This window comes from Euleptes europaea, chromosome 3 (genome assembly GCF_029931775.1).
Source record: "Euleptes europaea isolate rEulEur1 chromosome 3, rEulEur1.hap1, whole genome shotgun sequence".
Classification (NCBI taxonomy): domain Eukaryota; kingdom Metazoa; phylum Chordata; class Lepidosauria; order Squamata; family Sphaerodactylidae; genus Euleptes; species Euleptes europaea.
Window position 1 is genome coordinate 50,800,464 of NC_079314.1, and position 576,716 is coordinate 51,377,179.

General features: G+C 41.7%; 1 protein-coding gene across 3 annotated transcripts; it reads left to right on the forward strand.

Moving 5' to 3' along the window:
• Window positions 1-44,916: 44,916 nt before the first annotated feature.
• Window positions 44,917-410,690, forward strand: TAFA5 (TAFA chemokine like family member 5). Of its 3 annotated transcripts, none has more exons than XM_056847211.1 (4): window positions 44,917-45,032; window positions 243,734-243,883; window positions 337,339-337,466; window positions 410,428-410,690. In XM_056847211.1, the coding sequence occupies exons 1-4, from the start codon at window positions 44,921-44,923 to the stop codon at window positions 410,434-410,436; spliced, it is 399 nt and encodes a 132-aa protein (XP_056703189.1). In that variant the 5' UTR covers window positions 44,917-44,920; the 3' UTR covers window positions 410,437-410,690. The 3 variants fall into 3 exon arrangements, with proteins under 3 accessions (XP_056703189.1, XP_056703190.1, XP_056703191.1); XM_056847212.1 differs by lacking the exon at window positions 410,428-410,690 and adding an exon at window positions 409,403-409,475; XM_056847213.1 differs by lacking the exon at window positions 44,917-45,032 and adding an exon at window positions 154,784-155,247.
• Window positions 410,691-576,716: the final 166,026 nt, after the last annotated feature.

Here is a 576,716-nt window from a genome sequence, read left to right on the forward strand (position 1 = left end):
GCTTATGGAGCAGGAAATCAAAAATTCAAAATTCACAAGGTAATGCAGTTTAATTCACAAAACATGATTCTGGACTGATAGCAAAAAAACAACAACCCTACAACCCCCCCCCCCCCAAACCTGTCCCATATACAACTTGTCTGGTAATTACAGCTTCTGCATAGCTTGGTCTTGTGATATTAAATACAAAACAAAAAGTACACAGCCTTTTTACTCACTTCTCCATTATGCTGGAAGAATAGCATAAGAATAAAGGATATCAGGATGTTTTGCTGCTAATGGTAAACAGGAGTCTTATAGCACTGTAAAGATAAACCTTTTAAAACAGGTCTAACATAAGCTTTCATAGTCTAGAGGTCACTTTGGCTGATGCATGTGAAATGCTAATGGGTAATTCAGATTTTCAAAAAGGGAGATTTATCGGCTCATCCATCCATTCAGCTCAATGCTACAAGAGACTGACATCCAAAGATGTGGCTATTTTTAAAAATGGCTTTCACCACATTCTCACCCTATCACTTGCCTTTCTATTTTGATTAGATTTGTATTTCCCCAAACGTTTTAGCCATAAGTGGCACTCAGAGTCAAATTGAAATGTAGTACAAATTTCTGCATGGCTAATGAATCCTACCCTAATGATGCAACATCATCAATACCAGCTGGTAGCTGACATTCCAGCCAAGAGTTTTCCCAATTTCTGCCACGAGCTCACCAATTTATCTGTGGGACTCAGTTTAGACTTTTCTTCCAGTCCACATTGCAGTTGTTTTTAATGTCAATATTTCATGGTTTGCAGTTTCCTTTGTGTGGTCATAATATTCATTAACATAGATGTAGGTCAACCTGGATAGCCTTGGCCTGGATTGCCCCAGGCTAGCCTGATCTCTTCAGATCTCAGAAGCTAAGCAGGGTCAACCCTGGTCAGTATTTGGATGGGAGACCTCCAAGGAATACCAGGGTCATGACATGGAGGCGGGCAACAGCAAACCATCTCTGAACCACCCTTGTCTTGAAAACCCTTTGGGGTTGTCAAGTAATGTCAGTAATGCATGGAGGTAGCCTGACACTACCAAATTTACAGCATGTACACTACTCACCATATTGCCCCCCCTTTTGCTGGAAGATCAGGCAGAGATTGATAGAGTTTCCAAATCAAAATAGAGACCAAATTTTATTTGGCTCATTTCTACACTCTGTTTCCAAACCCCATCCCAAACCTCAAAGCTCCATGCCAAGTCAGCAGGCATGGACACTGGAATCTTCTCCAAAGGAACTTCACATCCTATAGATGCCTTAGCGGACCTTATGAGGGAATAAAGATGGAGTATACATTTTGCAAAATAAGTAAATGTTGTCTGCTTTTGAGCCACAATGGCACAAAATGTTTTCTGGTTTGCCACCAACTTAAGAAGTCACTGTACACCCATCTTCATTAACATTACTAGTCATTATTGTAGCCAGTAAGGAATGAGATATGGCAGGAAAGCATGCATAAATGTTCTTTCCGACAAGAATTACAAACTGATAAAAACACCACAGTGTTGACTATACTGAATATACAGTTGAATATACAGACCTATGGATCATGGATTGTAGTTCCTATATAAAAATGCAGTGTAGCACATCTTTAGGAAGGCTTTTGGGAAAAGTGCCCTGCCAATAATCTCCATTGTTCACAGTGAATGACAATACAGTGGAACGCCAAGGGCAACAGAATTATGTATCAGCCAGCAAGAAACACATTACAAGAGTCCCAACTTCAGATTTATATGTACCTTAAACCCACATCATTCTCTGAAGTCCCACTATAATTTGTAAAGGCTTGGGGTATAAAGTACTGGTGCAGAAGAGACGTGAGAGGACATACCTTACTATTCATATTATGTTCAAGTTTTCCATATTGCTTTTCCATAAGCAATAATCCCAGAACTGCTGGTGGGAGTGATTTTCAGGATAAGCCAACTCAGCAAACTAGATACAGACTGCTGAGTAGTCCCAGAATACAGGATTTCAATCACAAATACTTTACTAAGGTACCACTATAAAGAAATTGAGCTCTGTTTTAGTAGTACAATATGCAGTAAAAGCTATACAGTATTCAATCTGTAGAAGATTCTTGTTTAAAGCTCCCCTTGAAGGCTGAATGTTTTTTTTAAAAAATAATAATAAAACCTTTCTGGATCAAACGTTCTCAGTTTCAGTAACTTCACATGGCAGACTTCCCATTCCTTTTCATTACCTGTATCTTTAATATGGGGTGGGGGACTACTTCAGGACCTTAAATGCTGATCTTTGATTTAATAATACTGTTAACAATAGATTATCCAATCTGAAGGAAGCACAGTTGTGGGAATGTTGTGTTATAAAATTCTATACATCCATTTTCTTAATCCAACAAAAAATCATTTATTTCCTATTTACTGCACACTTCCCCCATATCTATCCTCAAGGCTGCACTTCTTTTATTGTATTTTTCCTATTCTCACACTATAGATTAAATTTCAGAAAATGCATTACTTTCCTCAAAAAACATGCACGTCATTATTGTGATTCCCATCTAAAATGTGGATGTGTGCATGTGTTTGGGGTGGAGATGTCTAATATCTTACGTGACAGCTAGTGAAAACCCAAACAGCTTCTCCTCCCCATGAAATACACTTCTATCAATCTTTTAGGAATGTGTTATCTTTAATTAAAGGCAATTATCCATACATTTCCCAATGTATAAACCTAGCATTTTAGCTAGCCAAACTTTCTTAAAATTATGAATAATAGCAAGTGTCCTGCCATGTTGTGTTTTGTTAGCGATAGATAGACAGACAGACAGACAGACAGACAGAAAGACAGATAGATAGATTTTAAAAATATTTTTAAAATGCAACCTTTAAACAGAAAAGAAATAAAAAAATATAACAAAATATAACAACAATAGTGGCAAATCTGCAGATGAGCATCTATAAAAGGTTTCCAAATATCTAAAATATGTTCATGAGCAATTGTCATCTATATGCCATACATTCAAATGTTGTTAAGATTGTAAAGACCTCAATCCACCGGATTATGGGAGATGGGCACATCTCTCCAAGGTTGTAATATATGTTTTTTAGCAACAGTAAGGGTCCATTTTCATTGACCATCAGTTAGCCTCCTGGAGACAGGCAAACAGTTTGAAAGGACATAAGCAACCTCAAAAACCAATTAATATTTTAACACAAAATTGATATGGGAAATTACTTCCTCTCAAAAAGACTGAATAACTGAACAGGTCCAAAGCATATGTTTAAGAGATTCATCTTGTAAGTTACAACACCAGCAATTAGACACTTTACTTAATCCTTTACAAAAATGGTGCTGTGGTGCTAAATGGTGCTAAATATTTATTTGTTTATATGTTTGTTTTGCTGAATAAATTACAGTTTGAGGTCCACAGAGAGAACAGGTATAAAGTTTAGGGCCATATCCCATTGCTTGGGCAAGACAGATTGATCAAACTCCTTATTCCATTCATGGATAGAAGTAAAATATAACTAAATTGTGAACAGAAGCTGATCTCCACTGCAACTAGAAAATCTATAATATTGATGGCAAATATTTCTATTGCTGTCCAAGTCTGATTTGGAGCATAGTACAAGTGTTATTCTCATCTTCTAAAAATCAGCCTAAAGGGATGGAGAAAGCAGTAGGGAATTCCATCAGAAGAATGGAACTTTCTTGTCTTTTCTTCCACTAAAAGACTTTCAGTTACTTAAAGACGATTTGCAATGGCTTCAATATTATCAAATTAAATCAGTATTTACACAAGATATGAAGAATGGATTCTCTAAAGAGAAATCGCCTTTTCACAGGATGTTATTAGATAATAACACTCAACTGATTTCTAAAATGTATAATCTTCTTTTAACAATTTATTGTGAGCAGGAAATAATTAAACCAACAATGATTAACTGGGCTCAAACTGTGGGACAAGATATTGCTTTAAATAAATGGGAAAGATTATGGGTGAAAGACCTGAAAGGAATAAATGTGCAGTCAATTCGAGAAAATATATATAAAATGATGTATAGATGGCATTTAACACCTAAGAAGATTGCAAGGATTTATAAAGTGACATCCCCTAAATGTTGGAAATGTAATAAAGAAGTTGGTTCTTTTTATCATATGTGGTGGACATGTGACAAAGCTAAGGATTTTTGGGATATGATTTACAATGAATTAAGACTAATAGTACAAAAAAATATACCCAAAACACCAGAAATGATGCCATTAAGCATGATACCTGATGACTTGTTAATACAAAGGACTTTTTTGATCTATGCGACAACAGCTGCAAGATTGCTCTATACAGCAAAATGGAAAGGGGCAAACACTGCTGGGAAAGAAGACTGGATTATGAAAATGTTTGAACTGGTGGAAATGGCAAAACTTACAGCTATTTTAAACCAAAAGGACAATGTTCAATTTATGGGGGAATGGGAGGCTTGGATGAAATATTGTGAATATGAACTAGGACTGGGAAAAATGGAAGAGTACCTTTTAATCTGATCTAGATGACATTGCTAATATAAAGAAGTGTAATTAATTATATTAACAGAATATTGTGATTGAAATTTAACTGAGATATAAGACTAATTAAGATCAGACTATATCACAATGGGATAGAATACTTTATTAAGAGGCGGACGGAGGTGATGGGGAAGTCAACAAATTTTCCTTTGTTTTTTTTATTTTATTAAGTACTTAAATAACTATAACAACATTACTTATGACTTAATTTTCTATATTACTTTTATTGTTGTTTGTTAACATGGAAAATTTATATTATAAAAACCAATAAAATTTTCAAAAAAAAAAAAAAGAAGAAGAAGAAGAAGATTGGAACTTTCCGAACTCCCCCTCTTGCTGCATTCCAAATTGTTCCCCAAAATGCTAGTGTTGGAAGACAGGGGACCCCCAGGATCAGTTTGGGAGTTGGAAATCTATGGCCAGAAAGAGGAACTTCTGGGGAAATTCGATCACTGCAGCACTACTTGCAGAGATGACGCACGGAGCTCTTACATAATCTCTTCATTTTTTTGCCTCCCATAAGGTGCACACAGCCTTGCCCAACATTGTTTCTTGTCCCCATTCCTCAACAGTTGCGGGGACAAATGTCTCTAAAGTTCTGCAGGGAAGCTGAATGAACATCTCTCTGCCTGCAATTTGGCAGGAGGGAGTCCCTTGGTGAAAGCAATAATCCATTTTCGTATCAGTTGGGTAAGAGACCAAAATGCTCCAGGGGGACGACGTTTCTCACTGAAACCAATGTAGACAATCCTGCACACATGCCACAGGGAGCAGGTCTACTCAGAACAATGGCACATTTTATTTAATGGGGCTTACACCCAGAAAAGTGCTGTTAGGCTTGCAGTCATATATGGGACAACATGAGGGGAACCTGAATCCAAATATCATTGGTGCATGTCTCTAAATGCTGATCAGTGCTAATGCAGCATGTGGCATCAGCATCCAACTCAGCTGGTGGCAATGCAACTTGATTGAAAAAAATGAGGCTTCCACAGTGTCATGTGAACAAATGAAGACCGTTTTCACCAGTTTCACCCAAGTCTCACACTTTAAAAATATATTTCAATGGAACAGCTTTATTAATTTGCTTGCTACTGCAAAATATATGCCTCACAGTCAACGTTCTATTTATAATTTAAGGATTTTGCATCTCCAGGTCATTTGTTTGCTTTTTAAGACAGCTTCTGGTGCCTGTAGTTTCTTTGTCAGCATTGACTCCATCTGTGGCATGTCAACACCCTGCAGCTTCTTAGGCAATTGACTCTATAACAGCAGTAGGGCTGTTTGTTAGCACCCTTGGTGTCGTATGCCAAGTCAAAGACAGAGATTGTGTTTTCAAGGCATGACACTAGTAGCATAAAGTGAACATCCTGTTGGATCAGCAAAGACTGCTGGAAAAGTGAAATTCCTGCAGAGATCAGTCTGTGTGATTCTGCGAGGCATCAAGGCAACTTTTAGTCATGTTAGGATGCTTTCTCAGATCTGAAGAGCCATGGATAGAATAAGACTCAGAGGCCATTTGCTAAGCATTTCCATGGACTACAACAATATATCGGTGACTCTAAACTTCAGAACTACCATGTCCAGGTCACGTTGTTTGATTCTACTATGAACTGAGTTCTGGTTTCATTCAGGTCAGGAAGTAAAGTTAACTTCTATACACAAGTGATGAGCATTATTCAGCAGATCTAGTAACACAAAGTAGTTTTTCACATTAATACTTGGACAGTGTTTAATTTTAACCTCTTAATTTCCTTGAAATTCTCATTAATTGTTGTGAGTGATGAGACTGGAACATTTGACCAGGTAAGTGTTTAGGTCAATTGTCCTGGGATCATTTCATGCAATTTTTGTGGGGTTGTTTTCCCCAATCCACATCTAAAACCCGGGTGTCATCAGTGTAGTGATAGCAGCCCAGCCCGAAACTCTGGACCAGATGGGTAAGGGGATGCATATAGTTGTTAAACAACATTGGGGAGAGGATTGCCCCTGAAGGACCCCACATACCAAGGGGTACCATGCTGACACCCCCCATGTGCCCCCTTTCTGTCCCTGACATTGGAGAAAGAAGATCAGCCATTGAAGGGCTGTCCCACGAATATCAACATGAGTGAGGTGGAAGGTCAACAGGTCATGTTCAACCATGACAAATGCTGCTGTCAGATCAAGCAGCACCGGTAGTGCTGACCCACCCCGATCCATTTGTTTTTGGAGATCATCTGTGAGGGCGACCAGTACTGTCTCCATCCTGTGGCCAGGTCAGAAACTGGACTGGAACGGGTCCAGGGCCAATGTGTCCTCCAGGAAAGCCTGGAGCTGATCCTCCACTGCTTTCTCAACTACCTTACCCAGCAATTACCAATTTGAAACTGGGAGGTAGTTGGAGGGATCAGTAAGATCCCATGATGTGTTCTTCAAGAGCAGTCTTACACTGCCTCTTTCAAACTCGCTGGGAAGCCTGTTTCGGATGGCACTGAAGATACCCATTTCCAACATGGTCAATGCTTAAACTAACAGTTAATGCAAAATGTTTTGGAATATGGAGGGTAGTATGTATGTTCTGTGATTTTTGCATCACATTATTCAAGCACAGCAATATTTAACAGGCACAAGGCTCAGTATCTCAAGATTCTCACTTTAAAAAATGCAGGATTCTAGCTCACAAGGCTAACTTTGAAATAGTGAAGTATCAGAATGTGGGAAGGGAACACAATCCAGAATTTTCCCAGTGATTCAGGAGTTGTTCCAATGCTTTGTGAAGTTTTGTCTGTCTTTGATGCAAAATTAGTACACAAAACAAAATAAGATATAAGCAATTGGACTGGATTGTATATAAATAATTTTCACTGGAAGGGGGAGGGAAAGAAGCTTGGAGGTGGACAGCCCCCCGCCCCGGGTGTTGGTCTGACTCTTTTAAGTAGCAGCCCTGTGGTGGGATTCTGTTTCTAAAAAAGAAAAGAAAAAAGCATCTTGGAAAATAACTATAGAATCACATTTAATATGTGGTTCAGGGAACCTCCTGGGATGGCAAATAAGAAACTAGGAAGACAGTAAGGGAAAAGAATTAAACCAAATGATTTAATATAACCTTTCTAGTTGCAACCCACATGCTCTTGAAATCTTGTGTATGTTGCCATTCTTAACACATACAGAGCCTTGAAACTTATGCCAGGTCCTGCACTAAAGAATGCTAATGGTTATAAATGACTTTAAAACATAATGAACCTAGTAATGGGCTATATGATAGTCATTTTCTATACTGGTAATTGAAATGTAAGCTAATGTAATTGCTACAAAAAATAATTCAGCATCTCTAGTGTGAACAACAAATAGCAAAGCATATGAGGCCCATCCAGCCCTAAATACATTTTACTGCTAATGAGCAAGGATGAAAAAGAGAAGGGGAAAAAAACTTTAATCTCTAATTCATTCATAATATTGCATTGGTAGAGCATGGAAAATCCATCACTAGAACAAAACAGCCCCCCCTCAAAAAACTACTAGATGCTTATTAGTGATGATCACCCTCCCACCCATTTGGATTCAGAATGGGTTGGGGTAATACAAGTTATTTCCCAAAACTCATAACAATTTGTAATTTCTGCACAAATTCCAAAATTTGGGCCCTACTGAATTTCCAATGAAATCATTGGAAGCTCAGTGAAGCTTGAATGAGGATAGACTGAGGAGCTAGGCAGACCCATAAACCTCTTCTACTGCATATAAAGTACAGTTGAGACAGAATCCCTCAGCAGATGTTATATTCACACAAACTGGGAGCCCACCAGTATCAAGAGAGCCATACACACAGCCTCCATCTCATATGAATTGGATAGTGAGTGGATTTTCCAGGCGGGTACAGTTTCTATTTTTGTGAACCGGAATCCAGTTGTGGGCTCCTAGTTTTCATGTATGGAAAGGAACCGAATGTCTGTAGAGAGCATGACAATTCACAGGATTACATCAATATATGAATTCTCAACATCTGTGGATACTTAAATCCACAGTTTGGGGCCATGTACAGAGAAAGGAGAGATTTCGAAAGATTTGGGAGAATCCCCATACTTGCAGAAAAATCCAAACCCTTAACTAACAGAGATTTTTTTAAAAAACAAAAAACACCATTAACCTCAACACCACATCTGAGACCACCTCCACAAGCTCAGGCAGGCAGACCAGCAGGGTGGATAGTACACCAATAGAATCCCAATCCTATTTCGCTCTCTCACTATGAAATACATACTTGCAAAACCCAGCAGAGTCCTGGACGGGGCATTGAGCCAGGGGGATAGAATCCCAATAGACTACAGTGACACCACCTCCCTGCCCACCAGGCCTATGCTGATGCATCTCTGAGTACCCTGGGGGCGGGGCATAGTTGGGAAATGTTAACTCCTCCCCTTCCCCCAACCAGATCTAAGTGATACATTCTAGGTCAGCTCTCTCACCCAGAATTAAATCGTGGATTGCTTCCACTTTACCTCTAACTGATCTGACATTTTAAAATAAATATTAATCTCTCTTCTCCTTCCCATATGATGAATTATTTTCTGTTTTCTTAAGAACATAAGAAAAGCCTTGCTGAATCAGACCAAGGCCCATCAAGTCCAGCAGTCTGTTCACACAGTGGCTAAACAGGTGCCTCTAGGAAGCCTACAAACAAGACGACCGCAGCAGCATCCTGCCTGTGTTTCACAGCACCTAATATAATAGGCATGCTCCTCTGATAATGGAGAGAATAGATATGCATCATGACTAGTATTTCTTGGGGCTTGTGCAGCTCATGCATGAAGAAATGCTTGATTATCAGCTTGGGCAGGGGCTTTTCTTTCCCTTGAAGCAATGATTTTGAGCAGGAAAGATCCAGCAAGCACTGAGAAATCAGGAAGAAATTATATATATATATGGGCATGTTCATGGAGGATAGGTCTATTCAGGCTCCTAGTAAAAATGGGTACTAGTCATGATGCGTCCCTATTCTTTCCAGGATCAAATGAACATGCCTATTACATTAGGTGCTGTGAAACACAGGCAGGGCAATGCTGCTGCAGTTGTCTTGCTTGTGGGCTTCCTAGAGGCACCTGGTTGGTCACTGTGTGAACAGACTCCTGGACTTGATGGACCTTGCTCTGATCCAGCATGGCTTTTCTTATGTTCTTAAGCCATGAAGTTACTGCAGAATCGGTGTGATATGCGTGTTCTGCCAAGCTCCCAATAGTAACCAAAGTGCGGTGTTCTGTATCAATTGGAGGTTTTGAGATGAGCTGAAGGGCAGACCAATGTAGAGTGCATTACAACATTTAACATTTAAACTTTTAAGTGCTGTACGCCTTAGGATAATGTTAGATTTGGAGTAATTGTTTGGTTTGAATCATCTGTTGGTGGGTTCATTTTTATCTTTTCTTCTTCTATGTCCTGTGATATATATTTTAATAGCAGAACTGCATCAATGAATGAATCAAACTGAGACTATTTTAATCACACTGGAGGAACTGAGGCAAAATTCTACTGGAGCCTTCTGAATTTCAGATGAAATTCTCAGCAGGCAAGCAGGTAAGAGAAATTTATTCTGAAAATTGTCAAAGAGTTTCATGCACCACTGGACTGTTTTTAAGGGGAGTGCTCACACTGAAGCATCCTGGCACCAAACAGTTATCAATTTGATCTTTGGGCCAGTTTCTCAAAAGGAGTTATATTTATTTATTTATTTATTTATTTATTTAAAAACTCCTATACTGCCATCCCTCACTACAATAGTCAGACGCTTCTGGAAAATGCTTCGAAAGAAGCTGGGTTTAATTTGACAGCCGGTATTAAAGCCAACACAATAGGCTGCGGACATTTGCATTGAATAACTTTGGTTGATTACCTACAAGTTGAATATGCAACATGCTTATGGAACCAAACCCAAATCTATGCTGTTCTTGGAGTGCTCAGTGTTTCTTCCTTGTTTAGAATAAATGTTATAAAACATTCTGTGCACCATTCACATACTTCTCAGCCTACTGCCACAGCATATGCTACCAATAACACCAACACTCATTACAATGTAAAACATAGCTGCTTGGCTTTCCTTTCCCCCCTCTCTCCCTTAAATCTTTAGTTAACTCTTTTCATGAAAGTCTTCCAGTGCTCTACAAAACTGTGAATATACTGAAGGAAACAAAAGAAGGGTGTAATTAAAACCTTTGCCCCAAAAATATATAATCATAATCCATCTGCCTACCTGTCTACCTGTCTGTCTACCTGTCTACCTGTCTACCTGTCTGTATACCTATCTATCTATCTATCTATCTATCTATCTATCTATCTATCTATCTATCTATCTATCTATCTATCTATCTAATTCTAATCATCATCTATCTAATAGCGTGCCTCTTTTCTGTGGATAGCTAAATCCTCAGATCGGGGCCATGCTTGCCCCAAACAGATGTTTTTGCAAACTTGGGGGGATTCCCTGGGTCTGCAGAAAAATCTGACATTAAAAAAACATTTGGGGGTTAAATCCCCCCCATTTTTTAAAAAAAAAAGCATTCTCTGTGCAAGGGCAGAGAATTCACTTATCTCAAACTGGCAGTGGCAGTGCAGCCTGGGAGCTGCACTGCGCCCAGTGGTGGCCCAGGTGTCTTCCGGCATGGCTGTTGGAAGGGGGAAAGCATGCGGTTGATGCAGCTCCCAGCAATGAGGCAGCTGCTGCTGTGCACCAGCCAGCCTCCCCCATTGAACCTGCAGGCAGGTGGGAGAGTCATTGATAGGGCAAAGTGGCTGGCTGGATGGGGAGGGGAGTCACTGCTGCCACTCCTGCAGTCAGTGGACAGGGGAGTTAAAAGTGAGAGAGGGAGAGTGTGAGAGAGAGCAGTGAACTAATGATGGGAGGGTGGATGGAGAAAGAGAAAGACAGTGTGTGAGAGAGAGTGTGAAAGTAGGAACTGCGGAGAAAGAGAGAGCTAAAAAGATCTGTCCCCCTGCATAAAAGGACTGTTTTGGAAGGTGGACTATGGCATTATACCCTACTGAGCTTGTTTCCCTCCCCAAACCTCGCCTCCCAAGGCTCCACGCCAAAATCTCTAAGAATTTTCCAACCTGGAACAGGCCACCCTAAAAGGGAACTGAAACTCTGTAGTTGGGAGATCTGTTGTGATTCCAGGAGATCTCCAGACCCCATCTGGAGGTTGGGAACCCTAGAAGAATAGAGGGAATCAGGAAAAGGGGAGAGGCTATGGGGGCTTTCAGGAAAGGGAAAGAGGAAATATTGGGGGAGGGGAAAATGAGATGCCTCCTGCAAGTCCTTGTGGGTTCCTACTTGTATACAGTCATACTGGCCAAATCTGAGGATAATTAAATCTGGTGAATGGAGCTGTGAATGGGCAAGACAGATCTTTCTACAAAGAACCAGGTTTGCAGAAAAAATGTAAAATCTTAAAATAAAATTGGGGATTAAAAAAAAAATCCCAAAATGATAAAAGGAGCACCTGTAGCTTTAACAAATGATTTCCCTCAGTGCCCATTTCTAGGCAACCACAGTATTCCAAGGCTTGATTTATGTGAGTAAATGGCAGGGGGAGGGGGCAGGGCCCTTTCCAGTAGGGCTGTAAAAAAAAAAAATTCGGTACAGTTCGGATTCGGCCGAATTTGGCCCTTGTGGGTTCGGTACATGCCGAAGTCCGAACTCCCCCACTTCGGATCCGTTCAATTCGGCCGGAATTCAAAGTTCGGAAAAAAATTCGGCCGAATATTGCCAGTTAAAGTCCAAACAAAGAGTCTCGGGCGGCGGCTGCGGGGGGAGGAGCATATTTTGAGCGGGACGTCCAAAACTTTCAGCATGGCTTATTTTGACCCTAAATGAAAGGAACGCCAATTTTGGTAACGATGGGTTCCCAGGGAGGCGAGATATGGAACCGGGAAACCCCCCCCCCCATTGCCCATCGCAAAGCATAGAATTGACGGTCCGTGACTCACTCGGCTGCATTTTCAAGTTTGAACAAATGATGCAATGTAACACATTGGACTCAGAGAGCCCACACACGCAATTCACATACTGCATCCCGGGCCCGGGGTGAGGCGCGAAAGATAAGCATCGCACGACTAAAAGTGGTTGAAGGGAAATACATTGGCCCCCCTTCCTTTTTTCTGTGTGTGTGTTTTCTCCCGTCTATATCTTCCACTTTGTTTTTTGGCCGCCGCCCGGCGGCTTTTGGCAAGCCCTGGTTGCAAAGATTGGAGGGGGTCGGGGGCGAAAGTAACGCTGGATTCACGACCATTACACACGACTTCCCCTGCCTTTGAGAATGAGGTCCGTGGTTGCCTAAGCCGTTTGATGGAGAAGATGGATCACACACAGGCTGCAAGCGCTGCGCTCCAGCTCGCTGTCCACGTTATGGACAGCCTAACTGAGTGAAGAAGCTGCCCGCCCCAAGTGGTGGTGGGGGCTTCTGAAACATCACTGTAAGGTGATTTCCCCCCCCCCGCAAAAGACGGACGTCCGACTCAAAGCCCAACCTTCTTTTTAAATCAGAAAACCAGGTAGCATTCGCTTAGGTGAAAGCAACCTTGTTTGACAGCTGTCAAATCGCCGGCCGCGGTCAAAGACCGAGCGCTCCCGGCCGTGAAATTGACATGTGCCAAACCCTCTGGTCCAGACCGGTGTTCGTGACAGTTCTGTCTGTGGCGACTGGCGAGGCAGAAGTACCCCACACCTCCCCAAGGAGTTGCAGTAGCAGAATAATGTTAGACCGTGAACAATTGTCCTTGTGGCGGGGTGAAACGGAAGCTGAGCCAGGCCAGCTGTCAGTCACTAACCCCAGCGCCCCAATCTCTGAGACACTGTTTTGGTTAAGGAAGAAGGGGAGAACGGAAAGCTTTGCTCCCCCACCTCCCTCTCCCCCTCTGTGGAAGTGTTTTCTCAGTGTGCTTTAGACTTTCAAATCTCCCTCCCGGCAACTCCCGTCATTCCCCATCCCCACCCCAACACGCCGCGCGTAGCTCCGCCCCAGCACTGGTCCTCGTGCAAGAACATGGCGGCGAGAGCAAGACGCGCCCTGCAGTGGAGGGGCGTTGAGTTGGAGGAGATGCTGAGGATCATTGTCCGGCGTGGGCTGGCCTTTACGGTGACCATCAGCGACCTCCCCCAACGCCCCTTCTTTACGAGGGTGGCGCGACTTCTCTCGCGCGGGGGATACGCGCGGAGGAGCGCGGCCGCCTGTTACAGAAAGTTCAACCTCCTCTACAACTCCATCCTGAGATACGAGATGGAGGGGGGGGGAAAGACCACCCCACTTCGACTGGCTGGTGGAGGTTCGCGATGCGTCCCACGCGGAGATGGACGTTCGTGTGGGTGAGTAACTCGCTGTACCTAGATCTGTTGTTTTGAAGTGATGGGCTTGTTTGGTTGGCCTAATGACACATTAGGGAACATCAACGCACATTTACACAGTTAAATAGGAACATCTGGTCCTGCCTCAGGCTTTAATTCCAAATTCAGGTGACCTTGTAGTTCCAGGTTGAGTCACCCTCCCTTCTCAGTTTTGGATTTGCATTTGAAAGCCCTTTGACATATCCCGGGGTGTAAGCTTTCAAGAGTCCAAGCTCCCACCCTCAGACCAAGGGGATCTCAAGACATGACACTCTGCAAATCTGGTTGGTCTTCGAGCTCAAGGTGCTTATGGAATGCAATTGAATGACCTCGCCCCCCTTCATTCTCCCTTTCAGGGCACTTTTTTTTGGGGAATTCCCAACTCTAACTTCCCCTTCTCTGCATTCTGGTGAACCTCAGTCACCTTTGCAAAACCACGGTTAGGGTTGCCATGTGCAGATGAGGGTTTCCCTGGAGAATTAGGGGTGGAGCGTGAGGAGGGTGGGGTTTGGGGTGGATGGGCATTCATACGGTTAAGGTGCCATTGAGAAGACCTTTACCAGTTGCTGTTTTAAAAGTGTGCTGGAGATCCAATGTGATATCTCCAGCTACCCCCTTGAAGATGGATAACCCAAGCACTCTTCAAACCAGACCCTGCGCCCTCACACCTCCTGCACACTTGCCATCCCTGTGTCACCTTCTCATCCCAACCTCAACTCTGCACAGGATATTCTATTATGTTCCTACCTCCTTTCATTCCTAAACATCAGATTCACAGGCACTCAAGCAGCGCCTTGAAGGGAGGACAATTTCATATTCTTCCCATAGTGGTAGCTGGCCAATGATGCAAGGAATTAACTGGTTTTATTTTTGCCCCCGCATCATGGACAGAGAGGGTCCAAGCTTCTCCTCCAAGCTTCATCCAAGCCTTGTGGAATAATTTTCTGAAAGTCACCACTTACTGGTTTTTGTGCTGCATGCATGTCGAATCATTGCTTATTGTGTCAGATGAGCTCTGGTCTTCCTGATAGCCTGGAAAGATTAGGTTTCTCCCTTCTGAAATTATTGCACTCTCCAAGTGAGTGCATGGTATGAACAGAAGAAGGTGAATGATACAAAGCAGTGCTTTGTATCATGGGCCAGGTTTGAGGACACCACAGGGAAGCATACAAAAGAGTTATTAATTTTTATTCAGGCGGCATCTCATTCCTGGCCAATTTTAGTGCACAAGGCGGGGTGCAATGTTTCCCTCAACTTGGGATCTCTCGCATTTAATGCCCCTTCTCATATCATGAGCATTTGCCCGTCCTCGCAGAGTGTTGATCTCCTGAACCGGGATGCAGAAATCATACCCTTAATGGAAAGTTTGGTATTTGGAGGGGTGGGTGGGGTCTCAATTGGGACGGCCACTTCATTTCCCTTCCCTGGCAACTGCTCCCCCAGTGTTTGGAAGTGTTGATAGTCTCTGCCCAAAATGTTCCCAGCTTTGAGCGACGATTTAATGAAACGGCATGCTTCCAGAGCGCATCATTATGATTGAGTCAAGATCAAAGGATTAAGCAGGGTAAGACTAACCAACCTGCTGAACTTTCCAATGAGAATACCACATCACCAAACAGTTTGAGCCAAAGTCTGGAATTGGATAAATTAACAGAGGTTGCAAGCCACCATCACAACTCGTCAAGGCGGGCAGCAGCACAACGCTAACTCACACATCCAGAGAGGAAGTCCAAGAGTGGCACAGAGTGCAATTTCTGGGTGGCCTCGCGTTATTGTAACCATGCTCCTTCTCTCTCTCCGTCTCCCCACAGAGGCGGAAAACCGAATGGCCATGGCAGAGGACCAGGGCATTCATCAGCGCCTCCACGCGCGGTGAGTATGGAGGTTTCGCTGGGTAGAACCGTCATAGGAAGTGTTGCCATCCCCCAGTTTGCCATCATTTCACATACCTTAAATGCCCACTTTCTGTGCCCCTTTCCATCTCCCTCAGACCCTCCCGCGGCCTTAAATACACAGTGTGTGTCCCGGACTGTGTCCTGCCCCGCAGTTAGCGGAGACACAGCGAGCCTATGAGAGTATGCCCGCACAGCATGCTCCCCCCATGAATGGCCGCTTCTACATGTCGCAATGTCATAATCTGGTCTTGACGTCAATTGAAAGTATTGATGCATTTACAATGCCAAGAGTACAGTAGCACCTTGGAGCCTTACAAAAAAAAGTGACGGGAGGGTATGAGCTCTCGTCAGCCACTGCTCACTTCTTCTGATAAGACGGTGAGCCGTGGCTCACCCAAGCTCATGCCCTCCCATCACTTATTTGTGTAAGGCTTAAAGGTGCCACTGGACTATTGCCCTTTTTGACTGCCACCAGAACAGTAACGTGGCTGCCCCCTGTGAATAATCTCACTGAACAAGTTTTTCCTCTTACAGAGACCCTGGCCATGGGACAGATTGCGAACTATGGAAGGTGGTGAGAGAACTGCGTGCCTCCGGTGAGTCCTTTCAGTGATTTGACCTATCTTTCTGGATTACAAGGGACCACAAATGAAGCCCAAATTGGGCTTGAGGAAGGAGCAGCAGCAGAAGTAGCTGGAAATGCAACTAACTAGGGGCCAACAGTGGCAGGAACCTGGTAGGGGATATGTGTAGTTGTGAAATCCTGCATTCACAAGGATCAGGCATACACTTAGAAGAGGCCAGGCTACCACTATCTGTGTTCTCTTCTCCAAATCTCCAATCCCCCCCTCACCCGCATGTGACCTGCAACAGAAGCATAGCTCAACAGTTGATCCTGTACGCTTTCAGAGGTTTCTATTTCTAAGAGAATTTTAAGCTACATGGCGAGCTTTGACCTGAGGAGCGCTGGGATTTTGGTGGCGGCTCAGGTCAGCCAACGCGTTGCCCACAGAGGGATTGAGACTGGCATTGCTTCCCCCCCTTTCAACATAGTAAAGTTGTGACCTGACATGTCAACACTACTGTCTCCCCCCCCCCTCTGCAGTGGAAAACCTGGAGCAACGCGTGTTGCACCTGGAGGAGGAGCGGCGCTAACCAGAACCACGGGGAACCTGAGGAGAACACAAAGTTGAAAATTGCTTTTATCTTTCTACATGTTTGGGTTACACTGATGTTTACATGAGGTTTTTTAAATTCTTGAGTTTTAATAAAGAAAAATTTAATCTTTTGCATTAAACAAATTTACTGATTAAGACAGATTAGGTTACAGACATTTCCCCAATGTTTCCTTTTTTAAAAAAAACCATAGAGAAGCCTCAAAGTTTAGCCTCTTTGCTCGGGCAGATGTACAAAGCATTTTATTTGTAACAGTAATCCAATGTGGGGTTCTCATGATTGAGAGCTAAAATTGACTAGTCCACCATGAGATGTGGATCAGACCAGGGGGCCCAACAAACACCCACGTTTAAACCATTAAGGGAAGGCCTCAGAGCAATGGGGGGAGGGGTTTTATTGCGCCTCAGTCCAGGGCAGCCCTCTCCGGCGCAGATGGAGGAGATTTTCAGTGTGCGTGCCCACGGTGTCATCACTGGCCTTCGTGTCCGCGAGGACATGCGGTGACAACATGCTTGTGCTAACCTCATGCTTCCTCAGTGTCCAGGTCAGGGAAGCCAAACAAGGGCAGGTTGACCTTTAGGAATGCCAACTGCTCAGCGTGCCAGGGGGCCAGACTTGCGCGTTGCGGGCGAAGAACTTCACCCAAATGTGAAAATAGGCGCTCACTCTGGACGCTCGTTGGAGGGCAGGATAGGAGCCTCTGGGCCACGAGAGCGAGGTCCGGCCAGACTGACTGTTTCGCGGCCCAGTAGCTCAGCGGACACGTCATCTGTGACTCGTAGGGCTCTGAAAGGTACTCCCTCACCATTGCTTCTCCCGTGTCCTGTCTCCTGCGCCTAGACAACGCCTCGGAGGGGCCAACTGCCCACCCGATGACGTCCATCTCCATCGCCATCGAGGTGGTGGCCTGAAGGGGGACGGCACGAGATGATGAAAGCGGGGGATGGGCGACAAGGGAGTCTTTCCCCCTCTCCACCTCCTCAGTGTCAATCCCCCGTTGGGCCCGCAATCGCTCCACACGCTCGGACAGCTTGTCTCTCCAGCGCAGAAGCTCGCTGGAATGCTCGGCAATGCTGCCCTTGATGCGCGGGTCGCACATGCTCGCCAACATGTAGACCGGCTCCTGAGCAACAGGCAGCAGACGGTTGGACACACCATCCATAAGCCTCTTCACTAGGCCAGGCAAGGCTGTCTGATCATCTCCACATTCCTGGTACTGCTGCAGAAAGACGCTCATCCTAGCATGGAGCCTGTGGGCCATGGGGGTGAACAGAGCCAGCGTCGCCGTGTCAGACGAGAGCATCTCTGTGCAATGCTTGAAGGGCTCAAGCACTTCCACAGTCTGAGCAATAGTCTGCCACTCACGTTGGTTGAGCTGCCGATCAGACCCCACGGAATCTGATTCGAGAAACAGTGCTCTGAGGGCCCTCTTCTGCTCCACCAAACGCTCGAGCATGGCGTAAGTGGAGTTCCACCGCGTGTCGACATCACCCTTCACACGGTGCTCGGGCACGCCTTCTCGGACTTGCATCTCACGCAGTGCGTAGTTGTCCTTCGGACTGCGCGAGAAGTGACTCGCAAGCTGCCGGCATTTCACCATGAGCTTCCGGAAGTTGCGAGTCGTGTCATCCTGCTTGGATTCCGGTTGGGATCCGAGGCCCAGGGCATCTTTCACCACGAGGTGGAGAAGGTGGGCCGCACAGTAGATCCGTGCCTCAACGCCCAATTGCCCTGCCCCCGCCCTGATGTTGGCGCCGCCATCCGTCACCATGAATCCCATGGTGAGTTCCCTGCCTAACCAATTCTGTATGTGTGGCTTCTGGACGGCGACTATGTTGGCCGCCGTGTGTGCCTCCGCGAACTCCTCCGCGTGTAGCATGGCCTTGCAATAGCCGGCCCGGCGACAGTCTCCCTGCCTAACGCTGCCCACCCCACCCCCACCCACGAGGTCCTGTGGTTGCCACCAATGCGCGGTGAGGGAGATGAAAGATTCCGCATTCAGACTTGTCCAAATGTCGGATGTGAAGTGCACAGTGCCGCCGGCAGCGCGCGACAGCTGCGCCCTCACATGCGCCTTTGCGCCCTTGTACAACGATGGCACAATGGACGTAGCCATTGTATTGCGAGAAGGTAACTTGTACCAGGGCGCAAAGAATTGGATCAGTCTCCGGAAGCCAACCTACTCTACAACACGATAGGGCATATCGTCCACGGCAATCATTTCGCCGAGAAGACGAGTGGCCTTTTTCGTGGCTGCTCTTACCCCACCTCTCGGCATCCTACAGACGCCATCCCCCACACCAAACATCTCTGAAAGAGTGGTTTGGCGGCTTTTTTCTACTGGCGTCGCAGCACAGGGCGCGACGGGGAGAGCACCAGACGATGGCGGTGCACTGGCCACAGGCACCCTTGCCAGCGAAGTACCAGTCTGTCTCTCCTCCTGGAGCAGAACCGCGTTGTGGTGCTTCCGGAGATGGTTCCGGAGTGCGGTGGTCGAGAGATGCTTGAGATCTTTCCCTCGACTCACCCGCGCCCTGCAGAGCTGGCACTCGGCAATGCGGGGATCATCCTCTGCCACCTCGAAATGCTTCCAGGCCGAGGATGTGAAGTGGCTCCCATGCGGCTTGTCCGCTGAGGTTGCCGCAGGAGCAACCTGCCTGGAGGTGCTCGGGGCAGACTCGTGGTGTCTAGGGACCTTGTGGGGACGGGACGGCGGGGGAAGGGTTTGAGATGGCTCCAGCACCAACAAAAACTCTTCCTCTTGCGACTCCTCCACCCTCTCCTCACATTCCCTAGTTCCCAAACTGCTGCTGGGAGTTGGAGAAGCAGGCAAAGTCGGCGGGCTGTCCATTGACCGTGCAAACTCCTCCACCACTCTTCTTGAAGTGGGGGTGAGATACCGCAATGCATCGGTATCAAAGCATTCAATCCCCAATTCCTCCCCAGACAGAACCCCCACCTCCTCCTCCAGCTGCTGCGTGACAGGCTCCTCCACGTCAGCAATAGGAGGAACAGGAGGAGGAACGGTCTGGACAGCAGCAGCAGTCCCTCTTCCAGTGCCAGCATCACCTGTCTTCACCTGTGCAGGAGTGGCAGCTGCGGAGGCACCCTCTGAAAAGTCGATCCGCCGCTGCACCCTGGAGTGTGCCACCGAAGCTGATCTCCGCACAGGACGGGGTTGAGCCAAAGCCCTCCCCCTCCCCTCCACCCCTCTGGTCTTCTGCAGTGCTTTCCCCCCAGGGCCCCTGTTTCCTGGACGCCTGGCACTCATCTTTCCACTTGGCAAAACCCAGAGGCAGGTGTGCTGGGTCAACTCAGGTGGCACCCAAGCACGGTGGAGGGGGTGGGATAGGGTCGCGCAAGCCTAGGCAGAGACAGGGTACTCACGCCTCCGCACGGAGAGCCCTCCTCGCCCTTCTCAAGCCAACCCGGGGGGGGGGAAACCAGCCAAGCGACCAGCCGGGCAACCCAAACACCCCAAGACAACCCAGAGGCAGGTGTGCTGGGTCAACTCAGGCGGCATCCAAGCATGGTGGAGGGGGTGGGATAGGGTCGCGCAAGCCTCGGCAGAGAGAGGGTACTCGCGCCTCCGCACGGAGACCCCTCCTCGCCCTTCTCAAGCCAACCCGGGGGGGGGGAGAAAACCAGCAAAGCGACCACCCGGGCAACCCAAACAGCCCAAGACAACCCAGAGGCAGGTGTGCGGGGTCAACTCAGGCGGCACCCAAGCACGGTGGAGGGGGTGGGATAGGGTCGCTCAAGCCTAGGCAGAGAGAGGGTACTCGCGCCTCCGCACGGAGACCCCTCCTCGCCCTTCTCAAGCCAACCTGGGGGGGGGAAACCAGCCAAGCGACCACCCGGGCAACCCAAACACCCCACGACAACCCAGAGGCAGGTGTGCTGGGTCAACTCAGGCGGCACCCAAGTATGGTGGAGGGGGTGGGATAAGGTCGCGCAAGCCTAGGCAGAGAGAGGGTACTCGCGCCTCTGCACGGAGACCCCTCCTCGCCCTTCTCAAGCCAACCCGGGGGGGGGAGAAAACCAGCAAAGCGACCACCCGGGCAACCCAAACAGCCCAAGACAACCCAGAGGCAGGTGTGCGGGGTCAACTCAGGCGGCACCCAAGCACGGTGGAGGGGGTGGGATAGGGTCGCTCAAGCCTAGGCAGAGAGAGAGGGTACTCGCGCCTCCGCACGGAGACCCCTCCTCGCCCTTCTCAAGCCAACCTGGGGGGGGGGAAACCAGCCAAGCGACCACCCGGGCAACCCAAACACCCCACGACAACCCAGAGGCAGGTGTGCTGGGTCAACTCAGGCGGCACCCAAGCATGGTGGAGGGGGTGGGATAAGGTCGCGCAAGCCTAGGCAGAGAGAGGGTACTCGCGCCTCTGCACGGAGACCCCTCCTCGCCCTTCTCAAGCCAACCCGGGGGGGGGGAAACCAGCCAAGCGACCAGCCGGGCAACCCAAACACCCCAAGACAACCCAGAGGCAGGTGTGCGGGGTCAACTCAGGCGGCACCCAAGCACGGTGGAGGGGGTGGGATAGGGTCGCGCAAGCCTCGGCAGAGAGAGGGTACTCGCGCCTCCGCACGGAGACCCCTCCTCGCCCTTCTCAAGCCAACCCGGGGGGGGGGAAACCAGCAAAGCGACCACCCAGGCAACCCAAACACCCCAAGACAACCCAGAGGCAGGTGTGCGGGGTCAACTCAGGCGGCACCCAAGCACGGTGGAGGGGGTGGGATAGGGTTGCGCAAGCCTAGGCAGAGAGAGGGTACTCGCGCCTCCGCACGGAGACCCCTCCTCGCCCTTCTCAAGCCAACCTGGGGGGGGGAAACCAGCAAAACGACCACCCGGGCAACCCAAACACCCCAAGACAACCCAGAGGCAGGTGTGCGGGGTCAACTCAGGCGGCACCCAAGCACGGTGGAGGGGGTGGGATGGGGTCGCGCAAGCCTCGACGGTGAGAGGGTCCTCGCACCTCCGCATGGAGACCCCTCGCGCAAGACCGTGGAACCCCAAACAAACCAACCACCCACACAACAAAAACACCGCCAAACACCCTCAAACCAGTTCCAATGGGTGAACTCAGGTGGATCTCTCACAACTGCAACAATTCTGCTGGCTGGATCTCGCCACCAAAATGGCAAAACTGGGGAAGGGAGGGATGGACGGCAGGCGTTTTAAACTTTCTCTTGGCCAGTTCAAAACTTCAAATCAAGGCTCTGATTGGCCAGGGGAAGATTCTGCTGGGCTACCATTGGCCGTGGGAGAAAGCGGCCGGATCAGCTCCTGCGCATGCGTCTCCGCCGAACCACCAAATTTGCCGAATTCACGCGCCGAACACACCGAACATGAAGAGTTCGGGCTCCCGGATTACTCTCGTTTTGGAGTTCGGATCCGTCCGAACTGAAAAGCGCCGAATCAAGGAGAATTCGGTTGATTTTCAGTTCGGACCGAACCGAATTGACAGCCCTACTTTCCAGGGCTGTTGTGGCCTTTGAGAGAAGACTTATCAGAGCCAGGCCTGATAACAATCATTGGGTTACTTGGTACTACTTGACATGCGTGACTTACCTAGGCCTGGCTTCTTCCTATTGTTCAACAACAGCCACCCTATGAAAGCCAGTATAGCAGTTGGAGCTTCAAAGTAGGGTCTGGGAGACCCAGGTTCATATCCACATATTGCTGTGGAAGCTCACTGGTTGATTTTGGGCCAGTCACATACTTTCAGCATAACCTACCTCACAGGGTTGTTGTGTGCATAAAAAGGAGGAGAGGCGACTAATGTAAACTGCTTTGGCCCCCACTGTGGAGAAACATAGGGCATAAATGAAGTAAATAAATAATAAATATAGCTGAAGGTAGGAGGCAGATAAAAGAAAGGTTAGTGAATGGCTGAGAAGGAGAGAATGAGGCAGGAAAAGGAGAGAGGATATGGGGGTTGAGGGGAGGAGGGAAAGAGGAGCAACTATGGGGAGGGGAATACAAGGGAAAGTAAGATACCCCCCACAAGTCCTTGAGGATTCCCTACCATGCAAGTGGGCCTGGCCCAGTGGACAGCACCACACAACTGAGCCATAGTTTTCTTAGGTAGAGACTGCGGGGTGGGGGAGAAAAAAACCTGGAGACAGAGGCAAATAAATGTAGGATGACAATTGGGTTGAGGCCAGATTATACAGTCGGCTCCTGCTACCTCCGCCTGCAGTAATGAAATAAGGACACACTAGCTAAGAACTTGGCCACCCCCCGCGCATTCTGGCCCTGCCTCCTTTAACCCCTCCATTGTTGCCACTTCCACCCCCAGCCCTCTTGTAGTACAGAGGGAATACATTTCTCCATGGCCCGGGTGGGAAAGCGTAAACACAGTTTCTTGGGCTGTCCTAGCAGCTCCATAGCTAATGATTCTTCTGCAAGGGGGAAAAAGGTTCCGTTTCTTGGCAAAACAAACTCACATCTGCCTTGAATAGAGGCTATTCCTGTCCACGGGAGGGGTGGCTCACCAGTCTTAGATCCTTCTGAGCTAGAGATCTGCCAGGACCCACAAAGGGCCAGACCAAATGATTTTGCGGGCCTTAAACAGCCCCTGGACCTGATGTTCCCCACCCCTGCCCTACATGTAGACATGAGGTTCTGGTACAGAATCCGGGAAGCAGCTAAAAATCCATTCACATAGTTTCTTCACAAAAAAGCCAACCTCTATCCACTTCAGCCAAAACTGGACTATTTGATGTATGTAAGTATGGCCATAGGTTGGAATTCAGTCTGTATTTGACTTTTGACAAAACTGGCATGTCAACAAAAGATTGGAATTCAGTTCATGATGGATTGTGGGTAGTAACATTTTAAATACCAGTGCTGGGGGGGGGGGCAACTACAGGGGCAGGCTTGTGGGCCTTTTGGGGACATATGGTTGTCCACTGCATGAAACAGAATGCTGTACTAGACAGCCCATTAGTTTAATCCATCATGGCTACCCTTAAGTTCTTTAAAAAAAAATTAAATGCTTAATATATACACTTTCTTTCTCCCAAAGGGGACCCAAAGTGGCTTACCACATAGTTCTCTCCTCCACTTTATCCTCACATCATCAACCCTGCAAAAGAGGTTAGGATAACAGTGCAATCCACAAGGGGGGGGAGAAGTGCTGGGGAGGTGGTGTGACTCCAGCGCCAGTGTAAATGCCACTTTTGCTGTTGAAAGGGGCACTTACCCCAGTCCCGGGGAGCAGAGTGGCAGTGCTACATGCGGGCACCAGCCATGCAGACCGGTGCACCTCCAGTGCAGGCGACTGCACCAAAGGGGGCATGCCCGGCGGTAGGGCTTGTGTTAGTCAGCTCCCTGAGCCTTTTCGGCATGAGAACATCCACCTTTGCTGGTGCAAACTTACACCGGAGAAAAGCAGGCACAGCCCATTGAGCTACATACAATGGTTGGGGAAATGTCCCTGTAAAGTTGCTGGCTGTGGTGCAGCAAGCCGCTTATGAGGTGGCTCATTTCCCTGCCATGGCGCAGCTACGCCTCCCCCCTGGATTGTGCTGTGAGAGTATGTGACTGGCCCAAAGCCATCCAATGACCTTCCATGGCAGAGTGGGAATTCAAACCTGGGTTGGCCAGATCCTGGTCATACACTCTTACCACTGCACCATGCTGGTGCTCACCATGTGTGTTTGTTTCTAGGAATATTTTGTAGCTAATTAGATAAGGAGCTCTTTTTTGCCTTGTTGCAGCTTCTTACTTGAGAGCTTTTATATAGGTGTATATCATCTTATACCAAACAGCATCTCCAGGCTTATTGCAAATTGAGATTGTTCACTTGCTACAACTAAGACTGTGGCAAGATATGGTTTATTTTGCAAAGCTAACAAGTTATTTTGTCAGCTCCCTGATACGTCACAAAATTATGGTTTTACAAGGCCTAGAGGAACTTGAAGTTCATGTTGTTAGCACCTCACTTTATGGGACATTTAACAAGGGGTACAATTAAAGGTTAAATAAGTTCTGAAGGCATGCGAGGGTATGAGAATACAGTTAATTGAAGAGTTATTATTACAAACTGAACTGCTGTTTTTAGAGCAGGTGAAGTGTAAATGAATCCAAATTGCAGGTCAAAGTAGGGTAGACAACCCATTAAAAAGTATTCTAATGAGAGTTGCCTGACAAGCGTGTAAGACGTTCCTATATAACTGTTTGGAAAATGATTTTTCACCAGCATTCTTTCTTCCCATATTTAAATAACACCCAGATTAACCAGTTCTGTCAGGGGATAAAAATCCAGAAATATCTTCATACACAAATATAGAGATGTTACAGTGCATCCAAAGCTTAGGATGTCACTGTCAGTCTTTTGAAACGTGACCAGTTGGATTTGCTGCAATATTTTTGGCAAGACTGATATTAAGCTGGGGTTTTAAAAGTCTAAAACAATGTATACCCTACTGAGTCAATTGGAGTGAATGGTCTTAGAAGTGTGTAATTGTGTTTAAGATGGCATTGAAAAAACATTAAAAGATATTATGATGAAGCTAAGAATTGTTAGAAAACACATAGTTTTCCAGAAAGTGCCTGAATCTTGTTGATTGATCAATCCCTTTCTGTACCTACTTTGTATCTACCTTTCTTCTATACAGGAATTTGTTGTTGAAAAATCATGTGATGTTTGCCCAATAAAATATTATAATAATAGGCAGGAGGAAAAGATAGTAGGCCTCTGATTTAACCTCCAATTAACTCACCCCATCCAACCTGACTTTCTTGCCCCCAAGAAACCAAAGAGCAAGAGAAAAGTGGCCTCCAGATAGTGATATTCTATGACTTTCTGCTAGAAAAGTCTCTGTGGTATAGATCATAAAGACTATGGGTCTCATTACATGATATGTTATATGGAGGTTAATGTGTGTCCTGTGACTCACCTTATAAATAGTGTGAGTGGGAGCAAATCAGCTCCCAAGCACAGCATGGCAGCAGGAGGGGCTTCAGAATTCCATTCTTGCCACCTTGCATGTTTTCATTAGAAGAAAATGGCCATGGGGGGCAGACTATTTGTCCCGCTGCTGGTTTTATGTGTCTCCCCAGTGCTAATAAGCAGGTAGGATAGAAGGGAAGGAATGCTCAAGTCCCTCCTTCCGCCATGCTATGTTCAGGAGCCAATTTGGGCCCTCCATGCTATTCTTAAGATCAGTTCTGAGTCACACAATAATGTGAGTTGGGTTGGGGAAAACATATCTAATCAGAACCTAAGGGAGGCATCCTAGAGCATCACCGAGAAGTGACATTGCAGCCTCCCCAAACTCTGTCCTCCCAAAGCATCGCTGACCAGATCTCCTGGCATTTTCTGAGGCAGTGTTGGGAACCCTAGAATTGGTCTTGTCCCATGTCACAGAGACACATACCGCACACACACACACACACATACACCGAGAAGTCCCTGCTAGTGGAAATCAGACTTGCTGCTAGTTTCAGATTTTGACCCACAAAACAGAAGGAAATGAAAACTTCACCATGGTGATTGACATGGTGCTTGAGCTGGCCAAATGGTGTATGGAAGGTGAGACAAGTCACTCTGAGACTTGTTTCATGTGTGCTCACAGACCTCAAAAACAGCATGCTCACCTTCTGAACATGTTAATTGTGAAGTTCTCAGCATATCTACTAGTTGTTCAATTTGGATAAAGGTCTTCCCTAAATATTCTGGTGTATTCTTATACCATTAACAAAGAAAAGTTGAAGGATGTTTTGTTAAGCCTCTACCTTGGAAACATATTGTGCTTTTGAGATATGCAGAGTTTTTTCTCTTCATGACTGAGTACCCATATCCAAACTCCATACATCTTAGAATCAGAGGACAACAATTTCAGGCCAGAGCCTGTGAAATGACCCTTTGAATGTATTTAAAATATTTATACCTCACCTTTCTCTCTACAAAGCAGGCTATTTTATATGTTTATAAACTTTGATATCATACCTAACACACCATACTTGAACTACATTTTACCTTTTAGCTGCTTGTCTCTTTAAAATACTAAGGATGATCTAATCCTTTTTAATCCACTTGTGTTAAAACAGAGAAAGTAGCTAAATATACATGTGTGCTGTTCCAATATGATGTACAGCAGGTGTATTTTACACCTTGATGTCATACTCAGGTATGCTAATTTAATATGGGTAGTGTACCGTGATTGCTTCTAAGTACTGCAAGTACTCCATAGTGAATAATATGACAAGTGTAATCTAAGAGTTTCCCTTTGGTATAGCATTTTCTGAAATTTCTTGGGAGCAGAGAGAGAGCTTGAATTCCAAGATGATTCATCCTCAGTCAACTCACTGATTTCTCTCTCTCCTCCAAAATCAAATTCTATCTATCTATCTATCTGTCTATCTATCTATCTATCTATCTATCTATCTATCTATCTATCTATCTATCTATCTATCTATCTATCTCTGTCCTAAGTTCTCATTTAAGAACAGAGTAAATGAGATCTAGGGGGCAGAATTTTGGACTGAGGAGGCTTGGGTTCAAATCCCCATTCACTGAGTGTGACCTGAGGCCAGTCACTCCTTTGCAGCCTAACCTACTAGATTGTATGCCACCTTGAGCTCTTTGGGGAAGAGTCACATAAAAAGGATCTGGAAAAGGTCCAACTGTCTAAACTAGCTAATTCCCTAACCACTAAGCCCTCACTGATGTAAAAACAACCAAGGAACATGAATATTCTTTTGTCAATGGCCTTTATTCCTGTAAATCACATCTTTAGACCAACCCTTGGAAATATACCAATTCGTGGTAATCAGACAGCAAACCTACAATGTTATTTTTAAAGCCACTGCTTAAGTGTCTGCAGACTACATTTGTGACCCCTTTGACTTTCAAGTTTATCAAGAAAAGTTAAAAGGCATCTTCTATGATCTTTGCCTTCTAGAAAAAATAATAATAAGCCATGCCCTATCTGTGATTGTCAGGTCTGAATTTTAATCTTTTGAGAGGATGATTTCAAGCATGTCATTTTACAGCCCCCTTCACCTCCACAGAAATGGTCTGGCAAAGAGATTATGAATGATTACTAAGAGATTCAGTCATCACTGAGGAACTTGCCCTCTGCTGAACTGTGCGGCAATCATCATGTTGCATACCACATTATGTCTAGCTCTGCTTTGACCGAACAATCAGAATAACTCTAGGCCCATTGTGTCAAAATCCTGAATCAGTGTTTCAGAGTCCAACGATCTTAGACTTTTTTATCCATTAATTTTAAGACAGTAGCTTGATGCTACCACCAACAGAATCAGAAAAGAATAACTTGAATGTGTGGAAAAAATTAGTCTGGGTCAGAGCCTATTAACTGAAGCTGGCCTTGGACCTGACATAATAAAAAAAATAGTGGAAATGGGAAGACTCATGAGGGTTTCTATTATAGTTCCATATTAGAATATACTATAACATTTCCCCTCTGCAGAGATATGCAAGCTCCAGCAGCAAAGGGAGGTTGTAAAATGCAGTTGGAATATTGCCCACAATAACGCAAACAATTATTTTCAGCCTTTTTGGAAACCTTTGGCATAACTATCTTCCTATTATAACTTTGTGCTGGAAGCTCTCTCTCTCCTCCATAGCTTCCTTCTTTCCCACCTGAGCAGGATAATTTCCCACACATTTTGGAGTTGGCATAATCCTCTCAGGCAGATCTGCAACTCCCCCCCTACACACACACACTTGCATGCATTGTATGATTTCCCATAATAGATTTCAGATCTGTTAGGATTCTCCATACATTTATTTACATCTTCAAGGACTTGGGGTTGCCAGCCTCCAGGTGGGGCCTGCAAATTGTCATGAGCCATCCTGGATCAGAGGGGGAGGATGAATAATCATCAGAGGGTCACCTGTCTCTGAGACTTAGCGGAATTCCCAGGGGAGACTTTTCCATAAGCATAGGGCTGCCACCAAAAAGACCCTCTCTCCTGTATCTATTGGGTTAATTTATTTGGATGAAAGATCTATTCCCCTGGAGAAAATAGATGCTATGGCATTATAACCTGCTGAAGTTCCTCCTCTCCTCAAACCCTGCCTTCCACAGATTCCACTCCCAAAATCTCCTGCAATTTCCAAACCTGGAGCTGGAAACCCTAGCAATTCGTAACCCAGTCAACGTTCCCTGGTACTAGCATGGGGATTGTTACTCTGAATTTGTTTGTTATGTGTGTCAGAAGAGAATTGTGTCTTTTAGTTGGGGTTATTTGGACCTTATAGCCACTGTAATTTTGGGGGTGGCTGAAGTGAGTGGTTTTCTGCTGTTGGTTGTTTTTGCAATAAATAAACTAGTTGTGCTTCAGGCCTCACTCATCCTTACCACAACGTCATCCTTACCACTACCAGACATAGCATGGTCTTAGGCTTTAGTCACTGTTATTATCCAACTCTAAGACAAAGAATAAACTAGGAGGTTCCAGAATGGAGATAATTTCACTACATTGTTTTGTCGAGGCCATTTTTGTGAATGTGGTCTCTGGGAAGTTGGGTTGTATTCACATAGACATCTGTGTTTAAAATTGCCATTGTCCAAAGAAACATCCTCAAAAGGGAAAGAAACACAATTTCTGAGACTATTGTATTCTGGTAACAATATGAGAAGACAAGACTTTCTGGAAAAGACAATCATGTTAGGAAAAGTTGAAGGCAGCAGGAAAAGAGGAAGACGCAACATGAGATGGACTGACTCAATAAAGGAAGTTTGCAAGACCTGAGCAAAGCTGTTAAATGATAAGATGTTTTGGAGGTTTGGAGAGTCTCCATAAATCAGAAGTGACTTAACAGCACATGACACACACACAATGAATTATTTTAAGTATTTTTATATATATCACAATTTCTTAATGAAATTTAAAACAAGGAGACAAGTGTGACTGAGTGGGCAAAAGGAGGAATTCATAATAATTCTGTGTTGCAACCCTTTGATGTACACTCTCAGAAATATATATTAATATTATTTTATTTAACAAAATCTGTTCCTGGATATAAGTTACAACTGCTCTTGAAAATGAGCAGTACATTTGTTAGAAAGTGATTCATCAGAGACATCAATCCATGAGTAATCTCATTTGGAAGCATAGTCACAAATCTATGAGAGGTAAAACCTAATTTACAGGCGAACCAAACGCTTGGAACATGAACTCTCTAGATTAGAAACTGTTGTTCTATACATCCAGTTGTTCAGCATATTAGCAAACCATTCTGCCAAATTTCTAGGCATTGGAGATCTCTCAATCAGTACTGCCTACTCAGAAGATCACCATTTAAACTGGGCAACAGATTTGGAACAGCAAAAGGAAGCACTTCTTCAGACAACTTGCAATAAATTTAGCAATTTATTTCCACAATATGGAGTGATGACAAATCAGAAACCTCGGAGAAGGTAAGTTTATTAAAAGCTATTACCCATGCTAGCTAAGTAGAACTGCCATGTTCAGAGCCAGGGTATCTCTGACTACTAGAAATTTGGGAACAAATAACAGGGGGAAGCTGTTTCCTTGAACTGCTTGAGAGTTCTTCAGAGGCAATGCTAACTATAAAGGTGTATTATACCTTCAAATAATCTGTTTCAGTAGCTCTGCATTGTTAACTACAGAGGTGCCTGACCTTGTTAAGGCTGTAGGTACTTTTGGAATTTTGAGAGAAGGAAGTGGGTGTTATCACAAAATGGCTGCCCCATAGGGTTTTCAAGGCAAGAGAGGTTCAGAAGTGATGTGCCATCCTAGAGCTACCCGTCACCATTTCTGGATTTTTACTGGAAGTGACATTGTCATGCCCACAATGATGCTCCCCAATGTTCCCCACCTTCACCCTCCTGCCAGTTACTAGGCAACCTAAAGGTGATGCTTCCTGGGGGGGTTGTGTCTTCTGAAGCACCTCCTGCTTTATTGAAGTGAGGAAAACTATAACTACCTCATTGCTTTGAGGAAGACATGTTTGGGGAAAGAAGCGAGTGAGTGCTAGGAAACATACTGGAGGGCTTTGGGGGCCACTGGTATACTCTGACCCTGTAAAGACTAAGGCAGATATTCTGCTGTCAGCCACCCTTTGAAACAGAGATGTCAGGGATTACCATAGCATGTTCTGCCTCCCATGCAGCCATTTTGTGGTGGTACCTGCAACCTCTGCACATGAAGCATGTATTCCACCCACTAAGCTGCAGCTCCTAACTGACTGAAGGCCCATTACTGTTTTCCAACAGACTGTCTTTTATGTTTTTAATACATGCCAATAATCACACTAATGCTAGGTTCTTTACTATAATTCTTATATGTGTAAATGTAAATGTTTACTGATACGGCACCAGCCAGACAACAATAAATAACTCTTATCCTAACATCTTATATGTGATATTTTGAAGTGAAAGCAATGGGTTCTTGTCATATGTTTGATAATTTCTAGTATGTTTACTAGCACTAAAACAATAGCAGATTATGTAGTGTGCCTGGGTCTGTAAATGTGTGTGTGTGCGTTAAGTGCCGTCAAGTCGCTTCCGACTCATGGCGACCCTATGAATGAAAGTCCTCCAAAATGTCCTATCTTTGACAGCCTTGCTCAGATCTTGCAAATTGAAGGCTGTGGCTTCCTTTATTGAGTCAATCCATCTCTTGTTGGGTCTTCCTCTTTTCCTGCTGCCCTCAACTTTTCCTATCATGACCGTCTTTTCCAGTGACTCTTGTCGTCTCATGACGTGACCAAAATACGACAGCCTCAGTTTAGTCATTTTAGCTTCTAGGGTCAGTTCAGGCTTGATTTGATCTATAACCCACTGATTTGTTTTTTTGGCAGTCCACGGAATCCGCAACACTTTCCTCCAACACCACATTTCAAAGGAATCTATTTTCTTCCTATCAACTTTCTTCATTGTCCAGCTTTCACACCCATACATAGTAATAGGGAATATGATGGCATGAATTAATCTAGTCTTGGTGGCCAGAGTCACATCCTTACACTTCAAAATCTTTTCTAGCTCCTTCATGGCTGCCCTTCCCAGTCTCAATCTCCTTCTAATTTCTGTAAATACAGGTCTGTAAATTAAAGTGAAGGAATCAGCAAGTCTGATCCAAAACAGATAGGACAGAATAATGAGCTATCCAGTCATTAGGAAACATGCTACCAAAGAAGACTGGGGTTGCTATGAAGAGGAAGGCAATGGCAAACCACCTCTGTTCATCTCTTGCCTTGAAAACCCCAAGAGAGGTCACCATGAGCTGGTTGCTATTTCATGAATCTTTGTTGTTGTTACCCCACTTTTCACCCCAGTGAGGACGAAAGTGGCTTAATACATTGATTTCCTCTCCTCCATTTTATCTCCACAGTGAAGTAGATTAGGCCGAGAGAGTGACTAACTCAAGGTTACCCAGTGAGTTTCCATGGCTGAATGGGGATTTGAATCTGGGTCCCCCAGGTCCTAATCCAACACACTAACTATGCCACCATACTAGCCCTGACACATTTACTGCCAACAGTAAACATTTTATATGCAATATGGGATATCAAACTGTCAAAATCAGTCGGGCTTTCAAGTTTATTAGTATTCATTTCCCTGGCACTTTTGAATTCAAAAACTAAATAATTGATGTTATACAAGACCATAATATAAATTAATAGCCATAAAACTTAATTTGAGAAAGGATAATGGATGCTGTACTTTTTCAGACTCGGGGGGCTTTTTATGACTTTTCCCTACCTTCAGAACATGTAGGAAAGCAACCAGGAAATAGCTGCAGATGTATCTCTTTGTTCAGTGACAAGATTTGATGCGAGTCCATGACATAACTGGCAGTGATCCAGGATTCTTCCTTGACTTGACACTTACATCTGAATGCTCTTCTTTTATAGATGTGGTTATTGCCTTTTGGCTACACAGGTAAAGGGGAGGACAGTCCAGCACCAGTTCCAAGCAACAGGAAGAAGAGCTATAGGAAAGACTTACTTTTCTGCTAGTGAAGGAAACATCATCCCAGCCTCAGTCATTGACTGGAAGGTTGACAGACGCTCAGAGCCTGCTCTCTCTTTCCTTCCAAAACAGAATACTGCCCTATGCAGCTGGAGAAACATGGGTCATGGCTGTCTGTCACAACCTTGTCTAGTCACCTTCAAGATGGAATAAGTCTCTTGGCTGCAAGCTACTCACAGAATCATCACCACAGGACAATAACTCTCTGGAAGTATAAATAGAATTCATGTCACATTTTATTGTATTGTTTAAAATATTTTCTTTGGGTTTTTTATACAGATATTTATATCAAGCTTGACTCTCCAATAAGGATCCAAAGTTGCTTAAAACATTGCTCTTCCCTTCTCCATTTTATGCTTACAACAACCCCCCCCCCCATGAGATAAGTTAGGTTCTGAGAGTGACTGGCTCAATGTGTTTCTATAGAAGAGTGCTGATCTGAACCCAGGTTTCCCAGGTCCTAGTCCAACTCTAATAATCAGTTAATTCTCATGTATAATTTTCTAGGATGGAGCCACTGGGTTGGAAAGCAAGAAAATAAGCTATATATTTATTTAAAACTTTTCTATGCCACCTTTTCTATGCCACAATTTAAAATAGAGTACAAATAAAATATTTCAACAATTCAATAAAAACATATAAATACATATAACACAACCAGGGAGAAGGGCCAATAAGTTATTGGGGGTACACCAAACCAAACCAAAAAGTCTTTACCTACTGGCAGAAGGCAACAATAGAGGTAGAAAGATTAACCTCCCTGGGGAGGGAGTTCCAAGGTTTTGGTGCCTTGACTGAGAAAGCCCCTTCTCAGGTTGCCACATGTCCAGTCTTAGCTGATGGGGGCACCCTATGTAGGGCCTCTGAAGATGATCTGAGTGGATGTGTAGGGTCATATGGGAGAAGGAGGTCCTTCAGGTATGCTGGTCCCAAGACATATAGGGCTTTTGATTGTGTAGTGCAGTTGTTAGAGTATCAGACTAGGATCTGGGAGACCCAGGGTTAAATGCAATGGAACCTTGCTGGATGACCTTGGGCCACTAATACACTCTTAACCTAGTCAACCTCACAAGGTTATTGGGATGATAAAATGTAGGAGAGGAGAACTATGTAAGCCATTTTTGGGGGCCCTTGGGGAGAAAGGTGGGGTTTAAATGAGGTATGTAAACATAGACAAGTAGAGAGTCCAGAAGGTGACAGCTGACATTTTAAACTGAAATGAAGACTTTACCATTCATAAATTAAAAGACCATGCAGGGGGAAAAACTGCCTGGAGAGAATGTATGCCCTTAGGCGCATGATTTCCTAATACTACTATATCCATTAAATTGGACTCGGAGTGAATAAAACACACATCCCATTGTAGATGTGGTGTTTGAACTGCATTTCTGTAAATGGAACACATTCTCAGATGTGCATCCAAGTGTGGAAACCAACAATCATAATACAATGTATAAATGCCACCCTAACAAGAAACACATTAGGATTTGTAGCCTTAAACAAAATATAATAAGCTTTGTGCATTTCTTTGGTTATAAAGTAAAGTTTATGCACACTTACCTGAAAGTAAGCTCTATTGAACATATTGGAACATACTTAGAAGAGATTTTTTTTAAAAAAAATTATAAGATTTTAATTAAAAGAAAACATCAGCAAAAAATAGAAACAATCCAATTCCATTAAATAAAAAAGAATTAAAATATATAATATAATATAAATGACGATAACAATAATATTAGAAAATAAATTGTGATAAAATAGTATACATTGAATGGTGATAACTATTTTAATAAATCTAAACATACATTTCTAAAAAGAATAATTTCAGATATTAGAAAACAAGTCCATATTTAGTTGTCATCTACCTGCTATTCATTTAAATGTTGCTCCAGTACCTAATAAAGACATGAGACCACAGCATTGGTTTAACTAGTTTATTTAAAACAGCTGATCTATGTCATCAATTAACAATGATAACATTTAATTGAGGGTAGGCTGCCTTTTGTTTTGGCAAATCCACCATAGCTCCAAACTTGGCCAGCAGTTGCCACTGGCCTTATTTGTCATTGCCGGCACATACTGTATGAAGAGGCCCCCAAGCCCCATCCCCCTTCCCTGATGCGCCGTGAAGTCACTAAAAGCTTCTCCCTTTAGGCTTCCCGTTGGATGGCAGCGTTTGTCTTGCAGCCATTCTGGCCTCAAGTTTAATTCAAGTTGGACTGGGGCAAATCAATCCCTGGCTTACCAGCCAGGAATGTCTCTTTTCCTCTTAAAACACCTTTTGGTACAATATAGCAAAGAAACTGACATTAATACATGACATATATTCCAATCCAGCTACTTCCTCCTCTGCTCCCCATTTTATAGGAATAGTATGAATAATATGCTTTCCATTTATCTAGAAATTCTGTGGTTGGTCTATTATTCACATAATTTGTTAATTTCACAATTACTGTATACTCTGCTAGCATATTTTCCCAGTCTTCCCGCCTTGGACAACCTTTTTCTTTCCATTTTGTTGCAAATGTTATCATATGTCTAAATAATTCTTCCAAGATTTTTGGACAAGATGCCCAGTGCAAACCTAAGGTGTGTGTGAAAGCTCTTAGGAGGTGGTGTGACCATGGCACTGGCATAAATGCCAGTTGCACCAGCTAAAAGGGCATTTGCGCCAGTGCTGGGCCAGTTACACTGGCACCAGAGAGCAGTTTAGCAGCAACATACACGGGTGCCAGTGCAGCTGGGCGGCACCACTCCTCCACTGCAGGGGCTCATGCTGGCACGAAAGGGGGCATTCCTGTGGGCAGGGCTGACTTTAGTCATCTCCCTGATCCCTTTCACCCCGTGAATGCCCACTTTTACTGGGGTGAACTTATGCCAGCAAAAGTGGTGATGCAGCCCGTGAAACTGCATACAGCAGTTTCACAGGGGTTGGAGGAGCGTCCATTGTCAACTTGCTGGCCATAGCACTCTACCTGTTAATTAACGACCTGTTATAGAGAACACAGGAAGGAAAACTCAAAAGTGAGACCTAATGATGATGTTGTAAAGGGGGCATTTCTCTCTTATACAAAAAGATGAAAGCCACTACCTAATATAAAAGAAACTTTACCTGTTGTATAACAACCTGTTAAAGAAAACATGAAAGGTCAAACTCCATATTGAGGCCTGATGGTGCTACTGTTTTAGCCTCTTTCTGTAGTAAAATACATTTAGAGTTGATGTGATTATGTCTAGTTTTTTTAAGGCACCATAACACACAAAAAAGGATATCTGTTTCTGAATGTCCTTTCTTGATGTAATGGGTAACCAGTGGAGAATCTATAACGTGAGCATATTCTGGATTTGTGTTCTATCACTTGGGTGTGCACCGAGTGTAATCAACATTCCATAGTGAAATGGGTCTATAAGATTGTGGTAGCGTTGGATCATTGCCTTCTTTGTGTATCAATGTTATATAAGCTTCTTGCCATGACCGAGTCAATTTTTTCTCTTTGCTTATTTCATTCATAACATTTTGCAGAGGTACCATCACATTTTCTTCAAAACACTTATAAACATTGCTGTCAAGCCATCTGTGTCTGGAGCTTTGTCCTTTTTCATTTTCTTTATAGCTTGTGATATTTCTTGAATAATAATAGTTTGATTGAAAATGTCCGTGTTCAGATGTAAATTTCTCAATATGTATTCTTTTTATGTACTCTTTGATTGATTAGTCTTTTTTGTATAATTAAAAAAGAGAGGTAAACTATTCCTGTATTTTTTTTTCTACATGTGTTATTTGGTCTCCTTTCTTCACTCCTGTTATTATTCTTTCTGTTTCTTTCCTTAGGCAATGTACTAAATATCATTCTGGTTTATTTGCAAGTTCAAAATGTGTTGGGTTTTTTTTTTTTAGAAATCTTAATTTCTTCTGTATCAACTTGGTTTCAAATATGTCTAATCGGTTTTTTAGTTGCTTAATCTCAGATAATGTTATTTTATTAAGGCTATTTTTATGCTATTCCTCCAGCATTTGAATTCTGTTCAATATTTTCTTAGTTTCCTCTAGTTTTTCCTTCTTTTTTTGAAGCAATAGCTATTAAGATCCCTCTCTTATAAGCCTTACTACTTTCCCAGATTGTTGCAATAGGTATATCAACTGTGTTGTTAATCTAAAAAGTTCTACTGGTTTTTTTTTACATTTTAAAAATTATTTCTTCTTGTAATATGAGGGTGCCACTTAATCTCCATCCTCCTCTTCTGCCTCTATTCTGTTGGCAAGTTGCCACTAGCGGGTTGTAGTTTGCAAAAGTCTTTGGTTGTATCTATACTCTCTGAGAGCACAATCCTGAAAGAAGGGGGGGGGACAAATCAGCATAGCAGCTGAGATGACCTTGTGCCAGTGTAAGTGCCCATATATCCTGATATAAGGGGCACTTACACTAGCATGGGGGGCTTTCACGCTGGCACCAGTAAGCCATGCTGCTGTACAGTGCTCCACCACTGGTGCAACCATGCCAGGGGCAAAATCCAGGAGGTGGGGACTCAATATGGCCTACAACATTCTCCTCTCCTCAATTTTGCCCTCAAAACCCTGTGAGTTAGGTTAGGCTGAGTGTGTGCAACTGCCCTAAATTCATCCAGCAGGCTTCCATGGCAGAGTAGGGATCTGAATTCAGGTCTCCCAGATCCCAGTCTGACATTCTAACCACTACACTACCTATGTATTGGATTGTGCTCCAATAATTTTCTGGTTGCTTACCTATATATGGTTTTTCGGGGGGTGGGGAGGAAATAATAATACATGCCTTCCTGATGTCTGTAAGTGGAGTATAAGCAGGCTGCATAAGCTCCTAACTCAGCTTCAAAACAGCAGTGATCCCTGATCATTTAATTTTTAGCAACAAAACATTTGAATATCAAGCATGCCTTGCTGACACCAAATGTTTTCTTAGTCAAGCATCCCCTATGATTTACCAATGTTTTTTTGCAATTTAAAACTAGCGTAATTCTTGAAGTTTGCCATCTGAGTGTTTGTTGGCATCTATCATGGCAGCTGTGTATGTAATCTCTCTTGCCACATATTCACACCATACTGGCTTGCTTGGATTCTATATGCCCTAGAAACATCACAGAGGAGTTATGCATCATTTAAAGCAGATGCATTTCGAGTATGTGTGTGACTTTTGCACCTGAACAGTCAGGGACATCCATCAATTGGCATTTATTTATGTTGGTGAAAAGTCATAACATATTGTGACTCATGAAAGCTCATACCCTGCAATAAGTTTTGTTAGTCTTTAAGGTGCTACTGGACTCTTGCTCTTTTCTACCGCTACAGGTTAACACAGCTACCCATTGTGTATTATTTACTATTGTTTTAAATGTCTCATCATGTTATTCTTCTATTAGAATCAGCCCTAAACATGGATGGAGAAGTGATACCTTTGCTCCAGTTCTTAAGCAGGCTGCTGAAACTTTTAAGATATGGCAATAAGGGAACAAATTTGTCATATCTACTAGTAAATTTGCTGGCTCCTGTGCCAGTTATCAACAAAATCAGACAAGGTAAAAGTCTCTGCCAGTGGGGACTCCCCAGTCATGTGAAAAATATGGCTTTGTAAATTAACCAAGACAGAAAAGGGCACAGCACAGAAATGGCCTTATATGGACTGAATGCACTTTATTTAGAAGTCCTGAGTTCCCTTGTTCTGTGCTGGCTTTGAAAAGAACATGCATGTAGTGTGTAAAAAACATGGAACATCCATGCACAAGGCAGTCACTGTGCTGAAGGCCTTAAGTGAGGACCGTTATGGCTTTTCTGATATAGGAATCAATTGTGATGTCCCCCATTTCCCCAATCCTTTCAGTTCTCATAGCTTTGCATGGCTGCTTGAATAGCTTTAGCAGTCTTGCTGATTCTTGTTTACTTTATTTTAGCCCCATGGAACTATGTTTTGTAATTTTAAAAAATCTATTTCCGTTTACTAGCTGCTTTCAGCGCTTTTTGTGCTGGAAAGGCAGACTAGGCATTTTATAAACAAAATAAACAAACATCAATTATGCAAAATTCCTAGTAATTCAAATTCTATGTATGATCCTTCTGTGAATATTAGCATAAAACCAATTCAAACAGTCCTCCTGCTAACCAAATCTTGGATTATTCAAAGTGCTTGCATATCCAGCAAGCAATCTAGTTAATTGATGATCTATATGTGTAAGGGCTATTCATTTAGGGCCATTTTCTTAGTATTAAAATATGGCAGCTAAAATAAGACTCCTTGGATTCAATACAACAAATCCTTCATAACTTAAGAAGCCATATGATCATTTTATTTGACTGACATTTTGAGCCCATTCATGAAGGGGGGTGGAGCTATTTAGGAGCCGGTGTGACCCCACACTGGCGTAGGTGCCACTTTATCACAGAATATAGTGGAACCTATGCAAGTATGGGGCAAAGTACTTCTATGCAAGTACTTCTGGGAGCTGCAGAGCTCCGCCGCCCCCCTCCACCAGCGCAACCACTCCAGGAACTAAATCCTGGAAGGGAATGCCTGTGCTGGAGCGGGGAAAGGTGTTCCTAGGGGAGGAGCTGAGCAAGTCAGCCTCCTAACCCCTCTCATCCCAGGAACGCCCCCTTGTACAGCGACGTTGCTATGACACCTTTTTTGGTGTCGTAGCCTCATTGTTCTCAATGGGGCGTCTTTTCCTTCTTTCTATTTTTTTTTTGTCTGTAAATACCTTTCTTACCTCTGCGGTGGTTGGGAAGCCTCTGAGTTGTCATGGGTGTGCCACTCTTGGCTGCCGTGGAAATACCCCTCACCTCTCAGGAATGGGCTGCCCATGGTATGTTATAGGCACATGCAGAACACAGTGGTTGGAAAAGGAAAGGGTTGCATCAATAAGCAAGGGAATCACAAAGGTGCAAAAAATTTCAATATGGCTTGGTTTACTCCAGTGCATTTTAAGCTGAAAATGCTCTTCTTCAAGGAATTCGGTTTCCTCATTATAGTATCTTCAGAGAGCATTCCTGACCAGCAAGAAATTAGTAGAAAGCAGTGCCATTTATTGGTATCCAGAACAGCTAAGGAAGAGCCTGATGATAAAGACGACTTCACAGAAAGGAAAGCAGAACTTTTAAAGAGCTAGCTTGGCATGGAGGCTTCAGTAAGGGAAATTGGCTTTTTGAGTTCAATTAGGGAAGAGAAGTAGAATGCATGTTGTCATGTGCCTTGCTTACAGTAATATTAGACAGATCATCAAGGTGTTCCTGCGTATTTTGGTTCTTGTTATCTCATGGGTTCAATGTCTGTTCTAGAGTAAATACCTACTATGCTTCCAGAATAAACAATATTTTACATTCTTCAAGGATAAAATGGAGGCAGTGGAACAGAACGAATAAGTAAAGAGGATTAATATATAAAACGAAATATGTAAGTCACATGGCCAGGGTCTTGCTTGCTTGTATGGCTTATTCTTGAGCCATCTGAGGAGTGGTGAAACAGCAATCCAAGTAGTTGCCTGAAATAAGTCTTGCTATGCCAAGTTCTTTGAAGATCTTAGAGTTCCTTCCAAACTTTTCATGGTGCTTCACAACTTACAAGTGCAATCTAGCCCACAGTTACTCCAGTCTAGTCCCACTGAAATAGGATTGCACTGATGCCATCTTACTGGTGTGTGGGTCACTGCCTAAATAAGTGGGCATCTTTAAACTAATTTTTACACTCTCTATCCCTGAGCTTTAACATTTGTTTGATGCACAACATTAACAAGTGATGTTTATAGTTTTGCCATGAAAAACTAAACCACTGAATTTGTGCTGTTGTTGAAGACATTAGAGCAGCCAGCACTTGGTTTGAGGTGGTAGCACTGCACCCACATGGGTTACAGTTGCCACCAACTCCTCCGTAAACAACAATAATGCAATACTTGGTTAAATTCTTTGGTGAAAAGAAGGGTGTAAACTGAAAAAAATATTTCAAAATCTTTCTTTTAGCCACTTATCCCACAATGCTACCCATGTCCTACAGAAGTGTCCGAGATGGGCACCAGTTGCTATGTTATGAAGTTGCAGGACATCCTTCACATCATGGAGGTAATACAGGACAAAGAAGTTGAATTTAACACAAGCTACCCATTCCAGAACATCCTTTCCATGCTCAGAAACAAGCACTTTCCATTAGGATTCTTCAAGATAACTAAAACCAATGTTAATTGATAGTTTGGAGCATGATAATAGATTCATTGAGTTGGAAAGGGCCATCTAGGCTATCTAGTCCAACCCCCTACTTAATGCAAGATCAACCTAAAGTATCCCTGACAAGTGTTCGTCCAGTTGCTGCTTGAAGACTGCCAGTTAGGGTGAGCTTACGACCGCCCCAGGTAGCTGATTCCTCTGCTTAACTACTCTTACTGTAAAACCAAAACCAAAACAGTTTCCCCAATGTCCACCAGGTACCTTTCCACCCATAATTTATACCCATTATTGTGAGTCCTAACCTCTACTGCAGGGATGGGGAACCTCAGGCCTGGGGGCCATATGCGGCCCCCGAGGACATTTTTGTGGCCTTTGGGAGCTCTGGGGCCCTGCCGCGGAGGCACGGTGCAGGGCAGCCCTCCCTGGGGCCTTGTTTGCTCAGGCACACCGCTGGCTGCCCTCCCGCCTGGGAGGGGGGAGCGGGGGCGCCCTCCAGGCCTTCTCTGCGTGGTGTGCCCTGGGGTTGCCAACCTCCAGGTGGTGGCTGGAGACCTGGCAACCCTAGCCTCTCCCCCCCACCGGAAGATCTACACCTGGTATGGCCCCCGAATGATGTTATAAATGCGCAAATGGCCCTTGGCAGGAAAAAGGTTCCCCACCCCTGCTCTACTGCCTATAGGAAGAGCTCCCTGCCCTTGTCTATGTGACAGCCTTTCAAATAATTAAAGAGAGAAATCATGTCCCCCCCCCCTCAACCTCCACTTCTCCAGACCGAACATTCTCAAGTCCCTCAGCCTTTCCTCATGAGGCCTGTTCTTCATTCCACTGATCATCCTCATCACTCTCCTCTGCACCAGCTTCATTCCACATCCTTTTTGAAGCAAAGCCTCCAGAACTGCACACTCCAGGTGCAGCCTGACTAAAGCAATGTACAGCATGACTTTGACATCTTGTGATTTGGATGGTTCAACTTGAAGGTGAACACAGGCCCCTTATTAGTGACATAACTATATTGTGAATCAAAACTGTCTATCAGTTTCACCCACTGAAGAATACCAGTTTAATTTCTCCTGTAGATCTCAAATGACATTTGCTGAATTTGACCTTATGCTTGATAGGCTATCATACTATGTTGTTCCTATGCTGTAACTTCCCCAAAAACCCCAGTATCCTCCTTCTTCTACTTCTCTAACATGTAAACAACACATTGAGAAGTTATTGAGGACCTAATGGACTTTTCCAAGGCCAATCACCTCTCGTTTGCTGCCATAGGCAGCACTCATACACAGCCCTTCCAAATAAATATGGGCAGCCTCCGGTAGCAAGGCTGGAATCTTATGTATGTTTACTTGGGAATAACCTCATAGGATCAACAGCTACACAACTGTAAATTTTCTAGTTACCTGGTATAGAGTCTGACTCGAATCCAGTGAGTCTTGCCTTTCAAATAAATATGCCTAGGATTGGTCTTTTCCACACTTGCTATGTGCTTACTAAGAGGGTCTCTCAAAATTAAGGGGACACTTTTGAGCAAACATGGGCTGTACTAGTCACGGCTCAGCATTTTAAAAATGTTTCATTGGCTAAAGGATGAACCCTATTGACGTTTAACCCTTGCAGCCAAACCTCGTTCCTGCTGCCTCAGATGTAAGGCCACTGAATTCAGTGAGGCATGTGTGTAAAGTGCCTTCAAGTCAGTCGACTATTCATGGAAAGAGACTAACAGAGGTGGTTTGCCAGTGCCTTCCTCTGCAGAGCAACCCTGGAATTCCTTGGTGGTCTCCCATCCAAATACTAACCAGGGCTGACCCTGCTTAGCTTCTGAGATCTGACGAGATCAGGCTAGCCTGGGCCATCCAGGTCAGGGCACAGTGAGGCATGCTCCAAGCAAATTTGCATTGGATGGCAGCTCTATCCATAACTCTGGCTGTATAAATATGGGTGCATGCCCACGGATCTCATAAACCTGCAAGGGGCATTGGTCCTCGTAGGTTATCCGGGCTGTGTAACCGTGGTCTTGGTATTTTCTTTCCTGACGTTCCGCCAGCAGCTGTGGCAGGCATCTTCAGAGGAGTAACACTGAAGGACAGTGTCTCTCAGTGTCAAGTGTGTAGGAAGAGTGTTACTCCTCTGAAGGTGCCTGCCACAGCTGCGGGCGAAACGTCAGGAAAGAAAATACCAAGACCACGGTCACACAGCCCGGATAACCTACGAGAACCAATGAACTCTGACCGTGAAAGCTTTCGACAATATACTGCAAGGGGCACTTTGGGTGGGACAGGTTGGGGAGAACCAAGCATCCCAGCGCCAGTTCCCGGTTGCAAAGCAATCGAGCGAGGACCTGAACCCAAACGAACCTCCTTGTAGCCGACGGCTCTCATCACGCCCAGTCCGCCCCTCGGGGCCATTTCATCCCTCTTCGTTTGGCTCACCCGAGAGGGCGGAGGCGGAGATTCTTTGGCGCGCTTGTTTGGGAGCCAGGGCCGATCGAGGTCCCCTTTCCCTTCCCAGCCGTGTCCGTGAAGCCGGCCGAGAGGCCAGCTTCCCCCCCCCCCGCCACTGGCCGGGGTGGGGTTTTTCCCTCTCCTTCGCCGCGCGCACACGCAGCCCCTCCGACCGCCGCAGCGCTGGGGGGAGGGGGGAGTCGAGGCAAAGCCACGCGACGCGCTGGGAGACACGCCGCGCGCCGCCCTCCAAAGCGGCCGTCTGAATTCCGAGGGAGCGCGCGCGCGCACGCCCCTCCGCCGCTCTCGCCTCGCCCTCCGGGGGAAGCGGCCGGGAGACCCGCTCCGCCCCCCCTTCCCCCCGCCCAGCCCTCGGCAGTCCCGGCAGAGGGTGCAGGCGCGGCGGCCGAGGAGGCGGCGGCCGGCGGCCCCGAGCGGCGGCGCTCAGCCCACGCGAGCGGCGACAGACAGCTCAGCCGGCCGCCGCAGCCCAGCGGCGAGAGCGTCGGGGCTGCCTGCCTGCCTGCCTGCCTGCCTGCCACTGCGCCTTGGCCATGGGCTGCCGGAGCACGGGGCGTCCGAGCGGGGCAGCCTCTCGCCTCCAGGGAAAGGGGCGCGCCCTGCCCTGACTCCGAGGCGCGGCAAGGCAAGGGGAGAAGTCCGCGCGGCGGTGGGCGGGGCCGCACCTGTGGGCGGGGCCGCCTTTCCCGCCTCCGCGAGCCGCTGCCCCGGGGCAAGCTCTCTAGGTGTGGGGGGCGCGCGCCGGGGGAGGGCTTCTTCGGGACCTCCTTTTTCCCGCCCCCGGGCAGGTGCGCGCGGCGCTCCCGCTCATTGGCTTCCTTGCGGGCGTGGAGCGAGCGGCGGCGGCCCCGCGCTGTCCCCCTTTGCCTAGGAAGACTTGGCTGGAGGGGAGCTCCTTGCCCGGTGGTCTTCGGAGGAGCCGTGGGCCCGGCTGGCCCGGAGGGAGAGGGGAGAGGTGACCTCGGACCCCCGGGGAAGTGGCGTGTCCGTGCGTTTTTTGGAACATTATTTTCCCGCGCGAGGCTCGCGTTTCCATTTCCAGGAGAAACTTCGGGGCCCCTTCCCGGAGCTGGGATGAAGCGGCTGCCCGGGGAGGAGACCCGCCTCCCGACGCCCCTTGCCTCGGCTGGGCCGGAGACGCTGCCCGCGCCTGCCCGGGGCTGTTGATGCTCGGCCTCGGCGTGGCTCTTGGAAGATGGTGCTCGTGGGGATTACACGTGGCGCCAGGCGGTCGCTCCGGGGGAGAGCGGGCTGGTGAGAGCCACCTGACCGCGCTGCTCGCTCCGGGGACGTCGTTGGCTTCAATGGCTCCGTCTCCCAGGAGGAGCAGCGGGAAAGATGCCAACGCTCTGCCGAGCGCCGCCTCAACTTTCTGGGTAGTTGTGATCTTGGTTGGCCTCCTCGTCGCCTACTGCAGTAAGTAGCATCGCGGCCAGATTGGGTGTGTGTGTGTGTGTGTGTGTGTGTGTGAGCTTGGAGGCCGTTCCGATTCCTTTGGGGCCCGTTGTCAGCTGCAGGGGAATGCGTTCGACTTGCAGGCCGAGCTGTCAGACGATCCTGTTGCCTGCAATTAGGCTGACAGACGGCCCTTTTCACGGTTCTAAGACTGCTTGAAAGGAACGGAAGGGCCCTGTGCAACACCATGAAATGCGGCTTGGATGTTTTATTCCCCTATGGAACAAAATAGGCAAGCCAGTTCTTATGGAGCAGAATTTAGTGTTGCAGATATCTATTCTCTCACACCCTATTTATGCCTCTAATTTGAAGCGTGTTTTCCTTGCGGGTGTCCCTTGCCTTCTTATCCAACCTCCATTGCTAATGCCTCTAGGTTTCATGGATAGATGCTGGCGTTAATTTCTTTAGTGACAACAAAACTTGCTCTGGTGACAGATGTCTTAATGTCATTGGCATAACTTTCAATTATTTAGCTAGATTTGTAGTCTGCCCCATGCCAACTGCATTATTTGAAAGCAGGAATAAAGTTTTATCCTTAGTGTATTCTTAGCGTTATTTTGAACACTGTCAATTTCCAAACTAAAAAACTTCTTGATTTTAATGTATTGTCTAAACCACTCATTTCAGACTCCTGTTTGGTTCAGCTAAAAATAGCATGCTGGATGTGTGACAGTGGAGGGGGTGCAATGTTGATGGAAGTGGCTATACTTCATTTGTAAAGACAGCACAATAAAATGTTCCTTGTTTGAAGCATTCCATCTTGTAATGCTGATCAGTGACAGTTCTTGAGCGGACATGTGTTAGGATATGTTCTTTATGTTTTGAGGGGGGGGCGCTGTCATTTGATCAGCAACAAAGAAAATACAGTTTGGAGGCTTTACAAAATAAAACTTCAATTTAATTCTCATGTAGGTTTGACTTTGGGGGACAATCCTTACCTTATCCATTATCTCTGTGGTGTTCACTTAACATGTCGCTGAGACTTTTAAAAAAAAAATATTAAGAAACTAGTCGAGCTATTTCACAATGAGAAACAGACATACTAGTTTTGTAGAGCATGTTTATAGTATGCCGTATTCTATTCTGCTCTCTTTCTCAAACTATATAGGGTTTACTATTCCTCAGCCAATCCTGGGAGAAGTTGCAGTGAATTGTGAAACTTAATTCATCTTTTTATGTGTTTTGTGATGTGCACTAACTTTTGTAGACTTACATACTTTCAAAATAAAACCCAGTAAAAAATACTGAAATAGTTTGCATTTAAACCACAGTATGTTAAATAAGTGTTTATTTTAGTAGCCCATTTTAAGTGTTGCAAGTGACTTGCAACATGTACTCTATGTGCAACTTAATTTTCTTATTATCAATAAATACATATTAGACTATAAAGAATTCTGAGTTATATTGTCCCCAATAGATAAGCATTCATTGGAGAATGGTAAGCTGTGTCTTTATTTTCAGAAATGTATCAGTAACTTGAAAAAATGTATTTCTTAGAGCATCATCGTGTTCTTTGAGCTTGTAGCAAACTAGTGAATATTGTTTGGTATTTTTCAATTTATGGAAGGACAATGTTTTTATTTTGTCTACTCGGACATTCCACTGTTAGTTACAGAGAACCTTAACTGAATTATTGTTAAACATGCTGTAGCTATTGTATGCTACACAACTCTGAGCAACCACCAGAAAGCCTAAGATACGGAGTGTTATGATATTCCACCATTACTCTTTCAGTGACTTACTATGCAATCCTAAACAGAATTATACCCTTCTGAGCCTGTTGACTTCAATGGATTTAGAAAAGTATAACTCTGTTTAGGATTGCACTGCTAATGATTGTCATGTGCAAATTTGAAATAAAGCATCATTTATGTAGCACCTGACTGCTACAGTATTTGAAAAACTGTTGCTTAACCCCTCATCCCTGGAAGAACAGTAAAAGTATTGGGTTGAGGGGAGAGCTGGTATGTACAGCTTCTGATATGCTTCTTTACAATTCATTTTTAATAAGATAAATCTTAAAACATTTTCTGTTCCCTCTTAAGAACAGACATGGAATCAATTTGTTGAGAATGTCTTTTTTATTGAGACTTTTTAGCAGTTAACAAATAATGAATATTTCTCAATTGTTTGATTAGAATGATCAAGAAATTAATAGGGTTATGAACATCTGCAACACAGAGATACTGTGCAATTTTTTGAGGGGGAAGCATGCATTCAAAGAACACAAGTTGTTACAGCTCCTGCAAAATTTAGACTTTATTCACTTCTCCATTGTATGTGGAAGAGCTCAACTTAATTGAAATATTGTTCCTTCTCCTTAGTCCTTTCTTAATATTTTACCTCTATATGCTTGTTATGGATAATATGGTGTCCTTGTGAAAAGATGAAGCTGACAAAAGTTGTAACTGGCATAATGTCATGGGAATCTTTAAAAATTCAGATCAACACTACCTAATTATAACTGCATTTTTGAGTTTCTTTAAGTAATGGTTGCTAGATATGTCCCCTAAAGATGGTAATCCAATAGCTTTCTTTCCCTAAATATTTGGTTTATACTTAGGGATAGTGGCTCCACCCAATGGTTGAAGGAGAGACCTGTACTAGAGCAATTAGGTTAGTTGCTATAGTGATAAAGCTTTAACAGGCATTTCCTCTGGAGAACTATATGTTTATATATATCTATACATATATAGATATCTATACATGCATAGATATATATCCAGAGTAATGGCTTTCATAGAGGCAGTGGAAGGACTAGGAGGAAGTGACTCTGGTTGAAATGTTTTTAAAATGTATCTATAAAGTTATAAAGTAGTAAAATACATTTCAATAATGCCCTTAAAACCTTAGCCATGTTTGTGTGTATGTGCATGTGTGTTGAGCAGTCTACGTAGAGCTTACATTTACACAGCAGAATGTAAAGTCATCGGCACCTGATCTGTTAAAGAATCTAGATTTGCAAACTCACTAAACTGAAGTAGACTGGAAAGAAATGCTTTTGTAAGCTTAGTACATCTGGGATGTTAGTAGTGTGATAAAAACATGCCTGCAAGCAAAACATATTCAATTGTCAGTATGTCCAGGTTGCCTAGATAAATTCATATTTAACTAAATAATTGAACACACAGGCTATTCCACTAACAGTTGCATTTGGGAAGTCCTTTTAGATCCTTCATGGTAGAGGATTGTTGCATGTGAAAAGGTCATTGTAAAGCAGAGTAGTTGAACCAGTGCTCTGGGGCTCTGTGTGTAATACTTTGGTTCAGTAGTGTAACACAAAACTATCTTAGGAACAATGATGTATTGGTGATAGAATTATTAGGCTAAGCCTTGAATTCCAAGCTACACCTGGACTACAGAAAATTGAAAAATAGTTAAATTGTATTTCTCCCCCTATTGAAAACTTTGGGCCACTGTTGGCAACTGTTTCTGATGCTAGCAGAAACTTCCAGGTGCTACACGTGGGACAAATGTGCATGTGTAGAATCCAAACTTCTCACATGTTAGTTTGAATGGAGTTGCTTTGCACAATTCTTCATTAGTTTCTGGTGTTCATTGGACAGTTCTGTTTCTTTAGCTATTATCTTGCATAGCAGATAATATTGCATAACAATATTAAGACAGTAGAAATTTAAAATATGTATCTTAAAAACAAGCATAGCTTTTCACTTAGCAGTGTCATATTATTTGGGCATCATTACCTTGTTTCCGGTTTTGGCATACCAAGATATACCTATGAGGAATAACTGCAGGATCTGTTTAAAAAATCAGATACAAATATACAAAGGTTGGGACTGGTGGGGGGGGGGGTCAATATCTAAATCTCCCTTAGAGGACTAGTGTGAATGTATGAAAAAGGAGTTTAGTCCCCATGCAAAGGCTACAAAGATCAATGGGTAAAAGTTGTCAGTTTCTCTAGAAAAATTCCTTTACAGGAGAGATGGAAAAATTACAAACCTCTGAAGTAAAGCTCCATATCGTGCTGGAGGTTGCCAGGAGGGGACTTCTTTGCAAATTAGTTTGGTCTTTTTTGGAATATGAGGTGACACTTAAATGGGAATGTATAACATTATGGATTTTTTGGTCCTTTGGAGGCTAGGAAGGGGCTGCGCTGGTGTTTGGGCCCCCTGTGCCAGCGTTGGCATTACTTACGCCATCCTGGATGGGCCCAATGTTGGCGGGGAGGCCTGGATGCCGTCCTCCCAGGGATGCCAGCTGGGCCTTCTGCCAGCGTCCCACCAGCGCAAAGGCCCATGCCGGTGTGCCGGGGAGTGTTCCCGGGGCATGCTGGGGGGGCAGAGGTGCCAGTAGGCAGCTTCCTGTCCCCTTTCAGCCTGGCATGCTGGCAAGGAGAACAGCATTGCTTCATCTCCATTTTTGCAGGTGCAGCCTCGCTGTTGTCTATGGGGCAAAATGCCCATTTAGAAAAGCCGGCAAAAGGCTTTTTAAAGCCTTTCAGCTGTCGGGAAACAGGTTTGGAGGCGCAGCAGCAGTGCCGTGGTCACACCGTCCTTAGCTGCTGAAAGGTGAGGAATGGGCTGATAACATAGCAACTTATTTCATGCTTCAGAGTCAATATTGGTAGGAACCCTAAAGGAGAACCCAAGTGTGTCTGTCAAGGGGGATGTTCTGTCTTACTATATGAGAAAGTTTTTTTTTTTTGTGTTATTGTAATTGGGAGGCCTGGGGCAAGATATTGGGGCACAACTACTTGTCACTGACTTTTAAGTGTCTGATAGAAGATGAACATTCACCTGGTGCTGAAAACTGCACTGATATTGCTAGCTTGCTTCATGTGTTCTGCTGAAAGTCTGTCAGAAATATATAAACTCATGGTTGTCTTGAGCCAAATGTAAACAGGTTTCTAGGGTAGAAAAATATTGTCTTTGTACAATCTTTTGTTGTTCGGTTTTGTTTTAATGTTTTGGTAAGGCTCCTATTCTGTAACTTTACATCTCTGGGCAATACCATATTATATATATTTCTTTTTTAAAGAGCCTATATATTTTGTATTTTCTTCAGCCTTCAGTCCAGCTTTCCTTATTTATTCTGTTTCTCAATGACATTTATTACAGATATTTGAAAATGTTATGATGATCACTTTATCATATTAGAAAAGCAAAACATAAAAAATGCCATATCTTTTATTTGAGATCCCAGCTGCTCCTTTTTAAAAAGAGGGCATACTTTTGAATTTAAAAAGGTACTTCAGAATTAATGACCTCAACAAAATACCACCTGCCAGCTTCTGAATCCAAACCAACAGTGGAAAATGTTCCGATAAAAGGCAATGTAGCTGATTATGTGGTAATGTATAGTATGAAGCCCAGAGCTTAATTTATACGGGAGCTGTTCAGTACTTAAATCCAGAATTAATCTTGAATGGAATCTGCAAGGTAGTTATCAGAAAGAAAGAGTAATTGAGCATGTGTTCTGATCTCTTCTTCACCACTGAATTACTAGAACCATTCCTTATTCAGAGTATGAAAAAATGCCTTAAAAGTCTGATTGATTGATTTTTTTTTTTAAAAAACTTGAATCCAATTTTTAAATATAACAATTAAAGATAATCTTATTCGATATCTACTCTGATAGTCCTTTCAACAGGAAACACACTTCCCAATTGAGATGAAATTTCAAAAATCACACCTTTCACCCAAAAGATCCTTCCTCCTAAATTTTAAGCTGGCAGGAGAAAGCTGCTTTCTGATTCTAGAGGTAATTAAAATTGTCACTTGCAAAGGAAAGCATGAACTGGTTTGTGAGCTAACTTTTCCTCTTTCCTGAGGATCTGCGAGCTGAGGGGGTTGAGTTTTATAAAATTAAAATGGCATGGATAGGAGAAGCTAAACTCTGACCAACCTGTGCTTTATCTCAGTGCAGTCCATTTTTTTTCAGTTGTTTTCATAGCCAAGCTGACTTTGTGGATTGGAGACTCTCCTGGAGAAAATGTGTTGAAAATATTAGAGTGCCTGTAGTTAAAAAGATAAACCCTGCTTTAAAATTAATGACTGAATTTATACATATGAGGATCATGTCCCCAGCTACAGTGTTTTCAAATACATTTAAGACATCCAATACACAGATATTTGTACCTTTAAACAGCACTTCTCTTAGATAGAGGAGACTGGGTTGCCAGCTCCAGGTTGGGAAATACCTGGAGATTTTAGTGGTAGAGCCTGGGAAGGTTGATGTTTGGGAAGGGGAGGGACTTCAATGGTGCATAATGTAGAGTCCATTTCAAAGTGGCCATTTTCTCCAGGTGAACTGATCTCTGTCGCCTGAAGATCAGTTGTAATAGCGGGAGATCTCTAGCCACCCTCTGGAGGTTGGCAACCCTGACTTTCACTATAATTTATCTCTTTTGTCCCAGCCCCCTGCTCCAGGAAGTTGCTCACTACTATCACAAAGAAAGAAGCCTTAAGCATTTGCTTCTGTACCATCTATTCTGCAGGGCGGGTGAGCAGCCTATCATGGGGGATGGGAAGTCTTTGCTCCCTCACTGGATTCTGTGACCCTGTCTGGTTGCCAGTGCCTGCCTCTTTCCCCTGCTGCAGGTAGGCTACATTTGCCCTCCTCATAATAGGAAGCCTGAGTCTTAGGTTCTGCTTTTACACACTGGATACAGACAAAGTTGAGAAAGTCCTAAAAAACAAAGTAGCTCACATAAACATGAATCATGCTTACCGTATATACTCGCATATAAGCTGAGTTTTTCAGCCCAAAAAAAGGGCTGAAAAAGCCGACCTCGGCTTATACGCGGGTCAATACGGTAGGGGAGGGGAGGGAGGAGGAGGGAGGGGGGAACTTACCGCCGCCGCCATTGCTGCCGGGCCCGCGCAATTCCCCCCGGCCAGGAGTGCCCTGGGGGGGCCTCCTGCGGCCGCTGCAGGGCCGCGCCGCCATCGCCGCCGGGCGCGCCCGGCTCCTCCCGGCCGGCACCAGCCTGGGAGGGCTTCCTGCGGCCGCTGCAGGGCCGTGCCGCCGCCCCCGCTGGGCGTGCGCGGTTCCCCAGGCCTGCGAGGGCCTCCTGCGGCGGCTGCAGGGCCGTGCCGCAGCCCCCGCCGGGCGCATGCGGTTCCCCCCGGCCTGGGAGGGCCTCCTGCGGCCGCTGCAAGGCTGCGCCGCCGCCGCCACCCCCGCCGGGCGCGCGCGGTTCCCCCCGGCCTGGGAGGGCCTCCTGCGGCCGCTGCAAGGCTGCGCTGCCGCCCCCGCCGGGTGCACGCGGTTCCCCCCACCCTGGGAGGGCCTTCTGCGGCCGCTACAAGGCCGCGCCGCCGCCCCCGCCGGGCGCGCGCAGTTCCCCCCAGCCTGGTAGGGTCTCCTGCGGGCGCAGCAGGGCCGCGCCGCCATTGCTGCCGGCCGCGCCCGGCTCCTCCCGGCCGGCACTGGCCTGGGAGGGCCTCCTGTGGCCGCTGCAGGGACTCGCCACCACTGGGCACGCGCAGCTCCCCCCAGCCAGGAGTGCCCTGTGGGGGCCTCCTGGGCGGTGGGGGGGGCCTTCCGCAGCCGCTGCCTTCGCCAGGCCTGGAGCAGCCTAGGAGCGGCCTGCGGGGCCTCGTGGGGGGGGGGCGCCGCCACCTGCCTGCGCACCAGGTAAGCCTGATGGGGGGGAGGGGTTATAAGCCGACCCTCGGCTTATACGCGGGTGCCTAATTTTTCCCCATTTTTGGGGAGAAATTAGGCACCTCTGCTTATACGCAGGTTGGCTTATACACGGGTATATACGGTATATAGAATCAGAAACCCCACCCCAAGTCATTGAAATGGTATAGTGAGTTGGACTCAACCAACTTTATTGCTGGTGAAAAAAGAAAAGAGGGTTCCTCTTTGACCACCCAAAAAAACTACTCTTGAGTCTCTTGAGACCTTCCCATTCCAAAGCCATGTGGGATGGCGCTGTAGTGTGGAGAGAAACTGGGTGAGGTTTAATGAAAAATCTGGCTGAATCCAACCTAATGATTTGGGTATTTCTGTGCATGTTGTTTTCTCTCTCTGCCAGTCAGGATGATCTTTTTTGTTAGACACATCTGCTGCATTGGTCTTAATCTCCTCACTGTTCCTTTTCTTGCCATCAATGATATTGGGCAATGAAGTACCTGAATAACTATCAAGATCACAAAGGTTTTGATCATTCCTTAATGTATGAAATCATTTGGTTCATTCATAGCATTTGTAAAACTTAAGAAGTTGTTGTTTGTGTCAAATCATGATACTTATTACTGCTCTCCTACCCCTATTCTTCACACAGGGATTAGAGAGAAGAGCCTCCAGGTCAGCGAATAGGATAGTGCAGTAAGCTTGAATCCCTTGGATTTACAGTTATGTATAGTTACAGATTTGCAACATTTTGTGCTACTTCTTAAATTGTTGTCTGCCTTTCCCTTTTTATTTCCTTTACACTTTAATCTAGTTTAATGTCTTCAATTATATTGTTTTCAAATTATATTATAACTTCATAATTATAATTTCATATAATAAAGTTCATGTTCTGGAGTGTTATTAGCAATTGTTGCTTTTAATGGTTCCTTTGATGGCTAAAGTGTTCTTCATGTGTTTCAAATATCATTGTTCAATAAAAGTATTTACTGAACTGTTATGGATAATTTCATTAAACCAGCTATGTTTGCAAGACTGTCTTACCAGACCAGTGATTATAAGACTAGTCATGAATGCGATCCTAAACAGAGTTACCATTCACCTAAGCCCGTTGAAGGCAGGGTTTTAAAAAAAAAGGTGTAACTTTGTTTTAGATTGCGCTATGAGTTATTTTATGAGCCCTGTGGAGCAGAGTGTTAAGCTGCAGTACTGCAGTCAGAAGCTCTGCTCACGACCTGAGTTCGATCCCGATGGAAGTTGGTATCAGGTAGCTGGCTCAAGGTTGACTCAGCTTTCCATCCTTCCGAGGTCGGTGAAATGAGTACCCAGCTTGCTGGGGGTAAAGGGAAGATGACTGGGGAAGGCACTGGCAAACCACCTCGCAAACAAAGTCAGCCTTGGAAACGTCGGGATGTGAGGTCACCCCATGGGTCAGAAATGACCCGGTGCTTGCAAAGGGGACCTTTACCTTATGAGTTATTTTAGAACCTCTGTTTAGCTAGCAGAAGCAAAATTTGGAAATTATAAAGTTACCCAGTTTTTCTACATCAATATATCTGATTTTCAACATGGCAAATCTGGCAATACTGGTCTGTACAAAATCCAAAAAACAAGAAAAATGTGTGTAGTGGTTTTTATTTAGACCAATCAAATTGGCACAAAACATTAGAATCATCCAAACTGGTGAACTCTCAGTAACTAATCTCAAATGTTCCATTCTTGAGCAAGTTGATTGAACAGGTGGTGAAGCTTTTTTAGATGAAGCAGATTGCTGGGATCCTTTCCAATCTGATGATGATGTTTAACAAAATTTATATCCCACATTTCTGCCCTTACAAGGGCTGCCAAGGTGGCTAACAATTTAAAACATACAAGATAAATTTACATTATAAAACCTTTAAAGTTAACCCCCCTCCCAAACATGCATAATTAAAACAATTTTTAAAAGAGTTAAAAATGGTTAAAATACTTACAAAACATAAAAACATTGGTGAAGATTGAGCTTCTTTGCCAAATGAAACAAACAAACAAAAATCTTCACCTGCTGGCAGAAGAGGAATCTCTCTGGGGAAAATGTTCCTGAACTTTGGTACCATGACTGAAAAGGCCATCTCCTGGGTTGCTGCCTGCCCAATCTCAGAAGGCGGGGCACCCAAAACAGGGCCTTCTAAAATGACCATAATGGTCAAGTGGGTTCATGCAGGATTAGGCAGCCCTTCAATTATGTTTCTTCCCACCATATATGGCTTTAAAGGTCAGTACCAGTTTTGCCTTTTACCAGTTAGCCAGCAGCAGCCTTTCCTGGGCAGAAAAGATCCAGCCACTGTGGTGCATGCCCTGGTTACATCTAGATACATTACTTCAGTGCAGTCTACATGGGACTGCCCTTCAGAAGTGTTGGGAAACTTCATTTGTTGCAGAACTCTGCAGCCAGGATTTATCCCATCTACACTCCAGTCCTATCCCACCTGCACTGGCTCCCAGTTTGTTTTCAGGCATAATTCAAGGTGCTGGTTCTGACCTTTAAAGCCCTATATGGTTGGGACCAACATACCTGAAGGACCACCTAGTCACTTATGAACCCACCTGACCATTTTGGCTATCTGTGGAGGACCTGTTTCAGGTATGCCCACCTTCTGAGATTAGTTGGGTGACAACCTGGGTGAGGTCCTTCTCAGTCATAGCACCAAAGCTCTGGAACTCTTCCAAGGGAGATTTGTCTAGCCCCTTCTGTTGACATCTGCTGACAGTGGGTGTTTTGTTTGGCATTCCCTCAGTGATCCCTCCTTTCTGACCAATGTTTCAATTTTTGTTTTTATGTTTTGGTATGTATTTTAGCTTTGTTTTTAATTGGTCTAATGATGTTTGGGGTTTCTTTTGCGGGAGGATGGTTATAAATGATTTAAAAGGTGAGTTTTATTATGTATGTTTTTGTTAGCTGCCTTGGTGGCCCTTATGAGGGGAGAAATGGGGGTATATATTTGGAAATTTTGTCACTTTCTGCAAACTTCAGCTTGGGGGAGCAACAAAAATATAATCAAAATGGTTTGAGTGGGTGTACATAAATTTAGTGCAACCTGAGCACCACCAATGTATGAGAAAGTAACCCTAGGAACTGGAGGAGAGGGACTAAATCTTGTGTATGCTCTCACTTAAAAAGAAAAGAATGTTTCCTGAACTCTACACAATCTGTTTAGTAATTTTCCTGAGGGTTTGTTGACTCCTGTTTCATTCAATTTATATGTTTCTTATAGCTGGATACTTTTAAAAGGAGGGGTAAGTAACATTTTATACAATATGGCTCTGTTATGAGCTGTTAATGCTAGTTATTTAACAAATTACTGGGGTAACTCTGCATAGGTTTGCACTGTGAGTCTTTTAAACGTGACAGACAACTGTTCCAACCACACTTAACTAAGTTTGTTAAATTCCCTGTCTTGCAGGTAAATATGTGTGTTAGATCAGAACTTCAAATCTATTTACTAAAGCCCTCTCACATAGCATATAAAGGTACTTGTATTTGCTCAAGAGACTTGATGGAGAGGCTAATCCTTATAAAACATTCTTACAGTGATGCTACTTTAAAGATTTAGCTTAAGACTTCAGGTCAAAGTCTAGATCTTTTTTCACTGCTAGTTTGTTTGTGGACGATATGGTGAAGTTATTATTTTTTAAAAATGAGACTGCCTATTGGACTATTATACTTGCAAAATTAGTTCCCCTTTTGCTCTGTCATATATATCAAATAACTTGACCATAGATTTTCATTGTGTTTCTAGACTACATAAAAGTCAGAATATGGTATTTATCTGTTTGTTTGTTTGTTTTTTGGATTTTTAGGCTGCCCTTATGACCATTTCAACACATTTATTTTATTTTATGTTATTAAATTTATATCTCTCCCCCTGCCCCAGCAAAAAGCTGGGCTCAGGGATAAACCAATCCACAATTTAAAAGAACAACTATACACATAGTAAAATCCAGGCGCCTTCTGTCCATAGCAGCAGCAAATACAATAGCAATAACCCTAACAGTAACAATAATAACAATAGTGAAAACCATGTAGAGGGAATAGGGAACAAATAAATTCCAATAAAAGAGAAGTAAATAAAGATCAGTAATAAAGGAAGGAGGGACGGAAGGCACAATGGTATAGGCCTGTGTTGGCGAAGCTATGGCACGCGTGCCGCAGCCGGCACACCAAGCCCTCTCTGTGGGCATGCGTGGACCTGTCGCGTCTGCCTAGGGCTGTGCCATGTTGCCGTGGTGAGGGCGCTGAGGGCAGTGCTCCTTCTCCCCAAGCCTGCGCTGGCACCCTCCCTCTCCTTGCACCCAGGGCAAGCCCCTCCCTCTCTCTCAGCTGAGCTGCGCAGCTCAGCTGTTTGTCAGGGACCCACCCGTGTTCAGTTTGGACCGGGGAGGCTGTGGCCCAGCACCTTGCCATGCCCCCCCTCTCAGCTGAGTTGCGGGGCAGTTCAGCTGTTTGTTGGGGGCCCCGCCCATCTTCAGTTTGTCTGGGGCCCCGCCCATCTAAAAAAGCATTTAGAAAATTCTACAACATTTGCAGACAATCCTACAAGCCATCAGGAAATCTACAAGGAATTTTCTAGCATTGTAGCAGCTGCAAAGGTGAATTTTAGTAACAGATTTTTACAGTACTGTAAGATGGAGACAACCCTGTGTTTTCTTACTTCTCCAGATAAAGCCAAATTTGAAGAACTTGATCTTTCCTGCCTACACTGGTTAGATTTAGAAAATCTGGAAATGGAGCTAATAGAATTTATTTTTCCAGATGGAGCTTTCTTGAAATTCTATGACCTGCATGAAACACTTAAGAAGATAGAAGGGATGCCAAAGGACAGCACAGTTAATTCTGAAAATGAAATCCTTAAAGTGTGGAATTCTTTGCCAAATAATTTTAAATCAATGAAAGCACTTGGGATTGCTTTCCTTACTTTGTTTGGATCATCTTATGCTTGGAGCAGCTGTTTTTAGCTTTGAATTATATCAAATCTGACACCAGAAACAGGCTAACAGATGACCTGAGTGCTGCATGTGTTGCTCTAAAACGTACAAAGTATGAGCCAAGGGTAGACAAGTTATCAGCATGCACACAACAGCAAAAAATCACATTAATTGTTCAAAAAAATTGACGATGTCCTCAAAGATGTCACAAAAATGGTGAATTGCATCATGGCTCGTGCTCTGAATTGTCGACAGTTTCAAGCACTTCTTGAGGAGGTTCAGGCACAGTATAATTGTTTACTTATGTACAATAATGTCCGGTGGCTGAGCAGAGGACGAGTCCTGGAGAGATGCTTGCCAAATGCAAACTTTTAGCTTTGAATGAAAAGTTGTTTGCATCATTGAAAGCTCTGTTATTGTGTTTTTCTTTTAACACAAAATATGTGAATGTATGAGTTGTTTTTTCTAAACTAAAACCTCAGTATTCAGGTTAAATTGCCGTATTGGCACTTGGCGATAAATAAGTGGGTTTTGGGTTGCAGTTTGGGCACTCGGTCTCTAAAAGGTTCGCCATCACTGGTATAGGCCGATCTCATCAGATCTTGGAAGCTAAGCATGGTCAGCCCTGGTTAGTATTTGGATGGAATAAGAGGGTTTCTATGCTGAGGAAGGCAATGGAAAACCACCTCTGTTAGTATCTTGCCTTGAAAACCCCATAAGGGGTTGCCATAAGTCAGTGGCAACTTTATGGCACTTCACACACACACACACACACATACACACACACACACAATAAAGGAAGGGGAAGAAGGGACAGGAAAGGAGGAGAGGCAGGGATAGGGAGGAGGAGCGGGGGCCAGCTAGATGGAAACCATTGCTGTCCTCAACCATACGCCTGGTGGAACTGCTCAGTTTTACAGACCCTGCAGAACTGCTTCAAATCCTGCAGGGCCTAAATCCCACTGGGCATAGCATTCCACTAGGCTGGGGCCAGAGCTGAAAAGGCCCTGACTGTGGTTGAGGACAGCTGGATGCTTTTCAGGCCAGGGATCACCAGTAGGTTTTCTTCAGCTGTTCTAAGTGCTCTTTGGGAGGTGTACTGAGAGAGGCGGTCCCACAGGTATGACAGTCCCAGACCATTTAGGGCTTTGAAGGTCAATACCAAAACCTTAAATCTGATCCGGTACTCAATCTGGAGCCAGTGCCGCTTGCGGGACACTGGTTGAATATGTGCCCTCCAAGGGGTCCCCGTAAGGACCTGTGCTGCTGCATTCTGGACCAGTTAAAGTTTCTGGAGCAGCCTTAAGGAAAGCTCTGCATAGAGTGAGTTACAGTAGTCTAATCTGAAGGTGACTGTTGCATAGATCACAGTCGCTAGGTCAGGGCGAGAGAGGTAGGGAACCAGGAGCCTGATCTGGTGAAGATGATAAAATGCTAAACTGTCTATATTGATGACCTGTGCCTCCATTGAAAGGGTGGCATCCAGAATCACTCCCAAGCTCTTGATGGATGCAGCTGATGTCGATTGCACACCATCTAGAGCTGGGAGCGAACAGCCCACACCTCCATCTCCCTGGCCCAGCAACAGGACCTCCATCTTTGATGGCTTCAGCTTCAGCCGGCTCTGCTTCAACCACCTCACCACGGCCTCCAGACACCCGGCCAAAGTATCTGGGACAGCATCCGAACGGCCCCCCATCAACATATATAGCTGGGTTTCATCAGCATATAGATGGCAACCCAGTCCGAAACTCCGGACTTGCTGGGTGAGAGGCACATATAGATGTTAAATAATATTGGGGAGAGTATCTCCCCCTAAGGGAATCTACATGCCAATGGGCATCATGGTGACATCTTCGCCCCCTGCACCACCCTCTGCCCCAATCTTGGAAAATGAAATCAGCCATGTCAACCTGTCCCACGTATACCCAACATCAGCAAGGCTGCGGAAGAGCAGCCTTACTACTGCCTCCTTCAAACTCCCCAGGAAGTTCCCTGAACTCAGGGACAGATTGATAATGACCTCCAGGGGGGCATTAAGATCTGATTACCATGAATAATTGCACTGGGTATGAGTTAGCAGGTGCAATGGAGGCTGCATAAAATTCCTTTTTAGCGGCCTTCATTGTCATCTCATAGGGTCTCATAAATGTCCTATAAAATGTTTTTATAGCCTCATCACAAGTACACCACCAAACCCACTCTAGCTATCTAAGCTCCCATTTCATCTTCCGTAGCTCCATGGGGGCGAAGAGGACATCGGGACTGGGAGTGATCTTTGGAAAGACGGCTATGCCAGACATCCATCAGCACATCCAATGAGTCGCTGGGGGCATCGGATCCCAGAGAGCATTCTGGAAACCATTAGTCTCTGCGGGCAAGCATAAATCAGCTCCCTGTCTATGCAGGGAGAAGCCGGGATACCCAGGCAGGCCTTTGGGGCAAAGTGGTCTGACCACAGCACTCTTATCAATAGAGACTAGACTCATATCCACCCCATGCCAAAAAGCAAATACAGTATATGGCCTGCTTGATGTGTGGGACCTGAAACAATCTGTGAGTATCCCACTGTTGCCATGGAAGACACCAGGTCCGGTGCCCGCGAGGAAGCAGCCACATCAGAATGGACGTTGAATTCCTCCAGAACTATCAGCCTGGGGAACTCCAAGGTCCATCCCACCACTGCCTCCAGCAGGCTTGACAGGGTATCTGCAGGTGTGCTAGGCAGTCAGTACTCCACCCAGATTAGCCAAACTCTCATCAGCATCCCACACCAGACCAATACAATCGATACCTGAGATCTTTGGGGTTGGGAGAGCCCTGAAGGAAACGTTTTCCAAATAAGTATCACCAACCCCCCTCCCCGACTCTGTCATGTTGAGTGGATGATATATATAGTGAGAATGGAAGAACTTTTCAGAAGGGATTGAACCAAAAATACAAATGGCTGCATGTATGGTGGCAATATTGTGATGGCTCACTTGCCTGTTACAAAGGCTATGAATATCATACTTTAATATTATGAATATCATATGTATGTTCAGCTCAGACCCAACAGGAAACAAAGGTTTATTTTAACTGTGGTTAGTTTGCAAACCTATGATTTGACTTTGAGATAGCTCAAATCATGGTTTGCCTCAACAAGTGCAGGCTTTTTTTTAGCCAGGGGCAAAGACAGCAACAGAGAAAAAAGCCCAGATGTTCACATTTGTCTATCACATGGAACCATAGTTAAAACTGGCTACCAAACCAACTTCAAATCATGGCTTTAGATCCTAGTTTGATGGACCTGTTGTTGTCTGTTTTTAGTGGAGTTGGCTGCATCCAGGCACTAACCACAGGTGGTTTTAAGCTATGCTTTTGCTTTTTGTCTGAATTGAGCTGTATCACCTGGTTCTGTTTTCCAATATTGTCGTAGATATTCTTTTCAGGTGTGTAGAAAGATTGTTTTTAGTATTTCGTACTATCTTCTAGAGTATGCTTTCTATTGCCACTGATTCCATAATTCATTGTTCTGACTCCTCTGTGTTTTGTAGAATTTCAAAATGACTAATAGTGCAATCTTAAGGAGTGTTGTACCTCTGCACTCCCGTTTATTTTTTGTTAATGTATCACTTGATCTTTTCTTCAGTTGCTAACAGTGCAACTAAACAGCTTCTAAATTATTGAAGTCAAAGGGATTAGAAGGGTGTAACTCTGTTTTGGGTTGCATGATTAAACTTATATTACTTAGTGGGCTGTGGATTTCAGGATTCATGGCCAGTGGTTACAACACTGAAAGGTAACTTCTAAGTAGGAATGGTTTATTTCATATCACTTTACCTTTTTAAATGCAATTAAGTGCTGTCAAGTATCTTATTCAGATGCTACCCATCAAGGGCAGAAACCTAAAATGTTTCATGGCTGCTGTGTAGGAACGATCTAGTTCATCTTGCTTTATCTTTTTAAATGTGGTTAAATGATGTCAAGTATCTCATTCACATGCTACCCATCAAGGGCAGAAAACTAAAGTTATGTATATTTATGTGTAAACCACCCTTCAGACTAATAGATGAAGTAAATATTGTGATGATTTTTTAAAAATTGTATTCTAAAGATTAAGATTTTTGGCGTTTGACAACACTCTTTTGAAACTTTGCTATGTTGATTATAAACCCTATAAATAACTTATTCTCATGACACATAACAGAGGAGAAAATTATATAGACAGCTGTAGTATTTTTTTTATATATATTTAGGGATGAGATGAGAAACTAAGCCATCATTCCAGATGGCATTTGGGGTTGTGTGTGCATGAATGACACCATACATGAGTTAATCATTCCCGCTCCCACTTATAATAAGCCAAACATCTAGGGCTGATAATTTAGCTCATTATGTGATCAAGCTCATTCTTGCTTCCATGGAAACTGATGTTCCAGATTCTAAGAATTCCACCTTTTTAATTTTTAAGAAACCTTTCTTCCTTTTCTTTAATCTACACTTATTACATATCTGAGTATCTACTGCTATGGTATCAAGAATATCTAATAATTATTAATAGTTCATTCTCTGACATTGAAGAGCAACAGCATGAACAGTTTTTTTAAAAAATTGTGTGTGGTTAAGTAGCGTCTGTCAAGCAAAAGACAACAACATCTGAAATAAAATTAAAAGTATGCTTGTGTTTGGAATTTGAATTTCATTTAAGCATTCTATCTTTTTTTGCTATTAATATAGTTTAGGTTTTGGTGTCTCACAGCCAATTCCTGAAAGGGGGGGGGGCGAAACCTCTTAGGAGGTGGCCTGACCCTGCCGCCAGTGTAAGTGCGTATAATCTCGTGATTACACGCACTTACGCTGGCGGGGAGGGTGGCTCTACCGGCACCCAAGTGCCACGGAGCCACGCCTCGCCCCTCCTTCGGCATGGCCTCTCTGTGGCGCAGGCCACGGCATACAGTGGCCAGGCCGGCGCAGGGGGCATTCCAGGGGCGGGGCGGGAGGAGGAGCCGCTGGTTAGGCAGCTCCCTATCCCTGTTCGGCCCGGTACGCCGGCGCCGGGAACGTCGGTGCTGCGCCTGCTTTTTAGCAGGCGCAGCCTCGCTGTTCTCTATGGAGCAAAAAGCCCCACTTGAAGGGAAAAAAAGTTGTGAAATGGCTTTTTTTCCTTCAATGGCGTAGGTGAAATGGCTTAGGATCCACCGTTCCCCTACTCCGTTGTTTCAGGAATGGGCTGTTAGACTCATATATAATGTTATGTGCCATTACTATTTACTGTTGAGCTGTTCAGTCCTGAAAACAAATATGATAGTATTGCTATCATACAAAATTCTTTTCTGAAATCATGTTGTCTGGAAAGATTTTTGACAATAAATGTTAGATTCCTTTCAATCTAAATGTCAGCTACACAAAGAGAAGGTAGTCATATGTGGGGAGTGATGTGCCTTGGCACAATAGTCTGCCGAAAGCTGGTGTAACACCTTGATCTTTTAATATAAATTTTGAACTTGTGGATCTACCTTTGCGTAGAAAGAATACCTTTTGTTGGATTCTGGAAAAAAGTTCATCTCCAAGATGAAGCATGATATTGGATTCTGGAAAAAGCATGATATTGGATTCTGGAAAAAAGTTCATCTCCAAGATGAAGCATGGCTTGAACACAGTTGAATAGACTCCCTTTAATTCTATTACAAATAATGAGAGATGTAATGGTGAAGAGAGAATACATTCAATTTCTTCTGATATATGATGACTAATGGTGAAGCCACACATTACATATGTTCAAAGCTGCTGCTATTTCAAAGATAAGAAAGGAGGAACTGCTTTAGAATTCTTGGCAATCTCAGTCAAAATATGGAGGCAAGGTATTGATTGCCCATATTTTTTTTGCTTTTGATTACTAGTGTCGAATTGTATCAGACCCACCAAAAGCTCCTTATACTAACTGCTAATTGTTTCATTCATTTGAACTTTGTTTTCCAATTGTATTGAATCATTTGCACACCTCCGCATTTTTACGTCTATAAAAGTTTATATTCTGTCATAAATGTTAAAGGAAAAACTCTGAACTATAATTTTGAATTCCCTTTGTATGTGTACTTTATTTCTTCTAAAGGGGAGGACAAAAAACTTGTTTGGTTTGTGGGCTCTCAGCTGTGCCTTAGTTATGATATATTTATCTCTGTTATAAGCAGGAAGATTTGCTGTTAATTTCTAGTATAACTGCATTATTATTGTAGCAATGTTGAACAAACTCATAAGCTAATTGCATAACTATTATACTACCAATAATGTCAGTAACCTGACCCTTCAAATAGTGTTCCAGAGTGGAACTACACATTACATATAATTGTATAGTTTTCTTTTTATTGGACATTTTGGGTTTTTACAAAAAGGGCTACGATTTGAAGAGATAGCAAAGCATAGTACGGGATGAGGAGATAAGAAAGGCTATAATCTTCTCCCAATGTTATTTTCTTTGTGAAGATCACCACTTCCCAGCTTCTTCTGTCCCACTAGCAAAAAAAACTTTGTGCACATGAGTTTTACCCTGCAAGATAAAAGCAACTCAGTTTTTAGTAGGGGGACAGTGTAATGGGAAAGGGTTTACAAGCTCCTGTCGTCCTGCATTGTACTTTGTTTTAGACTTATAACCCTCCCCTCCCCTGGGTCACAGGGCTTGGGGCAGCTCACAAGATTACGTAAACATTGCTGCCCTTTATAAAACTGGATATGGTACTCCAAAAGAATAATTGAACTACGCACCATAAATGGTTCCATTCTTGTGTTATGGATAGGGTTGCAACTTTCAGGTGGCACCTGGAGATCTCCCACTATTACTGTTGATCTCCAGACAATTAATATCAGTTCCTCTGGAGAAAATGGCTGCTTTGGAGGGTGGACTGTACGGCATTGATCCCTGCTGAGGTCCCTCCCCTCCCAATACCCCACCCTCAAGCTTCACCCCCAGAATCTCCAGGTGTTTCCCAACCCAGAGCAGGCAATGCTAGTTATGGAAGACAGTTCCTTTAGAATTGTTTTATGTTTGTGTTAAATTTCATCATTCCTAATCTGAGGCCTGTTTCAGTTTAATGTATGGGAACACATGGCAAAGGGTAAGAGGAGGATACAGTACCTCGCCTCTACTTTTACAGCTGGGAAATGGGTTTATTTCCACTTAGAGTTTTTTAAAGGATTTTTAAAGAAATCCTTTTAAAGATTTTTTAAAAGAATTGTTTATCATGAATATGGGAATGATGAATGCTTCTCTTCTTTGTAATAAAACTTTAGTAGGAGAATATTATTACAGTAGAAGACTATTTCACAACATCAGTTCTAGTCTCCTGTTTCAAATATATTTCAAATATGTAGAGAATTTGCCTTGAGCTCTTGAATTTACTGAGAACCAGATCCTAGATCATGTGATAACTCAGTGGCTTGAGAACCACATGTGGTTCTTTGTCATGCCACCTGTCATGTCACAGTACCACTTCTGGGTACTGTTCCATGTGGAACCTACCCCTCTTTCCAGAAAAGTAAGTTCATTACCCTGTATGGCTTGTGGTTTGACAGGTGGTTCCCACCTTAAACAACTAGCTGCATGTCTCACTCCAGGCATGGAAGTAATCCTTCTCCACAGCCTCTGTAGTCTCATACCAGCACACAGTTGATGTCAGGAGTTTGCCAAAGCTCATGGAGGAGAGCGAGCTGATGGTGGAGAAAGGGGAATAAACACCATAACACTATGGCCATCTTATTCTTTTCCCAGGTTTTTCCCCCCTTTCTCTTCTTTGTGGCCAGATTGCTCTCCTCCAAGCTCTTTGGCAAATGCATGGTCTTGGCTGAGCTACTGTGTATGTTAGGGGTATAGTAGTCATGCAAATGTGGCTCTGCAAGCGGCAAAGTGAATACCATTAGTGTTTCCTGCTCCGGCTTGGGAAATTACTATCGATTTGGGGGGAGAGCAGGGGGGTGGAATTTGGGGAGAGGAGGGAGCTTAGTCTGGATGTTGTTCTTTACAGTCTAACCTCTGAAGCTGGCATTTCCTCCTGAGGAACTGATTCAGTTCCTGGCTTAGAATGCAGTGCAGCTTTGCTAGCCATTGTGTCACAATCTGAACGTGAAGAGTGTCTTGCTCTTCTGGCATCTTCAGGACCTTTCACTAGAATATCTGGTCTGATTAGTCACTAGTGGAAACAGAATCAGATGAGTTAGAGAGGACAGAATGGCGAAGGAGGGCCATGAGTGGTGACATAGGGGCCAAGGGAGGCAAGGTTTGCTGAAGAGAGAAACATTAAGCTCCATAGGCAGGATAGGGAGGGATGGGCTGAGGGAGTTGTTGCATTGTGTACTAAAGAGAGCATGGAATCAAATAATTCAGAAACCATTAGGGGAATGAACTTCCCAACAGAAGCAATATGGGTGGAAATATTAGGCCTTAAATGTTACTTAATAGTGGGGTGTGCTGTTGCCTACCTGATCAAACTCTTGAGGATGATCTTGAGATGGAGAAGAAAATAAGGGAGGTGACCAAAGCAAGTACCTTCACATTGATAGGGTAAGCATGTGCTCAAGTCATGCTGTAGAAATGAGATTCCTAGACATCATAAGAATATAAGAAAAGCCATGCTGGATCAGACCAAGGCCCAAGTCCAGCAGTCTGTTCACACAGTGGCCAACCACATTCCTCTAGGAAGCTTGCAAACAAGACGACTGCAGCACCATCCTGCCTGTGTTCCACAGCAACTAATATTACAGGCATGCTCCTCTGATATTAGAGAGAATAGGTATGCATCATGACTAGTATTCATTTTGACTAGTAGCCATAGATAGCCCTATCCTCCATGAACATGTCCATTCCCCTCTTTGAGCCTTCCAAGTTGGCAGTCATCATCACATCCTGGGGCAGGGAGTTCAACAATTTAACTATGTGTTGTGCAAAGAAATACTTCCTTTTATCTGATTTGAATCTCTCACCCTCCAGCTTCAGCAGATGACCCCACGTTCTGGTATTATGACAGAGGGATCTCTCTGTCCAGTCTCTCCATACCATGCATAATTTTATAGACATCTGTCATGTCTCCCCTTAACTGCCTTCTTTCCAAGCTAAACAGCCCTAAGCTAAACAGCCCTATCATGTCTCCCCTTAACCGCCTTCTAAGCTAAACAGCCCTAAGCATTTTAACCACTCCTCGTAGGGCAGTTGCTCTAGCCCAGGGGTGGGGAACGTCAGGCCTGGGGGCCGTTTAAGGCCCGCGAAATCATTTGGTCTGGCCCTCCTTGGGTCCTGGCAGATCTGCCCCCTCCCGCAGACAGGAATAACCTCTATTCAAGGTGGATGTGAGTTTGTTTTGCCAAGAAAAGGAACCTTTCCCCCCCTTGCAGAAAGGTCGTTATCTATGGAGCTGCTAGGACCACCCAAGGAACTATGTTAACCCTTTCCCACCCGGGCCATGGAGAAACGTATTCCCTCTGTACTACAAGAGGGCTGGGGGCAGAAGTGGCAACAATGTAGAGTTAAAGGGGGCAGGGCCAGAATGCGCAGGGGGGTGAGTTCTTAGCCACGCCCGACTGGTGCAACAGACCATCCTGTGCCACCAGGTGGACAAGTGCACCACCGGTTGGATGCCTGCCTGCTTGCCCGCAAAGGGGGGTCATCTGGGACAGCTGCATGCTAGGGGCTTGGTCGGCTAATTTTGTATGGCCCACGAATGATGTTATAAATATCCAAATGGCCCTTGGCGGAAAAAAGGTTCCCCACCCCTGCTCTAGCCCCCTGATCATTTAGTGGACCACTGATCTGATCCAGCAGGGCTCTTCTGATGTTCTTTTCAGGGGAAGGCCTCTGCTTCTGTGCCTTGTTGTTGGACCTCCAGAGGAACTGGTTGGCCACTAGGAGAGACAGGATGTTGGACTAGATGCACCACTGGTCTGATCCAACAGGGCTCTTTTTACGTTATTATTATGAATCTTGCATCCAGTTCTACATGTTGACGTTGGTACAGATAAATTTTGGAGACCCAATTTGAATTCATCATGCTCAGAAGCAGATTCATGGGGAATTGTTCCTGAACAAGCTGGCTTTAGAAAAGGTCAGTTCACCATCAACCAGTGTCTGATACTGCAGCGTCTTGTGTCAGATTGTATAAAAGGCCCCACCAAACATCTTTATGCAGCCTTTGTTGATGCTGCCTTTGACTCAGTTGACAGAGATAGGCTTTTGCTTAAACTGGGAAGACCCAATATCGATAAAAGGCTTTCGCTTTTGATAAGGGAACTTCATCGTAATCAATCTTCCAAAATTAGAGTCGGAATTTCAGGCTCCGTGACAGGTAGCGTTGCTGTAGTTAGAGGGGTGAATCAGGGCTGTGTTTTGGGGTCCCTTCTTTTCAAGTTCGATATTAATGATATCACCAAGAGGCTCTTCAGTGCTGGCCTCTTTCCCCCTCACCTTGGCTCAAGCAAAATACCATCCCTTCTATATGCAGATGACATAGTCTTGTAGTCAATAACTCATATCGGGCTGAGAAGGATGCTGTCCAGACTTAGTGACTACTGCAAAGTTTAGTTTAGTTTATTGCTCGTTAACAGAGTCATAAGCAAATACATATAAAGACTACTGCAAAGAAGAACTGGTAACCATCAATTATTCTAAAACCAAGGTAATGGTATTTGGAAAACAGAAGTGCATTTCTAGATGGTCCATAGATGATTTCCCTGTCAAACAATGCCGAACCTTTAAATATTTGGGAATCACATTCAGTGATACACTTTCTTGGCAGGCTCATCTGGAAATCATAAAAGCAACAGCCCTTTGGACAATGGGTGCCATATTAAAATTCTTCCACACTAAAGGGGGCTTCTTGATCAACCCAGCAATAAAGCTTTTTCAGAGCAAGGCCATTGCCCAAATCCTATAAGATGTTGAGGTTTGGATATGGAATTATGCTTCACTAGCTAAGTTTTTCTGTTTTATCTGGCATATTAGCACAAATATATATTTTTTATTATTATTACTAGCTAAGTTGGAGAAAATCCAAAACCATGAAAAAGATTCTAGATCTTCCTCCGAACACTCCAGCTACCTTGTTAAGAGTGGAACTGGGTCTTCCTTCCTTGAGGGCATGTGCATATAAAGCCATGTTTAACCATTGGCATAAACTGAAGAGAGCTCCACCAAGCCGTCTCTCAAGCATATATTTCACCATTAGCCTAACAGATCGCATATGGTCAAGCAACTATAATAAAATTGTCCAACACTGTAGTTTGTCAGATGTTATTTGTGGTGCTGCCCAGGCTGACTATAACTGCAGGCACCAAATATATTGGCATGATTCAGTTTTTGATAGGCAACTCATATTAGAATCCAAATTTTCAATTTAGTATGAACAAAGCATTTTAGGGCAAACTACTAGTCTAAGATCACAGTCTAATCTAAATTACTAGTCTAAGATCTATGTTCAGCCTTCACATCCATCCATTTTCAAACTATGCAAACTGATATGCTTGAAGGCGCTATACACAAAAACCAGTTGCTTAGTGTCTATGTGGAGACTCAGTTCCAGAAGATCTGTGTCATTATATGCTGGATTGCCCATTATATCTTGCTCCAAGGGGGGAAAAAATAGAGACAATTTTGGCCAATGTAAGACAACACACCGTTATGGAGAAAGTTTAATTACTACTTGCAGATATGGAGCCAGCTGTCTTTCTTAAAGTTGCCTTCTTTGCTTTAGTAGCAAAGAATAATAGAATCATAGAGTTGGAAGGGACCACCAGGGTCATCAAGTCCAACCCCCTGCACAATGCAGAAAATTCTAAATGACCCCCCCCACACCCCCAGTGACCCATACTTCATGCCCAGAAGATGGCCAAGGTGCCCTCCCTCTCATGATCTGCCTAAGGTTATAGAATCAGCATTGCCGACAGATGGCCATCTAGCCTCTTCTTAAAAACCTCCAGGGAAGGAGAGCTTACCACCTCCCGAGGAAGCCTGTTCCACTGAGGAATTGCTCTGTTAGAAAATTCTTCCTAATGTCTAGATGGAAACTCTTTTGATTTAATTTCAACCTGGTTCTGGTCTGACCTTCTGGAGCAAATATGCTCCAGGTTGGTCCAACCCATTAATTCTGAAAAGAATTGAGTTAACCAAGCAGCTGATGATAAGTGGGCTTTCCTAATTATAACTGTGAATTCTGTCTTGCAGTCTCTTATTGCCCAGGACTAAAATCATATTTGGCCTGAGATCTCACTTTTTAGGCTTCCCTTATCTTACAGAGTCAGTTTTGGGCTTGAGTAGTTTTGTTGTTTATTTCATGTTAGATAAGACAAGATAACTCTGAAGGTTAACCATTTAATAATGTTTTATGTGCTGTATTTTAATAGGATCCAGAGGGTTAGAGAAATATACCCTTAAAGTCTTTAATTTGTTACTAAAATGTAACTTTTATTCATGATTGTCATCTGGCTTTGTGGTGTTTGTTGTTTTTTATTATGTCTTGTAACGACCAATGGCCATATGCAATAAAAATTGAACTGGAACTGGGCAGTTGACTTGAATGCATGACACTAAAGCCAGGATAATTTTTCCACACAGCATCTTTTCGAGTTGTCTTATTGTTCCCGCTTTAGTATACTTTCTGTTTTATATGATTATATTTTTCACCAGCAGTCCCAAACCTTGTTGAGCTTGTGGGCATGCTTGGAATTTAGAGAAAGAATAATGAGCATGGCTACTAAATTGCTGCTATGGGAAATGGGACAAGTTGCAACATGGCTGTCATTGAGAGCAATTACAAATGGTTGTGAGGTACCAAGCCAGGTATCTTATAAAGATAGGCTGAAGTTGTTTTTGGATGGTACTTTCAAAGATAATGCCTTCTGGGGACTTCTGAAGCATCTCTTGTTCCAGTGAGATGAAGGAAATGACTGCATCATTGCTTTTGGGGAAGAAGGAAATGGGCACCATGGCACCCATGGGTATTGTATTGGGAATTACTGTTTTACATCAACTTGAAGGTGAAAGTTGAGAATCTTTTTTAAAAAAGGAAATGTTGTTTAAATCATGATTACCAGGATCTCGGTCGTATCATGGGTTCTTTTCTTATACTCTGCTTGACTCTCTCTAGTTTGCTACAGAAAGCTTTTTTGTGTGTGCTTGGCAAGCCAGCATGTACCTTAAGTCTTTACACTTCAGAAAGAGAAGCTTTCTGTGTAATAATGGTTCACTCAATAGATTTTGATAGGCCACACAGTGGGCAAGATCTGTGCTATCTATTTTAATTGGGCATTGACCTCTTTGCCTCGGTATCTTTTCTTAGACCTGACTCATCCTGACCTATTTCCTATCTTTTACCCAGTTTGAGTCCCTGGTCCCAATCCTTTATACTGCCTAACCTATGTACCTTTTGTGGTTTTGCTTGATACATTTTCCAGAATGAAGTGCATATCCACAATCATGTTTATCCATCAGTTAAATTTAGGCAATCTGTAATCCACTTGCTTGGTTTTGATACCCTTCCTCTCTGTATAAGGCAATAGTCTCTTGGCTGAGCAGATACTGCTTCCATCTTGTTTTTCATGTTAAACCCAGCAATAAAGCTTCTTAATAGAAGTAGGGCAGAGAACTGTACTTACTTAGTGTAATGTCCCAACAAAGGCTGGGAGATTTTGTAGGTGGTGTCTGGGGTGGAGTTTGGAGAGGATGTGATGTCAATTTTGGATGACATATCTCTGGTAAAGATCATCAATACTAGGGGAAATTCCTAGAGCGTCTTTATTGAAGACATTTTTTCTCCCACTCCTCAATTTCTTAACAGCAGGAGATTGGGGCTGAGGCAAGGAATTTTCCAAGAAATTGGAAGAAGAAATTGGGAAGCCTTAGTGGCTTTTCTACTGGGAGAACAACAGCCTGATCACCAGGATGTTTTCCACGGGGTAAGCCCCAGTGAGTAGATCTGTGCAGGATCCTTAATGGACCTACTCAGGTTTGTTCTCAAGTTATCTCGGTTGCACACTTTATATTCATTATTGTTTAGCAGTGGCTAATGATTACTTCTTCGGAGACCTTAATTTCTTATCACTTGCTTTCTGTTTCATTTCCTAGGTTGATGCAGGTTTCCCCTGCCTTTTGGCTAAGGACAGTCATAGATAGAAACTGACAACTAGATTGTTTCATCTTTGGAACTCTTACCCTGCTGTATTTCCCCTCTAATTCTTTATTTCTTCCCCACCCCCCTAGTAGCTGCTGTTTACTAGCACCCTATTAGCAAACATAGTTATTCCTTGAGTTTAAATAATATTTTGCTTAAATTGTACAAAAAGGCTGCCTAAACTACATGAAACTAAATGCACCTTTCCTTTTTCCAGACTCTTTACATAGTAGTACAAGTGCCTTGAAAACAGCTTTTACTCATTTAGATCTGGCTTTAGTGGAAAAAATATTACTATGAAACTATTGTACACAACTTCATCTCCTGCCACCTAAACATACCAATCCCTTATAAAATACACATGGACAGATTAATGATCTGAAATTTTAAAGCCTAACAGGTAGAATCCAGTGGTTCCCTTCCACAGTGAGGAGAATTGCTCTAGCATAAGGAGATTCTCTGTGGACAGGAGTCATTTTTTCAACCCAGTGGTTTTTAGGAGAATGCATTTTGGCTGAGGTCATCAGTGGTGCTTGAAAACTGGCAATGGGAAGAATCCCAAACCTGACTTGCATTTCATGTACCATGTAATGAGACCCTAAGCCAATACAGCAAAATCTAATGATGTTGGTTGCAAGAACATTTTCATAAAGGAAACATACAGCCTGCTATGGTGCTATAACAAAACAGATGGAGAATTTTTGGGTTTTTTTCCAGAGGTCATAAATGTATTTATTTGTTTCTTTTATTTATTCCCACAACTCTTGATCCAGCTTCCAATTAAAACATTTAAAGTGTAAATAATAAAATCTTTAAAAGATTCACACACAAAAAACATTAGATCAAATAATTAAATTTCCCTCTTAAAAATAATTTAAAGTCTCATTAAAACCAAATTAAAAACCAACTTAGGAACAAAAATCAGTAACCTAGTCAAAACAACTGGAGAGGGCCATACAACTAAGGTAATTGGGGACAAGAAGAAAGGAAACAAAATGTACAGAAGTTACAAAAAGCTTAGGAAAAAAGAAATATGTCTGGGGAAGAGCCACTGTTCAGCAGTAGTATATCTGCTTTACTTGCTCAAAGTCCCAGATTTAGTCCCTTGGCACCTCCAGTTAAAAAATGTCAGCTAATAGGTGATGTGAAAGACTTCTGACATGCCCTGGAGACCTGCTGTGAGTCAGACAATACTGATATACCAGTGATCTGACTTGGAATAAGGCAGCTTTATGTGTTCATCTGGGTGTCTAGAACTCACAAAACAAACTGATGTGGGGAACAAATTCCATAGTTGAGGTGCCTCAGGAGAAAAAGTTTGATTGTTAGTGCTTTTCCCACCTAACTTGTAGCAATGGGGCACACACAGCAGATACTAACATATGAGCAGGTTCAAATGCCCTCTTCCGAGCTGTGTGTGTTAAGTGCCATCAAGTTACTTCTGACTCATGGCAACCATATGAATCAATATCCTCCAAAACATCCTATCTTTAACAGCCTTGCTCAGGTCTTGCAAATTGAGGTCCGTGGCTTCCTGTGTACATATGTATGTATAGATATATGATGTGTATAGATATGTGTGTGTGTGTGTGTGTGTGTATAAATATATATGTGTGTGTGTGTATAAATATATATGTGTGTGTGTGTATAAATATAATTATTTTCTTCTCATATACCCTGTATTTCCCCACACTGGGGATCCAAAGTAGCTTACACTGTTTTCCTTTCCTCCATTTTATCCTCACAACCCTATCAGGTAGGTTAGGCCAAGAGAATTACTGGTCACCCAAGCAATCTTCCATGACAGAGTGGGGATTTAAGCCTGAGTCTCCTGAATCCTCTAACCACTGCATCATGCTGGTAAATTAAAATGTTAGTTTTCACGCAGGCAAAGGAATGGACCATGTCATGTTGTATGCTAAGTAATTTAAGAATAAATGACTAGGAGACTATCTTCATTTTAACGTGTTACTTTCCTATGCAGCACTGGGAAAGGGGGAAACAGTAAGAGGGCCTTTTGATGCTGTTTCAGCATCCGCAGGAGTGATAACACACCTTTCCTTTCTCTTAACATTTCAATGCATGCCAGAGTTTCAAGGAGTCTAGCATCCACAAATAAAAACTGATTAAAAGGTCAATTAAAAATTGTGGACATTTGTCCTTATGCCATTTTGTTGCACTGTGAATACCTAGTTTCTTTGTGCTAAAATTTATTTATCTGATTTAATCCATTGTACAACAAAGTTAATATAAAGTTGATTGCAACCTCCTTGCATGTATGAGTCCTTTTTAGCTTACAATGGTTAAATGATGTATTGAATTAAACTTGGGTAGAGAAACTTCATTATATGGGTGACAGTTTGGAGGCAACATCTGCTGAGCAATAGCTGTAACACAACATAGACAAAAGATTATTACATTGACCCCACAGTTGATGCATTTGCAAAGAAAAAAAAAGCTTTAGTCAAATATTACAATGGAACATTCATCCGATGGCTTACCAGCATCATTGCTATTAACTTTATAGCATTGTACCTAAGGAATAATTAAACCAGATGGTGTGTTAAACTCAATTGAAAGCATATAGACTTTTTTACTTTTAAGTTGATCAAAATTAGGTAAAACAACATATGTTCTTACGCATTCAGATTTGTTTAACTACATATTAACTGCTTCCTTTAATATTCTTCCTGGTGATCAGAAACAATGGTTCATGCAATGGTTCATTTCCCCCCCCCCCCTTAATCTTCCCATTCTGGTAACATGTGCTACTGAACTGCTCTCCACTGGATGCTGTTTCAAGAATCAGTATGCTGATGCTCACTGGAGTTATTTGATAGGGAGAAATGTTTGGAACAATCCAGTTTAGGAAATATTCTGATTTTAGATGCTATTGGAGACATTTGCATTCAAAAATCATTTTTAATTGGCTCACAGGACATACAGTGTGCATAAGTGAGCAAATTATGTTTTATGCAACAGATGTTTAAAAGTGCGTAACAAATGTCCTGTTTCCTGTTACTGATAATGACTTGTCACCATTTCTTTAAGTAGTGCCATAACACAATATCATGCCATACTGTGTTTCTAATTATAGTTTAAGTGAATTCTCCCAGATTGAAAAAGAGAGGATGTAACTAAGTTGTAGGCCATATGCTTTGCATAACTATTCCTAGGTAGAATTTGCTGATTTGAGAAGCCTCCTTATTAAGTGATATGGAAGTCAGAAGTTCAAGAATGGAGAAACATGCTCTCAAATGGCAAGGGGGAACCAAATGTTGCTTTGGTCCCCACTGTGGAGAAAGACTGTAGTTTTCTAAGGTAGAGGCTGTGGGGGGTGGGGAGGTAGAACACTTAAGACAGAAGGGCAGATAAAGGTATGTTGGATGGAAAGGAAATATGGTTGTCAACTCCAGGTTGGGAAGTTCCTGTAGATTTAAGGAGTGAAGCCTGGGGAGGGTGGGATTTGGGGAGGGGAAGGACCTCAAAGGGATTTAATGCCATAGACTCCACCCTCCAAAGCAGCCATTTACTCCAGGGGAACTAGGACTGCCAACTTCCCGGTGAGGACTGGAGATCATCTGGAATTAAAAGCTGGTCTCTAGATGACAGAGATCAGTTCCCCTGGAAAAAATGGCTGCTTTGGAAGGTGGAGTCTATGGCATTATGTCCTGCTGAAGTTACTTCCCTCCTGAAACCTTGCACTTCCTAAGGCTCCACTCCCAAATCTCCAGGAATTTCCCAATGTGGAGCTGGCACCCTTAAGGGGGAACTAGTATCTGTAATTGGGAGATCCATTGTGATTCCAGGTGAGCTGCTGCCACTGCTGCTGTGTTGGGGGAAGAAGCAAGTGAGTGGCTGCTGCTGTGGGAGGAGGAGAGGAAGCAGGTGGGAGGCCGGGAGGGGGTGAGAGGCAGAAAGAGAGGGTGATGGGGGACTGCAGAAAGAGAGAGAAAGAGTGATGGGGGCAGAAAGAGAGACCAAGTGACAGGCATAGAGGAGAGAGTAAGGAAAGGAGTGACAGGAGGGAGAAAGAGTGAGAGACTGAGAGAAGTAGTGGGAGAGGGGAGGACGCAAAGATGGGGAGAATGGGATAGCTGCTCTGGCAAGTTTCTTGGCTGTCCCCACTTGTATGAATTTAAAGAAGCATGAGAATTACTTCAGGTTTGTGTGGATAGTTGCTGCTGTCTGAAAATAAACAACATCTATCAGTTAATTTTGAAGCAATAAAAGGAGGCATTTTGCAAAGTCCCAGTATATTAGTCATTTCAAAGATATCTTAATTTTGACTTGCAGATATTTATGAAATTCTTTAGCCTGCATAAACATTCACCAGGGTTTGTTTCTTTTTTCATTTGCTTTAAATAAGCTAAATTGGGAACCTCTGCTTTTCTAAGAGAATTAATTCCTCTCTGCTACTTCAACAAAGCATTTTTTTTTTCCAGGAGACAAATACTGTGTTCTTTTAGTTAATTTCTGTTATTCTTTGTTGTAATCAGATAATTGTTTTCTGTGAAAGGAAAGGCTGGGCTTGGTCAATTGACTGGTCAGTTCTCTCCCCACCCCATCATTAACTTTCACGAACAACAAGAAAGGTAGGCAATCATCAACAGGTTTGCTACTTGTGCTAATTATAAAAATAAATTATTTTGAAGTTGTTGTGGGGGAAAATGAAGTTTGAAAATGGTATTGGGACTGATCTTTGCCACTACTGATTGTCTGTGTTACTGCAGTAGGAGGTCTTGCTGTTAAGGATGCCAATCTTCAGGCCTGGGAATCCCCTGGGATTACAGTTCCTTTCCAAGCTGCAGAGATCAGTTCCCTTGGAGAAAATGCATGCTTTGTATGGTGGAGTCTATGGTCTTGTTCCCCCAGGCTCCATACCCAAATCTCCAGGAGTTTCCCAACCCTATCCCCCCTTTCCCCAGCAGTGGCCAGGAGGGACCTGGCCATCCTGTGGTGGTATCCTGATAGCCCTAGGCTACCCTGGTATACCAAGCGAGGTGTTCAGGACTGGAGCAACTGTGCAGGGATGGGACACTGCTGTATAGCCAGAGACAAAAGGGGTCTTCTGGCCTACATCTACAGAAAACCAACTGGGCAAGTTCAGGCTTGTTTACCTGTTTCCCCTTAGAAGAATATTTGCTGTCACTTGGAGACAAAAGGCAGACTTCATTAGCATTTCTTTAGCTCTCTCCTGCAACAGATAGAGTATACCTTTCTAAATCTCCTCACGAACAGATCTCCATTCAAAGAATCAGGGTGGACACAAATAATCTCATCAAGTTTCTGGCCAAGCTCTCTGACTCACCCTGGCAGATCATTTCACAGACCTTGCCTTCAGCTCAAACCAATGCTCAGGGGTACTTAGGCAAAAGTACCTAGGTATTGTTTCTGATCTATCTCATCTCCTGTTCCTTTCTCGATCCTACTCCTAATCCAATCAAGAGCAATCAAGCCTTTTGTCCACTGGCAATGAAAAGCCATTACCAGGCATTGCTAGGTGCAGTTAGACCATACCTCCAACTCCTTTCCTGGGTATAAATATATCCCCATTTGCCATAGCAAATTGCTAGTGTTTTTCCTGGATCCAAAACGTGAGCCACTGTACTTGCGTGTACAGTTTTCCTTTCCTTGTGAGTAGTGCTGGTCGTTACTCATCTCCACGTAGCTGCCTCTTTCTGGACCTCACTCCCCGGAACAGTAAATATACTTCATCTTCGTGGCTTCTGTGCAGGCACGCATGGGGCTTCGCTTGGGCAGGAGAACTCTCTTCGCCGCCGTGGAGAAAGCACTAGCTTTGTTTCAGAGCATCTTTTCTGTTACCTCAGAGAAAATTTCTCTTCAGGGTTTTATTTCTTTTTTGCCAATATAATCTTATTTAACAACTGTGCCAAATGTAGGAATAGTGTAGCACAAAATAATGACTGTTGTTACGTTTGAGAGACTTCTTTTACTTCAGAATAGTTTTTCTCTTCAGGATTTGATTTCCTTTTTGCCAATATGGTTTGATGTACCAAATGTGCCAAATATTAAAGGATTATAGCACAAAATAACGATGACTGTTGTTTTGTTTAAGAGTCATTAAAAACCATAACCCCCCCCCCAAAAAAGGGAAAAAAGTTTCCAGTTGTCGTCCCCTAGTACAATTGGGATTATTGCATACTCCTTTGTTTCCTGCTCCCTCCCAGACTAGTGGTACAGATCCTGTCTGACAGGGCAACTGTTATCCTGATACCACCTGAAGACATAGTCTTCCTATATCCAGAACTGTGCTGTATTCACTCCAGTACTAAGGTTCTCACAAGCACTTGTTCAAAGGTGTTTACCTAAATATTTCCCTTCATGAGATCATATTCTTCTTCTAGAAGTCAGGATGATCCAGTACCATTTTGTACCTTTTTTCAGCCGCTGCTATGAGGGAATACAGCTCGGCAACGTAAATATCTATAGCATGAAAGAGGGTTCCCTGTCCTGCTGCCCTGGGTTCTTCCAGTTGCGGCAAAGGACCAAACAACACATTTCCTTCCCGACAGTCCAGGTGGTGGAAGAAGTCTACTCTTACAGATTTCCTGAGCAGATAGGGTTCATCAACCCACAAGTAGTCCCTCACTCTGTGTTCTCTGCTTTCCCTTTTTAGGGAATACTGTTTTTCCCTGGTAGGTAGAGACCTATTATCTCAAGTGCTGATGCAAAATGTCCCTACTTTCTCCAGGACACTGGCTGCCATGAGGCCTTCAGGGAGATTTTCCAGTTCCACAAGCCATGTTTCTTTTGATGCTGCAATTTTGTTCCCTGGCTCCATAGACCCAGGACACCAGTGATGCTCTTAGGTCCCTATTGGCCACAATGTTTTCTGTTTCCCAATCTGTAGATTACTTCTGATGAGGTTTTGGGGTACTTTCTCAAGACAGCCCCTACTGTGCCACAATGTCCCTTCACTACATTGGGTGGCGTGGTCATCTCAACCATCGATCGGGACCTACCTAGAGTTACAATGTTGTGAATAGCATTATGCATACTGTACATATGATCATCTTATGCTGCCAAGTGGGCTTAGTTTTTTGGATGATTTAAGTCAGACGGTTTGCAACCTCTTTCTTCACCTTTATGTGGGGTGTCATTACTCATGCTTTTTAAATGATACTGCCCTGGCTGTTATTCCCGTCAAGCACATCTGACGGTCATCTCAGCCCTCTGTTCCTGATTAATTCTTATTCAATATTTGTAGCATCAGTTTGCTAATGGTTTTGAGGGGTTTGGCTAGTCTATTTTTTTCCATACACTAATACCCCTATTATTCTTTGCAGTTTATATAGTATAGTGTCAGTTATATATAAAACTTTTGGTATAATGGCAATGTCTAACCTATGTTTTTCTTTTATCCACTAAGGTGGCGTTCTGGTTGCTATCATTTTAACCAAAATGAGGGGGGTCTTATTGGTTTGTTTTCACTTTCCATCTGGTTAAGGTAGTATTACCTAGTCTGGAGTTTGACCTAGGGTACGGTCCCATTGCCTAACCTGTTTTCTTCCAAATCCCCAGTCGCTAACTGGGCAGTCTCTTCATGCACTCAGTGCCAGAGGACCATGTCTTTCAGGTTCATTACAGCACATAAACAACCTATTGGTTTGGTGCATGGAAGGCTGAAGCAGCAGCTTCTTTGGAAATCTCTTCTGGGTGGGTGGACGCTGCAAGACTTTGTGTTTATAGCAATGCTGAATTAAACTGTCCACTCCAGGTAGAGGCCCCTTGCAACAGGGCTCACGCCTTTTTCACTGCTTTCCTTGCCTCGACTGATCCCGAAGACTTCTGTAAAGTGGCAACCTGGTCCTTCTGTCCACATTCCTCCGGCATTGCCCTGCAGATGTGGATTCCAGGGGGGAAGCAGCTGTTTGGGAGAGTTGTCTTTTAATTTGGTGACAAGCCCACACCCGCCTCCATGGTAGGTGAGCTTGGTATTCTCCCATGCGGGACTGCACAGAAGCCACGAAGATGAAAAACAGTGTTGCACTTACCTGTAACTGTTGTTCATCGAGTGGTCTTCTGTGCAGGCACTCATCCCTCCCTCCTTTCCCTGCTGTGGGCTACTGTTTAGTGGCTATTGTGTTCTTCCACGGCGGCGAAGGGAGAACTGAGGGAGGAGCGCTCCCCCCCCCCTCCGTCACATGAATATTGGGCGGGAAGCCGACTCGCTCTTCGCCTGGGATGGAGGGGAGGGGGAGCGCTCCAGGTGCTCTGAAGCTCTTAAAAGCTTTCTAGTCAGTTCTCCGCGGCTGGCCTGCGCAAGCGCAGTCCCCATGCGTGCCTGCACAGAAGACCACTCGATGAACAACAGTTACAGGTAAGTGCAACACTGCTTTTTCCCCTGGGAGCCTCTAATCCTTGTGTCCATCCCCTTCTACTTTTGCTTTCTGAGTTCTATGTGTATTGGGATTTGTGTGGTTTCTGTAAATTTGTAAACATATTTGACTATTTTTAATAAAACCCTTAAAATTCATACAAAGCTTCTTTATTGGGAGCCATTTTAAATGGTGTGCTCATCCCTGTAAAATTTGGTTCAAAGATTCCCCACGCCAACCTCTTGCAATGCTCTACTAGTCTCCAGCTAATTTCCCCCAATAAAAGGAGACCCCTCTATTTGGCTTAACAACCCTACTTGCTGAATTGTAAGGCATTATGCTGAAATTTTATTTGGGTCTGGCTGGTTATTTTTCTTAATTTCATTTGGATTTTTAAATGTAATGGCTTTCTTGGAGGACCAAGAACAATAAGAAAAAGTCTGCCAGGGGGTACTGGAGCCAATCCCAAACTCTGGGAAGTTTCAAGCCAATCATACTTATACTATGAAGTCTTATGTTTTTGGGTTCCCTCTCTGAGGAGAGCAGTTATTTGAGTCTATTAAATGTCATCAAAAATGAGCAAGATAATAGGTAAGGAGTTTCCTCCTAGAACAGTGGTTCCCAACCTTTTTTTGACCAGGGACCACTAGGACTTTTTTGTTCGGTGCAGGGACCCCAAGGTTCAAAATAAAAATTCTGAGAATTTGAAAATAAACTTTAATCATAACTGTTAGTTAAACATTAAACTTAGAATAATATTTGAATATATATTTTATAATAGAGAACTTTTAATTGAAAATATTAATTTATTATGAGTTTATAACTTTGTTTCACGGACCTTAATTTAGTTCTCGCGGTACCCTGGGGGTCCATGGACCCCTGGTTGGGAACCAGTGTCCTAGAAGAAGCTGGTGATCAGTTCTGACTGCCATACGTAAGAGACATTTTATCCAGGTGAAAAGCAGACATTTTCTCCATGTGAACTGATCAATATTAGCCAAGGAAATAAGTCTCCTGAAGTCTCAAATGAGCAAATAAGTTAACTTAATTTGACTTCAAGAACAATTGCAGGGCAACCCCACCCCTACCCCCCAAAATGGGAATTGAGTATATATGGTCTGGGATTGTGGCCATGAAACAGGTCAAGTTTTTCCATCTTATCATTACTTCTGTACTTAGTTGGATATTCTTGTCATTCTTGTCATTCTCAGACATGGGCATCAATATACATTATAGCTATTAATATGGGTTACACACTGGTTCCCATCTACTACTGGCTAACTATAAAGGAGGCTTTAATATGTTCATTGGCTACTTTCTGTGTTTAGCTTTTCTGTCATCCACATAGCTGAGAAGCAGTATGTGGGGAAAGCTGTTATCAGTGTTTATATAAACATGTGTAGTAAGATATGTGTTCCAGGTTTTTCCTTAATGGTGATGACATTTAATTTTGCAGAGCTTGCTGTGTAAAATATCATCCTCTGACTCCAAAGGATCACTAGAAAGGAACTTAACAAAAAGGATTATATGCCATTCTTCTTCTTATTCTTCTTTGTCTCCAAAGGGACTGTAAAAGGTGAAAGGTTTTCTGGAAACTTGCAAGACAGAGATAAATTTGCAATGCAGAGATAAATTTCAAAGTTCCAGGGTGAATTAAAATTGTGTCTTGCTCGCTTTGCTTACTGATCTCTCAAGATGTCAGTGGGTTTAGTGGAAAATGATACGTGATCTGATACTGAGAGTGCAAATTTAAAATAATACAAATTGCCACCTGAGTTGTGATAGCATAAAGTGCAGTTTACTATAATGTTCTAAATAAAATGACTATACACTACACTCTTAAAATTTGAAAGTCATTATTAAATCAAAAGAGACAGAGTAATTTTTCATTCAGCTTGAGCGGTCATCTATGTTCTGAACTGAGTCTAAGTATGGTTATGCACACAAGGATAAAGGTAAATGATTTTGACTTAGATCAAATTTAAATTTCATTATATATTTGATAGCGAAGGGAGGCTTCAACATTCCTCTCTTCCTTCATGTGCACTTCTAATAATTCTAATGTCTAATACCCCTAATGTATGTATTAGACTATGACTTAAAATAAGCTTGGTTGCTTTTATTCAGAAATAAACAGATTTGGTATGTCTATGAAATAGTCTTATGTGTACTGGAAAGCTTTTTAACTGCTCCGGAAAGCTCTGAGGTTTCTCATTGCTTATGAAATGATAATGCAAGTGGATTTAGTATTTGTATATCTGCAGGCTCAAGCTTATTCAGTTGCTCCACAGAAGCTTAAACTAATATCTAATCTTCTTATGGAATTGTTTCCCCTATAACAACAGGCTTGAACAACCAGATGGCTGTTTGCAGAAGGGTGAATGGAAGATAGGAGTCACAGAACTTAAGCAGTACCTGATTACATTCCTCCTTGTACTTACCATTTTTATGTGTTGAGTTAGCATGGCATGAATGAATGATTTAAATAGACATTTTCACAACTGTCCATCTTGTTGCTTTACAACATGGCTTTTAGGTATGTTGGGAGAGCTGTTAAAGTACAAAAAGCAGTGAAACATTAGTGCCTCAGCATTTTATCTGAATACGGCTGTATGATGATTACAGAATAAAGATGGGACAGTAGTTTACATTATGCATCACCACCAACAAAAACCCTAACCATACTTGATTATTTAACTTGATTAAGATTTAATTATGCTAGCTAATTTAAATAAGGAACTTCAAAGTAGCAACCATAAGTGGATTTAAAACCAATTCTTTATAAACACAAAGCACATGAATATTTTGATTCAAACTTATTTATTTATAACATTTATATCCCGCATTATCTCCTCAAATTCAAGGTGATTCTATATGTTTTGATCAGTACAAGAATAATAAAAGTACTGTGCATAAAATGTGGAAATGTGCATTGAACTATGAAAGTGTACCAGGGGAGCTGTGAAGCAGAAGTGGCTCCTACAAGAGTCATGACTTGTTTACTACCAGATTTCTGACAACATGCGCTAAGTGGATGAAAAGCAGTATGAGAATACTGGTGGAGTCACTTTGCTTGGTATAAATATACTGTGAATACCTCTGTCTTCTTCAACCATCCATTTTGTGTAGGTATCAAAATATTCCATACAAGATCTAGGTGTTAAAATCATGCCCTGAATTATTGTTTAACGTAATAAAAGGCGTGATCTTGACTACTCAGCAGTTTTAACTGTACGGAAGGGCAGATGACCCTCAAGATGAGGTATGCCAATTTTTACTTCTGAAAGAATTTTGATAAAGCATAACAATGAGTTTAAATTAGGAATATTACTTCCACATGGAGCTTTTGGCCCAATTTTGTGACCAAACAAGAATGGAGGTTTTTTTGATAACTCATATGATGTTCCCCAATCATGCTCCAATTGTCCATTCTCTGTCATCAGTACACTCTACTCCAAAGCTGCTTTGCTACAGTCTTTCTGCAAAGGTTGGAGTCAAAATGGAGTTTCCCACCACACAGATAGGAAAAGGCCAATTTCCCCTCCCTCCATTGGTCCCATTTCCCCTTAATATCCCCTCATGCCTGCTTACACACTAAGGTTGCCAACTCCAGGTTGGGAAATTCCTGGAGATTTGGCGGTGGAGCCTAGGGATGGTGGGGTTTGGGAAGGGAGGGACCTCAGTTGGGTATAATGACATAGAGTCCATTTCCAAAGTAGCCATTTTCTCCAGAGGAACTGAGCTCTGTCATCTGGAGATCAGCTGTAATTCTGGGAGGTCTCCAGGCTCCTCTTGGAGATTGGCAACCCTGTCTCCAATCTCCTCCACCATCTGACTCTTTCTAGGCATTCTTATTTTATTGGTAGTTGCTGTATCACTATAGCATGAACAGCGCATTCCTGAGAGGAATGCCTGCGCTGGGCTTAGGAGGCAACCCAACGGCATTGCGCCTGTGCCTGGAGCAAAAAAACCGTGCAACTGTCAGGGTGTTCCTGAGCCGAAACGGCTCAGGAGGCCAACTAATGTCAGCCCCGCCCCCCAGCCAGCGCCGGAACACCCCGGGAATGCCTCCTGGGGTGCCGGAACGCCTCCCTGGCCATCGCTGCGGCCTGTGCTGGTGGCTGGATCCCGGTGGGAGGCTCCGGTGGTGGGCGGGCCCAGCGCTGCCACAGCTGCGGCCAGCGCCCAGGCCTGCACGCCGGCGCTGAGGCTACTAATGCCGGTGTGCGCCTTCTGGGCGCCGGCATTGTGGGCCCTTGCGCCGGCGGAGGCCTTTGTTGGACTCCAAAGGCCTTTTGGTCGGCGTGGCTCAGGAATGGGCTGTAAGTGATATAGATACTACCAGTTTTTTAAAAAGCCATCAGAAAGCTATTCAGCAGCATGGGGGAAGAGGTGGCAGGCATGAGGGGGTACTGAGGACAAATGGTGTTAATCCTCATGCATATGGAATGAGAAATGCCAGTTGTTCAAGCTTCATTCAGAAAAAAGGAGAAGGCAATAGAAATAATATTACAAATTTATGTTGGTTACTAGAGCATACAAGAGGATTTCATAAGAAAAGCACCTTATGTTTAATAGATTACAGCAAAGCTTTTGACTGTGTGGATCATGAAAAGCAATGGTTGGTTTTAAAAGAAATGATTTTGCCATAGCCTCTGATTGTTTGGATGTGCAATCTGTACAGAGAAGAGGCTACTGTTAGAACAGAATATGGAGAAAAGAATGGTTTCCAGTTGGCAAATATGTCAGACAAGGATGTATTTTATCTTCCTATCTCTTCAGTCTACATGCAGAACGTATCACAAGGAAAACTGGATTAGATGTAGATGGTGGAGTGAAAACTAATGGAAGGAACATTAACTGTTTGAGATATGTAGGTGACACTACATTACTGGCTGAAAATAGCAGAGACTTGAAACAACTACTGCTGGTTAAAGCAGAAAGTGCCAAAGCAGCATTACAGCTGAACATCAAGAAGACAAAAGTAATCACATATGAATCACAAAGTTGTGACAGAAATCATATAGTTAATAAGAAACTAAAACTGATCAAACTGCTTGCCCCCCTCACCAATTAAAACAACAGTGTGCCACAAAACATGAAGCAATCTAGTGTCTCTTGGTGATAATGAGATTTTCCCTTACGGATTCTAGTTGTGATGCTGATTAGCCAACAGTTGCTTCTGAGCAAGATCAAGTAGTGGCCTGGTAGCTTATTTTCCTGTATAAAAATGGAAGTAGCATTCATACTTCTTTAAAACATGCATTGTTGTTGCAAGAAACTGGACAACTGAAAGGATACTCAGAGAGTAGTCAATCTTAAGCTTTGATCATCCTGATGTTGTTCCAGAACGAAGTGAAAATAATGGTCAGAATAAGGAAGCAGAAGTCAGTTTCTTTCTGAATTCCTAGAATAAAGCCTTAAAATTTTGAAACTTTGGAAGTCTTCACATCACTTGGTTCGAGAAAAAAATTGGAGCATTTGTCTTTTACTTTTTAAATGTTTTTTTAGTCTAGATCTAACACAAGGAATCAAATTGCAAATTCCACCAATTCCCTCTTCCTGCAGCAGACCTCATGTCATTCCTCAGAGTCTCCTGTCCCTCATCTGAGCCAGCTGCCCAAGCCCCAGATGAGGTAGGTGCAAATGGTTGTTGCTGCCATTTGCCTGCTTGAGCCACTGGCAGGGTGGGTGAAAGTGGTGGCAGTGGGCGCTAGATAGTTATCCTCTTCTTCCATTGGGGGTGGGGCCATGGGCAGTAACTGCCCACGTAGACGGCCCGGGCAGATGCTCCTGTTGCCCATTGGCTAAGATAGCCCATGTTTCCCTAAGTGAAAAGCCTTGCTCACTTAGCAGAAGGGAGTCATAGTATTCAACACATTATTTTCATATTAAAAAGATTGCAATTATTTTTTTCTAAGTAACTTTAAGTCTATTATTTCATTAAAATACTATTGTTACAGTGCCTGTGAAAATCAGTGCATTGCTGTGTTTTTTGCTGTTTTTTCAAGCTGCAGACCTGGGAAAGAAGCTGACTCGTGCTAGCGCAGTTTCTTTTCACGTTCCCTACTTGAAGTATTTCAGTGAAGGAAGACAGAGCTCTGCATGTAGCTGTAGGAATAAAAAACTAGGAAAAAGTTAATCAGAAATGTTTTTGTGAACCATCATTTGGAGGTAAAGATCATTCTACCACGTTTAGGAGTAATTTTTGATGCTAAGAAATATGGGACAAAAGGATAATTTTTTTTAATGAGAATGTCTGCTCTGTAGTCCGTGGTGTGTGCTGAGTAATCGCTAAAGATGACTGTGGGGAATAGGGTACAATATCTGCCAGCAGAGGCACTTAAAAACAGTCCACCATCTGCCTTTGACTGTAATGGATTCTGTCTCTTCATACTAGTCTGCTCTACTGCACTGCAGAAGTGTTTGGCAGCCAAGGAAGGTAAAAAACAACAACAGTGAAATACCTTTATCTGGACAGCATTTCAAGTTCTAATGTCTGGAGTCAAGATCTTTTTCTGTGTATGTATTAAAACAAACAACAAATCTACCATATGACCCTGAATGTAATGACCCTGAATGACCCTGAATGTAAGATTATCTTCCCCGAAAGGTTGTATGCTAAAGTTGTTTTAGATTACTGTACATACCTATAACTTATATGCAAACTTGAGATAGATCCATCTATTTATTGATGGAACATGTGGAAAAACAAATCGTCTTTTCAGGTAAAATGGGGTTGGATCCAAGCAACTATTTTGCTCAGTCCCATCTGATTTTTTTTAATTAAAACATTTTCATCCCACCTTTCCTTTTGATTCAAGGTGACGTACAATAATAATTAAAACATCCACAGCTAAAACCAAAGATAAAACAACAAGCCCCAAATCCCTCTTCATTCTCTCTCCCCAAAAGATGCAAGATATTCAAACCCCTGAAAAGCCTTGGCAAACAGGCAGGTAGCACCTCCTGAAGGAGGCGGCCCATCTCGCCTCTTCCATTCCACAGAGCCAGAGGCACAATGGAAAAAGGCTGGGCTTTAGTCGATGCTAGACAGACCCCATAAGTGGTAGAATAACCAACAGATGGCTGTCTGAAGACCACAGTTGGCACACAGGGGCATATGGAAGGAGATGGTCCTTCAAATATGTGGGTCCTAGTTCGTGAAGGGCTTTAAAGGTCATAACTAGGAACTTGAACTCGGAAACAGATGGGCAGCCAATGAAACTGTTTGAAAATGGGCAACACATGTTCTCGGCAGCTAGCCCCTGACTGCCACATTCTGGACCAGTTGTGGTTTCTGTGTTGTCTTCAAAGGCAAGCCCACACAGAGTGCTTTGCGGTAATCCAACCATGAGGTTACAGAAGTTTGGATCATCATGGCCAGATCAGCTAAGTTTAGGTAACGAGAAAGTTGGTGAATCAGATGCAGCTGATAGAAGGCGCCCCAGCCACCGTGTCAACCTGCTTTTCAAACAGCAAGGCACCTCCATGCTCTTAACCTGCTCTTTAAAAGCCAGTGTCACTCCATCTAGAACAAGTAGATTCAGTCTCTCTAGAGTATCAGCCTTCCCAACTAACACTACCTCTTTCTTATCTGGATTCAGCTTCAGTTTGTTCTGCCTTAGCATCCTGACTACAGCTTCAAAGCACCAGTTCAGAACCAAGACAGATGCATTTGGAGGCTTGGATAATGAAATATAGAGCTGGGTGTCATCTGCATATTGGTGACACCCAACCCCAAAGCTCCAGACAACCTTACTTAGTGGCCTCATATAGGCTTCTATTCTCTCACCCACGTACTACAGAAAGACAGAAAAGAGTGAAACCACTGAAGGACTACACCCTTAATATCAACTCCATATTCAAGCTGGTAAATAATAATGGAGTGGTCATCTGTATCAAAGGCCACTGAGAGGTCCAACGCTGGTAACAGGGAAGATTGTCCCCTGTTCAACTTCAAACAAACATCCTCCTCCAGCTGTCTCGGTACCAACCCCAGGCCTGAAGCTAGATTGAAATGGGACAAGGGCAGATGTGTCATTGAGGAAACTATGGAGCTGCTCTGCCACCACATGCTCTATTGCTTTCCCTAGATAAGGAAATTGAAGACTGGCCTGTAATTAGCCACCTAATCCCTAGCCAATTTTCGACCTTATTACAACCCCCACCCCCATATGGCTTTTGTCCATGCAGGTACTATGATCCCCAGCATGGCCCTTGTGGTGGTCAAAAGAGACACTTTTCAACAGTTGAAAACCTGGTTGGATCCAAATTGTGGTATGTTATCTTTTGGAGGGGCTTTTCACTTCATTAAATAGGCCAGGGATAATTGACCTCGCTGAATTAAAACTCAAGATAACCATATTTAGGTTTAACTAGTTTATTTAAATGACTGAATGATGAACTGTTTGGCCTGTGCTCTTCAGCCAGGCCAAGTCAGATCTCCTTGGGAATGGTGCCCTCAGGTCTAGGCAGCATCAACAGGCACTGGAACACAGCTTGCGCCTAGTGGACTAGCTGATCCAACAAGGCAGCCTTCCCAAGCGTTAGCCAGAATAGGCTTGGAGGTAATGAGGCTCAGCTGCACTGCTGGCAGTTGTTGAAGCTTCTGTGGCTCCACTGTGCTTTGGCCCAGATCCCGCAAAGACTTCCACTACATGGTTCTGGGATGGGGTTCTGCACTGCTAGTCAGGCACCTCACCTCCTTTTAGATTGTCTTGGCCCAGGCCATTTTCTGCTGCCTTTTCTGCAGAGAAGGGAATGGGTCCTGGGGTACTGTGGGCCCAGGTTTGAGATCTGTTCCATGGAAGCCTGGTCGCTATTTCAGGGGCCACTGTTGAGGATTCACTTGCAGGCTCTGACAAAGTGGTCTTGGGCGCTGTTGTCAGCCCACACCTCTGTCAGTCTCTCTGTTATGTTGGTCTTGCTGGTTCTCCCTGGCCAGTGGACCTGGCTCCTCAAGCTCTTCCTTTGAGGACTCCAAGTTGCTGAGCTTGTTGGAGGGGGTCATGGCACTGTTGTTGGAATGACCATCCCCATGGTGACTCAGAGCACTCACAAGTTCACCCTACTATCATAAGCATATTTTATATCAAAACGGAATTTTTTTTTAAGATAGTGGTGCCAGACAAGTCTCTACTACCTGTAATAGCAGGGTGTTTGTTTTTTGCTGTAGTTAACACCTCTGTCAGTTTGGTGATGATGACAGTAATACCAATTGTCTATAAATGGCATCTATGCTATGTTGAAAACCAACTATACTGCCTCTGAAGAATTAGAATGCCTTTATGTTCAGCTGTGGTCATCCTACCATACTTATAATTGTTTTCTAAATGTTTGACTTCTCACAGAGTTTTGTTCTTTAGTACAGAATCCATGAATGTCGCATCAGTTCCGAATGGCACACCCATGTATCACTCATTGTTCATAACTCTTAAAGCAGAAACAGGGGGAGTCAAATATTATTTCTATGCATTTTCAATAGTCTAATGGAGAAAAATACATGAATGCTTCACAACTGGTATGTTGCACAGGCGTTTTGTACTTGAATGGGTATAAAATACTGCATAAGAAGCTGCCCTTAATGCATACTGGTTATAATAGATTTATTAATATGGGTTTGCATAATGCCATGGAGTTCACAAAGTATTTACTGGTAATTATTTCTCAGCTAAGCTTTTGTTAATGCATCCATTAGTAATTCCTGTTGTTGGTTTATCTAGTAATATGCACAGCAACTTAAATAAGCTTATTACAGGACATTGAAGTGAAGCAGCAATGGAATAGAAATGGATTATTTAATGTAGGTGTGATCTAGGGTTGTAACTTTCCTGAAGGAATGGGGGGGTGAAGGGCTCTGAATGAAAACCTACCAAATGCATAAGCGCTGTATAGTGTCTCTTCACATCCCTGCCTCCAAGGCCCTCTCAGTGATTCTGAGGCCCAGGCTACTCCCAGCTTTTGAGGCTCCTATTAATATCAATAAAAAGGATGTATACAGTGTGCATAAATATAAGTTAAAAACCTCACCAAATGCCAAAAAATTAACAAGTGTCTAGATTTGAGGCTCCTTTTGAGCTTGAGGTTTCCTGCTCCATCTCCTGGATTGGCTACCTACTGCTTCCTACCAATCTATTCTACTCTTCATTTGTTGTAAGTCTGTAACTTTTTAGTGAAGGGCTGAATCCTTGGTTATGAAGGCTTGAGTCTTTCTAAATGCCTTTAAAATTCTACATGTTATGTTCTGCCCAAATGGCATGTGGTCCCTGATAACTGGAGAATTCTTATTATAGGAATCCTTGGGTTCAGGTCATGTTCATATTGGCATATAAATTAACCTGTAGGAAGAGCCCAGATAGTAGCCTATAAAGAAATGTTCAAAGTCAAGATAGTAAATTTGTACAGGAACACTTGTTATCTAAAAGTTTTAGATCCATGCCTGGTTTTCTAGCCTTTACATCTCTCACTGTGGAGGTTTATTTTATCTTTTTATCGTAATTGAAATGATTGCCTCATGACCCAGCTTCCTGTGTTAACATTTGTACTTCCACTATTTTTTTTCTTGCTGTGGTATTCTGAAATCCTTAATGTCCAAATGTTTTTGTAAAGAGCCTGCTTACAAACCTTGCAATGCAGAATTCAGCAATGCTTGTCTGTGTATGTATTCCCCGTGTGAAATGGAAGTTGACAGGGTTGCAGAGGTGATGGTATCCTCCTGGTTTGTTTTTTGTTTTTTTACAACAGAGTCGAAAGGTATCATGAACAGCCCTGGATGCCTTTTGAATATTCTTTCTTGTAGCCAGTCACTCCAGATTAATTTCTGCACTTCAGGTTTCCACTAACATTTGATATCAGGCTCCGGTTTAAGAATGAAACTAAATTTGCTGCACAGCAGTTCCATAACAGAGCTAGGGACACTCGTACTCCGAACATATTTATTTTCACAGTCTGCTACAGTTTACTATAGGAAAATCAACTAGGGAAGAAATGCAAAATAATATGTGCAGTGTTCCCAATAAGTGTTGCATGACATTTAATTTTTTTTAAAAAAGATTTCTTATTCTTTGCATTCAATTGTCCTGTGTTGATAAAGATTAATGCAATTGATATTTTGTAGGGGAATCAGTGGACAAAGATGTCTGCTGGTGCAGTCAAGAAGGATTTTAGTGCTGAGAAACATACATATTTAGATTAGCCAGCTATGTGTGTGTGTGTGTTAAGTGCCGTCAAGTCGCTTCCGACTCATGGCGACCCTATGAATGAAAGTCCTCCAAAATGTCCTATCTTTGACAGCCTTGCTCAGATCTTGCAAATTGAAGGCTGTGGCTTCCTTTATTGAGTCAATCCATCTCTTGTTGGGTTAGATTAGCCAGCTACCCTAGAAATTATACAAAGAACAATTTGCTGGATTCAAATAAGAAAAAAAATTATCTGACATCTTGAGAGAACTCATATCTGTAGGAGTGAATAAACTTTGATAGACTGTTCATAACACTACAACATAGATGGAGCTCCTCAGTAGAAAATTCAGGCTCCCGTAGAGTTAGTCTCTCAAAAATACACACTGCATTAATTTGACCTCCAGTCTGTTTCTTTTGAAAGAAATCTTTACATTCAAATTTAGTATTTCAGCTACAGTTAGCAGACAATTTTATACAACTGTACTACCTAGATTCCTTTATTTCTTTTTTTGAAATTCACTGTCTTGGTGGTAAAAAGTGCTGTCAAGCTGCAGCCGATTTATGTCGGTCCTGTAGGGTTTTCAAGGGAAGAGATGTTCAGAGGTGGTTTACCATTGTCTGGCCCTGGATTTTCTTGGTGGTTTCTGATCCAAATACTAACCAGGGTCGACCCTGCTCAGCTTCTGAAATCTGATGAGATCGGGCTACCCTGGGCCATCCAGGTCAGGGTCTCACTTTCTTAGATATAATCATTTATTCCTCTTACACTGTTTTTTTCTCATTCAAAAGAAGGCTATTGCTTTTATTTCTCTTTGTCGGGAAATCAGTGCACCCTTTTGAAACTTAAGCCTTGCAGGTGTCTTATGTTATATACCATGCTCTAGGAGGAAGATAGGAAGGTTTAGGAAGACTCTGTCTGCCTTTAGACAGTCTACAGAGTGAAATTCTGAAATTTTACAGAACTTTCCCTTCCTTCTCCTTGCTTAGAATTTCCCGTTGATCAAAATGGAATTGATTAGAAACAGATTCAAAAATCCGAAAAAGAGGAAAAAGAAACAGGTTGTTGGATTTCGGGGTTTTATGCATTTTCACTGTAAAGTTGAGGTCATTGCACATGCAATTAACTTGTCAACAAATAAGATGGTCATTCAGTGATTCTACTATTAAATCTGAAGGTCATTAAACAAGTTTGTTCGTTTTTTAAACTGGGAGAGCTTGTAAAGTACCTTGTCATTGATTTTTATGGCTTGTGTGTGTGATGTACTTTGTTATTGACTATTATGGCTTGCATATGTGGATCTATATTATATATTGAATATTTCTGTAAAATGGTATATTCTCCAGTATTCATATTATAATTGTTATCCATTGTTTTGGTTTAGGGTCTTTTTGTTGGTCTTTTTACACAGGTTTCCTCATAGTAGACCTGCTCTTTTTTTTCTTTTTCAGATTACTATATTCTGTATCTGGGGTACTCATCGAATATTCTACAAAAGTCATGTCACTTCTGAATATTTGAAAAAAAAATCAATGATTTATGAATGCACATTTCTCTTTCTGATGCAAATTATCCATCCAAACTTCAGTGAAGTTGTCATTACTTTCTTATCCTATGTTCTCATCTTCCCTCTTCCCTTCCCTCCCTTTTTTATTTCACTCATTTGATTAGGAATAAAGTTTTCTTTAGGAAACAGATAAATGTTAAGATCAGCAATTCTATTATGATTTTATGTGAACATTTATCCCGTAAGCTCAGAGCAGGTTACAAAGCAGTTGAAACAAAACATAAAAAGACATGCTAAACCTCTAAAACATCAGAATTACACAGTGCCCAGAGGGAGAAAATACTTACTAAATCTTCCTTCCTTTTTCTCTCTTCCAAGCTTGTAAAGCTTGCCACTGTTCTTAACAAAGACTCATTAAGACTGAGTTTGACACAGGGATTTTTGTCCCATCATTTCTTCAAAGTATTCAAGATGGCATGCATTGCCCAGTCCCTATTTTTAGCAACCCTGTTAGGCTGTGTGTGTGTGTGACCAAATGCAGTGCGTTGTATGGGAGGCTGGGGACTTGACCCTAGGCCTCCTTCACACGTTATAGAGTACACAGGATGGATCTAAGTTCCCACCCTGACAGTCTATCAGTTGTGGGCTCTCAGTTTAGGTGTATGCAGTGCCTGGTTAGGATTGGAACGATGGTCCATGTGGAGAAGGGGCCCTGGGCTCCTTCCATGCCATTTTCCCAACCCAAAACAGTCTTGGGGGATGCTATTTGGGGAAACTGGCTTGTTCTTTGAGATACATGTGGGTATACATGTGGGTTTCCTCAACAACACTCCCTTGGGACTATTTCAGTCTTGGAGAATGGCACAGAGGGGAAGGCTGAAGCCCCTTTTCCAAGCACCATAGTCTTGATTCTAACTGGGCACCACATGTGCAGGGATTAAGAATAATGCACAACTCATGTTATCACTTAACATACAGTGGGGGGACCCCCACCAAATCTATGTACTTGGTGATGTGAAGACCTGGTACTGTTAATAATCTTTGTTGACCTTTGCAGTCTTTGGGAAGAAGCTGATTTGGCAGCTCTTTAACTTTCATGCATCAAACTCAACTCTACTAACCAATTACAGTTTGCAATATGTGGACAAGTGCTGAATTTTTTAACAGTTTGCTCTGTTCATAAAGCTCTACTTCATACTTCGTTTACTGTCTTATTGTAATTTTAGATCATAATACAATACAGTCTTGTCGGTCTAAAATCAGTTCATTGGTACTTTTAGTTATCTCTTTAAATAATATTCCACTATTCCCAACATGTATGTAGAGGTTAACTTTACATTTAACTGGTTATGTGAACATGAAGCTTCAAGCCCTGAAAAAGTTAAACAGATACAATTTTATGTTGTTAAAATGTAATCTTTGCAAATGTAGCCCGTCACCTTGACCTTATACTGCTGATGTTTAGTTTAATTTTTTTGTTATAGTGACATTCTGCATGTGTGTATTAAGTGCCACATCAAGTTGTTTCTGACTTATGGCGACCCTATGAATTAATAACCTCCAATATGTCTTGTCATTAACAGCATTGCTCAGGTCTTGCAAACTGAGGGCCATGGAAAAGATTTCTCTGGGGAACATTTTACTTAACAGCAACCATGCTAATCCCTTCAAAAGGAAGGAAGGAAGAAAGGAAGAAGTTAAATCACTTAAGGTGTGAAGGTCTTACTTTGCAATCAAAAGGCCCTTGTAGTATCCATCATGTACATGAAGGTCTCGGGGAACATGCTTTTTGGGGTTCTAGTTTGCAGCATATGCATTTTCATTAGTAATGGACATACATTGCTTTTACTGATTTAAGACAACAAGAACAGAATGCCAGTAAGGCTGAAGACAGATGACAATGGGGTGGTTTGAGGTTTTTTCCCCTTCCCATATAGAGTTGAAAGTGGTACAACAGACTCATTACTATAATGGTGTATATACGAATTTTCTCACTGTCCCTTTCCTTTTAACACATTTTTGTATTTCTTCCAAAATATGATTTGCCAATAACCATAATGGGGCAGAATAAATTGGTGTGTGTACCAAGGGAAACTATGGCTCTGTTGCCCTACTCTCAACTCTTAAAGGGAGGAACACCAAATACTGCTATGCTATCATAAGCCTTCCGCTCACATAGAGCCTAAAGTTGAAATATAAATAAAGCTGCCTACTTCTTTGTAGCTAATATTTGCTCCAACATAAAACAGTAGAAGGGATGGAGCTGTAGCGATGCTGTAAATACTCATAGTACTCAAGAAGTCTATGGGAAACCACTCAATTGAAGCAGAAGTGGAGCAGTGCTCACTTGTAGTAGCTTCCAGTGGTTCTGTTATGTTCCCCCTTTTGACAGTGGCAACAGAAGCAAACACCTCTGCAGGAACAAGGAACAAAGGCTGTATTATGTTTTGTTGGGTTCATAGCAGAGTTAATGGTTCAACCTACTTTTTGAGCTGTTTAAGAAGTAAATACAGTGAATAGGTGGTTAGATAACAAATATCGCATGTCAAGAGGTATTTAACCCTGAACAGGAGGAGTGCAATATGAATAAATTGGGGGAAGAAACATTTGGTAGAGTAGAATGATTCCAGACACATTAGGCTTTTCCAGGCACCAACAACTGTTCTGAATTTAGGCTCTTGAAATATCTGAATATTTTGAAATTGGTTAGATGGGCATGAATTGGTGAGAATTATATTGGGAGAGGCATAAAAAGGTAAGGCAGCTGAACAAAAGAAGTTAACAGTGCTGACAAACTGTTTAGAGTTCTCTGGAAAAAAAACAAATCTTTTTTTCATCTTGAACAATTCCTAAGTGCTAGTACATTCTGATGTGTAGGTGATGGAATGCTTTGTTTCTTCCCAATTAGTCAAAGCCTCAAAAACATGCAATCGCTGCTTGTTAAAATACTGCACATAGCACAATGTTGTATTGCTGAGATCTTTAGCTTGCCAAATGTTAATAATGGTTATTTACTCTGCATGCAAAGTAGGAGTTCAATGTAAGTTGTGCTGACATTCCAAGGAAATTAGTTTCTTTTTTAAAGAAGGGGGGAGCCTCTTTCTCTTAACAACAACAACAACAAAGATAGAGGTCCAAAATGAGTCCCCCAGTCTAGTGCCTGTGGGTGCCATGATGCCTGCTGGCACTTCCCCAGCCATCTACCATGTGTTTCAGGAAAGTTGGTGGAGCCAATGCGAAGGCAAGGCTCATGATTGGATGGATTCATACAAAGAAAGGGGCCCTTTCCTTTGGTGGTCTTCTAGTCAAGTCTTTAGTTATCCCCATTTTCTCTCTGTGTGTGTTATTCTCCTTTCCTCTTCTCGTGTGTGTGTGTGCGCACACATGCTTTTCTCCACCTCCTGTGATAGCCGTTTCATGGTGGTACACTCTACTCTCTTTCAAAATAGTAAAGATACCTGCAGACTCAAAACGGACAGGGCACCCTGTTGTAGCTAATATTGAAATATCCGTGTGTAGTCCAAGGAGACTGAGACTGGGAAGGGCAGCCATGAAGGAGCTAGAAAAGATTCTGAAGTGTAAGGATGTATCACTGGCCACCAGGATTAATTTAATTCATGCCATCGTATTCCCTATTACTATGCATGGGTGTGAAAGCTGGACATTGAAGAAAGCTGATAGGAATAAAGTAGATTCCTTTGAAATGTGGTGTTGGAGGAGAGTGTTACAGATACCATGGACTGCCAAAAAAACAAATCAGTGGGTTCTAGATCAAATCAAGCCTGAACTGACCCTAGAAGCTAAAATGACTAAACTGAGGCAATCATATTTTGGTCACATGATGAGAAGACGAGTCACTGGAAAAGACAGTCATGCTAGGAAAAGTTGAGGGCAGCAGGAAAAGAGGAAGACCCAACAAGTGATGGATCAACCCAATAAAGGAAGCCACAGCCTCAGTTTGCAAGATCTGAGCAACGCTGTCAAAGATAGGACATTTTGGAGGACATGGATTCATAGGGTCTCCATGAGTCGGAAACAACTTGACGGCACTTAACACACGCACACACACACACACAGTCCAAGGTAGATTTTTCAAGTCCTCATGCAGTCATTGTAGGTTTTGTTTAACTATTGAAGGTGATGAGTTGTCAAAAATTCATGCTGGAATTTATTTTGGCAGATATTTTACTAGGAAGCAGCCTGGCTTTCAGAATCTGACATTTTGACATAGTATGAAAACATGTTGTTGTTGTTTTATCTGTTAACTTTCCTTCTCAGTAGTTTACTGATCTCAATTCATATTTAGAATTTTTCTTCCTGTTTGCCATGTTAAATAGGTGGTGTGCTTGCTATTAGCGAATCCTTTCCCCACCTTATCTGCATTGTAGAAACACCTTTCAGTCACAATGACTAACCTGCATAAATTGTATTGGACAGCAAATGTCCTGAAGTAATATATGTGCTGACTTCAGTGTATGTGTTTTGATGTAATCAGCATGCTTAAATTATAATCAACTATTACTGACATTCTGCTGTGTCAACAATTAACAAATCAGTAAAGATTTAATACTTCTGATTAAGGTACAGTATTTCATATTAAGCAATTTTCCCCTAATATTATGTAAGGCTTTGCGTTTGACCTTGAGAGTGTTCCACTCGTTCAGGTTTTCAGGATCTGCATTCAACACTGAATTAGGTAGACCAGCTGTATAGTAGTTTCGACAGGTATTTAGTAAAATCTGCATAAAATTGGGTCCTTTCTTAAGGGGTCCAGTACACTATTGGGTTCTATTGTGTGGTGTGTAAAGTGCCTTCAAGTCGCAGCCGACTTATGGCAACCCCTTTTGGGGTTTTCATGGCAAGAGACTAACAGAGGTGGTTTGCCAGTGCCTTCCTCTGCACAGCAACCCTGGTATTCCTTGGTTGTCTTCCATCCAAATACTAACCAGGGCTGACCTTGCTTAGCTTCTGAGATCTGACGAGATCAGGCTAGCCTGGGCCATCCAGGTCAGGGCCTTGGGTTCTATTACCAAGCCCCAAAAATCAGGCTGGCATTTTTCCTGCCTGTAGCACATATGCTCTCCGAAGTGTGATCTCAGGTTGTACATTGTTAAGGGATTTAGGTGGGGTCTCCTGGGAATTTAGTGGAGAATTAGTGGGGAATTTATCTATGGGGACACTTTGAGCACTGCAAGAGGTTTTTAAAGCTGAATCATAGCCCAATGTATATGAAGGATGAGCAAATCGGTGGAAAAAGCTCTCAATAAAGGAATGCTTGTGTCCAAAGAAAGTGTTTAATTAAAGGCATTTAAAGGGGTACAAGCGCACACAAAAACACAGTGTAAAAGCATATGCACAAGGCCTATAGGTAAAAAGGACAGAGGGGATTTATAGCTATCTGTCCAATGAGGAGGACAATGCCTGGGGGAGAAGCTGCACGGGGCAATCAACGACCAGCATCTCTTGCTAGGAAGAACCTGCACAGTAGTAGTGCGGGGCACAACATTTGGATCCAAAACAAAGTATGAGGAACCATAGCAAATGGTGGCTATATTTATACCTGGAGCAGGGTGACTACACTGGCGAAGGTGGTCATTGAGAGTGCACATAGGGCTGATTGCTTCTTGATTAAATTAATTGTTTGGGTGAGAAAAGACAGGAGACCAGGGAAGGTGTGAGAGGATACCTTAGTGGTTATGATTAAGTGTAGTTAAGTATCTGCCATAGGTTTTTAGATGGAGAAAGATATTGTGAGACCTGTTCCCAGGAAAAAAAGAGGGTGAGTCATGGGTGTGTTGATGAAATTACCTGGCCCTCCAGCCTTGAGGAGGGAGGTTCTGTGAATCAGAAGGAAGTTTGATTGTTTCCAAACTCCTGTGAGATTAGCATACCTACTGCAAGGAGAGTGTGAACACAAATCCAAACCAGGTGTTATCTTTCCTATTGTTGTGAGGTTTGCTCCTGGCATTGACCTGGGGGGAGTCACAAAGGACTGCCTAATCTTGCCTTGTCAGCCTGTTGAGAGCTATCCCAATATGGGTGCCAGCTGACTTCCATTTTGTCTCTGGTAGCACAGCAGTGCCTGCTCTTGTGCTTTACTCCATCCCTGCACCCTTATCCCAAAGTGGCCCAATAATATTGTTAGGTGCATTTAAAGGTGACTGAGGTAAAATAGCAAAAAGGAGAACAAGGAAATGTGTTTAAAATGGTTAAACTGTAAGGTTCTGCAAAGAATAGCTGTTATAAAAGAAATAGGATAAGCTCAAAGGGTTTCAGTATTAAATTCTTCTTTTAAGCTAATGTGGATATTCAGGATAGGGCAGTATGCACTTAAAAATAAATAAAAATGGGTCAGCTGATAAACTAGTCAAGCACAACATGCAGAGGAAAAAATCTTCCACAGATAGGGTTGCCAGCTCCAGGTTGGGAAACACCTGGAGATTTTGGGGGTGGAGCCTGAGGAGGGTAGGGTTTGGAGAGGGGAGGGAATTCAATGCCATAGAGTCTAATTGCCAAAGCAGCCATTTTCTCCAGGGAGACTGATCTCTGTTGCCTGGAGATCAGTTGTAATAGCAGGAGATCTCCAGCCACCACCTAGAGGTTGGCAACCCTATCCACAGTGATCTATGTAAAACTTGAATCTCTTATTAAATGTGAAAATCTTATTATTTATGTCCCTTCTTATTGGATATCTGAAACATTAGGCCTTTTTTCTGTTGGTACTCACTAGTACTGAGTGCTGGTACCTTTTGGGGGTCTCTCCCAATCCTGCCCCGCTCAGACAAAGAGAGAATAGACTCTCAGAAACAGCCTAATGGGGATCTGCAGAGGGAGGGGGAATTGGTGGAAATCGGCACAACCTTATATTTGAGTTCAGGCACTTCAAAACAAAACAAAACAAAACACTGTAGAATGAACAAATATTCTGCGGGTACAGATATTCAGTATGTTTTTACTGTATCAGACCCCCTAGAACACATTTATTTTAAAACAAAAAGTTAAACCAGTCTAGCTTTTGAAAAAGAAGTAACTTCTTCCTTGGGACTCAGTATTTGTGCTCTAAATCCTAACTTACTTATGGCTAGGTCATGACAGGCTGTTTAGTGATGGTTACAATGCAGATATTGGTAAGAAGATGGTTATGGCAACATAATTGAGGCTGAGGCAATGTAGGGTCAGGACTCAGGAGGTTTCTTAAAGCCTGGATGCTGCAAAGGATATTTATATGCATTGCGTGTCTTACTCCAGGAATATGGAATATCACCTCTGAAGGGACCACAAGGGGTTCAGGATAATGCGATTGCAACAGTATGTTTTTGGTTCTTGAAAAGACATTCTTCTGTTCAACGGAAACCTTAAACATACGGTTCAATTGCTGTTCCCCATCTGCACCCCTATATGTGCATAGCTGTCTAACTATGCATTTTCATAAAGCTGTGCTTTTCTTCTTTTTTGTATAATTCTTTTTAACCATTGCTTGCATTTAAATGCAGACATCAAATGTGTCAGAAACTTCTTTGAGATATACTTTAAAATGGGTAGCCGCATACTCTGATTCTGTTATTTATTATAGTGGGAAGGATACATAAATTGAACCTGCAGGTGAATAACTGCATTTCCTATTGATGATGTGAATGTATTGCATTTCTAAAGCCCTTTCTGGAGCCAAGCTACATGACATGCTGGGAGTCCATGATGTGACCCCCCCACACACATGTAATTTAGCTGCAAAAAGAAGCCACTGGGAGAAAGATAGGGATTGAAGACATGGTGTGGGGGAAATATCTTCACTTTCAATTTCCCTATTCAGATATGTTCTCCTAAGATGCTTTAAGCCCTAGAAAGGTAAAAAGTACATGTATTGTGTCTGTATTATTCACACTGTTGTGGCATCCGGGGGAGGAGACTTTGATCAGGGAATGGCGGGGGGGGGGAGTTAAATATCTACTTTCCTCAACATGTTTTCTCTGATCTGTTTATCCCCAGGTGCTTTTGCAGTTAAACTACATCCAAGGGTCAAACAATCACAGAATTCCGACATGAAGTTTGACACTGAAGCTGTGTATCTTGTGGTTTTTCAGAGGCATTAACATGGTATATTAGAGCTGCTCTTGCCAATAGTTGTCCATTTCATTTTAAAATTATAATTCTGTGTTTTTTCCATTTTGCATATTTTGTGTGGGGCTGCTTCAGATGCATGTGAAATCTAATTGACCAGGTACGGCAGTATGCAGAAGTGATTCTTTCTAGTCTCTGAAAAATCATCATTTGTAAATAATGGAATTTTGTACAAAAGTGCTTTATAATCAATATATTATTAATATTTGTAGTAGCCTATTTTAACAGATGAAAAACAAGTTGGGTGGAAAATGTCACTTTCAAAGTCTCTCTCAGTACAGTACTAAGAGCTGCCTGCACCACAGCGGCTGGGCACTGTCATAAGCATGGAGCCACTAGTCTGCTCTCTATATAAAGTTTTGGCAGAGACTGGGAGTCAGGAAAAAGAATGAGGTCTGAGGTCTCCCTGTTGAATCATCTCCTGCAGGAAAGCAAAACAAAGACAATGTGTGCAGTGATGGCAACTAGGCACAACTGCTGTGCTCGGCTCAGCCACATCTGTGATGCCTCAGCAAGGTCCACAATTCCAGCTCCGAGGGGCGGGGGTTGCCTCTAACCATCCACACTACACTGGTTCCATCCACACTACACTCACCCATCCTGTGTTGAAGTGCTCAGCTACTGCTAATGATCCATCCACGGCAGGCTCTGATCTTGCAAGGGAATGAGTGCAAAAGTGGCCTGGCAAGCTGCTCCACTGAACAAAGTGGGGCAGCTGCCAGAACCCTCCCACCCCAAACCACCAATGAGCCCTGTCCTCTCCTGGGGGGATGGGAGAGTTCCAGGCAAAAGAATGAGCTTACAGGCCAGTGTGGGGCTGAAAACGCACGCACACACGCACACCTGGCAGTTCACCCAGGAAACCTTCTTAGGATCTTTTTTCCCATTTCATGATGGGGGTCAAGATGCTGTTACACCATGGCTCATGCTGCCCCTGCACAAACACAATGCTGGGCTTGAGTTTGGAAGGCAGCATTTTTGGGGTGGCACACAGCCTCATGTGAGGAATGGGGAAGCAGGTATGGGCTCCTGGTCCTTGCTTACCTGTCACCATATGGTCACCCCATTGGGTCAAGCCCCTGGAGATGGGGTAGCTGTTAGGGTTGTGCAATGAGACATGTTAGCCACACAGTATGAACTGCTCTCCACCTTGGGTGTTAGTGCTAAGTACTTGCCTAGTAGTGTTAAGTGCCCTCTTTTTGCTTTTCCTACCACCAAAGTGCCACACTGCTCATTCTAATGGCAGGGACTTCTGAGATCCGTGCTGTATGCCCTGGGGCATCCTGGCTGGAGGTTTTGTAGGCCTGAGGGTCAGTGACTGGGTGCTGGGGAGGGGGTGATTGGTTGTGCCCATAGTTGGCATTGGCATCCTGTGCTCTTCTGGGCCTTTTGTACATGGCCATGTCAGTGGGGAGGGGGCATATGACTTTTTGGCTTGCATGGGTGCCAATGGGCTATGCCTTTTTTTTTTTTTTTTTTGCTGGTGTAACTTGCTGCCACTGACGGGGGCATTTCTGGGCTGAAACGGCTTAGGGACCCAACAGCCCCTGGCATGCCCACTTTCATGCTGTTGCACTGGTTCATTGACAGGTGACCACTGACTTACGTTGGCGTACTGGCTAGTTAGCATCCTGAGCCCTTTTGCCCCCTCCCAGGATTGCACTGTCAGAGACCCATGTTCAGTTCTGTCCTCTGAACCATGCTAACCCCTTTTAAGTTGTTTGCCACATCCTGTATTCCATTTTCTTTCAGTATCTCAAGGTAGCACATATTGGATTCTCACTTTACCCTCCCAGTGGCTTATGAGAGTGTGTTAGGCTAATGGTGACTTGACCAAGAAAATCGAGTGAGTTTTGTGGCAGAGCAAAATTTTTGTCCACAGCCATCCCTTGGTGTTCATGTTAACTAATATGACCTAAGTGACATTCTGTATACCACATTGGTTTTCTGTGGAGCAGAGCTTTACCATTCGTTCACAGCTTTGGTAATGGATCGACAAAGTTCATAACTAGCCAGGCTTGATTCATCATCTTATTTAAATTTGCCTGAAGATGCAGTATAGAAAGCCAGTTTTTTAAATTGCATATATACTATAAAAATTGATTGATGCATTTTGTTCATTTTAGCTAATACAAACTATCTTCTGAAAGATACCTTGACTGTGTTGTGTGTAAGGCATAGGAGTGATTTGTAAGAAGCATATCTTAACTGGTGAAGCAGAATCGCTGCAACGTGGGTAAAGTTGCAACAGTGCCATATGTTCTTGTATCAACTCCTGAGTTGGCTCCAAGAAATAATTTCTGTAGCATAGTATAAAGTTTAGGTTGCTAGGCTACACCAAGTCTTCTTATATTCCTTCTGGTCGTCATTCATTTTTCTGTATTGCCTAATTGGAAAGTGAAGGGGGCAAACCGGTCAAGCCAGAATACAAATGCAGTAGGCAAGCATTTGGATTTTCTTTTACCCTGCAGGCTCTTATCAATTAATCTGTATAATTTGAAGATTTCCCTTGATAGATGCCATGTAATTGGCAACTGATTTTCACCAGGAGGATGGCATTGGTGCTTGCTTGTCAAGCTGCATTCTCCACTACAGTCGGCCCTGACAAAAATATGTTCTTGGCAGCACTTCCATGGCAATAGGATGGCAGTGTTTCCTGCCCTCAGATTGTAAGCTGTGCTACAACTGACACATTGTTAGCTTAGATGACAGTCATAGAGCACCATCGTTCTACTTTTCAAATTACATTTTCCAGGAGGAAGAAGCTTGGCGGGGATTGGATCATAGTGGCTGGCAGTTGACTGAGTTTTAAAGCACCACAGATGGGCTCCTCATTTCCGTTTAGCCCTTGTGCTTGTCCTATCATTGGCAGCTGACATGAAGGAGCCATGGGGACACATCTGCATACAGATGTGATTATTTTAAAAAGGTAATTTACATTTCCTCACCTCCTTCTTTCCTGAGTGAATTATGCAGGATATCTGTAAAACAGAGAAAGTGAAAGTCAAACGGTCTTTCTCAATTTTTTAAAAATATGATAATGATAAATTTACAATAGCTGACGTGCATGGTGTTTGTCACAGATCTAACACAGTATTCTTACTGGGTGAATAAAGCAGAATCCTTTTGATTGCAATTCGTTTTTCATTAATCATCAACCCCACTTCAATGGTAATTATATTACCTTCTTTTAACTAGCTTTACTGTGTGGCAAGGTTTGGTACGATGTACCAATGTTGTTTTCATCAGTGTTGACCTCAGTTCCAATACTCAGCATTTTTTCTGTTTTCACCAGGCAAGAAGTAATTCCTATAATGAATGCTGTAGAGGTCTCTGACTATACACTTTCCCTAGTTGGCTGGACTCTCTCCACAGCTGAAGAAGAAATAGGCTGCACATGTAGGCAGGCCCTAAACATCTTGGATTCCATGATGGGAGGCAGCTGCATAACATGATACAACTGTTCGTCATATATATTGGTTGAGGCTGGAAGCAGGATGCATATACCAGTGGCACTGGTTCTTTTGACCTTTTGAAACTTCTTTTCATGGACACAGGTCTCCACACAGAGCCACTAGAGTCTGGAATAAGCAGAGTAAGAAATAAGTAAACATTAGAATATTTAGAAATACTAAGGTAGTTTAAGTTAGCATTGGTTCTTACTTTTTGGTGGGGGTGGTTACTTGAGTTACTGGAATTAGATTCAGTTCAAATTAGTTAATTTCCAACAGCACATCCTTAAAGTATTTTATTATACTGATTCCTGAACTTTGCTAACTTGTCCTCCTGCCCCACCTACAGTGATCTCATCTACCACTGTTCTGGATTGGTCTAGAGATGGAATCTTCTGGTCTAGGTCACCCGCTTAATCCTGATGCAAGTAAGAACTAGAGGATGTTGTCCTTCTGGCATATTATAACTTGTTGCTATGGTTTAGGGAAGGACCAATGATATGCTTGGTTACAAATAGCTGGAACTCCTCTACATATGTGGTGTGCAAAGGGGGGGAGGAGAGTTGATGGGAGAAAAATTAAGTGGTTACAACTAGAAAGGAGACACAAATGTGTTTACTACCTATGTAATCTGCATCCCAGCCAAAGGAGTGTATCTGCCACAACTTTTAGCAACCTTCATTTGCTCTTGATCATAGTTATTGTCATGTTTGGAAAGAATAACATATCATGACACCATGATTTACTCATGTAAGGAAATGTAGACCTGGGTTGCTTCACCTAAACCTAGCTGGATGAAGCAAGGTTATCCAATCTCCAACTTACGCTAGTTATATATTTAATCTATTATTAGTCTCAGATTGGGGGAAATGTTGAATGTGTCCATTCTTGAAATCTGATTCTTTGTCTCCATCCCCCACCCCTGTTTTAGTAGGCAGTTCTATGTGGCAATGGTTTACAATGCTTTTTAACATCTATATGTGCCCCCTCGCTCAGCTAGTCAGGGGTTTTAGGCTGGGATCCTATCAATATGCAGATGACACCCAGTTGTATCTGTTGGTGGATGGCTGGCTGGACTCCATCCTGGAACAGCTGGCCAGGTGTTTGGAGGCTGTGGCTGGTTGGTTGAAACCGAGCCATCTGAAATTAGACCCGTCAAAGATTTTGTTGGGACGGTGCGGATGGGGGAATTCAGCTCCCCACCCTTGACAGGATACTGCTGGTGCAAGTCTCCTCCATCAGGAGTTGGGGGTGACATTAGATGCCTTCCTTTCATTGGCGGCCCAAGTCACAAATACTGCTCGGTTGGCATTTTTCCACCTCTGCCAAGTCCGGCAACTGATTCCTTAGCTGTTCCGTTCTGACCTTGCGACAGTGATCCATGTAATTGTCACCTCTATACTAGACTACTGCAATTTGATTTATACAGGGTTACCCTCAAGGCTGCTCTGAAATCTTCAACTGGTACAGAACACAGTGGCGCATGTCCTTACGGGGACTCCATTAAGGCACACATACAACCTGTGCTCCGCCAGCTGCACTGGCCCAAGATTGAGCACTGGATCAGGTTCAAGGTTTTGGTACTGACCTTCAAAGCCCTCAATGATCTGAGACCATCATATCTGCGGGACCGCCTCTCCTGATACACCTTCCAGAGAGCATTATGCTTGACTGATAAGAACTTGTTGGTAGTCCTTGGCCCTAGAACCATCCGGCTGTCCTCGACCAGGGCCAGGGCTTTCTCAGCCCTGGCCCCTGCCTAGTGGAACACTCTGTCGAGTGAGGCTCTGGCCCTGCAGGACCTTGCTCAGTTCTACAGGGCATGTAAGACAGAGATGTTCCGCAAGGCATATGATTGAGGACATCGATGACTTGTAGATCAGCTGGCCTCCTTGCTCCTTTCCTGCACCTCCCTTCCTCCCCTTCCCATTATTCCCTTTACTATCCTTCTTGACCCTTTCCTTGCTGTGGCTTCCCCATCCCTGACACTGTTGCTCTCCTGGCCTTGGCCAGTGAGCCCCTCCAAGGGATTTGGCCTCACAGAGTTCCACCGTTACCAGCCTTTATGGTATATATTTTATAAGGATTGTTGAATTAGGGTGTCTTCTATGTTTTAAATGAGTCTAGTTTTATAATTTTAATATGGTATGTTTTAATTTATGTATTTATAGTTGCATATTTGTTAGAAGTCGCCCTGAGGCCAGCATTGGTCGGGGAGGGCGGGGTGTAAATTCAATCAATCAACCAACCAACCAACCAATCAATCAATACAAGATTTGTGTAACTAACATTTACGGTAAGCTCATAGTGGTATTTGTGCAATATTGTTGTTTGTCTTTTATTTCTGAAGATATTTGTGGGATTTTATAGAAATGCCTTTCTCAGAGTTTTCCCCCTCAACACCATTCTACTCAGGAATTTAAAGTGATTTATTATTGATTATCTGAATTAAGAAGATGGCAAATAAAATAAATAAAATGCAGAATTTAGTATTCAAATAAAACATACCAGTAAAAATTACTATTTTCTTTCTGTTGAATTTCTAAAAAAAAAAAAAAAAACACTCCAGCTAGGTCAGTACATTATGAATATGCCAAAGTATTATGTCTGCTAGATTCAGCAGGATATTAAGGTTAAAAATTATTTCAAAAGCTGCTATGGCTGCAGATCACAATAGAAAACTTCCTTGGTGTTCAGACCAATAAATAAATTAGAAGAAGGGCTTTAAAGCACTGCATGATAAAACAAACTGGAAGTAGGGCAGAGAAAGAACAACCTTTGTAACAAGCCTTGCCTGGGGCCAAGGAAGAATCAGAAGTGCACTGTATATTTCAGTGCATGGGGCAATTGTGTTGCAAAGAGCTGGTGACTGAGGTTTCCCAGAGCCTCTGGGTACCAGCGTTTCAGCTATATGTAATGATGGTGAATGCTTGGGATGCACTAAATAAATCTTGTTTCTGCAGCTCACATTTTGAAGTCAGCTTAAGAGAGAAAGATGGGAGGTTTCAACCTGATGAGAATTGGAAGACAGCAGGATGCCTGTACCTGTGCCCTTTTACTACGAAGGAACATGGAATATTTTAAATTGTTATTGTGAGGTACCTAAAGAGGTATAATTAAACACTAGGTATGGGCAGGATGAATATGGTACATAAATAGCACTGTTTAAATTCCCGACACATGATTTCCTATGTACAAAAAACGTCTCATTGCTGAGAGAAAGCCCTTTGCCTCTCTTTACTAATAAATTTGAACTTCTGTATTCTAATCATTCTTCATTGGCTTGGTGCAGATCTAACTGGGGTGGTCAACAGGCCTGGAGAAACATCCTGTCTATTTAACAGAGGCTTTTAGTATAGAAATTGACAGTTGAAGCTCTTCATGGCATGGAGATAAATAACATCTTGTTATGCCATGCAAAGCTTTACATTTCTATACATTGAGCTTTACTGTTATAGGGATACAACATTTTTGCCTCTAGGTGTAACACTGAATGATTAGTTATGAAATAGGAAGTACTGTGAAGGGTTTAACATTTCTACTCCCAACCCTACCTCTCAACTGGACACACACACCCCTTCAGTTTTGCAGCTTACTGCAATTAGCATTGCATTTGCACTGTGACTTAAAAACTGTAGTTCACATCAAATCATAGATCTGCATCCTTAGTTTATAAATTGTGGGCTTGGGTTCACTGTGGTTAAGAAATCACTGGTTGAAACTTAACACTCACTATTGCTGAGCTCTGAAATGTGAAAGAGGATGACTGTTTATATGAGAAGTGTACAAACCTGTGTACTGTGGAACTATGGAGCAGTTCCATTCTTATAACCATTGTTAGGAAATAGTGCAGCATTAAATCTGCACCAAGCCATTTGTGGGGCTCTTTGCACCTTTTGCCAGTCCAACTACTCTACACCATCCTGGCTGATGTCGAGTAGACTCCACCATAGGCCTCAGAATGGGAAGAAGAGGGGGTTCCAGCACATTCTTCCTCTTCCTTCCTAGGACAGGTTCACCCTAGGGCTCTCTCTCTCTGCCCTGCCCTGTGTGCACAGTCCTTCCTTCATATCTGGCTGGGGTTGAGCTTCCCCTTTCCATGAAAGATCCTCTGCCAGTGTCACCCTCCACTACTGCTGTCCAGTAGCTAAACTTCAATGATTCCTCTGCCCCCATCACCATTAGAACTGCCTGTTCTCTTCAGCAGATGTGGCCATTGATCCCTGAAGTGGGTGGATGTATCTTCATCTTGTGTCTCAGCTGTGACCATTCCATCTTGAGTGATTCTGCTAGGAGATTAGTCTCTTGACAGAGTTTAGACCCCTTATGGCATTGCTCCCAGCTTTGCTGATGCACACAAACCCTTTCACCACGTTAATGTGTGTGTCCAAAGGGGGGGTTGGGAAATAAATGGAGATTTTTGGTGTGGAGCCTGAGATTGATGGGGTTTGGGGAGGGGTGGGACTTCAATGCCATCGAGTCCAATTGCCAAAGTGGCCATTTTCTCCAGGGGAAATTATCTCAATCGGCTGGAGATCAGTTGTAATAGCTGGAGATCTCCAGCTAGTACCTGGAAGTTGGTAACCCTATTCCAGCTGCCACTGACTCCTGATGTGCCAACTCGTAAGCTATTTTAATGGTAGAAGTAATCCATCTAGAGAGGGTCTGTGGGGAGGCTTGACAGCTCCTACGGTGGCCTCCAAAACAGACAAAGAGGTTTCATCCTTACGGAAGGCCTGCAATCTCTTTATGTAAAAAAGGAGGGCTCGTCTAACGTCTAAGGAGTGTAAGGCCCTATCAGCATCGGAGGATGGGTGCGGGAAAAACACTGGGAGGACTATGTCCTGGGCAAGGTGAAATGACGAGACAACCTTAGGTAAAAAGGAAATCTTGGGTTTTAACACCACTCTCTCTGAGTGGAACTTAGTATATGGCGGTGAATGGGAAAGCGCTGACAGGTCGCTAACTCGTCTAGCCGATGTGATTGCTACCAACAAGGCAGCTTTGAAAGACAGCAAGGCCACCTCACAAGTGGCTAGTGGCTCAAATGGAGGTCTCATAAGTTGAGATAAGACCAAAGATAGGCTCCACTGAGGGACGGGAGGGGTGACAGGAGGGTAGAGATTGGTGAGACCTCTCAAAAAAAAATTGGATAATGGGTGAGAAAAAACTGAGAATGAGTCGAGATCTGAGTGAAAAGCTGAAATAGCGGCTAAATAAACTTTAATGGAGGAGTTAGATAATCCTACATCTTTGAGTGAAAGCAAATAGTCAAAAACAACAGACTGTGGGCAAGTAACTGGAGATATATCTTTACCCCTTGCCCAATCCGAAAAACGCTTCCACTTAGCGTCATAGGATTGACGAGTGGAAGACTTCAGTGAATGAAGCAACACCTTTGCCACCCTATCGGACCACTGCCCTGTGACCTTATCCTCCACGCAGCTAGTTGGAGGTCGGGAGGGGAGGGGGTTCTTGGGGAGGAGGACATACTCCTGTTGCGCTAGTGACATGAGCACTGCAAACCATGACCTCCTGGGCCAAAATGGAGTGACAATGATGGCATCTGTCCTGTCTTGGTTCAACTTGGCTATGACCTTGTGAAGTAGAGGGAAGGGCGGAAAAAGGTAAAAGAGGGTCCCGTTCCATACTGCCTGAAAGGCGTCTCTCAAGGAGCCTGGGCTGGCTCCTGCCCTTGAATAGAAGCGTGGACACACGGAGTTGAGATGTGTGGTGAATAGGTCTATCTGTGGGTACCCCCACCTCTGGAATACTGGGCGGAGGCGGTTGGTGTCTAATATGAGCTCGTGTGCTTGATTTGAATAGCGACTTAGAGCGTCTGCGAGCGTGTTGCTTGTTCCGGCAATGTGTTTTGCCACGAGAGTGATGTGATGTGCTATAGCCCATTCCCAGATCTCGTTGGTCTCCTTGGAGAGCAAAACGGACCCTGTGCCGCCTTGCTTGTTCAGATAGTATTGGGCGGTGGAGCTGTCCGTAGCAATCTGAATGTGATGTCCTTCCAGGTGTCCTGCAAATGAAGATAGGGCAAGGCGGATGGCACATAGTTTAAGAAGATTTATATGTAATTCAGATTCCAATGGGGACCACGTGCCCTGCGCTCTAAGATCACCACAGTGGGGGCCCCATCCCGAAAGGGAAGCGTCAGTGAACACATGCCTATCTGGGGAGGGAGAATGAAAGGGAACTCCTGAAAGGGTATTGGTGTCAAGCACCCACCATTGCAGGGGGGCAAGGACATATCTAGGGATGGAGAGACGCTTGTATTGAGGGTCCGCATTAAGTCTGAATGCCCGGAGAAACCAATTTTGGAGCGGGCGCATACAAAGGCGTGCAAACTGCACCACAGCCATGGTGGAGGCCATGAGGCCTAACAACTTCTGTATTCTTTGGGCTGTCTGGAATCTGTTTCTCGTGAACCTGGACACCAACGTCTTAATGGCACAGGCTCTCTGCTTAGGGAGAAATGCTCGGGCTTGGCTGGCATCTAATCGTGCTCCGATAAACTCCTGCACTTGCGCAGGAACAAGTTTGGATTTGGTAAAGTTAACCAAAAGGCCAAGATCATTGAGGACCGAAAGGATCAGGTCAACTTACTCAACCAGCTCTGTTCGTGATGTGCCCACTACCAACCAATCATCGAGGTAGGGGAAGATTACACAACCTTTTAGGGCCAGGTGTGCTACCACGACTGCTAGGCATTTAGTAAAGGTCCTAAGGGCCGTAGGCAGCCCGAAGGGCAAGACATTATATTGATAACATTTCCCATTGCATTCAAATCTTAGGTATTGTCGACATTCCATGTGTATTGCAATGTGGAAATAAGCATCGTGGAGATCCAGCACAACAAACCACATATGTTTGCTCAACAGGGGAAATACTTCTGGGAGTGAAAGCATTCAAAATTTCCTGGTTTTAACAAAAACGTTGAGTTCCCGTAGATTTAATATAGGCCGCTTCCCCCCCTTTTTATCAATAAGAAAGAAGCGGGAGTAAAACCCGCAAGCCTGCTCAGGAGGTGGCACCTCTGAAATCGCCTGTTTAGAGAGGAGATTTTCTACCTCTCGGACAAGCAGGTCGGGGGCCGGAGTGGTTGAGTGGACCGCAGGCTGATATGGAGGTAATGTATCAAACTCTATGAAATATCCAGTGTTTATTATTTTCAGAACCCAAACATCATTTGTGATAGCAAACCAAGCATGATAGAAAGCTGACAACCGGTCAGAGAAACAGGCAGAAACCTGTAGTCATGCCTGTTTAGGCTTGTTAAAACAACCAGGAGACATCCTGGGGCCTTTGCGGCCTCTAGGTTTGTTCTGAAACTTCCTTTCCTGCTGAGTACAGGGAAAGGAAGGGCGGAATTGGGTTTGCTGAAAAGCTCCCTGAAATCTATAAGGGCGGGAAGACTGCGTGGTCTGCCGACCAAAATAGCGATGTTTGAAATCGGGTGCCTGAGGTGCAATTCCTAGTGATTTCGCGTTTGTCTTATTTTTCTTAAGGCGGTCTAGGAACGTGTTGGTTTGGTCGCTGAACAAGGACGTTCCCTCGAAAGGGAGGTCCTCTATACGTGACCTAGTGTCATAGGGAAGGGCAGACTGGCGGAGCCAGGCATGTCTGCAAATGACTATGGCGGAGGCTATAGCCTTACTAGATGAATCCACCACATGGCGTGCCGCCGTTAGTTGTTGCCTCGCTAGAGACATGCCCTCATTCTGAATGGCCATTGCCGAAGGGCGTTGATCGTCTGGGAGAACAGCAATCTGTGGGGAAACGTGTTCCCAGAGAGAATATTGATACCTGGCCATAACAGCTAGGAAATTGGAAATTCTGAGGCCTACTGCGCTGGAGGTGTATATTTTTCTAGTGATAGCATTGAGCTTGCGCCCTTCCCTGTCTTGGAGAGAAGAGTGTGCTCCCGATCTATATTTATCAGGTAGTGCTTCCACAACTACAGAATTGGGAGGGGGTCTTGGTATAAGAACTCTCCACCCTCCCTGCGGATCTTATACAGGTTCTCCATTCTTTTGGAGGAGGGAACGGAAGCCGGTTTGGTCCAATTGGTGTGAACTACCTCTAAAATACTCTTTATCATGGGAAGGGCTACTGGCCCTGCATCTGGGCAGTGCAGGATATCCATAATCTCATCAATGGGGCCTGAGTCCTCAGGCTTAAATTCAATATTAAGGGCCTTGGCCATACGGATAACCTGTTCTGCATATATACGAACATCCCCCATAGGGGAAATAGGCTTAGCATCCCCAACAGTGTCCTCCTGCGAGGGTTGTGAAGTACAAGATTCTTCATCGGAAACTGGAGACAAGGCTTCATCGAATTCGGAATGAGCGATGTCTCTTGACATAGAAGGAGATCTGGATAAGGGCAGGTCGCGGTGAGGCGTTTTCCTTGGTTTGTCGTGAACTTCTGAAGTGTCGTCAGGATGGTCGAGTCGGCGCCGATGAGAATCTCTCGACGGCGAGCGCGTACAGGAGTGACGATTCTGATGGCGATCAGCCAACACCTCTGAGTATAGTGAGGGCATAATGGAGTGTCGGTCCCAAAAATACCGGCGTCGAGGGCTGTGTCGTCGCCGATGCGATGAGCGGTATTGGGAAGAGGACCGGCTTCTGGGAGGAGTAATGGTGTTGACGGGTAACTGGAGTGCGGGAGCGATATGAACGGCTGTGACCAGTTGATGACTGACTGTGTCTGATGCGACGTTTAGATGAGGACTGGGTTGGATGGGTGGGTCGGTGCCAATGGTCAGAGCGGCTCCGACGGGACTCTGATCGGCGTCGATGGGATGGCGAACGGCTCCGACGGGCGAAACGGCTCCGACGGGACTCTGATCGGCATCAACTGGACGGCGAACGGCTCCGACATGCAGAATGGCTCTTACGGGAAGCTGATAGGCATCGACGGGAACCCGAGCGGCTCCGACGGGCAGAATGGCTCCAACGGGAAGCTGATCGATGTCGACGTGAACCCGAATGGCTCCGATGTGTGGATCGGCTCCGATGAGAAGCTGAACGGTGCCGACGGGAGCGAGACAATACAGAGCTCCGTGATCGTTGTTGAGAAGGCTATCGACATTGAGCCCTTTGACCCGGTTCGAGGTGAGACGAACCTTGTAGCGACACTGCCGGACTCTTGTCGGGCAGGGGCTGCTGTGAGTCATGGCGGACTTCTGTAGAGGGTCCTGGATGAACCTCGTCATCGTGAACCGCTGCTGACTCTGACGTGTACCCCATCTTGATTTTGAGAGGCGTTGGGGGTTTCGTGGGCAACGAAGGCATGTACAGTTGAAGGAGGTGCTGTTTGAAGAGGACATTCTCCTCCTGGGCCCTGCTTGGGTTTGGAACCGAGGGGGTAGCCAGGGAATGAGGCGGTGAGTCCTCAATGGTTATGGGCTGGCGCCCTTCAACATCAGAAGCCAAGGAAGCCAAGGGATGAGGCGACTTGTGAGGTCGGCGTTGAGGAGATACCGAAGCTGATCGGCGTCGAAGCGACCTTGGGGAACGCGAAGGTGATCGGTGTCGAGGTGACCTCGAACGAGACTGGCACCGAGACAAGCCGCGCCCGCTGCCATCTTGCAATTCTGGCCAATAAAGGTTGCCGGTCTGATTATTTGTGAGGCTGGTGGCTTGGACGGCTTACCCACTTGGACTTTCCATCCCTGGTTTTTGAGGATTTTCCCTTCGAGGGACCCGGTTGAACGTCAGATTTCTTGGCAGAAGTGGCGGGTTCAGCAGACTGACCTCTTGGACAAAGAGACTCTTTATAAAGGTGGGAGAGGAGACGGGTCGAACGGCCTCTCAAGGTTTTGGTTGTAAGTTTGGCGCAACTCTTGCAAGTTGCGGAAATGTGGCCTTCTCCCAAGCAGAGAAGGCACTCACTGTGAGGATCGGTTTTCGCCATTTTTGTACCGCAAGTGGTACATTTCTTGAAAAGGGGAGCCTTTTTAGACTCCATTGCTAGAGCCAGAAGCTAGCATGTTCTCTCTCCGTGGTGGCAGGTTGGAGAACTGGAGGGAAGAGTGCTCCCGCCCCCTGGGTCATGTGATAAATGGGCGGGAAGATGCATGCCCCAAGGGGAGGGAGCACTCTCTCTTTCAATTTTGCTAGAAGCTAACAAATCTTATCAGTGGCTGGCCTGCGCCTGCGCAGTCCCAATGTGGGACTGCATAGAAGCCACGCAGATGAACTACCTAGTTCCATGTCAGATATTATTTCATATTTTCCCACTTATATCACTGTACTATGCAATGAGTATCAAAGTGACAGTCTCTTAAATGGCATAAACATTAGTTTCTTCTATTCTATTACTGTACTAGTAAGAAATATAGTAATGAGTTTTTGTTTTGTTTTTTTACAAAAACCTTTGCACAAACATACACTATTAAGCATGACAAAGAGGAAGGCTACATTCCTGAAGGGGGGGCAAAGTTCTTTAAGAGCTGGCATGACCCCATCCCAGCCCATGTGCCCATTTATCCTGGGATAATGGGCACTTAAGCAGTCCTGGGGATAAAAACGCCAGCGCTGGGGAGCCTCAGAGCTGTGCTGGCCCTTGCTGCCAATGCAGCCATGCCAGCAGGAAATTCCTTGAAGGGAAAGCACACGCTGGCGTGGGGGGGGGGCATTCACGGGGCATTCCTGAAGGCGGAGCTGCCTTTAGACAGCTTTTTAACTCCTTTCACCCCGGGAACGCCCCCTCTCGCAGTGGCATTGCTGCACCACCTTTTTTGGTGGTGTAGCCCCCTTGAAGGCAACGGGGCATTTCCCTCCTTTTTTCTTTTAAAAACAATTATAATTCCTCTTCGGCGGCCAGGAAGCCTCTAAGGAGGCATCACAGTAGCGCCACTCCTGGCTGCTGCAGATCTACCCTCCCTCCCTTCTGCCCGCCACACAAAACCAATATTTTTAACCAAGGATGCCTTGAATAGTATTGGATATTAGTAAGAGCCAAACAACTGGAAAGTGAAACTGATATTTTAAGTGGTTGAATTCTAGGGCTTTCTAGTATGGCAGTTTGGAAGGGCCAATATACTACATTGACTACTACATCTGATACCATTTTTCTTCTTAAGAATTGTGCCCTTCATCTCAGTATTTCATTGCAAAAGTATCCTAACATAGAGAAACTTCCCTTCTACTGTTTACTGTCATTTTCCCTGACAGTGAAACTTCCGGGATACTTTCAGACAGTGTCTTTTACACAGGTTGTTGAAAGAGGATGCTGTTGAAGGCTTCTTATCCAATCAGGCTAGGTGAAGAAACAAATATGATTTAGTGATCATGTGGGGAAAAGGAAAATCCTAACAGAAATCTGCTAGGACCGACTCTGCAGTTCACTTGCTGATTGGAACCCTGTAGGGTCAGTCTTACATTTGCTATTAACATGCCTTCCATTTTGTGATTTCAAGTGGATTTTCTATTTTTTTGTAATTTCCTTTATTCCCTACTCCTCTTAGAAGAAAGAAAAAAAATTGCAACAGGTTTGATACGAAAGGGCCTTAAGTTGCATTTTACCATAGTTATGCACTGTGCAGGATGGGGGCAGGTGGGTAGGTTAGTGGCATTGAAAGCTGATATTCATATATACTTCTACAGTTTATAAAACCTAAAACCTAAAAAAAAATTCTTATACATAAACTTTGAAGGGGTCACTTTTTTAGGGCAGATTTCTTAGTGTTCCTCTTCTTCTTTTTACAAAAATGTATGCAATAAGATGCATATCAATTCAGTGTTGGAAATCTAGTTTAATATGATGATAGCCCCTCCCCCCGATTATACAAGGATGCTTCTATCAATCTACAATAATCTTGACTAGTATAATGTGCCAGAAACACAAAATGAGAAATAGAAATATGTGCAGAGTCAATAATTCTGTAATCTATTTGATGTGGTACATATACAATCTCTTGATTAAAATAAATTACTGTATTTATATACTGATATTTAATTTTCTATTATTTTCTGTTTTCTTTTGGCAAAACTAAACATAATTAAAATGTTAAATAGGACCACAAGATATTGATAACTGGATAGGCTGGGTCCCTCCTTTAATATAACAAGGTAGTTCTGTCCCTGACTCTGGATTCTATCTCTGAGCTTACTGTTTGTGCCTCCATATTTCATGGAAGTAGTCACAGTAGTCATAAAAAGTGAAGGTCTGCAGGCAGCTTCTAAGAAAGTCTCAGCAAACATGTTCAAAGTCCTTCATATAAATTAATTTCAGGGATTATTCTCACCATATGATGTTGTAATGTTGTCCTAATGCTACATCTGGCCATGGGAAAGTTCCTCTAATAAAATGTGCCAGTTTAGTATGGGAGGTCTAGGTACAGCTATGCTCTTAGATTATACCTCCCACATTAGTTCTGCTAGGTTTATTATAGATTACTGTTAATCTGTATGGGGATTGGACATATCGTGCATTTGATGTCACTTGCAAGGCATCCAGAAGGAACACTAAGCTATATTTTTATTAAATTTGGAGGTCTGCAGTTTATATTCTTCCCATTAAACCTAACATACAAAATGGTTACTCTGTACTACTTGCATTTAGGCCATAGTTTCCCTTGAAGACTTCAGTAATAAAATTGCTCAAAATCAAATTTGATACTATAACTTGTTGGGAGGCTGGGAGGTGTATATCTCAACTAGTTGATGTATTCTGTGGCAACATATGCCATTGTCTCTGGAGAACAAAGAAAAAACCTCAAGAAATACCTTTGATCTGCGTCTGAACCTATAATGTGATACGCATGATTTATAGTACAAAAGGTATTTCTCAACCTAGACACTTCTGTTTAGTGTAACGATAATGTACGAAAAGGAAATTCAATTTGGAAAGGACTTTTAAAGGTCAACTGTAATGAACCACATGGTCTGAAAATCCAACTGGGGACTGCCTGTGATGAAAGTGGAGTAGTAATTCTCAATGTACAAAGCAATTTCTGTTAGAAAGTAGAGTTTAATGTGACAGTGTGAGGTTCCCCACTTGTCCTAGTATGTCGTTTTGGGGCCATAAGTGCATATTATCTCATGGAAATGGTACTCCAGTAGTTGGTACTGATGGCAACAGTGATACAGATCAAATGGGCCACTCAATATTTTTGTAAGTCTTTGTTTTTCTAGAATCTTAAAGCTCCTGCTTTTTCATTGTAATGCTCCAGGATAAGACAGAAACACAAACCTGTAGGTTAACTGTCTCTGCTTTTGTCACTGACTACTCAACTTCAACTTCTTCATTATTATTTTTTTATGTGGGAGTATGTTATGATACAGTCTTAAAATCTCTGAAACAGAATAGTGCGGAAACAAAAGGAAAGCTGTTGCCAAAGGTTCTTTTGAAACCACAGATAACAGCAAAATGAGACTCTTCCTCACATGTAAAACTTTTTGTGACTGTTTTTCTAAATAAAATTTAGTTGCAGGGCAGCATTATGGTGCTGTCCATGAGATGCCCATGGATAGGTGATAATGGACAATCTTAGAATCTGACAAACACAGGAGAAAACAAAAGTGATCTTTTAGGAATATTCTAAGAGTCTTTAGTCTTTAAAAGTGATATTGTACCTTGCAAACTAATGATAGCTAATGCTGATGTTGAAGAATGATTATAATATCCCTAGTAAAGCAGCAGATGAACATCCACATTCTGCTCCAGCAAATGTGTTTCAAAATTCATCAAGTATGTGTTAAATTAACCACAGTGTTACAAAAGATTTACTGTCAATTGCCAGCTTGTTGTCTGATCTCTCCTCACAGCTATTTCCTGTGTTTTGTATACAATGCTATTATTCTCAGATAAAAGCAGGGTGGGTGCTGCCTCCAAAGGAAGATAAACATGGCTTGGGTTTTTCACATAAATGTTGCTTTCTTCATGTTGGACTGTGCTTTTCAGGCACCACCTAGATTTCCTTACATAGGCATGAACAAATCTGTGAATGTGCTAGTGCTGCCTCCTAGCACTGGTATTCAGAGGTTTGCTATCTCTGTATATACATACCGTGGTTATTAGTGGTTGATGGACCTATCCTTCATGAATCTACCAACCCCCCTTTTAAAACTGTCTATGCTTGTAGCAATCACTATGTCCACTGACAGTGAATTCCACAATTTAATTGTGTGTGTGTTACGCACCATCAAGTCACTTCCAGTTTATCGTGAACCTATGAATTAATAACCCCCAAAACATGCTCAGGTCTTACAAACAGAAGGCTGTTGCTTCCCTTATTGAGTCAATCCATCTTATTTTGGGTATCCCTCTTTTTCTGCTGTCTTCAACTTTTCCTAGCATTATTGTATTTTCGAGTGAATCTTGACATAAGAATAATAGCCTCAGTTCAGTCATTTTAGCTTCTATGGATAATTCAAGCTTGATTTGATCTTGATATGATCTTGATATGATCAATTCAATTATTTATTTATTTTTTCGAAGGCTTTCAAGGTCAGAGTCCATTGGTTCTTGTAGGTTATCCGGGCTGTGTGACCGTGGTCTTGGTATTTTCTTTCCTGACATTTTGCCAGCAGCTGTGGCAGGCATCTTCAGAGGAGTAACACTGTCCTTCAGTGTTACTCCTCTGAAGATGCCTGCCACAGCTGCTGGCGAAACGTCAGGAAAGAAAATACCAAGACCATGGTCACACAGCCCGGATAACCTACAAGAACCAATTTATTTATTTATTTATTAAAAAGCCTTCCTTTTGTTTTGTCCTGTGCATATTGCTCATCAAGTTCATTGGGCGCCAATTAGTTCTAGTAATTTTGACCCTGTGCCAAATGGTGTGTGTGTGAAGGCTTGAAAGGGAAACTCCCAACCCCCAGAATAAACAAGACCAAGACACAGTGTTGGGATTTAAAATGGCCACTACTTTTATTGGTTACAGCTGATAGGGCATTGGCATAGCATAGGGGCTGGATCCATGTCATCGGCCAACTGGCCGGATAACCGATGTATGACCTCCTACTCTCTGCCTGCCTGCAGGAGAGCAGCCTGGGGGGACCTCTGACTACCAGCCCGCCTGCTGGGAGTAGCCTGGGATGGCAGTATGTGGGACCCACTAGGATGGGAGCCTGCTGTGTGGTTCTGTGCTGGCCAACCAGGGCGGGGTTGCTGCTGTGGCAGCACGGTGCTAGGAAGAGGTCTGCAGCAGGCGTGGCCGCAGGCCAGGGTCTCTGAAGCCAAGGCTTCTACAGCTGGCAGCTGTACTAACTTGGAATGGGTGGGGTAAGCGCAGTCCAGTCAACAGTCCAAAGGTCAGTCAGGGAGCAAGGCAGTCAATCAAGGCAAATGACAGAGGCAAGATCAAACCAGTCCAACGTCAGGCAAGGCATCCAGAAGCTTTCAAGGTCGAGGAACAGTCCCGGTCAGTATACAATGGCCAGAGTGGAGCGTAGCAGGTTTGCAATGTGTTGCTTCCACTGCCTCCTACTGACTCAGCCCTCCTTAAGTACTTGTAGCTGTCTGGGGGAGACAGGTCCTGTAATCACTTCAGTCGCTATCTCCGATGTTGGCCAGGCTCCTTCTTTGTTGTTGCAGCCTTGCCGAACGCTGTCGTTGTTGTAGCAGGATCTGGCCCATTTTCCTCTGATGAGACACAGGAGACATCTGTTCCACAGTGTCTCCCGGCTCCATTGACACCTTTCTGGATGTTCCAGGGTCAGGCGGTGTCTGGTCTTCCTTAGGCTGCTGTTTAGCTGGTGCCTTTAAAGTCTGGCTTGGCAATGAATCACCATTGGCTGCTTCCTCTGTCAGTGCAGGTGGGGGAGGCTGAATCTGACACAGGCTCTGGTCTTCGTCCGCCTCTGAATCTGTTGCGGGGCAGTCCCTGACAGGTTCCCCTGCCACTTGGAGGGAGGCTGCCCTGACAGCTCCCGATCTGGGAATGTCCCTTGTAAGGCCTCCCCCAAAACTCCTTATTGGGATGGCCAAATTGGGGGGAAGTGGGCACGCAGGCCAGCTTCCCCCCCCAAACTGGATCACCAGCTTCCCCCCCCAAACCTCTGCCCCCTGGCCTCCCCAAATAAGCCTGATTTGCCCACGTATAGGAAAGCTGAGGCAGGGGAACAGCTGAGTGGGAAAGTTCCCTTCAGGAAGTTCCACGCAGCCACACAAGCTTCCCCTGGCTGCCACCTGGAGTTGCTCACCACGCTGCTGCTCGGGCCAGCATGGGTGGCCTCGTTGCCCCCGGAACCCTCTTTCAGCCCACCTTCTTGCACGGGCCACCAAACAGGGCTTGGGGTAGGTCCTGAGTCCGCGCTTATGGGAGAGCTGAAAAGACTATCCACTTTCTCTGCTTCATTCATCATTTTATAAACCTCTGTCATCTCTCCTCTTACTCCCCCCCCCAAACTGAAGAGTCCCATACTCATCAACCTTTCCTTGTAGGAAAGGTGATCCAGCCCTTAAACATGTCAGTTTCCCTCCTGTACTTTTTTCAGGTCTGCAATATCTATGTTGAGATACAGTGACAGAACTGTACACTGTATTTCAAAGGAGGCCACTCCATATAGGAACATTACAGTATTGGCTGTTGTATTCTCATTCCCTTTCCTAATAATCACCAGCATGGATTCGTTTGTTTTTTTCACTGCTCCCACACATTTTGTTGGCATTTTCATCAAGCTATTCACTACAAACACAAGATTTCTTTCAGTATCTCTCGTCCATTTCAGATCCCATCTGCATATATTTAGAGTTAGGATTTTTAGTTAACAACATTGAACTTCAAGGCCCTCCTGTAGCTTTTCACAATCTGCATTGATTTTCACCGTCCTGAATAATTTGGTACCACATTCAAATTTGGCCCAAATCATTTACAAGCAAATTAAATATCACCAGCTCCAATACTGATCCTTGTAAGACACCACTGGTTACTTCCCCCCATTGTGAGATTTGTCCATTTATTCCAGCTCTCTGCTTCATGCCATTTAACCAGTTTTTGACCACAAGAGGACTTATCGTCTTATGTAGTGTCTGCTAAGCTTACCAAGGGGTCTTTGATGGGGTACCTTGTCAAAAGTCTTTTTGGAAGTCCATGTATATAATGTCTACTGGATTACTCTTATTAACCTGCTTGTTAACCGGATCAAATAACTCCAAAAGGTTGGTGGAATAGGACTTCCCTTTGCAGAAAGCCTGCTGATTTTACTTCAGCAGGGTTTGTTTCTCAATGTGCTTAATAAATCTATACTTAATAAGTTTCTACTTATTAGAACAGATGTTAGACTAGCTGGCTTGTAATTCTCTCTCTCTCTCTCTCTCTCTCTCTCTCTCTCTCTCTCTCTCTCTCTCTCTCTCTCTCTCTCTCTCTCTCTCTCTCACACACACACACACACACACACACACACACACACACACACACACACACACACACACACACTGTTATTTCATTTCTTTGTAATTCAAAGGTCCAACCATCTCCATGGCCAGATTCTTACTTCTGGTGTATTTGAAGAAATACTTATTTATGTTTAATGTTTTGAGCACTCTGCTCTTCAAATTTTTGTTTTGCTTGTCTTATTGTCAACTTACACTTGCTTTGCCAGAACCTGTGCTTCTTTCTGTTCATCTCATTCAGAAGATGAGATTTTTTAAATGAAGCATTTTTGCCTTTTACAGCTTTCTTGACTTGGGTCATTAAACACCCAGGCATGCTTTCAAATTTGGTGGTACCCGAGTTATGCATTCTATCTGGTCCTCAGTTTGTGTAGTTTTAAATAGTTTACAGATGTTCTGGAGGTATTTGACTCTTTTAATTCTTTTAATGTCCTTCTGATTAGTCCCTTCATTTTTTGTAAATTTCCCTCTTTTGAAATAAAAAAGTTATTGTCGAAGGCTTTCACGGTCAGAGTTCATTGGTTCTTGTAGGTTATCCGGGCTGTGTAACCGTGGTCTTGGAATTTTCTTTCCTGACGTTTCGCCAGCAACTGTGGCAGGCATCTTCAGAGTAGTAACACTGAAGGACAGTGTCTCTCAGTGTCAAGTGTGTAGGAAGATATAGTCAGAAAGGGGTTGAGTTTGAGCTGAGTCATTGTCCTGCAAAAGTAATGTGCTAGTCATTGTCCTGTAAGTATCAAGATAATGTGCTAATGACGGTGTGGTATGTTAATTGGTTCCATATTAACATACCACACCGTCATTAGCACATTATCTTGATACTTACAGGACAATGACTAGCACATTACTTTTGCAGGACAATGACTCAGCTCAAACCCAACCCCTTTCTGACTATATCTTCCTACACACTTGACACTGAGAGACACTGTCCTTCAGTGTTACTCCTCTGAAGATGCCTGCCACAGTTGCTGGCGAAACGTCAGGAAAGAAAATTCCAAGACCACGGTTACACAGCCCGGATAACCTACAAGAACCAAAAAAGTTATTGTTTTGGACTTTGAGGCAGCTTTCCATTACCACAAATGCTAAATTTAATAGCATAGTGGTCATAGTGGACACTGTTTGCAGTCATTGCAACAACATCTATAACTTGCATCAGGTATTGAGTTCCACTCAGAATGAGGTCTCGAGTTACTACACCTGTATCTGGCTTCATCACCACCTGCTCCAATACACAGTCATTTGTGATATCTAGAAACCTTGTTTCTATGATACCACTCGAGCACACATTTGCCCAATCAGCGTAACCCCGGTGAAGCCACCCTGTATAGAATGTTTTCCACTTTAATCAACTCCCTTATTATTTGGATCCCTGTTGGGGAGAAAAACAGGATATAAATGTCTATTAAATAAATACCAGTTTCTCAGGGAGCAACAGTAAGACCACCCTGCATATTAGAAGGGATCTCAACACTGCCTGTGCAAACGCTGAGAAATTTGGCAGGTGTTGTCTTGGGAGGGTGGAGGATGTGATGTCATTTTTGGGTGATGCTATAGGCTGCCTATGGGAAATGCCTAGAATCACTATGTGGAGGCCATTTTCCCCCCTGCTCCTTAATTCCTTATGGGTGGGAAATTGGGGATGGGTTATTCCACACCCTGAGTGGGTAAATGGGACACCTACATGTGGGGGTTCTCGGAGCAATCTGACTGGTGCTGTAGGAAACTGAATATTAAGAACATAAGAAAGGCCCTGCTGGATCAGACCAAGGCCCATCAAGTCCAGCAGTCTGTTCACACAGTGGCCAACCAGGTGCCTTTAGGAAGCCACAAACAAGACGACTTCAGCAGCACCATCCTGCCTGTGTTCCACCGCACCCAAAATAATAGGCATGCTCCTCTGATACTAGAGAGAACAGGTATGCAGCATGACCAGTATTCATTCTAACTAATAGCCATGAATACCCCTCTCCTCCATGAATATGTCCACTCCCCTCTTAAAGCCCTCCAAGCTGGCAGCCATCACCACATCCTGGGGCAGGAAGTTGCACAATTTAACTATGCGTTGTGTGAAAAAATATTTCCTTTTATCTGTTTTGAATCTCTCGCTCTCCAGCTTTAGCAGATGACCCCGTGTTCTAGTATTTTGGGAGAGGGAGAAAAACGTCTTCCTGTCCACTCGCTCCAAACCATGCGTAATTTTATAGACCTCCATCATGTCTCCCCTTAGCCGCCTTCTTTCCAAGCTAAACAGCCCTAAGCGTCCTAACCGCTCTAGTCCCTTAATCATTTTGGTTGCTCTTTTCTGCACCTTCTCAAGCTCTGTAATATCCTTTTTTAGGTGTGGAGACCAGAACTGTACACAGTATTCCAAGTGTGGTCTCACCATAGATTTGTACAAGGGCAGTATGATATCAGCAGTTTTATTCTCTATTCCTCGTCTAATTATGGCCAGCATGGAATTTGCCTTTTTTACAGCAGCCGCACACTGGGTTGACATCTTCATTGAGCTATCCACCACCACCCCAAGATCCCTTTCTTAGTCTGTCACTGCCAGCACAGATCCCATCAGTGTATATGTGGTTGGGATTTTTTGCCCCAATATGCATCACTTTACACTTAGTCACATTGAATCTCATTTGCCATTTTAATGCCCATTCTTCCAGTACGCAGAGATCCTTCTGGAGCTCTTCACAGTCCGATTTTGTTTTAACCACCCTAAATAATTTGGTGTCATCTGCAAACTTGGCTACTTCACTGTTTAACCCCAACTCCATGTCATTGATGAACAGGTTGAAAAACACCGGTCCCAACACAACACAGTATTGGAATAGATTAATCCTTGGTTTCATCCAGCAGGCCTCTTCTTGTGGAAGGCCTCTAATTTTTTATGCTGAGTAGTTCTCGTGAATATTGACATAAACAATGTCAAACAGCAGTTTTCCATTAAATGAGTTTAGCCAAATAACTTCTTCTAATTAGCTAGTCCCTTTTGAGAACTTAATTCATTTTCTCATGTAGTGTGAACATTGTTTTTAAATGCAATTGAAGAAGCAGGAAATTGTTTCAACTTTAATAGTGTATGTGATACTGGTTACTGTCCCTTTTTCAAAATTATGCTCCTAAATACAATAGTGAATTCAAGACCTAACAAACAGGTTGCCTGCAGTGAGCAGAATATGGCAAGCCTACTAAGAAAAGTATTTGCATAGATAATGGAAGTGCTATCTGAAAGGTGATGAGAACTGTGCTTGCTATGAAATGTGTCTTCCACACCTTTTTTTAAAAAATGGCCTCTTCCCAGAGAATAAATCCAGCCTTAAGAAATTGTGATAAAGTGTGAAATAATTACAGCATGCCAAGGAAGCAAAATCATATAGGCACATAGAAACCACTCTGACATTTCTTAATGACTGTCTTCTTTTATGTATGGAAGACAGCTAACGATGCTATTAGCATAATGCCTAATAAAATTAAAAACCAAAGCAATACGTTTGAGGCTTTTACTTTATTTTGTAACTGATAAACCTTTAGAAGTGGATAAGGAAAAAGAAAGATTGAACACTTGTCCTGGCACTGAACTGTGTTTGTTGCTGTGCCAGTGCTGATGGTGAGAAAGGTAGGGTATAAATTGGAAATCTACCAAGATGTAACTTTAGAAAACAGATTTGTGTACAATAACAGCACAAGTAATTCCAAACAACTATTTCTTACTCACCAGGACTTTATCTTTTTTTCATGCTCATTGCAACCAGTAATCAATGACTGGACAAGGACTTACCCATTTACTTTTACTAAATGCTAAAGTTGCTGAGAAATGGGTCGGCAAACTAGCCTGGGCTGTGGTATTGGGGTTTCCAAGACTGAACGTTCTGGATGGTTTCAATGAACATGCTGAGGGCATTCTGTTGCATTCCTTTATTTTTATTCTAATTGTGTAGCCTTCCATCCTTCCGAGGTCGGCAAATGAGTACCCAGCTTGCTGGGGGTAAAGGGAAGATGACTGGGGAAGGCACTGGCAAACCACCCCATAAACAGTCTGCCTTGTAACGTCGGGATGTGACGTCACCCCATGGGTCAGGAATGACCCAGTGCTTGCACAGGGGACCTTTACCTTTTTAAGAATTTATAATCTGAACCCCTCCCTTACCTAAATGTTGCTCAGGAATTAAATAAAACAACTGAGAAAGATAAAGAGATCTAGTGTGGTATAGTGGTCAAGAGTGGTGGACTCTAATCTGAAGAACCAGGTTTGATTCCTCACTCTTCCACATGAAGCTTGCTGGGTGACCTTGGGTTGATCACAGTTTTTTCAGAACTCTCTCAGCCCCATCCACCTCACAAGGTGCCTGTTGTGGGGTGAGTAAAGGATTGTGATTGTAAGCCATTTTGAGACTTATGCTCTTACGTTCTTATGACTCCTTAAGGTAGAGAAAAGCGAGGATTAAAAACCTCCTCCTCCTTCTCCTTCTCCTTCTTACCACAGTACTCATTTTGTTGTAGCAAAATATCATTGTTCTTTATGAATGCATATTTTCCCTTGCATGGGCCATATTTCTTTACAGTTCTTTCTTCCATCCTATGCTAGAATTATTGAGCGTATGGAATCTTTTCTTAATTGGGTCAGTAATTTTAAAATACTCTTGGCATTCTTGCCAAAAGTACTTAAGATACTTGTGAAGTGTTCTCTTGCTGATTAAATGATATTAGTTGGCTTATTGATGTTTCTCAGGTTTAGTTTATTTCAGGAACCGACACCTTAAAAAATTAACGAAGTAATCATCATTGTTCTCCTTGGTTTATTTGGCATTTTAAAAGTAACATTAAAATGAATGGCTTTTCAAATTCAGAAAAAACACACATTTGAATTGACTGTAAAATACATTTACATATTTTTAAGGCCAGTGTGGAGAACTACCTTGCATTTGAAATGGGATTTGATTTATGGGAGTTGTTCAGAATATTGCAGTTAGGGGATACCTCATGATAATCAATTCCTTCGGTATTTTTCCAAGAATTAAAACAATAATAGCACCAATTAGAAATGCACTGCATTGTACAGGTGCAGAAACATAAACAGCCCATTACTGAAGGGAGAGGGGTGGAGCCATATAGGAACCGGCGTGATCCCTGCGCCAGCGTCCATGTCACTTGCGCCGTGCAAAATGGCACAGACACTGGCTCAGGGCGACTTATGCTGGCCTTGGGGCACTGCACAGCAGTGCGAGCCTCCTGCTCCTGTGCTATGTCCCCCGGTGATGTATGTGCAGCACGAGTGCTCATGCTGGTGTTCTGGGAGGCATTACTGGGGTGTTCCTGAGGGAGGAGCTGCCTTTAGGTAGCTTCCTAACCCGTTGCAGCCCCAAAACATGCCGTTTTGAAGGCAGTGAGATATGCCTGCAAAAAGCTCTATGGGGAGTTCCATGGGGTCTTTTTACAAAACATATTTTAAAATTCTTTTCTCAGCTTGCTGTGCTGGCAGCCAGCCGCTCTGGAGGCAGTGCAGCTGCACCACTTTTAGGCACCGTCTAACCCCCCCCCCCCAGGAATGGGCTAAAAAGTAAGGTTTTCCTGTGAGACATAATGACTTCATTTTGATATGTGATTTTTATAATAGAATAGCATCTGATCTTTCATATGGGATCTAAACATTTAAATCAGCAACCCTGAAGCCATTTGCTTGTGTAGCATACTTTTCATTTTGTTATCAAGATTCTTATTTAACCAGTGATTCAGAATTGTAGATACTCAGAACTTAAGTCTCTCCAGTTTCATATGTTTGATAAATAGAGCATTGGGTTATATACCAACCATTTTCTGTAATTAACTGGCACTGGAAGTCAGAATCACTGTTGTGACCACGAGATGTGAGAGCAGCTAGATCTAGAGGATTGTTGGTGGCCTCTCTTTTGGGGTTCAGGAACATTTAAGCCATTTTCTTTCTATCCTTGTGTAATTCTTATATAGCAGTGCGTGCAAGCAAGTCTATCTTATGATTTCAATAGTTGTTGGTGTGTAACTAATGATCTATGGATGGATTTTTATAACAGCTGAGTACAGTTCTCCTGACACAAGGGTGAGAGGAAGTGCAAATTCATTAATGGGGAATATGTAAGATGGAATGTGTTAACAAATATCAGTTAATCATAAGTGTTGTCCCATGAATTGTATTTGGGGAGGTATTACTGGATGTTACACAGCAGCACCTGAGAAACCAACAAGACTTTGGGGTATGAGTTTTCGAGAGTCAAAGCTTCCCTCCTCAGGTATAAACTTGAATGTAGACTTGAACCTAGCTATTTTACTGGAGACCAACACAGCTACCCTCTGAAACTATTTGGATGTTACATAGTGCTGTATGTCTGATATGGGACCCTGGACAGCACTTGCTTTCTTCGCTTTTTCCTCCTCCCCCAACACTTTATGGTACCATTCTATGCTTGTCTGCTCAGAAATAAACTCAGCTATGTTCAACAGGGCTTACTCCTAGATAAATGTACAGTGTATAATTTGGTAATGAGCTTAGTACTTCTCCTCGTGTTGCCACAGTCCCCCCCTTTGTGCATGCTTGCTCCTAAGTTCATTTCTCCAATTGGTTTCCATGCCCCTTGCTGCCTGTTCTCATTTTAATAGGAAGTAGGGCTGTTGAAAAATTCGGATTTGGCAAAATTCGGCCCATCTGGATTTGGGATATGCCGAAGTCCGAACTCCCCCGCTTCGGGTCCGTGCAATTCAGCGCAAATTCAAAGTTCAGGAAAAAAATTCGGCCGAGTAAAGCCATTAAAAACACAACCGCGCCTTTCTGTGGCTCCGGGGGGCATTTTTGGGGGTAGAGGTCCCAAACATTCAGCAGAGCTTCAAAGGACCCTTCTTGCAAGACCCCCCAAGTTTTGTAAAGATTGGGTCAGGGGGGGCTGAGATATGGGCCCCGAAAGGGGTCCCCCCACCCTTAATGTGCATCTCTGAGCAGAGCTTGCTGCCCACGCACAAAGCTCCCAGCCCCGACAAACAGCTGAGCTGCGGGGAGCAAGGGTGGGGCAGGTGCGAAGAAGTTTGCAAAGCAACACAACTGCAAAGCAACACAACCATGCAAAGCAACACGTTTGCAACCATGCAAAGCAACACCTGACGCCTGGGAGTTTGCAAACCATGGAAAGGGACAGAGGCAGCTAGCTATTCATAATGAGCAGGAGGGGGTAAAATTTCCCCTTTTGCATAGGACTCGGGACCAGGCAAATGCATTCTTTAAGTCACTATTTGAAAACCAGTTTTGAGCAAGCATCAAAATAGACCTAACCGATCTTATGAATGAGGGAAAACCTGAAGACACGCAACTGAAGCCCCCCCTCAAACCAGGGAGAGAGAAACTCGAGGGGGCACATACACCCCAGGCAGAATGGGCGAAAGCCCCCTTTGGCTTCCCCCCCACCCACAGAAACTGCTCCCTCCCCACACACACAGAGACTCTGCTTCCCCCCCACACACACACACAGGAGAAAAATTATAGATTAAAGCCCCAAAAGGGGTCTTACTGTGGCTGTCTTCTGTTCCATCAGGAGGGGCTGGGAGGACTGGGTAATCCAATATGATTCTATTTAAGCACGGGAGGTTTTGCCTTGGATTTGCCGCTCTGGAGATGCACATAGGATCGGCTGATCCCATTCATCCCAATGGGAAAAGGGGAAAGCCCATATCTCAGGACCGCCTGACCCAATGTTTACAAAACTTGGGGGGTCTCTTAAGAAGGCTCGCCTGAAGCTATGCTGAATGTTTGGGGGCTGCACCCCAAAAATGCACCCCCTGCAGCCACGGAAAGAGAAAAGGGGGGAGCCCATATTTCTGCCCCCACTGAACCCATCTTTACAAAACTTGGGGGGTCTCTTAAGAAGGCTCGTCTGAAGCTATGCTGAAAGTTTGGGGCCTCACCCCCAAAAAAGCGCACCCTGCAGCCACGGTAATGGAAAAGGGGTGGAGGGAAAAGGGGTGGAGCCCATATCTCGGGATCCCCTGACCCAATGTTTACAAAACTTGGGGGGTCTCTTAAGAAGGCTCGTCTGAAGCGCCACTGAAAGTTTGGGGTCTCTACCTCCAAAAATGTGCCCCCTGCAGCCACAGAAAGGAGCGAATGTGCACACGCACCCCCCACGAGGATTTCTCTCTTTCTCTCCCCGGCTGGGCCGCGCAGCAGCTGATTCCTCCAGTACTCAATCCTGACTGATTGGCCAGGAGAAGACCCAGCTTGGCCACCGATTAGCCGGGGGAGAATGCTGCATACTGACGGTTATGCTGCTGCGCCCCGAACTCGCTGAATTCGGCCCCCCTTTTCCCCGCCATTTTTGAGTTTGGTTCGTCCTGAACTAAAAACCGCCGAATCAGGGGAAATTCGGCTGTTTTTCGGTTCGGGCTGAACTGAATCGACTGCCCTAATAGGAAGCAATAGGGAAATCTAACTGATTCTGAAAATCTGTTGAATAATGTTTACTGTGGTCATGTTACTGAATTGGTTAGAATAAGAGGGGGGTGGAATAGCTGTGCAAGTGGAAATAGTGATTGGAGACAATAGTAATGGCTTTCACCTAATGAGTAATGACCCTGCATACTGTCTGCTTTCCATATGAAATTGTGGTAGGAACTATTGGGAGTACACAATACTGTAATAATATGAAAAGTCTTCACAGTATATTTGTTCATACTGTAATTTCTTTATGTACAATATTGGTCACTTAATTACTCTTCATGAGTGGGGGCAAATATCTGCCAAAGCCTTGAACAAACATTCAGTCATAGTGGTTTGTAAGAAACATTTTACTTCTTCAGCTGAGATTTCTTATTACACAATGCACTATAAAGTTTAATTCATTTTTTGTAAATGCTTTCACATAGGCAGCACCATTGGGAACAGAATACAGTGTTCTGCATGTTAATTTGTATGTTTGTAATAAATAACATTTTTCCTTTTATTTTCTGCCGATTCATATTTAAATACGGAATAAACAAAAAAGACTACCAGTGCAGTCCTAAACAGAGTTATATCTTCTAAGCCAATTGACTTAAATGGATTTAGAAGGGTTAGTTCTGTTTAGGATTGTTCTCTGTATTTACAGATCTTCTGGAGAAGAGACTTACATTACATATTTCAACCTAGCATTTTATAGTAAATAGCATTAAGTATCTATTCATGGGCCCTGACCTGGATGGCCCAGGCTAGCCTGATCTCGTCAGACCTCAGAAGCTAAGCAGGGTCAGCCCTGATTAGTATTTGGATGGGAGACCACCAAGGAATACCAGGGTTGCTATGCAGAGGAAGGCAGTGGTAAACCACCTCTGTTAGTCTCTTGCCTTGAAAACCCTATGAGGGGCTGCCATAAGTCGGCTGTGACTTGACACCGGCTGTGACTTGACGTCACTTGATGTCACACACATCTACTCATGGCAACTTAATTTGATAACATTTGCCTTTGACAACCATGTCAGATTAATTGCTGTTGAATATACACTAGAGCAGTTATGCTAATGATGCATTTGTGATTAAGTAAAGGCTTGGGTTTGTTCTTTTTAAAATTGGAAAGCTTTTGGCCATTGAATAAAACTTCAGCAGTGATTAATTTAATGTTGTTAAGGGGCCAAACCCAGCTTTCTGGGGTAAAGTGTAGCATAGTCTGCCTAGTAAACGTTGAGATGATTGACCCGGTGCTTGCACAGGGGACTACCTTTACCTAAGGGGCCAAACTATGTATCCATGATCAGATATTGTGATGTTTAATAGTAAAAAATAGACATGTAGAATTTGGATCAGGGCCACAGTGCTGGAAGGGCTTAACTTTTCCCACTTATGCAGTCCCAATCTGCCCTAGAAGCTTTTTATAGTTTAGGTATATGCCAGGGGATCCAATCAAAGCTCATTAAGTAATGTTTTATCCTAATGTAAAGGTAAGATGATTTTTCATTCCCAGCGTGTTTTTGGGAGTAGTTTGCTAGGCAACCAGAGTATTCCATGCTGGGTTTCTTTAAATAAAAAGGCAGGGGGAGAGGCCAGGGTCCTTTCCATGCCTATTTTGACCTTTGAGGGAGGACTCATTGGGGCCAGTACTGACCAGGGTTGCCAGCTCCAGGTTGAGAAATTCCTGGAGATTTTGTGGTGGAATCTGAGGAGGGCAGGGTTTGGGGAAAGGAAGAGGCCTCAGCAGACTATAATGCCATAGAGTTCACCCACCAAAGCAGACATTTTCTCCAGAGGGACAGATCTCTGTTTGGAGTTCAGTTGTAATTCTGGGAGATCTCCAGGTCTCATCTGGAGGTTCTCAACCTTAGGCTTGGCAGCAACCTCTGGGTGACTTGATACCACTCGACTTGCATTACTAAACTATGCTTGGCTGCTTGCTAGTGTTCAACAAAAGTTACTCTATGAAAGCCATCATGGTGTAGCAGTTAGAGTTTCAGAGTAGGGTCAGGGAGACTCAGGGTCAAATCCCCATCTGGCTGTGGAAGCTCACTGGGTAATTTTGGACCAGTTACATGCTTTCAGCCTAACCTATCCTACAGGGTTGTTTAGCCGATAAAAAGGAGGAGAGGAGAATAATGTAAGATGTTTTGTTCCCCACCGTGGAGAAAAGTAGGGTATAAATGAAGTAAATAAATGATAAATATAGCTGAAGATGGAAGGCATATAAAAGGTTGGTGAATGGCTGTGAAGGAGAGAATAAGGCAGGGGAAGGGGAGATGATATGGGGTTTGCAGGAGTATGGAAAGAGAAAATATTGGGGGGGGGGATACAGGGGAAAGGGAAATGCCCCTCCCACAAGTCCTTGAGGATACCCTATCATGTAAATGGGTCTGGCCCAGTGGTCAGCATCACACAACTGGTCCACAATTTTCCTAGGTAAAGGCTGCTGGGGGGGAGGAGGGGGAAAACTGAAGACAAAGGGGCAGATAAAGTTAGGTTGGCTGTTGTGTGGGAAGAAGATAGGGTTGCCAATTCCAGGTTAGGAAATACCTGGAGATTTGGGGATGGAGCCTGGGGAGGGCAGAGTTTGATGAGGGGAGGGATCTCAGAGGATATAATGCCATAGACTCCACCCTCCAAAGCAACCATTTCTTCCAGTGGAATGAGGGCTGCCAACCTCCAGGTGGAGGCTGGATATGACCTGGAATTACAGCTGCTCTCGATGACAGAAATCAGATCCCCTGGAGAAAATGACTACTTTCGAGGGTGAATTCTATGACATTATACCCTGCTGAGGCTGCTTCCTTCCCCAAATCTCACCCTCCCAAGGCTCTACCCCCAGATAACTAGGAATTTCACAGTCTGGATCCTATAACAGGGGGTACTGATCTCTTTAGTTGGGTGGTCTGTTTTGATTCTAGGAGATCGCCAGTCCCCACCTGGAGGTTGGCATCCCTAGAAGGAGAGAAGGAAGCAGGAAAAGGGGAGAGGCTTTCAAGAAATGGGGGCTTTTGGGAAAGTTGAAATAGTAGGGGAGGGGAAAATGGGATGCATCCTGCAAGTCACTGTAGGTTCTCACTAGTTCGGAGTAATTTCTTGATGTATTTGGTTAGGGGGTAGATACAAAAGAATCTAACACCAGAGCTGTACCTTCCCTACTTTACCCACAAAGAAAATAGCCCACAACTTTTTTTTTTTTACAGGACATATTCCAGGCTGAGCAGATGAAACTAATCATGCTACCATCTGGAACATGAACTTAATTTAGTAATTTATCATAAGTTAAAGGTGTTAAACACTTCACACTTGCAAATTTGTTGAAAGGTCTTTCAGCAGAGACATTTTCAAAGAGTAGTCAAAGAGGAATCCCAAAGCCTTAACTGTAGTTATCTTCCCTGACTGCAAGCAGGGAAGGGAATTGTCCTCTTGTCTGCAAATATTTTCATTAATACATATTTTTGCATATCCCATGGGAAATACAGTTGCATTTTTACCCTCGTGAATCAGCATAATTGCTAAAAACTCTTTGCTGCAGTTTTGAGAAGCTGTGCAAAGTTTCTCTTGTATTAAAAGAAATCACGTGAAACTGTAAAACTTGGGAGTAAAAGAGGTTTGTTTTGTACATTGTCAACTTTTGTGCCAGGTTCAATGAACAAAGGGATCTAGAGGTCATAAAAACATACTATACTGGGCTACACATGTCAGCTACAGTAGATGAGTAAGGGATTTTCTCAAGATTTCAACTTCCACACATCTCTTAAAGTAGCAGCCTTTCTCGTCTTCAAATACGACCTCTCTGGACCCTAACCTGAATTCCTGAAAACTTTCACTGTAGATGCTGCAAGTTCTCTGCAAAGCAGTTGAATCAGCTTCTGATTAAATCAGCTTCAGCTCTGCACTGACTATTGATAAAGTTCAAAATTCTCACACAAACACACACACAAGCAGATGCTTGGTCTGTCACTAGTATTGTATACTCTGTCTGGAAGCTGCTGGTCTTAGGCAGAGGTCCTTCACATTAACCATTACCTCATCCTTTTAACTTAGATGGAAATGCGTGGGATTGAACCTCGGGCTTTCTACATACAAAGAAGATGCTCTACCACTGAGCCACAGGTCCTCCCCTTGTGGTACTCCAGTGTACCTGATACAAGCATTTAAATCTACTCACTTGTGATGCTATTTCTAGTACCTTAGTCATCTTGTGCCAGCTAAATGCCACTTGCTTGTGCAAAAATGGTGGTGCAGTCCTTTGGGACTGCATAGTTCCCTCATGGGGGTTGGAGAGCTTGCATTTTTGCTTTGCAACTGTGGTACAGCAAGCTGCTCAGGAGGTGGCTCAGCTGCACATCCCCAGCTGCTGTGCAACTACCCCCCGCCCCCGCCGGGATTGTGCTGCCCGTTGGTTTAAAAACATAAAAAGGCAAAATGTTGGAATACAGTTTAGGAAAATTATAGGAATTTGTTGCATTTAAAATGTAGAAAAAAATGAATGGTAGATACACATTTTCTGTCCATCATGTCACATATGGTACACTTTCCCACTGATTCCTGGTTCCTGTTCTTGACTTAATGGCTACTCATGAAGTAATTGACACTTCATCTTTCCTGTGACTATATTAATTGATCCCATCCTTTAAATTTACTTGAAAATTCCTTTACTACATATTGAAAAATACATTTTAAAGTTTGTGTTTGTGTTTGGAAAGGTGGAATACCAGTATTGGAAATGTGATGCTTTTAAATTACCAGATGCATTTGCTACTTGATTAAGTCAATACATTTTAATTTCTACTCACTCAAAATCCCATTTTTTTCTCACATTTACTTTTTTCCAGGGATATACATTCAACCAAACTAGTAGGTGTTTATGTTTCTGTTAGACAGTGTAATTATATTGAAACATATGTTATTTTCATGAAAATAAACCATGCCAATGTATTTGTGCATTGCATGCCATAAATACTGCTTTGAGTCAGACCAAAGCGTATTTTCTTGTAGTGAAATGTTTCCAATGTAAAGATAAAATGAAAATGATTTTTGTTATCATAACAACACATGTATAAGGGCCAATAGAGTGCCATAGAATAATAACTAATGGATTTCTTTGTACCACCACAATAATATTCCCTGGAAAAGAAGAAGAAAATTGTTAGCATTCCCAATCATTTATCTTTCTCATTCTGTGTTGCTGGCAACTTTTCTCAATTCCTATTCACCTGTGTTGTCATGGATGGCCTGCCTGCTGGAAAGGGGACTGTGGGTCAAAGTAAATTTACACCTTTTTCTCTCCACAGTGGCTTTCAAATAGTGCACCATTAATATTGGTGCAGTCTGCTAGAACATACTATGGGGATGAGGAATTTGCAGTGCAATCCGAAGCACTGTTTCATGCCATTCTAAACATATTGACTTCAGTGGACATAGAATGGTTTGAATCTGATTGGTTGAAGAAACAATCATTGTGATTAGAACTTTTATTCATTCCATTCTATACCCTGCATTTATGTTTCTCCCCATCATCTGTCCAGTGTCTCATCATTGCATTTAATTGTTGCGGCCTCTAAAAATGGTAATAGGCAATGCCCGTGAATATGAGTGACAAGAGAGAGATGTTAGGTTTGCTCAGTGCAATATGAAGGTAGCTTTATTCCACCTTTGATTAAAAGTCTTGATTTTCGGAAAAGTGAAGTGAGCCTTTTAGACACAACAGAGTCATGGTGACTTTAGGAAGTTTTATGCCCTGGGGTTTTCAAGGTGAGAGATGAGCAGAGGTGGTTTACCATTGTCTTCCTCTGCATAGGAGCCTCAGTCTTCCTTGGGGGTCTCCCATCCACCCTGCTTAGCTTCTTAGCTCTGACAAGAATGGGCTAGTCTAGACTATTAGGGCTGCTACTGATTATGGGAAGGAAACCAAAAGTACTGGGAAAATACATTACAAAAAATAATGGCATGGACTAAGATGTTAAAATATTTTTAGCACTATTTATTTATTAGTAATATTTTTTAAATATTTATAGATGATAATAAAATTACATATTATAAAGAACATGAATAAAACAGTTTACAATGAAAAAAGGACTAATACTAGGGTTGCCTACCCCCAGGTACTAGCTGGAGATCTCCTGCTATTATAACTGATCTCCAGCCGATAGAGATCTGTTCATTTGGAGAAAATGGCTGCTTTGGCAATTGGACTGAAGTCCCTCCCCTCCCCAAACCCTGACCTCCTCAGGCTCCACCCCAAAAATCTCCAGGTATTTCCCAACCCGGAGCTGGCAATCCTAACTAATTCTAACAGTAAGCAGTGGCATTCCAAAATAAGCATACTTGGACCAGTAAGCATGTATGTAGTCACATTACTCAGAATTTGGGTAGTTGGCGTACTTGGATCAGTGAGCACTTATGTAATTGCATCGTATAGAATTTGGGTAGTCAGTAAAATCTAATCTAGTATTTGATTATTCACAATTAAGCCCTCTTATGTGGGGGGAACAGTTGACATGGAGTCATGTTAAATTGAGTATGAATCCATATGTCATTGGAAGCATCCATACATCATTGGATATTACACCATAGCATAATTCACAACTGTCTACACAAGACAAACCAGTTGTGAGTGATTGCTATACTGCAATGATAGCACAATATCCAGTGATATGTGGATGCAGCTGCTGTTGGTTCCGAAGAGACAGGTTGAGGTTGCTCCTTAGAACTGCAGCAGTTGGTGTGCATGCGTGTGTGTTCATGCACTTAAATAATACTGTAACTGATACATTATCAGTGAATCAGTGTTCAAGTATTAATGCATAACAACTAAGAAAGATGCCTTAAAGACAATGAAAGTAGCTGTAAAATAAAGGTACACTAGTGTATTGTACGTTACAATAATATGAAACTCTATGTGTCCAGATGTGTGGATGCCAGAGTTTGACAGTGGTGTAATTCTTTTTTGTTTGTTTGTTTTTGTTCTTTAGTAATCCTAACCTCAAAAAATGCAGAGTTCTAGTATGCTGCTGTTTCAGGATTCATGCTTTGGTCACCACAACATGGATTTCTCATTAACTGTTCAGTGTACCCAATTTGTGCCCAATCTAAACATATCGCCTTAGGAGGAGCAAGATACTTACGGATTCTGTTGAAGAGAAGCCATTTAGGTGCTTCATTTACTGCCTTTGTAGAAATTGGCTGTGACATCTCTTCATTCTCCCAAACTTGTATGCACAGAGTAGCATGAAACAGCATTTTTAAAGGGAAGCAAATAGCTTCATGTGCTTTCTAAGATTATGACCTCATGGCCAGATGTCACAGAAAATGAAAAAAAATACACTGGACAATCTGAGACACCCCAAGGTTGATATCACTGCTCTACTGAGCTGAAGTTATTACCTGAGACTAATGCTAGTAAGGAACACCACTGTCCTCTGGTAGGTTTGATTTCTGAAGAATATTTTGTAGTTCTGCTGGTGTTGAAAATGCTTGACTATATCTTTTCTTAGCTTATGTCTAATTAACTTATCCAGGAAGTACCAGAGGCTTGATAAGTCTTATAGAAACTGACCAGCATTTTAAAGATGTCTTTGTTTAAATGCATGTTCAGATGTATACTGGATTTAAGCTGACAGTTCCTTAAAAGCAAGAATATCTGATATAGTTTGTGGAGTTTCTGCTGATGTCTGAGACAGTGGGGGTAGAAAAGCAGAAATGTCTGCAGAAAGAAAGGCACATCTATCTATCATCTCCTGTGTTTCCCCGGGGATTCAAAGCAACATTTAGGTATTGGCTGTATATATTATTCAGCCTCTGTAACTGGAGGGTATTAGTAACACATTTTTTCTTGGAAATGAAGGATTTTAGTGATTGTTAAGGCAATTTCAGGAAATACAAATCAAAGCAGGGGATGGGTTGGAAGATTACAAAGAGAAAAATGATAGCTATTGCCATTTAACCATTTATGCACAGAAGAGACAGAGATGTGTTTTTGTAGTGTTTTTGTGATTTGGATCCAAAAACATTATAAAATAACAATATCCTATTTTGTTGATTATGCATGCTTAGATGCTAGTTGCTAGGAATATGCCCTTACGTGTGCAGGACTAGGACTATGTCCTGCAAGCTTTAAAAACAGTCTTGCCAGTAGCTATGAAGAAGTAGATCCAGCATGTGTTTGGCAAGAGCACCACGCATATAGCTTTGACTTGTCACCTGGGAACTGCCAATGCTGCTGAAGCATTTGCCAGCAAACAGGCTGCCACCACCGCTGCTCTTCTCCTCGTCGCTATCTATCACTCATCAGAACTTGTAAAACTCGCCACTGCTGAAGATCCATGCTGCACCTCCGCCCATGTTGGAAACTGTCACCAACTAACGAAGAGGCCCTCATTGCAGCTGGCTTTATATGGGAGGGGCATACCAGAATGAAAACTCTGGCTTCCAGGTCCTCCTGGAATCCCCACCCCATCCCAGCCAGGCCAGACACCTGATTGGCTGGCCCATGCTGCTGCTAGAGCCAAACACCATGGCCCCTTGCTGCCGCCGCAGAATCAAGGGAATGAAGGAGAATCCTTCCCTTTTGCTCGCTCCTGTCCCCCACGCCCACAAAAATGACCCTTTGTAAGTCTGGGGCTGTGTCTTTTTCTAGTGCAAAGATGCATTTTGGCTATTGCTTGCACTGGAGGAAAACTGGATCATTAATGAAAGGATCCATAAGGTTCAGTGGATTTGTTCAGAGCTGGTCTGATTGTCTTGAATCACTTTGCTTATAGCATCAGCCCTGGTCTTGTCTCTGTAGCATGGCATGGAGTTGGAATTCAATTTTATTAGTTGAAGTTTTCAGATATTTGGATCTAAAACTTAAACCATTTATATAATATTCTTCCTAACAAATTCTCCTTCAGAGTATGGACAATTCACATTAGTGATATTATATGATCTAACAGAGTGTGTTCTGTTGGGTTGGCTTCTCTGCTGAATGCAGAAATTAATGTCTGTTGATTGTTTAATAAGCTTCCTTTTCCAGAATATTCTGATCCAGAATGGAATTCAGAGGCAAAGTCATTTAATTTTTTTCATAGCGGTGTTTCAAGCTCTTTGCTTTGTGTTGCTCTGCTGCTGTTCCTCTCAGCCTACATGCAACAGCCAGGGGGCATTGGAAAATGTTGGTCTATGGGGGCTGGCAAACCAACCATTCTGACCCATAGGCTGGGTACTTGCTCAATGCTTCCAATGACATATTGATTCATACCCAGTTTAACATGACTCCATGTCAACTGTTCCCCCCACATAAGAGGGCTTAATTGTGAATAATCAAATACTAGATTAGATTTCACTGACCACCCAAATTCTATATGATGTAATTACATAAATGCTCACTGATCCAAGTATGCCAACTACCCAAATTCTGTGTAATGTGATTACATACATGCTTACTGGTCCAAGTATTATTATTTTGGAATACCACTGCTTATTGTTAGAATTAGTTAGGATTGCCAGCTCCGGGTTGGGAAATACCTGGAGATTTTTGGGGTGGAGCCTGAGGAGGTCCGGGTTTGGGGAGGGGAGGGACTTCAATGCCATAGAGTCCAGTTGTCAAAGTGGCCATTTTCTCCAGGTGAACTGATCTCTATCGGCTGGAGATCAGCTGTAATAGCAGGAGATCTCCAGCTAGTACCTGGAGGTTGGTAAGCCTAGTATTAGTCCTTTTTTCATTGTAAACTGTTTTATTCATGTTCTTTATAATATGTAATTACTATTATTGTTATCATCTATAAATATTACTAGTAAATAAATAGTGCTAAAAAGATTTTAACATCTTAGTTCATGCCATTATTTTTTGTAATGACCCTTGTGGTCCCTTCCAATTTCTTTGATTTTTTTTTTTTTTGGCAACGTGGCAGTTAGAATTAGATGTGGTATTTGATGACACGCTACACATTCCAACCTCAGATTGGAAGGGATAAACCACAGGGTGGCACTAATGTGATTCTGGCAAAAACAAAACAAAAAATCTTACATGAAATCTACTAATGTGTGCTGCTGTGTGTGTGTGTTAAGTGCCGTCAAGTCGCTTCCGACTCACGGCGACCCTATGAATGAAAGTCCTCCAAAATGTCCTATCTTTGACAGCCTCACTCAGATCCTGCAAATTGAAGGCTGTGGCTTCCTTTATTGAGTCAATCCATCTCTTGTTGGGTCTTCCTCTTTTCCTGCTGCCCTCAACTTTTCCTATCATGACGGTCTTTTCCAGTGACTCTTGTCGTCTCATGACGTGACCAAAATACGACAGCCTCAGTTTAGTCATTTTAGCTTCTAGGGTCAGTTCAGGCTTGATTTGATCTATGACCCACTGATTTGTTTTTTTGGCAGTCCACGGTATCCGTAACACTCTCCTCCAACAGCACATTTCAAAGGAATCTATTTTCTTCCTATCAGCTTTCTTCATTGTCCAGCTTTCACACCCATACATAGTAATAGGGAATATGATGGCATGAATTAATCTAGTCTTGGTGGCCAGAGTCACATCCTTACACTTCAAAATCTTTTTGAAGCTGTGTGCTGCTAGCCAACCCTTTTCCAGTATCATGTTACAATACATGAAACATTCCTGTTTTACAGATCACTTTTACAGTTAATGTTTGCTACAAAAACTTTTTAAGGATATGGAAAGAGACATTCTCAGAATGATTAGCTTTGTTCGTGTGTTTTTTCTAGGAAGTGAGTATTGTTTTCAATTTTGATTATTCTGAAATAAGTGTACATAAGATTGCACCCAAGATTCCTCAGTTGTCTTACAGGCTTGATCGCAGTGTTCTAACCAGAATTCTTGGAGGTGGCCTGATTTAGCTAAAGCACCAGCTAGTAGCTTGGTAGGCAAAAATCACTGTTTATATTTTCTTTCTTGGTCAAGGCACATTGGTACTCTGTCCCTAGGGAAATTTGTCTATCCCCCGCTATTGTTGTCTTCTGCTAGCGTTTTGCTTTGTTTGGTGTACCCACCATAACTGTTTTGTCCTTCCTCCCAGGTTGTGGTGTTATGTGCATTTGGGTGTTTATGTTTTTAATGAATTGTTTAATTATTTCATTAAAATAGAGTATTTATGAAATGTTGTTTTAATGTCTGAAATGCTATTTTAATGTTTTGATATTTGCTGGCTTGAGAACCCTATTTAGGTTTAAAGGCAATGTTTTAAATAATTTAAATAATAATAATTATTATTTCTCAGTAATCCTTACTGTAAATCTGTAAAATAGGCAGAATTATCCCCATGTTACAGATGACAGTTTTATGCATACAACTGTTTTCTTATTAATTTGGTAGGGACCCTATAAGGGTATGAAATATTTAGAAATGGAATATCAGACTCTCTGAAGCAAAACTCTCAGGTGAATTGAATATTTTCTTCAACTGGTCTTTTGTCTAGGCTTGCATAGTTTGAGTGAATTAACAGAACCATTTCTATAAGTATAGAGCTCAGAAGTAAGCAACGTCTTCTGTTTTCCTTTGGTAGCAGACACAGTTTCTATAGTTTGCAGCTCTTTAGTGAAAGGTATATTGATCAGAGCAGGCATAGGCAAAGAAGTAACCTTTAGATGTTTTCTGTTGGTTTTATCACAACTAGCTTTTCAAAATGGCCAGGACAGAAGGCTACTCATTAAATACAACATCTTTGTTTCTCATGTGCAAACGATTTTGTTTCCAGACTTATAACAGACAGATTAAATTATGCTATTTTAGTACACAAGAGCCCCTCCCCCAACAGAAACCCCATCGTATATTTTCATATAGCTGGCTTTCGTTTTCAATGTATAACTTGATCTACAAAACCTTGTGGCTGTATGGCACTGTGTGAAGATAGTATAAAATATAAAGCTCTGTCTTCTTTTCTGAAATTTTCAGGCTGATCATTTCCCTAAATAAATTTTAATGCACCTGCACCATTAAAAATTGTCTACAGAGTTTCCCCTTTAAAAAGAAAGAATGACTTATGTGGTATGAATAAAACAAAATACATTCACACGTACAAGGGGGGGAATTGTGTCTTCTGAAGTATTGTTTCTTGTCTTTAAAGAAGTAGCTATTTAACATTTTAGGTCAGGGTAGTATTCCTTGAATTTGCAATCTTAATTCACATATAGATGGTTACATAGACAGAATATTAATGCATTTGAGAAAGCCATTTGCGAAACTTGGAGCACCAGTCCTCCCTGCTCCCCAAGCCCCACCAGGAAAGAATTCAGCCAGAGAAGGTTGCAAATTTGAACTTTTTGCTTCTGAATACTTTTTAGCACAAATATAATTTATTTAAGGGTTGGTATATATGAGTCGGGTTGCTATGAGTCTGAAGCGACTTGATGGCACTTAACACATATATGAGAAGGAAGAGAGAAACAAATTCTTTCTAGTCACTTTTATATACTTAAAAAGAAAACAAAGAACAGCTTCCTGAATTCTGCATTATATAGTAGTTTAAAAAGTGACAAAAGAAGTACTTCAGATGCCTTACTGAGAAGGTGAAAACAGTAAGGTAAATTGCTGTAATTTCTCATAGTCAGAGGGTCAGGAGCTGAGATACTGATCTCATCCACTTACTCTGATAGGATAACGTTATTGATAAACACCTTGGTACTTTTGGTGTCTCCCAAGGATTGATGCTAGTCATGTATGCTTACATCAACAGAACAGCCTCTTCATTGCTGATCTCCTTACTAACCTTTATACCTAAGGCAGTACTCTTCAATAGCCAGTTAATCACAGCTTTGCCAATACTATCTGATTGTTCAATTTACTACCTGACATTTTCCTTTATTTTCAAAAGGTAGACTTGGAACAACATAGACACTTCAATGGAAGGACAGATTGCAAAGGTCCAGTGTCAAATTAGAAATAACCTTTATTCTGACTCATGAAGAAGTATTACAAACAAACTCTTGTGAATCTTCTTCAGACTGCTATCTTCTAAAATAACTTTGTCATATTGCTGACAGTAGTTAATGTCTTTGTGGTAGAAGATCCCGAATATCATCTTAATAATGAACATATTTCTTACATTGTTTTGTCAAGGGTAGAAACAAAAAGTTGTTTCAGCTAGCCTAAGGTGGCAGAAGGGATTTGGATTTTGACTTGTACTCCTTTTTCCCTCTAGAAAAGCCAAGAAACAAATGAGTAGTTGAACACTGGATCTACCAGCCTGTATATTATGTGTATAGTGGTTAGAACAGTATCATTAAAGTAAGGTAATATGTATTATGTGTGTAGTGGTTAGAGTGATGGATTAGGATCTGGGAGATTCAGCTTCAAATTCCCATTATACCATAGAAGCTCACTAAATGACCTTGGACCAGTTAGTTTCTCCCTTCCTAATCTATCTCGCAGGGTACTTGGTGTGAGGTAAAATGGAGCAGGTGGGTCAATGATGTTCCAAGCCACTCTGGTTCCCTATTGTGGAAAAAAGGGGGGTATCTAAATTAATAAATAATAGAGCAGGCATAAGAGGAGAAGAGTTTCATTTTAGGAGAGAGAATTCTAGCTTCTGTTGTAATAAATGCAACAGTGAGCGTATATTTATTAAAGCATATCCAAAGGCCACAAAGTAAGTAAAACAAGGACATCCTTCACCAAGCACATCCTTTATGTAACCTCCATTCTCAATAAGTGGGTTGCTGCCAAAGTACCACAGTAATTCTGTGAAGCTGTACAATAGCAGCAGTTGTGGATTGTTACAAAGTTTTAAAACAGGTTCAAATGCTTATATGCTATTCTGATCCACCACAGTACTTATATCAGGGAGATATAAGCACTCAGTGTGCCAGATGTTTAATGCTAAATCTTCAAATGTGTAGCCTGCCAGTCCCTCAGTGGGATATGGTTGAGCTTGTGTTTTCATTTCTGTGTGCATTTTCCAAAGTAATTCTGATTGGATCATTTATGTTGCTTCCATTCAGGTTGTAATAACAATTTTGGAACAGATAACTCTCCACAGAGGTATGCAAGACATTGCCTGAGGTGCTTTTTAGATCACCAAAGAACTACACTGAGCCTTGACAGATCCTCAGAAGTTTGTGTTGTGAATTTAAATTAAGGGGGGAGCCTTGCTCAGAATCTCCTAGTGACCCATTATTTTTGGCAGTAATAGGCAGTAACCCAGGGGTGGGGAGCCTTTTTTCCACCAAGGGCCATTTGGATATTTATAACATCATTCGTGGGCCATACAAAATTATCATCTTAAAAATTAGCCGACCAAGCCCCTAGCACGCAGCTGCCCCAGATGACCCCCTTCGCGGGCAAGCAGGCAGGCATCCAACCGGTGGTGCACTTGTCCACCTGGTGGCACAGGATGGTCTGTTGCACCAGCCGGGCGTGGCTAAGAACTCACCCCCCTGCGCATTCTGGCCCTGCCCCCTTTAACTCTACATTGTTGCCACTTCTACCCCCAGCCCTCTTGTAGTACAGAGGGAATACGTTTCTCCATGGCCCAGGTGGGAAAGGGTTAACACAGTTTCTTGGGTGGTCCTAGCAGCTCCATAGAGAACGACCTTTCTGCAAGGGGGGGGGAAGGTTCCTTTTCTTGACAAAACAAACTCACATCCACCTTGAATAGAGGCTATTCCTGTCCGCGGGAGGGGGCAGATCTGCCAGGACCCATGGAGGGCCAGACCAAATGATTTTGCGGGCCTTAAACGGCCCCCGGGCCTGACGTTCCACACCCCTGCAGTAACCAATCCTTTTTTGGTGCAGTGCAAGTCATTGTAATTGTTTAGTCTAATTGGCCTTGTGTGTTTGGCAATACAATTGACATTATAAATTAAATGCATGACTTTTTATGCAATTACGAAAATAAACTCAAATTGGTTTTGATTTTTTTGTATAAAACATATTAATAAAAGCTGTAGAGTGTGGCTGGAATTAGCTAGAAGTAAAATTTAGGATGCTGGTCAGTCCCATCACAATTGAAATATACACTGGATCGGCTTCCAGCCAGGCAGAACCAGCAGCAATTTGGGGAATGGCTTACTGAAAACGATGGGTCTGATTTCAAAGCATCTATTTGGAGATGTGTGTCCTACTAAACCTTTTCAGAGGACTGTGGTAGCTGTCACATACTGACATAGCGTTCACAAGCGTTTTGAGGCTTCTAGGAAAGGAGAACCTCTGAAACTAACTTTTGCCATAACTTTCAGGTTCAGATAGCATCTAGTTGAGAAACTGGAAGTCCATGAAAATACAATCTTCAGCTTCGGGGGGTGGGTGGGTGGGAATCTTTGGAATATATCCAAAGCAATGAGTTAAGATTGATATGACATGTTATCGTTTTCATTTTGAAAGGCTTTTTTAAAAATGCTGACCATTTCTGAAAACTATGTAGTTGTAGAATATGCCATTCTAGAATACAAGAACATTCTAGAATACAAGAAAAACTAAGTAATATGGTTTCTTGTATAAGTTTTAGTTGGGGCCAAATACAGAACAGTGATACATATGCTACACACCAAGGGCAAAACTGGTGCTAGAGGGTCACAGTGGAGCATCAGTTATTCTTGTGTTGCTTAGAGCTGGCTTTGATTTGGTAGTATCACACAGGGCTCAAATATGGTTTATTTGTAGGGTTGCCAACCTCCAGGTGGTGGTTGGAGATCTCCTGGGATTACAACTGATCTCCAGGTGACAGAGATCAGTTCACCTGAATAAAATGGCTGCTTTGGAAGGTGGACTTTATGGCATTGTACCCCATTTAAATCCTTCTTCTCCCCAAAGCCTTCCCTCCTCAGGCTCCATGCCCAGAATCTCCAGGTGTTTCCCAACTTGGAGATGGCAACCCTATGTGTTTGCCCTCTTCCAAAAAAGAACAGTTCGTGAGGCGAGCTTATCCTGGTATAATTGAAAGGCCAACAAGATCCACAATAGTTTAGACTGTATCTTTTTCTTGTGGTGAACCTGTTGGCAATATAAAGTTCAACAGAAATAAGAGAATTGGACTGGGTTCAAAAGTGGGATCACACTCTTTCGGAAGTTCCCAGCTTATTCTGTAGATGTGATAATCTTTTGTAGAATGAGCCCAAATGAAAGTTGAGACTTTAGTCAGAAGCTATCCTCTTTTTACTTTTCAGTCCAGGCAAATATTCAGTCTTTTCTGGTTGAAGCTGAAATGCAAATGCACTGTATAATCCTGTGCATTTAGGGTCATGACTGGTGCTGTTAAACATTAATTTCCTCCATTCTGGCCTTGAACACACTAACTTGGGATATCAGAGAGACTTATTTTTAAGTAATACTTTCAGAAAAGAGATGCTTAGGGAACATAATTTTTGCATTGCTAGTCTTATACAGTTTAACCTTTTAGATCTTGGGGAGATGACTGTATTAATTAGCTAAACCATTCTAGAATACAAGAAAAACTAAGTAATATGGCTTCTTGTATAAGTTTACTAGTTGGGGGCCAAATATAGAACAGTGATACATATGCTACGCACCAAGGGCAAAACTGGTGCTAGAGGGTCACAGTGGAGCATCAGTAAAGATCCCTAATCTTTATATTACTCTGCTATGAGTGTGTACTTAAGAGTCTTAAAATAATTCCTTAGAGTCTAGAGTACTGAAATGATCCCCAGATTAGTAACTAATAATCCATTTTATCCTGTTGGACAAAAGAAGCTGTAACACGCCATAATTCCTAGTCAGTCAAGCACTGGATTTCACTTATTTTGAAAAGGAAAAGGTCACTCAAAGCTACTGAACTACATTCCATATGAATGGTTTATAAATACTAATAAGTTACAATTTACAATCATACACACATTTGTATTTCGAAAAACAGAAGTTCTTTCTTTTGTCTGCAGCCTGCAATGAAACGAGATAAATGCAGTACAGTCTTCTAACTTTATGCTGTAATTTCAATGAAGTAATGGTTTCTAGTATATTGAAAGTATTCTGGTTACTCTTGAAAGCAAATGTTTTAATTTTTCAACTGCATTTATCCTTTTAAACAACTCTCTTCCATCAAGAGGAGAGATTTTGTTTTCCTCTTCTGTCTATTGGAGGTTGAAGGCAGTGGTAAAGGGAGCATGCGTTTCACTGTGTTGCAGAAATATGTTTACTCTCCTGCTTTCTGTCATTCCTGTGTCACAAACATTCGATCACTGGATGGTTGTGCTCACGTCAGGTACTGCAAAGCCTGACCCTATGGAGAACTTTCAATAATTTTCTTTCACTGTGTACAAACAATAATTTATGAAGAAACTTCAGAAACTTTACCATTCTCTCAAACCCCAGTTCCTGGCTATCTAATTTCTCCTTGCTTTCTTTTTTATTAATAGGACAAAAGGGGCCAGAACTGGGACTAACAGTTCCCAACATGACTCTTACAGCCCATTCCTGAGCCTTTGGCGGCTGGGGATGGCATGGCGAAGGTGCGCTGCGGCACCTCCAAAACTGTTCCCTGGCTGCCAAAAGGCTTTAAAAAGCCTTTAAAAGGTTTTTTTCTTTGAAAATGGGGCATTTTGCCCCATTGAAAACAGCAAGGCTGCACCAGCAAAAAGCAAAAAGCTGGTGCAGCAACACTGTTGTTTTAATAAATATTTTTATTGGTTTTTAATAGAACACTGTTGTTTTAGATGGTGTACCTGGGGTGAAAGGGGTCAGGAAGCTGCCTACTGGCAGCTCTCCCCCCCGGCATGCCCCGGGAATGCCCCCAGGACACCGGCATGGGGCTTTGGGCCAGTGGAACACTGGCAGGATACCCAGCCGACATCCCCAGATGGCACTGTTGTGGCAGTGCCGGGAGGATGGCGTCTGGGTCCCTTTGCCGGCGTCCGTGCCACCCGGCGTCCATGCCACCCCCTGTGGCACAGGCACTGGCACAGGGCCCCCGAATGCTGGTGCAGTCCCTTCCTGGCCTCCTAAGGACTTTTGTCCTTTCGGGTCAGGAATGGACTGTCAGTCACATGTTCATGTGGGAACTAACCTTTTAAAAATTCTCTGTCACTGCATGGGTACAAACACTGCAAGGGACAAGGAGAGGCTTCAATTTTCCTTTCCCCTGCTCTATTTTCACCAGTGGAAACTGCTGGGGGGGGGGAACAGTTTGCCCCTTTCTTGGACTCCACATGCCCTGGGATCGACACATGGAGCTCAAGGAAGGGGCAAACAGGCCTCCTGTAGAGGTGAGTTTGGGAGGCGGGAGGGTAAAACTTCTTTCCATGAATGACTGATATTTTTCACTCCTTGCATAATGTTAACTTCATCATCTGCTTGCCCTGACCTTTGTTCCAGCAGATATTGTCAGACATGACTAGCTAAGGAGTGCAGCTACATCTCAGTCACATCTGATTTTGCATGCCTTTCTCTAGTGGATTCTTCAGACACCAGTAAGTTGAGGGGGGATGAGGTGATTAATAACTAATGTTTCTTTTCTCTTTCAATTATGACTCAGCTCTGCTCTACTTGAGGAACATCAACACAGTAGACAGGTAGATCTAGATCAACAAGGAATTGATATAGAAAAATCACACTGCAAATGTATTCTTCTTTCTAGTAGTATATGCCATACTCCAGATTTATCTATAGCTATATATATTAGTTATATTTTGTTGGAGAAATAAGGGAACATTAAATCACTACTGCAATTCTTGGTAGGCATAACATATATGTTCCCTTAAATTAGTGCATACAAGGGACCCATCCTACTGAGATTATCGTCATCAGTCCTTCACTGACTTCTCATATTTATGAAGGTACATGAGTAAAAGTGATATATATCTACACGAGCACAGTATAAGAAGCCTAAAAGATACTTGACCAAATTTGCTGTTAATGAAGAAACAGCAGCAAAGGGTTTTGTTGTGATCATATAATTACTGATTCCCTCAGCAGAAGCTGATAACTATGCTTGAGATACTGAATTAGTACCACTGGAGAAATAATTCTGGTACTAATTAGATCGTGCTATTCAAAATGATTATTCCCAATTCTCTCTCCCCCCCATCCATCTGTGTGTGCATGTGTGTTCATGTTTTCCAAGTAACTCGTATTGTGTTTATGCATATTCATTGTACCTGTTTACTTTTTATCTATTATAAGATCAACCTTATGTCAATGTTAGCTCATTTAGATCTGACATAGTAGAGTAAAAGTAAGTGTTGGAAGTTCAGAGAAGGAAAATTAAACCTTTGTGGAACTTTTAAATTTCGTTTAATTTGTACAGCAAAAGAATAATCCTCGGTGAGCTGTTTATCAGGGAAAAAAAATAGAGTTGGAAGTGGTGATGTGGGCAATCTAATTCAATGTGTACAGATCGGATTCTCTAGATTGTAGGCTGGTATTTGACACAGTATGAATAGATCCCTTTGCCTTTAAAAACAAACAAAAGTCTTGTTTTTGCAACCATTATCTGTGTCCCAACAGTGTTAATCTGCTCCTCTGTGTGCAGCACCATTAAAGTGTTTCCTCCTTCCAAAATCTCACTTGGGAAGCAAGACATTGCATTATGCTGCCCAGCAAGATGTCCCCTACCTGTGAGCCAGAAGTGGACATCTGTTTTGCATAAGTTCTACTAGAGGTAGATTTGGTTTCACTTCACCTGACTGTGGAAAATATTGTCCCACTAGATCATCCCAATCTATGAGAGAGACTTTCTTTCCACCTCCTTGGAGCTGGTTGGACAATTATCCTGCCTAGGCCTCCCTTCCATCTTACCCTATAAAAAGTAAGGGGTTGACTCATAAAGAAACAAGTTCTCCTTCTCAAAAGATGGGTGACCCTCATTTCAGTTTGGCTTTAGGCCTGTCAGATGTTAAATGTATAAACAAGGTATTTGACTGACTTCTGATTTTCTTTTGAATTGCCTGTTTGAATCAATTTCCCCTTTTGTTTTATGCCTTAAATAAACCTTTAAGAAAAGAGGGTTTTTGTCTCTCTGTAGTGCACGTGATCAGGTTTCGGAGGTCCCCCCCCCCTCATCAGCTTGACTATTTGTTCCCAGAGCTTCGGGAGAGATCCCAGAAGACTAATGTACACCAGGCTGAGGGGTTGACACCTTGCCTAAAGGAATCTCTGTCCAAATTAATTAATTAGTAAATAAAGCATGCCTCATTGTTTTGGTTATTTTTTCCTCCTGTGGAAAGGAAGGGCTAACATAAGATGTTTTGGTGATGATTTAGCAATCCCTAGCAGGCCTACTCAAAAGCAAGTCCCATTTTATTCCATGAGACTTACTCCCAGGAAAATGTGTTTAGGATTGTGGTCTCTGTTTATCCAGTGACTGGACAGGGCAGCATGTTGGCTGATAAGGGCTGGGTGATCCTGGTGCATCCTAAGAGCTTACTTCCAGGAAAACAGCACACATGACTGCTGCCTTAGCTGTAATGAAACTAATGCTGTATACATAGCCATCACTTTTTCAGCCCGTGGCACTCCAGCTAGGCAGGATTTTTTAAATAAATTGTTAATGTGTATATATGTCTGCATGTGTTTTATACTGTTTCTTCTATCTTTTTAGTCCTTTTCACTGCTTTCTAGAGGCAAAATACAGCATTTAGATTTAATCAGAAATTTGTAATGGACCAGTGATCTCATATTGAAAAAGTGGATCTACATTGCATCCTCTCCTGCCCTGCCCTCCTTCCCCTAGTTCTTAAATATGTTTGGCTTTATTCCGTAAGTAAGTTGTTACCTCCTAAAACTATGTGCTCACAATGAAGTGGGGATGAAAAATAGGGTATGGTACAGACTCAGTGCAGGAGTTAACCTCACAGAGACTGCAATATTTTTCCCCTTAATAAGGGCTTGCTGGAATAAAAGCAGACCAAAGTGAGAAGTTCTGATAAATGTGGGGGGGGGGATCCTTCTGATAACTAGAATTCTTCTCTGTTATTTCCCAGCATCATAGACTAGTGCGGGACATACATTTAGGCAAGAAAGGAAATAGTCATAGCCACCATTTGACCTACACATCGAGATTCTATTGCTTCGTATCAACATGCTGTCATGGTTGCCCTCCTTTAAAGAATCAGGGAACTATGTGCCATGAGAATAATGAGCATTCAACTTTACTGACTGATCTGTACATGCTTATTGACAAGTAAGTTTTATTCCACTCTTTCTCTAAGGAACTTCATGTGATGTGCATATCCCCCCTGACATTTTATCCCCAGAATGACTTCTCAGTATTTATAACATAATTTTTTTTTATCCCACCCTTCCTTCAAAGACTATGTGGCAGCATACATGGCTCTCCCTTCTTCCATATTTGGCATAGCAACAGCCCTTTTGCTAGGTTGAGAGATGGTGACTGGCCCCAGGTCACATGGGTTTTTAGCACAGTGGAAATTTGAACCTGGGTTACTCTGATGATACTCTAGTCACCGTGTGATGCTGGCCATTGGTCTGTGTATTACACTTATGCATAGGTAATGTTTGGTTGTGAGCTGTGGATTTAAAAAAAAACCAAATCAGCAAAGGGCCTCCTTAAGGGGTGTACTGTACCAGGTGTGTAATGTATCAAAAATTATTTTATCCCTCAGGATTTGGGGAGTATATGGTGTGGTCCTACAACACTGAAGCAACTTAAGAGATCCAGCATAGTGTAGTGGTTAAGAGCAGTGGACTCTAAGCTGGAGGACCAGGTTTGATTCCCCACGCCTTCACATGAGTGGTGGACTTTAATCTGGTGAACCAGGTTGGTTTCCCCACTCCTACACATGAAGCCAGCTGGGTGACCTTGGGCTAGTCACAGTTCTTTCTGAGCTCTTTCAGTTTCACCTACCTCACAAGATGTCTGTTGTGGGGAGAGGAAGGGAAGGCGATTGTAAGCCGGCTTGCTTCTCCTTAAAGGGTAGAGAAAATTGGCATATAAAACCCAACTCTTCTTCCTTTTGAATCATTCTGTATTCCAACTCTGTCATTAGACTTCTCTTATGCCAAACTGTTTTGCAGTCTAACAACATCCAGCAGAACTGTCTTCAAATAAAATCTAAAGTATATCCAGACTGTATTAATGAATTCTGTGCTTGATACCATTGCACCTGAATGCACAATATAAAACTCTCATATACTAGTTGTTCAACAGTATGTTAACAGTGGATTTAGAGGGCTTATGCTTAATAATTGTAAATCTCTGATTAAAAGTGAAGTGGGCCATCAAGTTGCAGGTGACCCCATGAAGTTCCACCTCATGGGGTTTTCAAGGCAAGAGATGAGCAGAGGTGATTTGCCTTCCTTTGCATAGCAGCTTCAGTCTTTCTTGGTCTTTCTTCCATCCAAGTACTGACCCTGACAATATTGAGTAAGTCGAGGCTAGTAGGGCCAAACTAAGAGAGCAATCCTAAACAGGTCTCCTCAGAATCCTACTCCAGTCTATTCAGTGGGACTTATTCCCAGGAAAACATTCTTAGGATGGAACTGTTAATCTGCTTTATGTACAAAGAAAGAAAGAAAGAAGGAAAGAAAGACTTCTGGCTGAAGGAAAAATAGTAAAGTCATTCTCACTTTATTTCATATATTGGCATTCAGTATTGTATGTATTTTGAGAACCGAATGCTTTTGTACAATCTTGGTGCAGGGCATGGAACTGAGAAATGGTTAGGTAAATCCCACTGATTTCAATGAAGTAAGCCCTGTTGATCTCCGTGACACTTACTTCCATGTTGCAGCAGGAGAAATTATGTTAAGGAGACGCAGTGCCAATAGGAATGTGCTGGGAGAGGGGGGCTTGGGGTGTCATTAGGCAGTTGCGAGAAACAGATTCTGATTCTTTGAAACAGGAAGCCACCAGTAAGCTGCAGGCAGCACAATGGCATGGTGGTGGAACTGAGATATAAAGGAAGAGGAGTGTAGAGAGAACGTGTAGAGAAACCCAACAAAAAGCAGTATGTGAGAGGTGTCTGGTGTGTGCTTATCTTCACCATTTTCTAAGTGGCGTCTTTACTCCATGTGTATCTATTGCGTCTCCTGTGATGCCCTCTGCTAATGTCAACAGTCATATCAGTCTACCCTTTTCCTAACTGCACCTCACTGTCTTCTCCCTGACTTGTTAGGTACCACTGACAGTCGAGCCACTCTGTTGGCATTCTGCACTGTGGCTGGACAGAAGCATTCCAGCTGCCGATCACCTTAATAACTCTCACCCACAGCAAAACCGTATTTAAACTCTGAAGGTGTGTGTGTGGGGCAGTGTTTCTGGTATGCAGAGCGCTTCCTGCCCAGTGCCCCCTACCTTTCCTCAACTTGGATCTGCTTCTCCTTCTCCTGTTGCCTTGGTATTTCTCCCCCCCCCTTCTTTCCCCATGCAAGCTTTATTTCCCCCGGCCGAATTCCAGGTCTGCGCTGCTTCGGAGTCTGAGCACCAGCGCTGGAGCCGAGGGGTTTGTTGCTTGCGCCCAGCGCGCAGGCTCGCCTCTCGGGCATGCTCATTAACGCCCAGGGAGCCCAGTCTGCGGGAGACCGAGAAGCGGGGAAAGTTGCTCGATGGCGCTAGCCGCCTTGAAGTAAGGAGCCGGGGGCCGGGAGGGCGCCCCCGTCTGCAGGTTTCCACGGGCAGAAGCGCGCTCTCGGAGTCGAAGGAAGAGCAGATCTCCGGAGAGCGCCTCTCGTCCAGCGGCTACTTAGTCGCGCCGCCTCCGCAGCTCGTCCGAGCCCGGGGCGCGAGGGGGGGGGGGCAGAGCTGCAGGTGGAAGATTCCCGTCGGGAGGAGTAGACGAGGCTCCGGGGGGCGGACGAGCCGGCCGCTGTCGCCCTGCCCTCGCGCATCCAACCCAAACCCAGCGAGCCTGTCGCCGGCCGAGGGCGGCTGTGCAGGGAAAGGGCCGGGTTCCCGAAGGTGCTCTTCGCCCCGGACCGCGCTGCGCCCAGCCGGCTCTGCCCTTCCCCGGCCCCGGCCTTTCCGATTGCGGTGAGGGACGCGGCTGCGTTGGAGGAATCAACCGGTGGGCTGCGTCTCCCCTTCTCTTCGGGAAGCGGCGGCGGCGGCAGAAGCGGCGGTAGTTGCTGGTTTGCCAAAATACGCTTTGCGGGTGCAGTGAGGGAAGGGGGGGGCGCAGAGGGGTGTGAGGAAAGGAGGGCACCCGGCTTCCATCCCCGCTAGTCGTGGAGGCTCAAAGGTGACAGCCAGCAGGAAGAGGAAGGCTCTCTCCCCTTTCCGCAAGGCATCGCAAAGCCGCTCAGGAAGATGCCCCGCCATGGCCAGTTGGCACCCGCGTTGTCCTAGGATGAAAGGATGCATTGAATTGCTTTGAACCTGGGAAGGGAATAAGACAGAAGGGGGGAGGGGAGAGAAGCCTCGGAAGCCTGTTAAGGGAAGCAAACCGCGATCGCCTTGGGGGAGTCGAAGGCAAAAGCGAGCTCCCCCTTTAAAAAGAAAAAGAAGCGGGGGTGGGGGGGACCCTTGCTGCCCAACCATTTCTCCTCCTGCCTAGATCGTGCTAACCGAGACTAGCAAGCGGCAATTGCAGAAGCGTTGCTCCCCACCGCGGATCGGCTTTCCCTGGACAGCGCTGGGAAGCTGGGCTTGTCTCCCGCGTCCCCCTCATTGCTGAACCGAAGCCGTCGCTGGAGGAGGAGGAGGAGGAGGAAGAGGAGGAGAAGCGGCGGCAACAGCAGAGACACACGCACACACAAACAACCTCGTCGGAGCACTGGGAGCGATTGCGCAATTCTGCCCAGATTGTCTTCCCTCCCTCTCCTTCCTCTTCCCTCCCCCCTCCCCAAATGCTGCTCAACTCCCGAGGAAACAGAAAGCTGATTCATGGAGCCCAGACCCCGCTTCCTCTGTGCTGGTCTTTGAAGATCATGTTGCTGCTGCTGCTCAAGACTTTGTGTTAGCCCCCTTCCCCCCCTCCCTGCCCCTGAGGGGAAAAAAAGGCTCTCTCCGATCCCAAGCGTTTTCTCTATGTTGGAAGTGTGGTTACTGGCTGGCTCCAACCCGGGAAACATTGATGCATCGCTCTGGAAATTCATTGTGTGACTTTCTGGGTATTTGCTGAGTTTCAACCCGAGATGCAGCTCTTGAAAGCTTTATGGGCATTAGCAGGAGCAGCAATCTGCTGTTTTCTTATATTTGTCATCCACTCCCAGTTCCTTAAAGAAGGTAATTATATCTGCATGCCTGCATACACGCTGTTCTCCCCTCCCCTTTCAAATGCAAAGGTCTGTAGTTGGTACCTCCTAATCATATTTTACTCTTTTCCAATATGTTCTAGTTTCACAGCTCTATCTCTCTCCTTCCCTCTCTCCCTCTCTCTGCCTGCCTCTCCATCGGTATGTTATTCTCCAAGCAGATGATATTTATTTCATTTACAAGGTTGTCATAGGAAAGGCTTATGTTCTTGCTGAGTGCATTCTGTTGTTTTATCTGGGTAATGCTTGAGTTGTCTTATTCATTTGGTAGCTGGAAGCTGATGTTTTCTGGTGGAGGACAAACTTTCCTACTATCTAGAGCTAGATACGGTTAAGAGTATTAATACATAGTGACCTGCTGTGTAAAATAAAAATGCTTATTTTTGATAACAATTGAATAGTCATCCTTTTCCTTTTTTTTTTTTTTTTTTTGGGAAAAAAAATTCAGTACACTTTCAATAGATGGCACTAAAGTTCTATGATAAGGCATGAAAGAGCAATGCTTGGGTAGAAGGCTCTTTTCTCACCGGTTTTCTCCTAAAACTGGAAGAGGTCTTCTGCCTCTCATTTTTTGGTAGAATTTTTCCATGAAACATGTAAATAAATCTGCTCTTTAAAAAAGAAAAAACGAGAGAGAGAGAGAGAGAGAGAGAGAGAGAGAGAGAGAGAGAGAGAGAGAGAGATTATTCTTTTGCAGGAAGATGAGAAAAACACACTGTTTCCTGTTTTGAACATAAGGTTATTTTCAAGAGAGAACCTTCTGTTGAGATTTTTTTTTACCCCACCTTACTGGGGATATTGGCTTCCAGAACGGTGGTTTAATTATTTGTTTTATAGTGTACAAAATTTTCATAAAAGATAGAAAACACTAAATTGTAATATTTTAATGCTGCAAAAATGTTAGGATGCATGTGTGGGATGAGAATGCTGAGCTTTAAAAAATATATTGAAAAGTAGACATCTAAAAGTGATACTTTTTACAACAAAGGCTGAATTATAAAAGCATATATTCAGAGGTCTCAGCATCCATCTTTATGAACATTAAATCAAGTACAGGATGCTGACTCTAGGAATATGGAGGAACTTTTAGTGTGTCGTGGGCAAAGTGTCTCTCCCAGTCAGCCAGTGTAGGGTTTCTGATGGTTTAATTTGACACATGCCAGTCCTTGAAGTACATTTTTAGCTAAGCATCTCTATATATGCATGCATATGCAAGGTACTGCTGGGGAAAATAAAATATATTCCAATGGAATAACTTTGCAGATTCCAGTATTTAGTTCTTTGACATTTCTTTCCCTATTGTTTACAAATGCATTACATGTCTTGTGCAGTGCCGTCCAGGAACTAATTAATTTAAAGATTATTAATAAAAAGGAACATCCTAGCATGAGATGCATTTTTCGGGCCTCATTATTTAAGGTGATTCTCTCTAAGGGAAAGGCACTGTTAGGCATAAAAGCATGAAAAGCTTGTAAACAGGATTCATTCTTTTCTCTTGATGTGCTTTTCATTAATAGTTTTTTGATATTTACACTTCCCTAATGAGTCCAGGAAGCAGTCTTTTGAAAACACTGTAGGAGAGCCATATTAGTTTACCAGAGGATAGATTAAATCTCAGCTGTTAAATTGTTGAAAATGAGAGGAATGCCTACCAATCAGGACACTTCCAAGTATTGGATGCATATTTTTCTACCAACATGGTTAAATGGGGGTTGAATGTAGGGTTGATCTACCTATTGCAGTTTGGACCATTTGTTGTTTATTTCAGGATTTTGACTGATTTATTTTCAACATTCACAAGCAGTGTTGAGCTTCAGGTTCTAGTGTAGCACCACACAATTAAATAGATTTTGGAGTTTTTCTCATGTACTGTGTAAGCATGTCTTTCTTGTCTTAGATGACTCTAGTTTGTGTTCTGGTATTGTGATTTTTACTTCCTTTGAAGCACATTGGTTGCAATATATACATGGTGCACTCATTTTTGCTTAGTGAAAATGAATTAACACGTTTTCATTTCTCCAGTGCTGGGAAAGAAGAATGCTATCCCAGTTTGTATGTAAGAAATTGAGCGAATTAATCTCCAGGTATTCAATAACTCCAGTTACTGATACACTGAGCATAAATCAGTGGCATAAAAGTGGCAGATACTCATTTTTAACGTGACAAAATATTAGGTCCTGATACTCAGGTAGCATTAGAATTTTGGTTCTAATTTGTCAATAAAAGTTCATTTTAATGGAAAGCTGAAGATAGAACATTTTTGTTTCATCCTTGGTATTTAATTCACATTAAAATTTACTTTTAAAAAACCTCTTCTGGGACAGAGCAATTATATAGTCCCATAATATTTACCAAGTGATTTAAAGTTTGGGCAACTTGGTCAGACTGACTTCTTGCCAGAACTGTCAACAAGATGTACTCACCAGTTCAAGCAATACCTGCTTCAGTACTTTTTAGTGAAGCAAAGTATCAGTCTGACTTCTTAAAAAAAAAAAAAAAAAAAACCTTTGTAAAAAGAGTTGGGTTAATCTACAGATGCAGTCCTCAGGCATTTACTCTGAAGTAATATCATTCAGACATACCAAGTGGTTTCTGGCCTTTTCTTCAGACCATATTCATATAATATATATTCTAATTATCACAAGTCTATTTTTTAACTAAAATATTACACATTTGTAGCATAAATAAGTATCTAATCAGAATTTTTGTGATCATAAAAAAAAAACCACAGCAGGTTTGACATGTTTCTCACTTAATTATGGAAACCATACAATAAAGTCAGTAGTTACTCTCTTAGAATGTCCCCCTGATAAACAGAATAATACTGTTATCAAGAATAACTTTTGCATATGGTAAACTTTCTGTGTTGGCTCTCCACGCAAAGTAGTCCAGTTCAGAAAATACTGTTTTGGATGTTGTGGGAGTGAGCTGTTCTTGACACAAGTTATACAATTAAATTACATTAATCATAGTATTAAACTACTGTGCAACTCACAAGTGGTAAAGAAACGGGCAACACTTGTTCTGAGATGAATGGGAGAGAGCTGTTTAAATGCTGATTTTCATGAATATGTTTTCTTTTGTCCAAGAAGTGAAGAAAGGATGACATGGGATGCCACTTCCCCCTCTTGGGTTTTTGTATGGAAATGCAGGTCATTCTGTGGCTAATTCATTCTCCTCTGTCCAGTATGTCTTTCAGTATTTCAAAAAGATGAATAGACCCGTGAACCAAGAAAAGGCTATTGTGATCTGTAATTGCGAGCCCATGGCTGTCTGATCTTCATACAAAGCAGTTTAGCTTATTCCATATGCTTCTGTCATTTTGAAGAGTTGTTAAAATTTAGGAGTTGCTATAGAAATTAAAACCAGATATGGTATATTGATTAGCTCTTTCTGATTCAAGATGCTTTGTCACCATTGTGACATTGTAATATTTACACAGTTCTGCCTTCTGTTGAAGATAGAAAAGTGAAAAGTCAAATGTTTTGGGCTGTGGCTGTCCTTCCCCCACCCAACAACAATAGACCCTGTTGCAGCTATTCAGTGTGGTGAAGATGTGGCAGAAGATACATTTTGAATATGTGTAAAGATTTTAGAGAAGCTTAATTAGTGAGGGGGAAAAACCTCTGCATACAAAGCGTAGCACGCAACCCACTCAGTTCTTTATCTTGGTGGTTTTGTGTACTTTTGGAATGTCTGGTTTTTAATTAGGATGTTGAGTTCTTGTTGTGTTCTTCCATATCCTTTAATGGAAAAGTGAAAGAAAAGTTTTCTTTTTATCTATTCATAAGGATTTTGAATACTGTGTTGGTTTTGAATGATGTGACTGATTATATAGAGCTGGAAGAACGCTAAGAAAAGACTGCAGTGTTCTAAGAGCTTACACAAACCTACAGGAAATAAAGAATTGTAGCCAGGTCTCTTATTAGCATGTTGTTATTTGAGTGAATGTAGGTAATGTGTATTTTAGTTGACCATTGTCCTTGTTGGTATAGTTGCTGCCTCCGGAGACTGTTTTTTTGTCTCTTGTACTTTCTTTGGTCTTAGTTTATAAAAACAGCCACTGACAAGGACTATGTGTTTTGATTTACACTAGCCCAATAATCCCAAGCCTTCCTGTTTCCCATCTTCCTCTTAAAACTTGTTGCACTGTCATATAAGCTGAAGTATGAATGGGCTATACCAGTAGCTATGCCACTGAAACCTTGCAAACCAATGGACAACCATTGCAAGCAATATGCCAATCTATATGAAAGTGTGTTAACTGTAGCTAAAAACTTGTTAAGAATTAAAATGTTAGAAACAAACCTTTTGAAAACGTTTTATTTCCCCTTTGGCAAATGGTATGCAACGTCTTAACAGTAAGCCATTGCAATGTCTGCATTGTAGAAATAGGTAGTGCAGAGGTAGGAGTTTGATAAAGACATCTCCATCAAACAGATGTCTTTATCAGACTCCTATGATTGAAACAATAGGACCCCAAAGCAATCACACGTAAAATAAGAAAGTAAGAAACCTTGAGATGTACCTGCTACAATGAACGTGGCATTTAAACTTTTACCTTATGGTTCCTGTGCAGGTTACTGAAGGCCTGACACCAAAAGCAGTGTACTAGTGGTGCCGGTAGGACTGGGAAGAAGGGTCCCAACTCTGATGGAAGATCTCAGATAGTGAGTTTGTGCTGTGACACGGACTCACATGTAGAACTGGTGTTGCTGTAGCTTTTGCTTGTATCCTGCTGCAGCATAAAATGTTGTACTGAGATGGTTGCTTATCGCTGATATTGTGCAGGAAATGGAGTAGGGTGCCCTACAGCCCATTGTGCCCATTGAATATTCAGAAGACCATTGCCTGACAAGTGATACAGAGCCAGACTGCTTTTGCTTCAGTAGTCTGAGCTGCTTATTTTTGGTGTGTAGTGGTATAAAGAATCTGTTTTGCTTTTCTGGGAGGTTATTCCAGGTGCAGAAGCTCACGTGTGTGTGCTCTCCTCCCCCAATAAATATCCTGTATCGTAACTAATGCCCATACGAGATTGGCACATAATGGAAAGAATGAGATGTATAAATGATGGACAGGAGTTGACAAATGTGATATATATGCCAGCTACTTAACCATGTGTGAGTTACACGAGCCTTCAAAATCTGTCAGAGCAGAAGGTGCCAGTCTCTGGTGCTTCGAGGCTTAGCCTGCCCACGTGTTTTTAGATGATAGCATAGGTAGAGGTTGTTTAATGGAACAACTAATAGTGAATGACTTTATATATAGATAGATTTTTGTAAGCTGCTTTGAATCCCTATTGGGGAGAAAAGCAGGATACAAATGAACACATGAAACTGCCTTTTAATGAAAGACATTCTGAACATATACTGACAATATGCTAAATAAGTATCTTATTTATTAATCCACCTTGAGTCTCTGTGAGAAAGGCAGACTATAAATGACATTTTTTAAACGTTCCAGTTACTCTAGTGGGCAATACTCACCTTGATAAACCAATGGTCTGACTCAGTACAAGGCAACTTAATGTGTTCAGTATTCTTCAAAGAGCTATTTTGATTGTCATTCTTTGTATCTGAATCCTTGCTTATGCTAGCTTGAGGCAGTTTTGCATATTCATATATGTAGATATAAGCAAGTTAAAGAACGGAACACTTCACTATAGGATAAGCTTTAAGGAGTGGCAAGAAAAGCTGTGTGAGTACATTCGGCAAGGGTCCAAGGTTACAAGTATAAGTGAGTGACCATTGGTGCAACTTCCAGTATTGACTTCTTTGACTGACAGTTCTGCAAAGCCTAGGGGTTGGGCTGTTTTCACCCCTTCAGTCTGATGGCATGGATTGAACCTTCTGCATACAAAACTTGTACTTTACTACGCAGCTGTCTGTGTATCAGTAAACAATGTCTCCCTATGCCTCTCAATCCCATATCAGTGGTAGGAACCAGGTACCCATACGAACATTCATTTGACTATTTGGGGTGCTGGGCTACAGCTGCATAGAAACTATTCTTCCTGAACACAAGGATAGGCTGATGTGAAAACAAGAAGTTATTTGATAGCACAGCAAATGACCCACATATTGGAGTGTGAGTTCAAAGGACATAGTTGAGTCCCCTGCAAGCTGTATTGTGGGGAAATCAAGGGAGAAGAGACTTTATGGGCTTGTCTGCATACTAGCAACCAGAGCAGGGAAACCACTCACCTGTTATAATCCTGTTCTTAGCACAGAGTGAGGATGAAGCCTGGCCTGTATGGAAAGACTGCCCCACCAGAGGTGTTCAGAAGCTCAGGTTCATTCATGTTTGTTAGGCATCTATAATGGAATGCCAATGCAAAACAATCTGCATATTCTTAGTTTTTAATCATGCCATATATCATTTCCTGCTTTTGATGGTTAAACAGCATTCTTGTATAACAGGTGTTTTATGCTGTTTATAATCTAGTAAGAGATTCCATTTGCACAAAAAGATGTGTGATTCTTAGTCAGAAGGGCCAACTCTGGCGTTAAAATCCCCAGCCACCAAAATGTAGGCCTCTGGAAACTTAAGCAGTAATCTGGTTATATACTTTTCTAAATTGTCCCAAATATCTTGTGACCTACGCTTATTTACTTGTGGGGCTATATAAACATTTATGATCAACCCTGCCCATTTTATCAGGACATACGTAAAACACTCATTGATCCAATTTTGTCTAGTTTCCCCGATACAGAGTTAGCTATACTACTTTATTATTAGATGATTCTGTTAAAGATATTACCTATCAGGTTGCAAGATTCTGTGCCAGGGCATGCGCTCTAAGGCAGAAGAAGTTGTTACAATGATTTTTCATGTTAAACAGACTATTTTACCAAGAGTTGATGTAACTAAATTTATGTTTTATTTGAGCAAATTTTAGACATTCTGTTTTTAATTATTTATGATATTTCTTTTTGCGCAAGCTGGTCTTTGACTGTAATAAACAAATGATGAGGATGATGATGATGATTCTTAGTCAAATAGTCAGAAATGAACTTTAACCAGGCAATGTATATATGTTTTGGATACATATTTTCCAGAAAACATTACCATTCTTCCAGTGTCCTGAGGGGGGGGGGAATCCTGTAGGCTGGACTGAAGCATGACAAAGTTCAAGAAAATTGCAGGCTTATGACAGAATATAAGATTTAGGAAGAAATGAGACGAGTTAAAAATAGAACAAAATGGGCTGCCTTGCTGTTATTCAGGCAATGCTAACTACTTTATTGTTTCTTAAACTGCATAAAACTATTGTTGTTTCGTATGGATATGTAAAGACAGAGGAATGGGATTGCTGGCTCCTGGCTGAGGTAGGAGGAGGAAGCATGACCATCTGTGAATGGTGGAACCAAAATGCAATTTAGTTCTCTCCATCCACGTGCTGCCATCACTATTGTTCTGGCCCAGATTGGGTACTGAATCTATACCACAGTGTACTAAATTGAGATAACTGTGGAGGACTTGACCTCATGCTTGCATAGTCTAGACTTAACATAGATCAACAATCTATTACATTTATTAATGAAGATTGATTTTTGATATAATGAATCTCTGTTAACCATTAGAAATATATTTTCTTACCTGGATGAAAACATGACTGGATTTTCAGTAACTTCTCAATGACACTACCAATAGGAGCATAATTAGGTTCCTTCCTCATGGTTGGAAACATCTAAGATAATATTTGTCAAGCCAATTTTTGAGTCAGTTTTAGTATAATCATTGTCTTTTGTATTGTTTATGGTTGGTATAGGTGATGGAATTTTTTAAGCTAGCTATAAAGTCTATAGAGTCTAATTTCTGATTTATTTGTTATGTGTATGTAACAAGCTTCTGTGGATGCATCTGCCTGAGTTGGACTTAGTGTAGCATTATTTTCAAGCTACTAGCAAGTTATGTAGATGATCTTAGGAGTGTAAAATAAATAAATGGTTTTTTTTATATATATATTGGAGCTGAGAAATATTGGTATTCTTAGTTTCCCAGGTTCCAAATACTGGTATGGTATTTGGATCCAGGGTTGTTGTTGTTTTTCCTGGGTGTTCGATATTTTTCAGCTCCATTAACCCTATGTGGAATCTTTGTAGAAGGTTGTGAGATGTTCCACCAAAATTGCAGAGGAGCTGTTGGTGCCTGCCCTTTAAATAACCCCCAAGTTTCAAGTCAATTGGACCAAGTTGGACCAAGTGGTCCAATTCTGTGGGCCCCAGAATAATGTGCCTTTATTTCCTGTGGAGGAAAAAAATGCCAGAAATGTAAACCAGAACGCCCCCCATAGGAATGACACTACAAGCTATTGCTAAGCCCTACCAGTGTAAAATGTGAGAATCTCAATGTAAAATCCACCAAAAAACAAACAACACCTTCCCACAAGCCCAACACAAACCAATTTCAACAAAGAACAAACTTTTAATAAACAACAAAAAACAGTTGAAACGGACAAAATCCTACCTAAAGCATACTGGCAAGCTGATACCAAGACCTGGAGACACAGAAACACAGGTTTAAAAAGGGGAGGGGGGAAAACAGTCCTGGGAGCCTGCTCATGCTAGCTCCAGATATTCCTCGTTAAAAATCCTGGGATTTTTTGGGATACATTTTTTGACACCATGGGAAATAGATATCATGCAGAAAATAGCAGAAAGGTTTTTTTTTTTGGGCGGGGGATATATTTTTGGAACAGGAATATCCAAATGCACATCCCTAGTTGGTCTGTCAGACACCAGTTTCCCTGTTGTCTTCCCCTGCTCTGTGTAACTGTGGAGCAGAGTCAGCAGTACCAGAAGCCTTTTGATGTTTCTTATATAACTTCCCAATCTTGACTTTGCCCTTAGGAGTTTTATATGAAGAAAACATTTGTTTTAAAATAGAGCAATGATAAATTGTGAAAGATTCAAATTGTTTGTGGCAAAGTCCTTATTACAATGCATAAATACATATTCTAGCTGCACAGTGGCACTTTTCATGAGCTTTTTTTTGCTTTACGTTGTTGCTATCTGTACATGCATGTGCGTGAGGAGCAAATTTTTAACTTTTTAAATTTCAACTTTATACCTGCAAACTATTGTTATAAATATTCTTTTGTGCCTGTCAACAGCTCCATCCCATCTAGAAACATATAGTTAACAGAGTTGAAGAAGCAAAATTAACCATAGTATTTCCTAATTTTGTGAGATAATTATATTTGAAATTTTAATGGTATAGTGCACGGGTCGCAAAAGCGCGGCTCCCGAGCCACATGCGGCTGTTTGAGCTCTTGAGTGCGGCTCTTTCCAGTCCCACCCAGCTGGCCGGCGGGGGTTTGAAGCGCTTCCCGCCCCTTCCACCTTCCCCGAACTTCCAAGGGCCCTCCCGGTTTTCAGCCCCGCCCCTTTCCTCTCCGGCGGGCGGTCTGGTGGGGGGGCCGTCTGGTGTCCATCTGGCCTGTCTTCCCGCCGGCTGGCTGGCCCAAGAGCTACCTCCCCCCGGGGCCTACTCTAGGCCACCCCGCTTTGGCTCCCCTCTCCCTTGTTGTAAGGGCCACCTGGTGCTGGAGCCATCGGCGTCTGCGCGCCGGCCCGCTGTTGCCCTGCCCCGGGTCGCTCCTGGCCTCGCCTCTCAGCCCCGGCATGCTGGCCAGGAGAATGCCTTTCTGGCCCGCCCTCCCGTCGGGGATGGCTGTCGGGGGCCCCGTCTCTCACCCCTCCCTGCTCGGCCTGGAATCACGGCTTGGCTCCATCTACGCCGCGCTCCCGCCGCGCTGCGCCGCCTGTTCCCCAAGCTTGGAGGTAAGTGGGGCGTGGGGCCCGTCAGTGTCCGCCCGGGGCAGTCCTGGGTCGGGTCATGAGGGAAGGTAGGAAGGAGCCCAGGCGGCGGCGGCGAGGAGGAGGAGGTCTTGGATTTGCCACTCAGATGCACATTTTCCCCATCCAGATTCTCAAAACTCTGCATGGGGGTTATTGGCCATTTGTGAATGGGAGGTTTTGCATTGGATTTGCCACTCAGATGCACATTTTCCCCATCCAGTTTCTCAAAACACTGCATGGGGGTTATTGGCCATTTATGAATGGGTGGTTTTGCATTGGATTTGCCACTCAGATGCACATTTTCCCCACCCAGATTCTCAAAACTCTGCATGGGGGGTTATTGGCCATTTATGAATGGGAGGTTTTGCCACTCAGATGCACAACTCAACAATAAGCCCCCCTGCAGAGTTTTGAGAATGCAGATGGGGAAAATGTACAGTGTTTGTCAGTCATTGTCATGATTTAATTTTATGGATGCCTTACTTACTTTTTTCCCTCCTCAGAGGCCATGTCTACCCACTGGCTTTCTTGTCGGTAGACCTGGACTCCGAGGAGGGGAAAAAGTCCCCCTTCAGAGGCCAGGTCTACCAATTGGCTTCTATGGGCCTCCGGAGGCCAGGTCTACTGCCAAGAAAGCCAATGGGTAGACCTGGCCTCCCAATGGGACTCAGCCGGAGGCAAGGTCTACCAATAGGCTTTTATGGCTGTAGACCAGGCCTCCAGACGAGGACTCCGGACGGGGAGGGGGAAATGGCAGGGACTTACAATTTAATTTTTATCAATAAAAAAGATCATTATTAAGTATGATATCAAGTTTTATTCAGTGTACCTATAGTTTAATTAAGACTTAAAACTTTAATTAAAGTTTATTAAGTTAATAAACAATGTACCTACCTATATAGTTTAAGTTTAAGAAATTTGGCTCTCAAAAGAAATCTCAATCGTTGTACTGTTGATATTTGGCTCTTTTGACTAATGAGTTTGCCGACCCATGGTATAGTGCAATAGTTGTAAAGCATGTTGTACTTACATGTAGTACTCTTTAATAAAGTTACGCTGGATATTGGAGAAGAGTATCTTCATGGAGGAAGGCTGCATAAAGTGGGGTGGATCCTACCCCATCCTACCACTCCACTGAGCAAAGTTTGAAGGCTCTTTGGACCATGAATGATCCACCCCAATACATCAATTTAATTGCAGATGTGTCAGGATACCAGAACACATTTGAACTTCATCACCCCAATAAAGGGCTGGAGCACACTAAAGAAGCAGGTGGAAGAAAAAAAACCCTGTACATTCATTTCTGTATTACAAAGTTGTATATACTGGACAAGATCCAAGTGCTGCATCAGTTCTGAATCTCAAGCAGTAAACTGTATGGTTAAAATGGGTGTCTGAATTCCTTACTACCAAGTGATCTTTAACTTGCTAAGGAGTTTCTCCTTTTTAGGTAAACTGCTCAATGAAGAACAGTTAAACACACTTCTGATCATGGATCATTTTCATTTACAAATACAATACATGCATATTAAGGTACAAATCTGATGAAAATGTTGGCTTAAAATGTTCTTTGAAAGAAAATGTTCCCTGAAAGAAAGTTATGAATTGGTTATTAAGCAAAAAGTGATTGCTTTGGAATATTTTTTCCGCCATTATAAATTACTGGAAAAGGATAAGCTGTTCATAGTCTTTTTTGGTCGTATCAATTGGAGGCACTGGAAGGTGAAGCAGGCAAGAGTACTTAGAGGATTTTGTCATTGTAGGGACCTCTTGTACAGAGCAATTTAACTATAGATCCCACCCTCTGACATTACACCCCAGATATTAAAGTGGCAGAAGTTTGGATTTACTAAATTGGGAGGGAAGGAAGGTTACAAGGTAGCAGAGAGATTATTTCTGCATCAACTAACCTTTTGATACAATAAGGCAGGAATCAAATCTTTCATTTAGCAGCCTTGGACACTGTAGAATACTTGATGGAGAAGGCTTGCACATCTTTTATGCAGAAACATATGAAGCTTCCTTATACTGAGTTATACTTTGTCTATCAAGTTCAGTATTGTCTGCTCTGACTGACAACAGCTCTGCAGGGTCTCCGGTAGAGAGATCTCTCATCAGATTGACTGGATCCTTTTAGTTGGACATGTCAGGAGTTGAACCTAGGACCGTCTGTGTGTGAAGCAGATGCTCTACCATGGAGCCATGGGCATTCTCTTACCATGGTGGGGCATGCAGTGTATTACAGTTGATTTTAAAGACAATGAAGGGGAAAAAAACAACCCACAAACACTTCCGGTTCTCCCCTATACTTCCTAATGTCCAAAACTATTTTTATTTTATTTTATTGTGAAGCAGAAGACTCTAGACAAAATATGTGGTAGAATTAAACTTATTGCAAATGTCTAATGCAGTTATCGTCAGAAAGAGTTGCCCTGCAGTTTGGAAAGGGTAAGTACCAACAGGAATATTCTCTTGCTGGTTTTTATATTTTTTGTCCCCAATGTAGTTGAAATAAATCTTCCTCTTGAAAACTGTACCTGCCAGAGACCTTGGGGGAAGGAAGGAGGTAGGTAATGAACAGAGATAAAGAGTGGCGAGTAAGTAAAGGCAGTATTCATGGGTACTTCCTAATATATACATTTATATTTTGTGTACTGATGCTGTTTTCTACATTCGTACCTAGCAGCATGAGAGCTATTGCAATGGAGTTCCTTCTGAAGCTTCCAGGACACTGAGAGATGCTTTTGGCCTTCTCTATGCCAAAGGTGGGCTTATAGAAAACTCCCAAGCAGCCATAGTCCCTAGAAGAGTTTTTTTTTAAATTACTTTCACTTCCAGTACTGTGTTCCCTCCTTTTTTCTTCCTAATATATATTTTCTCAATTTTTGTCTTTTTCTGTGCTTTCCTTAGGCAGAAAATAACCAGAATAGCTTGTAAGTAAGTTTCATCAGCTGCAGCAGAAAATAGGGAAATCACTCTTCTCTTTTCCTCTGTCTAATGGCTATACTTTACTTCCAGAAAACTCACTGTGGTATGGATAGGTACACATTTAATTTCAGTTCTGCAACTACTTAATTGAAAAGAGTTGATCTAATTAAAATATGAAGTTACTTGTATTTAGGCTTGCTCCACACTAGCCATTTTGTGTGGAGTTGTCATATTTTACTCATTTTTTTTTCTTAGAGAATCTATTTTCCATGAAGGTGAACCTGTTCCATTCCAGTATTTTCTGTGGATTACTTTTTTTACCCAGGCCTGATTTGACTTTTAACTTAAAATGCAGTCGTAGTGTTAGGCTGTCCCATGTGAACAGTCAGCTGCTGTTGGGACTTCCCATACCATCTGTCCTTTTAAAAGCCTTCTCCTTGCAGCCTAACCAGTTGCCTCCTGTTGTCCGCCAGCTGTTCCATATAGCATTCACATATAAATGATTGTCAGCTCATGTTGGAGGAGGAACTTTAGAATCTTTTGTTGTTGTTTTCCAAAAGCCAAGTCACTAGCTTCCTGGGGTTTAAAAAAATAGGTTATTATTGTAGTGATATGATTATAATATAATGATTAGAAATGGAAAAAAATAGAGTGGTGGTATTGGCTTGGCTTAAGTACTCAAGTCTTCTCTCCAAAACACTATTAACCTCTTATTCATGGGTGATTCCAGATGCTGGAAGAGAACAGGAAGCAGTTAGGCAAAAAACAAAGTTATGAAAGGTCAGGCAAAGAAGTTCTGCACAGAGGTATTATAGGTGGCAGGCACTGACAGATTTTCAGGGGAATATATTTACTGTTTGGAACTCTCATTTGACTTCACTATAGTGTATTTATAAGTTCTTTGGAACTAGATATGGTATCAGCAGACCTGTGGACAAAGAAAGTTGGGGATGGAGATCTGATCTAATGTTAACATAAAGATGGTGCATGGGTGAGAAGAGCTGAATCGTGTCTCTTTTGACCCCTTCTCTCCATTGTCCACATTTCTTTTTAGGCTTTGACACAGGAAGTAAACTAGGTTCAAATAAATATGTGGCAGGAGAATAGACTGTGGGAAATTGGTAAAGATTTCTGCTCATCCATGTAGCCTTTTCAGTAGGCCCCCTTAGTACTTCATAAGGGAATGTTGAAAGCACACAAATAACATAAAATCCTGCCACTGTTACGTCTTCTGGCCCTTAGACTAGGTAAAGAAACATTTCTTTTGTGTGTATGTGCCTTTATTAATTCACCTTCTGAAGACTCAAGAAGGCTTTCAGATGCAACACTAGGTTGATGTAGAACACTAAAATCAATACTAATACCACAGTGACTCTTTAGCAAAGGGCACAGCAACTCTTTAAACAGCAATGCTAATATTTGGCATTGCAACTCATTGTAACGTCCCTTAAACATATTTTGGGCATGTCCAGTCATTTGGTTTTTCTGGGAAGAAGTTATTACTCATATCAGTTTTGTATTAAAATGTTCATTGATTTTTGAGGATGTCTCTGTACTTTTAAACTATTTGCCTGTCTCATGGAGGCTAACTGATGGTCAATGAAAATGGTCCCTCTGTACCCTAGCTGTACAGCTAAAGGGCATATTGAAACACTGGAAAGATAAAAAAAAATCCATCTCTGGTAAATCAATGGATTGAGGACTTTAGAACTCTATCAGTATTTGAACGTACGGCATATAGACGGCAATTGTGCATGGATCGTTTTTAGATATTTGAAAACCATTTATAGAAACTTATGTCTAGATCCACCACTGTTGTTATATTTTTGTCTTTATGTATATGTTTTTTTGTTTCCTTTTTTTTTGGAAGGAAATAAAAAGAAGAAGAAAATTAATAATACCAATAATCCCAGCAATGATTTGAGCTGTGTTTTACTGTGTTATTAGGGCCACACCATGCAGTAATAAACAATGGCCATCCATTCTCTTTTATCCTTTCTTGTATTCTGTGAATAGGGGGGATTCATGGGTCTCATATGAGAGATGCTTGTGCTCCTATGAAGGCAATAATATATACCTCCCTTATTAGCAACATGCCCATCCTTCTTCCATGCTAACTAGTATACCTGGAGAACAAAAATGTTTTCAAGTGGAGCTTGTCTTTTAACAGTTTAAGTTTTATGAGAAGCAGCCCTGGGACTAGCACTGATTCTGTCCTAGTAATAATGTGAACCTGGCTGTTTCTCAGCTTTGAGGTTTCTCACTAGATTCCAGCATTCTCCTTTAATGCAAAATAGCATGGAAAGTCACCTTAGCCTTCTGTCTCTTGGAGAAGGAAGAATATGATGATATATGAAGCTGCTAATATCAACACTTCAACTATATTGACATCATTTGCAAAGCACATTTGGTGAGCACGTTATACTTCTTCTGTGAAGTATTCATGGTGAATTGTGAATCTAAAACATTTGTATGATGCCCCTATATTGTATTCCTTAAAGGGGAAAAATTACTAGAGGGTGACAGACAAATTATTGGAGGGGGTCTTAGAATGTGTTTCAAGTATTTTAACTGAAAACACTTTTCTAAAACCATGCTCCTGCACATTGCTGTAATGGCTAGTGAGGGGGGCATGGGTTGCTGGCTGCCTACTGAGGAGAGAGGTTACGCTGATGGTAGCATATGGTGGTGAGCCTATACATGGTGTGGGCAGCCTATTTAAGGTGCAGTTATGCCGCCCCCAGCCTCTTTGTCTCTATATTAGTCTTTTAAAGAATAAATAAAAGGTAAGGATGAATGTATAGCAATCCTTTTGTTCTGTTTGTTTTATTCATGCTGTTATAATAACTTCATTTTCGTGTGTTTAACTTTTGCACTTTAACAATTGAATGACAAGATTGAAGATGATTTTGTTTCCAGCTACTTTATAACTGTAAGAAAGCACTAACTGAAGTAAAACAGAGCACAGTTCACTCATTAAAAAGCAAAGCTTTAATATTAACATTCAATGTAAGCCTTTTTTAGTCATTACATTTACGGTACATGCAGTGGGAATTTTTTTTTTTTTTTTTTTTTTTTTTTTTTTTTTTTTTTTACTGAATCAGGACATGTACTTATATTCTGGCTTTAGTACATGTGGTCATGGATGTCTCAGGGCATGTGTCTGTATATACTGAATCTGCAATATGCACATGTTGTCCAATTCAGACATGATTGCACATATCGAGATAATCACACATAGCATGCTGATTTTGTACATGCAGTAGGAGTGCTAGAAACATAGTGACAGAAAGGGGCTATACAAATTAAATATTGTACAGTGATTGTTCCTGGGGTATGTAATGACCCCTATGTTAATGCTAATGAAATATGGTGGTTCTCATGAACTTGGTCCTTTAGAGATATGAATAAAGCCTGTAATGCCTTTCTCCTCCACTGCTACAGCAATGCTAAACATTAAATGAAAGACTTTACCATATCAAGGTAGCTTTATATTCCCATGTTCCTTATGGGTTGTTTATTAATTTTGTTTTTATCTCACTCTTCCAAGAACATCATAGTGGAATGCATGCCCCCCCCCCCATATTATCATCCCAACAGTCCTGGTGAATCATTGAGTGTCATAACCAAGTAAGGATGTGAAGCTGGGTTTCTCTGATTTAAGTATGATACTCTAGCCATTGATCTGCTCTAGCTGTATTTTGTAAGTACAGTGTTTAATCTCACTTTAATTGGTTTCTAAATAACCTAAATGAAACCTTCAAATTAAAAAAAAAAGCCAAAAAGATACACAAGGAAAGTGGGAAAGCACAGCGTAATTAACCTCTTTCACTGTAACAGAATACATGGTGTATGAGGTGCAAATTAGCAGAAATGGGAAGAAACTGTTTTATATTCCTTTGGGGACATGATCCAGAAACAGAGGTAGACAAGTAAGCATAAGAAAATAGATGAAATATGCATATATTAAAACCTAAATTGAACCCAGATTCTATACTTATGCCACATTTAAGATGTGGCTTCGAGAAGCAGCAACTATCCATCAGATATTTAATACAGTATGTAACTCTAAAAATTGAACGCTCACAGTCCACTTGAATCAGGAAATTCAGAATTCAAAAAATCCAATTTTGTAACTGTTTGATCTCACAAATGTCTCCCTCCATCTAAGTTCATATTTAATGCAATTTTGAGTTGTGGAGTTTGACAATGAGCTGGAGGTGAGGCCTGTGGATGGATCTTCTCTTGAGGTTTAGCATTTTCAGTCACAGCTAATCATGGGATGAAAGAGTTTAAAATGGCATAATTATCAGTGTAATATTGTGAACTGTGGTTCAAAGTCAGGATCTGTTTAAGAAACTGCAACTCTTCTGAATTTCATTAATAAAATTTTGAAGTGGAATGCAAGGATTGGAATAATTAGTTCAGGTTTGTATAGAGAAGAATGAGAGAGTGTTGTGGTGAAAATTAGTACTAATGCATTGGCAAATATATATTTGATGCAAAATACAAGAAGGGGACCTTAAAAGACTTGCAGGGGGTATCTCATTTTCCCATCAACCACTGTTTCCTCATATCCTTCCTGAAATCCCCCACAGCCTCTCCTCTTTTTCTGCTTTCTTCTGTCCTCCTCATCCACCAGGCAGTCTACCTTTATCAGTGTTTCTGTCCCTCCTTTCCTTCCCCTGGCAGCCTTTCCTCATTGAAACTTTGGACCAGTTGTGTACTGCTGGTCACTGGTTCCAGTTGCAGAGTGGGGAACCCATAAGGACTTGTAGAGAGCACCTCCCTTTCCCCTTTATCCTCCTCTCCATACTATTCATCTCTTACTGGCAGCCTCAATATCCTCAACTTTCCCTGCTTATTTCTCTCCTTTCCAGCAACCTACTAAGCTATCTTTTACCTTCCATCTTCAGCTACATAATTTATTTACTTCATTTATACTCCCACTTTTCTACACAATGGTACATTATTATCCTCTCCATTTTATCCTCACAACAACCATGTGAGTAGGGTTGCCAGCTCCGGGTTGGGAAATACTTGGAAATTTTGGGGGTGGAACCTGAGGGCAGGTTTGTGGAGGGGAGGGACTTCAATGGGGTATAATGCCATCGATTCCACCTTCCAAAGCAGCCATTTTTTCCAGGCAAATTGATCTCTGTCACCTGGAGATCAGTTGTAATAGAAGGAGATCTCCAGCCGCCACTTGGAGGTTGGCAATGCTACCTGTGAGGTAGGTTGGGTTGAGAACGTATGATTGGCCCAAGGTCACTCAGTGAGCTTCCACATCAGAGTGGGGATTCAAACCTGGGTCTCTCAGTTCCTAGAATGAAACTCTTAACAGCCCATTCCTGACAGAAGCAGCGGCTGGGGACGGTGTGGCTGATGCACTCCCACAGCACCTCCAATGAGGTTTTGCAGCTAAAAAGGGTTTTTAAAAATAAAAAGGTGAAAAAAGGGGGGAGCCCCATTGAAATCAGCGATGCTGCAACAACAAAAAGGTGGTAGGGCACCGCCTTTGCTTCATGGGGCCTTCCCGGGCTGAAAGGGATTTGGAGGCTGCCTAAAGGCAGGTCTGCCCCCCCCCCCAACGCCCCGGGAACCCCTCCCAGGACATTGGCACAGGGATGCCAGTGTAGGGGTCACGTTGCCTCCTAAGGCGATTTGTCCCCCAGCCTCAGGTATGGGCTGTAACTGCTACATCACCCTGGCTTTCATGGGTCAGCTGCTGTTGACCAGTAGCAAGCTGCTGGGCCTCCGTGAGTCATGCAAGTTGTGTAGTAGCAAGTTGCTCCATGGTTACTGCCAGGCCTGGCCTATGAGTCCTCCCTCAAAAGGTGAAAATAGCCATGGAAAGATGCTGCTTCTATCATTTTGGTGTGGTTAACCCCACATGTTTGGTTTTTTGTTTTGTTATAGATTTCAGTTTTTTTCTGAACACCTGGGGCTTTTTCAGGTTTGTAGAAAGATCTATATTGTAGATTTAGTTTCATTATCCACCAATCGGGCCACGTTGAGAATTAGATACATTGATGTATGGGTTCCCTGTTTTTGCCTTGGGATACTAACTGGTTTTGTTTGTTTTCTTCCTACAAACTTACAATATTAGAAAGGTATAAGGGTTTATCCCATGTTTATCTTTTCCACAATAGTGAAAGATCGCCCTCTGTGCACTCTTTCATTGTTTCTTTGCTTTCTTATATGGAACCAAATGTCCAGATCCTTAATGCATCTCAGTTTCCATTTAATTTTTTTTGTGTGTGTGGTTGATTATATATATATATATAGGCTTTTGTTGCCTTGTTGAACTTTTATTATTACACGACAATAGAGGCTGTCTGATCATAACTCACATTAATTATGCCTCCTAAAACTGTACATTTAATAATTGGAATGTGATGTACAAAATAATGAAGAAATCAGAACTCAGTACAGTTACATTAACCAGTAATTTGAAAAATGAATTTTATTTCACGAATAGATGAGGTTTGTAAGCTGCTTCTCTAGTACTTACAGAGATGATGAAAGTCAAATTAGAAATGTATCATCTCTCTAAGATTAATTCCAATACTACTACTTACTAACACTGTGCCTAAGGTGTCTGTTCTGTCACCTCCGTGCACATGTAATGTCCATTAACTGTAATGGGAGTTACAGGCATGCATACATTTGTGAGAAGCTAGCTAACTCCCCTTGGCAAATTAAGTTATCCAACATTAGACTCCTAAAAGCATATTTTGCTACTTGGAAAGCAGTGTATACTTCTTTTCCTTTGAGTTATTAACCCAGAAGACCATACATTAATGTTCCAACAAACTAACAGGGCATTTACTGCAATGCATATACTTTATGGTTTTTGTAAATGGTGTTGAAATTAAAGAACTAGATTCTGAATTCTTTACCCAGGGGCATAATTTGTGCAAACAATCATTTCTCACTATCAGTGTTCTGTAGTCTTAAAGTTGAAAATACATAAATATATTGCTTTATTTAAGACATTTTATACCATGCACTCATCAGCATAGATCCTGAGGCATTAAACATAACTAGCAAGTTCATTTTAAAACTTTTGAGTTAGCAATAACATTGCTTGAATGCCTTGTTTCCTTTTTGGAGATTGAAGGAAGAATTGTGGAAGAGCTAATGGCTATTTGAGGAGCCCCGTGGTGCAGAGTGTTAAGCTGCAGTACTGCAGTCAAAAGCTCTGCTCACGACCTGAGTTCGATCTCGACGGAAGTTGGTTTCAGGTAGCCGGCTCAAGGTTGACTCAGCCTTCCATCCTTCCGAGGTCGGGGAAATGAGTACCCAGCTTGCTGGGGGTAAAGGGAAGATGACTGGGGAAGGCACTGGCAAACCACCCCGCAAACAAAGTCTGCCTTGGAAATGTCAGGATGTGACATCACCCCATGGGTCAGGAATGATCCGGTGCTTGCACAGGGGATCTTTACCTTTTTTAAATGGCTATTTAAATTTTTATAGATCTGGTTTTGATGACCAATTAATGCATTTTTTCTCAACATGTGAATGCTTGTCCATGTATGCACATGCACAAACAAACAAACACACACTACTTTCCATTTTTATAGGGGGCCCAGTGTGAAGTAGGTTACGCTAAGAGAGAAAGGAGCTTACCCATAGCTTCTTAAACAAATATATACATAAGTGCCGCATTTGTGTCAAGACTGATTGGAAAGTGATGTTGGGAGTAACAATGTTTGCATCACAGCCAGTAGGCACTGGCATCTCAAGTTCCTTGTGGGACAGAGGCTCTGGGAGCCTTATTTCAGCAGTAGTGCCCTTCCAAACAAAGCAAATATAAAATAGCTCAACTAGGGCACTTTCATGTATGGTACCCCATTCCCCAGGTCCTCTAAAATATTTTCTCACTCCAGAAATTACAGTGTTGATTTCCTGAACTTTGTTCATTCATATGCCCAAATATGATGAACAAGGCTCAAAGGAACTTCTTGTCTCACCTGTAAACAGGTCATTTGCTTAGTACCTAGGTACCAGCTGCATTAATTCAGACAGAGGAAATTGAGTGCTCTTGCTGACAAGTATAATAGTTACAGATGATAGCCTGTATAGAGATTGGGAAAAGTTACAGACCATGACAGCTGTGTAATACATTTGAGCTTTTTTTGTCCTGCTCTATGATGATCATTGATAGAAACCCAAGCATGCAGATTGCTGTAGAGGTTCAAGCTGTACCCTGCATGTGCTAAAATGTATATGTGTGTACATATACACACAAACAACAGACTGTCTAAGGCAGTGGTGTGCACTCCACATGTCCCAGAGAGCCACATATGCAATTACCATCAATCAAAAGAGCCAGATGACTACTTTGGGTCCTGTTTGCCATCCCACCAAACAGTGGCTTAGGCAAGTGAATGAGTTTGCCCAAGCTTCTGGAGGAGATTACACTGGTTGTGGAGAATGGGGAGTAGAACTAGCACCACCCATTGCAGCCATTGATGGGTGGCAGACAGGCCCTTTACTTCCATCCCTGGAATGAGGCTTGCTGCCAACCATAAATGACCCACCTGCCAACCATAAACCCTAAAGTGTAATGGTCTTGTCCACTTTCCTGGAATATGGAGTAGGTTCCACATTGGGGAGAATTGCCTGTTGGGCCACAGGTGGCATGTCAAAGAGCCATCACATGTAGCTTCCAAACCACTGAACAAGTATCACTGGTCTGAAGCAAGATATATCATAACGCAGAAAGTGCATTACAAATGTAGAAAATAATGCAGTAAAATCAACATGATATCTACAATAAACATTGCAGTAGACTCAGTGCATTCCTAAGGAGAGTTACTCCAGTCTAAGCCCATTCATTTCAGTGGGCTTAGACTGGAGTAACTCTCCCTAGGAATGCACTGTAAGATCCTGTTCCCTTATAAAAACAATCTTCTAAGCTCTTCTGTACAGTTCTAATCCCTTTATAAAAATGCCCTCCTGAACATTTCTGTTTTGCCCATTGTTTGGAATGATGTAAGTGTGGGAGCTTTTCCAAGCTTCTCAAACAGGCCATTTCACAAGGTGGGATCCATAACAGAGAATGCACATAAACAGGCAGTTGCTGATCTATTTGCTGGCATCTTACCTATTTAACCACCTTCAGAAGGCTTTTCTCAGATGACAAAGCTATTGTAGCAGAGCACAGTAGGAGAGGCAGTTCAGCAGTTATATGGGTCCAAAGCTGTTAAGGGCATTGTGGCTGATAACCAGTCCCTTGTACTGAACCCAGGAACTCATCAGAAACCAGTGGAGTGACTCCATAATGGGTATGAGATGCCTGCTTCACCTAGTTTACAAGCTGATTTTAAGAGCAGGCACTTTATAGTAGTCTAGCCGTGAAGTAATTGTACTGTAGCATAGCAAGGATCTAGATCAGTGGAGTGAAGGCAAGGACCATATTCTGGACTAATTGAAGCTCAAGTAATGGTGTGTGTTTTGTTTTGTTTTTGCTGCTGCTGCATTAACTTGCTTCTCTCTAGCAATAATGCTGGATCCAGTATAACCCTTAGGCTCTTAACATAATCAAACTTGCTTCTCTCCTGCAAGTGAAGTTGCCTTCATCTTCCACATTCTTGATGCATCTTACATGCTCCTCTGTACAGGATTTACAGAGGCTGGGTCAGGTCTAATTTAGCATTAGTGGTAAGAGAAAGTTGTTAACCATGTTAAGTTTACATCTACTTGAAAGGATATAATGATTAGGTGAAACTTGTATTTTGATATCTATTTTTCCATTGCCTTTTCCCAGGATAAAGCCTAGCTTGATGACAGCTAGTTAACGATGATTATAATTTTCCATGTTCTCTCCTTGCATTATGGTAAGGGTTCTGCAAGGTTTCTTTCAGAAAAATGGTAGGGGTTTTGAATTACCTTACCTCCTTTCCACCCACCCCAAAACTAACAAAGATTTTACATTTATAGTTTGTTATTCTACTATTGTGCATATATCAGCCTATGGTACCACATCCACAGTCTAGCCTGGGTGCATAGATGAATGGGTATTTGTGGAAAATGTTGCCAGGTGAGGTGATACTTGGCATCTGCTTCCCATGGTCTTTTTACCTAAGTGTTCCCTAGAGCTGCTGGGTGATAGAACTACTTTTCATGGCAAACCAGGACTTAGTCCATTTTCACTGTTGAAAGGAAGTGGTGTGAGGAAGGATGCAGAAGTTTGCTTCAAGGACACATTCTGTCTCCACCCATCCATAGGCCAATTCTCTTTCTCTCCAATACATACTGTGACTGGGTAAATTTTTGTCACCAGAGGGACTGGTGAAGAGAACTTAACACCTGTTGCATATAAACTTCAGCTTGTTTGCAGCTTGTGAGTTCGAGTTTCAGTTAAGTGTAAACTTGTGATTTTGATCAGATGTTAGAACTTGCATTGAAAGACAGGGTCATTCTAGCCCCTCTCGATGTCACTGAGTTTGCTATGCTAAGAGGTAACATGTAGGGAGGACCACAGGCGGGGGGAGCTAGTTGACCACTGTGTGAAATGGGGATGCTGGATTAGATGGTCTGATCCAGCAGGGCAGTTTTTATGCTGTTATGGTGTGATGTCACAGATGCCTTCTGCTTAGAGTATTTGATAAATGATGCAGAACATTTTTAATGCTACAACATTTTGCCTGTATAATTCAGTGGTGTTCAATTTGTTTTTAGATGTTATTGCTTCTAATTATATGAGTAACACACTCTCTCTCTGCATAGATGTGATGACTCTTGGGGAAGTGGCAGCTGATATTTTTAGATTTTCATTTTCATATATAAAAACTTCATTCTGTTTGGTTTGCAGTCCCAGGTGTATTAAAGGTTTCTTGAGCTTATGTATAATTTTGACACTTAACAAATTTCAGTGCACATCAGAAACTAGTAGGAAGCATAAATTTCTTTTTTTAAGTTTGGTTCCTTTGAGGGGAAAATACCATCACTAGTAACTATTTTGGATATATTTAAGAAATGAAATAGGCTTGCATGCCTTCTCATTTGCACCTCAGTACTGAGAATACCATTTTGATTTTTGTAGCTGTAACTGTTCAGAATAAAGGCTGTGGGTTTAATGCAAATAGTTATATCTGGTTAAGTGATGTTGCTGAAATAATTCTTTTCTTCCTCCTCTTCCTCTTTTTTTGTTAAAGAGAAAGAAAAGCAGTTAATATCAATCACCAAGGAAATTGAGACTGCAGTTTGACAACCTTTTTTTCTAACTAATATGTGAACTGGCATTTGGAGAACTGAGTTCTTAATTCTGCACATGGATCATATTGGTTCACAAATAGCAACTCCCCAGTTGTCTTTTTTCTCCAAAAAACAAATTTAGCAGCAGTGCACTAGAGTTACATAGCTGCAAAATTAAGGCATTTTGAATATACAAACTATTCCCGAATTTGTGTGAAGTGCTATATAATCTACTAAACATGCACATCTTCAACCCATGTGTAAGAATGTAATTGTACACATTTAATAATCCATAAGCATGGCAATTACATTATATTTATCTTTTTGCATCTGCCCAATGATGTTTTTAGAATAGCTGCATGCAAAGATAGGTAATTTTGTTAACTGTTTAGTAAAATTGAAATGCAAAAGCAGTTGAAATGTTTCCTTGGTTTGCAGTAAACAATGTACTTGCTGATGTAAGCATCTGCAGATTCTGAGAACTGTGCACTGGCTTTTATTGATGAATATTTTAATATACATCAAAAGTAAGGAAGCTTCTGTGGAAATGGTTTCCAGGTCCCCCATGGCCACTGGTAGGGGATGGGAGAGTTCCAAATGACTTGTTCTTGATTCTAAGGGGAAACAATGCATACTTTCAGTTGTTCAGTTCAGTTGCACTTTCCCCCCTCTATAATGCTGGTGCACGTACATCCTTGGATAAAACACTACAAAAAAGCAATCTTGATGATGTCATAGATAGTACTATATCTGTATTCTTCTTTCTTTAATGTTTTATTGATGTATATTAGTAGAACACCACACCAAACAAAGTATGTGATGATATCAAGATTGATAAAATGGTGCCCCCCCAAAGCTATGTATTTGTGTGTGGGAAGACACAAATTAAGTTAAGGAATGGAGAGCTGTGGCAAATTGTACCTACTCCAATTGCAGGATTAATTTTAAGATGTGAAGAAAGGAAAAGTTGGGTGCAGTAAAGAGTAAAACAGTGTTCTTTACAAAACAGTGAAGAAATAGAGTAGTGGAGATCTGCCCCCTCCTTTTAAAAAGGCATACATTACATTTTTCAACACAAGTATCTGCTTTTATTACTACTACTACAGCAAAATTTGTCCTGCACCATCCTGTGGAAAATTGATCTTAAAAAAAGAAAAGATAATGTCCCAAACTACTGTACTTTTTCACTGATTAATAGTTCTGAAGTATGTAATTACTTATAAGCACAAACTATTCTCTACTGGGGGGGAGGTTGAATGGTGTATGAAGGCCAATTTTATTCTACAGTCCTGAAGCCTAAATTGTTGTGCATAGATCTACACAAACTCTATTTATTTTTTGACCTACTTATTTTAGGCTCCTGTATCCACAGACAACACAAGATATCTATGGCCCAAGAACCAAAGTGCCTCAAGGATTGGTCAGTTTGGTTTTGCTGTAAAGAACACAATGAGTTATACCTGTTGTTCAAACTGCTTAGAAATTCAGAAAAGCAGAGGGCATAGTTTTGTCTTTTTGATGTTTTGAAGCTTGTGGTTGTGCCCATAGGGAAGTTACTTTTCCTGTAAAGGGAAAGGTAACTCCTAGGAAGGTAAAAGGTTTTTTCTTTTCTTCCTTTTCTTTTCTTTTCTTTCTTTTCTTTTCTTTTCTTTTCTTTTCTTTTCTTTTCTTTTCTTTCTTTCTTTCTTTCTTTCTTTCTTTCTTTCTTTCTTTCTTTCTTTCTTTCTTTCTTCCTTCCTTCCTTCCTTCCTTCCTTCCTTCCTTCCTTCCTTCCTTCCTTCCTTCCTTCCTTCCTTCCTTCCTTCCTTCCTTCCTTCCTTCCTTCCTTCCTTCCTTCCTTCCTTCCTTCCTTCCTTCCTTCCTTCCATAAAGCTTTGAGCCTTCAGTTACTGGATGGACTTTTTTTAGCCTTAGCTCCAATCCAACATTTACTTCCTTCACAATAAATCATTTTTAGATGGATGAAATTTGCTACTGAGGAAGACTGAAGAGAATTTCAGGCTCTTGCTCATTGTATAAGGGAAGCTTTCATAGGAATGAACAAGTAATCTGAACAGAAAGAGAAAAGAAAGAAGATCATGGCTTTCTTCTACCGTTTTTAAATTAAACTATCCAGACCTTGTCACCTATGCATGCACAGTTCTTGTCTCTGTGCTGAAAATCAAGGCACTTGGTAATGTGGGAAAACATCAAATGTATTTTGGGAAATGACATATGATAGCTACTGTTAAGTGAAAAGCAGGAAGAACATTTCTGTATGCCTATCTCTGCATTAGGTTGACTGTGTATAGGATTTAAGTAGATGTTTCCCCCTGCAAAGATTCTACAGTTAATGATCTGCTTTGATCTGTCAGATTAGGCTGGCTAATTTCATTACTTTCAAATTCTGAGCTTGGAAGAAATATCTTCATATTAGGGGCAACAGGTATATGTATTTGAGTTTGTTTTTGCCTTTTTAAAAACCAGGGGACACACTGGTCTTGGACTGTATCAGCAGAGGTATAACATCCTAATCACAAGATGCCATAGTCCCACTGTACCCTGCATTAGTCTAACCTGAATGTGATAAGGACATGGATCATTGTCACCAGATCACACTGTTCAAGGAAAGGTTGTAGCTGACATATCAACCATAGGCCAGGATTCAGCAGCACCTCCAAGCTATGAACTTGCTCCTTTTGAAGAATGCAAACCCCTTCCACAACAGGCTGTTATCTTGGACCTTGAGTAGCTTTGTCATTGGCCAACAACAACTCAGTCTTTTCTGGATTGAGCTTCATTTTATTGACCTGTAACCATTCCATTCCCCATGCACCAGAACGTCCACATATCAACTCAGTTTAGCTGTTGTAGATAAATACAACTGGGTGTTATCTGCATATTGGTGGTGCCTGACCAAATTTTCCCAGTGACATCATGTAGATGTTAAACATTTTTTAACACATAGATGAAACTGCTGAGTGAGGTCACTAGGAGATTTGGGCTTAGTTGTCACCAATATTTGGACAGTACTCTGTTCTATCTTGCAGTGCTAGCAGGGCCCAGGGAGGCCAATAAACTGAAGCGTAATCTTAATAAGACAGAAATACTACTGGTGGCTGGAAGGACTAACCCAGGAATCGAGGTATTGCATTTGCCCCAAAGGAGCACTGCCAGACCAGGCCTCTTGTTGGATAATAAGGTAGCAGTGGCAGGAGTACCTTCTATCAGCTTCAGCCTTTCCTTGGTAGAAAGGTTCTTGGCACTGTGGGCATAGCCTGGTAACATCTATGTGGGGCTGCCCTTGAAGAGTGTCCAAAAAACTACAGTTGATACAGAATGCTGTAGTGAGAATGCTGGCTAGAGTGAGTAGGGACAATATAATTGCAGTCATCCCATTTACACCAACTTCCAGTTTGGGTCTGGGCCCAAATCAAGGTGCTGGAATTGATCTTTAAAACCCTATATGACTTGGGACCTGCATATCTTAAGGACTGCCTACTCCCGTATGAACCTACCCAATCTTTACAGTCATATTCTGAGGCCTTGCTTCAGGTGTCCTCCTCATCTGGGGTGAAATGTTTGGCATCCAAGAAAAAAGGCCTATCGGTTATCAGAACTGTAGAATTCTAACCACAGGGGGATTTGTCTGCCCCCATCTATCACTGTCTTTTAAAAGTGGGCGAAAACTTTTGGCATTCCATTTGGCATTCCATTATTAATGCCCCCTTCCCATTTGTTTAAATTGTTGTGTGTGGGTGTATTTAAAAGTGAATTTAATGTCTTTTTCACTTTTTGCCAGCTTGAGAGACCTAATCAAGTGGAAAGGTGGGATACAAATGTTTTAAATAATTAAGAGATGTTAAACAGCATATGGAACATGATGGGACTCCAAAACATAAATGCTAGGGAGGCCTAGCAGCAATCAACCAACACCACCTTCTGCAATCTGCCAGCTAAGTAAGTCTGGAACCACCTAAACGTGGTTCCTCCCACTCCCCCAACCCAGGCAGGCACTCCAGAAGGTTGCCATGGTTTTTGATGGAAAGTATAGTTCGACCTATACGCATGATTTCTATAACGATAATTTTATACAAGCTCAGTTCATTATTCTGTAGATTCTTTTTCAAAGAGGAGGAGAGTTAATGCATTAAAAGACTACTTATGGTGACATACTACCTGACATTAACATCTTGTAAACTTTATAATGTTTTATTTGTTTTTGTCTTTGAGGCAGTGAGAATTAAACTATAATAGTGCATCCCTCTTGGTTCAAAGTGTGTTCAGTGAATGTGACAATAGGATAAAACGTTATTCTACACTCTTCCACTGCTGTGTGCATGTCCTAACGTGAATCAGTTATATGTGACTGCAGTGAATCTGGTTTGTGTGATTCTTTCATATTTATTTTAGAGATGTGTTTTATTTATTGGACATGTTCACATAGTGATGTACATATATGAGAGTAATACTAAGCAGGTCTGCTTGGAACTAAGCCTCGTTTTATTCAGTGGAGCTTACTCTCAAGAAAGTGTTCTTAGGAAGCAATCCTATGTCTACCTTACACATTATGGTGAATGGGTGCAGGTAAGCCCAGATACTGGTGTTGTTCTTTACTGTTCACTATGGGAAAAGGTGTGGATATGCCCATTATAGCAACTACCTTTAAATAAATCTTTGTGATATAATATTCAATTGTAGTTTGTGTTACCTTGAATATATCACCTTTCATTTTTACATATGAAAGTTCACATTAAAATTAGTGGTGGTAATTTTACACTGTCTTATGTGTAATACTTTAAAAAAATGAAATCAAGATACACAGCTTGCATAATACACTTTGGAAAGATCCCCCCCTTGAATTAAACAGGCTTAACTAGGGATAAAGCCAGAAACTTCATTACGATGGAAGTATAGTACATTATTTGATACTGTGTAGTATATGCAAGCACTGGATTGTCTAGTCCTGGATCTCACTTGCTGTGACCTAGAATACCACAGTCCTTCTTCCTAGTCTTCAATAAGAAGATGGGAGGAATGTCCAGGAGGCTTAGCAATAGTAGTGGTGACTTCTGTCAAGAAGTTGAGACCTCTCAATTTCTTGGATTGTATTATTTCTTTTGGTTCAGGCCTGGGAGTCCTATGAATTCTGTGTTATTGGGATTTTAGACCAGAAAAATAAGTTTCCTTTTGAAAACTGCTTCTGTGGAGGGAGTAAGCCCCAGCTGGTGCTAGTTAACCTTTCCCCTTTTTGGAATGCAAGGCCGTGCATTGCCATGGTAATTAAATGGTCAGCCATCATGACAATGTCCAGGTGCAGGTAGTTCTGCAGGCTTCCTCACCTGAACACATCTCTGAGTGAGTCAGCAATTCTGACCAAGCGATTAATTAACAGCTAAGTGCTTGCGTTTTCTCAATTGGCCTCTATGAGCTCATGCCACTGAGAAAAAGAATATAAGGACAAACCAACCCTTGAGAAAACTATGCACGCTTTGGGGTGCACAGCAGGAAGGCTGTGCTGGCTGCATCACAACCCATTTGATTTTGGCCCTACGGGGAAACTCTGGTCAACTTGACCTGCTTGGAGAAACCTTTTGGACAACCTTTTGAAACTCTTGAATTCTGGAAGCATCTTTGGAAGTTGGTAACTATAAACCTGATGCAAGAAACCTTTGCCAATCCTTTTGAACAAAAAAAGGTTTTTGAATGTATTAGCTAGTTATGCTAAATAGTTTATTGTTTTCTTGCTTAACACTTCATGACTTTTTCTTTCCTGTAAACCAGCTTGAATCTTATAAATAAATTGTTAGCCTTTAAATGGCTGGTGTCTGTGATTTTGGGATTCCAAGCCTAAATTCTAAGTGCCTTGTGTGAGTGTAAAAACCACCTACCAAAAACCTAAGACATTTTGGGAGTGTAATCTTTCCCTGGCAGGCCTCTACCTTGCAGGGTAAGCGTTGCACTTAATTTTGGAGTGAGTTGGGAGAGGATTGCCCTTATCTTCCCCCTGGAGCTCAATCTTTTGAAAGGGCTGGTGGCAGCTACTCCTTGGACTTGGGGCGAAAGCCTGGAGTTCAAGGTTTTGTCTTTTGGAAAACTTTTGACCAAACCAAAGCAGCCTCCAACTGGTGGAGACAGGTTGGGGAGCTCTTTGACAACTTCAATTAAGTAGTACAGTGTGGAAACATTGGTGTCCCTTTCCTACCTGTCTGCTTCAGAATTCTGGATCGATGTTGTTATTACCATCACTGTGAAATTCCCAAGCAGCAGGCACCATATTTATAATCACATATGTTGATCTGTGTAGTCCAGCTCTTCTCTTGATCATGACCACAGGCTCACAGGTCTAGCATTTGTTTATAATCCACAAGAGTGTTGGGCCAATCATAAAAATGCTTACCATCTCACTTGGCTCCTATTGCAAAGGAGAAATAGAGCAGTGTTTCAACAATGCTCTGATATTTGTTTCCAAATATCTGCTTGTGCTCTCCCAGTGATGTCATGAAGATGTCAAAGAATATTGAGGACAAGTTAGAGGCCATCTGCCTCAAAGTATATGACTATTAATACTTATAGCTATCTATATTGTGTAGAAGGGGATCCATGATGAACAGGCCAAGCTGATTAGTTTTTTATGCATATAGAACAGTACTGGATCACCAAAGAAAACCGTTGGTCAATTAAAAAACAAACAAACCAAAACAACAATTAAAACATTGGGCAGGAAGGAGGGGTTACTGAGAGAATGCCAAACAAAACAAAAAAAGTCTTTACCCACTGGCGGAAGATGGCAACAGTAAGAGACAGATGAGGCTCCAAGGGGAGAGAGTTCCAGTGTTTTGGTGCCACAATTAAGAAGGCCCTCTCCCGGATTGTCACCAGGGCATGCACTACAATAGATCCCAACATGTTTCTGACCATCTGGAGCAGCTCCGCTGGCTTACACTGTACAGATGCAGTGGTGGTGGGGAATTGTTGCTATTTTGTTGCCATCAGTGCCACAGAGTACTCTTTAACATGAACTTTCACCCATTTCTTATTGGATTTGTCTCAAGCCATCCTCTGCTATTGGTCTAGCAGTTTGGTTCCATATGGCTCTGGTGGCAGATCGTTTTAATAGATTCCTCACCACTGGAGAGGAATCTATTAGTATCACTTTAAATCCAAACCTGAGCAAATAGTGATCTGTCCATGACAAAGGAACTGTCTTCAATTTATCTGGCCTCAGAGCACAGTCTTCCCTTCCAGATCAAAATGCCAGTTCAAGAGGGTAAGCTGTGGAATTTGTAGGACCAATTATTACCTGAGACAGGCCCATGGTTGTCATGCAGACCATGAAATCTTGTGTCATTCCTGACAAGATAGTCTTGGCATGAACGTTCAAGGCCCCCAGGATAACCAGCCTAGGAATCCTCAACACTACCTTGAAACTACCTCTGTCATCTCAGGCAGGGAGACTGTTAGACAGTAAGGGGGGTGGTACATGAATAGAATCCTAATTCTGTCTCACACTCCCAGCACTAGATACACAGAGCCAAAACCAGCAGAGACGTGGGTAGAGCATTAAACCAAGGGGCTAGAATCCTGATAGAATACAGCATCTCCACCTCCCTGCCCATCAGACATGAATCACTGAGTGCCCCAGGGTTCACAGCTGGAGAGGTTAACCCCTCCTCCATCTCCGAGCCAAGTCTCATTGATACATGCCAGGTCAACCCTCTCATCCAGTACTAAACACTGTATGGCTGCTGTTTTTTCCTGTGACTGACCTGGCATTTGGCAGCAGGATTTTATAGCCTTGAGGGTTGTTGATATGGTTAGCAACATTACTTTGGCTAAAAGAAAAGGCAGAAAGGGCAACAGCACGCAGATGTCTGTTGTCCCTTCTCCTTACCTGGCCTGCTCACCCCCTCAAGCATATATCTTTCTCCAGCGGGCAAAGAAACCAACAAACCAATAGAAAGCCAAACACACAGCCAATACTCACAAAACAAAAATACAGACCCACCTCTCTCCTGGGTCTGAGTAGAAAAACAGAGAGAGAGACAATCCAGCTCTCACTTTAAAAACATTAAAGTCGCACACTCGCACCCTCCTTCCACCCAGAACAACAATCCAGAGATCCCAGTCTTCTCTCTGAGTGGCCTTTTGTGACTCAGTATAGCTGATGTTGAGGCAGCATTGCTTGCCCACCACTTCTCCACACTGCATCCAGAGTACTGGATCTTCAGACATCTGAGCCACAGGCTGTGAGTCCAACACACTAAGAGCCACAGACAAGCCCTTTGATTCGAGGCAAAGGTTCGTGCTCCAAGCAGCATATGTATCTGCAAGGGAAGGGGCACAGACTGCTCTCCACACTCTGGCTAACAAGCTCGGAAGCTGCCCCCTGCTTCCAGCCAGTCCCTGCTTCCCTTCTTGTAAAGCATCTAGGGACATATTCACATTTATCCTGGTAACATGCCTCTGATTTTTTTAAAAAGAGGGCTTAATAATGCCTAGTGATCCATGTTAGTGTGTAAAACATATATTATAGAATATGTGACTTGAATAATGACCTGCCTATAAATTTTTATAGTAGTTAACTCTCATAGTATTTGATGGCACATACACAACCCACACTGTTTAAGATCAACAAAATGGCATTGGGGAAAGGAGGAGCCCTTTTCCCCCCTGTGCGATGGTGGTTTTGACCAGAATCTGGGCCCCACAATCCTTAAAAATGGCTTTCCACAGCACTACAAAATGGCGGTGTGTCCCCAGGGTGAACCCAGGGGCACCATCATGTCTATTTGTGCCCTTAGATCCACCCCACTAGTTCTGCCATGCCAAGTTTCTGGTTTGACCTGAAAGGCCAACGGTGCAATCCTAAGCAGACTTGTACCTTGCTAAGTCCACTGAACTCAGTGAATCTGAGAGGAAGTTTCTGGTTCTGCTTTTTGTAATGTATTCACTAGGTGGGTTTGGGCGAGCTGTTTTCGCTTGCCTTGGTCCCCATACACAATACAAAAATAATAACACTGACATCTTTAGAGGGTTGTAATGGCGTTTATAATATAATGCATGTGAAACATCCAAATGTGAACTCTGAAGCACTTTATAAATGCTAGGTATTATTACTATTGCTTTCTGGTGTTAGAACCAGCAGGAAGAAAAAAAAACATTTTTGTTTCCCCTGATACTTCTGGATGTACCTGACTGATCTGATTTCTCACCCAAACTCCTCCAAGCAACAGGGGCAGACAGCTGTTTGTATTACAAATTTTGTATTACTCTGATCTCTTTTGTTGTGCCCAGTAACAGATAGCAGCACTTTAAGTTGTTGTGTTCAATAATGCTATATTGAAAGTTAGTGGAGTGCGCAGCTTGACACCAATAAAGTAATGCAAATGTTTTGTTCAGAAGAATGCATTACTGGTGTGATTGGAGAGCTTTAAACACATCTGTTAGTAGGATGCATGGTTATGTGCTTGATGCTGTGTTGTTATATAATAAATAAAAGTTTAGAATGGTACTGTGGGTGCAACATGATTATCTGAGTTGTAATTGCACAGACCTTCTGTCCAAATTAAACACATCAATAAAGTTGGATCCATGATTCACAATTTATCACAACTATATTTTCCTATGAAGTGTATATATGTGAGTGTGTGGTCCACAACTTATATGTACCTAAGGGTTCCTGCCCACAAGCTATATCATCCATTCAGAAAGTGAGGTGCCCACAGATAGTCCTAACACAATTCAGATTACAGCTGTGCCACAAGCAGAAGGCAGGAACCAAATTAGTTATCCTGCTCTGTGTGTACTTAAAGTTTGAGAGTCAAATACGTTCCAGGCTAGGGATGATGCGTTCTTCATCAGGAATGAGTTTACCAGGTGAATTTATCACAGTCATCAGTAGTGTTGCGGGGGAGCTCAGGATTAGTTCATTAGTGCAGTAAACCTCCCAAACTCCTTATGAACTTGCTGCTGGCCAGCAACACTTGTTGGAGCATTGAGCTGAAGACAGTTGACTTGAATGGGTTCCATCGAAGTGCAAAAGGTCCAATTAAAATGAACAGATTCTTCCCCCATCCTCAAATAAAACAAGAGAATGTGTAGAAGTTAGAATAAACTGTAATCCTCTTTCCAAGGACTGGAATGACAATACATAGAACTGGAATGAGTGCTTTTCCAGGACTGCTTTGGCTTCCCACTCCACCCCTAAACAGGTCTACTCAGATTAAGTCCCCTTTTATTCAGTTGTGTTATTCCCAGGAAGAAGGATTGCATCCTCATTCTATTTGCAGAAACCGATTAGACTCATTCAGTGCTTTTCCTGATGAGCTTGTTATTATATGGGAAACCACAATCCCTATGAACGGCTCCTTAGCAGCTTTGACTGAAGACAAGTGACTTGAATGGCTCCACTGACATATTCCAAAGTACTGCAAAGGTGCAACTGAAATGAGCAACTGGTCAAAAATAGTTCCTGAAAGTGGAATGAGCTACAGTCATCTTTCCTAGGAGGAAATACAATGGGTCTTGCTTCTGAGTAGACCAGCACTGAAGTAAACTGAGCCCCAATAAGTTTTGTTTTCAAGTAAGCATTCATAGACTTTCAGTGTTGAAAAAGTGAAGGCCAACACTGAGGGGAAAAAAGACTAATTGGATGGTATTACCTAGTGGCTAGAGGGTTGGTGCCACATGCACTTCCTTTGACTGAAGAAGAAGGGATTATTTTGACTATGTGGGACTTTTTCTAGGGCTGGTTTGACCTCCCAGTCCGCTTTTAAGCAGATCTACAGTGATGAAAGTCCTCTGCCTCATTCTACTTGCAGATACCATATTAAACCAATTATTTTGATTTCTTCCTGATCCATTCCTGCTTTTATGGAAAACCTCTGAGCTCTTTTGCAAAACTTTGCATGCAGGAAAACTACGACAGCTGGCTATAGTCAGAAATAATTAATAGGACAGCTGAAAGGTAGGATCTGCTTTAAAACAAAATTGTTTTGGAAGACATTCATAGTATATTTAAATATGGTTGCAGATAAAAGAATTATACCTGGGTGGCAGTGCCATAGGGCTGTAAGACACAACAGGTATGAGTGAAATCTGACTCTAAATGCTGGATGCAGTCACCTAGCAAACTATAGCAAATGGCTCCCTGATCACTTGATCCAATCATCCATAAATCAATGTTTTGTTTGCATCTGGAAACTGAGGCAATCTGAACCCACAGGAGGTTGGGCATCACTTTTCCAGGCCAAGCCACACGTGTAACCTGTGTGTAGGGTTGCCAAGTCCCCCCTGGCCACTGGCAGGGGTTGGGGGTGGGGATGGGTCACCAGATCTAGGTTGGGAAACTCCTGGAGATTTTGGGATGGAGCCTAGGGAGGCAGGGACCTCAGTGGAGTATAATACCGTATAGTTCACCCTCCAAATCTTGTATTTTCTCCCAGGGAAATAATCTCTGTAGGCTGGAGATGAAGTGTAATTCTGGAAGATCCCCAGGCCCCACGGGAGACTGGCATCCCTACCTGTATGGTATACTTTTAGTTGGTTGACAAGTTGACCTTGAACTTCTTTGCTTCATTCACGTAACAGTTAAGACTGTGATAGCCATGTTTTTTTGTTAGCCCATGTGACTTTTGTCCAGTACCTTTTGCTGTGTGCATATTGAGCTTTGCCTGAATTAGCCATCTTTTTGCAGTTTATTCCAATTTCTGTGAAGAGCTGGTCAAAACTACCAGCTGCTGTAAGTTCAAGAACTTATGCAAAATAACTTGTCAAATGGTTGATTTATTTGAATTAAGAGGGTTTAGTCTTTACCATTTCAGCTTTTAATTTCAAATATGAGTGATGTCCTTTTCTGAACAAATCTTGATGCAACTTTGCAATTTTTTTTAGTCATAATAAATGAAATATTTTGAGGTGTCATTCACCTAGTCTTTGAATCATCTTTGACAACATAAATCTGCTGGTGATTCTGCAAGTATGAAATAAAAACAAATCACTGCAAGTGCCCAAATAAAATATTCATGTATATTCAAGGATGCTGTTTAAATTTTAGAAAACAGTATGAAGGTTTTATTGCATAGATTTTCTTTTTTCTTTCCCTCTTCCTTGAAATATGAAGCTTTGCAAGTAGTTGAATTATTTGGAAGTTTTCTGGTTCTTTTTGACAAATATAGGTGTTTTTTTATGTCAGTACTGAAAACTGATTATGACTCTTAAGCACTGACTTTTTAAAGGGATGTGAATGTGTTTATTAATTGATAAGTTAATGAAATGAATAGGCCATTGTATTTATTTTACCAGAATTTAATTGAAATATGGCAGTGTTTCATTGTATGTTTATATCCTTTCTTTAGTGTTTCTCAGTTCTGGATGATTGGAGATATTGTGAGAAATTTTATAATTAATGTAGAGGATTCCAGTGAGCAGAGGAAAACGGATTTTGCACAGTGGAGATTTGCACAGATAGGTCTATCTTTTTACAGGGTTTCTACAAATCATTTCTTGCTCTGTAAATGGTGAGGGAGGGCTTTATTGAGTCTATATAAGCAATGACTCCTTTTTGGTGGAATTATGGTGTAATCTTCCAGACTAGATATTTGATTTCTAAACCTTTGCCATGTAGCTTAGTGTGAGACCTAAGGGGGATGAAGACGGAGGCAGATATGTAGTTTGCATCTCCTGGAAGCCAGGCACAATGGGTGCTTGGAGAACAGCAAAGGCTATCCTTGTTCACCTTTGACCAGAGGTAATGCTGCAGGCTTGGGGGACGAGGGAAGAGACAGTGGCAATTTTTTTTTGACAAAGCCAACATCTTTTCTCTAGTATATACACTGCAATCAGTGACACAGAAGTAGAAAAATTCCACCAAGTAGATGGAGGAAAACTTGCACACCAGTGTCACGGAGAAGGCAGAAGGGTTGAGTGGCTCCTGTACTCCCAAATCCTGTTCAATAATCTAGGTGTGGAACTATTCAAGAATGTGGACTTGCTTATTCCTGCTGATCCCATTTCTCTAGCTGCTGCTCTTGAACAGCTGAAGACAGGAAGATGTGCCATGTGGTTTATTTATTTATTTATTTATTTATTTATTTCACCTTTCTCCCCAGTGGGGACCCAAAGCAGCTTACATTGTTCTCCTCTCCTCCATTTTATCCTAACAACAACCCTGTGAGGTAGGTTAGGCTTAGAGTGTGACTGGCCCAAGGTCACTCAGTGAGCTTCCATGGCACAACTGGGGATTTGAACCTGGGTCTTCCAGTTACTTGTCCAGCACTCTTAACTACTACACCACACTACTGTGGCTGTTTAAAATATCACTGATAAAATGCACAATATACCTTGGGTGCTGTAGTCTGCTACCTTTGCTGCCATTCAGGTCCCTTGAGAGGGACAAGCCAGTTAAACAGTCTGGGATATAATCACACAGTGAATGCAAAAGCTGCCTGATGAGGTTTGTACACTAGCACTTCTCTTTCCCTATCATTCCATTGCCACATGCCCAGGGGCAGATTCAGGCTGGCACCATTCAGCTGCACCTCATTTCCTTTGCTTGCTCCAAGGATCTAATTCAGCTTGATTTGCTCCCACTATCCAAATTGCTGCCATCCCCACCCCCCCTGGTAAACCCCCTCCCTAAAAAATACTGATAAGGTATTTTTGGGTTTTTTCGGTTTGGCTTTAGCCAAATGCACATCCCTAATAAGGAACACGAGAACAGAATTAAAGCATTTTAAGAATGCCTTGGTTTTGCACATTAGGGTAGATGCTATCAGAGTCACTTCTGTTGCTTATTGTTGCTGTTGTGGTATTAGACTTAGTCCTAAAATTTGGCTTCTAACACATACTTTTTGCCTTGTTTCCTAAATAAAACATGACTTAATGAAAACCCTGTCTCAGAAGATTATTTTTCTGTTCTTCCTATATTATCACTTACTGTAAAATCACTTTAAGTGAAGCTTAGATCATGATTGGTCCTTATCTGCTTATGCTTGAGACAGGATGATTGACAGACTCCTGCTTTTGTAGGAGAGATTACTTTGTAGTTTTAAACATAAACCTATGGTCTCCTACAAACCAGAATTAAACAATGGTTTGGAATTCTGGTTTCTGGGGAATAGAACAGTCCATAGTATGCTTGTTCAGTCCACAAGCTAGGGTTTCCCATGTAGTAGTATTTAATTATTGAGCTATGCATAATGGGAAATAGAGGGAAGATTTTAGGCCAGTGCTCTAAAACCCATAGGTTGGGATGTTGAGGTGAATCATGAAGTCTCAGTGACTGATGAGTACCTGTACAGTCCACCCCCACTTTTTTGCTATCTTTTGGAAAGAACATGCTAGTGCAAATACATAGCCAGAGTACCAAAAGTCCTGCCTTTCCTTTTATGTTTGCTGAGAAGAGCAGCAAGATGGCAGGGCAACATCACTTTGGTGGCCGAGTAGATTCCCTCCATGGCTCTGATCCTTGACTTTTTCCTCACTATGGTTAATTTTCTTGGGTTGGCTTGTATTTCCTGAACCAGTTTCCTTGGTCTGCTCATACAGTCCTGCTGAGGTCATAATTGTGGGTTCCCTTCTTCTTCTCACATCACTGTAACATTGTGACTTCCTGTCATGTGCTTGCAGCTCAATGGGTCCCATACTTGGTGCTTCCTGGATCTGGGAAGGCTGAAGACTGCTGTCCTAGGCTCATTAAAAAAATGGTTTGTTATCACATTTGAACTCTTGTCTTTCAAAACATAGCAATCAATATTTTTGCTCCCCTGTATCTACCATATTTTCAAACACATGCTTGAAAGTATTAGTGAATAGCTAGCATTCCCTACATCTATCTCTAGGTCATTTCAGACACTGTGGTAAATCATTCTTCATACAACTTAAGTATAATTTGGCAGGATGTCAAATTGACAAACCATGTTTTGTAGTTGGCTTGCAAGCATGAATTGGTTTCAGTTGTTTCAAATGCATGGTTTGTGCTAACTGTGGCTTGGTGTGCTGCCTGAATTGACAAACCATAGATATGTCCATTCTCTGCCTTTGGTGGCTGCCACATTTTAAAGGTGGCAGTGTTGAACATGTGGAAAAAAGTATCAAAGAGCTCTAAACTGTAATTTAGCTAGTTGAATTATATTAATACAAACTGAACTACTGCCCGTAAAATATGGAAAAGTACCATAATGTAGATTCTTTCCTTCATGGGTCTTTTAAAACTTTGGGGAGGGAATATATTTGGATATGCCTATTTTGTGGAATAATTTAAAAGGATGGGTTTATGTCACTTCTGTGAATATCAAAAAAGTCGCTTCACTGTAAGACTATTGAAGTCAGTAGACACAGAGCAGCATACATGTGCGTAGGATTGCATTGTAAGTCTATTTCTTCATCTTTCGAAGTGTTGGTATAAAAATGCTGATGATTTAATTGTACCAGAGTTGCTTGAACTTCCTGTGTGTTGTACAAAATGATCATCAATATAACTTTGAAATTCTGTTTCAGTTTGTTGAAAGAGACCTAGCGCAGCTAAACTCTTGACTCTTTCTTTTCCCCATCACTGCTGTTTTCTACAGAGATATGTGGTGTTATTAATTAGAAGAAGATTTATAAACAAGAAGGAGACAAGAGTAAGTAACTGATTGTGGCCAATTAATTCAATCAATGGTAGTGTCTCTTTACGAACTAGTACAGGGCATCATAAGGGACAATGAATCACTGTGTGAAGCTTGCTTTATTGTTTCTGTGTTCGCTCAGTATGACATGCATTATAATGAGACCGCAATCATAAAGGTACAGCAGTTACACACCATGGTGCTATGCATGGGTCAGAATGCTTAATAAGAGAGAGGTCCAGTTTTGGTGCGCTTTAAAACACAATGGATGAGTTGCTGTTAAAAATGGCTTGTGGGGAAATAAAATAAATATTGTGGGGAAATAAAATAAAATATTGCAGAAAAATGAAACCGACATGTATTAGCACTATGATGTTAAAAGACAGTACTTTATTTATCTGTTACTTATTTATTTATTGGTTACTCTTTTCCTCTCTATTCTTGCTAAAATTAGAAATATATGTTGTGCAATTAATGTATTGCCTGGTAAAGTAGGTGAGCAGTGCATACAGTAGAATCGGTCATTGAAAGCAGTATTAGTCATTGTCATTTATAACATAATTAATATTGCCTAGTGTAGGGAGCAGCAGATGGTGAGTACAAGGTATCTTGCATACTTATGTGGTATTTAAAACTTTCTCCTATAGGACTGGAATACTGTGAATTGATTGTTCGCTGTCAGTTACAGATTGATCTTGTTATGGAAGGAGGGGGGAAGGTACCTTTCCTTGCTTAGACCAAGGGTTCCCTGGAAACCAGCCTGGTAACCAGCCACCACCACTTGGGATCTCCTGAGAGCATCTAGACTGACCTGATGAGAACTGTCCTTCTACAGCAGAACTAGACCAATAATTAAGTAACAGTTTAAAAACCCTGGAAAATACAATATAAACATAATATGTAGTGCCCATGTGATCTAGCACATGGGGTGGATATTAAGAGAAATATCCCAGAGAAATAGATGGTACTAAGCAAAGGGGGAAAAAAATCATAAAAAAGGTTTATTATAAAAGAGAGGGGAAAGGAGTGAGGAAAGGTTGGGAAGGATGGGAAAGGATGGGAAAAGGGCAAAACAAAATACAGGGAAAAGGCACACAATTACACAGCACACAGGCTTTCAAATAAACAGCAATACAGTTAATCTAACTCAGCTAATTACACATTATCTAGGCTGCAGCAGATTCCTCAAAGTATGTGTGGAGTTCCTTTCAGTAACAAGATATTTGAGGAGTCTTTAACCCCTACTCAGTCTCCTGTGGACCCCAGTTTGGTACCCAGCTGGGTGACCTTGGGCTAGTCACAGTTCTCTCTGAACTCTCTCAGCCCCACCTACCTCGCAAGGTGTCTGTTGTGGGGAGGGGAAGGGAAGCCTATTGTAAGCTGGTTTGAGTCTTCCTTAAGTGGTAAAGAAAGACAGTATATAAAAACCAACTCTTCTTCTTCTTTCTGCCAAAAACTGAAGACAAGGGAAAATCCCAAATATCCATATAGTTATGGTCAATGGCATTTGACCTAAGGGCTAAAAAGAAAACAATTCTAATTCTGATTTTATCATCAACCATTGTCATTTAATATTTTACACTGGTTAAGGTTCCACTGATACCACCTGACATCTTGCTGGCCAAGTACTTTAGTATTAACATGTGGCTACTTATTTTTGCAAATTACAAATTTAGCACAATATTTGTAAATGCATGATCTGTTAACATGTGATCTGTTAACACTGTAATTTTTAGTGGTGGCAGTAATCCTGTAATCAAATCTTACCGTATTTACCTGTATTCAGAATTCTGTTGTTCAGCTATTTATGGCATCATCGTCCTCCTTGAATCATTACAGTCACTCACTCATCTTTGCTGTATCTGTTTCCAGGAAAGTCTGACTCAGTGCTCCCCACTCAACATGCTTCATTAGATGAGCAACGGACAAATAGGGAATAAATGCAATTTATACAGTTTGTCTTACAATACATGTGTGCCAGAGGCTTAATATTCTTTCCTCTCCTCAAATAGCCCTGGAAACTCGAGTTCCGTGAATATTTCTGCCAACAGAATTCTCATCATTTAACCAAACTACCATTCCTAGGTATAAATTTGGTGCAAATTTGAATACATCTCATTATGGTACAGGGGCTGGGAACCTTAATCTCAGAATTCTAAATGTTTATCTTTTTAAAAACTATTACATTGTTGTGTCAGTTAAAATTCCTTCGATATACTTTTGGAGTATGTTTGGAGGTATGTGAAACACCTTGGAAGTTTTAAATTTGGAATAAAATAGCTGAAAGTTTCTTTCTCTTTTAATTTAAAAAAAAATGCCTGAAAGGAATCAGCAGGTTTATATCTCTGCAGGTGATAGTGGCGTGATGGAAAAAGATTGAAACAGTGATTAGAGTTTTTAATTAGAATCTACAGGCTATAAATTATTGCCACCACATCTAATTAAATTTACCTTTATTTGAATTTGGCAATAAAGGAAACATTCACTCCCAAAAGAGTTTTCATGCAAAGTGTAAAGAATAGGAGTAAGGCATGGTGATGGACCTAGTCAGTGGAATGTACTTCATGGCACATTTTGTAATTAAATGATTACTATTGCTAAGTAGGTTTACACTGGAGTCTACTAAAAGTATCTAGATAAAGCAAGTAACAGTGTTGAGAAGAAGACAAACAGGTGTCAGGGAAATCAGTACCCAACAAAAAACAAGAGAAAGTCAATTATATTTTCTTGGTGTCATGCACAGAAACAAATTTGGCCTGTGCATCAGGCAGCATGCCTTCCTGTCAACTTTCTCCCCTATACTGCTGCCTGAAGCCTTGCAGTGTAGTGTAACTTTCAGAAATTAGCAGCCTATGGCTTTTAAATGTATGTTTGGAATTACATGAGAGGAAAACTGTGAACACAGAATGCCATTCAAATGTTCTGTGCAAAGAAATTATATTAGGGTTGCCAGGTCCCTCCTGGCCATCGGCAGGGGAGTGGGTGGGGGAATCTTATTAGGCTTAAAATGAGACCTAGGCCTCGACATCTCCTGTGAGATAATGTCACTTCTGCAAGTAATGTCATCACATTGACATTGATGAGAAAGACACTCTGGTATTTGGGCAAAAACTATGGTAGAAGCTGTTTCTACCATAGAGTTTTGCCCAAATACTAGAGCATCTTCTCTGTCGTCACCTGTGTGATGACATCAAGGCTTAGGCCTCATTTTAAGCCTGGTAAGACCTCCACTGGCCAGCTGGATGGCTCAGGGGGAAGAGGGCCCGGCAGGTGTCTGGCAATCCTAACTATTTTTTTTTCATAGCTTGAGATGAGCCAACATACCGTATATACCCATGTATAAGCCGACCTGCGTATAAGCCGAGGTGCCTAATTTCTTCCCAAAAATGGGGAAAAATTAGGCACCCGCGTATAAGCCGAGGGTCGGCTTATAACCCCTCCCCCCCCCACAGGCTTACTTGACAGGGCTACCGGCGAAGGCGGTGGTGGCGGCGGCGGGCCCCCCGCAGGAGGCTTCCAGGGCGGGGGGAGCCAGGCGCTCCCGGCAGCAGGCTTCACCCGGCCCTTCCAGGGCAGGGGGAGCCGGGCGTGCCCGGCGGTGGCTGCCGCGCGGCCTTGGAGCGGCCGCAGCAGGCTTCCCCCGGCCCTTCCAGGGCGTGGGGAGCCGGGCGTGCCCGGCGGCGGCGGCCGCGCGGCCTTGCAGCGGCCGCAGCAGGTTTCCCCCGGCCCTTCCAGGGCGGGGGGAGCAGGGCGCGCCCGGCAGCGGCCGCGCGGCCTTGCAGCGGCCGCAGGAGGCCCTCACAGGGCGCTCCTGCCCGGGGGAAGCCCCATGGGCCCGGCAGCGGTGGCGGCGGCGATGGTGGCGGCAGTAAGTTGCCCCTCCCTCCTCCCTCCTCCCCCCTCCCCTACCGTATTGACCCACGTATAAGCCGAGGCCGGCTTTTTCAGCCCTTTTTTTGGGCTGAAAAACTCGGCTTATACGCAAGTATATACGGTATATGCATTACTGGAGAACCTGACTAATTCTTCTCTTTTGCAGTACCAGTTCAGACTTTTGAATTACTTTGAAAGCTGTGATGTACATCAGATCTAGATAGCACTGTGATGTGATTGCTCCAAAAAGAGTACAATGCTCAAATGTTCTTTGTCATTTTTAGATCCGTAGCACCATGACTATGTGTAGTCAAGGAGATTAGTACAGACAAACATTAGCGTGCTTGTCACCCACTTTCCAGTTTGAGCCCAAATCCACACTAGAATAACCTTCATTAAAGGAAGAAACTTAGCGATGGTGGCGGCAGTAAGTTGCCCCTCCCTCCTCCCTCCTCCCCCCTCCCCTACCGTATTGACCCACGTATAAGCCGAGGCCGGCTTTTTCAGCCCTTTTTTTGGGCTGAAAAACTCGGCTTATACGCAAGTATATACGGTATATGCATTACTGGAGAACCTGACTAATTCTTCTCTTTTGCAGTACCAGTTCAGACTTTTGAATTACTTTGAAAGCTGTGATGTACATCAGATCTAGATAGCACTGTGATGTGATTGCTCCAAAAAGAGTACAATGCTCAAATGTTCTTTGTCATTTTTAGATCCGTAGCACCATGACTATGTGTAGTCAAGGAGATTAGTACAGACAAACATTAGCGTGCTTGTCACCCACTTTCCAGTTTGAGCCCAAATCCACACTAGAATAACCTTCATTAAAGGAAGAAACTACTCTTTCTGCTACCTTTTGTTATTATGTTAAAGGAGGTGCCGGCATACATTCTGCCCCATCTTAAAGGAATGCCCCCAATCTGGGAAGTGACCCACACAAATGACTGTCTTTAATGCAGTAGAAAGGTTCCTCTGCCAGCTTGTGAGGAATGCTGAGAACCTGGATAGAGTGAAAACAACAACAAAGATTATTGAGAGAGATGATACATTGAAGCTGGGCTGGAGAATTTGTAAAATAAAGTGATCACAATAAGAACATATGAAGAGCCATGCTAGATCAGATTCCAAGGCCCATCTAGTCCAGCATTCCATTCACAAAGTTGCTGACCAGCTCTATGAAGCCCACAAGCAGGATGACTGCAACAGCATTCTCCCATCCGTGCTCCCAGCAACTGATATAAAGAGACATGTTGCCTCTGGCACTGAAGGAAGTACATATATGGATGCCAGCCTTCAGGTGGGACCTGGGATCCCCCGGAACTACAGCTCAGCTCCAGACTACAGAGATCAGTTCTGCTGGAGAAAATTGATACTTTGGAGGGTGGTCACTTTGGCATTGTACCCCACTGAGTCCCCTGTCCTCCCCAGGCTCCATCCCCAAATCTTCAGGAGTTTCCCAACCTGATCTGGCAGCCCTACCCACGCCCCCTATCTCCCGCCAGTGGCCAGGGAGCACCTGGCAACCCAAAATAGATATTCATCAAAGTACTAGTCATTGTCACCAGTAGCCATTGATCGCCCCATCCTTCATGAATTTGTTCACTCTCCTTTCAAAGCCTTCCAAGTTGGCGGCCATCACCACATCCTGTAGCAGCAAGGTCCACAATTTAAGTATATGCTGTGTGAAGTTCATCACTTTGCTTCAATTTCTCATTTGCTAGTAGACAGACAATGCAGTTCTTGTGTGGGCACTGAAGTTTAACACAACTCAGATCATCTCAAGGATCACTTTTTAGTATTTAAAGGTTGTGTTTTCTTTGTTAACCATGTAGAGAAAAAGTGTTATAATGTTAACTACGTTTTCAACTCTCTTAACCCTTCAGTCTTTCTACCTATTATAGTGTATAGTGCTTACTCCTTATGCACTACTACAGTTGTCAACTGTCCTGTCCCTTTAATAGTCTTAATGGAATGGTATTTACTTGCAATATGTGAAAATTGCCAACTGCTCTGGTCCACACATTACACTTCTGTTAAAATAAAACATAATTTTCTCCCCCCCCCCCCCGGCCAACTGGCAACTTTAGCTACCACATGTCTCTCTGAATCCCTCTAACCTTCCCTTCTTTTTATTTATCGTTCATAGATCACACTATCTTCTTTTGGCTATTGTTAGCGTGTTCTCTCTCTATCACGTTCTCCTACCACATGTTCCCAGCCTATGTCAAACTGCTCCTCCTTGTTTCTGGTCCAACAGATCCACACCCACCTCCATTTCTTGGCTACCTTCTTTTCTTCTTCCACAGATTACTCTGCATACAAAGTTTTTTTTCTTTGAAACTGTTACTGTACTGTCCCTTCTCAGAACCATCTTTGTTCCTCCTCTTCTTTTGGCAACCATGGGTCTCTCTATCCCTTCATCTGTCTCAAAGTTCCACCCCCCATCTTTCCCCCCACTCTATTCTCTCCTTCTGCTTATCCTTTTTGTTGAATTTGGTGGCAGCAGCATACAAGGTTTTTTTGTTCTCTTGGCAATTAAGCAAGTTGGGGGATGCTGCATGGCTGGAAGAGGCTAGAAGAATTAGCACCAACTCTATCATGTGCTTAGGACTCCAGAGAGAGAGAAGCAGAAGTGTGGTGGTAGCGAGGCAGGCATTCCCTGTGAAGGCTGGTCTAAGGGAGGATCCTGGATTAAGCTGAAAGCACCTACATTGGTGATAACTTGGCCTCTGTTTATTTCTCATGGCACACTGGTTGCTTTCCCTGCAAAATATGGGTGTGATTATTCTGATGCTTTATGGACCAAATACATTGACTGCTCCAAAGTACAAACTTTCAATATGCAGCTAGAACTTTGCCACACACTGGAGATATACAGCAAGTTGACTTTTTTCTGGCAAAGGAAAGTGTTGAAAGCTGACATAGCTTTATTTATGTCTTCTACCCTTTCACAAAAAGGTGTGGATTTTTAATTGGCAGAGTATATGTCATCTGATCACAATTAAGATTTGGACAGGGCAGGAAATGTTGTAGTATGTCCTTACCCCCCCCCTTTCAGCATAAAAGAGATCCGATTTACTGAATGCTACTTTCCTGTGTCCTCTATGAGAAAGTAAAATGCAAAGATCCGGTTTCCTCACTAGTACCAACAGTTATTTGATTCCAGTCTTATACTGAAGATCAGGTTCTGAAACGTAGCACAGCATTTTTAGTGTCCATTTGGCTGAAAGTGAAACTTTTATTTTGGTAGCTTCCGAGGAAACACTGTGCCCTTTAGCTGATCAAGAAGATTAAATTCTCATTGACTTTGAAGGCAAGGTTTTAGTATTTAAATTTGCCCCGAAGTACTAAATTTGAAGATAGGAGGCAAAAATTACCACAGAGCATAAAACTAATACAGAATGCTGATATTAATTTCAAATGAATGAGCTGTGGCTTTTGCAGTCTTATAATGTTTGATATTAAGGGTTTTTTCTTGTATGCCTTGCACATTTTGTTCCCTATGTGCTGCATACAGAATACGCTTGGGACATGGTCTCTAAACATAAATGAGTTTTCTTGTACATCAAGCATTCTTATGTTCAAGATAATGTTTTTCGGTACTGAGAATTAATTTTTTTATTTAAAAAATCCTAACAGATGTGAAAATTACAGATCACCTGTGATAACTATACATTTTAATTGGCAAATCATAGCTGTGAATTAACTTGAAATGTAATCATGTGTAATATTAAAATATCATTTAACATTCTTACACTTCATTAAATGTACATGAATTTATTTTCTTAATTTGCAAGTAGCTTCATATCATACTACCATAATTGGATATTTTGCCTCAGCATAGAGGATTTCAGTGACTATACTCAAGCAAAGACTGCTGATTTAAGAGGATCAACAAGAATACTCATTTTTATCTTGAATTTTAAAATATTCATATTTTTATTTAATGTAGCTATCTAAACAAAATACATAACAGGAAAAGGATTAAGAGGTAAATTTTAGAGACTCTTCAATGGATTTATTCATAATCTAAAATGAAAATAGTTGGGTTTCCTGTGATTTGAATTTTTTTTAAATGCTGAATTACACATTTTCTAGACACAGGCTGACCCTCAAGATCACTTCCTGAGTACATGGAATGTGTAAAGTATCTTCTGTGAGTGGATCGTATACACAATTTGCTCCCTGATAGACCTATGTAGGCAAATCTGTGTAATCTCACCATGTTCAAATAACACATTACAACTGATACTTGTAATGTGAGAATTTCCCTTTAGAAAAAAATATGTACCGTTTGCGTCTGAAATATTATCTGTGTTTAAAAATAAACATGAACCACGATTTGTGTGTGTGTACTGCTATGTGCATTTTAGCTACAATAGTTCTCTTTGTTCAAAATAACTTCGTTATCCTGTAATACAGGAAACAGTATTCGTGGCTTCAGTGTAAATGCACATTAAAACAAACCATTCCTTGTCTTGATCTGCCATGAAGATTCAAAGCTTTCTGTCCTTGGAATCTTGTCTGTTTGAGAAAATAATGGCTTGAATCCTTCCAGTTTCTCCAGTGGGTCCTGCTCCAGTTGGTCTTCCTTATGCACTCATCTTGTGTGGCTTTTGTACATGCAAGTTCCATGTTCCTTGATGCAGCCTTTACAGCACTCAAAAGGGACCCTTCTTCACCCTTCCATTAACAGAAAAGCTTGTAGAAGCCAAACAAAAATCTATTTATAGTTTAGATAAATTAAAAGAACAGTACCTTTAACAAAATTACAGTACAATAACAAAAATATCAGTACCATAACAAAAATACTTTGAATTTACTTTGCTGTTGAGTTTTTCAGTCGTGAAACTTACAGTTGTGGTTGGGTCACTCCTTGATGAATTGCAAGGAACTCCTGGTTTAATTTCAGTTTATGTGTTCTGTATTAAGCCATCCTAGTACATTAACTGATTGAATAAGAAATAGATCAAAAGAGGGGGAAATAAGATGCTTTCCCCACAAGTCCTCGCAGGTTCCCACTTGTATTTCTCTAACAGCAATACTGTACCAAATAATTGCATGATTAGGAATTTCTTTTAAGAAGAAATCCCATAACACTGAAGCTAGACCCCTCTGTAAGTCCCAAAAGTTATGCAACAGATCTTCCCATGCTATCCTTCTGCCATCTCTACTATTTCTATTTGATATCATAACCATTTTGGTAGAAACACACCAGCAGTAACACACACTGTGTAATCACTGTGATCTGTTTAATGTGGGAGAACTAGAAGCTTCTGATCTCTGCCAACTGCCAAAATTAGTAGGAAATGAAGAGATTTCAGCTGAGGGATGGGGGTGGAATTCATAGTGAGCCTCTTGAGTATATTTCGAGAAGCTCAGAACTTGTCCCTGTTAATTTTGGAAAGTTTCCTCTGTTCCACTTTATGATACTGTATATCCACCAAACTTCCATGTATTGTTTTAGATATGAAAAAAGCTGTGTGTTCTCCTTGCTTGCTTGTTTTGGTTAGGTTTATACACCTGGGTGCTGGTTGTGGAATGTTCAACACTGATTATGAACTATCTTGTTTCTGCAAAGGCTGCAAACGAGAATAGTGAAGCTGACAATTTCCTGCCTCCTTTGCAGTAAATCAGGAGAAGCTCTGAAAGGTAAGGATGAAATTGACAAGAGGTATGTAATCTCTTGTTACAAATGAATTCATTGCTCACCTGAAAGGACTTCTATGGACTCAGTGCATAAGTCAGTTTCACTGCTGCTTTGTGCAGCCTTTGTACACAAATCCTCCAAGGTTGTCATGCTACTATTTCTCCCCCCCCCTTCTACATAGGGCTTTTTCAGAATGCTGCAAGTACTTCACACACATGATCAAAAAATTTTTTGCATTACCTTGCAAAATAATCCTGTTTTTTTAACCTCAATACTGCACATGTGAAGCTGAGACTAGTACAGGTCCACTCTCCAAAATCATAGGTGTGTTAAGATTTGAGCCAGTTATGTTCAACTTATGCTCTTTATTGTCCTATATGACCCCAACTCTTTTGGTGAGAGCTCTGATAATACTGTGTGAGCAAATTACAGTTTGGCCATAATGGATCTGAATTGCAGGGATCTATTTATGAACTTGTTCCACAAAAACTTTTTTTTAGGTTTCAAATCAAATGGGCACAATAAATCTGTTGCCCTTTGTATATGTAGTTAAGTGGGTGTATCATCTGTTGCTTTTTCAGGTATCGGATATCCAGTTCCTGGTTTTGCTTCCCCACCATTGCACTTTTGGTATAAAAAGAGGAATTCCATGTTGGACTGTATGGTAGGGGGAAAAATTAAGCAAATTTGACTGAATATCATATTTTAGATAGGAAGATGTTTTAGGGTTACTAGTCTCCAGGTGGTCGCTGGAGATCTCCCACTATTACAGCTAATCTCCGGGTAACAGAGATAAGTTCCCCTGGAGAATATGGCTGCTTTGGAAGTCAGAGTCTATGGCATTATGCCCCTTTGAAGTCCCTCCCCTCTTGAAACCCCACCATCCTTAGGCTCCACTCACAAATTTTCCAGGTATTTCCAAACCCATAGCTGGCAATTTTAAGACTATTGTTGTCTTGATAGCGTTTGCTGATTATTCTGTTTCGTGTCTGTGTCTTCCTGTAGTATATGGTTTGGCTTAACTGAATCATCTGAAACTTTGTGTTGTAGTTGCCTTTCTGAGATCTGGATTTCATAGGTAGATCAGTGTTGTGGGTAGTTGGTCCAGTTTTGGGATACAAGTTTGACCAGATGACCATTTGCAGGTTGAGTTTAGAATTCACTAGAACCTCACAGTAACTTGTGAGCTAAATTCCTTGTTTGCATAAATTCCTTGTTTGCACACACTGGTATCTGTTTGGAATAGAGATTGAACTCCTGCTATAGCTTCACGTCATGATATAGAAGATGCTATTTTCCAATATTTATTACATGGAAACTAGATGTCAAATAGGTAAAAACCTTTAATTGGTGAGAGTTTCTTCTTGTCATTTTCAATTTATTTTGTCCACTAATTAACCCCATGATTGGTTGACCAGTGCGATCCTAGACCACAGAGGCTAAAGCTTTTGAAAATGTACTACAAGCCTGTATTTTCTTGCATGATGAATTGGAAGAGTATTTCCACACATTTACTTTGCAACTCTGATTTGCCTAATGCACAAACACATTTGATAATTAGGTAGAACAGTCAGTTTCATATATTTTTAAGATCACATTCATGAGCCTTTATGTATTTTTGAGTGTGTGCATGAGAAAGAATGCCAGAGAGACAGAGAAAGAGAAAGCATTACTATAACATTATCTTAATTGTGTTAATGCAGTAGCTTTGTATGCAGGCTCATTGTAGATCTTTTCTCAATTTCAGTAATTACCAAATAGCTGCTCATATCTGACCGATTAAATTAATAAAAGAGAGGATCTTAAAAGTAGTACTTTAAGAACAATGCTTTGGTATTCTCTAGGCACTAAGACAAAAGTGTTAATTTCCATTTGCAATCTTCCCGCATTTTAACAATACTGACAGAAGAGTCTTCACATTAACCTCAAATACTTACTGCCAAAATATGAATAAAAATCAAATAAAAGCACTGCTTTAAAAAGAAAAATGAAACTCAGAGCAACTGAGAGGCATGCAATCCATACATGATTGATGCCTTCCTGTATAACAAAAGAGGGGTATCCTATTATAAAAAGAGCTGAACTGGGAAGGATCAAGAAGATGTTTTTTCTTCTTTCTTACCATCTAACTGTTTTAGGTCTGCTCCTCAAATGGTATTTTATTCAGTATTCACACATGACTTTGAGAAGTCAGATGTGTTCCAAATACGGCTTTTTGCAAAAGGCGATGGGAGATAATCGCTTCCAGCTCTTCTCTCTTATTCTCAGGTTTGTTTGTTTCTCTCTCTCTCTCTCTTTCTTTTAAGCTTACGTGGCTAGGAATTATTCTGAAATACGTTGCATTAGCTAAATGTACCTCTCAGGATCACAAAATGCCACAAGATATATAAGAAGCCAGGGATATTCATCACAATTGCAATGGGCTGTCAAAACCTTTAATACAGTGGTCTAACAATTTTGTCAATGTAACAGTAAGTGGCACACTGATTTGGTAACTTGAAAAAGCTGTGAAACAAATAACAGTAATCTGTTCTTGATATGGAATTGCTTACTTTTCCTTTTTCGTTAAAACAAAATAATTAAATGAGAAATGGATGTGAGGGATTTGGAGAGAGGGCATTACTCACCTTCTCATATATTTGCGATATTTTCTGAACTAGAAGAAAATGCTGGTGCAACAGCAAACTTCATTGCTGGCTTCTAATACTTGTCCTGGCTCTAGCTTCATCTAAGTAGGTAGAAGAAGAGCAAATGAACAAATTAAAAAAAAAAAAAGAATGAATGGAGATAAAAACCTACTATTTTTTTAAAAAATAAATCTGAAATGAAAATTATCAAAAGCTGTGTACACTCTTAAAGACAGTAGGAGCCAGAGTTGCTAAGGTAAGCATTAGCCAGTGATTGTAAGCCAGTTAAATGTTTAATGTCTTAATACTGAAACTGTATTGGCTGTCTAAAGTGGGCCACCAAGATGGCGCTGGGCCACTTACGATGGCAGCAAGAAGTGGCACAGCAGCACCTTGCCTGGGCTGCAGGAGCATAACTCCAGCATGGGCTCGCGCTGGTGCCAAAGGGAGCGTTTCCAGGAGCGGAGCTGACTTTAGGTTTGCATTTGTCTTCACATTGGCACTCCTTTCAGTGTGCACTTCTTACTTTTAGGCTGCTTCTTATGCTAAGTTAGAAACATAGCCAGGTTCCTGTAAGTTGTTCTAGTATTTTAAAAAAAAATCGTTAAGAATATAAAGTGAGAAGAGCAAAGACATGTTGGTCTTTTAGAAAACTGCACTTACCGGTAAGTAGTTCTGTCATATAAGAGATAGTGGCAACAGCTGTTCAATGCAGTGATTTTGGGCCCAGTTACTGTAGGTGGAATTTGCTTTCCAATGAAGTCAACAGTCTTTTGTTGTTGTTGTTGTGCCATCAAGATGTAGCCAATTTATGGCAACCCTGTAGCGTTTTCAAGGCAAGAGACATTCAGAGGTGGTTTGCCATTGCCTGCGTCTATATAGCAACCCTGGACTTTTTTGGTGGTTTCCCATCCAAGTACCCTGCTTTGTTTTCGAAATTTGATGAGATCTAGGTCAGGACCGAGTTGATTTTAGTGATGCTGAATTCTCCAAAAAGTGATTGTTATGATTTTGAGGTATTCTGCTATCCATAGACCTGCCTCCTTTGATCAGGAGAAGCCTTTTGTCATGGCATTTCAGTAGATGCTAAAATGGACGCCATTTTGTGAACATTGGCTAGATCCTACACTGTTGGCAATTTTTTTTAAAAAAGCAATTGAATATCATAAATTCATGCATGTAAATAAGTCACAAAACAAGCTGTTTTAGTGGTGGTGTTTTTAAACCAAAGGGCTTGTTTGCTTTCTCACCTACATGAAGGTTGTGCTACATCATATAATTTAAGTAAATAAGAATGTTAAAATGTTTACTGGGTTTTTAAATGTTTATTCAGAAGATAATTTCAGTTTGTTTTGGTACTTTTCATACCATTACTTCACTTTTTCACCAGACATTTAGTCTCAAAGACCGTAAATGCTGAAATTGCTATGCTTTGGGGGATTATTCAGCATATGAAGAAAAGGCATAGTTGAAAAGGCAGTTTTAACTAACACATTACTGTAATCTTGATACTTGATAAATTATACTTCAAATCATGTTTAATCCAGTGTAGTTAAGGATCTGTCTGTCACAACTTCTGTGATCTGCAAATATCAAAATGGACATTGAAGTAAGTAGTTATGTTTGAGGTCTATAAGTTTCCAAGTCACATATTATGGAAACAGACCCCCTCATACAAGTGAAGAAAGAAGGCATAGTACCTCAATTGGCCCCATCTCGGGATTTTGGTAGATCATTCCAAAAGTGTACTTCAACTGAGTTCTTTGGAGCAACCTGAACAGCAGTAATACAAGACACAGGAGAGGGCTAGATCAGCCTTTTGCTTCATCTAGGCTTGTCAAGAGCAGAAGGCAGGGCCTTATTCTTATCCTGAGCATGGTAACTGTACACTCTGTGGGGAGAAATGATGCCTCCTGACACTGTGTGTTCCAGCCTCTACCAAGAAGGAACAGATTCCTGCATGCATGCATGTGCACATCCATTGTGTCTCCAGGTTTCCTATTTTGTTAAATCATGATTAGAGATTTTGCTAATCACTTTGCAAAGGCAGGTGATTAAAATATATATATATATTTTGAACCTATTTATTTGCAAGGCTGAAATGAGAACAGGAACAGGCACATGCTGTTGAGTGGCTTGGTGACAGTGGTTCCTTGAAAGATTGTTAGGGCTCCTCAGTAATTTTATTGAAGGGTTGCTAAAAGAAGATATAGTGAGTTATTTTGTACTGAAGTCATCTTGAATAGTAATGAATTGTAGCATAATGACAAAGTGTTTACTATATTATGCCAACGAAGTACTAATCATATGTTAAAGAGTGACATTGGAGTATGCAGTTTGTGATTTCTAATGGATGTCAAGATCTTCATTAATATGCATATTAACAGAACCTAATTGACTAGAAGCCAGATGGACAGTGGCAAAATACTTAATAATGAACCTCTTCAATGTAATATTTGCTGCCTCAAGGAGAACAATAAAAGCATCCACATTTCCTTTAATGTCCTTCGATAAAATGTTGGCTTATTAGCAAGCAAAATGATAGTGTGGTTTGAGGTCTTTAAATATCTCACTTATCCAAATCAGTTAAGCCATAAATTGCTTGAATGCAAAAGTGTACCATGGGAGATGAGGGACTATTATCATGATGACCATCATTTTTCTTAGTGACAGAATTTGGAACCTAGGTAATTTGGATGCAAGCAAGTTCCTCAAGTTTAGTATCCACTACCATCAGCATGTATACAGAGTGCAGTTTCCCAGTGTCTCTCAGATTTTGTAATTTCACTGAGAGGCATTGTAATCTATTCCCCATTCTCTATGGTGGTGGTGGATGTTCTTGAACATGCTCAGAAGACTCCACTGGCCTAACCATGTGGAACAAGAAGAATGTCTAGGTTTTGTGGTGCAGCATCTACTGTTGCCGCCACTTGATTTCATTTTGGGAAAGAGTGGGACTATGGAAAAAGCTTGACAGGAACAGCCCCACTCTTTCTTTATGTGTTTGCCTTCAGACTTAACTTCTGTTAAGTCGCTTCTGTTTCCCTCTGTGCAATAATAATAATTATTGAGGGGAGACATGATAGCCATGTTTAAATATTTGAAGTGATGTCATGTTGATGAGGGAACTAGCTTGTTCTCTGTTGCTCCAGAGACTAGGACACGGAGTAATGGATTTAAACTAATAGAAAAGCGATTCCACCTAAACATTAGGAAGAACTTTCTGATGGTGAGGGCTGTTCGAATGTGGAATGTGCTTCCTCGGAGGATTGTGGAGTCCCCGTCTTTGGAGGTCTTTAAGCAGAGGCTAGATGGCCATCTGTCGGGAGTGCTTTGATTGTGGGATCCTGCATTGCGGGGGGGGGGGGTTGGGGTCACTGGGGATGTGGGGGGAGGTAGTTGTCAATTTCCTGCATTGTGCAGGGGATTGGACTAGATGACCCTGGTGGTCCCTTCCAGCTCTATAATTCTATGATTCTAATGAAGATGATGATAATCGAGACAGCAAATGAAGAAGTTAACAAAAGTGCTAATAAAGTAGCTCTGCTTAATTGATCCCAGTATGATCTCAACAAGGGGGGGGGAGCGAAAATAAATCTCTAATATAGGAGACCCAAAGTGTCTAATGAGTTGCCCAATAAAAAGTACATAGGGCTTGAAAGCTGTCGGGCAAGATTATTTGGGAATGCTTCAGTAAACAAATGGTGCCACTGTGGTTATTTCTTTATTTGTTTTGAAGATTGCTGCTGCTATCTCTTTTTTCATGCAATTTTTTCAGTCTCTTGTGTTTTAGGTTGTTGAAATTAGTGACATTGATGCATTGCTACTGATTTTGGTATGTCAGCACACACAACTTTTTCTCTACTTTGTCAGAACTGACATTCTGATATAATTCCTTTCCTTTTATCCCTTAGAAGCTCCTTGATCAATTGATCTTGAGCAGCATATATCTAGTGTTGGAGGGATATAAGGACTGGAACAAATCTTGCCACTGACAATGTAGCCCTGGGGTCCCTGTCGCTTAGTAAAAAAGGCATTATGTCAGTCACAGAGGCATTGGATTTGTATATTAAAAGGGGGGAAATATAGTGCGATCGAAGTTCCTCGTAAAAGCGGCATTCCAAAAGGGCATGGGCTAATGAGTCAATAGAGCCAGAAGAGCAAGGGCAGATCCTGTCTGAGTATGGTATATTCAGAATTCTGCCCTGCATTACCATAGAAGGGTTAGCATTCAATCTAGCCAAGCAAAAAGCTCTACAGAGACGAGGAGTTGTCAGATAATATGTATAGGCAGGCAGACCACGTGGAGGGGGTATTCCGAAGAACTGGGATGAACAGATGCGACGAGCACGAAAAGTTGTGCTGTTATAATCCAACTCTTTAATGCGCTTTTTAATTTTGGCAAAAGCTTCAGTTTTCTGATATAATTAGATTGCGATGGGTTATTCTGTTATCAGACCTTAGTATACCTTCTTTACCACACCTTTGTATCTGCGCATAAATGTCAGGTTTGGAAGGAATCTGTCATTCCTGTGAGAATTACTGAGGGCTGTTGTTTTTGCAGAACTGTTTCTGCCAAAGCAAAATTGCTCTTTGTGAATAAAGTAGTATCACAAATTGAAAGGCTCAGACTAAATTGCAATGCTTTTATGAACCAACTATGAAAATGTATTGCATTCCAGTGCTCTCACACCATGTTGTTTAATAGAGAGCAAATTAGTCATTAGACTCAAGAGGTTGTCATTAAATGTAGACATAATCAATCTATTTATGTGTAACCCACCAGCCGTCCCATGTTCTTTTTCATACTTGCATCAATTCAACAGGGGGGGAAAGGCTTTCTCTGTTGTTGTATTAAATGGAGTTCAATAGGCATTTTCACTTTCAGATTTCAGTTGGCCACTTCCCCCTCCCCCTTTACAGGTTGTAAAAATTAGTGTTGCAAACTAGTGGGCCTCTAGTTTGCTACATAAAGCAACGATGAAAGGATGAGAGAATGTAACTGAGGTGCATTGTCATAGTGTTCTTAAGGATGTCTGCAACTAAGTCTAATACCAGGTTTTGAGGAAATTTGGTTTATATTAGGAATTTTTTAGCATTGACACCACGTATGACCTGAAGCCCATTAGTTAGCGTTGTCAGGTCCTACCTGTGCTCTGGCGGGAGCCTAATCCATGTGGCCATTAGGAGGAGCTTGCTAAGACCAGTGGCAAATGATTGGGGATTTGTTGCCAGAGGAGTAATCAAAGCCTGATGTGGGTTGAGGGATTGGAAGTGTTTTATGTTTTATGTCTGACCTTTGGAATATGCCACTAGGTTTCTTTTTGGTGGAGGAATGGTCATCTTATCTTTTTATTGATATCTGATTCCAAATAGGTAGATTTGTGGACTGGTAAACACTACTTCATTTCTTTATGTTTTCCTTTTGTTTCAAATTAACTATTCAACTGAATATTCTTCAGTGGAGTACAAGTGTCACAATATGAACATGCACTAACTTACATTCAAGAATACTGTGTATGAAAGAAATGCAGGTTTTTAGAGATAGTGAGCTGATGCTACAAAACAGCAAATAAGCTTTAAATTTCCTTTGTGTTTGTTTTCTAGTAACTCCTAACAACAGTCACTTAAAATGGCATCAGAGGGGAGATTTTAGAATTACAGTTGCTTAAACCCAGCAATTTTTTTGACAGCTATATTTGGACATGTTTCTTGCAAATGATATTAACATATAGGATATTACCAATAAATATAAGTGTAATGGTGTACTATTGTATTCACTGTTTTGTTTTTTGTAGTGCTAAAATTTATCTGTACCTCACTTTTCCTTGTGGCCCAAGGAGGCTTACAACAATAGTTTTTAAACATTCAGGTTAAAACCAGAATAAAATAACAAACCTTAAATCTCTATTAATAATAATGGAGTTAATTTTTGTAGGTGTGTGAAATTTATTTTGCTACTCTTACTGTAAAGTGATAGAAGCTGATAATTCTCTGTAACCTGAGTACCATAAATGTGATACTTTTAATGACATGCATAGACACATGCATCCTCTTTCGAAGAAAGCTGAAACTATGACACTTGGTAAAATACTGTAAAGGGTAAGGCAAGTGTGCAAAAGCCATACGGTTGGTTTTAGCTTTCCCTTGTCTTTTTATTGTACTGTTTGTCTCCTAGACAAAAGACCCACACGTTTTCCATGATAATGCTGTATCTTCACAGTGATTAGACATTGTCCTGCAGGCTATGTTTTACATCTGCAGTCCATGTTTTAGAGAGTCTGGTGAGGTCATTTCCACTGTCTGCATTATCACAGACAAGTCTCTGATTTATGCTTCTCATTCCTGTATTCAATTTTTTCCCCCCAAATATTTCCTCTGTTCTGGAGTTTCTTTTCTTTTCATGGAATGTCCGAGTGATGGAAATACTTCTAGACAGAAATTTATTTTACTTTATTTTATTTACTTTATTTATAGTCCTCCATTCTCGCTTGGACTCAAGGCAGATGACATAGATTGGGTCAATACAATCATCAGGAAGGGACATTCAATAAACAATGAAGTAGGATTACGGTTGTAGATTAGGGATGCCAGCCTCCAGGTGGGACCTGAGGATCCCCTGGAATTACAACTCATCTCCAGACTGCAAAGATCAGTTCACCTGAAGAAAATGGATGCTTTGGAGGGTGGACTCTATGGCATTGTACCACACTGAGGTCCCTGTCCTTCCCTGGCTCCATCCCCAAATCTGTAGGACTTTCTTAACCTAGATCTGCAATCCTACCCCTACTCCTAATAGTTGACTTCACAGGAAATGTTGACTTCAGAGTCAAATATCATCACGTCTATTCCTGTCCATCAGATTAAAGAAAACAGCAAGATGGCAACTAGATATTTTTCCACAAGAAAGGACATATTAATGTATAGAAGAAGAAGAGTTGGTTTTTATATGCCGGCTTTCTCTACCACTTAAGGGAGACTCAAACCGGCTTACAATCACCTTCCCTTCCCCTCCCCACAACAGACACCCTGTGAGGCAGGTGAAGCTGAGATAATGTGACTTGCTCAAGGTCACCCAGCTGGCTTAGGAGTGGGGAAACAAATCCAGTTCACCAGATTAGCCTCCGCCGCTCATGTGGAGGAGTGGGGAATCAAACCCGGTTCTCCAGATCAGACTCCACCACTCCAAACCACCACTCTTAATCAGTACTTTATTTATTCATTTATCTGTTATTTACTTTATTTATTTATCTGTTATTTATTTATTTATCAGTTACTCTTTTCCTCTCTATTCTTGCTAAAATTAGAAATATACGTTGTGCAATTAATGTATTGCCTAGTAAAGTAAGTGGGCAGTGCATTCAGTAGAATCGGTCATTGAAAGCAGTATTAGTCATTGTCATTTACACCATCATTAATATTGCCTACACCACGCTGGCTCCCAGTGTGCCAAGCATCTGTGTATTACTAAGAAAAAAATAAGTGGAACACTTTTCTTTTCAAAGAACCTCCAAACCCATAAGAATTTGTGAGTAGCAAGAAACTTTATTCTTCCAGTAGGAAGAAATGGCCCCCATGTCTCTTCAACTCCTGCCCTATTATGCTACCTTAGCTAACTGCTTCCATTTAGAATCAGGCAATTCACCCTGCTCTTTGGAGATGTGGAATGAATTTTGCACATATTGTTGCTTCCATATCTGTATGGAGCAGAACATGTGCCTTGGGACCTTCCATCTTTAAAGCCTCTGTTGCCCTGGAGCTCATCCTTGTTCTGACAAGCTTGTACCACTTTTGGGGGAGCAAGGATAACATTTCCTATCCTTGTTTCATTTTTAATCTGCACGCCAGATGAAGATTAAATTACCTAGATATTATTGGATGTAATATTATTTTCTGCACAGACTTCTCTGCTCCCAGATACACAGAATTTTATGGTGCTTCACAAATCCCCGAAAAGAGATGAAAAATAAATCTTCAGTGTTAGGAAGTATTAAAGGATCACAGACAAAGTTATAAATCCAGGAGCACAAGAAGTTTCTGAGAAGCAATCCTTGGTGGATGTGCTAGTGAAATGATATGTTCTTATCAAATTGGATTCTTCAGTGGCGGCCATGTTAATCATTTGTACCAAATCTTACTCTTATGGCACCTTAAACACTCAGAAATAATTGTACCATATGGTTTCATGACTGGAAAACCACTTTGGCAGGTACATGAGATAAGTGGGCTCTGCATAGTGCCCCAGTTCATTTGCGAATCTTCAAGGTGCCACCGGATATTTGGTAGGTTTTGTTTTGTTTTTTTAAATAATGAGGTTAAGTGTTAGTTTAGGTTTGGTGTTGATCCACAATATGTTTAGCTTGCGTTTCCTTGAAGGTAATGGAAGTTAATGGCAGCGTCAAATACATTAGGGTGCATACAGCCAGGTTTTTCAGTCAGTTTCTTCTCTGTAGTACAGCTGCCATCTTGCATGTCTTTTGTATATGCATGTCTTATGATTTTCAGCTAGGCTTTTTGGGTGAGCAAAGAGGATGTCTCTTCCTTTTTCACCAGAGGAAAAGCTGCTGGCTCCAATCCTATATCTTACAGTAATTGCAGATGGTCTTCGCCAGGGATGGATGGGGGGGGGCGAGGGGGGAGGTGCCACAGGCAGCAGGCAGAGAGGGGACGGTGGCAGAAGGTGGGGGAGACTCAATTGCCCAGAAGAGATGGCTTGTTCTCCAGCGCATGCACACCCCGTTCCCCTGATTAGGCTGCTGCTGCTAGAAGGTGGGGGAGCCGCAATTGCATGGAAGAGACAGCTTGTTCTGCAGTGCGCACACCCCATTCCCCCAAATAAGCTGCTGCTAGGAGATGGGGAAGGCTGAATTGCCCCAAAGAGTTGGCTCATTCTGCAGCATGTGTGCCCCAATCTCCCAGTAAGGTTGCTGCTAGGAGGTGGGTGGAAAGGGAGAAGAGGACCCCAGGCCTCAGAGGGAAGTCACAGCCCTTGGTAAGGCAGAAGCTGCAGCTGTTACTCAGCTGTGGTGAACAAAGAGGAGGGGAGCTCAACGTTCCTGTTGAGTTCAGAGATGGCAAGTTCAGTGCAGTGGAAGATATAGACCCCAGGTAACCTTCCTTGGCCTCTCTGATCTCCCTCCTTCCCCCAACTGAAGCACCCTCTGCTCTTCCACCCAGAGGACCTTCCAATCCCTTGTCTTCCCGCCCCCCTTTCAAGAGCTGTGCATTGACAGTGGCTGTGGTAGGCTTTGGCCATGCGAGATGTCTGGAGGGAGCTTAGGACACATTCTAAACACTCACAGGAGAAGAGAACTGGTGACTGTTAATGGTTTAGAATGTTTGATGTAACCCCCTCTTTCCCACCCCCTGCCTTGTGCTCTGCTGAGGTGCTGCAAGTCCTGGAGTAGCCTGCAGTTGAATGGGGCAGAGGGGAAGAGAACTGGCTCTTCTCTTGCCCCCTCCCCAGCTGCTTTAAAACTGGGAGCTGTGTTATGCTTGGCTTCATCCAAAGGCCACGAGTAGACCTGCCCCCTCATCTTATAGGGTGGGCCTTCCCCAAAGTGCCTGATTCTACCCCTTGGGAAAGGTGAGGGGGACAAGAACAGAAGGCCTTTACACATGCATTATGTGCCATTAAGTTGCTTCTGACTTATGAATAAATGACCTCCAAAACATCAGGTCGTTAACAGCCTTGCTGAGGTAATGCAACCTGAGGGTCATGGCTTTGAGACAGGAGGGGGAAAATGTCTGCTTCAATACAAGCTTGCTATGTGTGTGTTAAGGTAGTAAGGGAAAAGTCATGGAAAGTCATGGTGAACAATAACGGGAACTGGATGGAACTGCTGAGCTCTTAGGCTCCAGACTATGTAAAACAACCAGATAAGCACGGAATGTTGACGTGCCCCGTCAGAGCATGGGTTTGGGATAAATGTCTTTTCCCCAGTACGATCGGTGTACTCAGTGATTTTGCTTGCTAAAGTAGCTGAGCCGCAGCTGCAAATAAAACTGTTTTTCTTGACAACGGTCTCGGGTCTCTTTCCCCCCCATGAACCCGTTTTCTGCTACAGCTTCAGTTCATCTCATGGTGGGTCTTCCTCTTTTCCTACTGTCTTCAACATTTCCTAGCATTATTGTCTTTTCAGTGAGTCTTTTCCAGTGACTAAAGTACAGTGGAAGACCCAACAAGAGATGGATTGACTCAATAAAGGAAGCCACAGCCCTCAATTTGCAAGACCTGAGCAAGGCTGTCAAAGATAGGACATTTTGGAGGACATTGATTCATAGGGTCGCAATGAGACGGTAGCGATGACGGCACTTACACACACACACACACACACACACACACACACACACAAAGTACAGTGGCTTCAGCTTAGTCATTTTTGCTTCTAGCAGCTTAATTATAAGATAAAAGTTTTATCAGGCTGCGAAGGAGCTTAAGGTGTGTTTGGTATTTCCCATTTCAAAATTATGTGTGCTGTATTTTTTAAAATGTCTGGGAAAAGGCTAGGTTGAAAAACTTTCTCCTTGGGTTGGGTTTTTATGTGTACAGAGGGGTTGAGGGACTATTTAAACATTGTAGTAAATAATGTAAAAAGTATCATTATTCATTAATAGTTAATAGGGGTCAACATAATTTATTCAATCATTTAAAAGAGTTGTTGATTATATATAAGAACATAAGAAAAGCCCTGCTGGATCAGACCAAGGCCCATCAAGTCCAGCAGTCTGTTCACACAGTGGCCAATCAGGTGCCTCTAGGAAGCCCCCAAACAAGACCACTGCATATATAAAGAACAAATATGTATATAATATATGGGGAACGTCATTTTGTACTATTGCCCCCCTTCAAAAAAAATGTAGATCCGGCCCTGGTCTTTGCCATTATATTATGGGCTCCAGATATCTCCTATTTGTTAGGATCATTATAATACTTTGAGTTTCCTCCTCTGTTTTTGTTCCATGTTGAAGAGCTGACCTGGAAAAATCTTCATATTGAACACCTGTAGAAGGGTATGTGTGTCTGTCCTATTTTAGTCTGACACACAACTATGTCTCACCAGTACTTCAGGTGGAACAAGTCAAGCTTGCTTTGGAAGTCAAAGTTTATACAGATTACATCTTATGCAGAATAACAAAGATAGAGGAAACAGAGCAGAGATGCAATTTGCTCCTTGACTGGAACAAGTGACAGTAATCCCCACAGATGATCCCCAACTTCCTCCATATTTTTCTCCCTCCACCATTGCCTAGGTGCAAAACCCACAATGGGGTTTTCACACTTGCATCTTGTGAAGTGCAAACCTAAGCAGACTTACGCCCTTTTAAGTCCATTAAGCCAACAAACTGAGAGAGAAATTCTCAGAACTATTCAATGGGGCTTACTTCCAGAAACATAGTTTTAGGATTGCAACCGTAGAAGGGTGTGACTTCACTTAGGATTGCTCTGTAAACCTGAGAGGTCTACTCAAAGTAGCTTTTTAATGCTTTTTCAAGTACTAAATAGGGTGGTAGAAATCGAACAACCTATGACTTAGGCAGAAGTTTTTCAAGCATTAGCAGAAAATGAAGAGAAAACTAAGCAAAAAAAGAAAGCTCACCAAAACATTTTTTCTACATTTTTTCCTACATCTGAGAACATTATTTAAAAGTAGTATAATGTATATTACTTATTTAGACAAGTTGTATGACATCTCTCCAGAGCCTGTGCAACACAATAATTACACAATACACACAAATCTGGCATAGTAACAGCACAGCTGTACTCTGGACAAGAGGCCTCAGTTAGAACAGAATATGGAGAAACGGAATGGTTTCCAATTGGCAATGGTGTCAGACAAGGATGTATTTTATCTCCCTATCTCTTCAATCTATATGCAGAACATATAATTAGGAAAGCTGGATTAGATTTAGATGAAGGTGGAGTGAAAATTGGAGGGAGGAACATTAATAATTTAAGATATGCTGATGACACTACATTATTGGCAGAAAATAGTGAAGATTTGAAACAACTATTGCTGAAAGTTAAAAGAGAAAGTGCCAAAGCAGGACTACAGCTGAACATCAAGAAAACAAAAGTAATGACTTTACGGTTGACAATGAGGAAATTGAAATTGTTCAAGACTTTCTATTCCTTGGCTCCACCATCAACCAAAAGGGAGACTGCAGCCAAGAAATTAGAAGGAGATTGAGACTGGGAAGGGCAGCCATGAAGGAACTAGAAAAGATTTTGAAGTGTAAGGATGTGACTCTGGCCACCAAGACTAGATTAATTCATGCCATCATATTCCCTATTACTATATATGGGTGTGAAAGCTGGACAGTGAAGAAAGCTGATAGGAAGAAAATAGATTCCTTTGAAATGTGGTGTTGGAGGAGAGTGTTACGGATTCCGTGGACTGCCAAAAAAACAAATCAGTGGGTTATAGATCAAATCAAGCCTGAACTGACCCTAGAAGCTAAAATGACTAAACTGAGGCTGTCGTATTTTGGTCACGTCATGAGACGACAAGAGTCACTGGAAAAGACCGTCATGCTAGGAAAAGTTGAGGGCAGCAGGAAAAGAGGAAGACCCAACAAGAGATGGATTGACTCAATAAAGGAAGCCACAGCCTTCAATTTGCAAGATCTGAGCAAGGCTGTCAAAGATAGGACATTTTGGAGGACTTTCATTCATAGGGTCGCCATGAGTCGGAAGTGACTTGACTGCACTTAACACACACACAACAGCACAGCAGACAAGAGTTTATTTGTGTACTTGTAAGAAATCTGAGATATCAGTATTGCTTTAGGTAGAGAGGGAGGTGTATTGTTGATTGCACCAGTAATTTTTAGTGTTGCCAGCTTGAGTTGGGAAATACCTGGAGATTTTGGGGATGGAGCCTGAGGAGGTTGGGGTTTGGAGAAGGGAGGGACTTCAATGCCATAGAGTCCAATTGCCAAAGCGGCCATTTTTTCCAAGGGAACTGATCTCTGTTACATGGAGATCAGTTGTAATAGCAGGAGATCTCCAGCCACCACCTGGAGGTTGGCAACCCTAGTAATTTTGGTGTCTCAAAAGCATAGCTGGGTCATGTGAGAAGCTAGCACAGTGAAAAGTATGAATGGAACAGAAATAAGTGATTATAAAATAGGGAACAATGCATTAGGTGGGAAAATGTCTAGCACTCAGCTATTTCTGTCATTTCTGTAATTACTCCATTCTTTTGTAAAAAAAGTACTTATTTGAACATGATTGATAAGAACAACAGAGATCTTGAGGCTAATAATTGGTCCCTAGGAACTAATTTAACACCAGACAATATCCATTGTCCAATTTTCTGGATAGTCATGAGTAGGTAGACTGTTCCAGCTAATAATAAGAGATTTTATCATTCAAGGTTTAATGGTTAAAATGAGTTTCAATGACATTTAAGAAGAATTGATTGAGACATAAGGATAGTGTATTAAGAGGGGAGCAAGACACAATCTAAAGGTAATTCCTTGAGTGTTCACATATTGTAGACAATTGTTAAGCAACTTAAGCAAAGGTTTGGAGATGAAAAGAAAGAAGCTCTTTACAAAGCTGAATATGATGTACTTATTCATAAGTTTCTGGTGGAACCAACCATATGCCTCTGACAGAAGCCATCTATGTCAGTTTGCAGAAAATACTATTTGCATCTTTCTTCCATAGATTAGTAAAGCCCCAAACTGAGTAGCAGCGTATGCTTTTGCTTTGTGAGAGAACTGCTAGTGGGCTATGAGAAATGACAATGAAATATTCCCATGAGCTCAAGAATTTTTCTAGCCTTGTCTTCATTCAGTCAACCTCCAGTAAGAGAGATTTATTCTTCTGCTGGGTTCGATTGGCTTATTCAGTTGCTTGAAATGCTGCAGAATTACCTTTCCTCAGAGGAGGCTGCCTGGTGTATCTCTGGGTGAGTTGGTGGTTCCAAATAGGAGAAACATGTAGAACAGTGCCATATATGGAGAGAGAGGACATCAATAATAGATGAGAGCTTTTGTTTGTACACACTATAGCAGTAAATACTTTTAGGTGGAAAAGTGAAGTGTGCTTCACTTCATAAAATAATCAGCTGTCACAAATCTGGTAACTATTGCCTCAAACAGTTGAAAAATCTTTTGCTTTATTTAAGGTATTTAGCTAGCAGTAACAACAGCAACAATAATAATAATAATGCCATCACTTATTCTACCTTAGCATTATTATGCAATTAATTAATTGTTTACCTTTTGTTTAACATGGAGTTTACAAAAAGGTATTTGATGAAACCAACCTTCAAAGTGTGACCCTGTTAATTCTCCTGGATCTCTCATTGGTTTTTGATACCGTCGATCATGGTATCTTTCTGGACTGTCTATTGGGGTTAGGACTGGATGCACTGCTCTGTAGCAGTTTTGGTCCTACCTTCACAATAGGTTTCAGAGTGTAGTACTGGAGGACTGCGGTTCCATCCTTTGGTCTAAGGTCTATGGTGTCCCACAAGGTTCCATCTTGTCCTCCATGCTTTTCAGCATCTATGTAAAGCCCCTGAGAGAGATCATCCAGAGGTCTGGGCTGAGTTGCCACTAATACATGGAAGGCATTCAGCTGTATCTCATGCTTTCTCTGGACCTGTCAGCAATTCTCTCAATGACCTTACCGAGAGTTGGGATAATAACCTTAATGATGCCATTGATCGAATTGCTCCCCAATGCCCTCTTGTGTCCTCAGCCTCTTGGTTTTCCAAAGAGCATGCAGAATCAAAGAGGTTGCTCAGCCGGTTAGAGCAAGTTTGGCAGCAAACCCATGACAAGGCTGTGAGAACATGCTGTAGAGACCAGTTAAAAGCCTATGAAGTGGCAGTGAAGGCCGCTACAAGACTGTATTTATCTGCCTCCATCAGATCTGCTTCCCTGAAAATGGAATCTCAATTTAATACTTTCACTCTTAGCTGTGACTTATTTGCGGCCTTTTTGTTGATAAAATCTTGAAGCTTTGCCAGGACCTTGACACCCGTTTTGTTGAGAATGGTGTGCTGGAGGCTTTGTTGGCCTTATCTGGTCCTGTTTTGGACAACTTTCATCTCCTCTCCCTGCCGGATGTTGACAGGACCCTGTTTGCAGTGAAACCAACAACCTGATTCTTGGATCTCTGACACTCCTGGCTTGTAAAATCCTGCATAGACCACCTTTGGAGAAACACAGTGATAGCTGAAGTCTATAATGTATCTAAAGAACTTAAGAACTGCATTGATGTATTGGCTGTTCCTCTAAAACTTTTTGTTTGGCCATAGTATTGTTTGCATGTTGTCATCTTGCATTATGATTAATTGATGCATCAACTGCTTAGGTTGCAGCATTGTCATCGTCACACCTCAGCAGCCCATTGTTATATGAACAGTGTTGTTATTCTACTTGTTGTCATGTCAGCGAACCACCACTTGACTTTAATAATGTTTCTGACTTTCAGGAGCAGAAGGGTCATTTGTTGCTCATGCTTTCCCAAGCTGTGCTCAGAAAAGGAGCCTATAAATTTAAGTGCAATAATAATATAATACACCAAGCTAAGGCAATTTAATCACTTTGCAGTTATGCTCAGATGAGCAGCATATTCTGGACTGAGTCTGCCTTTGTTGTTGGCCTTAGGGCATTGTTCTGTTCTAGACCTTGCTATCAAGGTCTTCTTCATTTTCGTATCATATCTGTTCTGTAACTTACCTGTCTATAACCTGCCCTTTTTATTTCAAGTTACTACTTATCCTTCAAATGCACCAACTGGATTGACCCTGATTTGGACAATACTTTGTTTATTAAACAATTTGACCCCCCCCCCACCCCGAAATGTTATCTTAGCCAGGCTTCCCTGGTTATCATGCACTGAATTTCCAGAATGAGAGTCTTTAAAGGTGGTTCTTCTAAGCCTCCCAAATACCTGTCTTTTGTATGCAATGCCATTCCTCCCAGAAACCCTTATTTTTCATAGGAACAAATTATACTGTCACGTCGACAGATCTAATTGATTAAAGGGGAGCACTTATTCTGGTTTGACAAACTGATGAAAATCATTCCGCTTTTCAGTTCCCAACACTTACTAAAATTATTTATTTTCCCCTTGAAATCCCTCAAATGTTTTGCCCAAAGCAAGAACCTATAAATAAAGAAATAAATCCTCGCCCAAATTTTGCATTTGATGAAACTTTTAATATAGTTCTACATATGAACTTGTCTTTCTTCACTTAGTAATCTGAACTTTTTGTTAGAAGACATATAACATTCAGACTATTCTGTCCAACCTATCCTTCCCTACAGTGCCAGTCCTGAGAGCATTTATGGCATTTCAAGTCACAACTCAACCTATGTGGAATTGATTCAGTAAGCACCAAATAATGAGTATGGCTGTTTGGCTGTAGAACACTTTGGCTGTAGAACACTACAGAACACTTTGTCAACACTGCTGGCTTAATACAAGGATAAGATAGATTGCGTGGCCGAATAGGTCTATTCATCACTTTTGTGAGGCCCCATAATACCTTAGCATAGTTAGGCAGTTGTGAAAGTGAGAGATTACAGAAAGAGTCAAAGATGATGAAATGGACAAGGCTTCTATAAATCCAGTGTTCTGGAATTAATATCTACACTAAACTGGACTTGTGTTGGTGAAACCGATGACATTGATTGCTTCCTAAACCGCTGAAAATGCCATCACACCAACTCAGCCAAAGATGTTTGCAGCTCACATAGTTTGAGGGAATGCAATTCTGTCCATTTGGATGGGAATGAAATATCGCATGAAGAATAAATAACAACTGGAGAGAAGTAATTTGATGTAGGGGAGTTAATGGGCAGAAAACCCAGGTTTAAGAAGGCTTAAGGACCTGAGAAAGGGGAGCCTGAATTGGTTCTTGTAGGTTATCCGGGCTGTGTAACCGTGGTCTTGGAATTTTCTTTCCTGACGTTTCGCCAGCAACTGTGGCAGGCATCTTCAGAGTAGTAACACTGAAGGACAGTGTCTCTCAGTGTCAAGGATGTATTAGCTAAATATTTGACCACCCTCCTACAGGACCACATTGGAAAAACCACTTCTTACATCAAAGATTCAACTCACTTCATAAACAAAATCAGTCCGTTAAGACTCAATCCAAAGGATATATTAATCAGTTTTGATGTTGTATCCCTCTTTACCAAGGTTCCAGTAAAAGACACAATCTCATTGATTAACCAGATTTTTCCAGAAGATATAACAGCCTTATTTCACCATTGTTTGACAACAAGTTATTTCCTATGGGATCAAGAATTTTATGATTTGATTATGAATGGATCTTTATCACCAAAGATTCAAATTCAAAGGGGAACGAGACAGGGTTGTCCTCTTTCCCCTTTACTTTTTATTTTAGTACTAGAGGTTTTATTGAATAATCTTAGAAAATCTAATGATGTAGTAGGGGTAAGAATAGGGAGAAATCATTATAAACTTAAAGCTTATGCGGATGATTTAGTATGTTTTTTGATTGACCCGAATGAACAGTTTGACAAATGGAACAAAATACTGGAGGTTTATGGAAAGCTTTCAGGTTTTAAAATTAACAAGGCAAAAACAAAAATTTTGGTTAAAAATATGACTCTCTCACAGCAACAAATATTGACCAAAAAGTCGGGACTCAATATTGAACATAAAGTTAAATATTTAGGAATATGGTTATCAAATAATAATCTTAATTTATTTCAGGATAATTATGTGAAACAATGGCAACAATTAAAAAAAGATTTGATAAGTTGGGAAAAGATTCCTTTATCACTCTGGGGAAGAATATCAGTAATTAAAATGATGTTATTGCCCAAGATGCTTTTTTTGTTTCAAAATTTACCAATAGTGGCAGGCGTACAGACATTTGAGGAATGGAAAAAAGATATTCTGAGATTTCTTTGGGGTAAAGAGAGACACAGGATTGCATATAATAACTTAATAGAATTAAGGGAGACGGGAGGACTGGGATTACCGGATTTAAAAATGTATTACCAAGCGGCATGTTTCACCTGGATTAAAGATTGGATTCTCTTGGAGAATCCAAAGTTATTAGAATTAGAAGGATATAAGCTACGATTTGGGTGGCATGCTTATTTATGGTATGAGAAGCAGAAAGTGAATAAGGAATTTTATTTTCATATTATTAGGAAAAATTTATTATATGTATGGAATAAATATAAAGATGCTTTAGAAAGTAAAACTCCCGGTTGGATAAATCCTATAGAAGCCTTTATGCGAAGAGGTGTACATTTAAATTTGGACTGTGATATTTATAGAGAATTGATAGACTATAGAGATGGGGTATGGATATTGAAAACACGTGAAGAACTCCAATTAAAAGACTGGTTTATGTATTATAAATTAAATGATGTTTTTATTAAAGATAATAGATTGGGATTTAATCATACCAAATCTAATTTTGAGACAGTATTATTGAAAGGTAATAAAGGATTGATTGGTAGGATTTATAAAGTACTTATAGAATTGAACTTAGAACAAGAAAGGATTAAACCAGTCATGTTGAAATGGATGAGAGATCTAGGATATAATATTGATTTGGAAATTTGGGAAAAGCTTTGGAAAAATGAATTTAGGTTTACTATTTCGAATGAAATAAGGGAAAATTTATATAAAATGTTTTATAGATGGTATATAACCCCAGTTCTATTGAGTAAAATGAAAAAAGATGATAAAGCGTTATGTTGGAAGTGTGGTACTGATATAGGAACGTTTATGCATAGTTGGTGGTTATGTAAAAAAATTAGAAGATTTTGGCAATTAGTTATGATTGAAACTAACAATCTTATTAAAGTAAAAATCAAGCGAGATCCCGCTTTTTGTTTATTGGGTATTCCAAATAGAGAATTGGATAAAGGTGATAGAGTCATATGCCAATATAGTTTTGCAGCAGCTAGAATTATAATTGCAAAAAAGTGGAAGCAAACGATTAAACCTTCAATTAGAGAATGGAGAGAAAAACTATGGTTATATATGCGGATGGCCAAAATTACAGCATCTTTACATGGTAAAGACATGGAGGAATTTAAAATTATGTGGTCAAAGGCCGCTGCATATTGGGATAAATCGGCAAAAACGGATTTTAAAAATTTAATTAACGAATTATAGTATAACGTGATTTTAATTAATGTATAATAATGTGATTTTCTTTTATTAGTCACTACACCCCATCGGAAGTCCATTGGTGATGGGCACTGTGGTGGGTGGTGGATTTTTGAAGTAGGGCGTAATATATATTTCTATATGTATAACAACGTATGTGTAACAGAATTGTACGCTCTATCTATGTTTATATTATTTTTTGTCTTTTTATTTTACTATTATTTTTTTTTCTTTTTTTTCTTTTTTTTTGGATTTATTATAAAAATCAATAAAAAAATTATAAAAAAAAAAAAAAGAATTTTATGAACAGATTGATGGAGTAGCTATGGGAAGTCCACTCAGTCCAGTAATAGCAAACTTTTACATGGAATATTTTGAAAAGACAGCATTAGAATCAGCACCTTACAAACCTACAGTCTGGTTCAGGTTCGTAGATGATACATTTACCATTTGGAGCCATGGTGAAGAAAAATTAATGGACTTTCTAAACCATCTTAATAATATCCATCCAAACATTCAGTTTACCATGGAAAAGGAAATTGAGGGTAAACTCCCATTTCTTGATACCCTTGTCATCCGTAAATCAAACCTTCAGTTAGGTCACAAGGTCTACCGGAAACCAACTCACACAGATCGCTACTTACACAAAAACTCCAACCACCACCCCCGACAGAAAAGAGGAATAATCAAAACATTAATGGGCCGTGCAAGACGGATCTGTGAACCACAGTTTCTCAAGGAAGAAACTAATCATCTAAATCACGCACTGCTAGCAAACTGCTACTCCAAGAATGAAATCAGAAGGGCCATTAAACCAAACAAAAATCAGAAAACTCAAGAAAAACAGTCTCCCATAGGAAAGGTATTCTTGCCATTTATTAAAGGAGTCACTGATAGGATGGAGAAACTTTTGAAAAAACATAACCTACAAACAGTGTTTAAACCCACCAAGAAAATACAACAAATGCTACGATCAGCAAAAGACAAAAGAGACCCCCTCACCTCTGCAGGAGTATATCGTATACCTTGCAGCTGTGGAGAAGTTTACATCGGGACCACAAAACGCAGCATACAAACAAGGATAAAAGAACATGAAAGATACTGCAGACTTGGCCAACCTGAGAAATCAGCAGTGGCTGAACATGGACTGACACAAACAGGACACAGGGTCTTATTCCAAGACACTGAAAGACTGGACAATTCTACCAACTATTTTGTCAGATTGCACAGAGAAGCCATTGAAATTCATAAACATCAGCACAACTTTAACAGAAAAGAGGAGAGTTTAAGAATGAATAAGGCTTGGCTTCCTGCCCTGAAAAACCTCCAGACAAAGACAACATTCAACAATAGCCATACAGATTAGCTTTGGATTACACACATTAACAGATCACTTCAGGATACAATGGTTCCATATTAACATACCATACCCTCATTAGCACATTATCTTGATACTTACAGGACAATACTTTTGCAGGACAATACTCAGCTCAAACCCAACCCCTTTCTGACTATATATTACTCTTCCTACACCCTTGACACTGAGAGACACTGTCCTTCAGTGTTACTACTCTGAAGATGCCTGCCACAGTTGCTGGCGAAACGTCAGGAAAGAAAATTCCAAGACCACGGTTACACAGCCCGGATAACCTACAAGAACCAATGAACTCTGACCGTGAAAGCCTTCGACAATATTTTGGGAGCCTGAATGTTGGGTAGATGGATAAGGTTTTTAGTAAAAGGGCAGAGTGCAGTTTGATTCAGAATCAGTTCCCCCTCCCCACAATGTTTTTTAGCAGTGTTTTCAACAATGTTTTGGACAAAAAAATATGATTAACAAAAATTCTCTAGAAACTCATAATGTTGGCTGCACCATATTCAATTGCATAATTACTTTCAGTTTTCAGAATTTATTCTATTTTTTGTCCAAGTTATGAATACTAATATCTCCAAGAGTTCCCGCTCCTTTGCAATATCCAAAAACATATCCCTGTGGAACATCTGCAGCACATAGCAGCAAGAGCTGTTTCAGGTTTGACTTCCTTGCCATGGCTGCATATTGCAATGCCCTGACAGCAAGGTACCTCACTGATGCTAAAATTGTCACCAGTGCCTTTCTAGCATCTCGCATTTGCTTCTGCTTGCCTTCTGAAAACTTGCTCTGTACATTTACTCCTGCTTTAACAGAGGCTATAGCTTGGACAGCTGCCCAGTGCAAGTTAGAATTCTGATGGGTCTGAAATCTAAACAGTGACTTCTTCCAGTTTAAGCAGCCATTTTGAACAAAAGTTTCATGTATATCCTAGTTTCTTGATGTGTTTGGAAGAGGAACGTTCATGTCATTTGCTGCTAAGCGACAGATATCACAATATGTTTTTCCCCTCATTGCTGCATCATAAGAGAGGCATTCATAGGTTCTTTTCCAAGTATATTAGTACTGTCGGCCTGGCTTCACATTAGAAGCTTTCGTCTCTGAAGAGGGAAGTGTCACAATCCAGCATTGGTTGTAGGTCAATAATAGGTTGGACTGTTTTGAGTTGTGAGCTGTGTGAGACCACCAGAGGTGTTGTCATTTTCTTTGGGTTTGTCTTGTAGCAAACTGTGCCTGGGTATCATTCTGGCCTTTCCAATAATCTTTTTTACCATATCAGCAGGATATTGTAGTTGCAAAAATGCTTGCTGTAGCTCCTTCAAGTAAGTACCTCTGTCTGAGGGGTTGGAGCAGGTGCAACTATAGCGTAGGGCTTGGCTTTAGACAATGGACTGTTTGATATGGTTGGGGTGGTACCTGGAGGCATGTAGATACGTTTGCTGCTCTGTTGGTTTCCAGTATAATGTGGTGCTTGAGTGTCCCTCGTGTATCCATACTTCCCCCCTCCAGGTCTTTTAAGGCAGATCTTTTAAGGCAGTGTATAAATTCTTAATAAACACACAAATACATACTAGCAAACAGGAACAACGCCCCAAAGAATCATGGAAATTGTAACATGATAGAACAGGAAGGTCGTACAGGACTGTGCTTCAGCTGCCATTGTAACTGAGCCCCTCATGTGAGCACTTGTTGCCTGGGGGGGGGCTGAGCCCCCTGGCCACGTTTAGGGGGGCTCGAGCCCCTTAGCCCCCCATAGTTTACACCTATGCCACAGACTCAACAAGATTGGGGATCCCTGCTTTAGCAAATATATGGTTATCACTTGAGAATTTACACCATTCTGTCACTTCCTTTGCTCTCCCAACATGCAGTTCTGAAGTCTTGTGCTGGGCATGTTTTAAGATGTGTGACATCAAATTGGACCGGACAGTTGAATAAAGAAGGAGCAAAAAGCTTGTTTTGATTTGCTGGATTTGTATTAGCATCTGTAGCATGAAATTTCATAGGACTACACTAAGGGATATAGATGTATGCATCTATTTATACAAACAAAAGGGAGAAAAGAGATCAGATATAATATGTTAATAGAACCGCAGTACTTTCTGATTAACATGTAGCTGCTTTTGCAATTCCTCCTTCATTTTCCTCTTTAAAACAACCACATATAAAATAAATATTTGTGAACAGAAGGCTTATTCTTGACCCTCTTGTATAGATTATTTCTTTCTGTTTACATTGCAGAAATATTGCTGTTTAGGATGTCTGAGAATTTTACTTTTCAATGTTGCTCGCAAGCTGAGGACCACTCCCTCTTTTCCAGTATTGTCTCTTCAAAAGGCAGCAGCTTTCCTAGATTTTGGGCCAAGATATTCCCTATTCTATCTCACTGAAATTTCTACCTACAAAGCATTATTTTACCATTGGCAAATTTACTGTTTTTCCTTCTGCATATGAAAAAGCATATTCAGTCAGATTTGAAACACAGGCTGTACATTTTCTCATTTATGATTGAAGGGCTTCTTTGGAATTTTGTACATCTTGAATGTAAAACAGGGCTTAGTAGTGGCCGTATGTTTGCCTTCTTTGTAAAATTTCTGTAGATGCAAAATGAAAGGTGCTACATTTCTTTTCATTATTCCTACTATATCCTCAGTGAGAGATTTTGGCTGCTCCCAAGAATGTGTATGCTGTGTTTGTGACACATTCTTTTACCTTTCTGCTTATCCCACATAACACATACTTAAATCCATTTTTTTAAAAAAACTTACATTCTTGCTTGCCCACCCTTCTATGGAATCCATGACTGCTGTGTGTAAGAGTGTTTATCATACAGCTGTGCCAAAAGTAAAGGCGAAATGAATGAGATGGAGATTGAAGCCAGTAGTCTGAACCTGTATTCAATCACTGCAGTCATGCTGTTTGCCTCCTGAATGCTGATGAAGTGTCATGAATGGTCCCATGTACTCTCATTCCAATATATTTCAGGCAGTAGTGATTATTGCTTGTATTCGGCTAAAGCTTGAGATAAATGGCAAAGCCTTGCTTAGCAACAGAAGGCCTCATCTTATCTCTCATGGGACTGCTAATGCAATAATGTGTGCTCCTTATAGAAGTAAAATTACATAAGAAAGATACTATAGATTCCTTGCTTTCCAAACTATCAACAGTAATACAGGACCTAGGGGTTCAATAAGCCAATGATTTGCTTGTATAAATAATTTATTTATTTGTTTATGTAGTTGAAATTAAATGTTCCTTTCACATAAGCAGCTGTAACTGGTGTCTTCAAAGGTTTTGCTGCCACTGTTTGTATAAAGACAGTAAATGAAAACCTCACTTTCCCCAAGAAGATATGGGTGCACATCTCTTTTAATTTCAGCCTTAAAATATTTTGCTTCTTGTTTTAGATGTACACTGAAGCTATAATAGTTAATCATCAAATACTGGGACAATATCAAAACAACGGGGGGAGGAAATGCAGAAACATTGTTGAAACTGTAGGCCTTCCAAAGTGTTCAGCAAATTCTCCCCCACCCCACCCCAAGCAATGCAAATGTTGTGTGAATTAACCACCTCTCCACTGATTTCTGTATTTGGTCTCCACAAGAGGGCAAAAGTACTGAGGACTGAAACTGAGGCAGGGAATAAGTTCCATGATAATCCACTCTGTATTTCTACTTCATATCCATCAAAATAGAGTCCAGGCACAACAGGGCAACAGTCACTCCAACAGTCTTTGTCAATCAGAAATACTTAAGAATGTTTTGTCAGTGCTAATTAGGCTCATTTCACACTTGCATTGTGCTAAAGTAACATGTTTGCCCAATTACTACATTTGACTTGATTTTTTTTAAAATAAAAGCCTCTGATTATTACAATACTTCAATCTGTTTTGTATTCCCATTTGTCTAAAGTTCTAAACAAAAGTCTTTCTCCTTGGCAAGGTTGCTAAGTGTCTGCAGATGCCAAGGAATAGTCTATCCTTGATGAGAATGTACATACTAAAAACGAGCTGTAAGGGAATCCTGTGACTAATTTTTCCAGATCTTATTTAGTATCCTAGCTTTCATGTGTGCTGCTTGTTCCCTGTGAATGGGAGGAGCAAATATATACTCTAGAAGCTGTGGGTGCAGGGACAAACATCTGAGTAATTAGCACATGTACCATCATCACAGGGATTGATCCAGGCAAAGGAAGAGGAGAAAGGTGTAATTTCCATTTAGCCATATAAATAGGGTTGCCAACCTCCAGGTAATAGCAGAAGTTCTCCTGCTATTATAACTACCTCCAGCCAATGGAGATCAGTTCACCTGGAGAAAATGGCCGCTTTGGCAATTGGACTCTATGGTATTGAAGTCCCTCCCCTCCCCAAACCCCGCCCTCCTCATGGTCCGCCCCCAAAATCTCCCGCTGCTGGAGAAGAGGGATCTGGGAACCCTACATATAAATCAGACGTGAACTGATGCCCTGAGAATGTTCTTTCTTGTTATTTGTTCCTGACTTTTAGCAACTCATGCAGGCACTTACCAGCCCTACCACAGGGCAAATGCTGGAAGATTTTGGTCACAGAGCTTGGGGAGGACCTGGTTGGCCACTATGTGAACAGACGGCTGGACTTGATGGGCCTTGGTCTGATCCAGCATGGCTTTTCTTATGTTCCTATGAGGACAGAGTTGGGAGAGGATGTGATGTCATTTCCTGGTAATGATCAAAGCTACCTTGCCTAGTCTCTATAGTCTTTATGTTGCATCTTTACATTATGTTCCTAGAACATCACTATGTGGAGTTCATTTTTTTTTCTCCTCCTCAGTTCCTCAGGAGAGAGAAACTGGGATGGGCAATTCCCTTACCCAGGTGGGAGACCTAATTACAAGAATAATGCTGAGGAAGATTTACTGCTGAAATTGTATTGAACCACAGAACGAGAAAGCCTGCCTTGCCAGCTTCTTCCTTGTGAGATATAAATCCACTGTGCTGATTTTCAGATGTTTTAGGGAAAGTTAGAATTGTACCAAAATTTTAAGGTGGATGCGTGTTGGGGGAGACATTCTGGGGAAAAATGAAATGCATGTAATATTTACTTATCAAACCTAAATTTGCTTTAGGAGTTTAGCAACATAAAAGCCATCATCCCACGCGGTGCCCGTGGGAGCCATGGCGCCTGCCAGCACCTTTCCTGGTGCTTGCCAAGTGATTTTAGAAAGTGGGTAGGACCAGGTGGGGCTTCCCCCCCCCCCCCCAGCAAGTCTTCTGGATGACTCTGTGGATTTTTTAAAATGTTACTTTGGCAGAAACTGCCTTCACAGCACAAGGGTTTTCATGGTGTGATTAAAAGCAAGCTGCAGCAGCCATATTGCTGTCCAAGGGCTATTGGGCTGAGAACTTAATATATAATTTACTACTACTCATCTTTAATCAACGTATAACAATTTTATTATAAAAAAGAACAGTATTTTATTGGAAAACATTTTATATTGGAAAATTATGGCCACAACTAAAATTAATGGCAACAGTGTTATTGACGCATTGGCGAAGCATGGGAAGGCTGGATGGGGGCATCAGCCGGCCCGTTGCGAACTGATGCGGCCTGAACTCCCAGCGGTCCTGCTGGGAGTAGTAGAGGATGACGGTATGTGGGATACACATGGGCTTGCGCCACTTGGTGTTCCCCCGTCACTCAGGTAGAGGCCAAACCTGCCGCCCCCTATGCGGCAACTCAACGCCTTGGCCTCCCCCAAAACCCTTTATTGGGGTCCCCCAGTTGGAGGAAGGGGCACGCAGGCAGCTTCCCCCCATCAAAACCCATCCAGCCCCATGCGCAAACCGCCTTAGTTGTGACAAATATAGCATAACATCAACACCTAAAGCCCTTAGGGAGGGAGGGTGGGCCAAAACCGGAGACAGACTGAGGCAACGGGCGGGAGCCGCCGGGACATGCGCAGTGGGGGAGGGAGCCGAGCCAAGCCTCCCCTGCCTCGTGACAGCCTCCCGGCCCCGCCCGATTGGTCGGGGGCAATCGGCTCCCTAGCCCAGTCAGGTGAGCCCCCGTGAAAGGGGGGGAGGGGGCAATACCAGGAGAGCAAAGCAACTCTGCCGCTCTCCGCCCCCGCCCCGGACACCAAAGCTGGCTCCAGATAAGTCTGGAACCTTTGCTTGTGGCTGGTTCCGTCTTCTGTGGCTGCACCCACAACACTGTTTCAGATTTCCAAAGGAGTTCACAGGCTCAAAAAGGTAGGAGACTCCTGATCTATAGCCTATACAATTATATGGTTTGGTATTTATATGAAATTTAAAAGTGCAAGCACCTTAGTCTTCTATGAGCAAACTTGTGCATATGCCTTCTATTTAGGGTTGCTGCCAATAGCTCGCACCTGGCATGAGATGAGGAGTGGAGACATGGGGGCATCAGCATTGCATGTGGCATGACATCACTTCTGCGGGAAATCAGCAGTGATGTCACAGTGCTCTAGAAGTTGCTGGAAACACTATGATAAAACTGTAGAGTTTCTAGCAATTCCTAGAACAACATGACATCACTTAAGGGTTTCCCACAGAAGTGACTCAGGCTATCTGCACCTCCTAAGAGGTTGGCTGTGCTGCGGCTAGCTCCACAAAATCATCATTTTAAACAAAATAACAGTTAGGTGGACGTGGGTGTGCAAGAGCGGAGGGGGCAGAGCCGGGGAGCAGGCTGCTGTGGAGGCAGGCAGACACCAGGGGGCAGCAGGAGGCCACAGCAGGAACAAGCAGGGAAAGGGCAGGACTAGGCAAAGCATCTCATGGGACGGGCATGCCCTACAACCACCAGGTCTGGAGGTAGAGCTCTGGAGGGCAGAAGAGGGGTGGGACAAGGCAAAGACATAGGAGTACACCTCCACCCAGCCCTGAGGGAGTGCAGTAGAGGTCGGGAGAGGAGCGGGACAAGGCAAAGGAGGATGGAGGATGGCTCCGCCCCCACACATACCCGAGGGAGTGCAACAGAGGCCAGGAGAGGATTGGGAGAGACCTGGGGGTGGGTGGGTCACCCCAACCACTAACCAGTGGAGCATGGCAGTCCAACTCACATGCAGTGCCAACCACCAGGGGTGGGCCCACAACTGGACACCACTTGCCGGTCCTGATCCCTAATCCCACACTGCAGGTGCAACCCCCAAAACTTTAGTTTCCCCTGAAACATCAGATGGCAAAGCGGACTGGGCGGAGGCTGGGGTGAGGTCTCTCTCCTCTCTAAACCCTGCCCTCCTCATATTCTACCACAAAATCGCCAGGAATTTTCCAACCTGGAGCTGGCAACACTAGCCAGACCTGGCCCCAATGAATTATCCCTCAAAGACTAAAATCTGCCGGGAAAGAACCCTGTCCCCTCCACGTGCCATTTATTGACAGAACCAAGCCTGGAATCTGTAGTTAACTACTAACAGCCACCAAGGGAATCTGTTGCTTAAAGCTGCAGGAGGCCACTCCATTTATGATTTTGTTTTTTTAAAAAAAACACCCAAATTATTATTATTATTATTATTATTATTATTATTATTATTATTATTATTATTATTATTATTATTATTATTATTATTATTATTATTATTATTATTAGATTTCAGATTATTCTGCAGACCTGTGACGTTTTTCAGGTTCGTGGAAAGATGTGTCTTGCCTATTCACAACTCCAGTCACTGGATTTAAGTATCCTCAGATTTGGCTAGGGTTCCCAGGTCTCGCCTGTCCTCCATCAGGAGGCTGTTTTCGGAAAGCGCACAGCCCTTTACCACTCAAACTAAGAGATATAAGGCCCCTCGTGAGGCGGAACTTCTGGTTCTAAATCGGAAGTGCCATGCGTGGTATGCACGTGTGTGTGCACGTTTGCCCACTGACTCCCAGGTGGTCGGCAGGCAGAGGGGTAAATGGCCAGGGGTTTGCCCACCACCAGCGGGTACCTGGCAACCCTAGATTTGGCCGACTTTGCTATTATTATACAGATTTCAATTGGGCATTTGAGACAGTCACCACTTTTATGTTCAGTATTTGTGGTGAGTTAGAATTTGTGGGTGGTAGAAGCAGTAAGAGTGAAATGTCTCTGTTGTTCTAGTTAAATGTATTTGTGCAGATAACCACAGAGAAAATGGGTTGCATCTAGTCAGTTTTTGATATCACATGATTTACCATGTAACTACAGGTCTTGGTCTGCATGACTTTTGTCTGTGCACTTCCTGTGTTTCCCAGTATAACTGTTTTTGTGGTTATATGGAAAACTTTTCTCCCTTTTTCAAGTTCAAAAAAAAGGGAAAGAGAGAAAGAAAGACTTGGATACAACTCATATGTATGTGACGGAGATCTGGTGCCTGTGTACCAATTTGAGTGGAGCCACCACCAGGATGTATTATTTCTAAGTGGATATGTTTCTAACTGGTATATGCAGGGAACGTTGAAATAAGATCATGTACAATGGAAAATATAATGAATAGAGTAGGTTATGTGTTAAAACTATGCATTTTGAAAACCTGGGTGATGAAACTAGAAGCATATATTCCCTTTCTATTTGCCACGGTGCACATTTGCTGTGAATTGTTCTCAGAGTGATTTCTTTGAATAACATTACACCAGTGTTAAGACTTAATTTTTAAAAATCTCAGTACTCTAAGTATTGTGGTGTTTGTGCCTGAAATGCATCTCCCTTTATTTTTCTTCCATTTGTGTGTATCCTTTGATTAGGTGCAGTTATACAAGTGTATTTCAGCATCTCAGTTATGTTAAAAATGTCTATGCAGTATGAAAAATCCCTGAACAGAATGCATAATATATGTATCCATGGGATGTGCAAAACTACCTTTCTTTTCTACTAAATTCTAGGGAGCATGTAGGCCTGCGTTTGCTTCCTATAATTCCAGCAGTCATCGGACTCATTTGATTAAAGATAGCTGCATTCAGATTTTAAATGGAACAGTAATAGAATAAGCTTATCTTATATCAGTGGCACAGTTCTGTTGCAGCAAACTGACACTAATATATGAAATCTGATGACAGCAGTAAACTGAAGCTGTCTAGACCAAAATTGCAGAAAGGAGAAGCAAGCATAAATGAGTTGGAAAATCCTTTATCAATAACACTAAACAAGTAACTAAACATCCTAGTGCCAGGCTTCAAATTGAAAAAGTAAATGTTTATAAGTACTGGATTCTACACTGCTGCTACTGATCTTGGAGTAGCAATCTTTAATCTTACAGGTAAAACCTTTTCAGACTTTTAAATAACATATACTGGGGGCCAACCAGTGGCAAATGAAGAAAATGGGCACTAGACACGATCTTCCCAATATACGCAGTTGCCGTGTTCTGTGAATTGGGTGGCATGTGTATGTATTCCCCATGTGTATACATCTTTGGTATGTGCAGACTGACCACTGGCTTTTTCAGGGGTTGTGTTCATGTGCACTGAGGCTATACACATGTGGTAAATGTGCATGTTGCCCCATTCACATAACCTTGTGATCACTTGCATCAGGAGGATCATAGGTATTGTATGCTCCCATTGTGTGTGGTTGGTGGTTTTCCAGTACCATTATTGGAACATCTGAAAACGGCTATAGATTCTCCTATTGTCACGAATTCACAAAATGTGTACAGATACTGAAGATCAGTGATGTTGAAGCATTATGAAATATCAATCTAATGTTCAAGTTAAGGTTTTTTTGTTTGCATTTTGTCTGTATGTTGTCCAGGTACAGCAGAAGAATGTGCAAGCAATGCAAGCAATTACCCTCTGTCTTAAGCCACCCCCACCCCCACCACCAGCAGCATGTACCTAGGAAAACTATGGCCCAGTTGTGTGGCCACTGGCCAGGCCAACTTGCATCATAGGTAACCCTCAAGGACTTGTGATATGAAACCTCACTTTCCCTTGTATCCCCCTCCTCACACTATTTCCTCTTTCCCTCCCCCTGGCAAGCCCCATATCCCATTTCCCTGCCTCATCCTCTCTTTCTCAGCCATTCAACAACCTACTTATTATCTGCCTTTTTCAGATATATTTATTATTTGTTTCTTCATTTATACCCCTCCTTTCTGCACAGTGGGGACCAAAGCAGTTTATATTATTCTCCTCTACTCACACCAATCTTGTGAAGTAGGTTAGGCTAAAAGTATGTGATTGGTACAAAATCAACCAGTGAGCTTCCATGACCAGATGGGGATTCGAAACTGGGTATTCAAGAAGCTACTTTGAAACTCTAACTGTGACAGTGCATTGTCTTTCATAAGGTGACTGCTGTTGAACAATCACAAGGGGCCAGTAGAGTCATCCAGAGGTTGCTTCCAAGACTAATGTTGCCAACCTCCAGGTGGAAACTGGAGATCTCCCAGGATTAAAATGGCTGCATTGGAGGGTGGACTCTATGACATTATATCCAGCTGAGTCCTCTCCCCTCCACAACCCCTACACTCCTCAAACTCCACCAAAAAGCCCAGGAATTTCCCAACCTGGAGCTGGCAACCATAGCCCAGCCTGGTACCTATGGATTCTCCCTCAAAGGTCCAAAGAACCCTGGAAAAGGGCTCTGCATCCTCCCTTTGCCTTTTGCTGAGGAAAACCAAGCTAGTATTGCTTTGGTTGCCAAGCAACAGCTCTTCCATTTTGTAAAACTACAGGTGTTCATTTTAATATTTTGGGGGTTTCACACCCTCCCCCATGTATTTCTTTTTAGATAACAGATTTTTATGCAAGCCACCCATTCACAGCTCCAGTCACTGGATTCAAGTATCCTCAGATTTGGCTGACTTTGCTATTAGTATATAGACAAGTGGGGACTGGCAAGAAACTTGTGGGAGAAGCTATTCCACCCCCCCCCCCAAGGTTTGCTTCCTCCTCTTCCCCCTACTTCTCTCAGTCTCTCACTCTTTCTCCTTCCTGCCACCCCTTTTCTTTCTCTCTCTCTTCCATGCCTGTCACTTTCTCTCCCTTTCTGCCCCATCACTCTTTCTCTCTCTTTATGCCCTCCCCCCATGCCATCACTCTCTCTTTCTGCTTCCCCTCTGTCTCCCAGAGCAGCAGTGATGGTGGTGGTACTCCCAGTTACAGACCTGCTTCCCCCAACATCCCCAGCAGCAGTGGTGGCAGCAGCTATCCCAGAATGACAACAGATCTCCCAACTACAGAGATCAGTTCTCCTTAGTGTTTCCAGCTCCAGGCTGGGAAATTCCTGGCGATCTGGAGGTAGAGTTTTGGGAGGGTGAGGTTTGGAGAGGGAAGCTACCTCAGCAGGGTATAATTCTATGCAGACCACCATCCAAAGCAGCCATTTTCTTTAGGAGAACTGATGTCAGTCATCTGGAGATCAGTTGTAATTCCAACTGGTCTCCAGCCCTCACCTGGAGGTTAGGAACGCTAGTTATCCCAGAGAAAATGGCTGCTTTGGAGGGTGGAGTCCATGACATTCTATCCTTCTGAGGTCCTTCCCCTCCTCAAAGCTCACCTTGTTCAGGCCACACCCATCACATCTCAAGGAATTTCCTAACCTGGAGTTGATAAGCCTGTCTCCTTCCCACCAACAGCAAACCTACCTTTATGTGGCCCTTTGTCTTAAGTCTTCTGTCTCCTCCCCCCCCCCCTCCAGCCTCTACTTTGGAAAACTACAGTCTTTTTCCACAGTGGGGACCAAAGCAGCTTACATTAGTCTGCTTTCCTCTCCTCCTTTTTATCCGCACAACAACTCTGTGGTAGGTTAGGCTGAAAGTATGTGACTGGTAGTTCAGCAGTAAAGTCAGCTGCCTAGGGAGGTAGTGAGCTCCCCTTCACTGGCAGTCTTCAAGCATTGGCTGGTTGGACACTTTACAGGGATGATTTAGGCTGATCCTACATTGAGCAACGGATTGGACCAGATGGCCTGTATGACCCCTTCCAACTCTATGATTCTATCATTCTATGGCATGCTACCCAGCTCTCAGTCCTGCCTATCTATCCATCATAGATTTGTTTGAATTATATAATAAATAATTAAGACCATAAGAAAGGCCCTGCTGAATCAGACCAAGGCCCATCAAGTCCAGCAGTCTGTTCACACAGTGGCCAACCAGGTGCCTCTAGGAAGCCACTAACAAGACGAGTGCAGCAGCACCATCCTTCATGTGTCTTAGCACATACTACTAATAAAATTGTCCTTAGCTTGTTGCTCATATGGGAATCTGGGATCAGTTCTCACTCTTCCCATGTCAGAAACCTGCAGTATCTCAAACCCTGAGATGGGGCATAATTTAGTAATAAAGTGCATACTTTCATGCACAAAATTCCAAATTCCCTCTAATGATCCAGTTAAGGGATCATAGGAAGCAAGGCTTTGAAAGACCTTTGCCTAAGACTTTGGACCTAAGACACTATGAGCTAAACTAGACAGATTATTTAGACCAATAATTTAAATGGAATGTTGAATATGAACTCTGAACTATGTTTTAGTATTTCACCATTCTCTCACTTCTGCAGTGGTAAGAACTGATTCTATACTTCAAAAAAATGTAATAAACTGAACTGGTCCTAAGCTATCCTCTGCAATGTTTGTGTGAATCCAGAGGAATTTCTGGGTAACTGGCAACACTATTGGTAGCATCCATATTTAAAGCACATATTTAAAGCACATTGTATTTTTGTATATATAACATTAACAGCTTCTGCAGAAATCCTAACTACCATGGCTACTGAGACTTCACTCTTTATACCAGATGGAATATCTGCAGGTAAAAATTGCTAGAGGGAAAAACAGTCAAATCAACCTTTGTGCATGTTGAGTTATAAAAAGAGCTAGTGTTGCTAGGCATCCAAACGATGGCACATGGGAAAAATTACTGCGTATGAATGAAGGCTGTATGTGCAGTTCAGAATTAACATTTTGGGATGAAATAGAAGACTACACTTGGCTTGTTCAGCGCTTTCTGGCAGAACGGTGGTTCCAAACCATTTTGGTAAGGTAACCAACAGTTCCAAATTTACTTAGTAAGGTGACTCACCTTTTTTTTTTTTAAAGAGCCTGCATAAATCAATTAAACTGCAAAAATGCGAGACCCACTTTCACAGTCTTCATGATCACTTTTGGGTCAAGACCCACAGGTTGAAAAGCATTGCCATAGAATATTATCTACTGCCATATTGTCCCTGTGAGCCAACTACAGTCATAAGGCAGCCATCTGTTGTCTATCCTACCACTTAGGGTGGCCCGTCTGGCATCGACCAGAGCCTGGGACTTTATGGTTCTAGGTCTGTGGAATGGGCCTCCTGAAAAGGTGAGGGAGGGCCTTTCTTGGAAATTTTCAGAAGACACAGCCAGGCCTGCCTGTATGCGAGGTTTTTTTGAGGGAGTATGTATTGGCAGGCATCTTTTAAAGGGGGAAGGGGGAGAGATGTTGGATTAGTTGTTTTATTTTTGGTTTTAAACGAAAAATCTTTTTTTATTATTATTGTAAGCCACTTTGAAGCAAAAGGAGAGGTGGGATATAACTGTTTTAATAAATAAATAGCCTTCAAACCTATTAGAGTTTTTTGCTAGTTTAAGTGGGGTAAATGCGTCATTGTCCTTTTGTGCCTGTTCTGTGATAAAAATAGAATGCTGTGTAGGTTAAAACAATGCATCACATATACTCTATTATAGCTAATTTTACATGGTGATGATCCTGTGTCACATGTAACCTGAGGGAATGAACGTGTATCAGCCAGCTGCCTTCCTGAATGCCACCACAATGTAGATGCACAACTGCTCAAAATACTGTTCATTTTCATTGTGAGAAAACTATAGAGGTTATTATAGGAAATATTGAACTGAACCCAAAATGGACATTGTGAACAAGATAAATTCAAATGCTGATGGAAGTGAACTTTGCAGCATTCCTGTCCTTGTGAACATGTAAGGCTGCCTCACACTGAATTGGACCTTTGGTCTCAAGGTTGGTATTATCTACTCTGACTGGCAGTGGTTCTCCAGGGTCTCAAACAGAGGTCTTTCACATTGCCTTCTACCTGGTCTGGTGAGAAAGAGTTTTGGGACCTCGGTGACATTTCTGAAAACTTCTTCAGCTAGCTCTTTGTTTGTTTCCACAGAGTTTCCCAAGGAGATGAAGGATGAATGTTAAAAGATGTCTCTAGCCTTAGCCTTTACAACAGATGCCTCCTTGGACTCTGTCTAATTGTCAACTAGAGCCGTGGCATCAAATGTCAAGTCCAGATGTAATTCCTGTCTTAGGTGCTGGGAGGCAGATGTCACAGTTCATACTGAATTGGCTAGTGGTCCCTTTGCAGGGAACAAACTTTTTGGGGAATGCTTGGATAAACACTTGGTGCAAACTAAACACATGAAGAGAGTTCTCCCAACTAGAAGAAGGAAAGGAAGGAATCTCAAAAGGGTCCTGAATTTGTGTAGCAGTCTTACAAGAGGAGAATACTGAGAGGGGATATAATAACCATCTTCAAGTACTTGAAGGGCTGTCATATAGAGGATGGTGCCAAGTTGTTTTCTGTTGCCCCAGAAGGTCGGACCAGAACCAGCGGGTCGAAATTAAATCAAAAGAGTTTCCGTCTAGACATTAGGAAGAATTTTCTCACAGTTAGAGCTGTTCCTCAGTGGAGCAGGCTTCCTCGAGAGGTGGTAAGCACTCCTTCCCTGGAGGTTTTTAAGAAGAGGCTAGATGGCCATCTGTCAGCAATGCTGATTCTGTTACCTTAGGCAGATCATGAGAGGGAGGGCATCTTGGCCAACTTCTGGGCATGGAGTAGGGGTCACTGGGGGTGTGGGGTAGTTGTGAATTTCCTGCATTGTGCAGGGGGTTGGACTAGATGACCCTGGTGGTCCCTTCCAACTCTATCATTCTATGATTCTAAGTGACAACAGAATCACAACAGATCTTCCAACTACAGAGATCAATTCCCTTTAGGGTTGCCAGCTCCAGGTTGTGAAATTCCTGGATATTTGGTAGTAGAGTCTTGGAAGTGTGGGGGTGGAAATAACTTCAGCAGGGTATAATATCATGGAGGCCACCCGTCAAAGCAGCCATTTCCCCCCCCCCCCCAGTGGAACTGGTCACTGTCATCTGAAGATCAGTTGTAGTTCTGGGTGATCTCGACCACCACCACACAACCCGAGTTTGGCAACCAGAGTTCCTCAGGCGGAAATGAATGCTTTGGAGGGTGTCTATGACATTATACCCTTCCTCCCTCCCTTCCTCCCTCCCTTCCTCCCAGTATTTCCTAACCTGGAGTTGGCAACCCTATCTCCTTCCCACCCACAAATGTCCTAACTGTTCCCTCAGGTTGTTCCGCATATTTACACTTTTGCTGATCTTCAATATATAGAAAAATTCAGTATAACCGTAGAACCCTCCTTCTTTGTTTATTTCGTGCATCGATACCCAATAATTCTAGAGTATCTTGAAGACATATAAAACCACCTACTTAACTAAAATACATTTATATAATACACACTCATATTCATAATATATCATATGCTATACCTATTATATTATCATTAGGTCAAATGGGATCTTATTTCCAAAACCCATATGCACTTAGAGGCAAATATCTTGACTTAACTGCTGAAACCCAGGTACTGCATAAAATATGTTCAACCTTATATTAAATAATAATGCACTGTGTAGCTGTCTACATTTTCTTTAAAATGTTTTTGTGTTGTGATATTTTTTGTTAATAAACACAGGAAGAAAATTAATTTGGCGGTATGCAGGTTGATAATATCCCTCACTCTATTTTAATGGAAATTAAGGTAATCATATACCTTCTTCTGAAGTTTAGGAATGGAAGTGAATGTGCAAAAAATTATATCAAACCTTTAATTATATTTCAATTATATTTTTGAAACCATTTCACCCAAAGGCTGGAACATAGCGCCCCATTAATTAGCTCTTTGGAAAAAATAATAGACACCCTTTTGGATTGCTCCCATCATTTTAGTTGGTTCTTTCTTTATCTTATACTTGCCGTTATCAAGCTCAAGTGCACTGGAAATGTTCATTAAACAACAACAAAACTGAGTTCTTTCTAAGATAAAGGTAACAGTAACTTATTTTACAACACCATTTATAGAATAGCAGCAGTTTCTTTCTGGCCTAGTTCTCCAGATTTTCACTTGTCAAACACAAGGAAAAATATATGTAATTTCTGTTTTTATTATTCATCTGACTTTCCGGTTGTTTTGGATTGTCTGTTAGGACATGACTATGTTTGGCTGAAATAGATTGTCTGCAGTGCATTCAGTGCATTAAGCAGTACCTGTTGCTGGTTCTTTTTTCCAGGTCAGTTGGCTGCAGGTACATGTGAAATTGTTACTTTGGACAGAGATAGCAGTCAGCCTCGAAGGACTATAGCCCGACAAACAGCTCGTTGTGCATGTAAAAAAGGACAGATTGCCGGTACGACAAGAGCAAGGCCAGCCTGTGTCGATGGTAAGAAATAAAAGATCATTTAACTCAATATCCACCATCATGGAACTGATTATCAATTGCATTGTTTGTTCACATTGTAGATGTGCTGAATCAAATATTTATATATGCACCAGCCAAGACAATGTGTTGATACAAGGATTATGGTTGAAATTCTTGCAAACATCATCATCTGGAGGGGAAAAAAACCCTGTATCTTTCTGGGTAAATTGACTAGCTTTGTTTTCTGATGTCAAGCTTCTATTTTATTATATGTAATGGTTGAGAAATGCTTGATCATTTCTGCATGGTTGTATATCTGCAAGTTGGTTGGTGTGTCCGTTTCTTACCAACGGACAATTAAGCCATCATGGCATCCAGATGGCATACTGGAACACTGATGCATGTCCTCTGTGCCAGAATCTATCAGCAATGCTGATTCTGTGACCTTAGGCAGTTCATGAGAGGGAGGGCGTCTTGGCCATCTTCTGAGCATGGAGTAGGGGTCGCTGAAGGTGTGTGGGTGAGGTAGTTGTGAAATTCCTGCCTTGTGCAGGGGGTTGGACTAGATGTCCTTGGTGGTCCCTTCCAACTCTATGATTCTATGATCTACACTGGATTGGTTGTGATTTGAGAAGTGGGATTTTCTGGGGCGCTCTCTTTTTGCTTCAAGATTCAGATTTTGTCTCGGAATTGTTCTAATTGCTTTTTTCGAGCATTAGGAGTTAGCTCTTTGGGCTTTTTGAAGTAATAGTTTTCATCTTAATTTGGATCATAGCCAGTTGTGACCACTACTGCATGAAAGTTAATGTGGTTGAGGAAAGAAAAAAACAACACTCTAGTGATGTTATTAGAATGGAGCTGTTGTGTTACAACTTATATTTCTGCTGTCCCTTCCCTCATTAAAACCGTCATCCTGTATGATTCACTGCATATGTACTGTGTTGCCTGCAGCCTGCAAAAATGCTGATGTAGAGGAAGGATGAAAATATTTCACTTTGAAATCATTTTTATGTCTCAAACAAGCTACTCTGTTCCAACTAAGACACCAGTGCTGCAGTCAGTGTAAGCCTTCTGATGAAAGCTTGGTAGCAAACGTTCACACTGCAATTAACAGAAATAAAATGGGGCTCTGGTTATAAATAGATGGCTTTAAAGATGGCAAGTTTTGATTTAGGCTTTGCAGAGAACAACAACCAAAAATGGATGCTTCTGTAAAAAGATAATAAATTAAGATTTTGTTTGGAAAAAACGACTCATCCTTCAGCCCATTAAAAGAAATTGCTGAGACTTCACTACCATTTCATCAGAATTTGATCTCCCCCACTGACTATCAAAGAAGACAGCACAAAGGGGATTTCACTGCCTACCCACCAAGCTAAATATAAAACATCACATCCATTCTATTTTTGTGTTTTGCCTTCTCTCTTTGCTGGTACTATAAAATCTGTTCATGGTTTCATTTTCCTGTATCGCAGTTTGCCATGGTATGTTGAGTGTATCTTTATTTTTGGGGCAGGTCAAATAATTTTGGTTCATGTTGGGTCTGAGTCGTAGATCCATAATAAGGACCCTAAATTTTGAAACACCATTTGATTGGGCGATATGCTAATATACCTTTTCTGCAAATTCATAATGCACTTAAGATTTTTGGTCAAGCATTGTAGAAACAATCAGTACTCAATTAAGCTTTGTTCTAGATTTATGCCTCTAATTCATCATTTACCTGTGGATATTGTTGTTAAACCACTTTTCATCACACATTGTTGCTTCTCACTAACAAATGTGATTAAGACTATGGGCAAGCTAATTGTGAGTACATACATTACTTCTTCGAAATCAATTTCTAAGTGAAAAGGTGTGTCATCTCTAAATAACCTAATCTTTCCCAGGTTTTCAGCAATCCCCAGCATGGCACCAATGGGTACCATCAGTGTATTTCCTGGTACCTGCTTGCTGCATGATTCTTGAGGAATCAGATCCAAAGGGTCTTGAGTAGAACAGAAAAAATGAATAGGAGCTTGCTTCCTTCTGGCTGGCAAAATGTTGAGCTCATTCTATTTAGGTGTGTCATAGCTGTGCACTCTCATCATGACTATAGACTTAGACTTCATAATATTTTGGGCCTTGGCCACCTCTCCCCGTGTTTCTTTCTTTCAAAGCTGAAACCAAACAATATCTCTTCCCCACACCACAGAGCTGATCTCAGCTTTTTTCTACCTCCTTGGAGCTAGAGGTACTTCAGAAGAATACAGGAGGCATCACCTTTCCATCTTCTGAAAACATTCATTTGGAAGCAGCTACCTCTTTTATAGAAATGTTGTTATTAAATTTTCCAACATTTTCTGATTAGTTGGGCTCCTTGTGTTTAATATTATGTGATTGGCTCTGCTCTTCATCAGCCATTTTGTAGTGGTGCCAGCTACCATTTTTTCAAAGTTCCAAATGTGCTTGCAAGATGAACAAAGTCAGGACACCATGGAATAGGTCAACGCATTGGACTGTCAAATGCATTTTGGTTAAATACACTCTTGAGTATACATGCCAATAGCCAAAGAATGACTGTGGCACAATCTCTGTAAAAACTATACAGAGACTGCATTTCCCCCCAGATATCTACACCCATAGTGCTAACTAAACTAGTAATTTCAAGGTAGCTACTTTGTGATTCATGGCATTATTTCATAGTATATCATTTTGACAGAAAAGGCCTTACTTATCTTTTCAACATAGCTTTAGGGTTTTCCGGTGTTTTAATTGGTTATAAAATTCTATTTTAGTACTTCTTGCCAGCTTTACATTTTATGACCTTATCCAAGTAGACTAACAGGTATATAATACATCAATATATCTTTCAGTACTCTGAAAGTGTTTTGTACTCTGAAGTCAATGATTCTCAAATGGCTTTTGGACCCTGATTCTCAAATGGCTTTTGTCTGCTTGGATACTGGATGTATGCAGGACTGTAATTTTTAAGAACTTCAACTTCTACCTGAGAAATGGGTTAACCTTCTGCTTGAGGTTTTGAACTGAAAAATTCTGGAATTATTTTTCCATATGCCTACAACTAAATTAAAGGTTTCTGAATTTATCAGAGCAAAATTAAGAATTAAAATTTGTTTTCCTTGGGAAGCAATAGTCAGTTATATATAAATGATTTGTGTGTATGCTCATAACTATAGAGGAAATCTTTCTCTAATTAAAAATGATATTATAATTAGCAATACTGGTAATACAATTAGCAAGAATAATTCAAGTGGGTAAATGTTTAAAATATTAAGAAAGATATAGTTTATAGAAATCTATCATAAGGCTGCTGAATTGATAATTTGTGTTTATAAAATGGTTGTGAATAGATTTACGAGGCTGGATAGGAGAACAGGATAAGATAGTAGAATTAATGTTAGGAATTTCAGATTCTTGAATAGAGAAATGGCAAATGTGTGTGTATATAGTGTAAAATGAGATGGGATTGATGGGTGCATTTTTTATTTAGTGAGTGTAAGTAAACAAATTTTAGAAGAGTGATTGTTACAGGTATAACTAAGAGATGGGAAAACAGGCACATTCTGGGAGTTCTCTTAGACCTTAGTAAAATTACAGTGAAGTTGTAGAATGTGTTTCTGACTAAGAAGGGAGAAGTAGATTCAACAATATTCAGCATCTAACCATTGGAATAATGTATCATTACATTACCATTGGTATATTCTTATAATTTGATGACTTATACAGTAAAATGTAGTCTGTTTTGGGATTTCATAATATATTATTTGGTGTTATGTTCTCTTTTTTAATGTAATGTCATTCTGAATATCTGGACCCGGAATGTCAATTACAGTGATAAACTAAGTAGGCAATTTAAGTACTCTTAAACTTGAGCAGAATTGCCAAAGATTGTATTTGCTGAGAAGATTCTTTGAGCCAATCCTAAATTGATTGTTAAATAAATTATCATAAATATTCGGTTTTAGCAATGTAATATTATTTGATATCTTGCAAAGTCCAAAATGGAAAGGGATGGAAACAGAAGAAAAAGAAAAGTAAATGTAACCTGTTTTCTACCCAGCTGGGGCTTCCATAGTGTTCATATGGGGGGATGCCATGAATTTCTCAGTGAACCTGTCTGGCAGTTTTAACACATCCTGTTTCAGTATCAGACCATGAGCCTATCATGATTATGCTCAGATTCCATTGAGCAATTTGAACAGCTGCCCAACATGTTTGCAGCTGCCTGTTGTCAGAAGTTGACTCAGAGCTGATTGAGCAATCAGCTGAGCATTGCGTTCTATTCCCCCAACACTTTTCTGTGTCCTAGCATTGTTGTGATGGCACACAGGAAAGCTACAGAGGGAATCAGAAGCGACTCACACCTGATGGAGGAATCAGCTGGGAATTAGTGTGTAATCCACATCCCCCTTCAGAAAAATTGCTATACAATGATGTTGGAGATCATAAGTGAATGTTTTACTTGCCCCTTTCAAGCTTGGGGGGGGGGTGGGGTGGAAACAGAAATAATTCTGCTGATCTCCTAAGTTCAAAAGGGAAAGAAGAGTGTTTTCCCTTCTTTGTGCTTGAAGCTCCAGATAGTGGTTAAGACCCTCTGAGCTATGGGGCCTGGCAAGCCTACCTTTAATGGATGATAAGATTTAGAAAACACCTTCACCTTAGATTTCCCTTGGTTAGTTGTCAGCCCTTCTGCTTTAGAATATTCCAAGAAGGCCCTCAACAGTTGTTGGAGGCCCACAGCAAATATAGCTGACAAAAATGCATCATCCACATATAGTAACGCTAATATGGGGGTATTAACCAGCATATGACAATGGAATTTTGGGTTTCTCAAAAGGAATGCCATATTGTTTATATACAACTCAAACAATATTGGAGCTAGCAGGCATCCTTGCCAGCATTGTTGTGATGGCACACAGGAAAGCTACAGAGGGAATCAGAAGCGACTCACACCTGATGGAGGAATCAGCTGGGAATTAGTGTGTAATCCACATCCCCCTTCAGAAAAATTGCTATACAATGATGTTGGAGATCATAAGTGAATGTTTTACTTGCCCCTTTCAAGCTTGGGGGGGGGGTGGAAACAGAAATAATTCTGCTGATCTCCTAAGTTCAAAAGGGAAAGAAGAGTGTTTTCCCTTCTTTGTGCTTGAAGCTCCAGATAGTGGTTAAGACCCTCTGAGCTATGGGGCCTGGCAAGCCTACCTTTAATGGATGATAAGATTTAGAAAACACCTTCACCTTAGATTTCCCTTGGTTAGTTGTCAGCCCTTCTGCTTTAGAATATTCCAAGAAGGCCCTCAACAGTTGTTGAGGCCCACAGCAAATATAGCTGACAAAAATGCATCAACCACATATAGTAACGCTAATATGGGGGTATTAACCAGCATATGACAATGGAATTTTGGGTTTCTCAAAAGGAATGCCATATTGTTTATATACAACTCAAACAATATTGGAGCTAGCAGGCATCCTTGCCAAATGCCCTCCTTGTAAAGGGATATAATTGGACAAGTGGCTTTCTAAACTAGAGTGAACATGAGCTGAAGCAGAATTATATATCTTTTTGATTAACCATAACAATCTTTGTTCAATTGAAGATTTCCCTAATTTGTCCCACAAACACTTCCTTGGGATTGAATCAAAGGCTGCCTAGAGATCCATGAAGGCCATGTATAAATTGCTTTTTGAAATTGATGTATACTTCATGGCTAAATTATTTAAAACTAAGCAATGATCTATTGTAGATCTTCCAGTGACAAAGCCTGCTTGTTCAGGGCCTAGAATCTTTTCAGAAATCTCCCAGTCCAATAATCTGTGTAATAACAAAGAGGCATAGAGTTTTCCTACTTAAGACAAGAGACTAATTGGGCGATAATTAGATGGATTCATCTTATCATCTTTTTTATAGATAGGCACTATAATCGCTTGCCTACACATGCCTGGTATTATACCAGTTTCATTTATCACTGAAAAAATGGAGCCAGAATAGAGCTCCACCAGTCTATATTATGCTGGTACAGTTCAATGGGAACCATGTCTGTGGCAGGAGCTTTCCTGGTTTTCATTTTGCCAAGATTTTTTAAAAATTTCCTCAGGCAAAATCTTAGGCCACTTTCTTCCAAATTACTAGGGACTACAGGTGGAAAATAAAGATTAGAGAAGTGGAGTTCCCATTCACTGGCAGGAATACAGAAGGGTGTTATTATTTTAGTACTCAATGCTGATATTACCAATGACTAAAATTCCTTGGGGTCATTACTACTTGAGGCAATAATCAAGGAATTCCATTCTTCTAGCACTGTCTTATGCTTTTTAATCCTAACCATAACCCTGTAATATGCTTTCAGTGGAGTAAAGTTACAAAGGCCCGCAGGTAATACCGGTCTCTGAACTTCCTATGTTGATGCTGAATAAGCTTTTTCAAATCCCTGCATTTGCTATTAAACCATTTATTATGGATATCTAAGCTGTTGACAGGACATGATCACCTAGAGAAAATAGATTTTAAAGAATTCAGTAATTTGACCAATATTTCTATAGACACTTCAGCATCCTGCACTTTATATAGGTCCTCTATGATGCTCCTATAATTATTCGAGGACATAAAATCATCAACTTCTGCCTCCACTGATGAGGACCACCAGATTAGCCTCGCCAACATACTATGTTCAGAAAATGGAGTATCATACTCAAGAGCCAAAGATGAAAAATGTTATCCTTAATAGTGAGGCTCACACAGGCAAATGATCACTACCATAGAGAGCCTCAACTTGCAAACTGCTCACCCAAGGAACCTAGTCTGGGGAAGCTAAATAATAATCAATTAAACTAGCTCCTCTTGATGAAATACCTCTACCATCTATATTTCTGTGTCCATTCAATGTCACCAGTCTTTCTTTTGCAATAAAATCCTACAAACTCAGCCCTGCTGCATTTATCTTTGAATCCAGAGACTCCCTATCATAGCCATAAAAATATACCATCTTTTCTATTTCAGACCCCTTCATTCCTCCAGCTGTCAATAATTGTTCACCATTAGGTCCAATTCTAGCATTGAAATCACCTGCAATTAACAACTTAGCTCTGGGATAGGATGTAACTAGCCTTTCAGCTAAATCCCTTAGCTCCCTCCAGTTACCTAGACTTACCTGAATATTATATATGATACTCTCAATTGCAGGAAATGTTTGCCATTTATGGGTTTGATTATCTGCTACATCTCTAATTCGTGTAATATTCAACTATGATAATTATGTTTTTATTAGTCATCACTTTCTAATATGTTAGACCAAAGTAGAGATCACATCAGCTACACTCAATAATTTCCTTTACTTCTCTGCATGTTACTTTTGGGAAGAAAGTAGGAAGATGTAAGGGTCAAAACTGATTGCTAATTGAATCCTGATTTACCAAGTTGTTACAAAGCTTTGTTTTTAAATGATACTTCTGCCCTTGCAAGAAAGAGTACAAAATATGGCACACTCTAAATATAGAAAATAAGAGTGATACATAATTAAATTAATGCACCGTGGCTATGATCCATGAAATAGTTGTAGTTGGTCTTTGGATTGGAGCCATTTTAATTGCATTGACTTCAGTAGGTCTAAATTGTTTTAAATTAAAGTACCATGTCTTAAATGGTTTGTCATCAGTGAGTCTAAAATGGCTCCACTCCAAGTACCCTGCCTTAGTTTAATCATGAGCTGACCATAGTATGTTTTTCTATTAATATAAGAAGTTTTATCGATAGATATCCATTAAATTCCTGAAAATTCTCTGAGTGTACCATAGGAGACCTGAGCCTTTCAATGTCATCCTATTTAAGAAATAAGACTTCTTTAGATTATAAATAATGAAATTATAGTGTGTGTTGCTGCTTTCAATAGATATAAATCTAACATGGATTTAAAAAAAAAAGATATGATGGATTTGTCACTCCCATGTCGCTGGAGTTGAAAAAATATGAAAACAGGAATTTGCTGGTGAATTCTGGAGGTGTTTTGTGTTCTTGTTCAGATACATAGGCTTGGATATTTAGTTTTGGGACAGAGGGTCTAAACCACTATGCAGTAGCAAGTGCTGTTCAAAGACAGCTAATGAGACTTTTAACTGGGTTGTTTAAGTCCGTACATCTTCTTTTAGTTAAAATATATATCAATATGTTCAATTATTTGTGTGTGTTGTCTTAATAAGCTTACAGACAATACTGCTTCTTCTCTTTTCCCTAATTTGAATACAGATATGTACTATAACTCTTGAGTCACTGATTCTTCCCACATTTCTGTACATAGATCAGTCATGCATCATAATTTCCAACGGAGATTCTATTAATGCCACAGTAATTTGAATGCTATGGGAGGGAAGGCAGCATAGTATAGCCCGATTTCATCAGAACTCGGAAGCTAAGCAGGGTCAGTACTTGGAAGGGAGACCATCAAAGAAGACTCTGCAGAGAAAGGCAAAAGCAAACCACCTCTGCTTCTCACCTGCCTTAAAAGCCCCTTGCTAGGGTCGCCATAAGTCAGCTGGAACTTGAGGGTGCTTAATACACACACAGTTTGGATGCTGATATATCTTGGTTGTGCGACTGATAAGGATTTATCCTAGTTAATCATAAAATGTTACTTTGATACTACAACTTTTTAATGCTAACACTGACAGTCTTGATTGTCTTGAAACATGAAGCTCACCCACTATGAGGTAACAAAAAAGGTACTACTTTGATACAGGTTTTAAGGGTTTTATTTTAGATATCAGAGTTATGGTATATTGTACTTTTTGGTTTGACATCCTAAGCAGCTGTGTTGTTGAAACATACATTAGAATCTGCATGGTGCTGGTCTATCTGTTACCACTCCTGTGAAGGAATCTGTAGACCACATAGATGTTGCAGCTTCTTGGTGTGATTGTCCTTAACCCTGTGTACTCAGCACACATTCTGGAGAATTTCTGTGTCAGTATTGCAAGCTCTTGGTAGCAAATGAAGCAGGAACACTTTACTGAGCTTGTGTAGTGTTTTGGAGGTATTCTGGAGCACTTTTCGCCATGTCTGCTTTGTAAGAAGGCAACAGTTATTCATATTCAGACCCATTAAACTCTGTTCATCATGCAGTCTAGATGTGCTCCCTGTGGAGGCTGAGTAACTTTAAAATCTGAGTATGCTTCCACTATGGCTAAAATGAGAATGTGCTTCATATAAGAGAAATCTAGCATCTCAGGAGTTTGGAGTTGTCAAATCTTTCTAATATATCTTGCACTGAAACCAGTCAGCACAAGAACTGGTACAGTTAGTATCATTCTTTTAAGTGTCCAGCATTCTGAGACAATATACACAGTGGCCAATATACACAGTGGCCAAGCAATGTTGTTCACATTGCACATTGTTCACATGTAAGTCTGTTAACACGATATTGACTCTTTTATGTCATCTTAGAAATAAATCATGACTCATTCGTGGAACAGGATCAGGTTTTGTGTGTTACAAATCTGTGTAATGCTGAAGATGCTAATGCATGGGTTCTGTGTTTGTGATCAGTCCTGTCAGTCTTTATGTTCCAACTCCTTGAATTGTGGTGGAAACAGCTTGAATTAGCCATGAAAAGATTTATCTAGTTAAATCCCTCTGGCCTCCAATATCCCTGGCACATCTCATTCCTTCTAGTTTCTGACAGCTTTTCTGTATTTTCCTGCTTTTTTTTCTCCCACCAAACTCTTCTTCTCCACCTTTTCACTGAGTCCCATTTGACTCGAGCTAATTCATATTATGGCGTAGGAAGCATTATTAGAAACAAAAATAATGTCACCAAAGCATGAAGAAAAAAAATATAGGTGATGGATAGCTATTAATGATATAGTTTGCTTCCCTTGCTTCCCTGGAAATTATATTTCATCTGCTGCATCCCAAAAGACATTGAGATTTAACTGTAAGCACAAATTACTTCATCTCTCACTTTAATGTGGTCTCCTTTGGGGTCTAACCTGGCAACAACGTGGCAGCTGAGGCTGGGAAATAAAAACTGAGAGTGCTGGGAAACTTTAAGATTTAATTATTTAAATTGGAACTTAGCCAGGATGCAGGATTTAACTCCCTCATACATACAAACACTGCCATGGGATCTTTAATTACCTCAAATGCATGTTTTATTTTACTGGAAAGATGACACGTTCAGAAGCACAGTTCATCAGTCAGGGATGTTTGTTCAATGCATAAATAATTCTGCCATTTGTATTCTGCATAGTTCCCAGGTAATTTCTTCTTAGTGATCACTTGGGATGCACAAAAGCTGTTCCTTTATTTCCACAGTTTTCTGCTTTGCCTACAGGTTATCTGTAGGAAATCTGCAGATCGTTTCAGATATTCTTGCTGTTCTAAACCAGCGATACCTGTAGGGTTGTTTCTATTTCCCATGAAGATTCAATTGTCAATTATAACTGTGCCGATACATATGTGTGTGTGTGTGTGTACACACAAACACACATGCATATAAACATTTGCATGCAATGTTCCTTGTGCAGCAGTTTCCATTTCACTTTTCTGCCTCAGCTTGATCCATGATCACATAAACAAGTTGATCAGGAGAGCAAATTTGGATTTGTAAATGTTTTGGTATAGACTGTCCTTGGACATTCCAGCTACAGGCTATAATGTTTTTGTTGTTCACATTGCATGTATACTTTTCCTAGGTACATGAAGTTGTGTAGCTACATGTCACTATTTTAATTAGTTCTGCGTGTGAATGTGCATCACAGTTTGCATCTCTCTGTGATGAATGTGGGACTGATAAGTACTTTCTCATTCATCTACAAATGCAGCCTCTGTTTCTCCCCTCCCCCTATAGCATACGTAAGTCATTAGCCACAAAATATTTTATTCATACTGATCCAGAATAAATTGAACAGAGCTGGAAATGAGGGATATTTGGGATAACACCCTGTTAAGTGGAATAGCACAGTACCCACATCAGAAACTAAATCTGCAGATCAGCATAGCATGCCTAACTATCACAGGTGTCTAATATCTGGTAGGAACTGATCTCTGACATCTGGTGGAAATGGCAGTACAAAGTGTATTTGGCTGCAAGATGGGAATGGCTGGACTCAGATTTCTCTAGAGTTAAGTTAACTAGCTACTTAGAAAAACTGATATGTAAATACAGCCAGACCTCCCTGTGGTTTCCCATTTCAGTCTCATACTATTAAACAAGCACCATCTGCCAAAAGTTGACAGATAAAATATTTGTGATCAGAGTGGTTGCAAAGGTTTAGCTAATTAACTTGGATCTGAAGGCCCTGTCTTCAATTTCATGATCAATCCCAAGCAATAGGGAGCTCATCACTCCCCATAAGTAAAAGTGGAAGCTGAACATGTGTACATGTTGGCTGGGAAGATGGGCCCCGGAGGAGGAAGGCAGGAAGAGTTTCCTGCACAATGTGTGATATGTTTGTTAACAAAATCCCAGGGACTGTGGGTTGCACAGTGATAGCTCTCTGCATGCTGCAGGTGAATGTTTGCAGTGGACAGCAGTGCATAGACACAATTTCACAGTCAGTTGGAGCTGATCTGATGTTTGCTATTCAGATGATCAGTTTGAGAGTAAGGAGGAAATTGGCCTTGTGTGACATATGCCTTCATCAAATCCCTACCACAAACAATAAGAAAAAGAACCTGCCCTCTTGCATCTTAAAATATAGGGGATGGTGATGGTTGAAGTCTTCTGAGTTTCTTTCCAGGAGTAGTGATGGGGTGCAGGAGCCCTAACCCAGACTATCAAGGGATGGCTGGGTCTGCCTTCCCATTGATTTGAAGGCAGCTGCACCCTGAGCTGTAGGTCATGCTCTGCTCTGTGGAGGAACCAAGCAAGAAAGTCTGCAAAATGAGATTCTCAGATCCACTGTGAAGGAGGAGATGGAAGATGTTTCTCCCCTCAGAGCCCTAGTTCCTCGATGTAATCATTTAATCTCAGGGATCTGTTTTGGAACCGGTGCTATTCAACCTTTCATCAATGACGTGGAGCTGGGGGTGAATAGTGAAGTAGCCAAGTTTGAGATGACACCAAATTATTTAGGCTGGTTAAAACTAAAACGGATTGTGAAGAGCTCCAAAAGGATCTCTCCAAACTGGAGAAATGTGCATTAAAATGGCAAATGAGATTCAATGTGAGCAAGTGAAAGGTGATGCATATTAGGGCAAACAATCCCAAGTTCACATATACATTGATGGGATCTGTGCTGGCCGCGACAGACTAAGAAAGGGGTCTTAGAGTAGTAGTGGATAGCTTGATGAAGATGTCAACCCAGGGTGTGGCTGCTGTGAAAAAGGCAAATTCCATGCTGGCCATAATTAGAAAAGGAATAGAGAATAAAACTGCTGATAATATACTACTCTTGTACAAATTGGTGGTGAGACTACACTTGGAATACTGTGTAAAATTCTGGCCACCACACCTAAAAAGGGGGTATTGCAGAGCTTGAGAAGGTGCAGAAAAGAGCAACCAAAATGATCAGGGGGCTAGAGCAACTGCCCTATGAGGAGCAATTAAAATGATCGGGGCTGTTTAGCTTAGAAAGAAGGAGGTTAAGGGGAGACATGATAGAGGTCTATAAAATTATGCATGGTATGGAGAGAGTGGAATGGGAAGGGGGAGCTTTTCTCCCTCTCTCATAATACTAGAATGCGGGGTCATCTGCTGAAACTGGAGGATGAGAGATTCAAAACAGATAAAAGGAAGTATTCCTTCACACAACACATAGTTAAATTGTGGAACTCCCTGCCCCAGGATGTGGTGTTGGCTGCCAACTTGGAAGGCTTTAAGAGGGGGTGGACATGTTCATGGAGGATAGGGCTATCCATGGCTACTAGTCAAAATGAATATTAGTCATGATGCATACCTGTTCTCTCCAGAGAAGCATGCCTATTATATTAAGTGCTGTGGAACACAGGCAGGATAATGCTGCTGCAGACATCTTATTTGTGGGCTTTCTAGAGGAACCCTGTGCGAACAGACTGCTGGACTTAATGGGCCTTGGTCTGATCCAACATGGCTTTTCTTATATTCTTAAGCTACCGGAGGTGGGGGGAGACTGAGGGAGAAACAAGGCCTTTTGAGAGTCTGCCCACCCAGTATTTTGTGGTTGCTAGTATCCTGAGTCATGCTGTCTCTGAACATAGAGACTTCATGTATCTACCTTATTCAGAGGACATATATTTTGAATAACAGATGCTGGAGACAAATAATTGAGAGTGCCTATCATCTTCATGCTATGGGCATCCCAGAGACATCAGAAACACAGAATTAAACTAGATGCCCTTTAGGGGATTCAGGCGGTCTGTGTATGTGTTTAGCAGTAGATATTATTTGCCATGCTTCATTAGGCATGTGGAAAGCATTCACATTTTCTTTTGCATGCTCAAGCCTTGTTGTTAAATACTTTAATATGGAAATATCAGGAAAAAATTATCCCTACTATTGAACAGTTTATGAAGTTAGTGACCACAATGCTTCCATTAGTAAGACTTTCAGTCTTTTCTGCAGTCACTGCAGAACTTTGTTGTACCACAGGGAAAGAATGATAAAATGAGTAGAGATAACTAGCTCCTTAATGGTCCTATCAAAAACAGCCATCCATACTCATGTCAAGAAAAATAAGGCAAGTCTGCCTTCAAAAACCTTTACTGTTTTCTCTGAGAGATTAAATAACTACTGAATCCAGTTCTTTATGGCTTTCATAAGAATTCTTATCCCCTAGAGCTTATTAACCTCAAGTTCAGTTCTACAATGTGATACTAATGATTTCTTTTCAGGTTGTCTTGAGGCATTGTTGACATTATATGGGCATCTTCACTAATGCAGGTGCAGTTTTAATTCCCAATATTAAAGTGTTGTGAGAATATATAATAAAATTAAGTTCAACTTGTACCCTATTAACAAAGTAACCGCTGATAGGCTGAGCTTCCCTTTTTTGCATGCAATTGAACTAGAATGCATCAGTATTGGAAAAACAAGCTGGTCTGTTTTCACATTCACTGATGAATTTTGAGTGCTGTCACATCCTGTCACCTCACTCAAAAACTAGCTGATTATTTTATAATGATATACTAGGTCTTTTGTTTACAGAGCTGTTTTCCTAGGTGCTCAAACTGCTTTTCGGTAATCTTTACAACCAACCTTTCAGGTGGTCCAGGATTTAATATCTCCATATTACATATGGTTGGCCTGATTCCAAGAGACAACACCTTGCCTTGGGCTACCAAATAGATGCATATCTGATCTGAGTCTGAACTGGGGACTTCATAAATCATGATCAGAAGAGCCTACACTGCATAAACGTATGTGGAAATAATCCATCCTCCATGCCGATGCTTTCCCATTTATTTTGCCTACTCAGAGCAGGAAATACCATTATGTGCCATGCCTATGTCCATCTTCGGTTTCTTGGCGCAGAGGTCTGTCTCTTATTTTCTGTAAATGTCAATGCACATCAACACTGCCATATAACTTTGCTTTTCAGAGGATTTTCAAAGATTCCTCTGCCTTGATTTCCCTGCCCTCTCTTTATCCCTCTGCTTCCCCTTTTATCCTTCCCTGCTTATCTACCTTTCCTCTCAGCTGCTGAAATACTCTTTCACAGGCTAGAAAGAGCTTTGCATCCTTATACTGAAATTGCCTAGAGAAAGCCAGACAGCAAGAGAGAAAGCAAGAGGCTGCCATTTCCTCTTTTGCCCAAGGACAATTGCTACTTGCCCTAGGTGAGCACAGGAATGAATAATTGCGCTGTGGGAATAACTAGTAACTCTACAGTATTTGAAGACATTTTATTATTTGATATTGGATATTTCTGCAGCTGGGCTGCAAATGGTTTCCTGATTACAAAGTGTGAAAAAAGGGATGTTCCCATATCCTATTACTACCAAATATATTATGGCATTTTCACTTTTCACATTATATCCTTCACCTGAGGGCCTTTAACATTGAATTAATGGCCCAACATAACTATTCATTACACATTTCCTGAAAGATAATATGGAATCTGTAGCATTTTGCCATGATCCTCAGACACTACACTGATAAGCTGAAACAAAGAATTATGTGTCATTTTATATAAGAATAAAATCAAACAAAAATAAAAGTGTCCAAATGCGTATCAAACACCATGTTTAAAAACAAGAAATTTAATTTCAGAATCAACTCTGTTGTTGTTTTTTAACAGCAGCAATTGTGTATAATACTTGGCACTATTGACTTTAAAACACATATGGTGTTTCTGCCTTTAGGGAAACCCTGAGGCTTTGGGCATTTTTAGCAAGTGATACTTTCACAGAATTCCGTTGCCATCAATAATAAATTCAAAATTAAAGCTGTATATTGCCCAGATTCCCCCACCCCACCCCCCGTAGACTAAAAGTCAGAAGCTGAGTACAGAACTATGAACTGAGAGGATTTCTTCCTATGGATCTAGTATTGCGTCATGGAAAGGAAGAGTGATTTGGCTCTCGATACTGGTTTACTTTCTCAGTAGAATCTTGCATTGGGCCTTAAAATTCCATTGCTAATCTGCTGTATTTACATTGCTATTGGTAGAAAATGGTGGATTGTGTATGAATCCATACAAACAACATAAAACAGTCTACAATGATACATTGTTTAATTCCAGATATACAGCAAACTACTGGTTAAAACAGTTTCAGAAGTCCATCAGCATTTGTTCATATCATTTGTATTTCCTTTTCCATTGACATGAGAGCAATTTCACACACAACATTCTGTATGCTAACTTGAGGACCATATTAACTGTGAATTGCACTCTTGTGTAGCAGTGATACAACCCTTTCAGATATTTGGGGACCCAAGTGGTGACCTGATACTTTAGATGCTATCCTTCTAAATATATGATTGTAATGATACAAGACTTTGCCTTTCACAACTGATGTGTAAACCTATGTATTTGGTTCTTGGGTACCAGTGCCAAAATATGACCTGTCAAGTGTTAAGCAGCCCTTTGGTAAAGGATAAACAATGTTTCCCATGAAAGATGGAATGGTCTGCACATCTGTCAGCAGCTAGCACTATCACGTTGCCATGATTATAGGCGTAGAATGATCAACTGATGTTCAGATTTGCTGATAATATTGATTGCTGCTGTCACCCTATGATCAACCTGTACTGCTTGAGAGGCTAAAGCAATTTATCAGTCAGTTATCAGTATTCAGCAGCCAAAGTGAACAGAAGATGTTGATCTACATTTTAATACTACTTATACAGTCCAGTAGAGCCTCTTTAAAATGTTGTCCCACCTTCACCCACCCTGCCCTAGAAGAACACTGTATATTTTCCCTTGTTTTTCATTTGTAAAGAATGTTTGCTTTGTTAGTTGTTTGGAGACACATTAATTACAAAATAGAGATACATGTTTAGCTTTAATAATGAAAGTAAATAAGTGTTGCTTTGCCTATGTAAATCTTTTGACTGTGCTTGCAGAAACTTTTCCCTTATGACACTGCATAAAGCTTACAGTACTGATTAAGAATTAGAGTCCAGTAAAACATAGAAACACAGAGCTAGAAGGTACCTCAAGCGTCATCTAGTCCAACCCTCTGCACAACACAAGAAATTCACAAGTACCCCCCACACACCCAGTGACCCCTTCTCTATGCCCAGAGGAATACAAAGTAAGCACATTGTTTGTCTTGTCTGTTGTGGACTAGTAGCATGGTATACAGAGAGTGTGTAGGCAGCACAGTATTTTAAAGTATAAGAATATATACAAGTGCAGAAGTCAAATAGTTATAGAATAACTATGATGGGGAAAATGTTTTAGTCAATCTATCCCCAAGTCCACCAGACTTGTACTGTACCTTACAGAGCAGTGTTCATCTGCGTGGCTTCTATGCAGTCCCACATTGGGACTGCGCAGGCGCAGGCCAGCCACGGATAAGATTTGTCATCTTCTAGCAAAATCGAAAGTGAGAGTGCTCCCCCTCCCCTCGGGGCATGCAGACTTCCTGCCCAGCGGTCACATGACCCAGGGGGAGGGAGCACTCTCCCCTCCAGTTCTCTTTCTGCCGCCACGGAGAGAGATCGTGTCTATAGCTTCTCTTCTACTGTTATTACTAAATGGAGTCTAAGAAGGCTCCACTTTTCAATCAATGTCATTCTTGTGGCACCAAAATGCGAAGACTTATTGCCACAAGGTTTGCCTCCTTTGCCTGAGGGAACAGCACATTCATTCCACCCTCAGAGCACTGAAGGCTCGTACTGATCGTCTGAAACTCTTCGTCTGGATGCCGGAGAAGGCACTTCTAAAAAGGCTTGGCCCTGCAGGACAGACTTCCGCGGAGCCCTAGAAGAAACCTCTCCTCAGGACGCTCGGCTGGACGCTGGAGGTATGTCTAAGCGTGCTAAATCCTCCCTTCGGTCATCAAGACAGCCTTCAACCTCCTTGGCAGTGAGGGCCTCGATGCCTTCGGGTGTCGAACTCCCCTCGGCGCAGAGAGCCTTCGACCTCCTCAGCAGTGAGGGCCTCGATGCCTTTGGGCGTTGAACTTCCCTCGGTACAGAGCGCCTCAGCGTCGGCCTTCCTCGAAGTCTCCTTGGTGCCGATCGGGGTCGTTATCACCTCGGCGCTGTTCGTCGGCGGTCATCGACGTCTCCTTGAATCACCTGACTCCACCGATTGTTATGGAGGACTCGCCTCCTCATGATTCCCTGGTATATCCCTCTGTTATAATTCAGGGCGGATCCCAAGGTGACCGGCGGTTCCCCACGCAGTTCCTGATGCAACTGTACAGTGATGCACCTTTGCCGTCACCGGGCCCAAGGGTCGCTGTTGGCGTCATGACACCAAATCCTCCCAGCCCGCAGGCAGAGGTGTCGGCGCTGATTCAGACATCTACGTCATCTCAATGCCTACGCTCTCGGCGCCTAGGCTCTCTACGCCTCTTGACACCTAGGCTCTCGGCACCTAGGCTCTCGGCACCTAGGCTCTCAAAGCCTATGCTTTCTGCGCTTAGGCTCTCAAAACCTATGGTCTCGACCCCTACGGTCTCGGCGCCTACGTTCTTGACCATTACGCTCTTGGCGCCTAGGCTTTCGACACCTATGCCCTCGACGCCTACTCTCTCGGCGCCTAGGCTCTCGATGCCTATACTCTTGGCGCCTAGGCTCTTGATGCCTACACTCTCAGAGCCTACGTTCTTGGAGCCCATGGTCTCGGTGCCTACGGTCTCGGCGCCTACACTCTTGGAGCCTACAGTCTCGGTGCCTACGTTCTCGGCGCCTAAGGCCTTACCAAACCAGTTTATCATTTGTCGACCTTTTACTCTGAGTCCAGGTGGCGTAGAGGGACCCGTCATAGCAAAGACTCCCCCTGGAGATTCTCCCAACCAAGATCTCCTTCTCCATTAAAGGATATGGTCCATTCTGAGTCCAATGCGACGGCTACTCAGGTCTCTGACTCGGAATTCCGCACCTCGCAACCCTCACCTGGGGACATTGCAGGGAATACTAAATCACATCCCCCTCGGGGTGATGCGAGATTATATGTAGAATTGATCTGTCTGTCTAAGGTGCTAATATATATTCCCTCCCTGACGTCTCGGATGAAGACTATCATGGGTATATTGCATTCCTCAGAGGCAAGTCCTGCGGCCTTTCCAATGATTACAAGCATTTGGAGGCCGTCGATTCTAATCGGACCAAGCCAATCTTTCGTTCCTCTTCACCAAAAGAGTTGAGAACCTTTACAAGATCCATTGTGAGGACACTGATTCTGTACCAGTAGCCTGTCCCAAATTCTATGGTGGTCGAAGCCCTGTCAGGCAAATATGGTTCGTGTTCACTTTCCTTGCCCCTAAACCGGGAGGGACGCAGGCTGGATGCCTCACCCAGGAAAGTCTATACTTCCAGTGCCATTGGCCTTCACATTTCTATTTCATGGTAATCATGGCCAGATACTAATATGCCTTCTGGGATGGAATTCATCCCAAATTAGTATCCTACCAGAGGATCAACGTCCATCAGACTAAACTGCTCAGAGCATAAACATGACCCTCGGCAGACAGCAGTTTATTGCGGCGTGTCATGTTGCAGACCCTTCCAGCAAGTTCATGGCCTCATCCATAGTCCTTCGGAGGCATGCATGACTTAGCTAGTCCAACCCTCCGTATGAAACTCGGTCGTGTATCTAGGACCTTGCCCTTGAGGGCACCTCCATCGAGTATTGGGAGCCCACCCTTTGAGGGCACCTCGCTCTTCAGCGATTAAATGATGCCTTCTTGATTGTCTCATGAAGGATAACCACTAAGTCCTTGGGCATCGCCCCCACTGTGCCAGCTTATAGCCAAGATACTTTGGCAGCCAGTCTCAACCATCCCGCCTATACAGGTACCAAGGTACCTTCCCCCTCCAATCTCATTTCTGCCCAGCAGGAGAGGAAGCTTTTGGGCACACCTAGACCCAGGAAAGGTCCTAGCCCATCTCTCAACCGCCCTACAAACCTAAGCAGGCGTAATTAGACGCTCAAGTGCGTTTCACAGTCCAATGGTCTCGTCGTTACAGTATATGATGTCCATCACTGATAATAATTGGGTTCTCAAGATAGTAAAGCATAGATGCTTTGTTGAGCTTGAGACGCTGCTTCCCTACCTCTTCCAGTTTGCACTACGTCGCTGGCTCCCGCCCAACCCCTACAGCAGGTTCAGGAACTTCTGGGGAAAGGGGCTGTCTGGGAGGTCCCCTCTGAGGATTGGGACTACGGGTATTATTCCCGTCTCTACCTAGTTAACGAAAATAGGGGGAGCGCCCCTCTCTAGACCTGGGGAATTGACGACGCTGTCGAGATCCACAAACATATATGTTGCTCATATGTTAAATACCCAAGGTCCTGCCACTCTTAGATGAGCAGATGCGGTTTGCTGTTGGGCCAGCGTGATGCATATTGCACATTGCAATCCACAAAGACTGTGGACGCTGTTGCATTTTCTCTGCAAAGGCAAGCACTATGGATATGCAGTTCATCCTTGGTAGTGCTACGGCACCTCACGCCTTCAAGAAGTGCTTATCTTTGGGAGTTACACACCTGGCCCTGCAGGGCTGTGTCAATTTCCATACTTAGACGACTGGCCAATAGCCGGTTACTCAGAGCTTGCCTTTGCTAGTCAGGTGGAAGTTTTATTCTCCGTCCTAATCGACCTGGGCCTCCTGGTCAACTATTAAAGTCTCCATTGACCTATTCTAAGGCCATAGATTTGTGGTACCCACCTTGGTACCACAGCTAGAGCTTACCTTCCAATACAGGGAATACGCTCCATTGAAAGTTAGTTAACCTGTTCTAGAAAAGGTTCCAAACAACCCCTAAAATTCACTACTTGAGACTCATGGCTTTCTGTACTGCAGTTGTTGCCTTTGCTCATTCGCAAATGCTCCCCTTGCAAGCTTAGTTTTTCTGACAGCATTCCAGCCGAACATTGACCATCAATACAAAAAGCTGTCGATCCCTACATCAGTGATTGCCTCATTGGACTGGTGGTCCTCTTGGCCGGTGTTGCCTCTCAAACACCTGTTCCACAGGCTCATTGTTCCTGACGCCTCCTTATCAGGATGGGGAGCTCATTGTACGGCCCATGGTGTATGGCCTCCTCAAGTGTCTACCCTGAACATTAAGTTTCTTGAGTTTCATTCTATTAGGCTTGTTCTCTGTTCCCTTGCAGGGGTCCTTGAGGATCGACATGTTCAGATCACAATGGACAGCACCGCCCAGCACAAACAGGGAGGCACAAGGTCCATTTGCTGTGCACATAAGCCATGCTGTCTCGGACTGGCCATAGCACATGGCTCCACTGTCACTGCCATTCACATCGCAGGCACAAGTAACATTCTCATAGACTTCGTAAATTTTCATCCTGACGATTGTCACAGACTCTCTGTAGACTCACGTTGTCTCCGTTATCTCTTCCTAATCTGGGGCACCTCACAAATGTTTCTCTTGTGACTCAGCACAATTCAGCGTGTCTTCAATTGTGCTCCAGAGCGGGGGTGAGCCCAGGCTCCATGGGGGACGCATTCCAAATGACTTGGTGGGTTCCCCCCCCTTCCCCTTGCTGGGCAAGGTTCTGGCCAAGATCTGGGTGGACAAAACAATGGCATCCTGGTAGCACCATCCGGCCCAGGAGATCTCAGTTCACGATTCTAATGCCCCTGACTTAAGGGAGTACTGTCCCTCCCCAAGATATTTCTCACATTCCTTCCAGAATCAAGCTGGCAGCATGGAGAATTCTATGTAATCTATGGTCAGATAGGGTGGCTCAGGTGCCGCTGCACCCCATTAAGTTGTCCACGAGACGTTTTTCTTGATGCCGAGCAGAAACGTTTTTCCCTGTGGGCTGCTGACAATGGTTTGTCCAGAGCTGCTTCTCTCCTGTCATCAATTTTTTACTACCTCGTATGTTTAACGATGCTGGACTGTCCAATCCCTCGACTACTGTTTGGCCTTCATGCTGAGTTGGACTTTCTTTCTGTGTTTTTTCACACCCAGACTCACAGAGGTTTTTGTACGGGGACATAATCAACCTCTATCCCCGGGTATCTCCACCTGTTCCTCAGTGGGGCTTTCCCTTCATGTTGTCCTAACTCATGAAACACCGTTTGAGCCTTTGGCCACCAGGGGCCTCTCTCGCTATCCTTGAGACTGCCTGTCTGGTCACAGTCACCTCGGCCAGTCGTGTCAGGGATTTAGTGGCTCTTGCCGTTCCTCACCGTTTACTAAGTTTCACGCTGATCAAGTGGTGTTGAAACGCAAGCTTTCTTTCCCACACAAGGTCTCGTCTTACCCGTGTCATTGCCAACCCCTTCTTCTGATACAGAGGGGGCTCTATTACAAAGAACCTTGTTTACAGGGAAAACATTAATATGTTATTGCTGTAGTGACCGCCGTAGGGGGCACCGAGCTTCCCAGCAGACCCTGTCCAGGTGGATTGCCTCAGCCATTAGACTGTCTTATGAGAGAGCACATGTGGATTGCCCAGACATGATCAAGGCGCACTCCACAAGGGCTTACGCTGCCTCCGTCGCCTGTTCGTCTAAAATTGACCTCCGAGACATCTGTCGAGCGGCGACGTCATGAAGCACTATGCGGATTCTTCTAGAGAGGCAGTAGTGGGACGTGCCGTCTTGTAGTCATGGTATCGGTGACTGTCCCACACCCACCATCCGGGGAACCGAGCTTGCTACTCTCCCAATGTGGGACTGCATAGAAGCCACGCAGATGAAAACAGAGTTTCACTTACCTGTAACTGTTGTTCATCTGGTGGATCTTCTATGCAGTAACACATCCCTCCTTCCCCACTGTGGGACCTCTCCGCAATCATGTGGTTATTGGTTCTGTGGCGGCAGGTTGGAGAACTGGAGGGGAGAGTGCTCCCTCCCCCTGGGTCATGTGACCACTGGGCGGGAAGACTGCATGTCCCGAGGGGAGGGGGAGCACTCTCACTTTCGATTTTGCTAGAAGCTGACAAATCTTATCCGTGGCTGGCCTGCGCCTGTGCAGTCCCAATGTGTTACTGCATAGAAGCCACGCAGATGAACAACAGTTACAGGTAAGTGAAACTCTGTTATCTGCAACATGGTGATTGTGGGGACCCTGATGCCCACCAAAGGCTTTCTTGGTGCTCATCTTCTTCTTTGACAAAGTATCTCTTGCCTAAAGCAAAGAACCAACCCTGTCTTTCTTCTGCATATTCAGAGCAAGAGGTGCTTCAGAAGCATTCATGAGTCTGTGTCTTCAGGGAGCACCCATTCAGAAACAGCTGTCTCCGCCACAAGACAATGTTTGGCTTGTATTATCCCAACATTCTGTGATTGGTTGCAGCACCTGCTGGCAACCATTTTGTGGTGGTGCCCACTCCTTACTTTCAAAATTCTGAAAGTGCCAACAGGTTCAACAAGGTTGGCAGGACCTGTTTTAGAGGGTGAAGGGCCCTCAGTCTCCCCTTTGTCTCTAATTAGCCAGTAAGTAGTCTCAAGTTGGTATCTTTTAACTTGGCAATTTATGGACAGTTCAGCAAAGTGTATGTGTCATAAGTGGTTGAGCCACTATGGTGCGATACCTAGAATTGTGGACTAGGATTAAGATTGGGATAGTCCATGCTCAAATCCCTGCTCATGCTTATATTTGCTAAGTGATGTTATTGATTACACTCTCAGGCTAACCTATCTCACCAGGGTTATTAGGATAAAATGGGAAAGAGGAGAACCATATTTGCTACTCTGAGATCTTTAACTGAAGGGCAAGCTAAATATAAAATGTATAAATGCAGAATTTCATTGTGTATATAATCACAGACATATAGTAATATTTTGTTTTAATTATTCATTACAGAGTTGGTGAACGATTAATGTCTGGTGTCCTTAATTTCCTACAAAGTTCCGGTTTCTGGATGGGGTTAGCAAAGCAATGGTATACATTGTAGTGCTACAACTCAGCTTCCCATAATTAGTTATTTATTTTAAAATTTTATATTTTCTATTCCTCTTGGCTGTCTGCAGAAGCCCCTTTTCATAAATGTGTGTTTTTGAAACTGCACTAATTTGATTCCCCCCATAAACAATTCTTCCTTCACCATAAATATTGGCAGTCACCAGACATAATTATAATTTGGGAATTCAGAACTTTGTTTGTTGCTGTCAAGTTGCAGCTGAGTTATGGCAACCTTATGGAGTTTTCAAGGCAAGAGATCTTCAGAGGTAGTTTGCCATTGCCTGCCTCTGTAAATCAACCCTGGCATTCTGTCATGGTCTTACATCCAAATACTATCCAGGACTTAGCTTCCAAGATCAGACAAGATTGGGTTAGCCTGGGCTATCCAGGTCAGGGCACAGAACTTAATAACTCATTTGAATTAAGAACAGGAGGGAACCCTGCTTTGGTCAGTAGGTGATTTCTACCGGTACTTCACATTTTCTCCACAGTTTCTCTGCATTAATTTCATTCATTCAAATTCACATTTTCTCAGCCCCTTCTAGTTTGGGTTTTGCAGTTCCTCTGCTTCTTCCTTATTTACTTATCTGATCCTCCCAACAGCTGTTTTAACCTGGCTAGGCACATGTGGCTTCTGATGATTGTGAGATACCACATCACTAGCACTTCAACCCAACTCCAATTGATTGCAGCACTGTAACATCTATCGCATGTTTCTGGTTGTTGTCATACCTGTAGTCTGAGGTGTGCTGGAGAACTACTGGCATGGCATAGCATTTATACCTGCTGCCCCTTTTGTACAAATCATTGAACCAGAAGAGCAAAGTCAGACAAACAGTGTGGTAGAAATGGTTTTGGCATGTATTAACAGCATTCCGAACAATCTGTTTTCAAGTAGACAACGTATGTTCAGTCTTTTTCTACCACATTTGGAGTGTGTCTCCATTCCAAGAGGATGATAATTTCTTAGTAGTGATTTGGATTTAGATCTGTCTAGACTATGCCTATATGGGTTTCTCTGAGAGAAGGTTCTTTCTATACTCACAAACGCCCTTGAGGTAGTTGTGCAGTTCACTTTTGAATAAAGACACCAGTCAGCCAGACCACACATGCATGATGATGACGGGGCAGCAGTCAGATTTCAGGGGGAAATGCAATAAAATCCTGCCAGTTCCTGGAGTCAGCAGCAGTATTCCCTTGTGTGTGACTGTTAACAAGTTCTTGTTTCAGTAGTTGTTGGTGACCAGGGAAACCTTAGTTTTATTATACTCTAGGAATGATTAAATAGCGCTAATCAGATCATCTGATTTTAAACCAACCGGATACATAGCTGAGAGGCATGCCAGCTATGGAATAACAGATTTTACCTTGAATTAGGTGTGGCTATGCTTGGAAATTTCTTTGTGGTACTATCATGTATCATTATGATGTGAAAGTTATGTAATTATCAAAATGCAAGCCTTTTTTTTGCCATAAAGAAAGGGTAATTTAGTCAAATGCAAAACTGCCAAGTGTTAGGCACTCCACTATGAGACCTCTGAAAGGAAAAGCGGTCCAAGAAAATAGACAGACACATAGCTATTTCGTTGGCACTGCAGGCATTTTGAGCTGGCTAATTGTAAAAATCCATTAGAAAGATGCTGCATTAGGTCTTAATGCAATACTATGTCCATGATTTCTATTGATTTTTTTAAATGATGCTTTCCATGCATTCTTCCACTCTTCCATTCTCTTCCTACTGACATTGTTTTAATACTTAACCCTCCTTAATGTGATTATAGCTCACTCAAAAACAATAAACTTGAACACTGTATTTGCACACCTGTCTTTGGGCATGCCAGCAGCCTGTGAACTCTGGCTCTGCTTCTTGTGACGAGAATAGTTCTCTTTCATCTGCCGTGCAATATGTAAATATAGAAGCAAGTAATATGATTATTCTATTGTGCATTTATCTGTGCTGTTTTTGCCAGTGGTAGTGTAATGTACCATAGGTCTCAAACCCAGGACTCTGGAAGCCAGTGCCCAGAGCCTTACTCCCTGCTCCATCACAGCCTTTGGCAAACCTAAGCTGAAGGAAGCCACAATGCCATTCCCCAAGTATCAACTCTTAGAACTACAGCCTAGATCAACCCAGAAGTGGTGAGGTGACTTAGAGTGCAATCTTGTGCACATTTATCTCATAGTAAACACTATTGAACACAGTGGGACTTCTGAGTAGACATGGACTGGATAGTGCTATAAGAGAGTCAGTCAAGGCAAAGCTGGGTCTATATAAGCTTGTCTGTTATGAGAGGACCTGTCTCTGCACTGCCTGCTTATGTGACTTGGTCTACAACTATGCCTCTTGCCTCTGTCCAGTCCCAACCCCTGAATGGTCCCAGCCCTTGACTTCCTCCCTGTCCACAACCATGTTTCCTGCCTCTGGCCCTACTGACTGTTCACCCACTGTAATTTCCTGTTTACCTATAAGCCTGCTGCCTGTTAGTGCCTCAGGCCTAGCCATTTCAGCAAGCTGCCTAGGGAAGCGAGTCTACTCAGGCTCAGTCGCCACTGATCCTGACAGACAGCCTGCGGTGTATGGGTATGTGTGTGTGAGAGAGAAAGAGAAGCATAATGATACATGGCATCATGTGTTTCCATAATTAGATTATGAGCATGAGGAAGGGTAATTATATAAACTAGATGCTTTTTTTTGTCAGAAGCCCTATATTTTCATGCCTGGATCCAGCTTGAAAAAAAATGGTTCTGTGGTTTGAGACATAGCTAAAGAGATGAGAGTTTCGTTATGGGAACCATCCTATTTTAAACTGGGAACACTGGGGATGTAGTACTGTTGTGTAGACCCCCCTCCAATTTATATTACATCTTTATGTCAATGGGGGTGTTCAAAGCAGCTTTGAAATTAATAAACATAAGAGTTGCAGTGTTTCACATACTCAGGCAGTGCATGTGATCATATAGCACTCTTCTGTTAAGTAATATCAAGACGTTTCAAATTAAAGCAGGCTTTTCAAAGGCAAAATGATCCATTAACTTTCATCAGAACTGCTTATATATCGTTTCATCTGCCTATCAACTCCTTCTAGTCAGTAGTCTTTAAACTGGTTGAAGCATCACTGCAAAGGCATTGGACTGCTTTTCTTTGTTACCATATTGCCAATTATATTCATTCTAGAGGAATCAAAAGAACGAGAGGGAACAGAGATTCTAGTCGCGGATATAGCATCTTACATGGCCCAGTTAAGCAGGTCCTGAAGGTGTTGATTACTCTTCATTGCACTGTGCTGTTTTAGCTTTAAGAAGCGTAATGCAAACACAGCCAGCAAGGCATTTGGAACCATTTAATCAACTTTGTGTTTCATTTAGCCTTTGCCAGAGGGGGCCACGAGATGAAAGCTGCATTATGAAGAGGAGGCAAAATCCCATGTGAACTATTTATTTCTGAAGTCTGCTGAAATTGTATTATTGTTAGCATTGCATTGATGATGTTTGCCACAAGGCAAGAATGTTAAAGACTATGAGTATCTCTCTCTCTCTCTCCCCCCCCCCCAATACATACATTTCCCTTTTGGAATGTTGCAATGTTTATTATAAGGGGAAATAAGTAATGTCACTGGACTTGAAAAATTGTTTTTTAAAAAATTCATGTAAATACCAGGGTTAGTTTAGTTCAACACAAATGTCCAATATCTGCACTTTCTGATTGCAAACTAAACCATCTGAATTCATTTGCACACAATTCTGCAATGCACAATGTAGTTACTCTGCTAGTTTCAACCACTGTGCCCATGGAAGTTGAAATTTCTATGATTAGGGTTTTAAATGAGTGCCACAACATCCAAAGCCATGAAAGTTGAAGTGGATTGTGTCAAGATGTAAAGCAGACAATGTGATATTTTTTTGTTCCTTCTATATTTGTGCCTCATAATATAATGATGTGTTTATCAGCTGAGATGTGTTAGTAGAGCTTTCCTCTTGAATCAGCTACATTTTTTTTACAACAATGCATTTTAATCGGATAATCGTCGTAATAAGGTCATTCAGATTCTGTCAGCATTTGATAAATTATCTTAATTCTGTAAGACTCAGAAATAATATTTTGTCAAAACTGTACAGGGGGTTCATTTTGTGTATGTGTGTGTGTGTAGTGCTGTCAAGTTGCAGCTGACTTATAGCGACCCCTGGTGGGGTTTTCAAGGCAAGTGATTAAGCAGAGGTGGTTTGCCATTGCCTTACAGGGGGGCTCATAAGAGAATATAATTTGTCATGTGATCATCAGCAGGCTAAAATTATGGTCAGTGTAGATGTCTTCTGAATTCTGTGGAACACACATGTGTTAAGTCAATGTTACAGGGTTTGAATAAACTCTGTCATGATCCCTAGGAAAGTAGGAGATACAATAATTTTGGTCTGTAAGGTTGTTACAGAGAGAAGGTATCACCAATACATAGCTAGCAATTGCATCCAGCTGGCTTTCTCACTCAATCCCACCATACCCTGGTCCTTTCTTTGTCCCATGCCATGATCCCCAGAAGACCTCTTTTGGCAGTCAGAGGGGAACCTCTACGCCCCTTTTTTATCCAAAGGCAAAGCTGGTTAGATTCAACCATATACTATGGCAGTAAGGAAATTCAAAATAAGTCTTAGTTCAGTTCAGAGGAAGATTTTGACATTATCAGATGCAGGATAAACACTTTTTTTTTTTTGCTTGACTATTTCTTTTAAAAATCTCTTTTATTAGCTGCCTGTAAATTTTGCAGCTTGAAAGAAAGTGCCAAGAAGGTTGAGAAAGAGAACAAAGGAACTGGTTAATATGCAGCATTGTTAGACAAAAGTAAACAAAATTGCAAGTAGTTTAGTATGGTTCTAAATATTCATTAAACTAAATCTGTTTTCTGACCACTACTGATATTGGAAAGGATTAAGAGAATAATATTTCTCCTCCTATTTACGCGAAGTACAATCAGGTTGATCATCTAGCTCATCCTATCTTGTGAAAGGAGTGAAGAGTCACTGTGACCTTTGAGTCATCTGTTAGTGATAACACCAGGTTACCCTGATCTTATCAGATTTTAGAAGCTAAGCAGGGTCAGCCCTGGTTAGTACTTGGATGGGAGACCATCAAGGAAGCCCACCATTGCTACGCAGAGACAGGCAATGGCAAAACCACCTCTGCTCATCTCTTCCTTTGAAAACCCTATAGAGTCCCCATAGGTTGGATGCAACTTGTCAGCACTTTACACATACACACACACAAATACACAATCAATGTGCTTTTTCAGTTCATGACTACATTTCCATATATTTTTCTATACTGATGGTAACTTTTTTGAAGTGTTTTAACACTTTATGACCCACTGAATAGTAGCACAGTTAATCACATGTTTTGACTTTGGCCTGTACTACTATTCTACTACTGTGCTACTATTCAAGTTTAACAGGATTGTACCATATGTAAACTCATGACTAATTTTCTTGAGTTGTGGGAGTTTGTAGTCGTACACATATTACTAGCTGATGGAAGAATGAGCAAATACAAAAATAAAGATAGGAAGTTGAAGTGTACAGAGAAGAATCCTTTAAAAAGTTGATTATAAACTGTGTAGTTGCAGACTGAAGTTGGTTGCCTATCCTCATGCAAACCAATAGGTTTGTAGCTGTTGTCTATTATTTAATTAGTACAGTTTCGTTAAGTTCAGATTGATTTGATACATCAAGTTTTACATCAAACACTTCTATTATGTGGAACTTTAATCAACAAATAAACTGAAAACTGGTATTTCGTGCTCCCTAAGGGAGTGTGTGTGTTGTGAATGAATTTGCTGCATTTCCACATAGGTATATATGTTTCAAAACCAAAGATAGCCATTTTAACAAAAAAAAATCTAGTCTCTACAGATAAACTAAGTTGGTGAACATCCGTAGTCTACTCCTGTCTTCTTTTGGTTTCCTTTCTAAAAATGGACATCCATATAGTATCTTTAATGCTGGCTCTCCTTGATTATTTTCAGATTTCCCTTTACATTGAGCATTATCAGTTTACTGGTATCATCTGGGTAAAGCACCTAGTTGGATGGTGGAATAAAACCAATTAATTTTTTCCCCTTTGGCTTTCATTTTGAGTCTAATTTGGGATGTATGAAATATGTGCCCACTAGAAGATACTCTGTATCATAAAGCAGTCATGAATTATTCAAGAAAACTGGCCATATCACAGCCATCAGACATCCTGATATGTTTCCAGTAAGGTACAGTAGTTGTGTTTAGTCTGTTGCAGCAAAAACAGACATAAAAGAAATGAAACAGTCTTGTGGCACCTGAAAGATTAACTGATTTTATTGTGGAATAAGCTTCCAAGGGCTTGAGCTCATTTCATCAGATGCATGATGAAGTGGATTACTAATCAATTAGATTTTTTTATGCACAGATAAGAAAGAGGGGAGTGGTTACCTTTCTATGATATCCCCATGCAAAACTTGGAAGTATACAGCTAAGTAAGTATAGTATTCATTCACAGCAGCTGTAATTGGAGATAACTCAGAGTGCTTGATGATATTATGCATTTAACAACTTTCATTCATTCATAGCCTTATTTATTGGCATAGTAGCTAAAACATCAAGTACAAAAATGGGACATCCAATACAAAATACAGGGCAGTTATAAAATGGCCATACTTTGGCCAGACCTATACAAATAATAACTACAAACAGCTTTAATGCTCCATATAGAGGCCAGGGAGACCATTATATAACCTGAATCCTTCGTTCATTAATTACATTCACTATTACTCCAAAGTAACCATAAGAAATTTAGCAACCGCTTCAGAGAGCTGCGAGTTATGATCCTTCAGTAGTCGATGGGCTAGCCATCTACTTTCACTGTCCTCACCCTTTTTTATCCATGGTGTAATTAACTTCTCTCCCTTGGCTTGATGCTTCACACAGAACAATAACACATGTTCTGTGGATTCAGGCGACTTTCCATTACAGCTGCAAACTCAGTTCCCGTAGGGTATTTTTTGGTATCTACCACGTGTGACCGCTGTCAGTAAAGTATTCAGCCGGACCAACATGAAAGAACATCGTAAGGGCGGGGAAATCAGATCGCAGAATTCCTTTGGCAATGTGTTTGGTGCAGGTATTATATCATAGAAAAGGGGCGAACAGATCTTCTGTGCTCCAGCTATTAATCTCTGGTAGACAGTGTCGAAGACATGTCTCTTTATTTCAGTATAAGATTGTTTTTCATTCATATTAAATAATTGCTCCATAGATAACCCAATGGTTTGAAGTTGCTTAACTATTCTGTTGTACCAGGAGGAGTTGGCATTTAACAACTGTAGTGACTACCTGTTGGTAAACATATTAATGAATTCTGATTTGGTAGTTTCCAGTAGGGAGGTGTAATCCGATATAACCAGTCTGAAAATATATATGAAAAATACCATTGGGTCTCTGGATGGTATCCAGGAGTTTCTGGGATACTAGGAATGGGTCCCGAAAACTCCCAGAAATAGTCAGAAGTAACCAGAAATATCAGGAGCCAGTGTGTTAAGGCTCCCATTACTCCCCCCTCCTGAATTGTTGTGTGTGTCTCTGGAAGTGTCTTCTTTTCAGGGCTTGCTTTCAGCTTGCCAGGTTGAGTTGGCTTAGATTCTGTGCTTTGACATTAGTTCTATGAGTCTTGCAATATTGTATTCTTTGTGCAAATTAGTTTGTGTTGGGTTTGTGGTTTGTGGTGGATTTTCTGTTTTGACATTGCCTTGGATTCTCTAATGTTTACATTTGTTGGGCTTGCGACAATGTTTGTTGTGTTAGGCTTTCTACATTGTCCAACACTTCTGCTGGAATTTCCTAGTTCTGCATTGGTTCTTTGGGCGTGTTGGTTCTGTCTGCTTTGAGAAGCTTTTGGCTAAGGGTTGCTTTGCTTGCACTTGTATCTTTGGCTATTTTTTGTCCTGGAGAAAGTATGGAATTCCCTCCCCCCACCATAGAAAACAATGAAGGATGTCTAGGGGCACCTTGTTCAGGTGCCTTTTGAAACATAGGAGTTATTTAATTCACTTGAAACTTGGGGGTTATTTAAAGGACACACACCAGTAGCTTTGCTGCAATTTTGGTGTGATTTGCTACCCCCCCCCCCGGAAAAAAAAAGCCCTCCAGCCAGATTCCCCATAGGGAATAATGGAGCTGAATAATATCAGAATTCCCCCACCCCAAAAAAATTCCCCCACTTTGGTATTTGGAACCTGGATAACTGGGAATACCAATATTTTTTCAGCTCCCTGATATCTGGATCTGAAAAGTACCATTTTTTTTGGCGATGCACATCCCTAATTTCCATATGGAATTTTCCTGTGAACTTCTTTTGTTAGAATATGATGACTGTCAGGCCAGCAAGAGTAAAGGTTGAAATGTTTTCCCATTAAAAAAAAAAAATTTGCTACTGTTTATGTCAAGTTTGTGTCAATTTATTCTTTTGTTAGAGACATCAATTTGATGTCACTTCTATAAGGACAGGACTGACCATTGATTTCGTATATCATGTTGAATAATGAGCAGGTGAGTGAGCCCCTAGTATGGCTCATATTTTGGGGTCTTGTGATAGTAATGTCTGAGTGAATGTGAGAATAGAGTTGGAATCTGGGTTTGTTGTAGGATCCGGTCCCTCTGTTAAATGCATCTGGGGGGGGGCATTGTTGTGGTGATTAAAGGTATCAGCAGGCTTTGTGAAGAACCAGAGTTCCTGTAAATTAAGAGCATCAACTGTGGTTGTCATCAGTCCTTAACCTTACTAAAATCGAAGACTGCATAGTTAAATCTTATCAGTTCTGTATTCTTTTGGTGATTTGTCATTTTAATAAGTACAGTGATGGGCAGCTGTCAACACTGGCTGATAAATGCACAACTAAATGACATATTAAACATGAATAAAATATCCTCAATGTATATATTGAGAGGATACACTGTTGTTTTGGTTAACAGCATATTTGTGGTGTGCTCATATATGTGCTATATCATTACCGTGTTCATAGTTTGGATCCATTCACTTCTTTGAAAGAACTACATTCAGAACATGCTATCAGGAAGGCACCCATAGTTCACTTCATAGTTTGGATCCATTCATTTCTTTGAAAGAACTACATTCAGAACATGCTATCAGGAAGGCACCCATGCTTCTGCCATTTTGCAAAAGTGAAATAGAAATATTCAGGAAGGCATTATTATAAAAGGATCAGAACTATGGCATAACAGATCAGCCCTGGAGGTTGCTTCTATAAGGGATATAAGGCTGGGTTTCCCTGGAGGTTGCTTCTGTAAGGGATAGTAATATAAGGCAGGGTTTCCCAGCATGGTGCCCATATGTGCCATGGTACACTTTCTCTGTAACCAGCAAGTGTTTTTAGAAAATGTGTGGAGCCAGGTGAGAATTTTGCCCATCAGGGCTTCTGGTTGGCCTTGGGAGATCTGGTGGGCTGTGCAGATGTTTTTAAAAAATTGGTTTGACAGCAGCTGCCAGCACAGCACAAGGATCTTCACTTATGACTAAAAGTAAGCTGTGTATGCCACAAAATATTTTTAAACAATATGTTTGTATTAAACAGAGCTTCTGCTTGGAATGTTGCAAAGAGTTATGCATAATCTCACTCCCTGACATTTTGTGGTTGGTGCCACCTCTTGTGGCAGCCATTTTGTGACTGCACACACTACCCTATGTCAGAATTTCAGAGGTTCCTGAAAGCTCAAAAGGTTAAGGATCTCTGGTATAAAGAGTAATTACTTGTATAAAGGACAGTATTGTAGTATATTGCAGTGTTTATTACGCTGTCATTCCCTTATACTGCAATATTATGACAATTTAATGTATTCTACCTTTATGACCCTTCCCTCATTATAGTATGTCAAACCTTAGAGAGTTTCCTTGCCTTAGATAGTTCTTTGCCTACACTGATTGTTTTGTTGCCTTTGACTTTTTATTATTATTTTCTTGTATGGTTTTACAACTTTTCCATCTTAGCCCAATGAATTATGTTGTTTATTAGAGATCTGTGCTAAATGAAGTTGATGATGAAGGGTTTTTTTTACTGTATTGACTACTGTAAGCCTCTTTGAACAAATGTAAAGTGAGATTTGATCTAGTACACGACTATGTATAAATCTTATGGAAATCAATGCAAACATTCACCAAATTAGCTCCCATATTCATTGTAGACATTTATGAGATTGCAAAGTCCTATGGCTATATCTGTTACTACTTAATCCCTCTGTTTTTTAAATAGTTACTGGTATAGCTATCTATTTACCCTCAGAATTTTCTAGCATTTCAAGAAAGCTGGTAGACTACAGTGATCTTAAAAAACATACTCTTCAACATATTAGCTGAAAATGTATCAGAGCTGAAGATAACTTAAATATTCATTAGATGGCAGTCTACTGCTGCCATCATTTTCTACTGGGATGGTCTTGACAGAATAGAAGATTTGAGAGCACATAGAAACAGATGGCTGGCTGTTCTGAATGCTAGCTCCACAGAAGTGGTCCATATTTCAGTTGACCTACAACATCTGGTGAAAAGCCTGATAAAATGTGTACAAAGGTGTGAGGGGGAAAAAAGAATATCACCATAAATTAAAAGTGAACTCATAATATTTTGTTAATATAATAAAACAGTAATATATATATTTTCTTTTAAAAATATATTATTTTGTTATACAAAAACAGAAAAGATGCAAACAATAAAGAAAATGGCATAACAAAAGGGGAAACAATACTTCTGCTTTTTTACAAAATATGTCAATTTGATTATACTGAATAAAATCTTTAAATTTCTTTCAGTTGACAACATGATCTTTTCTTCCAATATTGAGTGAACACTAAATAAGAACACTAAAGAAGCAGCTGTAACAACATTTAATATAAATTTTATGAAATTTGTAAACACTGTTGCCACATTGTCCTGACTTGGATGGCCCAGTAAGTAAGACCACCAAGTAAGTCCAGGGTTGCTATGCAGAGGTGGGCAATGTCCTTATTGCACACATTGTACAGAGATTTCAGGAGACATGTTACTTAGCACCTTAGTGGAGTCATAGTTGGAAAAGTTTTCTCTGCAACCATATGGATCTTACCTTGTGTGTGTTTGTATGTTTAAAACTCTATGAAATATAATTTCTCTTTCTTAATGCTCTTCTAGTCTTTTGGAAAGATATGAGTCCAATGGTTGCACATGGTTCCTGGTTTTATCTTCTCTCCAGAACATGTATACAGTCTTTTCATTTTACCATGGTTCATTTGGGAGTAGATACTTCTTGACATACTTAGGACCCAGACCACTTACGGTAAAGCCAGCACCTTAAATGACCCCAGGAAGCATATAAGTACTACAGTATGAGTATTGTATGGTTTCACTGCTAATACCATGGGGGGAAATGGCTGTGGCATTTAGACAAATTGAACTTTCTGAACAGACTTCAAGGGAAACCTTATACTGATCTGATCTGTAGGTTGCAGGTAGTGTGATCATATGCAGAGTTTATACCCTTCTAACTCCAATAGAATTAGAAGGATGTAACTCTACTTCAGATGACACTGTGAGGCGTGGATGGCAATGATGAAATCTCTGTATTCTAGCAGGAGGCTCATCTGGTGAAGCTGAAAAAATTCCACCTGTATATTTATTGTTAGGAGCAAAATCTGTATTGCTTCATTAAATCCACATTTTTCCTGTATTATCCAGAGGATTTCTATTTTCATCCTTAAGAAAATTGTTAAATAAAATTCCTAGCATGGATAACATTTCCAGGAGCAGCAAAAAATATGATTGGGCCTGATTTAAAGCTTCAAGTATGTCTGTTGTGTTAAATATCAGGAAAAGACTAACAGTGTGATCTGGGGGAAGTATCTGCGCTACGGCCAGGTACGGTGCAGCCGAGCTGCCTCCTCAATGCTTTTAGGGGCTCCCCCTTTTGGATTGTGCTGTCAAGTGTTAAATTTTTCACTTTGCTGTATCACATAATAAAGGCATTTCCTCAGCAGTGCCTCCACTGCATTAGAACTTGTGATTTGTATAATTATCTTTCTTCTAATGTTGTTTCTGACAGGGTATAATGTAAAGTAGAAATTATGTTGTTGTTGTTTTGACAAATATGAACCATTATCGGAATAGTGATGTTATATGCAGTGATGTGGTATCACCTTGCTTCCATGATTATCACATCTTTCCATGTTTTTCAGAGATATTCAGCTGCAGGGAAGGTCTAAAGCATTAACTTTAATAGATTAATATTAAGGAGAGGGTGATCTGTCCAAATGTGCATTGATTCATCTCCAGAACATTTAAAAATTAGAATGCTACCAAAAGCTCAGCAGTTGTAGATTTATCAGTGCATAAAATCCGAGACCAATTGATTCTTAAAATACACTGATAGATTATGAAATGAAGCACCATTTTCAAACTCAATTAGATTCATTGATGAAACATGCAAAAAGTAATTTCTCTTAGGGAAGATTTTATCAGGCTGGTCTCAGTAGTTCCTAGACGACAAGTATGAAGTGTGTTTATCAAATCAACTTGTCCATACTGTATCGAGCAAAATAACTGTCCTATAAAATGTTATTTCTACTACTTTTACATGTGGCAAAAAATATTTAATATTTCTGAATGTGTAACCTTGCCTTCATAATGATGTTCTCTTTTTTCTTCATCTTTATTTCTTAATATCCTAGACTTCAGAAGAGCATGCTCATTCTTGGTAGTGACATTTAAATGCAGGCCATTCTGGAATCTAGATTAAACTAATTGGTAGGAGACACACATCATTGATAGTCCCCTATTGCCTGGATAGAACAATCCTGGATGTAGATTATTACCATAACACAATATCTAGTCATCATATTTTATTACCAAGGTTATAATGAGATATCAAGGAATCTCTTAAGCTAGAGTTTATTTTAAAGATCGAATAAACTTACTAAAATAAAATTATGTATAGTATAGTGTTTGGACCTCCATTATTCAAACAAGTGAATGCAGTTGGAGTTTCGTAATGGGCTTGCTTTATAATAATAAGCAACTTCTCTTCATTTTACTGCAAACAGTGTGCCAAAATATCTGTCTATTTTGAGTTCCCAAATTACCCTTTTCAATTTAGGATCCAAAATTTTACTAGCAGTCCTTGATCACTTAATAGTCTTTGGTCCGCTGGAACTGGGATAACAAACTGCAAAAATGAATATGTTAAAAAAAAACCTTGTTAGTTATCTCTTTTTCTTTGGTTTTATCTAAATAGATTTTACCCAAATAGTTCATTATATCTTTTAATGCTCAGATTTAGATCATTAGACTTAATGACATTGCTTAAATAATAATGATTTTAAAGAAAAAAGTTTGCATTGATGTCTTTTACAAAAATCCATGGACTGTTCTGTATATCATTGGAATGAATTGTGGTTGTGGTGGAGCACATTTATCATGACTTTACTTTTACTTGTTTTTGCTCCCATCATGCTTTCTTTCACGGAGTGACCTTCTTAGACTTTGAGAACAGCTTGTCTGGCATTTTGAGGCCTAGCCAATGGGCCATGTGCTCAGCAGAGATTCTTTCTCTCCCTTAGAAGGTTGTGTTAATCTTTCACTTCTTGTCAGCAACATCCTAGGTATGAATCTAATCCCCAGCCAGTTCCATACCTACCTTAAGTGGGAAAAATAAGTTTGCTCCAGACTCAGAGATCAGCACTAACCAAAATCTATAAAGCTTCCCTCTCAGGGAACTCAAGTGTGCTTATTTCCTGAGGTGCTGCTGCTGGAATTGGTTGCCCTCACATGGGGAGTGTGAGTCCAACCAACTAAATTCCGTGAATGGATCAGGAAACTTGTAATTGAACTAGAAACCAGTTTAATTTGAGATGGTGTTAGAAAATTTTCTGCTTTTTTTTTTTTTCTTGCCCTGGCTGCCTTTTAAACCATACCCAGTATTGTTTGCTTCTGGCCAAAACACAATTACTTTACTTTTGTTGCGGGAACTCTCAGTTTATAATGCAACCTAACAGTTGCAGTGTCCAGGGCTTCAAGCACAGAATACCTGTCTGCTTTGCATCTCCATGTGTCTGTTCATATCTATCCCTTGCAATTCGATGGCTTCTGGACAAGCTTCAGTCACTTTGTCCTGACTTGATTTTTATTAAAGCTTTCCTTCATTTTGAGATGAAGACGATTTGGCCCCCAGCCTCAGGAATGGGCTGTGTATCTCAACGCTTCTTTAGAGCTTTTAAGCATTTCTACTTCTAGATATATTTTGTTATGCTTACCACAAATAGAATTTTCAGTTTGAATATAAACTGTAATATTAATTTGGACCAATTAAAAATACACCAGTTCTTCAATAGGTAATTCTTACATTAGACTAGAAAGGTTGTTCACATATCACTTAACTGAAAATACATTAATGCTTTTCATTAAGGCATCATTGCTTTCATTATGGTGATTGTAGCTTATTCCTTCCTGTGTACAGAAAATTATCCTTAATTGAGTTCATGGCCCATCCCAGGATAATTTCTCTTCTGTGAACTCAGCTAAGGCTTTCACTAACCTTTAAAATGCCTTTTTAATCCCTATTTATCATTTCAGTGAATCATCCAGAATAGCCAATAACCCAGTTGTGTATCTTCTGAAATATGTTTATTAAGGAAAGAAATTAGAAGCCACTTAGAGAACAAAAGGAAAATGTTATCACTATGTCTAATATTATTCAATCTCTAGATTCTTTTAATGGGGTATATTACATTATCTGTTTTTATGGACTGGTGATACAGTATCACCTTTCATACTGAAAGATATGTACTGACTGTCCATCTGTTTCCATTCACAATTCAAAGTGCTCATTCTTTAAGTCTGTGAGAGCGACCAGTGCCATTTCCGTCCCATGGTCAGGACCGAAGCTGGATTGAAATGGGTCCAGAGCCACCCTGCCCCCAAACCATTAAGGTCTGAAAGAATCAACTCATTGACAGTGTAGCTCCCCAGCTAATATCTGCCTCCCAAACTCTACTCTCTGTGCCCCTGCCAGTGCAGTGAGTATCATTTTCAGGGGTGCAGAGAGAGAGAACATTTTCAGGGGTAGCAACTCGGTATTGGAATGGCCACTCCATTGAGTCTTGTCTGGTTCCCATCTTGCTGTCATTTAGATGCCACGCCATTTCTTTTCACCCAGGCTTTTAGGGGTTTTATCCTTTTTACATTATCGTTTTAGCAATTTTGTAGTCTGCATCTAGCCAGAGGGCTGTTCCGTGGATATTCTGAGGTACATAATGGTGGTTTTGAGCTTTTTTAATGACCTTGGATTGTTTTTAATAACAAAAAAGCCCTAGCTTTAAAGTGTATTTGTCTATGTAACCTTGAAGCTATATCAGCTCAATCAGCATTGTTTTTATTTTGTTTTGAGCTTGCTGCCCAATGTTCTTGGTTTATGATTTGTGGCACCAAAGGGGATGAAACAAGCCACACTTAAGTACCTATGGTTTCTTAGCTCTTCCTTCCTTCCTTCCTTCCTTCCTTCCTTCCTTCCTTCCTTCCTTCCTTCCTTCCTTCCTTCCTTCCTTCCTTCCTTCCTTCCTTCCTTCCTTCCTTCCTTCCTTCCTTCGTCATTATCACGATCCGTGTGTACCAAGCGAAAGAGAGACTGCTTTCCAAAATGTTTGATTGGAGTTGTAATTTTTCTCCTTAATCCCTTTACTTATTTTACCTCAGTAGAAATGAGACACCAGAGGCTTTTTCAAGTTATCAACCAAGTAACAGAGATTTATTAAACACTGTACAAGGGATAGACTTGGAGGGAAAATGGCTTGTAGGGAAACCATGGAACCTACTATGTTTTAGCTATTTGTGATGGCAAATGGCCATATACATTAAATTTTCTGGTATCTGGCATAGAACCAGAGCTAGTTTATAAGTTTTACTACAGAGAAGGCATAGATCTTAGATCTTAGTTAGTACAGAATTACAATTCTTAAATTAAGTACCCAAATTCAGTTCAAAGAACTTCCTATAGATGTTCCTATTCAGACTCTGCTGCCTAGTTAATCGGGAAGTTTGGAGATTATGCAGTCTCTCTGCCAGAGAACAAAGAAGTATGGAAATTGTTCCTCAAATCTCTCTTCCAGTTCTTTCTATAGATCTTCCCCACTTTTGTGGCAGTAATCCCTTAACAAAATCCCGTATCTGGAATATCTCCTTCCCAGAGCCAGTTCCCTTTCAGTGACCTCAGAAAGGGTCCCTTTCTTCCCAATCTCTGCCTGTCACTCCACAGGAGTTGTTTCACAACCACTTAGGCAAATCTGAACCCTCAGGTTCCCAAAGCCAAAAACAGCTACTGAACATGCAGGTTACCAAAAACAGGCTCCCCCCATTTTTCAGAAAAGAGAGAGTGAGCTTCTTAGCTCCGCCCACTCCCTGCCAGTCTTTTTTCCTGAGCTCTCAAAGATTAACTCTTTGCTAGTGACAGCCATCAAGTCATATTTGACTTATGACAACCCCTGATGGGGTTTCCAAGGCAAGAGACAGTCAGAGGTGATTTGCCATTGCCTGCCTCCACATCACAACCCTGGTATTCCTTGGAGGTCTCCCATCCAAATACTTCCCAGGGTCAACCAGACTTAGCTTCTGAGATCTGACAAAATCAGGCTATCCAGGGTTATCCAGGTTATCCCTTTCCTACAACCTATTTAAATCTGCTTTGGCTTCTGAAGGGAAACAGATTTTTAAAGGTTTCACAGACCTAAAGTAGAAAGTGCAAAAACAACAAATGGATCAAAATAGGTTTTGGAAAATCCAGATTAAAGCTTCATTAACTGAGAAAGGACAGTGTTTTATCCTGAACATGTGTACAACCTTTTTTAAAAATCAGTTTGCCTTCCAAAGTGAAAATGGATTAAACAGCCTTTAGAATTCACAAAAATACTCTCTAGTGATAGAGGTTATGTGTATTAGGAGAAGGGGCAATTTTAAATGTGAAGGAATGCTGTGGAGATTTTTTTATGTTTTTTGATGGGTTTTTATTTTAGAACAATATTTGTTTCAGGTATTTTTTCTTATCCGACCCTTTAAAGAAGGCTTCAATGTGAGATAGGCGTTAACTACATAAGTTAAACATTTTGCTGGATGAATGCTTAATTTACACTCCAGGGAATTAAAGGCACCATTGGCAGATTCTCTCTCACCCCAACCCTATGCTTGTGATAATGTATAAAATATGGATCACCTACTTTACATACTAATTTGTGTTTCTTATAGAGTGGTTAAAGGCCATGGTAGTATATTTGTATCAATTGTCTTTTAAAGGAAGGTAATTAGGTCAAGTAATGGAATAAAAGATGGCAGCCCTATCTAAGTGCAGTTAAATATCATCCAAGACAAGTGCTATTCCTTATATGTGGGGGAGCCTTATTGTGCCCAGCAGGGGATGGGTAGTGGAGGACTGGCAGTATCACCAGAGCTCTCAGGCTCTTGCCTGCACCTGCCATGCTGTTATTTGCAGCTTGCCTTTCTGGTTGATCCACTAGAGGTGGGGTTGGCTGAGAAAGGCCAGAGGACAACGCTCTTTGCTCTGGTTGATTCCAGCTAGGGAATTGAGAGAATATACGAGAGAATTTCAGAAGAAAATCAGCTTGTGTTTCATAGATTACAGCAAAGCTTTTGACTGTGTGGATCATGAAAAGCTATGGCTGGTTTTAAAGGAAATGGGTGTGCCACTACATCTGATTGTTTTGATGTGCAACCTGTACTCTGGACAAGAGGCCATAGTTAGAACAGTATATGGAGAAATGGAATAGTTTCCAATTGGCAAAGGTGTCAGACAAGGATGTATTTTATCTCCCTATCTCTTCAATCTATATGCAGAACATAAATAGGAAAGCTCGATTAGATTTAGATGAAGGTGGAGTGAAAATTGGAGGCAGGAACATTAATAATTTGAGATATGCTGATGACACTACATTATTGGCAGAAAATAGTAACGATTTGAAACGACTACTGCTGAAAGTAAAAAGAGAAAGTGCCAAAGCAGGACTACAGCTGAACATCAAGAAAACAAAAGTAATGACTACAGGAGAAGTATACAACTTTAAGGTTGACAATGAGGAAATTGAAATTGTTCAAGACTTTCTATTCCTTGGCTCCACCATCAACCAAAAGGGAGACTGCAGCCAAGAAATCAGAAGGAGATTGAGACTGGGAAGGGCAGCCATGAAGGAGCTAGAAAAGATTTTGAAGTGTAAGGATGTGTCACTGGCCACCAAGACTAGATTAATTCATGTCATCGTATTTCCTATTACTATGTATGGGTGTGAAAGCTGGACAGTGAAGAAAGCTGATAGGAAGAAAATAGATTCCTTTGAAATGTGGTGTTGGAGGAGAGTGTTATGGATTCCGTGGACTTCCAAAAAAACAAATCAGTGGGTCATAGATCAAATCAAGCCTGAACTGACCCTAGAAGCTAAAATGACTAAACTGAGGCTATCGTATTTTGGTCATGTCATGAGATGACAAGAGTCACTAGAAAAGACAGTCATGCTAGGAAAAGTTGAGGGCAGCAGGAAAAGAGGAAGACCCAACAAGAGATGGATTGACTCAATAAAGGAAGCCACAGCCTTCAATTTGCAAGATCTGAGCAAGGCTGTCAAAGATAGGACATTTTGGAGGACTTTCATTCATAGGGTCGCCATGAGTCGGAAGCGACTTGACGGCACTTAACACACACACACACAGGGAATTGAATTGGTGGACCGGCAAGACATTCTCTCCCCCACCCTCAGAGAGTGCGGTTCATTTTCTTACCAACTATGTCATAGTGTTCTCTGTTTAGATGTGTGTTCTGTACATATATAGCATACACACTTTTCAAGGTTAAAAAACCCTCTTAGATGCTGCAATTTAGTTTTCTGAGGGACCTAAGATTAATCTTGTCTTATGTGGCTTTTATAAGTTTCCTTTTTATTTATTGCCATGACGTTACCTGTAATAAACAACTAAAAGACTCTAAATCAAAAGCTTTTTCCTGTGCTTGATCAGTTTATAGCAATCCTGCTATCCAGAGGGCTGTGACAGTATGGTGTGAATGGAGACATCGGCTTGTATGCAGTGTTATTTCTTTCACCGCATTCTGTCATCTCAACTGCGGAAAAAGAAATAGTGAAAATACCTGTGTGTGCTAAGTGTGTGTTTGGGGCTAAGTAAGAAGAAGCCAATCTCTAGTGAGCGTTTCAAGGAAAGAAAATGTCCTCTCTCTCTCTCTCTTCCCTGACCAAAGGTATCTGTAGTCAGTCTAAGTCCTGTACATAAGACCTTAGGCTCATTCCTGAGCCTTGCGGCGGCCAGGAACAACATAGATGAGGCGCCACTGCGGCGCCTCCAAAGAGATTCCCTGGCTGCCAAAAGGCTTAAAAAAGACTTTTAAAAAGAAAACGGGGCTTCCCCCCCCCATTGCAAACAGTGATGCTGCACCAGGTAAAACCTGGCGCAGCAACGCTGTTGCTGGAGGGGGCTTTGAAGCTGACTATCATCAGCTCCACCCTGGGAACGCCCCCCACATGCCAGCACCACATATCTCTTCTGGGATTTAGGTCCTGGAGAGACTGCAGTGTTGGAGGGGTGGTGTGCTGGTCTGCGGCGTCCAGGTGCCAACGGAACTTCCCCCACCACCAGCACAACTGCCTCTTATTCTGTGATAAGAGGCCACTTACACTGGCAGCAGGGTCACGCCGCCGCCAGATAACTTTCAGCCCCCCACCTCAGGAATGCACTGCTTAGTTGACAAAATCAGTAGAGACTGCTATTTGGGTACTTACTTAATACCCTGATATTGTGCACATCATACTGGAAACACTCTTCAAAAGCAGTACTAATTTTTGATGCATAATTTCTAATCAGGTACACAAAACAGGTATTCTTCTCGCTCAGAGGGCCAGATAACCAGCCTTATCCTTCTTTTCTACCTTCTCTAAATCTACTTCTAATATTCTATATCTTCCTCCCCTTCTGTCCTTTCTCTCTTCAGGGTTTTAAGGGAGGTAGAAGTTTGGTAGAAAGTTAGAGTTTTTACTACCCAACAAAATGGCGGCCAAGCATGACGACGCCTTTATTGTGCAGTCAGATTTGGACCCCAGCCTCCTAACGGCAGCTTCACGGAGCTCGTCTCAGGAGCTTAACCAGCCTTCCTGCAGCTATGCAGGGGACTTAAAGGCAAGCGCAAAGAGCAAGAGCGGCTCGAGTGGTGCTGGCAAGAGCGGGCCGAGTGGCGCAGACAAGAGCGGCGCGAGCAGAGCTGGCAAACGCAAAAGGGCCAGCTCGTCCAACACCAACAAGCGCAACAAGCGCATTCTCGCTGCTGCCCACTCAGCTCCAAAAGCGGAGTTAGCTCTGCGGCGGTTGGCAGCGGGGACTTCACAGCGGCGGTCGCCGCTTCTCCTGCGCAGTCCGAAAGGGGGGAAGGCGCTGAGGCCGGCGGCTCGCCTTTGCCTCTTAATTCTCCATCCAGAGGCTCGCCTTCTCGTCAGGGACGGAATGAGGCATCGGAGACTTCTTCTGCCGGTAGGATTATTCTTCCCCCAATTCAAGATACTGGGTTTCCCTTTTTGAAGGCAGAGCTTTCGACCCTAATTAGAGACGCCTTCGCTAAAGGCCTAAGGGCGGCTCAACCCCCCTCCTTCCCCCTCTTCCCAGTCAAGCTCTTCCCAAATGGCGCAGGCCAAGGGACCCAGGACTGACCAGACGGGGGGGGGGGCAGATGTCTACTCAGAAGGCAGATGGCCCACAAAGGCTATCTTAAAGGACATTTCTGGGGCACAATCCTTCCAAGTTCAAGGAGACTACACTCCTATCTCATCCAGAGATGAGGCCAGTGAAAAAGAGGAGGGGGAGTTCAGTTCAGACGGAGAGGATCTGATTGAACAGCCTAAACAATCGGGTTTTCAACTCAGGAGTTCCCGCTTCTGTTGTCTAAAACCTTAGCAGCTCTTGATCTAGCAGAGGACTCTGATCCTACTCATTCCCAAAGAGTAAAGGGCACCAAAGAGTTTTTCCATCTGCATGACACCCAGTACCTGACTACTTCTTAACACTTATGAGATTGGAATGGGAGAAGCCCATGGCATCCAAACAATTCCCTATTGCAACAAAAAGGTTTTATAACTTAGACCAAAGCACTTCAGAGCTCCTTAAGGTTCCACCAGTGGAGGCCCCGGTAACTGCTCTTCACACCTCTGATATTGTCATGGAAGAAGGTCAGGCCATGATCAGAGATCCTGCTGACAGAAAGGCAGAGCTAGCATGTAAGAAGGCACACGAAGCGTCTGCCCTAGCCATCAGCGCTTCAGTTACCTCTGCCTTAGTTTCCAGAGCAGCCATTATTTGGGCTAGGAAACTTGCTCAGATCATTCCTCAGGAAGAAAAACAGGCTTTTGAAGGAGTATCCAGGATACTCAGAGCAGTATCCTTCCTAGCTGATTCTATTTTAGATACCATGTCTTTTGCTGTCAGAGCCCTGGCCACAGCCTCTGCTGCCAGAAGGGCTCTCTGGCTTCGTCCCTGGCAGATTGAACACCGCTCAAAATCTGTGCTCATGGGTTTCCCTTACCAAGGGAAGAGATTATTTGGAGATAAATTGGACCCAATTCTAGTGGAGACCAAGGATAAGAGAAAAGCCTTACCTAAAAGCCTCCCAAAGGAATCCAGGGGCTTTTCTCAGTCTACCACCTTTAGATCTTATCACACTCTTCAAAAATTCAGACCTGAGCAACGCAGATTTCAGTGGGGACAAAACTGTAGCTCCTTTCGAAGGGGGGGCAGATTCAACAAATCTTCCAAGTTTCCTTCCTTTCAAGGCAGCAAAGGGGATAAACCCGGTCGCCAATCCAAACAATGATGCCAGGTCACAGCCTGTGGGAGGAAGGCTCAGTCTTTTTCTACCTCAGTGCTTGTCCTCCCATCCAGACCAGTGGGTTCAAAACATCATTACCCACAATTACAGTCTACAGTTTTCACGTATTCCACCCGACAGGCTAGTGGTCTCCCCAGGTTCAAAAGACAAAATCAAGGTTCAAAGATCTTTAAACGCCATCCAACATTTGATCGACATTGAGGTCATAGAATTGGTTCCTCCATTGGAGTGCTCATCAGGAATTTATTCGTTTTCCTTTACAGTGCCCAAAAGGGATGGAGGCTGCAGACCAATTCTGGACCTCAACTTTCTCAACAACTTTATATCATTAAAACGTTTCCGCATGGAAACACTGAGGTCCGTCACAGAGGCTCTAAGGCCTACGGACTTTCTCACATCCATCGATCCATCGATCTCACCGAAGCCTATCTTCACATTCTAATCTCCCCCGCTCACAGACGCTTCCTGAGATTCCTCTATCAAGGAAGACATTTCCAGTTCAGGGCCCTCCCATTCAGGCTGACCTCAGCTCCGAGGGTATTTTCCAAAGTGTTGCTGACTCTAGTGGTAGAACTACGCAAAGAAGGAATCAGAATTCTGCCATATCTCGACGACATTCTAATATGCGCAGACTCAGAACAACAAAGTTAAGATCACACACAAAGGGTTATAGAGAATCTATCAAACCACGGCTTCTTAATCAACTACAAAAAGAGCCTACTCATTCCCTCACAGAGACTAAAACACCTTGGAGTAGATATAGACACTCAAAGAAACACTCTGTTTCTCACACAGGACAAGATCACCCTAATAGCTTCATTAGCCAGAAAGGCACACACCTCCCAAGTAGTCAAACTCATGTCATTGGCCAAACTGCAAGGTCACATGATATCTTGTATCTCGACCATCCAATGGGCTCGCCTCCATGCAAGGCCCTTACAGTGGCTCCTCAGACCCTTCCAGGGGGATATACAAAGAAAAAGGGACAAGAATGTTTTCATTCCCGCAAAAACCAGAAAAAGTCTAAAATGGTGGTCCAACCGAAGCAACCTTTCCAAAGGTCTTCGGTTCATCCTCCCTATTCCGCTCCAAGTATTCAGACGCATGCACCACAGGGTGGGGGGCAACAATCCAGGGACACCAAGCACAGGGCACCTGGTCTTCCCAGGAACAGCTATTACACATAAACATTTTAGAGCTCAGGGCAATATTCAGAGCCCTACTGAGCTTCCAACTCCTACTGCAGGGCAAAGATGTTTTAATAAGAACGGACAATGTCGCCGCAAAGGCACATTTAAACAAACAGGGGGGATCGAGGTCCTCGGCCTTACACAAGGAAGCTCTGATAATTCTTCTGTGGGCCGAACGCAACTTGTCTTCGATAGCTGCCGAACGCATTCAGGAAGCTGTAAACGTTCAGCAGATTGGCTCAGCAGGGAGACTATCAGCGAGGCAGAATGGTCCCTTCACCCAGCATCACCCAGAAACACGGTACCCCTCAGGTGGACCTATTTGCTTCCAACAGCAACCATCAACTAAAGAGGTATTACACCAGGTACACTCAGCAGGGAGCAGAGCAGACAGATTCACTAGTGTCCCAGTGGCCCAAGGGTCTTCTGTATGCATTTCCACCTCTCCCTCTCATCCCGAGAGTCCTGAGAAGGCTACGCCTACTGAAAGCACACGTAATATTCATAGCCCCATTTTGGCCCAGACGCCCTTGGTTCTCGACCATAGTACAAATGGCGAACAACAACTACTGGAGGCTCCCGGACAGGCAGGACCTTCTGGTGCGGGGACCGGTCTGTCACCCCAATCCAGGATGGTATAAAATGACCGTATGGGAATTGAACGGAAGAGACTCTCAGCCTTAGGTTACAGTGCAGACATCATTAACACCATTCAGGCAGCACTTAGACCCTCTACCCAGAGAATATATAATTCATCCTGGAAAGCGTTTACCAGATGGTGCAGATGTAAATCTATCGATCCACTTAAGCCTAGAACAGCAGGAGTCTTATCCTTTCTTCACGAAGTCCAAAAGCTAGGCTTATCTCCTTCCACACTTCGTAGACAACTGGCTTCAATAGCCACCATCGTGCCTAGGGTATCGGGATATCGACTGACTAAACTTCCTCATATTAAGGGCTTCCTCAGAGGCTTGAGCCTTATTTCACTTCCTGTCAGGCACAGATTTCCCACATGGAGTCTTCACAACGTTCTCACAGCCCTCACTAGACCACCCTTCGAGACTTCAAGTGGCTCAGAATGAAGGCTCTGTTTCTGACGGCAGTCACGTCTGCTCGCAGAGTGTCTGAGTTAGGTGTTCTTTCAATTAGGCCAGGACTCCTTACACAAGGACATGGTTGTTCTCAGACATGACCATTCCTTTACACAAAAATGCAACGCAAGATTCCACAAAGAGCAGGACGTAGTTTTACCCTCCTTCTGCCCTAATCCTAAGACTCCCAAAGAGAGGTCATGGCACACACTTGATTTACGAAGAGCACTGCACATTTACATCTCTCGCACTCAATCTATCAGAAGATCAGAGGCTCTGTTTATTAACATTTCTCCTCCTAACAAAGGTAAACCCATGTCTAGGGCTTCTATGAGCCGCAATATTGCCTTTGTATTAAGTCGGCGTATCAAGAAAGCAAACTCCCCATTCCAGGAGACATCACCGCGCACTCTGTCAGAAGTGCAGCCACGTCCACAGCGTTTGACAGGCAGGCCCCCATTGAGGAAATTTGTAAGGTGACCACCTGGTCCTCAGTGTCTACCTTTGTACGACATTACAAACTAGATCTTTACTCCTTGGCAGATGCTGCCTTCGGTAGAAGGGTTCTGCAGAGTATTGTTCAAGACGTCTAACCCTCCCAGTTACGGGACTGCTCTTGTATGTCCCACTATGAAGATGCCCTTCTGGCCCTCTGAGCGAGAATGAGCATTGGTTACTCACCATGAAGGCTTCTTCTGCTCAGAGGGATGAAGGGCATCTTGCCCTCCCTGACGTCTGTTAGTGTATTCTGTTTAGTCTAGTTCAAGTTTGCAATTAAGTACTTTCATCAAGTTTGGGTACATTTTGCAGTTGCACATAACCTTTCTTTCACTGTTCTGGTTAACGATATAAGGCTTGGAAAGTTTGAAATGGCTATAGGGGGCGTTTACCCTAGTAGGCTGGAAAAATTTAAATAATTGATTCCTGTCTCCCGAGTTAAGAGGAAACGGAAACACCCACTATGAAGATGCCCTTTGTCCCTCTGAGCAGAAGAAGCCTTCACGGTGAGTAACCAAGGCTCATTCCCTCTTTCTTTCAAATGTCATTTTCGTCCTCACTTTGGATGTGACAGCTGACTTCTTTGTTGTGATGGACTGCTGGCCCATTTGTACATTGCTTAACCTCACTTAATTCAGCCTGCACAGTGCTCCATTTCACCTTTATGTTGTATGTCATCTCAGAGAATGAGCCCATTTACATAGAGAAATGCAGTTGCAGATAAGGAAGCTGGTGAAATCGATAGTATATATTTGTACAAATGAAGGAAGTGTTGTCGGAAGGGGGGTAACTGTGACACAGTTTTAATTCTGCTTTTGTGTGCAACAACTAAGACCAGTGTATCCTTTCAGATTAGATTTTGCCTTCCATTTACCAGAACAGTGTATTTATCGACACACACATTTTGCAACTCTGCATTTGCTTGAACATTGATATGTGTGCTGATCCATATTAATGAAATTATATGCTGCAAACTGTAACTTAATTATTGGGAAAGAAGAAGTGATGGCACTGCAAAGTCATCTTAATATACTTGCCAAGATCTCAGAGATTATTGGCAGTGTCTGTAAATTAACTACCATTGTGTTAGCAGATATTAGCATTAAAGGAGGGGGGACTGTTCTAACTAGCAAGTGGGTTTGTGTCATTCCTGCAGCATGTAAAGTGTTCACTTAGCCGTGAATAGATTGGGACTCTGAAATGTCTAGGAGATTTTGAAACCCATTTTAAAGAGAAACTGAAACCGATGATCCTTGCCCACTTCTCTCTCTCTGTTTTTTACCAGTAGCAAAAGCTCTATGCTTATGAGCCACAAGAAATACAGCAGAGGCATTTATAAAAATGGCAACAGCTGTTGTAAGGCCTTCTCTTGCTCCAGAATTGAAATCCTGTCTGTCTTGCTCAAACCAGAGAATCCCAGGAGTGCAAAGGCAGATAAATAAAGTTCCATATAATCTCTTACCAGCAGTTATTGATGTACTCTAATCTCAGTAGGTTGGGGAAACCATCACAGTCCCCTGCTCTTAAAGTCCTGAAATTCTTTTGCCTTCATGAGTCAGGTATATATTTTATAGCGCATTGGTGGTTTTTGCACGTGTACTCATCAAATTTGAGCCATACCGGGGTTTTTTATATAAGATTCATGATTTTTATACATGAATAAAAACCTTTTGTAGTGACTTGAAAATATTTATTTAACAGCTAGGCAAAACCATCATGGACTCTTGGATTATGTAGGGATGGGGCTTGAGGGCAAAGGGGTGGATAGAACTAGTATCACCAGGCCATTGCCCAAAGATCATTACTTGCTCACTACTTCTATACCCAGTGGCAACAAGACATGTACAGCCAGTGAACTTCTAGTATCCAGCTGCTGTAACTCCACCAGTCTGCCAAAGTTATTCAGCAGTCTGCTATTGAAGGAACTGGGAACCCACTTGCTTTTCTAGGTAGGGTAGAGGCCACTAAAAGAAGAGGGTGGGAGTTCACCCAGACAGAAACCATTTATGTGGAAACCACAGTTAAGAGTGCCATGGACACTTGGGGAGGATACAGCAGCCATAACAAGAGCCAGTTCTCTGTACATCAGGGTTGTCTGGTCCCCCTTTGCCACCAGCAGGAGCTTCTATGAGGCAGGGCTGGGGGTGGCGGCACAATGATGTCACTTCTGGGTTTAACCCGGAAGCGCTGACATCATGCGGGATGCTCTAGCACTATCCTCCAAAAACTGTATGGAAACCACAGAGTTTTGCGGGGAGAATGCTATAACATCCCCATCGTGATGCTGGTAAACCCAGAAGTGACATCATTGCCCCATACGGGCAGGTTGCTTACCCCCTTCAGCTGGCCTGTTTCTGCCCACCAACCAACCGAGAGGCAGTAGCAAGACTGGTTAACTGGGAGGCAATTGTGCACCATAATGGGGCAAATGGGAAACCTACTGTACATGCCAATTCAAAATCCCTTTTGGCCAGTTAGGGGATGGTGCATTATGAAGCATACTTCTTGGCTTGCTCCAACCCCAGAACACCCTAATGCAATCTCTGAGAGGCAAAAGAACAGTCCTGTTTGTGTTCTCCCTTCTTATTAGTCAGCAATATGCAGGAAGAGTAGCTGTCTTCCACTGTGTTTCAGAATTTGTTGCAAAAATGCAAAAAGTATGTGATGGGTGGTGGGGAAGAGCAGTTTTTGATTTTAACTTAGAACCACTGCATTTCTGTATTGGCTAATAATATACTCTTGTATATTATTAGACAGAAATAGCATTGAGACTTTCACAGTAAGCATGGGCTCTGGGGTTTACCTGATGCCCCTTTTGCTAAAAGGGGTCCAGGAAGGCTTTTTGGCTCCGGAGGGCTGGGCAGCAGCAGGGTCGTTTTCTCCTGCATTTTGGCCCATCATTTGAATGGGCCAGTCAGAAGAGAAGAAGGGGGGGCATGGCTTGAAGAGGGGGCATGGCTTGACCACATCAAAGAGGTTTTCACTCTTGTCTGCTGACTGGTTATTTATTCAGGCCTCTCCTCACTGCCAGGTCAGTTGGCCTCTCAACTTTGCCTTTACCCTCCCACCATGTATCTGGTGGGGATTTTCTTTTGTTCATGGTTTGCAGTTGTTGCTTTTCTCTTGTCACAACTCAATTGGCGGTGTTGGCATGTGGTCGGGTCCAGTATGGGGGGAAGCTGCCCTGCATACCCCTTTCCCCCAACTTGGGGATCCCATTAAGGGATTTTGGGGGAGGCCTCACAGGGGACATGCCCAGCTTGGGGGCTGTCAGAGCAGCCTCACTCCAAGTGGCAGGGGAATCATGGGAATGGCCCAAGTGGAGTCCCATATGCTGCCATCCCATGCTATTCTCCAGCATGTGAGCTTGGATTAGGATGTTGGCGAGTGGGTCAGCCGATATCCTGGATCCAGCCCCTATGCTACGCCAAGGCCCTCTCAGCTGTAACCAATAGAAGTTGTGGCCATTTACATCCCAACAACATGTCCTGGTCTTTTACATGCTGGGAGGTGTTTTCCTTCTGCCCCCCTTCCACCCACTCTCCATTTGGCATTGGGTCAGATAGATTGTTTTCCACATGCTACTGCACAAAAAAATGGGATGCAGTGCTCCTCCAAAAAATACTTCATGTATTTACTTAAATTATTTCTATGACAAATTTCATACATGTCACCGTTGTAGACTGTCTCTCTTTTAGCATTAATCTGCCTTGTATATTAAAACATTTTTGCTATGAACAACTCCATTCATGTAATGTTTTCAATTTCTTCTTAATGACTAGCAAACATAATTTAATTAGGGGGCTAATTCATGAATAATAGAGTAAATATAAATATGCATGGGCAACTCTGTCTGATGCCACTGCATGCCATACCAGAATTAGTTTACAAATATTGGAAGATCCACACAGATAGCCTTGTAGTTGAAATTAAAGATATTCGAATACCCGTTGGTTTGGCTCATCTTCTGATAGTCAGTGGTGGCCAGGGAGCTCATTGTTCAAAGAGATGTCCTTTTGTTCATTTCAGTTTGGCATGAACAGAAAACTTTTTTCTGTGTCCCAGCCTTGCAGCCACTCAGAGAGTAGCTTGGGGCGGGGGGGGGGAGCAAAGCTCAGCAGTTCAGTCTTCCCCCTCAGTTTTTCCTTGAGTCTATTGTGCAGGGACACAGAAGATGGTTGAGATGAGTGCAGGAGCTAATTGCTTGAGGGGAGGACATTAGCAATCATTTTGTCCTTGTTTGGGGTGAGGAAATTACAAGTTTATCATTGATGTACCCTCCCTCCTTCACAAGCAGGAAGATAAAATGCTGATCACTTTTTCTCCTTCCACTTCAAGCTGTGGGGAGAGAGAGTATCAAAAACTGACTCCCAGCTGATCCCCCTCCCATAAGCTGGGATTTGGTTTCTGATTCTCCCCCCAAATTTTCTTGTTTCCCAGCACAGCAAGACTGAGGCACAAGCAAATGCTAGAAGATCAGAACCACATTCCTAGCTGATCCTCCAGTTGGCTTCTAACCAACAGAGAAGCTGCAGACCTGTTTGGCAGCTTTCTGAGTTCTTCAGTGCAAGGTGACCATAACCTTGATATGGTCTGATTGTGAGTGTTGAAAAGGGTGTGTTTGACTACCAAATATTTGCTGCAAAATTCACATCATCCCTAGTCTAAAAATATCAGTTTGATTGTTCTTTAGATGCCAGTCCGCAAAAGAGAGGGGTCCTAGTCTTTCTGCAGGATGTCCATCTTTACTTCAATTCTGAAAAAAGCCCTACAACTGTTAAACCAATGAAACACATTGTAATCCCTTTAGTATGTTTTCTTTTTGCTACTTTTTGCCTCTTGGTGTCATCAGAAAAACATGTGATGTTTACCAGATTTTAATTTCGAATCAATTTTATCCATATTGTCAAAGGCTTTCACGGTCAGAGTTCATTGGTTCTTGTAGGTTATCCGGGCTGTGTGAACGTGGTCTTGGTATTTTCTTTCCTGACGTTTGGCCAGCAGCTGTGGCAGGCATCTTCAGAGGAGTAACACTGAAGGACAGTGTCTCTCAGTGTCAAGTGTGTAGGAAGAGTAATATATAGTCAGAAAGGGGTTGGGTTTGAGCTGAATCATTGTCCTGCAAAAAGTATCAAAGGTAATGTGCTAATCATTGTCCTGTAAGTATCAAGATAATGTGCTAATGAGGGTGTGGTATGTTAATATGGAGCCATTGTATCCTGAAGTGATCTGTTAACATGTGGAATCCACAATTACTAGCAATTTTTAGACCACTGACCACTCCCCACTAACCCTAACTTGGTACCAATTGATCACTGTCCTACAGTCTTGCCTGGCCACCCTCAGCCTTGCACTGGAAAATTTTGGGGCCACTCCTTTAGGATAGGGGCTGCCACCTCTGCAGCCAAGATTGGCTTTACAGAAGCATGCATACAGGCCATCTCCAAGTGTCAGTATGTCATGGTTCACACATACATATGTTGAAATGTCCTGTAATCGGACAGCCTTCTAGTTGCAGCATCCTGCCTCAAGTTCATCTGGGTGTGCGGTCACAGCATTGTGCACTGAGCCCGGAGATATGCCAAGTCAATGGGCTGGGGGACACATCTTGACCTGGAGGGCTTCCTGCACATATCTTGGGTGGGGTGCCTTGGCATGCGGTGGGATGAGCTGTTACCGGTTATCCTGTGTCAGGTCGAGCATCATGGTCCTCCAGATGCTATCACCATCCAGCTCAGAACAACCTTACATCCTATAAGAGCCTGGACTTGGCACAATGCAGGAGGAACTGCACGTCCTACATTCCCAGATGCCCACTACTTGTCTAACCTGTTGGAGAGGCACACCTAGTGTGATGAACACTGATAATGTTACATGGCCTGGCAAAAGGTCACCAAGGCTGCAAGCATCCTGGTAGTTGCTTCAGGAGGCTGGACAATCCAGCATCTGGACATTTAATTCAGTCAGGAGGTCCTCGTCAGGCTGGATGCCATTCACCTATCAAAATGAGGCAGAATGTGTGGCTGCACGATGTGTGGTGGGGCCGCTGGGAGTGGTTGCAGCTGTTTTAGGTTTAGTGGGAGGTGGCCTCTAGGCAACCATCTCTAGTGGGGGTTTTGGCATTGGAATGCATCCTTTTGAGGGAAGATTGAACCTGTATGCCCATATTCCTAGTTAGAGGCTCTGTTAAGGGGTCTTGGGAGCGTGCGTTAAGGAGGCATGCCCAGCTTAGGTGCTGGTGGTATCTCCTTGTCCAGATGTCAGGGAGATCACACAGTGGCTTGTGCCCAGGTGTTCCCATGTTGATGCCATCCCAGGCTCTTCCCTTCAGCAGGTGGGCTGAGGGATGGGGGTTACAAAATCAAGTGGCAGGTGAACCACTCGATGCCTTGAGTCCATTCCCCTATGCTAAGTCAAAACTTTGCAGCTGTAACCAATAAAAAGTTGTGGGCTGTTATACCCACACATGGTATTGTCTCATTTTCTGCCAGGCACCCACCACCTATTCACTGCGGGGGCCGCAAGAAAATGCACTGAATTACTAGAGTTTGGTGGTGGTGGAGAGTGCCATCAAGTAGTAGCCAACTTATGGCAATCCCCTAGGGGTTTCAAGGCAAGAGACATTCAGAGGTAGTTTGCCAGTGTCTGTCTCTGCATACCGACCCTGGACAACTTTGGTGGTCTTCAGTCCAAATACTAACCAGGCCAATCCTGCTTAGCTTCTAATATCTGACAAGATCAGGTTAGCATGGGCCATCCAGGTAGGGCAGAGTCCCACTTTATTTCAGGTCTATTTAAAGGATATTTTGCATATTGTCTAAGACTAAACTTATATTTTGTTTATGAATACAAATTTCATTATACCTATTTTTCCCATCTTAAAGCAAATGTCAAAGATAATGTAGATAAGATTTAACAGGGATTGTGTTTTATATTGTAATACAATTAGATTTAAATGTGTATGTGAAATGTCACCATGACCTTTCATATTACCATCACTTGTTGGGGGGAGATGCCCTTATTTATTTAAGCCCTATTTTTTCAGTGGAATGAATAAAGCACCATACTTTACTGTGTGCATGAACTAAAAGGTACATATGTCCTTGCTATGCACACCTAGTACATAGACTGTGATGGGGGGGGGGCAACAAGTACTTGCCTGTGTTTCATGTTGTCTGAAACAAAGAGGAGATAAGTGATTTATCCCGCTGGCTGCTACTCATTGTAATGGCCTTGTCATTTGCCTCTCATTTCTATGATATCATCATTCTCAGTCCCAACCCATATGCTTTCAGGTACCACCTTGAGCCTATTGAGATGACTTTGGTGTCATTCAGTTTCTTGGGCATTTACCGTATATACTCGGGTATAAGCCGACCCGAGTATAAGCCGACCCCCCAAATTTGAGGCCAGAAAAGGGAATTTCTTATTGACCCGCGTATAAGCCGAGGGTCAATAAGAAATTCCCTTTACCAGCAATGCTGCGCTCTAAAATGGCGGCCGCCATTTTAGAGCGCAGGGCCCTGCCCCAGGTCGCCCTCCCGCCGGCCTCCGAGCCCTCCCAACCCACCCCAACCCACCCCGACCCCAGTGCCATTCAAGGGGGGGAGGGGGAAGAGCCCCTTACCTGGAGAGGCGGTGAATCGGTGGCGGCAGCGGCGGCGCGGCCTTCCTGGGCTGGCAAAAGGCCCCCGCCGGCCGGAGGAAGGCGCCCAGCCGCGCGGTCGGCCGCGGCGCAACTGGCGGGGGCCTCCTGCCTGGGCAGGAAGGCCCCTGCCGGCCAGAGGAAGGCGCCCAGGCGCGCGGCCGGCGGCGGCGCGGCCGGCGGCGGTGCGGCCGGCGGGGGCCTCCTGCCTGGGCGGGAAGGTCCCTGCCGACCGGCCGAAGGCGCCCAGGCGCGCGGTTGGCCGCAGCGCGGCTGGCGGGGGCCTCCTGCCTGGGCAGGAAGGCCCCTGCCGGCCAGAGGAAGGCGCCCAGGTGCGCGGTCGTTGTCGGCGCGGCCGGCGGGGGCCTCCTGCCTGGGCAGGAAGGCCCCTGCCAGCCGGAGGAAGGCGCCTGGACCCGGCGGGGCGGTGATGGAGGTAAGTTCCCCCCTCCCTCCTCCCTCTTCCCTCCTCCCCCCTCCCCCCTCTACTGTATTGACCCACGTATAAGCCGAGTTCGGCTTTTTCAGCCCTTTTTTGGGCTGAAAAACTCGGCTTATACGCGAGTATATACGGTAAGTCATCCTCCATTACATTTCAGGCAGGGCACTTTAGAAAGCCCATACTTAAACTGTTGGAAATAGCACATTATCTACCTTTTTTGTTGGCTATTGTAGCCCAAATTTCTGAATTCTTAGCCTCCTCTGCCCCCCAAGTAAAATGGTTTGCTCCTGTCAGTTTGTAATATAAAAATTCTTTCCTTGGAGACATGCACTTACACTTCCTCTCCCCCCCCTTTTTTTTTCTTACCAAGTACAGCTCAAAATATGAACTTCATTAAGCCCATTCAGTATCTGATATTGATTGATCCTATTCCCATAGTATGGTCCCTGTGTGATTCCTCACTTAAAACAGCTTCTGTTTAGCCATGGCAGGAATGTATATGGAGTATACAGAGAAACTATTTCAGTTGAAATTGAAAGCAGCAACCATCTTTGTCCTTCAAATGCTCCTACTTAAGTCTGTTCACTCCTGTGTGTTTACCAAAATACAGGAATGCAATCAGCGGAGTGGTACAAAATGTTTACCTCTATAGCACAAAGAAAAAAATGAAAGCCTTGGCAGGGAGTACAGCATGCTTTGGGGGAAGACCTTTGTGCTCGCTGACCAGTACAAAGGTGGGGCAAAGCCTAGGAGCTGCCTTCTCCATTTACTACTGAGAGGCAGCAGTTGGACATCTTGAGGTTGGAAGATGGAGCACCTGCTCCCCCCTTCAATGCTGGCATCATGAAAGTTCATAACTTGCAGCACTGGCAATGCTAACCTGCAGCAACGGCATTTTGGTGGGACATGCCTCACATCTAGCTCAAAATCAGTATTGTGAATTTTTTTCAGACAGATGCGACTTCTGATACTCATGAAGAATTGTCAGAATTAAACAACAACAACAGTAACAATAAAACTGACCCATCTACCATCCCCCAGTTCCATAGCTACAAAATAATTTATCTGTGTTAAAGGTCTCTAAATTACAATTGTTGCCAACTCTGTGAAATTGATTGCATTCTCAATTTAAAGACAGTTATATTCAGTTGTTCTGCCAACTGCATGATTCTCATTACATGGACGTTCATTCACTCAACCAAATGAGTAAATTACAAGATTGGCTTCTGAGTATATTTTTGTTCTCCGATAGGTGAGAACGTATTCTCATAATTAATTTGTTTAAAGGATGGTTTTTTGTAAAAAAGAAAAAAAAGAAAAACGTGATATTAATAAACAGAAAATAAATTATGATTAATTCCATATTTTGTGTGATTCAACTGATTGCTGTAAATTCTATATTGGGTATAGAATTATAGAATGAAGAAAATAGCATAATTGAAGAGAGTGATGATCTTGTTCTTGAGTATTACAGTTCCACTGTTTTGTTTTGTTTTAACCTGTATTCAGTTGTACAAATTATCAAGCCAAGAGCTTGAAAAACAAGAGAAGCGGCCACAGAATTTCTGCAATGATTTTGAAGTTCAAGTCAGTCACGTCTTGAAGAACTAGCATAAACAGCCACTGGAGAAGGAGCAAAGGTGCAACAAGGGGGTTGATTGAATAAGAGTTTAGAACATGTGTACCAAAACTAATATTGCAATTATGATCCACTGCAATTACTATTAATGTTCTACTTCAAGAAAAAATATATCATAGGAAAAATTGTTGAAGTGGACTGCCAGGGCAGTTTGGAGATAAGAGCTCCATTTAATTTGCTATCTCATCTGTCAAGTGTCGTTACTTTATGTAAATTTTCTTTTCAGGCCAACATCACTGACCAGCAGGGCCAGATCTACATTTTTTTTTAATGGAGGAAAAGTACAAAATGACGCACTCATATTATATGTTGACCACTATGAATTGTTAATGAATAATTACACTTTTACATTATTTTATCTATCGATAATGTTTAAATATTCCCTCAACCCCTCTGCACACATAAAAACCCAACCCAAGGAGAAAGTTTTTCAGCCTAGCCTTTTCTCGGACATTTTTTAAAAAATGCAATTAACATCATTTTGACATGGGAAATACCAAACACAACTCACGCTCCATCACAGCTTGATAAAGTACAGCCCAAGAAAAGCTTTATCTGGAAATTATGCTGCTAGAGGCTAAAATGACTAAACTGAAGCTACTGTATTTTTGTCATTGGAAAAAAACTCACTGGAAAAGACAATGACGTTAGGAAACATTGAAGACAGTAGGAAAAGAGGAAAACCCACCATGAGATGGATTGGCTCAGTAAAGAAAGCCACGGCCCTCAGTTAGCATGACCTGAACAAGGCTGTTAACAAGAGGACATTTTGGAGGTCATTGATTAATAAGTCAGAAGCAACTTGGTAAATATAATACATTCAATAGATGTGGCTGCTTATAATACTGTTCACTTAAGAAAATGATTTCTGGCCCTTTTTCTTCTCTGAGCAGCTGATTTGAAAATGTAGCTTGTAAGATAAAACAATTGAAGCGGGTCGTTCTGTTCAGATGACAGGCTCTTAGAATGTATCACTTACTGAGAAGTGAAGTTTTCTTATTCAGCCAGTCATCGAGTAAGCAGGACTCAACAACTTTACCTACTTTTAAAAAGCAAATCTTTTTATTGATATACTTCTAGTAAAATATTTGTAAATGCAGATTATCAAGTCTTTAACACTTCTATAAAAACTCTTGTCAAAGTACAATGTATGTATTTACAATGTAACAGTCAAATTATTCTGATTCAGTTCAACGTATCTAATTCATAAAGTCTAGAGTAATGTATTTAAGCCATACATACCAGTCAGCCGTTTCTTGAGAGCCTTTGGAAGGTTCTGATTCTCTGGGCTTACTGTTTCAGACTCATTAAGAGTGTTGATTTTACCATCAGGAGGGATATCTTCCTCCCCACTTTCAGATAACATGAGCAGTGCAATAATGTACAGTTGCAGCTGTTCAGGTTATTAGCTTCTCCCCATGACCAAATATGGGCTTCCTTTCCTTTCAGTCTATTTTGCTTAAAGTATAAACAATCATTTCTGAGCTCCATGATCACTCCATATACTCAATTTTCTTTCTTTTTTTATAAATTTTTATTAATTTTTATAATACAAAACAAAACAAACATATACAATAAAAATTACAAAAAGAAAATACAAAAGAGTATCTTTATATACTAATTATTACATTCATAGTTACAAAATTATAAGATTCAAAAAGATACCCCTTCACCCTCCACCCACCTTAAAAAAGTGACCTATCACCTGACTTCCGAAGAAGTGTCTAAACAGTTTTTTTAAATACCTATTAACAATAAAATATAAAAATATTAAAACTAGTTTCTATAACTCACTAATTAAAGTAACAAAATCAATTTTCATACCATTCTCATCTTCAGTACAATACGCATTAAATGAGACTATTTAGAAATCTACAATACAATATACAACTATATAAATCATAAAACACAATTATTGCTCCCATTGTAACATGACACAATAATTCTGCATTTCTGTCTTTGTTTTTTGTTTTTTTATTGTTACTTGAAATATAACAAATGCGCTCAAGAAAAGTCCAAGGTTTTCCTCCATGTTGATGATTCTGAAACAGTAAATGCATAGACATAATAAATATACTAACATCACAGCATTGTTACCCAGTATTTTATCTGGGTATATGTCAGAACACCGAACATAAATCCTATGTATAATTAAGAGCATTTAGGGTTTCAGCTAAACATCTTGCAATTCAGTCTAATCATGCAATTTCTCTTTAAAATAATACACTTTTCTTTGTAATTAAGAAAAATACTTATCAGGATTACTTCTCATTTAGTCAATATACTAGAGCAAAAAGAAATAGAGCAAAAAGATGGAAGGGAAATGGCTGTGTATAGCAGATTTGTTATTGTTCTTTTATACTTTTGGCTCATTTAAACTGAGCGTTGTTGTTTTTTGTTTCCCTTATCTTCATTTGCTTAGAAAAGCTGCATGAAAACATGCAACCTTTAGCATGTGTAATTGACAGCATTGACAGATAGTTTTGTGTCAGTGATCCCGCTGAAAATTATTGGACATGAATCGAGTGGTTGAATGAGGACACAACTTGTATTGCATGCACTTGCATTACTGTGTTGCAGTTCTTGTGTTTTGGATGTAGAAATCACTTGGCTCTTGGATTTAATGTTCAGAACAGCAACAGTCCCCCGGTGATAAAATGATTGACAGACATGGTTACCACCAGCCCCTTGAGAGATGTTCTTTGCCAGGATAAGCGTTCATCTGGAATATCGGGCAAATTAGAAAGACTATGTCTGATGAGCACATTGATGTAGAATTAGGAACACCTGTCTTTAAACAACAGACTATGCCTTAATTCATTATTACCTTCTTGCAGCAAAATTGTTTGGATTTATGAATTCATACACATTTTCTTCAAACATAATGAACTACTTGTAGGATAAAATATGATTTTTGGTGACAAATTAATCAAAGTACTACAAGATAATGGAAAGGTGGTGGCAACTGAAAACAGAGAGTTATATACATCCTTTGTTTTTACCCAAAGGAGGGATGAAATATATGGCATAATTTTAAATAGCAACTTAGTATAGTGGCTAGCAGTGTGGTTTCAGGGCCAATCTAGCTGTGCTAATGTAGACTCCCCAAACAAAACTTCTTAATGTTATTTAAATGGCAACTTAACGTCCAAGTTGGATTGGCATCTTGGTATATGAGATGATGTTTGACACACCTTCTATTACATATCAAAACTTACTCATTTCCGTAGGGCTGCTGTTAGCCATGGAAAGGAGGAAAATGACAGGTATGTTCTCTTATGTTGATCTTCTTTATTTTGAGGACTAATAACAGACCGGTGGGGGGGGGGGGGGTCGGGGGTGGCTTCAATTGGTGAAATGCCACAGAGGATGAAGCTCCCATTTCCTCCCTCACACCATGGTGGATATGTACTTTACTATTGTGGCATTGCCACCAATGAAACTCCCTGCCCACCACTGTTCTCCTGTTACCCTCCTGGTTAAATTTAGGCTGTTCCTTTTCATTGTTTTATTATGTACAGAAGCTCCCCTGGCTGACAGGTGATGTAGAAATTATTTAAATAAATAAACATTTGTGCAGCCTTATTGGCTACAGACAAGGGGGTAGATTCTACAACTGTCCTAATGCTTCACTGAACAAAGTTTGTTTGTTTATTTAAATATGTATACCCCATTGGGGAGAAAGGCAAGGTATAAGTGAAGTAAATAAATGTAAAGGTTGTGACATACACAATGGTGGATCAAAAGCATGATTCCAATATCCAAAACTTCTGAAAGTACTTAGAATATTTGCCCTATGGTTCTGCGCTACATGATTGTGAAGTGGTACTATGAAGCATTTGTGATTTGACTGAAATTAGTAGTGTGTTTCAACTGCTTTGTCCCAAAAGAAGAGACCATGTTTGTCCCAACTGCTTTGTCCCAAAAGAAGAGACTAGGGCCACTGTTGGTTTATGTCAATTGAATGATAGCCAAATCTCAGAGCCCTGCTGTGAATTAATACACATTTATTTGTAAGTATGTATAGATGTTTTAAAATATGGTTGTCTGGAAAGTGTAGTTTCTCATCATTTCTTTGAAAAATGTAAAATAGGTCTCAGACTGTGCAGATTACCATGCTATCCTAAGAAGAATTCGTATCTCTCTAAAGTCCATTAAAGTCAATGTTGTTATAAGGTGTAAATCTGCATAGAATGGCACTTGTAGCAAGCAGCCTCTTAAGATGCTGAATATCCTCAACTTCCTAAAAAAATATTTTGGCCCCATGGGTTACATGATTTCATTTCCCTTAAAACTCTCTTAGCTAATAGTTATATTTAATTATGGTGACTTATTTTTTGACAGACTCAGGGTGTATCAAGGACAAAAAATGTGTCTCGTTCAGTTAATGAGTAAGAATGGCATTTGACATTTCATGACCATCTTCAAAGACAGAAAAAGGTGTGTGTGTAAATATTTAAAATGAAAAATACAGACTGGAAAGTGTATGTGTTAGCTTCCTTCCTTCCCTTTCTTTTGAAAACAGCCAGTTTTGAATAGGTTTTTAGCAAGGTGATTTGCTGATCTGGAAAGAAATTCATTTTCTAGTAAACATGCTTGTGGATAATTAAGGCTAATAATGTTGATAATTATGTTCGAACACCCACTGTTTCAGTTCATGTTCTGCTTGCCAGTTGCAAGCTGGGAGATGATCATTTGGGCAGCAGTTGGAATGTGTTCAAATAAATACAAAGTTGGCCACTGTTTGATTGTGACTGTTTATTTGCATGATCAATCTTTTTTGCCACCACCACCACCTACCATCTGCCATGGATACCACCGTTGATACATACATACACACACACACACACACACACACACACAGTGGTATCCTCAAGACAAACATTGCTAGGAACATTGAAGTGATCCAGTCAGGAATTCACCTCACGTGTAACTGAGGGAGTTCAAACAAGGTATGTGCATTTGATAGTCGTGTTTGTAACAAAGTTCTCGACACCCCTAAATGTTGAGCATTATTAGTGTAAAATAATAATTACAGTTTAGGAAAGGCCAGTTATTTGGCTAGGTTTTACTCTGATAATGTCAAAGAAAGATAGAAATTATCACCAGGTTTCAATATGTAAATAAAATGAAGGAACACTATGTATGACCTGCATATTCAACTCCTTGCTCTGTGTTGGTTCTGTCCATGAAGGGTTTATTATTTATTTTTTGTTGAGTGTTTAACCTGGCCTTTAATATAAAAAAAGCCTCTTTTTCATTCACAAGACTTCTATCTTGTATGTTGCAACTGTTCCTCTAATTACTAATTTGAAATTCATTGGGAAGGGCCATGGCTCAGTGGTACAGCATCTGCTGGGCAGGCAGAATGTCCCAGTTTCAGCTCCAGTTAAAGGTTCAGCTTCAGCTCCAGTTAAAGGTTCAGGTAGTAGGTAATGTGAAAGACCTCTACCTGAGACCCTGGAGAGCTACTGCCAGTCTGAGTTGACAATACTGACTTTGATGGACCAAGGTTAAAGTTGTGAAGTGGCCTGGAGAAAAATGCCCTGCCCTTTTAAAAGAGGCTGAATGGGATGTTAGTTACCAGATAATGTTTGTTTACTTCCATGCCCATTTCCACACATTAAGGCTCTATTAAAGGGACATGACATATTTCTCCAGGCCAGCTGGCAACTGTAAGTCTGATTCTATATAAAACAGATTCACGTGTTCACAGCTGGAATAGCTACACAGCTGCAACATCATGTGTGAGTGAGAAAAAGTCCTAAATTGCTGCTAGCCCATAAACCAAAATGAGAAATGTTTCAATTTAACTGCACTTTATTTAGTTGGGAAACTGAAAGGCAGCCTTGATTTCAGTGGGACTTTCTTCCAGATACATATATAAGCTGATCATTCATGGGCAAGTAATTCTTACTGAATTCAGTGGGACTTGCTGTCAAGGAAATCTATCAAGAACTGCAGCCATTCTAGCTGTTTGGAAGTACCTGGTATTGCCATATTCTTAGCTTGGAGATGTGTTAACTGCCTCCCCCCCCCCCTTCTTCCTCTCATGCAGTTCCTTACTAGCTGACACTAACAGCTATTTCAATTCTCTGCTGAACGAACTATGACCACAAAAATGAGAAGAGAGAATCTTCAGTGCTGCCAGCACACAATAGCATCTGACTCCTGGCACTCAAACAATGTGGGGCAGGGTGGAGATGGGCATTCCTGTGGACACACATGCGTAGAGATAGGCTACCGTGGTCTCTGTTGCTTCCAAATCCCCACCGCCTAGATTCTGTCCCATTTGATGTTCCAAGCCATAACTTGACATAGTGGTTGAGCTGTTTTGCTAGTTCAGAGATGTGTGTTAATTATCACTAGCCCTAAATAACCTCTTTATCTGCAATAGTCAACTCTCTGTCTTTATTAGTTTCATTAACATTTTAAGCCTTCTATCTTGTATGTTGCAGCTGTTCCTCTATTTAATTACTAATTGGAAATTCAGAATCATTAACAGTTGGTGCTCCCCCCCCCCCACTTTTTTGCATTTTTTATGAATGCTGAGGCACAAATTTAGAAACCTCCTTTGTTATATGCTGTGTTTAGTATACTATTTTTTTTAAGGAAGGTGATTTTTAGTCACTCAAGAGTTGCTTGAGATACATTATATGAAATTAACTATTATCCATGACCTTCATGGCTAAAATTACTCATTTTATGATGTTTGAGAGCCCTGTGAAGGGTGTACATATTCTGCTGTATCTTTAAAATGTTACTTATTACTTTTGCATTTTAGCCCACAAAATTCCTTAACATTAAAATTACCAAATATTTCATGAGTCATCAGTTAAAATGCACACCTGTGACTGGTCAGATCAGACATATTTCCACACCAAAGCTTTGGGGCTAGCTGTAATTTAGATTGTGAACAATAGGCTAGATCCCATGGATCTGTTCCACTAGTGGATCTTCTACAGGATTTACTAGCAGAATCAAATTGTGGGACCCTGCAATATAGTTTGGATTCCTAACATACACTCCTAATATAGCCTCTCTCCTCCCAGTCCAAGGATGCAAACAGCTCAGTCTTGCTGGACTGCTGGCCAAACTTCATTGCAGTTGCAGGCCTGTGACAATTGGTTGACTGCAGCAATGGGACAGGGAACCCAGACATTCACACATTTGCAGGGCTGGTTCATGACTTAAAAAAAAAGAAAAAACCTTAGCCATATCCTGTTAAAGGTGAGGATGGCACTTTCAATAGATTTCTGAGAGCTTTTTCGATTATGGCCAGGAAAAGAGGAGACACTCCTATAAAGTTACAGCAGAACACTTCAAAATACACACACACACCAGTCAAAATAACATGTGTCTCACACACTTGAACCATCTCATATGTGCTCCATGGGCTTTGGATGACATCCCCATTGTAGCAGATGCTGAATTGCACCTGTGGGTTTTCAATCATCTCCTGATGATCTAGTTATTTTTAGTTAGATAAAAGGATGTAATTCCATAGATGTAATTTCGAAGCAAGTGATATAACTACTTTGCTCTTGTGTAGCATCTTCTACACATTTTAATTAACACTTACAGCAGTTCCTTAATTTCAGTAGTAATGCTGTTGTTATTGCATAAAGAAATTCAAATGACTTGTCAAAGTCGAGTGGTGTGCTATGCCACACTAAGAAAAGGAACCTGTATTTCCTTCAGGATGAACTGGTGCTTTAACCATTAGAGTAGCTCAGTCTTTAAAAGTAGATGATAACAGCTTTCCTACCTTGTCAGAAGAGGGAATTATGATAGAAATAGTGATGGTTTAACCCTGTATTTAACCCTTAAAGGAGGGCAGCTATTTATGGCTTGTGTGGATCGCTTTTTCTTCCTTTCCAACATACTTGAATAACTAACCATTTCCCAAAGCATAAAATATAGGAATCTTGTTGGGCTTGTCATCTAAGAGTTTGATTTTCATTTAGTAATTGGATTCTCATTTAAGTTCTACGTTCAGATCTTATAGAAAGCCTGGCTGGAGGGATCAACACAAAGCTGCAAGAGAAGCCCATCACATTTTTATATCGTTATTGAACCCAGAGTCTATTTGGAAATGATTTGTCAAGTGATATTCCAAAGTGGTGTTTGGAGAACCCAAGTCTCCTTGGGCGTGTGAAACCAGATTCACAGTTCTTTACATTCTAATTGTATTTACCTTCAGGTCTGCATGTTGGATCAATCTGGTGTGTTCAAGCTGAGGTGTGTTTTCCTATGCCATCTGTCTGTTATCTGGGTACCAGTGCCAGGATGCACTGGTTCAGCCTCTGTGCCCTGTATATTGGCTTTCCAAGGAAACTGGCTAGCCACTGTGTATTTTCTGGCCTAGTGTTTATGGGGAACAGGGCAGAGCCTCCTCCATCTCCCCAGACCAGACCCCTCCAGTGACCGAGTCTCCCCACAATGTTCCCAGGGCCTGATTTGCAATAAGGCACAGAGACAGTAGCTGGATGAAATGGCCACAACTTTGTTACAGCAATAGGCATTGGCATGTCATTGGGGCGTGATCCTTAACATCAGCCCACCCAGTGCAGGCCAATGTGGCAGACCTCCCAGCCCACTTGCTGGGAGCAACAGAGATGGCAGTATCTGAACCCACACGGATGGAAGCCAGATATGTGGTTCACTGTCACTTGGAAGGATGCCCTACCGACTTGCCCCCGAGCTGGGCAAGTCCCTTGACTGCCCCCAAGCTGGGCAAGTCCCTGGCAGTCCCCAGAGTTGGGCTTGCTCCAGAACATATCTAGGCCTCCCCCAAAATCCCTTATTGGGATGCTCATAGTGGGCATGCTGCCAGGGCCTGTCCGGCCCACCTTTAATGGTGGTGCTGCCGGACCTGGGTGCTCTGGCTGCCCACCGGCTCACCTGATGCCGCTTGCAGGGCAGGCTCAGGCCCTGCTTCCAGCCCAGGCCGGTGAGTTGGGGCCCTCTATTTAAGAAGCTGGCAGGGTGACCTTGGGCTAGTCACATACACTCAGTTTAACCTAGGGTTGTTGTGAGGATAAAATGGTCAAGGATAAAATGGTCAAGAGAAAGATGTAAGCTGCTTGGGATCTCCACTGGGGAGAAAGGCAGGGCATGAGGACAGTAAATAAAAAGTGCTGGGAAAACACTTTGCTTGTTATACCAAGACCATGGTCACACAGCCCGGATAACCTACAAGAACAAGAACCAACTTTTTTTCTAATGCAAAAAAAGGAGGGTAGGGGACACCCTAAGGAGAATGCTAATGAGTTAGCAACAAATGAGTAGCCTGGAGTGTGAAGAGATGAGAAATATCTTGCTGGATAAGTGTGACTGTCTTTCTTGGCAAATTTGTAAGATTCTAGACGCAGAGGAATAGAAAGTGAGTATGCACAGAGCGCTCGTCAGGAGTACATATGTCCCAACAAGACAGCCGCTATTGCCGCAAGGAGCCCTTTGTTATCGTGAACTTTAGTGGCATGCACCCAGTCAGCGCTATCATTTCTCATACCTCATCACCAACTTCTCCCTCCAATTATGTCAAGCAATTGGTGCAGTCTGTTGAAAGTGAAGGGCTCATTACCTTCCCCCCCCTTCCCCCGATTTTTTTTACAACTGAGCTGCTTTTGATCAAAACGAGATAATTAAAGAATTAAGTACGTTTACCTCTAATAGACTGCCTGTGGTTTCCCCACCGCATTTTCACCAAGCAACGTATCTTTCCCGTGATTGTCTATTATCCTTTATTAGGAAACTAATTAAGCCGATTCTGTTTCTGTGAGAGAAAAGAGGAGGCGAGGTGGAAAAAGGCATGCACAGCTTTGAGAAGGTGTACACGTGCTCATGACCTGATGGCTTTCATTTATTCCATGCATCACCTTGCAAATGAGCACTTCCTTGCATGCATTCTGATGATACTTTTGGCGTTTTGGTTGTTTTTTGCTCAGTAGGCGGTTGGGCAGGGAGATAGCTGATGTTCAGAAAGTGGCTTCATTCTCCTTGACAACAACGGTAACCATGATTAGTTCAGCTTCTTGGCAGAGGTTCTCTTCTGCAACCCAGCTTGACTTCAGAAATGCTGCATCCCCCCCTTTCTTTTTTATACTTTATGAGTGAATTCCTTGCTGCAAAGCAGTGACACATTCTTTGGTTTTGTTGATAAATATTTATGATGATGAACAGCAGATCTCCTTCTTTTGGATGCATTCCCATTTTTACAGAGTGCTGGTTTCTGGTCTGATCTTTGCATTTCAGAAACATTGTGTATACCTGCACGCTTTTCTAATTCAATTTCGTGTTGCTAATAGTTCTGCAGTTACCTCTGCATGAAAGGGATAGACCGTATGATACTGTTTTTTGTTTGTTTTTAAAGAGCATGCCTGGTGCTTAACATCAAAGTAAAATATACTGAACTATAAGATTAAAATGAATTATTATGTTAATTTTACAAAGACAAATTTGGATCACCAGCAACTATATTTACTAAAGTAGTATAATTAGAGTATGATGAGGCTTGCCATTCATCTGGTTGCCAGTTCCCTAATTTGGCCTTGTGTAGAAACATAAATGTGTTTGCACAGTTTAAAAAAATGTGCATCACAACAATACTTTCGTTTATGAGCATTGTCTCATAGCCAGAACATTTTTTGTTGTGTTATATTGTTGGGGGGGGGGAGATGAGCAATGGTGGAGGGATGGAACTTTTGTAATTCCAAAGAAACAAATACAGTGCTGCTGAGATTAATTACAGTGACTTTTCAGGGTTTAATGTTTACCATTGGAGAGGCAAGCACTATATTATAGCAATGGTAGCTGCTGCTCTGCCCAAGTGCTCATGTTGCTTCTCCCCCCTTTCCTTTTCCCTCTTCCCTTCCCATTCTTTCCTCTTCCCTTTCCTTCCTCTTCCTTCCTTCTTTGCCTTTCTTCCCTTCCTCCTCTTTCCTCTGGGTTTCTTTCTCCTGAGTTTTTTTCTTTGTCTCAACTCTCTGGAGGACCTGTGAATCTGGGGTCATTGTCGGTCACCATGTAACACCATTATGAGACATCTCACTGTTGAGAATATTTAGTATATGTATATAGTAGGTTGGAATTAGAATGAATCTTTTAAGCAAATTGGAATTTATAGTATTAATTGCACATTTTTAACTTATATTGTACATCTGTGATGTATTGTTGTTGGAAGCCGCCCTGAGCCCCACTTGGCTGGAAAAGGGCAGAGTATGAGTTGAAAAAAAAATAAAACATAGTAATTCTGCTGTCAGAAAATTCTGTCTCCTGACACTTGAAAGAAGTGGGGAAATAAGCAAGGTCATATAAAATGCCTGTGATTGGTATTTAAGTTATGCTTACTTTATTAGTTTACTTTTGCAAAATGTTTCCCACCTGCCATCTGACTCATCTTATGCAAATTGTTTCAGAAGCAGTTCGTGCATCATATCTGGTAAAGAGACTATGGGTAAAAGTTGTATCCTTCAAATATCTTATCAGTTATGCATAGAAAAAAACATGTGAGGCCTGTATTTGTTGTGCTTCAGGTTGAATGGGTGCAGACTGTACAGGTGGGATCCTGAAAAATATTAACTTTTTAAAAAATATATCTGGTTCTCATGTTTGCAAACATGTGATGGCAAAGGGGATTACAATTTGGAAACAATAGAGTAAACTGAAAAAAGTAAGCTGATTAAGTACTAAAATCTAGTGATTCTTTTTTATCATTCTTGCAATTTGTCTATATCAATAAAGATTTCAGTGCATCTTTACCAACAGTAATTTGAGGTCTACCAATGTGATGAGGGGCATCCTTCCATTTTTCTTGTTATATATTTCTGTACACAATAAGATTTTGAGAGCCTTCTGTTCTAAGAACAGTTTTTTAAAAAATCAGCCAACACAGGTTCCAATAAATACAAATGTGCCTGTACATAGAATCTGCAGTGGAAAAACACGTGAACTAATGTCTTAATCAGGTTAACAGAGCAAGGACAAAATCTACAAATAGAGGGAATATTTTTGTAGCTTCCTGAACGCAGATACTAAGTAGCGTGTTAAATCTAGCCAGTGTAACACATGGCAACATCTTGGTACTGTTAATGTAGACAGATAATGTGCATGTTGATGTGGAACCGTTGGAGCTAAGTTAAATAGTAGGTGAGAGCACACACCATGGGTTTTAGCAAGTGTTTCTTGGAAATCCGTATCCTTCATATGGTCATTAATTGGTAAACTAGCTTTACTTAGCCCCATGGATTTACAGGGGGGAACAAAAATGATCAATTTCTCATTTATTGGGTATAGCCGAGTTAGAATGTAAGGTTCAGTCATTACGCTGTAAAGAAAATTGTTCTGATCACAGATGAACAAAAGTTGGATTCTAACATCCCATTCGTGAGAATTGGGCCGAAAGTTCTTTAGAGGTAGCGTGACCTCACCGCCAGCATAAGTGCGTGTAATCGTGTGATTACGCGCACTTACGCTGGCGTTGAGGCCAGTCCCGCTGGCGGCCGAGTGCCATGGGACCGCGCGTCACCCTATGCCGGCGTGGCCTCTCCGTGGTGCAGGCCACAGCGTAGAGAGGCCGTACCGGTGCCGGGGGGGGGGGTCGTTCCAGGGGTGGGCCGGGGGGAGGAGCTGCCGGTTAGGCAGCTTCCTATCCCAGTTCACCGCAGAACGCCGGCGCTGGGAACGGCGGTGCGGCACCTGCTTTTTAGCAGGCACAGCCTCGCTGTTTTCAATGGGGCTTTTAGCCCTATTAAAAACCAAAAAAACCACAAAACGGCTTTTTTTCATTCCCCCGGCGTGCGCGAATCGGCTTAGGAAGAGGCGCCACTGCGCCTCTTCCCCGCTGACTCCACATGCTGTTGTTTCAGGAATGGGCTGTAAATCTAAAAGCTTTAGCCAGGCCAAATTTAGAAGTAGTGTAAGACCAGTTTCTAACCTAAGGGGCATAGAGGATGAGCACCTAGGCACTTTAAGAAGTTTTCTCAAAAATATAATTGAATTCATTTGATAGACGGAATTAGCTGTTGTTGTGCTGTTCTGTTGTTTTGTGCTGCCCAATGGCCATAACAATAAATGTAATCAATGTAGCTGTTGTTGTGTATGCAGACATTGAAACCATGGCAAATTCTTTGGCAAGTGCACTTTTACATGCAGACAATGATGCAATGCGCATGTGAGAACACAAACCCAGGGTGGGTTTGTGTCAGTTGGTTGTACCCAAACTGGATTTGTGTATAGAAACTAATTAGTAATCTTACTGGTAAATAATTGGAGTACCACTGGAATATATTGCACTGTTGAATATATATGAATATATTCAATATTTATATTGAATTAAAAAAAAATCTGTATGTTCCAGTCTCCCTTTGGGCCTTCACTAAGATAGATTCAGTATGCAATTTCCAACATAATTTGCTAACAAAAATAGCCCTCATATATTTATATGACCCAGGGAGCCCCATGGCTCAGAGTGGTAAGCTTCAGTACTGCTTACAACCTGACTTTGATCCTGGCGGAAGTAGGTTTCAGGTAGCCAGCTCAAGGTTGACTCAGCCTTCCATCCTTCCGAGGTCAGTAAAATGAGTACCCAACTTGCTGGGGGTAAAGTGTAGATGACTGGGGAAAGCAATGGCAAATCACCTCATAAACATAGCCTTCCAAGTAAATGTTGTGATGTGATGTCACCCCATGAGTCAGTAATTACCTGGTGCTTTCACAGGGGACTACCTTTACCTTTTATATGACCAAACTTGTTAAATTTTATATTCTCTATCACCCAACTATTTAGTGAGTGAGAGACGGTTCCAAAGGAAATTATTTTGGTTTTATTAATATTTATAGACATTTCATTTTCAGAACAACATTTAAATAATGCTTGCAAGGCTCTCTTTAGTCCCACCTTTGTTAATAAACTATCACAACATCTGCATATATTAGAGTAGAAATTCTTTCATTGCCCAATTTAGGAGCATGTATATCCTCTGTCTGAAAATATTTGTGGCATTACTTAAATACAAGTTTAATAACAAGGGAGTCAACACAACCCTTTCAAACTCCTTACACACTGGTATATCTGAAGTAATATGACTGAACTGATTACAACATATCTGCAACAACATTTACTTGAGTAAAAATAAAAAGTCTGAGATCTATATTATACCTTTGGAGTTCAGACCACAATTTTTCATGTGATATCTTGTCAAATGCGGCCTGGACATCAATAAAGGCCACGTGTAGAACACTGCCATGGCCTTTAACATATTTATGTACAAAAAATGTAGGATTTAACAATTATCAATGCTTGAGCAACCCTTTCTGAATCCTGATTGCTCACGATTTGTTATAGAGATTCAGCCCAGTCTGATAGAAGCCCGAGTAGATATAATGGATAAAGCTTCCCTATAGTTGACAATATACTTATAGGACTATAATTATTGGGATTATCCTTGGAAGCTCTTTTGTAGATAGGAATGACAATAGATTTTCTCCAAGCTACCAGTATTTTTCCTGAAGAATTTATCTAGATGAATAAATAGGCAAGTAAGGGAATCCATCTGTCTTTAAGTAGTTTAAAAAAGCCATTCCTAAACAGAAGCCAGATTACAGTATTTTTGCTGGGATTGATTCACTTGTATCTGTAGATAACTGTATGGTCCCCCAGAACACGTTTTGAGGCTCCACAATGGTATCAGTTACATTGGTATCAGCTAGTTTCAGTATGAATAGTTGCATCACAAGACACAGAGTATTGTTGGATATTGCACTGTTGCACAATAGTAATCATTCACAATGGCATCACCTTGTCCACACATGATAATCCAGTTGCCAATGACTGTTAGAGTGCAACAATAGTGAAATATTCCATGATAGGTGGATGCAGACACTGTTTCAAATAGCCATGGCCTGTATTCATAAATAAGTTGATATGCAGGACAAATTTTAATGTGTCTGAAAAGAGGAGTTAATTCTGTATTTCCTCTTTAAATCTGGCATTATGCTGGAACTTAAATCTGAACGGGACAACATATTTTTGAAGGTTCATTTAAGGGAAAAATTGACAGTTATCAAGGCACCGGAGCAATGACTCTGGAATAGCTCCTCAGGGGCTTCTGCTGAAGTCAACCAAACTAATTCCACATTATGTAAAGAATATTAGATCAAATCATTTAGTTCAAATGCCTTGGCACACTTAGTGAACACTATTCTTCACTCTATCTGCTTATCCACCCTGATCTTTTTTAGTAATTCAAAGTTGCTTGAACATCACCTTTCATCATTTGCAGGGGGGCGAGCACTTGCGTGGTTTTAAGAAAGGCTTTCAGAGCTAAAAGCACTGTTTGAAAGTCATATGGTAGATTTCTTCATTTATATTTAACTGTTATCAGCTTTGAAGAGAGTTTCTAATTTTAAACACTCGTGCTCCCCCCTCATTCTTTTTTTTTCTCTTCAGGAAAGCTTTAATTTGCTTGGGTGCATCTCTAATTTAGCTGCCAACACACTGGAATAGGCTTTGAGCATGGAAACTGTGCTGCCTCCCCTCACTCCATTCCAGGAAATGGGGCATGTAGCTGAAAGCTAGTGCTTGTGATTCATAAAGACATGAGAACTAATATGTTCGGTGAAGCCAATGTTTTCATTCAGCCGTGATGCTTCTATTGTACATAATACTTCTGTTGACCCTTTTCTTCTGCATTTCCTTCTTTGTACGGGTGCAGTGTGCACACACTGGTGGTTAGATTTCCCTTGCCATGTCCTTACAAGCACATATAAGCCGCCCTGAACCAAAAGGAAAGATGAAAAATAAATGTATAAATAAAGATATTGTGGTATCTTAAAGGGATACTTCCATGCAATTTGAGTGTCATGCTTGTAAAGGGAAGAACTGCTCTATTTTTTTAAAAAAACTGACTTAAACAAATTAAGCATAGAAATAGTAACACAATGAGGCCTTCATATAAAAAAAATACTTACTGCATACAGGTACAGACATTGATACTAGTCACACAATGAGAACTAATATGTATTTCCATTTTTATTTTAAAAATGTATAGCCTGCCAAGTGAGGCTTTAAAAAACTGTCAAGAGTCACTTGCAAAATATAAAATCACTTGTAAAATATTTTTTAATCTTGTAAAATGTAAAATTAATGAATTAACATACATTCAAATATTAAAAACAAAAACAAAAAAGCAGAAATGTCAAAAATAAGATCCATCAGAATGATTTCAATTTCCGTAATAAAATTGCAAAGAAGTCCATCCAAAATGTCTGACAAAGGCAAAACTGAAATCTAAGCAACTAAACCACTATCCCGACAAAGGTACCCGTCAAAGGCAAAACTCCAGACTTGTCCAAGGCTTGGAATAGCAGTTGAGATTTATTTCATTTGTTAGTTTTGTGCTCCTCCTCCTCCTCCTAAATATTATCTTAACCCCTGGTTTCCTTCCAACTGTTTTATGCAGTTAATAACCAGATGCTCCTAACTCTGGAAAAATGCTGCTTTTGCATTCGCACACTTTAGGCCTGTGTGGTGCTTCAAGTCTGGTCTCTCTTGGTTCACAAGGCCACAGGAACCTCTGAAAGGCTAGCATGCGCAAGTATGTGATTGGAGTGTTGGTCAAAGTACTGGGATGTGTCCCTCAGGAAATCACACACACACACTTCCCTTCCCATGGCTTTTCCTGTACTCCTTGTTGAGAACTAGAGAGTTCGACCTGGAAATTCAGGATTTATCAACTCCGAAAGCACCAAATCCTTTAATTCTTGATCTAGTGTTTTCAAAGCAATGAAGAATGTTTATCTAACAGTGCCTACAGCCAAATAGGTTTGGCTTGTTTGTGTGTATATGGTGATCACATAAGAAAGGATTCTTCACTTCTGACGTCATGAAATGAACAGTTAATATTTCTCTTTTAAAGTTTTCATGATCCATTGATAACCCTAGTGTGATGAGTAATAGCAGAACACTTTGCCTTAGTATGCTGAAAGACATCCCTAATGAATCGGTTTAGGAAAAGGAAAATCCAGAAAATTGTCTCTCTAAATATACGTATATGAGAGCCAGCATGGTGTAGTGGTTGAAGTGTTGGACTAGAATCTGGGAAATCCAGGTTCAGATCCCCATTCTGCCATAGGAATGTGCTGGGTGACCTTGGGCCAGTCACATACTCTCAACCTCGACCCTGGCAAGTATTTGGATGGGAGACCTCCAAGGAACATTACATGGGCATGATGCAGAGGCAGGCAATGGCAAACTACCTCTGAACATCTCTTGCCTTGAAAATCCTATGTGGTTGCCATAAGTCTGATGTGACTGGACGGCAAAAAAAAAGTAGATAGAGAGTAAGGGAGGGAGAAGTATTAAATGGTTTGGAAAACGCCCTTGAGCTCTTTTTTATAATAAAGAGTGTTGTTTGGTTTTCTTAGTGGAATAAATTCAGAATGTGCATCATTAAAACCCTCATCATCTTTCTATCCACAGCATTTACTTGAGCATAAAGAAGTTGTTCGACTTGCTCATTGTTAGTAGGGGCTATTTTTATTAGGGTCTTTCAAAGAATACCCACATGCCTGACAAATTCATTTTGCTGTCAAACAGCATCTGTAAGTGCAGTTGTATTTTCTTGCCGAGATTACTGCTAATGGATATAGATTAAGGTCTGCTTTCTGTGAAGAATAAAATTAATCGAAGCAGGATTAAAGCTATGTGTTGCTTTCATTCTGTAGAGGTGCTTCACTGATTTGTTAAATAATGGATTATTTGATGTACTGTGGTGGGACTAATATAGGTCACTTTCATCTTGGTCAGCATTAGAGTGGAGGAGAAAGAGAGAAAAACCTTTCTGCTCAGTTTCCTAAGTACCTAGCTACTGTGTTGAACAAACAAAGAGTAAATTTGGCTGATCCTGTTTTATAATTTAGTGATTTTAGAACTTTGAATGTAAGTCGTGGCTTCGAATTAATAACAAGACTATATAATTTTGGGATATAGCAGCAAATACATCAAATCAAATATGCTCTACTTTAAAGGAATATGACTCCTGCAACACCTTAAATACTAACAAGTGTTCATTCTAATACATTTGTGTTGGAATAAAAATGTCTTTAACTTGCTACAGGACTCCTCTTTATTTTTGCTGCCATGGACTCACCTAGCTACCCCCTAGGATTATTTTTTTTTTAAAGATTTCATAATTCACAGTGGGTAGCCGTGTTAGTCTGTTTGCAGTAGTCAAAAAGGGCAAGAGTCCAGTAGCACCTTAAAGACTACCAAAAATATTTTCTGGTAGGGTATGAGCTTTCGTGAGCCACAGCTCACTTCTTCAGATACAGCTAGAATGTGAATCCATCGGTCTTTAAGTAGAGGATCAGTATGTAAATGTGAATAGCAGGCTTGATGGGATTAGGTGTGATATGCAGAAGAGTCTGTGATGTCCAGGGGAGAGATGGGTGTGGAGAAGTCAGCATTGGTAATGGGCCATGAATGCAAGATCTTTATTCAGCCCAGGTAAATGCATTGACTTTAGTTTGAATATCAACTGTAATTCAGCAGTTTCTCTTTCCAATCTGCCTTTAAAATTCCTTTGTAAGAGAACTGCTACTCTTAAATCTGCAACAGAATGTCCTGGAAGGTTGAAATGTTCACCCACTGGTTTTTGAATATTGTGGTTTCTGATGTCAGAGTTATGTCCATTTAATCTTTGTCTAAGAGACTGACCTGTTTGTCCAGTGTAGATTGTGGAAGGGCATTGCTGGCATGTGATGGCATAAATCACATTAGAAGATGAGCAGGAATATGAACCTGAGATAGTATGGCTGACATTGGTGGGTCCAGAGATGGTGTTCCTAGAATCTATATGAGGGCAAAGTTGGCACCTTGGTTTGTTGCAGGCCTTGGCACTATGTGCTATGAACACATTTCAAGTGCTAATTAACTGAAGACTAGTGTTGAGTAATGAAAAACAGTCATGTATTGTAAAGCAGAAAGAAAAAAGCATCAGTTTTTCTTTTGAATAAGCAAAGAAATTAAACAGAACTGCAAGAGCAAACATTTAATATTTCCCAACCCAAGGCATCCTCCCACCCCATCACCATAAGCATCACTACTACACTGTTTTGTGAACTTCCATTAATGTTACAGTTTGTAGGTCATCAACTCCAACCCTCTTTTACACATACATTTGATTCTATTTCTTCATGGCTAGTATCATCTTCAAGTAACATCTACAGAGACAAAGAGGGAAATTTGTCCTTTGTAGTTAGTATGAGCTGTTTCACTGACATTAGAAAGGAAATAAAAGACTCTTCTCTGAAGTAAATGGTGCGAAATGAAGTTGCTTAAAAGGCTGTATTGTTAATTGTCATTGTTTGGCTAGGGCTTAGACGGTGAATATTTTTTTAAAGAGGGAACAAGCACTGGTTTAACTAAACAAAATCCTGAAGAAAACTTCAGCCTGAATACGATAGAAAATGTGGAAAGGAAAATTTGTTTTGCATTCAGAGGGCCATTCTAGACATGTCTGTACAGCTCAAACAGTCAAATTGAGATTAATATAAATACGTGTGTGTGTTGTGCACCCTTACAAATATATATTTAGTTTCAATTGTGATGTGATTAATTTTTTAACGTGGATATTTATACACCACTTTTTCCCAGTGGGTACCCAATGGGTCATATTTATTTTTTTTATCTGTTTAATCGTTTATATCCCACCTTTCCGTGTTGCTCAAAGCAGCTTACAAATCACAAATTAAAAGTACACAGAATAAAATAAAACCCAAGTGTCCAAATTCCTCACCCAGAATCTATGCCTGTATTTGCTTCTTCCATTTAATTTTTCATCTTTACCAAGTTTCAATCTGCCCCTTTTATCTTATAGGCCCTCTCACTTTCCAGGACCATCCCAAATCCAACATATTTAAACTCTCAAGCTAACCCCTTATCGCCCTCTCCAAGGCACACACTTAGCCCTGGTCTTTGTCCTCGGATGGAATCCTTCCACAAAGTGAGATTTTGTTTGACCTGAGACTGTGTTCTGAGTAGCTTGGGCCGCTGCCTGATGCTAGATGTGCAGACTTGCTTTTTTCCCAATTGTATTTAGTTGCTGCTAACCCATCTAACAGTCAGCATAGGTTTTAGACGCTGTGTTGGATCCCAGGAGTGAAAGCTGTAAGTCCTTCCATGTCAGTTTCTCTCTCCCATCTTTGACATTCCTTCTTCCCAGGCTGAGTGATTAACTTCCTCTGATTTTTTTGGTACTTGGAATCAATTTTGGATCCTGCTAGCTAATTCCTCTGTTTTTCATATGCAGAATAATTCCGCTGTAATAAATTTTATTCTTGTTCTTTATCATATTTGGGCTCCCAGTCACTTCCAAACTCGCAGTAGTGTATTGTCAGAATGTCCCAAAGATCCTTATTTCTGGGGAGTGGTCATTTCTGTGATTTTTAAAAGGTTTGTTGACTTCTGACTATGGTTATTCTAACTATTATGACTCACTTTCCCCTGTGATTTCCCTCCAACACTTCAGACCTTCCTTTTCCACTTCTCTCCATGTCTAGATCCATTCTATACTTCTGCGCTGTTCATGCATGTGTTCATGGACACGGAGACATATATTTTCAAATATGTAAACCATTCTTCTAATAGAGCCCGTGCTTATGAATGTCCCAGGAACTAATATTTGTTACATACATTTTTAAACAAAAATTGAACATGTGGAGAAGGAGAGCAACCCCTATCCTGCTTTTTCTCATTATGCTCTGTTAGCTTCAGCACTTAAAGTGAGCTGGGAGAAAAGTGTTGAAAGAAACAGATTACAGTGATTTAAGATACAAATAGGTGCTAGCCACTTGCTTTCTTTGCCACACACTTCAGCAGGATTTCCCTGATTTGTCAGGTCATTCTTAGTTTATCTTTTAAAAAAGCTACCTATTTCCCCCGCCCCCAAGAGGCTAGCCCAGTTGGGGGAGGGGAAGTTTTATAAGATAAATGGGGAGGTGTTAACTCTTCCAAATTCTTCATAGTGGATACTTTGAAGGAAAGTTGAAAATGCTGAGAGATTTCATATCCTCATCATTAATCTCTTAATCTTTTCTAGTCTGGCCCAAAATCTCACTTTCTCTGATGTTATTATCACTGATTGAGAGAAGATGGCATGACAGATGCTGTCTGGGGGACGAGACAAGCAAGTTTAACTTTTACCTCTATCCACATCCACTCTACCGTTCTGCCTGTCTGCATGTTAGTGCATGAAAGCAATTTTTTTTTGGTTCCCACTTAGCAAGCACAGCACCAGAGAGAAAACAATAGCAAGTGAAGAGGAGACACTGCTGACAACATAGAATTACATTAAATCCCTCCCCAAGGATGAGCTGCCAATATAAAGTGTAAACACCACCTTGGAAACACAGCTCTGTCAGTACAGTCTTCTTCTGTGGCAAAATCTACCTCATGCAGAAGAAGCAAGTACATACAATAAGACACTCTCTCTTCACTTTTCCAGTCCTTTGGACTTTCTTGAAATCCAGACTTGCAGGCAGAATAACATGTCGGATCTAGAGGTTTTTAAACATTAACTGTCACGTTTATTCAGTTTAGTTTAAGTATAGAAACTATATTAACAAATTGAGTATTTTCAGTTTGAGTTTTAATTAGTTATTATCTGAATGCACATCCCTACAACCTTTGCCCCTGTTTTGGGTCATATCTTCTCCTTGCTTGGTTCAGTGTTTCTCAACCTGTGGGTTGGGACCCAGAAGCCTGCGGAAGTGAGTCATGGCCACTTGTGGGTTTATGGCGGCTCTTCCCTTCCCCTCCCTGCCTGGTGCCCTGCCAAACTGACGCTGAATCTCTGAGGTGAGGAGGTGGGAAGTATCAAGCTAGCCAACCAACCAGCAGTCTCTGGTGAGCCAGGCTGAAACTGCAGCACAGGTATCTTCTTGCCCAGCACAAGTAAACCCCAACCACTTTCCCATGTTTTGCTTTCTCAGACAGAGCTTTAGAGAAGAAGTAAGCGGAGTGGCAGGGGCTGGCACCTGGATCTGTATGCCCTGATGAGGCCAAATCCCCCTGCTTCTGTGTGTTTTCTCTGAAGTAAATTCCATTTAATTCAAGGGGACTTTCCTACAAAGCAATGCTATGCCCACTTACCTGGGAGTAAACCCTGTTGGATATATAGACTTACTTCTGAGTACATATGCACAGTATTGTGCATTCTGACAGTTGTGTGGAAGACATGCTTTAATTCATGGTGCTCTTTCTAAATTAAATTTTAAATAGCCAAAGATAAATAGATCCGGTAGCCTTCAACGTTCAACAAGATCCGTTTGCTGTGTCTATAATTTCATATCTCATGAAGCTATAATCTGCAATCAAATAGTTGTTTTCTTACATTTGCATTTAAAAACTGTGAATAACGTATGTAAATGCAATAAATTTTTCAACAAATTCTACCTTAATAGTTTATTAAGTAAATTTTTGCTTGGATAACTTAAGCCTAAGTAATGGTTATAAAACAGGCAAATTTGCAGTTTAAACACATGAAAACAATGGCTGTTAAAAACCTACAGTCCCAAATTCATGTGACAATAAATAAGTGGGTCACCATACCAAGTAAATTTGAACTTGTGGACCACCATACCAAAACCCTGGCTGGGAAAGGATCTAGAGCAGGGATCCCCAACCTTTTTTGAGACTGTGGGTGCCTTTGGAATTCTTTCACAGAGTGGTGGGCACAACCACAAAATGTCAGGGTGTGAGGTTATGCATAACTTTAAAGTAACTCTTCAACATTTCAGACAGAAGCTCTGTTTAGTAGGATGCCTTTCAAAATAAATGTATTGTTTAAAAACAAAATCTGGAATACACACAGTTTACCTTTAGTCATATAGTGAAGATCCTTGTGCTGTGGAGTCAGCTGCTGTCGAAGCAACTTATTTTAAAAATCTGCACAGCCAATCAGATCTCCAATGGCCAATCAGAACCCTTCTGGGCAAAAGCCCTACCTGGTCCCACCCACTTCCTAATAACATTTGGTGGAGGCCAGGGAAGGTATTGGAAGGTGCAATGGTACCCATGGGCACCACATTGGGGACCCTGATCTATAGTGTAGCATGGAGAGCTAGTGAGCATGCTCAGAAGGTTCTCCTAGGGTGTATTCCCTGCAAGACAAGAGACTGACTTTCCAGTGCCTTTCCTTCAGCACTGCAAACAGCTAACAGGAGCCTGCCAAAGAATCACAGCGTGACCATGATTGATAGTGAGTCGTCTTTTTTATATATCTGTCCCTCTTTGGAGCTAGGATGCACACAAACCATCCCATTTTTAAAGGAAACATGAAAAAGAAAGGGAATTATGAGATAATCTCCTTGCAGTGCAGCTATTTCACCTGAACAAGGAACCGTTACCCTTCACAAAGCCATATCTGAAATCCTCATGAGGTTTCCATTCTTATTTTAAAAACTAGCCATTTCCCAGGCTCCATTTTTAAAAGTTACATTTCTTTCAGTCCCCTGCCTGCTCTCTGCTAATCTTCAGAAGGTTAGTTACGATCATAACAGAAAAAGGAGGATCAGAGAATTGGGGGTACTTGTTCACAGAAAATGAGGCCATGGAACCCAGAAGCTTTTGAAAGAATGGAAAGCCTTTGAGACTCTGAGAGGTGGCTGTAAGCCTCGGTGATAGAGGCATCGGCACTCAACGGGAATTATGTTTGTTTCTCCCCCCCCCCCAAAGGCAATGGTCAAGAAGAGGACATGGAAATTGTAGGAATGTTTTTTTGTTTTTTTTAAAGGCAGAGAACGGTAGGGGTGTACTTCACAGAGAGATAGCCAGACTCGCTATAAAGAGTTCAGTATTATTAAAAGCTGACAGTTGTAATGGTTAAGAAGTCTTTTTTTATTATTCACCTAATTAGGTGAAAAATGCATGATTTTTAAGAAAAAACTTTACAATGCATCTAGTTAGATGGAATTTATTGAATTTTGTTAGAGTTTAAAATAGTTTAAAGCAGTGATATTCAGCAGGTCGGGAGCCACATGTAGCCCTTTGACATGCCACCTGTGCTTCTTCTGGATGCCGTATCCCAATGTGGAACCTTGCCCATGTTCCAGGAAAGTGAGCAAGGCCATTACTCTGTAGGGGTTGTGGCTGGAAGGTGGCTCCCACCTTGAAACAGCTGGCTGCAGGCCTTAGTTCAAAGATGGAAGTAAAAGGCCTGTCCACCCCACTCCACCACCACCCATCTTTCTCCGCAGTCTCTGCACTTTCATCCCAGCACTCTCTCAGATCTAAATTCAACTTGTACTGGCTTTTCAATAATGGTATAAGTGTTACGAGCAAAAACACCCCCCAAAACAAAACAGGAGAATCAAGAGTGCAGTGTTTTTTGCAGCAAAGAACATATTTTATGGCCTCTCTTCTACTACTAAATACATTGAAATAATGATAAGCACTGTCTGGGGAGAAAAACTTGTCTAAAGATGCAAAGAAGAGAACCTTTTAATATTAAATTTAATTAGCTGAAGGCTACCACTTTTGTGTAGTTTTTGTCCCTTCTTGGCAGTTCTTGCTACTGAAGGAATGCTGATAGGACAAAAATTGCAAACATTAAAACTGCAGGAATATTCCACCTGCAGACTATGCATCACTACCTTCAGTAATCGTTACTGTGAGAATACTCACAGAATGAGCTTCAAAAAGCCTCCCCTCCCACAAATATATGTTTCAGTGAAACTCTGGGGAAGCTGTATACCAAGGTGGATTTATGCAATTAAAATATGTAGGAAATTTATACAGTGCAGTGATTACAAAGTTTAAAAATTGTCTACTCTAATTTTAACACTATGCTCGCTTGCATGCTGAAAAGTTAGGGATTGTAAATCAGAATCGCAATGACCTGAACAAGGCACAGCTTCTGACATTTTAGGGATGAAATCATGGGCAGCCTATAAGCTTGGGTACCCGGTGGGGGCATGGGTAGAATTCAGAACTCAGGTTGGGAGGCCCAGGGCCATGGCTAGAAGGACTAAATTCAATAGGATCTGCTCTTCTAAGTTCAGAGAGGCAAAAAAGTGTGTATCACATTGCAGTTTTAGGCAAGCATACTTTGAAGTAAATCCTGCTGCAACCAGCCAGGCTCATTTTTAAGTAAATTTGTTGAGGACCAACTTCAGACAAGATAACAGATCCAGAGATCCTGGAGGGTTGTTGTTGTTTTGCCATCTTCTGGGCAAAGAGTAGGAGTCACTGGGGGTGTGGGAGGGGGAGAATTTCCTGCATTGTGCAAGGGATTGGACTAGATGATCCTGGTGGTCCCTTCCAACTCTATGATTCTATTACAGCCCATTCCTGAGCCGCGCCGGCGGCCACGTCAAAAACCCTTAGGAGGCCAACGAGGGCCTCTGCCAGTGCAGGGGCCCACACCGCCAGTGCCTAGAAGGTGCACGCTGGCATGAGTGGCCCCAGCGCTGGTGTGCAGGCCCAGACGCCGATCCCCAATCGCCGCTGCAGCAGCACCGGGCCTGGATGCCGTTGCAACTTCCTGCTGGCCTACAGCCGCTGGCACAGGCCGCAGCGGTGAGCCAGGAGGTGTTCCGACGCCCTGGGAGGCGTTCCTGGGGTGTAACGGTGACACAGTGGGATTTTGACTTATGGTGACACAGTGGGATTTTCAAGGCAAGAGATGTTCAGAGGTGGTTTACCCTTACCTGGACTTTCTTGGTGGTCTCCCATCCAAATACTAACCAGGGCCAACCCTGCTTAGCTTCTGAGATCTGACAAGATTGGATTAGCCTGGACTATCCAGGTCAGGTATATATTGTAGAGTTGCATATTATTTGTGCTACATTCAAGTTCACCAGTTTATAGTTCTTTAAATGAGCGGTACTCATTCTGTTGCTGGCACAGAGCCACATATGCAATTACTATCAACCAAAAGAGCCACATGATTACTCTGTGTCCTGTGTGCCACCACATCAAACCCACACAGTAGATCAGGCAAGAGAATGAGTTTGCCAAAGAACCTGGAGGAGAGCAAGCTGATCATGAAGAAAGGGGAGTAATACCATCACCATGCCACTGTGGTCAGCTTCCTTTTTTTCTGGGTAGTTACAGTTTTTTACTCTGATCTCTGTTACCATATATATTGTGACCATAAAACTGTGACCATAAAATTGGAACAGTAATGCTCAGTAGACTTGAACAAGTCTGAGAGGATAAAGGTCCTCATTTGATGATTATCTAAGTTATTTTCACCTGTCTGATAATGTCATGAACATATACATTACTAAAAGAAATGTCAGCAATATCCTTATCAACAGATTGAAAATGTAAGGAAAACCTAATAAGTATAAAGAGCCTTTTATTATTGGTTTTTATACCACATGCCAAGCATTTATTTCACGTCCTACCTCCAACTAAAGTAAACCCTAAGAAAAAGAAGAACATGCTGTAGAGTCACAACTAACTCATGGCAACCGCATCCACAAGGTGTTCCAGGCAAGAGATGAGCAGAGGTCCACTGCCTTTCCCTGCTAGCAACCCCAACTGTACATATGCATTCAGAACCCCTGCTGAATGAACTCCCAAGTAAGCAAGCCTAGAATCCCAGCATATGTATCTGTCTCTGGACATATCATTGCTGCACCTTCTCCCTTTTTCTTCCTTCAACTCTTCTCTCCACAGTACCATTCACTATTAGGGCAATGAATATTATATGTTCTTCAGAGCAGGAATCTGTATCTTTTTCCCCCATTCTACCCAGCAAAACACCATTGATACTGATGGTGGGTTAATCATTCACATAAACTGAGCTTTATTTTCACATTAGATGGATGGGCATAAGGGGGGCTCATTATCTGTCATCACAAAGGATTTACAGACCCCCCGCTCTCCCCCCCCAAAAAAACCCTAGCAAATGATCATTAAGTTTTCTGATCTACAAATTGCACAGTCAAGGAGTGGTGTTGGATGGGAAGACTGGCTTCTCTAATGCTACCTGACAAGCTCATGGACTGAGCAAGATTAGATACGGAAATTTAATTTTTTTCACCCCTTTTCCCACTATGCCTCAGCATCTCTCAAAAAAGTAATGATATATGTTTACAAGCTGCTTCACTTTTCTCTCTCTCTTGCATCCTCAGATCAGTTGAGTGAGAACCATATCAGCTACAATTTAAAGGCTAGTATTATCTGTGTGTGGTCTACAAAATCAGGTCTCAGAGGGTACTTGATTCAGGTCAAAAGGCCCCCACTTGAGTTGTAATAAGTCTCACTGTTTGATTGGAAAGGACTTTGCCTGGGGACAGCAGAAAGGTCCTTATTGGCTAATAACTTTTAGCTAGAGGCCTGCTGAACACGAGTAGGAAGAGATCAGGGGGGAAATCAAAGGTTGCCATAAAAAAAAAAGGGCTAGCATCATAAAAATGGACTTCTGGTATTCCATCAAAATTGGTTTATATTGTCTAATAATAGAGAATGTGGCAGTTAGTGTTAGCTACAGAGAACATATTTTGCCAGTCTTAGGCAGGCTCGTATGCCCTTATTAGGCATGCCTAGTAGAGAACCTGCATCAACTTTTCTATTGCTATTTCTTTGTTGTACCAATGTGCAAAACCGTACACTTCAGGCCAATAAGCATCAGCAAGAGAAGTTGATTTTCTACAGTGGCATTCTATTGAATAACCATTGCTAAACAAGCCTGAAAGGAACTCATTTGTACTGATGACAATTGTTTATTGAGCATGATAAATCGTTAAAACCAGGCACCATAATATTGTGTGGCTTTGTAAATAAATGTGTCTGGTTTTCTTTTGTTTCTATATCTAGCACAGATCAAAATCTGTATTTGTTTTATGATTTACAGTTTTTTTAATATTTCTTTCATATATTCATAAAAATATCTGAATTGTACAGTAATGAAGCCAACAATGTATTTTTGTTCTGTCAAATATAGAAGTGTTTAATTTTGCAGAGAATCACTAAGAAATCAGCACTGTGTGTGTTATACTGAATGAGGCTGTTTTATAACACATTTAAAAAGTGCCTGGCTTTGACTGTCAAACAGTTATCTAATTATGCATTTGCATGACGTCAGATGCATGTCTAACAAGTTTTGTGACTGACAGGCAAGTTCATTCATTCAAGTCATGTCCATGTGTATCAGTGACAGCTCAACAGTTGAATTTCATCAACCAGGTATTAAAAACAAACCACCTTCACCTTTTGCCTTCTTGTCATGTTGAAATGTATATAGTTTTAAATTTGATTAAATTACTATAGTTACAAAGTATACTTTGATTTTTGAGAGAATGAAGTAACTACTTAAAAATCTTTCACCAGGGAGCCTTTCAGCCAAGTTCTCCTTTTCTCCTCATCTCCCTCCATGGCATTCATAATTATAGGAATGTGTGGCTTCACTAGCAGTCTTTGGTGGTGTGTGTTCACACCGCACACATGTACACCCACACACAACCCTTTTAGCAGCATAGATTTGATCAATATAATTATAGAAGGTTCAGTCCACTCAATGTCTATATTTCAACAGTAATAGATCTCTAAGCTACTTTCTCATTCATTGTAGTAGTATTTTCTTTGGTGCCAGTATCAACAATTAACTTGTTACATATGCATTCACAATATGGCTTCCTTAATTCCCACTAATATCCTTTCCTTTCCTTCCTTTCCTTTTATCCCTTAGAAGCTCCTTGATCAATTGATCTTGAGCAGCATATACCTAGTGTTGGAGGGATATAAGGACTGAAACAAATCTTGCCACTGACAATGTAGCCTTGGGGTCCCTATCGCTTAGTAAAAAAGGAATTATGTCAGTCACAGAGGCATTGGATTTGTATATTAAAAGGGGGGAAATATAGTGCGATCGAAGTTCCTCGTAAAAGCGGCATTCCAAAAGGGCATGGGCTAATGAGTCAATAGAGCCAGAAGAGCAAGGGCAGATCCTGTCTGAGTATGGTATATTCAGAATTCTGCCCTGCATTACCATAGAAGGGTTAGCATTCAATCTAGCCAAGCAAAAGCTCTACAGAGACGAGGAGTTGTTAGATAATATGTATAGGCAGGCAGACCACGTGGAGGGGGTATTCCGAAGAACTGGGATGAACAGACACGACGAGCACGAAAAGTAGTGCTGTTATAATCGAGCTCTTCAATGCGCTTTTTAATTTTGGCAAAAGCTTCAGTTTTCCCAAGATCTGATAACATATCCTGAGAGAAGCCCAACAACAACAGTTTCTCATCTAAGATTTTTTGCCATGAGGATTTAAAAGGGTCATGCTTCAGAGAAGCTAGGAACCCCTCAGTTCTAAAGCACAGTTTAAGGTGTAGTTTAAAGGCGGCCAACCACGCCCTAGCTTCAAGTGACATTTGGCCAAACTCAGAACGAAGAGTAATGCCAGCAACACATCGAGGGGCATTTAGGAGTTTTCGTAAGAACTGAAGCAGTGGACGATCTATAGATTCATTGATGACTGTAATCCAGATGGCAACACCAAAGAGGATAATTGGGGTAATTTTCAGGTTAAAAACCTGAATAGCCCCTGGAATATATTTGCCACCTTTGGTGTGAAAAAAATTGACAATAGCACCAACCCCAGGTTTAATTTTGTTGGACACTGCTTTTTGATGGTCCCACTAATATCAGTCTATGGGTAGAGGAAACCTCTCCCTGCTTTCACACCACAACAAATCTTTTACATATCCAATACTATGACTTTCTGTTCAGTAAACTCAAGCTGGAGATGACAAATTTACCGTATTTTTCGCTCCATTAGACGCACCTGACCATAAGACGCACCTAGTTTTTAGAGGAGGAAAACAAGAAAAAATCTTGTTTTCCTCCTCTAAAAACTTGTCCCGACGCACACGCGCCCAGCCGGCTCGGTGCCACCTCCTGCCTCCCAGCTGGCCGTCGGGGCGGGGAACTTCCCAACTAGGGCTGTTGGAAAAAAAATTCGGGCTGGCAGCGAGGAGCAGTTTAAAGAGCCACCCCCCTCTCGGGAGTCCAGGGAAGGGGGGCCGGGGTCTTTAAACTGCTCCCCGCTGCCAGGATGGCAGCAGGGAGAAGTTTAAAGAGCCACCACCCACTCTCCCGGGATGCTGAGATGCATGAAGGAGTGGACAGCCGGCTGGGGAAAAAAGGGGCAGACGCGCCAGATCAGCTGGCTGCGCCCCCGGCCCTCCAAGTGACAGCAGCAGCAGGGAGGAGTGGGAGGGAGAGCAAAGGGGGCAAGGGGGGGCATTGGAAGGAGGAAGGAGCCTCGCCCCCAGAGGGACAGGTTGTTTTTAAACGGCTGAGACTGGACAAGGAGGAAAGAGGGACGGAGGGAAGAAAAGGGGGGCTAGCTGCTCAGCCCCCTGGCGGGCCTGGCAGGCCCAAAGGACACTGGGAAGGACAAAGGGAAGGAGGGGAATGAGAGGAACGGAAGGAGTGGAGTTGGGGCCGGAGATGGAAAAGGGGTGGGGGGAGAGATGCACATTGCATGGGGAAAGACCATAGGAGCTAAAGAGATGTAAAAGGGGGGGAAGAGATGCACATTGCATGGGAAAAACCCATAGGAGCAAAAGAGATGGAAAGGGGGGGGGAGATGCACATTGCATGGGAAAAGCCCATAGGCGGACAGGAAGAGGCAGAAGGGGATGGAAAAAGGGGGGGGACTCCCACAGACGGACGAGAGTATGGAAAGGAGTGGGGACATGATCCCAGACACGACATGGGTGGCTGGGCAGCAGGGGGAAGGGCTGGCATGGGAGACGGGGCTGCTGTTGCGAGTGCGAGCTGCGCATTCCATGGCACTGGAAGTGGCGGGTCCCCTCGATCTGTCCGGACCTCGGGGACTCCTGGGAGAGTGGGCGGTGGGTCTTTAAACTGCTCAGCGCAGAGCAGTTTAAAGGGTCACCCCAGCCCCCTTGCCGGGTCTCCCGACGGCCAGCTGGGAGGCGGGCAGCCACACAGAGCCGGCTGGGCGCGTGCGCGTCGGGATGGTGCGAGCTGGCGTTTTCCGCCCCGACGGCCAGCTGGGAGGCGGGCGGCCCCACAGAGCCGCATTCGCTCCATAAGACGCACAGACATTTCCCCTCACTTTTGAGGAGGAAAAAAGTGTGTCTTATGGAGCGAAAAATACGGTAGTTTCTCCCTAAACAGGAAGCATTTGTACAGATTATGTCCATCCCCGGGAAGGTGGTTCATTACAATTGCACACTTTGGGGAGAATTCAAATGAGATAAGAACACCGGACTTTGGTGGCACAACATGTGTAACAGCTACCTACAGAAATAGGATTATATGACATCTCTTGACAGTTTCAAGAAGGAGAGCATGAGGATCAGTGATAGATAGATGGTGTTAAGAATGAGAACTCCAGCTACTTCCTGTAGAGGTTTCTCCAAGATCACCAAATAGTGGTGAGGTGGGTTTTAAAGTGTTTAGCCTACTGGTTCTGAAAACATTACTGGTTGATTTGCATAGCCACGCCCTTTGTTTTCTAACAGCTGCCACTTAAGATGCACAGCAAAACATGGGACAGCTACTTGAAGTGAAGGAACACAGAGATGATAAGAACCAAATACGCAATGGGATTAAGAAAATCTGGAGCCTTATGACTTGTTCCTTTACCTCTTGGGGCTCTTAACATTTACTTTGGGGGTACTTTGCTTGTTATATGCTTCCATGATAGCCCTGCCTGCTCCCATTAGATCCAACATACTCATCATACTAGTGACAAAGTGAAATGTCCTAAAATATCTCGTCTCTGTAGTGGTTTCTGCAAGCCTGTAAGAGATCAGTTTTGGGGGGTTTTTTTGTTTTTACTTTTGCTTCCAGTACACTAATTGAATACAGCAGAGCGGAACAGCAGGGGATGGAAACAGAGCACAGTGAGTCCGGACAAAGATTTCTCTCTAGAGGCAAGCATTCAATTAACATCCCTTGTTAGACAGCAAAAACTAAGTACCCTGAAGCTATCTGACTCTTTATTTGTTCAGTCCCTGAAAACTAGTATTTCCACACTTTGAGAAATACTTAGCTCCAGAAGCCATTGTGGCCTCACAGTAGGTAGTCTGCTGATTTAGATTTAAATCGGAAATGCTTATGTGAAATAGGTTATAAATATCATGTCTTGGAAAGAGGCAATGGCTCAGTAGTAGAGCATCTGTTTTGTGAGTAGAAGGCCCCAGGTTCAACTCCTGGTATCTCTAGTTAGCAAGGATTATGTAGGAGGTGTTGTAAAAGACCTCTTCCTGACACCCCGGAGAGCTGTTGCCAGTCAGGGAGACAAGATTGACCTTTATAAACCAATGGTCTGAAAGCCACTTTGTGTGTTTCATATGCCTTTAAGAAACTCACAAATAAAGGATATTTACTGAGGTATTAAATTTATAAACCTATCTCCATTGTTTGTCATTGATAACAATTATACAAATGTACTAAATAAACAGGTACCCCTCCTCTCATTCATTGACTTTCTGGTATGCTCTTATAGCATCCTCAATCAACTCTAGTAATATTTTCCAAATACACGTTGATGTTTAATTTTGTCTAGATATTCTAAGGAAAAAGATTTCCATATTTATGGGACACAAGCAATATTCTTGCTACCCAAATTTAGCACACAAAAGCTAAAAAAGTGAAAGTTGAAGATGATGGTAGCATATAATGAATCAGTCTCTTTAGCATATTGGTCTCTTGACTTCCTGAATGATATCCTGGATTTATTTGGGGTTTTTTCCAGATTTTATGGAGAATTTCTGATTAACTTGTGGTCACCAACAGTTTACATAAGCATGGTAAGATATATGACTTGCCAAGACTACAATTCTGTATTTGCCCATGCTTCCATCTGAGGGAAAAATGATACTGTATAGTGTTCTTGAAATTATTGCCCTGAAGGGATCTGTTGATGATATCACTTCAGGACTGGCAATCTGTGTGTACCCTTTTGTGATTAGAAGCCACTAAAAATTTAATATTCTCTGGTTCAGTGCTTTCTCCCTAATTCCACATAAATTTGCACTTCTTATATAACATATTCTGCATGTATTCTTTGGCTATAGAAAGGGGATCCTTAACTTTTGCACAGATGCCTCCTATAGTGCACTCTTATAATTTAGGTATAGGGAGACCTCCCAGATGCCCTTTCCATTGCCACCAAGCTGCCATTTTCTCCAGGGGAACTTCTCTAGAAATCATCTCTAATTCAGGGAGTAATCTAGCTCCCAGCTTGAGGTTGGTAACCATATTTTCAAGTTGCATGTATGAAAACTTGGTATTTTTCATTACAAAGCTAGCTTGTGTGCAAAGTGGGCTGTGTAAACCAGGCCCAGGTTCAGAAGTGCTTAGGCCACTTGTAAATGAACATCAGGGTACCTGTACCTCAATCCAAAGCACTACTTTTCCTTGATACGTTAGGGAAAAACACTTTGGTGCTCCAGCTTCTAGGTCCTGATTGTGCCTGTTGCTCAGTAACACTATGAAGAACTCAACCATGGGTTTTATTATTATGGTGAGAACTATGTTATAAACCAGTCATGCAACACCATACTTCAAAGGGAGGGCTGTTGTCTGTTTTCACTGCAGGCCATCAGTATAGATTTGCTGTCAACAGCGAAAACCAATTTAACTGTTGTTGAATAGACAATACTGTCATAAAATATTCCTGGGGCTTATGATAGTTCTTTTTGTCATAGTGGAGAAGATTAGTGGTAGGAAAGCATGGATTGCCACAAATTATTCTTCGGAGGCTGTTTGAAACCTGAAGGGACTGTTAAAGTCCTGTGATCTACACCATGTTCTTTTCCAACTTTTGAATACCATTGTAATTGAATATCTTTCTGTCTGTCTCCGTCCATTTTGTATAAACTCATGATTATTAAAAGCACTGAAAAGTTTCAATGGTTCAGCAAGAGATTTGAACCTGGTCGTCCCGGCTCCTAGTCTGACACTCTAGTCTAAACACTACACCACAGCAGCCTAAATATCTGTGGATACAGCTTTTCACTGCACTCTAGGAATCATTTGCAACTGGATTGGCTTGATCATACAGGACAATTTCAATTTCTACCAACAGCATTATTTCCAACTATGTGTGGAAGGCAGCCTTAGAGTAGTTGTAGAACTTGAAAAATTTAAAACATATTTATGATCCATTTAAAATACAGATTTGTGTTCTTCTTTTGTATTTAATTGCAGGCCAACATGAGCAGGATTCTGAACTGGAAGCATAGAAATAAATAATATTGTTTAAAAAATCTTACTAAGGAAAGATTTTTTAAAAACTTTTTAATTGAATTTTATAGGGTACAAAAATTCAATAAAAAGGTTTTAAAAAAAATATTTACCCAGTCAGTGCAGCTGCCAGAGCTACTGCTTCCATAGGGGAAAATATTGTGTGTGTGATAGGTTTTCACACTGAAAAACGCTAGCTTTAAGATTTAGTTCATCAATGGCATGAATGCCTTATCTGCTGGGGCTGTTCCACCAATTCAGTCAATATACTCCTTTACTTCGCAGTCCTAAGGGAGGGGTAATTCTGGTGGGTCTGGGGACGGCGCAGCCACGCTGCCTCCTGAATGGCTTGCTGGCCCTCACACCAAGCCGAAAATGTCATTTCATCAAACCCTGTGAAACTGCTCCATGCAGTTTCATGGGGCTGTGCCACTATTTTTGCAGGTGCAAGTTCACGCTGACAAAAGCGGGTGTTCCTGGGGGAAAAAGGCTCAGGGGGTGACTAAAGTCAGCCCTGCCCCTGGGAACGCCCACATTGGCACCGGCACAAGCCCTTGTGCTAGAGAAATTTGCCGTCGTGGCCACGCTAGCTCCCATGCATGTTGCTGCTTCACGGCTCCCCAGCACTTGCATAAGTGGCCCTGCACTGTCATTCGGGCCCATTTTGCCAGTGCACGTGGCACTAATGCCGGCACAGGGGTCACGCCAGCTCCTAAGGCCATTTGCCTCCCCCTCCCTTCAGGGTTGCTCTGTGAGTCACATTTAGTCACATTTTAGTTTTAAGGTAAAGCAAGACAGTACCTGAGTCAGTCTCCCATTCCCACATGGCCCCAATTCAAATCGAAAAATAAAAGCAAAAGGGAGAGCTGAACGTAGATCTCCTAATGCAGTGGTTTGAAACTTTTAATCCATTGCAACTCACTCAAATACGTAACATTATAATCAAATGCCTCCTCCAAGTGATATTTTAAAAAATAGGATATTGCTGCAGACATTATTTATGTAGGTATATTTGTGATAAATGAATACAATGTATAGATCTCACACACAGATTCAGTGAAACCCTTGAGCCTGATAGCCATCAGCCAGCTCTTTCATGATAGGTTAATCTGTTTGCTAATACACAGAATAGGAGAAGCCTCGTTGTAGAGAGAATATGTAGTGGCAAAGGTTGTAGTAATAATTTAAAAAGCCCTAAAATGGTGTAGGTGCTGTTAACTGGAGTGAAAGGGTACTTCAAAATACTTAATATATGCAGCAAGTGGGGAAAGTATTTGCACAGTTGTTGATGTTTCCACAATTTTTTTCTTCCTCTCCTATTTTCTGCAGCCCGCATTATAAAAACAAAACAGTGGTGTGAAATGCTTCCATGTTTAGAAGGAGAAGGCTGTGATTTGCTAATCAATAAATCAGGCTGGACCTGTACACAACCAGGTGGGCGGATAAAGACAACTACGGTAAGTTCCTTCTGTTCTTTTGCATTCCATTTTTGTTCATTTCAGCTGAGCTGTAAATTTTCAGAGAGCAAATGATATTCTACCAAATTAGCCTTCATCAAAATCCCTTGTTTGTGTAATTCTTAGCCTGTGCTCATGGATAAGCTCGGCAGTCTATGTTTGTACACTATCATCCATTCTCTGATGACCTCTCAGCTTGACTACTGTAATGGGCTGCCCAAAAACTTCAGTCAGTCCACAATGCAACTGCTTGGCTTTTTTCAGATGCAAACTGGAAGTATGTGACACCTGTTGTAAGTATCTGCCACTGGATCACTTCAGGTCTTCTAAAATGAAGATGCTGGCCTTTGACATAAACTTCAATATATTATGAAGTACACTCTCCAATTTATTTGATCCCCTTTCTTGAGTTGATATCTGCCTAGAAGGTGTTGTCACTGTTTAAAGTGTGATTATCAGTGAACCAGAAACAAGTCCGTTTGGGTGGTGGCACTTTGTCTGTAAAAAATTCCTCATTAGAATGGTCCACCAGTCTGTTTCACTATGGCATTTTGCTGTTTAATGGAAATTTTTCTGTCATGTCTGGCTTTTGTATTAGTCTTTTGGAGTTACATTCTGATCCATTTTCTTAATTGTTGTGAACTGTTTGCATATGATTGTAATGATGATTTGTGGTGTTTGGATTTCAAAGCCACATCAAGCACCATCTCATGGAGAAATGAATAGTAAATTGAACTAGTAATAGGTGACTAGAAGGCTGTTAACTGTAGGAAGGCTGGTAAAGGTAGGGCGTTTTGGAGGTCATAAATTCATAGGGTCCCCATAAGTTGGAAGCGATCTGGCTGCACTTAACACACACCTACATTTGTAGCTAATTTAGACCAGAATATACAGTTTTGGAAAATAAAGTGTACAATATCAAATATATGCTTTAAACCAGATGGTCAGCAATACTTTGTTCCTGTTTTTACACCTCACTTCCCACCTGATCCTGGCTGTCCATCAGATGGCTAATCACTCTAAGCAGTTTACAAAGATTAACAGTACTGGACCAGAGCAGTTTGCATTGGCAAACTGCCTTTTTCCTCTACCAAGGAAAATCCATTTGAGATGTACTTCATTTAATCCTAATTCCTTAACATCTATATATCTGCTCCTGTTGGTTCCTTCTTATAATTTGACTCAGAACAAATCAGAGGATATTCCTGATTAAGAAAAATTAGTTGTTGCGCTACAGAACCACAAGATTCATGTACTTTGGAGTGTTGCTGTGACTTTTGACAGCATCAGTACATCCATGTTAGGAACCTTGAAGCTGGATGAATACCCCCTCCCCTGCTTTTGAGCCACCAAACCAAGCACTGTGGTACCTACTGGGCTGTCAAGTGTGTGCTTTCCCATGCAGAAAGAATTAACAGAAGGCTTATTGAGTTGCTGGTGGGAAAGGGAGAGAAACACCATTTATGGTTGACTGTGGTTTGATGAGATATACCAGTTGGGCTAGTTCTGCTAGAGCTACCAAAGAACATTATAGGAATAACTCTTTCCAGTGAGTTTTGTTAATTCTATCTAGTTTTGATTTTCACTTGCCTTTACATATAGTTACTATAAAAACACAGGGATTATCTGTAGCCTTTATGTAACCATGAATGAATCCTAGTTGGGACAGCAGAACTCTAGTAGTGTTGCTATTCAGAATATAATTTAATGGGGTATTTTTGTGAGCTTCTTGCAAAGGAAGCTTCCTGTTTCCTGTAAGTCACCTGTAGTCTGAAGGTAATTTGTGTCCAACTCTCTCTTATTATCTCACCTGACATCTTCCTGTTGTGTGCATTTCATACTTAGTTTTGGCGTATAATGTTGAAAATAGGTTTGATCCTCTCACAATCTTATTAACATGCAAGAAAATGTAGCGTAGTTCTTACATTTCAAAAATAGACAGTCTATTCATATCTCTGTTACCAACAAAAATAGACCATCTCTAATATGTTTTAATCCCTCTCCTTCTCCAAGGAGGTAAAGAAGTTAATAAACTATAGTATAAGAAAGATTGAGTGGGAGGAGGGGGGACTAAGTACGGACAAAGGAAATTGAGACTTTTGGGAGGTGTGGCCTGTCTCCATGGTGGCCTAGGCTTAGAGAGAGCAACTGACTCAAGATTCTCCATCTTGCTTCATGGCCATGTGGGGATTTGAACCCATATGACCCAGATCCTAGTCCATCACTCCCATCACTATAACACAGTGGCCCTCTTTTGAAAACATTTTCAATCTGTCTTTTCTTATTTGATTTTGGTGAAGTGCTTTCTTAAATGACCAAGTTATATGCAAAATAATTTCTTAAACCTTCTGTTGTTTCTTTGGGACATGTAGGCACATACACACATATTTACTGTAGGATGGTTATTATCCAATTTAAGGGGATCTGAAAAATATAGGCCATTTTTTAAAATTGTCTTTGGAGGAAGGGGGGAATTGGCCCTGTTCACTCTGTGTTAGTGGTAAGCATTGTAGGACAGTAGCTGTATCTATGTGCAAGCAGTAGAATGGGAAGTATGTCCCCTGTATATATCACTTCTTCATTATTCATGTTGAGAGGGGGAAATCTGCAATTAATTTAAAAATTATGGTATGATTTCTCTCATTCATGTGTGCACTTATTTCATCTCCCACCCCCCTGTTCCATCAGTACTTGCCCTGCTGCAGGCATAATGTTTGAGCTATCTGTGCCTGTAATATTGCCTGTGGGGCTTTCTATAGTCATATTTATACTGCCACTTTGGTTATTTTGCTGTCAAACTGAGGAGAAGGGAGGGGGGCAGTTTCCAATAATTTGCATGTTGCAACTGAGGTCATGTCAGTTTCTCATCCAACTGTTTCTATTCATGTTTTGTGGATATAACTTGGCAGTATATAAAAGCTAAAAATGCGCTGTTCTGTTGGCGTTATAGGGGAGATTAATTTTAGCACCAAAGTGTATATACGTTGTCAATGATCCATCACTACTTAATTGTTACTTAGTTAATTCCTTCTTTTTACATGATGCGATTTCAAGGCATGGAGCTTAACAGAACATTCACGCTCCAGTTCCTCAGCAGCTAACCTTTTTAAACTTCTGCGATTTTACTGCTAAATTAGCTGAAGTGGGAAATTAAGGAGTATGAAGAAGCTAAGAGAGAGCTCACAGTGGATAAAGGGTGTAATTACTCTGACATAGAGCTCAGTGCTTAGCTAGTAAAATTTACTAAGGTTGTAGTTTCACCAAGGGATGTGACTTCCTTAATAGAGTTTACTTACACACAGAGCAACTTAGCATTCCCCACCATTAATATAAATGACATGCCGGCTGAGTTGGTAAGGTTCCTCACCCTAAGCTATACTATACTACAGTTTTTTTTTTGTATTGGCAGGAATTTGTGTGAGCCCAGTTCCCTTATTTCTACAGATTTTTTCATATATAAATCTGTCACTAGGCTAAACTAGGTAAAACATCTAGAATAACATCCATTCTTATTTTTACCTCTTCGATGATATTCTTTTGTACTATCAGGTTCAAAGGATTTAAAATTAAAGAATGCACATTTAGCATTGACTTGAGAATGACCACTGTTAATGAAACTGAAGACCATTTGACTGGACATCTCTTTCCGCTAATTATCTGGGAGTCAGCAAGTCCTGAGCTACAATCTTAGCTCACACAGCGACATCTTCTGTGAATTTTATTAAGTCCCTTGGGTGTATTATCTCAGACCTTCGGTGTGTGTGTCATGACTGTATGTTTGAAGAATAGTTCATCATTATCTTAAAGAAATATTGGAAATATTCTTATAGTACCAAGGAAGTCTTGGGTTGTTACACAGAAGAAGGCTGACTGTTTCTTGCCTTGAAAACTTGATGGCAAAAAAGAAAAGAAAAAAAGATGCAACTTAAGAAGAAAACAGTCTCTTGGATATAAACCAAGTGGCTTTATTCTAGTATTCCTGGAAGGGACTTTCGGTTTGATGCACATGTATTTATGTTGCTTCTTATCTGAAACTCAACCATGCAGCTCATAGAAACCACTTATTTTATTTCATTTTGTTTTTGAAGCTCCTTGCGGCTCACCCCAGTAACACATTGCGAACCTCTTCAGATAATTTGAGTTTTTAATACTATGTACTTTTCATATGTGTAATGGCATAATAATTATAAAGTGGCATTAAGGGAGTCTATCAACTCATTCTAAAGAAAAAGATAAAAAGCTCTGGAGATCCACTAATACAAAATTGGCCATTCAGGCAGTCTGTTTGTATGGGGACTAGTGCACCGACAAGGTACTTTCCTATCAACAACAGAACTTGAAATTTTAGTTTGAGCATTTTGCTAGATCTAAGTAATTTAACACCATTCAAGTGTGTGACAAAAATCAAAGTTTTGGAGTCACTAGAGGTGCTACTCAAAATATCAGATTCTACCTAAAGAAGAAAATAAATCTAAACTGTCTTTTTGTTACAGTAATATTTTTAAGATGAGAGAAGCCTACCTCATAGCCTACACTCATGTGCTATGAGGTAGTAGTACCAGGCTTGTAAATAGGTGTTCATCTCTTCATCTCCATAACTACAAATTACTCCAAGCAAGAAATATTTCAGCTAGTGTCCAATGTGAGTATAGCTTCTGTTGGAACACAATCTTTCCTTTAAAACATCTCCTCCTTGCCCTGGAGTGAAGCTCTTGAGTGATCAGGTTAGTAATTCGTTGTTAGCTATTAATTTAAGAAGAAATTGTTTGTGCCTAATGAGTAAGAGGGAAAGCAAAGAGGAGCCTGGACACCAGTTTTATGTGACAGTTATGTCTCATTTAATTTTAATTAATCTCTATGGCTTTTCAAACTTTCCTGTTCCTAGCTGCGGATAGAACCAAAATAAGAAATGGTGTCATAGAAAAAGGTGTTTGCATGTGCTCAGATGCTCTTGTTTCTTGAGATTTGGGATTGAGCCTCAGCATTGAAAACAGGAGCTGGAACTGAATCTAACAAGCCCTGGCTTAGATTTGTTCTGGAGGCAGGAAGGAGGATTATGCTCACCTTTGGTTATACATCTCCTTTCTGAACTGTCCTTTACTGGTGGTAGATATAAGTTTGGGCAAACAAAAGAAGACATTTTTTTTACCTTTTCCTACTTTGTGTAGGGGGTAGAAGTGTCAAAGGTCATATATTTAACTGTGACTAAGATTTTCCTTTGTGGGTTTTTTTGTGACTTTTTAAATAGTTTAGCATTAGCGAACAAATATGTATAGACTGGTTAAAGGTTTGCTTGGTAGGAAAGGCAGTTTATATATGGTCAAAAGACCTTTGTCTCTTTACATTTTCTTGAGGTGAGCTCTGCCAATGAAGATAGGTTCTGATGAACCCTACTAACAGACTCCAAGGGTGCTTCCATACTAGACAGTTGTGGTGCAAAGCCATCAATCATACACAAAGTTATAACAGTAATTTCACATGATGTCAGTAACAACCCCTAGTTTTCCTGCCTTCCCTTATTGTCCTGATTTTTTGTGGTTTGCTGCTTTTTCCTATTGTTGTGGAATAGAAATGCAATTTTTGTAGTAAGAATAGTTATTGTGCTACTATTTTGGTCAGTCTTTCCTGTTCATTTCAACCTCCTGGCCTATTACCTCTAAGCAATTAAGTAACAGCTCCCACACTCACTTAAAAATCACTGGCATTATAACACCATTAGGATTTAGCAAAATTTGACGGGCAGCCCATTCCTGAAAGGGGGTAGAACCATAGTGGCCAGGAGCAGCACAGCCACGGTGGCTCCACAGAGGCTTCCTGGACGCCCCCCCCCCAAAAAAAAACATTTTAAAAGTTTTACAATAGATTAAAAGAAAATGGCCCCATTGAGCGAGGCTGCACCACAAAAAAAGGTGGTGCAGCAACGCTGTAGCGCGAGGGGGTGTTTCCAATGCAAAAGGTGTTAGAAAGCTGCCTAAAAGCAGCTCCGACCCAAGGAATGCCCTCCCATGCCGGTGCAGGCTTTTCCTTCTGGGACTTCCCTGCCGACATGGCTGTGTTGGCGGCAGGGGCCAGCGCAGCTCTGCGGCTCCCTGGTGCTGGCATTTTTGCCCCTGGGATGGCGTAAATGCCATTACCCCAGGATAAATGGACACTTATGCTGGTGCAGAGCCATGCTGCCTCCTAAGGAGCTTTGCCCCCCCTTTCAGCATTGCAGCCAGCATGTGGCTTCCATGTAGAACATTTGAATTTAAGAGTAGCAGCTAGGATTTTCTGAGCCAGTTGAAACTAGGGTGCAGTTTTATTTGCTAGAACTTTTAATAGGGAATGAACTGCAAGTATCTTGGTGGCTGGGGGTTGTTGTATTTTAAATTGTGATGTGTTAGATTCTTTGAGCAAGGAAAGAGGGGATATAGCTGTTTAATAAATAAATAAATAAATGGATATTGTGGGGGGTGTTTCAACATCTGATTGTTTTGATGCACAACCTGTATTTTGGACAAGAGGCTACTATTAGGACAGAATAGGGAGAAACAAAATGGTTTCCAATAGGCAAAGGTGTAAAACAAGGACATATTTTATCTCCCTCTCTCTTCAATACATATTCAGAACACATAATAAGGATAGCTGGATTAGATTTATATGAAGGTGGAGTGAAAATTGGTGGAAGGAACATCGACAATTTGAGATGTGCAGATGAGACCACATTATTGGCTGAAAAGAGTGAAGCCTTGAAATGACTACTGCTGAAGGTTACAGGGGAAAGTGCCAAAATAGGATTACAGCTGAACATCAAGAAGACAAAAGTAATGACTACTGGAGAAGTACACAACTTTAAGATTGACAGTGAAGAAACTACAATTGTTAAAACCTTTCTATTCCTTGGCTCCATCATCAACCAAAAGGGAGACTGCAACCAAGAAATCAGAAGGAGATTGAGACTGGGAAGGGCAGTCATGAAGGAACTAGGAAATATCTTTAGAGGGTAAGGATGTGTTCCTGGCAACCAAGATCAAGATGATTCATGCCATAGTATTCTCCATTACTATATATGGATGTGAAAGCTGGTCAATGAAGAAATTTGATTCCTTTGAAATGTGGTGATGGAGAAGAGTTTAGTCGATACCGTAGACCACAAAGTGGGTTCTAGATCAAATCAAGCCTGAACTCTCCCTAGAAGCTAAAATGACTAAACTGATGCTTTTGTACTTTGGCCACATTATGAGAAGACAAGAGTTACTGGAAAAGACAATAATGCTTGGGAAAGTTGAAGGAAGCAGGAAGAAGACCCAACATGAGATGAATTGACTCAATCAAAGAAGCCAAGGCCCTCCATTTGCAAGACCTGAGCAAGGCTGTTAACAATAGAACTGCATCATTTTCTTTCATAGAACCTGTCCCCATGTTACTTCACCTATAAATCCCTCCTCCCCCTGAACATTAGGTAGCAGGTATTCAGAGGCTAATTGCTGACAAATAGAAGTTTCGCTTATTAACCTAGGAGCTAGTTGCACTCTGAAAAAATTGTTCTAAGAAGGGTTTGTTAAACCTAAAAATAGTCTAAAAATAATAGTTTGGATATTATACAGAAGAAAGGAGAAGGTATTTTGGACACACTTTAGAAAGTGGAGGAAAAGGTTGAAAAAGTCTTTGAAGAGGCTGACATAGCAGAGAGTAAAAATTCTGAAAACAATCAATGGTAGGCTTTGTTCTGTTTAATGATTACTGCAAAAAGTGCATCATGCCTCAAGGTAATTTCTCTGGACCAGTGACTCTGCATTCTGTCCCTTGTAATTTACTGGCTGTAATCTCAATTTCTTTTCTTTTTTTCAACTATTGCTATCACAGAAATGACCTGCTTTATTGCTGGAAAATCCAGGCTTCAGATCCCACAAACGCCTCCCCTTAAATCCAGTTTCCAGCCATATGACCAGGACAACTGCAAGTCTGATAATTCTGCATCAATGCTTATTTTTCAGGCTTCTGTCTTGATATTTGAAATTATAATTTTGGGACATTTTGCTTTAAATGAATCAGTTGATAGTTTTTCAATCGTTCAGGGCAGAATTGGCCATATGAACAGTATCATTAAAGTAAGATAGTTCTTCAAAAAGTTCATGTGGCCATCTACTGCACAGTCTCTTAAATGAGATGTTGTTCTGTTGTTATTCATCTAGAAACTTAAGTTGTGCAGCTACATTTCTAGTACAGTTTTGTTGTTACTAGGGCAAGAACAGAAAATTTCAGAATAGTGGTACTGGGTATTTCTCTTTGCAGGTTTTGTCTCGTTGAGTTTTTGCATATATTTTTTTTGCTTTCTGTACACTCACTGTATTATAGAATTAAAGTATTTAAAATAAATTAATTAAAAAGAGTAACCCCAGAAGATACATATTTTCCTATGTATTTACGTTTCTGTGTTTTTCCATTTCTGTTCCAGAGCACAAGTATTCCAGTGCAATGGGTAAAATAATTTTTTACATTAAAAATAGCAAATATGCATTATATATATACACAGCGTGGTGTAGTGGTTAATAGCGGTGGTTTGGAGCGGTGGACTCTAATCTGGAGAACCGGGTTTGATTCGCTACTCCTACACATGAACTGTAGATGCTAATTTGGTGAACTGGGTTGGTTTCCCCACTCCTACACATGAAGCCTGCTTGATGACCTTAGGCTAGTCACAGCTCTGTCTTTCAGCCCCACCTACATCACAAGGTGTCTGTGGTGGGGAGAGGAAGGGAAGGTGATTGTAAGCCGGTTTGATTCTTCCTTGAGTGGTAGAGAAAGTAAACATATAAACATTTAAACTCTACCTTTCCTGTTGGTTTATGGTGGCTTAAATAATAGTTTTAAAGGGGTTTCAGTTAAACCCAGAATAAAACAAACCCCAAATCTCTCCCTCCCCCTCTTAAAAGATCCCTGTCATTCAAACCCCCCTCAAAAGCCCCAGCAAACAAGCAAGTCTTGCAGCACCTCCTGAAGATCTCCAAGGAGGGGGCTTCCCTCACCTTTTCAGGGTGCCCATTCCACAGAGCCAGAGCCACAATGGAAAAGGCTATGGTTGATGCAAGCTGGCTACCCTAAGTAGTGGGATAGCTGACAGATGGCTGTCTGAAAACCTTAATTTGAGCATGGAGACTTTTTTTTTTGTATTTTTCTTTCGTGTGGAGTTTTTAAAAAAGTTTTGGGAGAAGAAGAAAAAACTTCCTTACCCTCCCTTTTTTCTGAACAACCCTATTAGCTCAGTTGATCATTACTTCCTTTTATCCTGCATGAGTCAATTCACCATTACTTACTGTGAAAATCCCAGAAATACGAGTCCATGAAGAGCCATTAAGAGGTTTTACATTGGCAATACCCCCCTGGCAAAAGATTCTGGTTTGTACAGAACCCCTGCAATGGCAATACAAATTAGTAGCATACCTGTGCAAATAACATCTGTAATAGGAAGGAATGATTTGCCCTTTGGCCTGTATCCTCCCCCCTTCTTTAAAATGCTAGTATGACTGTATGGTTTGACTGAAAAAGAAATTCAGGAGCAGTTCAATTCCTTAGGCATTACCTGGAATATTAAATTGTGGTGTTTTTGACATGACAAGAAGTGATAGTTTGTCGCAGTTATCTGTGATAGCAGGTGCATGCATTCAAGATACCATTTGATTTCTCGTATCAATAAAGAACATGTTCTTCTAACATAAATAGGCCTAATTCCCCCGGTGCTTTTCCAGAAGAGAAGAGAAGGGCTTTTTAATGTATCAAGTTCAAAAGGTTTTTTTTTTTTAACAGCTGTTGTTGAAAAGTTATCATTGGTATATTTAAGAGGTTTTGTTGTTGTTGTTGTTGCCTCTTTCATAATAGGATATGTTGAGAAACATTTTCCTCACCAAAAACAAAAACATTTGTGCTAGATCATGGGTGGGGAACGTCAGGCCCGGGGGCCATTTAAGGCCCGTGGATTTATTTGGTCTGGCCCTTCTGGGTCCCAGCAGATCTCTAGCTCAGAAGGATCTAAGACTGGTGATCTGCCCCCTCCCGCGGATAGGAATAGCCTCTATTCAAGGCAGATGTGAGTTTGTTTTGCCAAGAAAAGGAACCTTTTCCCTGCCTTGCAGAAGAGTCGCTAGTTATGGAGCTGCTAGGACCACCTAAGAAACTGTTAACCCTTTTCCCACCCGGGCCGTGGAGAAACGTATTTCCTCTGTACTACAAGAGGGCTGGGGGCAGAAGTGGTGACAATGGAGAAGTTAAAGGAGGCAGGGCCAGAATGCGCTGGGTGGGGTGGGGCGAGTTCTTAGCCAGTATGTCCTCATTTCATCCCTGCAGGCGGAGGTTGCAGGAGCTGGCTGTAGAATCCGGCCTCGACCATGTGGAGCCGGAGTAACTCCGGCGTGCGGCTGGATGGCTATGCCCAGCTGGTGCAACAGACCATCCTGTGCCACCAGGTGGGCGACTGCGCCACTGGTTGGATGCCTGCCTGCTTGCCTGCGCAGGGGGGGGGGTCATCTGGGGCAGCTGCCTGCTTGGAACTCGGTTGGCTAATTTTTAAATTGATAATTTTGTATGGCCCATGAATTATGTTATAAATATCCAAATGGCCCTTGGTGGGAAAAAGGTTCCACACCCCTGAGCTAGATCATCCTAGTGTAGGGTTGCTAGGTACTCCAGGCAACTGGCGGGGGAGGGTATGTGTGTGAGAGGCTTACCAAGTTTCAAATGAGGCCTAGGACTCAACGTTTCTGGTATGATGACATCATTTCTGGAAGTGACATCGTCGTCGTATTGCCAACAATGAGGGCAACACTCTGGTATTTGGGCAAAAACTCTATGGTAGAAGCTGTTTTTACCATAGGTAAAAGGTAAAGGTAAAGATCCCCTGTGCAAGCACCGGGTCATTCCTGACCCATGGGGTGACGTCACATCCCGATGTTTCCTAGGCAGACTTTGTTTATGGGGTGGTTTGTCAGTGCCTACCCCAGTCATCTTCCCTTCACCCCCAGCAAGCTTGGTACTCATTTTACCGACCTCAGAAGGATGGAAGGCTGAGTCAACCTTGAGCCGGCTACCTGAAACCGACTTCTGTTGGGATTGAACTCAGGTCGTGAGCAGAGCTTGGACTGCAGTACTGCAGCTTACCACTCTGCACCACGGGGCTCAGTTTACCATAGAGTTTAGCCCAAATACCAGAGAGTCTCCCTTGCCATTGGTGATGTGGTGATATAACTTCTGGAAGTGTCGATGTCACTTCCGGAAGTGACATAATCGAGCTGGCACTATCAAGGCCTAGGCCTCATTTGAGACCTGGTAAGACCCCCAGCTGTCAGCTGGACAGCACCAGGGGGATGGAGCCCAAAGTGGGGAACCGTATCCTAGTACATTTTGAGTTAATTAAAAGACCTGCTAGCTACCTAAAGGTTTCTATAATTTCCATTCCTTGGATTATATTCACACAGGAAAACCTGTAAACTCCCATTTTTCTTTTTCTTTTCTTTTTTTTCTCTTTTTAATTATATTATATGTATGTGCCACAGGATGGAATTGGCCTACAGGGAGACAATGTAATTTTAGGGTTCAGTTTTCATCGTTAAATCTTAATTTAAACTAATAGATTCATTTGTACTGTTAACATTTTGTATGAAACTTTCAAAGGTGCAGGAAGTCTCCTGCATCTTCTTCTGCTTCCCATTTTTGGTTTGGATTACATAAAACTTAACTACCTGAAGCTGTCAGTGCTTTGACTTTCCATCCTCTGAATTCATGTGCTCCCTCATATTGCCTTGTTTTTCCATCACTTTTAAAATTCACCACAGTTCTTCCCCAATCCGGTTTTTTCATGCATATGTATTGCAATAACTGCACTAAAGGGTAGATTAATGCTGCTGTGTGTGTTTCACCAAGGAAACAAGCTGCAGTGTTGCTGTGTATGTGGGAGTGTCCATGTGTCCTGGGGGGAGGTTGTCCTATATGGAGTACAACATGATCAATCCTTTGGCTGATGAGCCAGCTGTGGCCCTTCCTGGGAAGAATAGCTCTTGCAATTGTGGTGCTTGCCCTGGTGACATCTAGATTACATTACTGCAGTGCACTCTGCAGGGGTCTGCCCTTGAAGACTGTCTGGAAGCTACACTTGGTACAGAATGCTGCGGCCAGAATGTTGACTGGAGTGGGCCACTTGATTCACCTACACTACCTTCTAATTTGCTTCAGGGCTCAATTCAAGGTGCTGGTATTGACTTTAAAAGCCCTATACAGCCTGGGGCCAACATACCTTAAGGACTGCCTTCTCCCATACGAACCTACACGATCACTCCAGTAATCCTTAGAGACCCTGATTCGATGTCCCCTGCCATCTGAGGCTAGACAGGTGGCAACCTGAGAAAGGACATTCTCTGTTGTGGCACCGTAACTTTGGAACTCCCTCCCCAGGGAAACTCCTCTGTCACCCTCCATCAGTGTCTTTCGTAGGAAGAGTCTTTTTTTGTTTCATCTAGCCTTTCTTCTATTGTTATTTATATGATTTTAATGGAATGTTATAACTTCAACTGTATTCTTAATATGTTTTAATGATTTTATGTTCATTGCCTTGTGAATCCTGACTGGGTGGAAAGATGGCATAAACATGTTTAAAACCAAAAGAAAATAAAAAAGAGAGAGAGAGAGAGAACATAAGCTTGGCCTGGAAGTCCTGCTTGTCAGAAGAAAATTGCTCTAGTACATTCCTTTGTGGATCCGGAGAGCCTTTGGCCTCTATCGTATGAACTGATGTTTGTAGTTGCTATAAATTGGGAAGGAAAAGCCATCTCCAAACAGCTTGCTCCTCTGGATTTTAGCCTGCTATCTTATTAGTTTTACATGAGAGGGCAATATTGCTTTTTATGTGAATATAATAATGTATTGTCATCACAAATCTCCAAGTAGCTTTCTCTAAGAAGTTGTTTAAGATTCTCTCTATAAAGGGATTCTAAATATTTTATTGATGCTGTTTTATCCATTGTATAGTCTCATGGTTTTTTATGTGCTAATTAAGTCATACAATGGTTTTGTTTTCATACTGATTTCATTCTGTATTTATTAATATTTACCGTTGCCCCAGGAAAGATATTTGTTTAAATACATCAAATAATGTACTTAAACCAATAAATACTCCTTTGGCACCCCTTGTGGGTTCAGCATGCCCCCCCAATCATAGGCCATTTTTGTGCTGCCATGCTTGCATTTTGCTTTGCCATCTCAATCACATTAATGCTAAAGTCAGAAAGCCTTTGAATGATGTATTTTCTCTCGTGTGTGCTATATAGAGTACATACTGTATTAATATAATCTTTTGATAAATGAAAATATGTACCATGTAGGGGAGAAATATACGTTGAGTAGTCAAGTGTGTTATGTGTGAAATTAATCAACTCAATGAAATTGATTGTTGTATCACACTCTGTCTTTCAAAGAGGTTAAGGATGTGGCACATAATCTTTTAATTACATATAGTAGCATCACATAAATATAGACTGAAGCAAAATCTGGGTGACAAGGATACATGTCTTGGGCAGCAAGCAATACAAATTGACATCACCTCAGGTCACATGCAATACCAAACTGTATTTGACATTTACAGGAATAAATCTTGGGCTGTGCACTCCTTCACTTCTTCTGTCTCCTTTCAAGTACTGTGGTTCTCTCTCTTCCTCTATGATTAAAAGGAAACCATAGTTTGCTATCAAAGCCAAACTGTCAAGCTATGGCTTTCCCTTGTCCTCCAAACCAGAACTTGAAATCATAGTATGGAAGTGGCTTCCAATTCTGGAAGGAGCATGCCAGAATTTGTGGTTTGGGTGCAACAGCAAACTGTGTTTGGCTTCCAGATAGGAAATGAGACAGGCAATTTCAGCATGCAGAGGGAAGAAGGAGCACACAAGTTCAAAGATTGTTTCCATAGTGCTAAGGCATAGTTTAGCAGTGGCCCTGTGATTCCGAGGCTGGATAAGAGTACCATCATCCTCAAACAGAGGTTCTCGAGCTGTGAATGGAAACATAAGAATGGATCACAAGTTTCTCACAGGTGGGACTCCCGGTGCCAGAATGTGGTGATGGCTGCCAAGTTGGAAGGCTTTAAGAGGGGAGTGGACATGTTCATGGAGGACAGGGCTATCTATGGCTAGTAGTCAAAATGAATACTAGTCATGATGCGTACGATTCTCTCCAGTATCAGAGGAGCATGCCTATTATATTAGGTGCTGTGGAACACAGGCAGGATGCTGCTGCAGTTGTCTTGTTTGTGGGCTTCCTGGAGGTACCTGGTTGGCCACTGTGTGATCATACTGGTGGACTCAATGGGCCTTGGTCTGATCCAGCATGGCTTTTCTTATGTTCTTAAGAACATAAGAAAGGTCCTGGGTCAAAAAGGCAGGAGGGAAGAGGAGAAACAGGGTGAGCTGGCTGAGGAAGCTTGGGAGCAAGTTAGGGTTTGTCTTTGCCTCTGCATCATGTGGGAAACAACCATTAGGCTGTAATCTGTTGCTCAGCAATGCTGTATATTCATAAATGTTAAACATGAAAAAAATAAAATGTAAACCTGTTAAGTGTTAACAGTTGTGAGATTCATGTGTGTTGTGTAGGGAGGGGGAAAGCAGCACAGAATTATTTTGCAAGTGGATGCTGTAAAGTACAAATTTAGAACTAGGGACCAGTTCTACAGGCTTGAGAATCTTAGTCCTAGGAAAGTCTCCGTTTTTAGAACGTTGTGTAAATGTTCTAAAATGTTGTTATGATAGCACTGTATTGCAGCTTTTAATGATAAGAGTTTTAGGTGGTGGTTGCAATTATGTATGTGTGTGTAAAGTGCCTTCAAGTCGCAGCCGACTTATGGCAACCCCTTTTGGGGTTTTCATGGCAAGAGACTATCAGAGGTGGTTTGCCAGTGCCTTCCTCTGCACAGCAACCCTGGTATTCCTTGGTGGTCTCCCATCCAAATACTAACCAGGGCTGACCCTGCTTAGCTTCTGAGATCTGACGAGATCAGGCTAGCCTGGGCCATCCAGGTCAGGGTGGTTGCAATTACCACCTATAAAATAAAATATAAGACCATACTGTTTAATTAATAGATATGTAACAGTGTCAAAATGTAAATTCAACTTAATTAGCTTTCCTCATATTAATCTCCTTTCTGAAGATTAAATTGATGGAATTGACTCATTACAGATGTGGGTGGTTTGAAGTGGGGAAATTTACCTCAGTTCGTCATAAGCTAGGTAAATGCAAGCTGCATCCTATAAGTAGTTCAGCCAAAAATACCATTCTTGGCTGTCTCACATGGCTGTCGCAAATGGCTGCAGGATGCATCAATATGAATGGTACCTCACTGAGGCCCAGGGCAGATATTAATTGGCTACATTTTAATATGTCAAAGAATAGTATACTGTATAACTGCATCTGCTATCCCTTTTCAAGCTTAAACTCCTCCTCTGTTTCCCTCCCTGGTACTCTTATCCATTATATTTGTACTGAAAATAACCATTACTCAGTATTCATTTCTAACTAGGGCTGAAGTTGGTAACAAATATGGGTTATGGGTCAGTTAGTGCTTGATTTGGCTTAGCACTACTTAAGTAGTAAGGCAGCAGCCCTATGCACATTATCTGAAAGTAAGCCCCATTAATAGAACTTAATTCTAAGTTAACGTCATTGCATTGGCCAATATGTGTGTGGGAGAAGGAAAACGCTGGAAGAGGGAGCACACAGTCCCTGCAGCCCATTCTCAGTCCTTTAACCATGTTTATTAATAATAAAGTGTTGTTCTGTCACAACTGACTTATGATGACCCCCTCACCCCAGGGGTTTTCAAGGAAAGAGATGAGCAGAGGTGGTTTGTCATTGCCTTCCTCTGCATAGCAACCCTGGTCTTCCTTGGTGGTTTCCCATCCAAGTACTAATCAGAGCCAACCCTGCGTAGCAGCTGAGTTTTGTTCAGCTCAGGTGAATCTGGGCTGTTCAGGTTAGTCTAACAGAGTTCTGCTAGTGGCTATTAGGCTTTAGTGCAAAGATAAGTGTTGTGAACTGGAGTGATTTATAGGATCTGGCCATTAATGGATAACAAAACAATCTCAGTGACACATAATTTGGTTTAAATACTCATAAATTTTGGTTTAACTTTAATTCCTTCAACACATGCAAATGAGATAGAGACTGCAAGATTGGGTGAATATTTTAATCTAGTGAACAACGTACAAGAAATGAATAATACAGACGTGTTTCCAAATAGCTGACACCTTCCATTAACAAAGCTGCAGTGCAGGTTCTGTAATGCAGTAGTCCGTAAACAGCCTCATAAATCTGTGTCCAGAAGGAAGAGCTTATTATTTACAAACATCTCCCTGAAGACACAGGGTTTTACAAATGTTATTTAGTGCTTACTCAACAAAGATAAAGGAGGAGCCTTTTTTTTTTCAAACCCTGAAAACCTCTGAATAGTGGCTTTCTATAGGGTGCAAGGTAGTCCCCTTTGCAGGCACCGGGTCATTACTGACCCATGTGGTGGTGTCACATCCCAACGTTTACTAGGCAGACTATGTTTACAGGCTGGTTTGCCATTGCCTTCCCCAGACATCTACACTTTACCCCTGGCAAGCTGGGTATTCATTTTTCCGACCTCGGAAGGATTGAAGGTTGAGTCAACCTTGAACTGGCTACCTGAAACCGACTTCCATTGGGATTGAACTCAGGTTATGAGCAGAGCTTGGACTGCAGTACAGAAGCTTACCACTATGCTCCATGGGGCTCCTATAGATGTTAACTAGGTTACGTATATTTCCCTAATGGGGCAAGTAGCAGCTTCATGGACCATTGCTGGTCAGGAAAATGGCATGGGAATGCTTAAACACCCCCCCCCATCTTCTTGTGCCATGGTTCCAATGTTAATCAGGTCATATGAGTCTGCTAATTTAAAAAAAAAACATTTACAGAACTCCCAGTAACACATCTGGTTTGGTCTTGAGTGACTATTTTTAAAAGGTATTTTTGCATCACATGGTCATAAACATTGCCTTGTCAGAGTATACACAAAGTCAATCATGCCCAAGATGGTCTCCAGCAATGGCCACCCAGTTTACCTGAAAAATTCCCCAGCAGGGCAAGAAGACAAGACAGTGATAATCCCTTAGTATTTATCCCCAGCATCTAATATTCGAAGCATACTTGCTTCCATTCATGAGATATTTATCTTGAAGCTTATCAAACCAACGATTTTCACCTGATTGGAAGCGATTTGATCTCTTAAGCAGTTGGCTAAAACCTGCCTTTAACTTTTCAATTTCATCTTTCCCCAGATTTTCTCCTTAGTAATGTTTTCTATTAACTTTGTATTAGCAAATTGTAATGGCATTCATTGAATTTTTGTTGGATAGAAAATAGAAGACAATCCACCCTTTTCTTTGTTGCACCCCAGAAGGTAACAGGTTGTTTCGTTTTAAGCATGAGGAATGCTTTTTACTACTGCAGATGTTAGCAGATTTATGCCATGCAAATTGCATATGGTAATGATATTCCAAAATATTCTAATCAGTGTTTATTCTGTCACATTTTATTTTTGCTTGTGTTTGAAGAGGTATGAAAGCTAGATGCAGAATCTCTAAAACTGTAATAAACCAGACAGATAAAAATATATGAACAAATACCTATAAATTGAAAAACCAAGATAAAATCCCTGCAAGGGCAAGAGGCCATTCATTAAAGACGTTCATATTAGAGTCACAACAGAAGCATATTCTACCACAAATTTGAGGGTGTGCCAAGATTGGCTGGCTAGAGGTTTTCATCACCAGTTTTGACTACACAATTTGTTTCTCTTATTCTTCCCCTCATCTTGATGTCCAAAGTCATGAAAACACTGTGACAAACTGCTAACTTGAATACAGACATATGTGTCCTGCAGTTGTTCTGTTTAGAGGAAGCCACACTCTGGATAATCAATTAGAGTTATCCAGGTCATTTACTTAGCATTTATCCAGGTCATTTGCTTAACAAAGAGCAAGCATCATTTTGCTTTCATGCAGACCAGGTAGCCAAAGGCCACTGGTCATTTATGCATGGCTGTTTCCTCATGGTCCTCCCTCTGACTACTTCGGGGCTTTGCTTTGATTATGCTTGCATTTCCGACCATCACTGGTTGCCTTGCTCACCCCCTGCATTTCAGCACATTTTGCCCACGTTTTCTGGATTTGTGTTTAGCCAGCATCCAGAAAATGCGGGGAAAGCGTGCAAGGTGAGTGAGGCAACCTCTGACGGTCGGAAGATGCAAGCATAAGCAAAGCAAAGCCCTGAAATAGTCGGCGTGGTGACCGCAAGGAAACAGCCATGCATAAACAGCCTCAATGTTCTTTGCCTCGGATTTCAGTGGTTATTTACAGAAATGCTCGGGGGAGGGGTTAATTTGTGTCAGTGTGTGCCATCAAGTCACAGCTGACTTACGGCAACACTGTTGGGTTTTCAAGGCAAGAGATATTCAGAGGTGGTTTGCCTACCTATTCACGGGCTGAGAGAGTTCTGAGAGAACTGTGACTGACCCAAGCGGGCTTCATGTGGAGGAGTGGAGAATCGAACCCGGTCCACCGCTCTTAACCATTATACCACATTGGCTCTCTAAATAATTAGTGTGTGTGTGTGTGAAGTGCCTTCAAGTCGCAGCCGACTTATGGCGACTCCTTTTGGGGATTTTAATGGCGAGAGACTAACAGAGGTGGTTTGCCAGTGCCTTCCTCTGCACAGCAACCCTGGCATTCCTTGGTGGTCTCCCATCCAAATACTAACCAGAGCTGACCCTGCTTAGCTTCTGAGATCTGATGAGATCAGGCTAGCCTGGGCCATCCAGGTCAGGGCAATAATTAGTACTTATCTTCAATTGTGGATTCTTTAAATCAGCAAGACCCAAAAATACATGATGAATCAACATTTTGCATGAGACAATTATTTTCTGCTTTGTATGTTGCTCATTGTTTTGCTGGTCTAATTAGGGTTGTCAACCTCCAGGTGGAGCCTGGAGTTTGCCCAGAATTACAACTGAACTCCAAACTACAGAGATTAGTTCCCCTGGAAGAAATGGCAGCTTTGGAGGGTGGACTTTATATTGTCACATCCCTGTGAACTCCGTTCTCTCCCCATACTCTACCCTCTTCAGGTTCTACCCCCAAATCTCCAGGAAAATTCCAGCCCAGAATGAGCAATCCTAGCTGTGATCAATAAAACCTTGTTTTGCATGGAAAGTGTTATTGGTCCTGTAAAAGTACAGATATTGGGACAATTTATTTTGCTGTTGACCCTACCACCAGTCTCCATTCTGACTGCCACCCCCACCCACCCACCCACCCAAATCTGCCAGGTTCCATTTCCAGGTTGGCTGGTCTGATTAGAATTAATAAAATTTCAACTCTAATTATTATCGTTGTTTTATGTAAACAAAATGTTGGCTATAAATGTTTCATACTTTTTTCTGGGAATGGTAAATAGGCACATCATCTGTAGTAATTGATCTTCTGAGCACCTATTTATTTTAATGTCCAAATTGTTAGACACTGAACCCTAATGGGAACATAGGGTGCTTTCACACATGCTGAATAATATATTTTCAATCCACTTTCAATGTAGTAGATTTTGCTGTTTCACACAGTAAAATCCAGCTGCAAAGTACAGTGAAAGTTGATTGAAAGTGCGTTATTTGGCATGTATGAAAGTGCCCATACTATATGGGTGAAAAACATCCACTGATTGGTATCTTATCCATGTGTATTTCCTTCTGTAGTACATTTGTAACCAGTAATAAATATAGTTTTACTCTACTTTTCCTTTTATATACTAGTAGAATTTGTTCAGATACAAATCTCTAGGGTAGATGTCATTGTAATTGGAAAGCAAGCAGAAACCGGATTTATCTAAAATAATGATGGCAAAATGTCTACATCCTCTTCAACAAGTTTGAAGCCAAAGTTCAAGACTTTTAAGAAATAATACAGAAGATACTGGCTCAGCTCAGTACCTGTGCTCATAGTGATCCTTGGAATGTTTTAGAAATATTTCCCATACGGCATTACTGAACCATTTCTTCAGTGAATTAGATACTGAGTTTTTTGATACTGCAAGGCATGTAAGTCTCCTGTTTTGACTTGAGCTGTACTGTGTTTGAGACCAAATCAAGCAAAATCCAATCCTCCTGTTACATGCATTTTCCTCTGTGCTGCTGGTTTACTTCAGTCCCTCAGGTACTCCTTAAATGTTGCTTGGATAAAACTTGCAGTCACTCAAGGACTGGTAAAGGATCTGTTTTCATTTTTCTCCTGGCTTCTAAAAATAGAAGAAAACAAGAGAGGAGGGAAGCCAAGAAGTGCCAAATGGAAGACTTTCAACACATTGTTAGAAATCGCACCTCCCCAATGATTATAGAGGAAATGTTTTGCCTGTATTTTGTCTTTATGTTGTTCCTTTGTCCTGTTACTGGTATTGGGTGTAGAGATGATATTTCACAAATGTATTGTATTACACTTTGATGTGCTGGTATATGACTATAATAAACCATCCATTCACTTTGGTGGAATATCTTCAGTAGCGGTATATAGACTAAAGGAAAAGTGAAATCAAATTGACAGAAATAAATTAAAACTCTGAGAATCTGATGAGGGATTGGCCTGTTATGTGACATACTCAGAAAAAGAAATAGCCAGTAGTGTCCCATTGTAATATTATGCATGCATTATATCTGTGTGATATTTGGAGCTCCGATGTGCATGCATGGGACCTTTTTTTCTTTTTATCCAGTACATATTAGGTCAGCATTGCCACTTCTCTGGGTCTTCCTTAATGTATAAGTATTTGCGTTTAGCATATCATCGTTTAATACTGCAGAGTGTGGTACATAGGGAATTCATCATTTTTAATCTCTTTCCCCTTGCGGTCTAGCTGTTGGCAGGTATGCTTGCTGCACAGAGGGCTTGATCGATCTCTTGCCACATGGAAATAGTGGTTGCTTGTTAAGCATCCTGTGGAGTTGCAGTATTTTCCCATTTAAGTATGACTTCCTATAGACTTTTTTTTAAAAATGAGCCTGTGTGATTTCCTTCTGATTTTCTATTTTTAAGGGAAACGAGTTTGTGATCTTGTAAGGAAGCTGAATACAAGAACATGGAAGCAGGAGTGTGAAGAGGCAAGTCTGCTTACATGGGAATTGGAGAAGAAGCTGCTCCTATGATTATGCTGTCTAAAGCCTCCACACTAGGGTTTCCAGCTCCAGGTCGGAAAATACTTGGAGATTTTGGGAGTAGAGCCTGAGGAGGGTGGGGTTTGAGTAGGGGAGGGTATAATGCCAGAGTCCACCTTCCAAAGCTACCATTTTCTGCAGGTGAACCAATCTGTCACCTGGAGTTTAGTTATAATAGTAGGAGATCTCCAGCTACCACCTGGAGGTTGGCAACCCAGCACTACACCCATACAACTTATTATCCAAAAATAATGCATGCCTACCAAGACAGCAATGGAGTTTTCTCTCTTGCAGTATCTTTTGCACGAGGTCCCCAAAATGTTGTTTTTCCTGAAAGATATGTGGTAACACTGTCTTTAAGCAATTATGCATTCATGTGTATAAATAAGTAACAAGAAAATAAGAAGTTGTCTGCTAAACAGAAAAGAGATATTTTGTCATGGGCTTTTGCAAGCCATAGCTCTAAATCATAGACTTGTGCATTGCCAAAAGGTTTATGCTTCATATATTTCTAGTGTACTTTAATATTATGTTGCCATGATGACTGCCTTTTGTTACTATTTTACCAACATTGTTTTAATTAATTCATTTTGCTGGAACAGCACAAATGGTAGCTAGCTATAGCTAATGATGATTTCTTCTCAGCTAAGAGCAGTTGAAATGACATATTGAAGCTCATGCTTTTGGATTACTACTTTATGTATCTCATCATCAAGGGAAAAGTCAATATATAATGAACTATATTCTCATGAAGAAAATGCACATTTTTCCCTGATCTGATTATGGGTATAAGATTAGGGTTGCCAACCTCCAGGTGGGTAACAAAAATTCACGGATACTTGCAAAATAACAGTAACAGGCTCACACAAAGTATCAAAAATGCAATGTAATGGTGAAATACAAAACAAGTGCAAAAAGTAGTAGTGACAATGATATACAACAATACACAATGACAATATACAAACAAGCATATATCAACAACAGCTTCACTATAACTGCCTAGCAGTAGCTGATGCTAGGATCACGTTCTGGTAATACAGAGAATTCAATAGCAAACTCCAGAATAAGCATAAACCATAAAGTCCTTCACAGGTGAGAAAGAAGTACTTCACTCCATAGCCTTAAATTTCGGCATGAACGGTCGCTCTTCCTGGATAGACTTGACAGGCAAAAATGCACATAAAGTAGACATGCAAAAAAGCACATAAGGAAACACTTTTCTGGATATTTTCTGTGCTTTTGCCAAAGTAGCTTCATCAGCCTAAGATGTATAAATATGTATAAAAAAATCATACACAAGTAACCATACTGTAAGACATCATTATCTCTTTTCTATAACAGTGAATGAATAGTTCTTACCTTATAAGAATCAGATATTACTTATATGAGAAATAAATATTCCTGTAGATATATTAAATTATCATAAGCATCCCCTCTATTCCTTCATCCAAATCATTTATAAAGATGTTGAAGAACACAGGGCCCAGCACAGATCCCTGAGGAACTCCACTAGAGAAGTGACTAGTGGGATCTGGAGAGGGGTTTGGATCCTCAGGGATCTGTGCTGGGCCCTGTGTTGTTCAATGTCTTTATAAATGATTTGGATGAAGGAATAGAGGGGATGCTTATTAAATTTGCAGATGATACTAAATTGGGAGGGGTAGCAAATACAGTAGAGGACAGAGCCAAGATGCAGGATGATCTTGACAGGCTGGAGAAATGGGCTAGAACTAATAAAATGCACTTCAACAAAGACAAATGTAAAGTTCTGCATTTAGGTAGGAACAATCAAATGCATAATTATAGGATGGGGGAGACTTGTTTGAGCAGTAGTGTGTGTGAAAAGGATCTTGGGGTCTTAGTAGACCAAACACTGAACATGAGTCAGCAGTGTGGTGCTGTAACTAAAAAGGCAAATGCAGTCTTGGGCTGCATCAACAGAAGTATAGTGTCCAGATCACGCGAAGTGATGGTATCGCTTTACTCCGCTCTGGTTAGACCTCAACTAGAGTACTGTGTTCAGTTTTGGCACCACAATTTAAGAAAGATATAGACAAGCTGGAACGTGTCCAGAGAAGGGCAACAAAGATGGTGAGGGGTCTGGAGAACAGTCCTATGAGGAAAGGTTGAAGGAGCTGGGTATGTTTAGCCTGAAGAGGAGAAGACTGAGAGGGGATATGATAACCATGTTCAAGTACTTGAAGGGCTGTCATATAGAGGAGGGTGCCGAGTTGTTTTCTGTTGCTCAAGACGGTCGGACCAGAACCAACGGGTTGAAATTAAGTCAAAAGAGTTTCCGTCTAGACATTAGGAAGAATTTTCTAACAGTTAGAGCGGTTCCTCAGTGGAACAGGCTTCCTCAGGAGGTGGTAAGCTCTCCTTCCCTGGAGGTTTTTAAGAAGAGGTTAGATGGCCATCTGTCAGCAATGCTGAATCTGTGACCTTAGTCAGATGATGAGAGGGAGGGCATCTTGGCCATCTTCTGGTCACTAGGGGTGTGGAGGGGGGAGGTAGTTGTGAATTTCCTGCATTGTGCAGGGGGTTGGACTTGATGACCCTGGTGGTCCCTTCCAACTCTATGATTCTATGAGTCTATGATCAAGCTCCCATATCTCCCGCTATTACAACTGATCTCCAGGTGATATAAATCAGTTCCCCTGGAGAAAATGGCCACTTTGGCAATTGGACTCTATGACATTGAAGTCCCTTCCCTCTCCAAGCCCCGCCCTTCTCAGACTCCATCCCCAAAATTTCTAGGTATTTTCCGACCTGGAACTGGCAATAAGATAGTTATTTAGCAATAAATTAAGACCAGTTTCTCATCCCACATTACAGGATGCAAATATCAGTTTTCATCACCTACAGAAAAATGTCTTTTTTGGGATGAAGGCAAAATCAATTGTGGCATTTTGCTTGACTCCACAAGAGATTCAGGTTCTGCAGTTTGCCAGCAATTGAAGGCTGTTTGTGGATTGCTCGTTGTATGGGAAAATGTAATCCTTTATGCTTGCTAGACAGTGACAAGGAAGGGTGCTATATCCTTTTGCCTAATTGCCTTTAAAGGTTTCTGCACTGAGAATTCTTATAGCTTGACCCTCAAGACTGTATTTCCCACAAGGCTGTTCAGTAGAGAGAAGAGCATGAAGAAACAAAAAGAGAAAAGCAAAGGGAAAGGACCACATAATAAAGGACCCTGTTTACGAGTTTCAAACCCTGTCAAATGTGCTCTCCTTGCAAGAAACATTAAAAGGCAAAGTGTTTCAGCTGTGAAACAGCACTCAAACCGAGTGGGATACCATCCAAATATCCCCCTGCTCCTTTTTTGGAATGGATGAAAACAATCCTGGTCATGCCAGTATTGCAAAAAGTGATTAAGAAAATATTCCATGAGCATGCTTGCTGGATGGTAAATAGAAAAGGCTTTGCTGAGCCTTGGGGCTTCAGATGTTGGAGGAATGTGGTGCTGTCTCTGTATGGGAATAGATGAATGAGAACAGTTTGGTGCCTATTCTAGCTAGGCTTACCTAGGCAAGAACACCTTATGGTGCTTGGCCTGATAGAACTGACCATCGCAGTAGCACCTCCATTTGAAAGAGACCTTCCTCTTCCTCCAACAACTGAAGCCTCTAAAGCTGTCCTTCCAGCTGTCTGTTTCTCCTAGCTTCACAATTCATTCTGGCCTCAGCAAGACTGAGGGCTGCCAATGTCCAGGTGTGGCCTGGAAATCTGGGGTCAGTTCAGCTCCAGATATCAGTTCGCCTGGAGAAATGGCTGCTTGGAAGGCTGAATTTTATGGCATTATGCTCCATTGAGGTCCCCAAACCTCACCCTTCCCAGGCACCACCACCAAAATCTCCAGGAACTTCCCAACTCAAAGTTGGCAACCCTAGTAGAAGACAGAAATATATGGAATCGCTTTGCTTCTTTAGTGAGGAAGTACTCATAATTAGAGTATTTGGAATTTTTTTCAAGGTAAATTTTGACTAATATTAGGCCACATTCTTAATTTTTAAGACATTTATAGGAACTTTATTTTTGGTAATGATTAATAGTTCAGTTTAATTATTTCAGAGTTTGAATGACTCATTCACGCTTGTTAGCAAATAGTTTATGAATATGCCTAAATTAGTGAACGGATCATAGGCTTAATTGAGGCAAGCCTAACATGAAACAAAGTCATTCTGCTTTCTTTTTTTATCTCTCATTGAGTACTGTCCTTATGAAATGTTTAATTTGCTAAAAATCCCATACATGTATAGGGTTGCCAACCTCCATGTAGTGGCTGGAGATCTCCCGCTATTGCCACTGATCTCCAGGCAACAGAGATCAGTTCCCCTGGAGAAAATGGCCACTTTGGTCATTGGACGCTATGCCATTGAAGTCCCTCTCCAAATCCTGCCCTCCTTAGGCTCCACCCCCAAAATCTCCCAGTAATTCCCAACCCAGAGCTGGCAACCCTACTCCCTGGCAAGGTCAGGAAAGTTCTTGTACTTCTTTCATTCACTAGAATGTGTAAAATGGAATTGTTCACAAGGACATTTCTGCAAAGGGCTGAATATTGTGGTTTTAATGCCTGTGGAAATTTTTGTGATAGCTTGTATTGTATTTGGTGTTTTGTTTGTTTATTTTTATTGAACTTTTTAAATTTTTGTAATCTACATTCAGTCTATTGATTTAAATTTTCAGCCCTAATTAACACAATGTACATGTACCAGGCTGCCAGCTTCGGGATGGAAAGTACCTGGAGATTTTGAGCCTGATGAGGTCAAGGTTTGGAGAGGGGAAGGACTTCAGTGCCATAGAGTCCAATGACCAAAGTAACCATTTTCTCCAGTAGAACTGATCTCTGTCACCTGGAGATCATTTGTAATAGCAGGAGATCTCCAGCCACTACCTGGAGGTTGGAAACCCTACCTGGGAGGTGGCATCCACAACAGAGAACACTTGGGTACTGGCAGCTGTTGATCTAGCCCATTTGCAGAATGGTTTAAGCCTGAACAATATTATATGTTTTTGCACAAGTCAGGTTTGGGTTCCCCTAAGTCACCTGGTAGAAGGGAGAATGGCCAAGGGGAAAAACTGATACAAGAACAGGGAAATGCAGTGGTCTTGACCCTGCACCTAAAAGTAGTCTCCTGGAAAACTTCTAGGAGAAAGAATTCCATAGAAAGAGCATCTCTACTGAAAAACCTCTGCTAGCCACTTATCTCATTTATGTGAATGGGGGTGCAGATGTGCAAACATGAAAATCTCATAATTAACCTTTGGTACAGTATGGGAGAAGGAACTAGTGCCTTGGTGAAAATTGCACATGTCTGTATCCCTCACAACCCCAGGGAATATTCTTGGCATCCATATTCACTATCCCTGGGCCTGTGTGGCCAGTGAATGATGTTTACCAAGCATGAGTCACATTGCTGACTTATTCAAGGTTCTCCCAGCTGCCAGATACCTATCACTGGCCAAATGATTTCCTCTTGGTCACATCAGAGAGAATCTGAGGAGAAACTGGACTCACCACCACTACTTTGTTTACTGAAAGGAGTGCTGTGTGGCTCTATCAAAATCAGTCCACTAATCCCAGATGTTCTTCTATTAACAAAGGCAGTATTGAGGGGAGATGTATTATTCCTAATTACATCTGACCAATTTTTTGAGAGTTTATTTTCCATCTGACCCACTCTTCTCCTCAAAAAAAGCCCTTACTCGTTTGATGGTGGCTGGGGAACATAGCTATCACGATTAAAGGCAATCTTCTAGAACATGCCATTATTAATATGGTATGATTAAGGAAAACAGGCAGGAGAAGAGGTTCCATGCTTTTTTTGTTGGTTTGTTTTTCAGCATATAATATGAATTAAAATTAATGAACCCAAACCATCTTTATTATGGTGTGTTATTTTAAGACTGTTGCTTAGGCTAATTGAAATCCTTTGTTTAGACATTAATGGATAGGCCTAATGTTTCCAGTTCTCCCTCTCTCCCTTCATGATGACTGAATATTCCTGAATATTTCACTGTTCAAAAATAGATGCAATAAGATATTGTTAATGTTACTGTATTATAAAAGCAGTTCCAGAATATGGATGATATTTAAATTTTATGATTACTTATTTAGGAATGTTTCTTTAGGTTTCCAAACTAGCTGAGGCAGTAAATATTTTTGTTGTATTCAACAAGGTTTCCATGCTGATAGTCAAAGTAAGATATATTTTTAAATATGAAAAACAGTAAACCCAGTTCATCAGCAGTAACTGACCCAGATAGCCCAGGCTAGCTCAATCTTGTCAGATATTGGCTGCTAAGCAGGGTTTGCCCTGGTTAGTATTTGGATGGGAGACCACCAAGGAAGTCCAGGGTCACAGTGCAGAGGCAGGCAATGGCAAACTACCTCTGAACATCTCTTGCCTCGAAAACCCTACAGAGTCACCATAAGTTGGCTGTGACTTGACAGCAGTTTCCCCCACCAACTACATATTGCTTTGTTACCTTGTCATCATACTTCTGTTTTGACAGTTAGCATCTGCTGATCAATCTTGTTGGATTATCTTTGATTCACAAAAGAGAACAGCCAAACAGAAAGAAGCAGCAAGAAAATTGAGGAAAATTTCCCTCCCAAGCTCAGTGTCTGTTAATTGCATCTTAATTTCAATAAAAACATATGTGTCACACGGTTGAGCAGTATGAAAATAATGTGTTTACCTCTCCGTCTAAAATGAAAACCAAAAATTGGACAGACCAAATTCACATTATTTCTGACAGCAATTGAGGATAATGCAGTCCTAGAAGAACATTGCCATTAGAATTCCGAAGGCTATTTGCTGTAATTGCACAGCATTAGTCTCAATTTTCCTTAAAGCAGTATTTCATAGGACTGTTTTAAATGCATAAATAGTAAATAATGGAAACAAATGAAGACTTTACATGACTGTTCATTCACCAATGACATTTTTAAAAGAAAATTAAGCTTCTGGACAGAGCACTGCATATAATGTACTTAACTCAGTAAATCAAGAGGGATGATCTTCTGCAAGAAAGAAAAGCTTGCTTGAAGGTGCTATTAGTACAACTTCAACAATATCAATTGAGTACATCGATATTTTGTGTTGAGTACCATTTCCATTGGTAGACGTCTGAGTTTTTAGATAAATTTCCTAACTGCTCAACTTTATTTCAGAAATGGATTATTGTCTGGACAAATCATAATGGTGTGGTTAAAAAGGTGGCCATCTTTGGTTAGAAATGGGGGCAGGAAAAATCATTCCACTGTATTGTTGTTGTTTTTGTTTAGTTTTCTATCACATTTCTATCTGTCTGTCCCTCCAAGGAACTCAGAGTAACATATGTGGTTACCCCTTCCCAATTTATCCTCATAGTAATCCTGTGAGGGTAGGATAGGATGAGAGTGTGATTGGTCCAAGGTCACATAGTGACCTTTCATGGCGAAATGAGAATTTGAATTCTACTGATCTCAGCAGCTCTAGTGGGGTTGAAAGTAGCAAGTTCTCAGATTTTAGCACACTGAATGATAATTGTAAATGCAGATTTTGCATCCCATATTAATGTAATTGTTTGTACAACTTCGCATCTTTTGGGATTCTTGAATTTCTGTGAAATAAAATGGTAAAGCAAAATCTCATAGGAAGGACAAACTTACTCAGTTGCATACATAAGACATTGCTTGGTTTGTGCTTCTCCATTTGAGAAGTTCAGAATGGTTTGTGTAGTATTCTCCATCAAGGTCTGCTTAGCACTCTTCAAGCTTCTATCATAAAAAGTGCAATCCTAAACAGAGTTACAGCCATCGAAAGTAATATATAAAATAGCAACGAATATTTATGTATTTATTTTTCAAATTTGTAGCCCTCCCTCCCCAGCAAGCTGGCTCAGGGTGGGTAACATTTAAAACCTAACAGTCACATAATAATAACAATGAAACCAGCAATACAATTAAACCTTAAAACTGCTAATTGAAGATAGTGCATAAATCCCACTCTACTGTAAGGGCCCCACAGGCGGCTGCCCCTCAACCATACCATTTCAAATACATGAAGGGGGGAGAGGTGAGGAGGTCAGTATATGGTATTCACGGCTGCTCTCATTTGTAGGCCTGGTGGGAAAGCTCTTTATTGCAGGCCCTGTGGAACTCTTTTAGGTCCCTCGTGGCCCTGATGTTCCTTGGCAGAGAATTCCACCTGGCCAGAGCCAGGCCGCCACCCCTACCACCCCCAAAAAACCCTGGCTCTTGTTGAGGACAGCCGCACATTCTTAGGGCCAGGGACCACCAGCAGATTCTCATTGGATGATCTCAGTGTCCTTCGTGGGGTATACCAGGAGAGGCGGTCCTCTGGAAAATAAGCTGGAAAATATGCTCAAGGCAGATCATTTTAATATTGGTGCAATTTAGTGATTGTTCAGGAAGAGGTGACATCTGTTTTTTTTAGTTTGTGTATCTGCCCTCAACTCTTTAGAATTTCAGTTGTTCACTTACAGCTGGGTTTTGTACTTGAGTCAAGTCTGTTGGGGAACTCCCAAAGAAAAGGAACTCCTTCAGCAGCCATGGTTTTCAAGTAGTGGTTGATCAAGTGGATATCATGCTGGCCATGGTTTAAACTTTAATGTACACAGAGGTTACCCTGATTGTCCACCATCCAAACTTTAAAGAGACCATTAGCTCCTAGTTCATGACCTCCCACAGTCTGTTGTGTTTGTTGTAACGTCATAGTTGTGACTTTACTGCCTCTTTAAAACATAGCATAAAAAAGTGGTACATAATGCCTCATTGGTGGTTCTTTTCCTGTGTGGTTCTTTTCCTCTTTATGCTGAAGTGTATTTTCTGAACGTTTCCTCATAGGGGGAAAAATGATTAGTGTTCGCTTTCCTCACTGGTACCCCACCCCACCCTCACCCTGCAAGGCTGTTTATGAGCCTACTTGGCTCTTTAGAGAAGATTTCTTCATTGCTTTGTTCTTGAGGACTTGTGTAGGGTATTTTACACACATTATGATCCTCTTTGAGGTTATCAAGTTAAAAATATATTAAAATTCATTTACTGTTTTTCTCCTCATGCTTAGTAATAGGGAGTGGGAAAAGGCAACTGTGGATTGGTTTAGAATTGCATTTTATGGTAGATATTATTTTGGGTTGGGAGTTGTGCTGGCAATATTTTCTGTTAATTCTGAAGTACTAAAATATGCCAAAATGCTGAAGAGAATCAAGCCTAATTCCAAGAGTGCGGATGAGAGCAGTGAGAGCAGTGAACCCTCCTCACCTCATCCTAATAATTCCTTTTCTCCCCATGTTATGTCTGAGAATTTGTTTTCACTTGAGGGCTTATTACCTGCACCTTTCCTTCTAAGAGTAGCACTACTAAGAGCTTTTTTTTTTTTTTTTTTTTTTTTGAGCCAGGAAATGAAGCAAAATGTTGTGGATTGTCTTGTCACTCTACAAATCTGGAATATAGAGTTGACTAGTCATCGCTTTAAATCCAAGACTGAGTGAATAAATTGTCATCCTTGTTGCTGTGTTTAGTGTTACAAAAATTTCCATTACTTTGTGTGTGTGAGTTAATCGGTGAAAGGACTGAATAAGACAATCACATTCATTATTTTTTGCATTACTGTTGCGTACAGGCAGGGACCAGGCAGAGGTGCTTGGCTTCTGACTCCACTCCCAGCAATGGAGAGTACTGGGGGGAGCAAAACCTGTCGCGGTTTACTCTTCTCGGTAGTGTGGGTGGACTGAGTGTGTAACCAAGGCAGCACTCTAAACAAGGAACAGGTCTACTCACCAGAACGAGCTCCTTTGAATCAAGGACTAGGCTCGGTCCTCCCAGGTTCTGCAGGGATACCAGAAGGGCACGAGCTGGTAGCTGGCACCTATGCGAGATAATACTGAGCACAGAGATCTCAGCACGAGCAGCAGCGCTTGCAGTAATTAGAAAAGTTGTTCCCACACTGACTGACTGGCCAGCCTAAGATTTATGGCTGTTCCTCCTCACTCCCTTCCCGGACCAGCTGTTCTGCATCACTCGCTGGTGTTGACTCCTGCAAACACCTACGACCAATTGCCTGCAATCTCGCGCTGCGACGCCTCTCCTGCAAACTGAGTCGAACCTTTGATCTTTGACGGCTAACTGGGCTGGGCGAGTCTGGAGGTGATAACCTTCTCTGTTCCTCTGCTCCTTCCCAATATGTACCACCTTCTTCTGCAACTGCCGTCTTTGCTGGTTCAGACCTATGGTCCAGTCGCCCTGGTAAGACTTCCACTGGTGCATCACCCTGCTCTGCCACTCCTTCCTCCTCTTCTTCTGAGGAGAGTTCAGGCTGACTCATGACACCATCCCCCCCTCAGGCCCCTCCCCTGAGGGTCCTGGAGCCCCAGGCTTCCGTGGATGGGCTTGATGGAATTGCCGAATCAGATCAGGAGCATGAAGGTTTTCCACAGGTTCCCAAGACCTGTCTTCCAGCCCGTAACCCTCCCATTCCACTAGGTACTGGAGGCGCCCTCGACGTCGACGAGAGTCCAGGATTCGGGCCGCCTCATACACCTCCTGGCCGTCCACCAATATAGGTGGTGGGGGAGCAGCTGTCGTGTGAAGGGGGTGTGAGGGCGCCACCGGTGTGAGGAGGGAGCGATGAAAAACTGGGTGAATATGCATAGTCCTGGGAAGGTCCAGGCAAAATGCCACAGGATTGATCTGCTCCAAAATCCGGAAGGGCCCAATAAAACGGTCATCTAACTTTTTGGAGGGCCGTTGGCTGCGGAGATACTTGGTGGAGAGCCACACAGAATCCCCCACCTTCAGAGCGGGCCCGATCTGGCGTTTCCTGTCTGCAATCTCTTTATAAGCATGTTTGGCCCGTTCGAGTTGTTCCCTGAGTATCTGGTGCAGTGCCTGTAGCTCCTGTACAAAGGTGTTTGCCGCAGGGACGGGTGAAGCTGGCGCGGTCTGTGGAAAGTATCGGGGGTGGCGCCCATAGGTTGCCAAGAATGGTGTCTGCCGAGTGGAGGTGTGTACTGAGTTTTTAAAGGCAAATTCTGCCAGCGGTAGGAGCTCAGCCCAGTCATCTTGTTGGTAGCCCACATAACAGCGCAGATACTGCTCCAATGTGGCATTGGTACGCTCCGTTTGGCCATCCGACTGGGGATGGTGAGCTGATGACAGGTGTATCTGGGTTCCTAGGAGCGTCTGCAGGGAACGCCAGAATCTGGAGGTAAATTGTATTCCACGGTTTGAAATGAGATGCCTGGGGATTCCATGGTGCAGATACAGTCGAGCTGCTTCCTTTGCCGATGGGGACATCGGGCAAGGTACAAAGTGAGCCAGTTTCGTGAACAGGTCTACAATAACCATTATGCAGGTGTACCCCTGAGAACATGGCAGATCTGTGATAAAATCCATGGAGGCAGCCTCCCAAGGTCCCATGGGTGTGGGGAGTGGCTGCAAGAGTCCCACCGGCTTCCCAGGGACACCTTTGACCCGTCGACAGATTTGGCAGGATTGCACATAGCGGGCGACCTCTCCCTGCATCCGTGGCCACCAAAACTCTCGGGACAGGAGATGGAGTGTTTTATACTGGCCGAAATGCCCAGCTGCTCGGGCATCATGAGCCAGTTGGAGAACCTCCCCTCGTACTGTTCCCGGGGGCACATACAGTCGTCCCTCATAAAGCACTAGGTCCTGTTGCTGGGTATACCCTGGTGGGAGTTTCTGTTTTGGATCCTGTAAGGCTTGGCAGATCCGTTGAGCATGGGGGTCTCCCTGTTGGGCCTTTTTGATTCGATCTTGTAAAGATTCAGTGGGGAGTGCTGCGGCTATAGTTCCCGGGGCCAAGATCATAGGCGCTGGCCTTTCCTCCTCTGGCCTCAGGGCAAATTCGGGTTTTCTGGAGAGCGCATCAGCTCGTTTATTCTGAGACCCCGGCAGGTAGCGGATGACAAACTGGAAGCGGGAGAAGAATAACGACCACCGAATCTGCCATTGGTTTAAAGCTCGGGCAGACTGCAAATATTCCAGGTTGCGATGATCCGTGTGGACCGTCACTGGATGCCGTGCTCCTTCCAAGTGATGCCTCCAGGTTTCAAAGGCAACTTTAATGGCTAGCAGCTCCCGTTCCCAGATGGTGTAATTTCGTTCGGCCGCAGTGAATTGCCGGGAATAGTAGGCACATGGTCGCACCGGTCCGTTTGGAGAGTGTTTCTGCCCCAAAACTGCACCTACCGCGGTATCTGATGCATCCGCTTCCACAATGAAGGGAAGGTCAGGATCAGGGTACACCAAAACCGGATTGGTGGTGAAACTCTTCTTCAAGACCTGAAATGCCTGTTGGGCTTCTGGCGTCCACTGGAAGGGTTCCTTAGGCCGTAGCAGGCGGGTCAGTGGGACCGTAAGGGCTGCAAACCGTGGAATGAATTGGCGGTAATAATTAGCGAACCCTAGGAATCGCTGGACATCCTTACGGTTCCGTGGAGCTTGCCAGGATAGCACTGCTTCAACCTTGGCCGGGTCCATGCTTATCCCCTGGGAGGAGACGCGATGCCCCAAGAACCCAACCTCTGACTGACTGAACTCACATTTTTCCAGTTTGGCATAGAGCCTATGCTGGCGGAGACGGGATAGGACTGTCCGCACATGTTCTGTATGCTTGGCAGGGTTCCTGGAGTAGATCAGGATGTCATCTAAGTATATGACCACATACCGGTCCAACAAGTCTTGGAATATATCATTGATAAACCTCTGGAAGACTGCCGGTACATTACATAGACCAAAAGGCATCACGAGGTACTCGAACTGGCCATATCGAGTTCCGAAGGCGGTCTTCCACTCGTCATCCAAGCGAATTCGAATCAGGTTGTAAGCCCCTCGCAAATCTAGCTTTGTGAATCGAGATGCTCCCCGGAGTCGTTCTAGCAGTTCAGGGATTAATGGCAGTGGGTAACGATCCCGGATCGTAATCTTGTTCAAAGCCCGATAGTCATGACACAACCGTAACTCTCCTCCCTTCTTTTTAACAAATAGCACTGGGGCTGAGGTGGGAGAGGTGGATGGGCGGATGAATCTTCGTTCCAGATTCTTCTTCAAAAACTCTTGAAGGGCTACGCGCTCTGGCTCCGACAGGGAATAGAGCCTACTGCTAGGCAGCGGAGCTCCTGGGACCAGATTTATAGCGCAGTCATAGGGACGGTGAGGGGGGAGCTGGTCAGCCCCCTTTTCCTCAAACACATCGGCAAAATCAGCATACTGATCTGGGAGCATGGGGGTCTTCTGGCCGGCAGTTGCTACCGCGAGGACCAGCCCCGGAGGGTCCAACTCACCCAACAGGATGCGGACTGTTCGTTGGGTCCAGTCTATGGTGGGGTTGGTCCGGATCAACCAAGTCATTCCCAACACCACGGGGAACCAAGGCATGTGCACCAAGTCAAAGCAGAGCAGTTCCTGGTATTGCTTTATGCACAATCCGAGGAGTTCAGTCTCCTGCTTAACTGGACCTGACTTCAGCAGACGCCCATCAATGGTCTCCACCATGGAGACCTTCGCCTTGGCCCGCATTGGAACCTGATGTTGACGGGCGAAGCCCAGGTCCATAAAACAGCGCGTTGCTCCGGAATCAATCATGGCGAAGGTTGCTAGTCGTCGTTGGTCAGGCAGACATAGTTCAATGGGGAGGAGGAGTGGCCCCTCTCCAGAGTCAAGGGCCCCATTTGAAGTCATGGTTTGCCCCAGCCCTGTTGGGCTTCTATGAGCCGGGGCTGCCTGTTTAACGGGCCCTAGCTACATGGGACCCCCTTCGCCCTTCTCCCTTGGTGCAGGTGGGCCTGCTCGGGAAGTGGTGCAAGCCGATGGGGGGACTCATATCTCGGTGACCTCCCAGCCCTGGCCTGTCTTCGGGCTTCCAGCCGATGGTCTATGCGCTGACACAGCACTATCAGATCCCGAAGAGCTGCTGGTCCTTTAAGCAGGCTCAGCACGAACCCCACTTTAGTACTGGCATCTGGAAAATCTCCTGGCCGGAGCCGAATGTACAGTTGGCACTGAGCCAGAAACAGGAGAAACTCTTCCACATTCCCAGCAAATTTCTCTGGTAAAGAGACCAGACATTTAGGTGGTCTGGCTGGGAAAGCAGGAGGTGGGAGCTGCTGCTGCAGCAGCTGCTGTTAAAGCAAGGTCACCACTTGTGTAAGTTGGGTAACCTGCCCCTGCAGGGCCTGCATTTGGTTAGCAAATGCAGCTGCAGCCTCTCCCTCCATTCGCAGCCAGTAGGTTGGGTGGGAACAACGTGTTGCGTACAGGCAGGGACCAGGCAGAGGTGCTTGGCTTCTGACTCCACTCCCAGCAATGGAGAGTACTGGGGGGAGCAGAACCTGTCGCGGTTTACTCTTCCCAGTAGTGTGGGTGGACTGAGTGTGTAACCAAGGCAGCACTCTAAACAAGGAACAGGTCTACTCACCAGAACGAGCTCCTTTGAATCAAGGACTAGGCTCGGTCCTCCCAGGTTTTGCAGGGATACCAGAAGGGCACGAGCTGGTAGCTGGCACCTACGCGAGATAATACTGAGCACAGAGATCTCAGCACGAGCAGCAGCACTTGCAGTAATTAGAAAAGTTGTTCCCACACTGACTGACTGGCCAGCCTAAGATTTATGGCTGTTCCTCCTCACTCCCTTCCCGGACCAGCTGTTCTGCATCACTCGCTGGTGTTGACTCCGCAAACACCTACGACCAATTGCCTGCAATCTCGCGCTGCGACGCCTCTCCTGCAAACTGAGCCGAACCTTTGATCTTTGACGGCTAACTGGGCTGGGCGAGTCTGGAGGTGATAACCTTCTCTGTTCCTCTGCTCCTTCCCAATATGTACCACCTTCTTCTGCAACTGCCGTCTTTGCTGGTTCAGACCTATGGTCCAGTCGCCCTGGTAAGACTTCCACTGGTGCATCACCCTGCTCTGCCACTCCTTCCTCCTCTTCTTCAGAGGAGAGTTCAGGCTGACTCATGACAATTACGTATGTATCCTTCTACCAAAGATCTTAGGTGGCATACATAGTGATATTTCATTTTGTACTCACAATATACCTGTGTAGTTGCTTGGCTGAGAATTAATGATATGCTAAAGGTAAAGGTCCCCTGTGCAAGCACCGGGTCATTCCTGACCCATGGGGTGACGTCACATCCTGACGTTTCCAAGGCAGACTTTGTTTACGGGGTGGTTTGCCAGTGCCTTCCCCAGTCATCTTCCCTTTACCCTCAGCAAGCTGGGTACTCATTTTACCGACCTTGGAAGGATGGAAGGCTGAGTCAACCTTGAGCCGGCTACCTGAAACCAACTTCCGTTGGGATCAGACTCAGGTCATGAGCAGAGCTTTGGACTGCAGTACTGCAGCTTAACACTCTGCGCCACGGGGCTCCTAATGATATGCTCCTAATGATATGCTACAACTAGTTAATGTGCTTTGTGGCAATGGGGAATTTTTACTTAGTCCAACACTTTGTCAATTAAACCACTGATCTTTAGCTTGTGCATTATGCTGGAAAGTGACATAACCAGATCTCCAGGGGTAGGGATGGGGCAGTCTCAGAAATACAGACAACCCCACTTGAGAATGGTAAGTGAGCAAATTTTATTTAGCCCAGGTGTCACTTCCATTTGTTTCCTTGTTTTTTTTTTTTTTTTTTTTTTTTTTTTTAAGGAGAAGCAAAAAGTCGACATGAAGATGAAGACAGACAGAAAAAAATAGGATGGGGAGGTGGAGAAAAGGAAGATGAGACATATACATCAAAAAAAAACCTGTGTGGGTCCTCTTTCACGGGTTGAAGTTGAAATGCAGGTCCTGAGTTTATTAAGATTGAAATGCCAGTCCTGGGTTTGTTGAGGTTGAACTGCAGGTCTGAAACAGTTGAAGATTGCTAGACTATACCACACTGGTTATCTCATCAGGTTACATGAATATAATTAGTATTTGGTCCACTTGCATTTGCAAAATTGAGTAGTAGAACTTAGGTTGTATCTACAAGGCATGGGGTTTTAGAATGGTCTGTAAACCAATGTGAATCTGACACCAAATAAACACCAGAGACTTAGTGTGAAAGCATTATTATGTCAGAAAGGACTGTATACCCTCAGCTGCTTCCTTGTGTCATTTTGTTGGTGTCTGCTAGTGGCAGAGGTGCTGGCTGAGCCACTTTAGCATGCAAAGTGGCAGTTGTGCCCTCAGGATATTGATCCACAGCAAAAGTGTGAAAGTAAGTCTGATGCTTTTCTATAAAGGGGGTCATAACAGTCCATTTTGATCTAAGGAGAAGTGGTGTGCTATAGCTTTTTCTCTCATCAGAGGATTCTCTCAGTAGTAAATGTCAAGAGTCTTTCTTACATTTAATCTGTATTACTTGCAAAGATACAAAAAGTGAACAGGATGTACTAAGATGACATTAAAATGCACATGCTGTCAGTATGAAGCAGATATAAATTTACTGTACAAGACTGTGCCTTATTCTCAGAGCAGCAATATTGAATGTCTGACCTTGTGAAGAATCAATGATGTTGCTTTTTTGTGGAGGGGGGGAATGCTGTGCAATGCAAAGATTTAGTTTTTTTGTAAATTCAGGAGTCTTGAGTTTGTGTTGAGAGGTGGTACTAAACATAGAGGCATGTAGCTCCACATAATTTTATGTTTATCCATATTCTGGCTATTCCCCTTAAATTTGTGTAGGTATTGCAAAATGACTGCCGCATATAGACAAGCAATTGCATTTGTGGGGTGTTTGGAAGGGTGTACAATCGGATGTTTGGAGAGTTTTTAATTATTACAGCTTAATGGGCCAGAGATGTTTTTAGTAGGTCCTCACGAAAAGCCACCACATGCCCCATGGCATGTATAGTAAGTTTCAAAAGTTGCAATGCTAGCTAGAATTTTGTACCCTGAAATGTAGCAAAGGTGAGGAAGAACAGTGGACAACCTGGTTGTCATAATTAAGGTGGTGACTCCCAGCCAGACTTTTGCTTCTTTTGCCAAACTCCCAAAGATTCTGTTGGAGAACCTCTTCTGTGGTCTTGTTGTCAGAAATCATTGTTCTCACATTTTCTCTCTCACTCACTGACTCCCCCCTCCTTTTCAGAGGGCAACCATAATCCTTCTCCCTTGCTCCTGTACATTGAGAACAAAATAAAACTAGTTTGAGGAGAAGGAGAAGAAAGCCCTATTCTGCAACCGACTAATCCCACAAGTCTTTATAAAAGGAGAGAGGGAAGGTCCGTTTTAGCCAGCGGCTAGCTCCAATGCATGGGAGGGCAATTTAAAGCCTTCCCCAGACCGGCTCTGATTGGGTACTTAACAGTCTGGCAACAAGGCCTCCCAGTCACTGGCATATTCCTTTTTAAAATGGTAGTGCCAGCAATTAAATGATCTCAGATAAGAGCAGCACCCTTGTTTTAGAATACGTATTTGCTGCCATGGGAGAATGCTTTAAACCTTCCACAGCCTCTTTGCCAATGTCTACCTAGCTTCAAGGTCTCTGTGAGTATGGAAGAGAGTTGTGTTGTTGTCATTTTGTTTTACATTTGTGCATACTGAGGCAGCATAATCTGTATGACAGTTTAGTAGGGTTACATTAGGCTTGCATGTGGTGTAATCTCTTGTAAACAATGCAAACAACTGATAGCTCATGTCTTTGCAGAGTGTGGGCAAAAAACTCTATTCTACACTCTGCAGTTACATAGCAAGCACAGGGAATTTATTTAGCTAAGCAAGCGCAGCTCCAGAGCTGTGCTGACATAAGGATCTATGCAGGTGCAAAAACAAGAGAATAAATATATATAAGCAGCAATAATGTCCACCATCATTAGAAACAGACTCCAACAAAAACAGAATGCTTGCCAAATGGAAAACAAAACAAATGCATTTTAAAGCATCTGATAAATTATTGCCAGCAGAGAGGAAAATAAAACTATTAAATGTAATGCACAGTGCAATTAGAATGTACATTGTTGCAGGCTCCCAGTACCAAAGTGAGTAATTTCACAAAGGGAGCAAATAAGGATGGTTTTGTGCAACTTTCTCGCGTCAGTCTACAACATTAAGGAAGACCGTCCTCTGCTCTCAGTGATGTTGATGTAATCAGGAAAACATAGTTAGCAAGCATTGCAATAGCAAAAAATGATGATACCATGAAACCAGCACAAAAACATATTAATTGGTTAACATGGCTCATTATTTTCACATAAAAAGTCTAAAAGCCTGATTTCTTCTCTTGACTCCTTGCCTATAAAAAGCTGATGGTTGCTAAAACAGGTTCTCCCATAAAATTAGTTTTGAGAACAGGCCATCTCAGCATGGAAAGCTTCACAAAGTAAGGAGAGGGGAATCTATTTCAGACTAGTTTCTGTCCCTGTGGTCCACTGAAAACTCATCACTTCCCCTGGCAATTACACTTCCCCTGGCTTATCCTGCACACTACAAACTATACCTAGAGGTGAAAGAATAGAACCAAAAGGGAGCATTTGTTAAAACATCATACTAGGAGCTGGGAGACCTGGGTTCAAATATCCACTATGACCTGAAGCTTAGTTAGTAACCTTGGGCCTTTCACCTACCTCTCACAGTTATTGTGAGGATAAAAATGTGAGCACTATAGAAGCCTCTCTGAAAGAAAGATTGGATAAAAATGTACTAGGTAGGCAGAATACATACATGAAATCACCATTAAGAGATAACCATGGCCAATCTGAATCAATAATCTAATAGATCATAACTGAACTTAGTGGTCCATTTATGATTTTTTTTAAACCTCAAGGCCAATTTGAAAGAATACAGCAAGAACTGTCTGGAGGTATGTTCATTCCGAAATGGAGAAAATGTCTTGGTGTGGTTCCCAGAGCACTGCAAAGTTGGTTGATATGTAAGACATTGTCCCATGGGTAGAAAAGAGTGATGCTGAATCACCACTTTTAATTCTTCATAATTGTTCTTGTATGGTCAAGAGGACTCATGGGCAGTAGAGCTCTTATTTAAGACTTACCGTTATAGCCACTGGCAGCCAGCCTGTGTCCATTAGTCATCAGATGTCAATCCTTTTAAGCTGTTGCTTTAAACCCAACTTAACCAAGCAGTGAATATATACTGAGCAGTGAATATATACTAAGCATCAGCTATATATAAAAGGGTTTAGCCAAAGTTGACTTGTAAATACTATCCTAGAATTGCTTCAAGGGACTGTGTGGTCATATCCAGCTAACTACTGTGAGGTCAACAAATATTTTATTACCCAAACATCATTAATCAGCAAAGAATATTTTTGTCTATCAGGCTTGTTTGGGGAATGTTCTTTTCATTTTGGCAACATGACATTTCCTTTGAATCTACTGTGAATTTTATTGAAGCAAAAAGTAGACAAGGGGAGGGGAAAAAAACCATAATGCCGTTGAGAATGAAAAATCCCAAGTGGATGACCATTTTCATTACCCTATACCGGTGTAACTAAGCTAAAAAGTAAGTGTTCTCAAGTAGGCCAACAAGGAGACCTGTCCTAAAGGTGATAGCAATCTCTTATCTCAAAGTGAATAAGACAAAACAGAGAAAATAAAATTGCACCATTGTTCCTTAACCTCTGTTTCTGTATCTGAAGAGGAGTGAAGCCTATTCTACTTTAGATTTCAAAAGAGGAAGGAAGCCTTTTCAGCAAAAGATTCAAGAGCAGTCTCTTGAAACATGAGAAGCACTAGATCACTGTACCAAGAAAGACACATTATTAGGGAGTGGAGGAGTTAATGACATGCTTCTATTCCCTAAGGTCATCTTGATAGAATTTCTTTCCCAAGGCCCAAAAGGGAGGTAGGATGGCCATCATTAAGGTTGTGGTCTCATAACATAGGCACAAAAAAACAAATGTTGGGATAGACCAACTTTAACCCTTGATAATGCTCAGGATTTTAGAAAGGTTATTTCTTTATTTCAGCCTGCCCCCGTCTGCAGAATGAGGCTGGTAATACTGATCTGCTTCATAGGGCTGTTCTATGATAAGATAATAAATTGACATCCAAACCATTTATTTTGTTCTCTAGATTATTTAATAGGTTAAATTTCTGCAGCTCCATTAAATGCAAATGAAACACAACAGTGCAGTCATAGGAGAGCTGATTTTATAGCTCATCATTCAGTTAATTTTCTGAGCAAAATGGTAAATCATGCCAAACTTTAAAAAAAAAATAGAAGATCAATTAGGCTTCTTGATATTGTGACTATGAAGTGGGACAGTGATAGGTTTGAGAACAGTTAGTTTGCATTATGTCCATTTTGATAATTTAGTGTTCATAATATTATTGCAGCTATAGCCTGCCCATGTCATGGGAAGCTTTGATCTGCTGCTGGCAGTGGCTGTAAATCATTGCTGCAGAGACTGGCATTTGTAGCAAACAAAACTCAGTGGGTACCCTGCAAAGAGGCAGCAGTACACGGTGGCTTGATGCCAGCATTGCTCTGGTGAAGTGTTTCCATATAAGACTAAGAAAATGTGAAATTACCACACCTAAGGATTATAGCGAATCAGTATTTTTAATTCACTATTTAATTTACCTGATTCACCTTTTGTGAGGATTCTCTGCCATGAGCCCCCTCTGCTGGCTCTCCGCCATCATGTCACCCTGTTTGGGGGAAGACTCCACAAGGCCTCAGAATGGGTTGAGGAGGGGGGTTCAGCTCTACACTGGCCCTTCTTTGCCCAGACCAAATGCCTCCTCCATGCACACAGGAAGTCTCTCCAGCCTGACCACTTCCATCCTCCCTTGCCTGATCACCTCCTTCCTCACTCTGCATCCAGCCAACCAGGTGCACTCTTTGTCTTAAGGCCCAGCCCTGGGGCCATCCCTGCTGCCACTGCCCAATTGCTTGCTCGCTCCCCTCCCACTCTCTGCTTCTGGCATACCTTGCCACTCTCCCAGGACATGAGACAGGAGCCAGGAAAGTCCTCTGCTGGCCTTTGCCTGTTCCTTCTCTGCATTGGAGCTCCACCCCATCTCAGGACGCTGCCATGCCCTCTGCCCTTTCTGGCTTCCTCCTATGTCCTGGAGCTGCCATGGTGTTCCCAGAGCCACTTTATCTACCGGTGGATAAAGTGGCATGGGACTGCCCCCTGTTTGTCTCTGAACATCCGGGACAGTCAGCGGATAAGCTGCATTCTTTGAGCCATGGGCTGGGACCGCCCTGGATTCCCTGTGCAGCTGGAACTCCTAGGGCAGTGGTCGGCAAACCGCCGCTCGCGAGCTGCATGCAGCTCTTTGGCCCCTTGGGTGCGGCTCTGCCCCTGGGCGCCATGCCTGCTGCTTAGTCTCCCCCGGGGCCCAGGCAGCCGCGGTTCCTGCCGGCGCTTCTCCTGTTGCTGCGACGGCCGGCGGGCGGCCGCCTCTCCCTCCTCCGAGACGCCTCTGTGCAGGCGCTGCCTCTCCCACTCCCACCCGGGGCTCCGCTCCCCCACACATGTGCGGTCACAGCCCGCCCGCCCCCGGGCCGTCAAGCCCAACCCCGGTCCCAGTGCCAACCCACAGGGGAGGGGGAAGAGCCCTCGGACCCCCACTTGCCTGGAGAGAAGCCTGGAGAGGTGGCAAGCGGCAGCCGGCTAGAGCCGCCTCCCAGCGCCCGGGGGGGCGAGCTCAAGGTCCCCACAACCGCCGACTGACCTGCTCTTCATCTGGGAGAACCTGTCCGGGCAGACCACGCCCGGCCGATGGGGCGCTGCAGTGGCCACGATGGCCCCCGGCCCCCAGGCTGGCCCGCCAGCCGGGTCCCCGGGGAGAGGCCGAACAGCCCGCCCATCAGCTGGCAGGTAGAAGGGGGAGCGCGATGGCGGAGGGAGGCGCCGGGGAGGCAGAGGAGTCGGCGCGGCTCCAGTCCCAGCTCCCACCGGGAAACAGTTGGCGAGACGGTGGGGGGAACAGGCGCGGAGATGAGACGCCTGAAGGAAAGATCCACCCCACGCAAGACGGGTTGACGGCGGGCAGAAGAGCCAGGGGAGGGCAATGATGAGGCCCCCGCCCTCTGAGACAACTCTCCTGGCAAGGAGAGGAAGAGGTGCGGGGGAAGGGATCTTTATAGCTTCGGGTTGAGGGAAAAGGGGGCGGAGCCTAGGTGGCTCTCAAGGGAAATCTCAATCGTTGTGCTGTTGATGTTTGGCTCTGTTGACTGGTGAGTTTGCCGACCACTGTCCTAGGGGAAAGGGGCGAGGGATTCCGCCAGACACCCCCAGACACCTTTAATGCAGCATATTCAGGTATGTCATTATAAGAATGAATCCTGCAACTCTGAATTGTAGAAACGCCTCAACTAGTTATGCAAGGTGACACTAAGCCCAGACTAGCTCCTTCTTTTAGTAAGAGCAATGTGGATATAAAGGGAGTTGATGGGATAACTTTGGTGATCATCCAGAGCCATCACTTATGGAGATCCATATTTATCCTACAAGTTAGTCCTGTCTCCTCATAATAGCTTAAGAAGAGGTCCAGGTGGATCTGACCAGTGGTCCATCTAGTCCAGCATCCTATTTCACACAGCAACCAATCAGTTGCACTGGAGGGCCAACAATCAGGGCATAGAGGCCAAGGCCACCCCTGATGTTGCCTCTTAATACCAGCATTCTGAGATGGGCTAAAGGTTCCCTTTTGTCATCTATGCTCATGGCCATCACTATGTCCACTGGGAATAAATCCCACAATTTGAAGAACCGAAGAAAGTATTTCCTTTTGTCTGTCCTCAATATGTTGCCCATCAACTTCATTGGGTGCCCCAAGCATTATGGGAGAGGGTGGAAATAGCCAAGTAGTTGTGAAATGAATTATGTAAGGTGCTCAAACATGAGGTCTGTACACTGTCCACCTATCCACTGGCTTTCTTCTTGTTTGCATCTTTGCTAGTAAGCAAAGAATTGGTTCATAGTTGACAAGATTAGAAGCACTTTCCCAATAACCTTTATAAAATTCTGACAGAATGCAAACAATAATAATTGTCTACAAAACGTCCCCATTTGAAGAGATTGGAGGGGGGGGGGCATTTATCTCCACCAAATGTTCTAAAAACTTTTGAAGTGTTGAAAGTATAACCAGTAACTGAAACGTACAATCACATTCCGCTCACAGACTGTCACAGAGAAGGCGCTTGACTGCATCTGTACACTTTTGAAGAAACAAATTACTCCGTGTATCCTCCGTATACAGATAATTATGAAACATAAAGTTCAAATTACCCAGTGTCAATGGTAATTACTAGGTAGAAGATGCCCAGTTAACATTCATTTTAAAGGAATAGCAACAGTTTTCAAGTACTACTGTATTAAGAATTCAAAGAATTATTAATCGTGTAGTAATTGATATGCACTTGGGTAGACTCTGGAAAGAAATCAGTGGGCATCAACACAAGACATTGTTCCTAGTCTAATTTATCATCTAGTCAACTTTACTGAAACAGATAGAACAGAAGCTACTCAGATGGATGGAGGGATTTGCTTTATTGGCTACTGACTGGGGTTCAAAGTTGCAGGCATCTCTTTAGCATCTGTAGAAATCTCTATGACTTTTTCTTATATGTATCTTATCTCAGGAGGCACATGCACAAGATGCAGTAGGATAAAATGAGGCTGTCCTAGTTGTGATGGTGGTAATGCCCTAATTATGTAGGGTGATGCATGCAAGCAGGGAGTATAGAGCACTCCCCACCACCACCCATGGGCTGCTTCCCTGCAACCCTTATCTCCCAGTACGTTTCTCCCAGCCTATATTGCAGTATGAGAGGAAACCCTGGCGGACAGAAGTACCTGGGGAAGAGGGACTGCAGGATTATAAACCACAGAAGGCAGGAAGTTGTTTTGTTCTTTAATTTACTTTTATTAGTTCTTTTCTCCTCTCCTTCCTTTCCCCCTACCCTCCATTTTATCCTCAGAACCAACCCCCTTGTGAAGTAGGCTAAGCTGAAATGAACTGGCATAAGATCACCCAGTGAGCTTGATGGCAGAGTGGGCATCTAACCACTACACTACAATGGCTCTCCTGGGTTCAGCTGTTCTCAGCCAAACTTCCTTTTTGCTTTTAAAATTGAATTCCCCCCCCCCCAACACTCTTACTCTGTACGTGATCCAGGCTGTTCCATATTGAAGCACGTTGGATATGTTCCAATTACATCTTCGGCCCTGAGCATCTCATTTGAAGTACAGGAGAGAGGGGAGGATGCTGCTTGCCCTTCTGCTGTAGCAGAGAATGCAGTGCCAGCCCCCCAATTCCTGCTGGATCATCCTCTTTTCTTCCTGAGCATTTGTCAATATGCAGCACAACAGACCAGGAAAACTAAATAAATAAGTGTGACATGAGGTTTAGCACAATAACAGCAAGGGAGAAGGCAGGGCACTTCAATTAATAATGGAGCATAGAGATCCTGATAGAGCTGTTCTTTAATAACGTTTAAAAGAGCTACAAGGAGCCCTGGGAGACGCTTTACAGATAACTGCAGTGGGCATTTTGCCCAGCTGTGCCCCAGAGGCGCAGCTCCTCTGGCAGAGTAAGTTCAAAATTGAAATGGAAATTGCTTTCTTTGACAAGAATGGGTATCTTTTGAAGCAAGATTTCAGGCAGCCCTGATGGTTTTTTTTTTTGGGGGGGGGGCTGCCCTGGTACCCTTGAATCTTGAGAAAAGAAACAAACAACAGTGCAATCCTCTGCCATCTACAGCCCATTTATTTCAATTGCTTTAGACCAGCAATAACTGCTTTAACTTCAATTGTTTTAGACCAGCAATAACTCTGCATAGGACTGACCTGCAAATTTCTTCTTTAGAATTCTTTTCTGAGTTCTTACCAATAGGGGAGTGGATCTACCTGACAGGTACAACAATGGAGGCTACATTGTTACAGCATGTCTTCTAAAAGATTCTATTTCAAACTAGAGGAGTGCTGTACAGAAATCAGTTCCTACCCACTCACATACCCTTGTGTGTGTGCTTTTATTGTAATTGCATTGAAGTCCACCCTTCCCCAAACCCCCCAAAATCTCCAGGTATTTCCCAATCCAGAGCTGGCAACCCCAGGACAATGTCATAAACTGCTAGATGAACAATAAGTTTACAGCTTTAAAGAACTGGTTTCCTGCTGAATAAAAGTCAAATCCAGATAGAAATGAATTGTGTGAATGTCTCCAAAGTGCTTTATTTCAAACCCCAAATTTCTTGTGACTTTTTACCAAGGATGGTGAAGCTGGTCATTTGCCAGGGCCCCATGACATGCAGAGCCCCACTGTTACCAGTGCTGTGGTCTTTAAGAAGACCTAAGGCAGAGAGAGAGAATTGTTGGTTTGAACACCAGCCTTTCTTGGGTGAAGAAGGCCAAGTGAGGATGCCCTTTTCCACACCCTGGAGACATCACCGTTTGGCACTGTTGTTTGTAACGTGATTCAATAATGACTATCTTTCATTTAGCTGATCTGTATTGATTTGAATTGCTTTTTGTAAATCCTTGTGCAGTCCTTGTACCCTCCTTGACAAATACTTTTGTACCTTTTAGTAAAAGCGTATGTAAGAGCACTTTCCGAACTTTATGATTTTGCCATTTCTAGCTCACATACATATGATCCATGTTCACCATTTTGTGTGAGTAAGACAACATGCTTGTTTTCCATTCTCAGTACATGGGATTTCTGATGATACACACTCATATATACTGGACATAGAAAATAGTCAAACTGCTGTATCCACGCAACATGGCAAATGCATGCACCGAGAAGATTACACATACTGCTCTCTCCTGGTATGGGAGGTAAGAGCTCCAAAATCGTAACTACTGAAAAGGTGGCAGGATTTGAATGACGAGGAAGTGCATCATAGTTGCAGGGGCTGTTTTCCCCTCCAGTTCATCTATATAGAGGTAAAGCAGAATAGGGTTGGGAATGTATAATACAAATGCTGTTGGCATTTTGAAATATATTGTTTGTTTATTTTGTTTGAAGTAGTTGAATGTACTTATCTGGCTCTAGTCTTGACTGTCAGATCCAACGATGTACAGTTTGACCCAGCCCTCCCTTTTTGTTTACAGAAGATGTAAAGGTTTGCTTGTTTCTTCCTTGTGTCAGAACTTCAGTGTGCTAGAATTCATAATATTGTTGGATTCATCATATATCTGTGCATCATTATACAAAGGAGATTCACCATTAAAACTTGAGCAGCTCTCCAGCCTTTGAGTATGATAGAATACTACCATTTAAATCTATGAATGAGATTCCAATCGTATCCTGCATAGGTCATGTTCTGTGCTGGAGGTTTGCATGCATATCCCATTATTTGTGCCCTACTGTTAACATATCACCCTGTGTCACCAAGGGTGGTGTTTTCCTTTTCCTGCCCTGCCACCAGTTAGCCTAGTAAATACACTGTAGCTTTCATCCTGCCTTGATTGATATGCAGAAGTGACCCTGAGTTTGAACTCCAGGATAGATATAAAATCTCTTGGTGAGCATTCAAGGAAAAGGTACATCGTTTACATTCATCGCTCTCTTTTTCTTTGTTCACTAGAATTTTGTAAAAAGTACCCTATATATTGTTTTATACATAACTTATATATTGTTTTATGCATGACACACACAAAAATAAATTTAACAATAGTACAAAATGCCTAGTGGCTTTGATTGTCTGAAAAGAAAAGTGTCCCAACCTATGAATTGCACCCCAGGTGCTCCACCTTAGAAGGAGAATGGTATGTTCTGTTTCTTTCCAGGAACTATAAAAGGATTGTCTTATAATGATTTGTACACCTTGGGTAGTCCCAAGTATGAGGCCTGCTTGTTTTTTTAGAAGAATCCCCAGTACAGAGTTTGCCTTTGCAATATTGTGCCTACACTTGGGAAAGTATGACCATCTCTAGCAGTGGTTGCTGACTTCCTGCTTTGGGTGAACTGGAAAACAAAGAGGCCTGCACCAGTCACCAAGACAGATGCCAATGGTGTAGTGGGAAAACTAAAATTCCGTGTTTTGGATACCCTGATGAAGCTGCATCTGAAACGCGTAGGGCAGGGATGTCAAACTCATTTGTTACAAGAGCTGGATATGACATAAATGTCACTTGGTCAGGCTAGGTCATGTGTGCCATAAAATTTAATACTAGGTACCAGAGATACAAACTTTATAAAAGACACAGGCAAAGCCAATTAATGATAATATTTTTTTACTTTATTTTTTACTTAAAATACATGCTTAAAACAATAACACTCTTACAGTATTTTCTTTTATTTAACATTCTTTGATAATTGACACATTTAGACTGGTGTCAATTATCAAAGAATGTTAAAACAGGGAGGGGTAGCTGCCTCAGCTAGCAAGTCTATAGCATACTCACCAGCCCAGATTGGGACGGGGTGGGTGGATGGCTCCCTCGGATGGCTCGTGGGCAGGATAAGAGTTCTCAAGGGGTTGGATCCGGACCATGGGCCATATGTGTGACACCCATGGTCCTTTTTTTTTTAGTATCCATTCTATAAATGTTAATTTGTAGCCACCCCCACAAGTTTCTTGTGGGTCTCCACTTGTATCTTTTAAGGCATCCTATTTCACTTCAATTTTGCTTTCAATTTTGCTTTCAATTTTTTTCCAAAACATTGATTAAAGATTTTAAATTATAAAATATAGGGGTAATGAATTTCTGATTCTGTGGGAGAAAGGATTTCCTCCCTCCCTCCCCTTTGGTAACTAATTTCAAAAATAGCTAGATTCATGGGCAGCCACCAAAGGCACAGAGACATGCCAGGGTGGTACATCATAACAGTGTGCTTCTGTTCCAATAGCAACCAACTTTATATGTTTGAGCTGCCCCAGATTATTCTGTAATGCACAAGTTCATTCATCCACCATCATTTCACAACATTTTCTATTTTTCCACTGAAGGAAGCTGATATTGCTTCTTTTTTTGTACTGAAGATTACGGGGAGGTGAGAGACAACAAAACAAGAATATAAAATATTTATGTAATCATGTTATGCGCTTTCATCAAGGGTAATGTAAGGAAAAGCAAAGATAACATTTATTTCCTTACATGGTCGGAAAATATGTTGAAGGCATGTACTCTTTTGTAATTGTTATCACAAACTTCATCCTGTCCTTCCTTTTTTTTTTTTTTAAAGTCTTTATTTGCAGCTGTTAGTATGATTTTTGAAAACTGGAAAATGAGGTTAAAAACATAAAAATAGAGTTTATGTGCTTATGTTTATGAGTATTTAGGGTTCCTTAGTAGACCTGCCTAGATCTTTCCTGCATACACATGCAACCCAAAATTATTCTCTGTTTGTTTTGCCTCAAGTCACAGGTGGCTGCAGATAGAGGGAGCTGTGTTCAATGCAGTCAAAGGACTTTGGGCCCCAACCCAGCCCAGCCCAACTCATGCTCTCTCCCCTCATGGCCCAGGGTGTCGCTTATGATCCGTCAGTGGCGGAGGGCCTACCTGGAGCTGAGGCCATCATGCAGGCAGTGATACCAGTCGTGGCAGTGGATGGCTGCAGCATTGAGGTGTTGTGCAGTGAGTGTAAGGGGTCCTATAACCCGCTTATCCCTGCAGGGGGGCATTCCCTCTTCTGCCCTCACCCTCCCCATCAGTTGCTGAGGCCTGCCCTTCCCCTTGCAGGTGACTCTGAAAGCGGAGACACCACTGGGGGTCCATCAGCAGAGGCATCTTAGGGAGACACCGGAACAGCCAGTGCCCCAGGCAGCCTTGAAAACCCCACAGGGTCATTTCATATGTAAAAGCCGGGGCACAAGGTGTTGCCAGAATAGCTTTATATTGTTTTAATGTAATACCAACCTCTGCACTTTTGTGTTTATAGAAGGCTCATATTAAAAGCCAAGCTTCACCAATCATGAGCACTTTTGCTAAATTAAAAATAATAAAAATATACATCACACTATTTTAAGAACATGAGCTCTCCAAAGGAAAGTATGTACTTGGTTAGGCAACCACCAGCAGGAAAAAGTGGTTGTAGCTGGGTTTTTGTGGCCCCTATGCCAGCAGCATCCCCAGCAGGTGTTGTGTTGCAGCAACTGGGCCATGATAGGGCAGGCACAAACAACCAGGGGCCAGAAGGCTTGGGGGCTGAGGCCAGCTCTTCTCACATCCCAGGGCAGGAAGGGGCATGGCACCATGTCTGTGCAACACCTCTCACCCCTTTAAAGGGACCAAGTCCTGTTGTCATATCCCAGGGCCAGAGGCAGGGAAGCAGGGTCAAGAGTGGTCCAAAGTCAAAGCCGGTTTATCTGTAGAGTTCCATTCTAAGTAGTACAAACTCAGTCCAAGAGAATAATCAGGAGTCAGTCCAAAGTCATAGGCACACAGAGTTTACTTCCAAGGTACAAACACAGTCCAATAGAGGAGTCAGTCCAGAGTCATAGGTAAACAGCATTCCACAGTAACAAGGTGATAGCGCAAGTTGTTTCGACACCCATCTGGATGCAAGCCACTGCTTAAATAAGCCTAGGAAGAACCAGCTGTTGCTGGTCCTTCTGACTCAGCACTCCTTGTCAGAGGAGCTCACTGTTGTCAGCTGGCAATGCTCTTAGTTGTGCTTGCAATCTAGCACTTCCCCTACACTTGAGTAGGACTGATCTACTTTTCCTTCGTCGCTGCTCCAGAGGCTGTGGAGGGTTCTGTCAGATGCAGGTGAGTCCCCTGCCCTGGATGGCTGTAGACATGGGGAACATTCATCTCTTTGTGCCTGCTCTGCCTGCTGTGGTTCTTCCCTTTCACTCTCTGCTGCTTCCAGGTTCTCTTCCTCAGAGGAAGCCTTAATTCTCTCAGAACACAATAGCATGCCTGTGCTGTTCTCGATGCTAGGCAACTTCCTGGCAACTATCACCTTCTATTAATTTATTTGCAAGATGGCTGCATCTTTTTTGTTTTATTTGTGTGGGCTGTGTGTGTTTGTGCACCTTGGCTATTTTTGTAGCCAGAGATTCAGGAATTCTGAGCATGTGTTTTCTCTGGAGGCAAAACTTTATCACTGTCATGCAGATGGAAAGATCTGGGTTTTAACCTACTCATGCCATCTGGACTTCAATTAGTTCTTCAGACTCTAGCCATTGTATTAGGAGGTGTATTCTTATAACTGCAAAATCTTTGTGCTTGCAGTAGTTCCCCAGGGAAGTACCCTTTCCAAAAAAGAATGTAGAGTAAACACCTAAAAGTTTCTTTACAACTTGGAGCTTTTAAAATCTCTTCTAGCTTTTCTTCAACTTGACCAAGACAGTGCAAGGGAAGAAAAATGTATCACAGTAGCAATATCAAGCAGGGATCTACAAATTTCCCCAGTCTTTGGCCAAAACTAGTGTACACCAAAGACCCAGACCCATTCTATCAAGGGAGAGGGGGTGTTTTCTGTGATTATCACACAAGGTTCCTTAGAGATGCAGGCAATGGTGGTATAAGGGCATCCTCCTTCCTCCTTCTGAACTAGGCAGAATGGCAGGGGGATCAATTTTTTAGTAAGTTTGGCAGCTATTAGGGGCATTCCTGACCTTTAAGAGCGAAAGCTCTTAGGAGGCTAGGAAGGCCCTCCATGCCGGCGTCCGGGCTACTTACACCGACGTTAGTGGCCCCAGCGCTGGCATGGAGGCCTGGATGCCAGTCTCCGGATGCTGCCACAGCAGCACCCCCTCCCGAACGCCGGCAGGGCCTTCTGCCGGCGTCCCACCAGCGGAAAGGTCAGTGCCAGCTTTCCCGGGGGCGTTCTGGCATCCTGGGAGGCGTTCTTGGGGCGTTCCGGGGGGAGGAGCTGCCATTAGGCAGCCTCCTGTTCCCTTTCAGCCCCAGATGCCAGCGTTGAGAATGGCATTGCTGCACCTGCATTTTTGCAGACACAGCCTTGCTATTCTCTATGGGGCTTTTTGACCCATTTTACCCGAAAAAAGCCAGTTAAAGGCTCTTTTTGTGCTTTTGGCATACGGGGAACTTATTACATGCCAAAAGCTCAGGAAAGGGTTGTAAGATTAACAGCAGCCTAAATAGCCCAGCTTAGCCCAGGCTTGACAGAGGTTGGGAGCTAAGCAGGATCTACCATGGTCAGTACTTGAATGGGAGGCCACCGGGGAAAACTGAGGTTGCTGTGTGGAGGAACACAATGGCAGTCTACCTCTGCTCCTCTCTTGTCCAGAACACCCTGTGGATGGGATTGCCATGAGTTGGTTGTAACTCGACAGTACATTCTTCTTCTGTGACTAACATGATGGCATGGGCAAGTCCCCCGCTCAGTAGAGTTCGGGTACTGTTCACCCTAGCTCTCCAAAGCATTGGCAAACTAGTTTGTGTGGTATTTTACTGATGCACACAATGCACTCCATATTAATAAATGGCCGCCTCACACAGAATTTCTCTGAGAGGGCAGAAGTGATGGGAAGAACATTCTGGCCTTGGTAATCAGCCAGAGCAGTAAGGAAGGTGTGTTCCTTGTTTCCCTACCAGAAAGAACACAGTCTTTAGCAGAACTCCAACCTGGCTTCAGTTACTGGCCAGTGACTGAACAGCACTGAGAGCTTACTTCCCCACAACCTACCAGAAAGAAATCTGTTCTAACGATCAGTTGCCCCAAGGAACAAAATAGACCTGATGGAGAGCACAGATCATCATCAAACTTTTAAACTGCCCATACACTTTGACCTAATTTAGATTAGGCCACACTGGAAAAATAGAGAATTTAACCATTCAACTCCCTCTTAGTTTCACTGATTAGTTTCTTGGTGCAAGCCTACATATAATCACAAGACTGAACTTTTTCTGTGTTTTATTAGTGTATACATCAACATAAGATAGAGAATAACGCACATGAATTGAAGAAATTGAAAGCTGCAGTATCATGCTCTCTTCAAAATTAAAATTGAAGAATGTAGGATTCTTGATGTTCCACTTTGCTCACCAGCAGCAAGCTGGTGATTGCAATGTTGAACTCCTGAGCAAGGAACAAGCTTTTATCTCCCCCATGCTTTATGCAAACATTGTTATAAAACAGAGGACATGTTTAAATGCTAATGAGTTCTTGCAATTGATCTGTTGCATTTGATTATCAATTCAGAAATACACCATGATAAACAGCAGATAGTGAATCTCACTGGATTTGACTAATGACAGTGCCACTTCAGAATCATGGTTTCTGTCTTCCCCTCAGGCTTGTTTGCCTTCCCAGTTTATTACATTTCATCTGTGTAGCTGTTCTATGACCTACTAAGGTCAGTAAGATACCTGCCATTAGAACAAGCAAGGAACAAAATGCAAACCATATTCCTAATTTAATTCATGCTGACTGTCTCAGTATGTTTCTACAATTTCTGTTTTAAGAAATGTAGGAAGTCACTGTTTGGAAAGATTTGTAACAAAGCATGGATGCATACTGTGTATGGTTGTATAACAAGATTCTTTTGTGTGATATTGATATTTGATTTTGTGTGCATCAATAGAACACTACAGAAAAAAATCTTCATGCAGTTGATGCATGTAGGATCTCATCAAGATTGCTTTTTTGCAGTTTGTTTTTAATCCGTTCATCCATAGTTCTGCTTCACCTAACTTTTAAACTCGGCAGCCAGTCCACAGGGTCCTACTTGACATCATTTGTGGCAAATGAACAGCCTGAAAATAAAATATCAAAGGAACTCTTTATTCAATAGGTGTCTGTGCCTTACATCTTGTCAGTGACTGGATTATTTCAACTACCCTCTTCTACATCCGTTTTTTACCTTGGTCTCCCTACGCTGAAATTTGCCAAGGTGGACTGGTTGTTTTAAAATCTTCCTCCTTCCCAACCCTTCTTTTGCCTGCAGTTCTATTTTGGTAGTAGCTGCAGAGCCAGTGTGGTGTGGTGATTAAGGTGTTGGACTAGGAGCTGGGAAACCCAGGTTCAAATCCCCACTCGTGCCATGGAAGCTTGCTAGGTGACCTTGGGCCAGTCACATACTCTCAGCCCTAACCCTGGCTAGTATTTGGACAAGAGACCTCCAAGAATATCAGGGTCGTGACATGGAGGCAGGCAATGGCAAACCATCTCCAAAGGACTCTTGCCTTGAAAAACCTATGGAGTTGCCATAAATCAGCTGTGACTTGAGGATAAAAAAAAGTAGCTGCTACCAACAACAGAATTCCTCTTCCCTCCTATATACTTTTCTACTGGCTCTCCTGTATACCAGAAGTTTAAGTGTGTATGTGTTTAAGAGAGAAGCTGAGATCTGTGGGTTGTGTCGCCCCCAATGTTTCTAACCTGTGTTTTGGTATTAGTAGTCACATTCCCTTACAGTAGCTTTGTTTGGCCGGGTATTCGTTTAGAGCATTATCAAGTGCTTACCCTCTATGGATTTTTCAAAAGGCATAAACTTTCACACCAAAAAGAAAAATGCACTATTGCACATCCAGTCTGATGACTGCCTACGCAGAGATTCAGCTCTTTGAGAGAAGTGCTGGTGCAGACACTTATTTATTGAGTCACAGGTCATAATGAGGCAAGATGAGAGGTGTTTACAAATCTTGTTCAGGATGAGAAGATATGAACAACTAAAAAAGATTTATAATCATAACCTTCTGCCCTCCGAATTATAGGCAAGGGTTCACATGACTGAGTGTTCCCATGTCAAAATCTTCCTGCCTTTTAAGTATTAGCATATGAGAGAAAAGGGTAAGCTTATAAACCTGCTCTGTGGCATGCCAGCTTTTAAAAAGCAAAGTGTGTTTAACACTGCAGTCCTTCAGTCTACACACCTAATTTGTGAGGACATAGTGACCTAAGATGGATGAATTTCTCTGATTGGTCTTTGATGATATCAATAGTGAGAGAAGGGGTGGGGAAGAACGTCTTGAACTTCAACTTCCAAATAAGAGATCTACCGCAAGACCTGGAGAAAAATTCACACAGACACACACAAACATAGGATTTCAAGAAAAATGCACACAGACACACAAACACATTTGTCACATTCTAAATAACATGAGACCTAAAGTGCAATGCTCCTTACCTTTCTCAGTGGAGATTCTTAAATCATCCTAAAATGAATTCTTAGTATCTGGAAAGAGTTCTATTCTCTTTTTTCACAATGGTAGAACTCTTCATGTCATTATAAACAGATAATTTATAAATTGTTGTCCTTCTTAATCTCCCCCTTTATTTCCAATAGAGTTCTTTTGCTTAGCTAGTGTGTACCTGTTCACCATTCAGAGGGCAAAATTATCCTCCACACTAAACTATCGTCTCATACTCTCTAAGACTTGTATATGGCATTGGCCACACCCATTGAGTAAGTGTTCTTGATTTTAAAATTTGTACTTGACCAACATAGCTCCATGGAGTCCTTAGGTCCTTTGACACCATTGTATCAAAGCACCAGATGTCGCTGAGAAATGGTGCTCGGTGGTAAAAAGTCCTCTGTTCTCTGGAGTTTTTCTTCAGGGCTGCTAAAAAGCCACTGCCAATAGCCAAGGAGAAGCAGAAGCTTCCTCAAGGGGAAAGGGTGATAAATAGCAGTCGCTTCTCTCTTACCCCTACTGGTCCTGCTTCCTACTGACAGTGTTGTATAAAACAACAATTTTTAAAAATTGCACACATAACCAATGAAGTCATATAAACAACAAATCAGCAGCAGCCAAGACTAATCTGTTTGACAGATTAAAAGCAAGCATAAACATCCATTCTAGCCTTCTACTTTCCATATTTTTATATGTATTTTCTCCTATTGTTTATGGGAAAATTTGAATAACTTGGTAGCTTGATTTTACTTATGGGGAGAGAAGGAGTTTTGCATATTGGCTCCAAATAACTAGCAAACAATAAGAACAAGCAAACAGCAGAGACAATGCAATTTACATTTCATAAAAGAATACTGTATATGGGAAAGTGATCTACAACAATATATTAGTTCATTCCAGTCACTTTTCCCCAAATTTCTCTTTTAACAGACTTTCAAAATTAGCGCATCCCAAACTTCTTTTTTTATAAGCTTCCCTTTTCTTGGGCAGAAAATGATTTGGCAATATAAAATTATGTGAATTGCAGTCTCCATGCTGTTTGTGTTAATGATTTGATATTTTCAGAAACTGGTATTTCTTGTGTTGTCAGAATAACTAGCAATTTCTGTTAACAGAAGACAAGAGGGTTGTACATTAAAAAGCTGAGAAAGTAGGTGGGGAGTGAGAAGCTGAATTTCATACTAATTTCAATCAAGTCTTTGACTATACTTTTCTGGTATTTTAAATTTTCCTAATATTCCTTTTATAAGCACTCCCCTCCTATATTTTATGTATATAATAACAATAATTGTCAGGCTCTTTTTTAGCAGGCAGTCATTGTTTTCACATCAGTAAGGAACATTTGGAAGATTAGTCTATACAAATATAGTTTTGTGTTCATGGATGTGTGCTAGAGCTGCCAGGCCCCTGCTGGGGGTAGGGGATCTCCTGCCCCCGGGATCCACCCACAGCAGCAATCAGCTGGCTGGTGGGAGAGGCTTACCAGAAGTCATGGGAGGCCTAGGCTAGTGTTGCCGACAATGTGACAACCTCACTTCCGGTATGCACCAGAAGTGAAATAATTGTGGTGACACTGAATAGCCTGGTATTTGGGCAAAAACTCTATGGTTAAAAATGGCTTCTCCCGTAAAGTTTTTGCCCAAATATGAGACCATCCTGCATCATGATGACATCACTTCTGGTGTGCACCAGCAACACCTGCCTAGGCCTCCCCTTGCTGCCAGTAAGTCCCCCCCACCCACCCGCTGGTTACCAGGAAGGACCTGGCAACCCTAGCTCTTCAAGAAACTGAGCTCAGGGCAAGTTGAGAAACAAGATTACCAGGTCCCCACCAGGGGTGGGGTATCCCACTCTCTGACTCCTGTTTCCTGCCGCTGCTCTGAGCGGCAGCAGGATAATTTTTTAAAAATTGGTCATCAGGCTGATAGCCTAATGTCAATTCTGGGGAAAACCTGGAAGTGGTGTCAGTATTCTTTAGGGATCGTTGGAATTTCTGTGGCTTTATCATAAAGTTTCCAGTTATTCCTAGAGAAGATGGATGTTCCTTCCATGTTTTCCCAGAAGTGGTATAGTGCTATTGCTGATGGCTGTCCCCTCCAGTCTCCCACTGCCCAGCAACCCTATTGGGAGAGGTGGCAAGTGAGTGCACTCTACTTATGTTGACAGTACCTATAAGTCGGCTGTGACTTGATGGCACTTTATACACATACACATTTGCAATGCATACAATCCTAAAGTTTTGATCACTGCATGAAGGTAGCTTATTGTGACGAAAAAGAAGGCAAGCAGAAAGTAGCTATGTTCCTGAGTATTTTGGGGGCTGAAGCAGTTAATGTTTTTAATAGCACAAAGAAGGATAAGATGGCAAGATATGATTCAGTTACACAGAATTTTGAAGAACTTTTGCTGTTCAAAAGAAGAATGAAACATGAGAGAGAGGTTTTACAGCAGTACTTGGAGAGAATGCAAATCATTTGAAGAGTTTTAACAACATTGGTGAGTTTGAGCTCTAACTAGGGACAGCATGGTAAAACAGCCCCCACAGACCCTTCAACAGACCCAGGGGAAGGGACATGTACCAGCTGGCCAAGGTCTTTTAGTAGGCAAGTACTGGTAACAAATGGAGGCCTGTATTGAGCAAACAATGCTGGATAACATAATGCATTAATAACCTGAGGAAATGGGTTTTATGCATGATTGATAGAGGAGCTGCCCTGCATTCCTTTCCTTCTTTGGCATGGCTCACTGCCTTTGATTTCGCTTTAATTCAGGCTCCTTTTTTCAGTCCTAGGCACACACTGAGGTGTACATGTGTACAAAAGGGGGAACAACTCATGACAAAAATGGAAGTCCCTGAGGGGTTGAGAGTCTTGGGAGCAACGGCATGGAGCCTGAGGAAGAGGCAAATAGGGGGCCCTTTGGCCCTTTCCACTCAGAAAAATGGTGCAGGAGAGAAAGCTCCTCCTCCCTCTCCCAGTGCTCCAAACCTCACTGAGTGATGGAGCAGTTTTTAAGGACTCTCGTGATGAACATGTGGGTTTGAGTTGGGTTGGGGGACCCCTGTCTCAATGCCTGTCATACGTAGGTTTGCTAGGTGGGGGGGTTTGGCAGGCAATTGCCCACGAATCCACCGGGCTTCTCCAGAGCGGGGATTTCATGCATGTGCGGCCATGTACAATGCAGTCATGTCATTTTCGGATTTTTCCCCATAAGCGCTGTATTGCCGTGGCCACTTTAGCACTCAGACTCCCCCCCCAAATGCCAGTATTTTGGGGGTTTGAGTGCTAAAGTGGCCGTGGCAATGTGGCGCTTCTGGGGGTGAACCCGGAAGTGATGTGACCACATGATTGCCCCAGCCCCACCCCCAAAAGTCTCTCACCAATGGAGGGGGGGACCTGGCAACCCTAGACATATGTCACATATAGGTAGGACTCCAGGGTGTTGTGCCCTTTACTTGGGGTTGATTGGACCACTTCAGCCCCATTAGTTTTGAGAAGTGGCTGAAGGGGGTGGAGTTTCATGTTGATGTTGGCTGTGATCTGAGGTACTAAACCTATGATTAGGCCTGTCTTGCTACAAGATCTAGCAGAGTTCTGACTCGACCACTCAGCTATTCAGTCAGCAGAACAAACTGTAACAGCAATTAATACAGAGTCTGGAGGGCCATGCAGATCAGCCAGACTGCAAAGAGCTCCACAAAGACTAATTGGACAATGTTAATGTGTACATCAACTTGTGGATCTGATGTATTATTTAATACTGATTGCTCCTCAGATACTGTAGTTCTAAATTTGAAAGAGGAAAAGGTAATAAAAAAGAATCTCCTTAAGATAGGTAGTTTATCTTAGCATACAGAGTTTGTTCCATCCAGACCTAGAGAGGAGATGACTAGACTGCTTCATAACAAAGTTTCCCTGTATTTAAAATAAAAACAGATTAATTTGAAGACTGCCTTCAATTTCACTTAAGTAAAACAGCAATGGCAACTGGGGGAAATTTAATAGACATCTGTTAGTAGATGTGAGTGGTTTGATTGTGATTAACTTTATCAGTTTGTTGGGTTGTGAAAGCATCACTGAAGAAACCGCGCATGCCTGTGTGTGTGTACTCCATTTCTTTCATACATGCATCATTTGAACCATAAGAACACATTAACAAGATAAAAAATGAGTATAGATTATTTATCACTTACATTATTCTTCCCATATCCCAAATTCTGGAACAAATGGATTAAGACCTTTTGTTGGCTGCCCTTGTTCTAATGCAAATCATATATCTTAAAAGTGATAAGCTGGCACAATAGTAAAGCATACTTTCAAGTCATCTAATGTACCATTCAGTAGGCGTTCATTGTTGATGTGGCATTTCCTCCACAAGAGATTAGACCAAACTTGAATGAATACTCTACAAATAAACCACCAAATTAAAATTTTCAACTAGGGAGGTCTCACTGGATATAATGATTGCTATTTTGGAGACTAAGGAAGGCTTGTATACATGTTCAAAAGTAATTCTATCATAATTACAAGTGCAGTTTCTGTATTTCGTGTTTTGTAATGTACATAATTACATAAGCCAGCAAAAGTAAAGTCCAATTGATAATCTCAAGGAGAAATAAATGAATACTCACAGCCCATTCCTGAAACCTTTCCTTTTCCTTTCCTTTTATCCCTTAGAAGCTCCTTGATCAGTTGATCTTGAGCAGCATATATCTAGTGTTGGAGGGATATAAGGATTGAAACAAATCTTGCCACTGACAATGTAGCCTTGGGATCCCTATAGCTTAGTAAAAAAGGCATTATGTCAGTCACAGAGGCATTGGATTTGTATATTAAAAGGGGGGAAATATAGTGCGATTGAAGTTCCTCGTAAAAGCGGCATTCCAAAAGGGCATGGACTAATGAGTCAATAGAGCCAGAAGAGCAAGGGCAGATCCTGTCTGAGTATGGTATATTCAGAATTCTGCCCTGCATTACCATAGAAGGGTTAACATTCAATCTAGCCAAGAAAAGAAGAACTGCTTTTTATACTCCACTTTTTCTGTACCTTTAAGGGGTCTCAAAGTTTGTGTATATATAGATTCTGTTGGATGTATTCAACTGTTCCAAAATAAGAATATAGTTGAAGAGAATATTAGTCATCTTTGCTATGAGATCCCTTATATACAACATGATTCACTAGAGAGAAACTTTAAAACCACCAACACATGTTCTAGCAACCCTTGTAGAAATTGCATCAAGTAAGAATATTGATTTTGATTTTAATAAATGTTTTATTTCAAGTACATTAAAGGGATATGAGGTCCTCGGTGGCTCCAAAGCCATGAATTTGTATGCAACTGATTTTAAAAAGGAATACATTATTTTGAAACTTTTTTTGTAGAAAGATATTCATGGTTGATACTTTTATAATGCAGACTGGAAACAAGCAAAATTACAGCTTCTCTTTCTTTAGATGAATATAACCTTTGGAAAGAATTTCCTTAAAAGAGAGATGTAATTTTAGCGATTTCAGCCAAAAAAGGTGTTTTTGTGTGTGTGTGTGTGGGGGGGTAACACTTGTTGAAGAGAAACTGATAATAATTCTGTTATATGATTGTTCTCATCACTAGTACAAGAGAAATAATAATGGCATGGATGCATCTGGCCATTAAAATTTGCATTAATATTAACATTGTACAAAAGTAGTGCAAGAGCTAACAAAACTTTAGCATGGCCTCTCCGCGGATGTCACATGAGCAGCATGGGGGTGGAGGGTGGGGTTGGTACATGGGCTGCTATAGAGAAGTTCTTCGCAAATGGAAAGAGGACCCAGAACGTATTTGTTGCTTGTCTTTGGAGAGTGCAAATGGGGCTTTAAACAAATATTAATCTACTGAAGAAAATAGCTGGTTTTTTAGATCAATAACAACCCCCCTGCCAAAGTAACATATTATGGCTACAGAATTTTTACGGAAAATAAATGTAGCTTTTTAGACAATAGGATTCTGACCCTCATTTTCCCCCATCTGTACTGCTGAGTAGCTGCCCTTTCTTTGTGCTGCTTCTCCTTGAATTAAGGCTGCTTCACACTTTGGGTTTGAATCTCTTGACATGCCACTCACAAAAGGTGATTTTTACTGTCTTCCCTTTCCCCTGGAGCCTTTCTATGAGGCACTTCTGGGGTTGGGGGGCAAAAAGCTATGTGGGTTGGGGAGCTGGTGAGGAGAGGTATCCAGGGAGATCACCCCTCCACCCTCTTTCATCAGCAGAATCCAACTAGTTTTTAGCATACCTTTTACATATAAAATGTGAATGGAGATAATGTATATTCAACAAGGGCCCTGGTACACATACCAGGGAAAGGGATTGCTTACAACTCCTCATGAAGTGTTGCTCATGAAATTCTTGTTGCCAAATTGATCTACTAACTCACTGGCACAACGCTGCAGACTGGACACAATTGTGCCTTTTACTGTTCTTCATTTTGGTACTGCCAAATGATTATGGAATATGTATATAGTAGCTACAGAAATGCCCTGACCTGGATGGCCCAGGCTAGCCTGATCTTGTCAGGTCTTAGAAGCTAAGCAGGGTCAGCCCTGGTTAGTATTTGGATGGGAGACCACCGAGAAATACCAGGGTTGCTGTGCAGAGGAAGGCCCTGGCAAACCACCTCTACTAGTCTCTTGCCATGAAAACCCCAAAAGGGGTCGCCATAAGTCGGCTGCGACTTGAAGGTACTTCACACACACGCAGCTACAGAATTACAGCCCAGTCTTAAGGGGGGAGGTCTGTAGCGGCCGTAGACGGTGCAGCCACACTGCCTCCACAGCAGCTTGCTGACAAAACAAAAACACATTTTCTAAATAGAGTTCCATGGAACTCCATAGAGTTCCATGGGGCTACACCTGCCTTTTTGCAGCCATAACTCATTGCTTTCAAAAAGGGGTGTTCCTGGGACAAAAGGACTTAGGGTGCCAGTTCTGCCCTGGGAATGCCCACACCATTGCCAACATGAGGCCTTGTGCCAGAAAAATGTAGCTGGCGAGGCAGCACTGGCACCCAATCCTCACACTGTTATGCATCTCCCCAGAACCAGTGTAAGTGGCCCTGTGCTGGCATCTGTGCCCACACAGCGCAAGTGGCACTTACGCTGGCATAGGAGTCACACCGGCTCCTGAGCAGCTCCACTCCCCCCCTTCATGATGGCTCTGTTATTCCCTGGAAGTGATGCTCCTTTACCTTTGCAACAATAATGTCATGCTTGCATTGATGCACACAAATGCATTATTCCTGCTTTCTTTCTTCCCTCCCACCATACATCTCATCCAACACCCCTCTTCTATCTCTCTCTTACACACATATCTATATTTTGGTTTGGACATACACATGTGACATCAGCCTTCACTTCTTCTCAGAAGAAGTATATGACAGACTGATTACCAGCTGCTGCTAGTGATGACTTACATAATGGCACACTGAGGTGCTAAATTTTGATTGTATTTAATTAAAATGAACCCAAATTGCATAAGCACACAATCATGCAACTTGAGAGAACTATGCATATACAGTGCTTATTCAGCAAAACACACATGAAATGTCATAATAAGTATCACAGCAAATTATATAACTAAATGCATATTTTCCAGAAAAACAATGAACATAAAATCCCAAAAGAGCACAGAAGACCAATGCAATGAAACATCAATGTTCACATTGTGAAACTCCCTGCCCCAGGATGTGGTGATGGCTGTCAACTTGGAAGGCTTCATGGGGGGGAGTGGACATGTTCATGGAGGAGAGGGCTATCCATGGCTACTAGTCAAAATGAATACTAGTCATGATGCACACTTATTCTCTCCAGTATCAGAGGAGCATGCCTATTATATCAGGTGCTGTGGAACACAGGCAGGATAATGCTGCTGCAGTCATCTTGTTTGTAGTCTTCCTAGAGGCACCTGGTTGGCCACTGTGTGGACGGATTGCAGGACTGGACGGGCCTTGGTCTAATCTAGCATGGCTTTTCTTATGTTCTTAGACTCATCCGTGTCTGCCTGGTGGTTGTGTGCAGTGACATACATTTGTTTGCCACTGCATGATGTTTGCCACTGTATGAAGTGTACTGGGCAGAAATATCCTACCTGCTTAAGTCTAAACTCATTACTTGGAAAGAAGTATCTTGGATTTTGGGAGGTCTTACTTTCATGTGAGGTGTTCAGCATTACTGTGCTCTCCCCATTATGCAGATGCCTAAGTGGCTGTCCCATTGGGATTGCCAGCACTTGGGCAAGCTACCCTGGCTCAACACGGCCCACAGGCCACAGCTTTGCTTTTCCTTACCTATACCAGACTTATGCAGAGAGATGATGCCCATCAACCCCATCCCCCTCAAACATACAGTGTAAAAGTTCAAGGGCTGATACGCAGCACCCTATAACTCTGGGATTATGCAGCCATCAGTGGCTGGTCTGGGTGCTTCATCCCAACCTTGGATGCCTCGGGGTGCTTGCCATTCTAATTAAACAACAAGCTCTTAACCGACACAAATTGTGCCAGCCCCATTTAGGGCCTCACCAACCCCTCAGTATCAGGCAAATTTGTATAATACAACATCATAACAACAAATGTGAAGCAGGTGAAAAAAGGTCCCTTATCCTGACCAATCATGGACCCAAATAAATTCCTACTCAGCCCACATTGCTGTCACAGGAAGAGAAGGGTGGGGAGCACCAGAGCAAAAAAATAAAAATAAAAAAGCATGTCAAACAAGGGAAGAGATTTAAGTTGTTTTCTGTCCTCAACCCTATTATTGGCTACATTGCAGGAAGTACTCTTTCCTCTTTCTCCACCCCCAAAGTCTGATGCCTCCAATTCTCTGAAGGCAATGAGTACTAAACTGTCCCAGTCACAATTTCAGAAGAAATGTGCTTCTCTAATTTCTGTGGGATTTGATTAATATGTGAAACATCTTAGGTATTGCTCCATTTTCTGTTGCCAGTGGTAAAGTTTACTTTTGTAACAATATGATACTTAACAGAGGTGTAGTAACACTTCCTCAAAACATTCTATTCTCTAAAGATAAATTTTGAACACACAGTTTAATAATTGGCTATTTTGGTAAATGTGACCAAAGCATTGGAATTGGTTTGGCCGAGGTTCTTCCACACATCTACCTCCCTGTGCATTTTTACAGGTTTGGAGTGAGTTTTTTTTTTCTTCTGCATGTGGCCTTCTGCATGTGTTGTTATTGGGGGTGTCACATCAACCCTTTTCTTTTTTATTGATATAACACTGTAATGTTGTAGTGTTGTAAAAAGGTAAAGGTCCCCTGTGCAAGCACCGGGTCATTCCTGACCCATGGGGTGACGTCACATCCCAAAGTTTACTAGGCAGACTTTGTTTGCGGGGTGGTTTGCCAGTGCCTTCCCCAGTCATCTTCCCTTTACCCCCAGCAAGCTGGGTACTCATTTCACCGACCTCGGAAGGATGGAAGGCTGAATCAACCTTGAGCCGTCTACCTGAAACCGACTTCCGTCGGGATCGAACTCAGGTCGTGAGCAGATCTTTTGACTGCAGTACTGCAGCTTAACACTCTGCGCCTCGGGGCTCCTGATACTGTACTGATAGTTTAAACAGGTTCTCTGAATTCCCAACTTTCATTTTTAAGAAAAAAAGTAAGTCTCCATCTCCTTTCCTCTCAGAGAGATGCCTTTTTCCTTATATCCCTGGGAGGATAGAGGATAGAGACTTACTTCTTCTTTTTTAAAGTAATTTTTATTATTTTTCTGAAACAAGTTAGCATATACATTTCTACATTTGTTAAAAACCATCAAAAATTATGTTGATATTGAAAGTATATCTAATATAAAGGTAAAAAGAAAAAGAATAAAAAATAAATCAAGACTTCCCCTACATCTTCCTTCATCCATTAATAAACTTGTATACTCTTTGGTATCAACAATTCTAATCCTAATATTTTTAATTACATTCATTAAACTAAATCTCATACAGTTTTAAAGATATAGCATTGAATATAATCATTAGAAAATAATTAATACCATCACAGAAAAAAAGTTAATAAATCTCAATGATAGTAAATGGATTAGATCAATAAGTAACAATTGTTAACTATTTTATAAAACAGTTTCTCCATAAACCCTCCATGTCTCCCAACACCTATTCATTATAAATTGTCTTTCTGATGTATTAATATAGTAAATTATACCAATATTACCAAAATCAGACCAAAATCAGTTCCTTGTCTATTTCCAAAAAATCTAGACTCTTTTGGCCAGTCCTTTTGTCTGGAATTTCCAGCGTCTTCCACTTTTCCTCATTAACACCAAACACCGAAGAGCATCCTTGGATATTGTTGGTAAAGTTCCCTCTGCAAGCATAGAGTTCTCATAGTAAACCATTGTAATTTCTTCAATTCCAAAATCATAAAGAGAGATCCCAGTAGCTCCAGCCTTTCCACCCTTCAAGCCTCCAAGCTAGTATCAAAGAATTCTTCAGGCAAATTGTAAAAACAGAAATCAAAGTCTCTCACGTTCATATCCATTGTAAGCAGCTGGTCTGTTGCAGTTTCTTGTTGAGAGGATACAGCATCTAGTTGTTTATCCTGGCTCTCCACTTCCTTTATGGGGATTTTCTGATCTTCAACCGTCTTCTCAATTGGAGAATCCACCTCTTTCATGTCTGACTTCATTGTAGTAGCTTGGTCCTTTATGTCTTTAATTACATCCAGAATAGTATCCAGTTTTTGGTTAATAGATTGATATTGGGTGTTTATCATGACAAGTAGATGATCCATCTGATTGATCGCACGTTCCATGCTTGCTGCTTTTAAGGGTTTTGTTGAAACTTAGTTGGTAAAGTCCAGACAAATACACCAAAAAATAAAAAAGTTTGTAGGTAATTCAACAGGATTCTTGTATTGTGGGTAGTACTTTAATGTTAGAATACCATCAAGTTGAAAACACTCTAGTATAGAGCTGCTGCAGAGAACAGGAGATACCCAAAAAGGTTGCAGGACCGTGGACCTTCCGTTACCTCCTCTTGTCCAGGAACTTGGGAATTATTTGCCAGTTACACAAGGGAGCCACACTTCCAGTCTCACGATCTATGGTAGTCTCACGATGGCATTAGGCACTGAAGATGGAAAGACGGCACCTAAGGAGGGGGTGGGGTTCTTCCTCCCTCCCCTTTCAGCGTTGAAGTATCTGGTTGGTAGTTGTAATGTCTTTCAAAAGATCCTGTTTGTTATGTCTACCCACTGATCAGATTGATAGCATTCCTGCCGATTTATTTGGTTTTTTTTTTTGTTTTCTAACAGTCATTTATACATCAGGTGGGGAGGCACAGATTTAATAGATGTATTTGGCAATCCTTCAGAACCTCCAGATCCAGGTAAAACAAAAGAGTTTTGTAACTTACTCAGATTTTAGAAGAGTAGGTATTTTTGCTTCCATGTAGTTGCTTAGGTGGTAATAGGTAGGGGAGTTCTGAGCCTGATTCCAAAGAAACGTTCGTGGTATTGTATTTCCCCTCAATGCCGGCGGGACCGCGCCCAATTCCCCGAGAGTCTTCCTCTCTCAGAAAAATGGGGGTCAGACCGCTCTTCAAGGCTGCAGGAGAGTTCCTGTTTCCCGGTACACCATTTAGGAGCTGGGTAGGGGTGCAGGGTGCACCCCAAATTTGAATGTTTCTTGGGTCCCTCGGGAGCTCCAGATCAGCGTCTCTAGCGGAAGTCTAGACTTACTTCTTCCTTTTTAATGAAAGCTGGGAATTCAGAGAACTGGCTTTAACTATCACTGTAACACTACAGCATTACATCAATATTTTAGGGCCTTAAAAAACACAGAAATTACTCAACGGGGGGAGGGAGTGGTTTAATAATGATGACAGTTCAATCATTGAAAAATGGGATGGAGGTGGGTGGGACAAAGAAAACCAGTAGAGACATTATGCACTAGGAAAAAGCAGACTTAAATTCAGTTTCAAGAAAAACATCAGGGTAAAAGTGGTCTCAAAAGAACTGGGGAAAAATGGGAGGGAGAATTTTTTAAAAGTGAAAACCAAAGGCGCAAAAATACATGTGAAAATTGGGATAAACTGAAGCATTATGGGGCCAGAACTGATGAAAAATACCCATGTGGAAAAGCCCTGTGACATGGAGACTGGAAATTAACAGACATCTTGGTGTAGCATACATTTTACATTAACTTTATTTGGCAGCACCCTTAAAAATATTTAGCTGTAAATTGGCTTAATTAAACTTACTCTGTGTGATCAACAGACAGTCAAGTTTATTTGTCCAATTGATTTTGGATATCCATAAAATAAAGCATTATGCAATATGAGTAAGGATTAAAGGGAGATTCTTTGGAAGTAAAATTTTAAAAAGTGCATTGTAGCAAAAAAAAAAAACCCTCCAAAACATTAAAGATAAGGAGCCCAATAGGATTGATGCTGTAGCTTTCTTGTACAGCAAAGAGGCGTAAAAAAAAAAAAAGACTTATTAATTGGGTTGGGCAGAAAATGTCAATTTTAAAGAAAATAATTAGGAAAAAGTCTGTTTACAAAAAGCCCTGTTGTTAGCGTGCCAGCTAACTCTTCCCACAAGGAAATTGTTCTCTCGTTCTTTCTTATCTGAGCAGCAGATGTAATGCAAGCAGACAAGCCATGCTAAAGGGAAGCCGTGTTCCCCTGGAAGTCTGTGTCCCAACAGTTATATATACCTATACTGATCTCCATTTAAAATAAAGCAATGCCATGTGTATGAAAAGGAGACCTCGGTGTAGATTCAATTCTGTGTGAAGCTGCTCCTGTGTCTTTTCTGGGATCCAATGGCTGGGTCCATAATAATGTGCACGGACATTTTTGGCATCCTTTTCTCCACATCCTTTACTCCACTCTTGAGTAGTGACTGATGGTTGTGAAAGTTACAGGTATGAACCCTTGATGAGATTTCAGGGCAACAGAAATCTTGGAGTATTCTCCTGAGTACTAAGTGATTGCCAGGATGGGTGTTGATAATGCAATTAGTGGTCTGCTCAGGGCGCTGATTGAATCATCTTAGAGTAAGACAATGGAGATTAGTCAGCCCCTTTGTCCAGCTTGGCATTCCCTGAGCCATGGGAAAATGCACAGCTGCCAACTCCTTCCTGCCTCTGACAAGCACACAAGATGGATTCCTCACTGAGAGGCATCCATTTTGTGTGGAGCAGTGCTTTGCTGTAATGCCAGTTTCGGGACCCTGTGCCTTTAACTACATCCCACTGATGGAGGAGAGGTCTGGCTGCTTACACCGCCAGCCAGGACCCACCCCCAACGAGCCAGGGACTGACTGGCCCATTTGAATCAGGGAGCAGGCACAGGGACCAAGCCGCCAGGTGGGACAGTTTCTGCCGGGAAGGACACTGCAGCTGTGGCAAGCTTCCCACTTGCCGCCATTTTGCGGCTATATGCTCCAGAGCCAACCTGAGCCCCCCCCCCCCCCCGCGTGGCCCAGCAAACAGGGCCCGCAGGTAAGTGTGGACCTGTGCTTAATAACAGAATAGGTGACTCATAACTATGTACCTTTTTTAAAAAAAGTACTCTCGGCTCATCATGGTTATATTGACCCAGTGTTTCTTAACAAGAATGGGAGGTGAACTGTTTGTATGTGCATGACCCAGTAGCTCACCAAGCAACTCATACAGGAAGGGACTGCAAAAAGGAGCACACCACAAGTATGGAAAAGAAACAGAGAAGGGTAACTGACATTATCCAGATAACTAGTTTGGAAAAGAAATGTTGTCTAAGGGCATAAATTAAAGATTTATGAAATTATGGGTGCAGGGGTGAAATTGATGAAGAGAGATTGTTTCCTACTTTGCAAATAGTAGAATTGAGGGTCAAACTATGAATCTGATTATCAGGCTTAAGGCACACAAAAGGCAAAACTGATTTTCATAATTCATAAGTGACCTATATAATTCACTATCATAAGAGGGAAGCAATCCTAAGCAAGTCTGCTTAGAAGTAAAGTGTCCTGTTATTCAATGGGTGTTACTCCCAGGAAAGTGTCCTTAGGATTGCAACTGATGCCTTTTAAAAAAGATCAGACAACTTAATGGAGAATCCACGAACACTCACACACACTAGTGGATAGTAGCCATGAATGAAATGAAACCTCTATGTTCAGAGGCAGTAGATTTCCAGATGTCAGAGATGAGAAACAGGAAGTCACTCTCACCTGTGCCTTATTTGTAAGTGCTAGAGGCATCAATTGAAAATGAATAGTGCTAGACTGTGTGGATCTTGGTCTGATTTCACAAGGCAATTCTCACTTTTTATGATGGTTGCAATCACTACTAAGACAGAAACAATATATCTAATTCTCATCATGGCCAGTGAACGGACAAGACAGATCTTTTTACAAACCTGATCAAAGCTGCAGATTAGCAGAGAAATCTGAAATCTTAAAAAAAAATATTGAGGGTTTAAAACTCTTCTAAAAATAGAAGAGCCTATACCTTTAAGAAATGAATGCTCTCAGTTGCTATTATGTGGCTTGCTAAGCAACCACAACAGTATTTTCAGCCTTTAAATCTGGGTTTTCATCAGTAAAAGGCATGGGAAAGGGGGCAGGGCCCTTTCCAGGGTTATTTTGGCCTCCCAGTCTACTCCTGCTCTCATTTTGGCCATTCAGTACAATGGCTACTGGTCTCTGCATACATTACACATGCGTGCTGGAGATGGCATCCCATAATTGTCTTTAGCATGTTCTGTGAAAGCAATAAAATGTTCCTTGTGGGTAGGGATTCTAGTATTTAAATGAGCACTTTAGGTTACCCCTAGTTGGAATGTTGACAGCATTGATTTACGTATTTATTACCACCTTTTGATGTTGTTTTCTTGTGTCCTCTCAACTGGAACTTTATGGTTCAGCTGGAGACCACTACCTTCTTATCTATACTTTATCAGTCACATGTCACAGTTCTAGGACCCTAAGCTTCAGTTCCCATTCACAGATCTTCTTGTTCTTTATATTTCACACTTTTCCAAACAAGATGTTCCATAAACAAAGTTGCATCAATAAGGTCTGTCAGTTTAGCAAGTTTAAAGGTTTGACCAGAGAAATAGCAGACATACATTTTAAGCAAACTCCATTCAGCTTTATATCTTTTGAACCTTTTGCTTTATACCAAAGGTAGAAATGTGACTTTCTAAATTACTATCTCCTTTAAATTTGATTTTCCAATGGGTGCCCACTACATGGCAGGGGGGGGGGCAAATAAAAGAAAAGTTGATCGCTGAGTGGGAAGCAGAGAAGGAAGCAGGGAACAGGGTGAGAATATGCGAGCTGCCAAGAAAAAAATTAGGGGGAAGTGTGGAGAAGAGGATACAGGGGGAAATGAAGTGACTCCCACAAGTGCTGGGGGTTCCATGCTTGTTTATATTCTGATTCCACACTGAGTATAGTATAAATAAAAATATTTTTGTTATTAAGTTAATAACTGTTCCAGATTTTCTTTTGTAAGATTTTCTTTTGTAAGTAAACGATTAAGCTTCCAAAGAAATACACCTGGGGGCTGAAGTTGGAACAATGAACATCTCTGTTTTGTTTTTGTCTCAGAACAAGTTTCATAAACTGGAAGCTAAGAAACTGCATGAGAAGCATTTGAGATATCAATGTTTTGTTGCTTCAATGATATTTAAATTGGCTTACAAACTAAACAGGCATAATTAGGTCATTTAGTTGAAGTAAGTCATATGTCTTTCAGGAGTTGCAAAGTATGCATTTTATCCAACTCTGGAAGATATAATGGTAGAAACTGATATTGATAAGTAGTAGTGCCTTTGGATCCAGACTTGAGATAGAAGTCCAGGGGGCCACACTCAAAGGTTCAGGGTGGGGTAGCTCTTGGTAGCCAGTGCTATTGACTACAATCAGACTTCTGAGTAAATGCGTAAAACTGGATTACCGTATTTTTCTGTGTATAAGATGACATTTTTTTCTTTAAAATTTTGCCCCAAAATTGGGGATTGTCTTATACACGGAAGCCAGTCATTGCCGCTGGCCCCGCCCATCAGCTGATGGGCGGGGCCGGCGGCGACAGCCAGCTAGGGCCACTGGCCTCTTTCCCCACTCGTTCTCTTCTCTGACCATTAGCTGATGGGTGGGGAAGAGAGCAAGAGGCCAAAGAGTCCTGTCGCCCTGACTGGCCAGCAGCCAGCGTTCAAACCAGTCAATGGGATTCTTCCGCTTGCTCTCTTCCCCGCCTGACAGCTGACAGGCGGGGAAGAGAGCAAGTAGGGAAAGCGAGTGGGAAAAGAGGCCGGTGGCCCTGGCCGGCTGGCAGCTGGCATTCAAACCAGTCGCTGCCAGCCCCACCCATCAGCTTCATATTTGTATGCACTTGTTAGTGTAGCTTTTAATTTTCATATGAAAAACTGAGCTTACAGTCCTCAGTGGGCCATTCAGGAAACAGGTATGTTGGCTGAATTTTTCACCCAGTGTTATTGATTTCAAAGGTAATAAGCCTTTGATTGTAAACTTCAGGGACTGTGTGGTGATGCTGGTTTAATTTCATAGTGGAAATAAACATATGCAGAGAATGAATAAAAAGGAAGGAGCGAAGATTATTGGAGAGAAAACTTCAAATGGTGTTTTTTGTTTTTTTTGGTAAATGTATATACATCAAATAGGGAAATACTACAATAACCAGGTTTTTTGCCTTCAGCCTGTCTAAGGTCATGAGGGTTGGAGTCTGTCCACTAGTCCGAAAAGGAAAGGCTGTTTGCAAGAGTTCTGGGGTGTGTTTTCCTGGAAAAGGTGAGAGGCTCAAAGGAGAACACTGTCAAATAAACCTTGTGCCTTATATGAAAATTTTTGTTGAGCTGTTGTTGAACTGCTGGGAGCAGATGTTCTTTTCATTTACCTCTAAATGTAAGTTTAATACTCTGTTTGAATTATTTAAAATGGATCCCGTTCTCTGTATAGCTTGATAGTACTTGCCATTTCATAATCTATAACCATCAATAGAATATATTCTAAACATTTAGGAAAAATGAAAATATCAGAGGAAACATTATTTAAATGTTTCAAGTCCACATTTGCATGACACATGTTTAATCTTTTCCAATACCAAAGTATATTTAATGAATTGAAATTTAAGGTACCGTGCTGTTATTGTTAGATTATTTTCTTTTATTCCTGTAAATCATTTTTGTTTGTTTTTGCTTTTCCTCTGGTGTTCACCTTTTCTCCTTCTTTGTTTCCTTTTGCCAGCTTTTCTGCAGTTTTTATCTCTATGGCAAGATATTGATTGTGTATCTTAATTTTTTGTCACTTAATCCTACCGCTGCTTTTTCATCTATTGTATTTCTGTCATTAAAATCTTTATATGTATCATAAATATATGTTTAGTGGTGATATCACTAGAGGGCAGCATTGATTAAATTAGTGTACTAAATAATAGGCGCACGACCTTGCATCTTAAAAAAGCATATGAACCTTGATTACAAACCAAATTATCTACTCCCAAATTTTTGCATTTTAGGTTTTATCTCCTATTCTGTCTTCCTTAATAATGTTGTTTTTTAAATGTTAGTATGGAAACATTTGCATAGTTAAGGCCAGATGGGAGAAATTTTGTTTTCATATGCTTGGAAATGATGGCAGCGGAATCAGTAAACAGTTAAGTTATTTTACATTAATTTTGATAAATATGAAGGTGTCGACTCATTTGTTCTTATTGACTTACAGGTCTCCTGACAAATGCAACAACAGAGAAGCCTTGTAGGAGTTTTTAGGCTCTGTGTGGGCTACATTCCCTAGTCAAGTTTCACTGCTGTGGATCATCATACATTCTATGTCATCCGTCCGACTGTCTGTTTCTCTGTAATTCATAAAAGACAGCATAATTCTACGTAAGGAGCTAAAGTCTGTTCTATTATACTAAAGAGCACTGGACTAAGGAATAGAGATATAAGAGAAATGTTTGGGCATTAGCAATACAAAAACAAAACAAACCCACAAAGACAGTTCACGGTTAACGTCTCATCTGCGTTTTGCTCCGCTTCTGGACTTGATGTGTTGTCAAGTTTTAATCTGAAGAGTCAGCCAGGGTGGAGAGTACTCATCCCAAACAGCCTTAGAGAAGACTGCTTTTGTCTACAGGAGGACACTAAGGTGCAAAAGAGAGTTTCTTCTTGCACCCTAGACTGCGTGGATTGATTTTATTTTCTTATGTTTCAGTATATACAATAGACCAAAGAGCAAAAAATCTATTTTAAAGTGGACAAATGGTACTGTTAACGGAGTTATTTGGGTTCAGCAGCATGGGGACCACCCCGCACGAATACAGCTCACCTAGTGCTACAGTGTTACTGCCCAGCAGCAGTCTCTGTGGAACACTGCCTCAAATGCTGGAACTGATCTCGGAGAAACGTACACTAAAGCCCACAATGGAACAAGGAGAGAAAATCATCATTCTTCAACACGGAAACAGAACTTTGAGCAGAAATGACACAAACTGTCTACGCACCACCTTTACTCCTCTGTGCTTAGATTGACTTCTCGTACTAAAATCATTTTGAGTTTAACCAGTTCGACATGCCTCTTCTATGGTTCCATTTTTTGATCGTTAAAAGTTGGATAATACAGTATTTGCAAAGAGCATGTTTGGTCATTTGTGGCCTATGTCTCATCTGATACACCATTTAGCACCTGAAAGCAAATCCAAGGGGGCGGGGAAGTAACACTTGTTTGAAAGAGATCATTTAAATGTATTTTGAAAAGCCTAAAGTTATATATTTAACAGTTTTTATATGTTGTATATTTGTAGAAAATCCTATTTAACAATTAACGTGGCAACTCTGATGGTCATGATGAAAAAAGAAAAGTTCAGAGTTAAGTTGTTGTTTTATTACTTCAGTTGTTTCTGAAGTGACTGGTGTAGTTTGCTTTCTTCCATTGGGGCATTCCAGATGTGAAGCATGACCAGAGAGGACTCTGTAGAAAAGCAAAGAATAATGTTGTTTATATTACATAAATGCATTCAACCATTGCACTGTTGGAAGGCTTTCTCTCTCTTTCTCTCTCTCTTTCTTTCTCCCCCCTTTTTGAGGAGGGGTCTTTATATACCAGTAAAACAGTGTACAAATATTTTAATCATTTGCTTTCCATATTGAGTTATTTTTTTTCTTTCTCTCTGTTCTTCCCCTCCTTTGTCAATTGGATTTACAAAAAATCAGTTTGCAGTTTGTTCCTTGATCAAGATCAGGGGTCCCCAATGTGCTGCCTGTGGGCTCCACGGCACCCACTGACAACTTTCCTGGCACACACCAAGTGTTTTAAGAAAGTGAGTGTGGACAGGTGGAGCTTTTGCTTATTAACGCTTCTGATTGGCCATTGGACATTTGATTAGCTGTGCATATATTTTTTTAAATGTTGGTTTGCCAGTGGCAGCCATGTTGTGGCTGAGCCTAACATGCTATGTCAGAATTCAGAAGGTGTGTGCAGGCTTAAAGAGTTTGGGGACTCCTCATCTAGATGTAGTTTCTTTTTTTCTTTTACCTCATCTTTTAGAAAGCCCCCCTCTTCAACACTTTAGAATAGAGAAAATTTAGAGTGCTATTTAAGAAACAATAAAAGTTAAAAAGATAGAAACAAAAAAAATCCAAATGTAACTTTTTGTCTATAAGTCTGGCTCATAGTGATATGATAAGGTCAACAAATGGTCTTTCCTCCTCCCCCACAAGTATTTGCCAACATGAAACTTTCTCCTAATGCCCACTGTAGTATACTACCTAAATACTCTAATTAACTTTTAGTATTATGCTAGTTCTATGCTACTAAAGAAAAGAAATATATAGGGACTGTTCAAGCAACCATAGATGAGAGGTGTGAAGAAAAAAAACACGTTTATTTAAGACCTCTTCCGATTTTCAGGATTATTTTAATGCACAGATTGAGGAAACCATGAATTATAGGTGACAGTGTCTATGAATAAAATATGTGCGTAAATGGTCTTATTTCATTGTGAGGGTTTTGATCAGTGTCCAAGTAGCAATTAAAGCCCAGCCACTTGAAAAGTGTTATGAACTGACTGCACTATAAATGGCCAATGTCTGATTTAAAGTGTCATGCAATAAATTATGGTAAATGCTTCACCTGTATTAGAAGATTTGGAGAGCCAGATCCCTCGCATCACTGAATTTCGGTTTTGTTTTGGTTTATTTTGGAAGGGAGTGTAGTAGCCTTATTTAGTAAATACTGAACAAAATTAAAATGTTTCAGCATTTTTGTTGCTTTACAGTATTCAGTTTTGTGTTGGTTCAGCTAAATTATGAAAAAATAAAGAAAATCTTTTTATAATTGAGACCTTTGTTAACTGCTCATGACAGAGAATTTCTTAAAAGGGTTGGGAAGGAATGAAATGTGAAGGGTTCTGCAAGGTTAACGAATTATATTTTATATGAAAATGAAAGTGTGCTTTTGATTTTTTTCTATGTTGAGTAAATTTGACACTGCAACTTTCTCCCTAATGCCTTTCAACACACAAATATGCTTAGGAAATGTGGTTAATGTCTGATTTCTGACAACTTAAAATGGCTAGCTGGATCAATTCTAATTGAAATTAGAGATTATTAGTATTTGAGTCCCTTCAATTAAAAAGGGAATTAAAATTTGCATCACTGTGAACTGGACCTAAGCTGATGACCACAGTTTCGGGAGGACAAATGTGTAAGTTTCCCATTCTTACCTGTGATGACGTAATGTTTCCCATGTGCACTGTGGAAGCTCTGGATTTCCTTCCAAAAGATGACTGCAGGAAATAAATATTCACTATCTTTTGACGGTGGGTAATGTCTAACTAAACACTGGTTTCACAGTTGCAGGTTTTCAAACTTTGGATATAACAACTGAAAGAAAAAGGATTGCTAAGGTGCTTTCTAGGCCTACCTTATTAAAGAAGTGGTTGCTCTGAGAATGAAGGAGATGACATGATTGTTCTGTGGTTGATTTGGCCCTACCAAGAAAAGCAGAGTTGGGGTTCACAGGTCAAGTCTTTAATCTTTTCCAATCCTCATACTATAAAAATTTAGTTGAAGATTTTTTAAACACAACCCATTAAATGCAAGTTCACTTTTTCACAATTCATGCTTTGCAGTACAGAATTTCTTTTGTTGATATAATAATAAAATCACACAAAAAAGAAAAGTAACAAAGTATATTTTCAACATTATTCAAATTTCAACTGAATATGATTAATTATACTACGACACTCAGACTGAATCTCATTTCTTTGAAACACTGTAAGTGTTATCATTAAATAAACCTTTTTTACTTTAGAAATTCATTCGATAATTTCCAGAGCCACTTTTGATTTCAATGCAAAAATTAAGCATGCAGTAGTGATCAAATTCAAGACTATTGTTTGAACTTTCTTTGGAATTCTAGAAACATAATTTAATAACATTCAATAACATGTGTTCTGGAGTAATTTCTACTACTGTTTCTAAACCAGCACTGGTCAAAACTGCTATACTCTTCCAATACTTCATCACCCTTAGACAAAACAACCACATATGAACAAAATCAACAGATTCTTCATTACAAAACCAACCTGAACCTGAACATGAGTTATATACTTTAACAATTAGTTTCAAAGTCAAATAAATCTGGTGTACCATCTTATATAAATTCTCTCCAAAATGTAAGCAAACGGTAAACCTTAATCCAACTGTTAATTCAGATTCCCAAACTTCTGTTGATATTTCATACCCTAATCCTAAATTCCACTTATGCTTAAATTTTGGTATTTCTATTAATTCTTGATTGATTACTTGTCTATAAACTAAATAAGAGACATCTACCACCTTCATTGTTTTTAGCCAATCTGAAGGATCTATTTCCAAAAATGTATCGTTCAATGGCATTATCACAGTTTTGTCAAAATTACTCTTATAACCCGAAACTTCTGAAAATAGATTAAATGTAGTAATTAAATGATTGCTAGATTCCTGGCTCTCTGTTAAGAAAATTATATCATCTGCAAATAGCATTGTTTTATGTTGAATAGCTGCTATTTTCAAACCAGATACTAAATGCTGATCATTAAGGCTGATAGTGGACACCACTGCTTTACACCTCTATTTAATAGAAACGGTCTTGAAATTGTGTTGTGTATAGACGAGTGCTGAAGAAGGTACATATTTTACCCACATATTAAACTGCTCCCCACACCCATAAACCTCTAACATTCCAAGAGAGGTTTATGTTCGACCATATCAAAAGCCTTTTTTGCATCCAAAAATAAGCATGCAACTTTGAGATTTTCTTATTTATTTATTTTTAAATGGCTTTAAAATGGCCCCGGTAACCCCCCCTCACTCTGCGGTGGTACTGCGCCACCTTTTTTGGTGTCAATGGGGGATTTCCCCCTCCCTCTAAGGAGTTGCTGTGGAGGCCAAAAAGAAGTTTAATGGCAGCTCCACCCCCAGGAATGCCTCGGGAACACCCTTTCATGCCGGAGCAGTCTTTCCCTTCTGGGAGAGCCCTGCTGGCATGGATGTGCTGGCAGCGGGGGCTGGTGGCTCCCAGACACCAGCTTGTTTGCCCTTATGCTGGTATAGGTGTCACCTTATTCCATGATAAGGTGGCACCTACATGCAGGCTCCTAAGGGGCTTCACCCCCCTTCAGGAATGGGCTCTTAATTTATGGGAAAAAACTTTTTGACAGTTCATTGAGTCCATTTAAAGTTGTAGAAAAAATCTTTATTTGATTCATCTTAGTTTTTAATACAAATGCTATCACCTAACATTTAATTACCTATCACTTATGAAAAATATTTCACTATTTCCTCAGCTTCCTCAGTTGCTCTAACAGTTTGTGTTTCCCCTTTCAATTTTAAAATTTTAAATGGGAATCCCCATCTGTATACAATTTGATTATTCCTCAATTTGATTATTCATCAAAAAATTTAAATTGTGCCTTTTCTGGTTGGTAAGGAGATACCTTGAAATATTGGAGTATTTCATTGTTAATTGTTAAAAGGTCATGTCTTAATTTATTCACTATCGGTTCATTTGTTGATAGAGATTCAAAAGATACTACAATATCATGACACGCTTTTCTACTTCTTTGAATTAATCCAGTAGACTCTACTAATCCTTAGTCCTTCAAAATCAGATCCTAGCATACCTGAAATAGATTTTCTAAGTAAAAAGCTAAATCATTCCCTTCTTCCCGTTCTTTTATGACTCTCAATTTCAGCAATGCTTTCCTTAATTTATTATCTAGTTCCTCCACCCTTTCCTCTAATTCCTAGATAATTGTTTCCATGTGAAATTGCTTCATTGTGCGTTTTGAATCCAGCAATTCCACTTTCATATTAAGTTGATTGATTTGTATCTCTTGATCTTTAACTTCAAGTCAATTAAAAAAAATCCTGTGGGATTTTCCCCTTTGATTTCTAACCTCTTATCTAAAAATTGAAGTTTCCTTTCAGAAGTTTGAGTAACGGTTGTTTCAAAAAATTTCAATTTACTCACAAAAAGCTTTAGATAGAGAGTAGGTAGTTCAGGTGATGAGGAACTCATTTCAGGTAAGTCATTAATTTTTTCTTAGGCATCTTAGTACCCTACTAACCTATTCCTAGAAAGAGGAGAAAAGAAAGAGAAAAAAAATAAAGAAAACCAACTATTACATCTAAAGATTTCAACTAGCTATTACAACAGCCTGCTAGATCACTACAGATTATTTAAACAGAGAGCTCAATAAAATTTTTTTTAATAAAATATACCTCACAATACCTGGCAGAGGCCTGAAGTCCGTGCCTGAGTCCTTGCCCTTTTGGCAGTGCCCTTATGGGGCAGCCCATAATGCATGCCTGCAGCACAGCCACAGGCCACTCACAGAAAGTTATACCCAAGGGGCCAGAAGTCTGTGCCTCCGGCACTTCAATGCAGCAAGTGTCTGTGTCCAGGTGGGAGGAGTCTCTCCCTTCCGCTTTCACATCAGGGGAACGAGACACCTATGCACAGGTGAGGAGGTGGGCCTGGTGTCGCCAGCTCTAGACCCAATCAAAACAGCTGTATTGCTGAATTTCTTAAGCAGCTCTGCCTTGGTGTGCAACCAATGTCTTCCTTTTTCTCACATTACTTTCTAAGGGAGGGGGATAATATGGATATTTCTTGTAGGTATGAAAGCACAGAGAATGTTCAGCCCTAAGAGTAGAACTAAATAGGTTCCTGCCCTGTAAGTCAGTAGTTCTTTGGTGCCCTAAGAAAGGAACCAATAAAGAATAATAAGAATTAAGAATAAAGAATGCAAGAATAAGTGTTCAGAACTCTGCTTGAGATTCGGAACATGGGAATTCTTTCCCATCCCTCCTGAAACAACCCTGCGGAGCTACTGTTTGCTCCCCAGGAGCAAATATACAGAGGAGATGCAGCATGCCCCATGTTTGCTCCCATGACAAAAATAGCCGTTCCAATAGGCCATTTTAGATCAAGAAAATCAGCATGAGGAAAAGCATTCATTTCCCCACTTTTGCACGATAAACCAAATCCAAGTAAGGGCTTTGCTTGCCTGCTATTCAAAAGAAAAATGCTTGGGAGTGTACTGATCATGGTATTTCCAGTGTCACATCTGTTTTGGCCCTAAGAAGCACTCCAACATGCTCTAATTAGAGATGAATTTCAGCCTAGTTTATATGACAGCAGCCCCAGGCAAGTTCCATAGGCAGCTCCTTCCAAACTGTCTTTCCAACATGTGCAATACTTACTGAACAGCCAGAGTTTGCTTGGCCTCATAAACTAAAATGTGTGTCTCTGCAGTGCACTGAAGTAGATTAACAGGACAAACAATATTTATTTCCTTTATTCTGACACACTTTGGCTTCAGATGCTGAAGTATCTATATCTGTATTACCGTTTATCATCTTTCAGTATTCTGAACTTGCAAGGGGCAAATTCAGAAAGATTTCAAGTTTATCTGAATTGGTTTTCAAGCACGAGAGACGTTTCAGAGACAGACCACAAGACATTAATTATTTTATTGACTGGCAACCAGGCTATCCAATTCACCATGGTAGTTTTGAAATGGTTCTATGCTAAAAACAGCAGGCAGAGATGAAATCATGTTGCAGTGGTAATAAAAAAATGTAAGCCAACCTAGCACCTCATCACTGAAACATTAAGAAAACAAATGTTACCTTGCCAAGACAAGGTCAGTCTGGTGTTGCTTTCTGTTCTAACAGCAAGTAACAAGATGTTTTTGGAAACTCACATTCAGGACAACTTTTGGAACATGTTGAAGTGTTATTTAAAATAATTGTCCTTATATTACAAGATCTGTGAGCAGAGCAGTGCTCACAAAGTAGGGTTTTACCACTGCCTGCTGCAGCCCAATGAGTCCTTTGAAATTCTTTTCTTGTGGGTCAACAGCAGATGGGACAAATTTGAGGTCTGCAGTGGGTGAAGTGAATTGGTGGAAATTTCTCCCTTTCTTCCACTGACATAAGAGCCCTTCTGTTATCAGAAAGTGACCTTAAGATAAAAACTAATATTGCCAGTGTGGTGTTAACACACTTAGAGAGGGGACTCTAATCTTGAGAATGGGGTTCGATTCCCAGCTCCTCCACATGAAGCCTGCTGGGTGACCTTGGGCCAGTCACAGTTCTCTCAGAACTCTCTCAGCCCACACGGAGGCAGGCAATAGCAAACCCCCTCTGAACGTCTCTTGCCTTGAAAACCCTACAGGGTCATCGTAAGTCAGCTATGACGTGACAGAACTTACCACCACCACCAATATTGCAATATCACAGCCTTTTTTTAATGTAAAGTACCTTGCTTTACACAAAAATATGAGTTGCATATGTACAAATTGCTATGAATGTGCCTTCATCTGTAGCTTCACTTATAACCAGCAGAATTAATATTATTATCTATACACTAAGTATTCTTTATGTTCTGTGTGGGAAAGAAAAAAACTAACGACTGGATGTGTGAATATCTTCATTCTCACATGATTGTAGTATCTGAGTATATGTTGGTAGAAGAGAGGTGGACAGACATTTCGTAAATCAGGTTGAAGCAGGTGTTCTGTTGCTTCCCTCTTCTGTGATTACCAGCTTCCTGACCCTAACCTGTTCTACAACATAGGTAATTATATTTAACAGGAATTTGTAGATCACCCCAACATCACAAATGAATTGCCTTTTTGTTGCATATTGCATATAGAAATCTCAGCTGTTTATTAGTTTCACATTTAGTGACAGAATGATATATATAAGTGCAAACTCCAGTAACCTTTGTACAAATTGTTGAGCTTATGAGAATCCCCACAGTGAGAACAGAAAAATGGCTAGCCTGTATATTTATACATGCCAATGAGTTGATGGTTTTGAGAGTGGTGGATTCAGAAACTTAAGAAGATTGCACCATAAAATAAAGAACAGACTAGTTGTTTTGTTCCAAAGAGGATTTCAATTTATTTTTCACCATGTCAAGGCATTTTAGCTCCAAAGATTTAGAACACACTTCAAAATAATTCTAACAATTGCCTGTTCTGCTGAAAACAAAAATAATGGGCCATCTACTCCACCATTAATGCTGCTCGACCATGGTTAACATGAGGAGAAGCCATGGCTCAGTGGCAGAGCATGCAGAATATCCCTGGTTCAGTCTCTGGTATCTACAGTTAAATCAGTTACATCAGGAAGTAGATGATGTGAAAGACTTCCATCTGAGGTCCTGGAGAGCAGCTGCCCATCAGAGCGGACATTACTAACCTCAATAGATCAATGGTCTGACTCAGAAGAAGGCAGCTTCATGTGTTGAGGTGTATTCATCCCATCCATGTCTTTCTGATCAGCCACTGAAGGTGATCCCTAGGGCCAGTGTCGTGCCAGATTCCTAAGAGCATAAGATTTAATAATATCAAGGCTGATTTGTGTGATTAGGAATTATGTAAACAATATTGGTTATCTACCTAGCAACCCTCTAGATATATCTTATTTCCAGGAAATAAGAGGAAACAACAGAAGACATACAAATGGTCAGTTAGCTGCTATTAGGGTTGTGCAAAAAAAAAAAAACGATAAATTTTGGTTTTCATGTTTATTAGGCCTGATTTTTTTCAGTAAACCCAGAATAAACCAAATACCCATACTTGTAAACTTTGGTATTCATCTTATTTCCGGGTTTGTTAAAAAATTCAGGCCCATTATAGTCTATCGTGATTATTTTGAAGCTCCTGGGGGCATTTTTGGAGGTAGAATCCCCAAATTTGCAGTGTGGCTGCAAGGGACTCTCCTTGGACAGCCTCCGAAGTTTGGTGAAGTTTTGGACATCTGTGAGCTGAGCTGTCCATCGGTTTTCAGGTTCAGAAGTAAGGACTGATGGAAAAAGCTGATTAACAGGCTGGTACCTCAAAGTCTGGGGCTCTATTGTTATCTGGGGTGCACAGCATGATGTCCATGCAAATTAACTTTCAAACTGAGGAAAAAGGCTTAAATGCAAGAGAAATAAGGCAGGGAAAACATTTTGGTGGCGAATGACATCCTGTGAACAGTCCTTAAACAAATAAATGTTATTTGCTGCTAATATGCCAGATAAAACAGAAACTGACCATACATGAACAGTCCTTTATTATGGTCATCAAAAATCTGATTTTCAAGAGATGGTCATGGTGTGGTGAAATGAAGCCTCTACTTGGGGCGACCTTCAGTTCAGAGCAGGTTTTCGGGGGGGGGGGGGGATATCGAAGCCAGCCTAAGTCTCAACCATGGGGGCTGTCTGAAGGAGAGTGCTCATCCGCATGGCTGAGAAGTCTCCTTCGGAAGCCTGGTGGTAGCAACAGTCAAAGCTGGCACTTTTTAGTCAGAGGTTATATCCCTCTGGACAGGACTGGGTGAGCCCCATCTTTTAAAAAACCCTTATGCTTGATCCAGATTAACCCACTGAATGTTGATGGATGGATGGCTGTGTGGTTGGATGTTGGTCAGACCAGGTGATATACCTGGAAAGTTGGTCATACCAAGTTGGCTCAGATTACACAACCCTTCCTCAAAAGGACCTCAAACGTTGGGGCCCTAACAAAACCAGTCAAAAAGAAAGAAAGAAAAAGGGGAGAAAGCACAGAGCCATGCCCCTGAGCAAAGGCGAATAGCCACATCTGAAAAATAACCTATTCGGCTTTTAGGCAGACCCCCAGGTTCTGGCATTCGGTAAACTCAAAGCCCGAAAATTACTGAAAGGGCTAATTTCGGGGTTATTTTCGGTTTGGATTTATCGATATGTACAAACCAAGCTGTTCTGTATTTCTGGCCAGTCTTCTGATATACAGTTCATCATTCCATGTGTCATGACTTAGAAACAGCCCACTTGGTTGTCCTAGTTTCCTCCCCCATTTATGAATGAGTCTCAGTATATCCTGTGCAGGGCAAGTCTAGTGATGGTGGTGAAGGTCTTGCACTGAAAGGCCAGCAGCCAGCCTTTCTCATGTCAGCCTATAGTGTTCCACTTTATGTTCTGGTGATTGTGTTACTCAGAACTCACACACTGTGTTTCTGGTATTCTAACTTTACTGATGAATGTGTGTGGGAAACCACTGTGGTTTGCTGTTGCGTCATACCTGTGAGTTCCCATCCACATTTGCAAAAAGTGTGAATTAGTCTACTGAGAGAATGGGAAAGTACATTCTTCAACCAAAGAGTCAAAGTTCCATAAGACATATCACACGTGATGCAGCAGAAAACCCAGATTTGCCACAAAGTCTGTTTTTTAACAAGGAGCTGTATTCTCTTTCCAAATAAACCAGTATAACTACCTACTTTCAAACACCCAACTGGTAACATTCACACTTTGAGTTTTAGAAGCATGCTCTTTAAAAAAAAAAAAAAACTCACCTTAGATATATATCTTAAAAATTGATACATGAAGACACTTTAAAAATGAATGTCCTTGATGGCTCGAAGGATGCAGTAAACAGGAATAAGCCAAAATTGATTTCCAACACACATAACTGAGGTGTTTTAAATCTGCAGTTTATTTAATTGGACCCATTTGCAACTACCATATTTGTTGTAGGCTAGTATGGTCTTAGAGAGACTGGAAATGTTTTTTGAGGTAACCTCACTACATGATGGGAAAAAAATCTATAGCATGCCAAGGAGGCAGCCTGGTTGAAATTCAGGGATCTTTTGTGTGCATGACTGCCTTTGTTGCCAGGGATGGTTGAGGAATTACCAATGACAGACAGTATAGTTATTTTGGAGAGCGGGGTTTCTTTTTCCAAAATTCACTTTTTAAGATATTGTCACCGATTCCTCTTATTCTCTTTTTTCACTTTTAAAAGAGATTTCTCTTTCATTTTTCTTTATACAAAAATCAAGGCATCCTTTTGTAACTTCAGCATTTGCAATTGTTTTAAGTCCCACAGGGTGATGCTCTAGTAGGAGGATGGGAATGTTTGGAAGGACATTGCCTGCTTCTGAGCATCTACAGAGTGAAATTCTGCAGAACCTCCTTTCCTGCCACTCCTCTCTTCGAATTTATTTTTGATCAAAACAGAATGGATTAAAAACTGACTCCAGATTCCTAAAAAAAGGAACAGAACTGGATTGTTGGATATCAGAGAGAAACTGGGTAAAAAGGAATTCAGAGAACAATGCTAGATGACAGACAGTTCTGTCAATGTGCTTGTAAATGCACAGAAATGCTTGGTAAGACAAGTGTCAGGCTACATTAAAAAGTGAGTAGAGTAACTATTGAAGCTGCAGTAGGTACCTTTAACAAACGCCTTCATTTTAATGCTAAACATGCACTTTAATGTTCAACATGCACCACCAATGCATTGCAACCAAAAGAGCAGTTCAATGTGCTCCAGAATAAACACTATAAAATACATATCTTTTCCTTTCACCCCCAAATAGTATTTACCTCTCCTCTCTGGACAGATGGGCTATTTGTTCCAGACCCTGGCTCTGCAAGCAATGACGTCAAAGTTTATTTGAAGATGGTGGCTGCCATTGCCAATCAACCCATTTGGTGGCTATGTCCTTTTCTCCTGGCTTGTGGAGGCAGGGATGCATCAGTAGCAAATAGGAGAAGCAGGTGACCGTATGCAGGAACCCAGTTCAAAGGGGTAATGACTGGGTTTTTTTCTGTGTCTGCAATACTTTTTCCTTATAATTTGTTGGATCCAGACTAACAGTGCAATCCTATGCAGAGTTACTCTTCTCTGAGCCCAGTTAGTTTAGACTGGAGTAACTCTACGTAGGATTGCCCTGTCAATTTTCCTAATGGTAGAATGGGCCTTTTGTGACTTTGCCCCTCCCATTGCAGACCACTGATCTTCACAAAATGCTGCTCCTTGGCAATAGGGGACCTATTGCAATAACATGAAGGGGGCCTACAGTGGGATGAAGGAATCTGCGGAATTTGCACATTAATACAGCAATCCTATGCAGAGTTACTCCAGGCTCTGCCCATTAAAACGAATGGTCTTAGACCTGAATAACTCTTCTTGGGATTACACTGTTAGTCAGGATCGAACCTACTGTCTCTGTTTTAGCAATATCGATGACTGTCCTTATGCTCAGAATTGCACTTGTTCAAGAGAAGCTAGCAACCAAAAAGCCAGAATTCAAAACTGAAGATGTAGCTCTGTAACCCAGCTGCCCCCGTGGAGCATCCGGCTGTGACTGACAAGCCCACACCAATTACTGTGGTTTTTGAGCATTTACTAACCTATTTACTACCCCTTTTTCTTTCTCTTTGCATCTTTGTCAACATCAGGGTAATATACAGAGAAACAACTGTTTTTAATGTTCTAGTACTGAATTAACCTTTTCTTCTCTCGCAAGAAAGGTTATATTGTTGAATTAAGCAAAGAACAGCTACCTATGCTCAGGGGGAAAAAAAGGAACTTAGCCAGCTTTGAACAAGATTGATTGGAATGATTGATTGCTCAGTCTAGATTTTGAAATGCTTACTGAGGTCCTCTTACTCTGTTCGGTGTTCTTTCACATTTAATAAACTCTTAAGGTTTGGTATGTAAATTCTCCATGTTTGCTTAAGAAATTCAAGCTTGCTGGGTTTCTATGGCAATCCTTGTTGAATGTCTAATTTTCCAACATTCCTTTCTCAGTGTGATATGCACATAGCAACTCCACTTACTGACCCTACTTAGTTAGTTGGTGTCATCCTACCAACTCACAAAATTGGCCAGAAATGTACAGAAATAATGGAGAGGGGAATAACCTACCACCAACCCAAAATTCAGAAACTTTAAGGGAAAAAGGTAAACATGTGAAAAACAAGCAAGCTGTTTGTAAAACCAAGAAAGTCTAAACCAGATAAATGCCATTTAATAAGTATACAAAAGTCACAAATCACAGAATTACAACATTTCTATTATTGACAAAGAAACAAAAAACAAAACATGTTTCACATTTTCAAAATTTAACACAGCTCAACATATACCTACACGAGAAACCACATCTTAGATTCAATAAGTTTATTATACTGTTTGACATTCACAAACTTCCCACAAAATAAAATATCAGAAACAAATAACTGTGAATGTCATTTACATTGTTTTATTTTGTGTCTTTTTTTGTATATTTATAAAAGGATTTGCATTTAGTTTAGAATTTTATAGTTCCACAAACAGGCAGTTTGTTTTTCAAAGAGGTTCACATTCCCAGAGGTTTAACACTGTTGAAATAATTTAAGAATTAACACTAAATAGTACCATATCATCAGAACCTGCACAATGACAAGCACCTAAGCTCAGCTTCCGGTTGGGCAAGATGGCAGAGTGACCGCACCTTTCTGGAGCGGGTGTGAAATTGCCTGTATTGTGGCTAAAAACACTATCTTTTAGCCCTGGGTTAGAAGAATTTCAGAAGAACTTCTTTGAGCAACCCATCTCTCACCGAAGAGGAGGAACGTCGCAACTCAACAAGGGTTTTGGACGCACCAACAGGCAATTTCAGGCGAGTCCTGTTTAGCTCCGACCTCCCAACCGACCCCCCCCCAGTTTTCCTTATTCTTTTTTCTTCTCTTTTTCTTTTTCTTTCCTTTTAACAATAATACCCCCCAGGCAAACAGACAGTGAAGATAACTCAGATAATAGATTGATAAGAACCCCACTAACTTCTTTTTTTTTTCCTTGCTCTCCGAGGAACTCTTCGGGAGGAGGAGGTGTCTGGCGGGGGCCGAGGTCCGAGGCCCGTGGACTGGATTCCGGCGGGGGCGGCGGCAGCGGCTGTGAGGATAACATCTGAGGCTGGGTGAAGGCGGTCGGCGGCGCGGACTCCCAGGGCTGCGGCATTAGAGCAGTGAGGACGGGCAGGATCGACCTCGGGAAGGCGGAGGCGGCGGCGGCGGCAGCGAGGTCGGCGAGGGCAGCGGCGGCAACTCGGAGGCGCCCTTGATTACTGACGGAGCGGAGAGGCGGCAGTGCCCAACTTAATCAAGGGGGGCCTCAGCCAAAAAGACAATTGAATTGGCAAGCTGGCCCCTCCCTGAAGCTGAAACCCCCGGAAACGTATGCCTTTAAGCAAAACAAAACAAAGCAAAGCAAAAAACTACAACTCCCAGAAGGCTTTGTGGGCAAATTGGGTGTAGCCTAAAGAACACACCGGTGAAACTATTCCCAGCTCGACAGAACCTGCTGCTTTTTTGGCAGATAGGAGAGTGGGAAACCTTAGAAAATAATAATAATAATAAGCTTTATAAATGTATGCCTAAACAATACATTTACAAGAAAATCAAAGTAATCCTACTGAATTAACTGAATTAATTGGACAAATTAAATGGTATAAAGTATATAACTTTTATATATTGTATAAAGTATATACAATTTATTTTGTGTAGACAACACTTGGGTATTTAAACAAAGCCAAACAACTACTGAATTTTAAAGCTGCTCACTATTATATATATCGACTGTTTATGTCAGGTACCTACTCAGAGTTGCAAACGAGACGAAAAACATATAGATACGATTTAATGAAGAAAAACAGAAAAACAGAAAAAAATAGCACTCCAAGCCAAAGGAAAAACCTAGAGGACGAGGAGAAGGAAGAAGGAATACAAAATCTAGGTGAAACCGTAAACCCTCAATCACAGCAAAAAAGTGCCAATCAATCACAAGCCAACATGGAGAAGGCAATGGAAAAATTAGCCAATCAACTTACAGCCTTAACTAACCAACTAACAGGAACAGAAGAAAGATTGCAAGCAAAAGTAGATCAAATAAATACTAAGATGGATAAAGTAAATAACGAATTAGAAAGGCTTACTAAAGAGTGTAACTCTGTCAGGAAAGATGTACTAAATGTCCAGACGGAGATGAAAACTGTTAAACAGGAATTGGTTACAGGATTTCAAGAGATTAAACAGAGAATAGAGAAGAATACTAAAGACATTCTGGAAAACAGGGACAATATAAAAAAAATCAAAGAGAGACAAACCAGAACAGAGAGACTTCAAGCAGACCATAAGACATGGCAAGAGGACACCAACAATAGACTAGCTTTAACAGAAATGCAAGCAAGGGAGAATAATCTCCGTTTTCAAAAAGTTCCAGAAGACACGGCAGAAGAAAAACTAGAAGAAGTTATGACCCAATTGTTGGCTACATATCTTGAAGTTGATGAAGGAGCCATCGATATTAGAGAAATATACCGGGTCAACTCTAAATATGCTACAACAAGAAAACTCCCTAGAGAAATTTTAATAAAATTCAACGATAAAAGACTGAAGGAAGACATTCTAAATAAGCAAAGAGAAGAACCACTATTTTGCAAAGGAAAAGAAATACAGATTTTCCCAGATTTGCCATTCTCAGTCAGGAAAAAAAGGCGTGAGTTTGACTCTCTACGTAAGGTACTACGCGATCTGGAGATAAGGTACAGATGGGTAGGGCCATACTTTTTAAGTATCCTTCTCCCAACTGGTAGAATATTAATACGAAATTTGCAAGAAGCAGAAGAATTAGAAGTAGATCTTAAAATGAGAAAAAAGAAAAAAGATGATAGATCCGATAGGTCAAGCCCACCTCGACATGATTATAAAAATAACTCGACAAACCAAGAAAATTTACTGGATGAGGCTGCAGCCTACAAACAAAGAACAACTTAATGGAAGGCCTAGAAATACTATCTATTAACATAAATGGCCTGAATACGGCACAAAAAAGGAAGAAGACCTTCCACGCACTTTCCAAATACAAAGCCAATATAATTTGTCTCCAAGAAACACATATAAAAAAACAACACAACTATTTATTAAAAGATAAACGTCTTGGTACAGTATATGTATCTTCGGCATCGGGGAAAAAAAAGTGGCATAGCAATATACATTAGAGATCCTGCCATTAAAGTGCTGGAAATGATAAAAGATACCAAAGGTAGACAACTAATACTTAAATTACAGTTTTCATCTGGAGAAATAAAACTACTAACATCTATATATGCGCCCCTGACTGCAAAAGAAAAATTCTTTACAGACCTCTTTTCAACTTTAGAAGAACATTTTGAACACGAGATTATTGTTATTGGAGATATGAATGGAGTGTTGGATGGTAAATTGGATAGATCTAAAAATCAAAAAAGTGGCAAACTACCAAAAAATGTCAAATTAAATATGCAACGCCTTAATCTGCAAGACGTTTGGAGGTTAAAGAATCCAAATACCAAAGATTACACTTTTTATTTGGATAGACATAGGTCCTATTCGAGGATTGACGTGCTGGACCTCGACTACTTTGATGAACAACTTAGAACATATTAAAATATTACCACGGACCTTATCAGATCATAACCCAATCTCAATAAAATGGCAAAAAAAGATGAAAACAACATTTAGATGGAGACTAGGGGACTTGTTCTTCAATAAGAAGGCAGATATTAACGTATGCTGTTTAGAGCTTAAAGAATTTTTACTGAGGAATAGAACCCCAAATATGAGTCAAGCAACGATATGGGACTGTTCGAAAGCTTATATGAGAGGCATCTTTATCTCCATAAATGCAAGGAATAAGAAAGAGAGAGAGAAACGGCTGATAGATCTACAGACTAAACTCGCACATCTAGAAAAAACTCACCAACAAACAGTTAGTAAAAAAACTTTGAAAGAGATTAAAAGAACAAGGCACGAAATTGAATTACTTTATACTGATGAAATGACAAAAAAACTAAAATTTATAAAACAAAAACAATTTGCATATGCAAATAAACCGGGAAAATATCTGGCATCCATGATTAAATCAGAAAAACAGAAAAGAATGATAATTTCAGCAAAAACAAATGGACGGATAACATATAAAGAAGAGGAAATAGCACAAAGCTTCTTAGAATATTTTAAAGGTCTCTATAAAAAACAATTACAGAATGAACAAACTGAAGATATAAAAAAATATATTCAACAGAATCACCTAAATCAACTCTCTGAAGAGGACATAACTTTTTTAAATCAAGATATTACTATAGAAGAAGTCCAACAAGCAATTAGGAAATTAAAGAGTGGTAAGACACCTGGACCAGATGGGCTTACAGCCATGTACTACAAACTATTTATGGAGGAAGTGGCACCAATACTAGTAGAGGTGATGAATGAAATATACGAAAAAAATAAAGTCCCTGATACATGGAAAGAAGCCTATATAACTCTAATTCCAAAAGAAGGGACAGACCTAACGCTACCATCTTCGTATAGACCAATATCTCTGCTCAACACAGATTATAAAATATTTACTACAATAATCGCGCAAAGGCTGCTAGCCAATACTGATACGCTGATCCACTCAGATCAAACAGGATTTATACCTAAACGACATATGTCAGAGAATATTCGATTTTTGATCAATGCAAGAGAATTAGTAAAACGTAGAAAAGAAAAATTGGCATTTATTTTTGTTGATGCAGAAAAAGCCTTCGATAATATCTCGTGGAAATTTATACAGCAAGTGATTTATAGTATTAGTAAAGAAGGCAACCTCTTCCATTGGATTGCTAGTATATATACAGATCAACACGCTAAGCTACTAATAAATGGAACATTAACAAAAGCTATAAAAATAGAGAAAGGGACTAGACAAGGATGTCCTCTATCCCCATTGCTATTTAATCTAATGCTGGAAATATTAGCAAATAAAATCAGGACGAATCAGAAAATAGTTGGTTTACAAACGCAAGGAGAGGAATTTAAAATAAGAGCATATGCAGATGACGTCTTGTTAACAATTGCACATCCAGAAATGGGTATTAAAGAACTCATGGACGACATCCGATTATACGGTGAACTGGCGGGTTACAAACTTAATAAAACTAAGACAAAAATGTTTTTGGAACATACTACCAAAGAAGAAGAGTCAAAGATAATTGCTATTTCGGGATGTACGATATCATCTAAACCAATTAAATATCTAGGAATACTCTTCCCAAAAGAGAATCAAGAACTGTTTGCATCTAATTATCAAGCAGTGTGGAGCAACATTGAACGCGATCTTCAAATTTGGACCAAATTAAAAACTTCTTGGCTGGGAAAAATAGCTATAGTCAAAATGAATGTCCTCCCAAGGTTAAACTTTTTGTTTCAAATGATACCTATTAAAATTCCGGACAAGACTTTAACATCATGGCAACGAAAAATCAACCAATTTGTATGGGACAAAAAACGTCCACGGATAAAATTCAAAATAATGACAGTTGAAAAGAAAAGAGGGGGATTGTCGCTCCCAAACCTAACAATTTACCATCGAGCAGCTACGCTGGTTTGGCTTAAAGACTGGATTATGCAGACCAATAAAAGAAATCTTAAATTGGAACTGGCAAATTTACAATGTGGAGCTCATTATCTGTTATGGGGGAAGAATTGGAAAAAAAGATTAGAAGAACTTGCAGGTCACCCAGTCATAGAGAACATGGTAACAGTGTGGCAAAAACTCAAACCAAGACTAAGTTCCAATGGATCCTTGTTGATGGCACCTTTTAACATTTTCGGCTCAGTAACGGACAGAAAAAACTATGGAACAATACAATACCAGGACTTGGTGAAAATAGATGGATCACTGAAAACACTAGAGGAGATACGACTTAGTCACCCACAGATGCCATGGCTAACCTATCACCAATTAGTTTCAAGGTTCCAGGAAAATTGTCTAATGTGGGGGGTTCTGAAAACAAAAACAGAATTTGAACAGTTGCTATGCAAATCAACGCAACACCTATTAGGCAAAATCTACAAACTATTGGTGATATATGATACAGAAGACGAACAAGTGATGGCGTGCCAAATCAAATGGATGGAGAACTTGAATGAGATCATAACGGTTGATGAATGGGAACAACTATACTGTAAAAATCTCAAATTTACGTTATGTCAAGGGATTCATGAAAATTGGCTGAAAATGCTACATAGGTGGTACCTGACGCCAAGTGACATTCAAAATATGAACACGCAATCCTCAGGTTTGTGTTGGAAATGTAGTAAAACTAGGGGCACATTTTACCATTGTTGGTGGACATGCGAACTAGTTCAGAAATTTTGGAAGGGGATTCATAAGAACTTAGAAGGCATTATTGGTCAAGGTATATTATATGACCCCAAATTATTTCTACTAAGTAAAACTCCGGAGAATATTAACAAAGATCAACAGAATATGCTGAAATATTTAATCACAGCTGCAAGAGTAGTATTGGCATCTTTATGGAAAACAAATAAAATTCCCACCATAGAGACCTGGATGAATAAGTCTTATGAATATATAACGATGGCACATCTGACTGAATCTTTGCAAATGAATAATCAAAATCAAATTAGAGATAAATGGAAACCTTTCTATGACTATATGGCAACTAAAAAATGATGATAAGACTTTAAGAATCACAATAGATTTAAGATGGAGTTTTTATCCACTTTATTAGAAAACAACTGTATTTAAAAAAAAGAAAAAACTTTTTAGAGGGTAGCGCAAAGCGCTATACCGTTAAATACCAACTGAATAATTTATTGCTCTTTTTTTTTCTCTGCTTGTTTTTCCCCCCATTCCTATTTTTCTTTTTGTACCCTTTTCCACTGTTAAAAGTCAATAAAAATATTGATTAAAAAAAAAAAACAAGCACCTAAGCTAAACTTCTCATTAATATTGCTGATTTTTCTGTGGCATTGAAGGACTGATTCACACAATACAGAGTATACAGGTTGGAGGGCACACAGTCAGGTGAGAGTTGTTCGTTCTTCTCAATTACCATGTGTGTGGTGCCTGATTCAAATCAGGAGCATGCCACATGTGGGAAAGGGACTTCAGCCTTCCCCCTGCACCACTTTCTTGACTTGAAATGGTCCCAGATATGTCTATCTGGGGAAACCTACATGTATCCCAAAGAACACACGGGTTTCAGTCGTCTTGTTTGTGGCTTCCTAGAGGCACCTGGTTGGCCACTGTGTGAACTGACTGCTGGACTTGATGGACCTTGGTCTGATCCAGCAGGGCCTTTCTTATGTTCTTATGTTTCCTAATGGACCATTATCAGCATGCTTCTTTCCCAGAAGAAAGGTACACTGTATTTGCCCTGTATTTGTACACTGTATTGTACACTGTATTTACACTGTATTCACATGTTCAGTGAAGTTTTGTCAGAGTTTTACTATCTTCTGGTGACAAGATGATGAAGGGACAATCTTTTTCTTCAGAGAAATTGCATTGAAATTTTTATTTTTAAAAAATCCTGTTGGGGATCATGAGACCCTGAACAACTTGATTCAGGATACAAAAGGAAGGTTTCATACACACACACACACACACACACACACACACACACACACACACACACACATATATATATATATATATATATATATATATATATATATATATATATATATATATATATATATATATATATATATATATCTGTAAGCTTTGGATATATTGTTAGATATTAGGGTTGCCAAGCTCCAGCTGGGGATGGGCGATACCCAACTCCCAGCTCCCATTTTTTTTAAAAAAGACAATTGGGTGAATGTGTGATGTCTCTTCCAGGGAAAACCCACAGAGTGAGTGAGAGAGATGAGGATGCAGAGAGAGAGTTTACAGGGTTCAGTTGGAGACCTATAAAATTTATAGTATTTTTCTGTGTGCTCTGTAGTTCATACCAAGCTGGAATTATTTTTACTAGCATAAACTATCATAGTGCACTATGGTGTATAAAATAAAATTAATAATACCAATAACATTCAATCCAATTAACCTATAATTAATATCCTTAAATATATTTAAAAATTACATCAGTTACTTGTTTCCTCTCTTAAGACTGAACTTTTTATTCCTCTTCCATAATACTAGAACTTAAGGGAGGGCACCTCACAAATGTGATGGGCACCTCAGGATGGATGAAAGAGAGTACTTCCTTACTCAACAAGTTGATATATTGTTGAATTCACTGCCAGTGGACATGGTGATGGCCATGAGCATAGATGTCTTTAAGAGGGGATTAGACAGATTCAGGGATGAGGGATCCATCAATGACCACTAGCCTTAGTGACTACAGAGAACCTTAAATGAAGTGAGAAGGTAAATTGATACCTGTGCCAGGAGGCAAAATAAAGGGAAGACCTTGACATCTGTGTCCTGTTTCTTGACCCTCCAAGATAACTGGTTGGCCACTTAGCAAAACAAGATGCTGGACAACAAGAACAGATTCAGCACTCTGCCATTATCATAGTAGCAATATTGTTTTCAGGGCTCTACATATATCCATCATAAGCAAATCTGGACAAAATCAGTCCAGATTCAGGAGCCGTCTCCAGATATTTAAAGGCAGCAACGTATCTGCAGTCTATTGAATTCTAAAATTTAGAATTTTTGACTTTAGCATCTTATGAGGAACACTTTTTAACCACTTTGTACCAGCTGTTCATTCCAGAAAGCTGTGGACATGTGCAATGGAATCTATGTTCATGAATGAGAAGAAAACAAGCTCCAAAGATATTTCAGAGGGTATATAACAGGAATGGAATGAGGGGAAGAAAAGAGGAGGAGAAGGTTAGCAAGGGGAAAGGGCTGAGGAGTGTATAAAAGTAAAGGGGGTTAATAAAAAAGGGGAAAGTGGGAGAGAGAAGACAAGGTCTTTTGTGGATTACTGTATATTTGTCCCAAACAGCAGCTCCATTGAGCCATTTCAGATGAGCAGAATGGCCTGTGTGGAAACCCCTTGCACTGCAGTCCTAGTTGGAATTGGGCCCAGCAGAAGTTAGGGTACAAGGAGTATCTCAGAGTTCAGTACCATGTCCTGCTGAAGGGGGGGGGGAAGCTGCAGATTTAACAACAGATAATGGGAGGTGGTGATGGAGCTGTGAGAGCCACCACTACAGCACCATATGAGCACACAGCTTTTGAGTAGCTAGTAATACCCACAACCAACAAGTGACATCATCATTCCATGATCACACCAGTTCCTCTAACCAATCAGTTGGTAGGCGCCTGCACGGTGCTTCAACCATATCTCCAGCAACTCTGCTACTACCTCCTATTACCTGAAGAGGAGAAGACTGAGAGGTGACATGATAATCATCTTCAAGTACTTGAAGGCTGTCATATAAAGAATGGTGCTGAGTTGTTTTCTGTTGCTCCAGATGGTCAGACCAGAAACAACGGGTTGAAATTAAATCAAAAGAGTTTCTGTCTAGACATTAGGAAGAATTTTCAAACAGAGTGGTTCCTCGGTGGAACGGGCTTCCTTGGGAGGTGGTGGGCTCTCCTTCCCTGGAGGTTTTTAAGAAGAGGCTAGATGGCCATCTGTCAGCAATGTTGATTCTATGACCTTAGGCAGATCATGAGAGGGAGGGCATCTTGGCCATCTTCTGGGCATGGAGTAGGGGTCATTGGGGTGTAGGGGGAGGTTGTTGTGAATTTCCTGCCTTGTGTAGGGGGTTGGACTAGATAACCATGGTGGTCCCTTCCAACTCTATGATTCTATGATTCTACCTACCAGGAAGGGGCCCCCTTCCTCTCCCCCCTTCAGTGGTACACAGCGATGAAGGCATTTCCTGTGCCCCACCATATGATGGACATTTTGATAACTGAATTTAGGGAAACTGAATTTCTCATGCCATAGTATGGTATATGGTAAAACCATAGACTTTTTGCTGAATCCCAGAATAGCATGATATCACTTTTGGCTCATGCCAAAATGACAGCACATCATCAACACAATGGTTTGTCTCATCTGGGTGCACCTCAGATGGTGTTTCGTAGGGGTGTTTCCAAAAACAAGCTCTCGTTTATTTATTTAGCTATAATCCAAAATAAACTCAAGTTGTCTATTACAATAACAAATTTCTCATTCAAGGAAATCACTATTGCAAGAACTGTCCATACGATTGCTTAGAACCTGGGGCAGAGGAATTTTTCATAAAGCCATTTTAGTCACCAAAGAAACCCATTTTCCTCATAGTTGTGAAAAAGGTGAATAAGGTAACAATAACTTATTTTGCATGTGCGGAGCAAAATGTGATTCCACTATGGTTCAGCAGTAAGAAATATTTCTTACATAGCATGGGGAAATTAAGTGAATTGTATTACGGGAGCTATAGAGTTCCGTTCTGGTGGTAGCCTGTTACTGATCAGTGCACAGTTCCAGAAGCTATTCCCAATGGCTGCCATATCCCCTCCAGAGCAGATGCAATGAATTTTCATTCTGTGTCTTATAAAATGGGTATGTTCCAAGATGCTTTGCTTAGAGACTGTGAAAGGAGTTCATCCAGATATTTTCATCAAAAGAAAAGGCTAAGGACTGATTTTTGTAACAGAATTAAGCCCTGGGATTGCTCTTTCCTGGCTTCCCATTGCAATGTAATAGTTTTTATCTTTAATGGGTGTAAATGACTTCCCTTGTCTACCCATTCTCAGTGGAGCTCTACATGAGCCTGTAGAAATTATAGGGAAGCAGTTCATGTGCATAAATGAACATTAGTATATTATATTATCACAGAGCACTTGAAGAATTGGCCTTCTTGAAAAAAGTGCAGGGAATCAGCCCTAAATTACAATTATTGGACAAACGGAATGGAATTAAAGGCTTACCATGCAATCCAGAGTGGGGGGAGGGGTGGTTCCACAGTGGCCAGAGGCGGCGGAGTTGCACCAGCTCCAGAGTGGCTTGCTGCCAGTGCAGCAAGCTGACATGAAAATAAAAAGAGTATTTTACAAAAACCTTTTGGAAATTCCCATAGAGTTCCACAAGGCCGTGCCATGAATTTTGCGGGTGAATTTTGACTAGGGCTGTTGGAAAATTTTTTGTGGTAAAATTCAGATTCGGCAAAATTCGGCCCATTCTCATTCGGGAAATGCCAAAGTCCAAACTCCCCCCTTTGGGTCTGTGCAATTCGGCGCAAATTCAAAGTTTGGGGAAAAAATTCGGCTGAATAAAGCCATTAAAAACACAATTTTGCCTTTCTGTGGCCCCGGGGGGGGCATTTTGTGGGGTAGAGGTCCCAAACTTTCAGTGGAGCTTCAAAGGACCCTTCTTGCAAGACCCCCCAAGTTTTGTAAAGATTGGGTCGGGGGTGGCTGAAATATGGGCCCCGAAAGGGGTCCCCCACCCTTAATGTGCATCTCTGAGCAGAGCTTGCCGCCCACACACAAAGATCCCAGCCCCGACAAACAGCTGAGCTGCGGGGAGAAAGGGCGGGGCAGGTGCGAAGAAGTTTGCAAAGCAACACAACTGCAAAGCAACACAACTGCAAAGCAACACAACCATGCAAAGCAACACGTTTGCAACCATGCAAAGCAACACCTGACGCCTGGGAGTTTGCAAACCATGGAAAGGGACAGAGGCAGCTAGCTATGCATAATGAGCAGGAGGGGGTGGAATTTCCCCTTTTGCATCGGACTCGGGACCAGGCAAATGCATTCTTTAAGTCACCATTTGAAAACCAGTTTTGAGCAAGCATCAAAATAGACCTAACCGATCTTATGAATGAGGGAAAACCTGAGGACACACAACTGAAGCGCCCCCCCCTCAAACCAGGGAGAGAGAGACTCCAGGGGGCACACACACCCCAGGCAGAACGGGCGAAAGCCCCCTTTGGCTCCCCCCACCCACCCACAGAAACTGCTCCCTCCCCCCACACACACAGAGACTCTGCTTCCCCCCCCCACACACACACAGGAGAAAAATTATAGATTAAAGCCCCCAAAGGGGTCTTACTGTGGCTGTCTTCTGTTCCATCAGGAGGGGCTAGGAGGACTGGGTAATCCAATGCGATTCTATTTAAGCATGGGAGGTTTTGCCTTGGATTTGCCGCTCTGGAGATGCATACAGGATCAGGTGATCCATTCATCCCAATAGGGAAAAGGGGAAAATCCATATCTCAGGACCCCCTGACCCAATGTTTACAAAACTTGGGGGGTCTCTTAAGAAGGCTCGTCTGAAGCTATGCTGAATGTTTGGGGGCTGCACCCCCAAAAATGCGCCCCCTGCCTCCACGGAAAGAGAAAAGGGGAGAGCCCATATTTCTGCCCCCACTGAACCCATCTTTACAAAACTTGGGGGGTCTCTTAAGAAGGCTCGTCTGAAGCTATGCTGAAAGTTTGGGGGCTGCATCCCCAAAAAAGTGCCCCCTGCAGCCACGGAAATGGAAAAGGGGGGAGGGAAAAGGGGTGGAGCCCATATCTCGGGACCCCCTGACCCAATGTTTACAAAACTTGGGGGGTCTCTTAAAAAGGCTTGTCTGAAGCTCCGCTGAAAGTTTGGGGTCTCTACCCCCCAAAATGCACCCCCTGCAGCCACTAAAAAGAGCGGATGTGCACACGCACCCCCCCACGAGGATTTCTCTCTTTCTCTCCCCGGCCGGGCCGCGCAGCAGCTGATTCCTCCAGTACTCAATCCTGACTGATTGGCCAGAGGAAGACCCAGCTTGGCCACCGATTGGCCGGGGGAGAATGCTGCTTACTGACGGTTATGCTGCTGTGCCCCAAATTTGCCGAATTTATTCGTGAACTCCCGAACTCGCTGAATTCGGCTCCCCCGTTTTCCTGCCATTTTTGAGTTCGGTTTGTGCCAAACTAAAAACCGCCAAATCAGGGGAAATTCGGCTGTTTTTCAGTTTGGGACGAACCGAATCGACTGCCCTAATTTTGACACCTGCAAAATCACACGTTTTAAGCCCAAAAGGGGTCAGGAAGCTGCCTAAAGGCAGCCCTGCCCCCAGGCATGTCCTGGGATTGCCCCCAATCAGTGGTTTGGGGAGATACGCTGGGGAAACGCTGGCAGGATGCCACACCAGCATCCGAGAAGAATGCTGCTGTTATGGTCGGGGGGGGGCAGTGTAAGTCGCCCTATGCTGGCGTCCATGCTAGTTTGCGCAACACAAGTGGCACAGACATTGGCGTAGAGGTCATGCTGGCTCCTGTGGGCATTCTCCCCCCTTCAGGAATGGACAGTCCGTCTGCAAGATTTTCATGCTAATTGAATCTCAGGTTTCTATGTTTTAAGTATCTCTTTGGGTGCTTTCACACATACTGAATAATGCACTTTCAACCCACTTTTAATCCACTTTAACAATCATTTGCATGTGGATTCTACCACTTCACACAGTGGAATCCAGCTGCAAAGTGCATTGAAAGTGGATTGAAAGTGCATTATTTGGCATGTGTGGAAGTGCCCTTTCTATCCTTGAGTCAGTCTAAACCTGCAGGTATTCAGACAATGCAGAATAATAAAATGTTGTTGCTGTTTATTTCTGTTAGTGTGCATTGATCCACAGCACATCACTGTTTTCTATATGAGCCAGTTCTGTCTTGTGTGTGTGTGTGTGTGTATGTTACATGCCATCAAGTCACTTCCGACTCATGGTGACCCTATGAATCAATGTCCTCCGAATTGTCCTATCTTTGACAGCCTTGCTCAGATCTTGCAAACTGAGGGTTGTGGCTTCCTGTATTGAGTCCATCCATCTCTTGTTGGGTCTTCCTCTTTTCCTGCTGCCCTCAACTTTTCCTAGCATGACTGTCTTTTCCAGTGACTCTTGTCTTCTCATAGTGACCAAAATACGATAGCCTCAGTTTAGCCATTTTAGCTTCTTGGATCAGTTCAGGCTTGATTTGATCTATAACCCACTGATTTGTTTTTTTGGCAGTCCACGGTATCCATAACACTCTCCTCCAATACCTCATTTCAAATGAATCTATTTTCTGTCTTGTGTGTGTGTGTAAAGTGCCTTCAAGTCGCAGCCGACTTACGGCGACCCTTTTTGGGGTTTTCATGGCAAGAGACTAACAGAGGTGGTTTGCCAGTGACTTCCTCTGCACAGCAACCCTGGTATTCCTTGGTGGTCTCCCATCCAAATACTAACCAGGGCCGACCCTGCTTAGCTTCTGAGATCTGATGAGATCAGGCTAGCCTGGGCCATCCAGATCAGGGCACTTTCTGTCTTGGGGAAGGCAATGGCAAACCACCCTGTACACAAAAGTCTGCCTAGAAAATGTCGGGATGTGATGTCACCTTATGGGTCAGGAATGACCCGGTGCTTGCACAGGGGACCTTTACCTTTACCTTTTAATAGATTAGGTGGTGTTTTTATACCAGAGATAGGAAATTAGAAGTCTTTTGCACTGGATTACAACAGCTGTGTGAAATTTACACTGTTTCAAACCCTAAAGTTATCCCCTTCCAGAACACTTTCTTTATCAACACTAGCAACTGTCACTAGGACACAGATCTGATTTAATCCCTCTGTGCAAATTCCATTTGGATTTTCCCTTGGATTGGGAATTTGACATACTTTTAAAACCTTCTTTTCCTTAGAATTTTAAAAAACAATGTATATATGAGAATAACAATAGAGTAACAAGGTAAGTGAAAAGAACATGAGCATAATGATAAAGAAAGTGGGAAGAAGGTTTCAGGCCTGGGGAAATGGAAAAAGATTGTCACCGAGAATATAATGGAAAGTGTTAGACCAATACTGAAACCAAATGCTACCTGGAAGAGGTTGCTATAATGCCACGATAGAAGTTTGAGTTGAGAAGAATTGTCCGTAAAGACCAGGATTGGATATCTAACATTGAAAAAGAGTTCACCTTCTTATGGCCTTTCTCCTGTCATATATGATGTGTGATTCTGACCTTGAGAATATGGTCTCAGATTCAGGCTAGCAGTCGTGGTATTGTCGATTTTCAATGAGCCACCAGCTTGCTGGTTGTTACTAAAAGGTTTAATGTAAGTTCTTTGTAGGCATTCTTGATCCTTTGGCTAATTAGAGATCAAGGTGAATTAGAGATCTACTGAATAGCTTTCTTTCTTTCTTTCTTTCTTTCTTTCTTTCTTTCTTTCTTTCTTTCTTTCTTTCTTTCTTTCTTTCTTTCTTTCTTTCTTTCATAGTTCTCTTCTTCTCAGTTTGCTCCTGTCAACAATCCTTTGGGCTACTTTGAAAAATCATGGCTGGACCAAGGCCCATCAAAGTGCTTCATGGCATAGAGGGGACTTGAATCTGGATCTCTTCAATCCTATCAGACCAGCTAACCACTACATCACACTGTCTCAATCAATCTATTATCGGGGCAGTACTTCTGCTGCCAGTAAGTTCCATAGAACTCTGGATAAACTGAACTGTCTACTCTCATCACTGCATCCTTTACTTGATGATAATTTTACCCCTGAATCAAAAAGATCAATCAGTGTACAATACCTCCCACATGCTCAGTTTACTATGACGGTAATCCTTTACAGTTTAACCCCATAAATTCTATTAACATCAATGAGATTATCTATCACACATGCCTGCAGAACTGCAGCACTAGGATATGAAAGAGATTTGAAAATACAGCCATGTGCTATATATTCCTTTGAATCTTTGTTAGTAATATTACATTCTTTTCAGTCTATATATGTCAGATGCATAGGAACTGTAAAAATGTGGTGATGATTATGTTTGGTAGTTCATAGTTTGATTTGTGTGTACGTGTGCACGCGTGTGTGTGTGGGATGGGAAACAGTCTAGGATTCCTTTCTTTAATTACAACTAAGTCAGACAGAAATTCTCATTTATACTAATAGATGGTATTTAGCCTTTACACATTTGTAACCTACGTAATAATAAGGGGTTATTTTTTTCATATTAAAGTGATAACATGATCAAATCGATTTCATTAGTGTATCTGTCATATATGCCATTAATGATGGCTAACAGTGGAATAGAAGCTGACAACAATCTTTGAAAAACTGTGCAGATCAAAATTACATTATAGTGGCATTCATGAATTTTAATGCCCCCCTTTTTATCATGACATTTCCCCCTTGAAAAATCCCTTTTGAACTTCTAATCTCAGAAGAAAAGAATTATACTTTTTGTACCTGTCCTGGCTGTCGTGATTTGTATTGTTACAAGTTAATAGGTCTGAGAGTTGAAGACATTTTTACTAACTAGAACAAAGAAGGAATCTTGCCTAAAAGTCTCTGGTGAGTGCTTAGAGGGAGAATGGATGAATCGAGTGTTGATGCTGGACTCATTTCTCTTTGAATGACTTAAGAGATTTAGGACACCCAAATTGAAGTTTAGAAGAGTCTTTGTAGAAGATGCTATTTGTACTTAATAGACTTTGGATTTTAGTGTCCTCTTGTTGCTAGTCCCTAATTTATTTTAACACAAATGGGGCTTTCGCTGGTATCAAAAGGAGAAGATGTTTGCCTGCCATGAATCATCTGATTAGCAAAGCATAAATGAGTGGGAATTAGAAGAGGGCCAATAATGCAATGAGCAGCTTCCAGAACCTATTTATTTGTTTTTATTTTAATAGATTTATATCCCTCCCTCTAGTGACTACAGTCAGGCTCAGGGCAGCTAACAACCCAAATAAGCAATCAATTTAAAAATACATACTATACAATTTTAAAACCTTATTAACTTTAAAATTCCAAAATTCTTTAAAACATAAGAAAAGCCATGCTGGATCAGACCAAGGCCCATCAAGTCCAGCAGTCTGTTCACACAGTGGCCAACCAAGTGCCTCTAGGAAGCCCACAAACAAGACAACTGCAGCAGCAGCATCCTGCCTGTGTTCCACAGCACCTAATATATTCGGCATGCTCCTCTGATCCTGGAGAGAATAGGTATGTATCATTTTATCCATTTTAACTAGTAGCCATGAATACCCCTCTAATAACTAATACCCATGAATAACTAATACCCATGAATTTCCAGGGGGGCCTGGAAATCTCCTGAAATTACAGCTCATCTTCAGGCTACAAAAATCAGTTTCCCCGGCAGTTTTGGAGGGTGGACTCTATGGCATTATATCCTGCTGAGGTCTCCCTTCCAAACTCCACCCCCAGATCGCCAAGTTTTTTCCAACCCAGAGCTGGCAAGCCTAGTTTTGTGTGATATCTGAACTGGGCCCATGTGTGGAAAATGTGCATTCTTCAGATGTAGAAACATGTTCCTGATTACTATGAAGGTTTCCTGTCCTCCAATCCATTATTTAATCAAGTGCACCAAGAGGGAGTGAAACTCTTTGTCTATCACCTATATGGCTTACTTTGCTCTGCACAGGGAAGCTGTCAAATCCTAGTTTCAGAATCTAAATGCACTTAAGGTGAACTTCTCCCTTTTGTCCAGTTTTCTCTATCCATTTCCATAATGTGTACACTAAATTTCATCGTTCTTGGAGTAGTGGAAGTGTCTTGCTATAAATGTTAAAATTTCATTATTTGGCCAATTGATAGGGTTGACAGCTCTGGGTTGGGAAATACCTGGAGATTTTGTGGGTGGAGCCTGAGGAAGGTAGGGTTTGGGGAGAGGAGGGACTTCAGTGGGGTATTATGGCATAGATTCCACCTTCCAAAGCGGCCAGTTTCTCCAGTCTGTCCCCTGGAGAGCAGCTGTAATAGCATGAGATCTCAGACACCACCTGAAAGTTGGCAACCCTACCTATTAAAGGCCTAGAGGGACTTGTGTATATTTAGTCCGGTGTTATCAGGTACTACATATTCAATAATTTCTGTAAAAATACATATCCTTAACCAACGAGCTAATCAAATTGAATATCATATTGAAGTGTTGAGAGAAATAAAATTAAATTGTTTCTCTGGCAGTTTCCTATTTTGTTGTGTGTTCTCAGCTATCTACATTCTTAGCTTTTAAATGAGTGAGGAAGTTTATAATACAGATGCCTTGGGCAACCCCTTAAACAGATTGAGCTTTCTTTCAATGAAGCTTATTTTCTTGAGGATACCCAGGCGACTGGCAGTTTGTTTGCACTACTACTTTTATTCTTAATCTTGTTATTTTCTTTTTTAAAGAAATACAGTTAAAATAGACTAAACAGAAATGGAGATGGTTTCATTGAGATGGGATATCTAAGTTCTCCAGTGTCTCACTATGGGCCTTATGGTTACTGAGGTGAAACAGGAGCTACTTGTAAGTGATAACAAACCTGGGGGTTTAATGTAGCTTACATTCTTGCTTAGACACCTAATAGCAAAACATGGGAAAGCACTTTTGCTGCCTCATCTTTCCATGCTTACTTTACGTTAGATATTTAGGTAGTAAATGTTCAGTCCATCTGATGCAAAACTGCTGTATTAGGATACATCAAGATATTTATTACTATTTCTCCCTCAGGCTTGAATAAGGAATTTAGTTTCTTCACCCATTATATACTCTAACGACCACTACCTGTCCCATCCCCCCTTTTTTGCCATCAAGTTGCAGCTGACAACTCACAGGGTTTTCAAGGAAAGAGATGATTTAGAGGTGGTTTGCCATTGCTTGCCTCTGTGTAGAACCCTGGACTTCCTTGGTGGTCTCCCATCCAAGAACTAACCAAGGCTGACCCTGTTTAACTTCTGAGATCTGACAAGATAACTTGAGTTATCCAGGTCAGGGCACCCACCCTTTACAGATGTCAGTTAGTTATCATCATCATATCCTATACTGCACCTTCTTTGATCAGAGCTGATTCTGCGTTTTTCCTACTTTTTCTATCTACAGTTGAGAGTGGTCATCACCTATTCTGAATGGCCTGAATGCTCTTGGACTAGTTATTGTTTCTCCCTGGTCTCTTGCTGTACCTTCTTCCAACTGTCATATCTTTTCTGGATGTGCACTCCTCTGCATATGATGAAGTGAGCTCTTATGCTGGAAAAATGTTGTTGGTCTCTAAGGTACCACTGGACATCTGTTTAATTTTGCTGCAACAGACAAATGCAGCTATACTCTCCAGAGTTAACCCCAGAAGATCTGTGTAAGTACTTTCAGAGCTAAGAACAACATGAGAAGGAAGGTATCTGATTGGATTGACAAAATCATGTGGTGGTAGTTTCCTCTTCTATTATGCTGCAGCAACAATCCAATTTGAAGCCCTGCACAACAATTAGCTTTAAAAATGCTGGGTGGATCCAACCACCAATCTTCCACTATTACATATGTTCTGGACCAGAGGTGATATATGGAAGAGGAATACTTCTGTACTCTTCCATAACCGGCTACAGTGGAAGGTCATATTTTTGAATGTTGTCCCGCACATACATTATTAGTACATCAGTTAATTTATTATTTTATTTACTTACTTACTTTATACCCCACCTTTCTCCCCAGTTGGGACCCAAAGCAGCTAATTGTTCTCCTCTCCTCCATTTTATCCACACAGCAGCCTTGTGAGATATGTTGTTGTGAAAGTGTGGTCAGTGGCCCTAGGTCACCCAGAAAGCTTCTGTGAAAGAGTGGTGATTCAAACCTGGGTCTTCCTGATCCTAGTCCGACAACCTAACCACTGCACTGCACTGTTTGTATGTAGCCCTCTTATGCTAGTGTACTACATTTCAGGAGGTATTTTTGCAAGGGTGAGGTGAAAACAAAAACACCCACGTGCAGTCTGAGGTGCTAAACTCCAAACTCTCTCTCCCCCCCCCCCCCCGTTTTTTAATGAAACAGCTGGAAGTCTCTGGTGTCAAACAGAATGAGTCAGGCTCAGCCTCAGGTGCTTTCATGAGTTGCCCAAGTGAATTCTTCACCCCCTTGGGTACAGAGCTTTTACGAAATCCCTAAGGCTGAACAGAAAGCAGCAGGATCCTTCTCTCCCTCCAGTGTGCTCAGCTGGTAAGTTGCAATTAATGGCATATGCTATGGAGTTTAAGCATAGGCCGGGAACATTAAGCAATTCCATAGGGTAATTGCTGGTATAATCATCCATCCGCGCTACAACAATTCATTTCAACTCTCTTTTCAAAACACACATGCATCTTGTTAAATCTCCTGTTTGACCCATGCTTACTGTAGACTGCTCTAGCATTGTTTACAGTCTAAATCTAATTATGTTGTATTCAGGAATGAGAAGGAAATCAATATCTAATATTTTCTTCCCATTGCTGCTTTCCTCATCATTGCTAGCACGGCAAAGAAAATGCCAATATTTTGAACTCATACATTTTGGTTTGCTGAGTTTCCAGACAAGGTCAGTCATGACAAAAGATGCAGCAAATTTCCTAGATATTCTACAATTAATAGCTGTTTATCAGACGGTGGAATCGAAGCCTGTGCATGAACATCAATGAACAGCGAACGATAACTGCAGGATCTCTTTGAAGAGAAATGCCACCTTTGATTTTAACCAGAGAACCGGTGCCTCGTTATTGTGAGATCCTTAACAGTTCACAGGCTAAATACTTGTTGGGAGTCCCCCCCCCCATCCAAAAGCTATCTAAAAGCTGTCACTTTTCCAAATAATTCTCTGTTAATATGAGCGTGTAATAAATCAAGAGAAGTTTTTGGTCGATCTTAGAAAACAGGAATAGGAGTCATAATTGGCTCTGCAGCTCTTCATGGTCTTGGGGGGGGGGGGTTCTTAACTAGCCATAAGGAAGGATTCTGTTCCCTTGGCTAATTATGCTACCATTTCAGATGCTCCATGGGTGGGATACAGGGAGTCCCATAGAACTCTTCACCCACTTCCTTATGAGCGTACACTTCTTGATGATTTCCCCTTCTGTCTGCAGCACCTGTCATTCTTAGTTGAATACTGGTCAAGAATGATTGGCTTATAAGAGGTGCAGAGTGGGGACAAATTACCCTGAGGACCATAAGTCTAAGGTTACCCAGTAGATTAATTTATATTTAGGGTTGTCAACCTCCAGGTGGTGGCTGGAGATCTGCTATTTCAACTGATCTCCAGCTGATAGAGATCAGTTCGCCTGGAGAAAATGGCAGCTTTGGCAATTGGACTCTATGGCATTAAAGTCCCCCCCCTCTCCAAACACTGCCCTCCTCAGGCTCCACCCCCAAAATCTCCAGGTATTTCCCAACCCAAAGCTGGCAACCCTATTTATATTTTGCCTAGCAGGCAAACAGAGTTGCACCTCTTTGATTGTTTACCTTTGAGCTTCAGGGCAGTGACACACACTGTTAAACAGGAAGCCTAGTTGCCTATCTAGTGAATGAGCTATCATTATTAATTAATTTGTCATCTTTTAAACACTACAAATTAAATTAAGTAATACATTTGTTATATCATCCTTCCATGTATTGAAATGTGCTATGTTTTCTACTGACAACATTGGGTGTTGGGGGGGGGGGGTCAGGAGCAGGGACTGAAGCCTGTTTTCTGCCTCCAGACCTCCAGTTACCTCTCTGCGACCTGCAGACATGTGTGAAGATTTGTGGTGAGTTTGGGAACTGATTGAATGATTGAGTGATTGAAAGAGTTTGGGAACTAAGAAGTCCTTGTTTCTTTTGTGAGCTTTCACATAGCCCAGGAAGACTGTCTGCTGTATTATCCTGCGTCTTTGTTGTAGGAGAAGATAGATGAACATGCTAAGATGTGGTAGAAGTGCTGTGAACATACCTTCTCTGCATTTCAAGGTATTTGGGGGGGAGAGAACATGTGCTTGAATCAGGGCTGGTCCCAGGTTTTTGTAGGCCCAGGGTGAGGGACTATAACTAGGGTTGCCAGGTCCCTCTTTGCAACCGGCAGGAGATTTTGGGGGCAGAGCCTGAGGAGGGCGGAGTTTGGGGAGGGGAAGGACTTCAATGCCATAGAGTCCAATTGCTAAGGAGCCATTTTCTCCAGGTGATCTGATCTCCATTGGTGTCGTCTTGTTGATTGGACTCTGCTTGCTCCATTTTCTCACTGGAAACGTGGAGTGCACCGACTGGGCACATTCGCGACTTTGGAACAGTGGAACTAGCCACGGCTTACCACTTTCTTGGAACCACCTTGAAATACCGAAGGACATATTCTTTCATGAACTTTGTTCTCCTGAGAAATTGACAGTTCTTTATTTGTGTTTGACATTATGTAATTAATGTTTTGCATTGCAGAGAGTTATAACAGATGTTATAAGTATTCAGTAAACTACTGTATCATCGATTCTAAACTAGAGCCTTCGTGCTGCTTTTTGCTAGCAACTTTGTTAATCCACTACCTGGTGGTTGGCAACCCTAACTATAACCGGAGGCTCTTTCTCACTTTGAGTCCCTGTTGGGACGAAAGACAGGATACAAATGAAGAGAATTTTTAAAATCTCAAAAGAATCCTGAGAAGTAGGTTAGAGAAAACTATAGTGACTCAGTCAAGGTTACACCGTGACCCTAGATCAAGGCAGAATGATGAAAAATTTTAAACCAAGCCTTAAAGGTCCATGTTTAACACTATAATCGAGTAGTTTTCACTAATTACTTTTCAATTCCAATGCAGCACATGCTGTTGGTAAACCAGTGCAAAGGCTGGTAATTACTGGATGGCGGTGTTTGTTTGTTTGTTTTGCCGTCAAGTCACAGCTGACCTGACCCTGTAGGGTTTTCAAGGCAAGAGACATTCATAGGTGATTTGCCATTGCCTGCCTCCACATCTTGCCCCTGGTAGACCTTGGAGGTCTCCCATCCAAATACTTGCCAGAGTTGAGCCTGAGAGTATGTGACTGGCCCGGAAACATTGCACAGCAGAGTGGGGATTCAAATCTGGGTTTCCCAGATCCTAGTCCGACACTTTAACCACTACACCATGCTGGCTTGTTACGACATGGAAAAGAACGTGATTGCATGGTGTTTTGTTCACACTTAGCATATAACAGTTAGATAGTTCATTAAAAAGAATTAAACTGAAGCAACAGAAAAATGCCTATGAGGACTAAAAATGACAGCTAGATTTTGAGTCTCATTTTAAAATTATTTTCCTCAGGATTTCATAATAGATCTATTGTGTGGCTCTTAGAAGGCAATGAGCACGCTCAGTCCTAGTCAGGCCATTCTGACAGATAAATATAATGACCTTGTATAGCATTCCGTACATTGACACTGATGTTGCTTTCACACATGCTTTGAAATGATGCACTTTCAATCCACTTTCAATGCACTTTAGCAATCATTTGCAAGTGAATCTTGCCATTTCACACAGTAAAATCCAGCTGCAAAGTGGATTGAAGGTGCATTATTCAGCATGTGTGAAGCGTGTCTTACCATCGTGGGCCTCTTGGAGGCATATAGGACCTCAGGTCAGAGTAACCTTTTTTTGGTTGTTATTTTTTTGCTGTCAAGTTGCAAGCCAACTTGTTATGTATGTTAGAACAGTAGGCAGGAGGAAACCCGCGGAGCATGGGGTTCCTCCGGAGGATCCTAAGCCAGTATGCACCATTGGTCACTAGGGGTTGTTCCCTCCCTATCACAGAGTGGGGGGGAGTGGCCGCAGGCGGCCAGAGGGGCATATAAGCGGGGGGTCAGTCCACTGTTCGCCAGTTCTGTTCTCGTTCACAATAAAGCGGTTGTTGTTGGAACTCCGTCTCCGACCTCGTGTGTCCTCCCCACGTGGACTTAACACAACTTATGGCGACCCTGTAGGGTTTTCAAGTAAAAAGACTTTCAGAGGTGGTTTGATGTTGCCTGCCTCTGCATAGTGAGCCTGGTAATCCTTGGTGCTGTCCCATTCAAGTAATGACTAGGGCTGACCCCGCTTAGTTTCTGAGATTTGATGAAATCGGGTTAGCCTGAGCTATCCAGGTCAAGTAGATATTGGGCCCATAAAATGTTTTATAGTGGGGCTAGCTGTGGAGTAAGCAGAAAAGCTGGCTGGGACTGATTGAATATTAACAGTTTTGAGATATATTTGCTGGGATTCAAAGATTTCTATATAACAAATCCCACTGCAAATTTCTGTTCTGATTGCTGATGGAGCAGCCAACAGTGGGCAGTTATCATTCATTGATGGAACTCATCAGGTTTTCCCCAAAGGCATCCAGCATTCCCAGAACGAATCGTCCAGTAATTGTTACTTTAGGCTTCTGTGGTAAACAGTCCATGAAAGACAAAAGGAGCAAACTCAGGTGAAGATCAATGGGAAGGGTATAATAGGCTGCAACTGGATGGGAAATTAATCGGTATACTTTTGTTTTAAGGTTACCATTAACCCACAAGATTGTTACTGATGTGAAATAATAAAATGGGCCATTTGACTTAATTTTCTTTTGACCTTGAGTTTCAATAAAAAAACTCTTTTAGCAACTTGTATGGAAGCTCATGTGGCTGTCAGCAAAGTTTTAGAATAGCCACTTTTACTTAATCTCTGGCCGTTGTACCTTTTCCCAGATGCATTCATTCTTCAGCTGTCAGCAAGGACCATCATGAAGGGCAGAATTCCTTTTAGTAATTTCCTTAACAGTGCACCTTTAATTTGCAAGTGTTTACAAACTTAATATATCCGTAAAACAATTGTGTAATGGATTGTTTTTGTAATTTCATCATTTCTAAGCATTTTATTGGGAAAATTAATGATTTTCATATCACTACTCTTTTATCCAACTCTAACAGCTCATTCCTGAGCCTTGCAGCGGCTGGGGACAACATAGCTAAGGCACCATCGCGGTGCTTTCAAAGAGGGTTCCCGGCTGCTGCAAGGCTTTAAAAAGCCTTTTTTGAAAAGCTAAAAAGAAAATGGGGTTTCCCTCCCATAGAAAACAACAATGCTGCTGTGCCAGGAAAAACCTGGCGCAACTATGCTGTTGTGCAAGGGGGCATTTCCAGGCTGGAGGGGCTTTGGAAGCTGGCTACCATCAGCCCTGCCCCTGGGAATGCCCCCCCCACATACTGGTGCCACATATCTCTTTGGGGATTTAGGTCCCAGAGAGACTGCAGCATCAGAGAGGTGGCATGCAGCTCTGTGGCGCCCAGGTGCCAACAGAACTGCCCCCGCCGCCAGCATAAGTGCTTCTTATTCTGTAATAAGAGGCCACTTACACTGGCAGCTGGGTCACACCACCTCCAGAGCACTTTCAGCCCCCCCCCCAGGAATGGGCTGTAAGGTTTCTCTCTTCCCCTATATGGTTCTCCCCCATTTATCCTTAAAACAGTCCTATGAGATGGACAAGGCTGAAGGAGTGTCACTGCCCTCAGAAAGCTTCATAGCTGAGCTGGGATTTATAATTATCTTTCCCGATCTTAGACCACCACGAACTCTTGCACCACAACAGTTCCAACTTATTTATTTACTTTGCCAATATACAACCTGTCCGCCAATGCACTTGAGGAGCCATATAAACCATGCCTACACTTATAGCAACCCTGTGAGGTAGGTTAAAATTATTTCTACATGGAATGAGGAAGGGGGGGAGTAATAATTTTCCCAAGGCAGCACAAATTTGTAGTAGAAGTGGATTTGAACCCATAGTTTTACAGTCCACACCCATATTTTTGTATAGCAATCCCAGGTTGGCTGAAATTAGCAATATTCTATGACCTGCTGGTACTATGCCTTGTACATTCAGTAGTCACACAAAAAAAGTGTGGAACAGAGACACTGAAAATTTGGATTGATCTCCCGTATCCCACTCATCAACCCAATTACTGTTTGAGGTTCATCCATTTCAAGACGTGCTGATTTGTTAATATGCTAATTAACTCAAATCAACTCTTTAAACTTCCTGCATAATATATAAAAATGAAAAATACGTATCGCTTTTATATTACTTTGTAAAGAGTTTATTGTCCATAATTATTTGCTCTTAACATAGATCAATCCACAATTCCTTCTGAAGAATCAGTTGATCATTGAATCGAATCCGCGTGGTAGCTGCCAAATCATGAGGGAACAGTTACATATAAGTCACTTCCCAAGTGTGGCTTAAAGGTCATCAGATTTTGAAGGGAGAAAGATCCAAATGTTTCTAAGTGCACAATTCAGATTAATTGCTGGTGCAAGTTAGCTCCCACTGTGAAAACATGAATTAACGTTTTACTAGAAATTGCTAAATGTGAAAAGGCACCTTGTATGCCAAGATAAAATAGAATGCTACAGTCTTGTCTGATGTTCATTTTTGTGAGTAATTAACTTGTTGACAGACCATTCCACATACATAGAAAACAATAGATTCTGATTATTGCACTAGAGTAGCTAACGTTTTAGAGGGCAACCATGCAATGGGTTAGTATGCTGGAATCATTCCAGATAACAGAGATCTTCCCTTACAAATAACTCTTTGGTAATTTGCCTTTGGATTTTAATTACCTTTATGTGGCAATGATGCTAGTGGTGAGTGAAGTACATGAATAAGCCAACCACTGTGTCATCTTCTGTATCTCCCATGGACAAAGAAGAAACAATAGGATGTCACACTCTCTATTGCGTTTTTATCCTGCCCTTCCTCCAAGGAGCTTTTTAAGAAGGATGTTTTATGTTTGTGTCTCTATATTATACTTTAATGAGCATAACAGGACATTATAAAAAAGGTAGAACTAGTTCCTAGCACTGCAAACCAGCATTTCTGCAATAAAGAGGTATATGGCTGTCACAGGCGCCTACGGGAAAGTCTACAAAAAAGTGCAACAACACAAATGGGGAAAAACAACTATCTACTAACAATGAAAATTGCACGAAAAGTCTATTTTCGGGGGGGGGGGGAAATATAGACAGTTACATAGAAGAAGATACATCAAGAACAAGAAAGTCCAATGGCTACTTGCAAGAAAACATGAATGAGAAAATTACACAGGAAGAACTGAATGACCTCATTGAAAAGTCAAACACAAATCAAAAAGCTGGAAGCTTAATGAACAACACATATTATGACTGCTAGCATAAATTGCACGAAAAGTCTATTTTCGGGGGGGGGGGAAATATAGACAGTTACATAGAAGAAGATACATCAAGAACAAGAAAGTCCAATGGCTACTTGCAAGAAAACATGAATGAGAAAATTACACAAGAAGAACTGAATGACCTCATTGAAAAGTCAAACACAAATCAAAAAGCTGGAAGCTTAATGAACAACACATATTATGACTGCTAGCAGGATGTTTTGAATAATCTTATTCAGATAAGGGGCAGTGCAATCCTGAGGAACAGGTATTTGGGCCACAGCTGGGGATGTCGCAGCCATGCACAACCAAGCCATCTCCTGAGCTGCTTGTCATGCCACGGCCAGCAAGGTGAAAATGAAAGCTCATTCAACACCTGTGAAGCTGCTCTATTCAGTTCCATGGGCTGTGCCACCATTTTTGCTGGCATAAGTTCACACCAGCAAATGTGGGCATTTCCGGGGTAAAAGGGCTCAAGCCCCTGCACGTGTATAGTGCTGCTGTGCTGCTTCCCAGCACTGGCATCAGTAGTCTGGCACCAGCGTAAATGCCCATTTCACTGGTGCAAGTGGCATTTCTACTGGCACCGGGGTCACGTTGCCTCTTAAGGGTTTTCATCCCTTCCTTAGGATTGCACTATAAATGTTAATCTTTTCTTCAAATATGAAGTATGCTTCTTTCTTTCTTTCTTTCTTTCTTTCTTTCTTTCTTTCTTTCTTTCTTTCTTTCTTTCTTTCTTTCTTTCTTTCTTTCTTTCTTTCTTTCTGCCACCGATCAAATGAAGAGACGAAGATCCCAGTTTCTCTCTAACAAGCTTAGAAGAAGATGATGACGATGAAGAAGAAAAGTTGGCTTTTATAGCCTGATTTTCTCTACCTTTAAGGAGTCTCAAACCAGCTCACAATCTCCTTCCTTTCCTCTCCCCGCAACAGACACCTTGTGAGGTAGGTGGGGCTGAGAGAGTTCAGAGAGAACAGTAATTAGCTCAAACAAACCCAGTTCACCAGATTTGAGTCGACTGCTCTTAACCCCTACACCACACTGGTTCTCAATGCAAGGTTACATCTCACATATTGTATACATGATTCACATTTCCTTAGCACCCAAACCAGTTTAATTTCATGCACTTATAGCATGGAATATGCTTGGCACCATCCCAGTTTACTCAGACAAATGTAGTTGTCTTTATCTGTATGCACATAACACATTCAAGAGGGATAGCGATATTACTCTACTACCAGGTTAAAAAAAACAGCAGTCTTGTGGTACCTTAAGACTAACAAATGTATGTTCTTAAGTTTTGTGCATAATGTAAGCATAATTTTTGTGGAGTAGAGCCCACTTTGTCATATGCATCCTCTGTTAGAGGATGCACACACAAACACAGTTTATAGCAATATATCTGAAACCATCTATGTATCTTATCAGCAGCAATGGGCCATTTAATAGAGAAACAAATCCAGAGACCAGACCCTGCCAATGTATCTTATGCTACATGAGATATACTTTAAAAATAGGTTTGGAATTTTGCAAGGTTGGGTCTTGTTCTTTAGCCATTTTGCATAGAAGAAATTATACTGAAAGTAGACAACGGGACATTTCTTGGCTAGCACAGCCCCGGGAAAGTATTTCTTTATGTAGCAGCGCTGATACTTTTCTGTTGAATATCTGGAGGTTGGCAACCCTATTTTTATCCCAGCTTACTTTCATCATTGAACTCAAGGTAGCATAGGTAGGTTTCTTGGGAAGTCTCCCATTCAACTGCTGATGAGATTTGTACTTACTTAGCTTCAGCAAAGTTGCTGAATCATCAACCAAGCCCTGTCTCTCAAAATTACTTACTTCTTACTCTCACCACAAAACGGTCACCGTTTCCAGGGATCTTAAGGAAATCTTAATGACAAATAGGAGCGGGTCACCTTGGGGCCACTCAGTGGTATGAGCTGTACTGAAAAGCCTTACAGAATTGCTTTCCTCACTATAATGCACAACGACAGTGCAATAATTTATACCTAAGATCTTATTATTGAACATGCATTGAGAGATTTCGAGCTGGTTCATGTAACCAAAGGAAAGGTCTAAATGAGTGCTGAACTCTTGTAATGAAGCATAATTTATTGCATAGGAAGGGATTTGGTGAAACTTACATTACTTGTACAATCCCTTAATTAAAAAAAGAAAAAGAAAATCCTGAAATGCTTAAATCAAAATCATTTAGAAGCAACTTGATACATATTAAACACCTCTGAGAAGGGAAAATGCTGTAGGCAGGTTTCTTAATAAGTCTGGTTTGGTTAATTATTGCCTAAAGCCGTTCTGAACTAATTATTTACTCCCCAAGGGGGGGCTCCACATTTTCGGCATAAAAGTGTCAGGCATTGATTTTCCTTAATTGACAGCATACAGTAGTAGACAGACCACATGGAGCTGAAGGTTAAACCATTTATAGAAAGCAATAGCCAAGCCCCTACAGAGTACCAGGCAATGCATCAACAGGAATGGGAGACCCAAACCCCACATCACTGCATTTCCAGGGCAAAGCCTTATTTGTCTCTGTCATCTGGCCTTTATGGTTCATTGAACATCTTAAATCGCCTGTATAAATTAGCTGTGTTTCATTGTTAAGCGTCCTCCCCACATCAAAGAGTTGCTTTTCTGACCAATAGAGGACTTGGGAAAGTTTCAGTAACTTTTCTTAGTACCTGAATAATAAAAGCTCAGTATTTGTAACTGCATCAGGTGATACTTAAATGTATGGTTAAAATGTGTTCTTTCTTATACCTTTAAACCAGATTTTACTGGACATATTCATAAAACAAAAGCATACTTGAAAGGACATCTAACTGCATCTTTTGATCTCACCTTGGGTTTATTATGTTAACCAGGCAGTTATTGATTTCACCTTATGGCCAAACAACATAATAAGTTTTTTAAATGAGTGGGTCCCCTGCTCCCTTTCCCCATAGCTCCAAGCCAAGTGCAGGGAACATAAGTTTTAAAACTTGTGGGGACCTGTTTTGGCTTGGGAGGGGGTGTTGCCTCCCTCACCTGAGCTATTTTCCCTAGTTGAAACTACCCCGGGGGGAATTATTTGCATTATTTTACATGCAAGGCTCAGGAAAGTAGCATGGGGGGGGGGAGACATAGAGAAGGCATGGGGGGAGAGGCATGGAGAAGGCCGAAGCCCTTCTTAGAGAAGGCCGAAGACCTACCCATGCTGTGGTGCTGAGCCAAATTGGACCCCCACAGGCTTTACAAACAATGTTCCCCTAGCTTCTGTGTGGCTGCAGGGAAACAAGTCCATAAAAGAAACCAACTTGATTCCTTGAAAGAAAGAAAAAAGTGTAGCAATTTTATTTTCATCACAGAAGTAAAATCACCTGATATTAACTTCATAACTTTGCAGTTTCTTAATATTAAACATTACCTTTTTTAATATGCAAAGAATTAGCACTGTGTTGATTACGAATGGAATTGCCCAGTTCACTTGCCTAGCTTTGTTGGCCTAAAAAGTAATTGGTACCTGCACACATGTGGTGCTCTGGAGTATTTCAAACAAGTATTTTATTACCATTTATATGTTGGAGACAGACTTAATGGTTATGGCTTAACTGTAAATGAATGATAGGCTGTCACTAGTGCGTAGATTGCAGGTCTTGGGTGTGACTTGAAAATTCATCTCAGGCATGTGTGTGCCTTGGACCGATCTGTGGTCTAGTTCCTATAATAGGTTTTACCACCTTTAAACTCCCTGGTGCTCTTGCATCAGGATCAGACATTCAGCCTAAGTCATTTGGGCAATTTAATCAGTTTGGAAGGATTTTTCTCAGTGGCTTCTCCCAGTTTATCACGTATCAGGGAGAGAGGCAACTCTGCACACGCTGTCTTAAAACTGGGCCCCTTTAAAGAGAGATGTTACCAAGCAATCAAGATAGTCTGACACTCTTTCATAAAATGTAGATGCCAAACTTAATATCCTTTTAGATAATGTTTATGTAATAAGTGTAGGGATGCCAGCCTACAGGTGGGACCTGGAGATCCCCTGGAATTACACGTCATCTCCAAATTACAGAAATCAGTTCCCCTGGAGAAAATGGCTGCTTTCAAGGGTGAACTCTATGGCATTGTACCACACTGAGGTCCCTGTCCTCCACAAGCTCCATCCCCAGATCTCCAGGCATTTTCTAAACTGGATCTGTCAACCTATCCCCCAACCCCCGCTAGTGGCCTGGGGGGGGGGGAACTGAAAATCCTAAATATGAGTATTTTATAGAGAAGAAAAGGGCAGAAGTAACATTTTTAAAAGCCAAATACAGGGCTACTTAGGTAAATTACTTTCTTCACTGCTTGTTTAAAACTGGTTTTCTTCTCATCATTGTTCCATAGTATCTACTTTCCTGAAAATGACTATGGCTTGGCTTGGCTAGGCTTCCTGACTACAGAACCATCTCATCCCCCAAGCTGGCCATCTCTGCTGGATTCTGAATGATCTACCCAGATCACAAGGTTTATCTTCCAGTTAGATTTCTTGGAAGTCCTCATACTGCAGTCAGCTAAGGGGTCAACACAAGCTGTGACACACCCTTGTGGACTGACCTGGCTATTTAATGGTAGGCTGCTCTGCAGTACCAGTCTCTCTCTTTATAATCAATGAAGAGCCCAGTTCCAAACAACTTCTTTAGCTTTTCCTTAACCCCTAATGTGAATTTGACTAGACTTAGGAAAACGCACCCTTCATAATATCATCTATGTCCTTGAAAACACAGCACAAAAAGTGGTGTCCTTTCATTGATGCACAGTAGAATCTTGGAAATTTGTTACACTGTTCTTTGAAGACTAAATTAAAAACAATAAAATGGCTGTTTGGAAAACTCATAGGCTTTTACTGGCTTTTGGAGAATTCGTGCTGCTTTAAGAAGGCCATTGGTGTCATGACAAAGACCTCTGAGCCTCTGATTTACTTTCTAAGAAGTATAAATTTCCTTTTAAGCCCCTGGAATTCAATGAAAGTTCAGGGTTTCTGGAGCTATTCAGGCTTGTTGATTGCCATTCTTTTTCACTGAGGTGCCCACAGTATTCACTTAACAATACCCGGATTAAGAATTCGATACGGTCTATTAATAAGTGGCCATATAATTGCAAGAGGATTATTCACACAACAAAGGATTATTCATAGAGCTCTGCAGTGAAGGTGTTTAATACATTTCTCAGCTAATAATAAAAAAAAAACCACACTTCAAGAAACTTTTGTAAGAAATTGACCCATGAAACTCCTTTATTGAGTTGTATCTTTTCCTAAATGCTTATTTTTTAAAGATACCCAGGACAGTGCTTTGCTGCATAGCTGAGCTGACAAAGGCTGTCAGCTCAATTCATGTTATCAGATATTTGTGCAGAGTGAAAGGACAGCTGCATAGAGATGTAGGGTGTATGTGTGTGTGTGAATATCGTATGACCTGCCCTTATTTACCAGGGAGAATGCCTTTCCCTACTTCTTCCTTGTAAAACACTGTCCCAAATTTATATCCATTCGGCATTAGAAGGATAGTTTTGGAGATGTATTTATAAAATGTTACTGGTGTGCTGACTTGTACACCTGTGTTTTTTCCCTTCATGTCCTACCTCCGTCCTTTGGCTCTCTAGAAGTTAATAATGCATTCCTAAACAGAGTTACTCTGTACCAAAAAGCTGTCTGCTGGATTATGATTCAACCTTCAGCCCCCGAGAATGGGATTTGGACTCCATCCTTGAGATCCATCTACACATTACAAAATGCTGGTGTTCATTGGTGAATAACACGAGGACTTTGTATCGCATGTGCAGTGGGAGTTTTGTGCCCCCCAGACACACACTGACTCTTTTCAGTTTGCAACCACAGCTCACAGGATAAGAAGTTGTAGCATCCTCCCAACTTCAGGCCATTTTCACATCCTCAAATCACTCAACGAAGCCACTATTAGCTCTGTTGTAAAAATCATGTTCTGTGGCTGTATAATTTCCACAACAGTGCCAGTACCAGCTCCAGGGGGTGGTTTTTAGAACTTGGGATGGGAGACTAAAGCTGCGTGCTATGGTCACAAACAGAAAAGAGCTGGTGTGCATCTGGGACGCACAAAATTATCATCTTGTATATGATACAAAGTCCATGTGTTGTTCCCACAAACACAAGGACTTTGTCAAGTGTGGATGGATCTTCAGGAGGAGGTTCTGATGTCTGTGTCTACTGACTTGGCTAGAACCATTTATCTGTGCCTGATTTGTTTGCTAGGTGGGCTGTCCTTGCTTCCAGCAGGGGCAACAAAACGAAGTGCCCCAAGATGGTTGGTGGGACCAGCTGTAATTGGTGGTGTGTGCTGTAAACTTGGTCATGCCAAAGCATTGCTGAGTACTGTTGCTGATTCCCGCTGCATCAGACATTGTGAACTCTCTAGTATGGTATTAAAACGTTTTATGTTGTGCAGTAAATCAGTGCCGCATGATGGGCACACAAGAATGTCCAGAAATGTGTAATGGGGTTGGGCCAAGGTGCTCTGGCAGTGATCCTTGGTGTACAAGGCATGTTACAAGGGTTCTTATTTTCTTTCATGAAATCTTGAAGGGTACATAAAATACATGGGTGACGTTCATTTTGTCATTCTCGTGTGGTACAAAATGGGGGGGGATTAAAGTGTTGTTTCTTGGGCTTTGTCTGCCTGTTTGAAGGGGAGCACATACAAGTAACCTATACAGCTCTTTGTTACAAAGTCAGCACAATGGGGAATGTGCCCACAAAACTGCTAATCTCTGTTTATCCTTGCAATTTTCAGGCGGAAGCTGCCATTGTGTCTGTGTCTTGGCTGAATTACACAAAAAGATAAATGTTTGGAATCATAGATTAAAAATAAAACCCTCAGTATTTCTGATTGACATGGTATAGAGAGAAACACACTTTTAAGCACAGGCCTTTTGTTTTGTGAGACGATGTGCACAGGGATATTAGGCCCCTTGTTTTGATTTGTTGGCTGCATTTAAACCCAGACTTGAGAAGTTCATTAACTGTGTGCAAGCCAAACATACCAAGTGGTTGCTGGAAATGGATTTGAAACAACTTAAATAGACAGCCTGATTATATACGTGTACGAAACTTGTGTTTCTGCCATCCTGAGTCTTATGTGCCTCTAAGAGCAACCATTAGAAGGTGATATCATTGTGAAGACAAAGATTGTCTTTGATGTCAGGAAAGGACTGAGGAGCAGACAGAGGGAAGAGAACAAGGACAGTAGAAGAGAGTTGGCAAAGTCTGAAATCCAGGTCCTGAGAGGAGGGGATCACTCTGGTGGTAGATCTATCACAGTGTGGTCTCTTCAGGACTGTCATCTTCTGTATATCCCATGGACATAGAATAAACAATAGGATATCACATTATCTATTATGTTCTTATCCTGCCCTTCCTGCAAGGAGCTCAAGGCAGCATTCATGGTTCTTTGTTCCTCATTTTTGACCCTGAGGCCAACTTTTCATGGACGATTTTGCTGCTCTCTTGCCATGGAGCAAAATAATAATAATATTTTTTTTTCATGGCCGCGGATCATCTTTGTCAATCCCAAAGTAGTTTTGGTTTTTCATGGGAACAAAGCAGGCAGTATTCTACAATGGTTTGGTCTGCCTCTTTGCTGGAGCCCTCCCGTTCTGATAAGCTCATTGTTTATGCCCGCCCCCAACTCCGCCCCAACTCCACTCAGCGGATTACCTTGTGCGGTTCACCTCTGTGGACACGGCCCCAGCGCAGAAAAACAAGCACCAGTCCCTCTGGTTTCCTTATATAATTTTTCTATTTACCATGCTCCCCATTTCCCCCCACCCCCATACTTGGCGATGCTCCCCCCTTTCCCAGACTTTGACAGACGGTCATTGTTGTGCCCCCCCCCCAGTACAGCTCTGGCCGTCCAGTGCCAGGAACTTCCATCCAAGAGGGCTGGCAGCCTTGGGGGCGAGCCTTGGTGGTGAGCGCTCAGGAGACCAAACCGCCCGACTCCACTTTCATGCAACTGAATGTAAGGGGAGTTTTGCCTTGGATTTGCCGCTCTCTGGATGATCTCTGGATGCACACTCTCCCTTCCCTTCCCTTTGCAGCATGCTGATCCGCACACTTTCCCAAGATTTCCACAGTTCCTTTGTTCTGTTCTTTTACCAGGTTGGGGATGCACAGGATGCATGGGGGGGGGAGAGGAGGGAGACCCAGAGCAGACTGGCCACCCCTCCTCAGAAGGGTGATGGTAGGGAGTTTTGCCTTGGATTTGCCACTCTCAGGATGCGCATTTTCCCCATCCGAAATCTCAAAACTCAACAATAAGCCCCCAAAGCAGAGTTTTGAGAAGTTGAATGGGAAAATGTACATCTAAAGAGTGGCAAACCCAAAGCAAAACCTCCCATGCATAAATGGCCAAACACTCTCCCTTTCCTTTGCAGCATGTCGATCCATCCTGCCTTGGAGGGAGGCTGTCCCCCGGGTGCGATCCCCTAAACATACCCCCCTGCAAGCAAAGCCGTGGCACTTGCTCTTCGAAGAACAAAGAGTGTGATCTGCAGCAGCTATGTGCCGCCCGGCACTCCTATGAAGAGGAAATGCACACATCTCCGGCCTGAAGACTTCTACGGAGGTGGAATGGTGGCCTGCGATACTTGTCGGAGCACAAAACTCCCCTTGTCCAATCACAGTTCACATGCGTGGCGAGTTACGGGGAGGGAGGAGAAATTTGCTTGCATGGGCGGGGAGAATACATCCGACCCCAGGAAGTTTTTCATGGAGATCTGCACCAAAAACCATGTGGCAAAAGGAAAGTACGGACCAAAACAGGTTTGACTTGACGCAAGGATGAAGCAGTTTGTTCCCCTCAAATTCGAAGCAGTCATGAAAAATAAAAAATTAGCAGCGTGGCAAAACAAAAGTGAAACCGCTGCATACCTCCATGAAAAAAATGACCTGAAAGAACTTTGAGCAGTATCTTAGGGTAAGGGGCTAACCTAGGGTTACCCAGTGAGCTGCATGACTGAGTGGGGATTTGAACCTGTGTCTCCCAGGTCCTAGTCCAAGGCTTTAATGACTACACTGCATGAGAGATACTTTCCCTCTTCATCACAGCATATCTTCCTTTGGCAGGAGGCTGCTGATAGTAGTTGCAGGATAAGAAGCCACTTCCATATTGTGCCTGAGCTGGGCCCTTAGTGTTTGACACTGTTGCTGCAGCCCAGCGTCTCCTAGGACTGAGAGCTGTAGGACTTACACCTTCGCAGATGAAATGGACAGAATCTTTTGAGAGCAGAACGTTTCACTTGATTCCCCCTCTTCACCACAGATCCATGAAACATTTTGTTCATAAGGGTCCGTAGAAGCACACAGAGCATTTTTTAAAACCAACAGCAGGCTGTTGGTGGAAGGGAACGCAGGATCTTGGATCACACTGCTGAATCCATGCATGCAGTATGTTTTTGCACCATACAGTATGAATACAGCAAACTGTCTTATACCAAACAAGATCATTAGTCCTTCATGTTCTGCACTGCCAACTTTGATTGGTAGCAGCTCTCTGAGTGCCCAGGCAGAGACCTTTTAATTGCAGGTGCCTGGCATTGAATTTGGGGCTTTCTGCATGCAAACCATGGGTTAGATCCAGCCAGGTTTTTCACACCATCTCACCTAATTGCCTTCCTTTCTGCAAGCCCCTTCTCACATGGCCCTTTGTCCCATTATCCCCAGCCTAGGTTTTTTTTTGGGGGGGGGAATCAAAGGCAAGCCCCTCCTCCCTTGAAAACACTGGTTAGATCCAGCTTCATGCCCTCTACCAAGTAGCCACTGCTTCTGAATTGGTTCTAATTACTTCATTCCAAAACCAAGTTTCTAATTGGCCACGTAAACCAGTTTTGCTAGCAGATCCATGAGAGCTCTTGTTAATTAAATCTGAACTGTATAATTAATGCCCTTTAAAATAATTAGAATATATATGCCCAAGTGGTTTATTGATAGCTCATTATACCGGGTAATGTGAGCACACATTTTTGTCCTTTTCTCCTAGTCTAAATCAACGTGTTATATGGTATATTTTGCATCCTAACCGCACTTCACAGCAAACACCATTCATGCTGATTTGTTTACACATTTATAAACTTGAACTCCTTCTGGATATGAAATAGAGAAGATTTACAAATGTCTGCATGTAAATGTAGGTATATATATTCTCCCAATGCAAATCTCAGCTCTGTTGAATATTAATAAGAATCCCAGAATGGCTTGGGAGGAGAATATTTCTAAAAAAGAAAAAAATATATTTGTTAAAAGTGGGGGAACAGTTCCTTGCGTAACTGACCTTCATTGTATTTGTTTTTCATTGTGACGGTATATACATGGGACTTTATTTACCTCAGATGCTTTTTATTTCTTAAATCCTATTTGTAATAGATATTATTTCTCTTTTAGAATTCTTATTCACAGAGCCAACAGATTTGTTGCTGACTCTGGTGTCTCATATAATCAAATCACCATCCTTGGTCGGAAGCAAAGTTCTTTCTTTTCGCTGATGTTTTTGTCTTGTTCACAAGTTTGTTCCTGGAGGCAACCTGTCTGGTTTGATTTTTTTTTATCGCTAAGATGCCTGAAGAAAAAAAGTTCTTCTGACTGTTTTCATATTTTCAAAAGTTTAAAGCAAAAGTAGCAGATATTGTGAGTCCTTGGTCTGGGTCCCAGGGATTACGGGTGACACAAGGCTGTGTCCACGTTCCTCCTCAGATCCATGGAGGTGTTGCATGATGACCTGGGCTATTGTACACATTTGCATTTGAGAGAGGGATGGCTGTACTAGCAAAGAGGGGAGGACTTGACAGGGGTCAGCCTCTGTACTAAGCCCAGACAAGCAGGTAATTGTGATTGAACTATATGCTGTGGCAGTGAGGTTGTAAGTTCAAAAGACTGGAAATGAGAGCCAGTTTTTGTGTGGTGGCCGTTTCAGACAAAGGGTATCTGTTACGTTCTATGGCTCTGATAACCTAAAAGGCACCCGTGATTGTTAATGATAAATTTGTTACAAGAAAGCTTCAAAATAACTACCCTAAAAATGGGGTGCTCAGGCACTTCTAAAGAACTCTGACCAGCCTCCACTCTCTGAATCACTCTTAAATGAGATCGAGCTAGTGACGATTTCATTTGCTTTACTAATCTGGCAGGGTCTCCACTGTTTCACTTTTGACCTGTGCCTTTGTTGTCTTGACAGCCAATCACAAATGGAAGGAGAAGAAATGACACTATAGCTGTCATCTAATAAAGTGAGAGATGTCACAGATCTTGTTGACAACCAAGCATGAAAGTATGCTGGTATAGCAGTACAGAGCACTGGTAACAAAGTGATCCAAATAGTGCATCTCATTTTCTCCTTGAACTCCATGAGAAAGACAGTACCAGTAAGATTTTTTTTTTAATTACTTTCCACGTCTGTTTGGCCTCAGTTCTTATGTGGAGGTGAAAAACACCAGAGATCCTGCTGGTTAGAAGCAAAAGATTAGTCCTATGTTTGGGGTGGCAAAGGAAATTTTCATACATCATACCAGTAGAAAAGAACAAGAATCCAGTAACACCTTAAAGACTAACAAAATTGTTAGTCTTTAAGGTGCTACTAGACTCTCGCTCTTTTCTACTACTACAGAAAAACACAGCTACCCATTTTGATCTATAAATGAAACCAATTCAGGTTTTGTCTCTAGCAACTTGGCCTTGGGAACTCATTTGAGAAAACCAAACTCCTGATTGTTTAAGTATGTGAGTACCGAATATTATTTAATTTTAATATTTGTCTAGAAATTTGCACAGTTGACCACACTAAGGCTCAGTATGTATAGTGGGTAGATTATCAGACTAGGACCTAGGAGTGTGAGTGCAAAGCTCCCTTCTACCATAGAAGCTCGCTGGGTGACCTTGGGCCAGCCACTCTCAGTCAGCCTAACCCATTTCAGAGGGCTGTTGTGGTAAGGATGTGGAGGAGGAGAGAATGATGTTGTAAACCCCTTTGGGTCTCCATTGGGGAGAAAAGTGGGGTACAAATATCTACATAAATTATAAATAATAATTTATAAATTATAAATAATAATTTACATTCCAGCCATTTTGATGCTATTTGGTGCTATTTTACACTCCTAGCTGTTTTGGTATCATTTTCTCTCATTTTTCTTTCTTCTCTAACTTGTTGATCCACAAGACTGTTGAATCCAATTGGTTGACACAGGTGATTTATGGGTGCTTCTCATGTCAGATTTGGCATTAAGATATCACTGACAAAAATCACATGGGTTGTCTGCTGCAGATGGTGCTCACAAGCACAGTGTGAACATAATTACGATTGTCAAAAATTGCAGGTGTTTGTCAACAGGAAGTACAATAAATATCTTCCATGCAGTCTTAAATTCAGTTACAGCTACCCAGATTCCTGGTTTGGCCCTGACACATATTCCCTATTGGAAAGTTCCATATACTCATTGGGGTCCCATTTCAGCAACAAATGCCTGGAAAGGGTGCTGATTTATTTATGTCATTTATAGTCCACCTTTCTCAGTGAGACTCAAGGCAGATTACACGGCATGAGGCAATTTAAATCAACAGGAATGGGACATCCAATAAACAATACAATAGAGGTTTGAACTGCAGAAATCTGAAAATGAGCAGAAAATCTGAAAACAGTGCTGAAACAAAGCATAAACACTAAAACAACACATTAATTGGCACAAGAGTTATATAGAAGGATCATTCTCCTAGCAATAGACAGCACATACTACACACTGTAGTACAGACTACAGTCCTTATCCCTTTACAAAAACATCTTTCTGAAAACATTTCATTATAGTATAGTACCTGTGTAAAAAAGCCTTCCTGAATCATTCCGTTTTGCATAGTTTGTGGAAAGCCAGAGGGTTGGGACGTTCTTGACCTTATCAGGCAGGCCATTCCACAAGTTGAGAGCCTCAATAGAAAATGCACATGTACAAGCAGTTGTTGATTTTGCTTATTTGAAGGGTGGCACCTGCAGATGTCTGAAAGACTGGAAACGGTCAATTTACATTCCAATTCCCAAAAAGGAGATGTTAAAGATTGCAGCAACTATTGGACCATGTTCAAAATCTTACAACAAAGACTGTTATCATATATGACATGAGAAATGCCTGTTGTTCAAGCTCGATTCAGAAAAGGTAGGGGCACTAGAGATCATATTGCAAATTTATGTTGGTTAGTGGAGCATACAAGAGAATTTCAGAAAAATGTTGTAATTCATAGATTACAACAAAGCTTTTGACTATGGATCATGAAAAGTTATGGCTGGTTTTAAAGGAAATGGGTGTGCCACAGCATCTGATTGTTTTGATGTGCAACCTGTACTCTGGACAAGAAGCTACTGTTAGGTCAGAATATGGAGAAACAGATTGATTTCCAATTGGCAAAGGTGTTAGACAAGGATGTATTTTATCTCCCTATCTCTTCAATATGTATGCAGAACATATCATAAGGAAAGCTGAATTCAATTTAGAAGATGGAGTGAAAATTGGGGGAAGGAACATTACCTCTGGATCCGGATTAACCGTTAGACTCTTACTGAGCCAGCAAGGGCCAGCTGAGCCCCCATTGAAAGTGGGAAGCACAGTTTCCTTCAAGACTTTCACCTTCCCAACCAGAGTCAATTCTGTATTGTCTGGGTCCAATTTCAATTTGTTCACTTTCTACTATTTGACCACAGCAGTCTGGTGTTATTCAAGACCTCAACTGCATTACTTGGGGATTTGGTTAGAGAGCTACAGAGCTTAGTGTTATCTGCATATTGATGACATCTAATTCTAAAGCTGCAAATGATTTTTCCTAAAGAGGTTGAATAACATGGGGGATAAGATTGTGCCCAGTGGAATCCCGCAAGACAGCTTTCGCACTGAAGATAGCTGGTCTCCAACAACTCTTTGAGTTATTCTATGAGGAATAATTGAAGCCAGTCCAAGGAACATCCCCAGCAACACTTCCTGGTTTCCTACAGTTGTGATGGGGAAAAAACCACCTAAAAACTCTATGATAATCCTCATACTATCATTAGAAGAAGAAGAAGAGTCGGTTTTAATATGCCAACTTGCTCTACCACTTGAGGAAGAATCAAACTGGCTTACAATCACCTTCCCCTCCCCACAACAGACGCCCTGTGAGGTAGGTGGGGCTGAGAGTGTGACTAGCCCAAGATCACCCAGCTGGCTTCATGTGTAGGAATGGGGAAACAAATCCAGTTCACCAGATTAGCATCCGCCGCTCATGTGGAGCAGTGGGGAATCAATCCCAGTTCTCCAGATCTGGTCCACCACTCCAAACCACCGCTCTTAACCACTACACCATGCTGGCTCTCATTATTTCCTTTTGTGTTATTACTTTGTTGCTCCAGTGAGTGAAGCTTTTTGAGAATCATGTTAGCCATGTTTATCACAGAGGTATACTTAATGGGTATGATTGACTGTTCCTTTTGGAATTCAAACTCGGTCACAAAATTGGAGTCAATTGGGTATCACTATATATTCTAATTTTCCTTATTTATTCAGTGTAGATTATGTCAAATTTCATTATATAGGATTTGGGAATGAGTCATGATTGGACTCATCAACGTAGTCTCCAGGCTTTCCACAGAGAATACAGTTTTACAGGATGATGTTACAAATGCAATGTGGCTGAGTCAAAAAGCCGGCTGTGAATATAAATGGATTCTCATGAGTATTTGCACTTTAGGTGTAGCTATTTGTTTAATAGACCAATGTAATTGTTCAAAAAAATTCCTGGTAAAAAAAGAACTTAAGAAGCAGTCTAGAATGTCTTTTGTCTGGGTGGAGAAACTCCCAGTGCAGTTTTATGTAGAGTTATTCCAGTCTAAGTCCAATGAAATCAATCGGTTTATCCTGGAGTAACTCTATGTAGGATAGTACTGTAAAGTTACCGACAACTAGCATGGTGAATCAAATGGCACCTCCAAAAAATCCCACTGTCATTAGTGGGCTGTAGTAGGATTCCTACATCAGATCCCTAATTGCACACAAAAAATACTCTTTACAAGGTAACAATCTGTATGATGTTGCCTGACACCAGTAAGTCCTCCCTCAAAAGCCAAAATAGAGCTGGAAAGGACCCTGCCCTCTCCCCCTGCCTTTTACTCACAGAAACTGAAGCCTGGGATGCTGTGGTTTCCTAGCAGCAGCCTCTGAGAGAATCCATTGCTTAAAGCTACAGACACTCCTTTTATCATTTCCAGGTGTTTTTTTTAACCCCATGATGTTGGGTTTTTTTTTAATTTCACATTTTTTCTGTAAGCCTGGGGCCCTTTTCAGGTTTGTAGAAAGATCTGCCTTGCCCATTTACATCTGCAGTCAATGGATTTAAGTATCCAAAGATTTGGCCGACTGCTGTTAGAGTATAAGATAGTTCCATTAAAGCCATCAAAAAGACAAACATATTCTAGGTTTCTAATTGTGAAACCCACAGAACAATAAATTTAGACCACGGGAATTAAATAATATGGTGTTAAGAATAATCCTTTAAGGATGTAGAGAGAAAATTAAAAAATATATATCAGGAAAATGATTTCACTTCCAGAAAAAGACATTTGGAATAATTGTGATAGGTACAAAAAACTGGACTGTTGGCAAGTGATGACTCTGCAATGAGCCAGGGTGTCTGCCTTCATTTGTTTGCCACCCAGTGACTTTTCTGTATCCTTACACCAAACATAGCTAATAAAATAAACCTTTCTTTCATTTAAAATCACCTAAAATTGGCTGAAATATGATATTCATATATTTCAGTGCCACAGTAGTCCCCATCGCTTAGTATGTATAAGCATCTAGTAGGGTTGAGTCAGTGCTAAAATAGATTATGTACTTTGTTTGAATTAGGGTTGCCACTTGCTTAGTTCTGATAGGGGATCTCCTGTTGATGCCCCCCCATCAACTTGCTCTGTAGGTTGGTGTGGGGAAATAGAGGGATGGCATCAATTGAAGCTGGGAAACAATTTTGTTTGCAACAGGAAGTGAAGTCATGACACTCTATGAATTTTCAACTTCTATGGTAAAATTCTTAGAGCAATATGACATCACTTCCTTCTTCAGGTCCAAAAGTGACCTCAGGACTTCCGGGTCGGACGGCCCCCCCCGCCGCAAGCGTGAAGCCGCGCTCTTGCCGCCTCGTTGCCGCGGGGCATGTAATCGCCCCTTAAAAGATCCGGCACGGCACCCCTCGGTGTAAGAGGGGGTGCAGACTCGGGTGCCGGTGGCGGACCCGTCATTCGAGCGATAGCCGCCTTGAAATCGGCGGCAGTCGCTCTGACGGGGCTCTGCTGAATGGCCGGCGCCATCTTCAGGAGCAGCAAGAAGCAAGCGAGGTGGGATCCGACTTTCTTCTAATTTTTTTTTTAAATAAATTTTCGCATTTAAAGAATTAATTTGGGGTGTGTGGCAGTATTTTCTTTTCAAAGACTTCATTTAGAACAATCTATAGTTCAGTTACGCTTGGCTTTGAGACTTTTGGCTTTTTGCCAGTTGTGTGACGTACTTTAAAAAGTTTCTCATCAAACTAAGAACTTGGAAGTAAAAACCAAGAGTTGGAGAACAATCAAGTGACATGGAATAATATCAAGTGAGATGTCATGGTGATTGTTTTCTCTAATATGGATTCTTCCATCTGAAATAATTTTTCTGCAATGAGATAAAAGAAAATTTCTGCCCCCCCCATCCTCCTCTATTCCTTTGGATTACAAATACCAGCTGTTTTGTCTTCAGCCTTCAGCCTTTACAGTCTACCAATGGGAGAAAAAGAGAAACATACTAAAGACATTCTTAAAGATGTAAAGTTGGCTGTACCACTGCCTCCGAGAAGACCTTCAATAACTCAAATTCCAGCTAAACAGACAACATCTCCAGTTACTTCAACATCTGTCAGTGCCAAGATGCCTCCTAAAGTGAAACCTGAAGTAACACTGACTTCTGTCTTTGAACTTTTAACTAAGACCCATCAGGATGTTATAGAAATGAAGCAGGAGTTATCCCAGAATACAGTAACAACATCTCAAAATTCTGCTGCAATAGCTACCTTGCAAGACACAATTTCATCCCTGACTATCAGGCAAGATAGAGTGGAAACCAAGCTTAAGAAAAATACACAGGAAATTAAAGAAACTAAGAAGAAGGTGGACACTCTTGAGATGGCAATAGCATCCTCATCTGATAGGGACGACAGACAACAAGACCAGATGGCTATGATTGAACTTAAGATAAAAGAATCTTCGCTGCGCATACGTGGTTTGAAAGAAAAAGTGGAAAATAAGGATTTACGTGGATACCTATCAACCCTGCTGGCTGACTTTTTACAGGAAACTGAAGAAGTAACTGCTGTGACAGCTTATAGAATCAACTCTGCATATGCAACCAGAAATAAGGTACCTAGGGATTGCCTGCTTCAACTATTTTCAAGGAGCCATCGGGATTTGATACTAAATATACACTACAAGACTCCATTAAAAATTGAAGATGAACCTTTGAGATTGATGAAAGAAATACCGGCAAGACTATTGAAGAAAAGGAAAGATTTTATGGAGATTGTTCAATGTTTAAGACTTAGTGGAATCCAATTCAGATGGGAATTCCCACAGGGTATTTCCTTTACTTTCAAGGCAAAAAGGTTCAAGTATACAGAAGTGGATAAGGCGGAGCAGTTTCTGAGAAGATATGAGGCAGACCTGGTAAAACCTACTAAATCAGCCAAGCAAGTTCCAACTAGAGAATCTACAGAAGAAGAAAAGGCATCTGAAGCAGCTGGAGGTGGAGATTTACCAATAGACTCCTCTGAGGACTCCATAACTGACGACTGAAGACTGCAGAATTGGGGGAGGGGGGGCAATAACTGACATGGTTGTTTATGTTGAATGGGGAAAATTATGGGAACTAATTGATCTTTGATATGTTACAGGTCCTATCTTGGAATATTAACGGACTGAATTCTCCTAATAAAAGAAGAAAAATATTTCACCATCTACTCAAAAGTAATGCTAACATTATTTGTTTACAGGAAACGCATATACTCCCAAAGGATATATTCAGACTGGAACATGTAAGATTAGGTACACTCTTCACGGCTTGTAATAGGGTTAAAAAGACTAATGGAATAGCTATGTATATACCTGTCTCATTCGAACCAAGAGTTGTTTATCAAGATATGGAGGGAAGAGTTTTGATGATTGAAATAACATCTGGATTTCAGAAGATATTGCTTGTGGGAATATATGCTCCTAATATAAATCAAAAAATGTTTTATGATAAATTAGCAATTTTATTAGCTGAATATGCCACAGAAAAGATGATTTGGATGGGGGATTTTAATGGTGTTATATTACCTAAGGTAGATAGATCTGGGAAAAAGAAAAAAGCGCTTAATGAAGGAAAGTTACCAGGGATTTTTGACACTCTTATTGATCAATGGAACATGTTTGATGTTTGGAGATTGGCACATGGAAATAAAAAAGGTTATACTTTTTTTTCACAAAGACACCTAACATGTTCCAGAATAGACATGTTGTGGCTTTCGCAAGGCCTAACAGAGAAATCAGAAAACCCAGAAATTTTACCCAGAGTTGTGTCCGATCACAATGCTGTCTCAGTTAAAATTCAAGTGGGAAATAGAGGGTATAAACCCTGGAGAATTAATGATTTACTTTTAAAAAATTCTAAAATAGTTGCTAAATTGAAGATAGAAATACAGAATTATTTTAAAGAAAATATAGATAAGGGTACTCGCCAAGATATAGTTTGGGATGCCGGTAAGGCAGTAATTAGAGGATTATTAATTCAACAAAATACAAGATGGTATAGGGAAAGAGAGAATAAGAGAAAACATATTTTAGATGAAATAAAACAAGGAGAAAGATATTTAAGTAGGTTGCAAGATAAAGCAAGTAGATATGAACAACAGGTGAAGATTAGAAATTTGCAACAGCAATATGAGTTTTTAATTGCAGAAGAAATTGAAAGAAAACTTATGTTTAATAAACAAAGATTTTTTGAACATGCAAATAAACCGGGAAAAATGTTAGCATGGCAACTTAAGCAGAAGGAGAAAAAAATACCAATAACTCAAATTAAAAGGAAGGGTAAAATCACAAGAATAAAAGAGGAGATACTTGAAACATTTGTAGAATTTTATACAAATTTATATAGCAAAAAGACACCTTCAGAGGTAGAAATGGAGATGTATTTTACTAAAGGAGACTGGGGGAAAATAACACAAGAAAATAAAGATTTTCTGGATTTGCCAATAACTAAAGAAGAGTTGGAAGAGGCAATAAAGAAAAGTAAATTAAACAAATCTCCCGGGCCAGACGGATTTAATGCATCCTATTACAAAATATTTAAAGACCAATTAACCCCTTATCTGTTGGAAGTAATGAATCTAGGATTGATAGAAGGGATTATCCCTCAAACTTGGAAACAGGCAAATATAGTATTAATACCAAAGGCAAATTCGGATATATCGGAAGTTAAAAATTTTAGACCAATATCATTATTAAATACTGATTATAAACTATTTGTAACAGTCTTAGCTACAAGATTAAAAAGAGTATTAAATCAAGTAATACAAGCTGGTTTTTTACCAGGAAGGTTGATGAGTCAGAATGTGAGGGTAGTAATTGATCTTTTAGAATATGCAGAGCAGGATACAACACCATTAGTTTTGATATTTTTGGACGCTGAAAAAGCCTTTGATAATGTTAATTGGCAGTTTATGTTTAAGGTATTAGATTCTATGGATTTTGGTGAGAATTTTAAAACAGCTATAAAAGGTATATATACACAACAATCTGCTAATCTGATTATAAATGGGTCATTATCACCCAAAATAGAAATTCAAAGGGGAACGAGACAGGGATGTCCTCTTTCCCCTTTACTGTTTATTTTAGTATTAGAATTATTATTGCATAATTTTAGAAATAGTGATGTAGTTGGTGTACGAATAGGTAGAAATCATTATATGTTTAAAGCATATGCGGACGATGTAGTATGTTTTTTGACTGATCCGATTGAACAAATTGACAGATGGAATAAAATTTTGGAGGTTTATGGAAAGCTTTCAGGGTTTAAAGTTAACAAAATTAAAACTAAGATTATAACTAAGAATATGACTCTTTCACAACAACAAATATTAGTAAAAAAGACGGGGTTTAATATTGAAAATAAAGTTAAATATTTAGGTATATGGTTATCAAATAATAACCTTAACTTATTTCAAGATAATTATGTGAACCAATGGCAACAGATAAAAAAGGATTTGATAAGTTGGGAAAAACTGCCATTATCGTTATGGGGAAGAATTTCAGTAGTAAAAATGATGCTATTACCTAAAATGCTCTTCTTGTTTCAAAATCTCCCAATAATTAAGGGTGTACAGATATTTGATGTTTGGAAAAAAGATATTATGAGTTTTCTCTGGAGTAAAGAAAGACATAGAATTGCATACAATAACCTAATTGAGCAAAAAGATACGGGTGGATTTGGATTACCAGATTTGAAATTGTATTATCAAGCAGCATGTTTCACCTGGATTAGAAACTGGATTCTCTTAGAGAATCCGAAATTATTAGAATTAGAAGGTTTTAAATTGAGATTCGGGTGGCATGCTTACTTGTGGTATGATAAAGAGAAAGTAAATAAAGAATTTAATTCTCATATTATTAGGAAAAATTTACTGCAAATCTGGAATAAATATAAAGAAGTTTTTGAAAGTAAAACACCTGGTTGGATTAACCCTATAGAAGCATTTATGAGAAGAGGTGCACATTTAAATTTGGATTGTGATAATTATAGAGAAATAATAGAATATAAAGATGGTATATGGGAACTGAAATCAAAAGAAGAAATTTTGATTAAAGATTGGTTTATGTATTATAAATTAAGAGATGTTTTTAATAAAGATAATAGGTTAGGTTTTAATCAAACCAAATCAAAATTTGAGGTTATACTATTTAAGGGTAATAAAGGATTGATAGGTAGGATTTATAAATTACTTATAGAGACAAATTTAGAACAAGAAAGGATTAAGTTAGTGATGCTGAAATGGATGAGAGATTTAGGTTATAATATAGATTTGGAAATTTGGGAAAAGTTATGGAAAAAAGAATTTAAGTTTACAATTTCAAATGAAATAAGAGAGAATTTGTATAAAATGTTTTACAGATGGCATATAACTCCTGTATTATTAAGTAAAATGAAGAAAGATGAGGAAAATATATGTTGGAAATGTGGTACAGAAATAGGTACATTTATGCATGTTTGGTGGTTTTGCAAAAAAATAAGGAGGTTTTGGAGATTAGTTTTGAACGAAACGAATGATTTGATTAAATTAAAAATTAAGAAAGACCCCGCTTTTTGTCTATTGGGAATACCAAAAAAAGATTTGGATAAAGGTGACAGAGTCATATGCCAATATAGTTTTGCTGCAGCAAGAATTATAATTGCTAAAAAATGGAAGCAGTTAAATAAACCTTCAATTAAAGAGTGGCGAGAAAAATTATGGATGTATATGCGAATGGCCAAAATTACAGCATTTCTATATGATAAAGATATGGAGGAATTTAAATCTACGTGGGCAAAGGCCACCGCATATTGGGATAAAGTGGCAAAAATGGATTTTAAAAGTATAGTTAACGAATTATAGTATAAGATGATTTTTAATATGATATAATAATAGCTTTTTCTTTTTATATGCCATAACACTTCATCGGAAGTCCAATGGTGGAGGGCACTGGTGGGCGGAGGGGTTTTGTATTCGGGGCACATGTTTTATAAAATGATTTGAATATTGTAATAATGGATAAATTGTGTCCTGATTATGTAACTTTTGTTTTTCTTTTTATGTACATGTAATTTTTATTTTATTTTTTGTTTTTTGTTTTTTTTCTTTTTGTGTGTTTATTATGAAAATAATAAAAAAATTTATAAAAAAACAAAAAAAAAACAACAAAAGTGACCTCAGGACTAGATGTCTAGATTGAAAAGTTCCTAGACTGCCATAATATCACTTCCTGTTCCAAGATTGGAAGTGATGTCCAGCAGTCACCATCCTCCCTAGTCCTCTCGGCGATTGCTAGTTGAGGGCTAAGCATCACTAGTTAGAACCCTTATTTCTCCAGGTATCTGAGAACTTAGAAGGAAAATGTATATCTAAGCAGAGAGTGAATATACTTCTCATCTCTTTAAACCTTTTTTCAAGAAACTGTGGGATGTAGAAGAACAAGTTAACTTCCTGTTCAATAACAGAGCTCTATGATGTCATCAAGAATAGACAGCTTTATATTAGTAGTAATAAAACACTTAGACAAGGCAGACTTGTTTCAGCTGTGTTGCTGATGTATCTTCAATGGTTGAACATTCCATTTGCCACAGAAGCTAATGAGTGCCTCTATTAAAATCTGACTCCTATGCTACCCCATGGAGGAAATTAATAGAGACTAGACTCCAACTGCTGGGTTTTAGCAGTAGTGATTTGGAGATATTGGGAAGATCAGCAGTGCGCTCTGCGGTGAATAAACATTTGCATAACTTGGACTGTATCAGCACTATGAAGAGAGCCCATAGGGTATGCTCTCCTTTATACTTAGGTTTATCTTACCAAAATGCTTCCAAGATTAAACTCTATCCCTTCTCAAGTAATGCAAGGTCAAATGCAAAGGGCTGCATACTCAGACTTTGTGACTGTGCTTCTGGACAGATAGAAACTTTGGAGCATTGTTTCCTGGAATTTTGTACCATTTGCGGTATTAGGGATTCGTGAATTACTCCTCTTTTCTGCGATAATGAGGGGTGTCAATACCAGATAAGGTTAGGAAATTCTTGGTAGGGGTGGATTAAGGAGTTACATTGGCTGTGGCCAATTTTGTTTGCTCATGCAATTAAATTCAAAGGACTTCAAGCGAGGTAACTGGTTAGTTATTTAAAACATTTGTTTGTTGTATGTAGTGCTCAAGGCATCTAGGCTAAATTAGCAGTATCATTAAAGTAAAGCTGTCTCTTCAATCTCTGCCCTCATGGACCTGCAAGGATTAGGATGCAACCACAGGTCTCTCCTGTAGATGCTATGTCATTTTACTTGCACACACATGATGCTGGATTAGCTGGCCATTTGTAATAGGGAATAGTATCCTTTAGATTAGGCTTCTGTCTCCTTTCAACTACAACAAGGATGTGAATTGAATCCACCTCAATAAATGTAAGTTTTACTTTTTTTGCACTATACTACTTTGGAGTTTATTTACTGCACATGACACCACACTTCTATGACTGTGAAACTTTGCTGTATTAACTAACATATGAACCAATACATTTCCCCACTACTCAGTTGACACATTATAGAGAATACACATACATCCTGCATGTACATCTGCTTGAAAGAAATAGCCAATGTGTGTTCACCTTACAAATGGAACTAGGTCCAGTACCTGGATAAATATGTGGTTTAAATCACCCATTCAACTATACATTGACTGTAATATGCATGTATAAAGAAAAATTAACTGTACTCTGTACAGGGATTCTGTGAATGTTCAGTATAATTTGTGAACAGGACTTCTGTAGTCTGGAGATCAGTTGTAATTCCAGGAGAACCTCAGGCCCTACCTGGAGCTTGACAGCCCTATATTTTAAAGTGGATATTTCTGGCTCAAAGCTGAAGGAGAGTTTTAAGTATTCTTAAGTATGAAAGCAGATTGCTCTGCAGTTTTTTTTTTTTTTTTTTTTAAGTGGGATCATCTTTTCTTTTATTGAGCCAACCTGCATTTTATAGTGATTTTTATTCGGAGGATCCCAAAAAACCCTCACTCAAACCAATAATCATGTGTTGATAGGTGAAATTAGTTTCAGAATTCTAATGAAGCTCAGCATCTGGGAGACAGACAGCTCATCTGAAGATTAAATGAGAAAAATTGCCACTTTTGCTGGTTCCTTTAGAAACTCATTTACATTCTGTCAGCTTCCATTAGGAATGGGAATAGCAAATATTGAAGGAAATATGCATGAATTCCGAAGTCAGCCATCCAATCCGAATCAGTTCCTCCTTGCTTACAGAGCTGCCAAAAGATTTAATGGCGTTATCCCTTCTGGAGATAGTAGGTGATAACTTATTTGCCTGAAATTGTATGTTACATTTTGAATTTTACACACAGCAAAAAATAACGGAGTCGTAAAAGAGAACAGAGTATTTAAACTCGAAGCTATCAATTTGGTGTTCTTTCACGCCTGCATCAAGCATTTGACGTGCTCAAGTTTATAGGTGTGCAAATGGTCACTGTGTTTTATGGGTGATATTGTAGATGGTGCTTATTATAAGAAGTATGAAAGAACAGAGTTGTCCCTCTACAATTATTTAAATTCTTAATTCTTTGTCAAACATATCCCAAAGTGGCAAACACCTATTTCTAATTCAAATGACAGCCACTAAAAATGATGTTTGTAATGTGATCCCCTTGATTTGATATATACATATTTTCCTATTTGGGTAGATAGTTTAAAAATGTCTACTATATCACTTCCTTATCTCTAAGTTTGCTATAGACAGTCAGAGGTGGTAAAAATCCTCCTGGCAAGAGTTGTATGAATATAGTCAGTTGAAGAGGAAATAACATTTGACCTGGGGTATTGTTGCTTCCTAGTGACATTTAATATGAGCAAATTTAGATTACAAGTGGACCACCAGGAACTTGCCAGGAAATGGAGACTCTCCATGTGATAATATTTAACACAGAAGTTTCTGGGATGAAAGTTTTTTGGCTTCTTAATGATAAGCAGAAGAAAAGTAAGGTTTATATGTGTATGTATATATCTATATCTAGATATAAGATAGATAGATAGATAGACAGACAGATAGATAGTTAAAAGAATAATCTACAAGAACAATAACAAACTTGATTAAACAACCTTCCAGACTGCATGTTCTATCAAAATATATCATTAAAAAAGTCCTGTCTTTCCTCCAATGATTCCATTCTCTACTTTTCCATTTTATTTCAACAACAACCCTGTGTGGAAGGTTAGACTGAAAGAGATTAATTGGCCCACCCTTATCCATGAGATGCTATATTCATGATTTTGCCCACTACTCTATGGCTCCTTAAAATTAACCCTTTTTGGAGGACTTCTTTTTTCTTTTCAGGAAGGGCTTGAAAAACAACAAGAAAGCTATGAAATGGCAGTGGTGACGGCAGAGAAATGTTATTTCTCTGCTATTATTGCATCAGCTAGCTCAATGAATATGCTCTGTTTTAGATGCAGATTTTAACATAAATCCACTGGAAAAAATGCCTAATCCATCACTGGTTTATTTATGGATTATTTTGACCTAGTTTCCATGATGAATGTAGACAAACTCCTTGATCTGTTAAGATCACCATGTGCCCTGGATCCTTGCCCAACCTGACTTACAACCACCATGTCAATACCACACCAACAAGTCCTTAGAATCTACTATAAATCAATCACTAACTCAGGGCACCTTTCTTCAATCACTCAAGGAGGTGTTTATCTGTCTGCTACTAAAACAAATCTCTACAGAAAATGTTGTACCAATTATCACCCTATCTGTAATGTGCTCTTCCTGGACAAAGTGATTGAGAGAGCAGTAGCAGAAGAACTCCAGATCTTCCTGGATAACTCATCTGCTCTAGACCCTTTTGAGTCTGGTTTCAGACTGGGCTACAGGATGGAGATGGTCATACTGGCTTTAGTTGATGACCTCTCCATCTAAATGTAGACCAAGGCCAGACTTCCTTTTTGCTCCTACTAAATCTGTCTGCCTCCTTTGATAAAGTAGACCATGCCATCTTGTTGAGGTGCATGGAGGCAGAAATAGGCATCAGGGGTTGTGTGTTGGATTTAGGGCTGTCAAAAAAAAAATTCGGTACAGTTCGGATTCGGCCGAATTTGGCTCTTGTGGGTTCGGTACTTGCCGAAGTCCGAACTCCCCCACTTCGGATCCGTTCAATTCAGCGGGAATTCAAAGTTCGGGAAAAAATTCGGACGAATAAAGCCATTATCAACCAAAAGGGAGACTGCAGCCAAGAAATCAGAAGGAGATTGAGACTGGGAAGGGCAGCCAAGAAGGAGCTAGAAAATATTTTGAACTGTAAGGGTGTGTCACTGGCCACCAAGACTAGATTAATTCATGCCATCGTATTCCCTATTACTATGTATGGGTGTGAAAGCTGGACAGTGAAGAAAGCTGATAGGAAGAAAATAGATTCCTTTGAAATGTGGTGTTGGAAGAGAGTGTTACAGATTCCGTGGACTGCCAAAAAAACAAATCAAGCCTGAACTGACCCTAGAAGCTAAAATGACTAAACTGAGGCTGTCATATTTTGGTCATGTCATGAGACGACAAGAGTCACTGGAAAAGACAGTCATTCTAGGAAAAGTTGAGGGCAGCAGGAAAAGAGGAAGACCCAACAAGAGATGGATTGACTCAATAAAGGAAGCCACGGCCTTCAATTTGCAGGATCTGAGTGAGCGGGGCTGTCAAAGATAGGACATTTTGGAGGACTTTCATTCATAGGGTCGCCATGAGTCGGAAGCGACTTGACGACACTTAACACACACACATATCCTTATCCAAATCTCTTGGCGATGCAATAGAGGTCCTAAAATCACCGCACTGTAACAATATGGTTCTGAAAGAAGCTTGGGGTAAAGAGATAGGGACTGTAGACTATACCAGTGTTCCCCAACCCCCGGGCCGCGGACCGGTGCTGGTCCGTGGATCAATCGGCACCCGGCCGCCCGAGGAACTTCAAATCATTTCACTGTGGCGGGCGGCCAAGGCGCAGAGCATTGTGCCCTCCCAAGCCCGCCCATTGTGTGACAATAGCGAATGAATAGCGAATGAAAACCTCACGCCATTGGCCGAGGAGGAGGCGCCACGGGAGGACTGAGGACTCGAGGTCGGAGACGCAGGGACTGAAGAGAAGCTGCCGTGAGGTAAGTGCACGGAGGGGGGGGACTCAGCACTATCAAACGGAAAGAGGAGTAGCAGTGGTTTTATTAGAATGCCCTCTCATTCACCCAGGCCTATTGCACTTATTTAGGTCAACAACTCCTGGGTCGAATGTGTTTGTGCGGGTTCAGGCATAAGTGCACGGAGGGGGGGGCGGGGGTTCTCTGCTATTGAGGAGACTCAGCACTATGGCGCGATGATCTCTGTATTGAAAGGGGGAATGCTGGGGCATCTCTGCATTGAAAGGGGCGCGATGATCTCTGTATTGAAAGGGGGAATGCTGGCATCTCTGTATTGAAAGGGGGAACGCTGGCATCTCTGCATTGAAAGGGGGGAACGCTGGCATCTCTGTATTGAAAGGGGCACGCTGGCATCTCTGTATTGAAAGGGGAATGCTGGCATCTCTGTATTGAAAGGGGGCACAGTCATCTTTTGTGATTTATATAAATTAAATTAAATTAAAATTATTAAATCAAAACAAGCGGGCCACGGAAAAATTATCAAACATTTACCGGTCCGCGGCGATAAAAAGGTTGGGGAGCACTGGACTATACCACCGGGTTTAGGTCTTTCTATCCATTGCTGTAAGTAGGCTCCTACTATGTTATTTTTACTTTTATCTAATGTATCATGTTAATACTTATGCTGTGCTTCACCTCTGGTTGGTTTCCAGGTCTTCCATAGGTCAAATCCTATTGCATTGTCTTTTGGATATCCCACTCTTTTGATTGTACTAATTTATTCTAAGGAATCCTTAAGTCTTAGTGAGAAAAGCAAACTATAAATAGATAAATAAATATTAAATGTTGGAATCAGAAGTAAATTGTATGGTCTTCCTCTGAGACTTGTAACTCTTAAATTCCCCGTCAGGATACTTTTTTTCCTGAAATCGTCTCCCTGTGAAAATTAAGGAACTTGTCTACAACAGATGGAAAATTAAAAAAATGGCACCATTGCTGCACATTTTGCCCCATTACTACAATGACATTACATCCCAACCATTATTTATTTATTTAATGTAGACAGTTATACACTTATTTTCTTCCCAGTGGGAACTGGAAGTGGCTTACAGCACCATTCTTTTCTCCTCCCTTTTTATCCTTATAACAATACTGTGAGGTAAGTTGGGCTGAGATTGTGGTTACCCTACAAGCTTCCATGGCAGAATGGTGATTTGAACCTGGTTCTCCCAGATTCTAGTCCAATGCACTAACTACTACTCCATGTGGGCTAATATCTGAAATGGTTTTATGGATAGTAGACAATGAAATGAGGATGAATTTTGCAGTTATCAAAACCTCATCCAACAAGGTTGGATTTGACCACTTTTTAAAGGTATACATCCTATTGAGGTCACAGCAATCTAAGAATACTAATATTCTTTGGGGGTATGAAAAATAAAGGACACTTAGATTGATAAACATGACCAATCTGCAGTGTTTGCACGTCGTCTCCTTCTCTGGTAAGCTGACATGATGAAGCTTTCTTCATAAATTTCCATATAGGTCACTGAACTATCTAAGCGCTTTGTCCTGTAAGCACTTTTATACTCGATAAAGTGCATTACATATTTAAAATATTATCTCTATGAAGCAAACTATCACTTAATGAATAGTTGAGTGAAGGAAGCACATGTTGAAAAATGAATAAAGATTTTGTAAGGCAATTAAGCCAAGCATTGTGTTTGTGTTTCTCCCCACATATTTGCTTTAGAAAAGGGGATAATAAGATTGGGAAAATACCACCAAGACAGCTGTGTGATTACTGAGGAACTCAAAAGTTAGTTCCTGAAGCTTCCTCAACTCCTCCTAACAATGTCAGTGAATAATTTGCTTGGCATGTTGGCAGGCTGCTTCAACATAGTATGATAAAATGAACATTTATAACCATCAAAGAAAAAGAAGACGAGAAGAATAGGAAAAATATCAGTTGATTTGTGCTTCAGTTCACACCAGAAAACTGTGGTAGCTTATGAGGCACCAATAAAACAATATCCTTGCTTAGACAATCTCTCCAAACTATGTTGACATGCCTGCATTTCATAGGAACAAACTACTCTTTTGTCAAAATGTTCATTCCTATGAATTGGGAACAAAGCGTGTGAAGTGCTGGCCCAAAATAGAAAGGCATGAGATGGCTGCAGAAGAAAATGTTTTGGGTTATGCAATGGAAAGATGAATAATGCATTTTTAGCAGTGTCTGACAGAACACTGGGAATAGCCAATGTAGTGTAGTGGTTAGGGTACCAAACTAGAATTTGGAAGAGCCGAGAAGCCTCCACCAGTGCTACAGTTTGGGGCTTCAGAGGTAACTTTCCATTGACATTAATGCTGAACTTAATAGCATTATGCTCACTGTTCCCAACTGGTGCAACAGCATCTATACCTCTCACCTGGTCTTGAGCCCTGCTCAATCTATCTGTCTGAAATATAACTGTCCTCCTTCTAGATATTATCACAATATCTGTTTCTAAATCTGGAGAAGACATGGTTATTTGTGTGTCCATCCTTTGAAAGCTATCTAAAAGATAACAGGTTTTTAGGAACAGGATGCAAAACCTCATAGGGGTTTGTACTCTGAATGTGCAGCCAGTGAAGGTTGACTGTTCTTGAACAGCAAGTTATTTTATGCATTGTTAATTAGGTGTGTACATATGAAAAAAACATTTTAATTCTCTACCATAATTTCAAAAAGAAGATTAAATGTTGGGAATATTTTTATCATATTGGGAAGTTGTGTCTGGGAAAATTTTCATTTTCATCAATGTCAGATGTCTGTCCATTATTTCCTCTGGTAAAAATGGTCGATTTTCTTGACTGGTTTTACCCCCCATTAAATGGTACCAACATTTCCTTGAATATAGTCCTCCCTCCCTACTAAATACCTGCCATTTTTCAAGTGAATTAGACAAAGGGGTTTGCTTTTATGGCCCCCCGAAGAAGGTGCCACCAGCCATCCTTCTCACTGTTGTTTTCTATGGAGAAAAAACCCAAGAAAATAGGGTTTTTATGAGTGGTTGTTTTGTTTTTCACCAAATGGCACTGAAACTTCAGTGAAACTAATCTTCCATCTCTACTAAAGACTCCCAAAGTATGTTGGGCAAAGGGGTACAATTTTACAGCCCCTCGAAGGTGTCGCTAGCCATTCATCTCTCCATTGCTTTCTATTGGGGAAAATGGTAGTTTTTAGAACTGCTACTTTTAAAACTAAAAGTAATACCCCCAAGTCCACAAATGAACAACAGTTAAAATAAGGACAGTATACTAACAACAACAAAGCAACTCTTCCTTCCCACCAAACTTGAGAACACAAGTGTGTCTCCTTTGTAACTAACCTCCACAGGGAAAACGGCAAAGCTAGCTACTGCTAATAATCAAAATGTAGTTCAGGCAAGGGTCCAGCATTAGAGTCCAAGAACCATGCAAGTGTCTTTATGCTCCAAACAAGGTCCAAGTAGGGGCTCCAAAGTAAGCCAAGGCTTGTTTTGCAGCTGATAGCATAGGAGGAGTAGTGAGGGAAACTGTTACCCTGGATTGCCTGACTGGCTCATGCCAGCTCTCCTAATCCCTCCCTGGGATCAGATGGGCTGGGATACCTGCCTCTCCCCCCACCTGTTTCTCAGGGAACAAAAACAAACTGCAGGTAGGGAACTGAGAATAAGCCTCATAACATGATTCCAGATTTTTCTGATAATTATCAGATGGTAGTTATTGTCGACATTGGGAAACTATCAGGAAGACATTTGTAGTGTTGGATACTGCTGACCTGATCTGATAATGGAACAATCAGACATTTTATCAGGTTGTTAATATCTGAAAGCATGTTCCTATTATTGTCGAAGGCTTTCACGGTCAGAGTTCATTGGTTCTTGTAGGTTATCCGGGCTGTGTAACCGTGGTCTTGGAATTTTCTTTCCTGACGTTTCGCCAGCAACTGTGGCAGGCATCTTCAGAGTGGTAACACTGAAGGACAGTGTCTCTCAGTGTCAAGGGTGTAGGAAGAGTAATATATAGTCAGAAAGGGGTTGGGTTTGAGCTGAGTATTGTCCTGCAAAAGTATTGTCCTGTAAGTATCAAGATAATGTGCTAATGAGGGTATGGTATGTTAATATGGAACCATTGTATCCTGAAGTGATCTGTTAATGTGTGTAATCCAAAGCTAATCTGTATGGCTATTGTTGAATGCTGTCTTTGTCTGGAGGTTTTTCAGGGCAGGAAGCCAAGCCTTATTCATTCTTAAACTCTCCTCTTTTCTGTTAAAGTTGTGCTGATGTTTATGAATTTCAATGGCTTCTCTGTGCAATCTGACAAAATAGTTGGTAGAATTGTCCAGTCTTTCATAATAGTTGGTAGAATTGTCCATTCGTAGATGATACATTTACCATTTGGAGCCATGGTGAAGAAAAATTAATGGACTTTCTAAACCATCTTAATAATATCCATCCAAACATTCAGTTTACCATGGAAAAGGAAATTGAGGGTAAACTCCCATTTCTTGATACCCTTGTCATCCGTAAATCAAACCTTCAGTTAGGTCACAAGGTCTACCGGAAACCAACTCACACAGATCGCTACTTACACAAAAACTCCAACCACCACCCCCGACAGAAAAGAGGAATAATCAAAACATTAATGGACCGTGCAAGACGGATCTGTGAACCACAGTTTCTCAAGGAAGAAACTAATCATCTAAATCACGCACTGCTAGCAAACGGCTACTCCAAGAATGAAATCAGAAGGGCCATTAAACCAAACAAAAATCAGAAAACTCAAGAAAAACAGTCTCCCATAGGAAAGGTATTCTTGCCATTTATTAAAGGAGTCACTGATAGGATGGAGAAACTTTTGAAAAAACATAACCTACAAACAGTGTTTAAACCCACCAAGAAAATACAACAAATGCTACGATCAGCAAAAGACAAAAGAGACCCCCTCACCTCTGCAGGAGTATATCGTATACCTTGCAGCTGTGGAGAAGTTTACATCGGGACCACAAAACGCAGCATACAAACAAGGATAAAAGAACATGAAAGATACTGCAGACTTGGCCAACCTGAGAAATCAGCAGTGGCTGAACATGGACTGACACAAACAGGACACAGGGTCTTATTCCAAGACACTGAAAGACTGGACAATTCTACCAACTATTTTGTCAGATTGCACAGAGAAGCCATTGAAATTCATAAACATCAGCACAACTTTAACAGAAAAGAGGAGAGTTTAAGAATGAATAAGGCTTGGCTTCCTGCCCTGAAAAACCTCCAGACAAAGACAGCATTCAACAATAGCCATACAGATTAGCTTTGGATTACACACATTAACAGATCACTTCAGGATACAATGGTTCCATATTAACATACCATACCCTCATTAGCACATTATCTTGATACTTACAGGACAATACTTTTGCAGGACAATACTCAGCTCAAACCCAACCCCTTTCTGACTATATATTACTCTTCCTACACCCTTGACACTGAGAGACACTGTCCTTCAGTGTTACCACTCTGAAGATGCCTGCCACAGTTGCTGGCGAAACGTCAGGAAAGAAAATTCCAAGACCACGGTTACACAGCCCGGATAACCTACAAGAACCATGTTCCTATTGTTAATTCTTTTTTCTCAAAGCTAAATTAAAGGTCCATGCATTCATTGGGCTAGATAAAGCCAGCTTTTCTCCTTATGTGAAAAAAGGAGACATCCCATTGGGCCTCTCCAAAAAGCTATGCTGAAAATTATGTGGCCTGCATGTACAAAAGCAATGTGACTTTCGGGGGGCAGTATGGAGGGAAATTGAGTGAGGTTGAATGAAAAAGCTAGCTGGATCCATCTCACTGTATAGTAGGTCAGTGAGTGGCTGACTCATTTTCCACTTAGCACTAATGCTGCATATATTTATTTTCCATGTATTTGTATGAAACCATCGCTGCCTGCCTCAGTCTTTGGAATGCAGCATGCTAAATTTCAGATAAGCTGTTTTAAAAAAACAAATTTACAGGATCTCACTAGTTTCTATTATAGCAGAGAGATACCAGTTCTTGAACAGAATGATACCCACATTACCATGATGGACAGCATTAGTATGGTCAGCGAGAAACATCATTCCCCTTTTCTCTGTTGTACTCCATGGGATTATAGGTATCCAGGTATTGTGCCATTCTGTCTTTAATTAGATTCTCGGTGGGTTTTCTGAGAACTGAGATATGGCTCTCACAGCTATGTAATTAGGAATTTTGAGTTGAGGTTTTAACTGAAAAATACTGATAAAAGTCCTCTGATAAGGAAGGAAGGAACGAATTGGAAAAGGCTTAGCATGGTTACTCAGTTAATATTGACTTTCTTGAATTCACTTTGTGTACCTGGGTTAGGGTACTTGGACATGGACCAAGGACAAGGGAATGTGGTAAATTTTAAATGAGATATAAATAAGAACTGGTTAAGAGCATTAGCTAGGAATGACACAGTTATTGAAACAAGTAGTTCTGCCATGAATTCATGGGACAGTGAATTCTCTCTCAGCCTAGGCCCGCAGCCCCTTCTTTAACATAAAGGTAGTTATACTGAGCAGCCTTTCAGGATAGCTGTTAGAATTGCTGATTGGTAGTGCTGTTAGGAGAATCACTAGGTACACTTTGGGGAGGGGCTGTGGCTCAGTGGTAGAGCCTCTGCTTGGCAAGCAGAAGGTCCCAGGTTCAATCCCCGGCATCTCCAGTTTAAAGGACTAGGCAAGTAGGTGATATGAAAGACCTCCGCCTGAGACCCTGGAGAGCCACTGCCAGTCTGAGTAGACAATTCTGACTTCGATGGACCAAGGGTCTGATTAAGTATAAGGCAGCTTCATGTGTTCATGTGTTCACTTCATGTAGAAACAATTTCAGATTTCTCATAGCTCTTTTCTCGATTTGAAAATCCTCATTTTGATTTTGTGAATCAGTTTTATGATTCCTGTTGTATTATTCCATAGAGGTTAAGTAATCAATAATGGTGACCAAACACCATTTTTAGTATGGGCTCTTTTATGTACAGGATGGCTGCTGGACCATAGGACATACACCTTACCTTTCCCTCCAAATATTTGTCTTTAAAGGCATATCTCAGTAGATACAGTTGCTTGCGGCGGGGTGGGGTAATCATTTGCTTGAGCTGACCAATACAGCACTAAATTCCTTCCATATGAAACATGTAGATAGATATCAGGACAGAGAGATGTGGTGTTATGCAAGTAAATAAAGCTTAGGTTCATTGAAAGGACTTTATTTGGAGAATAGAAAATTATCAGCCACTTCTTACAGACATATATATTTCACAATATCACATGTCAGATTTTAGGTTGCCCAGTGGCTTGCATTAATTTATAGATCATAAACTGTGTAGCTACTATCTTTGTATCACGGGGCACATGGAAGTGTATGATTGACCAGAAGCAACTTTACCAATATGTGACTACAAACTCTTAGATTCCGGGTGTCCATTAAGCTGCTGGATTTCACTGATCTGACATCAGATACAGCTAGTGTGAATTTATGGTCATGCTGATTAATTTCATATTGTAAAATGTCAAGCAGCATAAAGACTGATCCATATGGGACAATAGCACCATGGTAAGGTTTCCTTAGAGCATTGGTATGGTGACCCACAATTTCAAATTTACTTGGAATGGTGACCCATTGATTTATCGTCACATGAGCAGGTTTTTGACAGCCGTTGTTTTCATGTGTTTGAACTGCATGTTTGCCTATTTTATAACTGTTATAAGTTATCCAAGCAAAAAATCACTTAACACACCTATTATTGTTGAATTTCTTGAAATATTTATTGCACTTATATCAGTGGTTCATTTTTTTAATGTGAACATAAGAAAACAACTATCATGAACTATAGCTTCATGAGCTATAAAAATTATACTCACAGCAAATGGATTTCATTGAACCTTGAAGGCTACCAAATCTATTTATTCTTTGGCTATTTAAAATTTAATTACAAAAATAGCACCAAGAATTAATGCATCTTTTCCACATAACTCTCAGAATGCAGAATCCTATACATGTCTACTCAAAGATAAATTTCTATATTGAACAGGGCTTGCTCCTGGGTAAGTGGGCATGGGACTGCTTTGTAAGAAAACCCCATTGAATTAAATAGGAATTATTTCAGAGAAAACACACAGAACTGGGAAGGGGGGATTTTGCTTCACCTGTGCATACAGAGCCAGGGGGGCCAGCCCCTACTGCCTTACTTACTTCTTCTCTAAATTACAGATTGAGAAAGCAAAGCCTGAAAAAGAGGTTGGGGTTATTACTTGGATTGCTCCCTATCTAGCTGAAAGCTTCAGATTTCAGCCCTGAAGCTCCTCTCTCTCAAAATACTGGTTTAGAATTGAAGGATCCCCCCCCCCCCGATACACACACACCATTAAATTTCAGTGGAACATTTCTCCTTTTGGGAAACACATCCATTTCTAAACATTAAGCACCTTCTGTTTTCTTCTGATCATCAGCTCTGACCAGTACATCCTATCCAGGTTCCCCACGTTCTGTCTCTGTCAATGGCTGGTGTGAGGGAGGGAATGAAATTGACTTTTTAAACTTCTGAGATACAGGCATGGGGAGCACATCTGAGAGATTCTTCTTCGATTGAAAAAATAATATAGACTCATATGAGAGGAAGGTATAAGAACATCATTCTATTCCTCCACCAGTGCTACCACAATTATCACAACCTCACCCACCCTTTCCTGGAATAGGTCATTCCTTTGGCCATTTTTTGCATCTGCAACAGCAGGCACCGCTCACAAATGGCCTTAAAAAAACCAAGCACTGTAGGAACTGTCGGTGCACTGTAGGTGGCATTATCATTAAAGGAAAGTGGGGGAAGGAGTGCAGCTGAAGAAAGGAAAACTGAGGTGGAGGATTGAGCTGGCTGCTGCTGCTGTGTTCTGCAAGAAGATACAAGTGCCCTCGACCCACTTCTGCAGACTTTGCAACCCACTTATGGGTCCCGACCCACAGGGTGGGAAACACTGCCTTAGAGGACTGGAAGTCTGAAAAAAAAAAAGATGTACAGGAAGAAAAGGTAGATATCTTCCATGGAGAAGTGTGAGCATTTCAAGGGGATAATTGGTGTAACAATATACAGGTCAACAAGAAGGGTGAATATAAATGTATTGGCTGTCCACCTAGCATAATACAGCAAGGAATGAAGAATAACTATAACTGTTTTCTGTTTGTTTCAGATAGGAGCAGAAATGAAACATGAGTTTGGATCGGGCAATGCTATCTAAAAGAGCAGTTGGGTGAATGACAACCCTTCTGTGGTTTTGACTGAATTTATCTCCCCAAATTTGTGCTGTGGTAGTTGTGGAGAATATAAAATGCTTTCCAGACCTTCCATCCAGCTATAAGAATGACCCAGTAAAAATGTGAATACCTCCCTACCCGATGAACACAAACAGAAAGGCTTGTAGTCTGTTTTTTAGTTCAAAAGGTATCAGCACACCAGACTACCTGTAGCTATTATTTATTGAATTGTTGTTTGTTTCTCTTTCATCTCAAATATGGTATTCATTTCTCAGTATTATCTGCAAAGGGAACGGCAGTCACACAATGATAGCTGAAGCAGCAAATAGGTTTGCTTGTCTCTCTTCTGCTGTGCTATTTTTCCTCAGTGTATATTCGCAAGTGATCTCTCACCTGTTGAAGCAATATACATGGTGTGAGACCATTTGTTCTCCTAAGAAAAGCTGGATCCTTGGAATATACCCTTGTTTTATTCTTTAACCCACCTTGAGTCCCATGAAAATGTAGCACTGTGAGCAGTCAGTCCCCCAAGTATGGGGCCCCGGGTAGCTATTCCTGTTAAGACTGCCCCTTGCTATAATAAAGTAGATAAATACAATTCGGCTGTTGGCCCAGGGTCATCCAGTAAGCTTCCATTGGAGGGTGGGGTGGGGAGGTTGAAACAGAGTCTCCCACAATCTAGTCCAGTGGTCCTCAAGCTTTGGAATTCTGGCACAGAGAGGTGGAAGCAGCCACAGAATGGCTGCTGCAGGAAGTGGAACCAACCGCTGAGTGTTAGTGACGTTATGCATAACTCTGATAATAACTCTTCAACATTTCAGGCAGAAACTCTGTTTAACAGAATACCTTTAAAATGTACATACGATTTTAAAATATTCTCTTGCATTCACATAGCTTATCTTCAGTCATTCAGTGAAGATCCTCGTACTGCAGTGGAAGCTACTGCCAAAAATGTTTTTGTTTTTTTAAGAGCTGCAAAGTCGATCGATTTTCAGTGGCCAGTCAGAATCCCTGTTGGACGAAAGCCTCATCTAGCCCCTCCCTCTTTCTACAAACATATGGCAGGCACCAGGAAATGTGTCAACAGGCACACACATGCACTACGTTGGGGACCCCTGACCTAGTCTGACACTCTAACCATGGTATGATGCTGGATCTCTGATTTGTGTCCATATAAAAGATCTCATTTTATGTCTGCCACAGGAATGTGATCCAATTTTAGATCCTTTCAAAAAAAAAATTAAAAGATGCTGCAGGGCTCCAATCCAGCTGAGGACTGTAGCACAGGAAGATGAGGCTTTCTTGTCTCCCCTGTGTCCCCCCACCGTTCCATTTTAAAGAGCTGAAATGACCACAGTGTGGTCCCCAACATGATTGAGACCACATAGAAGTTTGACAAGTTAAAAAGTCAGATCTAAAATGATCCAATGTCCTCTTGGTGGACCCTGGGATGCAGTATCATCTAGTTTGGCCCTTGGTTTTCTATACTACATCCCTGATCTTATTTGCTTGTCTCTCTTTGCACTGCCCTATCACCACCTTTAGCAACAGAACATATGCATTGGTTCTTGTAGGTTATCCGGGCTGTGTAACCGTGGTCTTGGAATTTTCTTTCCTGACGTTTCGCCAGCAACTGTGGCAGGCATCTTCAGAGTAGTAACACTGAAGGACAGTGTCTCTCAGTGTCAAGGGTGTAGAAAGAGTAATATATAGTCAGAAAGGGGTTGGGTTTGAGCTGAGTATTGTCCTGCAAAAGTATTGTCCTGTAAGTATCAAGATAATGTGCTAATGAGGATATGGTATGTTAATATGGAACCATTGTATCCTGAAGTGATCTGTTAATGTGTGTAATCCAAAACTAATCTGTATGGCTATTGTTGAATGTTGTCTTTGTCTGGAGGTTTTTCAGGGCAGGAAGCCAAGCCTTATTCATTCTTAAACTCTCCTCTTTTCTGTTAAAGTTGTGCTGATGTTTGTGAATTTCAATGGCTTCTCTGTGCAATCTGACAAAATAGTTGGTAGAACTGTCCAGTCTTTCAGTGTCTTGGAATAAGACCCTGTGTCCTGTTTGTGTCAGTCCATGTTCAGCCACTGCTGATTTCTCAGGTTGGCCAAGTCTGCAGTATCTTTCATGTTCTTTTATCCTTGTTTGTATGCTGCGTTTTGTGGTCCCGATGTAAACTTCTCCACAGCTGCAAGGTATACGATATACTCCTGCAGAGGTGAGGGGGTCTCTTTTGTCTTTTGCTGATCGTAGCATTTGTTGTATTTTCTTGGTGGGTTTAAACACTGTTTGTAGGTTATGTTTTTTCAAAAGTTTCTCCATCCTATCAGTGACTCCTTTAATAAATGGCAAGAATACCTTTCCTATGGGAGACTGTTTTTCTTGAGTTTTCTGATTTTTGTTTGGTTCAATGGCCCTTCTGATTTCATTCTTGGAGTAGCCGTTTGCTAGCAGTGCGTGATTTAGATGGTTAGTTTCTTCCTTGAGAAACTGTGGTTCACAGATCCGTCTTGCACGGTCCATTAATGTTTTGATTATTCCTCTTTTCTGTCGGGGGTGGTGGTTGGAGTTTTTGTGTAAGTAGCGATCTGTGTGAGTTGGTTTCCGGTAGACCTTGTGACCTAACTGAAGGTTTGATTTACGGATGACAAGGGTATCAAGAAATGGGAGTTTACCCTCAATTTCCTTTTCCATGGTAAACTGAATGTTTGGATGGATATTATTAAGATGGTTTAGAAAGTCCATTAATTTTTCTTCACCATGGCTCCAAATGGTAAATGTATCATCTACGAACCTGAACCAGACTGTAGGTTTGTAAGGTGCTGATTCTAATGCTGTCTTTTCAAAATATTCCATGTAAAAGTTTGCTATTACTGGACTGAGTGGACTTCCCATAGCTACTCCATCAATCTGTTCATAAAATTCTTGATCCCATAGGAAATAACTTGTTGTCAAACAATGGTGAAATAAGGCTGTTATATCTTCTGGAAAAATCTGGTTAATCAATGAGATTGTGTCTTTAACTGGAACCTTGGTAAAGAGGGATACAACATCAAAACTGATTAATATATCCTTTGGATTGAGTCTTAACGGACTGATTTTGTTGATGAAGTGAGTTGAATCTTTGATGTAAGAAGTGGTTTTTCCAATGTGGTCCTGTAGGAGGGTGGTCAAATATTTAGCTAATTCATATGTTGGGGAACCAATGGCACTCACGATGGGTCGGAGTGGAACGGAATCCTTATGAATTTTAGGTAGTCCATATAATCGTGGTGGTTGTGCTTCAGTCTTGCATAGTTTTCTGTGTGTGTCGGGATGAAGAGTGGAATTCTTGATCAGAATGCTAGTTTTCCTGGTAATTTTGCAAGTTGGATCTCGTTATGGAATATTTTGAAAAGACAGCATTAGAATCAGCACCTTACAAACCTACAGTCTGGTTCAGGTTCGTAGATGATACATTTACCATTTGGAGCCATGGTGAAGAAAAATTAATGGACTTTCTAAACCATCTTAATAATATCCATCCAAACATTCAGTTTACCATGGAAAAGGAAATTGAGGGTAAACTCCCATTTCTTGATACCCTTGTCATCCGTAAATCAAACCTTCAGTTAGGTCACAAGGTCTACCGGAAACCAACTCACACAGATCGCTACTTACACAAAAACTCCAACCACCACCCCCGACAGAAAAGAGGAATAATCAAAACATTAATGGACCGTGCAAGACGGATCTGTGAACCACAGTTTCTCAAGGAAGAAACTAACCATCTAAATCACGCACTGCTAGCAAACGGCTACTCCAAGAATGAAATCAGAAGGGCCATTGAACCAAACAAAAATCAGAAAACTCAAGAAAAACAGTCTCCCATAGGAAAGGTATTCTTGCCATTTATTAAAGGAGTCACTGATAGGATGGAGAAACTTTTGAAAAAACATAACCTACAAACAGTGTTTAAACCCACCAAGAAAATACAACAAATGCTACGATCAGCAAAAGACAAAAGAGACCCCCTCACCTCTGCAGGAGTATATCGTATACCTTGCAGCTGTGGAGAAGTTTACATCGGGACCACAAAACGCAGCATACAAACAAGGATAAAAGAACATGAAAGATACTGCAGACTTGGCCAACCTGAGAAATCAGCAGTGGCTGAACATGGACTGACACAAACAGGACACAGGGTCTTATTCCAAGACACTGAAAGACTGGACAGTTCTACCAACTATTTTGTCAGATTGCACAGAGAAGCCATTGAAATTCACAAACATCAGCACAACTTTAACAGAAAAGAGGAGAGTTTAAGAATGAATAAGGCTTGGCTTCCTGCCCTGAAAAACCTCCAGACAAAGACAACATTCAACAATAGCCATACAGATTAGTTTTGGATTACACACATTAACAGATCACTTCAGGATACAATGGTTCCATATTAACATACCATATCCTCATTAGCACATTATCTTGATACTTACAGGACAATACTTTTGCAGGACAATACTCAGCTCAAACCCAACCCCTTTCTGACTATATATTACTCTTTCTACACCCTTGACACTGAGAGACACTGTCCTTCAGTGTTACTACTCTGAAGATGCCTGCCACAGTTGCTGGCGAAACGTCAGGAAAGAAAATTCCAAGACCACGGTTACACAGCCCGGATAACCTACAAGAACCAATGAACTCTGACCGTGAAAGCCTTCGACAATATTTAGAACATATGCACATGCATTTTTGTGGGATCCTCATAAAACTCAATATATTGTCTCCAGCATCTTGCCATTGTCTAGACAAAAAATTGCCTTCAAAAGTAGCTTGCCTTTGATTTGCTGTATTTCACAAAAATAATCCAAAGGTCACGCCAAATACCTGTTATGGATTAGAAAAAAACTGTTAGAGATTGTGCATGTGACAATTTATGACATCCTCCTGGCTTTCTTGTACTTTGTATAGCCCATTCCTGACATCTGAGGATGAAAGTCCTCAGGAGGCCAGGAAGGGGCTGAGCTGGCATTGGGGCCACCCATGCCAGTAGCTGGGCTAATTATGACATGGTGAATAGCCCCAACACTGGTGTGGAGGCCCGGACGCTGTGTCCTGGTGCTGCCATGGCAGGGCTGCCCAGGGACGCTAGATGGGCCTTCCCCCACAGGCGCAAAGACCCACACTGGTGTTCTGGGGCACATGCTGGCATCCCAGGGACATTCCCAGGGCATGAAGGGGGTGGAGCTGCCTGTAGGCAACTTCCTGTCCCCTTTCAGCCCGGCATGCCGGCGTCAAGCAGTCGCAGTCGCAGCATCACTGTTGTTAATGGGGCAAAAAGGCCCATTTTAAAAAGCTTTTTTAAACCTTTCAGCAGCCATGAAACAGCTTTGGTGGTGCCGTGGCAGCGGTGCGGCTATGCCGTCCCCGTCTGTCGAAAGATTAGGAATGAGCTGGTAATGTATCTGTTTTATTTATTTTATTCCATTTTTATCTTGCCTTTCCACCAATCAGTTGCTCAGGCTCCTTCCCTATGTCATATGTGCAGTAATTTACTGAGTTGGGTTGAAAGAGAGTGACTGACCCAAGGTCGTCTTGTGAACTTCTTGACTGAAGAGGATTTTAACCTGGGTGTCTAGCTATTACACCATATTGGCTGCCTGGTACTCTACTGGGTTTCAATTTAATAAGGTGGTTTAGCCAATTGTGTTTTTTGGAAGGGTTTTACTGTCTCCCTCTTGCCTTATTCTTCTCGTGGTGAATGCTAATGGACCATAATATAATCTGAGTGTGCAGTCATTAGATTGTGTGGTTTGTTATGGTCCATTTAGTTACTCAGTCACTCAGTTGATTGTGTAGTCATTCATCTGTTTTTATTTCATCTATTTTGTCTGATCATTTCGTGATTTGTGCTTGATAAATGCCCTGAAATATTCACTTGGAAAATAAGATAATATTGTATCCAGATTCAGGGTCAATTCACATGACCAGTGATGGTTTGTTATCAAATGGGAACATATTTCAACTGACACAGTAATATTGATTCTGGACACTGCTAAAAAGTGCTTTGCATATTATTTTAGTACTTGGAATCCCATGTGGTGAAGTGGTTAGAGTGCTGTAGTATGACTAGCATACTCTCTGGGTAACCTTGAGTCAGTAAATCATTCTCTCTCTGACTAACCTACCTTACACATTTTGTTGTTATTGTGAGAAGATAAAATGGAAGAGAGGAGAATAAGGATAGCTCCAGGCTAGCCTGATCTTGTTAGACCTCAGAAGCTAAGCAGGGTTGGCCCTGGTAAGTATTTGGATGGGCAACCTCCAAGGACTACCAGAGTTGTGATGCGGAGGCAGGCAAGCCACCTCTGAATGTCTCCTGCCTTGAAAACCCCATGGGGTTGTCATAAGTCAGCTGTGACTTGATGGCACCAAAAAGATGAAGAAGAGAAGAAGAGTTGGTTTTCATAATCCAACTTTCTCTACCACTTAAGGAAGAATCAAACCAGCTTACAATCACCTTCACTTCCCCTCCCCACAACAGACAGCCTGTGTAGTAGGTGAGGCTGAGAGAGTGTATCTAGCCCAAGGTCACCCTGCTGGCTTCATGTGCAGGAGTGGGGAAACAAATCCAGTTCACCAGATTAGCCTCTGCCGCTCATGTGGAGGAGTGGGGAATCAAACCTGGTTCTTCAGATCAGACTCCACCACTGCAAACCACTGCTCTTAACCACTGTACCATGCTGTCAAGTTGTTTCCAACTTATGGTGACCCTATGAATTAATAACCTCCAAAACATCCTATTGCTAACAGTCTTGCTCAGGTCTTGAAATCTGAAGTTCTTGGCTTCCTTTATTGAGTCAATCCATCTCATGTTGGGTCTACCTTTTTCCCTATTACCTTCAACTTTTCCGAGCAATGATATATACCCACACTCTTACAAACAGATACCATGCATGTTCAGGAGCAAAACAATATGAATCGATGTTTGCAAAAACTGCAGTTTCTAAATATATGCAAGATTTTCATTTGTCAAGTTTCCCTAAAATTTAGCTTAAAAAAATCCTGACACTGAGTGGGAGGGGCCTGTTGGCCTAAGGAATTATTAATGTGGATGGTTCTTGCCTCTGAGAATTCCTTTTGGGCAGTTTTGGGAAAGACAGAAATATCTGTTATGTCAAAGTCTTCCACCTTCCACCTTGAGAAGAATGTGCAGGGAGCTGCCAAGAGATTGTTGCTTGCAATTTATTATTTGACCCCAAAGCATGAAAATATTAATATATGATTCACTTCACTTTTGACCTGAATTAATATATATGATTTGCTTCATTGTCCACTGTCACCTTCTTGCTGCATTTGCTAAAACAGCATTTCTTGAGCATTACCAAAGTTTAATGCAAAGAGTTGCTGGAATCTAAATTAGGATCTAGCTATGCCACAAATATTTTTAAACTGTCTGAATCTGCACCCCTAATTCTTTAATAAAACAGATATTTTATGAAACTTGACAACATTAGTAGAGATTTCCCCCCCCCCTTACAATCGTAGATTAAGGCTTTCACTGGGATTCGCTAATGACAGTCAGATTCAATAGAAGAAAGATTTCATCTAATATTAGTGTCTGGCAAGTCAATTTGCAAGGTTATTTTTGCCGATTAAATTAGCTGCATTGGGAGGTCACCCTCTTGCTTCTAAATCAAAAAGGACAGACAGATATATAATAGCATACCACTATAGCAGTGCTATTATCCAATCATTTGCAATAATGAAATTAGTCACCAACCCAAGGATGATTGGAATATAAAGAAATTTTGTAGCATAATAAAGTATAAGATGATCAAAGGCCAACTGAATATCATGAATTTCATGCTCTAGATAGGATAGTATTGTCTTTTGTGAAGGGCATGATTGTAATTTCAGTCTGGATCAAAGCAAACCAAAAAGTACTCATATTGTAGGATTCAGTTCTGGACTAAAGTACAAGCAGTGCAATCCTAACCATAGTTATACTTAGACTCAGAAGCAAACAACCAATCTCTTTCCTGATCAATTGGAAATTGACATCCTTTTGTTCCAATATGGTCACCACTTTATGTGAGTAGGGCAACACAAGCATTTTCCAGCTTCAGTACATATGATCAGGAGCCCAGATTTTTGAGGGTATGCATATGCATGTATCTAGGGAGGCACAGATCTATTCCAAGCCCCCCCATGCACCTTCAGGGGAGTCCCCTGAAGGCGTGAGGGGGGGTCTTTAAATAGATATGTGCCTCCTGGCTGGGAGGCACAGATCTATTCCAAGCCCCCCCTGCGCGCCTTCAGGGGAGTCCCCTGAAGGCGCGCGGGGGAGCCCTTTAAATAGATCTGTGCCTCCCGGCCAGGAGGCACAGATCTAATTAAAGCCCCCCCCCACGCCTTCGGGAGGCTCCCCTGAAGGAACGCGGTGGGTCTTGGAATAGATTTGTGCCTCCCAGCCTGGAGGCACAAATCTATTTAAAGGCCCCCCCACGTGCCTTCATGGAAGCCCCGTGAAGGTGCGGGGGGGAACCCCGAATCTGCTGGATTTATTCACCGAACCCCCGAAGTCGGCGAATTCGGCTCCCCCGTTTCCTGCCTTTTTTGAGTTCAGTTCGTCCAGAACCGAAAAACAGCCGAATCGGGGGAAATTCGGCTGTTTTTCGGTTCAGGACAAACCGAATCGACAGCCCTACATGTATCAAAACACAGTGCAATATGAGAACAAAATGGTGACAGCACTTATGGGGGGGATCATGTGTAAAATGCTCCCCTAGTACATGAGATAGGTGTATCAAAATTGTAATGACTGAATAGGGCTTTATCTGACATGGGAAAATTGTACTACAGGTAGAACTATGAGAGAGGGAATAAAGAACAGAAAGTTCTGTACCTAAGCTGATTCGTGTAATATGTTTTTGGAACTAACTGAGAAGCAGTTATATCTGTGGTGCAAATTAGGATTGGAACCACCACATGACTGGAGGGTTGGTTTAATGTGTCATGTATTCCAAAATTACGTAAAAATATACCAATGATTTATCATCTCTTCATATCCCTTTTATGTGTTCAGCTTCAGCTGGGAGGGAGTGAAATACATTTGTAAAACTTTGTGAATCACCATGGTTATAAGCACAGTATGCCCTCTCATCATGACTGTCAAAAGTACAGCTATTGTATGCTGTGTCCAACTATTCCAATTTATAAAAATAGATTCACTAGTAAAACCAATGGGGCTTTCTCTCCTTTTTTTTTTTTTTGGTCTGTGGAGAATGGTCTTTTAGGACTAGCCTTTCTCCTTCTCTTATGCAAAGTCCCTTCTGAAATCATCACCTGGGAGCCAGGTTGCCAACTGTTGCCATCTATCATCAGTAGGGTTGCCAGGTCCCTCTTTGCCATTGGCGGGACGTTTTTGGGGTGGAGCCTGAGTAGGGGAGGGTTTGGAGAAGGGAGGGACTTCAATGCCATAGAGTCCAATTGCCAAACTGCCGTTTTCTCTGGGTGAACTGATCTCTATCGGTTGGAGATCAGTTGTAATAGCGGGAAATCTCCTGCTAGTACCTGGAGCTTGGCAACCCTAATGATCAGTAGATTTAGAATGTGTAGAACCAATAGTGTACAATGTCACTTTCCTTTTCCTGGAAACCAGAGAGCTCATCTAAAAGGAATCGTAAGTGAAGGTCGAGGTAGTCTTGTGAAAAGCACCAATTTGTCAGAAAACAGCAACAAAATATTAGGTAGGAAAGAGAGAGTGCCAATGATGAAACAATAATGGGGACACCAGGAAAGCCTTTAAAAAGCAGTTCGAATTCACAGCCTTCACTCAGCTCAGCTCTGTTTTGTACTTTTCACTCTTCTGTTTAAATGGCAATTTCCCCCTTACTGCTTCCAGCTAATTTTTATATTGCTGTTTGTACTGGCTACATGTCTCCCATTCTCCTCCTCCTCTCCTTTCATTCTAATTTCTTTGTTCATTAAGCTATCTTCCTTTTAAATGTAATTATCCGCATTTTTCCAGCACGTCTGGGTCCTGTACTTATCTTAATAGACTGTTTTATTGTGTCATGTTTCTAACGCAGAATGTTTTTTTCCCTTGGTCTGAACTGGATGGTTATACAGAACTCAAGTGGAAAAGAAATCTGATGATTTTTCGCCCCTAACACTTTCACTCTATTATATAGGTCAAGCAACTGGCACCATCTGCAGTTAGAATTCATATTGATAATGGGATCCATCAAGGTCTCTGCCTCTAGAAGGAGTGAAACAAGAATAGAAACTAGACTGCATGTTCTGTTCTTAATGCTACCGAGCAGATCTTGAAGATACAGATGTGTGGCTACAGAGCTCATGCAAGGTAGGAACAGCCACAGAGATGTTCTAACCTTCTGCTTTGATTATTTGTGTGATCAATCATTCCACAGACAGATGTTATTTCCAATTTTGTTTTTCTTTTGTAGCACTGAGCATAAAGGGCAGAACAAGACAGACATTGCATTTTGAAAATGTCTTCATCGTTATTTAAAGAACCCAAATAGCAGATAAGGAAATCGAGCTCCAGACCTTTGTAGCTCCACCCCCCCTGCTTCAAGTCACAACCAACTTTTGGCAATCCCTGTTCAAGGCAAGAGATAGTTTGCCATTGGCTGCCTTTGTGTAACAACCCTAGACTTCCTTGGTGATCTCCCATCCAAATACTAACTATGACCAACTGTGCTTACCTTCCAAGATCTGACAAGATTGGGTTAGACTGGGCTATCTAAGTCAGGAATGGCTTGCTATAGCAAGAAATGTCTCAGTGACATTGTCTGTGGAGTTTCCTTTCTAGTCGAGAAGTTATTTCTGTTGTAGACAGATGTCCCATCTGAAGTATGGGACTGAGTCCTACTTTGGCAGCACAAACTAACAATTCGGGAACAGCTCTGTGTATGTCTCTTGAAAGAATAGTCACTGGTCCTCCACACACTAACTCTTTCTTCTCAATAAAAACAAGTGCTTGCATCCTCACAATATTTTCTGTGTGTAAAACTACATCAAAACACTATAAGCTATTACAGATTAAGAAAAAGGACATACAACACATTTGGCTAACTAGGATATACAGTCATTGATGTTACCTTGGCATGCCCTTCCCTGGAATGGGCGTAAGCCTGCAGTAACTTTGAAAATAGAGGCTGGTCAAGAAAGACTTCCCTCCAGTTGTTCCCTGGCCTTTGGCCTGCATGCTGCTGACAGAGTATTAAGACCTTGAAACCTTTCCTGCCACAGCTAGGAGGGTTAAACTTCAACCTATCATGAAACTGGCAGTGGAACCCCATGTGTACCTTTCCTCCAGTTAAATTAGGGTGGACATACTGTGCTTTTAATTTGTTAGCCACCTTGGTGGCTCTTGTGAGGGCAGAAAGGCAGGATATGTGTGTTGTTAAATAAAATAAAATAAATATTCTGGGGAAAATGAAAACCAGTGGCAGTTCCATTCCAATTGACTTAGTCTTTTTCATCTTTAAAAAATTGTTTGGAACCAGCTGCAAATCTATATCTTCTGTCAAGTACTTCCCAATCTGCCTTGAGATTTCACTGCAGGCAAAATTCAGTGGCAACTGTACTCTCAAATCAGACTCACTTTTACTACTGAATGGAGAATTTATTTTGTAAAATCCCAACCCTTCTTTCAAGGAGATCAGGGTGTACATGGTTCCCCTTACACAGTTTTATCCTCACAACACCCGAGAGAGAGCGAGAGCGAGAGAGAGCGAGAGAGAGAGCGAGATATATATATATCCAGGGAGCTACATGGGGATTAGAACCTGGTGTTAGGCCCCCTGTCTGTCTCAGCACCCTAGTATGTCATAAGGTTATATGGGACCAAAGGAAAGAGCAAGGCACTGCTTTCTCAAAATGAACCAAAGTTTCCAGGACTCTGGGAAACCATTTTAGGACCTGTGTGAAAAGGCTTTGTTTGCCTGCTGACACACAGAAGGGGCAATTTACATTTCCCCTGGCCTCAAAAGTTAAAATGGATTACAAAGACAATGAGAAGGACCCAGCCTTCCTCACATAGGTCACCCCGGAACAGACATTTAGCCCTCTGATAGCCAGCAACTTAATCCTGTCAGCAATCAGAACCTATTTTTCTAACACCAACTGGTCTGTTCTGCATATGTAAATCACCCTCTAGATACATCATACTTGCAAAACTACCTAAATTGTCATCTCCTCCCCTTCCTTGGAGAAATCCTGAAATTTCCTTCTCATATCTAAAAATCTATGCTGGTACTTAATCAAGCAAATATGTGTATTCTTCTTTACTAGCCTCTACATCCTGTTCTTTCATACTAAAACTGTTAAAGTAATCAAGGAATAATCAAGTCTGTGTCCCTGGCAATGTTTGGTTGCCGGTGAGGTCATAATATTTTTCTGGATCCAAGACACACACCCCGTACTGCTAGACCTGCTCTTACTTTCTCCTGAGAAATGCTGCCCATTCCTTGCTTCACGTAGCTGCCATCTTTAGACATCACTCATCTGATTGGTAAATAAATTTCCCTGGGAACCTCCTATCCTTATGTCCATCCCTCCTTCCTTTTATTTCCTGAATGTATTGGGTTCTGTGAGTATGTATGCAATTTGAGTATATGTTTTAAAACCCTTAAAATTTATACAGTGGTTCTTTCTTGACAGTATTTCCACTAGGGTGCTCATCCTCGTAAAAATAGGTTCAAAGGTCCCGAGCACCAACCTCTCACAAAGCTCATTTTGTCTCCATAGCTAATTCCCCCAAATAAATGGAGACCCCTCTAATTGGTGTAACACGGGCAGCTCATTCCTGAGCTTTGCAATGGCCAGGGACGGGGTAGCTGAGGCGCCGCCGTGCCACCTCCAAAGCAGTTTCCTGCCCACCGAAAGGCTAAAAAAAGCCTTTTAAAATCTTTTTTTGGGGGGAATGGGGCATTTTCCCTGTTGAAACCACTGAGGCTGCACCAGGAAAAACTTGGTGCAGCAACGCTGTTGGTGGAGGGGGCATTCCCAGGCTGGAGGGGCTTAGGAAGCTGACTAACGTCAGCTCTGCTCCCAGGAATGCACCAGGAATGCCCCCTATGCCGGTGCTGCATTTCTCTTCCAGGATTTAGGTCCCGGAGATACTGTGATGGCAGGGGAGTGGCGTGCAGCTGTATGACACCCAGGCGCCAACAGAACTGCCCTCACCACCAACGTAAGTCAACAAATAAGCAAGTACTTACGCTGACGGCAGGGTCACGCCGCCTCCAAAGAACTTTCAGTCCATTTCTCAGGAACTGGCTGTGGGTCTCCCAGATTCTAGTTGAACACTCTAACAATCACGCTGGGTCTCTTCCCCACCCTAGACTCCTAACAGAACATGCAGGGTAGGGATATATGAATATGTATGCTTTCATGTGCTTTCAATTTTTGTGCTTGTTGAGGAAGACCATTTTCATGCCCATTTCCCCCTTTGGTTTGTTTTCCATTTTTGCTTGCTTCTTTTATGGAATTTTACAAATTCCAGATGGTTAGCCATATTAGTCTACTGCAGCCAAAACAACAGTGTCTTCTGGCACCTCAACAGCTTCCAAATTCATTGTGACAGAAGCTTTTGTGAGCCAGAGCCCATTTTGACAGAGCATTTTTACCCTATGCATATGCAATGGATGCAAAAAACGGGTATCAATTTAACAGTCATATACCTATCAGTTACCATAAATATGGTTGGAAAAAAGGACAGCCTCATTCTCATCCCAAGCATGGAGGGGGGGTGGAACCCATGAAAATATCTTGAACTGTCAAATCAAACTGTGTTATCATAAAATTCAGTATCAGCCTAATGCAGTAAGGGTATGCAGAATATGGTGCTATCAATGCAGCTAGACTAATAACTTGCCTGAATGTTTTCTGTTAAGTTCCAGGAAAAGATGTGCAGAAATTTTAGTAGTCTTACCAAAATTCTATACAATTAAATCAATGGTCCAAGATGATGTATGACCCAACAAGTGCATTTTTAGGAATTTTGGGTGCTTAAATGTAAGAAGTTCAGTTCCAGACTAGTGGAGCAGAAGCTGACCTTTTACCAAAAGGGAAGGTGTTTAGTTTGTTCTGGGTGGGCATGCTGGTAGACTGGGTCTCCCCCAGTCAGAGATGTGGAGCAGGCAGGTTTGAGATGCTTCCTACTCCCCTGTAATGACACTTGTCATTTGCAGCTGCCCATCCCTGAGCATGGCAAGATAGATCTAGCTGGTCACTTCTGGGATGACCAAGCAGGACTTTTTTGGATTGATTCTGATTAGCTGGGGAATTTTTTTTCCTGCTTCACTTGACCACTTTTTTAGAGTGATTTAGACACCATTCAGAGGCAGTTCTTTTTTGCTTTCAGATTCGCTCTCATGTACTTACACAGCTTTTTATAAATCTTAAGCCACTGTCCATACTTGAGTGAAACTTGCAGACTTGGACTCCTCTTTACTTACACACAATTGTTCACCCTACTAATATGCTGGCCAATTATTCCCAATAGAATTGCTCATTCAAGGGTCACCACCACTCTGGGCATCTGCCTGGGTTCAGAGTATCCAAGTCAGCTCCCAGCTGACCTCTGAGACCTTCTGCTGGGGAGCAGCTGGCTGCAGACATTGCCACTTTTCTTTGTTTCTGGGTGAGAGCAATGGCAGAAGAACTGAGCCCTCTCTCTACTGCTTCCACCTGAAGAGAGGAATGAAACATGATTGTATCCATGCAAGCAAGAGGAAGTGTACTTCTTAGTGAAAGGAGCCATTGGAAGATCAACTTGCCTGGTGCTCTCACACACCTGGAGCCGATCCTGTACTACTCACAGAGAATTTGGATAGGTTTAGCATTTAGGGTGCATCAAGACAGGTTTAATTAACAATCCAAAATGAGCCTGAAGTACTATTAAAATACACCACCACTAGAACTAGATCTGCAAGCCAGCACGTTGGATGCTAATTGAATTTTTCTCCTGTGCCACTCATGAATCTTAACTCATGTTTGGACAAATATCAAAGGCCACTCATCATTTGACCACCTAGAGCATTTAATCAAAGCAGCACTAAAGAAGTGTCCGAAAGGTGAGTGGAATTTAAATTCTGATTCATTAATGATCTGTCAGAAACACTGAGAAACCTCAGTTTGCAGAGTCAATTGGATATTGCAATTTATTTCACGTTCACATGTGGCACAATGACCTCCTCACAAAGGACACCATTCTTCTCTTTGTCTATGTACTCATCTAGCTGTGCCCTCAGTAACCAAGAGGCTATGCTCACAAGCACAGGAAAAAAATATGCAGAGTAGAAATACGATCAGTGACTTTTAAAAATACTGTGTTTTTAAAACATAGCAGCCTGAATAGCTCAGACTACCCTTAGTGCTTGGAACCTCAGCAGGGTTGGCCATGGTTAGTATTTGGATGGGAGGCCACCAAGGAAGACCAGGGTTGTTATGCAGAGAATGCCAATGACAAACCACCTCTGGTCATCTCTTGCCCTGAAAACCCCATGGTCCAAGGTTACTATGAATCAGTTGCAACTTGACAGCACTTGATTATTATCATTTTAAAAACATATGTCACTATTTGACATTTGCCTGAGTCTGTTTTGCTGATGTAATTTTCCATTTGCACAGTTTTGCCGGGAGTTATGGAAGTTATAGCTCCTCCACATCGTTTTGTTACCTGCCTCAGCCATCTTTGAAAGGAAACTGTTTAAACCATGGCAAAGATGTAAAGATGGCTACAAGGTGAAAGCAAAGGAAATTCCACCCCCATAGCTACTGCACAGCTGTTCATCAGATGTTTAAGTCCAATGGCAGTGAGTTGAAGAGATGCAAGGCTTGGCTCAAGAGTGAACACAGATGTCAAACACAATACATTTACCTGCAGAAAAAGTTCTCTGTAAAGTTTGCAACACATCCAGTCATGAATTTTGAACTGAAAACAGGGCAAGCCATGCATGCATAGAACTTCCTCCATCCCACACTTAAACCATTCTTGGATTGCAGGGAGGTCTTAGTGTTGGGCTGTTAAGAGTGAGCCATAACTACAGAATGCCTACTGCACTATTAGAGTAAGATAATTTCAGTAGCAATTCCATTACACAAAGTGGAATGGATCAAGCCATCCTACAAGAACCATTCCTGTAGCCTAAGGAGCCTTCCTTCAAGTTGCTCTTCCTCCAATAGAAGAGCCACTTAAGCTGATGAGAGGCTCCTTAGACTACAGTAAGGCTTCCAGCTTTGCTCATTAGAGTAGTAGAATGGGGGTAGGATCCACCCCAGTGGGTTTTTTTTAATTTAACATAAAATTGTATAATTAATTCCACTCTCCCTTCAAGGAATTCAGGGCAGCATAGAATGTACCAACATACAGAACACATAGAACAGGGGTGTCGAAGTCAATTGTTATGAGGGCTGGCTATGACATAAATGTCACTTGGTCAGGCCAGGTCATGCCTCACCAGCCCAGATTGAGGGGAGGGGATGGCTGCCTCGGCTCGCTAGCGGGCCGGATAAGAGCTTTCAAGGGACCAGATCTGGCCCATGGGTCTTATGTTTGACACCCCTGACATAGAATGTTCAGGCTAGCCTGAAAAATAATGGCTTGCTCCAAATCACCCATTGTGCAGAGCATGAAGAGAAGGGATTCTTGAGTCTTCTGAGGTTCTCCAAACTCTGCTTTTATATTCATGGTGACTCAGACTGAGAAGGCCCTTGGTCTTTTAGTTGAAACTATATGGAGTTAATTCCACTTTGGACCTTTGTTTCCAGTCATTCTTTTAAACCAAATTTTCAGCACTTATTTGAGCTCCCAGTCTCCAATCCTTATTTTAAATCACTTCAAGTTTTACATCGATCTTCTTTGAGCTCACCATTTCCATTGCTCACTTAGAGCTGCATCACTTGTTAGAATTGCTTTTATTTTCCTTTTCTGCTTCAATTTCTGGTGTAAATCACATTGGTTTTACATCAACTTTTCAATCATTTTTATCTCGGAGACCCATTTTTTACTTCTCACTTTAAATCACATCAGCATTTGTGTTGTAATTTATGTCATTGTCATTCATGTCCCATTCTTTTACAACTTTCTTATGTATATAAACCTTTAGTTTTAGAGAGAAAAATGTGCAGAATACAGTCTGATCCTGAATCATTGCCATCTTTAATAGAACTGTTCCATTATGATTTGAATAAACTCCTTCAACATTTTTGAAGTATCAGCATAAAAAAAAAATGGAGGAACGGCACTTTGCGGTTCACATTAGTGCAGAAAAATAACATGGTTTATTTGTTTGTTTGTTTATTATTAAAATATTTCTATCCTGCCTTGCCTCTTAGTTCAATGCAGCTTACAATAATAGAAGAACAAGAGTTGGTTTTTATATGCCGACTTTCTCTACCACTTAAGGGAGAATCAAACCGGCTTACAATCACCTTCCTTTCCCCTCCCCACAACAGACTCTGTGAGGTAGGTGGGGCTGAGAGAGCTCTTAATAGAACTGTGACTAGCCCAAGGTCACCCAGCTGGCTTCATGTGTAGGAGTGGGGAAACAAATCCAGTTCACCAGATTAGCCTTCGCTGCTCATGTGGAGGAGTGGGGAATCAAACCCGGATCTCCAGATCAGAGTCCACTGCTCCAAACCACCGCTCTTAACCACTACACCATGCTGGCTACCCAGCTAAAACCAAAGATAAAGCAACAAGCCCCAAATCCCTCCCCCTCCTCCCTTTAAAAGATGCCTGCTATTCAACACCTCTGAAATGTGCTGGCAAATAGGCAGGCCTTGCAGCACATCCTGAAGATCTCCAAGGAGGGCACCCTTCTCACCTCTTCAGGGAGCCCTTTCCACAAAGCTGGAACCATCATAGAAAAGGCCCAGGCTTATAGTTTCCTATAGTTTAGGTTCTGTATTTCTGTAGTGTGTTTTGTTATGTAAGTTTGTAGTATATGTTATGTGTATTTTTGAAAAATAAAAATAAAAGAATTATGCAAAAAAGAAAAGGCCCAGGCTCTAGTCGATGCCAGATGGACCACCCTAAGTGTTGAGATAACCAACTGATGGCTGCCTGATAATTGTAGTCAGTGCAGAGGAACATATGGAAGGAGACAGTCCTTCAAATACATGGGTCCTAGGTTGTGAAGGGGTTTAGAAGTCATAACCAGCACCTTGAATTGAACTCAGAAACTGACTGGCAGCCAATGAAACTGTGTCAAAATGAGCAATACATATTCCTTATTGGGCTGCCACATTCTGGATCAGTTGTAGTTTCTCTTTGCCTATTGCCTTGAAAACCCTATGGGGTCACTGTAAGTCAACTGTGACTTGGCAATGCTTTCCCCTCCCAGTATAGCTTCATGGACACGTAGAAGGAGATTAGTTTGAATTTGCTTTCCTGCTTATTTCACTCTGAGAATGGCCTTCATTTTTTTCTGCAATGTTATCATTTTGCAGAACACCTGAAATCAAATGATGGACCTCTACTGATCTTTCAGCCACAGTTAAAGGGCATTTTGTTAGTGATTCATTTAACAAAATTGAGATGTGTTTATTTGGTTGAAAGGAACTAACCTTCAACTGTGTTCAAATGCAACCTATATTGTTATTGTGCAATGTGTTTTTTTAAAACAATTGGTAATTATTAATCAGCTAAAAGCAAGTTAGTTCATAACTTTAAAAAAAACAACTTTTAATTAAATGGCAAAACTATTGCTTCCCAGTCTGTGTAATGGTGGTGGAAGCTAGAATGTTTCTGATTAAAGTTAAAATGCCTTTTCTTTGAAATAAATTACAAAAAAATGCAGAACCTTCAACTTCAAGTAATTACTGCTTTACAATTGATTGGTGGGACTCAGCATTCTGGGTGAAATGAATCATATCTATGAATGTTTCAAGTGCAAGAGAAGCAGTAGGAAAAAGAGCCCTCCTGCCTTTTGAATTGTGCTTTACCAACATGGAGGTAGAATGGTGTAATTGAATAGAGTGAACCCTGTCTATTACTGCTATGATTCATTCATACAGAAATGGATGAGTCATTTGCAATGGCACTGTGGAGAGCTAATTGTACACAGTTTATTTAACAATCCAAGTCAAGCTTTCAGTTACTGATTTTTAAAAAAAACCTGAATGTCAATACAGCACCACTTGGGAGTTTGAAAGAATTTTTTGAGCTTACCGAGGATGGATACAGAGGGCTTCTTGCACGAATGGAGGGGACTTTTCATAATGCAGGTGAATCCCCAATTTCTACAGAAATGTCCCCATTTTGATCCCCTACGTTGCTTTTCTGGGAATTCCCAAATCCAGATTAGTTATTTTTGTGAGGTGGGGGGTGGGGGGATTAGAACAGGGAAATATAGCGGGGGGGGGGGAAAGAAAGCTTCCTTTTTGCAAGTGGGTCTCTATTATTCCTGAGGACCATGAAACTCAAAGAGTACATGTAGGTCTATCAAGAACTTGAACAATAGTATCAAGATTCTTGTACATTGCTTCTCCCATAAAGACAGGTGGTGGATCAATTGTTCATGTGAGAAATGGGAGAGAACAGAGGCTAACATTTTTTTCTCAAGCAGAACAATGCTCAGTGTTTTTTAGTATAGGATTTTTACTTTAAAAAATTGCTGCCAAGACACAGCTGACTTAGGGTGACCCCTGGTGGGGTTATCAAGGCTAGACACATTTGGTGGTGGTTTGCCATTGCCTGCCTCTGCATCACGACCCTGGTATTCCTTGGAACCCCATCAAAATACTAGCCAGGGTCAGGACTGATAGTGTGTGATTTTTATTATAGGGCTATAGTAATTCTATAAAATATCCCCTTAAGATGAAAGAGCTCTGTAGCATTGTTACCTGTGAGGTAGTCTGCACAGGGACCTTGCTTTTCCCTTGCATTTCATATTCTAGCTCTGCATCTTCGTAAGGGAAAAGAGATTTTCTTGTTTAAGATCTTCTCTCTCTGTCTTGTCCTTCTGAGTGTATTGTGTTAGCTGTCCGGGTTCAGGCAGGCACCTGGAGCAAGAGGCAACAAGCATTGTCCAAATGCAGTCCAGGGTCAAAACACAGGTATTCAGAAGTCCACATGTCAAACCAGAAGAGCACAAGCTGGAATACAAGCTCTTGCTTCCTTTGTATATGCCTTGGAAACCTCTAGATTAGATAACTGTAATGCTTCCTCCATATCTTTGAAGTCTGTGCAGAAGCTTCTGCTGATCCAAGGTGCAGCAGACAGATGTTAATGAGCTGTCACTGGAGAAACCATGATCCCTTTAATACCTGCATAGTTTACCAGTGGGTATAATTCAAAGTTTTGGTTTATTTACTTTTTAAACTTTCAAAGCCATGGCACCAATGGCCTTGTATATATTGCCCATGATCTAAGATTTGCATTGCTCACTTTCTAAATATGGGCTTCTATATTATATTTACCCAAATGTTCTGCTAAATCTCGCTCCAGTTGCAAAAATAATTGCAAATATCAGGATGTAATTATGGGTACAGTTTGGCAGGCACATATTGAAATTGGTTCATTAGTGTTCCTTTAACATAGATTAGCTACATAAATATGCTGTTAAATATAAATCGCCCTTTGAAATTGCACAAAGTATTTAATTTTTTTTAAAAAATTCAAACAACTAATTGGAAGAGAGATTTCTAAAAATAAAAATGGTGCATTTGGAACGGACATGTTTGATGTATGAATTACATAAAAATTGATTGTGATTAAGATGGTAAATCCCATGGTTTCTTGAGCTAGAAGTCATGTGCTCATTATACAACCTTGTCCCTTATTGGGATAAAGTCCTTCCAAAACTCTTTTTAAGGACTGGTAATTGTGTCTCTTTGTCTTCTGTGTAGACTCCCTGGTATTCACAAAATTAATTGAAGGTTGGTGGCCTCAAATGTTTTGTCTTTACCGCTGGACTCATTAGGCCTTATTTGCCCAGAAGTGTTCCAACCACAGGATCTTTTTTTTAAAAAAACCAGTCATTGCTAATGATACTATTCTGGGATCTATACTATGAATTTGGCCTTGCATTGATGACTGCATGGGTAATTCTGAAGCCATGGCAACTGATGAAATATCAGTTGATTATCAATTGACTTTCCCCATGAATGATGATGGATTGTTAATGCGGGCAAAGTTGGAGGGGTTCTTGGTTCATAAAGAAATGGTCCAAAAGTGTTTTTGTAGTTGAAGAGAGCATAAGAGCCTCTTATTATTCATACTTAATAAGTTTTGTTGCTGGATAGACAGAGAGAAGGTTCAGGATTCCAGCTATGTGATATAGAAAAAATAAGAAAGAAAAGAAACAGGATGCAAGCCTGACAATTGCATTCTGGGACATACAAAAGAGAAGAGTAGAAAGGAACCCATTACAAACACACCTAGTTTGCTTAAATAAATAAGTCATATGTTTTGGAAGATGGACATTGTCTTTCTGCATTCAAAGTTTATCATTATCCATACTCCTCCAGTTTCACTCAATGTTAAGAAGTAGATAGAGTCAATTCGTAGTAAGATTTTTTTTGTGTGTTCGGCTTTTGTTTCAAGGAGAGAAGTAATTAATTAAGAGTCAGGAAGGTGTATTATGGAAACATTTTCATTAATAAATCTGCTAGAAACTCCTGAACTCGGTCTCTCCTGAATTCTCTCTCAGCTTCTCTGCCAAGTCTTTTCCAGTGGCTCTTCCCTCATTCCCCCTATCTGTTCCCTCATTCCCAGCATGGTGTAGTGGTTAAGAACGGTGGTTTGGAGTGGTGGAATCTGATCTGGAAAACCTGGTTTGATTCCTCACTCCTCCACATGAGCGGTGGAGGCTAATCTGGTGAACTGGATTTGTTTCCCCACTCCTACACATGAAGCCAGCTGGGTGACCTTGGGCAAGTCATGCCCTCTCAGCCTCACCCATCTCACAGGGTGTCTGTGGAGGGGAAGGGAAGGTGATTGTAACCCGGTTCGATTCTCCCTTAAGTAAAGAAAGTCGGCATATAAAAAACAACTCTTCTTCCTCGGTGTTACTAAGTTATTCCCCCATCTACTTTCTTCACTCTCTCACTTCCACATATATTGATACAGCTTTAAAGTTACCCTAGCGGGTGCTTGCATCACCTTAACTCTGAAGCTAGTACTGAGTTTCAGAATTCAAAAGTATAAAAGAGGAATGATTTCTAAATGATTTCGGTAAAGATGAATATAAACATCTTGATATTATTGAAACAATTAGCATAAGGTGCATGCCAGCAAAATGATCAACCCATTTCAGAAAGCTGATTAATGCTGCATTTACTGTTACCAGGCACGTATTTTAGTGCATGAGTTGGTGATGCTGTCACGTTTTGTAGTACAAAGGGACAATTTTCTCTAATTGTGAAGAGATTAGGATAAAAGAGATTCTGATTGAGTCCCTTGTTCCTTGCAATAGAACTGTGCTGTGTCCTCATTTAACGTGGTGTGACCAGTGGAAATTTGCAAGTGCATTTCTTCTTCCCCATTTTTTTTAGTCCTGATTCTCCTTCTTACACAAATATAAAAACAAAACTCAAAGCAGCCATACTTCAGTCCCCTTACATTTAGGATTAGAATGGCAAGTAATGATGTTTTCTGAGTCTAGGTGGATACCAACTAAAACAGAGATCCAGGATAAAGTGGAATAAATTTTGTTAGCCTTCGAAGTGCACCTGGACTCCTGTTTTATTTTGCTGCTATAGATGAACATGGCTGTCCATCTGGAATCACCGTGGTTGGATACAGTAACAGGTTATTAGTTTCCCTTGATTTTGTCACTGTGGTCCAAAATAAATCAGCTTCAAAGTCCAATGCACAAACTGTTAACTATTACAAGATTTTTGTGTGATGGTAAAAACATGCAATGTAAATAAAATAAAGAAACCAACTATAACTTGGGCCAGTCTTGAATCCAGTGTCCCTGCTCTATTAAGGACACAAGTCCTTTTGCTCTTGCCCTTCTGGTCATGCCTGAGTTTATATTTGGCAAGAGGAAGAGCAGAGGGAGAAGGTACAATTTAGATGTGGCAGCTTGCAGCAATGATGGTCTGGCAATCCTATGCAGAGTGCAATCCTAGGCAGAGTTACTCCAGTCAAAGCCCATGGCTATCAAAGGGCACCGAGTGGAGTAACTCTTAAAGGATAGCACAGCAAGTCACTCAAGCAGTCACATGAAACAACATAATGGAGTGAGGGTCATCAGTCTTGGTCAGACAAAGAGCCTGAGCACCAGAGCTGTAGTTAGACAATGGTAAGGATGGCAATAGCCATAGGCACAGGTTGACACATCACAGAACTAAGGCTGCCAGGTTCCCCTGGCAACCTGTGGGGGACTTACCTTCCTGAGTGGGGCCCCATTAGGGACACACTGACAACACTAGCCATGCACCCGGAAGTGATGTCACCCCATTGCTGGGAAAGCTCTGGCATTTGGCCAGAACACCTCCAGTATCCCCTGGTGACATGCTGACATCACTTCTGGACACATGGGGGGATGATGTCAGTATGTCGGGCTGCTGCTGACATTCACCCCCACTTCCAGCTGCCACCACCCACCGGCCAGCCAAGCAGTAGCAGGAAGCACCTACTAGCAGTGGAGGCTTGGTAAGCCTGCATAGAACACGTAAAGCACCTGGAATGATTTGTATTACATATCTTGTTGAACCTTGCTGGGGTAAGATACCATCAACAGAGAACTGTATACCAATCCTCTCAGACTGAGTAACTATTCTGAATGTGAGTGCAAAAATCTGTAAAGTAGCATTTTGGGAGGAGAGGAATGAATTAGGTGCCTTTTTGAGTAAATGACAAAGTATGGTCCTGAAGAAAAGCAAATCTGGCTAAGGTCCAGAATCACTTTTATTTCTTTTAGAAGTTTTGCTTATAATCACTCCTCATGACTGAATTATTCCAGGGTTTCCGGTTCAAATCCTTTGGGTTTTTTTTTTTTTTTTGAAAGATAGCTGTGATTATCGTGTTCCTCTGAAACGAATGCAAAATCCCATATTCATGTCTTACAAGGGCAGCAGTTAGCCTTGATTGCAGTCCTACCCTGCACAGCAACCTTTCTGATGATGCGACATATGTCCTTCTCAGTGGTTCTAGGATATGGTAATCCGGCTCCTGACACAAGCTGCAATTTATTGATCACATTGTTTCCAAAATGCTTTTCTTGTTGCCTTGCCTCTGCTCTCTGTTCACATGCTGATTTGAAATTGTTATTCCACACTCAGTGTTGCTTTTTCTGAGTTGGCACCATTTCATTTGTTAGGGCCCAAGCTGGAAAGTCATTGAAAGCCTGGCTTCTCTTCCCAATCGTCTCCTTTATACTGTTTTGCGAGACTAATAACCCACTTCAGTGCAGCTGAAGTATATGGATTTAAGCTGCTGTAGCCCCATTTATTTCAATGACAGCTCATCTATGTATCTTAAGGCAGGTCCTCATGTGCTGATGTAGCACTTCCAATCCCTGGAAACAGCTGTCCTGACCCCACACTGTTCCTCTACTGGCAGGCTGGGGCAATTTCGGCAGCAATGACTCACAAGAAAGAGAGCTAGTTTTGTGAAGTGATTAAAGATTTGGACTAGGATCTGTAAAACCCGGGTTTAAATTCCAATGAAGTTGACTGAGTGACCTTGGACGAGTTACTTTCTCTCAATCTAACTTACCTCTCTGCAGATCTGGTCTGCCTGGAAGGGAGTCTCTGAGTATATGCCAAGAGATTTCTAATAATTACTAAGTACTGTTCACTGACCTAGTTTTGTTTGCCTATGAATTTTGCAGTTGTGGCAGTTGTGGTGGTTGTTGCTTCACATGTTGTTATGACTATTATAGCCATGCCTTGAATTGGTAATGGCCTTCAGCTGCGGAAGGAAGGAAGGAAGGAAGGAAGGAAGAGTTGAGGGTTTTATATTTTAGTAAGACAAAGAAGAAGAAGAAGAAGAGGAGGAGGAGTTGGTTTTAATATGCCGACTTTCTCTACCACTTAAGGAAGAATCAAACCAACTTACAATCACCTTCCCTTCCATTCCCCACAACAGACAGCCTGTGAGGTACGTGGGGTTGAGAAAGTGTGACTAGCCCAAGGTCATCCAGCTGGCTTATTGTGTAGGAATGGGGAAACAAATCCAGTTCACCAGATTAGCATCCACCGTTCATATGGAGGAGTGGGGAATTAAACCTGGTTCTCCAGATCAGAGACCAACACTCCAAACCACCGCTCTTAACCACTACACCACGCTGACTCTCTGGTAGATTATTGCTAGAGAATGTCATTATAATGAATAACACAACATAGTACAATGGCATAGACAGAACCTCCATAATATCTTATCCATAGTAACTATTGTTTATGAACATCTAAAAGCAGACAGATGGAAAGAGACAATGCAGCCTTCACTTAGTTTTTACCTAATAGGTCCCTTCCTTTATTGTGATCTAAGTGTGTATTAAGTTATGTACTAAGTGGAGAGTAGGTTGGCATTCCTCAGACATGTGTTTTGTTACTAAAGCTCTGGTTGAATTTTCAGTATTCCAACACAGAACTCAGCATGCAAAACAACGTCTTGGGGACAAAGTGAACCCATGGCATATGAAAATAAAGTGGCTGCTTTATATTACCTTGCACAAGGTTGTTTTCAGATATATACGCTTCTGTTTCAGCAGCATAAGTATAACCTAACTAGAAAGTGTACAATAAGGGAGCAAGTACACACACACACACACACGGATATCAAAACCCCAAGTCAGGTATTGAAACCAAGGATGTGGCATTGAAAAAGAATGCTCCTTTTTTAAAATTCATTTTGAGTTCCTCTGACCCATATGAGGGCTGTACACATTGTATAATTTAAGGAAAGAAACCTGGCAGGTTTACAGGCAATTTATATCACAAATCCCTCTATTTCCAGCTTTCCCCTTTTTTTCAGGAGCGCCAGCCACAGAGCAGTTTCTCAGATTTATAATTTACAACTGTTGTTGCACACAGACTCCAAGGCAATCATGTAATATGACAGGATGGCATGCCCCACTCTTTATTTCCAAATGTTATTACCTGTTGGATGAAACAAAATGGCACTGGAGCTTTGGCCTGAGAGTTCTGCAAAGCTGCCATCCAATCACAGTAAGTTTGGCTGAAGTGCCAACTACACGATGCATTCAAATGCATGTTAGCAAGCACTGATGCCATGCATGTGTTAAAAGAGAAACGGTGTCAGGAGGGAGGAATTTGGAGCAAAGAAGTTATGAGAGGAGGGGATGCTTGGCCCTTCCCCTCCGTTCCCCTATACTTTCCCATGATTTCCCCCAAGTTGCTGTTTCCTCCACTGAATTCCAAATATGTGTTTGTCAAAATTAGCATTCCCATTCATTACAATGGATGGGATATCCTTGTATGAAATCCCTTTAGGAGTATTCTTCTTCTTTTGGGGAGAGGTCATGCCTCAGTGGTAGAACATCTGCTTTGCATGTAATAGTTACAGGTTCAATCCTTGGCATCTTCACTTGTTTTTTTAAAGGGATCAAGTAGTAAGTGATATGAAAAACTCTCTACCTGATATCCCAGAGAGCCTTTACCAGTCTCAGTAGACAGTACTACTTCATATAAGACAAGTGTTTGCTCTATTGAAATGAATAGGAAAGCCTTTGTGGGTGAGGAAACTGTGTAAGTAAAAAAATGGAGTACCATACACCAACATATTGGTACAAAGCTAGTCAGCAAGAATCAACATTCTTTTGATTCTGTCTGCTATACTTTCAGTTTGTCATTCCTTCGAGGAACTCAAAACAGCATTCATGATTATCTTTCTTCCATTTTATCCTAACAAAAAGTCCTGTCAGGTAAGCTAGGAAGCCAGCCAATATGGTGTAGTTGTCAGAATGTCTGACAAGAACTGGGTAAAGACAGGTTCAAATCCCTTCTTGCCTCGGGTGACCTTGGGCCAGTAATTCTCACTCAAACTAACCTACCTCATAGGAGGATAAACTGAAGTGGAAGAGGCATGCCTGCCTCCCTGAGCTCCTCTGAGGGAGGAGGGGATAAAAATGTGAAGTTAAAAAATGACAGAGCGAGCAACTGGCTCTAGGTCACCTTGTCAGCTTTTTAGCTGAATGGGTATTTTAATCTGGGCCTCTAACCATTGTACCATACTAGCTTATTTCTGTATAATGTATAAATTAGCATACATTAATTCAAGAGAGGTCCTTTTTGTAGGTTTTTGTGTTTCTAATTTCTCCTATGCTTGGCTCAGTTGTGAATTAAGATGAAGACGATGTCAGCTCACAAACCAGATTTCTGAAGCAAGTCACAGCAACAGTTCTTTGGGGAAACGATTGCTCTTCGGAAACGTCAAGCTTGTTTTTGGTCCTAGGAGGTTAGATCAGTCATATTCCATGTCACGTCATATCTGAAATGCCGAGGAAATAAAGTATGAAACTTGCCAAAAATGACACATTACAATATGGCAGAGTGTAAACCAATGTTTCAGAACATGGCAGCTTGGGAATCAATTTATCTACTTGTTGGTGTAATCTGTTACATGACAAAATTATTAAAGTTATTTCTTCTTTTCCCCTTCTTCAGAATGTTTTGCAGGGTTTGTAAAGGCTTTCTGCTCTGGCAGTTTCCCTTTATTTCAGTACTGTTAGGCATAGCTCTTTTTTCCCCTTAGCACAGAAGTAGGGACCCATCTCCCAAAATACATGCAAATTTATACAGTGAAGGCAATGTTACAAACAACAGAAAGTGACAAAATCCAGAGGATTGTAAAGAAGGTCGTGGATTGCATCTATACCATGGCTCTTGCTTGAGTTATTCCCAATCATTGATACAAATGTGTGATTTCCCTCTCAACTTATGTTCTCAATAAGTTTAATATATCACTGTGTGTTTGCAGATGCAATGTGGCTGCAGATAATACATGGTTGGCAAATTGCATGTGGTTCAGGTTTTGAAGTGCAACTGGATCCATTAATGCATTTATATTACAAAGGAATAAGGGAATTTGATAGGCTTCTCCTACCAATTTGAAGATGAGTGATCATTGTGTGTAGCTAAAGGCAAAGCTGTCGGGATTCATGATCTTTCTTTAAACTTTTCCATTTAATGTTGTAGGTTTGTTATCGGTAAAGAAAAGGGCAAAGGAGACAAAGGCATTCCTTACTTACAGTGTGGGACAGTCAGTTTTTAACATCAGCAAGCGTCTTATGGAAAACCAAATATTTATTTCTGGCAAAAAGAAAAAAAAATGGTTATGAATGCAGTAGATCTGTGTCTTGCAGAGGTATATTGATTCATCCAGCATAGCATATTGGTTAGAGTGTTGGACTAGGATCTTGGAGACCCAGTTTCGAGACCCCGTCCTCCAATGGAGTTTACTAGGTCACCTTGGCTCATCCGCTCTCTTTCTCAGCCTAGGTGGCTGTTGAACATACATGAACACACATGAATCTGCCTTATACAGAAGCAGACTCCATAGTCTATCAAGTATTGTCTACTCTGACTGGCAGTAGGTCTCCAGGGTCTTTCACATCACCTACTACTTGCTCTGTAATGGGAGATGTTGGGGATTGAACCCAAGACCTTCTGTATGCAAAGCAGAAGCTCTTCCTCTGAGCCCCACCCCCTCCATTGTAAGGATAAAATGGAGGAGGGGAAAGTGAAGTTGTAAGCCACTTTGGGTTGCCATTGGTGAGAAGTGCAAAGTATAAAAATCTAAGTAAGCACAATTCATTATTTAAATATATCAAGGAGGTCAGAGAGCCAGTGTAAAGTAATGCTTGGACTGTTGAAGAAGGACAACCTGGGTTCCTTACTTGGCCCTTAGAAGTTGCATTTGTTTGAAACAATAACATTAGATGAATCAGTAATTCTAACTGCTAACATTCATTGAACAAAACTGATGTGAGGGGACAGATCCAAGCACAGTCCTTAACTTAATCTAAACCCAACAATTAGAATGGAAGGAAGGATGGACACGTAGTTTTCTATGCCACTTATGTTATTAATACTTGAACTTAGCTTTGATCTTGTAAAAAGAGATGTATTATTACAGCAAGCAGCTGGTTACCATCAGAGCAATCCTTGGGGGAGGGGGGAAGGCCTTTGGAGTTGAAGCAACCCCTGCACCAGAATTAGAACCACTTGCGCCAGCTAACATGGCACTAATGTCTGCACAGGGCCACTTATGCCAGTGATGGAGAACCGCACATTTCACCAACACAAGGGGTCACGCCGGCACGAAAGGGGGCATTCCTTGGGTGGGGCTGACTTCAGTCAGGTCCATGAGCTCTTCTACCCCGGGAACACCCCCCTTTTGCCAGTGCAAACTTGCATAAAGCAGTTTAATGGGGTTTTCTAAAATTATATTTTTGGCTTGCTGTGCCATCCCAGGCCCATCCCAACTACCCCCCTTAGGATTGTACTGTATGTCTGTGTTTCCCAAATAACAGATTATGTGTATAAATGGTAATATTTTGGAAGACTCACTAATTGCTACATACACCCAGAAACAAGAGGATATCAGTATCCCTGGAAATAGCACAACAAGGGTCACACACACACTCTCGGTGATACAAATGAGCTGTATAATGGAAGGCCTGCAATTTTGGGAAGCTATGAGCTTTGGAACCAATTCTAGTGGAAAAGATGGAGAAAGAAATGGATGCTCCATATGTTCCTAGAGAGTCCCCAAATGTATTTTGGGGAGCTGGAGAAATTTTCATACTTATGAGCCCTTGTGCATGGAACTAGTATGAACTGGAAGTCATGCTTGTAAATGCTTATGAGAGTAACTGTGTTTGTGTGCTTATGCAGTCATCATGTGATAATTCACATGCCTAAATGGGATAGGCATGCAAATACATAGGATGCATTTTTCAGGTATATTGGATCCCCAAAATATTGGTATTCCTGATATTCCTGAATTCCAGCACTGATATGGTATTCGGATTCGGGTGGCTTCCCCCCACCCCTGGAATCTGAGTTTTTCAGGTCCATCATTCCCTATAGGGAAACTTTCTGAGTTGCTGGGGGTTGTTTTTGAAGGTACAGACACTAACATTGCAGCAGATCTTCTGGTGCCTCTCATTTAAATAACCCCCAAATTTCAAGTAGATTGAACCACTAGAGAGAACCATTCTCCCTTGAATGAAAACTTAGCAAGAGAGACCCATAGGATCCAATTTAGCTGAAGGAATCATAGGATCCCATCCACTATTTTCAGAGCTGTACTGTAAGTGATTCTTTAGCATATATAGTATTATTATGCAATCAATCAATATATGCAGGAAGAGACATGTCCTGCTAGAACATCTAACCCTTGCCCAAATAAAATGGGGAAAGTTTGCATGAAATAGTGGATCATTATACATTTTATAGACTGACTAATGCTGCCCGTGGCAGAAATAAGATGTCACACTGATTATGTCCCAAATTTTGAAGCTGTTTTGTATTCTGTTCTTGTGAGAAACCATATCAGAGCTTTGGGATCTAACCAGCTAATCCGTTTAATACTTATTTAATTATCTCAGTGCTCCATTATATAAATATCCATGAACTACTTATATGGAACTGATACCTTTTCATCGCCCAGCACAGTATACCACCTGCACAAAATTTAATCTAGAAGAAAATTAATGTGAAACATTGTACGAAAAATTACACTGCCTATATGGTAGCAATTTTCCTCCATTCACAGCTAATAATGTAATGTAAATGAATGGCATTTTACATATTAAATTTACAGTTTCATTATGTTCTGAGTGGAAACATGTGGAAGAGAAATTTAAATACGTCTGTATCATTTCATGTGAAAAAGCAGCCTGAATCGAGCAGTATTATTCATGTAATATATTCAGTTGGATAATAAAATACATGTGGAATTTGGAAACAACCCCAATGGCCTCCAGTTAATCCCCAGGTCAGTAAGTACTTATTGACAATAGAGGCTTTGTTCCTAATCTTCCTTTCTGCTTGCAAAAGGCACTTCTGCTCATGGGAAGAGGGAGATAATTTATTTTCATGATTCATTTACTCTCTCCTCTCACTGCAGCTCCCCACTTCAACCGCAGCAATGCGCCCCTGACCCAGGCTGCCAGAATTTTCATGGGGCTTCAAAAGACCGCAGCAGGCAGGGAGGAAGCGGCTGTTTATGCAGTGTTGTTCTGGTTATGCTGCTTAGGATCCAAGCCTAGAATCCTTACATGCCACATGTTCCCCATAAGTTCAGTCAAATGGATTTATTTCCATTTCACCAATAAAATCTGAACAATCAGATGGATCCAACCAGCTTTTCAGCTGTTGAAAAAGTGAAGAGTGGTTCCCTTTTGACTACCCCAAAAGCTGCTCTGGTACTTTTGGGACCTCCATGGACAAAAGCCTTATGGGATGAAGGCTGTAGTAAGGAGGGGACTAGGAGAGATGGTGACAATGCTGGCTGCATCCCGCCCAATGTTAATGACAACCATTAGCTATTAAAATAAATGGGATTAAAACATCCCTTGCTTTCTTTGAGCTTTGCAATACCGAGTTCAACCAATGGCCACTATCTGTCCCCAGATGTGTGCCAAAATCTCACTTCTTAAAACAGCTTTTTGTTATCCATGTCAATTCAAATTTGTCACAAACCTGGCATGGGTCTCTCTGTTCTCACATGCATTTTGTGCGATTGCCTGCATGTAAAAGAGGGTTTCTCTTTGTGCCATCACGCCAAGTTATAAAACCTAGCCCAACATAACCAGTACAAAGAGCAAAGCTTTCTAATCACTTTACCCTCCCCCCTCTCGTGCATGTGTGTTCTTCGTGTGTATAAGTGGTCTAGGTGGTGGGTAGGATTTAAATCACAGTCTGCTTTCATAAACAGGAAAGAAACTTTATTATGGAACAATAAACTAGAGCACATACGTGGAAAATGGCTGTCGGCCTAGTGAGTACAGATCTAAGGAAAGGAAAACAAACTGTGCATTTCTGAGGGGGGTGGCAAATCCTTTCAGGAGGCGGTGTGACCTCACCGCCAACATAAGTGCGCCTTATCACAGGAGGAGACGCACTTACGCTGGTGGTGAGGGCAGTTCCGTCGGCTCCCAAGCGCCACGGAGCAGCGCCTCGCCCCTCAGCTGGTGCGGTCTCTCCATGGCGCAGGCCACAGCAGAGAATTGCCATGCCTGCATGGGGGGGGGGCATTCCCAGGGCAGGTCGGGGACAGGAGCCGCAGGTAGGTGGCTTCCTGTCTCTGTTTGCCCCATTACACCAGCGCCAGGAACAGTGTTGCTGCACCTGCTTTTTAGCAGGCACAGCCCCGCTTTTCTCTATGGGGCAAAAGGCCCCGTTTAACAAAAAAAAAAAAAAAAAAAAAGCCACGAAATGGCTTTTTTTGTGTGTTTTTCAGCGTATGGGGAACGGCCTTAGGAGGCGGCTCGCCTGCACCTTCTCCCTGCTGTTTCCGTATGCCGAATCTCGGGAATGCACATAAAAACATAAATTTAACTAAATTACAGTACAAGACAGTTACCTTAGGTGAAGCACACCCCCCCAAAAAAAAAACCTCTCTACTGTTCCCTTTGCAGAGGAGCTTGGATCTAAGCATTGGTCCCAGCATCTGGGCAAAGTATTTGAACAAAGGAAAATTATACCTTTTAAACCTTTTTTCCTGCTTTGGTGGAAACCTCCCTCCATCCAGAGTTAGGAATCCTGTCTCTCATGGGAGATACCCCAAACTCTTCCAGTCAGGTTACCTGATGCATAGCTCATACCCCCAATCAGGTTTTTATGACCGTCATCCATCCTCTTCCTTTGGCAGGTAAGCCAAATGGGCTATCTCCAAGCAGAAACCCAGTTCTTGTTTCTCCTGACTCTCTGGTACATTTTTATTGTCCTCCTCTTGTGGAATTATCATGGTTTCAGGGATTCTTCAATGCACTCTATGGGATCCTATATCTCTGAATATGCAACAAAGGTGTACCTCACATTTTTGCAGGTATTTCTGAAGAAAAGTGTTAACCAGGAAAGGTTAAAGGACATCATGGCTTCCTCCTTGGGTACCACCATTTAGTCATTGTTTGAGATAACCTGTGGGCAATTTTAGTAAATATAATGGATGTCTGAGATTAAGGTGAAGAGTTCAAGGCAGAAATACGAAGCCTGGAATCCAATGGACATATTTCCCTTTCCAAATATTCCCCTCAAATAAAATCTGGGTTGCATGTGAAACAGGTATGATTTACAGCAGGGGTGGGGAACATCAGGCTCGGGGGGCATTTAAGGCCCACAAAATCATTTGGTCTGGCCCTTCGTGGGTCCTGGCAGATCTCTAGCTCAGAAGGATCTAAGAGTGGTGATCTGCCCCCTCCCGCGGACAGGAATAGCCTCTATTCAAGGCAGATGTGAGTTTGTTTTGCTGAGAAAAGGAAACTCCCCCCCTTTGCAGAAGAGTCATTAGCTAGGGAGCTGCTTGAACCGCCCAAGAAACTGTGTTAACCCTTTCCCACCTGGACCATGGAGAAACATTCCCTCTGTACTACAAGAGGGCTGGGGTGGAAGTGGCGACAATAGAGGGGTTAAAGGGGGCAGGGCCAGAATACATGAGCGGGGGGAGTTCTTAGCCAGGGTGTCCTCATTTCATCCCTGCAGGCAGAGGTAGCAGGAAGCAGCTGTAGAATCCGGCACCGACCATGCGGAGCAGGAGCAACTCCGGCATGCGGCTGGATGGCTACAACCTGCTGGTGCAACAGATCATCCTGTGCCACCAGGTGGGCGAGTGCGCCACAGGTTGGATGCCTGCCTGCTTGCCCGTGTGCCGGGGGGGGGTCATCTGGGGCAGCTGCCTGCTTGGGGCTTGGCCGGCTAATTTTTAAGTTGATAATTTTGTATGGCCCGCGAATGATGTTATAAATATCCAAATGGCCCTTGGCGGAAAAAAGGTTCCCCACCCCTGATTTACATGGTTGTAAATGGATATTCCTGATGAGCTGGACCTCACTAGGACCCAGATGCAGGTGTCTTGGTGACAGCATGCATACACAACCACTGAGAGGCTTGTCTAAGATTGTGGCAAGTAATGCATGGGTCAGGCAATTACTCACATACATATACACTATCATGTCTTCACAGGGTCGATTCACAGGGTGTTACAGGGAATTCCCTAAAGTTCATCATGCATGTCACATTAATAACATTAATGTGCCTAGGTGCCATGAGTCCAATTAAAAAGAGAATCTCATTTTAGCAATTTTCTGGAACCTATTGGAACCCTCTGTAGATACCTGTAAGCCACTTGAAGACTGCAGAAATCCAAAATCTAATCCCAGTTTTATCTTGAAGTTGAATTTGGTGGCAATCTCAGTAAATACCTATTCTCTCTAGTATCAGAGGAGCATGCCTATTATTTTGGGTGCGGTGGAACACAGGCAGGATGGTGCTGCTGCACTCGTCTTGTTAGTGGCTTCCTAGAGGCACCTGGTTGGCCACTGTGAGAACAGACTGCTGGACTTGATGGGCCTTGGTCTGATCCAGCAGGGCCTTTCTTATGTTCTTATGTTAAATTCTGGTTGCTGTAGAGGCAGTAATTTACTTCTACTTAGTTTGACAGCTCAGCGATGAGTCTAAAATAATGTCATGTATGCATGTTCAAAAATGATTGTACAGCTGTAAAAATAACACATATATCTATTGTGGAATTACTGGAATAACAGTGCAACCATTAAAGAGTCAGGAGCACCCAACATGGCCAGATATCAAATACCCAATTTATAAACTCAGAATAAATTTATTGTGGCTGCAAAGTAATAAAAGTAGGTAGGTTTAAGTCATCCCCTTCCATGGGATATAAGTTCATGAATGTATACTGAAGTTGCCTTGATTTCAGAGATGGGAAAGAATATTATGGTGCCTAAGGCAGGGGAAAAAATCAACTGAAGCCTGCCATGATGATAAGACTATAATACTAAACTAAATGAGTGACAATCTGTGCCCTTGAATATTGCTCTAAATTCTTCTGCCTGAGGCTGGTCATCTCATCTTGTTTAATGGTGGGCCTATTCCAGTTTGAGTTTCACTTAAAAAGAAGTTTCTCTACCACTTAAGGAAGAATCAAATCAGCTTACAATCACCTTCTCTTCCCCTCCCACCACAGGCACCCTGTGAGGTAGGTGGGACTGAGAGTGTGTGACTAGTCCAAGGTCACCCAGCTGGCTTTATGTGTAGGAGTGGGGAAAGAAATCCAGTTCACCAGATTAGCCTCCGCCACTCATGTGGAGGAGTGGGGAATCAAACCTGGTTCTCCAGATTAGAGTCCACCATTCCAAACCACCGCTCTTAACCAGTACACCATGCAAGCTTTTACCCTCCTAATTTTCTCTGAAATTCTCCCTATGTTTGAAGAAGAAGAAGAAGAAGAAGAAGAGGAGGAGGAGGAGGAGGAGGAGGAGGAGGAGGAGTGGTCTGGGTAGCAGGATACAGGAGGCTGTTTAGCCTAGATATGTGCTGCTTTATAAATCTGGCTCTTGGTTGTTATTGATTATCAATAGCACTAATGTCACTGAAAATACACCTCTCAATCTTCCTAGGTTGACCAGTGGATATTGGAAACATGATGGAATGGACTTTAAGCATTGCTTACTCCAGGCACCACAGTGTCATGGAGCCTTTGGATAAGTAAGTTTGCCCAGTATTCTTTGTCTAAATGTCAACTGGCTTCCCACAATTGCGTCCAAATGAAGCAATGCACCATAGATTTCCAGGAGTAGCACTGGTGTTTTCTCCCTTGCTCATGCCTGCCTTTTTAATGTGATTAACATGCATGCAGTGCACCCAAATATATACTCAGTTATAATAAAATGTGGGTCCAAAACCTGAAACGTCACCATTGGCCTTGGTCTTTTCACTCTCCTGATCATCAAGAAAGAGTCTATTTTCCTTGTTATGCTCTGGCTAACACCAAAGACCTCCAGAGATGCTTTTCATAGTAAACTCCAGACCAAAGACTGTTGTGATGGTAATCTTCTGCACACCCCTCACTTTGTAAATGTCTTTTATTTTCTATTAAACTGGTCATCATACATGGGAAACTCCATCATTCTGCTATACTGGAAGCCAAGATGCTGTCCTCCTATGCCATCCCAAGGTTTTTTCTCCTCATGCTTCATGAACTGCTGCTTCTAACTGACATGCACAAATATGGAAGAGACTAATCACTTGCTGGGGAATGTTCATCATGTCATTGATTCATTGTGTCTCTGTTTTAGAGTCTCCCCTTGACTAAGCATTAAATAGATGACTTCCCATATAATGGAGTTCTCTTCTTTCATGCTCTCACAGGGCTCGGAGTGGCAGCTCTGAAGACCATCTATTACAGATCCTGTACCTGCAGCTTGCACGTTGCTGTTACTTTATAAGTGATGCTTTCCTGCCTTTCCCTATGAATCTCCTTCACAAATGGCAGTGATTTCTGAGTTAGCATAGCTCTACGCCATTAACATGACAGAACTCATATTCTGGGCCCCCAAATACAAGTGTCTGTTTTTAAAGGTATGTGCTTCATTCACATCTGACACTTAAATCAAGGATATTGTCACATGCTACAAGGAAACGGATGTGTAAATGAGTCGTTCTAGGATAATGTGGGGAAGGTAACTTGGGCATCTTCCTTCTCATGAAATATCTGAGCTCCAAACTGCAGTGACAGCTTGTTCAATTATTGCATCATGAAGGAGAAGTACTGGAATTGAACCAGGTAGGCACCTTGTGAGGTAGAATGGAGGATGGAAATGTTCAGGATAAGTTAGGAAGAGTTACACTCAAGAACTGCACTGTACATTTCAATCCTCTTTCTGTGAATTCTTTCCTTCCAAGTCTGAGGAAGGGACTTCTGCTTTTAACTGGTTCCTCTCAGGGGACACAAAATTACTAATTTGCATATTTTTTCATATTGTTATGAAGCAGTTTACAATCCCTGGCTCCAGCATTTTGAACATAAGCTATCACTAGTAAATTTGAAGGTGGAAGACCTTTACTCTTCTTCTGTAGAGCAATGTAAAAAACATGTGGCCAAATTGATCTATGCTAGAGATAAGAGTTACACTCATTTTGATGCTCGGAGGACATGTTCTCCACTTGCCCTGGGCCTGTTATCTAAGAGTAATCTTCCTTCTTATATGGATTCTCTGGTTAGTCCACATTTATGCAGAATTTTTATGCATTCAAGATTTAATTGCCCATTTTCAATTGTTTTGCTGGACTGTATACTAAAGATCCCTTTTTCAGACCGGCTGTGTCCCTGCCCTCTTTAGTCAGTGGACTCCTTGGAACATATCCTTTTGCATTGTCCTTATATATACCAACTTAGGTTAAAATGGATTATACCATGTTTTAACAAATGGTTTACATCTTCTTGAGCAACTCTGGAGCAAAAGGTTCAGTTCCTCTTAGAGGACTCTGACCCTCAGGGTACTCATTTTGTTGCTCGTTTTTTGGAGGCTGCAGAGAAGAAATGAAGGGAGGTGATTTTAGAGATGGGTCTTATTTAAGTTTTATGGTTTTATTGTTCAAGACCTCAGTCTAAGAACAGGGGGGAAGAAAGAAAGAAAAAAAGAAAGAAAGAAAGAAAGAAAGAAAGAAAGAAAGAAAGAAAGAAAGAAAGAAAGAAAGGCAATGGGTCTCGAGGGAATGTGTCTTGAGGGATGATCCTATACTTTGTAAAGAGGGATTGTAAAATTATGCATTTTAGTAAATCTCTGTGATTTAACTTTGTATTGAATGCTTTTAAACGGTTATGGGGAGTGGCTGTGGCTCAGTGATAGAACATCTGCTTTGCATGAAAAAGGTCCCAGGTTCAATCTTCAGTATCTGAAATTAACCCACTGAGCACCATGGTTGAATAGGATTTTAACCTTGGTTTCACAAGTTCCAGTCCAACATGCTAATCACTACACCGCGCTGGCTCTCCTTGGTCAAAGTTCAACATTTAATCTAATAAATCACTCTCAGTTCCTGTAAATTTTTAAACTGTAAATATGCCACCGGGACATTACAAGTCCATAGTCCTTCCCCTTCCCGCAAAAGATTTACCTGGCTTTGCCGAACAAAATCCCATTGCTCAGGGAATAAATGTGTGTGTGTGTGTGTGTGTGTGTGTGGGGAATGGGATTTGTTTGTTTTTCTCTTACTCCTACTGCTGCCATTGGTTGTATTTTATAGTGTAAGAAATCCACGTTTCATTGAATCCAAGGGGACGTTGTCAACCTTGCCATTTATGTCTACCACATAAAACAAAACAAAAAAACTTCAGCATAATTCCTAATTTTTTTTGGTCTTGTTCTTAATTAAAGGTGCTCTGCTGGTACAGTCAGCAGGACCATAGATCTATTTAGCATGAGGATTTCTGGAATATTTGGCAGGCCCATGAATTCATGCTTTTCTCTGAGGTGTCAGACTATTTACAAAAGAGTAATCAAAAGTTAACTCAAATTCTGTCTGTAGAGAAAAGACCAAGCATACATTTTTAGGTGCTGGAACAAAGTGACGTGAGGAAAAATATCTGTCTTCATATTTGCCTTACTATTATTGAATATCTGCCATGTTTGGCAACTTGGAACTGTTATATTTGGGTACTATTACATGCTTGTGATTCTTTTTCTTTTTGTCATAGCAAAAATCCCAGAACTGCTAGTTTATCTTGCTAGACTATTTGTGGTTCAGTCACAAGAATTTTAAGATTAATCTTCTATAGTATTGAAAAATCCTTCCAGTAACAATCCATTACTAGAAGGAAGGCCCCTGCTTGGTTAGCTGCACCTGCTAAAATTCCCTGTTTCGTGTCTTAGACAGTTTTTATTTTGGGTGCATTGCTTTCTAATTCTGTAATCCTAGTCCTAGTATTGTTTATTGGATGTCTTAAACTGTCTAATTGAATTATTAACTTAATAAGACAATTCTCTTCTTCTGTAGTGTAATATAATGACTAGAGTTGAACTTGGCCATAGAAAACCCAATTTCAAATCTTTATAATGCTCAGTGGGCAATGAAAGGCCTGTCCCTCAACTTAATCTACTTTACAGGGAGGTTGTGAGGGTAAAATGAGAGCCAGGGGAAACATGTAAAATACAGTGAGCTCCTTGAAGGAAAGGTGGAATTAAAATGTAGTATATAAACATCAATATGATGCATCCGCTATACTCGAGGGATATCAGCTTTCCTGATGTCCAGCCTATTTTAGGTATTTATTCATTAGGTTGATAAACACTCATCCAATTTCTCTTTTTGTTTGTTCTCTCACCCTCCCTTTTTACCCACTCCACTTTTCCCTTGACACTGCCAATCTAAAACCCACCTAGACTAAGGTTGCCAACCACCAGGTACTAGCTGGAGATCTCCTGCTATTTCAACTGATCTCCAGCCAATAGAGATCAGTTCACCTGTAGAAAATGGCTGCTTTGGCAATTGGTCTCTATGGCATTGAAGTACCTCCCCTTCCCAAACCCTGCCCTCTTCAGGCTCCACCCCAAAATTCTCCAGGTATTTTCCAATCCAGAGCTGTCAACCCTAACCTAGACCGAGAAATCCTGCCCTCTCTCCAATTACTTACCCTGTGACTTCAGACTTGTGACCACCACTATGCTGCCTAAGATAACACTGCACTGAGTAACGCTGAATTTTCATGTATTTCATATGAGTCCAAAAAGTCTTCCACAAGCACAAGATGCATCTGGCAAAAGTAGTTTCACCTACTTGTCCCAAATAGTTGCTGAGAGAAGAAAAACTTGGGGCAGATAATTTCAAGGGCCCAGGTTACTCTAGAATCCTGGAGCTTGGCAACTGCCTAGGGTTGCCAGGCCTGGCAGCCAGTGGTAGACTGGGGAGGCAAGGACATGGGAGACAGCTGTTGGTGATGACATGATACCATTTCCAGGAAAACCCAGAAGTAACATTATGCCTTTCTAGGAATCACTAGAAACTCTTTGGTAAAACCATAGTTTTTTTTTGGCAATTCCTAGAGAGGACTAATGTCACTTCCTGTTTTTTCCTCCTGTCAGCTGCTGGAGTGTGAGTGGGCAATGTCCGCTAGGGGTGGGAGATTTCCCTCCCCCAGCAGACATATGACAACCATACAAATGCCACTTGAAAGATATCAGCAGTGTATCTATTCTAATCAAGTAGGAACCCAAATATTTTGTGAGGGAAGGGAATTCTGATTTATAAGGCCCACAGAGGCTCTGTTCATCATTGCTCAGTAGGTCTGGCCTGCTATTTACCTAATCCCTGTGAAATCCAACAGAGTCCCAATGGTATCTTAAAGTCCAACAAAATTTATTTCAGTATAAGTTTTGTGAGTCAGAGCTCACTGCATGACTAATTTCCGTAGCATCCCAAGAGTTGATAATATCAGGAACCCCCTCCCCCCACATCTACATTACTATTGTACAACACACAATTAGTGAAGCACAAACCTTCCCACCTCTATAAGATGTTGCTGGAAGAAAAAAATTGACCAGGCTTAATTTTAGCAGCCAGGATGGACAAGGACCCAGAGTACTAGTAATGGCCTTCACTGATCCCAAGACCTTGTCCAATTCCATCATGGAAAATGGGACAAAATGATCCATGAATAGACCAGGAGATGTATTATGCCTGTGTTACCACTGACACCCAGATCAGAGCATATACTTGATATTTTATCAGCAGAAAACTTGACTGAGGCATCACAGCTAACTGATCATTTAAAGAGTGGAAGAGGGTCTAACTTTAGATAGATGGGCATAGTAGGAGATTACACTATACAGTCCATTGGTAAATCTCTGAAGTGGCTGTGACAGCAGCAAAGAACTATTGCTACTTTGCTACTGTAGCATCAGCTAGTTCACAGCCATCCCAGTTGTTCGAGGTAGCTCAACTGCTGAGGCCAAAATCTGAACCTTTATTGTCTCAGGAAGAAATATGATTCATCTTCTCTCCTACTATAATATCTAATCCAGGAAAGTGCAGAATGAGACATGATAAGCAGAACTAAAAGGTGGGTCATGCTGAGCTATTAAAATCCTAATTCAGCACCTTCACACTGGATTTTCCCTTTGAAGTTCATTTGTGAGACAACAGTAACTTCTAAATCAGCAACAGTATGTCCCAGAAAATTATCCCTGTGAGAGAAGAATTCCTTGTTGTAGTTTTAATGCTTACCACTGCATTCATTATGGACCCTTTGAATCATGTGTGGAACTTCCTTTTGTAGCAGATACTATAATATAAAGCACACCTGCCACTATGTAGCTAAGAGGCATTACTAATCAAGTACTTTCTGTATAATAAACAACATTAGTGTTACATGAGATGATTTAATTATCTCCAGAGATAATGCATCTTGTATTAAGCATTATTAAGATGGAATTATATAGGAAACAAAGGGATAAATCATAAAATAGGACAATAAAACAAGATCATTATTGATTAATTGTTGCAAAAGACATCGTTGAGGCAGCAGGTTTTTAAAAATACTCAAGTTGATCTTTAATAAATTACATTATTTGAATCACTTGGTACATAACTGCTAAGTTTGTGTGGAATTTATAGTGTCATTGGAGGTGCATTTCTCTAAAATCAGCTAATTAAAAACTGAACAGTAGCAGTGTAGTATAAAGATAATATCTTCACAGTGTCTGTGTTTTGGAATGTAGGTTTTTTTAAAAAACACATAATGGGTCAATGTTTTGTTTTTAGATCTGTTTTTTGAAATTACTGTCATAATTTAAAAAAGCATTTAATGCTTGTTCTTTTTTCAAAGCAGAGACATGTGCAAAAGGAATTCTGGCATATTGTGAAGCATGCCTAAATCTCTTTAAGGGAGATTTGCAGTGTCAGCTTCTGGTGCATTTTTGGTTCAGATTAGTGCACATGAGTTTATATCCCCCAATAACATGCTATATAGAAAACAAATATCTATGTTCATGGAATTACAACCTGTGAACTATTGGTTATACCATTCATATATACAGCCAGTATTGTATAGTAGTCAGAGTGCTGGCCTAGGGTCTGGACAATATATGTTCACATTCCTACTCCATTATGCAACATGCTGGATGACTTTCGGTCAGACAATCTAACCTACCTCACAGGGTTATTGTGAGGATAAAATGGAGGTATGCCACCTTGAGTGTCTCTAAGGATGGGTTTAAAAAGTGAGTCATTGACCCAAGGTTATCTATAGAGTCATCCTAAGTGCAGTAACACCCTTTAAAGCCTTTTGACTTTAATTGACTTAGAAAATTGTAACACTGCTTCGGATAGCCCTGCTAGTCGGCTTTCTAGAAGACTTGAGATTTGCATCTAGTACTCCTAGTCTCTCTAACCACTAGTTCATGTGTGAAGTAAATTCATGCATGAAGTAAGGAGATTGCTAGAAAAAAAGCTTCTCTCCAAACCATGCATAATTATAGACCTCTATCATGTCTCCCCTTAAGCGCTTTCTTTTCAAGCTAAACAGCCCTGATCATTTTAATCACTCCTCATAGGGCAGTTGCTCTAGCCCCCTGATCATTTTGGTTGCTCTTCTCTGCACCTTCTTGGGCTCTGTGTATAATCCAAGGATCATTCCTCCACCTGAACCACTGATAACTTCCATTCATGCATTTTTACCATTTAAAGACCCTTGTCTCAATGAGATTTATTCAGCACGCTGGAAGTGCTCTCAGCAGCCCTGGAACAAGGGCTGCCAAATGCTTTCAAATGTCAGTAAGGAAACGCGACTCGTTCACAAATGACAAGTGCTAGGCACCGTGGTCTGCTCTGTTAAACTCCAGATAGGCTGTTTTGGCAGCATCAGTCAAAACCTTATCAATAACAAGTCTCTGGTCACAGTTCCTAGGAATCATCTTTGAAGTGGAGCCCCTTATGGCTTCCCCAGCCACATTTATATTCCTTCCAGATAATATTGCCTCCGTTTGTTTTGCTGTTAATCTCAGCTGACATTTCCATGAAGTGCTAAATGTGGATACAGTCTGTCAGCTGTTTTGAATCACTGACAATGAGAGTGTCCCCAGCAACAAAGGAGCCCAACAGTGACCCAATTTGAAATATTTGTGTTTTTTTTTTCTCCTTTGGAGAAGGTGGTTCAATGCAAGGACAAAACACAAAAGTACTCACAGGTGAGATGATTATCTGCTAGTCAGGTTCCTTCTGTTTCTAGACATTTTTTTTTATTTTCTTGTTCAGTACACATTTTTAATACGTTCCTCCAAGCAGCACAGGGTTGTGTAAATTATCTTCCCCTTCTCAATCTTATCCTTACATCAACCACCCTCTGTACTCTGAGGCATGCATGAGCTCTTGTGCTCTGGCTGACTCTAAACCACTCAAGTTGCATATTGTAGAATCTTCATGTGGCCCATGTGGCCCTGCTTCATTTCCACTCTCGGGAAGCCTTCTGCTTCATAGTAATTACTTGAACTTGGTATTATGTGACTATATAAGTGTTGATAATTCCTCTCTGTCCAGATGCTTTTATTTCCTATAAGAAATTTGGGGATGTGGAATGGTATCATATTGTTCCAGCCCTCAGATCTTGGAAAAGAAGCAGGCTCGGTACTGGGACGGGAGACCACCAAGGAAGACGCTGCAGAGGAAGGCGATAGTAAACCACCTGTGCTGCTCACTTGCCTTGAAACCCCTGTGGGGTTGTCCTAAGTTGGCTGAGACTAGCACTTTACATGCACACTTAAGTAGTTCATTTCTGATCTTTACTCTGTACCTCAGACCTTCCAAGCTTGTAGTTGCAACTGGTCACTTAGTCATGGCTCCCCTATACAAGTATACTCTCTCTCTCTCGCTCAGGACAGACGAAGCCAATAGTCAAGCACCCTGAGGCATCATGTGATGGTGAAAGGCCAGTCTTCCAAGAATCTATCATTCGTTCCTTGGCAAGAGTGGGCTTGGGAGGGGACACCCCTGGTGCCAAACAGAATCAACTAAACCCTTTATTGTCACACTGGAATTTGGGGGCACACATAGCAGGGCCTATATTGCAGATATCAGTTGACGGGAAAGTTTCCTTTAAGAGTAGGCACTCTTTCAGATTTCCTGGTCCCAGGCACATTAGGCTTTTAAAGGTAGGAACCCATGACAGTTGGCATTACCTTAAATGTTTAATCGGGTAAGTATAAGCCAGGTGAAAGAAAACCCTTTCCAAACTGGTTAATATTTCTACAGTCCATAAAACCAGTGTACAAGAAAGTTTGGCCTGAAATGGCTTGGCATTCCTGTCACAATGGGCCCATGATCCCAAGCAATTTGCTTCTGTTGCTAAGAGAACTATAAATGCATTTTTTTCTTGTATAGAATCCACCCATGATGCAGAGCATAATTTTAAATGAAATTGAGGGGAGCTTTGAAAGCACTTTGAGAGCCTTTTTGTGGGGTGGGATGCTTGAACAGAAAAAAAAGTCCAAAATTCCACAGGGCACACTATCAATGCAGCATAGTGGCTACAGAATCAACAGTATCAGATTAGGATCTGAGAGACCCAGGTTTGAATCCCCACTCTTCCAAGGAAGCTCATGGAATCTCTCTCAGCCTAACCTACATCACAGCCTAACCTACATCTCTCTCAGCCTAACCTACATCTTGGCCATCTTTTGGATATGGAGTAGGGGTCACTGGGGGTGTGTGGGGGAGGTAGTTGTGAAATTCCTGCATTATGCAGGGGGTTGGACTAGATGACCCTGGTCGTCCCTTCCAACTCTATGATTCTATGATTTTTAAAATTTTACTTCCAGTAGGTACCATGCAGAACAACCCTAAGAACACTTTCCTGGAGTAAGCCACATGGAATGATCTGAGTAGGATTCTGAGTAGATATGTTTAGGATTAACCTCTTAATCCCATTAAATTCCCATGCCTCAATTACTTAAACATCTTATCAGAAATTGTGCCCATTGTCTGATCTTTCTGTAGAAAGTTATGCAAAGGTGTACTGAACTCTTTCTCTCTGTGTAGTATATTGGTATATTGTGATAAAAGGTTCTCATTATTTAAAGACCCCAAACTTTCTTTAAAAAAAAAAGTTTTCATTTTGGACTGCAAAGCCGCAATGAAAGAGGAACGTTATAGGGTATATAAGATAAATGATGCAGTGTTTCTTAATGGTGGTATTGTAAAAGGAAGAAATGTGTTCACCTGTGCACCGTATCACTATAATAAATCACTTAGTTCTTATAGCTGAATCTTCCACCATTTTATACATAAGTATATAAGAATTATTATTTTTTAAAGACAATTCTTTGAGTTGCCTTCTTCTCACATTCCCTGTCTCCGTGATCCAATAGTCCTGCACACGAAAATAGATGCTTCTGTTAGGAAGAATAATGGAGCATGAGCTGGATCCTTTGTAATAATCCCTGTTTCAGAAGTAGTGTCTGACCTTGTCAGCTTACACAAGGCCTCTTTTCAGATGTTACAAGCTAGGGAAGCTTATTACTAGAACAATCCATGGTCAAGGACATCTATTTTCTAAAGTTATCAGACTTCAAGAAGACATCCCTACCCTCAGTTTTCAGACATATACCCACAAGTGTGCACAAGAAAAAATTGGGTTGTATATTTAGGGCTGCTGTTTTGGAAGGTTTTCAGTTACTGAAAGTGTTTTAAGTGTTTTAAAATTGTTGTACTGTTATAAGTATAATGACCATTGTACAACACAATACAATGCAAGGAACCTTGAAGACAAGATGGTATATAAGTATGTTAAAGAGATCAGTAAACAAAATATTGTAAAGAGTATGTTAAAGAGATCAGTAAACAAAATTTTGGGAGGGGTCATGGCTCAGTGGTAGAACATCTACTTGGCATGCAGAAAGTCCCAGGTTCAATCTCTGTCGTCTCCAGATAAAGGTATCAAGTAATAGGTGATGTGAAAGACCTCTGCCTGAGACTCTGGAGAGCTGCTGCCAGTCTGAGTAGACAATACTGACCTTGATGGACCAAGAGTATAAGGCAGCTTCATATGTTCATGACCTATAGCCCTTTGTGATCTGAAACACAAGAAAATTTCTTCTGAGTCCTCCAGCCCCTCTGCCCCTTTTCTTTGAATGATGAATCCTTTAATTCTGATTTCTTATTCTAAGGAAGTTATGGTCAGGTGAGTGCACTGTTCCCCTACATATTTAAAAGTTGTAAGAAAGTCCCCAGGGGAGAGGAGATTTGGTTTGGCGTTCATGGACTTTCCCTTCCTGAAGCTGACATTTGCCCCACAGTAAAAAAAAAAAAACCATATGTCCCATATAAGCCTCCATTTGTTTTGCCTACAGAATTATCCTCAGGAGATGAAAAACAATGCAGCAGGGCAAGGGTTTACCTCTTTCTCCATGCTGTGGTCCTAGTTCTAATTGGAGCCCCCATAGTTGCTCTTTACAATTTAGGAAAAGTCCCCTCTACTTTGGCCCTTAGTCCATTGCTTAACAAGTATAAATAGATCCAATCATAACTTACTTCTGTGGAGCTGCTCTAAACTAGTATCAATTCAGCCAATTACTTTTCCTTTCCACCTTTCTTCTCGGTGAGGTCACAATGACCCTTGCATAACAATGTTGTCATTTAGATTGAATCATTACAGTTGCTGCTTGAATGTGCTAATTTCTAACTGAGCCATCAATGCAGTTAGAAAGCACAGTAGGTTATAGAGACTGTTGATTTTTGGAATATTTTTATTCAATCAGTTTTCTATTTTTACGTACTAGTTCATAGGTTGGTCAAGAATTATGTCTGTAGATGCTATGGACAATATTTTATTTACTTCACTTCTATGACCATAGTGTTCTTTAATGTTAGATTTCTTTAATAAATTAGATATTTTAATGATGCATTTGAGTATTTTTTAATTACATGGACAATTTAGTATTATTCTTCTGGAAAATACTTGGGCAACTGACAACATCTATTTTCCCAGCTACACATCTTTTTCTCTGCTTAATACCAACTGCCCTGATGGTAAAGCTACATAAACTGACAGCCCTCCAATCACAATGGACATTTTATTAGAACTAAAGAGATGTTTGTTTGTGATAATATCCATATATATTCCTCCAACTTGACCATTACTGAAGAATATTGAGGAATTATGTTGGAAATATTTGTAATCTATATCTGAAAACAGATATGATATCGGCGGGCAATTTTAATGGGAGGACTGACAGGGTAAAGTTGGATGATCTTGCTAAATTTGACAGGGAAGACTAATAGTGCATTCCTGAGGGGAATGCCTGTGCTGGGCTTAGGAGGTGAACGTCGCCAAAAATCCCACCCCCTGGATGGCACTGTGACGCCCTGGGAACGCCTCCTGGGATGCCGTGACGCCCTGAGAATGCCTCCCGGGACTCCACTATGGCCTTTGCCGGCGTCTGGACGCCGGCAGAAGATTCCATCAGTGTCTTGGCCTGGTGCTGCCATGGCAGCATCCGGCAACCGGCGTTTCCGGCCTTCATGCCAGCGCTGGGACCACAAACGCTGCGTACGCCACCCAGATGCCGGCGCTGTGAGCCCTTGCACCGGTGCAGCCCTTTGATGGCCTCCAGAGGCCTTTCTCCTGGTCGCCGGTGCGGCTCAGGAATGCACTGTTAGATTGCTTCATAGACCAAAGTAACTCTAAAGATCTTAAATTTAACTCTGCAGGAAAACAACTGTTGAAATTATGTTTATTTATTAAGTTAATTATTATAAACAAGTGTCATATGATTGATAACTGAGGCAACTATATGTATATAAATTCCACAGGGGCTAATATAATAGATTATTTTCTAACCCTGGAAGGAGTACTGTAATCCATCAAAAATTATGTAGGTGATTTCTTGGGAAGTTATCATTTTCCTTTGTATTTAGCACTCCAATTATCACATACGTGTGTCTCACCAAGAGAAACCCGCACTGGACTTTTGCAATGAGATACTAAGTTAAAGTTCAGAATATGGACACAAGAGACAGAAGTGAGAATAATAGAAATTATGTTGTCTGGACCTTGTAGAAACTTGGTTAGGCAAATTAGAACTGATATGCCAATAATTCCAATGTGAAAATCTGGGTTCTCTTTTTTGATTTATTCAAACCAGCTTTTTACATACAAGCATGTTTAAATGATTACTTTATCCCTAGAAATCTTTGGATTGATAAGGATTGTAGGAAGCTAAAATAACTGGTTAGGCAGAAGTAACATGAGTTTTGAAATTATAATACTAGAACCAATCTAGTCAAACAGCTATAGTTAAAGAAAGATTTTAAGAAATTAATTGCAAGAAAGAAGAAAGAGGATATGATTCATGGTTGAGAGATCTTGTGTAAAGGTTTTTCTTTTTTGCTGTCAAGTCACAGCTGACTCACGGTGACTCTGTAGGGTTTTCCAGGCAAGAGATGTTCAGAGGTGGTTTGCCATTGCCTGCCTCCACATCATGACCAGAGGAGACCCGGGTTCAAATTCCCACTCTGCCATAAAAACTTGCCAAGTAACCTTGGGTCAGTCACAAACTCTCAGCCTAACCTACCTCCCAATGTCATGTGAAGATAAATGGAGGAGAGGAGAATGTTATAAGCCACTTCGGTTGCCCATTGGGGAGAAAAGTTGGGTATAAATGAAGTAAATAAGGTTAATATATAAATTATATTTCAGATTAGAAAAGGTCCCACAAATTTCAGCATGGTTAAGGAAAGAAACCACAAACACACATAGATGTAATAAAGTTTCCATGAACATGTGGAAGTCTCATCCAAATGAGTACAGCCTCCGGCAAAAGAAATGTGTGTTGATGATAAGGTGAGTAAAAGCAAATTTAATGAACATATTGCTAAAAATTTTAAGATAAGCAATAAGATTTTCTTTAAGCATGAAAGTGGTCAGGGAGGTATTTGGGCCCTTGGATGGTAAAGGACTGAAAGGACTGCAGAAGGGTTAAAGTGATCACAGAGAAACTGAACGAATTCTTTGAACTCATCTTTATCTTGTAAATTATGGTGCAGTTATCCATGACAGAATGGTTGTTTTCAAGAAGGCTGTCTATAGACCAGAGTAAAATCAAAGTTATAAGAGATTAAGTTCTAGGGTTAATTAAAATTAGAAACTAACAAACCATCTGGTCAGGATGGTATAAATTGAAAGGTTCTTAAAAAAATCATATATGGAAAATCGTTTATTTTCCATTAGAGAATCATTCACAGTTCCCTGGACACAACTAGGCAATCCTCTCTGGCTTGATTTAATTACCCATTAATTTATGACTACAGTGTGTTCTGTTATCATTCAACCTGCTGAATTAGGGGTACCCTAGTGAATGTGAAAAAAATATTAGAACAACTGTATAGCATTGTAAGAGAGAAACAGTGGAGGTTAAGTATTCAGATTTTGCCATCATCAGCACCATAGAATCATAAAGAATGTGCTAAAGCATGAGTTCAGTCCTGTGCATCACGAAGACAGAAATTATCTTAGAGCAATTATTAGCGATGTGCAGCTAAAAATAAACAAACAAATAAAAAAGTTTTGATTTATGAATGCATGTTCTGTGTAAACACTCATATATACATACATGCCCAGATTCTTTCAGCATCTTTCTCATGCAGGGAAACACACACCAGTGGCAAATGGATGCAACAGAACAGAAGTTTCTAATATTCTCCTGGTGGGAAGCTGAACAAGCACAATAAACAAGGTAGAACTTTCTCTTGCTGTCCTGTAGAACACCTTGCTAGAGAAAGCATGCACACCAGGCTGAACTGGTAGCTGTGAACTGCTGGGCTCCATAACTGCAATTGCTTAAGGGCGGCACAGTGGTTTCTGGTGCCATACATGTGGCAAAGTCTGGACCTCTGTATCCAGCTCTTCTGACAATCATTTTCAAGTAGGATGTGCTTGAAATCCACAACTCTGGTAACATAACCTGTTGGTGTCTTTTGATCCAAGCCCTGAATGAAGCAAAATTAGTAAAGCTCATTGTGAAATTTCAGGTGAAATTTCAGAGATGCTTCTGCGGATCTAAGATTTCCTGCACCTCACCTATGACTTACAGGTACTAGCTTTTCAACAGCCTCTGCTTACGGATCTTCATAGAGGAACACACCAACCAAGGGGCAGAATGAAAGGAACCCTGCTATTTCTGGTTTTGTTTTAATCATTTCAAAATAAAACATTTGGCTCCCCCCACCCTGGTTTGCTTAAGGCTCCCCTTGTCAGAACTGACTCATTGTGAGAGCAAAAGGATGCACTGTGACTGGAGAATCAACCATTTTGGTCTAAATGTCAAGTGCGAAACAAACAGAATTGGCAATACAGTTCTTCAGCATGTTGAAGCTTGATACACAGAGCTTTGCTTTGCTTCTGCTCATAATGTCACCACTAGGCCTTGGGGGGAGTACTCTTTCAGTGCTCGTTGTCAGTGCCAATGTCTGATCTAGGATTAAGCAACTTTTCACAGTCCATTCCTTCCAACACCCAGTCTTAGATAGCAGATTCAGGGAGATTTTCACATGTATTTCTAATGTCCATTAGATAGGCAAAAATCAAAATTTCAATTTCACTATATGGTGAAACAAACTTTACCATAATCCTAAAACCTACTGAAAATATGGTATAATGTAATATTTATCACCTCCCTTGCTTTAGCCCAGTTCTAGAATGAGGTAATGAGGCCTAGTGACTTATGGGATAAGTTTTGTGCTGCAGCTTTTTTCTTTTTTAAGCCCACATTCAAATTTTCCCAAATGAACTGAGTGCACAGGCTTTTCATCAGACAGCTCTTTGGCATTCTTTATGTCAAGTGGTACAGGGTGTTTTTTTTATTTGTTTTTTTTTTTTGCTTTTGTGTTATTTTTAAAGAAAAAAAAACATTTTTCTTCATGGCTGCATATACGGTAAAGCGGACGAGTAGACTTGGTACGTAATCAAACCAAATACAATAAAAAAGCAATTTAACAGCTTTCTATCATGTTGTGCCACGCATTTCTCTTCCACAAAAGAAAATAAATTAAAGAAATGCTTTCTGTGGGATAATGTTTGATGTGATAATGGCTTAGCCTGGCAATCTCTTTATGAAGAACCCCTTTCCCTCGACTCTTCCCTCTTCTCTGTCACTGCTGAGACCATGAATATATAGAATTTGTACTTGACATATTTTAGGATTGGTCTTGCAGAGCTTATGTGAATTACTCCATTGACTTTGTTCCCATGACTCACATTGGCTAAAATAAGGTTTATAATGTATTCATGGTGAGTTAATCTTAACAAAAACAATTTCCACTTCTAATTTTGGGCCCTAAATATGGATTCATGCTGGACATGAGTGGTTGTCTGATAGAATGTGAGGGAGGGCATTCATGTTAAGAACTGACAGTCTGTTTTAAAATGAATAAAAATGTATAGCCTATCTTTTTACAGAAGGAGAAGCACAATCACTTTCTGTATTGCTGCTGAACGATAGGGAATTTGATGTGGGGATGTGTAAAAACACAAAGCCATGGTATCAACATCTTAGTTGTACCAATTCATGAGTTTCTGTCTGCTTCATAAAATTATTCATTTCTGCCTAGGGTTGCCAACTGTGGATTGGTAAATTCTAGCAATTTGGATGTGGAACATGGGTAGGGATGTCAGCCTCCAGGTAGTACCTGGGGATACCCTGGAATTATACGTTATCTCCCGACTACAGAGATCAGTTTCCCAAGAGAAAGTGGATGCTTTTGGAGGGTAGACACTATGGTATTATACCCCAGTGAGGTCTCTGTTCTCCTCAGGCTCTGTCCCCAAATCTCCAGGAGTCTCTCAATCTGGATCTGGCAACCCTACCCCCTATGCCCTGCCAGTGGCCAGGGGGGACCTGGGAACCCTAAGCCTGGGGAAGTTGGGTTTGGGGAGGGGAGGGACCTCAACAAGGTATAATGTCATAGAATAAACCCTCCAAAGCAGCCATTTTTTCTGGGGGGGGGATTGAATTTTATAGTCTAGAGATAGGTTGTAAATCTGGGAGATCTGAATGCCCCACCTGGAGGTTGGCAAACCTAATTCTGCCAATGTACATTAACAAAAGAATGCATAGGTACTGCTGCTATTATAACAAATAAAAGGGTTTGTTCATTTTTTGCAAACTAATCCTGATGTACAGTGTAGGAATCATCAGCCAATTCTCATCTGAGTCCTATTGTGCTCTTCATGAGGAATGAAAAACCCTGGCAAACCACCAGTGTCATCTAAGTAGAGTTATCACTCCACTTCTAAGAGTGTGGATCAAAACAATCTGCAAAATGGAACTAGGGATAGATGTGAGATTTCTCTGCAAACTGCAAGGAAGTCCCAGGTTTGAAGAATCATCTGAAATCTTAAAAAGGATGGGGATTAAAACTCCCCAGAATAACATAAACACCCACAGCTTTAAGCCAAGAATGTCCATTGCCCACTGACACTATGTTCTGGGCCATCTTGGGGGGTTTCTTGTCAACCTCATCAATACTGCCTAGACTTCCGAACCTTGGTTTCTGTAAAGGGAAGCTGTGGGAAGGGATCAGGATGACTCTGAGGCCAAAACAGCCCTGGAAAATGTTGCCTTTCCCTCCCCGATGGAGGAGGATTCACCAAGGATCACCAGAGACTCACTACCCACACAACGTGGCTGGGTTGGGACTGGCCAAGAGGTGGGCACCACACAACTCAGTCAGGTTAGGTGGCTGCCCTTAGTTGGCAATCCCCAGGAGCATTGGGGGGCGGGGGGAGACTTATTGGAAGTCACTTCCTATTTTGAAACAAGAAGTGACATCCTTCTGCTGTCCCCTGATTTCCTCCCACCACTCAATTGAGCAAGAGTAGTAAAAGGGTAGCACTTGCATATTAGTGAGGTATTTTACATTAGGCCATACCCACTTATGTCACTGGAAGTGCTGTGAGTAGGCCATGCCCCCTACCACGTCACTAGACATGGCATGTGTTGGCCACACCCCTTCTGCATCACCAGAAATGATGTGACCAGATCATTCCCCCTTCTACATCACAGGAAAAGACAGGTATACCTCATGTATTAATTGGGCAATTTGAATATTATGCCACACCCCTGGAAATGATGTGAGTGAGCCACATTACCCTATGTCACTGGAAATGATGGGTACACCTCACATATCAATTGGGCAATGTCCATATTGAGCCACATCCCTTCCCCATCACTGGAAAAAACATATCTAACCCTACCCCATTCCACCATCACTGGGTGTTGCCTGACTAGTCTTCTTCCTTTGACATCACCAGATGATGTGCCTCCATGCATCATGGATGTCATTTCTCCAGTGCGACCAACTGCAGCATCCTTGAACTTACTGCCTGCTGTACTCTACACTGGAAATGGGGTAACCACCACTGGGAATGCCCAAAGATGGTCATGTGACCCCTCTATCAATATGTCCAGTTACCCCTGACCAACAGGAAATGGTCTTAGACCCACCCAGAGGAGGCAGTTTTAGGAAAGAAGCAATTTGTGTTAGCAGACATGCACTCAGGATCTTGGTGAGAACATGGACACCCCTGTGAGGCTCCTGGCACTTGTCTGTCCACTACTGGTGTTGAAGTCTAACTTTAAAAGGCATTGTGTCATTGTGAATTTGTACCTGTCAAGCTTCAGTTTTCCACACTGGGAGACCTGGACTACTGTGAATGATAGAGGACCAACCACAGACACGCTGCCTGAAAGTGAGATTTCTCAGATACTGTATGGGCTGTTGGAAATTTCTCCAGATTTCCAGGACCTGATTTCAACAGAGAATGCCCGAATACAGGTAATTTGTAAGGGAAGGGGCAGAAGGCAAATGGGTATCAAATGCAAACTCCACATACAGCTTTTAAGAAAAAAATAAAACATGCTGTTTAGTGTTGTAGGAATCCAAGGGCAATGTATTGGAATTTACTTAATTAGGAAAGCTTACACCTGGCCTTCAGAGAACCTCCCCAATCACACCACCTTGAAGAATGTGATTCCAGCAGAGAATGTGATTCCAGCAGAGGCAAGGCCACAGGTAAGGGGAGGGGGGAATGCCATGTTTGACAAAACTTAAAATGCATTATTAAACCTTTTTTAAAAGGAATCGGCGGCAACAACAGCTAAGAGCCCCCATAAAAGACTCATTTCTCTCAGAAATCTTCTACACCTCAAAATTGACCAAGATATAAACTTTATTCCATCTTGGAAATGTAAATCAGCCATGAGGAGTATTGTAAGAGACACGGTGTGTGGAATTCTTAAACACAGTATTAGTGAATACTTATTTGAGTCATGTGAGAGGTGTGCCATTCAAGCATCAGCACAAACTGCAAACAACTGCCTGCCTTGGTCTGAAAACCTGGTGGGCAGGAAAGCTAAATTTGTCTGTGATGAAATCTGTATTAGCCCTAGTCTTCTTCGTGTAACCACAATTGCCTAGTCCTTGCAATGCCTGGTTCTCAGATAAGAAAATGTGGACCAGGTTTACAACTTATTTTCCAAAGGCTTTTGAATTTTTTAAAAATATTCTAATAAGAAAAGGTTATAATGTTCAATGTTTCATTAAGAACAAACTTTACAGAACCTTTTTTACTCGCCAGCAAAATAAAAAATAAATGGTGTTACAGCATGTTTAGTGCCTGATCTAAGGAAAAGAATCCAGATCCTTTTTACCACTGGAAAATGAACCTGAAATTTACCATTTATTTTTTTGCATAACCGTACACCTAATTTAATAGGCATGCTCCTCTGATACTGTAGAGAATAGGTATGCATCATGACTAGCATACATTTTGACTAGTAGCCATGGATAGCCCTATCCTCCATGAACATGCCTACTCCCCCCTTAAAGCCTTCCAAGTTGGCAGCCATCACCACATCCTGGTGCAGGGAGTTTCACAATTTATTGAGATCTGCAGCAAGAGGAAAGGTGCCCTAATTGTAAAATATATTGAAAATCTAGAGCCTGTTTAGAAAGGCACATGCCTTAGGCAAGCATCCACAAAATTATAATCTCTTGCAATTCAATTTTCCTGCTTTTTCCTGTCCTGCCAAATAGTGGTTTTGCACAATTATTGCCTAAGAAACATCCAAATGTGCTTACCCAACTGCTAAATTTGATTTTCACTGGATCATGCCAAATGATCATAATTACAGTTATATTTTCATTCCTAGGATATTTTGTGGTTGTGTGTGTGTTAAGTGCTGTCAAGTCGCTTCTGACTCCTGGTGACCCTATGAATGAAAGTCCTCCAAAATGTCCTATCTTTGACAGCCTTACTCAGATCTTGCAAATTGAGGGCTGTGGCTTCCTTTATTGAGTCAGTCCATCTCTTGGTTGTACTTTTCTTTTAAAAAATCCTTTAAATTTATAACATTTGGCAAAATGCTCATATTAACGTCTGACTTTATTGCATACAATTCTCTTTATCGCACACCTTGTTTTTAATAATAACAAATGGGAGTGATTGACAGGTTGGTGTCATCTGGAAACAGTGAGGGCTCAATTACCATCCAGATAATCCCATAAGGAGCAATCATTTGATTTCATTAGTGGAGCTTAGTTTTCTGCCGTTCCTAGCAGTAGTACAGCTCTGCTCCCTATCTGCTGACTCTACAAAGTATGGCATGTGAGGTATATTTAACCCCTCTCCCTGATGACAAAAAAAGGTAAAGGGAATGAGAAATGGGTTGAGTCGAAGAAGTCTAATCAGGAATGTGCTGTCAGATACTCTTCTTCAAAGGAAATTTAAGGGTTTCAAGCTAGCGCTGTCCTGTATACATTGCCCTTTTCAGAACACCTTGCAAAAAGAATTGACAGCAGCTATGCCTTCTAACCTACTATGTGCAGGGAATTGTATAAATTATAAAAGGTGTGTGCGCATTTGTTCCTGTGTAAATTACCCTTTTAAGATACCAATTAGTATGAATCAGTTATAAGACCAAACAAAGCCTGTCCTGCCCAGAGATGTTAAAAAGCTGGATCATGGATGTTTTCCACACACCCACACACACACACACACACACAACATTTCTTTGAAGATAATAATGATTCTTTCTACTGCCTATGTAATATAATTATTTCATAGATTTTTTATTTCTTTTTTTTCTTACCACAGGCTGCATCACTGTAAAGGGAAAGATATTCATCCATGTATTATGGTCTGTTGATAGATTATGAAGGCTGCTGTCATGTCCATAGAATCATCAATCTGAAGAGAAACCAAAGGGGAAGTAAGCAATATATATAGCCATGAATTAAAGTATACACATACACACACCTTTCAAGGTGAAAACAGAGACACTATGTTGTGTGTGGGCCCTTGAGCAATGACTTTCTGAGAATATTGGGAATGGCAGGGGAAGAAATGGAGCCACTTAATGAAGTGGGCTTATTAGCACTTAAGTCTTGAAAAAAAATTCCACCCCAGTGTTGTTTGGTGTAAAGAAAAGATTATCTGTAGAATGTACATAACAGGGCATGCCTCAGTGGTAGATTGTCTGCCTTGCATGCAGAAGATTCCAGATTGTCGAGTTAAACGATCAAATATTAGCTGACGTGAAAGACCTCTACCTGATACCCTCGTCAGCTGCTGCTAGTCAGAGAAGACAGTACTCACACTGATAAATGGTTTATATTAGAAAGTTTTATGTGCCTGCCTCCTATCATTGAGGGGGAAAAACAAATCAAATATATAAGAGGATGTAGGATACTTCCAGTTTTGATAGTGTTGACATTCATGCAGATGAGTTTCAAAATTTCTCGCTGTAGAAATGCAGGGCCCAAAGATACAAGACACTGGGAGATCCATGACTTGATCATCCAAACATTAAAAAAAGAAAAGGAATAGCCACATGGGGCCCCTTCCTTCTGATACAAACCTGTTATACTGAGGATACCCTCTGGGGGTGGGAGGAGGTAGGCTTTTGTTAATGGGAGATTCAGTCATTTGGAATATAGAGTGGGTTTGTGATGTCCATTTCTGTGATTGTGTGTGTGTAAAGTGCCATCAAGTCGCAGCCGATTTATGGTGACCACTTTCTGGGGTTTTCATGGCAAGAGACTAACAGAGGTGGTTTGCCAGTGCCTTCCTCTGCACAGCAACCCTGGTGGTCTCCCAACCAAATACTAACCAAGGCTGACCCTGCTTAGCTTCTGAGATCTGACGAGATCAGGCTAGCCTGGGCCATCCAGGTCAGGGCATTTCTGTGATTACCGCTAGAAAAAAATCAGGAGAATTAATCCCCATTCAAAACCACTATAGGAGGAAATACCAATCCTAATGGTCACTTAAATGTGGGATGTACTATGTAGGAGGCGGAGAAAGCAAATAGAAAGGGGTTTTCTTCCTCTTTCACAATGTTAGAAATTAAGTTATAACATTTCAGATGTTAACTCCTGGGCGCGCTGAGCAGTTAACAGCCAAGCTTGTATTCTTGAGGTGAATATTTTCCTTCCCTCAACCTCTGGATTCTCACAGGGTAAATGTGAGCTCTTTGCAGAAGCCACAAATCTTTCACTGATTTGAGACTGAAAGTTACAGTCTCTTCCCAGGTATTCACTATGCTAGCCTGCTTTATCACAGAGGACAGACTCTGAGACTTCCAAAGTCTCCTGAGAAAGGATTATCAGCCTACCCCGTTGCAAGCATAAATCCTATCTCCAAACATTCACTGATTTACCCTGCTTGCACTCAAAACAGACTCTGAGACCTATATAGGCCATCACAGCACCATTAACTTACTGCAGAGTATCCTTGTGTTCAATCTTATAGATTTGGCATCCACATGTAAGCTTCTTTCTATTCCTTCTTTTTCATCCTGTCTGCACCTTCTCAAAAAAAGAAGATATGATCCCCTGGGAAAGCATTGCATCATTTGCATCATTTGTGATGCCGTGGATGCGCTGGATGCTCCGCCGCTTCCCCCCTTTTTATTTTGGCACATGTGCACTAGCGATGGTGCGATGGTGTGTTTAATAAAACAAATTAAAAATCATGGAAAATGGCCAAGGGGAGGTGGGGAAGGCTTGCGAGGAGGACTCAAATGTGTTGTGCTCTGGGGGCCTGTGAAGAGGAGCAAGCATGTACATGGCAGCTACAATCCTAATGGTACTTGAGATGACAACAACAGCCACTGCAGTAGTTCTTTGTCTGGTGAAGCCCAAAATGGCTGGATGTTCTGCAGCAGTGGCTGTCGCTGCTCTTTCCTTTCCCATGCACCTGGGTCTCCCCTTGCCAGAACATATTTAAAGGGTGCCCCACACCTATGCCAATTGCTGTAACTGATACTCCTGCAGGAGGGGAAGAGGATGGGTGGCTGACTTGAGGGGAGGCAAAGAAGAGGCGGACAAGGTACCAAAGAAACAGGCTGGACACCAACACTTAGCAGCTGCAGCCAATATTGCTGTTGTGATGGTGGACGGCTCGACTTGGTCATGACGACAGCAGCAGCTGAGTGGACAGATCCTGCTGGCTGGTTCTTTCGCACTCCCTGCCACCTGTCTCAGCTTTGTTGTGCCACTCAGCCCTGCTCCACAGGTGCCCCCGTTTCCTCTCCACTTTGCCCTGGCAGCTGGTAAAACCGCGCTTGCACCCCCTGTCACAACCTCTCGCCCTTGAAGAGAAAGTAGTATAAATTAGTCGTGATTGGCTGCTGCACGGCAAACACTCCCCCCGACAAGCTTGTCCAGTGCTCCAATATTCCTTTAGTAGTCCTAGTTCATTTAATAATAATAAAAATAAAAGAACGGTAAATGGCTGGCGAGATGAGAGAAGAGGGGAGGAGAGGAGGAAGGGGAAAGGTGGGAGATGGGCAGATAAATATATAGTGTATCCAGCTTGTCCAAACCCCAGGGATAGTTGTCTTTAAAACATAGTAAAGAAATACATTGCCTTATAAGTATTTCTCGAAACCACAGAGATTAAATGCTTGGAAAACATTTCCGAGACCAAACAAAGGGAAAATAGTGCAGACACAAAGAGATAAGGTAAAAAAAAAGGTAAAGGTCCCCTGTGCAAGCACCGGGTCATTCCTGACCCATGGGGTGACCTCACATCCCGACGTTTCCTAGGCAGACTTTGTTTATGGGGTGGTTTGCCAGTGCCTTCCCCAGTCATCTTCCCTTTACCCCCAGCAAGCTGGGTACTCATTTGACCGACCTCGGAAGGATGGAAGGCTGAGTCAACCTTGAGCTGGCTACCTGAAACCAACTCCCGTTGGGATCAAACTCAGGTCGTGAGCAAAGCTTTTGACTGCAGTACTGCAGCTTACCACTCTGCGCCACGGGGCTCCTAAAAAGATAAGACATTGCATTAAACATTACAAATAATTAGTGCAGAAACAGCCATAGTCTTCTGAGACTGTTTTTCTCCCTACTAACACTCTGGAGATGCAAATCTTATCTGATCTGAGCCGACAGTATAACAGGGTCTCACTCTCCCTCCCTTCTGGCTTCCTCAGCCATACATGGGCCCTGATTGGATGCTAGCTGCTCTGCACACACATCAAACAGGCTTGCAGGGACCAGTGACAGATAGAAAAGGGCAGGACCTCTACCTATCTGTCACCACTTTATTATCAGTAAAATACAGAAAATTTGCAGCTCTCCTTGCCTGCCTTTTTGTTCTTTTCAATGCTAATAACAGTGCCAGTAGGAGGCAGGTTGGATGGGTGAAATGCTATGGGAGTGGATGAGTTAAAAACCCACTCTACTTTCATGTGGTCCAGATTTGCATGCAGTCTGTGTTCAGCTGGGAAGAATCAGCCATGAATCTCCATGTGTCTTGTCCACTTAGGCCCAAAATTACGCTCTTCCAGGAACCATTGAGCCTTATAAATTGAGAACCATTAATCCAAAGTAAATCATCCATTAGTAACTAAGGACACATCATTTAGGACCACACGTTTCATTTTTCTTTGAGGTGATGGAAATGATGAGAAGATTCCTTGTTTAGTTTTCACTCACATCCTCACTTCATTTAATTTCTTTTTTTTAAGTTTTTTTCTTGGAAGTATATAAAAAAATCCTACATCCAACCAAATTTCACTTATTTGTGCATGCATGAATTTGCTGTTTAATAAAACAGCCTTATGTTATAAAGGAAAGACATCAGAAAAAATAATTTCAGCATCACCTGCTTGGAATATGCTTCCATTAGCTGAACACGTGAAACATGAAAGCAAATGCCCCTCAACAGCAACTCTTGACTCTTCTCCTTAGGGTGCAATAATATGTTAAGGAAAACACAAAGGTAGGACAATTCCTTTTGATTGTGCATGACAGCATGTCTGAAAGTGAGTTCCTAAGGTGAAATAAATAGGTCCATGTTTATTTTCAATGCTATCATAAAGGCAGAAAACCCTTTTACTTAACAGCAGGGTATGTAAATCTTAAAGGCTTTTCCCTATGGTTAAAATTATTGCTTGATTGCTTTTTGATTATACAGCGCATATGAAACTGATAGCATATGTAAGTTCTCCTTTGACCTATCTCAAACAATAAGCGGCATTTGGATAAGAAGGGGGGGGAGTAATCCCAGGGGTCACACTAGAATCTATTACTTTATACTAAATACTTTCAATTTCCTTTTCACTTATTATATTCATAGCCTTACAGATGTGCATGAGTTAGAACATATTTTTGTACCTTCCTTGCCACAAAAGGCAGTCAGTTAAAATCCATCATGCTTGCTTGCAGCTTCTGGGAATGTTGATATACCAAAAAGCCATAATGGATGGCTGCTCCCCCCCCCCCATCAGATTTTAAAGACGATATTTCACAAGTGAGTAGGTAACTCTGTAAATATGTATCTTCTCTCTTCACAATGTTAGCATACTGGGCTCAACAGGGTTTCTTGTTACAAAACAGAAAGGACCAAATGCTACTGGCAAATGTTGTCTTCCATAATTCTACCAGTTTCACCCACGTAACAATGTAGCATCCGTGTTTGGCCTCAGCATTCAAGACTCTTACAGCCCCCCGGGGCGGGGGATAATAAATTCTGATGAAGCTACCAGAAGTGAGATGGTAAATTATTTGAAACCACCAGGGTCCTGTTCATTTGGAAGGGCTGTAAAAGATGAATGATGGAGTCTTAGACCTGGACATTCCCTTTTCGTTCCCCACAGAGACTGCTGTCCAATAAAGGTAAATGGCTTGTCTAAAGTACAAAAAAGGAAAAGAAGTTGTCAAGCGCTCTTGTAAAAATTTTGTTTATAAGACTGTGCTCAAATTTCCGCCATCACTCTGAGGTAACAAGGACCTGCTGAGATGATTATCATTTAAAATATTGTAGAGGGCTGCCTGTTGGTCTCCTCGTGCCAGAGGGATTTTTCATTTGCCAAGGACACATTGAGGACTCAATTTACAAGAAGAATAGAGGAAGAGAAAAAAAACCTTTTATGGGATGGGATGCTCTCTTGCTGTTACTAAATAGCAGTCCCATTAATATCTCTTTGCCAGTATTCACCACAGAGATTGTTTGCCTGTGATGTATTACATTGTATTTTAAATTGATATTACTCATGGAAAGCTGAATGAAATGTGAAAAAAGAAAAGCCTGTTTGACTCTCTATGCTAACAGCACAATCCTAAGGGAGGGCGAAGGGCCATAGGGGTGTAGAGTACAATTCGGGGGGTGCTCCTGATTTTCAGGTAGGACAATACTGGTTTGATAATCATATTTGTGGTTTTTTTCCCCAAGTACTGTTATTTTGAGACCATTATTTTCAATGGGGAATAACTTTCAGGATCTGGTGCAGCTGCTTTTAAAGACAATGGCACCAAATTTGCACAGAACACGGTGCTCTCTCTAATCTAAATACCCACTACATTTAAAGCAGAATGGACAAATGGGTTTGATTTTACAAACCGGTGCTGTAGGTGCTTCACAGTGCCCTTCTCAACACTGTTTGCTATGGGAAGATTTTTGGTTTGGGGACTTTGGGATGCACACCCCTAAATACAATATCATGCAGAGTTACACCCTTCTCAGCCCATTAGAAGTCAGTGGGTTTAGAAGGGTACAATTCTGTTTAGGATTGCACTTTTGGTGTCTTAATTTTTACCAAAACCTCCATTACTTACAGCTGATTAACCACAATGGCACTTGAAAAGAATTGTTGGTGAATTATGTGGAATTTAAAAAAATGTATTTCTTTTAGGAATTTTGTGGCTTAAGGTACTTACACTGCTATTCTAAGCACTGAAGTCAATGGACTAAGAAGAGTGTTACAAAACAGAAAACAGAAAACAGAACCTTTATTGGCATTTACAGTAACAAAACAAACAAGGTAAAGCAGCTAGATATGGATCTAAAAAGAATGAATACACAGTTCATCAGTAAATTTTATAATAAACAATTAAATGAGGGTTCCCCTCCTGCTTTCTCCCTCCTTTAGGACCTTGGCCAGGAACTCGGCTACCTGAGTGGTAACTTCGAAGCTTGAAGAGTGTTACTTAGGATGGAACTGATAGCTAGAGGTGGGACTCAGAGGGCACTTTCACACATGCAGAATAATGCACTTTCAATCTGCTTTCAATGCACTTTCAATCCGCTTTCAATGCTTTTTAACAATTATTTGTAAGTGGATTTTGCCATTTCACCCAATAAAATCCATCTGCAAAGTGCATTGAAAGTGGATTGAAAGTACATTATTCTGCAAGTTTGAAAGCATCGAGAGTGATTCAGTAGGCTTGGGCTAAAGGGTGGGCCTAGTGTTATTACCACCTTGGGTTCTCATTTAACCTTCTTCTTCTGATAGGTTAACAGAAAGCAATAGATATATTTAGAAAATTAAATATCAGTTTATTTTTAAAATTTAATTTTTAATCAAAATTAGTACTAATCTACCTTATGGGAGGTGGGTAGTGGTGGTCTCATCACGTGTATGGGGGGGGGGGCTACCTTCTTCCTGCAACAGAATTTCACTCCTACACTAAGCTCCATTTTACCTTCAGGAATGAAATGTCTATAGAAGTAAAACTGTGTTGGGCTCTGAGATCCCCCTTTCTATTTCTGCCTTTGTTTTGAGGCATTGATGTGTTGGTGCTTCTGCCAAACTGTCATCTCTGCCACACACAGCAACGGCATTCTCTTGATTGTACCCTTTGTGCTTTTTCTCCCCCACTGATTACTGGTATATATGGATCTCATCATTCTCTTTGTACTTCTGCAGATATGCTGTTGTTAGAATAGTTGGCCAAGGAAAATGCCCTGATATGCACCTCTACTATTTCTGTGCACTGATTTATTACAGATGTTTCCTTCCAGTGCTGAAATTCAATCCTTCTTTTCAATGCATTTCAAGTGTCGTTGGGGATGAACATTTCTGCAAATGAGTGGCAAGTACTAGACATTGACACACTATGCATATAGTATGGTTTGGCATGTCAGTAATCCGAAACCTATTAAGCCATGCTGTTGGCATCAGTTTTCACCCAATGTATCATTGAAGAGCATGCAAGTGCATCATGGTCTTATGATTTTTGCAGGCACTCCAATTTTCTCTAAAGAAACGAAGCTGTTTCTTATGAAGAATCATTTTCTTTTATCAGTTCTGAATGCACTGCCTTTGGCTAATTGCCACACACATTTCCTCTTAACTCTCCTAATTGCTATCCTATCTTTTTCCCCACCCTGATACAATTAGTTTCTTTTTCCTTCTCTTCCAGTAATATCAGTTTTCAGAAGTTGGAGATTGTCTCTATTAAAATGACCGTTTAAAGGAATCTGAAAATAAGTGAGGATGGTCAGGGATGCAGGTTAGTGAGGGAGAGTGCACAGCCTCTGCCCAGAAGAATTATCCCAAAGTTGTATGTCTTTAGTGAGGTATAAACTCCAAAGAACAAACAGATCTCAGAGTATAGAAGAGTATACTCTTCTGTATACACAGTCTTGGTGCCACAATCGAGAAAGCCCTTTCTCAGGTTGCCACCCATCTAGCCTTAGATGGCAGGGGCAACTGAAGCAGGGACTCTGAAGATGACCTGAGTTAACAGGTAGGTTCATATGGGACAAGGTGGCCCTTAAGGGATGTTGGTCATAGGCTATGTACGGCTTTAAAGATCTAAACCAGCAATTTGAATTGAGCCCAGAAGCAAATTGGAAGCCAGTGAAATGGAACAAGACTCGAGTGATATAGTCCCTGTGACCCACTCCAGTCAACACTCTGACTGCAGCATTTTGTACCAACTGCAGTTTCAAGACAGTTTTCCAGGGCAGCCTCATGTAGAGCTCACTGCAGAAATCTTATCTAGATGTTACCAGGGCATGTACCACAGTGAATATACACAGGTAGCTAAATTTTTAAAAACAAAACAAAAAACCTTTCTTCTCTGAACATACATTTATTTCAAACTGGAATTCCATAAGAGTTTACAATTAATTTTAAAAGTACACTTCTATAATGGAATAGCAATGATGCAACCTCAGAGGATGTTAGCCTTTAGTTCGAATGTGTTTTATTTTATTAGGTCTCTCTCTCTCTCTCTCTCTCTCTCTCTCTCTCTCTCTCTCTCTCTCTCTCTCTCTCTCTCTCTCTCTCTCTCTCTCTCTCTGTGTGTGTGTGTGTGTGTGTGTGTGTAATGTTTGCATAGCATGTATCTGTATAATAGTCACTGTGGCACAAACCTGAAAATCTGCTTTATTACAAAGGTCTATTTCTACATTATTTTCCTGAATGCAGGGCAAACATATTTAATGCTAATGTATCCTCTGCAGGAATATCCTAAGTATATAAAGACTGTAAAGTGGTATGAGTGTGTTAAGGATGGGTCTCCTGGGCATGCTTGAGTGAAGTCCAAGGAAAAAAAATGTTTTATCTCATCAGCCTTTTCTTACTTTAATTATTCTAATGCAAAATATCATGTGCAAAAAACCTTATAGATATTTGAAATGTTCCACATATAAATTCAATTGTAATAAATGTGATTTGCAACTTGTTATAAATGACAACAAATAATTGCACAAGAAGTGCAAAGCTAGATCTTGCAAGAACAATTTCACACTTGAGTAATATACTTGTAGTCTCCACCTAAAGAAAAGTTAAGCATCCTTCATTTTATTGAAATCCATGGATTGGAGCTAACTTTCCTCTTAAACAAAGGGATGACATTTCCACTCAAGAGAGAGAGAGATTTGAGTCCAGTAGCATCTTATAGAGACCAACAAGATTGTTGGAGTATAAGCTTTCAAGAGTCAAAGCTTTCTTCATCAGATATCAGTTTGTTGGAAGCTTATACTTTGAAAATCTTGTTGGTCTCTAAGGTGCTACTGGGCTTGAATCTAGCTGTTATACTGCAGATCAGCATGCCTACCCTCCAGAACGTATTTCCGTTCAAGGAAGGGATGGGGTTCTGCAATTCCTGTGGATTTCTTCCTCCACATAAATCCCTCTGTTTGGTGTCCCCCACTGTTCCTGGGGAGGGCAATTCTCAGGAGGCGCTTTTCAGAAGTCCCAGAGAAATTTGAAGCAGGAAGGTGGAGGCACTGGGGCTACTGTATTCTATGAGAAGAACTCAATTCATAATTGTCTGGAGTCTGTCCTGGACCACTTACAGCCCGGCACGTATACTATACAAAGGGTGTAGTATAGTGTGGGAGCACATCTTGGTCTTATGATGCCCACTCTCTCTCTCACACACACACATTTAACGTGATCAGATTTTTACATGCATACATGCCTACTTGAGTTATGCATGTAAAAATCTGAATGTGTATTTTTTTGGTTTACTTATGTTACTGTTGTGAGCCTTGTGGTTCACCTATTTTTTTTGCCTGTGTTCCTGGTTCATTTCTTTTTTGTTTTTCTTTTATGCCCCTTTTATGCTCTATGTTATATGCTATTTCTATGTCACACATAATTGAGACACCAATATAAGGTAACAAAACAATAAAAATGAGTAAGTTGAATGAGGAAAAAATTGAAGTGAGGGAAGTAGAAAATGGTGCATTAATAGGGACTCATAGATTAGATCAATATAAACAAGAACTAAAAATGGATTATTTTCTGTAAAATGAGCAGGGAGAAGGATTTTCAGATAATTCTTACATTCCTCCATGCATCTCTGCCCCTCCTCAGTGATCTGTTCAGCTTTCTTGTGGTGGATTGACTGCATGGATACAGCATACATGAGTAGGAATGTCTGCACATGAAACCAGTTGCACATGTTCTGCTTCCAATGGCAATGTACACACCTGAGTCTTACTTCTGTGTTCCACCATGTGTACAGTCTACACATTGAGTTGAATCCTCCAGACCAAATTTTCCATCTCTACAAAATGCTGCTTCTGGAGGATAGGGGACCCTGAGGGAAAACAACATAGACATTGACAGAAGAAAGGGAGAATCAGTGGAAATGGACCACTAAGTGTGGATCGAACCCACTGTGCTGGCCATGGTGTTTTTAGCAGATCTTGATTTTTTTCAAAAAAGACTCAGATATGTCTTCATGTTTTCCGGTGTGCCTGTATACTTCAGCAGGATGGCAAAAAAATAGATGGTCTGTGAATTATTTGCTTGAAGTACATATGAAACAAGAGGAAGTCTCTCTTGTTTTCAAAATTCATTCATGTTGTTTTGTTCAGTTAAATGTTCTAGATTTGATACTATGCAGAGACAATACTTCAAGCAAGTTTGACAGACAGACAGTAACAAAAATGTTTTGTGCCTCACGCTGGAGGAGCTGAAGGTCAGCGATCAGACTTAGCTTTCTGTGTCATGAGTGTTTGAATCCAATTCATACGTAAGTGACAGAAACATCCTGTGTCACAACAGTGTGATTGTTGCAGCAGGGTACATTGGTAATGAATTTGTCAGAGAAAGTCAAAAGTAGAAGAAGCCATCTCAGGCATCACAATATGTTCACATAGCCCACTGGAACATGTCCTTGGGCTGGGAGAATTTGGCATCTCTGCTGGTTCTGAGGGAGACAGAAGGAGATTGTTCCAAGAAAATAGCAATAATTCCCATTTACATAGGGCATTTGAAATGGAACACCAAGAATTTTATAAATTACCATTCATTAAATTTCACATCATGTCTTGCTGAGCTTCAGAAGGAATTTAAACTGGCAATCCCCACCTCGCCCTATCTTGACTTAGAAAGAACAAAGATGCTTCTGCATGCAATTGCCTAGAAAATATGATGACAATGTTGGGTTTGATTCAAATATTTTCCTGATGAGAATTCTTAGAAATTGGAATGGCACTGGAAATCCATAGCATAGAAGAAGCCAACAATACTTGTAGGATGTTATAGGATGCAAAACAATTTTATTTTTTTAAAAACCCTAGGTCTTATCAGAAATGAATTCTCAGAATCAGACCTGTAAAAGGGACTGAGTATTCCAAATGAGATTCAGTAAGTAACCTAAACATACATTTCAAAATATCAGCAAAAAGTTACTATTAGGGTCATGCAAAATATATATATGGTAAATTTTGGGTTCAGGTTTATTGGACCCGGGGTTTTTTTTGTAAACCTGGAATAAGCTGAATATCCATACCAGTAAAGGGGTATTTAGGCTTTATTTCTGGGTTTACAAAATAAAAATAAAAATGGGTTCATTATAGTCCATGGGGATTTTTTCCCCGAAGCTCCTATGGGAGCATTTTTGGAGGTAGTCACCAAATGTGCAGCATAGCTGCAAGGGACTCTCCTTAGAAAGGCACTGAAGTTTGGTGAATGTTGGGACAGGGGGTCCAATTTTATGGGCCAGCAAAGGGGTTGTCCCCATCCTCCAGGCATTTGCGAGCCGAGCTATCCATTGGTTTTCAGGTTCAGAAGTTCAGTGTTGCCAAGGACTCGTGGAAAGAACCAACTGGCAGGCTGGCGTCTCAAAGTCTGAAACCTCCCTTCATATCAGGGGTGCATAGCATGATGTCCATGCACATTAGATACCAAACTGAGGAAAATGACTTAAATGCAAGAAAAAATAAGGCATGGAAAACATTTATTTTGGTGGCAAATGACATCCTGTGAACAGTTCTTTATTACAGTCATCAAAAATCTGATTTCAAGAGATGGTCATGGTGCGGGGAAACAGTGCCTCTACTCGGGGCGACCTTCAGTTTGAGAACAGGTTGTTGGGGAGGGGGGTTGATCTTGGAGCTAGCCGAAGTCATGACCAAGGCAGCTCTTGGGAAGGAGATTGCTCATCCACGCGGGTGAGCAGTCTTCTTCAGAATGACACCTGTTCAGCAGCTGTTAAATCTGGTGCTTTTTGGTTGGAGGGTATAATTTCGGGTTTATTACAGTTTGGGTATATTGATATGCACAACCCTACTTACTATGATGAACAGTTTCCAGGGTAGGTCCTTCGGTAGACTGAATCCAAAGAACTATAAACAACTTTGCCGGTGGTGCACCACATGGAAGAGAATAATTCCTCTCCTCCCTCCCTGTCTTCTGCAGTTTCCTGTGTCACTTGAAGACCTGCTCCTCAGTGTTGGAAGAGCCTCTGGAAAAGTGTGGGATGCAGCATGGGAGGCTGCAGTTCAAGGGATACCCTATGTGAATCCTCATGGAAGTGCCTTCTGTTCATGCAAGCTCAACTTTGGATCCAACCCATTATTTAGTACTTACCCCAAGTTCTCAAAAACTTCCCTGTGTCTCTGTCTTTCAAACACACACAACTTCAGCAATTCTTACTACTTTTTTATGAAATTTCTATGCCACCTAAGGGTCCTCGTTGTGACTTACAAAATGAATAATTCAGCCCCAAACCTTGTATGGCATTCTTTATTGTATGTGATGTTCTGCAGCATTGTTCTCCACTCTTGCAATCCTATTTCACTGGATGTATTATACAGTTTGTAGTGTATCTTCCCTACTACTGTAACTCACTTATATTGCATTGTTTGTTGGATGTATTTTGTAGTGTTCTTATCACATTTGATAATCTGCCTTAAGTTTTAGTGAGAAAGGTAGACTATTCATGCAATTATTCAGAAAACTCCATCAATATGACAACAACTATAAACTAAACTTAAAATACAAATTAAAACATTGCAGAGGCAGGCAATGGCAAACCACCTCTGAACATCTCTTGCCTTGAAAACCCTATGGGGACGCCATAAACCTTCTGCGACAGCAAAAAACCAACCCCACCCCTCTCAAACTCTAAACCTTGCAAAATAAAAAAGTACCACTTTGTAAATTTGAAATGCTTAAGTAGGAAAACCTGTTAATAAACATGGTGTACAATCACCATTTTTAAAGTAAGCCTGTCCCGAACCCGCCTCCTCCATCCTGTTCTCAGGACTACCGCAGCAGGCCCCTCGACACAGTCTCAACTGATGCCGGCATGTGTGGCACGGCTGTGGTGAAGGCAGCAAGGGGCATGCCTGGTGCCTCTGACAGCGGCCTGCAGGCTAGAGTGGTAGTGGGAGAGGCAGGGGATGCACAGGAGGCCATGCCAGGCAGTCCCCACAACACCCGGGGAAGTCAGCCAGCTGGGATCGCTCCGCAAGAGGCCAGCAAGGCTGACAGGGAGCTCAGAACAGCAGCAAGCCAGGTGGGGAGGGCCTGGCAACAGGAAAGGTGGGGCTGGGAGCTCAAGGCCCTATATGCCCTCAGGAGGGGTGGAGCTGGGGGAAAAGGGTAGAGCACTAGGTGGAGATACCTCTGTTAAAAGGCAGCTTGAGAAGAGAGGCCAAGGAGGAAACTGGGCCGAGGGTGTGCTGAGCTGCAGCTACAACACCCAAGGCTGTGAGAGATGAGGTGAGAAGGTCTTATCACCACCTCTCTGTTACTGAAGCCTAGCCAGCAATCTTCGGTGTCAGGAGGACTCAGACTCATCAACTCTAGGTGGTGCTGTAGCGACCTCTCACAAAGCCAATATGATTATAATCACATTACACATTGATTGGGATGGGGACTGAGGCCAAGAAATAAGTGCCTGCCTAAGGCCACTCAGAACATTCATGGTAGGGATATGTGAGCACCAATGATTTGGCTCACGTCCTGCTTGCCCATCACAAGCAGGGAGCCAATTGTTTGGCTGGTAGGTCAGGTTTCTCCAGATTAGCTCAGTCCTGTTTGCCAGGTCGCTTTCTACGTGTGCATATAGGTGAATACTATGCACTTGAACTCTCACCTATGCCTACTGCCTGCTATGTTCCATTGGCAATCATTTGAATGAATGAGCAAAAACAGTCCAAGAGAAATAAGCACGGTGTGATTATTTTTTTTAAGTCTTACCATTTGGTATTTATCTGGTTTCATATTGTGATACAAATGGTTTTTTACTCATGAAGATTTAAATGAGCACATGCTTAAAATACAGCTCATATTAGCTATTTTTTACATGAAGGAAGTGCTTGGACATGGGAGAAGAAGCAATTGGAAAAATGATATAGATATACAGAAAGGCAATGTTGAAGACTGTTTTTATTAAAGTGGTTTAAGAATGCCCCTCATTGTCTCCGTTTCTATGTTAATTTTCTCCTCCCCTCTCTCCATTTCTCTCAAAATGGTCAGAAAACATTGGACCAGCTGCTTATTATCTTCTGAGTGTGAGCATTAAGAACATTTTCAGGAAACAAAATTAGGGTAGGATGAAAGGAGTGATAAAATTTCAGTCATGAAAATGAATAAATGCAAACTATAGGCAGTAGTAAAAGAACTCTAATAACCATTGCTGGGAAAGAAGACACTACATATTAATAAAATGCCTTTCTTTTTAGTTTGAAATACCATCTTCTCAGTGCTGGTAACAATTATAATGGGCATTTTCAGTACTTTAGAGTGTACACAGTGCTTTTGAAAGAGCTTTATGAGAGTACCCGCTGCTCCATTGCTGCTGTATTAAACTCAATGGGCTTGTTTCAAAGATGCATGGGTAACATATGGAAAAGGGGGTCATTTTTTTTAAAAAAAAAGACATAGTCAACCAAAGGAAATCATCTACCTATTGAATGTTGATGTTTTGCATGGGGTAATTTTTAGTGTGCCATTTCCTCCCATCTCAATTTTTAAGAGCTTGAACATGACTCACCTCTCAGTAAAGATGTGGTGATTAAAAGCCTAAGGGTGGAAATAGATTTCCATACAAATGTAAGATTGATTCACATGGTCTTCTTAGTGTTGTGAAGCAGGGGTTGCAGGTGACCTGAACATCATGCTATCTGGATACCATGTTGCTCCAAAGAACCAGAAGAGTAAGGAGTCAAATCTGGTGACATGGAGTGACAATTAGTAGATCTTGCATCTGATAATCTCTTTGTGTACAAAAAAGATTGTGTAAATTAGTGTTACCTTATGTCACAAATGGCAAAACACATCCCTTGACCAGTCCAAGGCACCAAGATGCAACTGTGACCAGAGTTTTGGACCTTGTGTCTCAAGCTGCAAACCAGGGGCTCACTGCTGCTGTTGAGCATGGATCAGGGAGCATCGGTGTCTCCCACTGGGAGTACAGTCAGGGTGCCATCCTGGGGGGCAGTAGAGCAATAAGAGCAAGAAGCAAGGAGCCGGTGCAAGAAGGGAGCCCTTGAACCGGCCTCACCCCTGGGGTCATCAGAGCCCTTGGAATGCTGGAGCAGGTGGGCCTGGAGGGAGACGCAGGAATGGTACTGTAGCATGGGGTTGGCAGCCCAGCACCGGTCAACCTTGGCCTGTGAGCTTTAATCACCTCAGGATCTGGGCTGACAGCCATGCAGGCTGCTCAGCCATCAAGGAGTTGCACCTATTCTTGGAGACTCAGCAGCTTGAGGAGTTGCACCTGTTCCTGATCAGGGTTTTCCTGATAAAAGCAGCCAGATAAGTATAAACCACCATTGAAGCAACTTGTCTATAACCCTTGTGTGCTTTCTGGTGTTCTGTGCCTTGCTGTAGACCTCAGTGTATTTTGACTTTCTGGACCATGACCTGGCTTGTGCACATCACTTCTGGGTTTACCCAGAAGTGACGTGGACACTCTGGCAACCTCAGCTAAAACTCTATGGAAACCATAGAGTTTTGGCCGAGATCGCTAGAGTCTCCACGTCACCTCCAGGTAAACCCAGAAGTGACGTAGGCGTGTTGTGCGGGGTGTGTACGTGTGCTGCACCAGGCGCACACGCACATCGCACACTGCAGCCACACCCCGGGAAAGCTCCCGCTGGTGGAGCTACAGTGCCTAGCAAGCCTAACCATTATATCTAATAGGCCAATTGTTCCCAATAGGCATTCCTGTCATTCATTTTAATACATTCCCATAATAACAGACCAACAGAAAAGATGAGGAGGGTTGCAAAGGAAGCTACTTTAAACAGGCCACAACAAGGAAGGATGACAAATGCCGAATTTTCAGTGGAAAGGTAAGAAATTTTTATTGCCAGCCAGTATCAGTAAGAGTAAAAGAAATGCAGATAGTTTTTTTTTTTTTTTTTTTTTTAATGCAGTGGCCAGCATGAGCTTTCCTGCTTGGCTGCTGCATGGCTCCCATTTCAGGAATCAATGGAGAGGCATCTGAGAGGCATCTACTTTGGGGGTTTGTAAAATTGAGCCTCTTGGTCCAATTCACTTGAAACTTTGGGGGTCTTTAGATTCAAGGGAGGAGTATGCAAATTTGGTGCAATTATCATTATAAACAGATGCCCTAGGCATTATATACATTGCCCATTGAAAATAATGGTCTGTGCCTCTGAAATAACATGGATATGAATCCAGAAACAGTAATGCTTTACCTGGAAATAAGCAATCATAGTAAAACATTTTCCCCAAAGGCCAGATCCAAAGTTATAATGATTTTTTTCCTCAATGCACACCCCTAACAAGTATCTTGCTGTGTGCATATGCTCTCTGTATTTGTATTCTTGTCTAGGTAGCAGGGGTTAGAGGAGAACTGACTTTGGAATGGGTTGTCTGGCATGAAACACTACATTCAGGTTAGCAAAACAAATGAATGCACAATAACAGGCCATGCATAGTGCTTATTTTACATGTTGTCGTTTAACAGAGCCACAGATCTTTGCTATTATTTCATAATTGCACTGTTATGCCTTTAAACTCCTAAAGGACTGTGGCTCAATGGTAGGGCCTCTGCCTTATACGTGGAAGGTCCTAGGTTAAATCCCCAGGATCTCCAGCCAAAAGGATTATGCAGTAGGTGATGTGAAAGAAAGATCTCTCCCTAAGATCCTGGAAAAGGGCTGCCTGTCAGAGTAGTCAGTACTGACCCAGGGTTTGATTCAGTATAAGGCAGTTCCATGTGTTCATATGTTCAAAATATTTTCTAATGAGCTGTAGCTTTGGCTACATAGAAAAAGGCCCTGTACTTAAGCCCCACCCCAGGGCTAATTAAGTTTTGATTAATGAGTGCTGGGAAAGAACTGGCAAGCCTAGAGAGAAGAGGAGGTAATTAACCTGAAAACAATGGAACAAAAGAGAAATAACAGGAAAAAGCAAGACCTTTGTTTAAGACATATGAGAATCTTTGCCACGGGGACAGATTTTTATGTGGAATATATCACTTTATTTACGGCTGCAGGAACTCATTTCAATACTTTTTGCAGCTGAATGTGGGAAAAGAAAGCACTGAACAGAACAAAAAAGGTTGTAATGTGGAATCATCATGACTTGAGTAACTCTGGAAAATAGGTCTGCTGGAGTAACACTAGATGTAACAAGAAGATTGGGGTGTGACTAAATTGCAATCACCATTTTAGAAAGATTCCAGCAACCTGGCAACCCTAATCCTAAGGCTATTGTTCAGACCTTTTTTCAGAAAATGAACAACATTACCCTATGTGGATGGGATATCATACATGTTGCTGAAACCTGCTCCATGTTGAGTATCCCTTCCATATCCCAATAGATTATAGTTACTGAAATACATAACCTGATATCATGCACACTTCCATTCATCTCCAAATTATTGCCAAGGGTTGATGGCAATTGCCCACCAGTCCAGCAGCCTGCTTGGAGCAGTAGCTGCACAAGTGACGTGCTTACTTTGCTACTGCATTTAGTCCTGGAAGTGCCACATCACAAAGGGGCCCTTTACAACTCAAACCACTAAACGGGGTGGGTGGGTGGGTGGGCTTGATGAAGTGGTGCTTCCAAGACTAAACCCAGCAGTGACAGAAGCATGTCATGTGTGACCGCCTGCCCTGCCCCCCCCAAACTCCCGCCAGTGGACAGGTAGGACCTGGCAACCCTACATAGGATTGCTTCCCCACTCCTGCACCCTTTTGACCCAACAGTAACTAATTATCCTAGTGCTGCTGAAGGAAGGCAGTGAAATCATGTATTGTCTAGTCTGACTGGTAAGCTTATTTGTTTTCCTGCAATCAAAAGTTAAATGTTTTATGATATTTATTATGAAATGCTTTACTTGTATCCATAGTACAGCTGATGAAACTATGTTGCTTAGATAAACGATTAACCTATGAAGATCAGAATCTAAATTTAAGATTTCTACTGGACCAAATTTAGCAAGCGCTAAGCCCCTTGGGATGGATCTTAATATGAGGTTGCATCTACACTTCATTGTAGCACGGCTAATGTAGCACGGTTGCACTGCAGCAATAATTTGCAACTGGATTTTCTTGTATGGACAAGAGAATCCCTGAGATGAGTGATTGCTGTGACACAACAATAGTGTAAGATCCAACTCCGTGGGGATGTAGCCATAGTGTTGTTTGTAATGGACTAATGGAGCCTTGTAGTAGTATGTCACAGAGAAAAGTCAGAAAAGTAGAGGCTGCAAAGCTAATAATGAGAACATACCAGCCTTGGGGTTCAGTATAATAAAAAGGCATTAAATTGAATGAGAAAGATTGCAGTCAGTTTTCTCATTGTTCTATCACCATGGTAGGTACTTTAAAGGTATGTTAAAAAAATGATGAGGTCTTTGCCCTGAGAAACAGTCCGCCTACTTAAATGTTTTGTGCAGATACATAACTAGCTTGAAAATGTCATGGCAGGATCTGCTTGACACATCCACTCTTCATACAAAGACTGAGACCGCTGGAGTATGATTTACAGCCAAAGGTTGAGGTGGAGTCAGTTTTCAATATGGCAATCTTATTATTTTAAATGTGTCATGGAGAGTACTCATATAGTAGTTGTGGTGAGTGGTACTAATGGCAGGATGAATCAGAGGGCTCTGTGGAATCGAGCTAATTTCTCGCTGTTTTTGGTACTGAACAAATGGTGCTATTTAAGAATAAGCTATAGACAGTTCAGTGTCATCAGCTAATAGACATCAGTGGGCAGGATGTGAATAAGGAGTGGTGGGGATCTCTCTATGACAGGTTCTTATTTAATCTTTTCCTATTAATTGCTGTTGATCAATGCAGCATAGTTCAGGTTATGTAAGAATAGGAAAAATAACCACACTAGCTCTTTGTTTCAGTTCCTTTGATGTATGCTTGTAAAACTAGGCTTCGAATCAAAACTAAATACTTAATATAATCCTCTTTAATGGCTACAAGTAAAAACTAGGTAGGGATATCAGAACTCTGACATGGCCATGGGGACAACATTTTCCGTATGAGTAGTGTTCGAAAGGGACTTTCTGATCCCTCATAAAATAAAGAGCATAATCTGCAACTGGGGAATCTCAATCACACTCCAGTTCAACTGACGTTCTCCTTGCAAGTTGGGTTTGATACACTCTTCATCTGAGTGCAACGAGTTGAAAACCTGTTGTATTTTTTTGGGGGGGGGCAAGGCAGCTGGGCATGAGCAATCCCATACTGCTTTGATGAAATAATCAGACTGTTAATGAATTGATCACTTGAGCTGTGACTTCCTTATCACCATAAAAACACCCCTACGAGTTGCCCAGGCATCTCTTAAACAAACTCTAGTAATACCATAGGAAGGACTAACCATATGTCTTATGAGAGAATTAGCCAAAGGAGAAGAGGAAGAAGAAATGGTTTTTATACGCCGACTTTCTCTACCACTTAAAGAAGAATCAAACTGGCTTACAATCACCTTCCCTTCCCCTTCCCACAACAGGCACCCTGTGAGGTAAGTCTGGCTAGTAGTAATAATATGTCTATGTGGTACTCCAAAATATATGGACATATAGCTTCATTCCTCACTTATTTTCTGCTGATCAGCAGATGGTCAACCATTCAAAAAAGACTTCGAGACAAGTCTTTCTCCGTGACATTACTGTGGATTGAGCTTGTGATTCCATCATTACTCTACAAATTAAACATTTTGGGTAAAGCAGAAACCATGTGAAAATGTTTCGGGTATGATTTAATATTGCTGAAAATGTTTGGTAACCTTGGCCCATGACCTAGCTTTGCCATGCTTGCTTATACTACAGTGCCTTAACCAACATGCCATGTAATGTTGCAGGTGGTTGGAGGTATTGATGAATATCAGTTGGCCCAGTAACAGCAAAATACAACCAAATTGAAACCTGGTGGCAAAAAGGTATAATACTGTACTATGTTAGAGACCTTGATAGCCACTTTGCTTAGGAGGTCATCCTAATAAATGATCTAGGTAGTTTTTCCCCTTTAAATAAAAAAAAGAAAGACTTAAGGGTTATTTTTAAAATTTTAGCGGTTTTGTTAAAGGTAAACTGAGAACAAGACTTTTTAAAGAACAAACTTAAAAGGTTTTGTCGCTTTTCCTCCTTATTTATTTTTCTCCCCTGCAAACCACAGATACTGCCTGGGTCTTCCATTTCAATACTATTGACAGACAGGAGATCATATAGATAACATTCTGACCTGGAGTAGGTCATGGAGATAAAATAAACACCTTCAAGTGCAGACCCACTAATCTTTTTGTGTGTAATGGTTGCTGTTTGCTGTGTACTTAGGTGCCTTTAGACCTTTGCATGCTAAGAAGTTGACTTGGTGTGCTTCTTTTAGTTCAGATACTCAGCTGAGGTTAATCAATACAAGTTAAGGCTAACTGAATGTAATACATAAAATTGTAATGAATAATTTTGGGGCTGTTCATAACGAATGCTTATTTGGCCTCAATCACAGCCAGATGTGTATTTTGCAGACCATGCAAGTGCTTTCTCTTTCCTGCATCTACATATCTTGCTTCCTTTAATAATGTATTTTCTCTCTTGCAATGGCTGTATGTTTTTGACCTTTCACTGTCTGAATTTGATTTTTCTTTATGACTGGACAGTCAATGGAAAGAATATTCCAACATAAATAAAAGAAGGAAAGAATGCTGAAGTTCCATTCTAAGCATATTGACTTCAGTGGACTTAAAAGGGTGCAATTCTGCATAGAATGGGGCTGTAAATATGGCATTAAAAAAAGTATTCACTGGCCTCCAAACCTTAAGGAGAGAAGATAGGTAAAGAACTTCAAGGGACTTGATTCCAGCACTGAAAGAGTCCTGCTCTGGGCAGCCACTGAGCACAACGTCTGGTCTAAAGGGATCCAGGAAGGTCTCTTCAGAACATCTCAATAGGCACAGGGTTGCATATGGAGAGAGTTATTTTGGAAGGTCAGTTGAAACCACATATGTTTAGGGATTTTGCCATGATCTTACACTGTTTGACATGGCGAGATTGTGAGCTGATCGGGGTATGTTTGAGTTGCACAGGGCAACTTGAACAGCTGCTAAGCAAGCTTGCAGCTGTCTATTAGTCAGAAATAGGGATAGAAGCAATGGTTGTGGCTTCCTCATTGCAAAAGGGAGAGAAGAGCCCATTTCTCCACCCCCCTATCCCTCCAAGCCGGAGAAGAATGAAAAGAGAAGGGAAATCAACTGAGCTTGTGCTCACCCACCCCACACTAATTATGATGCATGTCAGCAAGTCTGGGATACAGCAAAATTTCCAGGATGGGAGATCTAAAGAGCCAGCTCATCACCTGGGAGTTGGCTCCTGGTTTCCCCATAAAATAACTTTGCTGGTTACAGAGCAAAATTTCTGCAGGAGGGCATAGGGTTGCCAGGTCCCTCTTCGCCACCAGTGGGAGATTTTTGGGGTGGAGCCTGAGGAGGGGGGGTTTGGGGAGGGGAGGGACTTCAATGCCATAGAGTTCAATTGCCATAGTGGCCCTTTTTCTCCAGGTGATCTGATTTCTATCGGCTGGAGATCATTTGAATTAGCAGGAAATCTCCTGCTACTACCTGGCAGTTGGCAATCCTAGCAGAAGCTGACTGTAAGCTGATCCCTCATCAGCTGGGAAATCAGCTTCCAGTACATCCAAGTAGTGTGTTCTTGCAAATCCAAATCCAAATGTGAATAGGTTGCAAACAGCTGACCAGTCTGTCAATTAATTGGCTGCCTCATCACCACTAGCAGACAGGAATGGAGCTGAACTGGAAGATATTTAAGCATCCCTACATAGGTTTTTCAAGTAGGTGCTTTTTTCCTGAGACTGGTTTACTTTCTGTGATGAAAACATCCCCATCTGGCAACCTTTGATGTTTTGTTTTGTTTTTTGCTTTGCTAATTTAGCTTTGGCCCTGACCGGAATGGCCCAGGCTAGCCTGATCTCGTCAGATCTCAGAAGCTAAGCAGGGTCAGCCCTGGTTAGTATTTGGATGGGAGACCACCAAGGAATACCAGGGTTGCTGTGCAGAGGAAGGCACTGGCAAACTGCCTCTGTTAGTCTCTTGCCATGAAAACCCCAAAAGGGGTCATCATAAGTCGGCTGCGACTTGACGGCACTTTACACACACACAAATTAGCTTTGTGAAACATGGAAAGAACTCATATTTGGGTAGTTTTATTTCCTTGCTTACTGATTAGAGTAGTGGTCTTATATTATTTCTTGGGAACTAATGATGAGTCTGTTGCTCTTTTGGAAACTAATGATGAGTCTGTTGCCTGGAACTGTGGGGTATGTAACCTGGATGAAAACTGTATATGAAGGATGGAACTGAACTGCGAGAAAACATGCACTACGATAAGAATGAAAGGGAGATGCTGAAGCTCAAAAGTTGTGCATGTGTGCCCCTATTTTTGTAAACAAATAATTTAGACATGCCTATAATGGATCCAAACATTTGTTAGGGCAAGTGTTCAAAAGGAAAAAAAAGTGTTCAAAAGCTATCTTTCTGCCAATTCTCACATTATGGAGCACACAGGTTGGGTCACCCAATGTGAGTTCTTTTCAGTTCCTGCAACTCTCATGCATGCTTTGGATTGGGACTGAAGCACATGTGGAGAAGGGCCTTCAGCCTCCCCAACATGAAACAAGTCTAAGGGGGCACTATCTGGCTTGTTGGAGAAACCCTCGTATATCCTAGGGGACAATCAAATTTTTTCCCAATGGGTCAAATAGTTCCTTCTCCACATGTACCATGCTCATGATCTGAATTGGTCACCATGCACACAAGAACTCACAGCTCACATCTGACTGTTACAAAGGGACTCCAGGGCCAACCTGCGTGAATCAGCCACAAGCAAATACAGCTAAAATACATGCACTTCTTTTGCATAGGGCCCTTACTTGTGCTGGTCTTTATGTCTAGAACAGCTAGATGAAGCATTTCATATTTGTGGAATTTCCTTTTCCTTTTCCAACCTTTTCCTTCTTAAATGGCTATATCATCTCATACGCTGTAGTATTTCCTGGTATAAATCAATCAATCCATCACTTCAGCCAAGGAGGGGGATCCTTTTAATTTGTGTTGCTGTGTTATTATTTTACATTCATAACAAAACACACACGTGAATAATTTAAATTTGTACATAATCCATTCTTTGTGTTTGTGCTATGAAATGTCTTGTTTCATTTCTTTTGATTTATCCCAGATTTGTATTTGATCTGCTTGAGAATTAGGAGATAAATCCATTCTAATAAAAAAGCACATGTTTTAACTTCATTGCACCATGCTGCTGGCTGCTTTGGGATAATTTGTATAACACTAATGATCTATTTCCTTGCACGTGTTATGCTTCCCTTGTGTAACATCTGTGGATAATCTTTCCATCTAAAGCTATGTTGAGAATGTACGAAGGGAAATATCAGTATTTCATAAAACCAATGCATGCAAATGTTACACAATTAATGACAGGTTTTCTTTAAAAAAATCAAACAGAAGGCATAAATAACCACCCATATAGCAAGGGGTTCAATTTGTTCAGATTGCTTTTCTCTGTAATTAAATCTCAGCTCATATTTACTACTTACAACTTACACTAAATTATATATCAATAAAAGCCAATGAGTTGTCTTTTTATAAATAGCAGCTATATGTCCAGATGCCATTATATTGAAATGGAATGGAATTAGATTATTTTAGTTCAGGGATTCTGTGCAACTGGAATTTTGATTTCTGAGGACGGGTTCGTCTCTTTCCTTAGATTTTCATGTTTCTGAGTATTCTGTTCTTGCGTGATAATTAACTGTTGTTCATTGATCCATGACTGTGGTTAGCACTAGATCTTACTTTTCCAAAATTTTATTATGTTATCTTCATCTTTGACAGCAAGCTTGCCTCTCAAAAGAAAGATTATTTATGTGTCCCCACAAGTACTGAGATGCAACATCATGTTTCCTAAACAACTTTTTCCAGGAGTTCCCTTGTATTAGTTGCTTCCTTCAGCTTTCCTATGAGGGCTAGGCCATGCGATTTATCTACTCTTCCATACGGCTCTGTTCTTGAATCTGTAATAACATAGAGCTGGTTGAGTTGTGTATGTATATATACATGGGTGTATACTTTTGCACAGGCATGTGCACACCTGTTTGACAGTGAAATCATGACGCTTTAAGTAATTCTCAAATATATGAAAGCTCTGAATCAGCTATGATTAAACTAGGGTTGCCAGGTCCCTCTTCACAACCAGCGGGATATTTTGGGGGCGGAGCCTGAAGAGGGCGAGGTTTGGGGAGGGGAGGGACTTCAATGCCATAGAGTTCAATTGTCAAAGTGGACATTTTTCTCCAGGTGATCTGATCTCTATAGGCTGGAGATCATTTGAATTAGCAGGAGATCTCCTGCTACTACCTGGCAGTTGGCAACCCTAGATTAAACCTAAGGTTCCCAACACTACCTTGGCAAATTCTGGGATATTTTGAAGGCAGTGTCTGGGGAAGGTGAGGTTAGGGGAGGATGGGACAACAGTGACATCACTTATGGATGATGTTCAAGGAATTTCCTGTAATTAGGGCTGTCAATTCGGTTCGGTCCGAACTGAAAATCAACCGAATTTCCCCTGATTCGGTGATTTTCAGTTCGGACGGATCCGAACTCAAATCTGGCGAGCAACCGGGGGGGCCGAATTCAGCGAGTTCGGGAGTTCGCGAATAAATTCGGACAATTCGGGCCCCCCTTCAGGGGAGCCCGCTGAAAGGCGCGGGCTGCCCTTTAAACTGATCTGCGCCTCCCAGCTGGGAGGCTCAGATCAGTTTAAAGGGCAGCCCGCCTCCCTTCAGCGGGCTCCCCTGAAGGGAGGCGGGCTGTCATTGAAACTCATCTGTGCCTCCCGGCGGGAGGCGCAGATGAGTTTCAATGACAGCCCGCCCCCCTTCAGGGTAGCCCGCTGAAGGGAGGCGGGCTGTCATTGAAACTCATCTGCGCCTCCCGCCTGGGAGGCGCAGATGAGTTTCAATGACAGCCCGCCCCCCTTCAGGGTAGCCCGCAGAAGGGAGTCCCTGAAGGAATCCCTGAAGGCGCGCTTCGGCCGAATTTTCCCCCGAACTCCGGATCCCCCCGAATTACCGGGGATCCGAAGCGGGGGAGTTCGGACTTCGGCCCGTACCGACCCCACAAGGGTCAAATTCGGCCGAATCCGAACTGTACCGAATTTTTTTTTTTGACAGCCCTACCTGTAATCTCTATCGTAAAAGTCATACAGACATGAGGAAATCCCTAGAATGTTACTATGAAGATTATTTTCTGGCCACATATTCTCCTGTTCCTCAATAATGATGTTGGGGGATTGGGGTCAAGGGTAGGGGTTTATCCACCATGGGCAGGCAAATGGCAAGACTACAGAATCCCCAATATAATTAAGATAACATTTCAACTTTTCAGTTGCATAACAAGGAAACCTTTAGATTTTGGTTACAGTGTGAAGTAAATCTACTGATGATATTTCTATCCTCATGCCATATCCAGGATGAGATTGTTATCCTTTCACTGCTAGTTAACATGTAGTCACATCACTTTTTAATATATATATTTACTGTTTTCAAAATACTAGATCTGTCAATATGCCAAAATTGCTGCAGAGGAGGCAAGTTACATTTGCTGGAGAGACAGCTGTCTTTTGCTGAGAGGGATTCTAATAATTGCTGTTAGAAATGCAGCAGCACATGAGGGGGTAAAATGTGCAGTTATTTGCTGAACTTGGAAAAAAGCTTCAGTAGTAGTTGTTTTGGCTGGGTAAACCTGGTTCTGTCCCCAGGACTGTTACCACACTTGAGTTCACCTCAGCCTGCTGATTCTTCACATGCCAAACTTGACGATCTGCTCTCTCAGGTTGCTCAGAGGGCTCTTTGTTCTCATTACAGCTGCTCACAGCTTTCTTTTCAGCAGTCTCCCATAGAAGCTCATCCCACACAAAGTCCCTGCATCATCTCTGGGGCTGTATAGCTACTTGAAACTCCAGGCCTCTCTTTTTATCTCAGCTGGTGCACGCTTACTGAATTCTTCCTCTCCCTGCTGAGCATATGTTTTTATTGCCTAGGTAACAGGCATATTATCACCTATTTTTTCTTCTGTGGCACAACATGTTTACAATATACCTATAATGACCAGCTTACCCACAGCCTCAACATGTAGATTGTATACTCAATCTATAGGAATAAACTGTGGTTTCAGACACATGGACCTTTTAATATGAATTGAGACATTTATGTATAGCTTCCTATGTATTCACAGTTTCCACTTCCTTCACAGTGAGTAGAGTGCAAGAATCTGCAGAATCTTAGAGATATAAATAAAATCCATCTAAATCGCCTGGGGCTCTCTGAGACAAGACAAATCTATTTGCAATTGACCATCTGTTAGCTTGACAACAAATGGCTTCCTGAGAGAAGAAGGGTTTCACAGTTCTCACACAGATGTAAATTGAGTTTGCATTCTAAAAAAGGTAAAGGTCCCTCCCCTGGGCAAGCACCGGGTCATTCCTGACCCATGGGGCGACGTCACATCCCGACGACGTTTTCTAGGCAGACTTTGTTTTATGGGGTGGTTTGACGGTGCCTTCCCCAGTCATCTTCCCTTTACCCCCAGCAAGCTGGGTCCTCGTTTTACCGACCTCGGAAGGATGGAAGGCCTACTTTTCATATTATAGAGAAGAAGGTTTCAGTCTATTCAGAATTACTTAGGAATAAGGAGGGGTAGATTTCAGGGTGGGCACAGCCTATTCTGTTATTACTTCAGTTTGGGTTGTGTTTAACTGTTCACATCTGTTAGGTTAATAGAAAATAATATAAATATATTGAAAATTAAATTTCAGTTTATTTTTGTAATGTATTTTAATCTTTGTGATTGTGGCACATTGAACTAGTTTGAACTATGATAGATTTATAGTGATAGTTTTATATCATTTTCCTTCTTTTTAGAATTCTACCCCTGGGTGTAAGAATGGCTGAAGAGATGTATTTCTAAACAAACCTGTATGGAATCTAGCAATAAAGCACTGTAAGATAAAGACAGAATCTATCACTTGCTGTAAGATTATCCACTGCTATGGAGTTCCCACTAATGTATTTTGGTCCCAACTCGACTATAGATATTTGTAACTAAGGCAGCAACTTCCTTAGATTGAAGCCCTTTGTTTATAATGGGACTTATTTCTGAGAAAGTGTATTTAGGATTGTGGTATAAACGTCCTTGAAACCAACAGAAGTTGTTTGTGACACACATAAGTCTCATGGCTGCCAAGAGAAAGTGAGTTTGACTAATTTTAGTTGAATCAGTGCCCTCATTTTCCATTCTCAACTTGTATTCTCAGTTGCCAATGATTCCTTCATAAAAGACTGCCTAAAAAAATTGAGTCAGTTTGTTTTACCAAGGAACATAACCTGTCAAAAATTAAGTGTTACAACGTATCACATTCTAAATAGCAATTAAACATTCTCTTTACCTTTGGGCTAGAAAGGTTAGCAATGTCTGGAAACAAAATGTCCCTAGCAAGGCAAAGAGATATGCATTGTTACTAAAGAACATGTCAAATGTTATAGATTCAGTAAGATAAAGTCCCTTCAGTTTTAGATAAGATAAAGGTATAGAATAAGCTACATTATTAGAATCTCCATGTTCCCTTTGTCAATCCACTGCACCCATTTTGTAGAGCTTACCGGGAAATTAAATAACCTTGACTGACAACTGACACATTAATTGCTTTTGAGGGAGCACACCTTCAAAAAGTAGTAATTTAAAGGCTTCTGCTTTGGTGGAAGAACCAGTTTGCAGCAGCATCAGTCAGGGTTTTGACATGTAACTTTGCACTTGCAATTTGGTTAATAAAGAATCACACTCAAATCCTGAGAGAGAGTTTCCCTGAAGAGAAACCTAGATGTCTTTGTGAAATTAAGATGACTTTGATAGGGACATGTAATGAATGTTTAAATGAATTATTAACCTTTCATGCCATTGCTGGGTGCAACTGTGAGACAATTCATCATTGTACTGTCATAAACTGCAAAAAGGTGACTATTCTAGCAAAATTCATTTCCCAAAACCTTTATTTTCTACCAGTCTTCAGTCCCAAAAAGCAGTCATTAAAAAATAAGGAAAAGTATATATTTGATGTATAAAATTGTAAGTGATCAAAAGTTAATTTATTCACATTAACCCCAATACGAACTTAATTAGGCAAATAGTAACTGATTGAGATAACTGTCTAGCCACATTGTATATTTGTTACTTTCTTGGGCAGCCCATTCCTGGGGGGGGGGGGGAGGTAGATCCACAGTGGCCAGGAGGTGTGCAGCCACGCCACCTCCTCCGAGGCTTCCCGGCCACCGCGGAGGGGGGGAGAAGCTTTTTTAAAAATAATAAAAAGAATAACAGGGGGAAATGCCTCATTGCAAACAGCGAGGCTGCACCACCGAAAAAGGCGGCACAGCCATGCTGCAGCTTAAGGGGGCATTTTTGGAGTGAAAGGGGTTAGGAAGCTCACTAATGTCAGCTCTGCCCCTTGGAATGCCCTGGGAATGCCCTCTTACACCGGCGCAGCCTGCCACTTCCGGGATTTAGGTCCTGGCATGGCGGTGTAGGCAGCAAAGGCCCGTGCCACTTCAGGGCGCCCAGGCACTGGCATGTGTGCCACCTGGGATAGTATAAGTGCCCATTATCCCAGGTTAAACGGCCACTTATGCTGGCGCAGAGTCACGCCGGCTCCTATGGAGCTTCACCCCCCCCTCAAGAATGAGCTGTTATTAAGGAAGTCTATAGAGCACATAGGCTTTTAGACAAAATAATATAATAATAATTAAAATACAATAAAGAAGGATCATTTATCATTTTTTAAAACAAATATTACATACATATTTTATAATCAAATTAAAATTGCAGTTAAAATAGCTGCAGAATCACAGGATATTTAACTAGGCACTGTTAATGGCAGTAGGTCAAATTTTTAATGCGGCCGTAATACCGTGGCATTATACCCTGCTGAGGTTACTTTCCTCCCCAAACCTTGCTCTCCTAAGGCTCCACTCCCAACCTCCAGGAATTTCTCAAATCCAACCTGGAGCTGGCAACCCTAAGGGGGAAGTGATCTCTGCAGTTGGGTGATCTATTGTGATTCCGGGAAAGCAGCTGCCACTGTTGCTGTGGAGCAAGGAGGAAGCAGGGGGGCAGCTGTGAGTATTGCCGCCCATGCTGCTGTTGTGGGAGGGGGACAGGAAACAGGTGGCAGGCTGGCAGGGTGTTCGGAGGCAAAAAGAGTGGTGGGGTGGACAGAGAGAAAAAGAGTGATGATATGGGGGACAGAAATAGAAAGTGACAGGCATGGAGGGGAGAGAGAGTAATAAAAGTGTGACAGGAGGGAGAAAGAGTGAGAGCATGAGAGAAGCAGGGGGAGTGGTGAGGAAGCAAAGGTGGGTGGGTGGAATGGGATCCCAGAACTGTACACAGTATTCCATATGTGGTCTCACTATAGATTTGTAAAAGGGCAGTACGATAGCAACATTCTTATTCTCTATTCCTTGTCTAATTATGGCCAGCATGAAATTTACCTTTTTCACAGGGGCCGCACACTGGGTTGACATTTTCATCAAACTATCCACTACCACCCCAAGATCCCTTTCCTGGTCTGTCGCTGCCAGCACAGATCCCATCAGTGTATATGTGAAGTTGGGATTTTTTGCCCCAACATGCATCACTTGTCCACATTGAAACTCATTTGCTATTTTAATGCCCATTCCTCCTGTTTGAAGAGATCCTTTTGAAGCTCTTCACAGTCCAATTTTGTTTTAACCACCCTAAATAACCTGGTGTCATCTGCAAACTTGGCCACCTCGCAGTTCACATACATCCAATTTCCAGAGCATTTCTCCTCCCTTTTGCCACAAGATTAGGAAGACATCCACTTGATCTCTTGGGTTCACTGCATGTATAGAAGTTTCTTATGGCAATTGTATGACTCGGCCCTGAGTACTTCTTTATTGAGAAATCATGAGTTAACATGAGTTTCAGCTTGGAAAATATTCACAGCAAAAATGAAATTGCTTTTCTTACAAAGCTCAGCCAAGGAAGCTTAAAAACAAAGTGCACATTGTTTCAAAAAACAAAGTGGGTACACCTGATATGCAATGCTTATATCCCTAAAGCATTGTGTAGTAGTCTACTGAGGACATGTTTCTTGGCCTGACCACAATGTTTTCATATGGAACTGCATTTTAAGGATTAGGAAAACAAAGCAGGGACACTTTCAAGTTGAGGAAGTAGGTGATGAGGCTAGATTACTTATCTGGTTAATTAGCTTTGGCTACTTTGCATGGCTTGTTATGGAACTTTCCAGACTTCTCTAACAAAGGAGAGATAACAAGGCACAGATGACATAGAAGAAGGCAGTATTGAATCAAATAAGAATTGGCAGGGAAGAGATAACAAATCTATTTCTAGGCCTCTAAACAACAGGCCCAAAGGGGGGGGGGAGTTAGCTAAAGGCGACACATTGATCACACACCTGCAATAGTCTCATTTCAAAAGAAAGCATTCTTGGTACTTGATATAAGACAACTCCACGAACTGCAATATGCACTATACTTTGATGAAACTAGGTATTCACACGACCCCTCCAGTAAGGATTGCCTAGCTACCCATGTAGTAGGAATAGGTTGCCAGGCCCCTTTGCTCCACTGATGGGAGCTTTGCAGGAGTGTGGCTAGGGGCGTGTGACACGCACCTCCCGCCCCCCGCATGATGTACCAACATCACGGGCACTCTAGCAATCTCTGCTGAAACTCTATGGTTTTCATAGAGTTTCTGTGGAGGTTGCCAGAGCGTCTGTGGCGCTTCCAGGTAAACCTGGAAGCAACACCGGCACATCACATGGGTCACTCACATGCATGTCGTGCGCCTTTCCCTGGCTGTGAAAATTAGATTGTAATTTAGGGGTGAGGAGAATAAAAAACCAAGCGTACTTCCAAAACTGGGTATATCTGCTCTGTAAACAACCATAAATGTAATAAAAACATATATGAAATGAAAGTAACTCCATTTGGTTTACAGCATCTTATTGATCATCATTATTATCATTATCACCAAAGCAATATTTGAAAATGTGTATTAATTATAATATGTAAGTCTCACCTTTCCCTTGTGGTGCAAGACAACCTAAAACCCCAAGATTTAAAACATACAAAATACAATAAAACCCTCCCAATGCCTACACCTCTAACCCCATTAAACCTTTAACTACATCTCTAACCCCCTCACCAATTAAAATGGTCTTGCAGTGCCTCCTGAAATCTTCTAAAGGTGGTACTGAAAAGGGGGGATAGCTTCTAATATATTGAGGAAAATCATTAGGAAAACTGATCTTTGGATGTGAAACCTTACTATAGTAATAGAGAGATATCCATGGGATTAGAAGTGCATCATTTTGAAGAGGGGAAACATTCTCCAAGGAGATGTAAAATTATTCTTCCCAGTTGGAAGGAATGACTTGACAAAGGTGCAAGGCAATTATTCTCAACAGGGAGTGTGGGTCCATTTGACACAATTCTGTGACAATTACATGACAAATGTTGCCCTTTGCTGAAATGCGTTTGCTCTTGTTATTTGTCATTTTCGCCATCATGTCAGCAATTTCAAATTTAAAAGTTAAATCATGGCAAATTGTCACAGTGGGTAGTTCAGACAGTGTTAGAACTACATTTATGTGATTGTTTTAGTAAATGGGTCATTGAAAAAAAATATTTTCTGCTCAGCTGAATGTTTGGCTGCAGGGGCAACAGCATATGAGTCTGAAATACAAAATTTAAGCTCTTCATGCAGAAATGTTGACCTTTCCATGATATATACTTAACTCAAATATTCTCTAACTTACCGCTGCTAAGAAAGTTGCCTCCAATAGGGAAATTCAAGTCCCTCCCCCCAGCATTATAATTGAAGTGAATAATAAAATTATACAAACCATTTATTACAGGTTTAGTATCCCCTAACCGGACATCCAAAAACTGGAATGACCTGAAAACCAGACTTCTAAGACAAAAAACGCTATTAATGAGGCAAATGACTCTGGAGGAAACATTTTAAAAAGCCATCCAGCAAAATGCCTCCTCATGCCCCAGAGGACCCACTTCCTGGTCTTCCAACTGCTTTTGATGTTTCTTCTCACCTAGACAAATAAAATATAGTGTACACAGCATTGCAGGTGGAAACTGAAAGCCATAAGAACATCAGAAAGGCCCTGCTGTATCAGACCAAGGCCCATTAAGTCCAGCAGTCTGTTGACACAGTGGCCAACCAGGTGCCTCTAGGAAGCCCACAAACAAGACAACTGCAGCAGCATTGCCCTGCCTGTGTTCCAAAGCACCTAATATAATAGGCATGCTCCTCTGATTCTACCATTGCTAGTTGGTTTGTTGTTTGTTGTTGCTTGTGTTTAACAGCTTATACTTAACTTTAATGAAATGTATAGTTGTATAACTATAAAATTGCATAACTTTAACATTTCCAATTAACATAATCCTTAGAATTTGTATGTATATATTATTTGCTGAAGCTAGCATCCGCCATGCAATACCATCCACTTACAACATACTGAATATATCTACACATTAAAGCCCCCTTTTCTTTTTTTACTCTACCAAACTTTGGTAGAATAATCTCTGTATATTCTGATTCATGGCTGGGTAATTAAATACCAGGAATTTTCATAATCCATTTGGAGGGAAGGCACATGCACTACATGGTTAGCAAAAAATGCTGCAGAGGGAAGCTGAAAATCTTTCACCACTTCCCTCCCCTACACATCCACTTAGGGGGTAGACCATAGAACCAGTGGCAGTAGAAACCAGCAGTTGTCACTTCTGGGAGACTTCTGATGTGTCCTTGAATTTCCCAGGTACTCAAAAGTCATTGCCACTAAAAAAGCCTCACTATCCCTGCAGGCTGATAAATTAGCCAGAGTAATAAACTCATTCCTTGAGAGAAGATTCCCTAATGGTCATTGGGGTTCCTGTAGCCTATTTCACTTTATGTATAACCAGATGTATTTCAGATGGGGTAGAATTTCTGTTGTGTTCATTCAAGCAAATATACATGTTCTCTACTGCACTCAGC

Bases quoted from the DNA above. Each gene is read 5' to 3' on its own strand.
- TAFA5 (XM_056847211.1), top strand. From the start codon at position 44,921: ATGGCTCCGTCTCCCAGGAGGAGCAGCGGGAAAGATGCCAACGCTCTG. The intron at 45,033-243,733 runs GTAAGTAGCATC...TCTTTTTTCCAG, and splicing joins CCTCCTCGTCGCCTACTGCA to GTCAGTTGGCTGCAGGTACA. The intron at 243,884-337,338 runs GTAAGAAATAAA...TATTTTCTGCAG, and splicing joins AAGGCCAGCCTGTGTCGATG to CCCGCATTATAAAAACAAAA.